General features: G+C 45.4%; 15 protein-coding genes across 31 annotated transcripts; 9 read left to right on the top strand and 6 right to left on the bottom strand.

Moving 5' to 3' along the window:
* Nucleotides 1-4,939: 4,939 nt before the first annotated feature.
* LOC119163459 (uncharacterized) lies at nucleotides 4,940-14,732 on the top strand. Of its 2 annotated transcripts, XM_075873094.1 has the most exons (8): nucleotides 4,940-5,393; nucleotides 6,238-6,306; nucleotides 7,931-8,146; nucleotides 9,663-9,758; nucleotides 10,957-11,095; nucleotides 12,624-12,861; nucleotides 13,978-14,170; nucleotides 14,438-14,732. In XM_075873094.1, the coding sequence occupies exons 1-6, from the start codon at nucleotides 5,073-5,075 to the stop codon at nucleotides 12,722-12,724; spliced, it is 942 nt and encodes a 313-aa protein (XP_075729209.1). In that variant the 5' UTR covers nucleotides 4,940-5,072; the 3' UTR covers nucleotides 12,725-12,861; nucleotides 13,978-14,170; nucleotides 14,438-14,732. The 2 variants fall into 2 exon arrangements, with proteins under 2 accessions (XP_075729209.1, XP_075729210.1); XM_075873095.1 differs by lacking the exon at nucleotides 6,238-6,306.
* A 2,172-nt stretch (nucleotides 14,733-16,904) lies between these two features.
* On the bottom strand, nucleotides 16,905-23,963 carry EMC3 (ER membrane protein complex subunit 3). The gene is made up of 7 exons (XM_037415463.2): nucleotides 23,781-23,963; nucleotides 22,870-22,927; nucleotides 21,864-22,062; nucleotides 20,763-20,844; nucleotides 20,553-20,632; nucleotides 18,747-18,829; nucleotides 16,905-17,219 (listed from the first exon to the last, which is right to left on the bottom strand). Exons 1-7 carry the CDS (start codon nucleotides 23,927-23,929, stop codon nucleotides 17,100-17,102), a joined length of 771 nt encoding a protein of 256 aa, XP_037271360.1. The 5' UTR covers nucleotides 23,930-23,963; the 3' UTR covers nucleotides 16,905-17,099.
* A 277-nt stretch (nucleotides 23,964-24,240) lies between these two features.
* Nucleotides 24,241-52,221, top strand: LOC119163458 (decapping mRNA 1). 2 transcript variants are annotated; one of them, XM_075873093.1, is made up of 10 exons: nucleotides 24,241-24,572; nucleotides 32,285-32,325; nucleotides 32,727-32,851; nucleotides 34,271-34,337; nucleotides 34,409-34,577; nucleotides 36,026-36,407; nucleotides 37,023-37,288; nucleotides 44,380-44,494; nucleotides 46,120-46,217; nucleotides 51,789-52,221. In XM_075873093.1, the coding sequence occupies exons 1-10, from the start codon at nucleotides 24,441-24,443 to the stop codon at nucleotides 51,900-51,902; spliced, it is 1,509 nt and encodes a 502-aa protein (XP_075729208.1). In that variant the 5' UTR covers nucleotides 24,241-24,440; the 3' UTR covers nucleotides 51,903-52,221. The 2 variants fall into 2 exon arrangements, with proteins under 2 accessions (XP_075729208.1, XP_075729207.1); XM_075873092.1 differs by having other exon boundaries at nucleotides 36,023-36,407.
* A 17,453-nt stretch (nucleotides 52,222-69,674) lies between these two features.
* On the bottom strand, nucleotides 69,675-86,248 carry LOC119164847 (testis-expressed protein 11). The gene is made up of 9 exons (XM_075873083.1): nucleotides 84,508-86,248; nucleotides 83,688-83,782; nucleotides 83,068-83,197; nucleotides 81,834-81,922; nucleotides 80,152-80,399; nucleotides 78,170-78,377; nucleotides 75,263-75,379; nucleotides 73,858-73,947; nucleotides 69,675-70,189 (listed from the first exon to the last, which is right to left on the bottom strand). The coding sequence occupies exons 1-9, from the start codon at nucleotides 86,063-86,065 to the stop codon at nucleotides 69,971-69,973; spliced, it is 2,754 nt and encodes a 917-aa protein (XP_075729198.1). The 5' UTR covers nucleotides 86,066-86,248; the 3' UTR covers nucleotides 69,675-69,970.
* On the top strand, nucleotides 86,196-122,929 carry gammaCOP (coat protein (coatomer) gamma). Of its 3 annotated transcripts, none has more exons than XM_037415458.2 (23): nucleotides 86,196-86,326; nucleotides 87,020-87,069; nucleotides 87,635-87,715; nucleotides 88,386-88,537; nucleotides 89,851-89,875; nucleotides 89,940-89,990; nucleotides 91,584-91,676; nucleotides 92,980-93,066; nucleotides 94,275-94,391; nucleotides 101,064-101,104; nucleotides 101,488-101,689; nucleotides 103,546-103,757; nucleotides 104,698-104,849; nucleotides 107,196-107,360; nucleotides 108,982-109,161; nucleotides 110,194-110,319; nucleotides 111,169-111,198; nucleotides 113,973-114,032; nucleotides 114,106-114,251; nucleotides 115,446-115,617; nucleotides 119,386-119,486; nucleotides 120,826-120,964; nucleotides 121,550-122,929. In XM_037415458.2, exons 1-23 carry the CDS (start codon nucleotides 86,287-86,289, stop codon nucleotides 121,786-121,788), a joined length of 2,661 nt encoding a protein of 886 aa, XP_037271355.2. In that variant the 5' UTR covers nucleotides 86,196-86,286; the 3' UTR covers nucleotides 121,789-122,929. The 3 variants fall into 3 exon arrangements, with proteins under 3 accessions (XP_037271355.2, XP_075729200.1, XP_075729199.1); XM_075873084.1 differs by lacking the exon at nucleotides 86,196-86,326 and adding an exon at nucleotides 86,400-86,550; XM_075873085.1 differs by lacking the exon at nucleotides 111,169-111,198.
* A 661-nt stretch (nucleotides 122,930-123,590) lies between these two features.
* LOC142771522 (uncharacterized) lies at nucleotides 123,591-128,459 on the bottom strand. Its single transcript, XM_075873091.1, has 3 exons — nucleotides 128,249-128,459; nucleotides 126,461-126,682; nucleotides 123,591-124,410 (listed from the first exon to the last, which is right to left on the bottom strand). The coding sequence occupies exons 1-3, from the start codon at nucleotides 128,447-128,449 to the stop codon at nucleotides 124,228-124,230; spliced, it is 606 nt and encodes a 201-aa protein (XP_075729206.1). The 5' UTR covers nucleotides 128,450-128,459; the 3' UTR covers nucleotides 123,591-124,227.
* Nucleotides 128,460-131,495: 3,036 nt separating this feature from the next.
* LOC142771521 (uncharacterized) lies at nucleotides 131,496-137,552 on the top strand. The gene is made up of 3 exons (XM_075873090.1): nucleotides 131,496-131,818; nucleotides 133,395-133,555; nucleotides 137,105-137,552. Exons 1-3 carry the CDS (start codon nucleotides 131,545-131,547, stop codon nucleotides 137,504-137,506), a joined length of 837 nt encoding a protein of 278 aa, XP_075729205.1. The 5' UTR covers nucleotides 131,496-131,544; the 3' UTR covers nucleotides 137,507-137,552.
* A 9,158-nt stretch (nucleotides 137,553-146,710) lies between these two features.
* Nucleotides 146,711-150,915, top strand: Dpm3 (Dolichyl-phosphate mannosyltransferase subunit 3). 2 transcript variants are annotated; one of them, XM_037415456.2, is made up of 5 exons: nucleotides 146,711-146,854; nucleotides 146,999-147,111; nucleotides 147,190-147,219; nucleotides 148,414-148,491; nucleotides 150,673-150,915. In XM_037415456.2, the coding sequence occupies exons 2-5, from the start codon at nucleotides 147,007-147,009 to the stop codon at nucleotides 150,724-150,726; spliced, it is 267 nt and encodes an 88-aa protein (XP_037271353.2). In that variant the 5' UTR covers nucleotides 146,711-146,854; nucleotides 146,999-147,006; the 3' UTR covers nucleotides 150,727-150,915. The 2 variants fall into 2 exon arrangements, with proteins under 2 accessions (XP_037271353.2, XP_037271354.2); XM_037415457.2 differs by having other exon boundaries at nucleotides 146,946-147,111.
* A 3,187-nt stretch (nucleotides 150,916-154,102) lies between these two features.
* On the bottom strand, nucleotides 154,103-164,674 carry LOC119163452 (ras-related protein Rab-43). The gene is made up of 3 exons (XM_037415455.2): nucleotides 164,341-164,674; nucleotides 163,122-163,305; nucleotides 154,103-160,926 (listed from the first exon to the last, which is right to left on the bottom strand). The coding sequence occupies exons 1-3, from the start codon at nucleotides 164,518-164,520 to the stop codon at nucleotides 160,664-160,666; spliced, it is 627 nt and encodes a 208-aa protein (XP_037271352.2). The 5' UTR covers nucleotides 164,521-164,674; the 3' UTR covers nucleotides 154,103-160,663.
* A 475-nt stretch (nucleotides 164,675-165,149) lies between these two features.
* LOC119164846 (uncharacterized) lies at nucleotides 165,150-310,950 on the bottom strand. Of its 2 annotated transcripts, XM_075873089.1 has the most exons (4): nucleotides 310,886-310,950; nucleotides 202,955-203,046; nucleotides 165,707-166,933; nucleotides 165,150-165,650 (listed from the first exon to the last, which is right to left on the bottom strand). In XM_075873089.1, the coding sequence occupies exon 3, from the start codon at nucleotides 166,930-166,932 to the stop codon at nucleotides 165,751-165,753; it is 1,182 nt and encodes a 393-aa protein (XP_075729204.1). In that variant the 5' UTR covers nucleotide 166,933; nucleotides 202,955-203,046; nucleotides 310,886-310,950; the 3' UTR covers nucleotides 165,150-165,650; nucleotides 165,707-165,750. The 2 variants fall into 2 exon arrangements, with proteins under 2 accessions (XP_075729204.1, XP_037272945.2); XM_037417048.2 differs by having other exon boundaries at nucleotides 165,150-166,933.
* Nucleotides 208,458-244,623, top strand: LOC119163451 (uncharacterized). Its single transcript, XM_037415454.2, has 8 exons — nucleotides 208,458-208,663; nucleotides 231,374-231,500; nucleotides 232,955-233,088; nucleotides 235,597-235,696; nucleotides 238,146-238,348; nucleotides 240,839-240,976; nucleotides 243,260-243,377; nucleotides 244,051-244,623. The coding sequence occupies exons 1-8, from the start codon at nucleotides 208,606-208,608 to the stop codon at nucleotides 244,277-244,279; spliced, it is 1,107 nt and encodes a 368-aa protein (XP_037271351.2). The 5' UTR covers nucleotides 208,458-208,605; the 3' UTR covers nucleotides 244,280-244,623.
* On the top strand, nucleotides 276,258-311,799 carry LKRSDH (lysine ketoglutarate reductase/saccharopine dehydrogenase). The gene is made up of 24 exons (XM_075873082.1): nucleotides 276,258-276,412; nucleotides 277,176-277,270; nucleotides 278,772-278,909; nucleotides 279,472-279,801; nucleotides 282,033-282,179; nucleotides 283,942-284,020; nucleotides 284,612-284,739; nucleotides 292,556-292,830; nucleotides 293,858-293,969; nucleotides 294,118-294,177; nucleotides 294,285-294,355; nucleotides 294,878-295,005; nucleotides 297,709-297,925; nucleotides 298,731-298,841; nucleotides 299,680-299,788; nucleotides 300,529-300,605; nucleotides 301,681-301,744; nucleotides 302,555-302,719; nucleotides 304,694-304,789; nucleotides 305,258-305,373; nucleotides 306,834-306,922; nucleotides 307,042-307,109; nucleotides 307,817-307,925; nucleotides 310,945-311,799. The coding sequence occupies exons 2-24, from the start codon at nucleotides 277,181-277,183 to the stop codon at nucleotides 311,064-311,066; spliced, it is 2,901 nt and encodes a 966-aa protein (XP_075729197.1). The 5' UTR covers nucleotides 276,258-276,412; nucleotides 277,176-277,180; the 3' UTR covers nucleotides 311,067-311,799.
* A 7,609-nt stretch (nucleotides 311,800-319,408) lies between these two features.
* On the bottom strand, nucleotides 319,409-446,906 carry Pfrx (6-phosphofructo-2-kinase/fructose-2,6-biphosphatase). 9 transcript variants are annotated; one of them, XM_037415446.2, is made up of 13 exons: nucleotides 384,227-384,861; nucleotides 351,667-351,792; nucleotides 351,218-351,314; nucleotides 349,679-349,877; nucleotides 348,913-349,096; nucleotides 346,999-347,072; nucleotides 346,693-346,764; nucleotides 345,827-345,973; nucleotides 343,107-343,211; nucleotides 342,510-342,551; nucleotides 342,318-342,405; nucleotides 332,972-333,099; nucleotides 319,409-324,642 (listed from the first exon to the last, which is right to left on the bottom strand). In XM_037415446.2, exons 1-13 carry the CDS (start codon nucleotides 384,804-384,806, stop codon nucleotides 324,595-324,597), a joined length of 1,890 nt encoding a protein of 629 aa, XP_037271343.2. In that variant the 5' UTR covers nucleotides 384,807-384,861; the 3' UTR covers nucleotides 319,409-324,594. The 9 variants fall into 9 exon arrangements, with proteins under 9 accessions (XP_037271343.2, XP_075729201.1, XP_037271342.1 ...); XM_037415445.2 differs by lacking the exons at nucleotides 319,409-324,642; nucleotides 384,227-384,861 and adding exons at nucleotides 431,967-432,183; nucleotides 446,745-446,900 and having other exon boundaries at nucleotides 327,199-333,099; XM_075873086.1 differs by lacking the exon at nucleotides 332,972-333,099 and having other exon boundaries at nucleotides 384,227-384,866.
* A 417-nt stretch (nucleotides 446,907-447,323) lies between these two features.
* Nucleotides 447,324-480,114, top strand: LOC119163447 (uncharacterized). 2 transcript variants are annotated; one of them, XM_037415442.2, is made up of 12 exons: nucleotides 447,324-447,614; nucleotides 451,440-451,583; nucleotides 451,913-451,999; nucleotides 453,105-453,204; nucleotides 454,933-455,004; nucleotides 456,352-456,472; nucleotides 456,689-456,731; nucleotides 459,949-460,117; nucleotides 461,957-462,345; nucleotides 474,828-474,929; nucleotides 477,534-477,633; nucleotides 479,940-480,114. In XM_037415442.2, exons 1-12 carry the CDS (start codon nucleotides 447,477-447,479, stop codon nucleotides 479,996-479,998), a joined length of 1,524 nt encoding a protein of 507 aa, XP_037271339.1. In that variant the 5' UTR covers nucleotides 447,324-447,476; the 3' UTR covers nucleotides 479,999-480,114. The 2 variants fall into 2 exon arrangements, with proteins under 2 accessions (XP_037271339.1, XP_075729196.1); XM_075873081.1 differs by lacking the exon at nucleotides 447,324-447,614 and adding an exon at nucleotides 447,711-448,157.
* A 6,305-nt stretch (nucleotides 480,115-486,419) lies between these two features.
* LOC119163446 (uncharacterized) lies at nucleotides 486,420-504,434 on the top strand. Of its 2 annotated transcripts, none has more exons than XM_037415441.2 (3): nucleotides 486,420-487,186; nucleotides 494,819-494,951; nucleotides 495,920-496,869. In XM_037415441.2, the coding sequence occupies exons 1-3, from the start codon at nucleotides 487,073-487,075 to the stop codon at nucleotides 496,312-496,314; spliced, it is 642 nt and encodes a 213-aa protein (XP_037271338.2). In that variant the 5' UTR covers nucleotides 486,420-487,072; the 3' UTR covers nucleotides 496,315-496,869. The 2 variants fall into 2 exon arrangements, with proteins under 2 accessions (XP_037271338.2, XP_075729195.1); XM_075873080.1 differs by lacking the exon at nucleotides 495,920-496,869 and adding an exon at nucleotides 503,994-504,434 and having other exon boundaries at nucleotides 486,426-487,186.
* Nucleotides 504,435-504,705: the final 271 nt, after the last annotated feature.

Here is a 504,705-nt window from a genome sequence, read left to right as displayed (position 1 = left end):
AAAAACAGTAGGTGTAACGCCCCAAAAAACACCCCCGCAAATGACACTTTAAAAAACGGTTACGCCATGCTGGTGTCTTTTTGGCACACAATAATTGTCCGATCACAGTACCAGCGTAGCAGAAAGGAAACGCAAGCAAGCCAGGTGACGACTGTTGTTGTGGGGCAAAAAGACTCCTCAAAGGGCGCAAACTGGTCTGGATTCGCAGTATCAAACAATTTCGAAAAATACTCCCCAACGGTATATAACGCACATTTTGAAAGCTATTTGCGTATTTTTTGGAAGTCTTTTCGTCCCACAGCACTCGAAACAGCTGAACCTTCTCAAGAAATTAGCATCCAGAATACTGAGAGCCAGGCCAAGGTACCTCGATATATCCCTGTATAAAAAAAGTCACAGTTCCGGTACAAGACCAAAGCAATGAATGCGATAGCAACACATTGGCCCGTTGTACGAAGTACGGTTAGGTCATGCAGGAACCATACCAAATGTAGTTAACACGGTTGATTACGTTTGAATTGACAGTGATGCAGTAACCAAGATATACAAACAGTTGTTGTGAACACGGGGTCGCGTGGCCTGCGCGCTCTGGCGGCTGCTGGCAGCGCGGTGAAGCGGCAGCGAAAGCAACCACGGCCACTTTCCTGTCATCTAGCGGCGAGCAAAACAAGCAGTCAACGATTACACCCTAAAGGGGGAGGGGGCTATATATATATATATCGAACACGGATTTGACCAACTGCGTGCCAGTGCGTGGCGACTCCCGCGGCCGCCTGCCTCTCCCTTTCTGACAATTTACAATTTTTCATCGCTCCGTGTGTATCCACCGAGCTCAAAACTAGAAGCCTAGTCCAAGGCAGTCCACATGTAGGCCCCGTGAGAGAGCGGAGAAGCATGGCCCCCTGGCTCCAACGTGGGCCGACAGCAAGCCAGGGGTCTTCTGTAGGACTGCAGTGCACTGGATCCTCGGGAAATTAATAAATGTTCCTGGTCTGTAGTACAGTAACATAGAGTTACTGTAGCATACGGTATCTATATTTTCTGTAGTTACGGTAGCATATACTGGGACACTACATCTATACTCATGGGCATGCGCATGGGGGCAGGGGGGGGGGAGGGGGCGTTGCGATAAACTTTCGCCGCCACCCCCCACCCCGAAAGGGAAACCTGCGCACGCTTATGTCTACCCTCCTGCCTGACGAGAGACAATTGCCTCACTGCAGTTTTCTCTTGTTCAGTCTTGCTTACAAGAACCCCATTCTTTATGTCACCCATCAGCCAGCGATACAACGTGTTCAGGACATTGCACGGTTCGCAGGAGTCCTGAACTGAGTGTTCCAGGCAGACTAGCGGGAGGGGGGGGGGGGGGTAGTGGGGGTCACTATGTAGGGGACGATCCCAAGCTTAACTGATCTGAAGTGAGAACCGATAAGGCAAGTGATCATTTTGCGCTATGTATGCATGGTGAAAAAAACAATTCAGGCGGAAAGGAAGAGGAACAAGCTCGGTGTGTCACTCAACCCCCCCCCCCCCCCGCTACGTCACTGACCTCTGCACGAAATTCAGACGGAAATTCAGGTTAATATACGTGGAACGCCCCAAGTACGTCACATTAATACCTACACTCATCCCCCCACCCTTTTCTTTATTGTCGTTGTTGCTGGCCTTTCTGTGGCAGCACAGCCAAGGCTACGAAGCCCAGGCACGCCCTTTTTATACATCACTTCTGCATGTAGTCCACGAACGCTAACTTTTCTATATTGCGTAGTTTGACGGAAAATATAAAAAAGATGTAAATATTACGTTTAAGATTGTTTGCAAATATTATTAGAAAGCATCAACCGTACATATTTTTCGTTCTTTTCTGTTTCTGGTTTTCTAGTGCTATTTCGCCTTTTCCTTGCCCCGGTAACCAACGATGGCGTCGCTCGGTTGCAGCAAGTTCACATTGGAGCATGTGAAGCGAGCATGAGTGCGTGTTCATTAGGTGATCCGTATTCATCGAGCAGGGAGAAGGGAAGACGGTGGTGCGTTGTGAAATGTTTTGTTTCCCGCACATGCAATCACCGAGAATTTGTGTGCGATGTGATATGATCAGTTAAAGTTGGACTCTAATTGAAAGCGACACCGGCGACCTGTCAGTCTTCAGCAACACCAGCTGCTTGGATGAAAAAGTGCGATTGGAAACTGTACGTAAACCCAATGAACCTTTTTCCTAAATTGCGTTGGCATACGTGGTCGGTGTTTGGGCTTCCTAACATTGTTGATAAGACAACGATGAAGATCGCGTACCGTAACACCGCTCTCGTCGGCGTCTACGGAGAGAGTCGTTCCTTGCGTTTTACCTGGGTAACAGATGCGTTCATGTATATTACCCTGTTGACTGTGCAAAAACAGCGTTTTTGGCCGAGTAGAGATTACGTTTCACCTATTTGGATTTACGAACGTCAGACACCCGCTCGACCTATCGCGCAAATATTTCTGCTTCTCGTGGTTGCCTGCGCGTCCCCTAAAAAATAACGTGAGCACCTGCGAAAAGATCTCGCGTCTGTAGTAAAAGGAAAACAACGATGCTGACCAAGTATGCACTGAAATTTAGGAAATGGTTTCTTCGCTTTGCGTTGTTCCAATCGCCCAGTACATGCTCGGCCGTACCTTTTTTTTTCTCAAATAGATCTCAGCGCTTCAATGAAGTTTTGTGTTCTTTCCCTTAAAAAAAAGGAAAGTTTACTTCCTCCCAAATAAATTAAAGATCCATTGTATAGTGGTCGTGCAAGAAAGTAAGCGTTAGATGCGTTTGCGAAACCGAAACCTAAATCGCACAAGAACTGATTACTTGGCGTAGTAACACATGTGCATAAGCTCCACTCACGTAGCTCTGTCTGTGCTGCCACAGAAAGTTGTTGCCGCGTTAATAGCCGTCCTCGCCCACGCCAATCTTTGAAAAATACGCCAGTCTTTGAAAAAAAATTTTTTTTGCGCATGCGGCCCAAACTACACAAAAACTGAAATCTAGCTCTAAGCTTACCAATTCTCCTAACCATTTTTGCATTTTTTGTCCTTGTCAGTTCCATGGTGTCGCCAGCCATTTCTGGTTATGAGTACTGGCAGCAGTGAGACCTATTCAATATACACGGTAAAACATTCATAGAATATCCACAGAGTGAACGATCAGTGGGGCGAACTGTCCATCCGCCCACCTGTCTGTCTGTCAGTCCCTCCGTCTGTTAGTCCGTCCGTCAACTATACGAAATCGTAAACTAAACGAAAACCACTAACGTCATTTAGTGACATTTTCAAGGACATATACACACAATGCAATCTAGTGAGCAATCCTTAAAACTAGAAGGGGCGACATACGACGACAGCAACTACTGCTACTACTACTACTACTACAGTGGAGGGAATTTACCACCCACACCCTAAGGACCTTCGCCCCTAACTAAAATGGTTGAACAGGGAGGATCTCGATAGGCCAACGTTCCGACAAGATAAAGTCTTATTAGAGTGTACACTCTAGTCTTATTGACTACGTCAGGAATAATCCTTTCGTCAAAAGGACACAAGTTGTGCATTTTGTTTAACCCCTACTAGCTTCTACTTTTTAAGTTTCGCTCCACTGAAATTCTTCCTTTCATGACAAGACCAAAGTAAGATAGCTTCGTTTTAAGGCCTTTGCTTTGAATGAACACATATTCTGAATATATTTCTTTTGCAATTAACGAAGTCAGTTTGGTAGTCGATCGATTGATTTGTGGGGTTTAACGTCCCAAAACCACCATATGATTATGAGAGACGCCGTAGTGGAGGGCTCCGGAAATTTCGACCACCTGGGGTTCTTTAACGTGCACCCAAATCTGAGCACACGGGCTTACATTTCCGCCACCATCGGAAATGCAGCCGGGATTTGAACCCGCGACCTGCGGGTCAGCAGCCGAGTACCTTAGCCACTAGACCACCGCGGCGGGGCAGTTTGGTAGTCCGTAATATTCACATATAACTCTTAATCAGCACCGGAACCCATAAGAATTTAACTTCTTTTTCTTTCATATTTCCGTGATGACAAGACTCGAGCCGTGACCATGGTCTCCAAAAAAAAAAGAAAAAAAAAAACAGGACGTCTACCAAACGAGGCTTAGAGTTGCCATTCGATAACCTAGGGTCTGCCATGGGCGTAGCATCTCCTTGACATGATGTGCGACACGGGCCGGCATATGTGAGCTCTGTACTTTACCATGATGAAAAACAAAACATTTCGAGGGGAGTGGGCCCGGCTCAGTGTGCCACCACCTACTTACGCCATAGGTGCATTCCCATTGCTACCTTCGAATGATGCGACACAACAGTGTACTACTTTTGCATAGCTGCCATCAATAAATCTTACCCACCATCAATGCATGGGGCCGTGGAGTCTGTGAAACCAACTGTCCGGTCATTGGTCCGGTTAGAGTGTACTAGAAGGATAGAACTTCTAGTACACTCTAGTCCGGTCATACTGCGGACCACTTGTTACAAGTTGACATAGCTGGCAGCATGCGGTCGACGACTGTATCCGTGTTCAATGTTGCACTCAGTGTAGGGGCAAATGTATCGCTAATTTATCAGCACGTCTACTTACATTGTAATGCACTACCATTACGGCGAATTTTGCAGGCTCCATGCCGGACAGCCAGCCCATCGCCGTTTTCTGTCTGGCACTCCAGCAATAGAGTTACAAGGTTACTCTATGCTTCAGCCATGGTGTTCTGTGCTCCAGCTGACAAGCAACAACTAAAAATTGCATAAGAACATTGAATTGACCAGGTAACTTTGAATGTTATTGCAATACTCAAAAAACGTGTACTTACATGCAGATTTTGACGCCCAGATATTATTACTATTATTATTTAAACTGCCGCCACTGACCACCGTCGTGTGATGAGGGCGCGTCCATCGCAAGCGCGGGAATGCGGCTTGTTAGCGCGGCTGCTGCTGTTGCTGGTTTCGTGTTCAGGGAAGAGTTATTCCCATAGATATCGCTCTATCGTCGCTGCGCCTGTATCTTTGCGAATCACTACAAACGTTCCCACGTAATGCCCCGTTCTTGCGACGTCCTGGGATGTCCCAACGGTGCAGGCAACTCGTCCGTTTCCTATCACGTAGTGCCGCGGGACGAACGTCGGCGATCGCAGTGGCTCGCTGCCGTGCCCATGCGAAGGCGCGAGGGACGAGCACCGCCCAAGTTAATGGTGTGCTCGGAGCACTTCTCGCCCAGCGATTACGTGTACGATCCCAGTTTGAGACAGTCGCTGGGCTGCCACCAAAGACCGGCGCTATCCCGCTCGGCTGTTCCCTCGGTCGCGCGTCTGGCGCGCAATGAGCTTGTCTTGCTACAACAAGAGATCCTTGAAGGGGTGAGTGAACTACTTTGATGTACGATCATAAAGCTGTGGTACAACGCAATCGCTCGACGCCTTCACACGAAACGAAACGTGCGATCGGAGTGCCGCCAGTACGCCACTACTGCTCCTATGATCGACTTGATGTGACGTCAGCAAACGCAACACGAAGGAATGAAGTGAAAATTTAAGGGCTCGCGTTTCCTTTTTATGCACAGTATTAATGAGAACTAACAGACGAAGCTTCCAAGAAAACTATAGGGGATTTTATTAGTCACACCGCAACTGCCTACTTAAACTACGAATGCAAATAACCTATGTTCATTTCTGTTTCACCGCCTGTTACTCCAGTTGCGACGAGAATTCCTTTCAGACACTTATCACAATTAGCGTGACATGTGTGAGATACTTGGCGGAGGTCACCTTCGACGCTTAACAAATTTATCATTATTTGCCTACGAGCACGCGCTGCTTCTGATGACAGCTAGCGAGTTTTGTTGTAATTGTCACTGCTGTTGTTGTTGTTGTTGTTGTTGTTGTTGTTGTTGTTGTTCGGACTGCATTCCGTCATATTTTGACATCACCGCATAGCTGAATGTAACCAAACAAACCACTTCACTCGAAACGAAAAAGCTGGGGGATCAACAGGCAGAAAAGTTGGCATAGACCATGGGTACCCCATGATGTAGGCATTATGCAAGGTAGAAACATACGGCTATGGTAATTACGAACATATCATCGCAATGGCTAAACTTTACACCAGAAAAAAAAAGTCTCTTTAGCAGCTGTTCCTACAGCCTCAGATTCAGCACTGTCAAAGCATTGTAGTGACTGCTGACGTCTTTTGGTTTTTATATAGGCAAGTGACACCGGTGCAAGCATCTTAAGAATTGACAGCAGTAACACACATATAGAAGAAAACACAGATGTAAGTATACAAGAAACCTTTATAACTTTTCTATCACCACAGTGATGACAGGAATTGAGAAAACACAAGCCTTGGATCAGTCAGATATAGCGGCATCACCGCTAAGAGTCATGTTGCCTGTCTGAAATAACGACTTCACTCACTAATTTCCAAAACTTACCCACCATATTGATCTTCCCACTTATTGACATGCGGCATCATGCTTTGTAAACATTCTGAGGAACTTCGCTATAAATTACTCATAGGTGGTGTATGTCTGGGTTCGACCAACATAGTCAAGAACAGCTTAACCTCGTGAGATACTTACCCACGAGGGTTCAGCATGCTGTGAGAAAGTTCAAGTGGCACAGGATTGCGCTGTAGAATTTCTGCATTGGCCTTGTGCCACGCATTTTAACTGTTGTGTGCCTTGTATCGGCTAGACATGTTTATTGAATTCCACCCAAGCAATCACTTTCTAAAAGGATGGCTTAGCAGGCTAGTTGGCATCACATCTTAGTCTACATTGCACACTGACTGGCGCAAAGGGCAGAAGAAACGGAACACAACACTGTCTTGTTTCTTATTTGCTTTGTCCCTGTCTCTGTATAGGCTGTTACCTTTTCAAGTCACCTCTACCAACTGTCTTGTGATACTGGCTATTAGGGTAGGGTATGTGGGTAACTCAATTCTTTTTTTTTTCACTGGCTAAATTCATACCTTTGATCAAAAGTTGCAAACCACAAACAGCAATGCACTACACTTGGAAACAACCAAAGAAAAAAAAAACGCTTTTCGCGGTCAAAGGACCCCACCCGGCCAATAGCGCCGCCATGTCATCGTGACATCGCGGCTGACCACTTTACGCCTAAAAGCAGCACTCGGACCCAAGATTTTATGAGTGCATTAATACTGTAAAATAGTTCCTCCGGAAGCCTTTGTTTAAAGTGAAGATAAAATATTAGCTCAATTTCTTTGATTTCTTCATTAGAATAAAATGAAGAGCCTTTGGTTTAAAGTCAGCTTGCAAGAGCGTGGTCTCACCGAAGACACTGATAGATTGTTGCGAATAGCCGAGGCACCTTTTGTTGTGAGCAAACTGTGAAGGTGGTTTACTGTGATCTCACTCACGGGGATGCCAATGGCTGGATGGGGGTCTTTTGACAACAAAAAGTTGCTTTTTTTCATGAGATGTATCTTAATACAGGTCATTTTATATGTGCAGCTTTTGACAAGTCAGGTCTGGGCTTTAGAAACATTCAGAAAATGGAAAAGTTGCTGTCATTAACCTATGAAGCTTTCTTTTCTAATAAATCAATATGCCTTCAAGTCTTCGCAACTTCGTGATACCAACATATGAATGCCAGTTTTTTTTTTTTTTTTTTTTTTCGTTTCCCGCTGTGGCGATCTCGTGGCTAAGGTACTCGGCTGCAGCCCCGCAGGTCGTGGGACCAGATCCCGGCTGCGGCGGCTGCATTTTTAATGGAGGCGATAATGCTGCGGGCTCATGTGCTCAGATTTGAGTGCACGTTAAAGAACCTCAGGTGGTCGAAATTTCCAAAGCCCTCCTCTATATGGTGGTTTTGGGACGTTAGACCCCGCATATCAATCGATCAATCACACTTTTCTTTCTTCTTTCTTTCAGGTATTGCCCTTGGTTGTCAGCCTTGTGAAGGGCAAGCCTTCGCCATCGTGGCACCAAGCTAATAAACTCATCTGTGCAGACAGCTGCGTTCTGCCTAGTCGTGTGACACCTGCAGACTTGAGAGAACTCGCGGGGCTTTCCCCACTTCGCAACTCTTATGAGAGTATCACTAGCACCACATCTACGTCATCTGAACACGTGGAGTTTAGCCCACTGGTTGGTTATTACTTCCATCATCATGTTGCACTCATTGATCAAGACCTGTCATTCGTGAAGTCATGCTATGCCACTAATATCGATGTTCAACTCTACTTAACTGTCAAAAGTAAGACATGTATTGATGAACCAACCTTAATGGTTTTCCTCAAATTTCTGTAAGCTCTAGATAAATTTTAAGGGCACGTGAATGTCAACATGGCAAAAGATAACTACAAGATTGGCTTGTGAATATGGGACGGGCCTAAGTGTAGCTTTAGACCACCAATACCTGTCATTCATATTACAAGTTCAACATATACATTTTCTCGCAGTAAATGTGTTTTGAGCTGTAAAGGGCTGGTTAGTCTGTTTAATGTTTAACATTATCATTTTTTGAACTTTTCTACATGTGAAAGTAGCTAGACGATACTTGCGGACAACTTTTATTGGCAATGAAGCGAAGGTTTTGTAGCCAAAGTAAGCATGTGCCACCGCTGAAGAATATAGTCCCACTATTGCACTTGTATTTTTTGCGTGAACATCATAAAAAACACCGTTAGTATCTACTGTAAGGAGACTCAGTATGCAGCTAGGATATATTCATAATTCCTTTACTCAAAGCAGTGTCATTTCACGTGTGAAAACATCGCACGTTTCACGTATACTTCACAGTGAAAACGGCATCTTCGGGTAAGCGCTCGTCGCCATCCAGCTATTTCGACGAATTGCTGATGGAGCTTGTGACAAATTTTACTTGCAGATGGCCGTCTAAGCAGACGTAGTAAATTGTATGCAGTGTTATTCCTGGAACTTGGTCGTCATTTAAAGCGCGTGCCGAACCGGACTACTTCACGGAATAGTACATGTGGAGTAGCTCCGCCCCCGTAGCTTTCCCTTTATTGCCAAGATTAGTTGTCAGCGAGTATAGAACCATTCTTTGCCAATCACCAGCATGCTAAATCTATGTCTCGCACCGTGCTTATGAGTATGTATCACACTGCTCTGCCAACTTGAGTGCAAACTTGCATAAATTCTATTTATGTTCATCATGGTTAAACGAAAAGCTAGGCTGTAAACCAGATTTCTTGTAGGTGCAGTTTTCAGTATTCCTTCATGTTTAAGAGCAATTTTCCAAGTGCTTGAAACATCAGCACACACACTCATTATGTTAAATTAGCCACCACAAAAAGAGATACAGTTAAACCTCTTTATAAGAGGCATGCTCTGGAGCAGCAATTCTCGTCGTTTATGAGATGTTTCTTATAAGCAGGATACCCTGTATGCATTTTTTTGCCAACCTGCATTTTACTGTGGGCACATTGATGTCCAATAATAACCATTTATCTCTTATATCAGTGACACTGTATTACTTCGTAGCTGCTAACCTGACTCTTGTAATATAACCTCGCAGCTCTGAAGCATAGTTACATTAATGTTATTCTCATCCTTCGTTTTTCAAGCTCCTTCTGAGAGAACTGTGGTGATCCTCCGAAAGTTGTAAACCAGAGTATTAAGGACATTGCTTATCCTGCAGGACATGTTGGATGTCACCCTTGTTGAAGGCCAGCCATTGTCATTGCAGTCAAAAACAAGAACAGATGACTGTTATCTCTCAACAGGAAAGACATCGGTAAGATATGAACCTTTTCTTTATCGGAGTTTCCTTTAAAGTGTTGCAGCGCATCGCTTTTTGAACATAGTTACAAAATATTGTCTATCTGTAGCAAGGGTTGTTAAGAGCACATGAGCTGAATATGATTTCATTGCATGCAGCAGCAGTTTTGTAAATTCATACCGAGAACAGCCAATGCTTTCTCTTTCGTTGTGTTATGCTGGTAACTCAGCAAATAGGAACGTAAATGGACTGCCTCGGAGACTATGTGCCATGTTGTTAGCATTGCAGTTGCTACTAAATAAGGCTGGATTCATTGTGTCATACAGACATTTATACATAGAGATTCTGGGGTAAAACTCGAAATTAAATCTTAAAGGACTTCTAAACCACTTCCAGTATTTTTGTTACACTTCAAGGAAACACACGCATTGACTTCACTACGCCATCGAGATCAGTCATGCCAAACACGGTAGCACTACGAGTTACGGGCATTTGACCAAGTAGAAACACCATACATGCTACTCTCTGGGCCCTTCTTTTTCGCCAGCACTGGTTGTGGCATCAGCACCCACACCTCACCTTGTTGGCACAATCAATAACCTGTTTGTGGGCAGCAGGTATACATGCGCACCCTACACATCCTCCTCGCATGGTGAAAAAGAGCGCACTGTGAGGAGTGACAAGTTAAGTGTAGCGAAGGAAAAAGAAAGAAATGAGCACAGGTCATATTCCAATCATCAAACAAATATAATTCCACCATTACGAAACCATTTCGAAAAAAGAAAAAAAAAGATTCTGGCGGACAGGTACGTCCACTCGAACCTCGATATAACGAAATAATGGTTATAATGTGGTAAATAAAAAATAGTCTTGAAAAAAATATAGTGTTAGGAATAAACCTTTATGACAAATTTTTGGATATAAGGAACTTATTTTCATGCAAGAGTCAGCTTTGTTATAAGAGGTTTGTGTATTCGTCGCAGACTCATACACAACTACAACACCACAACTAAGTTATGACCTCCGGGTGGGTCAGGGGCCATGTAAAATTCATGTTCTCTTCTAATTATGCAGCTGTCGTAAAGATATTAGAAAAATCAAAGTTTGGATATAATTTAGCAATGCTACTGGCTTAGTGCTTTGGGTTTTTGTGTCCCTTTAACAATTTGTGAAAAAGCTGAAATTTATGGTAACTCCTATTGAACAACTATAGGTCTTCTCTGCCAACAACAAGGAAACAGATATGCAAGCACTCTTTCCTCCGAATCATTGGAGAAGAACATGCAAGACAAGTCACCGAGGCATCGGACACAACAAGATCGTGCAGGTTACCATCCACGGCAAGAGCATTGGTCAGTACACTGGCATTGTGATACTTGTTCAGGTATTTTTCATGGCACCCATCAGAAAGTGCAGCTGCTGCATTCTTAATGGTGGCACTTTTATTTGTGATGAAAACTGAGTTACGAAAAGTTGTTTATATATAATGTATAATGAAATTAAGGCTATGAAAACTTGCGAGAAGTAGAATGGTTCAATGTTTTTGTCTCCATGTAGTGTGCGCAGTAAAACTAGAACTTGGTGAACTTGTGGAACTTTCAGGGGGACTCTTAACGCTATCCCATTAACCCTTTCGTGACCAAAGAGAAGAAAAATTTGCCTGAATCCCCAATAACTTTCTCCTCCCAAATTGTAGAACTTTTTTTTTCCTAAATAAAACGATACCATTGCTTCACGATACCATTGCTTCAATTCACTAATCGCTTAGAAAAAGATAACTCGATACTGCCTACACTGCATGGAAATACAATGAAAAGTCTAGATAAAATGAAAGCCGAGACATAAATGTCCCAACGTGGACAAGTTTGGAAATCTAGCGTCAAGAAACACAAATATGACGAGTATTGTCTGCCTTGTTTTTGCGTGGGACCGATGTCTGTTGATGACAAGTATAGTCGTCATCAGTCATTTTGTTCGAATATCTCATAACAACTGTACTTGTCGATGGTTGCGAAAAGGTTAGAGCTTGTTTCGCGGAAATTCCTGTGTCGACGGCGGTGATGTCTTTCGTTGTGAGTGAAAAAGCGCCGTTGGCTGTGAACCGAAATATGAGGCAGATGTGCAAATAAAGATAGGAGATGGAGGTCGTTTGCACTTCGGCTTTCCTTGTGGCATTGCTTGGGCCTCCGCCGAGAAGCATAGGCAGGCTAACGGTTAGTAAGGTGGTAGTGTGGGTGTGGATATCACTACCATTTTCCACTCTCAAAAATGAAGCTCAAGGCCCCCCCGCCTTTTTTTTTTTTTTTGTCGTCTTGAAACAAAACCACCATGCACTTTCAAGCACTTCCGCCACGGTAGAAAAAATTTTCAAATGTTCAATAATTTACATCACTACAGTGCCAATAAAGTACTCTGCAGTAGCGTTCATGAAGTGTGCCTTACTTGAAAGAACAACAAAAAGAAAAACAAGGCAGTTCACGTTTGATTTCTGTATTCTTTCAAAATTTGATGCACCTGTATATGTTCACTTTCATTTCGATCTGTGAACTGGATGCAGCCGCTGTAGTACCTTGTTTATGTGATTGCCTGCCATAGCAATTTAGTGGCTAAGGCATTCAGCTGCTAAGCTGTAACATGGTCCATTTTCCAGTCATGTTGGCAGCATATGAATGAATATGAAATTCAATAATGATAATGTGTTGGGTGCATGCCAAAGAATTCCTGGTGGTCGAAATGCGTCCATAGTTGCCTTCTATAATGTGCCCCACATGTAATGGTATCATGGTGTGGGCGTGCAAAACTGGGTCAGTCTTTAAAGGGTGTGCTTCTTTGATATTCGTGGGTATTATTCCGTATATTATGACATCACTTTTTTTGCAGGAACTCAGGTGAATATGACGATGAAGGGGGTTATGAGCGAAGGTCTGCAGGCTGATATTGGAGATGCACCATTGTCAACATCTACGTCAACTCAAACTTAGTAATGCAGCTTTGAAGAGGAGGGAACCAACAGTGTTAATGTAACACCCTGGAAATCGGAAGTCAGGCATATACAACTAGGCTGCAACACAAGACAGATAATTTAGATTGCTCTGCCGGTGTCACTACTGGATGCCAGGTAATTACGCTTCATGGTTTTGTAGATATTGATAAAGACGGCAGACTTCTGGGCACTCATGCATTGAATTATTCAGTTCAGACTTCTTGGCAGGGCAAGTTGTTCGCATGTAGAAAGCAACATTACGATAAGACTCCTTAATTGAATTTCACTCCTAGTACTTGTAACATTGATTTCAGTGCAACAAGATTCCATGGCATTCTCTGTATTATAGGGCAGCCTCATATGCATAAATTTCTGATCGTTGTCAGCTCATGCATTCGATCATTTGAAAGTCAAGGTAATCTTACTTCACCTTAAAAAATTATAGTGTTTGCGAGATCCATGGTGTTAAACGACTGAAAATGCTATGGTGCTGTTGCTGGTGATTTAACACCGTAAAAAATACTAACACCTATGAATGTATGTTAATAGTTCCTCTGATTGCTTCATGACTATGTGAGCCCAGTGTTATCCTGTGTACAAGCAGTTTCAGTTTGGCAAAAATCTGTCTCATTCTGGTGCACGAACGTGGCAACATGCACCGTCTTTGTGGCACCTGGCTGCATGTCAACAAACGTAGCATGCGAAAACATCCCTATACATAGGTGCACAGTATATAAGTACAGATGTGCAAAATTAAACAATCTGAGATCAACAACCATGATGCCTTTTTAAATATTGTGTTGCTTTGAAAAGCTTAGCTGGGCTTATGACGCAAGCGTGGCACAATGTCATCACACCATGAAATTTTCACCCGAACCTCAAGAGGTGCCTTTTGGATGAAAGAGTAGAGTGGATAAGACAATAAACGGGGATCACCGATACGTTCCTGTCCAGATTAAAAGACAAATGAAGTTTAGCAGGTCACATTACTGGAGGAGTATTAAATTGGATGTCCATTAAGTGTAAATCAAAGGGTGTGAAAGAAAAGCAGATGCAGTCGGAAAAGGTAGGGTGGTGTGATTGAAATTTGATATATCCAGGCATAGAATTAAGTGGGGCGATTCAAAATTGGCAATTAAAGGTCACTTGACTGGCAGTGGACAAATTAGCAGAATGCTGATGATTAATGCTTGTTTCTTGCTTGCCATATCTTCAGTGCACTAAAAATGCCTGTGGGTCAAACTGTTTCAGGCTGGTATGCGGATTGCAGCATGAATCAGAATTGCCAGCGGCTAATTAGCTTCCCACTAAAGCAAAGGCGGTATCAGCCGCAGCCACTCTGCAATGCTCCCCGGACTGCATGAAGTGCTGCTAGCTCCATCATTGTGACAACTCTCATGGACCATCGGAAAGCCTATCTTCTTCATATAGCAAGTATGGAAAGGTTTGCAGCTCTCCTGTGTTGTGTTTACACCAAAAAGACCAAATGTGCTGGAGGTGTAGAATTTTGTAGCTGAATTAGACTGCACTTATCTTAGGGGAATAATCCCCATAGGGTTTGCCTATGCGACTTCTGTTGCTGATTATGAGGACTGTACCTGGAGGCCATTCATAACTTTATAACCTTGCCCTCTGATGTTAAACAACGAGTTTGGAGCTAATAGTCGCAGTTTAACAAGACTGCCTTTACAGTGTCCTGTTGCTTTTTCAGCACTACTGTCCAGACAATGGAATTTTCATCAGGTGTTCAAGTTGGTGCAAAACAATAGTATGTGCGACACCACCACATGGGCTGCACAAATGGTGGATTGAAGACAGCTGGTCATTTATACAAGTGTGGCAGGATTGGCATTGTTAATAAATTGAACACTGTCACCTAGGGAATGATGGAAACCTTAGAAAAGATGCGTGCGTGCGTGTGTGTGTGATAGAGAAAAAATAAAGCTGGTGCGAGAATGAGAGAATAAAGTGAGATTACTTTTTTTTGTTCTCAGACTTCTATTTAACTCATGGTTTTAATTATTTCGAGCTGACAGAGGTGGAGGGCATCCCCTATTGATTCATATCGTTACATGGCAAAGGATCATCACAAACAGGGCCTGTATCTTCATGGCATATTTGTTGGGCCTAACAGAGTGCTCTAACAGTGCTACTAAAGCTGTGTAATGAAGCTTGAAAGCGCTATTATAGGAATAGACGGATTTGACAACAGCAGTTACGCCTTGCTATTAACAAGTGGAGCAATCATATTTCTCGCTTCACCCCAGTTTTCATCTAGCGCAACCTTTGAAAATTCTGAAACAAACAACTAGGCATGCATACCTGCCAACCTAGGGACTTCTGAAATCAGGAAATTGGCTACAGGGGACAGAAAAAAATTGTTTCAGGTGACATCTGTAATTGGTTCGAAAGATTGTCTTTATCTCTAATCATCACTTCAAAAGGTCCCTGCAAAAACATTTTTGAACACCACAACAAAATTAGTGTTAATCTCAAACGTCCGCTTTGAAAGACAACACTTTTTGATCATACTCAGAATCCAGTGCATATAATTTGTTGATGCTCTCGTGAACATGCCAGACAAGTATAGCACAGCACATAGTTCACAGTCATTTCACGGACAGCCAGAAAACAGCTCGCTCTCATTTTGGCAATATGAAACTGACACTTCCAATGGCCGATTTAATGATCGTGAATGCATTCTCGGTCGAATTTATATTGGTATTTTCAAGTTCAATAAAAAAACGAATAAAAGTTTGTCTCGATTCAAAAACACCTTTCTAGTAATACTTTCCTTTTCAATCAATGATTGTCTGCTTATTTTGTTTCTTCTCATGTTCATATGAGGTGGTACGCAGCTTAGCCTGTGCTATTATAGACTACCGGCCTGAGTGGGTTGCTTGCCTCATAGTGAACACACTACCACAGTGCTTATCAATTCACATCAGGTCTAAACCCACCAGCACCCTGGCCAGTGCATACTTTTTCTCTATTATGCACCTCACAAGCCTTGGCAGACATCGCTTGGTGATTAGCTAATTGAAACTGCTTCAACATGCAAAATGCACTGCCTGGGTTACACTCCTATTAGTTAGTCAACCTAAGTGAAGTTCTAGTGAGCACCAGGTACTCGCAAAGCTTGGCCATATAGTAATAGAATAACTGTTGTGTGTTGGTGGCAATAGTGTTGTGCTGCATAGGCATCGTGGGCACATTGGCTGCTGCGGCAGTGGTCTTACGATACTCTTGATTCAGTATGGTATTTTTTTTTGGAATTGGATTGAAGCAGTTTATTGGGAGGTTTATTGCCGTGATCGTACAATAGGGAAGACAGATCGCAAATTGGTCGACTCCTGAGCAAATCGAGAATTGGCAGGTACGGGAAGCCATCTGTGGATTGCTGTCAAGAATTCATGCATGTTGTGCTTTGCTGGCTCAATTGCAACTCTGCATGTTGTGCTCATTGCTATGGTTTTGCTTACCAAAACCATGACAGGATTATCGGCCAACCGTATGCCAGTGAGGGACTCCAGTATGTTTCACCAACTGAGGTTCTTTTACGTGCACCGACACAGCGAAGTAGCGCACAAGCCTCGTGCACTTCCCCTTTCTGAACATTGTACCCAGTATACAAAATGTGGTATTGATATTACACACACAAAAAATGACACTATGATTCCAGGAATGAAGCAGCTGGCTAGCAGCAGGATGTCAAAGTATGCAAATACATAATCTGCTTAGTAAAAAAAGACTTTACACAGAGGTAACAAGAATAGCGTGAATGAAGCAGTCGATCTACCTGGGCAGAAAAAAAATCTGCATTACGGTAAGTCATTTCTGCGGCACCTGTTCTCAGCATCTCGCTCGTTCCTTTTCGCAACAGTACAGTGGCAATTGAAACCCTTTACTACAGACACCAATGTAATATACAAATGGGTATAAAAGGGGCACCAGTGTGCCTATATTGAAATACAGGGTTGGACATAAAATGCATATGTGACTCCCTGCTTATAAGAGTCACCTCATATAAAAGACAAGAATTGCTGTCTGGTGCGTGTCTGTTGTAAAAAGGTTCAACATTTCTGTCCACTGATGACCCTACCACACTTTTCAGTAGTGCCCCAATCCAGAAGAGCCTTGGAATAGAGAACCACTTTCCATTAGCATGTGAACACAAATGGTTTTCCAAAACTTTTTATTTGTGCACAGCACATGGTTCCCACAATAATTTTCACAACATACACACACACCTAAACAAAAACATAAAAGCTATAAACAAGATCTCAACAGGGGTGCAAAACTGGCAGCACAAAAAATTTTGCTCGTTGCAGCACTTGAGAAAGATGAATGAAGGACGACGCTGTTTGCACAACTCAGTCGTACTTCTTGCTGGTGCTTGGCTTCTCAGAGGGAGCCACATTTCCCAGCAGCTCTTCTTCTACATTTTTCATGGCCCACTGGTGCTCGCAAATCTCGAGGGCTTCCCACTCGGCCTGCGAACAAAATTGCATGGCTGGATTTAGAGGATCTGAAGCACCTGGCGAACAGGCGGGGCAGTGGCAAACACACTCCAGTGCAAGAACCCTTTACAAAGGTCATTATGATCGACTAGTATCTATAATGTGTGAAACTTGCATAATTTGATGACAAGGTTGGCTTGGTGATGTGCTTATGGTGGCAAAATGCTACGAAGAACACAGTTTAACAGAATGAATGCAAAATTTGACAGGTTTATCGTTCATTGCATAGTCTTTAGTGTAGTGTAGTTCTTTATAGTGTGTTCTCAGTAGCATTTCACTACCATAATCACATTGCCAAGCAACATGAACCCTTTCATCGCATTACTCATGGCAAGGGTCAAAAGGGAACAGTTAAGGAAGTACTGACTCCAGCTTTCTCAAAGTTGAGTTTACTGCGTCATACAAACCTCCTGTAAATAGAGAACACTCAGAGAAAGTGTGAAGCTGGATAAATGCTCACAGAAGATATCGTCATGACATGGAAGTCAACTTTGACATGGTGCACCAGTCAAGTACAATGGAAAGCACATTCTACTGCACCTACACATACTTGACACTAGGGTGGCATTAGGCTATAGTGTAAAGTCTGGTTACTTCACTTGCCAGTATGGCTAGTTGTGTGATGGCCACTTGTGCATCACCAACGCAGCCTCGAAGCAGACGAGGAAATATCCCAGACAATTCGAGTGTGCTCGTGACACGAAGCTCATACTATCATATCGTGGTATCAGGCTACAGTAAAAAATGAAAGTAGCTTTTAAATTAATGCTGTCATTACTTTTTCAGGGTGCCCTCACGTTTAACAGAACATTTCCTAGGCTCTTAAAAACTGGGTCTGTAAACTAAAACAGAAAATAATGGCAACTAAAATTTATGTGTAAATACCCCTTCAAATCAAGTAGAATGCATTATAGTGCACTTTACAGCAGTTAATTACGGTTACAGTGTAAATACTTATCTAACTTTTGTAAAGTCAGTCATGCTATATTTCTTCAAAAAACCAAATTCAACAACCACTCAAAATACACGTGATAATGATTTGCTAGCAGTGAGCATTTCTAACATGGTAAAAAAATTTGTTTCAAGTTCCTGTCAAAATGCCGCACACCTGAACGTCTTGAACTCGGCAATGCCTTCACGAAAATGAGCAAGTTCAGCAAAATATTTCAAACAGAAGCAATGTAAAGTAAATTTAGGCAATGATGCATGATTTAACATTAGCTCAGTGTTCACGGCCTTTTCCTTGCTACCAGTGCACAGAAAGAGCATAAGTAAGTTGTGTCTACAAAGGAGAACGCCACGTCGCAAACACATGAACTAAGGTTGCTCACACCTATACCAGGGTCACGTGGTGTAAAATACAGTCGGGCCATTTCCTTCACCCCTCTAGTTTTGTTCATGCTGCATCGCTCCACCCCAGTACATCGGTGATAACACACCGACTTGCACACCTCCTACTTACTTTGCACTAAACTAAATCACGTGCATCCTTGTGCTTACCTTGAAAGCCTGCTTGGGGTCTGGAGGCATTGCTAGTGCAGGACCAGACATCTGGTCCTGCATCACTCTAGTCTGGTCCGCAGCTATAAAACAGACATGCGAGAAACGTATGAAATTACAGTCGTCTCCCAAGAGGCCTGTGCCGAGGTCCATCCCTAAGCGTTCACTTGCCTCATCTTGAGTATTGGATTCATGCACTGATATCGACATCTAAATACTGCACGCTGATACCGAACTCAGAGTTTTCAGAATCTACAGCACCTCCAGCAGTAGTTGCGGAAAAGGTGCGACTGCAATACTACAAGTAACATTTACCGTAATTACTCGAATCTAACGCGCACCTTTTTTCCGGTTAAGTGAGTTCATAAATCGCATGCGCGTTAGAATCGAGAACGAACAAAAAAATTACGGTCAATCTATTGCCATCGGCAAATCCAAAATGGCCGCCCCCTATGTGCGTCGGCATGGCACGTCGGCCATTTCTGCCTGTGTGTTTCCCATGTGCGGCACTTCGTACGAGTGCTGAGGAGTTCGTCATCTAGTAGTGCATTAGAATCGACGGCGTGGAAGGGCCGACTCCAAAAACTCGAGTGCACCACGATGCCGCTTTTTAAAGAAAAGTCATCGCGTGTGCAGAAACGGACGGAAATCGGGCCGCATCGCGGTCGTTCGGAGTTCTTGAAACGTGCGTGCTGGACTGGCGGAAACAGAAGCAGAAGATTGTCGACAGCAAAGCTTCACGCAAAGGCTTCAGTGGACCACAGCAGGGTCAGTTTCCGCAAGTTAAAGAGCTGCGAGCTGCTCGGCGAGTGTGTGCATGAGCAGCGAGCGGCACAGCGGCCCGTGACGACAGAACTGCTCCAAGTGCGAGCTATGCAATTAGCCTTGATTGATTGATTTGTGGGGTTTAACGTCCGAAAAACCACCATATGATTATGAGAGACGCCGTAGTGGAGGGCTCCGGAAATTTCGACCACCTGGGGTTCTTTAACGTGCACCCAAATCTGAGTACACAGGCCTACAACATTTCCGCCTCCATCGGAAATGCAGCCGCCGCAGCTGGGATTCGAGCCCGCGACCTGCGGGTCAGCAGCCGAGTACCTTAGCCACTAGACCACCACAGCGGGGCTATGCAATTAGCCTTAGAAAAAGGTCTAATGCGAAGCCAGTTGAAAGCGAGCAGGTGCTGGCTAACTAACTTTATGAAGAGGAAAGGCTTTTTCCCTCCGAAGGGGAACGGGCATATGCGAAAAGTTTTACGGAGGAGTACGATGAAAAGTTTCACAGTTTTCAGAGGTTCGTCCTAAACTTGCGGCACAAGAACGGCTACCTGCTTGGGCAAATCGGGAATGCCGATCAGACGCCTCTTTACTTCGACATGCCTGGCACCACAACCGTCGAGAAGAAGGGGGCGAAGCAAGTTCGCATGCTGACATCGAGCCACGGTAAAACAAGAGTGACGGCAATGCTCCGTTGCACGTCAGATAGGCACAAGTTTCCCCCGTACCTCATATTTAAACGGAAGATGCTCCCGAAATGAGTCGTTTTTTCGAGTGGTGTGATCGTGCGGGCCAGCGAGAAAACTGGGTGCGCGTTGCAATCGATGTCTTACTTTTTTTTTTTTTTTCGCAGTGGAAATTGGGTGCGCGTTACAATCGAGGGCGCGGTAGAATCGAGTAAATACGGTATCATTTGCTTCTTCTTCCCAGTTTCGTACTTGCCATTTCTCAAGTGCATTGCACTGTTTTGCAACACAAGTGCAGAAAAATAAACAATTGTGCTAAAGTGGTGGTGAAATCTGCTCACCGTTGTTCTCTCCCAGCACTAAGGCGTAGATGCTACGCAGCCCAAAGACATTCAGAAAGTACCACGATGCTGAGCTGACCCTGCACAGAAAATATTAGTATATGATGATCGTTGCTGTCCACAAGTACCACTACAAACTTCCAAGGGAACAGCCATACTGCAATTACGCCATGCACAAGACGCTTAGACAAAGCAGAGAAAAACACTGACCACGAGGCATCCAGTGACATGAGCTCAATGCCACGCTGCAACATGGGCTTGAAGCGTAGGGTCAACGGGAACGGAACCTTTGCTGCAATGAAATCGCCACCAACTCTGAGTAAATCTGGACCCTTTAGTCAATTTCTAGTCTTGCTGGCTTTTTTCAGTTGGCTCTGAGATATATGAGGCACTTATGAACTTTATGGGCAGTACCAGCACACAAACTCACGGGACGAAGAGAAGAGACACAAACAAGCGCTTCTCAAGAGAGATCAGGTGCTCCAGCTAGCGAGTTCCAACATTATAACGATTGGCCAGATGACAGATCAGCGTGTCATCATTTTTCACTTTAAAACTTGAGTACCAGCAAGAGCTAACTGAGGCAAATGAAGACTCCTGGGAACGCCTATGATTGTGCATCCGTTCAAGGATATGAGAGACACCACCACTTCGGTCAACGGCCCGTTTCACAAAATGCCACATGAATACAGACCTTGAACCTTCAAAGTGAGAAATAAATATGTCATGAAAGAAGCTGACAATGTAGGGCATTGAACATTGCTTCACTTCACTTAGGCTGTCTTCACATTATTTTCATGTATTAGATCCACTTTTCACCTAGTCATGTTCACAGCTAAGCCATCAGAGCTTCGACTTCAAAATGTTGGCTGCAGCAGCAACAAAGCACCAACACTGAGCACTTTTAAGGCCACAACACCCTGGGTAAGCTACCTGGAAACTTGAATTGCTGCTGTAAAGACCTGTACAGTATCCCTACATCATCCGCTAAGGAAACCAACACTACATATATTGAGTGGTTGCAGTGAACTTGAGACAAGCAGAAGAAAAAAGACACACAAGGATAGCAATTTCTATGCATCTTTCTTCATACATCCCAAGTTTGAGCAACCCAACTGCCAACTCAACTTAATGTTGCTGCTACTCAACTCATCTGTTTGCGAACTAGCTCAGATGAAAGCCATTACACACTTGGCTCTTCCACAAGAAGCCTACATGTAAATCAAACAGAACATTTCACAGCTTCATCGCTGGAGCACGACGTCTGTGATGAAGTCACCTAGGGACAAATGCCAGGTATAAGACTTATACTTGTAACAAATCCAGAGAAGGTCCAGTTGATCCAGCCACCAATGACAATCATGGGCAGGACGTTGGTAAGATTTCCCTTGAGCATGTCGGTCATCATGGAGGGGTCAGTCATGGGGTTCTGCATGACGGGCGTTCGCTTCTGCGTCTTAAAGTAACCGGTCTCCTCATTGTTGAAGAAGTTCTTGCGCATTAGGAAACTCTGCACAGGAGGCAGATGACAAAAATTGCATGCTACAGTTTACTACCTTAAAAAAAAGAAACCACACACTCACAATATTTGCACCGGCGAGTTTAAATGTGAAAAGAGCAACAAGATGCCCAAACTAGGCCACAGAATACATCCGGTAAGCTGATCTTTAGCAACAGTTCTAAGGTGTTTTCTTCAGGCAACAAGCCCACAAAACTTTTTTGAAAAGCCACATTCCATTATCGATGGGACTATGCTTTCGATGTAACAAGCTTTGAGAAAGTACAGCGCTCAGAAAACTGCATTGACTTTTTCTGCAGGGAGTGATCTTGAGCCAATGTTAATATGAAATCTTCAAATTTAAATGAATCATGCACATCGCACCTGTGGCACAAAATCAAAATGAAAGACCGACCTTGTTTATCACACCCATTTGAAGTTTTCTTTCAATCAAAGTAGTGGAAATTTCCTGTATTTACTGTTATACCGTATTTTTGCAACACTTAATCAGCCAAGTGCCACGTAGTGAAATTTCAATTGTTACCCAGCCTTATCGGGAATGCATATCTTCACAGCGAGCGGCTCCTTTTTACAGCTTGCTCAAGTGAGACCATCACAACTGTGAAATTCAATCCGAATTGGGCCTTAATTGCAACAAAAGCTGCACCATGTGCAAGTAGAATCCCATTAAGTACGTGCTTTCACAGAGTATACGCTAGAGAAGATCATGAAAAGCTAAGCTGCACACACCAAGCATGCTACACGAAGCAAGCGGAGACGGTAATAAACCAGAGCAGAGAATGACCGTAATCACCGTACCTGCTTAGGAATGTACTTTCCATTTTCTCGAAGGTATCTACTACGAATGAGTGCTTGACTGAAAAAAAAAAAAGCGCGAGCACACTTGTGAAACACTAAACTGCAAAAAAGGTAAGAAAAAGCCTATGAAACAATTTCATTCGTTTTAGAAACGACGTGAGAAAAAAGGAGGAAAAAGCATGTTCTGATTCACTCTTTCAGGAAAACCCACAGATAGAATTGAAAGTAGCTTGAAAGTTGAAGTTAACCAGGAATAAAACAATCTTTTTGGAAATATAAAAAAACGTCCTCTTTTGCTGTTCCGCTTATCCGCAATATAATTCGGCATGCATTTGGTCATTTTGTTAGCGACAAATACACCTATTGTTCATAGCGGAGTGTATGGAACAATATCTTGAAGCGCGAGAACATGCCTTCAGCGATTTAACATTTTATTTTTTTTTTCGAAGCCGCATTTCGTTCTTTCTAAACTTGATCATCTAAACCGCGAAATTCCTAACGAAATATGGCCGAATTCGGGGCCGCAATTCTGTGAGGCCTCAGTTGTTACGGGTTTAACAGACAAGTTATCGCACCTGCTGAGAACTTGAAGGTACTTTATGTTTACTCAAGTTAAACGTTCTTCAATTGAAGCATTCATTTCTGGCGCTGACCTTAAAAGCACATCCTGGACATTGGGTTTCTGTTTGCATGAACCTCGGTTCACGTATACAACTTGCGTAGCTGTTCTACGCACTTTTTCTGAGCTTATGAGAAAAAAATCTACATAATGAAGCACGCAGCAATACGGTGTTTTAAAATTACGTTCTAAAGTAAAAAAATTTCAACGATAAATGGTCCGCGAACTAGGTTGCGGTAACCTAGCAAGCCAGCGACGGTACGCTTATCGACTTTCTGAGCGCGTTCCTCACCTATCCTGGACTTGTTGCAGCTCCACTTTCTTGGTCGAGGAAATGAGAATGGACACGTAGTGTCTCACTATGCCAATGAGAAAAGTAATTACTACGATAGGAAGGAAAACCCATATCCTAATATCGGGATCGAGCAACAACTCCGCCATGCCTGAAATTTTTAACTGCCGATGTCGAGCGCGATCCTGTTGCCCAATTAAATTTAGAACACACGAAACTACCACAACAATAACCAAAAAAAAGTTCGTGTAGACAAAAAATAATAAACTGTTTTGACAAAAAGTTTTAGGTGTTTTAATAATAAACACAAATGCATAGGTTAGTTTTATGCTTGAGCCTCTCGAGCTTTATGTGTGCTAAAACAAATTTGAAGGCGATAAACATATAGCAGCCGGGCAACACTGGCTTTGCTTTTGTCGTTTTGTGTTGTTCTTGGCATTGACGTCGCGCACCTTGAAAACAAACAGAACGTTACACCGAAACGAGGTAAAGAAATACGAGCGAATTTCTTTTTTGTCTGCTTCCTCCTTGCCACTGGAACGACCTCCTCCACCTCTTCTCGATCCCGTGACGGCTGCTTTAGAAAGAAGCGAGAGGGGAGAGGTGCGCGTGTCTCAGTGTAGTGAGTGTGCCGTAGGGAGAGGTTATGTGAGTTGAGTGATGTCCTCCAGCACAGCTGAGAACCGCATGAACTTGGCTGCCCTGCAGAGAGTCGATTCCTCGGTCACCGAGATTGTGGACAACGCGAGCCAAGTGGCGCTGTACAAGTTTGCCCCGGCGACAAACGGCTGGGTGAGCCACCTCAAGCGTTGTGCGGCTATTTTTTCACCCCGTTCTACCGCTCTTTCCTCAAACAATAGCACCCCTGATGACCGCTGTTGCGGGGCGGTCATGGTGGCCACGCAGCCACTTCGACCTCAAAACAACGTAGTCGCAGGTGGATCGAGCAGGCGCCTGAAAGTCAAGCACGGAACGGCTGTTTCGTTATCAACATGGTTCCGTTGTTCCGTTATTCGGGGGCATCGGTAAATAGGCATAGCGCAAACTCGGCACTGCGACTGCGGAGTTGTGTGTCGATTGGCCGTGGGTCACATTTGACAGCTTTCGGGTAAAGTACTGCCCGGAATTTCGAAGCCTCTATAGTGGCTGCGATTGTGTTTGTGCCATTATGGTTCTGTGGAAACCGAGGGAGACGTTGAGGCTATCGAAAGCACGAAGTGAGCGCCATCGGTCTGTTTGCTTTCAGCACGCACGAGGTCAGAACGCTTTGCGGTGTTTCGTGAGGAAACAAAAAAAATCGAGTTACTGGCAAATGTGAGACGTGGTTCGGAGGTTTTCGCACGCGTCCGATCAACAGTTGTCGCATAAGCGCGCGCGTTGTATCAGCTGGGTGTGTGTTGCAGTGCTCATCTTTTCGCGTAGCGGCTCGATGCATTACATAGTGTTCGCATTTTATAAACTTGATAATTGAGAATCATGGTGGTCTATATTTCAACGATATTGTACATGAAGAGCTTGTTTTGCTGACGTCCTCGATCGAGAAGGAGTCTCATTGTTTAAGGTTAAATACAAACAAAGAAAAAGCGTGGTGGTTGCACGAGATTTAGTATTGTGGCCGCTCAAACATTTTTTGTTCACGCGTTTTTCAGCCAGTACTGGAAGATTACGCTGCTACGAATACTACCAAATTCATTAGTGTTACGAAATTTGCGGCGGTCATTGCATATTAAAGGACACCAAAGTTAAATAGAAATTTACGTCAGAGTGAAAGCTCAGTGTGTGACATCTAAAACGACAATATTATTAACAGCAGTGCCCCACTTACCGAGAAGTTGAGGTAAATGCACAATAATACATGCACAGCGATAGGACATTTAAAAATAAGTACCAATGACATCAAACGAACCGCCTACAATTAATCACTAGTAATCAATCTAGCTGCACTAAATAAAGAACCTTCCGTGCATCAAGAGGCGCAATAAAATGCGGCTTATTCGTTTCTGTTTGATGCATGGAAAAAAGAACCGCCGGGCATATGGGGGATGGCGCGACTGGTTCAAATTTCAACTTTCGTGTAGTTACATTAAGGTTCCTATATGAAACAAGTTTCTAAGGTAGCGTCACTCATTGTTCTCGAGCCATTTCCCTCACTTTCTGGATTACCCCTCCTTTTCTCTGCCATCCGCGACTGTAATTGGTGCATTCCTTGCATGTGATCTCCCAAATGGCTGATGGTGTTATTTATTATTATGAAAAAGGTTCAAAACGAGTACGCATGCGCACATGACCAAAGACGAAATCGTAGCCAGGACATAAACTGAGGAGGAGCGTTTCAGTGTGCACCAAGTCGACCAAGATTGTTTCACAATGCAACATCAGCGTTTTTCAACAATGCTGCATTGCCGTAAAACAACAGAAAATGGTTTCGCTCTCTTCAACTTACCTCGTGCTTTCCGAGATGAAGCTTCCGAGAATTTCCGAGACTTTTTTTCCGGAGCTTCCGAGACTTTCTGAGAATATAGCTATGGAACATTTCATCCGAATGCCTTCATGCAACTTCATCGACCCAGATCTGCGAAGCGCGTTTATTTCTCATATAATAAAGAACGGAGACAGTCAAAACTGTTATCCGAGACCAGGTAGGAGCGTAGGCCTAGCTAGCGAAATCAGCGACAGTCCGGGCCGAGCGTCTCGTGCTTAGCACTGACAATGTGTTTGCCGAGATTTGCATGACCCACTACATTCATCATTACATATTTCCCCCTTGCTGAAGATGGTGCCGAGTAAGTGTTCTAAGGTCTCGTGAGGACAAGTGGTTCGTGATGTGGTTTGAGGCGATCCACATGTACGATTTCACGACCTCGGCGACGCAGGTCCACAGTGGCCGTGAGGGGTTCGATGAGGTAGTTAACAGCGGAAGTTTGTTCTATGACGCGATAAGGTCCATGGTACCTGCTGACAAACTTTGTAGAGGTACCAGGAGCAGCACTGGGGGGGCACCCACAGCCAAACTAGAGAGTTGGGCGAAAATTGGTAGTTGGACCGTCCATTGTCGTGATGAAATTTCTGTAGCCCTTGTTCTTGTGTTGTAAGGGTGCGAGCTAATTGCCGACATTCTTCCGCATACCGCGCGGCTTCGGAAACTGGTGTGTCTTCGGATGAGTCGGGTCGGTAGGGGAGAATGGTATCAATTGGAGATGATGGTTCTCGAACATAAAGTAAAAAGAATGGAGAAAAGCCTGTCGTCGCTTGAGGTGCCGTGTTTTAGGCGTATGTTACGTAAGGAAGGATAAGATCCCAGTTGGTGTGGTCGGAGGCGACATACATAGAAAGCATGTCGCCAAGAGTACGGTTGAAACGCTCGGTCGAGCCATTTGTTTGTGGGCGATATGCAGTAGTACAGCGGTGAATCACATGGCATTCTGCAAGAAGTTCTCGAATAACATCCGCGAAAAAGACGTGGCCTCGGTCGCTCAAAAGTTCACGTGGAGCGCAGTGACGCAGAACAAAACGTTGCAGCAGGAAAGACACAACGTCACGTGCCGTCGCGGCTGGTAGAGCGGCCGTTTCTGCATATTTCGTGAGATGGTCGATCGCTACAATAATCCAGCGATTCCCAGCTAATGTATATGGTAGAGGACCATAAAGGTCTATTCCAACCCGGTCGAATGGTCGCACTGGGCACGGTAACGGCTGCATTGGTGCAGTAGGGCGGCTAGGATCGTGCTTGCGGCGTTGGCACTCTGTGCAAGATCGAATGTACTTTTGAACGAATGCGTACATGCCGTGCCAATAAAACCGAAAACGTAGCCTGGCGTAGGTTTTAAACAAACCAGCGTGCGCACGCTGCGGATCGGCATGGAAAGCAGCACATATGCTGGCGCGGAGATGCCTTGGTATGACGAGTAGCCATTTGCGACCGTCAGGGTGGTAGTTGCGGCGATAAAGTATTCCATCACGGATGGCGAAGTGAGAGGCTTGCCGGTGTAGCGCTCGAGATGGCGGGTGGGCGAGTGTTTCAGATAGGTAAACGATCAGAGACGCAATCCACGAATCTTTGCGCTGCTCCGCAGCCATGTTGATGGGTCCTGATAGTGGAAGGAAGTTGTCTTGGATGGAGACACTCGCAATATCAGTAGAAACAGGCGAACGCGAAAGAGCGTCGGCATCGGCGTGCTTCTAGCCTTAGCGATAAATGACGCGGATGTCGTAGTCTTGGAGCCGTAAAGCCCATCGTGCCAAGCATCCTGAGGGATCTTTGAGGGAGGATAACCAGCAGAGCGCGTGGTGGTCGGTAACAACATCAAAAGGGCGGCCGCACAGATAAGGCTTGGGACGTTAAGCCCCACAAATCAATCAGCTAAGGCCGAAATTTTGTAATGGCCCAGATAATCGCTAGGCATTCTTTCTCAGTTACCGATTAATTTGCTTCTGTTCTTGTAAGAGTGCGGCTCGCGTACGCAACAACATATTCTTGGTAACCAGGCTTTCGTTGGGCGAGTACAGCGCCAAGACCGACACCACTAGCATCTGTGTGGATTTCTGTGGGAGCGCTTGAATCGAAATGACGCAGTATGGGTGGTGTTGTAAGCAGTTCACGGAGCTTCGCAAAGGCACCGTCGCAAGCTGGAGACCACGCAGATAGATTGCGGTCTCCCTGAAGTAGGTCTGTCACAGGCGCCATGATCGAGGCGAAATCCCGGACGAAGCGGCGGAAGTATGAGCAAAGCTCAATGAAACTACGCAGCTGCTTGAGAGACGCGGGCCTCGGGAACTCGCGAACAGCACGTAGCTTAGCGGGGTCAGGAAGAACACCATCCTTCAACAGGACGTGTCCGAGAATGGTCAGCTTGCGCGCTCCAAAGTGACACTTCTTCAAGTTGAGTTGGAGGCCTGCTGCAGAGAGGCAGCGTAGAACCTGTTCAAAGCGACGAAGGTGCGTGGGAAAATCGGGCGAGAATACCACTACATCGTCTAAGTAGCACAAACACGTGTTCCATTTGAGGCCTCGTAGGATAGTGTCCATCATCCGCTCAAACGTTGCCGGCGCATTGCATATCTCGAATGGCATCACGTTAAATTCGTATAACCCGTCTGGTGTAACAAAGGCAGTTTTTGGCCTATCATCCGGATTCATGGGCACTTGCCAGTACCCAGAGCGTAGATCAAGGGAGGAAAAGAACTCTGCGTTTTGTAAAGAGTCGAGGGCGTCATCGATTCGAAGCAAAGGATAAACATCCTTTCGTGTTATTTTGTTTAGGCGACGATAATCTACGCAAAAGCGTACCTTGCCATCCTTCTTTTTAACTAAAACAACCGGCGACGCTTGAGGTGCCGTGTTGTAAGCGTACGTTACGTAAGGAAGGATAAGATCCCAGTTGGTGTGGTCGGAGGCGACATACATAGAAAGCATGTCGCCAAGAGTACGGTTGAAACGCTCGGTCAAGTCATTTGTTTGTGGGCGATATGCGGTAGTACAGCGGTGAATCACATGGCATTCTGCAAGAAGTTCTCGAATAACATCCGCGAGAAGTTCCGACATCCGATGACAGAAATTGCGGCACCGTTCTTTATTATACTCAGTTTTTATTGAAACACCAGGCGGGCGTCTAGTGCATGCCAGTTGGTACAAATACTTGTGCGCATACAGAGCAGCTGGAGGGTGTAATCAATGCACGTTCAGGAACATTTCAAGTTTAACCAGTTGACCAGAACACAGCATAAAGGAGCCGAAACGCGCTTCGGGACACCTCACCAATAGAACTCTCACTCTTCTGGAAGTTTCATGCACTGCACCAGAATCGCCTGGCATTACGATTGTCCAAATGGGCACATTAAAAAAAAAACGTTATTGTAGTGCTGCTATTCCAGCGTTTGTACCAGTCTGTCGGGTTTTTTCTTGCATGTGCACAAGCCGGCTGTAATCACTTGTCACGCCCTGTGGTCACTGACAGGATCCAGCAAGAAGCGCGTTCACTGTGTCACAGCACGAACAAAACACATTTGGAGAACTGGACTAGTTATGAACTACTATGTACGGTGCAAAACCAGACGCCATGGCTAGTGGTGTAAAATATAGAACTGCACAATGTTGCCAGTTGAGTAACGCAAATTCCGCATGCTTGTGTGTTGTATCGTTTATGTTCATAAAGGTAACCATTTATTCTACGGCTCATTTCGTTCCATTTTGTTTCATTTACATCTATTCACCGCAGCAACTGAACCCAAACATTCGCTTTTTCATGAAAGGTTTGAACCTTCCAGGGGGTGCATCAAAAACATAGTTGAGGAAGAAAGGGAAAGGTGTCACTACCTTGGAAACTTGTTTCATCTAGGGACCTTAACTATTTCGTTATCACGTGAAAATTGTTGTTTTTCATATGTGTCGGGAGTATCGTTTTTGCGATACTCCCGAGAAAATAAGAAAACCAAATACACTCTTCTTCATTGATTTATACATGATAAAAGAATATAAACAAATGTCCTGCGGTCTAGCTTGTTCACTCAGGCAGAAACGATACGACCGTGAGAAATTTTTTCTGCACATTTACTCTCGCACTCAGCTTCCCCGAATGCTTCCTCAGGCGTAAGATAGGGGGCGCTCACTTCATTGTAAAGTGTCCATTGACATAAGAATAAGTACTGTAATGAAGACCTTTTGCCCTGAGGATGATTTGCTTGTGCTTTCTTAACTGCTAGTTTAGTCGCTAGTAATTCTCATTGTTTATCAGTTAATAATAACAATGGCATTATGATGTTGCTATTTGCGTCATCCAGTGTCGGTTTCATGTAGGACAAGTTCATCTGTGTGTTTTTTATGTGCATACATGAACCTTGTGCTTAATATAGAAAGTTGACACACACTTCCACAGTGTTTATTTTAAAATCACAAGTCTGCTATGAGCAGCTGCAGAGAATTCAGGCTTTTAACTTATGCAATACTTTTGAGCAGGTGTTCACACAAACAGCAATCCAACACAAACCATGTCCCTGGAAGCTCCCATCGTAGAAATGTGTAGGCCACAAAACCAAAACATTGTCTGTATTGTGTTGCCCTTTGCTTCATTAGTCCTCTAAAAATTTCTGACTGTAATTTTCGAAGCTGATTTCACTATGCCATGCAAATATGTATACAGAGATGGCTCTGACCAAGTTTGAAGCCCAGTAAATGCTGAGAATATATTGTATTTTCTGGCAATAAACTAAACTTTCACACAGCAAACATACTGAAGTCAACATTAGCATAACGTAAGGCTACAGTATTGATGCTGGTAACTTCGCCCACTAGTTACGATGATGTCAGGTACCAAAATGTACAAATAGGCCACTTGTACATCGCCAACAGAGCTTATTGTGCACTAACGTTAGTGTACGGTAGGAGCCAAAACTAGATTCCTAAAGGGCCACTCACCAGGTTTGACAATTTTCAGCTGACAAGCGCAATGCATAGACGAGGCGTTCATGATCACGTCTGCCAAAATTTGCAACGCTACGTGCCGCGGAAATGGGTCAAATTTCAAGATGAAAGCTGCTCTCCCTCCCCTCTGCCGGCGCACGCGTAGAGATTGAGGGCATGACATGGGCATAGGAATGGCCCTACGTACACAGCAATGCGGTGACGTTGGTTCTCTACGTAGACGACTCTGCTCTGACGTTGTCAAGAGTATACCACGTGACATGGCAAAAATTATTTAACACAACATGCGTAGTTTATGAATTTGTTGCTTTCAGAGATGAATACAACTTGAAATATATAATGAGACGCAATAAAAAATTGTGCGTGTTTTTCTTACCTTTTTTCGCGTGAAATGCTACGAGACGCGGGGCTAATGTGCCAGCGTTTCGCATGCGTTCGCGTCCCCGTGGTCAGCGCATTGAGTAGACGACCGCCGTGGAATTCTCCTATGTGTTCACGCACTCATTGTGCTCATCTACTCTACCGCGTCTAAGCCAGCATTTCCAAACAATCCCGCAGAAACAGGCAGAAGACGACAAACGCTTGTCAACAAAGCAACGCTGCTCGCGTGCACGGGGGCTCGGCTTGTTCGGGCACATCATGCGCACGTCACCTCATGGTCGGATGCTGGAGAGGGTGGGGAAGAGATTTGGCTTGCAAAGGCTACGCGGAGGAGCGGCAAGGGTATCGAGCTCGCCTCCTCTCACCCTCGTTTCACGCCGCTTCAAAAAACCTGTTTTCTCCGCTCGTAATGAACCAATTCGAAAAATTTTTGCGGCAAAACGTTTCTCATCGGACACCAAACAACTTCCACTGTCTAACTAAAATTCGGTATGGGGCCTGGTGAGTGGCCTATTAAAAGCGTGTTGCAAATCGTTTGTCAAGTGTACTTACCAGTACATTTTTTATGATCTTGAGGGCTTAACCTTTTGTTTGACACACACACACAAAAGAAAGCAGTGACTGAAAGTTACGTGTCAGTGCCCCTTGAGACTCAACTGTACTACCTTGTTTTTTAAAGTTCTTTTTTATTTACATTCATATGCAGGAAAAAACAGAAATTGAAGGATCTTTATTCATCTTTGCATGGTGAGCACTGTTTGTTTTGTTTTCTATTGTTGTGTAATTGAGCGTGCCAAGTTTCATTAATTTACTATAAGTGCTGTCCTCTCATCTGGGAAGAGGCTATTGGATTTTATTCTTATTGCATTACACACTTTCCAGTAAGGTTAGTGAACGTTTCATGCATTTGCACCTTCTAGTTTAAATCTTGAAAGACCAAAGAAGTTAAAAAGTAAAAACACTTTTTCCTCATATTTTGGGACTAACTTTGTCCTTTTCCTGTGCATCATCTGCCAGCACTGCATTTTCAATTGTGTAAAAAAAATAATCTATGCTACATGAATATTTTAATGCAATTATTTTTAAGCCTCAATTTCTCTTCGTATTGACCATCCACTACGCTTGGATTTTCTTGATCTCGTTAACAGGTCAAAGACCCCCAGCCATGGTTTCATTGTTATGAACCGCCTGAACACAACAAATTTCTTAGAAGTGATCACTCCAGAGGTTGAGTTCCAAACACAGTCGCCGTTCATTTTGTACAAGAGTGCTTGTGAGTCGCTTTTTTTTTTTTGTTCCTTCTTTGCATGTACAGGTTATGGTTCCTAGGGCATGGTTTTCAAGCGTTGTAATAGAGGCATCAAAAACATTTGTTCGTGTCCTAGTATTGTGCTGGAACTCGAACTTCCTGCAAATTCTAGCAAATGTTTCGGCACCACTGCTCAGGGAAGCCTAATGTTTCAAGCGGGGACATTAAACTTATACTAACAGGCATAGTACAGTAGACTTTTAGTTAATAAACATCTGTTAAACAGAATTGATGCATAAATGGAAGAAGTTTCTTGAATATGATTGACTTCATGCCTGCATTTCGTGCCCCTTTTCTCTTTTCAATGAGCAGAACTCATTTTAAATGGAGTGTATTTTGCTTGTTCCTTCATATTTCATTTAACGAGAGTCTACCATATTTATGTTAGTGGAGAAGTATGGTGGACTCTTGTTAAATGAAACATGTAGGGACCAAGAAAATATGTTTAAATAATTTCTGTTGCCTGAGAATTTCTTGCGCCAACATTTACAATGAAAAATGCCTCCTTCGATGCTTTTGCACAGTTGAATGACAGGTATGCTGCCGTTCTGGTGGTGGAGCTCATTTATGTTTTTTGGTTGTCACTGACTACAGTAGTTTAACCCTTTGAGTGTCACATTTCTCAGAAGGAGACTTTCCCAGATGATTAAACTGCTTTGCTGCAGTTTTTGAATGTACAAAATGTGTAAAGTCTGGAAAAATGTTTTAAAAAAATGAACAGTTTTTGGTGTCTGCATTACTCCAAACTAGAAAACGCTTAGTAGCGTTTCAGAACGTGATATTTCTTAAAACGCGGGTCTACGCACAGTGCCTTATCACCATCTGAACACATGGCACGCGTCTTTGTTCTCTCCTGGAGCAATCAGTTGTGCTGGCATACACACTGCATCGTCTCTACGTGTGGCTGCCTTGGACAGAGCAAACTCTGCAATTAAGAACGGCAATACCTCAGGAGTGTCGGTGATCAAGAAGCTAAGAGCAGTGCCAATAGAAAGGGACATGAACTTCCAATGTCCCTGCAAGGGAGTACCATTAAAGATAAAAATGAAATTTCGCGCACCTTCATTGCGGTGACGCGAGGAAACCGAAACCACAGAAGAGTGTTGCTTATCAACATTGCCGCAGACATCGCATTGTGCTGATGCAACTAGCACCTCCCATTGCTTCTTGTAGGCCCAGGACCTCTCACTGAGCATGCATCGCCATCACAGCACAAAATTTCAAACAGAGTGGTGAAAATCTACCTGTGCAGCAAATACACACTGAGGCAGGGAACCACTATTGTAGGCATTTGGCAAAAACACTCAAAGGGTTAAGGGGACGTACTAACAGTCTTGCAGAGGGTCCCCTCTTGATTGTAATTTATGCATTTAATTCGTGCAGCTGGAATATACTGCATCTGGTTCTACGACACAAGCGAGTGTGAAAGGGTCGGGAAGCTTTGTCAGAGGTAGGTGATCACTGCGGGCAGTGAATCAAACAAGGCCTTACCTTGTGTGTGCCTTGCGTGACAATGTCCAGCCTAGCAGAAGAGAACGAGATGTCATCCAAGTCAAAGAACCGCCAGCGCTGCGCCTCCGAGAGTGACAGCCTGCACCAGCTTCAACTGGCTGTTCCAGCTGCCTCGCAGAACGGTCGTCCCAAGGACATTGTGGCCCTTCTGTCCAAGGCAAAGGACCAGTATAACATGGTGGGTGGAAAAGATCTCTTCGCAAGGATAAGAATATGGCAGGGGATGAATAACCTTGAGTGCGTGCGAATGGTGTTATCTTGAGACCTAATTTAATAGCAAATTGAATTGAATTGATTTTATTCAAATGTGTGCAAGAAAAAGAGGACTGAAGGTGTTTGTGCCTGACAAGGTCCTCCCAACTGTAACAACAGTTCACACACAGGCCACTGGGAAGAAAGTTAAAGTTAGATAGATAAGAAAACACACAGAAACAGTAAAATTGCATAAACAACTTGGTAAATATAAAATTGCAAAGGTCTTATCATTGTCTCAAATGCAAATCACTAAGCACAAACAAAAAACATAAACTGCAAGTAACACAAATAACTATGAAAGAATTATCCCACTTATTTCTTGCTTTATTACTTTTCCTAATCTGTGGTTTGTTGTTATTCCTTTTGTACATTTGTTTTTGTTCAAGAGTGTCATTATCTGGTAGTGCATTGTGCAGTGCCAGAAATGAGTATAATATCGAACGGACATCTCAATGTCGATATTGAATGATGTTCACATTCTCGTACTTGTAGTTTTTAGCATTGTCCGCCGCAGTAGTGTAGCTGTTGTGCTTAGCTGCTGACCCGTCGGTCACGGGCTCGATCCTGGCTGCGGCAGTCACATTTCCATGGAGACGAAACACTAGAGGCCCATGCGCTGTGTGATGTTAGTGCATGTTAAAGAACACCAGGTGGTTAATATTTCTGGTGCCTTCCACTACGGCGTTCCTTATAATCATATTGTGGTTTTGAGACATCAAACCCCAGGTAATATTAGCATTTTCTTATTATTGATTTTAGCATTCAGAGCACCAGTGGAGCATCAAGAACAAATTGGTAGATTTTTTGCATGCACAGATTTTTTCTGAGTGGCAAACAGTCGTTGTGTAGAGCTGGTAAAACTTAGCTCACCAAGTGACACAGCACCACATAAGTGGCCATGTTTTATGCATACTATGCCAGTGGTGATGAAATTTAGCATAATTGGTGCTAATTTTTTGTTTATTTGGTTGCATGTCTCACTTGAACATATTCGTCACCTATATTATAGTATTCACGTTTTTTAAATGCTATGCTTGATGAAAATGCCAATTCAACAAGATGCTATTCAATACAGTATTCATAATTTTCTAATATTTGCACTCACAGAAATTATTAATACCAGAAAGGATTTCCAGAAAGTGCACTACTTGATGAAAGTTTGTTTATTGAAATTAGATTGGTGTGAAAGGTAAAGCCCACGTAAAAACATCTTCAATATCCATTGTACTGTACAAAGAAATTTGTGGAATAAAAACAAATCTAAAGATCTGAGGCTTCATGCATGTTATGAGAAGTAGCTTTTGACTCTGGTTTAGTGTTTTCTTCCTGTTGAGTGCATCGCTGATCCGAATCGCGCACGCTATGCAGAAGAAAGCCGAGGCCACTTCTACTGGCCAAAAGCAGCACCGAAACGGGACTCGGGGCCGAGGAAGCCGAACCTTCGTCTCGTCGGCGACGGCAAACAGTGCGCAACCGGAGGCTGCCAGCAACGGCCACCACGACAGTGTGTCGTCTCCTCCGAACGGGCTGCACAAGCCCACGCCGTTGAGGACGACCACCAATGGTGTCGTTGCCGCGCCAACCACCCAGGTGCCATCCACGCCCCTCAGCGTGGAGTCTCTCTTTGCCGCTGTTAGTCAGACGAAGCCCACGGGGGACGAAGCTGAAGATGCAAAGGATGCTCTGCTGCAAGCACTGCTGTCCAATCCCGAGAATAGGGTGGAGCACGTGGAGCGGATACAGCTCAAGGAAGGTCGGTGATTGCGTTGACTCGTTGAAAGCATTTAATGTGCACTTTGAAAGCAATCTTAATTTATATATATAGCCGTGAAATAGTCGAGGTAGTGACACGAAAAACTGTAACGCTGACATATTTTGTACTAGAGTGCTCATTTGAGTTGGTTGGTACGTGATAACAAAGCGAAAAAGAGTGGGAAACACGGGACAGTGGAAGAGACGGATGAAGCGCTGACTTACGACCAAGGTTTAAGAAATGTATTGCATGGGAAATGCCATTCAAGACATGGCACATGTGAGTGCAATTCTCTATAGCTAGTGCTAAGGCACTGCAGTTGCAAGAGCCAGGTGTGGAGTTGATGATGAGGTGAAGAAACTTTGGTCATTTTGTTTGATAATGCCATAGGAGCTCTAACTTCTGACAAACCAAGTGTGGTACTTTTTATTTTCTTCAAAGTTTATATAGTTTTGTTCGTGCCATATTTTAAGAATGTTCTTTACGACCATCGGCAATCATCTAGTTCCTTTATTTCCAAGGTCCTCAGCAGTTGAGGATGAGAAATTAGTGTGAAAGAGAATGGAAAGGGGAGCAATGTTACTTAACAACCACGTGCCGCTTTCTTTCCCACAGCTGACGCGAATGGTGACGTGTCGTGTGAGCAGCCGCGCGTGCGTGCGGCCTCCTGCCAGGCCAACATATCGGCTTGGGAGATGAGCGACGATCTGCGACACAAGCTCAACCTGTGCTGCCCTTCCTCATCCTCTGCCGAGAAAAGCGTGCTGCCTTCCGTGGCGACACCGGCCATTTTGGAGACTGGCATCGGCAGCTCCGAGCGCCGCTCCTCGCCAACAACGGCTGCGTTTCGAGGCCCACGCTCTGTTAGAGAGCCGTGCAAGGTGAGAACGGCTGTTTTACACTGCGGAAACTGCATTGTACCAGACTGCGAGGAAAAAATTTCTTGTCATGTTATCAAATCACTTGTACCATACCCATGAATTGAAACCGGACAATTTAGGGCTGAAAGAATGAAAAGGCAATTATGCCAAGAAAAATATAAGAAATTTATTAGTAGTAATTGTTATATAAATCAAAAAAAGTGGATGAAAAGATAACTTGCGGTGGTCGGTGACTGAGCCTGCGACCTTCGAATAATACCTTCGATCCTCTATCATCGGACTATCGTGGAACATCGGAGGCATTATTGGAAGGTCGCAGGTTTAGTCTCTGTGAGCGGGAAGTCCTCTTTTTGTCCACTTTTCTTTCTTTTACATTTACAGGTGGTCGAAATTTCCGGAGCCCCCCCCCCACTATGGCGTTGCTCATAATCATATGGTGGTTTTGGGACGTTAAACCTCACATATCACTAAATCAATCTTTTACATTTACATTAAAATTACTACAAATAACATTCCCGATACTTTCCTTGCCATCATTGTTCGTTAGTTCCCATGTTGTTTAAGGGGGGACGTGGGTCTTAGGGCTCTCTCATTTATTTTGAACTGAATGTGACAAAAGTTGGCAAGCTTACTCAGCCTGTTCTTCATACTTTAAATATGTAGTTATCTTTTATATAGCTTCATTAGTTCATTATTTAATTAAGATAACAATATCTATTGTTCTTACCATAATACAAAAATAACCACCAGTCTGAAATTTACAAATAGCATAGGGACCAACACTAGAAAGCACAAGTTACACAACATAGGTAGCACTTTTCTGATTGGGTCATTATTTTTTACTTTACAGTACACTAAACTTCATAGCTCTCAATGTGGCCATCGTGTGGTCACACAAAAGACTAATTTTAAAAACTTGCATCAAGAGAAATCAAAATCTGCTTCCCATGTTGTGTGCTCCAAACATATAGCTTCATGCGGCAAAAAAAAATTATTCTGCTATCTGTAATAGTTTCCGATATATTGCAGGAATGTTTATGCAAAGTGTACAAAATCGCCGCTTTGAGAAAATCAAGAAAACAAAGAATTCTAAAATTTTTAACCGTGACAATGTATGTGTTTAGAATTACATAGTCATTAACATATATATGGATACTAGAAAGCCAAAGGAGTTCAAAGCTGCAAGCTGACCGATAATTGAACTATTACTTCTCGAATTACAGCACAATAAAGTTCATTGCATGTAACCAAAAAGAAAAATTTTTATAATAAAAAAATGAAGCTGACCATTATAAATAGGCTCTCAGCATTATTTTTTGTGCACATTTAGCTACATTGTGCAAAAACAATTACAGCTCTAGCGGTCCTAGGTCCACTTTCACCGAACAAGCAAAAGAAAGTGGTCAAAATCTGTACTTCGAAAGTACTGCTGTTAAAACTTTATTTTGCCGTTTCGAGTGAAAAATGTCATGGCACAGATACTTTTAGTCAGTTAACATGCACCAGGAGGAATGTAATAGGACTAATTGTGTGCACGAGCGTGTCGTTTCTTCTAGTCCTGTAGCAAGTTGTCACCATGTGCTCGTCTGCCGCAAGGCCGCTTATCAGTTCGGTGACTGTATTGACGGCGATGTGCAACAAATGTGCGCGCGTCATCCAAGATCCGTCGAATGACACGGCGATGTTTTCCGGCTTGTCCAGAACGAATTACCACGAACCAAACTTGGTCCCTCGCTCATCAATTTCGAGGCTTCGCGAATGCCGAGGTATCAGTTTCCTTTTTCACGTAGGACTGCCACATTTCCGAGCGGAGACCACGACAACGTTGCGAACATGTCGTTAAAAGCAGTCTAGCTATTGCCAGTAGCCTCCATTGCGCGAGCGGCGAGCACGTTCACCGCGAACGGATTGACTTTCTGTTGTTCGTCGACGCACGGCATACTCCACGCTGACGACCCGTCGCGCAGTTCAAGGTCCTTTCATCAGGTGGGGGGAACTGCGGCATCGGCGCGTTTAGCGATAAGACTGCGCTTCTGTTCCATCACTACAAAGATTGATATCTCTTGTAGCTTCACTTCTGCTTTTTTACTTGTCGTCCTCTAACTGATGAGGCTGCAAAACAGTAGCGTTGTCGGCAACCAACGGGCTCGTACGTAAGTTAGGCCTGCCTTCACCAGTGACTCGGCGATCGCCGTTGACCACAATGAGTTTGTTATCCTTGTTGTCCAGAGCCATAAAGGAGCTCATTCTGAAGTTCACAGCGAACGAACGATCGCCACACCTGCTTCACTAATTACTGTAGCACGGAACTTCTTTACTGCCGCAGGCAATCAGTAGCACCATGACAAAATGGCGCATGTCCGTGCGCGTCATGATCGTGAAGCTGACGTCGAAAACGCCACTTGGCCAATCGGATGGCTAGGTTTTGTCACATGCCCCAAGCAGCCTATAGAATTGTGCGCTAGTGCTTCTCGATGATGCGTCTTCGCTAAAAAAAACAATGAGCAAGGCGAGCCAGCGGTGGCGGAAAATTGAAGATGAAGAACGACCCTTCCAAACGAGACCAACATGAATACGATAGCTCGTGTGTAACGGCAACAGTTCGGCGCGGAAAAAGAGTGATTTTAGTGTCCATTGGCGCTCACATTCATCTCACAGGGATGTTATAAATTGGTTTTGCGCCAGAAATAATGACGCGAGAAGCTAGAAATTTCTCAGATAGGTGCAAGAATAGGTACAGATTCCGAAAATGTCAGCTTCAAAAAGTCAATTTTTTTGCGGTTTTTGGCCTTCTTAGACCCTCACTCGTATCGTGAAAAATTGCAAAAAAATGTATTTTTTAATAATAAAGTTTTCAGTTTCTGGAACCCTTTTTCTATCCGATTCCAAATTATCTACACTATAAACTGCACAGAAGTGCATCAGAAAATTCGTTTCACTCTCCTAGGTATTGAACATTTTTCTGTAAATCACAAGAAAGCAGCTCCTTTAAAAAATTATAGCTTCACAATAGTACGGCCAGGAGCTGGCATCTTGGGCTCATCTGAAAGAATATTTCTTCATGTTCAAATTTCATTCTTCATGTTTTGCGCACTTGTTCAAACAGGTGCGCAAAATGCAAATGTTTGAAAGTCGTTTTGAGTCCCCTGATGGGCTGTGGCGGCCATGTTGCCCCAGCTCGCCTCCCCACTGGCCCGATGCTCGCTCCGGGAGATCGCCATGTGCTGCTTGTGCATCGCGAGGACATAGCTCTCGAAAATCGCTACTTTGTGTCGTGTTCACAGCTCGACGATCACCTAGGATATAGTTATGTTTTAGTTAGGAGCTCTAAGGGGATGCTCGATCAGATTACTACGAGCGGGCGCACAATCTATGGGCGTGGCGAGTCATCGGAGTCGTTTTTAGACCTAACTCCGCTGATGGCGAGATGAACTTTGCGGGCAAAAATGATGCGCTAGCGGACTAATGGCGCCGTGCTTCTTCGCAAGCAACGATGCACATCACTCGCTGCCTTCTCGGTACCTCAGACGGGCATTCTACGCATAGGCAGCGGAACCCACAGTCAAGCTCGTCAATTCCCCCTCCACTGCCAAGGATTGCTTAGAACATCGGCTAGCAATTTCCTGCGTCGGCACTCGAAAATGCGATACTGCAGTGCGCACCGGATTTAGTCATCATAGCTACACATTTTGCGCGTCATCGAACGCCGCCGCAAAGTGCGCCACACGCCGGCTGCACTGCTTACACGGCCGCACAATTTACGGTCATAGGGAGTGCTGTCAATAGGCTTTTGTGTTGCGATTTAGACGTGCTTGCCGTGCTTGGTATCCCTGCGAGCGTGTATGAATGTTCTGAGACAATGAAAGCCTAGTAGATTAGCGTTTCCACAACCGGTCGTATGATGATGCGTTTCACGGCTAGAGTGGCAAAAGAGCACGTATTTATATGCCCGTTTCGTGTCATTAAATAAACTGTGAAAATGTTTCTGTGCCACCAGTTTTCTACCCATAGCTTTGTTTGGAAAGAAGGCATAGGCTGTCATGGTGTGAGCTATTTTTCTGATAATAAACCTCTCTATATATAAAAAATGTTCAGGGATTATTGGTAATCAAGAAGCACTTAATTATGCTAATGACAGCTTGAACACAAGAAAGATGTGTAATCATTTCAGTATATGGCCTTCATACACAGAACTTGGTTTGAAATCTATACTTCTTTGTAGATCGAAAAAAAAAAAATAAAGGTTATGAAGAAAAAAAGTTAGGCAACAAAGGTTCACTGGGCAGAGGCCACATGCCCAAGAAGTCAAATATCGCAAGACAGACCTAAGATAACTATTTTTAGGTGTTTTAGTAACGTAAGGAGAAGGTGAAACTTCAAATGCAGTTTTCTTAATACTGTTTTTTTTTTTTAATTATGCTCAGCTGGTGGACCAGATATCTTGGCAACCACTTCACAGATTTTGATTCCGTTTGTTTGGTAATGCTTCTTGAACTGTGCTTCATGAGACTGCAATCTTTAGTTCTTGTTTTACTCCCTGAAAACTTTTTGTAGAGCTTCTTGTTTGTAGTGCAAGTGTGCTCATTGCAGTGTCGCTGGAGAGAACGTTAACTACAAGTTTTAGTGTAGCAAAAAAATTATTTTGAATATGCAGCCCCCTTGAGCTTGGATTTGGCTGTGCGTACAGTAATAACCAACTATTTTTGTCACTTTGTAAATCCTCGAGCCCCTCCACGAGGTTCAATGAAAAAATAATTTTCTCCTCATTAGGTTTTTGTGGTTATCGCCTCGAAATATTTATGGAAACACTGTGAGGCATTTCTTAGTACCTTAGTGCCAATTTTCATCAATATCCAACCAGAAACAAGAAGGTTCGTTTTCAAAGGCACGTCCCCCCTAAGAAAAGACAAACGAGACCATAAATTTTCACTTCTTAATTTAGGGTTAAGAAATGTGCATACGTTCGTTTTGACTTTCTGCGGTTTGGGTCATACTAGCTTGAGGGAGGACGCGGCAATGAAAATTATCTTTGTTATTTATGAAGCTGCTGGGATGAAATTCGGCATGCAGATGTCATTTGTTGTGCTGATATCACAACCGACATCGGTCTTGAGCTATCTAATATAACTTCTGAGTTAAAACACCGTAAGATAAGTAGCTAGTTAGACACAAGTCCGTCAAAATGTTTGCATAAGGATATTTACAAGCATCTATTTTGTGCTGTAATACTATTGGTTTATTTTAATTGTTTATTTTTTTCAGAAATGTCCTGGACATATTGTCTTACCAACTACTTTTACAAAAAGCCAATTACAAAAATCTGTATGATGTGCACACAAATATGAACAGCTTTACGGTGCTCACCAATGTCTCACAATTCAAGTGCAGGAAACGGAATGGCTATAGCTTAACTTGTTGTAAAATGGCACAGTGATGACTGACGGCAACTGCTGGAAAAATGAAACCTGAAAAATGGAGCTTGAAGAAATTAAAGCTAGAACCTGATAAAACGGAACACGGAGGAAAGCTGGCTTTATTTTTCATTGGAGAAATGCATCTTTGTGGCTATTTTGAGCTCCAATTTGTCCTCTTTATGATCATGCCAATATGGTGGCACTTTGCAAGCAACAAATTTGCATTTTGCTATGCCCTATTTTCACGTACCTTTTGATGGCAGCCCACCAGTAATTGGCTTGTTTTTCAACTTCTCCTACTTATTTTGATCTAAAATCACACCGTGATGTAAAACGTGGTCTCAGGATTACAGAAAAAAATTTAATTGAAAAGCTGATCGTTTTGACCAAATTTATAATTTCCATTGCCACGTCTTCCCTTAATTCTAATTCGGAATGCTTAGATCAGAGCCAGAATTATTTTTAGAGACCAGATTCGTCAAGACCTGACGGGGTGATTTTGATCAATTTCACACACCAGTTGTTATAAGTACTAAAAAAATTTGGTGCTGCATCTCGATCGGTGAGTACTTTACTTTGGAAACGCCTATTGTCTGGTGCAGCTTACTCCCCTTTTTAATTAAAGCTTCCATAGGTGCAGATAACGGATGACATAGTTCACCAAAAGCTCAGCTCTGGCAAGCTTATGGAACTGTGGGTGTATAAATATAGCCTGCTCTCAAAGATGCGGCCTTAACATGCCTATTAGTACACACTGTGTTTATACGGAATATCAGCTATAACGAAGCAAATGAAAAATAGCCTTGCAATAGACACAGTGTTAGGAAGAAATTTTATGATGAATTTTCAGTTATAATGAACTTTTATTTTTGTATGATGCAACTTTGTTATGATGAGGTTTCAGTGTAACTGATGCTCTCACTATTGTGACCTTGTCAGCAATCAAGTGTTTCTGATATGGAAATCTATCTTATCGAGGTCACTTGTCATATTGCACGTTGCCACATCTCATTGTCGCCTGTTGCCAGAGAAGGTCCAATTGTGAGCATAGAGGAAGGGATTATTTAGGATGGAGCATTTGCACAGTGTGATAGAACACATGACAGCTTAGCTTGCCCTCATTTTTCCGAAAGAATAAGGCCCCCCTCCCTTTCTTTTTTCTTTCTTGTTGCTTTGTGCCAGGGTTGATAGCTACAGTCGAGTTCCACATCTGGTTCTGCTGCCTGTACTGCACATTTCTAGCTCTTAGTCATAGCACCAGTCAGAATTCTTTTGTGTGCCTCAACAGCAAAAATTTGTAAAAGGTAAAAACAGCGCAAACTAGTAGAGACAAACGAAGAAATAACAGAGAAGACGAGCGTTTCTGGGTTTGTCACTTCTAGTTTGCGCTGTTTTTACCTTTTAACTCGTTTGACCAACTAGCCCAACGACTCACTTCTGGCAAAAATGTGTGCCACATTTCACTGTCTGTATGAGAGACACCAATGTGCCTACAGTAAAATGCGGGTGAATAAGAAAATGCATACGTGGTACCCTGCTTATAAGAGACATCTCATATAAAAGACATGAACTGCTGCCCTGCCCTTATAAAGGGGTTCAACTTGGTAGTCTTTTAAATTTGTGCCCAATATCCGATACAGGAGAGGAGTGCGTCATGTGTTTCAAATGCTCGTGCAGGCCCCATCTGCATCAGACCTGCCCCTGCTCACACCCATGGCTTTCACAAAACCAGTTGCCCAACTCGCTGCAATGTCTTCCTTGTCATCTGGCTCTGCATCGTTTGCGACTCCTAGTAAGTACATCTCTCCTCTTCTGTTGTAGTGACAGTATACAGGCTCTGTAAGTATCGTAAAGTAAGGCTAGAAGTCATCATCATTAGCAGCCTGACTACGTCCACTGCAGGACAAAGGTCTCTCTCATGTTCCACGAGTCAACTCGGTCCTGTGCTTGCTGCTGCCATTTTATACCCGCAAACTTCTTAATCGCATATGCCCACCTAACTTTCTGTCTCCGCCTAACCCGCTTCCCTTCTCTGGAAATCCAGTCAGTTACCCTTAATGACCAGCGATTATCCTGTCTGCGCGCTACATGCCCAGCCCATGTCCATTTCCTCTTCTTGATTCTTGAATCAAGAAGAGGCTAGAAGTGTGCAAGCATAAACAATGTGAGGTGTTATCAATCAACTTGTTAGACTAGACTAACACTGTTTAAATCACATAGCACAAGTGGAACAAAGGATAAAACAAATGAAAAGCATGTGCACAGTACTTGCAAATAAGCGTTCTACTTTTTAAATGAAAATCGCATAACATGGGAACCCAGCTGAGAGCCTACCACATTCATAAAGGTACGCTTGTGTTCGCCAGACATCATTCTCTGTACGCCACGAAGAGGTAAAATTTATTAAAAGCACGATTTATTTATGTACCTTGCATATTGTTCGTGTGCCTCTGTCATTTCATAGAACTCAACAGTGCACGAAAGCATTTAGCTGTGAGTAGCACTTACGTTGTCACATTGCATTGTCATTTGTTCTCTCATATGGTCTGACTTCAACCGTGTCTTATAATGGGCTGATTTGCCATTTTAAATGAAGACTAGAACTTTAGCCACAAATTTTTCATTAAATACCATCCACATTATAACCTCTAAATGGCAACAAAAATTTTGTTAGAGAACCAATGGAGTTTGCACAGTCAAACTTTAGAGGGGCCATGCATCACTTTTCCAGCATGGTCAGACACAACGCTGCCGGTCAGTAGTTGAGGCACCTGGGTACACGCGAGCCAAACATAGTGCAACTTGTGGGCTGGAATCGGCAATTATTTTCAAACGTCAGCTCAAATTGGTTTCTCGTCTTTCTACAAGTGATGCCATATACCCAAATGACTGCGTCACAAACCCAAACGCGACTGCATAGTCACCATGGGCTCGCATGGGGCCGCCATGTGCCCAGGCGGACTCGTGAACTCACTAAAAGTAAACGGCACATTTGAAAAAGAAAGAAAAAAGGGCGCTCAAGGTGATGACGCGCATGTGACGTAACTTCGTTTTCTCGTGCCATCCCTGACTGCTCAGCTTCCGGCGTGCTCGTCGAGCAATGGAAGAGAGAAAGCCATTACAGCATGCGAAAAAATAGTTGTACTTTCAATTATACTTGACAAATTCTGAAAATTTTTGCACCGGTTGATTACCGGGCGATGAACTCTTTTAATGAAGCCACGCAATGGGGTAGTTTGAAAAGTGTTGCAAAGCCCCTGTAAAGGAAAGTTGGAAGCATTTGTGATATCGCATGAATTAGGTTGGATATATGTGGGAAAATTGAATATGTTGCAGGAAATTACTCTATTGCACCTTGGAGATTTATGGGGTATTTAACAGTGCGTTGCTTGATTTTGGGTACTACCACTTTTGCAGGTATGTTCATGAATGGTGATGTGGTGGCCAAAAAACAGGAGCCTGTGAGTGCATTGACAAAGGATCAACTGAAGGATGCTCTGGTCCACATGTTACAGGTGACCAATTGCTAACTTTCCTTTTGTTCACAGATTAGCATTTTAGTGTCCAGGCAGCAAACGGTAGTTACGGCTTTTTATATTCGGGTTCTCATGTGCGCACTTTAATGTTTGGCCAAAAGCACGCAGTGGTGGGCCAGTTTATGTACAAAAACACGTTCTCAGATTTAAATGTGGGCCACGTTACAGCCTCAAGCAGTTGTTGCTTGTGAACGTCAAGCCGTGAAACTCCGTGTTCTTTTGCAGAACATATCGGGAAGTGGCGTTGTTCTATGCTATAAAGAGGCAACAGAACCCTTTTGGCATTGACTTCCACAGCCAATGCTATCAGCATTCAGGCATCACGTAGGCACAGTCATCGCAGCAACAACCTGCTACCCAACTGTGTGTGCTGCTTAAAAGGAGACATTGGTCTTTCAAAAGTACAGATTTCTTATAATTATAGATATTTTAATGAAATTAGGTGCTGTATATGTGTTTCTTTCTACTGATTTCAGAAATGTAATTAGTTTTATTGTACTTCAATTAGTTTTCAGATTATGAGAAAATAAGTGAAGTTTTATTAATTATGGGTTTGTTAAGGCACTTTCCATCATAATTTTTTAGTGCTGTTTAAGATGCAGCTTCAGCCAGAGACGTGCCATGTGGAGTCACTATTTATATTGATGCTGATATACATAATCATATAAAAATTTTAGTTGTGTTGATGCTCCATAATTCTGAAATGTATTTATCTTACAAAAACCGTGGGGTATGAGACTAAAGCCACTGTTTCTTTGTAAATTAATGAGAACTAGATTTGCATTAATTAAGTGGCTAGATCTTAATAAATAACCACCTGGATGTTAAGGCAGCATGCTGCCCTGTGTAATAGGTCACTATGAGCTGAGCATTGCTTACACTCAGCCACGCGCAGACGTAGCGTCCCAAAACAGTGCAGGGAATTGCATAGATTTAGCGTTTCTGGGGAGTGCACTTTACCAAGATGCGGTTAGATCGGTTGCAAGATCGCAATGAAATCAAGTGGACGCATTCTTACCCTTCGCTCAAACGACTTCATAAGCCGAGTGCGAGATGCACTTCAAGTTCCGCTGCTCGCGCGATCGTTTTGCATAAGCACTTAAGTTACTTCTACGCGGAGCGGATTATAAATGTGTGGGCACCGACTCCACCAAACTTTCGTCCCGACGGTGTACTTTAGCCTGCGACTCCTTGTTCCAAGCCCGCTTTTTACTGCTTCCAAAAGCTTGTTGCAAGGACGGTTTCAGACGAGAGTCTCCGCGCATCTCGATCGCGTGGAAAGTCTACCAGCGCAAGGCAGAAGTACGGTGCATCGAGAAACACGCATGAGCGCAAAAGCAGACGCACGCGGTCGAACAGCCACGGGCGGCGAATGCGCAAGAAAAAAAAATTGTGCATCGCTCACACCAGCCAATGGGAAACGCGAGACGGCGTTCTTGAAAAGGGCGCCGGCCACATTAGCCAGTGAGAGAAGCGGTACGGTGCTTTCGAAATGCGCACTAAGTGAGAGCCAATCAGCAACCTAGGAATGACCTGCAGAAACCAGCGATGGCGGCCATTCTGCTTGAACGGCGCCATTTTGAGATGGGGCAAATTGCGCACAAAGGAAACGGCTTCAAAACCAGTTCAAGTAAACGGCGCTCAGCCCGCTGCAACGCTCGTGGCGCGCATGAACTTCTAACAAATTTCGTTCGTTCAGGGGCATTGTACTGCTGCCGGGGTGCTTTGAAAGCCCATTTTATTGCATTTCCCGAGTGAATTTAGCGTTAGCAGTGTAAGAGTAAGTGCTCAGAATCACAAGCATCCCACAAATAAGTTTTGCAAACAAATTCTTTTTTTTTTTTCCATTTTCAGGCGTTGTAAGACCCGTGACGCGGGTCTTACAACGGTGGCGATTTGGTGGCGATTTACACCGGTGGCGATTTACAACGGTGGCGAATTTCGCGATTTGATCCCCGCGTCCCCCCAAAAAACGAATTTTGGATAAGGGCAGATTTGGATTCTGCATCACCATTTCTATCATATCTAAAAATATTTCCGCCGAAAACGATCTCAAAGTAAGCTTAAAAAATGTTTTTCTGACCGCGGATCGCAAAAATCTGGCTGAAATCTGCGCGAAAATGGCCCATTTCCAAGCGCGATACTTCCGCGCCTTCGCCGCCGCTCGCGGAAAGCTTGGTGTCACTGGAAAGCTTGCTTCACCGCCGTACTTCTCCCGGTGAAACCACGACTCTACGAGCTAAGATAAATGCACAAACAGAAAAAATGCGAAGGCATCCGTGACGCCTTAGACGCGCACCCATTGGTCGCTCCTGTCACGTGGTACTGAGCGCGCTCTGTGAGTGGCTGCTGGGACGCGCTTGCTTGCGCTGGTCGTCTGCTCCGCGCACGCACGTCTGCTACGCACACGCTGGCGCACTATAGTTTGCGAATCCCCTGCCGATACGCCGATACGGTCGCCGATACGCCAACTCTTCTCTAGCGCGAGGCTTAGCGCCCGCAATGGATCGTCGCGTGGACCGGAAGCGCAGGACGAAGTATCGGACGAAGTACGCTTACGGGAAGCGTAAACGCAAGCCTCCTGTTTGGAAAACGAAGCAGTCAGCAGCGATTAAATCAGACGAACCGAGTACCGCGTCGCCACCAAGCTACGTGTCGTCGGAAGCCGACACCTGCTCGCTGCCGATGCTCGGCAGTGAGGCCTATGACGCGGGGCCGTCAACTAGCCGCGACGTTGCGGTGCGGCCCGAACGCGAAAGAAGTTTCGTTTTCGCTGCGGCGGGTGACGATGCGGTGCCGGCTGTTCAAAGTGACGGTGAATCGACGCCTGGCAGTGACACTGAAGACCCGGGGCCATCAACTAGCCGCGGCATCACGGTGCGGTGTGAACGCGAGAAAAGTTTCGTTTTCGCGGCGGCGGACGACGACGTGGTGCCAGCTGTCCAGGATGTCGGCGATCGTTTGCCTCAGCGGAAGCGCACCGTTCAAATACACCTGGAACCTCGTTTCGTGTCCTCGGAAGGCGCCGAGAAGCAAGCCAGCAGTGTCCGCGATGCACTTCGCGAGGTGTCGGCAACGGAGCGGAAGTTCGGGTTCGCGCAGCAAACGGAGCAAATATCGGCAACAAAAGAGTATGAGTTCACCCTAATTCAGGTTTCTGCCATGAAGTCCCTAATAGGACCTGCACTCTGCCCAAAATGTTGTAAGAAGACTTTGTCAGTGCAGCATGGGACAAAATTGGGCCTGGCAGTAAAACTGGTACTTTTGTGTGCTTCCTGTGGCCCTATTCATTCACCTTGGTCATCCAGTAGAAATTCCGAAGGAAGGGCTTTTGAAGTCAACCTAAGAGCCTTGCAAGCAATCAAGTCCATTGGAAAAGGGCCCACTGCCCTGAATGACTTCTGGGCTACAATGAATGTCTCTCATCGGGGCATTCATCAAAAAACCTATCAGGGACACCTAAAAAAACATTCAAACCAGGAGCAGAGGAAGCTGCACAAAACATCTTTGCAGATGCTGTGCTTGCGGTAAAAGACGTGTACAGTAAGATGCAGCCATCAAGCCCAAACAACATCACAGTTGTGTATGACGGCACGTGGCTTACAAGAGGCCACAGCTCACACATTGGGGTAGGATGTATTATTGAGTTTTACACGGGGCTTGTGCTGGATTGCACAGTCCTTTCCAACTTCTGTCTTGGGTGTTGTCAACAACCAGCAGAGAGCGACCCCAACTTCGTCACTTGGGCTGAGAAACATCAATGTCAGAAGAATACTGATGTTGGCTCCGGACAGATGGAAGTGGAGGCTGCTGTGACACTTTTCAGGCGCTCTGTCAGCAGGTATGGCCTCCGCTACACCAACATTATATGTGATGGTGACAGCCGAACCTATCTTGCTCTGTGCAAAGATGAGGTGTACGGCTTCATACCACTGACCAAAGAAGACTGCGTGAACCATGTGCAGAAGAGAATGGGCACCGCTCTCCGCACACTGGTGACAAGAGCTAAGAAAGGGGAGCCATTGGGTGGGAGAGGTGGACTGACGCAGGAGTTGATTAAAAAACTGACCAGCTACTACGGGTTAGCCTTGCGAAAACACACAAGTGTCCCTGACATGCAAAGGGCCGTGATGGCCACTTTTTATCACGTCACGTCCACCGACGACGAGCCTCACCATGAGCTCTGCCCACCTGGCCCTGATAGCTGGTGCAAACATCGTTCAGCACAGGCCAAAATGGAGCCAGCACCACCTCACAGGTATAACCTGTCGAAACGTGTAGCGGAGGCTCTGCTGCCTGTATACCAACGTCTCTCTGACCCGCAACTGTTGGAGCGATGCAAAGGCAACAAAACTCAGAATGCGGCGGAAAGCTTGCATTCAGTTATTTGGTCACTGACTTCAAAGGACCAACACGCTTCATTGTTCGCAGTGGAGACAACAGTACATGAAGCAGTTGCACGCTACAATTTTGGGAATTTGCGAGCCTACACTGAAATGTGCAAGTCCGTGGGCATCAAACCTGCTAGCCTCGCCCTTCAAAGAGCTGAAGAAAAAGACCAGCAAAGAAAACGAAAAGCACGCAGCGCAAAAAAATGAAAGAGAAATGACGTAAGAAGACCCTCGCAAGCAAAGACACAAAGTATTACAGTCCCGGGGCATTTTGATGGACCTTTACTGACTGTTCAACTTTAATGCCAGTTTTCTCTGAAACGTGTTTTGACCCGACTGTCCAGCTTGCCACGATGCTTGCATGACTATGGCTTGACGGATCTTCATGTGGTTTTTTGCATTGTCTTTCTCAGTGAATTTTCTATGTCGTGACGTTTTCATAATTGTTAATTACTACCTCAGTATTTTTACTCCTAAGCTAATTTCACATTATGATAACGACCACATTTACAAGCATGTATACAATGTTCTCTGTAAAATAAAAACAGAGTCATAAAAATATTTGCAGAATGTCACGACATCAACCATCCCAATGGCTAAAATATAAGAGCAACTATAGGCTTCTACCATGTTTTTTTGTCACACCAGGCTTTGGGCAAGTTTGGTAGTACACTGATGGATAAAAAAATTTATGATGCCAGAACTACTGGAGATAGCTGAATGAAACTTTGTCATTTATCATTTAGCGCAGTTTCCAGTAAGCATGCCAAATTTCATTGCTCTACGACAAAAACTAAAGAATTTCACTTTTGATCCCCACCTTCCCCCTTAAATGGAACTAGTGCTTCTGACAAGATTGATTTCGTACTTCTACTCTGCACCCTTACTGATGTCTCCGTAAATGGAACATATTTTCTCGGTCCCATAAGGTTCTATTTAATGAGAATCTACTGTAAGTCTTACTTTTATCAGGGTACATGAAATTTTGAATACTTTTGGAACTGCAATTTCAGTAAAAGAAAACAATTTCAAATTTGTAACCAGGACATATAAATACGTAAGCTGCAAAAGATTCATAAAAATCTGCTCAAAAGTAGAGATATGTATCTGAGACGGGGTTCCCCTTGAAACACATATTCTTTATGATTGCTCGTTCCAGACGGACGACAGTTTCTTGGTGAAGCTGCACGAGGCATACGTGGGAAGCCTGAAAAGCCGGTTCAACCTAAACACGCGGACTGGCAATGGCTCATCTATGGGAACCCTCTTGTGAAAACAAATGTCGCAGAGCCGTGCTTGCACGGCTCTTGTGCCTTGCGGAGAGTCCACGGCACCTCATCTTCCGCAGGAGGCGTTCTGAGACTGTTTGGAGGTGCTCTTATGGACAAGTGCTGAGCACGCGTTTCAGCCGCACATTGTCGGATGTGCTCAAGCAGGCAAGGACGGACGCTTGCCAAACCTCGACGTAACCTTGTGAGTCTGCACAGCATAGCTGGCAGAAGACGTTAGTTGCACCATTGGGTGGCACGGTGCTTCTACCTCTATGGAAACATTACGAGTGCAGCTACACGAAGGTGTTTAGTATAGGGATCAACTTCAGCTTGGGAGTTTCAATCGTTGCGTTTTTGTGGCCGTTGTGCCTTTATTGCAGCTCTGCGAGAGGTGCTTGCCTTGCCGCCGCTGTTTCGTGCAGACGTGCTTGGTGCGCCTACACTGACCACTGTTTTTACAAATGTGCTTCAATCCTACAGGCCACCTTCATTTTTCGGGAGTCGCCTTCACTTTATGCTCAAAATGAATGGTGTCGAACGTTGGCTCTGTTTGAATCGCTGCGGGAACCTCCGAGAAGCATTGCATAATGTGCAGTGTCTCTTTCAAGTGACGACGTTATTCAAATTCAGGAGATCTGTTAGATGAAACCCATTTGTAAATATAGAGGCCACTGTCAGTTCATGCCTAGTATAGTGGAAATTTTATAAAAGTTATCAGTCGTCTGCCCTCGGTGCATAAATTTCCTTGACAAAGACCTATGGGTCGCCCCCATTTGTAATAACAAAGGGCAAGCAATTAGTGCGATTTCATCATGCCTATCAGCTTTTTGCATCACTGATCACAGCCATCACAATGAGAGTAATTTTTTAAGACAGGTTTGTGCATGTGCAGAACATGACGGGCTTTAAAGTACTGCCAGTGTTTGCTAAAGGAGTGGGCACTAGTGTGTTCATGCAATCCCATTTTTTGTGGCGTACGAAAAGAATTCGTGGCGCTTCAATGCCGCTAGCGATTTCTAGTGACATATTTTTTTTTACTGTCATGAGCATACTTTTGATGTACAAGTTTCAACTTGCACATGCAGCACTAAATTTATCTTGATTATTACTTACATTCTCAAGAGCAGAAGGTTTCTTCTTTCTAAAGTAGAGATCGTTCTGGATTGACTGAGTCGCTGCACGACCTTGGCAGGCACCTCCAACAGAGCTGCAAATCGAGGAGCGTATCATCAACTTTTGTCGCTTCTTTCATTTAAAACACATTGCTGTCACTATTCTGTAGCATATGAGACATAATAAGCGCGTTGGTTTTCCTGTTTCTGGGGTTTATTGCTGATTGCTTGCTGGCGTAGTATTGGGTGCAGCGGTGTTGTCTGATTCTGCAGATCAGAGGTGTTTTTAAGCTTTCTTTAATCTGTTTTTCTTAACTCTACTGATACTTCTTTTAGAAGCGGTTCAGGTCATTTACATGGCGTGCGCAGTCTGCGCAGTGAATTAGCCAGTAGTGATGAATCTCCCATCTTTTCTTTTCGGGTGATTCTTTGCAGGCTCTCATTTCTGCTTTCGATTTGCGTGCACACATTTGTCATTAAATTAGGGAGTTGTAGTTTCATCACGCAGTTGTTTAGGTAGGAATTGCGGATACCTTGGAATAACAGTTTCATGCATATCGCCATTCCTTACTTTGTGAAGGCGTCGTAAAGGGATCACATTCAGGTGAGGAAGCGGCAAGTTCAGTGTTGCCTTAAAGCGAGGGTCTCCATCGAGGCTTTGGCAAGTATGTTCAAAATGACTTGTTTAATGAGGTGGCCAGGGCAAGTTGAAGTGTCTGAACAGTCTAAATAGAAGACTCTGCAACAGCAACAAAATAGCTGACCAGTGTCGTGTTCTTGTTACATGCAAGCTGCTTTCCAGAAAGATACTTACTAATTAGTCCCATCGTCATGCATGCATTTAATTTGCTTGGGCGAGGTGCAATCAAACCGATGCAACTAATGTCAGTGCGAAAACTTGGTGTGATTGGAATAGCGGCTAATGTATGGCCTCAGTAGAATTACTTGCGAAGCGCAGGTGCAGAAGTTTGCGCGATGCAGGCAACTTTTGACTTGAGCCTGCGCAATTCAGTTGCCAGAGGATTCTGGCAAACGAAAAGCCGCAGCGATAGAGGCCACATATTGCTTCTTGCAAACCATCAATCTTTCGCTGAAGACCATTTTGAACCAGCCCAAGTCTTTTCAGTGCTTATGCATGTGCACTTGGTTTTTAAGTCAAATTCTTAAGGTCATTTTGATATAGATGAGCTACTGCTCACGAGGAAATCCACTAGGAATTATGCATGGAACGTCTTGTTTCATTATATAGTCGGGTGTCTTTGAAGTCTCAAGCTCAGAAGAATTAGTTCCTTCCTTTTACCAGTGCACCTCAACATTTCCCATCCTGGAGAGGCAGATTTCTTGCTTTAACATTACTACTTTGAGAAGCAAGTTTACTGCAGATATGGAACTCATGATTTTATCTTTGACTGCCATCAGCTGCTGTTTAATTTTAATTCATTGTTCGATTCAATTTTACTTGCCCTGAAGCATTGACCCACTTCCTTAGCGAGCTTGTTGAAAAGGCGGGTTTCAGGATTTCAACTTTCACCTCTGTTCTGCAGCCAGGCAAGTTCTTTCTCATCTTGTGCGATTTTGTTTCATATGCAGCCGTGCCGGACCCTATCGTACTTTATATTCTTCTTCCGCTTGAATGCAAAATGGTCCTCTGATCACTTTCGTCTTATCATACCATCACTTTCGTTTTCAAAACTTTTTTTTCTTTTATCAATTTGCCTCTGCCTCAGTTTAGATGGGGGCATATTTGCTGTTCTCTAATTTTTGTTGTTCTCTAATCTTTGTTGACATGATCGTCAACGGTGAAAAGTGGCTAACGTTTGAGCACTTAGAGTTGTTCCTTCGAGCCAATGTGTGTATGTGTTCGTTCTGTCTAGAATGGTGTTTAGTGTGTCACGTTCACGCCACCTCTGTCTCAAAGCAAGATTACAGAATCCCCTCCGTGTTTTAGATAGAGGCAGCGTGTGCACGAGAGTCTCATTGGAGAAAATGAGGCGTGTGTGCGAGAGGGTGAAACCAAGCTGGTATATCGTTCATCTAGTGGTGCTGTTTGGTATTGCTGTCTCTTTTATAATTAGCATTTTTTTTTTCGTGGTGTGAGTGAAAGGTTTTTCATTTTAGAAGTACTGTTACTTTGTACTGCTTGTCACTATGCTCAGTGGAAAGCTCAATTCCTGAGGTCATGAGCATTATGTTGGTGGCACCACCTCTGACTGTCCCCTTTAGTAACTGGTAGTTGTGTGATCTTCACAACATTGGTTTTCGGGAGAGGGGTTCACGAACTTGAGTAGGGTAACTTCTCCGAGGATCACTTGTCAGTCATTCTTACGATTAGGCCTCCACGGTCTGTGCATGGCGGTTATGGCAAGTTGTCGGAACCTAAGTTGGTGTTCCAACTCTTGTTAGGCCTGTTATTCACGATTGCACCTGCTGACTTCATGGACGATGTTTCTGCATTGTGTGACTGCTGCTTGGAAATTGGGCCTCACGCTTACGGTCTCGTTTGTCAGTGGTTGTATGGGTGAGGCATGGTTTCAAGCAAGCATTTGTAATGTTAAGCTCTTTAATTTTCGTTCGAAGCTGAAGGGGAAAAGGCGCGGTCTAACAGGGTGTGCGAATGAGTGAATTCTAGATTTGCAAGCACATGCCGTGAGGCAAGATTGATTATTTCCTTCTTTCGCGAAGTAGGCCAGTGCACTTCAAGCATACCACTTGCTCTTCCTGCCTTGAAGGCAATATTACATCTTGTGGAGGCTTGCATTTCTCATCATTTCTGTTGTTTTGGGCTATTGGCACTGTTTGCCAATGCCACTGAGGCCGAGAGAGACATCCTGGCAAGCTAGTCTTGGCTCGTTGAAGCCACATAGTTAATGAAGTAATTAATGGGTGAGAATGAGGGTCGCAGTGCAAAGTAAAATGGTGCTACATGCATGTTTGTGTGTGGCTGCAGCTCACATTTCTTTTTTTTTTCTTGTACTTCTTACGTTTTATGGTCGTTTCGTTACGTGTTGGTAAGAAAAAATGTCAAAAGCGTACGAGTGCTCTAGATGACTTGCCTCGTGATTGTACTGCTGTCTTTACTTCACTCACCAGTTTTTTTTTTTTTTTTTTTTTCTCTTGTCACAGTGGATAGATACCACTTGTATGTATACACTCCCGTGTGTGACACTAGCACTGGTTTACGTCGCACACGCGACAGTGTGGGTTTTTGTACATGATGTAATTAATGTACAGTGTACATAGTGTGTGTGTGTGTGTGTACATGTTCACTCCATCCAGTAGATGCTGGATCTCTCACAAGCAGCAAACTGAAAGAAAAGTGCATTTTGTCCCTTTTTATGTGGCTCTGCTCTTGTAGGCAAGCTCTGTTGTTTTTTGGGATAATGGGCTCGCAAATTTAATGACACTCCTTTGACACCTCATACCACAGACCCATGATATTTAAGTGAACACGCATTATTGAGGGTGTAAGTCTTACTGAGAAATGCACGGTGTTTAGAGTCTCAAGTTCATAATGCCAGTGATCATCATCAGTTGTACACGCATTTCTGAAGTGTTCCACGTGCTTTAGTTATTCATCAGCATCACCGTAAACATCTGAGCGTCCTGACAGGTAATTAGTTGGCTGATAGGGTTAATAATTAGGGTGTATATTTGTGAAAATATACCCTGAAAGGCTTACACATTACTTGGAATTTAAATTGGGCATCGAACCTAAGAGGAGAGTAGACAAACTAGATATGTTATCACAAATCCTCTGTTGTTCTACGGCCAGTAATATACTTTCGTTGTTGTGGAACTCTAAGAGGAGAGTAGACAAACTAGATATGTTATCACAAATCCTCTGTTGTTCTACGGCCAGTAATATACTTTCGTTGTTGTGGAACTCGAGAAAAAATTGCGTAGGTCGAGTAAGTTCCAGACACGCAGGGTTAGAAACAGGACATGTACACAAAAAAAAAAAATAATGCTAATTGTTCAGTGAAGTCACATCCTTCAAATTGTGACCCTTCTAATGCAAAGATGGTCTTTAAATTGAGATTAACGCTCAGAATCAAGCATTCTGCAAATGACATTTAGAAGAGATCATGATGCATAGGTAGGGCATGCAGACAAATGCAGAGTATGTAATACTTTCATGACAGATTGCTTCAGTGTTCTCATTTAGCGTGTCTCAATTAGTTCCCATGGGGCCAGGTGCCACCGTTTGTACATAGTCACTAAGTGAATTCACAAAAAGTCGGGTGACCTAATGTTGCAATGTTCCTGCTGCAAGTTGTAATGTGTGCTTCATTCTGTCATATCAGCTTTGTAGAATTTAGAATTCTAACTACTTCAAAGCTGTAGGACTTCAGTCTACGTTTTAGCTAATTTTAGTTGAGCACCATACTACTCGTATAAGCACCAGGGCAAAGCACTTCACAGTGCTACTCTGCTGTAACTCATGGTGCTCATTGGCTAAGAATTGTGCAAATTACCTTGACATTAGAGTAAGTTGCTGAATTATGAAAGAAAGATTAGTGTGTTGCTGTCGAAACTTGATACCTGTAGAAGTAACAGTTGTGGGTATGCCACACTGCAGGTGAATTTTAGAAATACGCATGAACACAGGGATAACCTATGTGCACTTGGGAAGACATGGCACATGTTCTACACATTGCAAGTGGTGTTCTTCCTCAGTTTGTCTATTGTTTGCACTGGCAGTGTATACGAAAGGCTCACAGATATATTGAGGCAGGCAAAAGGCTAGCCATAGCATTTAGAAGCTGTAATGTCTTTACATGTTCTGCAGTAGCTAAGAAATGTGAGACAGGCAAATAAAATTATTTGTTTGTACATTACGTTTGTCACAGAAGTGGGGCAGTGCTAAATTTAAGTCATCCAGGGGCCACTCCGATTATAGTTGAGGGTTTCTTTTTTCGATTGAAATGCTTTGCTTGGGAATATTAAAACCATTGGCATTCTTCAGTTTAGCTGTCTACACAGAGCTCTCCCAAGAGGCAGGATTAGCACTGTGTGGTATCTTAGATGGTGTTTCTAACTTGTGCAAGTTGGCAAAAAACACATTTTCAAGAAATCTAAGCGTGACTAAGACAAAGTTGCTGTGTGCCCTATATTATGGAACAGCACCTACATTGACATGTGTAAACAATAAGGACAGCATTTTTTCTATCCTTTGTTTTGAATGTAGCACTGTTACAGTCATGTTAGCTGCGGGGGTTGGCATTTCAAAAATCGCACCTCAAGGTCCTCGATCAGTGGTAGTCACGATTGTGATACGTGTGCAGCTTCTGGTGGTATATGATGACATACAGTTTCCGCCCAGGGCTTCACCCTCCATTTTGAGCACATGGTGGGGGGTTTCGATGTTCTCATTCTGACCCGCAAGTAGCTTTTCTTTTAACAAGGAAATTGTGCGGTACATTTCAGATAACTTACAACTGCAGGTTCCTGTAAGTTAGTCTTTGTCACACATTCACATTTTACATGCTCACTAAACATGTTCCGTTAATCTTCGGATAATCGGAGGTCATGTGGGTAACATGGCAGTTCATGTTTCTAATTAATGAGAAGACCTGCCAAAAAGCAGTTTTTTCATTACTTCAGCTGTTTTTATCATGTTAAGGGTAAAATTGTAAATCATTTCCACTTACAAGATCATCTTCAGCAGATCATTTATTCTCAACGAGGTGTCGGTTAGAGGCATTTTTATCAAAATGTAGATGAGCTGCTGCCCATTGCTATAACTTGTCGAGAGCCTGTGGATAAGTGCAGTGCTTTCAGTTAGCTGCTTTTGAAAAAGAAAGTTGTGCCATCACCCACCTGTTGTACTTTGACAGTGTTGTACTGTGGGCAGTCTCATTTGCAGGAGTTGCACATCAAGCTCATTCGTGCGTTACCGGCTCTTTTTGTGCATTTTTGTGTGAAAGTGTTGTAAATAGCTGCATTGTGAATTACATACAAGCACAGCACATCCTCATTCTGTACTTGTGCATATTCTTTGCATTGATTGCTCCTATGTGCTAAGCCTGCCAATGCATAATTTCATTTTCGCAGCAATTTCTAATCAACATATGCACGTCCCGCTGACCCTTAATCTTGTCGTGTATATTTTATCTCTTCAACATTGTCATGGTTGTACGAGCTTTTCACGTGTCTTCATCGCATCGAGTCTTTCTGAAATTTGACACATTAAGCTACTTTGTGCAATGCTATTATGTGGGCGGAAAGGATCGCCTATGTAAGCAGGGAGGATCCAGCTAGTGTGCGCGCATCTGTGTGAGTGCGTACTTCTGTGTGTGTGTGTTCTTTTTATGGGGTAGGGGGTGACACTACGCCCATTGCTCCTTGTGAGTATGTCGACTGTGAATATGTACATACCTGCTCAACGAACCTTTGCAACCACGTTTTAGGATGGCCTCTCCACGGGGCATCAGTGTTGTTCATCCGGTGACTGCAAGATTGCCAGAGACAGGACGGAGCAGCATAAGTTGCACGCCTCATAGGTCAACACAACTCGCGTCAGCTGGAGTCACATTTGTCATCAAATAACCGTGTGGCAACTTCTGCAAGTACCGCTCACCACAGAAGTGAGGGACTTCTCAAAGCTTTGTCAAACCTTTTCACTGGAGTTCATGCAAAAGGCAGCAGCGAGTGTGGATGTTTGCCACGTGTTGACCTCACCGTTCATTCATCGACGCTGCCGTCTTTTGAACTACTGGGACAAGATCTTGTTATCTGGTCACAATGTCGTCACTTTGTTAGCTACCTGCTCCGTGTCTGGAGCTTGTGACTATCTCCTCATTCGCAAGCTGCTGGACTTAAACATGCCGCTTCATCTTATGTTTGTGTGGACTGTGATGTTGCAGCCATGCGCTTGTGGTGACGTGACTGCGATGCTTGGGGCGTTGAAGAATTGCCCTGCCTCCTCCCTCCAGCTGTGCTCCCTGTGTCTGTGAGGACGTGTCATGGCATATGGTGACTTAGCCGTTACTTTTCTTTCTTTCTCTGTGATTACAAAAGTTCTCTAGTGGCTTCAGCAAGAAGAGCTGCAGGTAGCAGCGATGATAAATTGTGTTGTGACCGCATCTTATAGTTTATAGTCATGCCGGCACTACAAATCAGGGGTTAGCTGTCAGTGTTTGTTTTTCGTTTTGGTCGCACCTATTAATTCATGTTACTCATTTAAAGCCTCTCGTGCGTGTGATTTAGCACGTTTTGACACAGACCTGTGCCTTGTTTCTAGTGGCAAACAGGTGTACATGTGTCATTAACAGAGGCGTGTGAATGCCTCTAGAAGAACCGAAAAGTGATGTGAGCGTCTTTCACATTATGTTAATGTGATTTCTTCGGCAAGAAATTAACACTGCGACTACACTGGGCTGTCAAGTTCCTGATATTTGAGAGCTTTTAAAAACAGGAGTCAGAATCGGTTATAGCTCATTTCTAGTGGGTTAATAAAGATAGTCCCATGTTGCTTCATATCATTATCAAAATGCTGTCTTGCAAGGAACAAGTCACATAATTTCAAGTTTTTGATGCAAAAATTTGGCTTCATAACAGGGCTGTGTTGGCTGCTAAGGAGTGGTGTTGGGTCATTAAGAGTCATTTTGTCAATGTTGTAGCACTGCTCTCTTGACACATCCGTGCATCATCCTACACTTGTCCATGCCATCCAATGAATCTGTAAACTAACAGCACATCTTGCATACCGTAAAGATGATGTTTTCATCATGTCAGCTGCATTGAATCCAAGCTGGCATAGACGAGGTGCAGTGACTGCACATCGGACTTGAAGTGGCTTCGTGTTACGAACAGTGTAACCATTGACATTGGTATCAGTCATCATGTCATGCTGTGGTAGCAGTTTCACGCTTCATCAAAGTTGTGGGTAGAAAGTCAAAGCAGCAAAGTCCGAACCGATATGCCACTGCGACCATTTCCTTGAAAAGAAAGTTCCTCACCAGAGTAACTATCCCGCCAGTCCGTCCCTTATCGGCAGACCTTCCTGTTATACTCTGGGCAAAAACTTTTTTTGTGTGTGTTGGAGTACACACGGAACAGGGTTCTAGTTTAAAAGATGTGATGTTTTTTTTTTTTTTTTAACAACTGTCAGGGAACTACTTAAAATTTGCTGTTGTCCGAGACTGGCTGGCATGTGTTGGAGGCTGCTTGTTGGCGGAACATCAGAGGAAAAAAAAGCCTGGTCAATTATGATGTGTCGTTTGGATGGCTTGATACGTCTGACCTTGACAACCCAAACTCTTGTCAGCTCCAACATTTTGCAAGTCGTTTGCTTGCAAACCTAATGACTAGGAACACCTTGTTGTCATTCTTAAAGCTTGGCACATCGTGCCCTCACAGGTAAGGTGTTTCTAGCTATTTCTAGTAAAGGTATGCACCGCATGCAAAAAAAAAACAAAAACACTGTACTGTTCTTACGCATCTATAGTTAGCATAGTGTTGTACTGTGAATTTTTAGTGGTTTGGAAAATTTTTGGATAGTTTGTGCATTTGCTTTTCCTTCCATTGTCATTGTGTTAATATGTCACAGTCAATTTTTTTCATTCTCTTCCTTGCAGTCTCACTTCACTAACTTTGTTTCAAAGAGATTTGAACTTTTTGATTCTTGCCACTGAGTTAGCCTTAAGGTTTTCTTATCAGAATTGTGGCAGGCAACCTGTGGTCAAGTAACCCAGGAGTGCAGACCTTTTTTTTTTTTTTTCGGTAGCACCTGAAGTTTGGGTGCTCTCCCGTGATTGGTCAAGGCTTCCAGTGACCACGTGTTCCCGCAGACTGATTATTTGCTGCTCATAATTTGGTATGCAGATTATGGTAGCAGGGGCACATTTTTGCTCATGGCGCTTTCTCTCTAAAATCTTTGTTATTTTTGTTTTTTTAAGCTGGTACTCATTTCCACTTAGTATCACTGCACAAATCAGGAAAGTCTTATTCAATGTGTCAGTGCTCCTGAATTCAAAAACTGTTTCGTCTACCATGCCTTCACATGAAAGCTTCTACGCCTGCAGCCATGAGCTCAAACAACAAAACTGCAAACAAACATCAAAAAGGCATTGTAGTATTTAACTGTCAACGGAGCTGGAAGCTTTGACCAATGCAAGATCACAAGCTATCATGGAGTTATTTTGCTCCTTGTCTGTTAAGATCATGTATCGTGAATGACCGTGTATAGAGTTATGCGGTCATGACTTGACTGTGTGGCCGTTGTTAAAAGTGCATGGGATACTGCTTGTAACTACGGCTTCTGTAGAAGGCTGAGAATTGTGCAGAGTTTAACAAAAGATTTGTGGCACGAACAAAACAAGGAAAGAAAAAACAAAAGTGGCATAGAAGGCCAGAAGTAGAAACAGAATGGTGTCCTCTCTTCTGTTTTTTTTTTTTTTTTCTGGTTTTCACCACAAATCATTTATTAAACAGCTGCTGCGCTCATGATAAAGATGTCCAGAGCGTTTGAGAGGCAGTAGATGGCCACTACATGACCCGTAGTTTCATGCCAGTCTCACCTGTGTGCTTTTAACAGTGGTCTAGCACTTTTGGAGATGTTTTGCTTGGTGGTGACATGCTGCACAGGTGACTTTGCTGTCTACCTTCACGTGTTGCCCACAAGATGAGGTGTTGTCCGATGTCGCATGCCACTGTGGCAACTTGGTGATCTGGGATTACATGCGATGTTGGGCGTCTTTGTGTACTTAGTATGCCTGTGGTGATGCGAATGGGAATCCCTGCTTTGTGTTCCAAGGCTGTTGGGAAACCTTATATTTTTAACGATTAGTCTAGAAACGTACCACATGGAGCATTGCTTCAACAGAACTCCGCGGTTAGTAACGGCAGCTGCAGTTTAAGCTTACGTGCACAGTAATAGAGTATGCCTGTTAAAGTTTCCTCTTTCTTTGTAGCACCTCATTTTCCACAGTGGCATGTGGCCATGCGGACTCTGTATTATGGTTGTTTACCATCTCAATGTGAGTGCGGGAAGTAGTGTCTAAGTGTTGTGCTGCTGTTGCCGACAGCTTGATTTGGCACCCAACCGTGTATAGGCTGATCAGAGGTTAAAAAATGTAAAATCTGTTAAGTATTGTGAAAGCAGAGAATGTAAGTGGAGCAAAAGCAATGTCTCTAATAGGACCAAACTGAGTTGTTGGAAAAGATTGCTTTTGCTTGCCAAGTGTTGGCTTGGCACTGGGCAGCGCTTGCCTTGGCTTCGGTACTGCTCTAAGGCCCATGTCATACGGCCTTAAACCCTCTGTCACGTCACCACGACGACACCAGCATTGTCACGAGGTGACATCTTATTACGGCATGCCAGGGACAATGCCGTTGACATCAGCAATGTGACAGGTGAAGTGAGCGAGTGTTTGATGGCTGCATGAATCAAGCCTAAGCCAAGCCATGGCCTTGTCTTGTTCTGTCAAGTCTATGTGCCCTTGTCCAGCTAGAGTTTGATTAGGGGAAAAAAAATTCATAGGGCTAACTTCGCATCTCGTTGGGTCGCAACTTTTTGAGCTTCCGGATCAACAAGTACAAATCTTTGAATGGATGTGTGTTTGGGTATATCAATGTGTATTCGGGTATCTGTGTATGTTTGTGCCTTTGTAAGCCCAGCATTTCGAGAGATTTTAAAAAAGCGAAACATGCGAAACACCGCAAAATGTGGTTTATGAACAAAGTGTACTGGTCATTCAGCATTTTCTCTATATGGTATGTGCAGCTTTATTCTATTGTTAAGGTTAGAGGTTGTTTGGCTGAGCTGTTCCCAGGATTGATTTATAAGCACAAAAAAGTTGCAGTATAGATGGCATTTCATATTGCAGTCCTTTTCCTCAGGATGAGTAGACTATTGCATCAGCTATGCTTCAAGTGATAGCCCCCTAACTACATGCGAAACAAAAATCGCAATATTAAACATTATATGCATGCACTTTGCAGACATTTGATTAGTCATCTGTTGTATCTCTGGCCGTTTCAGTTTGCTCCTTACAGACTATTTTGCGAACTTCTCACAAGGCCTAGAAAACAGTGCAGTGAGATTTGTATGATGCAGTTGCAACTCCCAACAATGCTTTGCACTCATAGCTAACCTATTTTGGTCGAGCCCATGAGCACACGGTGTTTTACACAACGGTGGCTAGGGTGCACCTCGGTTACAGCCGGAGAAAAGTGTTTCACCACTGTGTGCAATCACATGAATGAAATGGGTTACTGCAACAGGCTGTAGCCGAAACTTAGCTTGAAGATGATTGGTTCATGCACAGCTCAACCAGCTTTTTTGTTGGTTGTACTGCGACAGAGTTTGGTTGTTCAGACTGCAAGCCATTGTCACTTTTGAGCATTTCACCCAACTGTCCTCTTTGACCACAGCTTTTTGGAACAGCCACCAAGCACACCAGGTGAAAAACAAAACAAAATGCAAAAACAGTATGATGCAATTGTTAGCATTTTGTAGTATCTTAAAAAATTTTTTTTGATAATTAGCTTCAGGAGAGTCATAAACTACCATAATGTCTGCAATGCTTTATTTGTTAATGTGTGTGTGTATGTGAATGTATGCATGTGCAGATAAAACAAAAAATTTTAAATGTTATAGACATTCTTTTTTTATTAATATTACATTGACAGATGTATAATTAGTAATCCACAAGCTGTGGGTTAGTTTTTATCGGTCATACGTTTATTTGTGCTTCCGGTGCCAATTCAGATTATAAATATTCAAGGGATCCTTATTTACCTTGTTCACAAGTTCAGCAATTTTCTATGGTTGTTTATTCATGCTATCCTGGCATTCAGATTTGTGTCTTTATTTTACATTCTTACAAGGGAGTGAACAAGAATCTGCATTTGGCACTGAAATCTGGCCTATTGGAAAAATGATATTGGAAACTGAGAAAGTGTAAAAAGGAAAGATGCTTTATCTCATAGGGATATTATTGGTGAAATAAAAAGGAGTATTGGCAAAACGGATGTCTGTGTTTGTCAGTGTTTTAAAAAAAGAAGAAAAACGTTGTGAAAGGAACTATTTCGGGTGGGTTCGGTCATCTTGATTGCAAGTTGGTCTGCCACGGTCGTGTAGCAGTCACAGTGGTCGGCTGCCGACCAGAAGGTCGCAGGTTCGATCCTGGCCATGGCGGTCGCATTTCGATGGAGGCGAAAATGGTAGATGGCCGTGTACTGTGTGATGGCAGTGCACGATGAAAAACACCGAATATTCAAAATTTCTAGAGCCCTCCACTGTGGCTTCTCTCATAATCATATTGTGGTTTTGGGACTTGGAAGTCCAGATATTATTAGTGTGAATACTAGCTGAAACTCAAAATACATTTCACACATTGGGAACAGCTCATTGTCGTTTTTTGTACCACTGGCCACTATAACTTAATGATATTACATGGGTTCCAACATGAATATAAAATTCCACGCCGTAATGGGAAAACTACAATTTAGTAATTCGCTGTGGTGCAGCAAACCTGCTGAAATTTTGTATTACATGTCATATGATGGCCTTGTAAAATACGAGTGTTTTGGAACTCTTTTGGATGATCGTCTCAGGTTGGTGAAAAGAAGTTCACTCAGACTCTCTCATAAAATATGTTTTACTCTGAGGGCTTACTCAGACTCGCCAATATTTTCTCAACCAGACTCGCTGAAACTTTTCCTAGCAGGGCTTGGTCGGACTTAATCTCGCCAATGTATTCTCGGCTTGGCCTGAGCGAGCTTACTGGGGGGGGTCTGTTAGTATAATATTAGTTTTTCAGTCATGATGTCGATGCCCTTTAACGTTAATATCTCGCATAATTATGCTGGACAATATGCTTTTTAAAATGTACCTTCAGATATGAGATATAAGTGGCTTCGATCCTGTAATGACATTTTTATGAAAAACGTTACTCAAGTGAGATGTTCTTCTCAAGAACTTCCGTCAAAGAGTTCACAGGGGGAAGTCATGGTGCCCCCTTCTTTGCATCTCGCCTCTTGATCAACGAATATTGTTGTGGCGAATGGACGGTAGTGCTTGGAGATGTGTGAATAGACTTAAGTAATAATGTAAGCCTGTATAAGGCTGATAGTACTACTCCAGATAAGATAGGTCGGCAATAAAAAGTGGAGGTCGCTCAGACTCGCTCGAGAAGTATATTTTAAGGCCCGTATTCACAAACGCTCCTCAACTCGAAACTTGACCACAAGGAATTCTTGGAACTTTTTGCGTTGCAGAAACAACAACGAGAAACAGTCTTCAAAGATGCCTTGAAGTCGAGTTTCGAGTCAAAAAGCATTTTGTTACGGACCTCACTTAACTCGCTCTCCAAAATGTATCCAAAATGTAACTCTCTGCCTCGCGGCCTGATCTCGGTCCGGGTAGGTCTACTCGTGTGAGTTTGCCGACCAATGCTCACTATACAGTTCATTTCAGTATAAACTTAAACACACTGCCCATGTTTTGTGGGGGCTCTCAGACTTCGAGGTGGTGCTGACATAGACCCTTTTCATAAATACGCCGCCTGACGACGAGCTTTTCGTCAGTTTCGATTTTACAAAGGGTTCTGGGATAGAAGCCGCCATGTATAGGGCAGGTGGTCTGTGCAAGCACTTCATACGTGTATCCTACCGCCAGTGAAAGTAGTTCCACAAAAGTACCTGTATCTTTAACGAGATATGTAAAAATTGCTCCGTTACTTTCTTTGTGGAAGTATTTGAGGCAGAACGCGGCTCACACCAGTAAGATATTCGTATTTCTTTTAATTTACTCGTTGTGACTGCGCGTTTCTGAGCGCGCAAGAAAGTCCCGCCTTCTTACGTGTACAATCAAACGCTGTTGGTGTCGTCTGCTCCGCTGTCCTATACATGGTGGCAAGGAGTAGTTTGCGTAATGGGTGTTTGGGGTGCTCTTTTATGAGAAGGATCTATTGTGTTCAGGAGGAGATGCACATGACCTCGATATTTAGCCACCCTGGCCATGCTTTGCTTGCACATAAAAAAAATGCTGAATTGTCAAAATAAACGCAGTGCCATACACCACTAATTTTGCAGTTACAGGACTTTAACTTCTTTTTTATGCCTTTACAAGAGGGTTTGCTCTTGTTTTTTCTACTAAAAAATTGATTGGATCTAAAGCTTGTTATAATATATTAAGTAGTTATCGAATTAGAAAGCATCGCTGATATAAAAAGATACAGCTGTATGGAGTGAGACTATTATTGCCACTTGCACAGATTCTGCAGAAGTGTATGTTAAACAATTGAGTTTCCATCGAACTCCATTGCTTTCATTTCAATTCTAAAACAAAGTACTTTTACTGTTGCTTCAAGTTGCAGGTGCTGTTACTGACAAAATGATGCATCACATGTCTTTGCACAAGAAGGATAAGGGTGTGCGAAGATTCGATAACTTCAAAGAACGAATTAAACGGCGTACAATTCTTTTCTCAAACTGAATAGCACATATTCGAATTGCAATATTTTTCAAATAATCAGCACTGACAGAAGAAATTCAAAGGAACAAAGAGTTGGAAGAGCAAATGATTATATTTTGCATTTTAACTAGTGAATGACAAAGATATGTGCAGTTCAAGCTTTTACGGGGCTATAAGAGCCTCATTAACCAATCACATTAAAGGGGCCCTGCAACTCTTTCTGAGCGAGGTTAGAAAACACGGTAGATTGATAGCAGAGGCTCCCAAGAACACGCAAGCCAAGTATAGTGCAGCACGTGGCCTGGAATTTACAATAAAACCTAAAGTCGGCTAAAAATTCGTTTCTCTTGACAAGTGATGCTACAGGCTCAAAGATCAATGCTGAGCGTGGCGGGCTCAGTCGTTACCGAGGTCGCTGCAGGAAGTCGCGACTTGTCCACGTGAGCACATGCAATCCCACTGAAAAGACATGCCTTTCAAGAAAAAAAAAAGAAAAGAAAAAGCGCTCAAGCCCACATGGGGCTCGTGACTTATTTTATTTACTCATGCTATCCCTCCCTGCTTAGCTTGCAGCGCTTTCGTTGGGCCCAGAGAAGAAAGAATACAATTGCACTGTGAGACAACTCTTTGTAACACTGCTCGTACAGAACGAATTCTAAATTTTTGCGGTGGCAAATTCGTTAGGCAACAAGTGTCTTTAGTGAGCTCATTCCATGACTGCTCAGAAAAGTGTGGCATGGTCCCTTTAAGGAATCCTTGCTTTAAACTGCATACTCGCTGAAGTGAATGTGCCCTCGATCTACATCATCATTATGAGATTTTTGATGATGTTCATCATGAAGCTTCATTTTTTGCATCTGAGTGTTATTTAAATGGTGACAAAATACTGCCTTGAATACTGAAGTAACTGCTGTGTTCATCTTATAATTGAAAAATACTTTGAAGGCTGCAGTAGTTGCTGTATGTGGGCTAGACACAGTTAACATAATTGTATATTTTGTCGATTGAGTGTATCACTAACGTTAATTTGTTGAAGTTTGTGAATATTTGTTATAAATGAAGTAACAGAATCCTAAGCCTGTTGCCTTACTATTAAAAACTATTCAAATAGTATTCGATTTGGTATGATGACTGTTCAGTTCGTATTCTATTCGGTTCTAAGTTTCACTATTCACGTGCTTCTACTAATGACAGATTTCCTTTACATTGTGTGCCACAGTCTTAATAACGTTGTAGAGATTTTACATCTACGACAGCTGGCATTTCTGATGACATATTTTGTTTTCCTTGAAGCACGCAATTATGCATGGGTTGTCTACAAAACTGCATATACAGCTGTAGATCTATAAATGTGCTTGTGTATATACTACGTCTTTCTCCTTCACTTGACCGTGTACTGTGCTGTTTCAATGCACGTTCAAGAACGCCAGGCTGTTGAGGATTCTGGAGCCCTCCGCTACCGAGTCTCTCGTAATCATAACGTGGTTTTGGGACGTAAAAGGCCATATATGATTATTATTCTTATACTATATTCTTATTCTGATTACTATTCTTGACTAAAACTCATTGCGCATTGATCATCAGCATAAGGTTGCCATTCCGTTTTGCCGCACCAAATTTTTTTCAGCAGCCTTCTTACCGAAAACAGCCGCCGATTGGAACCACCTTCCCTCTTCCGTTGTATCAATAACAGACCCTTTGTTATTCAAGACTGCAATTTCTCAGCAATGCTTGTAACTATACGCAGTTTCCATTATCTATCTTTGTCTTGTATGTGCTTGAATTCTTATACATTTTTAGTTGACTTATGTTGCCTTCCTGATTTGCGCATCTGATACTTGTTTCTTTATTTTGTCTTTTTTCTTGTGTGTTATATATGTTGTACCCACCCCCTCTGTAATGCCCTACGGGCCCTGAGGGTATTCTAATAAATAAATAAATAAATAAATAAAAGATTTTGTTTTTCCTTAGAACCCCAAATAGAACTGTAGTTGAGGCTTTCTCAATATCATTTCAATGGCAATAGAAAGGGCTTCAGTCTTTAGCTCAATTCATTAATTTGGGCTGCAGTATTTATGTGATTCAAATGCTCCACTGTGCCCAAATCACCGTCATAATTGAAAAATCGTGTGTGGTGGATGATAAGAAAGGAATAGTAAACCAAGCAAAAGGAAATATTATTTATCAACCTATCTTCATCTCATATATGAGGGTTTAAAGGACAGACCATTCATGGAAGCTCAGTTTTCATAAAACTCTTTATGCACACACAAATATCTTGTTAAAAAAAGTTGTTGAAAACTCGAAAAGAGTGCATATTTAGCCAAACGCACCAACTCCACTGAAAAGTTTTTCATAATGGCCTGTTCACGTTCATGAATATGGTTAATAAAGGATGATTATGAAGTACTTTATCAGTTTCAAGTAATAATAATGAATAAGCGTGGGTAGAGACATTTGTTCTAGCTGGAAGTAACAGGGCATTGACTTGACGGGTAACAAAGTCTAGGAACTAAGGTTTGGCAAAGTTAAGGCACTATGCAGAATTGTCATTAGTCGTAGACTGCTGATCCATTTCATCCTCGAAGAGCCCTTGATATCGCGACAGAAGGCGCTGCTGGTACGCGGCTTTTAGCGTTGGCAGAATGTCAACGATGCGGAGGGCGCAGTTGAGGTAGCGTTTGGCACTTGGTAGGGCACCCTCGATATATCGCTGCAGCCCTTCATTCCACACCGTGGTCATCATCCAGATAAGCTGAAGAAACAAGTAAAATGTTAGTGCACTGCTTGTGGCTAACTTGGTTAACTCATTTTCATACACTTCAAGTGCCTTTAATACTTGGCATTAAATTACTGGTGCTCTCCAAACGAATAACGGGCACTCTGAAAAGGCTCCATATCATTATACTATTAGTTTGAACATGACTTTTTGTGTTGCAGTTATCCTGATGCGCTCTGTGTCTGCTCGATGCTGCACACATAGAAGATGGCTGCCTCCCCAAGCTGCTCATGGTAGCAGCTTTTCGCAGCTGCACATTTGACTTTGTATTCAGGGCAAGTAATGTTTCATTAGACATTATAAGAGAACACTGTGCTAGTTTAAGCTATATGTTTTTTTCAGGCTATGCACACGTTCGCTTGTCATAAAAAATGTTGGACGAATGGCACAGTTTCTCCTCTTGGAACTATGCATAGCTAGTGTAGCACTGGTATGTTAGTCATTTTTAGTGGCACGAGTATCAAGTTTTTTTGTCTTTCAAGCATGTGCAGTAGCACACTTTCTGTTTTTCAGGTATAACTCGTCTTAAAAACAGAAATCAGTGGCTCGAGTTAATAGTTATATTGAATACATAGGATATCGGAGCATAACTTGACTTAAGGGGGCAGACTGGTCTTTGGGACCGAGAAGCGACAAAAAGATGCATTTTTTTTAATTGGAATGTTTGGTTTCTGCAAGTATTTTTTTTATCTCTATGCAAATTTTCAGCCACCAGGAAATTGTAATTTTTTTGTAATGTCATTCTGGCTGTCCCGATTCTTGGTGCTAGCCCAATACAGAACCTGGAAAAAAATGGAGAACCTACTTCGGGCTTCTTTATAATTTGCCACCACCTGTGTCTGAAGCTCTACTACCAATTTATGAGCGCTTTTATGGGCATTGCAAAACATGCATACCATGATTGGTGTTTTTTGAAGAAATTGGGTGTTAGCAGTTTTTTCATTTTTTTCAGTAAATTTACGACTGTTCAATTTTGAGGTCTCTGCAGCTAAGGCGGGCACAACAATAATTATCTTTGCTAAAGGAACCTGTACGTGTATAGAATGCAAATATGGGAGCGGAATTTAGAGCACAAGCCTTTTTTAATTAAATAATAATTAAAGATGTGACATAATGAAAACTGTTTTTGAAATTGGAAAGTTTAATTTGCTATAAAATAATCAAAAAAAGGCCAAAAACAAAAAAAACTCTTCCATGCTTTCAATCTCTAGTAATTAGTTTATGTTGCCTTATCTTAAATATCACTTTTAATTAAGCACTTTTTTTCTATGGTGCCTTAAACAATAGGAGGTGAACTTAGGCTTTTTCAGGAACAGAATGAGTTACAAGAAAGTAATTACATATTTGATATCAACAAAAAAAAAACGCACAAGCCTGTGGATTTTGATCAAGATCAGTGAAGAAATAAACAAAGAACGTCTAAGATGAGTCTGCCCCTTAAGGTAAAGGTCAATTAACTGTGTATATAATAATTGGAAATCAATGAAGTTAGTTCATGGAACGATTGTGAGTAGCTGGGATCACTGTGGCGCTTGGTGGAGCAAACCTCAACCATTCACCATTTTCTAGGTGGCCTAGATTCGGCAAACTGCTGTGAAATTGATGATTCTTGTTCAAATTAAGAGTTACACTTTAAGGGTAAAGCCTCGGATTCCTTGTCAAATGACAAATGTGACTGTCAGTGTTTCCAATATCAACAGTAATGACACAAAGGACACGTAATCGAATCATCGTGATGTCACCAACTGCCAATTTGGTATGACTTCACATGACAGTGTCATCATATGAAATCACCGCATGGGCAAAGTTGGTTTGATCACAGGGGCAGTGTGAAACTAGGTCAAGTACAAAAAGCTTGCAATGCTTGTAATCCTGAACGCACTGCGAAATCACGTTATGTTCAGGAAGGTTTTGGGTAGTCGGGGGGGCAAGGATCTATACATGACCATGCAGGAGACAATAGTTGACTTTTAGTGCAAAACCTCGTAACACTCAAGCCTCATGATAAGAAAGCGACATCTTACACGAAAATAAGTTTGTTATATCTGAAAATTTGTTAGAAAGAAATATTCCTAATATTTACTTTGTCATAACTAATATTTCATTATATTCTGGTTCATTTTATTGAGGTTTGAGTGTGTGAGTTATGGTCGGTTCACACCAGCGACTAGCACCGGTTGCGCGATCGTTCGCAACCGACGACCAAAAAGCGACTGATGTTCACACCGGCAGAGGCTGCATGCGAGCAACCCGAAGGCACAAAACCAGAGAGTCACGTCCAGATCTTGTTATCAGCGAGAACTCTGGAGACCGGTGCCGATAAGCTGATTAGGAAATCATTGCCAGTCAAGTGAGGAAAGCAAACTGAGCGCACCGCATTTATTGTTTTCGCTCGCTCTCGGGTAGCAGTCTTAGCAGCATCGTACGGTTCGATTCGAGCAGAGAACAAGATATTGTCATGGCGCTGATGCAGGATGTCATGGTCTCAGAGCTGGCAGCGCAGAAGCCTCCAAAGAAAGAAAAAAGCCAGTGGTGGGTGTGACCATCCCTTCGCTCGCAAGAGTTGGCCGGCCATGCAAGCGCCTGCCTCTCGAGCTGCGCTCACACGACGAGGATTATTTCCGGGAGTAACATATTTAGAAACGCTCCTTGAATTGAACTTGACTTGCCATCGCCTCCAATGCAGCACAAACACGTCTCAAATCTGCTGTCTTTAGGCGGTGCCAAGGCATGCTGCACAAACGCGTTGAATTGAAGGCGATGGCAAGTCAAGTTCTAGACAAAAACGATACTTAATTAGAGAGAAAGTAGTGCACAATACATTTTCTCTTTATTTTGAGAGTGTTTAGCCTCCTGCGAATGCAGCCACGTAAGTTCGACACTTTGCTTGAGCTGCTGCCCCCTGCCATCTCCAAACCAAGTACTCCGCAGTGGCCATGGTGGCAAAGACTTAGAGGAATGCGCTCATTTGTATCTGGCGACAAAGAGGCAGTGCGATGAAAAAACAAAAAAAAAGAGCCTGGATATAAAGAAATGCTGGCGTCACTTCTGGGCATCACTGATTGGTTCGAGCAGCTTTGGGATTGCAGTCGGGCGACTGAAAAATTGGTCAGGTTGCAACTAGCCAAAGTAGTCGCTTTCCAACCGATGCGACCGTTTGCGACCAGTCACAAATGGTCGCGCGACCAGTGCCAGTCGCCGGTGTGAACCAGCCTTTAGCACTCGATTAATACTACTCATGTAATCACTGATGCTCGCATTTTCTAGGCTGGCTGTCGAGAATGGCTTGCATACTCTTGAGAGCAGTCCATCACAATGAAACAGAATGTAAAACCGAAAAATACAGCACTAAAATTAAATATTTCTACTAACAACTAAACTGCACAGTCACAAAATTCAGCGGTGATCTAGTGGTAAATGTGAGAGAAATGTGTTAGGAATAGTGTCATGCTTGACTACCTACAGTTATCTTTAATTACGTAGCTAGCCATAATTATCCTACCTTGTTGAAATCATTGGAGAAATTATGGTAGCCCAACCCCACGTATACAGTTGACTTCACAATAGCTTTTTTCTAGTTTGCCCCCTATCTATGCCAACATACTCGAAGCCGTGTTCTAGTACACATTCACCAAATAACTTGCCTCCGTCTCTGGGAATGTTGAGTAGTGCAGCTTGATAACGTCATCAGTACAAGCCACGAGTCCGTCCTCATCACGTGCATCCAGCAATGCCTACAAGCAATCATGAATTGATATTATCTTATTGAAGTAAATGATGGCCACTGATGAAATCCAGATCGTAATACAGTGATTGTCACGATGGCAAAGCCCATCATTCCAAGATGAACATTCGTCAAAATCTTAATTACCTATGTTAAGAGTTTTTATTATAATTTGGGAGTGCCTTCAGAGACACGAAATGATCGTTATTTCTATGACAAAAGCTTTACACAATTTGGAGGGCTGCCTTAGAGTCTTGAAATATTTGATTGATGGGCGGTTCTTGTTCAATAAGTTCCACTGCAGTGACTATGTAAATTTTCTTGTGTCTAGTTCCATTTTTTCGGTTCCTTCTGTGGAATGTTCTCACCTAAAAGATGAGGATTAACAAAACATTGATGAAGAGCTGTGTTTCAACAAGATATAATTGCAATCTTTCTCAAACATACTCGATGTTAAAGGGCATCATCAGATCAACCTTTGCTATGCCCTTTGCAGGACAGGCCCTTGCCAATGATCTCCACTTTAATCTGTCTTGTGGGAGTTGACTTCGTTTTATCCCTGCATATCCTTGAATTTCATCACTGCATCAAACCAGCTGCCGTCTTTGGCTGTGTTTCCCATCCCTTGGTAGCCATTTCACTGCTCCAAGTGATGACCGGTTCTCTACTGAATGCATTACGTGGCCCACACAAATCAATTTTTTTTTTTGGGGGGGGGGGGGGGAACTAAACAGCTCGTTTTGTGGCCACAAACTGAACTACTATGTCATGAACGCCATGTTCACCTTGAAAATCGAGTGTGGAAAAAGCAGTGCTGTCTAAGAAATGAAAAGAAAAGAAAGGCATTCAGGTCGTGTGAAAAACAACTGTTTTTTACCTCCAACTTCTCACAACTGCTTGAGACTCATTAGAAATAAAGCAGCCTTTACTTCAACAAGACCAATGAGAAAATTATCAGTGAACATAAACACTATTTCTTGCACCCTAACAGGCATGCGCTTTGGCTCTGTAGCTTCCACAGTGCTGTCAAGAAAAGTTGTCGCCAAGTATAGAATGCACTCAAACATCGATATAACGAACCTGGATGTAAGGAAATATTGGTTATAACAAAGTAAATGAAGAATAGCCTTGCAGTAATTATAGTATTAGTAATATACCTTTATAACAAATTTTCGGACATAAAGAAATTTTTTTGGTTTCAGATGCAACTTCGTTATAATGAGGTTTGAGTGTATTCCCCACCATCGCTCTGATTTAAAGTGCACACCAACAGACATTTGAGGTCAACATTTTCTTGACATGAGTGGCAAAATGAGCTGACTTGCCTGAAAGAGCAAGTGGTAGTATTTGACCAACTTGTCCGGCTCATTCTGCGCTGTTGTGAGACCAATGCAGCGTCGCAGCAACGGCACTGAGAACGCACCCTTCTTGCAGCTGGCATCCTGCACAAAGTTGTATTGCTTGCTGCTATCTATATATAAAATGCACTTACGGGGGGTGTTCAAATGAAAATGTGCGGAATGACGCTGTGAGTACAAAGACTTTATCAGAAGTAGGCACTATTTGTCTGATCACATCGATCCCATTGATGAACTAGACAAAGGATTTGTTGTTCCCGGAATTTCTGTGGCCATGATGAGACCTAGTCCTTCACAGCATCATTGAGTTCATCGTCCCAGTTAAAGCGCTTTCCTTTCACATTTTTTTCAGGGGACCAAACTCCCGGAAATCGCAGGCAATGAATGGTGACTAATTCAACGCCGTCCACTGTCAGAAGTTAGATAACGCCTCGCGGCTCTTCAAGCATTGAATTTTGAAATGTGAACGCCATCCCATCCTCACATGCAATGCCGTGTCAATTGAATGGCACTCTTTATAAGAGCCTCTGTTCTCTCTTGCACATGCGGGCAACCCAGCATGCTGTGATCGAAGGCAGAGACTCCAAATGCATCCTTAGATGTCTCGCTACATTCCCCATAGCGACATAGGCATCTATGTTAACGGTCATATTGTTACAATGTTTCGTACTTTTCCTTTGAGCAATCCTTGTATTTTCTAGGCATGGGTGAATATCCAAGCATTTCTAATATTCGAACAAATATTATGTTATTGGTATCGGTTTTGACAAGAACTTAAATTATTTGCAGTTTCGAAGTATTCAAAGTGAACATATGAATGTAATTTGACTGCATGTGACCTTCCTAAAGAAGTAATTTCACTGCAGCATGGCACTGTAATGCCGTGAAACCACCCACCAAGTCATATAACTAGCTGCACATATGACCTCCTCCTCGAATAATATTTTTCATGATGTTTAAAAGCATGTTATACAGGCTAAGATGCCATAAGTGTGAAAAATTCTAAAGCTTAATTTATTTTACTACCTAGAGCTTGCACCCTACTGCCATTCAAATCTATCTCCACTTTGCTTCTTACCAAAAAAAACTGATATTGCACTAGCCTTGCTCGTATTTTTCAAAATATTGTGCGAGTGAGTTGGCACCCTATAAAATCACTCATTTTTTTTTTAAGTATGTGATACATACTATGCATTATCCTACGAAGGAAAGAAGTGTAAATTTAGCTGTTCATTTTTTTTTCAGACACAATAATAATGAGGACTAATACACCGTTAATACACACTGTCTTAACCATTTGACTTTAAATTATCAGATTATAACTATTCACTATGAATTCGCTTAAAACCTTAAGTGCACAACCTGCCCATACCTAGTATTTTCTATTCTGTGGAACACTGCTGCACTGGCCAGTAAACACAATCTGGTGTGGTGTGATGAAAAAAACCGTGCTGCTCACTTACTGTAGATCAGGTGAATACAACAGCTTTTCTTTTATGTGTGTAATAGCACACGCAAGAAAAATGAAAGAAACAACAATAATTGGTACTGGGAGGTACATTAAGTGCATAAACTACTTTCATTATTTTCATTTTTTCCACTGGGACGGCATCAAATGTAAGTAATTGCCAGTATTGGTCACACATGGTGAAAAATGACGAGAAAACAATAAAAATGAAGAAATGGAAAATTATTACATTGTCCACTCAGCCATTAGCTAGAAGAGTTTAGCAGCTGTAACTAAAACTCAAGAAATACAACAGGTAACGAATGTTGCACACAACACAACTGCTTGAGTTGCATGCAACCGTCATGCATCTGTTGGCTTTTCCAGTTCTCTGGGTTTTTCATGAAGAGTGCAGTACCATCTATAGCCTAGCTATATATTCTGTTACTCTGAAACAAAACTGAAAAATCTTCTCAACGATATTCATGTGCTCGAGAATGTGGATCCAACTTGGAATTAATCTAGGTAGAGTACCCCACCATGGCACATCTCATGATTGTGTTGTGATATTGGCATCTAAAGGACCAGAATGTTTAGTGGGACAAGTACCGATTGACATTAAATTCCAGTTCGAGTTGCCTGAAAACTTGACGAAAATGAAAATATGTATAAGATAGATGGAATTGGTCAAGCTAAGTCTTGTGTATGATGGAGTGGACGTTAAGGTATGTCATAAATTAAAAGTGCAGTCATATAGTTAGTACAAGTTGGTGTAAACCACAGTTTATTAATGCTTCAGCAAACCAATATGTTATTGATGGTTGTGGTTCAAGTGAAGAGTTATATTTCGAAAAGAACAACTTACATGGCCCATCAAACGAGAAAAGTGACCATCAGCGTCAGTGGTGGCATCAATGCAAGCAATCCAAAAAGTTACATGATCAGAGATTATGGCTTGATGACATCATCATGGCATCACAGATTGCCAAGGTTATGTCATCGTGATGTCCTTATGAATCCACTAAAAATGTCAAGGGATTACTTCATTACGCGAAATCATCACATGGTCGAAGGTGTGCTGATCGCAGAGGCCATGCAGTAGTAGGTGACATGTAGACAGCTTGTACTGCTGGTAAAGGAGGCAAGGAAAAATCATGTTAGATGCAGAAAGCTTTTGGCTGGGCGGGCTGGAGGGGGAAATGGTTAATACAATAACTAAGAAGAAAAAGAAGATGGCTACTGACGATCAGATGTTCAACACATTTTGTGCAAGTGCCACTCTCAGACCCCAATGTTTTGCATCAGGGTCGCTTATCTTTTAAACTTTGTTGTCATGTTCTGCCAATACTTCGTGAACACGGAATATTGACGAAATGACTGCACACATCAATGTTTCAACATCTAGCCATAAGGACGTAAACTGTCACCTGGCAGATGGCAACAAATCCCTCAATGATGTCCGTATTGTCTCCAGAGAGGGACAGGACCTGGGCCAGCACAGCTTTGCCATTAGGTGCTCCTGGTCCACAGACAATAGCTTCAAACTCGGCCGTGAGAAGCATCAACGCCAGCTGTTTGTTTTCACGCCAGTGCGGGTTCACTTCCTTCAGCTTCTCTGCAATTTGATAAACGTCCCTGTTTGGAAGATGGCACAAGTCATTAATTTTTTTTGCAACGTCATAAGTCTTCACCAAGACATGAACAACCAGCCCAAAATTTTTAGAAAACGAAATTTTCAATAAATGCAATGGTATACAGGTAGCCTGAACAAGAATAAATGCCTCAGACAAGAATGCTGAAGTTTCGATAGGTGGACTTATCTTTGTCAAAGACTCCTGATTATTCTTAGCAAGTGAGTTTATAAAGCTTGAGCCATGGCAACTTCGACGAATGACACCGGTGCGTATCGAGGCAGTCTGGCAAGCTGTTTCTTCCAAGCGTCGCAGCATCTAAGTATCTCAGTGTATACCAGTGTGAAGATGCTATCAGTGACATCATTTCACATAATGTTACTGTTAGTATATGTCATCTCACGATGAATTTGCCCACTTCTGAAAATGTCCTCAAGAGTACTGCGGCCCCATAAGTCACCGTGCTCATCAAGTGCTCTTTACAGTAGGGCTCTGTCATAAACTCGGAATCACAATCTGATTTTCTTTTGCCCTCTTCTTTTCTGATGCACGAGGTGCAAGAAGTATTTCATAACGAATAGAATTGTACCGCACAGAATACAAGATGAAAGATGAAGGAGCACACATGGCCATCGCTGCTGCTTCGTCGTTTCATCTTTTGTTTTGTATTCTGCACTGTAATTCAATTTTTTATGAATCAAGACCAACTATTAGACCAATTAGTCCTAACTAATGCATGCCTCTTCTGTTATCTTCAAGAAGTGATGTGGTGCTTAGCCCCTTCAGACACAACCAATGAAGAACTGTCTGTAAATGCATCAAATGTACGCATTATTCCAAGGCACTTGATATTCTACTATTGCAACAAAAAATAATGTCATGAGATGCTCAGTTGCACGTTTTATAGTTATTAATCTCAAGAAAATTTTAATAAAATATTTATTCTAATGTCCTTCACTATCTGTTATTGCATTAATAAAATGAAAAGGCAAGAAATACAGTGCAATTTTGTTTTCGGTTCTCTTCATTGCAAGCCAAGAAAAAAAGAGAGCTGACGTGGCTCACAAAAAGTGGCTCATCAAACAACTCAAATGTGGCACTGCCTTCAGCAAAGTGATGATGTATAACAGTACACCACAAATTTGAGTTAAATAAAGGCACATTTATCTACACAGGAGGTTCAATTAATCCAAACCTCATTGTATCTTCCTCTACATAAGCCACTAGCTGTCACAACTAGCAGAAACAAGTGTACATGAATGTGCGCATTCAAACATGGCATCAAATTTTTTGTATAACGACTGGTATGCACAATTGCTATGAATAACCACATCTTTTCAAGACAAATCTGATCTCTCAAGATAATTTTGGCTCTGATATATGCGTTTGAGTTGAAATTACACGGATATGATCCATACAGAAGACGATAGAAATTAGGCCTGTATCCAGGAATATTTCTCAGCGTAACAGGACCATTCACTGAAGCCTTGAAAAAAACACCTATTTTCATTTCATGGTTCATTTTTGGTAAAACACCCTCCTCCATCGAGATTCTATGCACAAGGGGGGGGGGGGGGAGCCAGGGCACCCCCCTTAGCTACAGGCCTGATGAAAACAAGAATATGTGCATTGCTCATCTCTAAATTGTTCTGTTATAATGTTTGAGTACTTTACAAAGTGCCCCAAAGGGAAAAAGAAGTGAAATTTTCAAACAACAAAATGTGGTCGCAACTGAAGCTATCGCAGTCCTAGCCAACTATACGATTGGAGTACATCACCTCAGGATTGCCTCCTTAAGTTGTACGTCTACAGCCGGGCGCCTGGAAGCCGTGACTCCTGACAACGTCGCCATGATGGCGTAGGTGGTGATTCGCTTGGTGGTGTCCTGACGGCCACGGACATTGAACATTAGCTTGAAACTGTGGCTAAGGAGGCGAAACTGTTGCTCAGCATTCGCTTCTGGCTGCAGCGCTAGGTTCCAGCACACAGTAGCGAACCACTGACATTGCTCCGCGTGCCACTTGCCCTGCGTGAAGAATCGGGGTTAAAATTTCAACTGCCTACACTTCTAAACCGCATAGCTAAGCAACATAACATACGCTCAAAGTTCATGATAACAAAGTTGCATCTTACACGAAAATGAGTTTGTTATACATATCTGAAAATTTGTTATAAAGATATATTTTTAACGCTATGTATATTGCAACACTAACCCTGATTTATATTGTTACAACAGATTTTTCATTATAACCCAGTTCATTATGCCGAGTTTTGGGCGTATCTTATCACCAGAATAACTGCAATTAGTGTTTGAATAACGATGCAATCACTACCTTTTTCTGTGTCTTCATTTTCATCTTCTTTCTTTTTTTTTTACCACAGTATGAAACACATATTTCTCTCAATAGGCTGTTCTTCACGGCATGCTTCTGTGCTATATCCTGCGCACTAGGGGGTCAGGGCTACGGTGTATCTTATCACCAGAATAACTGCGATTAGTGTTTGTATAATGATGCAATCACTACCTTTTTCTGTCTTCATTTTCATCTTCTTTCTTTTTTTTTACCACAGTATGAAAGACATATTTCTCTCGATAGGTTGCTTCACGGCATGCTTCTGTGCTATATCCTGTGCACTAGGGGGTCATGGCTGCTCAAGTTGTTCTAACAGTTTCAGTGTCAGTTTATTGGTTATATTAGCATCAATTACATAATACTTGTATACAGGCGAAGGTCCCAGAGTAGAAATATTGAAAACAGAATTCCCAAACAGCTTTTACCTCCCCTCTTCGTAACATGCTCTTGTTCTGGAATAAACTTTAAATGTCAATTCATTTGTGTCAGGTATGATTATGGGCCTTGCAGTCATTGTTAGAGGTGTACCAGTTGCATTGTGTAATTGCAGGCTATGTAAATGTATGTGCATATCAGAAGCAGCTTTTCTTTTTTCAGTTATCCAAACATATTTTGGAAAAAAAAAATACCATTTAGCAGTTATCCTGATTTTATTAGCCAATAATTTCGACCACTGAACCAGTCTCATAAGTCATGACGAAGATCAGTGCACGTACTGGTCGAAACCATTGGAAAAGTTAGGCCTATTCCTCTCCACATACATGCACGTACACTCACACAAACAGGCATGCCCACATATAGTACACTCAACCCTAATTAAAAACTAAGTTGCATCTTGTACAAAAGTAAGTTTGTTATATCCAAAAATTTTGTTATAACTATGTATTCCTAATGCTATATTATTTCTGACTATTTTTCGGTTACTTTGTTATAACCAATACTTGGTCATATTCGGTTTTGTTATATCAAGGTTTGAGTGTATATGTGTAGAAGAAAAAGCACTAATATTTTCAAATATTTTGGGGAGCTGAGTGTATATTTTTCTTTTACTGACATTGTGGATTAATAACAATACACGGAAGCTAAGTGAAATAAATGCAACTTACATTCTCACATACAAAGAGAATATTGGCTGCCTTTTCAATGCAGTCACCCACTTCCGTATAAGTGTTGGAGAAGCCCGTGGAGTTTTGTTCTGCAATGGATTATGACTTCATTTCAGACATACAACTCTGTGACTCACACTAGGGCCATTGTGTGGCAATTCACAGCATGCGGTGCACAGCAGAATGAAAGCCAGGCTGCAGATGGTATTTTTTTATGAATCGGCAAGTATGACTACCCCATAGTTTTTCTGTTGCTGTCATTAACATTTTTTATCAGGCTATTACATGATCTCAACATTTCAGAATTACACATCTGGCAACTCTGAAAAACACTGCTCACCCCATCCCCACTTACTTTTTTTCATGTTTGGTATGTTGATACTTTTTCGTTCTGCTAATTCACCAACTCACCCACATTTCTACCCTGTCATTCAATCAGCTACAACTGCAATTCTTTGTGAACTAAGTATAATTGAATAAGTTTTCCTCTAATGGCTCTACCGACCATATTTTATTGCACAAATCAATTTTGAGCCTGCGCACTCAACATTATCAATTAGAAAATTTGGACACAGCACCACCGTCAACTCCAACTGCATTGGCTAAATGGGTTGCTGTTCTGTATATTACCTTTCAATACTCCACTGATCTCTCGATCTCTCACCATTGCTGAAGCATGTTAACTTGAACAGCCATGCATATTCACACTTTAAATGTATAAATTTGTGAAAACTGGTGTATTACAAGCGCAAAGATTTTTATTGAGTTAGTTGAATAGGCAATGGTAGTTACATGCTTTTTAAGGTTGTGAACATCTAATTAGATTGATCAGTGACAGTGCTCATTGTTGAAGGAGTGACTGTGGCTAGTGTATCAGAGGTTTGTTAATTAACCATAGTTCAGCACAACACTGCAGCTGAGGAACTATCTTCCTATAGTATAACTCACAATCAAAACAATTATATGATGTCAAACTTTGTATACCATAAGTCATATACTACCAATGTAACTGTCTTCAGGGACCCAGTAAAGCTGTCTAGGGTAGCTTTTAGTCCTGAACATGCATCTAGATTTTTTCGCTGAAATAAACTATTGATTGATTGCTTCATTCATTGGTTGATTGATTGATTAATTAAGTGAGTGGTTTCAGTCAATCAGTACTCAGTGTGATTAGCAGAAATCTCATGCAAATTAAAAAGAGGCTGTGCCGTCAGAATTGTCCGGTGAGAAATACCAAATTTCGTGAGGCAGAGTGCAACAACACATTGCAGGCACTTTAGCTGCAGCTCTGCGAGGGCTGGGTTTTTTTCTGGAGGTGATACCATCTGCTTTAGCACATCCTTGGTGAGGTCCATCTTGCCAGCCTGCAATATATATATATATATATATTTCCTTAACATTGAAAAGCATCAAGACGCTGCAGAGTAGACATTATTGAATACGAAACCCCGCCATTACACTTCTTAGGAAACATAATGCATATTTATCACCCAAGAAAAGGTAGCATCTCATAAGCATTGCCACGAACAAATCTAAAATGGGAATGGCGTCACAGCATCTCAGGAAAACATAACAGCCGGAGGCATATCAACATTGTCTTACTCTATGCACGTACTTTTTCATACTTGTCTGCACACACATGCCCTTCAAAGCAGCTACGAATTAATTTTCTGTCTCTTATGTATGGCTTTTTATCTATGCACTGTAAACTTGCAACAAAAAGACATGCAAATCGACAATCTCATTAGTCAATAGCAAGCACTGAGCATGAAACTTTCCTCGCGAATTTCCTACTTTCCACTTCATCTCTAATACCAGTCCAGGATCCTAAACAGTCACGCTGCATTTTCTAACCTTTAGTGTGAAGCTTGCTGCGTAAATGAGGGCGTCCGAGACTTTCTTGGCCATATTGTCGTGCTCGAGACGATTTGCTTCTTTGACAAGCTGGACTGAAATTACAGAAAAAATAATACATGGTGTTACTATAAATACATGTAGTACATACATATGTCAACAAGGCAACAACTCCACATCAACACAGTGAAAATTGTGCTCCTTGCCCTACTTTATGGCATATGAGTTAGGTATGTAGTTGTCGAAGTTCAGTCTGTGGTATTACTCCTATGCTATCAATTTTTATTTTTGTCCCATCATTGCTCACCGATAGAATGTACCAGAAAGATAATTTTTCGAAAAAATTGTGATCTTTTTTTTTACATTTCTTTTTCTGAAAGCGTGGACTTATAGGAACAGATAACCACTAGTATGGCTTGGTTTTGTTGCAGGAATTTTACTCTTACATTTTACTAGGCCATGTCTTTGTTTATTCGGTATGACATTATAAGATAATTGCCTGTTTAGCATTATCTTGTCCTTTTTTTCTACTCCACGACCTCCTCTGTTAACATAATTTTTTAGTCTTTGAAAAAATGATTAAGACTTCTGTTAACTTGGTGGGAATACCAGCAGTGCAAAAAGAAAGCAGAAGCAAATGAGACAAGAAAAAGAGACAGGGGCGGGAAGAATGCTGGTTGTCTCGGTTGCTTCTGCTTTCTTTTGGTGCTAGTGGTATTCCCACCAAGACTATGTACCAACTTGCCCAACAGGCCACGCTAATGAAACCTTGCAAACAGATTCTTTAAACATTTTCAACTGCAAATGTATGTATTCTTACGCATATTTTGAACGGCTGCTATTGCATCGGCATTGTTGTCTTCTTCGAGAGCAATCTTGAGCCTCAGGTAAAGCTTAGTCACTTTGTGTGTGTCTGTACACTGCTCCAAGATCTCCTTTGCTGTGTTGGTCATTCCAAGATCCAGGCTCCAATAAACCAAACAGTGCCGCATGCTGTCCACCTCTTTTTTGATGTCTTCCTCATTGAAACAGTCTTTGAATGTTGTTACGAGTGTCTCACAGTTTTTGAGCCACTCTACTCCTTCAGAGGTGCTGCCTGATTCAGCCTTGCTACAGCCAAAGTGAAACAAGTGGTGAAAGAGCTTCCTGAGGCTCTGTGCAGTGAACTGTGTTGTCTTGGCGCTGTCCTGTACCAGGATTCTTTGGAAGGTTAGTGAGGCACGGTCCAACTCGCTGCTGTCGAGCTCTGCCTTGAGGAGTTCGACCAGTAGATATAAAGCTTCACGGTCCTGGCTGAAGCGTATGTAGGCTCTCTGCAAAAACCCGATGGCTTGCTGGGCAAAGCCATGTTCCTTTATAGACTGGTGGATTCCCAGCACATGTGCTATTGCAATGTCCTGGTGCTTGAGGATACTGTCCAGGGTGCTCGAGATCTGCTTGTCGTTACCACTAGAGTAAAGGGCTTCCAGCTTCTTGGCCATGTAGTTCAGCTGACCCGGACGGTGCCAGATGGCCATGTCCAGGGCATTGACTGCCTTTTCCCAGTGCTCCTGCTTGTCCCAGTTGAGGTAGGCACAACCTAGGAGGTACAACGTGTGAGCCTGTGTTTCGATGTCGGTGCTAGTCTTGCCGAGGCAGAAGGATTCCCGGAAGTAGGAGACGGAGTGTTGGTAGTGACCACTCTTGAAACACGTGACACCCGCAGTGTAGGCTCTCAACGAAACATATTTTTGCAGAGCTGGAAAATCGTCGCAGCACGCATTCTTTGCAGCGTAGAGGCTTTCAAATGCCGCTTCGGAGTTCGCGGTCGTAGCCGTCATAGCCGCAAAACGGCAAACTTGCAGGACTGATTCCGCGTGGCGCGCTCTGAGCTTATCCTTCTCTGATTTCGCATCCTCGGCCGCAACACCTTTAAAGCAGCGGATCTGTTCGGCAAGCTGCTTGATGTACCCTTCTAGTTCGCCGTACCGTGATCGTTTCACCAAAAGCAAAGTGACTACTTCGAGGGCCTGGATTCGGGAGCAAAGTGCGGTCACGTACAGTCGCGGTGTCCTCATCTTGTCCATCATGTGAGAGCTGAAGCCGAGATACATATTCACGCATTTGTTCAACACCAATACCTCGTCATCGCTCGTGGAGGTTAGGAAACATTCGGTAGTGACCGTGCGCACGCATTCGTTTAAAGCGGATACCAGGATTGCCGTGCCGTCGTCATCACCGTCGGACAGGTACGCGGTGATGCCGTCCTTGAGGTCGGATTTGATCTCTTTGAAGACGAGGTCGCAGTCAACCGCTTGGCTGCCGTCTTTTATCGAGGTGAGAAGATCTCGAACTCTTTCGGCCGACTTCTGGATTACCGAAACGCACTCGCTCGTCATCTTACGGCTGGTTAATTGTTGGACCCGACCCGAGAAACCGAAAACGAAAGCGCGTCGTGACGCTTGCGAGCAGACGATATCGCTTTGGGCGATTGTAGCGACCTCTACTTAAAACATTTTCTTTTCATGCAGACGATAACGGTTTTGAGAGTATGTCACATACGTGGCTCTGAGGTGTGTGGCACCCGAGTCGAGACCGAAAGTTAGTCGCGACTCTCAAGATGTATGTATTAAAGCGTGAAAAGAAGGACGAAGAAGACGGTGAGACGCTATTGGACGCATTTTTGGGAGTGTCTGTTATCACTCGGACCTCGTGCGCGACTCTGAGTCATCCGATTGCCGCGCTCTTCACCGCTTTTCTAACCCTAACACAGCAATGTTTACCGGCGTTATAAGCGCAAGTGTGACCATTTCTCATTAACGGCGTTTACCAATTTTCAATCGTCTTCGCATTGCAGCCATGTCATCGGCGGGCGGCGATACTGGTAAGAACGTCACGTTCAGCAGCGGCTGAACGCTGACCGTTTCGCAGGTGTCTGTGACAGCGGCTTGTAAAGCACGATCCGTTTGCCATCGCCGACGTGTTCTTGTTAGCGAGCTCAACCTTGTCATTGCCCTAGTGTGAACACCCAGCCATAAATCGTTGATGTGCGCGTACCTCTGCAAAGGGCATATCAACCGACTGGACTGACCTAGTTGTTCCAAATCGCTGTAAGGTCATTCTTTCATTTGCATGACTGTTCGTATCTGTCTACTGAACGCCGTTCTGAAAGGTACCGCTGTGTACAAAATGTGACGCGCACACCACGCAGACGTTTCGTTATAACAGCTTTGTTACGAATGTTCATCACCTTTAACGAACGTGCAACTTGGTTGTTGTTTTTTTTTTTTCTCGCCGCGCCCATCAATTGTAAATGTCGTTTCGATTCATTTCACGCTATCGCTCTGTCGCAGGGGGCAGTAATCCGTTCAGCAACCTCGAGAAGACGTCAGTACTTCAAGAGGTACGTGAATTCCACTTCAAATAACCGTCGAAATACCGCATGCAACGGTTTGCGTAACCAGCAGCCACCCTTTTGGTTTCGTGCAACGTCGATATACATCGACATCGGCTAGCGTCTTGTTACGCAGAGGCTACGTGTTAGTTTAGGTCTCAGCGCCGTAGCTACAAGTAACATTGCCAAGCGAATAATTCTGACATATTTGCACATGTTGTGCTCAAATAATTTCGAGGCACACACTTTCCTGCTTTTTTTTTTTCCTTTACGTTCGTACACTTTTGCAAGTAGTTCTGGCAGGTACGTCATGATTCTTACACAGTGACAACATGAACCTAGTGTAATGTACAGTTTGTCACAGTATATGCATCCCTGTGTGTCATGCATACATACTAGTGGCCAATAGTGCAGTGTGATTACTGTGGGACAGCATTGCAGTTAGAGCAAATGAAAACGCACGCAACAAAAGCATTGCATTTTATCCCTCATTGCATGAACACAGACATCATCATTCACGAGTGTGTTCTACTATGTCGCCATGGTTTCAAGTGCATGATGTTGTTTTCGTCAGGCACGCACATTTAACGAGACTCCAGTTCACCCACGGAAATGTGCGGAGATACTCACCAAGATCCTCTACCTGTTGAATCAGGTAAGCGGATGTGTTTTTTCGTATGCAACGTTCACATTGAGCCGCATGCACTTTTGTTCCATCAATCATCCCCGTACTCAAGGGCAACCGCAAGTGGGGGGGGGGGGGCATCCAGCCCTGGCGGACTTTCTTTTACTGCCGTGACATGGTTGGCAAGAGTACTCATTAGTGTGTAACATGAGAATTTGGGCGGCCATAGTGAAGTCTGGAACCTGTGTGCTAATCAAGCTATGTTGCTTACAGCCACGGCATAGAAAATCATTAAAATCAAAGAAGACAACCACTCGATTGTAGCATGAAGCCACAAGGAAATCTGTACAGATTTCTCAGAAAGAAAAGCTTCTTAGTTGCCAAAAAATTCGTCCTGGTCTGGGGGTTCGAACCCGGGACCAATGCAGTAGAACATTACCTGAAATTTGGGGAGGTGGGTGGGGCAGATCTCTCCTCTATTGCACACCTCTGCTCTTGCATAGCTTTTCAATGTCTTATACAAGCTTTTTTACTTCTCCTGTTACTTTCCCTATGTGTAAGCATGAACATTTAACTGCTGTAGAATGTCACACTTCGGGAATGTCCAGCAAGCCAGTTTTGCTGCGAGTGGTAGCTTGTTGATCTGTAAGGTACACAAATGTGTCGGTTAGATGTTGTAGCTGTGCCTTGTGGCTGACAGGGGGAAGTCCTTGGGACGAGGGAGGCCACGGATGCCTTCTTCGCCATGACCAAGCTGTTCCAGTGCCGTGACCCGGTGCTTCGGCGCCTGGTCTACCTAGGCATCAAGGAGCTCTCCAAGGTTGCCGAGGACGTCATCATTGTGACCAGCAGGTGAACCACAAGTGAAAAAGAATGAACTCCTTGTTGGGAAAGCCAGTCCCTATCAAAGCAAGAAACACTCGCTCAACAACGATAGCGACAATCGCAGTCATTAACCCCAATCTAATCTATGGGGCAAGTGAACGAAAAGCAACTGACAAAGAAGCCAAGGAAAGTTTAGGGGATGTTATTTGTAGTAACTATGGTGTAAATGTGATGAAGTTAAAGGGTACAAAAAGACAACTTGCTGGCCGCAGCAAGTTTTCACCTTAAAGGACCAGTAAACAAAAACAACCCCGAGGTCCAAAAATTGCTATATAGTGAAATATGTGCACTTTTGTTTTCCAAACATGCTGCTGAAATAATTTTGCATATGCATGCCATATCAAGAAAGTTACAGGGGTTAGAACATTAGTTTCAGGTGGTTTCAAATTTTAGCATGGCCTTGCCACCCTTTTCTCTCACAGCAGGGAAAAACGTAGCCCATTGTCGTAACTGGTTTAGAGCAATCGGCAAGCTGCGTGCTACATCAAGTCGCTAATAAGCTACTTTGCGTCACTTTGCGGGAAAGGATGATCGGTCAGGGGTAGGAAAGGAGTGCTGAAATTGTTTTTCAAAGTGGAGGCTCTGCGTGGTGCGCAGTGCTGTGATATTTGGAAAACGTGATCGCCGTGGTCTACTCTACGAATAGCCGAGCTTCTTTGGGAAGTGTTAAAGAAAAGTCGGAGCCTGTTCTGCCGGCGGCGAGTTGTCTTTTCATCTACTTTGATTTCTTCACGTTTTTATCGTAAGTACTACAAATAACTTCTCCTGCACTTTCTGTATTTTTTAGTTCACTCAAAAAAGGAGGACACAGTGAGGCATGCATAGACGAAGCGTGTCCAATAATACAGCATGCTATTCCACCTAGCCGAAGAAAAAGGACTTTTCTTGGCTTCTTTGTTGCTTTTCATTGAGGTTGTGTCCAGCAAAGAAAGATGACCTTTAAATTCCCCTTCTTTCGTTTATTGTATAAAGCCATGACTCTCTATATTCTAGAATATTGCTGGTGCCCATGTAAGTTCTAAAATGAGCATTGCCATTAATGCGCAACGTGTAATCTGAGTAGAATGAATGACGTTTTAGAAGTTTCCAACTCGTGAAGGCACCCGTTGCGCCAAGCCATATCTTCTAAACACTAATTAGCTATAAAAGGACGCCAGTGAAAGTAAACCTGCGCACTTGTTGAAATTGGCTAATGTATATGCGGGGGGAGGGCGGGGGGGCTTGTTATGAGCTCATTGTAGTTTCCCTCGTCTCTGACCGCATTCTTCATTGTTTTCCAGTCTAACCAAGGACATGACTGGAAAGGTGAGGTCTCGTGTTGTGTAGACTTTGTTTGTGCAGTACTCACTGTAAGCACTTCTCTTAACAGGAGGACCTGTATCGTGCTTCAGCGATAAGGGCCCTCTGCAAGATCACCGATGTAAGTGCATTTAGCACTTTTCTTAAGATACCCACGTCGTTCCATTATAGTGAATGCATGTTGTTGAACTTACATAAAATGGCTGGCTGTTTTTCTCTGGCTATCTTAATTTTTCTAATCTTGACATGATGGTGAAGCTTTTAGTAGACGTAAAATTGGCTTGAATGCATGAGAAGTTGGATACGTCTCTCATAATCATATGGTGGTTTTGGGACGTTAAACCCCACATATCAATCAATGCATCAGAAGTTGGATTGCTGAAGAATGCCATTTTTAAAACTGTTCTACAAATACACATCACAGTTTCAATCTTCGGCCAAGGTGGCTGTATTTCAGTTTTGGTGAAGCACAAGAATTAAGATTTAAGTGCACATTAGTAAACCCCAGCCAATCAAGATTAACCTGGAGTCCTCACATGGCACGCCTCATAACTGTATCGTAATATTTGTTTAGAAAACAATCAATGTAATTTTTAATTTTGAGCTGTACATATCATTTAGGCAGGCATCACATCGCTGTCTCTACCCATGTCTAAAACAAGAAGCTGTGGTAATGGCCTTGATAGTGTGCTCCCTTAGGCATCTTAGTGCTAGGTAAATTTATATGCTGCATATTTGTAGCCCTCTGGAAAGTATGTGCACCTTCTCTACAGCATATCACAAAAATTGTCATGCCTGGATTTGTTGGCATTCAAATTCTGAAAGGAGTGTTTCTAGACCTCCTTGCAATGGTGTCATTTTTTCATGGACCAAGAAAATGCCCTGCACAACGACATAACGCTTGCTAATTTTGTAATATTCAAAGACCTCTAAAAACATGGTTTGAGTAATTTGGGAAAGCCATCATTTAAAAAGAAACTGACTCGCGTGTTTCACTAAGTGTAGTCAACTTCGCTGCAGTGGTCTAGTGGTTGTGATGCTCAACTGCTAACCCGAAGGTCGCTTTATCGAATTACGGCTGCGGTGACTGCATTTTCGATTAAGGTGAAAATGTTTGAAGCCCATGTATTTAGATTTAGGTGCACATGAAAGAACCCCAGATGGTTGAAATTTCCAGAGCCCTCCACTACGGCAACTCTCATAATAATATCATGGTTTTGTGACTTTAAACCACTGATATATTATTAAAGTTTAATCTTTAGTATCAAGTTTATGGGATACTGATGTTTCGAATGACCACACAATCAGTTGCAATCTCAGTTATTTGTTCTTATGAATCCTCACCATTGCTTGTCAGGCCACTTATATAGCTTTTTGACAGCAATTTTCGTAACATACTAGTTACTATCTTTTATAATTATTTGCTTTACTGCATCTCGTATGACCAGGAAGTGTGATAGTTCACGTGAGCAAAGTGAGGTATTGGGCTAGTTGGTTTTTCACATGTACCACCTGAAGACAGTCAGAAAGATGGCCCCCTCTCCCAACCCCCATCCTCATCGTAAACCAGTTTTTCCCCTTTCCTAAAAGTTTTTTTTTATGTAGAGTCCGTTTTGTTCTGTGTCTCTCCCTAACTTCGTATTTCACTGTAACTGTAGCGCAGTTTTTTTAATCGTGGCAACTCTGTAAAGTGCCTGGTGTCTTTCCATTACAGAGCAGTATGCTTCAGGCCATCGAGCGTTACATGAAGCAGGCCATTGTGGACAAGAACCATGGGGTGTCTAGCGCTGCCTTAGTCTCATCGCTGGTAAGCAGTCTCACCTGTATTGCAGGCACTGTCTAGTGGAGGTCCCATGCATGTCTCTGACAACAACTGCGTAATTGTAATCATGATGTGTACGACACTGGGACTTTTTTATATATACGAATTGAATAGGGTGTTAGCTAGGCTTGTGAGAATCATGAATTTTCGGTTCAAAGTGTAAAGTGATATTGGTCAAATAATTTCGAATCGAATTCAAATAGTATTATAAAATATTATACATAAAAAAGGGCATACTTGTCATGACCTAACTTACAACATTTAAAAAAATTAGAACTGCATATAAGCCTATAAAACAAGCTTTTAAATTAAAAAAGTTATGAATCGATGCAAAGGTAGTATGTTCATTTAATCTTGCTGTGGGGCTTCGCGTAAGTGCAGATTCCCCCTGGATATGTGTTTTCACGGTTTAGCATTTTTCCACTGTAGTGAAACTACCTTTATGAGGGTTACATGCCAACTAATATATATCTAATCATTAGTTTTGAGAAATTTTCATTTATTTAAATTCTAATCAAAGCGAATTTAAGTGCAGTTATATTGGTACAAATATTCGAAGCATTCTAATATTTGCACAAGCCTAGTGTAAGCAAATTACAAGAAGTGCAATGTTGTTTTCGTACGAAAGATTAACATATGTCAAAGCACGCTTGTTTTTATGAACATAGCAAGCTTTCTTTTCTTGATTTTTGGGTATGGAGCTCTTTAGGGGGCAATGCTAGCATGCGCTGTAGTATGCTGTTGTCGTTGCTTGGCATAACGCTTTTGTGTACAGCATACTGAGTGCATGCTCACACCAAGGAGAACTCTCGTTCTTCGTGCAGCTCAATCGTAATCGCTGTCATCATCAAAAATATTAATGCACTTTGTTTAATGCAGGCAAAACTATGTATAAAAAGAGAGAAAAAAGAAAGGAAGCAAGTGCCAAATAGGGAGAGAGAAAGGGGAGAAAATAGAAAGAAAGAAATAGAAGAGAGGAAAAATTAAATAGCAATGAAGAGGGAAAAAATTTGAAAAAGAGGAAAGAAAGAGAAAACCGAAGAGAAACAAAGAAGGCTGCCCAGCTCTGCACTTTCTTCAAGATTGGCAATTTTAGTTCTCTGAAGCTGACTTATTTTTCTTAGCAGCTTTATTTTTAGCTATCACTGATGTTTGCTGTAGGGCTTGGGCACAAACAGGTAGCTTAGATGATGTTTCTTTCTGGTCTTATGAACTTGCTTCCCCTTATTCTTTCCCCAAACCTCTATAGATCGGTTGACTTAGCCTGTACTTGTGTATCACTTCACAGCATCTGATGTTTGTCAGCCCGGACGTGGTGAAGCGGTGGGTGAACGAGGCGCAAGAAGCAGTCAACTCGGACAACATCATGGTTCAGGTATGTGAAAAGATCCTCGGTGCCCTGCATGGCGCTGGTAAGCGCTCTGGTGTTTGTGAAATTTCTTCTGCTTATTACCTTTCTGATGTTGGTGAGCCTTCTGGTGTTGGGAGAGCTGTTCGGTGCTGGTAAGATATCCGGTGTTGGCGAGCTTTCTGGTCAAGCCACGTATTTGTGAGCAATAGTAAATCGTGGCGTTCTTTTGGTGGAAAAGCAAGATTTGTGCAGGGTGCTGTTTATGTTAGTCATGAAAAGCTGTGCCGGTGTAGAGTTTTCACCGTACTATCTAACATTGAGCTAACATAGCACCGTTGCTAATAATTGCCACACCTTTAACAGTCTAATTCATTTCAGTGTTGTGGTGGCGCAAAGTTACGGTGCTCGGCTGCTGACTCGAAAGATGCGTTAGGTGCCAGCCATGGTGGTTGAATTATTGAGGAGACGAAATGCTGGAGGCCTCTGTAGCTTGCTTTAGCTGCAGATTAAAGTAATCAATGCTTTTGAAACTACAAAATGTCTCGTAACCATATTATTGTTTTGGTACGTTAAACGTTGCAAGTTATCATTACTCCAATCTGTCTTGGTCATTACAAAATGGTAGTTTCGGTGTATGCTTGTGCCAGTAATGTGATTTAGAATGCCACGTTGTTGCAGGCTTTAGCCTGTGGGCAAAAAAAAAAATTACTCTGTCACTTAACAAGCTACTAATACAGAAATTAGCCCTGCCGCGGTGGTCTAGTCGCTAAGGTACTCGGCTGCTGATCTACAGTTCGCGGGATCGAATCCCAACTGCGACGGCTGCAATTTCCGATGGAGGGAAAAATGTTGTAGGCCCGTGTGCTCAGATATAGGTGCACGTTAAAGAACCCCAGGTGGTCGAAATTTGCGGAGCCCTCCACTACGGCGTCTCTCATAATCATATGGTGGTTTTGGGACGTTAAACCCCACATATCAATCAATTAATACAGAAATTAAAGTTTCAGCTGCCATTGTCTCAGCTGCACGAAACTACTTTTGAAAAAAACTTTTGGTGCCCGTAATAAACAAGCTGGTTTCGGAGTGAGTGTTACAGATTCTGATTATTACTTCGTGAAAGTCACTTCGTGAAAGTGATAATTAATTTGTAATAATTACTTCGTGAAGATGGTGATAAGGCAGAATTTGTCTGCTTGAGAAGAAGGAAAAAAGTGAGAATTGTCTGATTACAGTTCCACGCCCTCGGCCTCCTCTACCACATTCGCAAGAGTGATCGGTTGGCAGTCTCTAAACTGGTCTCCAAGTATGCACGGTCAGCTCTCAAGTCACCCTATGCAGTCTGTATGCTGGTGAGTGGGAATGAGCAGCATATACACTTCATGTGCATGCAAAGAGGGGGGGGGGGGGATAACTATTTTGTTGACTGCTATTACTGACTATAAATTATTTGCTTCATATCTGCTATCTTCACTGGACAAACGAGAAAAAAAAAATAATAGGAAATCAATACATTGAACTGGTGACTTTTTCGACTTGTTTGCAAATACGACACTGTCACAAGCCCCATAAAAGTCTATGTATATTAAAAACGTCTGAAATTCAGGATGCTGAAACTCTTTGGAGTACAATTTTTCGGACTGTCTTCCCAAACTGCAGGTCCTAAACAGCATTAATTGAAGCCTCTGCATTTGTCGCATCTACCGTCTCGTAGGAATCAGACCAGTGCTTACGCGATTGGACCTTTTGTGGCTGTCCAAAAGGCAGCAAGTAAGCTTTGCTGTCTTTTGTACAGTGCTGTGTAATATGGAGTGAAGTAAACCAAGAATACGAAGGAGCCACTATAGCGGCACAGTGCGTTGATGTTCCACGGATAAGCGCCTGAAATACACTGAGGCGTGATGTCAGCAAACAAGTCAATACTATTTAATGGTGGGCAACCATTTACGAAAAGTGTCTTCAGTGAACTGCTCACTAGGGCATGTGGCTCAGTGCAGTTGCGAGCCTGCTAAGAATGCTGCGCTGCCATTCATGCTGCGTCTTCGTGCGAGACCACTAATTGCATTGCACAGACAGGCTGCCTTTAGAAACGAAGGCAACAGCTTGCCGTTGTCGCGCCCATGTGGAGTCGGAAATGGAGGGGGCATAATAGACACTTCACTGCAAGTGTGTGCATATTATAGACCCTTTTCAAAAAAAGCGCCCCTAGCTACGCGCACGCGAACTACAGTCTGCCGCCATTGTGAAGGCACTGCAGCAGACGACGCAGGCTGTGTGTCCCAGCGACGCTGATGCGCGTTTCTTGCAGCGCACATAGACACCTCTTGCGTTTTTGCAGAACGCGGACCGCGTCAGGAGGGCACGTCGATGAGAGTCTCTTGCAGGCCAGATCCATGCATTTCCAGTCATAACAAGCCAAACTGCTCGTCTAACCCGTTGAAGGGTACAAATTATTGCTCATTGTGCTGCGGAAGCAGCTTAGAAAGCTTACGGAGAGTACTACGAGCTCGTTCAAGCCAGAAAGCGGTGTGATTGCAGCGGATGATACGGAGAACTAGCCGCCAACACAAACATCACAGCACCCACGCATTTGATGGCTCGCTTTCCAAGCCCTCATGATGGCGCTAGCTATCCCACGCTCTTTTGCAAAGCGAAACTGACTAAAAGATCACCGTCAGGTGGCGTATTTATGAAAAGGGTCTATAGAACAAGCACCCCGGCAGTGAACAGCGTACATCAGCTTTATTACGATATGCTGTCCACAACTAGCAACACTCGTGCGGTGGCAAATGCCGCATCTTTTACTCGCCCACACACATTGTGGAGACACACACAGGATGAGTCATCCACTCCTTTGCCACGGCCTTTGTGTTATGCGTCATCATTTCAAAACGCTTCATGTGTGAGAACCGTGATTTTTTTTTCATACTTTGATGGCACAAGAGGCACTCGTCATGCGGCGCAAATTTGAAACTGGCGATTCGCGCATTGTTTATGAACATAGCCCGCAGCAGCTGCCGAACATACTCACAAGAGCCTGGGTTTGCACAAAGTTCACTTAAATGGATTAAAACTGTTCCGCACATGGCTGTAGTGATTTGACCTTTTGAGTGGCATAAAAAAGCATGAATTTTTTTTTTAACTGCCTGACTTTTTGGACGGTTTCGCTGTCCTTGGAGAGTTTGTTGGCTTTACATGTAAAGTCATGTTAGTCGTGTATAAGATTCCATAGCATATGCCTTATAGTGCACTCAAGCCACGATATAATGAACCCGGACATAACAAAATACCGATTGTAACCAAGTAAATGAAGAATGGTCTTGCAATAGATGATACAGTGTTAGAAATATACTTTTATAACAAATTTTTGGATATAACAAACTTATTTTCGTGTAAGATTTAATTTTGTTATAATGAGGTTTGAGTATAGTGTCACAAGCACTAAATGCTTTCTAGCTTTACTCTTGTGTGATGGAATGTAGTTCTTCTTAGGTGACAAAGCACACTTTAATACGTAAAAATAGTTACCTTCTCATAACTTTTCAAGGCCTTTTTATTTTGCATATTTACTAATGGTGCTGCATGCTGTGAGGGCAACTCTGTTCTAATGCACATGTAGAAGGTTGGTAGACTGTGATAGCCAAGCACACTTTGCTTTGTGTCCATTTGTTCCTTAAAGGGCCCGTAAACCACCCAGAAGTCAAAATTCAGTTGTGGTGGGGAAATCGTGCACGAGTATACGATGAACACAGAGCCGTGAGAAATTTTTGAAATGGTGCCATAACTGGAGTTTGACGTGTTTGATTATTGAAACCGCGACGATCCCTCCTTTCGCTCTCTGCTGCGCTACCTTCCACAGTATCCTCTCACAAGTCGCTCTGCCGTCTTGCCGAGCGCCCCTCCCATGCCCCTCCCAATCTCGTGTGGCAAGCGTCGTTACTAACGCGCTGCTTGAGGCTCTATCTACTTCCGGCTACCACGACTCCGTCCGTCGACTTTGTCAGTTGTGTTGTAGCTGCGTGCTTGTTGGTGAACCGCGGCTGCCGTGCCTATACGAATCGTGCCAGTACAGACCTTGCATTGCGCCATTGCAAAACACTCGGACTTAGCTTGCGCAGTTGCGTTACGGGCGACTGTAGCTGATTCATGAGTGGGCACACGCACGCGAGCAACATGACTAACAATAAGCAGCCTGGACAGCTGCTTGCAGAGTTACCGGAAGCCGTAGGCTTTTGCTCGACCAATCACAGCATATTTTTAACGGCGCGTCAGAAATATTAGAACGGCGCGTCACGCCTAGGCACGAAAGACCCGTAATGAAGGAGAAATTGTTTCTTGGACTCGGTGGTGCACCAGCGGCTCGTATTGCTGCCACGTGTACAATCGTTGATCGCGACGGCATTCTGCACACAATGCGCATGTTTGCTTCAAATGTTTGAAAAAATATCGCAAATGGCGTAGTGGCCCTTTAAGGGGGGAGGCTACCCTGGAGACCGAACTTTTTTATTTTTTAAGATATCTGGATGAAACTTTCAGGGGTTGTTCACTACAATAAAACTAGCACAACTGCTAAGTTTCACGAAGCTGTGTTTCTTAGTTCCAGAGTTATTGAGGTTTAACTGGGTGCTTCACATGGGTGCCTGAGGAAGAGTCGTGAGAAATCCCAGGACATAGTAGAAAGCTGAAATTCATTGTGGTCATTCCTTGATAGCTATCCCAGGGCGCTACAAAGCCGTTTTTTTTAATTCCCCCCCCCAAAATTTTCACGCAACTTTGAATTTGATGTAACCAGTAATGACCAGATTCATCAAAAATTAATTGTTTATTATAAATTAACAGCACCAATTTTCAAAAAAAGGAGCTTGTTACGCCCTTGCAAGGTCATTCAGGAACAGAAAAAAAAAAACGGCACACAAATCTGATGAACGGTTTTCGAGTTCTTGCTTTCCTCAGCACCACAACTAGCAAAAAAATCCGTTCTGAGAAAACAGGCCGAGAAAGTTCAAAACACGTGTTTTCTTCAAAAAGCTCCAGCACAGTAGCTAGAAGTGTCCTGGCGCACTCTTTTCTTCTTTTGCCTGGCCTCCATCTTCTCTTGGTGTCTTTTAGAATTCTTTTTTAGGCGTAAAGCGTCTTTTTCACGAGCTCGCTGGATGGCCAGATGACCTGGTTGAAGTCCAATGGAGTCCGATATCACTTGGGTTGCTTTGCAGCAGCCGGCATTGTAGCGCAGCACTGCTTCATGCAGTGCTGTTTCTACCGCGATCAAGGATGAGTGTTGTTCCTTCGGCATCAGAGACCGCAGAATGGAGTGGAATGATTCTGATGCATTTTGCGTCTTCGCTCCCAGGCAGCGCTGAAGAAGCGACTTTTGTGACAGTCTTTCGTAGATGGGCAGCATAGCTGCAGCGACATAGTCCGGTAGGCTGTGTTTATGTTTTGGCTGTGGCTCACGCTTTGCCTCTGCAGCTCTATGGCGGCACCACGATTGAGCCCCCTCTGGGCAAAGTTCATGGTGAGGGTCCTGGTCAGTCGATGTGACGTGGTGATATGTTGCCATCACTGCACGCTGCATGGCTGTTAGGTCAGTTGAATTGTTTCTCGGGGCTCAACCATAATATCCTGTCAGCTTTTCAATGAGGGCTTTAGTCAGCTTCCCCTTCCCACTCAGTGGCTTATCACTTTTCTGCACAATGTTTCGAAGAGCACTTCCAATCCTTTTCTCAACATGGTTCAGACATTCTTCTTTTACAATTGGCACTAGCCCGTACACATTCTCTTCTGTGAGGGCAGCGAAGGTACGGCTGTCTCCGTCGGACACAAGAGTGGTGTACCGCAGGCCATGCTTGGATACAGACCGCCCAAAGAGAGTCAAGCCTGCCTCCACTTCCATGCTTCCCGATTTTGCGTCTGTGTTTTTCTGGCAAATGTGGTGCTTCTGCCAGCTTTCGTATGCTGCATCTCCAGGTTTGGGCCCTGTTTGGCATCCAAGGCAGTGGTTTGAAAGAACTACAGCATCCAAGATGAGACCTGTAAAGAAGTCAATTACCGATCCCACTCCGATGTGTGATGTGTGACCCCGCTTATGCCATGTGCCATCGTACACTACGGTGATGTCCTTGCAGAAGCTGGGGTCCATTTCTTTATATGTTTTAATCACTGCTGTGGCAGAATCAGCATAAAACTTCTCCAAAGCGGTGGCCTCTGGCTTCCTGAACGTCTCTTTCAAGTGCTTTTGAAACGTCTTGTGGTGAAGACCTCTGTAAGAGACGTTCATGGCAGCCCAAAAGTCATTAAGAGCTGTTTGCCCCTTGCCTATTTGCTTTATAGCCATTATGGCGCGGACATTTACACCGAAGGCCTGCGTGTCCTTTTTGCGGGGTGATGTCCATAATTTATCGACGGTGCCACAAGAGGCGCACACGACTTCAAGTTTTGTTGCAAGTCCAAGCTTGGTGCTCTCTCGGACAGTCATAGCACCTTTCAAACATTCTTTGCACACTGTGCGGCTGAGCACGACGTTAAAGACGTTCATTTGAACGAGCGAAAAATGTTCGCCCTCACTTGTCACTGCAGGTGCAAGAGCCGGCTGCATCAGTTGAAATTTTTTCTGCGTCGCCGGCGTAGACTCGCGTTCAGCGCGAACGGTGTCACGACGTTTCGCATTCGCATCGATTTCTTCCTTCGTTAGGAAACGCGTCCGCAGATGAAGCGACGGTCCACTCACGCTCGATGGCGGCACCGATTCAGACGAAGTGCTGGGTCCGGCGATATCAGAAGCACTCGGTGTCACACTGGATGGCATCGATTCGGAGCACGTGTCGAGCCCGGCGATCTCGGAAACACTCGGTGCATTTGCGGCTCCAGCCACACTCGATGTGTCGGATTCTCGACTGGCGACAGCCGACAACACAGTTCCGTCGCTGCAAGCGTCTACGCAGTCGGCACCCGCAGCAGAATAGCGGAATTTCGATGATCGTACAAGCCGCATTGCGCGCCTCCGCGCACCGGACTTCCGCACTGACTTCGGCTTCGTTGCCAGCATCGCCCGCAACAACAAAGACGAAAGGCACAGAACTAGTGCAAAAAGAAAAAAAAAACGAGATAAAATGATCGAAAAGATAGCACAAGGCGAAGAGCGGCTCGTAAGCAGACGTCTGTCGAGGCGGACGGAGCAGAGAGCAACAACGAAGCGAGCGCGCTGGACGCGCCATCGAGAGGAGCGACCGCCCCCGCTGCTGCACAGCAGCCAATGGCGGGCACGCTTTCTCCCGCGAGATATGAATGCGCTGCTCTAGCCAATCAGCGCTCCGCATCGCATCGCGGGAAAACGCCAATAGCGTCTCAACTGTGCTGCCGACGCCATTTTGCAAGGCGGCGAACGAGAGAGAAAGAATTCACGGTCAAAACAACACCAAGATGGCGCGGGACGACCGCATGGTCCGGGAATGGCGCGCGCGCGAAGTTTGGTTTGATTTCGGGATTTGCGCCTGTTTTGGACGCCGCGGCGGCCTCAAAAATAGTATTTTTTTTGCACTTTGCGGTTGAATTAGGTGCTGATAATTACAGAATAGGTAGTTTATGAGACATACAACCCAAAAATGTGGTTTTTCAAAAACCGACTTTTTCGCGATTTTTCGGTTTTCAAGGGCCGCGTCCCCCCTTAAGTAAATGTACAGCCAATGCTTGTATAGTGCGACTTGTAGGCATTCTGGTTATCTCTTTGTTTGAATGGCATCGTACATCAGATATTGGTGTACAAAAAACTAATTGTGCTATGACAAAATGTTTAATTATCACATTATCATAAATCCCATGCATAATAATCCGATAGGAACCCACTTTTCGCCTCATAGCTTGACACTGCATAGCTTCGTAGTACTTTGTGTGATTTAACTTTTAAATTAATATTTTGGTTTTCTCACTTCTCATAAATATACTAGTATACTATACTAGATAGTGTGATGAAAGCTTTGGTTATTTTTTATTTGTGTCTGACCTTCTCTTCCTCAATTTTTGTACAGATCCGAATTGCAAGCAAGCTCATTGAAGAAGATGGCGTTGGGTGAGTATTGCAGCCTCTTGATAGCATTTTTCACGGAAGCTTGAAGGAATTATTCTTGGCTCTTTTTTAAGGAAGTAATGCATTCCACGAGGCGCGAGAAAATCTTGTCAATAGTCCAGTGCAGAGTTTGACCTCCGAGTTTTGCGGCACTGATAGTGTGTTCTTCACACTTAGCCAAGATCGAACAGCGACAAACGTCAAGATGAAAGGACTGTAAGAGGGCAGGCATAGAAGGAGAAGAGAAGGAAGAAGGCAATATGGCTATCATGTGGCCTCAATAAGCTATTGAAGGCACAGTGCTTTCATAGCAAATCCTCACTATGTGTTTTGCAAGTGCTATATGAACTGCCTTTCAAGTTGCCAATGTCCTTCGATTGCTGCAGACCCGAAAGCCCCATGTTTGCGTTTGTGGAAAGCTGCCTGCGGCACAAGAGCGAGATGGTCATCTACGAGGCAGCGCATGCCATCGTCAACCTGCGGTCCACCACCACGCGAGAGCTCACGCCGGCTGTGTCGGTGCTCCAGCTCTTTTGCAGCTCGCCCAAGCCCACGCTGCGTTTTGCAGCTGTCCGCACCCTGAACAAGGTGAAGCCGCATTTGGTGTTACAGCCTGCCGCGGCAGTCTAGTAGTTATGGTGCCTTACTGCTGACCCGAATGTCATGGGATTCAATCTTGGTCAGGTGGCTGCACTTTTGATCCAGGCAAAACGAGGCCCATGCACATAAATGTTGGTGTACATTATAGTGGTTGAACTTTCCAGAGCCCTTTAATGTAAAGTCTCATAATCATAATCTTTTTACTTGGCACATAATACCCCAACGATTATTACATTTGTTTCTACATCGAAAATTCCTGCTTGGACATAGATAATGTGTCAATGAAACGAGCACTCTTTTCTGACCAGTCGGTGCCAACATGAAATACTAGGCTACCTGTTGGGTGTCATGTGTACGACATTAGCATTGCTGATTGTGACATCTTGTGGTGCAGAGTTTTAACGAGAGATTGCAGTATGTGTTGTTTAATGGTGCAAGAGTACCTTCAGAGAGCACACATAACTAATGCTTTAGTGACCTGCTGTATTCCACTCGGCTCCAGCCTTGGTAGTGGCACAATCATTTCTAATATACTGCCACGTTCCATTTCCCAAGTTTTTGTCATCGTCCCAAAACACCACACGATTCTCAGCGCAAACCGCGCCTGCAGTTTTCGAGAAGGTTCCGGACTGTAGTAGATCATTTCGATAAGATCACGCCCACTGTGCGAACGGTACAGATTGTTCTGGAACCTACGCCACCGCCAGCGATAACGCTAGAACATTCGACGGCAAGAGTATAAAATGCCGACGCGCTTCGCCGCTTGTCAGTTGTTGATCGAAGGCCGACGCTCCGTTCGCCGTTCGACGCTCCGTTCGCCGCGAGACTGCTATCTGTGCGAGACTGCTGCTGTAATTGGACTTTCCGTTTACCGGGCACAGGTTCGCCCAAATAAACAGTTAAATCCCAACACGAAGTCTCCTGTCTTCGGCCACGTCACGACCCCGTGACATCTGGTGGAGGTGCTGCTTCGTTCATGTACCGGACGCCCCCGTCAAGCCGTGAACCCAGCCCACGTCGCGGAGAAGACACCGACGCCAACCAGGAGCAGCGAACAAGCCGCCGACAGCAAGGGCTACCACCGGAGTACGGGCTTCTACAAGACAAGGCGCGGAAGACCAAGGCCATGACCGCGACTGCAGCGACAATGACAACCGCAGCGTCCCAGCCCACGATGGTCATTCATCAACCCAGGGAACCACCAACGTTTCATGGGTCATCGTTTGAAGATCCGGAAACCTGGCTAGAAACATACGACCGTGTGGCCGCCCTCAACCACTGGGACAACGAAGAAAAGCTCCGTCGTGTGTATTTCTACCTGGAAGACACCGCAAGGACCTGGCTGAGAATCGTGTGGTGTTTTGGGACGATAACAAAAACTTGGGAAATGGAACGTGGCAATACTGTAATAGTACAAGGCATCACAACATGTTGCTACCAGTATTCCAAAATAATTTCCACCGCCCAGGGAATATTCACACTAATAAGTTTGCAGTCAAATGTCACATATTTTCAAAATTGCAGCCAGCTATTTACCCAGGTGTGTTTTGTGACAAAGCCAACTTTAAAGGCCCTGCGGTGCATTGAATTCAGGCTGTGGGAAAGGGAGCCTTAAAGGGGCCTTGAAACACTTTAAGTTACCATGAAATGGGTTCACTAAAAAAACTTATTGCCTCACGAATTCAAGGCCGCAAAAATTTTAATAATTCATCCAGTTGATCTATAATACTGGTTCGTGTGCTCTCGGGAGCCTCTACTATCGATAGGCCGTGTTTTCTGACCATGCTCAAAAGGTGTTGTAGGGCCCCTTTAAAAAACAACCGTTTTTTTTTTTTCTAAATTAGGTGGCAATGGCACACCCGGCAGCAGTGACGGCATGTAATCTCGACCTTGAGAACCTGATCACAGACGTGAACCGGTCCATCGCAACACTGGCCATCACGACGCTGCTCAAGACGGGCAGCGAGAGCAGCATAGAGCGCCTCATGAAGCAGATCACCTCCTTCATGTCGGACATCTCGGACGAGTTCAAGATTGTCGTCGTCCACGCCATTCGGTCAGTGTTTGCTTTGTTTTCTCTTCAGGGGGTAGTCTACCCGAAGGAAAGCTGTGATTTCTTTTCACGAATGAGCTTGTAAGCTACACAGATAATTATGGTATCGTAATCACATGCCAGGAGATTATACGCCGTTATTGGTTGGGATAACAGACATGCTACATTTGCGAGAGCACAAGATTCGTTAAAATCATGAAGCAGTATACGGTAAACCAAGGGGCCCAGTTCACCACTTGCAGTCGTGAAATGTTGCCGTGACAAATCAGAGCAGCAGATATTTGTCCTGTTGTCGATGTCTCTGGTACTGGTGTGGTTCCCAGAGTTCGCCATTGTGCCTTTATTACCTAGATTGGAAAGTCGGCAAAAAGTGTTAAAAAAGAGTGAAAAATCAAATGGAGCGCAACAAATGCTTCGTCATCATCATCAGCCTGACTAAGCCCTCTGCAGGACAAAGGCCGCTTTCAAATTTCTTCAATCAACCTGGTCTTGTGCTTTCTGCAGCCACCTTATTCTTGCAAACTTATTTTCCCTACCAACTTTCTACATCCCCCTCATGTACTTGCCTTCTCCTGGAATTAAGTCAGTGTCCCTTGATGTGCAGCGGTTAGCTTTCCTTACGCTACATGACCTGCCCATCTTTCTTCTTGATTTCAAGTAAGGTGTCCTTAACACCAGTTCATTCCTTGACCCATAATGCTCTTTTCTTGTCTCTTAACATGTCATTTTTCTTTTGATGACTTGCTGCGTCTTTCTTGATTTGAGGGCGCATTGAGCTGTGAGAAGAAAACGCCTCTGTTGAGCCTTGGTCTTTTGACCCCGATGAGTGCTACAGGCAGAGCAGGCCTTTAGCGATTAAAGTTGTGCTCATTGTTTCTGATTCTCGACAGCAAATATTAGTCGTGCTCTGGTGCAACTGCGATGCCAACCTTTGCCCCTGCAGGTCACTGTGCCAAAAGTTTCCCCGCAAGTTGCTGGTGCTGATGACGTTCTTGGCGTCAATGTTGCGCGATGAGGGCGGCTTCGAGTACAAGAAGGCCATTGTGGACACAGTCATTCACATCATTGAGGACAACCCAGAGGCTAAGGATGTTGGTGAGCTTCTGCAATGATTAACATCAATCAGACCAATGCTAGTAGCCAACGGGGGTTTTCATAGTTTGAATATTGAGGGTAGGCGCTTGGATTTTTCTAAGTTTAGTTCCACCATACGTGCTGTCACACATTCTAGGTAGGCGCTCACAACAATACTACTTTTGAATGGGACATCATTTCCCGGTATCTTCAGGTTTCATTTAGCAAGATTCTATGTAATACACTCGAACCTCATGATAACAAAGCTGCATTGGTTGGTTGGTTGCAAAACTTTATTGTGGTCCTGCAAGGCCCGCGTCAGCGCGCAGCGGGCGACAAAGCTTCATCTTGCAGAAAAATAAGTTTGTTATACTAGAAAATTCTCTATGTCTATTGAGAGATTATTCTTCATTTACTTCGCTATAAACAATATTTCGTTAGAGTCCAACCCATTTATAATGATGCCAGATATAACGATCTATCGGTTATAACGACTAAAGCTTGGTGCACTGACGATTTTCTTATGCTGCCCTTTGAAATTGAGTCCACATACAGCGAACACTTTTCAAAGCCTCCTACATTTACAATGAACACTTCCGACACCATTGTGGTAAAAATATGGCGCATACGAAGCGGAAAAAAAAAATGTTGAAAAAGACACTAAAGCATGTACTAAGCCCACGCTCGCGTGTGCCCATCTGCTGTTTACTTGCAACGAAGATATCATAGACCGCATCGAGCACCGCACGCATATTTCGGACATTGTGAGCGAGGTCACTCACTTTCCAGACATTTCTTCGACAGCAGAACATTTCTAGCCACTGTAGCAGAACGAAAGTGAGGAATAACGACTTGAGGTCAGCTTTGCCTGGCAAGCTTTTCTGACACCGTTCTTGGCATCTACAACAGCGATGATTAACTGACAATGCCTTCGAAAGCAAGAAGCCATCAGTTCAAAAAGCAATAACTTTTGTCGCATAGAAGTTCACTGCAAAGCTCTACTCTCACGACACCACAATTTGCCGCAAAAAGGTTTTCCACCTCTTGGTAATGGGAAAGACTGGTCGATTAGTTATAACGATTTCCGCCCGGTTGCGGCAATACGGATAAGCATAAAAAAAAAAGAGCGATGATGAGATGGCTAGTGGCAATGAACGTGCCGTTTTGACTCATCGCCGGCAACCTCATCACAAGTCATCAGACAATAGCTGTTTGGCTGAGTGACGGCAATACAAGTGCGTCATGCTGCCATTCGCAGGTTCACTGTCGTCGCATCTTTCGAGGAGACATTGGCACGTTGTTCGCAAAATCCTTTGTTGTGTTGAATGAACAGGCTACTCTCCACAACCAAGCACGTTCCTGAGTGAAGCATGCGCAAAGAACGCACGAACACATGCATATATTGGAAGTGCAAGTAAACTGACATGCGATGGCGAGACTGAGTAAGCAACGTGCTGCACGCAACTACATAGTCAGAAATGATTGGTTCGACGTGGATGTACCGCGCTTCAGTGTAACGGCGCGAGTTCATTACAAACATGGTCAAATTTACTCGTACTGTCGGCCCGTGTGCTCAGATTTCGGGTGCACGTTAAAGAGCCCCAGGTGGTCGACATTTCTGAGCCCTTCACTACGGCATCTCTCATAATCATATGGTGGTTTTGGGATGTTAAACCTTACATATCAATCAAGAATTCACTCTGTGAATTCTTGATTGATATCAGTGGGGTAACACGTGAAAAGGCCTAACTTGTCAGTGGAGGGGTCGTTCGGGCTTTTTCATAAAAAATACACAGAAAAAAAAAAACGATTTGGCCACTAAGTGGATGTTTTTATAGGTGTGTCCATATACAAAGAATACTAACATACACAACAATCATTTATCGTGGCACTTTAGTGTTCATTATAAACGGGTTCAACTGTAATCCAAATTTGTGATATGGAAGTTCGAGTGTAGAACAAATCTCCCGTCCTCTTGAAATGCTAATTAACAATTGCGCACTGTATGTAGATGTGCCCTCGGTTTGTTCTTTGAACACTGTGCTTGAAAATTTATCTTTAAATTCTTGATCGATTTTGATTAAACTTGTTTATGTATCTTTGGGCAGATTTTAAATATTGCAATTATTTTTCTAGTACAATATGTAGGTTTTCTTCTTTCAAAATTTTAATGTGCCTTCTTGGTAGAGAGATTTCTTCCTAAATTGAGTTATAGAACAAATAAGTGTATCACAATAATCTGGGATGGGAACCACACGAAATAAAACATGACCGGATGTTCTAAACCCAATTGAGCAGTATAGAAATGGTTTGTTGAACACTGGCGACTGAGTCGGTGTCAAGCTGGGACTTGGTTCAACACTACAGGGCTGTCACACCTGTGTGAATTCATTGAGGACTGCGAGCACACAAGCCTGGCAGTGCGAATCCTCTGCCTGCTTGGCCGCGAGGGACCCCAGGGATCCACGCCGTCCCGCTACATCCGCTTCATGTACAACAGACTCATCCTAGAGAACGCCCCGGTGCGTGCCGGTGAGTAAGACACATGCACTGCACCATCTTAGACATTTGAACACTCCAGTGATGGTGGAATGTGAAGAATTGACTAGAGTGGTCATTATTGAATTCGTTGTGCAGGAAAGTTGAGATATTAACAACGGTGATTTCTCTGTTCGGATGTCACGAAAATACTTGAGCGTGTTACTTGCCAACTGCTTGTTTATGAAGTTCAGGTGGTTGGAATCTATCCGAAGCACTCTGCTGCAGCATCTTCTATAACTCGTTGTACAATTTCTGGACTTCAAGCTCTAATTTTAAGGTCTTTAAACGAGCTGATAATTTTAAAGATGGCTCATTTCAATGCCAATCTCTGAAATGCAAAGGTATGCCTGCCCTCCACACTCTAGCATCAATAACAGAAGTGTTTGAATGGCATGAAATTATTGCCAAATACATTAGCACATGTGCTGTACAAGAAACTTTCTTGTGTGGGGGTGGGTGAGACCATGCAAAACTGCCGTATAATCCGGGTATCGTATAATCGAAGAACTAAGATTGTAGGCAGTGACCCTCAGCCTTGCCCAAAAAGCGGGTACAGAGCGCCTGAATAAGCCCACAGCACGACCTTGTGCAAGAAAGGTAGATTAAATTATTCTTGCCAGTGGCAGCATTACTTAGTTAGAGGAGTTGCGAACGAATCTCGCACCTCATCCAACAAAGTAAAATCTGATACAGCGCGCATCTTTCTACCGATAAACGGAATCTGAAAATTGGCTGTGTCTCAAAATGAAACCAAAACCGCGTTGCCAACAGCCTCCCGTCAGAATAGTCAGTGTCATAGCTATCACATGACGGACCACCAGTTGGTGTAGAATGCCTTCGTGTGCGACTGAGCTGTCTGCAGTGCAATTTGTTCACTTGTGTAGCGCAACTAGTGATGTCCCACTTATTGTGAACGTTGACGTCAAGTGAAAGTAATTATTCACTGTGAAGACAGCTGCGTCGCGCCCTTATGGGTGCGGAGCAGTTGCGACTGTAACGAAGACGGGCGATCAGCTGTATGTCGACCAGGAAAAGTTTTCACGGATCAAAAACGTGAAAATACCAGCTTTTTGGCAGACTGAGGCCACTCTGTGTGGATAGAGCCTAAGTAGGTAGCAACTCCGGACATGCATGTATCCGATTGAGGCATATCTAGAAGCGTGTGAACTTGCTGTGGAGAATAAAGTTTCCATTCTAACCCCGTCTCTACTTTTCTAATCGACAACATAAAAAAACGCAAGTTCATATTTTGCGCTTGTGAATATTTGGAGAAAGTTTAATTTGAATAAAGGCTTTTTTTATTCTATCAAACGTAATCTAAAAGTTGTCGCGAGATGTGGAATCGGCATAAAACTACATCATGTAACCAAGGTTTTTAATGCATTATTTACATGCCGCTCTTGCCGAGACCATACCGATTTGTCATAACACGCGGGTCATCACGAAACCGGGGGAATATAGTTAAAGCACCTCTGTAAGTATTAAGGCTGTGTTTTCCAAGCATATCTTTAGTTGAAAGTGCAGCGTTCATGTTTTATTGCAAACGTACTGAAACTTGACTAATGAGTAACACAGCATAAAGCTGACTCAACGACGTGTCCCTGTTGCGCAGCTGCGGTGAGTGCCCTGGCAAAATTTGGTGCGCACTGCGACGACCTGCTGCCCAACATCCTGGTGTTGCTCGAGCGCTCGCTCCTTGACACTGACGACGAAGTGCGCGACCGGGCTGCCTACTTCCTTCATGTTCTGAGGCAACGACAGAAGCCCCTGGGCACTCGCTACATTCTCGACGGTGAGATATTGCGCAGCTGCGATTTTGGGGGCTGGAATAGACCTTTTTCATAATTGTATAGCTGGCTTTCCTGCTACGCTGTTTGCCCTACTAATGGCAGTTAGCCACTTGCTGGAAACAGCGTGTTCAAGTGCAGTTTGTTTGACTGACTCTGCCCTTTCACTCAGCCTTTGACTGACTGAAACACTGACTCGGCCTTCTTGATACGAACACTCGTTATAGACCAGCTTTAGCAACTAGTACCTCATCACCACTTGAAGTGTGACTAGTGCTGTCATTAGTTGGGCAAATATGCAGTGCAGGAAAACACACTCGGATTACAAAAAGGGTTTATTGGGCTGTTTTTGTAAACGTGCACAGCCAACGTAAAGAGTTAGTTAATGCTAAAAAAGTTCTCCAATTCCCATGAGTGTCTAGAAATTCATATTCTGCAAAGCTGCTTTTGATGTTAAGGTAAGTATTAAACACAATGTTATGCAGATCTGATCTGACAAGTGATGCAAATACAGTACAGTCGATGATCTATTTTTCAGACTTGCCCAATAATTTTATCCCTTTCATCAGACTGCCAAGCACATTGTAAAGAAATTGATAAAGTCATCCGAGACTTCCAAATTCCCTGCTGTCAAAAGTTATTTTGTACTTTCTACTATGATTGCAGGCCTGAAACAGCATAAGTTGGCATACAATAGTCACTGTATCACAAAGGAATACGTACATAGCAGAGAACACATGATGCGCATTCCTCTGTTCATGTTGTCAGTGGATTTCGTATGTATAAACCAACTTGGCCAAGATGAAGTTGAAAAAACCATACAATTATCCCAGTTCGCTGCGAAACCTGTCTGTTCTAATCTGCTTACAGGCGTAGTGGTTCTGAAAAGACAGCCTCACCGCAGTGATTTGCATGATCGATTGCCGCCACACTGTTGTGCCCCTCTACTGCGCGGCTTTCTGCACACCTAAACTGTAACAATGAATGCCTTCTCTAATGAGATGGATTAAAGGAAGTTCTATATGTCACATCCGCAGGACTGCAGGTGTCTATAGTAGGCCTTGAGAAGGCGTTGCAGCACTACGTTGCTGAGCCAGGTGATGTTCCGTTCGACATCAACAGTGTACCCATCGCCACACAGCCCATCGAGAAGAAGACGCAAGGTAATGGCTTTTGGTTTCTGCACTTAGCTTGATGGGATTCATGTGTCCAGTTCTCCTAATTTGTCTTCGAGTAAAGCTTAAGAATATGTTTTATCAGTATTTACAAAAACCATAGAAACCTTTCTAACTGCTCGTATATCTTTTAGAGATTGGGCCTTGGTACATATTTCTTTTTTTCCTCTTTTTCTGCAGCTAAAATTGTGCTGAGTCTACTTTCACAAAAACAAAACAAGACTACTGTAAGAGAACAGTGGGAAATGTGCTTGGTGCAGTCATGCTCTGTCAAGGCATCACACTCAAAATACAGTTCTTAATTCAGAATACAGCCTGCCTCCGCAACTTTACAGCCACTGGTAGAGTTGGGGGGTTTTAGACCTGAGGGAGGAATCTGTCTGGGTGTTCTATTGGAAATAAGTTGCATTATTGTGTGTTAAAATTGGTGCACAAAAAAGACAAAATTTTCTTAATTGTCATGGCAATCTTTTTTGATAAAAAGTGTATTTTTTCTCTAATAGGTTGTTACTCCTGAATGTTATATGCAGTTTCTTCTATAGTGCTTGTCAAGATTGTACTGAATTAGTTTTTAGCTTTTCGAATTCACACAATTTAATATACCTACAGCATAATTATCTGTCACCAACCAAGATACCTTTGGTGCCCAAAGAAGGCTCCTATTGGAGGTTGAAAGAAATACATGAAACATGAGTTACGAACCTCCTTTTGAGCTTAACATTTGGAGCTGTACAAAGATATCAGGCTGCATTACTGCCCTTGGGCTCAGTTTGTGAGCGTCTGCGTAGAGCACAGCTTAGACATCAAACACTGAGGAACTGTTTCTGTCTTTCACAGCATCTATTGTGGCAGCTGGTACCTTTGGACGTAAGCATTCTTACAACTGTTCCTTTTGCGACTTGCGGTGACTGGAGAGAATGCAGTTCTTTTGTATTGAGTTGCATAAATTTGGGAATGAGTGGGACGGCCTGTTGGCCAAGCACGCAAGTTTAGTGTTTTTTCGTTCATAGATCAGCGTTCTTGCATGAAGTTTGGGAGCTGTGCACTTCTTTGTGCAGTGCTGGTCTTTGTGCTCTTGCATCTTTAAATGTGTTTGGAAGCTCTGCTTTCCTCTTTTGCATGCAGCTCACAAAAAATGAGGCACAAAGAATGGTTGACTCATACTCGTAGTGCTGGGTGTATGTGCCGTGCTTTCGTACATATAACCTGCCCCTGCATTAGTAATTTTTACTATCTTCGCGTATTGCTGTGAAGCCGCCTTCCTTGCAACTTGCCCGCTGCCAACTTATTCGCTGAACTTTGTGATATAGTACTCGCACCCCTACTTTTGCTGAAAATTCTGTGTATACTTTGTCTTTCATGTATGAGAAAGTACAGTATATGCATGCCATTCCTTGTATGTCATCTTTCATGCACAGTATGTGGGTGATTGTGTATTACAATCTTCCCTGTGCAATCGCTCTAGCATGATACACTCGCTTTTCACTGATGTCGTCTGCGTACGGATTTCTTTGCTTGCTAGCGTACAATGATAATCACTAATGACTTGTTACTCTGTGTTCCGAGGCTGTGCTTATGCTTTTTTGCATTGTCCATAAAAATGTTTTGAAAGGCTGCATAGCTGTATATGCATCATGTCTGTAGCAACATGCGAGAGTCTTTACTGTGTGCTTGCAGCATTAGTAGTCTTTATGGCCCAGGCTTGCACAACTTCTATCATCAGGTCATGGGTACGATTCCTAACTGCTGCATTTGCACCCTGACGGAGGGCCGAATTGCGAAACTGCTCCTCCTGCCGACGCCCATGCAGTCGTCATGCCAATGCACATGTGCCCTTCCTTCCTCACTCTGCTAATCCCCTAATTTCGAGGTCCCCAGGCTTACAGCTATGTCAATCAAGAAATATTACTTCTCCAGTTACTGCAGCACTAAAAGTAAACACTTGTTGTGAGCCCGTGTACTTAGATTTGGGTGCACCTTAAAGAACCACAGCTGGTCGAAATTTCCGGATCCCTCTACTACGGCATCTCTCATAATTATATAATGATTTTGGGACGCTAAACCCCAAAAATCAATCAATGAATCGAAAGCAAACACTGAAAAAGTTACTGCAACAAAGCTTCTTTTGACAAGCTTACTGCTAAGAACTTTTGTGAATCTGGGCCTGGTACAGTGAGCATGTTCAGCGTTACCACTTTTGCTTTATGTACTATACTGCCTTTTCCAGCTATCTGATTTCGTGTTACTGCTTCACTGCTGTCTCTCTGCATGTTCCCTTCCTGCTTGAAGCGGCCGTCAAGATGGTTGTGCTCACGCCTGTTCTTGACACCAGCCCACCTGGTGGTCTGCCTCTTTCCTTTTCCTCCTCTCTTTGCTTGCTCTTTCTGTGTCCATGCATCGCAAAGTGTGTTGTGCTCTGTTGCCTTGTCTAACGAGAAAGACATCAAAGTTTTGGCAATTTCTCCCTTTTTAGCGTAACACTGATACCGCAATGAGGAAGAAGTTTCAAAAGGGTTTTTCAAATTGTAAAAGAAGGGGGGCGAGGCTTGGTACATTCGCAGAGCTGAGTGTTTTCGTTGGCTTCCCTGCGACATGCTAGTCGGCATCTGCTTGACTGTTTGTTAGCAACCTACTATGGCTAGAAACCTGCAGTCAAGAAAACGTGATCCAACTACTGAGTTTTATTTGAATCATTTTGAATGCTGATTTGCAATGAAAAATTGGTGCTTCTAGGAACTCAATTTCTAGTATTGTAGTTGCCAACCATAAAGAACAGATGCATGTTCACAGCTGATATGCAGCAAGAGTTTAAGTAAGAAGGCCATGCACAGTGATTCTCACGTTGTATGTCCCAATCATATAAACTCAAAGCTGGAGGGGGGAGGGGTGCTACCGCCCCTTGTTTTCGAAGGCTGAGAAAAAAGTAGTGCCCAATGACTTGCTGCACCCCCACTCTTCTCGTCTATTTTTTTGTAGCCCCTGCTGTGTGGTACTGGAGTAACATTAGGAGAGTGTGGAGGTGATGCGAGGGAAGTGTGAGGCATATTGTGGGGCATGTCTGTGTATAGCTTCTGCAATGGTCTGTGGTAAAACTAACGTAACCTAAAACTTGGATGTCTGTGCCTCTTTGGTGGCACTTTGAGAAGCAATGCTTAGGCTGCAAGTCATTGCTAGCTTGCAAGTGCATGGAGATGTACCACAGTGAAACTCTCATCTGCTTCTTTCGATCTGTCCTCACTTTCTGCTGCATCTTTAATGCTTCATGCTAATAGAACATTTGACATCCCCGTTTTGCAGTCCCTGAAAATGAATAGTGCAATTTTTGCCTAAGTCTCGGGAGGCCCTAATGTTTCTTTCAGAAGAACTTGTGAAAACTTTGAAAGCCAGATTGTTGACTAAGGTTCGTAATGTGTCCAAGTGCCAAAAGGGGCATACCTCAAGGCTTAGGAACACACAAATGTATATAGCTTTGCAGACAGTGGTTTTGAAACCTTTGGCTCAAGATAAGGATCCCATGATTCTTTGAACAGTAGCTTTCTATTGTGTGTGTTCATATAAAAAAGGCCAGACAGGTTCAGAGAGCTGTACTTTGAGCTGTACTCTTGGATAACTGAGACTATAACTTCTTTGACTTGTTGCAGAGGCTGTACCTAAGGGCAAACCGGACAAAGTGGCTGCATCTAGACAAGATCTGTATGCAGGTGAGCCTCGTCTCTTAAAGACCAGTCTAAAAAGTGGGACCGGCCAGATTGCTGAATTACCTCGTCATTGCAGAACAACTGGCCAACATTCCCGAGCTCGTGGCTCTCGGCCTGGGCCCACTGTTCAAGTCCTCACCTGCCGTGAGCCTCACAGAGTCCGAAACGGAGTATGTCGTCAAGTGCATCAAACATGTCTACAGCAGGCATATTGTATTACAGGTGAGGACCTTCTCTCGTCGCAAATAACAGCGCTCATTCATATCTAGGTCGACAGTTTCCTTGAGTGCATTGGTTATCAAACTGGTATAGAAGCTTAGATTTGAAGATTTCGTTGCTTGCTGTAAGGTAGGCAAACATCAGCCCAGAAGTTACGGCCTCATTGAATACATACTGTCTGCCCAATCTTTGTTTTTCATAGCTTGGTTTCGATGAAATACAGGCACCGAGCATGCTGCATACAAGTATTGCTTACAGAGAACATTGCCTTTTTGTGACTCGTTTCACCATCTTGTTCGTGGTCTGTATTCCTGAAAAGCTTTTGTTAAAGAAGAAAAGCTTCTTGCATTTTAATAAAAGACGGGTTAGCCTATAACTGAGGCCTAGGTCATGGGATCAAATCCCATCCACTGCGGCCACATCTTTATGAAGGCGGAAATGCTTGAGACTCGTGCTTAAAGTTAAGTGCTTGCTAAGGAACCCCAGATCATTAAAATTTCCGAAGGGCTCCACTATGGCGTCCCTCATAATAATATTGCCATGCTTTAGTGGCAGTGGAGGTTAAGAAAGAAGTTGGTGGCCGCTGTATCCGAAAGTTAACAGCGGTTTATTCTGAGTTGACTGTCTGTCGTTTCGTGGAGATACTATAATTTTGGGACATTGAACGCCAACGGTTATTATTATTTATATCAATCAATCAATCAATCAAATCAAATTTTATTTTCGCTTCAGACAATACAGCGCCTTGTCACTGCGAAAATAGGGGACCAGAGAAAAAAGCTGCGCTTGCGCAGCTTGACTAAGCTCTGGTCACTCGTACAGCAGTAGTGACAGGGCAAAACATCTAACAAGTCTATATAGCCACAGTATATACAATGCGATTTCCAAAGTAGTTATGTAGACTACGGTGTTCTAATGAAAAAAAAAAAAAAACATCAATGAATGTTTTAAGTTACAATCACTTTAGTAAAACCAGCTACTGTAAACATACAAACATGAGTAGTTCTAATACATTTACATAAACAGATCTAGTAAGGTTTTGTTAGTAAAGTTAAGAACATCAACCTATAATATAATTCACGTCTACCTTTATTTGTGTAAGCATGTGTGAAAGTTTTGGCTCTCTAGTTCAGGATTATTAGCTTAACATCTTGCTGTTTGGTGTGACCATGGTGTCCCTCTCCGTTTTCTCTCCAGTTCGATTGTACCAACACACTCAACGACCAGATATTAGAGCACGTGCGCGTAGCTGTGGAGCCAGCGGAAGGCTTCCATGTTATCGCAGAGGTGTCCTGTCCCAAGCTGGCGTACAATGTTCCTGGGACGGCGTATGTCTGCCTTGAAATGGAGCTCGAAGACCCTCTCCTGGGTATGTATAATTTCGTAGTGGCCCCACAGTTAGGCACATCGTGCGTCTAACATGTGCCATTCATATGCGCTGTAAGTATAAACAGCACGTGACTTGGATGTCTTAATCTACCTTTACTTCACCACGAAGCAAAGTATGAATTTAAGGGCTTGTTTTCTTAGTTAGACACAATATTACCGAGAACTGCCAGACAGTGATGCCAAGGAAAGTACTGGAGATTCGTTCAAAGATCGCAGGTTCTGTCCCTGCCAGTGGCAAGTTATCTTTTCGTCCACTTTTATTCCTTCACATTTACATTACAATTTCTTCTAATAACGTCTCCTCTGGTTTCCTTGGCATCATTTTCTGTTAGTTCTCATTATTATTGTGACTCCACCATCACAGGTTATGTCAGCAGAAAGTCCTCCTTGCCAGTAAAGCTAAAGGGCTTGTAGCGGCGAGAGAAGAGAGACGTGAGATGACGTCGAAGGCGGCTGATGGGGCCGTGCCGATCTCGCCACTTTATTCCAGGCCTGAAGCAGAGCCACGTCGGCTACCAGCGTCCGCCACGCCAGGCGTGTGAGCTCGTTCTAATCCTCGCGTAGCTCGAGCTAGCATCAGCTGTGCAGGAGGCGCAGCGCGGTGATTGAGAAATGATGATGGTGATGATGGCACTACAGGGCTCCCCCCCTAGCGCTTTGCGCGATTTGAAGGCATATTAAAAAGAAAGAGAGCGACAAATGCTATATACATGAACGGCAATCCATAAAGTGTTCATTTGGCAAGTCCAGGTTGTCTACATTTATGGGCCATCAGTAGGCAGTGTGTCTCCAGTGGGCGACTCTGGGAGAAGCGCAAGGGACGAAGAAGGAAGTGTCGGGTCGCTGTGTTCATAGACACGTCGATCCCACAATTACGCGGCAGGACCATTCGAATGCGCACCCGCCGTTTCGAGTAGACGCGGCTGACAAACGTGCCCACAGCTGGAACTGTGGACAGGCGCTGAAGAGCTCGCGCCGGCAATGTGGGCGAAATAGTGTGAAGGATCGGAACGCGCCCATGATGACCGAGCACTGAAGTTTCACAGCCACAGCGGGGTCTCGGACAGCGCAGGGGGTGCCGAGCATGCTGTCGACAAGGAGCAGCGTCGCGGTCGTGCTGGTGCGGACGTCTCTGTCGATGAAACACCCGCCTCCGTGTAGCACTGCGACCGGCATGCCGGGGCGTGTGGCCGAGTCGACGGATGCGGAAACGCCGTGCATTGCGGCTAGTCATGTGCACGGCAAGTGGTTGGCCCTTGCGTCGGGAAAACCTCGTAGGTGTTTGCGCCGTCTTGAAGGCCAAGGCTGCAACACATGACTGTTTAGCAAGAGGCTTGAAAAAGGGCCTCTCTGTATTATGCCGAACGTGATGATTTCGTTGGCATACTATCAAGGGCGGCAGATATGCAGTTGGACCGCACGTCGTCGCTGTTGTTACCAACGAGCCTGTGTGGCAGACTGCATCCGGCGCCAAATGCTCTGGGGAATAGTTGTGAAGCTCAGAAAACGTGAGCTTTGATGGAGGATCGGGTGGCACACCTGAAAGACCATCGGTTCTCCGCGCATGAGGGTTGGTGTGCAGGTCTGCATGATCGATGACAACCTCTACAGCATGTGTGGCATATGTAGTCTGCAGTGCCATAGGCGCGCCAGGCACGTTGTCCTCAGCTGCGTCAGTCATAGTCGCAGCCTCTCGGAAGTTTGGCTGTGGTTGACGGCTTATGACTTTAACTTCGGCTGCGGGAGACTGCGGGGCTGAAGATGGTCGCTGCTGGCAGTACGCAGAGAGCGTCGAGGTGGGTGGGGAGGCGCCTTCGGACATCGTCGACGCTGAAGTCTCCGCGACCAAGGGGCGAATAGTGAGCGTGAGGATATCCGTAGTCTTGGCAGACTCCGGGGCATGCGGCGATGAAGCCGTCGTGGAGTCTGACATGTCTGAGAAATCGTGGTCTGTGTAGGGCGGAGAAGACATGCGGGTGGCGAAAGTGCCCGAGGGACAATAGGCCGAGGACTTCGAAAAAATGCACCTCGTGGTGACCCGGTCCTTGGCTACAGGAACGTATTGAAGAAGCTCGTCGGATTTCGTGGCTGACTTGTCGCGTGCAGCACGAATGTTCTGAACCTCGTCGGATGGGCATTCGTACGCGGGACTCGCGTTGATAGTGGCCGGACGAGATGTTGTAGGAGACGTAGTCGGGGAAGTTAGGTCCCAGTCAGTGAAGACTTTCGGGCCGGAGGGTACCGCACGCTGCGACGCAGACGAAACCTGTAAGTCGCGGGTGAATGGCAGCGGGTGGTAGGTGAGGCCATAGCTGGCAAGCACCGCAGAGCAGAGGTCATCGTAAGGCTGCTGGCTGGAGGTTGAAGTGCCAGAGAGATGATGCAACTCTACCGGAAGGGCGTCATGAAGAATGGCATGCATCAGCGGCTGGTCCGTGACGCCATTCAGCGCAAGAACGGCATCGAGCTGCATGAACCATACCTTGGGGTAGGTCGATTGGAACGGCGGCACTGGCGGGCAGAGTTGCGGGAACATGGCAGCGGGCCGCTCGGTGAAGGGCGTGTTCTCCAAGTCACCAATGTAGCGGCGAGAGAAGAGAGACGTGAGATGACGTCGAAGGCGGCCGATGGGGCCGTGCCGATCTCGCCACTTTATTCCAGGCCTGAAGCGGAGCCACGTCGGCTACCAGCGTCCGCCATGCCAGGCGTGTGAGCTCGTTCTAATCCTCGCGCAGCTCGAGCTAGCATCAGCTGCGCGAGAGGCGCGGCGCGGTGATTGAGAAATGATGATGGTGATGACGGCACTACAGGAAGACTATTTAAAGCTAAAGAAAGCTGTTTATACATTGAAACAATATTATAATAAAGTCTCGTCTGACACGAAAATCACTTCAGTATATTCGAAAACTCATTATGCACTTCAGCCCCTGTGTAAGAGATATGCACTGGGGAGGAATTTTTGTCCTTCCAAGCAAGGCACCATGGTTGCATTTTCCTATCAACCCCTGCTTTAATGCAGGCGCATTAAGAGTTTCTGATACCCATTCGTTTCACATCAATGTCTCTTATAAAAAGGTTCAACTGTAAATATATATTTCTATCTTTGATTCTACAATGACAAAACTTCATTTATTTATCCATGCACATCCGATTTATCCATGTACACTACACCATGAACTTCATATAACCAATTATTGGTTACTACAAAGGAACCAATGGTTTTGCCATCAATACATTGTTCCTAATAATCGTTTATAATGAGTTTTTAGATGTAACGAAATATTTTCGTGGCAGAAGTCACTATTACAATGAGGCTTAAGTATATACCAATATTTAACTCTGTAGGTTAGAATGAATAAGTTGCTCAAGAATAAAACAAATTTTGTACTTATTCAGAAAGCACTGCAAACCTCAGTAAAGAAAGATATTGCATTTATTTAAAATGAAATGAAACTGATAGCTGGTGTCCCTTTAACTCAGGGATGTAATAATCCAGATGAGATTACTTCTCTTGGGCAAATGCAACAATTTGAGCAGTAATGACAAGTGTGGAAAGCTGTGCAGGTGGATGCATTACTAAAAATGTTTAATGTGCTAAAACAGGACAGAAGGAGATGCATAAACAGGACAAGTGTAATCTCATTTATATCGTGGCAATAACACTCTTCCTGTCTTTACACACAAATCTTTACAAACAAGCTTATGTGTATAGTGTTCTAATGCTTGAACTTCAACATATCACGCCCAGTTGCAGGGACATTCAGCAACACGTTGAAGTATCTGGTCAAGGACTGTGACCCCAACACTGGTGAACCCGATGATGACGAAGGTTACGAGGATGAGTACGTGGTGAGTAGTGATCCGCCTAACAGTAGCATGCATTCATCGCAAGCTTGCACGCCGTATTTCAAGTTTCGGAGGCCGTGTCTGCTTTAGAAAACGCGGCACGGGACCATTTTCTCGTCTTCGGTCAGCACTGTCGTGATCGCACCATACAGGGAGGAGGCGAAGCTGCGCAGTAGTGGAGTAAATGTGCCTACCGCAATGACATCGGGGAGCTTTAGAATAGTGCACTGCGAGCCCTTGCGGTGCGGTCGCTGCCACTGCGCACGCGTCGTTACGCGAGTCGCCGTTCGCGGCTTGCCCGCGAAGAATCCGAAATAGCGTGCGGCGATTGCGGCCTGCCATACCCGGGAAGTGTTGTGTGTAGGTTTCGTGCATTTGAGTGTTTTCCTTAGGGGGAGCAAACGCTATTGTAGAACTCGTAAAGCATCCGCTATACCCGCAACGATCGCAGTGTCTCCAAACGTTATTCTAAAACTCCCCGGTTAAAGACTTTTCTCGTGCGGACGATGACAATTTCGTGCGCAGAGCCCACAAAAGAAGGAATTCTATGCCAGGTTGTGCCGCAGCCGGAGAGCGGTTCAGATGATGACGACGATCGCCCGCAGCTGTCAGCAGCGGAGATCACCACCGCGATGACGCTTTTGTCGAGCATATACGGTGACGATGTCACCTTGGCGCAAATATGGGCGAATCAAATTGCTTCCAAGCGTAATATGAGGCAAGGCAGAATCATGGACTTTTCTAAGCCTGCTTGATGCAATGAAGTTCATGTTTTGGCAAAAACGAACTGTTCAATTTTTCGGACTTTTTTTTTCGGTCCCCACCAGGTCCGAAAAATTGGTCGGCGACTGTATAGGTTATAACAAAATAAATGAAAAGTAGTTTTGCAATAAGTGCAGTGTTAGAAATACACCTTCATAACGAATTTTCGGATATAACAAACTTCTTTTCGTGTAAGATCCAACTTTGTTGTGATGAGGTTTTCAGTGTAGTTCAGTCGAACACCTTTACAAGAGACATGCACTGTGCAGCGATTCTTGTCTTTTATTATTTGAGCTGTCTCTAATAAGCAGGGTACCACGTATGAGTTTTCTTATCTCCCATTTCAGTGCAGGCACACTGCTGTCTCTTACACACATTTATCTCTTACATCAGTGTCTCGTATAAAAGGGTTTGACTGTGCGTGGTGCAAGTTAGCTCTGCATGATGGAGACTTCAGCTTCCTTCTTCTGTTGTTCCCCTTTTATGTTACCCGAATTGGCTGTTCTTAAAAGGTCAGCATGCTGGTCAATCTTGAAAGCTAAATACTGGCTTCTTAGATGTCTGGAATTCGGAATTTCAGCTGGAAGACCTTGAGGTAACAGTGGCAGATCATGTACAGAAGGTTCTCAAGGCCAACTTTGCCGCCTCCTGGGAAGAGCTTGGCAATGACAACCAAGTAGAGGATACCTATGCTCTCAGCACAATGAAGACATTGCAAGGTGGGCGTTGAACTAGCTGCTAGTTTGATCGCTTTTTGGTTCTGCTCTTTCTAGCGACTTTTTATTCCTAATAGTATAGCTGAATTGAAATAAATCCACTGTAGATGCTACTTTTCACTTACTTGGGGAGTAAGAATAAATGGGAATACAGAAATTGTAGTGTCCGAGTTGTTCACATTTGTTTGGTCTAACTCAATACAATCCAAATAGAAAAGTAGGAATCTATAAAATGTCAAGACTGCAGACAGAATAAGTGTACTTTTTGTTATGGTCAAACATAAGTTTGTGAAAGTCTACTGGTTTCGACTGCATTGATTGCGAAATCTATAAAAGAAAATGGTTCATGCGTAAAGAATCATTTCGCTGCAGCATACATACTCCTTTTACATATATTTACTTTTTACTGTTCCAAGATAACATGCATGAAAATTGAATGCCATGAGTGCTTGTAAAAGTTCAAACTGGTCGTAAACATTCTTTTAAAATGATGGCAGGCTGGCTTCTCTTTTGTGAAGTCTAAGAAAATAAGGTAATGCTAGTCAAACTGAGCAAAACTTCTTCTGGTGGTGCCGTTTTTGCTCGCAGATGCTGTGCAGCAGATCATCCAGTTCCTGGGCATGCAAGTGTGCGAACGCTCGGACAAAGTGCCCGACGGCAAGAGCGCGCACACGCTACTTTTGGCTGGCGTCTATCGGGGCGGCCATGACGTCCTGGTGCGGGCACGGCTGGCAACCACAGGCATTGCGCAAGGTGTCACCATGAACCTCGCTGTGCGGAGCAAAGACCCTGATGTCTGCCAGGTTATCATCTCCGCGGTTGGATAGGCGAAAAGAAAAAGAGGAAAGAACTAGCGTTTAGACTTTTTTTTTCTCTCTCTCTTGCTTTCTCTGTGGCGCCTACGAAGGATTCCACTCGGTGACCGTCGCACCTCTTGCTGCCGTTACATTCGACGTGAGTGCAAATTCAGCCAGAAGTGCAAAAAGGCTATGCCTGCAAAAAAAGAAACCTGGCGTCTCTCGGAGCTGTGTGGAAGACTGCCTTTCTTGTAGAGATTGTTTTACATTCCTAAATGCTTTCCGTTTCTGTCATGCGTCGAGTGTGCAACAGTTTTTCTTTTTGCAGTAATGTTTCTACATTGCAGCATTTTCGTGTTCCGTGCATTTATGAAAGTATGTCTTGCCGAGAAACCTCCGGAGTAGTAGATGGCATGTAACGTCCCTGCAGCCATGTTTGTAAATTAGTGTACTTTCACTGAACATTTAAGTTGCAAACCTGAAATGAGCAGGCCGAAATTTATGCAGCTCTGTGCTGGTGTTAGTGGTTTAACAGCATGGCAATCGTGGTGGCATCGATACAAGCCATCTGCGCACGTGTTTTTGGTATGCTTTCTTTTCTTTTTCTTTTTTAACTTTATGGCCCACATATGCTGATGAACATTTCGTGATCCATTTAGCAATGCACACTGTAGCATAAAAAGCAATTACAGAAAAGTTAATTGCTAAAGTTACGGCGATTGGCCGCTCATGCCATCACATTTACTGTCCGTTCAGCTACAAGGGGTGCAATACAGTCTAAGCAGCAAGGTGAGAGCCTGGTTCATTTCCTTCCAGTTAAGTAATTAGATGCCAGTGCCTGCCGATAATTTTCATGTTTGTTGTTCGAAAGCAGAAGCAAGGCTTTCCTGCAAACGTAGCATACTTTGAACAAGCACGATTAACCAGAGCAGTACTGGCCTGGACTTCGTGCTCTTGCGACCCTAAGGAAACCTCATCCCCCCCCCCCCCCCTTTTTTTTCTTGTCCTGGCTTGTTGAAAATTGGCTGCCAATATGGTTGTGTGGCCAATAAATGTACATATATAGGCTGACCTGGCTACTGAACAGGGCTTTTCTCATCTGTCGACGAGACGACAATTTTTTTTTCTTTGAAGAACTGTAATGCCTGAAGTAAAACAAAGTTGTCATATATCTGAGTGTCATCATTTGTCCACTATATCATATTGCATAGCAACCTGCATGCTATGTGCAAGTGTGCATGCTATGTGCAACCTGCATGCTATGGGCATTTCTCACTTGGTGAGGTGATGGCACGCTTCTACGCTGCCTCGGAGTCTGCCGCTAGTTTTAGAAATGTTTTTAGAGATTTTTACTTACAGCAATTAAGTGGTTATTTGTCCCATTGATATTGTTTAGACTGCTCATTTATTAACGCGATGGTGTTAGAAAGCTCATTTCACAAAAATTCTGGTGTTGTTGGTTATGAGTGGACAATCATCTTGGCAGTGAGAAATATTCCAAAAGATGCAAATTAAATAAATAATAAACATTTTCGAGCCATAGTGACGATCGAACCCAGGCTGACTGCGTGACAACCAGATGTTCTAACACAGAGCTACAATATTGTTTGAAACTGCTTCTGAAGAAAGCACTATATAAATGTCATGAAGTGGATGTAGTCTCATTAATGCGCCGTATATTATGTGGGGGGAAGCGGTGACTCGCGCCAGGCGTCAAACGATGTGAATTGCGCTGTAACAGGGTTTTAAAGGCCGACCTATATGCACTCAAACTTTATCATCCGCAGCAGAAACATCGACAAAAGGAATAGCTGCATAGGTTCGCTTGTTGCTCTGTGGATGCGTAGTGGACGCTTAGCTATGCTACATGCTATGGGCTTTCAATGATACTTTGAAAATTGAAACGCTTGATGTTGCATGCACAGTCGTTCGCTCCCAAATGGCACGGTTGAGGCATGCACCAAGAACCGAAGCAAGCTAGCAGTTCAAAAGGCGATGCGCACAAGTCCCGATTATGCTTCAAGCGCCCTCCAATTTTTTAAGCTCGATTTTGCACACTGCTGCTCTTGTTATGGCTTTCAACATCATAACTCTACATTAGATGTATGGATGGACGACCAGCTGGGGCCCTAAAGCGCTTTGCACTTGAAACAGCAGAGTGCATTGTTCCTTATGAATATTTCCATAAAATGGGCGTGAATAGTGTTAACACTGCAAAAATGCTGTTGGCCATGAGTAACCTCGAGAGTCTAAGCTAAACATGCAGGAAACATCACCATGCGCTGTCGCGTGACGTGACAGTTTTCACGGTGCTGGGATCAGCTTGTGATATACAGTGACACGCAGCAGAAGTCTGCAGTGCCAAACGCGCAGTTCTGCCCATATGTGTTCGCTCCTTAGCCGACATGATGTACAGCGAGTGGGCTTTTGTGATTTCATATAGTGGCAGGCCTGAATGTAAAGTGCGCATCACTTGGCCGCTTGCAAGAGGAGAGTTTGCTCTTGCGGTACAGGCCGTGGCGCAGAATCCACCAGGAGGCGGGTCACGTTCTTAGCGATGATGTAGGCGCAGTAGGTGGTGAACAAGACCACTACAGCAGTCACCAAGGACGCTATGACATACACGTTCACTTCGGACACCAGCCCAGATGCCTGCAATATGGGCGACATTCGTTTCACTGCTTCAAGTAAGGTGTATATAAGGTAAGCAATAAATATATACACAAGCTCTATGGAGGAATAAGCATCGTGAGACGCCGTGAGATGCAGAGTGCCTGCGCACGGGTTCGTGATAAGCTGCGCTTCCGGAGACAAAAGGAAAAGTTATTTCAAGGTCACAACGCATGCTGACGAACGGACGAATCATCTTGACCTATTGGCTAATGCCCTCCCTCCCCCAAGTATATTGCTTTCAGTGCGCTCTTTAGTTCTAAAGGCCTGCCCACACGCACCCACACGCACCACAGCGCGTGGCTTTTGCAGCGAAAGTTGTTACGAGATCACAACTCGAGTCTCGCACAGCACCGGAGTTGTACTCCGCCGGTGTCCGTAACCACATCGCACGAAATTAGAAAAAAAAAGAACCTAGTACCAATGACACAGTGGGGCTCGAACCCGGGTCCGGTGGGTTATTAAACCACTGAGCCACGCCGGTGCTTGGGATTTGTTGGCAAACTTGCCTTAGGCAGGCTTGATGTCAGGAAAGCAATGGCGTTAATAAGTCTTATAAAGCGTTTTAAAACAGCGAAAGAACAACCAGTAGTCGCACAATGCGAATAGCGTAATGAGTGGGTCGTGTAATGCTCCGACCCATTCCAAAAGCTTCTTTTTGTTCAGCTATTAACTGTAGCGCATTCCCACGTCTTCAGCCATAATTCCTCATTGGCGTAAGCCAGTGCATGAACAATTTACACAAAATTCCTTGGAACAATATTTCTTGGAAGTGCTTAGTGGATACCACACTTCTCAAAAGAATGACGAAAAATAGCATAGCAAATGCCGGCCTACTACCCTAAAATTTCTATTATTAATGCCATAGTGGGCATCAAGCAAGTGTGCTTGCAGCAGTTACCCAATGAGTGTTTAGAAAAGGCCCTGAAAGGCCGCTCTTCTAGCTTTCGCTGCGACTGTGCTGCGCCTTCCGCGCAGGCCTAGTTGTTTTTCTGACGCCGCGCCCTCTCCACATGGAGAGAGGGCGCGTGGCTACGCGATGCTGCGTGCCCATCTCTCTTCTCGTACAGAGAGGGCACGGCGCCGCGTCAAGAAAGCAACGCTATGGTGGCTAGAGCAACGCGCTGGAACGGGTACGTGCTGCCAGGCCCTAAAACGTGCAGCAAATCTTGGCAACTGCGCTCGTAATTGACGGATTCTAAAACATTTCTACGGCAGTCGATCCGTGGAGGAACGAACCCTGTTAACGAATCCGGCAAGGTTCCTTTTGGCGTTGCACAAATTTGTTGCCAGACTTTGGGGTTGCTGTTGCCAGACTGCCGCTAAATTTGGCTGAAAAGTTTTCTTTTGTAGTTGTGGCTTTTCCGTAAGAGTTTGATGCTATCCGCGGTGCATTTTGCGAGTGCATGAGTGACGCTGGCCGTTTTTATTAACGAAATGAACCGAGCCTAGCAGAAGTCGAGCGTGGTGCTCGACTTCTGCTAGGCTCTGAATCTTAATAATTAATACCTTAATCGCACAGCTGCGCACACAGCAAGAGAACGCGCCTCGACTTCTGCTAGGCACGGTTCATTCCGTTAATTAAAACGGCCTCTTAATTGCGCAGCAGCGCCGCGCTCGACTTCTGCTAGGCGCGGTTCATTTCGTAAATAAAACGAATCCTGTAATGCGCGGTTCATTCCGTTAATTAAAACGGAATTAAAACGGCCGCCTAATTGCGCAGCAGCACCGCGCTCGACATCTAGGCTAGGTGGCATTGGCTAGGCTCGGTTCATTCCGTTAAGTAAAACGGTCAGCGTCGCTCATGCACTCGCGAAATGCACCGCGGATAGCACCAAACTCTTACGGAAAAACCACAACTACAAAAAAAAATTTCAGCCAAATTTAGCGGCAGTCTGGCAACAACCACCCTTCCAGTCTGGCAACCACTTATGCAACGCCAAAAGGAGTCTTGCCGAATCCTTTGACGATTCTTTGAAAAAAATGTTGCGGGGGGCCTCTTCAATGAAGAGCGCGTTGTTTGCGTGCGTACCTGGACCACGTGAACGTTGCCGTGGCCGAACTGTGCCCTCCGTGAACCGGCCATTTCGACATGGATCAGAAAGTCTGTCATGCGCGCCGCATTGTGACGCGCTATGGCGGCTCTCATTACAGGGTTGCCAGCTGCTAGCTTGTACGTGCTCAGCTGCATCTGCGCGTAGTGTCGCACTAAGCGCCAGGGCAGCGAGAAGTCATCCAGGCTGTACGTCACGCCCTGCGCGTCACATAATTCTTCGGTGAACTCGTGTGTCCTGCACGCGGTATTGCCAAGTACAGTACGTGTCGGGCACCTTTTCAAGCAACCCTTATTTCGTGGGTCGTCCAAAGGACGCCTCAACATTACCAAATTACTTTGAAGTCAATACACCAGCCGAGAATTTGACTTATATCCTATCACTTTTGTCCCAGACGTGACAAGCGCCGTACAATGACCTGCGACCGCAAAAAAAAAAACGTAAAAAAAACTGTACGTTTACAAACAATGCATGAAAACAAAGACAATGTGTCTGTTTTGTGAAATATGCAAAACTCTTGGTAGTATGACCAAATAATGCTATTGTTTGACGTTTCACGGATGTTCTAAGTCACGGATGTTCTAAGTTAGAAATCTGACGCGTCAATAAAGACATTGTCATGCTTAACGGCAAAATATTTTGTTGATCTGTGACCATACACTTATTCGTAATTTTTAAACTGTACGTGGGTATGTTAGCGAGAGATTCGTAAAATGAAAACGAATACAATTGCCTCCGTATTTTCACGTGTGAGGTTTGGTAAGTGCCAAACTATTACTACATTCAGCACATTCGTAAGACGTCATACCAACACCCTTATCGGTAATGTTACATTGTGTTTCACCTTTCTTTTTTTAAATGGACAAGTTGCTGTTGTTTTCATGTTCATATTATTTGTCGGGGCACGTAAGCTTTTGATCATACAATTCTTACGCATGGGAATAATGGAGGCATGGGTATATTGTTTCTTGTTTTTTAATTTACAAGTTACCCGCTAACTTGAAGACTGCTTCCGGATTCAGGGCAAGCGTATGTCTACAAATGACTAACTGTTTTTGCCGTGAAGGATGACAATTTTTTTTCTTTCACAGCAATATCATGTGTTAAATAATATGGCGCATACTACATCCGGAAAATGTGCGTTGCGTTGTGAAAAAGACTTCTCAGTACTTCGACAAACAATACGTATGTAAAAATGATAACTACTTGTCTGTCCCTTGAAATATGGCCAAATCCTTTTCAGAACAACTATATAACCTGCACCTCTAAGAAGCTCCACCCGACGGACATGGGATAAAATACCGGCCGCATTTTTGATGAAGGCGAGAATTCTTTAGGCCCGTGTACTTAGATTTAGGTACTTAGATTTCCGGGCTCCAGGAACCCTGTTGTGAGAACTTGCATAGATCCCTCCATGGAACCTTAAGGTCATTAAACACCCTCTGAAAATACGAAGAACAAGCGCGTTATTCTGTTCGGACGGTTCTCGTCTAAGGCACAATTCGTGACGCCAGCATGTTCCCGTGACATCAAGATGAAACAAGCTCTATATCGGTCGGTACATGAGAGACACCTGTTGCGAATCCCGACTGGCTCAACGCTTAGTGCTGATGATCCACGTGTTTTATGAGGGGCGAGGAGAAGATAGATCTTGTAGGAGTGGTGAGGCGAGAAATACACTACTGTCAGTATGTCTCGTCTTTCAACTCGGTGTCGTTTAGGGGCCCCTATAGTGGTGGCGCTGTGTAACATGCTCGCGCGCTCACCGCCAGTGTGACGCCGTTTTTAGCGAGGACTGGATATTCGAGGTGGAAGTCCGGCCCAGTGTAGCGAGGCAGCTGCGGTCGCTTGAGCAGGCGTCCCAGCTCGTCGGCGATCCGCGCATCGTCGTACCGCCGGCTCTGAGTGGCTCCGTGCTGGCCGAGCAGACACAATATCCGCAGCACGAAAAATGCGGAAGCCTTCATGGCTTTATTTGCCGATTACCTGCGCCACTGGGTCGGATATTCTGTTTTGTTTTTTTCGCCTACTGGAAACTGGCTGATACCCGCTAAGAGGATTGACCACACTGTAGATTACAAAGGATCACAAAGGGTAGATTACAAAGTCTCTTCGCGTGGACCGAATTAAATAAGGTTGTGCTGAAACTTATATGACAAAAAGAGAATGCGAAACGCAATGTAAAAAAAATCAGAGCTTCACCAGAAGGACGAACCATTATGACTGCGATAGCAACGAATTGCACTTTTGTATACGAACTAAGGCTATCAGTTTAGTCTTTTAAGTCTGATATCATGTAATTCTATAAAATAAAAACACAATAGTGTGGAGGAGTGCTAAAATCTATATGACAAAAATAATTCGAAACGCAATGTAAAAAATTCAAAGTTTCACCTCAAGGACGAATCATTATGACTGCGATAGCAACAAATCAGCTTTGTCTTTTGAGTCTAATCTCACGTAACTCTACAAAAAAACGCAATAGTCTGGGAGAATACGGGCGCTCCAGATAGTGATACAGTTTCACGCAGTCTCTTCGCGATATCATAGCACCTAGAAGGACATACGATTCTCGTGCCGACGCCTGCCGAGATAGCACGCGCGTCAGCGACCGCAACCGCGCCCTTGGAATCAAAGTTCCCTGTTTGCTTAGAAAAGCCATACCCAGCGTCTATTCAGGCTCATTCAAGACGTACGGGCGAGGCATTTTTGCCTGCTTGAGCAGCACTTGACGGTAGGCCTTGCACACGAGGTGATGCTATTGCACGCGCCCTCCGAGCGACGGAGATAGGCCGGCTTGTTCGATCTATTCTTGAGCAGCGCTCGTCGCACCCGCTCGCGCACTCTTACCCGCAGGTATGCGTTGCGCGGGGGGATGCTATCGTTTCGGAGATTATACGGAACGTAACGGTGATAGCTAAAGCCCGCCGAGAGTGTCTATATAATTGCTGTCACAATAATACCTATATCAAAATGAATGTTCATTCCAGGAGAAACAAGGTATCAAAGGCGCCAAACGCGAGGAACGGAAGTCGCAATCACTAGACTGCGCTGTCAAACTCCACAGCTAAATTTATATTTACACAGAGCTGGTCTGGCAGCCTCCCCACATTGTCCTGTTGGTGGAGTAAATGAGTCAACAGAGCATTAACTCATTTATTGTAATAGATTCTCTGCCTTACGTAAAAATACTTTAGGTGCCGTTTGCCACCTTCTCGGAATAGATTTAAATGCTCAAAACGTGCTTTCTTTCGGGGCCTTGTCTCTGGGCCACAGCGACGGGAAGGTCGTTGACGCATTGCAGGAGTTCGTCAAAAGTTGAAGGAGGTTCATGTGTTGAAATAATTCTTCGGTGGAATTTGAAATTTCCAAATTTACATTAAATCAAATACGACGCTTTATTGCATTACACGACAGATTATTTACAATTCAACCGTCAAATTCGCCTTATTGCATCTTTCTTTTATTTTTCGTAAATAGAATAATTTTACCCTGTTATTAAGGAAGACATTCATGAAAACTATCTGGTTCTTGGCCAATCCCTCAGCGTGGGTATGCGCCACATCGTCAAGGATCTTGACTTGGCTGGCGTGGCCCCTGCAAAGTATCGGGGGAATCTGTTTTCTGTGGTAGGGCAGACAGGTCACTAATATACCTAGAGGACAAAATAGGACCGGATCTTTTCGAGGAGTGATGGCTAAGAGCGCTGACTAGCTCAGAACTGTGGGCAGTCCAGGGGGCCCACACAGCGGTGGAAAGGCTATGCCTCATCGCACATAATGCTCGGGTAGCCTGAACCCGGGCCCATAACCCTGCAGATGCTTTTTTTAAATGAAGTTTATCCCATCCGTTTGTCACGATAACAACTATAGTGAACTCTAAAACACGCACTCTGTTTGTGCCGGCGACATGTGCCTGGCGTATCAGAGTTTGATTATGAAAAACCTCTTTTCGGGTCTGTGCCACGGGAGTACAAAGAATGACTTCAGAGTCTCGACAATGGACTTTCGGGGGTCACGCTTATTGAGGGGATAGTGGAGGCGCCGAGTGAGTCTTCTTGTTAAACCAGTTCGCTGCAGCGGCATCACGTCAGCTACTCCGCAGTGCACAAGTGCTGTGCTCTGTGGAGAAGCATGTACACTTTTTGCCTACCTAATTACCTATAGGGCTCGGTTTCTTTGTTAGACAGAACATGTTAGATACACAACATTGTCTCTTAGTTCTCATTAATGCTGTGTCTAACTATTGTGAGCACGAACGACGACGTGCTTTTCATTATCAATAAGCTCTACTTCAAATCAATGTGCCAACTATTGCTTCTACGTATAATAAGTTACAGAAATAGTTGGATAAGTTCACTCTTTAGTCGGTCAATCCCCTATATTGGATGTGAGTCTTGTCTAGAGCAAAACTATGACGACGACGGCGCGCTGCACATGTACAACCACCTGGCCACAACCCTGGCTCTTCTAGCCGGATATTCAAGCTCCACGTTTCATTTTGTGCTGTTGTGTAAACGTAAGTCGTGATTTTAACGACGGCTCATATTAAGCGTCACTTGGTGTTGTTGGTTCACACCAGCTCCGGGTGATTATGATTATTCATATTTTTCACTGACACCACCCCACTGTGACGCATAGACTATTGGTAGTGGTGAAGAAACAATAACAATATAATAAAAACTTATAATTAAGTAACTAAATGAAGATGCCAATGAAGGTTTTATTTACTAAAAGAAATTGCTGGGACGACAAGATCACACACCAATGTTTGTCATACATATCCAATTTAATCCATTTTACGGTTGATTGCCACCGCCATCTACATTATTATTCTTATGTGTCGACATAAGTATAACTTTACTTACTTATTTAATTTTTAAAAGTAGGTTTTTTACTTCATTTATTATATATTAATAATAAAAATCTTTATATTTAATACATCGGAGAGGGGCATCAAATTTTACTCTGAAATCGAATAAGATTATACAAGACCACTCCATTATTGGCCAGTCCCCCACAGTGGGTATGAGCCACAAGAGAAGCTCAACAAGAACATCGCCATGGCGGGACGCGCCACGGCACGGTGGTCGGCCCATCCGGCCCAGCTGCTCGCCGCGCTGTTGCTGGCCACTCGATCGACTCAGGCTGGACTCCTGGAGAGCCTGTGCGCGCTGCTTGGCGAGCCGGAGCTGTGTCGCAACGACGACGGAGCCAAGAGCAGCTGGGAGGACGCAGCAACGACGTGGGGTCCGTTTCAACCCATCGCGGACGCATCCGACCCACCCCTGCATACCCGGGACATTCCCTGGAGGCCCGGCAGGATAGTCATCAAGGGTGCGCCTCCCCCACTTTAGATGTCTTCTTATTAAAGGGGCTCTGCACAGTGACTCATTTCAAGAAGTGGTGGTATTTTTAAGTAACGCCGGAGGTGGGGACCTGAGAGGGGGGGGGGGGGGATCCTGACTTTTTTTATAGCACGAAAACGAAAACCCCGTCATAGCGTAAATACTGTTAATGTGTGCTCACAGCGGGTCCCACTCAATTGTTCTAATTGGCGATAGGAGGTGGATAACGATCACTGAAGATTGGTGAGGGGGGGGGAGCGATCACCTCTACCGCCCTCCCCCTCCATGGATCCGCCTCTGCCTGATCTGCAATACTTTTCCGAGTTCGAATCACATGCCGCGAAAGAAAATTCAGAAGCCCTGAAGTGATAGAAATCATGTCACAGTGGCGTCCAAGTGTCCCTGTATATGCTACCGCAGGTAACGGGACGACTGAGTGTCCTCCCCTGCACTGACACTCTCCAATGAGATAAAAAAGAAAGTAACAGTGACCGCCGAGTCTGTGTACCTAGCGCCGAGAACCTGTCTGTGAGGTGACGTGAACACTATATATGTATAGAGAGCATACACAGTACCTCTATGGCATCTCGCCTGTCGGCGCCGCAGAGTACCGAGACAAGAGCGGACATGTGTGTTCATATCCTAAGCGGATATGTGTGTTCATACCCGCACCGCCTGTCTTCATGCCCTTACAGGTATTTGTCGCCCGCGCCACGACCTTGATCACTACATCATCCTGTTTTTCTGCAAACGCGCGGCTAAGTAACAGCGTGATTGTGAACGCGCGCATCGAGGCACCCGTTAGTGCGTGGCGGCATCCCGCGGCGACCACGATAACTACGCAGCAAATCGGCCAACAACCATGGACGTGGCTATATGGCGCAGAAATTTGGGTTTATGACATAATTTGTAGGGAAAAGAGGGAGTGATTTCTAGCTGACTGAGAATCATTTGAAAACTCTAGGCCGCGTGCTGCGCTATAATGTTTGGCTCACGTGTTCTCGGGAGCCTCTACTACCAATCGGCAGTGCTTTCGGACCACACTCAAAAGATGTCGCAGGGCCCCTGTATCTCCAACTTTCATCAAACGCGAAAGTGTCATGCGATATTCGACTATATTTCAGCGGTAATTAATAATGAGCACAGCGTGAACTATATCAGGGTGCATTTCCTAATGACGAGATGCGCAACAGTCTCCACTGGCTTAGCAGGGATGCATGTATAGAGCAAGAGGGGTGGGAGTTCAAACCATGCTAGGTGGTATATAGCTCAAGCCTTTTGACCCTGCCAGTATTTTTGAAGTTTTCATGTAGATGTATACATGCAAACATGGAAACACCCACTTGAACATGCATAAATAATGCTCATCGTTGGTAATGCTTGTTTTTTCTTATAACAGCAGTTTAGTGTTCTATGGCGAACGTGTAGTATTTGGAAGCTAAAGAACACAAATCTGCAGACAGTGTGCTCCGCGTAACTTGTAACTAAAGTGTGCTCCGCGAATTTGGTAACTATAGTTACAAAATTCACCATTACTGAAATAAGTTTGAACGTCCTTGTTGCAGGCAAACGCACTGCGCGCTTGGACTCGGTTTTTCGAGCCAACCACTCACTGCCATCGCCAGAGACGAACGAGTCGCTGCAAGTAGACTTCGATAACGTCACCTACTCTGTGGACGATCCGAGGCTGCCCTGGAAGATTCTCGAGTATTTTGCAAACCTACAGGTAGTCACTTGTAAAAAAAAATGGAGGCGCAATTGTCGTAGTGTTGGAAGCACTTGCGTGGATATAAGCTAATGATTAGCCAGTACTAGCTCATACTAGCCAGCACCAGCCAACGCTGCTTGAATGCGAGAGGATACGACATCCTGCATACAATCCATACACAATCTAGAACACAATCTGTTAAAATACCCTACTAATGCTGCATATACTGAAGGGCTCCCTATCGGAAAAAAGCGAATGGTGGGCATGGTGGAAACCACCACCCACCATTATAGTGGATTAATGTAGTGGGTGAATGGTGGGAAACACCCACCATGGCGCATGGTGGGTATGGTGGGTGCTGCAGTGCCGGCAAGACTTGAGCGCGAAATGACGTCAGAATCACCGTGACGAGCTGCCACAAAAAATAAAAAAGAACTCTATAAAAACGGTATAAAAAAAACACCCATCCCGTAAAAAAAAAAAAACAAGGCGCCACGGAGGATCGAACGTGCAACCTGCGGATTTCCATTCGAAGACGCTAACCACTGCGCCACACCAACTTTTTTTTTCTTTATTTCACTGCGCCACACCAACATGACGGTGATTGCGTGTTAAATATTTAGTTGGCATACAAACTTAAGGTTCAACTTAAGTTATGTTTGTCGTGTACACAACATATACAAGATCTACACCTGCTACTAAAAATTGCACATTTATTAAACACAAGCAACTGCGGCCTGTAACGATTGCCACTATGTTATTGGCACTAGTGCTATTTTTTTTTTACAATTCACAACTTCAAGGGAAAAAAAACCAAGTAGACCGGGGAGCAGCAACAGTTTACCGGCGGGGTCTGCCAAGTTTAATATCCGTTTCGCGCTCGTTCTAAAGGGCGACATCTGTTCACGCTTTATGACGCTTCTAGGCTCATTTCATAGATACGCCTGCCTAATTTATTTGATTGAGTATTAGGATGCTTTTCGCGCAATGTAGAGGGCGGTCGCGCCAGCGCAATGCTGTAGCTCTTTCGCTAAAGCAACAACTACATAACGGCTTGGCCAAAGCGAATGCAGTGTACCGGAAACATTACGCTATCATAATGGTTCACCAAGCACACGAATTGCCACGTCTGAGTTCTCGTACAAAAGCTAGAGAAGTGCCGGCGAGTGCGACCGGCGGCTGTCGGTGAGAAGACAATTACGTTCTCTGGGAGTGCTTTAATCGCGTCACATCGATGTTTGTTGCTTCTTGAGCGAACACCATACACAATGAAAAATGCTTCATTTAGGTTAATTGATGCCATATGGCTGCGCTGTATTGTCATACTTAATCGTCGTAATCGTGTATTCTGAAACCCGGAAGCACGGATAACACAATTGTACGGGCTCGGTCAGTAGGCCTAACCTTTGGTGGAAATCATGATGGTAGAACATGTAGTGTACAGATCCCAGCTTGGTACACTATATAATTTGCCCGCCATTATAAGCCCACCCATCATCTGCTTACTGCTTCCCAGCATTATCGCGATGGTGGGCAGAGCTTCTCAGCTTGGTACACCATGTGGCCCACCATAACAAGCAGTACCCACCATATGCTTAGGGCTTCCCAGCATTATCGCAATGGTGGGCAGAGTGTCCCATTATTGCCCACTATCTAGCCTCTGCTTTCCACCATCATTTCCACTTTACCCATCATCTGTACACCATACCACCCAGTATGTCCCGGCATAACCACCATATTTTCCACTACGTCCCACCATAGCCATCATAATTTCCACCATGCCCACTATTATTTCCACCATGCCCACTATTATTTCCACTACGCCCACCATGTTTTCCAGTATCCACCATGGCAATTTTTCCAATAGGGCTGCTTCTGAAACACGGGTTTAGTTATTCGTCAAAACGTTTCGCTTGCGAAACACTTGATCTGTTTTAGGCCAGAGTGAGGCTGCGCATTTGAGAGAGAAAGAGAGAGATGAAAGCATTTATTGTTGAAAAAAACGCCTCTACCTCCCCGAAGGGAATCGTGAAGAAATGCAAGTGCATTTCTTGCGCTGAGAGAAGGCACCGTTGCCGTCAGACATTCGCCTTCACCGACTTCGGCCATCGCCTCGAGAGGGGCCCAGCAAGCGAACAGTCGAGTGTGAGGAGCGAGCAGAGGGGAGAATGCGGCGCGAGCGTTCTCGGCTCGGCGTTGGCATTTCACAGCGGTGTCTCAAGCACACACTTCCGGCACATTTCCGGATGTTCTTGAGAGGCACCCAGCCAGCGAACGGTCGAGAGTGAGGTGCGAGTGGACGGGAGAGTGGAACGCAGAGAGGAGAGAGAGAGTGAACGGCGAGAGAGGGAGCGGCGAAGCACTGTACGTACCCTCTCCTAAACACTCTACATCCGTCACCGCCGTATGCCTGACATAGCCCGACTAAGAAATGCATTTGCATTTTAAAAAAGAGTTTGAGGGCCAAAGCATGACCCCGCTACATGGTCGGTGTCCTTAGTCCTGGACACCACATGACGAGGCATATCGCTCACAACAGGTCCGTAGCCAGGGGGCGGGGGCGCCCTTCCCCCCTCAAAATTTAGATGGCGATTTGTGTTTGGATGACAATGCGGGACATAAATAATGAATAGGTGTTTTTCAATTTTTTCAACACGTGCACCCCCACCCCCTTTGAAAAAAAAAATTCTGGCTACGGCCCTTACTCGCGTGACAGCTAAGGAACGTGAAATATAAGAAACGTTCACTCCGAGAATTTGCAAGAAAGGACAACATGAACATTTATTTACACTAAGAGCGCCAATGTCTAAGAACAGCGGGCAAGGTACAAACGCTCTTCTTTGAACATTGTCCGCTGCTACATCGCTTCTTGAATATGGACTACTAACCCCAGTTTCACGCCTAGCTTGAATTAAACTGCTGGAAGAAGAGCTTCGGTAAAGCTAGCTTCTATTATTGCGGTGAAACACTATTATTGCGGTGAAGTCAGCTTGCACAAGCTCACGAGTGCGCGCGGGTTTGTATACGGGCCTTCATAATTTCACCTCCATCATAATGTCACCGCCACGGCGGGGATCTAGCCCACGATGTTAGCAGGCGAGTACCGTTACCACCACGCTATGTCCTCGAGTCCAACCAGCGTTTTGCCTGCGTTAGGCCAAAAGATATAAGACGACAGTGAAGGCTCTAAAGTGGTACGGACTTCCGTAATGGTGCCAAACCGTAAATATATTCGCATATAGCGAAGCTATTTACGGTTTCGATGCTATTTTTTATAGCAAGGTTCCACTGTACTCGACGATATATTTGCATATGTGGGCTTGTTGGTGATGCATTTGAAAGAATTATTTGTAGTGCTAGCGAAGTACGGAAACAGGAGGGGGTAGACGGAAAGGATAGAGCGCTACTAGCAACAGCATGTTTATTTTCGAACTCAGACCGCTTTCAAGCCATAATCGCCAGGCGGACAGATAAGCACGTGGGACTACCGTATTTCATCGCCGTTTCACATGTATATATAATGTCCCCGTTTTATGTGCATAGTCTTCAATGCACACTCCCTCGCAGGTAGAAGTGTCCTACGTTGAGAACGTCGAGAAGCGCAAGGCCTATTCGCGCTATTTGTTTCGCCAGATGAACGTCTACCTCTACTCCGTAGCCGGCGCCGACGCTACCGTCAAGCTGGCGCCTAGGGGTTACTTCTCTCCCGAGTTCTTCGTGGGTCTCGTAAACAAGCTCTCCATGATACTGGTGCTCGTCATGACTGGCATGCTACTGTGGTTCATTGGGTTTCTCGCCTACTGGTTTTATAGTGGCGGAACCGACTCCTCGCCGACCGCCAGCGATGACTACTGTGGCCTCAGCGAGCTCTCGGCCGCCTCGGCCACAGAGTTACGTTCCCGTCGCGTCGCCACCAAGGCAACAGGCCGTAGCAGAGTGCGGTCACGTTCCTGCGACGATGACCTTTGATACCGAAAGTCCACGTTGATTCTACAATAAAGTTTATGTTCTTCTATGCAGCCGCCTCAGTCTACTCGACAGCGAAAGCAATCTTCTCCTTTTGCTTCAAAGCAGGTGTATTTAGGTGCACTATCCCCCAAAAATCCCGCAACTAGCATGGCTTTACAATGGGTCAGGGATCGGAGGCAGTTTACGCTTTCGGCAAGCTGTCCTGTGCAGACGTGTGACCATATTACGTCATGTGCTTCAACTTCACAGTGACATCACGACACGTCACAAGTATCTGCATGTGACGTCATAATGACGTAATATGGTGAAATCATCAAATGATATGCTGCATATCCCTTGTGTGGTCGACAACGAGGTGGGACGCAGGTAATTTTCGCGTTTGTTGAGACATCTAAGGCTTTACCTTTAATAAGACTAGTACTGTACGCGGGCGATGGCAGCAGCGAATCATCGCCCACCATCAGTGACGAATACCGCTCGCGACCTCATCGGGCTCGTAGCTAGTCGTAGCTGTCCCGCCCACCCACAAGAAGACAGCGGGTCGTAGCAAAATGCGGTCGCTTTCCGGCTATGATGACGTTTAAAACCGGAATGCAACTGCCTTTAGAATAGTGTCCGATCGGGTTAGCTGGTAATCGTTCTTTGTTTTTGCACCGAACGTGTCGTGGACGTGCGTGGACAAAATGGATGACTGCATGGGCAAATAATAAGTTTTCGTTGCCGCTAGTACCCATTTTGTACCAAGGGCAAATTTTTTTCAAGGGGGGCGCGGGGGAGACTTCTTGAATTTGGGGTGGGTACCCCTTGAAATGGTAATTTTTTTGCTCTCTGTGTAATAGCGAAAAAAATTGGGATGGGGGAGGGGAACACGGGCCTTGTGTGTCACTCCCTGGCTACGCCCCAGCTTTGTACTTTGAACCTTTGAACCCTTTAGACATGTTGGCCCTGTTTGGTTTAACGGCTCAAAAGTAACGCTCAGAGACAGTAAGGAAGTGCGCAACTTATCCATCTCAAAAACGCGAGGCCTGCGCGGAAGGCGCAGCACAGTCACAGCGAAAGCTAGATGAGCGGCCCTTCAGAGCCTTTTCTAAACACTCATTGGGTAACTGCTGCAAGCAAACTTACCCTCTACGGCATCAATAATAAAAATTTTAGGGTAGTGGGCCGGCAGTCGCTCTGCTATGTTTCGCCATTCTTCTGAGAAGCATGGTATCCGCTAAACACTTGCGAGAGATTTTGTGCCGATTGTTCATACAGTGGCTGACGAAGATGAGGAATTATGCCTGAAGTGAGTATGTGCCCCAGTTTAATAGCTGAACAAGAACAAGCTTCTGTAACATGGGTTGTAGCATTGGACGACCCACTCGTTACGCTAATCGCATTGTGCGACGACTGATTGTTCTGACGCTGCTTTAAAACGCTTTATAAGTCGTATTAACGCGATTGCTTTCCAGACATCAAGCCTGCCTAAGGCAACTTCACCAACAAGTACCAAGTGCCCGCGTTGCTCGGTGGTAAAATACTGAGCCATGACACCAAGTGGACTCTGGTTCGAGCCCCACTTTGTAATTTGTACTAGGTATTTTTTTCTAATTTCATGCGATGTGATAACGGGCACCGGCGGTGGCGGCGGCGGACAAGTACGGCGCCGTGCGTGACCCGAGTTGTGATTTCATAGTAATTAGATTTCGCTGTAAGAAGTATGTATGCCCAACAAATCCAAGACGTGCAAACGGGAATAAGGCGCGCGCCAGCAATAACACATTGCTAAAGAGTGAAACGATATGGAATGGTCAATCCTCAAGTCAAACCTGATCTCAGCGTAGGAAAACCGACTTACATATACTTATCGGCTTGCGCGACTAAAAACTTTACGCATCCCCCACCCCCCTTCAATCTAGGAACCTTAATTCAGGTGCTAATGATTTCCTCATTGCCTTTCCGTGCAATCACTGCATGCAAATGGGCGTCATTGAGATTCACACCACCATGGTATGGCCACGGCCGCTGGATATAAAATAAAAAAAAAAACTTGTTTTTTTTTTTTTTATCCAGCGGCTGCGGCAGGGCCATATGCGTATGCAGGGTTCCCTATGATCAGGAGGGCAGCGGAGAAGGTAGGAAAAGGTTCATCGCAGCACCCCCCCCCTCTATTATGTCAATATATGCGGCAGATTTTGCACCCTCAGGAGGAGGGGGGGGGGGGGCTGCTTCCTTCGTGCCACGCCTATGCAAACCGCCGTGAACAGTGTAGCATAGAACTGTACAGAAAATTAGGGCTGATATTTTGTCGTCAAATTGGGCAAGTATAGTATGACCACGTTTAATATTGACCAATTTAGAGAATAGCATGCACTTTTTCACGACGATGTGTTTTCGAGTAGTTTCGGCTCTTGCAGAGTATCAAAGCATAGCCTTTAAGATTTGTTTTTTTTTTTTTTTACCAATCGGAGAGAAAGCACTTGCTGAGTTTCATTGACGCCAACACTATATCTACCCGCAAGTAAAATATTTGTAATTTTTTTTCAAATAAAGCACTTTGTTCTTTCTTTTTATTAGTGACTTTATTGGAGTAGATCAAAGTGTTGATTGCTGATCTCAAAGGATATGAATGGTAACAAAGGGCGCTGCCGCTGGTGGTGCTGCGGTAGCTTTGTCTCCGTGCATAGCCTTCTCTTTACCTTCTGTGTCCGTCAAACGCTTCCTCGGCGACCATCGTCCTTCCCTCTCACCCACCGTGGTTTTACGTTGCAATCCATCGCAACGCGGCGCTGCTCACGTAGGGGTTTTTTCAGCGCTGTGTGTTTGGTAGAGGTCGGACGTGTTTTTGGAGAGCTCCGGAATGACAGCTACAGATAAGTGTTTTTGCATGTTTCCAGCTTGCCTCTGTATGTAGCGTTATGAGAACGTAAGGCGCTAGCGTAAAGCTTGATTAGGTCTAGTACGGTGTACGTTTTTTTTTTAGTATTTTGTACTGTGTCTTTTTTGTTCTCCAGCCACCACGTGGCTGAAGCCTGCGCGTAGACCGACCACGTGCATGCGCAGGTGCTGTGAAGTGTAGCGTATTTATTTATTATTGTGGTTCTTTTTGGCTTAGACCAGTGTATTTTAGTACAGTTTTCTAACACGTGGGCATCGGTAAACTGAGCTAGCCATGGTCAAAAAGACCGTAAGGTGTTCAGAGTGCGGGGTAGGGTGGAAGGTGGAAATTAGTGCGGAGGAGAAAGCAGAAGATGACGCCAAGTGTAGACAGTGCGAGTTCGAGGAGAAAATGAAAAATATGATGGCGGTCCAGAGTGGGCTCATGGAGAAAATCGCAGAGCTGGAGAATGCATTGGCGAAGGAGCGAGAGAAAACGTCAGCCATGGAAGAAAGGCTCCGGGCAGCCGAGAAGGGCCTATCGAAGGTCGTGAAAGGGAACGAAGACGCAGGTGACGGCGGAAGCATTATGGCGACGACCCCCCGTGCGGGAGAGATGAAGGAAACAGGCATGACAAAGGCAGATACATTGGCCACAGGGCCCAGCTACCGGGAAGTAGTTTTGAGGGAGGGAGGGAGCAAACCAGCAGCCGTGACTCACGCTAGTCACCTAGTCAGCAGCCAGGTGCAGGTTTCAGAAGGAATGTCTGAACAGGTCATCATCGCCGGTGACTCAAATTTAGTCCGATGCGCAGCGGCAATCAAAGAAAGGGTGAAAGGCGACAAGAGAGTTGCGATAGGGACGTTCCCAGGACAAACGCTGGGGACAGTAATGAGTCAAGCGGGTGAACAACTCGCAGCTAAAGCTAACAATCGTAACCTCGTTGTAATTGCGGGAGGGTTAAATGACGTCCTGAAAAAAGAATCGTCAGGACTAGCGACGACCTTGGCGAAAGGGGTGGATGACATGCGCACCGTGTCCCCCCAGGTGCAAATTGTAGTATGCACAGTACCGGAAGTACCAGTACGCAACGTCAACCTGCAAAGAGCGGTTGTCGACGCAAACAAAGAGATATGGCGAATTAGTCGAGAGAAGGGTTTCGAGGTAGTGGATTTAAACAGGGAAGTGCACAGGTGGGGTGGATTCCAAAGAGACAAGATTCATTTCGATAAGAGGCTTGGACACGAGGTGGGCTGGCGACTGGCAGGACGCGCAGTAGCTTTTTTGGGGGGCTCACGGGCCCTTCGGAGTCCGGGGTAGCTCGTAACAGGGAAAACAACCAGAAGGACGCTTTGACAGGTAGAATTGCGAAAAACCAGAAAAAAGGTAAAAGAAAAAGGAAAAAAGGCGCGTGTTGCAATTAGTTACATAAACATGCAGGGTGGCAGAAAGAAGGCAAAATGGTTAGAGATTGAGGAGCAGTTAAACAAAGAACAGATAGGCGTGTATGCGGTAACAGAAACACACCTTAGAGACTTGGAAGAGCCACCACATATTAAAAATTATGTTTGGGAAGGGTTTAACAGGACCATATCGGAAAGGAAAGGTGGGGGTGTAGGAATGCTAATTCACCGCGGAGCCAAATGGGTTAGAGTGAAACAGACGTGTTCAGAGCACCTCTGGGTTCTGGGCACAGTAGGTGGAAAGGAAACGTGGCTAGGGGTAGCCTACTTGTGGACGGGGAATAACTGCAGAGAAAAGAATCAGGAGATAGTGGATTGCATGAGTGAGGATATTAAGGAATTTGGTAATGGGGCCGAAATCATCCTTCTAGGGGACATGAATGTCCACATACATGACCTTGACGGATATTCAGACACCAATGGGAAGTTATTACTAGATCTTTGCGAGCAACATAGTCTGGAGATAGTTAACACGGGGCCTAAATGTGACGGCCAGATCACATGGGAAGTCGGAAACAAGCAATCAAGTATTGATTATTGTCTCATGACTGAAGGAATTTACCACAAACTGACAGAAATGAGGATAGACGAGGAAGGCATTAACAGCTTGGGTAGTGATCATAAACGAATAACATTACAAATGGGATACGAAACTGAAAATATGAGCATGGAATCAAAGTCTGGCAGCTCGTATTTAAATGACAAACAAATAATAAATATAGCCGCAAGAGTTGAGGAAGAAGTAGGCGAAATACCAGGCAAGGACTGGGAGTATAGTGAGCTGTTACATATAATGACGAAGGAGATAGGGAAAGAGAAGAAAACTGTTTGCTGGAAAGGAAAAAGGAAGCCAAAAAGTTGGTGGAACAAGGAAATCCGGGAGGCGATCGAGAAGCGACGCGAAGCATCACGGGAGCATAGAAAGGCAAAAAAGGAGAAGCGGCCGCAGGACGAAGTCAAAAAAATATGGGAAATATATTTAGAGAAAAAATCCCTTGTACAGAAATTGGTAGAGGCAAAAATTAAAGGTGAAAGTGAACGCTGGATGACAGAGATACACGAAAAAAAGGAGGCCGCGCCTAGGATTTTTTGGAGCCACATAAAGGCGCTAGGTAGGAAGTCTGTCACAACGCAACAACATATTCTAGATGAAGGAGGAAATCAATTGGAAGGGTACGAAGCGCTAGGTTACATCCAAAAGGTAACAGCCGATTCGTTTCAAAAGAGCGTCCAGGGGATCTCCCCGGTGAGTAAAAGTGTGGCGGAGAAAGCAACAGAGGAAGAGCTAGTACTTGATAATTTCAACTGGAAAAAGGCCGAAGGAAAAATTCCAAAGCGCACTGCCGCGGGTTTAGATGCGATTCCCGTTAGCCTCATTAACGAACTAGGACATAACACTAAAGAAGCATTGTTAAAAGCAGTAGAAAAAAGCTTAAAAGACGGACAAATACCGGACAGTTGGCGACAAAGTAGAATGAACTTAATCTATAAAGGCAAGGGAGAAAAGGACAAGATTCGCTCGTATAGACCACTAACCATTACATCGGTACTATACAGGATGGCGATGCAAGCAGTAAAAATGAAAATAGAAACATGGGCCGAACATAACGATATTTTGGGAGAACTTCAGAACGGATTTCGAGTCGACAGGCGGTTAGACGATAACCTGTTTGTTCTCACTCAGTGTATAGAAATATCTAAAATAGAGAATAGGCCCTTGTACGTGGCTTTTCTAGACATCACTGGGGCATACGACAACGTTAATCAGGAAATTTTGTGGGATATATTGACAGGAATGGGCATGGGCGACGACTGTATACAGCTTTTGAGGGAGATATACCGAGAAAATACAGTTTGCACAGAGTGGGAAGGAATGCGTAGCAAAGAGAACGTTGAGGTTAGCAGGGGTCTGAGACAGGGATGTCCTTTGTCCCCGCTGTTATTCATGCTGTACATGGTGAGTATGGAAAAAGCGCTAGAAGGTAGCAACATTGGTTTTAATCTGTCACACAAACAGGGCGGCATGATGATTGAGCAGAAGCTTCCAGGTTTATTTTATGCGGACGATATCGTCTTATTTGCGGACAGTCGAGATGATATACAGCAGCTGGCGAATATATGCGGAAGGGAAGGTGAAGCTCTTGGACTAGGATTCAGTGTAACGAAGTGTGGATTGATGGTATTCAATGATCCCTGTGATCAGACGGTGTCCATACAAGGCCAAGAAATACCGAGGGTAAGTGAATACAAGTACCTTGGAGTATGGGTAAATGAGAGTGATAGATACATGGAGGTACAGGAAAAAGCCTCGGCAGCAAAAGGAAAGAGGAATGCGGCAATAATGAAACACAGAGCGTTGTGGGGATACAATAGGTATGAGGTGCTTAGAGGTCTGTGGAAGGGTGTAATGGTTCCAGGGCTTACTTTTGGGAACTCAGTGGTGTGCATGAGGGCAGAGGTGCAATCGGGAATGGATGTAAATCAAAGGACTGTGGGACGCCTCGCGTTGGGTGCTCACGGGAAGACGACAAACGAGGCTGTAAAGGGCGATATGGGGTGGGCAGGTTTTGAGGCGAGGGAAGCGCAGAGCAAAATAAGGTTCGAAGAAAGGCTAAGAAATATGAAGGAGAGTAGATGGGCAGAGAAGGTGTTCCGTTATTTGTATAGGAAGAGCGTGGACACACAGTGGAAAAAAGAACTAGAAGACTCACTAGTAAGTATACGGCTGGTATTGTAAGCCATATGTCAACAAAGAGCGTTAAGGGAAAAGTCAGGGAGGCGGAGAGGATTTACTGGATGGCAGCTATGGAGAAAAAACCGGCTTTGAGTAACTACCGAAAGGGCAAAAATGAAATAAGGAGGGAGGCATTTTACGATAATTCAAGGGGAAGCGCTTTACTGTGTGAAGCGAGATCGGGTTGCCTTAGAACGCGTAGTTATAAAGCAAGATTCAGTAAAGAAGAAGAACAATGCACATGCTGCGGGAAAGATAAGGAAACGGCGGAGCATGTTCTGATTGAATGTGGAGATATCCACCCAGGTGTACGTTTGGGCACGAGCCTACAGGAAGCCTTGGGTTTTAGGGACAACAATGGAAAGCTGAACACACCCGCGATTGAAATAAGTAAGAGACGGTTAGAGTATTGGTGGCAGAAAATTAGAGAGAAAGGACAAAAATAAATATTGGAAAAATAAAATATGGACAGTGTGCCGTAAATGGCAGAGAACTTAAGCTGAAAATTTACCTTTTTTTCCATTAAGATAGAATTTATCGAAGTAGAGGCATTAGGCCAACATAAAAAAAGAAAAAAAGGTTTTTTTTTTGTCGAGCCTGGTGGCATACTTGTCACCACCCCGTTATAAAGGGGACGCTCATAGCATCCATCCATCCATTCTTTTGTGGCTTGTGGAGCTCTTGCCACTCACAAGAGTGGAAGCTTGGGCTAGTTGGTGCGTAGGAGGGCGCACCAACTAGCCCAAGGTTCACCAGGCCACTCCTTGTCAACCATGCATCTACAACCACGGATAAAAACGACGGTTATAAAACATTTTTTCCCGAAGCCGCTGCCACTGTATCGCATGTTGGCGTGCCTAAGCAATCGCGTGTCGCGACGTATCCTTGCTGCTGTGATTGTTTGCTGATATACCTGTAATTCGCTTATAGCCATCGCACGAAACAAATGATAGCGTCGTCAACGTACCGCAGCAGATCAAAAAGTTTTATCAAAAAGGGTTAACTTCGAATGGCATTAACTTAGAACTGCAAACATCAAAGTGCATGAACGAGACTTCTCCGGATGGGCAGCAGCAAACAATGCACAGTGAAACAATCTTGGATGAAGCAACACCTTGTGCTCATAAAACATTCGCAGACCAAGCAACGCAAGTTGACGCAGGACTGTTCAGCCTCTTAGCAGTTGAAAAAGCGAAACGGAAAAGAAAGGAGAGGGACTTGAAAAATCAGGTGGAAAGGTTTCACCAAACAGCTGACCAATACAAAAAAAAAAGCTTAAGAAATAAAGGATGACTGCCATTTCGCCGACTTAGAGTACATCTGTGAGCAAGCGAAAGAGAAGGACCTCCCTGCTGTATTCCTGTTGAACCAGATTACTAACACCAGGCGCAAGAAACCAACCTGGACGGAGGATGTGGTGCGACACTGCGTAATACTCAGGCACCTGTCGACAAAGGCGTATGAGCATGCGAGAAAAGAAAGGCTGCTTTCTTTTTTCGCATGCTCACAATTAAGAAAGAAAGAAACCAGCACGGCCAGGTCCGTGCTGGTTTGCACAAGGTTCACCAGGCCACTCCTTGACAACCATGCATCTACAACCATGGATAAGAACGACGTTTATAAAACATTTTTTCCAGAAGCCGCTGTCATGAAAATATGCGAAATTGTGAGTCCGCAATCTCTCTGGGAATAAAGTCAGTTCATGCCCTCATTAGCTCGCACTTTCAAAAGCCTCTGAATTATTATTTTGCACGTGCGCTGTCATTTATACGAACGGTGTACTACATTTGCCAAGTTGAATACAGCATAGAAATCCCATAACGGTACGCCGGTTTTGCCGATACCCAAATAAGCGTGAGGTGCGCTTGCGAACCAGCTTTAGGTACCGTTCAGGCTAGGTTCGTAGTAAGCACGCTTAGAACACGTACGTCTAGTGGTACTTTAGACTGAAACACTCGCTAAATGCAGAAAGAACCACAAAATACGCGTACGGCGATGCTCCCACGGCCGCACTCGCCGCACTTCCAGCTGCCGTACACACCCGTCCGCCCTACGTGAGCAGCGCTACCAGAGAATTTAGCGGCAGAGCCATGTAACTTTGTTGACGGCGTCCTTCTATTGTTGTGCCGACGGCTGGACGGGCAAAAGAAGGTATAGAGGAGGCTATGCTCCGTGTCAAGCAGCCGGATTTGCGTGTGTCGCTTTCGTACGTTGCTTTCGTGGGGCATCTTCGGCGGGTTTAGGGCCCGATTTCAACTGTGCGCGTGTCGCCTGACGCGCTGAGTTGGCAGGTAAGTACGAAAGGCGCCTTCGAAGTTGTCCCTCCTTTCTGTATGCGAGAAAGTCGGTTAACATAACCACGAAACTTGGATCCCCTCGCAGGGGCGGCGCTACGTTGCCATCAACGTGTCCTCAGTTTCTTTCACCTCTTGCAGAACCGGCGATGACAAAGTTAATGCAGTGGTTGCTTGGGCTCTCCATATTCATGGCAGTGTGGGCCGCCCTTCTATCGCAAAGGTTAGGCGCTGCGGAAACCCACGTTTGGCTGGTAAGCCTAGGTTCTGCAATTGCCAATTTTCTCGTTCAACGTTACGTTGTGTTCATCTTTAAATATATATATTTTCAGCTTCCGCTGTACGCCTGCATTGCCTTTGGGGTAAGTTTGATTTTTATTATAAATTACAATTAGTGTTGATTGTAAGATGATTTAATCGTAATTTATTGAACCGGGCGTTTAACATCGAAACTACTAGAGTCAGTTTGTGTAAATTTGTATGCTTCTATTCACGCGATGCTGACTTCATGGCAGCCCGTGGTAACTTGAACTCGATAACGAATGTTCTAACATAACGTACGGAGTCAATGAAATGATGAGTTTGTCAGAACGATGCAAGCTGCAGGACTAGGTGTACTCGAACTCCACAGACTGCTTTTCCAAGCATGTATGATTATGCATCAACTTTGCGGGAACACAGCTATTCTATACCAAAAATCAAGCTTCCCCGCCACACCCTGTGCATGCCATGGTCCAAGTGAAATGCTTATGTAACATTCAGCAGCACCAGCCAGTGTCGCTGTATCATCTAACTCTGGAGCGGGATTTCAGGTTTTTGCTCTTGTTTACCATTATGTCAACTCGTTGAGTCATTGTGACTGAATAAACTGATGTTGATAGTTACATCTGTGTACTAATGCAAGAATGGGACTCGCAAACAGAACCTCGACAGTGATCCTGTGCTGAAGTAGCATTATGTCATGTAAATATGGACAAGGTCAGGTAACACAAGCACTAACAACTGTTACTTCAAAAGATGTGAACATATCAGATGAAGATGTGCATAGAGTCAACAACAAGATGCTTATTCATAGCAGAGTAAAACGACATCTATAGAACATGTTTCTTTCAACTGATAGCACTTAGTCCGCACTCTTCGTTAGCTGGTCTGCCCTTCATTGCCTGATATTACATCATCTTCGTGCATGGCCTCCAAGCATTCTCCTTGATACGCACAAACAATCCCAGTTTTCAACTGTTTTATTGTTTCGTTTGTGTGTGACATGGCTGCTACATGCAGTGGTGTGAACTGGCTTGTCCAGCCAAGACAGAAGTTCACAGGAACATTGAAGCTTGATATGTGGTGTACAAATGGACAGCGAATGTTGCTGGGGCCAACATTTTAGTGGTATAACTGGTATGCATAAAGGCAAAGACAAGTTATTTTGCTGAATGGTTTGGCTCCAGTTAAACTTGCTGTGCAATTTCATTGTTGCGTGGTAGCTGTGGGTATATGCCAGCACAAGCTTAGCCCAAGCGTGAATTGTGACCTTTAATCAAAACATTTCTTTTCAGGTGTACGCTGCTTCAGTAGTCATCTACAGGGTTCTCACGTTCAACAACTGTGAAGCAGCAGCAGCAGAGCTCAAAAAGGTATACATTATCGTGGTCGGAATAAATTTTTTTTCTTTCTTAAAAGCTAATTCGTACCCGAGATTAGCACCAGTTGCACGACCATTTGTGACTGGCGACAGGAAGTAACTCAAGGTGACCAATATTCACGCCCGTGTGCGGCTTGTAACCATCACCACACAGAATTCAGATCTGCCTGCATGTGGCTCACATTGTCGTGACCCCTTAAAATAAGTTTCCGTCCTGTTCTACACATGTGATTGCTTCACATGTTTGCGACTGAAGTCGAGCGATTGAAAAATCGAGCAGTGAGTGACTGAGCCAAAGCCATCCCTTTGTGACCAAAGTGGCTATTAGTGACCAGGCACTGTGCGACTAACTTGGCCGTGCAACTGGTGCGAGTTGCAGGTGTGAAAGAGTCTTTACAGTACAGCCTCTGTTGGTCACATTCAATACTCAGTGTAGTGATATTGATTTCCCGGTCTACTGTATTCTAAACCACCTTGAACGAAAAATTATTGCTCCAATACCAAGTGCATGGCATAAATTGCTCACTCGCATACAACGAGCATAATTGTTAAATCTTTAACCTGGTTTGGTCTGTACTAAGCATGGAGCTGTAACTAGTGGGGAGTTGAGGTGGTTCCGAAACCCACCTCCCCAACATTTTTTCATGCTATAATTTTTTGGCTGATTTACATGCCCTCACATTGACCACCAGTTGCCAAAGTTAGCTGTTCTACACATATAAACCTCTTCCGAAAATTCTTGGATATGGCCCTGATTAAGAAGCTTTAGAAAGTTGATAGTACAAGTTCACCTGAGACTGCATGCCATCTATGCAGATGCAGGACTATGCAGATGTACCATACTCACAGACCACTTTTCTTGGCGATGAAAGGAAAGCTGAGGGGGCGGAGCTACTGCACTTGTAAAGTAGTCCAGTTTGACTAGTGTTTCGAATAGCGGCCATGTTCGAATAATAACACTATATAAAGTCTGCTACATCTGCTTAGACACTCATTTGTGGGTGAAATTCACCACAAGCTCTTTCACCGAGTCGCCGGAATAGCTGGAGGGCGACGAGCGCTCACTTGAAAACGAAGACACCATTTTGACTATGTGCGACATTTTCATTATGTAAAAACATGAAGTGACATTGCATATAGTAAAACAAAAATGAACTTATCTTGGGTGTGTGCTGCATCTCTTTATAAACAGCATCCTGTAGAAAATAAAGTAAAGCTGTTTTTTATTTTCATGTAAAAAACACAGATGCAATTTTGTGGAACTGCTATATTCTGCAGTGGTGGCACACCCCCACTTTGGCACAGTAGCCACGGAGGAAGAAACATTTAGGAGGTGAAACTCGTGTTGGAATGGGTGTCCACTGGCGTGCAAATAACGTCACATAAAAAACAAAAATAACTTGCTCCGACGAAAACATTTCAGTTGGCGGTGCCTTGCGGGGCAAAGCCACAACCACTAAAAAAGAAAAAGCAACGCTTACAATCGAGCGCATCTGAACGCGGTCCACGATTGCGGTGGAATGCGAGCAATGCTCGCGAACATTTTCCTTAGAAACCGAAACGGTGGCGATTCCCTTTTCTACCGCAAGACGCTGCCAGTATGATTTGGCCCTCCGGCAATGTGACGTTATCTGGTCGCCTCAAGGAGTGGAGTTGCACCTCCTAAAGGTTTCTTCCTCCATGACTGTAGCCTTCCCTCCATTGCCAAAAAAAGTTTTCTGCGAGTTCCAGTAACTTGTGGAGGCTTTGGCGAAGCAACGGAGAAAAGGAGCCGACGACCCGTCTAGCGGGCGTGGAGGCACACGAGTAACTGTCGCCTAGTTGGAGCACAACATCCTCAAGCTCTAGGCTCTGAGATTATTGGACTCTAATAGCCGTAATCTTAAGATAGAGAACATCCGCGCCCTGCGATGCCTGGGACTTCCTACACGCCGGATGTATAAATAAATGTCTCTCTCTCTGCGAGTATAGTCAAAATAAATATGTCTTCAGTAAGGATGCACTTTGAAGATTGCTAGGTGTTTCGGGAGCCCTTGACTGAGGTGGTCATGGTTTCGCATGCAACTTTGAGATGATAAGCTGCACAGCTTATGTGAAAGGCAGATGTGCAAGCAAAGACTGCAGACTGTGCAATCTAGTCATGCAAGAATATGTCTGTTTCCTTTTGTTGCAGCAAATTGTGGAAGCCAGGGAGGACCTTAAGAAACGGGGCTACAAGTTTGACTGAAATATATTTGATGTTCGAAGTGAATTGTATATTTTGATACCAATATCTAATAAGCGTGCATGTTAACAGACTGACACCATTCCACTCATCACTCGTGCTTCCCAATGTTTCCACTGATAAGTGTCACCAGTGTTGCTGTGTTGAGGATACGTCTGTAAAATAAAAAGCCTGATATCTTTTTCTTCTGCAGGTTGCAGTAATGTTGCTGTTGTTTGTAGTAGTATAAATGTTTGGGTGAGAACACCAATAATGTGGCCGAAAATTTGCAAAATGTACGTGGCAAATCTCTCAAACATCCTGCACAATGTTAAGAAATTTGGGCACATACTTACTGCAAATGTTGTATTAAACTGGACTTTTTGCACGTTGGTATTGTGCCGTATGTTTCGACATTTCCAAATGGTGAAGGAACATAGGATGATACCCAATTTGAGCAAGGTTATTCATGCAAGTTTCTTGATCAAATATAGTAATACCATCATACTTGGAAAGTCCATGTTATCTAAAATGATGTCATTCTCATTCATGTTCACGAATTCAACTATTGTGCTGTTTATCTGCCGCCCAATACTGAATAATTCTTAATAATACCTTGAAAAACATTTTGCAATGTCAAAATATAAGCATGCTAAATCTTCTCGTGTCCCACAGTGTGATATTAATTTCGCATTGTTCGAAAACTTAAACAAGAAAAGCCTTTTGTGCTGGCATAAGAATGGAAGCTGAGAACTTATCCCACACAACGAAGGCATGGGTCGTACAATTTATCTGGTTATATTTCTTTCTTTATGTGTAGCTCATGTTTTAATAGCATTTCAACTGCTCGTGTCGATGTCTCTCTGTGACTGATGAAACAGCTTGAAGTGGAAAAAGGTTGTAAGTTATAATGCTTGAAACGTGAGAAGACCAGGTTCTGATGCAGTCTGCATGCGTTCACGCTAGTTATACCACGTTCGGCACTTTTTTTTTTTCTAGTTGGTATCGCATTATTTGCAATACCTTAACCGGCATTGTTCTTTCTCGATGGTACTGCAGGTGCAGAGAGCATGCTCGTGTTGACATTTTGTGGCAGCACAGCAATATTTAGCAATGAAATGACGGTACCTAAGCAGTTCTCCACTGTTTGGCATTGCTTAAAGGCGATTAATGCATAATGTCCTGGAACTCTGTAGGATACTGAACATTTTGTGGAGTGTAGTGCACGACGACACAGTGAGAATGGGGAAACTTCTTGTGAAAGACACAGAGGCAAAGTATGACATCCAGAAAATAACTTGTGAGTACTCCACATAGTACAACATGCTCAAAGGAGGGTGCAGACAAATTGATTTCCTGAATGAACGGCAGGGATGGCACCAGTATTTTCAAACTGGGGTGGGCGGCGCGGTGCACACCTACAGGATAGTTCTGTTCTGGGGACTTGGAGGCAGGCAACTCGTGTGTTGCGCTTCAGTTATGGTTGCCCTTCGGAGGGGAAGAAGGGAAGGAAACATCACAGCCTGCCCTCCTCTCCATGCCCTCGTCCTCCGTTTAGCAACTCATGCCTTGGGCTGAAGATGATGAGGGGCTTCACTGGGAATTCTGGTAGCTTCCACTGGCTGATCTGGAGTGGGCACGAAAATTCTGAAGCGAGGGCCCATGCTTTAACAATTTGAATTTGCCAGCAGAGTGCAAGTGAGCTCTCCAATGGATCCATGTGAGCATGGTGTTCCAAGCAAATCGACTGCCATGAGCTGCTGTAGTAGCTCAGTGGCCAAATTGTTGCTCTCCTAAGCTCAAGGAGGCTGGTTCGACTCCACACTGCATTTGAATGAGGGTGAAATGCGAAGTACCCCGTGTGGTCAAAATTAATCCAGAGCCCCCTCAACACACTGTGCCTCACAGTCACATCATTTTTAAAAGTAAAACATGAGAATTCATTTTCTTTAAAGGAGTGCGAATTCCTGAAATTTTTGTATTGTTGCTCTAAAATAGGTGCCAAGAGTCATAAAGAGAATGTTTTTTTAGTGGTCCCCTGCAATGCATTCACTAGGCTACCTTAAAGAAACCACTTTCAGTTTTAATACTGAAGGGACGGTTTCGCAGTAATATCTCAGCAGATCGATGCAAGTTTAAGTCGCATGAGGAAAGAAACTCTTGATACACATCAGCTACACCTCTATAAACTGCTCTCACACATAAACGACGACAAATGAACTGCCACTCAACGACTACGTACAGTGACACGGGCGTAGCCAGGGGGTGGTACACTGGGCACGTGACCCCCCCCCCTCCCCCGAAATGTTTTTTTCGCCATGGCATAGAGAGCGAAAATGGCCATTCTAAGAGGGTGCCCCTCCCGAAAAAAAGGTGGTGCCTCCCCCACGAAAAAAATTTCTGGCTACGCACCTGCAGTGACATCTGCAGTTTAGGCAACGTGCCGAGTCCGTAAGCCCAGTGAACTGTGTCCACTCATCATGATAATGCGCATTGTGGTGGGGCTGACTTGCAGATGGTTGTTGTCGAAAAGTTTAAAATGAAACTAAAATATTTTATGCTATTATTTGTACGTTTCCAAACTCCAGTATGCAGGGAGCGCTACAATACAAACTGAAACCTGATGGCATTGTAATGCAGTGTTTGTAGATCCAAAACTACCAGTAGATAACAGATTCACCACTAGAGAACAAAAATCCTGTTTCGAGATTCACCAGTGAAGTATGCCATAAGACAAATTCTTTTTTTATTGCAATAGCGTTAGAGAGCTCGTTGCGCAGAAATTCGGGCATCAGCATCATTAGTTGTGAGCAAAAAATCACGAGTGACCGAAAAATTGAGAATGATGCAATTAAAATAAATTATAAAGATATCCTGGTCGAGAGTGGGGATCAAACCCGGGTCGTTTTCGTGGCAAGCGGATGTTCTACCACACGGCCACACGTCTGCTTGTGAATACAGAGAAAATAACTTTCTCTGCTTGGAAATGTAGTGAAAGTGACTGACATGCTTCGCAAACACACACATCCCGTATACCAGCTTCACAATATAACACGAAGTATTTCGGTAACAATGCGTGGTACGAGCGCCCATTGCCATTGGGCATCAGAACATGTGATTATCATAAATGACTTCGTGGTTTAAAGCCGGTCACCCACTACAAAAGGCACACAGGCTGCTGTCCCTATGCCTTTATTAGTGGCTTCATAGCAAGTTCATAAAGGCTTCATGCACTAAGTATTTGAGGTATGCACTAGGAACAGAATATCTCTATCTCATTCAACTCTCCAAGGCGAAGCTGTAGGGTCCCCTAATTTTCAAAGCATTGGCTCAAACATGGAAGACTACATGTTTAAGCACCTGCTAATAAAACTGTGGGGTAAAAAGAGACAATTTGAGGTAAAATTGCAACAACTTGTTTATTTCAGGAGTGCACCAAGATGAAAATATCTTGCACTAAGTTGTTCGAAAAGTAGCACGGCTTATAAAAAAACCCAAACATTTAAAAAATGGGCTTTCGGCACTCTGCCTGCTGTACATGAACCTAAAAGCGCAAAGTAACAAAAATGTGCCGAAGCACAAAATCACAAGCGGCCTCGAGTCTACAAACAATAATGAAAAATGCTTTTAAAATTTTACACTAACAATGGTGCAGCAGCACCAGTGTGAGATTTTCTTCCTCTCAATTGCACCACCTATGGCCTGTCATTGCTCATCTAAAAGAAAAATGCACATTTCTTACATACACAAAGGAAAAACGATGTGCAACTGCACATAATCCAAAAGGCTTTCATCTCAATCACAAACCAGGGTCTCAGAAACAGGTGTGCACGAAATGTGATTGTTTGTTTGGACCGTAGCAAAGCGACAAAAGAGTGAACTACTGTTAGTTTGGCACCAGTAAGTTCAATTTGATGTTTGAATTGATCATCCCGTCAAGACACGAATTACAGTAGACTCAGTAAATGGAACCCCAAGGGACCGGGAAAGTCGGCTCAATTTAACAGGAGTTCCATTTACCAAGAGAAGACCAGGGGTGCATAACACAAGCGCGAAATCAATTCGGCCAGAGGCAGTTGTTCCGTTTAGGCAGCAGTTCCGCTTGACAGATTTCCGTTTACTGAGAGTCTACTGTATTTAAGTGCAGCCCTTGCTACACTTGTCCATGAAAGAAATTCACAGTTGCAGACCATGGTTTTAACATCCCACTGTTGGTCCATACCAAGTGAGGCTTGTTATTGAGGGAGCATTCTTAAAAGAAAAGCATTGCAATGACAACACCCAAAAACAGCAGTGCTTGGAGCAGTGGCCAGATTAACAGGCAATTCATGCTTGAAGATTTTCTCAAAACATACACACTATCAACTGGGCAAGCAATGTTAAGTGCTGTGATGGTGTTGTAGGAGTGTAACACGTTGCGATGATAACTCACAAGCAGAGTCATGAAACTAGCTGAAGTATACGACATGACATGTTTGAAAGGTAGCCCTCGAGAATCACAATATTTGAGAAAGATTCTGCTTGAAACCAAACAAACATTCATGTTTATAACTTTTCTGCGGCTTGGTGCACATGTGATGGTACAAGCACAAACTTTTCAAAAAATGATTTGCATCTTCTTCTTCCAGCCGTATTTTTTCAGTGAGCATAAAATGTCCCGGCCAAGTGGAAAATGGGCTTTGCACTGCTGTCTTTGAGCTATTTAGAGATAACCAATGAGACCCGACTCAAGACAATATTGTTTGTGCCAGGCCTATTTACAAACACAAGAGCACACCAACACGAAGCGTCCTTTCACATCAACACAAAAACACTGGAAAAAATCCTCAAAGGCCCTCTAGGCCACGACAGCGATTTGTGAATTTCCAACTGGTGCCAAGAAAAAACAGGAGTTAAACTCTTGTTGCAGGTACATACAGAATTCAAAGGTTCATTACAACCTGTTTACACACTTAACAAGTGCACAAACATTGACACTGACCCTGCAGAGTGCAACGTCACGCAAAAGGCAAGGTGATATGGCACAGTCTGCCTTCAGTCACCAAGCATGACAGTTCATATACGAATTTCGTTCAAACTGGTGAACTGCATGGGTAGCGGTTGACACATGAAATGTAATAACACACATCTCGAGTTGGTTGTTCATACCGAGGCGAAAACAGTGCGCAGTGATGGAGACGGGTCGTGTCTCGCGTCTTTTCGATCCGCCCACACCACTATACACTGTTTTCGCCCCGACATGAAATGTGCTGACACATCAGTTCATGTTCTGTACTAGTCGAAAACCACCCAGCACGGTATAACCCATTTCCAGCAAATTGTACTTAAATACAGGTGTTTCAGTGTCAAGCACCAGCAAACTGCTGACAACAAGCATACATTTGCTTGTCAAAATATGGCATTTTTTTCAGATGATTGCATTGAGCAGGAAAAAAAAACTGCTGTGAGAGACGGTCGCTAGCTGCACTTCGAAAAGCCTGCACACACCGGCGTGCATTTCATGCTCAAGGGAAATACTACAATAGCAAAGTGAATTGTATGGATACGGTAGTTCCACGTATAATGGAGTAGTAGTCAATGCTGCCTGAAAAATTTCAGTGTCTCCTGCCATAAATATCACAAAAAAAAAAAAAAGATTAAACCACCTATACCAAATTCAAATAAGCCAAGGTTAGCTAGGTTGCTTTGTCATAGACTAAATATGAAAGAATTTGCTTGAAGTGAACTTCTGATTAGGTTAGTCAAAATTCTGGAAATGCGACTGAGAACTGCAACACGGTTTAGCAATTCACCAACATAAACAGACTTTGGGAGCGGAGATGACTGTGCAACTTAAATGAGCAGCGAATGGTGTTTCTGTAGGCATAAATGACTACGACAGCATTCATGACAATGATGAAACCTGCTTGGCTCCCAATACAAAAACATTAAATGGTTATGCTTCAATGTTTCTTTCCAGGCTGACATAGGTGAAAAGACTGCTTCGGAGTCACACAAGAAATACATGTACCTACACAAAACGCAGTCAATAATGCCCTGAATATTTTAGTTCATTTTTGGCCACATGAATGCACTCTTAATATTTTGAACAAGCTGAATGAAATGTCGAGCTTTTGAAACAGGGCACAGGTTTGCAAGTGTTGGCAAGTAGCAACAGCTTAACAGATTGTACAAAAATGCATAAAGAGATGTTTTGTGCAAACTAATTCATTAAATAGTGCCTTGTACATTTGTCTTGGTTATTGCTTTCCAATGTCACTTGTATCGAATGCACCGGTGACATCTCAGATGGATAAATTTCATTTCAACAACTGTTCCGATAAAACCAGCATGTGCAGTGTCTTTGCATTGCTCTGATCTGCCGCTTCCTCCAATAGAGCACAATCTTCGTAAACAAAGGCAAAATTGCTAAAATCTAAACAAGCAATGGATGTTCACACGGCAGACTGAGATCCTAGGGCGTGTGAAAACTGTGCATGTGCTTCCAAACATTCAGCATTGATGTTTGTTCATTTTAGGCCTGCACAGTAGCTTCAAATGTGGATGAATTTCTTGAGAACTGTCTATCACGAATATGATGCCGTTAATGTCGTTAGCAAAGAGAACAAAGCAAGCCAACCGCTGAAGTGTTTTGAACATATTCCTAGTTCAACTCAGAAAAAGAGCTCATTTGATTGCTTAAGCTGACTTGAAAATCACGAACACCTCTTTTCAAAACTTAAGAAGCCAGCTGAGTGAGTGTAATGCTTCTGAAAAGGAAAGTGTAGAATAGGTCACCTAAAGGTTTGTGCATTAGGCCAACACACATTCGTCAAATGCACATTTGTCAATGTGCATTCATTGAATGCAAGCCTCGCCCCACCGTGGTGGTCTAGTGGCTAGGGTACTCGGCTGCTGACCCGCAAGTCACGGGATCGAATCCCGGCTGCGGTGACTGCATTTCTGATGGAGGCGTAAATGCTGTAGGCCCGTGTGCTCAGATTTGGGCGCACGTTAAAGAACCCCAGGCGGTCAGAACTTCTGGAGCCCTCCACTACGGCGTCTCTCATAATCATATGATGATTTTGGAACGTTAAACCCCACATATCAATCAAATCAATCAAATGCAAGCCTCTTGGGTACAGAAGCTATTTTTCTTAATTTTATAACAAATGTACATCTGAAAAAATTTTGAAGGAGAGCCCAGTATGGGTAGAGATGTAAAGATTGCAGTTTTTTCTCTTATTCTCTAATGAACATTTCAATACTTTAGAAATTACAACCCTAATTGTCTCTACAAACCCAAAGTTTTACACCCAGCAATCTTTGATAATTGTTTTGCCTCCCCTACCTTTGGGTGTCCAAGACACTATAGCTCCTGATATTCGCTGACCTACTAGAGAGTGTAAAAGTGACCAAGTAATGGGCAGCATGAATGGGGCTGAACACAAGGCAGAGGAATACCATACAGGATAGGCACTGAAGAGGCTTTAACAAACAAGGTAATCGTTGCACAAGAAATGGAACTACGGTGGAGTGTAGAACTGGGCAAGCTGGTTGACATTTACTGCAACATAAGCACGAGTGGGACAGCAACACAATGCAGAGAACAGCACAGCTAGCACAGGCTTGTCCAGTGTATTTCTCTGCTTTGTGTTACCATCACATTTGCAACGCTTTCTCATCTGGAATGGCTATGATAACGACATAAGGTTGACGTTTTAAAAAAATAGCCAGCAGCAACAGGATAAGTATGGTTCATTAACGATATCCACATCTCAGTTGGCTCAGAAACTTGTGCATTTGTCTAAGAACTCTCACACAAAAGCAACTCACTAAGTAACTCACAGTTACAAACAATTGTTCAGTAATTATTGATACTAGTGGGCTGCTTTGCCAAGTCATCAATTGCTGTTTAAGAAATGTAACTAGAAACAGGATAGTGACAAAAAAAATCAAAAACAGATCATCACGTTAGATGTTGTGAGTTTTCTTGTCATAAAGATGTCCCCTGTTGCTATGCTTTCAAGCAGTTCACAGTGCTCACGTACTTAAATTAAACATCAACATTTTTGAGCATAACTAGCATGGGCAATTGCTCAAAACATTAGCGAGACAAGCCATACGAACACGGACACCAGAGAGACGTCAAGACCCCACAAATACCGATTAACAACTCACAACTCGGCCCTCTGTTAATCTAAAATTTCTGCTGAAGATAGAACATCATTTCGCCTTATGTATGGCCGTACAGATACTATATTAAACGTTGGTTATGATGTACGTGTTCAAAGTCAAAATTACAGTGATATGATATGAAATGAAGATGGTGGAAATGAAAGCTGGCGTAAAACTAAGGCCTATATTGTTGTTTTTCAGCTCGTGAGGACTGTACACAGCCGTAATGAAATCGCTGCAGTACAAACAGACATAGACAAGTTTAACATCAAAATTTGAACCTCAAACAAAAGTTTGCAGCAACACGTTTATTCGGGCTAGCATTTCAAGTAAGGAAATGCTGCCATTAACGGCAATGAGAGAAATGGTTCTGAAGCTATTTTAGCTTCAATATTACTGACAATGCTAACTTCAGTGACAACAATCGCAAGCAACAACACACTTGCCTGGCACTAAAGGCTCTGTTTGTGCCAGCTCTGTGCGCTTGCCAATCCAGCTTGACACCTTTTGCACAAAGGCAGGAAATGGTGCAAACTCATTCTGTAGGAGACTCAAATTGAGCAAAAAAGTGGTGGTTTATATGGATGGTGCAATACCATGCTGAAGCCACACTACATCCGTAACAATATCAATAGCAAAGGTATTTGCTAAGGCCTTTCAGCAGGGCTGGCTGATGAACTCTAATGTATACGCCAATCCACGTTTGAGCTGTAGCTGTCTGCGTGTGTTGAAAAGAAGCTCCTAATTAACCATCAAAACCTAGGATTGTTTAATATGCACCAAAACAAAGTGCCATACAACCTCACATTTCACTTCCATTTTACCAGGACGGAAACTTATGACGTAAGGCTTAGCAGCAGGTTCTAAATTAGGAAATGCACACGGATTTAATCGACTTTACTATTTTGCGTCTGCAGCAGCGAAAAGGTCATAAAACCCTTTACATTTAATTACATGTATTGATGCCTACAAGCTTAAAAACTAGCAAAGAGACTTTGCCAGATGCGATGGCGATGAAGAAAAGTGTGACTAGTGGATAAAAACGCCGAGTAAAACTCATGGAAATGTATCCTGAGTGTTATTTCAGTAGGTGTAGTCTTATAAGCTATAAAAGATGCACTCGACACCGGCTCAAGTGGGTCTTCGGGCGAGTGCATCACATTTGAAAAGTGACACCTTTATTGCGAATGTGGGATATGGGAGACAACCCATTGTAACTCCCACTCAAAAAGCAAAATAAAGAGTGCTGCTGGTCTTGTGCAGCACTGCGGCACTGCCAAAAGGCTGAAAAAATCACTGTTTGAGTCGCTCCTTCCAGATGTTCTGCACTTTTCCTAGGAGGACTTAAACGACAGTCAATACTAAGTGACCACAAACAAGAACTCTTTACAGTTAGGACACAACACAGGTGTGACCGTACGTTGAAAGGCAGCGGGTGTTCACAACCGCAGAGACTTTCAGGAAGGGTGATATGTTTGATTTGCCTGGGAGCTGGCAAGAGACACTGCGCCTTTTACCCTCCCAACAAAGTTTGCTTTCAGTGCAGCATCCTCAAGTCTGAGAAGCTGCAAATTTTTCATTTTTGCTGATCACAGCTACTCACAATGAGGGAGGCAAGCTGAATTAGTGGCACAAGTTGGTACCGCGGCTACCAAATTGCGTTGCTTCGGTAGTAAAAGAAGGAGGGTACGTTTAAAAAAAAATGCTTCGCAGGGAGCACGTAAGATGGAACAGGGGAAAAAAGAAGACGTAACGTTACAGTTGCACTCTCTCCTTCTTGAAGGGGAGATTTTCGTTTGCCCTATCACAGTTTTGTGCAGCACGCGTTCTTGGGTCCGACCTTGCTCGTGTTGAGGGAGATGCGCCGCAGGTCCTCATCGGTCAAGTGTCCGACGGCGTCGTGGGTGTTCTTGAGTTCGGTAGCGAGCATGACAAACAGGGACTCAATGTTGGTGTTCTCCTTGGCGCTCGTCTCGATGGTGGCCATAAACTCGGGGTACTGGTCGGCCAAGGCTTGTGCCTCCTCCTGCGTCACTTCTCGCAAGCTTTCAGAGTCACATTTGTTTCCTGCAGGCAAGGCAGTGGGGCTGTCATCAAAGGTTAAAAGCGACCCCGTTAAACAACAAGACAGGCTCAATGATCTGTTAAGGGTTGCCTTAAGCCCTTTCTCCCAAAGTGTGCATACCGCGTAAGCAAATTATTTTTGCGGTTCTGTGAAGTGACGGCAAAAAAAAAAAAAAATCATGGAAACTCATAAGCCAAGAGTGTACTCGGTGTGCTCAAGTTGCTTAGTTTTTTCACATGATGAATACTACTACTTGTAACTGTCTTATTCACCTAGCATCAAGTTTCAATGAGCTATTTCATGTCTGCTACATCAAAGGAAAATTTATTTTGTGTGATTTTTGCTGTCATTCATCAACTTACCTTAAAAGAATCTTTTTCAACCATAATATGACATATTCATGCGGGTAAGAGATGCAGCGGCGAAAGTGATAAAGAACAAGCTATTTACTGGGCTAACTTGTGTCCAACAAACCATAGAGTACGCACAGTATGATGACAGGGGCAACTACAATGAAATCGAGTTTAAAAAAGTATGAGGATGTTAGAGCTTCACCTCAAAAGTAAAATGTGATTGCATAATCAGGACCCATTAGCATTGCCTTCTCAATTAGTAGCCTGCCTAACTTCTCAATAGGCACCTCAACCATGCCGCAAGGAAAGAAACATCTGCACATGTAACGTTAGATATTTCAAACTACCCTACAATGCCTACTGCAAGTACAGTTGCAGAGCACACACTAGACCGCAATTCTTCTTTTCGCAAGGCAGTGAAGTACCGTGTTTACTTGATTATAACATGACCACGACTGTAATGCGAGGGGCGACTTTTCATGATGTCCACGAATAAAAAATACAATTTGAATATTGAATTGCACAAGGATTGACTTTTAGTAGCAAGAATCTGGAAAAAAAACTTGCGTTAAATGCGTTCAAATATGGTACCCACTACATGTTGAAGGCAACAGGTGAGTCTACGCTGCTGCTCACTTATATGAATCTACCACTTATGATGATTTAAATGTCTATCGCTTTGTATTGATTGAGCCTTTGAACCACTAACTCGTGCATTTCATGTTTTGACACCTACAGAAGTTCTAAGATACTGCAACGCAACATTATGCACATCAAGGAGACTCCTTACTTTACATGAAGTTTGTGTGGTGTTTCTTCTAGAAGCAGGTCCAAGCCAAGGCGTAGCTCTGTGGTAGAAAACCTACTTCTACTAGAAGCGATTATTTATGCACATCTGTCCAAAATTTTCGCTCACTGACAACGCTGACTTTCTGCTCACAACCAATGATTACAATGTGGACACTGAAATTTCTGCTAAACGAGCTCTTTAACGCTACCGCAAGCTTGTACAGCTTTTATAATGCATGTTGTGCAAGCAATCTATCAAGAATTGTCTGTACTTTTTCAGAAACTTCCTGCACATAAAGGTAAGGCTTCTGCCAAGCAATAACACAATTAACAGTCTTGATCGGTGACACTTGATCACCATAAAAATGAGGAAAAAAGTACACGTGTGCATAAAAGCCTTGTCTATTGGTGCAAATTTGAATAATTATTCGAATTTTGCAAGTGCACCAAATATTCCCGGTGTACTTTGCCATCCCATTCCCTTCTTCACCAAGGAAGGCAATTTCCTGCAAACCTACTTACTCTGTCAGCATGAAGAATAGAAGCAGTCTTGAATCTATTGATATAAACTATTTGAATACTATGAGTTACATTTTACAGTGCTATGTGGTAATCAGCACAGCAGACGAGTGTCTGCTGCACACTTGTTAATGCGTACAATTGGAGACCATATTTTTTGCTGCCCATTATGTGCCACAGGGTGAGAGACACTCGTTAAAAATTAGCTTGATCTTCTGTCTCTTGCATTGTTTCCTCCACCGCGCCTTCCCTGAAGCTTTGTGCACCTCTTCGCAGAACCTTAAAGAATGGCTTATCGTTGACCAAGTGGCGACGACATATAATGACGCAATCGCGCAACGTCACGATGACGTCATGATGCCACAGATTTTTGCAGTCTGTGACGACATTATGATGTCACAGCAAGACGTCATGGTGACGTTCGTCACGTGGCTGCTTGTATGACTTTATTCACCTATTGTGTTTCGCTCAAGTAACCACCTTAATGAAGCCACTCGGAATCTGCGCGGAATTTCAGAATACGCTGATGTTCTCACCCACAAGCAGCAGGGGTACGTTCGAGCCCGTGTACCTCCGTACTTCTTCGACCCAGCGCGGTAGGCTCAGGAATGACGACCTCTTGGTGATGTCGTAAACAATGATGACGCCGTTGGCGCTGCGGTAGTAGCTCTGGGTGATTGTGCGGAAGCGCTCTTGTCCCGCCGTGTCCCATATCTGGAGCTGGAAAGTGAAAAAGTCATATTTGCAAGATGTTTCAGCGCGCGAACAAAGGAAAAAGGACAGGGTAGACAGAAAGAGCGCTGCGTCCAACTAACTTTATTTCACAGAGTGGCAAGAATATATACTGCTAAAAAAGGATGATACCAGAGCATGAAGGTAAAATGCACCCTAATCTACACATCAGTAACAAAACACGTGTGACAGGTCCTCTATTGCCTCAAAGCCGAGCTAGGTAATCACGTTCAGCCTGTGATAAAGCAATCGATGATGTGCTTACACATTTATCTCCTAGCAAGTGTATTTTTTCGGCTTCAATAATTTCTCGGGTAAGCTGATCCCTGTGCCTTGCCAATATGGAGCAATATGGAGAAAAAGTCGGGGTTTCAAAATCAAAATGTCAGATCTCAAGTGGCTAGATCCTACGGCAGGTTTCTATCACCTCCTCAATTTCACTGTTGACGGCACCACAAGTCAAAGAGGCATATTTGTTTTCGGCTTCACGATATAATGCAAAACACAACTACAATAGCTCCTTGACTTTTACAAACGCTATCGGCGTGAGCGTGTATATATCGTTTTGTGTTTCCCGCTCTCGATACGATAGCGTCATTTAGTTTCGCTGATGTTGGCAAGCTCTCAGGAATTACGACAGCCGCTGCAGGCGATCAAACAAATTAGAGGGGGGGGGGGACTTCAAGGATACGATAAAGGACGGCATTCAGTTTTCCTCCCAAGCTCTCTCTGCCCCGCAAACGCGCTGAACCGTGTCGGCTTGCTTTTCGACGCTACCGGGAGATGCGAGTCATCCCACATTCTGTGACAATTGTCCGATCGACTACGGCAGAGAGACGCGGTTCAACTATAGAAGTCTTATCGCACGCCCCCAAACAAACAACAGCTGCATCGGTTGCTCGGTTACACATGACAGCTGCCAGAAAGCTCTATCGCGACCCTACGATGTGCTCCGAACGCGTAAGCAAATTCGGGCTGCCGCCAGGAGAGAGACATTTCGAGGACGTTGATGTGGGGACCTACCTTGACTTTCTTGCCTTCGACAGTGAGCGTCTTCATGGCGAAGTCGACGCCGATCGTGTTGCCGTGACGCTCGACGTACATTCCGCTCTTGAAGCGGTGGACGACGCAAGTTTTGCCGACGCCACAGTCGCCGATCAGAACGATCTTGAAGAGAAAGTCGAAGTGCTCGTCGTCGCTCATCGTCTATTTACGGGCGGGGCACGCACGCTGCTTCGGCGACAAACACCTGCTGCTGATCCGCGCCTTACCGCTTCAAAAATAATTTCAGGGCGGCTCGCAATCCGATCAGGGCAAATGGAAGGCAGACATGTTAGATCACGTGACCGGAAAAGCGGTTGACCGCACGACCGCAGCGCCGTGCGTGAGCGCGGGTTCTTTCGAAATCGAACCGTACCCTTCGTGATCACAATTCATCTGATTAGACCAGAAGACAATGCTTTATAATAATATAGCACCAGCTAATCTAACTGGTACCCACACAATTGACGTGATAAAGAGAAAAAAAAACGGAACCATTCTACAATCGCGATGTTTATTTGCTGGTGTGTTTCGTTGAATTTATTTCATTATTTAGATACTTAGTTTGCTCTTATTTGCATTAATTGGAAGGTATTCTCGGAAATAAAAGCAATACTCATGAACCAAATGAAGCTACTCGTTTATTTAGTTACGCCACAAAATGCAGTTTCTAAACATGTTTCGTGAGGAACACACGTAATAACTCATGTAAATATTCAATTAACTTACCAGCAACCTTACCGCACAATGTCGTGCGAAGGTTGAACGTATGCAATTAATACCAGAATAAATAGCACAGGTCAGGAGGGAGTTTTATTTTGCGTTCACGAGTACACATGGCAAAATCACATTTATGCTGCTATGGCCACATAGGCGCGACGCAAGCTATAAATTCGAGCTTCTTTGGATTGCGAAATGTACCTTAAAAAAATAAATAATTAGTTTTCTTGGCTCCTATAATGACGCCATTCTCAATTATTTATACTAACCGATCTCGGAAACTTCTTGAGATAGGAACAACTAATGTTTGCCAATGCCATCAGCGAAATAAATGCCAGTGCTTCTCGACACCATGTCGGAAATCGTGCACGTATGAAATGAATTCGAGAGTTAGGTCACTAAGTGCGCATATTTTTTTTTTCAAGTTTGAGTGCGTAAGAAGTCGTTCAGTCGCAAATAGCTTAATCGAAATAGACATTTTTGAACGAGAACTCTGTAAAGTGTGCTGATCCGCGCACATCATATTTGACTACCAACGCGGTGGATTTTGATCGGCATGGTTGGTTAGTGACCTACCATATTTGACTACCAACGCGGTGGATTTTGATCGGCATGGTTGGTTAGTGACCTACACCTAGTCTGGACTTTCCCTCTTTCCAGCGAAACGCCCTTTCAGTACGTGTCTTGTCCAGGTGTCAACTGAATCAACACCACGGTGTACGTAGCGACGGCTCCGACGATGGTGAGTATAAAGGAGCGATCCACTTCGAACAGGCCCCAGCCGGTCAGCGTAAACTTGGACGAGTTGATGCCGGATTCAAGCAAGGTGACCTGCTGGCCCAGCTGCCAGTCTTCGGTGGGCACGGAGTTACGCAGCCGAAACGTCTCCTCCTCGATTTCTTTGTATTCCTTGTCGACTTGAGCCAGCGAGAAAGAGAGGATCATGAAGAAGGACACCGAGTAGATGACCTCGATGAAGAATGACATCACGTTTGCTATGGTGAACGATGCAATGCCGTTGATCAGAGTGCGAATGGGCAGCACTATATTGACTAGCAAGTCTACGAACCAAAGAAGGACCGCTGGGGCAAAGAGAGAGTCGAGCCGTCGCTCCACGTCTATGAGCCTGGTACACATGGTCCGGATTTTTTCGAACTTGGTGACGTCCATAGGTCCACTGTCCAGCACTGCCCTCTCGGCAGCCCTGAAGCTCAGCATCTGGCCCCGAAGGTAATCGCACAGATAGATGTAGTTGGTCATCAGCACAGGAGATCCAGTGACGAGGATGTTGTAAGAGTCCCACTCGATCAATCCTATAAGAATGGCGGGGCCGTTAGATATGCCGGCGGTGGCGAGGTCTATTCCGTAGAAACACTTGTCGAAGTACTTCTGCGCGGGCACCAGTACGAAGAAGAGGACTGTCATGGCGATCAAGAGACAACTGTAACATACTATGGAGAAGCGGAGGTAGCGGCGCTTGGAGGCGGCTTTATCGAGTAACTTGGTCGGCCGGACTCCTTCGAACTGCGTCAGCTCGTCGGTGATAAGTTTTAACTCGCTCGCCTTGACGACGAAGTAGGTTGTGGTGATTGTGGAGACGAGAGACCGGGTCGTGTATGTTAGGGTTTCAATGATGTACGACAACGAACTTGTGCGTATGCTGCCGGCTATGGCGTTAGACACGATATGGACACTGTAGATGTACATCAGCGCGAGTTTCAGGATGATCCACGGGGACGGACTCGACTTCTTTTCAGCTTTGCTGTTCCATTCTCGTTCAGGTTTCAGCGGCACTGCCTTTCCTTGAAAAGGCAAGACTGTGGCTTCGGCGGGGAAGACGCCCGCTCTGAACATCCTGAGGGAATATAAAGGTGTCATTGTAACCGGTGCTTACCATAGGTACCAAGTGGTTGTTTTAACAGCAAAGCAAAAAGCATATCAAACAAAATGGATGATCAATTCATTATAAAGGTTAAGGCACTGAAACGCTTGATACTCTACGATGATGAGGTCTCGAGAAAGAAATGGGCAGTGAAAGATTGTTCATGGCGCTGTACTTGAGAAGTACCACCACACAGCTGGAGGCCTCAAGAAATATAGCACGCAACTCTAATACAGATCACAAGACTAATGACAGCAGATTTTTGGACATACAACAAAATGTTTTTGGACATACAGGGAAAAAAGGGAGACGTGAAAAATGTTGCATTTTCTATGGTTAGATATAAAATTGTGCAGCAGCTTCAAATTTTAGATGCAATAACGTGAAGCACACGCTTAGTTAAAGTACCTTAATTTCTAAATGATTTAGTATACGAGCCGCATATGTGCCCATTCAGATACCACAAAACCCTACAGTGAATGTTGTCATTTGATATTGTTGTACAGTTAGTCATCAGAAACAGACCAAAGTAGCTGTCCTAAACTTCACAACTTCGCAAGAGCACACAATAACCAGATAAGAAGTAACTAATAGTGCTAACCTGCGCTCTTAGTGGCCGTGCACACAGTGACCCCAGGATGGACTGAATGCAGACTGAAGGATGGACTACTTGGCCGACGAGTCGCAAAATCTTTACACTTGATGACAGTAGCTCTGTCTATCGTTGCAATCGTATAGAGATCATGCATAACACCTCAACGCGAAAAACAGGTCGATGCACTCTGTCGATTGGTCAACGCGTCCGATGCATAATGTGTTTGCGATTACCATGCCAAATTGTCCAGCGTACGGAAGCAGAAATCGCTCGCGCTTATTGTACGAGTGAAAACACGTGAAGGGCGTGGTGAAGCGTTAACGTTCATGTAGGGGAGTACCATCACGAAACGCATGTTCGCAGAAGAAAATGACTCGGTGTTGTCGGCGGAACGGGTAATCATATGACGATTAAACCCGTTTTCTTTGCTCCACATACGCAGCCTGCATGCAGCAGAGACATGTCTTGTGGGTTGTGGCTCACCCAGTTCGAGACAACATCCCTGACCTTAACTTTGGTCGGGGTTGAAGGAGCGAGGACCTCAAATTACCGCCGTAAATGAGCGCTGGGCGGAGTCAAGGTGGCTACGCAAATGAAAGCACACGTGGACGACGCGATCATTGATGGTGACCTGCTCGATTGGCTGACTGTGTTATTCGATACATTGCGCATTCACGCTTAGAACTTCGTGCGGGCAGTCCAGAAACGTCTGGTCGCTATTGTTACGAGTGACGGTCAGTTTCGAGTTGCCACTTTAACGGATATGGGCGGCTCAAAAGTTCGCATCATGGAAGGCATGGGTCCGCAACGCATGATCCCTCCCAATCTATACATGCGCGCCTTGGAATCGGGGCCCGTAGGATTTCTGCAGAAGATCTCCTTCCTGAAATGGCCCATCTCGCTTCTGGCGTACGCCTTCACGATGCACACTGCCATCAACGTCGGCTTGACCTTCACGCGCATTCACAACATGATGAAGGTTCTCGACATTGCCGGCTTTGTCACCAGGTCCTTCTTTGCGGCTCTGAACCTTCAGCTGGCCTTCGAGATCAGCACACCATCCAAGAGGCTCCTACAACGTTTGTCGCTAGCGGACGGCGATGACACTCACTCGCGATGCGTCTCGTGGGGATCTCTTCTCAAGGCGTTCGTGTTCGGCTATCTCATTCTCGAGGTAGCAATTTCGGCTGACTTTGTGCTGAACGGCGATATCAGCGAATACTGCAGAGATTTCCTCTACGGAACAAACGCCACCACGGCAAACGCAACTATCGAGGGCATAGAAGCGGCCGTGTTCTTCAACCTCACATTCTTCGATATCCTCATAATTATACCGGGACTCCTGATGAGCGATTACGTCACGGCTAGTCTCAAGGTCAAAGAGCGCATCCAGAACTTCAAGCACGTCGTGTCGAGGAACGTGAAGAAAGGACTGACGCAAAGTCAGGACGTGAAGCGCTATCAGGACATGTCCTACGAAGTCTGGAAGGACATGAAGCGCATAGACAGCATCTACAGCACGCTCGTCTTCCTCTGGTTTCTGGACATCATCATCAATCTGGTTCTGTCCGTGAGGAGTCTCGCCAAAGGCGTCAGCTCCCGACAGTCCGCGCTGGACTCGGTGTATTACATAGTCATCTTTCTGGTCCTCTCCCTGAGCGCCTCCAGTGTAGATATCGAAGCCAAAGATCTCCTTCAGGAAGTCAAGCAGCTGCGGTCAACCATTAACGGGAACGACTGGCAGTCCAGCGGTCAGGTGCTTCTATTGGAGACCGGCTTGCAAACCTCGCGACTTGTCCTCACGAGCGGTCACTTCTGCGTCATAGATAGACCATTCATACTGGGAGTCGTAGGGGCCATCGCAACGTACACAATTCTTCTCGTACAGCTAACACCGGCAGGCACCTGAACGACACCGGGAAGGTGAATCGGCGGGACGTGGCACTTTCCCCAAGAAGGCTAACGCTGGCCTCCTGATGGTGAACCCAACTTAATCATGAACTGTAGTTGCTGAGTGTTATGTATAAATTTTTTTGTCTGCATGTAGAGTTTCAACACACCACTATATGCTTCAGGTGCATGAGCTCCAAAGTGCATGTATTTTTCGAACGTTCCCCAAGGGAAAGAACCGTAGCGTCACTGAAGGACGATGTCACCTGCGCATTTCAACGCCACCATTAAAACGTATGGGAGGAATCAAACCGATTGTACATAAAATGATATTGATAAATTATCCACTCAACCTCTACTCAAATACGCACTAGAAAAAATGAAGAACGCCTCGCTAATTTACATTTGGCACTAACTGCTGCCCACATCACGCCATTTTATGTCGATGTATTTGACTATTTCGCTTTAAAAAAATGAACACGTCTAGTCACTCACTTGTAGGCGTACAATACCGCTAGATGCGTAGTTATTCCCTGTCATTCATTTAGCTGCTTGCTTCTTATTTTGTTTTAATAATAAATACGTGAATCTGCATTTCCTTCATCTGCGTGCTCGTTGCAACCCAGTTTTCACGAAAGCAATAGAAGTGTCTGTATTCGAACTGGAACTTGGGTGGTTGACTTCAACTGCAATAATCAGCATATCATAATAATTAATAGACAATACTTTCACACAAAACAAAATGTTTTTATCGAAAACTTTTTAGCGTAGTTATGAGGGCTACGAGGGGCCCCCAAGTGGAGGGTTCGGAATTAAGGCCTACCAAGAGGAAGTTTTCAACACACAATGTGTGGAAAAACCTGGGCACGATAAGTCTAACTAACGATTTTTGCTTGTATACAGTCTGTAGACGTTTTTCAAACAAAGGAACACGTTTTCAGGTGGGCCGCTCACAAGCCATATTATTTGTATCGCTAAGAAGATTATAGCGTTACGAAGTGGCCCTGTGGGAAGCATAAGAAGCGTATGAGAACGTTACCTGTCAGATTTAGACTGAGAGACTGTGAAGGACTGCACTACATTTTCAGCGAGGCTAGAGCGCTGAATTACGTACTGCACATTGCGCGGAATTGCTGCACATTCTCGATCAGTTCCAAGACCATGCAGTGACGTTCCTCGCAGGGAATTTTCCCATTTTCGGGGAATTTTCGCCCGTCACTTTTAGCCAAAGGAAAAAAGGGAATCTTCGTGATATCGCAGGGAATTTCAGAAATGGTTAAATTCTTGTATGACGACCGAATGGCGGCCACAGTAAGCCTTCATCTGCTGTTATCGGTTCTGACGCATGTGCCACGCAAGCATAGCCCTTGCAATTGGTCCTGATATTTAGGAGGAGTAATTTGTAGTTCACTAGTGGTGTTAGGCTTGAAGCCCACAATGTGCAGTGTACTAAGAGTATATGAAATAATAAACTCATGCATTTTTTTTGTGCGGCAGTGGAGTGGCGACTAATGATTTCAAAAGTCGCCAGTACGTGAGGCACGCGTATATATAGTATATGCGTGCGTGTATGGGGGTGGAAATTAGGGCTGTTGTGCAGGGAATTGTGCTGGGAATTTCGTCAACGTTTGCAGGGAAAAACCACCCGAAATAGAGATTTTTATGTCTCCGAATGGAAATTTTTCGGCGTAGTACGGAACATCACTGTCCAAGACACCCTTTTGCATTATGCGCCGCGAGACAAGTCGTTCTAAAGTATACATGGCTCAACAAAAGCCCGTGAGCAACATCGTTGTACATGTGTAGTCTGTGGCAATCATTCTTTGTGCTACTTGGGTACACTTGTGTTCAATTGTTCAATGCATAGACTATATGTTACCGACCGGCAACGTGGAACAGCTGCAGCCAGACAGGCGATCAACCAGACTAACCAATGTAGCATATCTTTATAGTATGTATATATACCAATCTCTCTCCACGGTTTGTAAAGGCTTCCAAATTTTCTCGAATCAAATCGCTGCTACCATGCACACGTATACGGAATACGGGAAATACTTTTTCGACAGGTTCGCCACGCTTGTCGCCATGGTGATCAATCACGCGCTCAAACCTTCTGCTCGACCAGACAAGCTCGCGAAATTGACTCCAAAGAAGAAACAAAACAAGGGACATTTCTTGAGCACGCATTGATTGATTTCGACTGTGCTGGGGACTAATTAATGCCTTTGCTCGTACTTCTAACAAACGTATACACGCTTTACAACTTCTGCGCGACGCTATTATTAAATATTCACCGACGATCGTTATAGGTAGTGAAGTGCACGCTTTGAGTCGTCTCTCATTCAAAGTATGGGCGGGACCAAATTGGATATTTTTTTGTTTTTGTTTTTTTAAGTGTCATCAGAGACAGCGCGTCTTGAGGAGCGCTCATTCTCGGGAAGACTTGAGACAAAGCGGCCGGGACAGCCTTCTGCATATTTGTTGTTCAAGACTGCTTCGAGTGAAGAACAATGCTGAGGCGCACCAATGTTGGGGATGACGCCCGATGGAGCCCTCCGGTCTCCGTCATCGTAAGTATATGTATGCTTAAAAGTCGGCGCATGCGCAAATTTATAAATTCCAGATTTTGATAGTGGTGTCATCGTACGCGAAAAACCCGGTGACAGAGAACGTACAGAAGTGCGGCCCTCGAGCATGTGCAGGCAGCATGCACATTTGTATGCGTCATTTTCCAATAACTTATCTTTTCTCGATTAAGACCTTGTCGGGGATCAACTGCGTCTGATGTAGTGATCAGATCTGTTACCGAGATCGATTGTCATGTCAGGTTGGCACATTCGATTGTTGCTCGGATACAAACGCATGGCCTCAGGTACCGGAACCGAAACACGTACCATTATGACGAGCTTCACAGTGCGCGAACATAGGGAAAATGGGAAAAAAGCGCCATCAAGAACCCAAAGCAACTAGCCCAAGCGTCGACATCTGTAAGCTACGATTGATTAGGCACGATGCTAACTGCGTAGGCGCGGACCCGATCGGTCGCGGCTTCGATCCCGTTAACATTTCGACGGAGGTGGAATGTGTGCCCCTCGTATTAAAGAACACAATATGGCCAACGTTTTCGGAGCCCCCCACTAAGACGTCCCTAAATGACCATGTCGTGGTTTTGGGACGTGAAGCGCCAGATATCGTTAACTGCATAGGCGCACCCTCACGCCCACAACCGATTGTTAAAGAGTGGAATGAATTGTCTGCCATGCAGAGTGTGCTGTAAGAATGAAGAATTGTTTACGTCGTTTCTGTAACCTCCCTGCTGTAACGCCTTTGGGCAATGCGGGGTAACCTTTGAATAAAGAATAAAGAGCGAGCCGTTTCGCTTCCACCGCAGAAAGGTAGAATGAAGTTGGCCAGGCACGAATAGGTAAAGGTGGTAACTAGAGGTTAGTTTATCGGGTTCTGGTACCTCCCGAAAGAATTACTAAAGACATCTTAAGTTGTATCCTACTACAGTCTAGAATTTCGGTGGATAGACTTCGCAATGTGTGTGATCGGGGATTATTTCTACAACAAAGAATCGACTGTGATTGTTTCGACCGGTCAAACGCAGACTTCCTCGTCGACTCCAGCGTCAGTCTGCGGCGACCGGGTGACGCGTCTAAAAAGCAACCGTTCGGAACGGAAGCACGTTTCCAGCAACAAGAGGTTCCTTCTCAAGTTGGGCGTCTGCTTCCTGTACTTGGTCGCCCTGCATAACGTGGTGTCCACCACCTTCAAGTGCGCCTTCACCCTGATGCCCATGAACGTGCTGGACGCCGTGTCCGTGGCCTGCCGCACGTTCTTCGCGGCGCTGACTTCGCACCTGTACTGCAGGAGCTATCCGGACATCGTACGCTTCCTCTCCCGTGACCGGAAGCTGGACCCAGGTTAGAACTCGGGAAGGTTCACGTAATGAATAAAAAAGCGCAACAAAGAACAAACGAACGGGGACACAAAGAGGAACGTGACAACATGAGCGCTTACTTACAGCCACATCCACGCTTACAACTGAACGTCTTTTGGAATGAAAAAAAAAAAAAACGTTGCTGATCCCCTATAGAGGAATCGGTATAACACGAAAGTGAAACGAGTCTTCTCAGAGATAATGGGGCGTTTAGAGTGTATTGTTTCAGCAACATAAAGAAATTGCAAAGTGACGTTAATAATGACAAGCAGCTCGAAACTTGCAGCGCGCACCTCAAGAAGAAAGCACGCACGAAATTAGCATACACAGGACGCGCGTTAAATAACAACTGTCACAGCTCGACACTTAAAACACGCCGTTCAAACAGAAAGAAAGACGCACGAAACGAGCACACAAGTATACCAGGACAAGAGCGAACAACTGTCACAATTCTTCATTCGTCGTGTGTCAGCAGCACGCTCCTTTTGTAAACGCGGCCACGGCAGCAAACGAAGTGACCTTCCTCTTCTCCCGAATTACGAGTCTGATAAAAGCGCGCGCAGGGGAGGCCACTCTCAGTGGAAGCGGCGCTTGGTGGAGGCGACGATTCTTATAGCGCGCCCAACGCTAAAGTAGCTGTATGTGGTCTCTACGGGACCATATACAGTTATATACAGTTACATTACTCAACGCAAACCCGTTGCGCCATCTCGCTACTGATAACGATAACGCGCTATAGTTTCGGAGCTTTGAGTACACCCAAACGGTGGGTGGTGTATATAGATGACTTGCGGTTAAGATTCTCGACAACGTACGCTTTGTGGCGTAGTGGCTAGCGCCGCGCGCAGCGAATGGGTTAGTATATATTTTACAACGTCATATCCGTCACGGAAATTCGTCAGCGGATCTGTTGTGGACCCCGACATAAAACACTTTTGTGTTAAATTTATATAAAAAAGTTAAGTGAACGCTTGTACGAAACCAACAGGTGCAATGAATAGCTATCTAAATAGTCCCCCTAATGACGTGTTCCGGCTTTTCGCAGTCACTGATGGTGACGTCATACACGTCATTGCGCCTATTGGTTTTTCACACACGGTCATGACCTATCCAAAGTTAGTCAGTCTTAACGAGCACTAGCCACTACGCACCAGCTTAGCCAGTGTGGTATGCGAAGACAAATTGACTGAGGTTTGTATCCTCTAAATATGTTTATCACCACCGAAACGTATGTTTGCCTTGGTTTTACAAAGGCCATATGCCTTGACGATAGTTATAGCGCGAGAACAGAACGACGACAAAGAGACAAGAAGGACACAAAGGACACGAGCGCTAACTTGGAGTTGGAAGTTAGCACTCGTGTACTTCGTGTCCTTCTTGTCGCTTTGTCGTCGTTCTGTTCTCGCGATATAACTGTCGTCATGTCATACCAACTAGCCCAAGCTGCCACACTTCTTAGACATATTCCCGCGGCGTTTCGTAACTTGACAGTGGCGAAGCTACAAGTTAGCGCAGATGGGACGCTTTTCCACAGCACGATGGTGTGACGTGACGCCTAACACGATTACGCTCTGATGATTCAAGGTCATTGCGACGCAATGAATGACCTTGACACCGCGGTAAAGATCTTGCTCTCGTAGGTATTGTTGAGATTGGTTAGAAATATTGATTGTGGCCGTTACAAAGAAAATGCTATTTCAAATAAAATCGGGATTGGGATGGGGGACTTTTCTGTATGGAATAGTAAAGGGGGGGAAAGAGGAGTAACAGCAAGTGGACCCCCCCCCCCCCCCTATCCTCCTGGTATCAATGACGCCGCTGCTCTGGCTTCACACAGGGCTGCACCAGGAGCTGGAAGAGAGCGCCGCCATGCGGCGAAAGCGTTGGCTCGCTTACGGACTTGTTGGCGCTTACGGCGTCGCCTTGGCGGTACACCAGTGCGTCTGGCTGCACCGGTATGGACCGCTGGTCTACTTCCGCAGCCAGCTGTACAACCTGGACCCTGTCGCACTGCGCATGCGTCCCAGCGTGGTTGCCTTCTCCGCGTTGGTGGACTTCACGGCGTTCAACGTGGCCGTGCTAGTGCCCGCATTCTGCATGGCGCACTACGTCACCATGTGCGACCTCCTTGTGCTCAAGGTGCGCCGCCTTGTGTGTACCTTTAGCCTCCACGAAGGACGGGCAAGTGCTACTGTAGTTTTATAGCCCACGAAAAAAAAAAAACACGGACTGACAAACAACGTCACAGGCGCTAACTTGCAACATCGTTTATTCCGGAAACAGGGAGCCACATATATAGGCAACATAACTTTTCAACCATCATCGTTACAAGCACTTTACAAATTCAGCTATCCTTGCGCATATATATAGGTTATTTCCTTGGATGAATCTAACTTTTTGAAGAAATGTATTATTATTATTATTATTATTATTACTATTATTATTATTATTATTAAAATTACTACTCGACCAGCCTCACAGGCGATTGTACCCCCCCCCCCAAAGAAAGATTGATGCAAGCGACGATGCGTGACGTCATCGAGGGACGTAATAGTGAAGCCATGATGCCGTTACAAATTAGGTCACCTATGACATCATGATGACGTTATCTTACGATGGTCTGTTGCATCACTGTATTGACGCTGATGGTAAATTTTTGAGTTTTATGAGACTTCAAGGCTTTCGCCTTCATAAAAGCTTGAGATGATGTCACAATACCTTTCAGACTTTTTCAATGGGACATTTTTTTTTTTTTTAGTGCGAAACACGCCGTGGTGGTCTGGTGGTTAAGGCACTCGGCTGCTGACCCGCAGGTCACGGGATCGAATCCCAGCCGTGGCGGCCGCATTTTCGATGGAGGCGAAAATGCTCTTGGCCCGTGTGTTTAGATTTAGGTGCGCTTTGAAGAACCCCAGGTGGTCGATATTTCCGGAAACCTCCACTGCGGCGTCTCTCATACGGCGGTTTTGGGACGTTAAACCCCAACAATTTGTATTATTAGAATCACGGTGGTTTTCATGTGTGTGATGTATCCGGTCGATCGCGTTTTTTTTGTTAACGTAACTTTTAACTGCAGTGCAGTAAGCATAACATACATATAAGAAAAAAAAAAACTTAAGGCAGACGGCAGAACAACTCGAAGCCGTTTGACGCAAGTCGCAATGACAGAAGACACAATAACTTTGCTGGGCATTCTATACTTACTCATAAGTCAGTGCTATTACGCCAGTTCCAGCAAATAGAGGATTCATGGCCATATTCAGATTATTACTGTTCATTTATTGGCGTAACGCGATGGAACATCCTCAGTTTATTGAGTATACCCGAAAGATCTATGGGCAGCACCTGCGCTTCTCCACATAACGGATCATCCTGCAAAGAAGCCACCTTTCACGACCATGTTTAGCGAGGGAGACTCGCGCAAACTTAGACGGCTTCTGCATTGGCCATCGCCTAATGGGTGTGAAATGCAGTAGTGCTGATTGTTTGTGTTTGGTATACGGCTGAATAAGAGGATTCGTTTTGTGTATTTAGGCATACACTGGGAAAACTCTCATCTGCACAACATTATTTGATGTAACTTCATTGGGCCTTTCCTCATGGCCTATAGCGAAATTTCTGGAAATACACAGAATTCACCCTCTATAATACACTGTGTATGGCCTATTTATTTGATGGGATGTAAATAGGTTCGTCGACTGCCACTGATTTATTACCGAGTCTATAAACACTAACGCTGCTGTTTAATCTCACTAGAAAAGTCTTTCTTTCTTTCTTTCTTTCTTTCTTTTTTTCTTTCTTTCTTTCTTTCTTTCTTTCTTTCTAGTTTCGCGGTGCTGACCGCCCGCCGTGGTGTCATAACGGTTTCGGCGTTTCCTAAAGCCGTGGGTCTGTCTATCTCTTGTATATCTCTCGTGGTACGTGACCGCCTAGTTGCATGACTCACTCAGCAGGTGGCGCTAGTGTTGGTGACGTCACGACCGCCGTAGTGTCATAAAGGTTTCGGCGTTTCAGGGGCGAAGCTCCTAAAGCCGTGGGTCTGTCCATCTCTTGTATATCACTCGTGGTACGTGACCGCGTAGTTGCATGACTCACTCAGCAGGTGGCGCTAGTGTTGGTGACGTCACGATGACCTCATCAATAAATATTGAAATCGTCTGTCAACAATACTTCTTCGGAATACGTGTAAGTAGACGTGAGTACAGGCGTAAATCCAGATAAGCCTCGTAGTAATGCTGAAAATGAGTTAGATAGGAGTCACACCGGCATTAAGCTTGCGCGCGTTTCTTTTCCTTTCTTCGTGTTGTGTGCAGGGAAGCCGGTTCCGCAGATTGCTCAAGAGCTACTGCGTCTCCGGTGGCGACGGTATCAAGGCCAGCACCGTGCGCAAGTTGCAGACATCCTATGCCGCTCTCAAGGATGCGGTGCAGTTCGTAGACAAGAACCTTCGCGCAGCAGTTTTCATCTGGTGTGCACGCTCATTTATATTTCTGGGTTCCGCCATGCATTCAGTTCGGTAATGTTGAACCAGACTTTGGCATCATATATTGCTGTTACTGTGGGCATGCTTAATTCAAGGTGGCGATGCGGGCTAGTTGGTTGGAATCACTGGCATTCATTTGGTAGCTGAAAAATATATTTCTGGGTTCTAGTACCACAAGAAAGACTATCGTCTTCCATAAAGGTGCAGACACTGGAGATAACACATAACCAGCGTGGGCACTGGGCATCGACTGACTTTACTGCAATGAAATATACAAAACCCAAAACCCTATGGAAATGTGGGCTCCCGAAACATCATACTCCGGGAACGCCTGTTTCTCTTGCACTTCTCAATTCACTAATTAGCGTGTGCAAGATATGCATCCTAATAATTGATCTTTTTTCTGTGTCGGAGCAACCACAGAAAAATACGCAGGTGCTTTCATTTATACGCCAGACAAACTGGGCGCCTTTTAACAACAGATTGCGAGAGCACCGTGTGGATTGCGACAGCACCGTGCGGATTGCGAGAGAACCGTGTGACAGTTGATGCGCAGGCAGCGGTAGCATATTTGGCGGACCGTTGCCGCAGTTGCGCCTGTGCTCCGGAATTCGCAGCTGCACATGGGCTTCGAAAAAGCAATGGACGCGAGAAATCATAGAAGTGCTCGCTGTAAACGAGAATAAAAGCATCTGCGTCGGTGTTCCTTTCATTGATCTGTCACAGAAGGAGATTGACTATTTGAATGCGTATCTCGCACATGCAAAACAACGATGCGTAAAGTGAGCGAGAAAGAAAGCTTTCTGGAGTGTAATGGTGCACGCGCGCGCCTGTCCAGAGGGTTCTGGGTTTTGTGTAACTCATTCTAGGAAAGTTAGTTTATGTCTAGCACCAATCTAGTTATTGTGTCCTCTTTCGCGTCTGTGTCTGTTTTTTGCACAACCGAAATGAATGCCAACGATGTTTTATTCAGAAGCGTAACCTGTTTTAGTTGAATATGTGATTGATCGCGCCTCTCGTGGTGAATTTTTTTCTCGTTCATATTTATTGCGATAGCAATGTTATGGACATTCGATGCGCGTTTCTACCGTCATGTACCGTACACAGTCCACATCGATAATATCGCCCCGCCGCGGTGGTATAGTGGCTAAGGTACTCGGCTGCTGACCCACAGGTCGCGGGATCGAATCCCGGCTGCGGCGGCTGCATTTCCGACGGAGGCGGAAAATGCTGTAGGCCCGTGTGCTCCGATTTGGGTGCACGTTAAAGAACCCCAGGTGGTCGAAATTTCCGGAGCCCCCCACTACGGCGTCTCTCGTAATCATATGGTGGTTTTGGGACGTTAAACCCCACATATCAATCAATCAATCACATCGATAATCCGAGCATTGTGTGTTGCGTGCGGCGAAAGCTTACGAAGAATGCGGACGGGCGCGGCTCAAGAGGATATGAAACTTGCTGGGTGAAGGAGCATGAAAAGGTGCTGGTTGGCAGGGCGGCTGCGTCTCCTAGGACAGCAACGAGGAACTTCCATCGAAAGAGCGCAGTCGCGCGTGCGCTATCTCTGCAGAGATTAGCAGACGGCTCGTGCCTTTGTACGTGCTGTGCTCTCCACCACTGACCGCTTACTTCGCGTTAACACAGCCTACAGTGCGAAACCCGCTTTGCTCCTTGATGTGCCCGTATTACCATACGTTAGTGTTCGGTACACTTACGAGAGAATTTATCTTAAATGAACTATCCTTACTTTGTATGATATTCCAATTTGTTGCTGTCGCATTCATTGCTTTGCTCGTACGGTGGAAGTGACTTATTTTTGCGTTTGTTTCGCCACGCGCGTATGTCTCAGCTGCACGCAACCTGTATTTCACATCTGGCGTGACGCAGGTACGTGGACACCGTGCTGAACATCGTGGTGAGCGTGCGTTCGGTGCAGCACACGCTGGCGCACTTCAACGCCTACTCGGCGTCCGGAGCGTACGTGCACGCGGCGTACTTGGCCGCCGCCTTCCTTCTCGTCTCGCTCTCGGCCGCCAACCTGGTGGCGCAGAGGAGGCACCTGCTGCACGACATGTGCCGCCTGGTGTGCGCCATCGGCACCGCAGAGGACGACGAGCTTTGCAACCAGGTACGAACCCAGATAATGTACTGTCGGCCGCAGAAGCTTGCGGGAGCTTAAGCGCTTGGCGGAGCGACGAAAAAGTGCCCCATATTGCGTCATAGTGGCACAACGGGTATTGAAGATATCCCACAGGCCGCGGTTACATGCAATAAGATCCGACAACGGCGCATTGATGAAACGTGCTGTCGCTAATTGCTGAGGCCGATGGCCTATAAACACCCGCCGCATCACAGTAGTTGACGCAGCGATGCACTTTCTCGTCAATCCGCCACGCGCAAGCTTTTTGCGGCCCAGAGTATGCCATCACTACTGCCGACCTCTCTGCCTTTCTGTAAAGCTCCCTCTCTCTCTCTCTCTCTCTCTCATTTTGCCTCGCAGGTGATGCTTCTTCAGGAGGACGTGGCCAACGGGCAGCTGGCGTTCACAGGTTGGGACTGCTTCGACATCGATCGTCCCCTGATCTTGAGCGTCATGGGAGCCGTCATCACCTACTCCGTAGTTCTTCAGCAGCTCACTTAAGCCAGCACCAGTATAACTGATGATCAATGTGGCATAGTGTTTAACTTCAAACCTCCGGCTTCACGTGTGAAATAATAAACCAATCCACGACAGAGATGACCAAAATACACAAAGAAGCAATTACCTAAGAAATAGTTAGCTTACTTTAATAAAATTAATTAAATTACGAAACAAACTGCAGCTGCGCGAAAGTAATTACATTGCTACAGACCGGAAAACTCACGCATTAGTCGACCTACTCAGGCTTAGATCGGTGTACGAGTCTAAGTGTAACTAAGTCCGTGTAAGTAATACTTTGGTGAGGGTGAGTACGAGTGAGTCCGGTGGCTGAGAAAGGTTTTAGTGAGTGCACTCCTCAGGACCTCCTGAAAAATTCTCAACTGAGTGGCTGAGTCTGGGTTCGAGTGAGCGCGGTTAAGGAAAGTTCTGGCGAGTCTGAGCGAGCTCCACACTTTTTTGTAGACACATGGACATTGGATTCATGGTCGAAAAATGAGGAAATTACTTCGAAATTTCTTTACACTATCACCACGCTTGAGATTTGACACTAATCTCCACTTGCCTGTGTTTCTTTCTTTTCTTGGCCATTATTTTATGACTTAAGGGAAGTGGGAATGCTGTATTTTATTCAAAAATAATTGAAAAGTAATGAGCAACTTCTGTAAAAATTTCTCGCTTCATGTAATTAATTTCATCAGTAAATCACCAGCCCAATGATGTAAACTTTTACATTACACAACATAGTGAAAATAATGTAATTTTTGTAATTTAATTACTCAACTCTTATTACTGACAAGTCTGCTAGATGACGGCTCGTCTCACGGGTGCTTACGGTCGCTACAACCACCACGGCCTTAAGAATAGCTAGGACTGTCGCCAAAGAAACAGGCTATATATGAACATGCTCGAAACGAATAACAAGTGCCTGCTTACAGTTCACAAAGAAGAGGATAAAAAAGTACCCACCAGTAAAGAAGAAATACACTGAATTAAACAATGCAGAAAATATAGCAGAATTCACCGTCTACTCGGCCAATGTCTTCCGATTGGTGTGTGCCACATAAGTTCAAAAGAAGAAGAAGAAAAGTACGCTGCGTTACTCTTGCCCGACACTATACTTGTAAATACACGCTGGGAGTCACGTTCTGTATGTAGACGTACCGAAGTACTGCAATAGCTGGGACGTGGACGTCCTCATGTACCACGATGTTCGTGCGCCTATCGAGTAAAGTTTGGATTAGACAAGGGCTTCGAAAAAATACTCGCAATGAAGAAATGCTGTTCGTTTGCCTGGGCCATTGGGCCCGAGTGAACGTAGGGGCACGTATAATATCTTGGCTGATTTTTGAGTAAATTGTGAAGCGAGTTATCACATTTAAGCGCTCCGTAGTCGTTGGCAAACGTGCAGGTTCGAATGCAGCGCTTGATCTGTACTGATAGACTATTAAGCGATGAAGTAGTGTTAGGCCCTCGGGCTGACGTCGGCAGAACAAAGATGATTACAGGAGCCGTCGCAACATTCTTACCAGCCACTGGGCTGAACGCACGTCTTTAGATTTGCCCCAGCGTAACCGGACAATATTATGATCCCTCTATCTTACCATCGTCCTTCACCACTCCTTCGCTCCCCCATCCTCAGCGTAGTGTAGCAGGCCAAAGCAAACTGTAGCTCAGGCTGACCTCTCTGCCCTTTTGGAAGTAAATTAGATATATCTCTCTGCCCTATATTACTAACGCAAGCACTGCAAACAGCATGTTCTATCGCAAGCGTGCGCTGAACTGAGCCTGTTACTCATAATAAGTGTGCCTGCCATTTTTATCGTATTTTAGTTTTCGTGTTGCCGTGCTTCAGATAGCAAGACTGTGCATGTGTAGTAAGCAAGGCGGTATAGGAGGAGGCGGCGAGGACACGAGATGGTACCGGCGGATGCACTTATTGGAACATGGAAGATTGCTAACCGGAGGCTCGCCTTCTCATCTTTCTTTACATTGCAGAGAGTGTGTGTGTACGCCGAAATCCGATGAACGCGCAGTTTTGTACCGGCATAGGTATGACGAAACGCGTCTTATGGTTAAGGTATGACATATCGATAATAACGGTAGGGCATGCTGGAGTGAACCGTTGATTAACTTGCATAAAGATGAAATCAAATTCTTTAACAGTTATCTTTCACGTATAGACCACCACGCGTGCCAGGTTAATAGGTTCGCGCAATGCAAGGTCACGCACAGATAAGTTTTCGCACCTTCTTTCCTTTCCTCCGTTGTGCGCGTCTTCAGTTGTTAGTGGGCATTTGTAGTGTCCTGACATCTTGTAAAATGAATACGAACCAACCAGCTCCGCTCTTGGTTACTCTAAGGTACCGCTGACCATAGAGTTTCCCAAAATTAACTAGAGGGCACTCTGGCACTGCGATCGTTCAGCGACCATGGGAATGATGGGTAGTATACTACCCATCATTCCCATGGTCGCACATTTGCCTAGTCTTCGCATACACACATTTGCCTAGTCTTCGTATTTGCGGGCGGCGAATCGTACTTGCGGCTTCGTTAATCGCTGGTTACGGTTTTGTTTTGAAAGAAAGAACACACCCTTTTGAACTTAGTGACTTGATTCTAAATAGTAAGCTTAAAAGAATAAGTTTGTGAAGCGCAAACGGTGAACATTTGCTAATTTATGTTTTCGTGAAAAAACAGCTCCAAGCCACACGAACACACACGGAGCCAGAAGCAGGCCAGAAGTACGAAAATTAGACAAAGGTGTGTACTGCCCATCATTCCCATGCTCGCTGAAGCGCCGTGTGTTGCAACTCTCAAAGACACTAGCGCCAGAGTTCCTTCCAGTAGGTATTGTGGGAAACTCTATGCCGGCGACTGCGGAAAGTTGATTTGCTATCGAGCGCGAACTCGGTGTTCGCATGACAGCATCGGGACCACGTCGCGCGAACTATTCAGCCGCGGTTATTACGACGCTCGTCTTTAACGAAGCGGAGGGAGGACAGCGAAGTGCTCCGCGTGTGGCGTCTCGCCGGTGGGCATATTTTGCACGTAACGCTTGCCCAATTGCCGTCGTCGGTTGCCTGCAGCCCTTGACCCGGTGAGTCGGCGGGAATACGCGCAGAGTCTGTCTGCCTGGTTCGCTGGACAAGTCGGCCAGCCTCGTTATACGAGATCCACCAGGCGTTGCTTGTTGCAGACAACAAATCTCATCGCTTTACTTAAGACGTTATTTGTTACTTTTTCTTGAACCCAGAGACGGCAGTGAAGAGCGACGTGCTGTCCCAGATAATGGGAACCTGCGCACTGACTGCAATTAAAAAGTGAGATGGTCCCTCATACATCTGTGTAGGGTGAGTCGACACAACCAACAATGTTTTTCTGTTCAGTTTAATGTATTAAGCCCCGCTCCCTTTCCCTACAGAATTCCACGCCCAACGACGTTTCGCACTGCCCCGGGGATCGCAGGCACACGGTTCTGCAGAGCCTCCGGGATCACTACACCTTTGACTGAGCGGCGATGGCTTACGTCGTATGACGTCTCAATGACGTACCGTCACTATGACGTCACTTTTGCAACTTGTGACGTCATCACATTGTTCACACGATTTTTTCGCGTCACTAGTGTTGACGCTAACACAACTTTTAGCGGTTGATGAAGCCTCTGAGGCTATAGAATGAAAAAAATAACACGGTACGGCCTAATGCGTATTCTGAGCGTAGATTCGTGTTGGGGCGACGCCAAGTGTGTTTGACGTTTCGCCTATCCGCAGTTCTAGCGATGTGACAATCGTTACATGTTTCCACAGAAACTGCCAGTGCTCCAGTACTACGCACACTATACTAATTGCACTGCAGACGTTGCGAACGAAAAGTAACGCCGACAGCACGTTACGGCACGCGAAGCCCTGCCAGGCCGGCATGTGCACGAGCTACGATTGGGGGAGGGGGGGGGGGGCAGTGCGCGTGACAGAGGACGAGAGTGGCAATGTGGGCTCGTAGATGAATCGTTCGAACAGCTTCGATGTATCGCAGTTCAAGGCGCAGCAACACGCTTGTTTTCAAATCCAGACAACTTGCAAACCATAATCGCGAGGCAAATAGTTCAGCTCACGGTATCATTGAGAGGCGTGCGTTCCAATGGTGACTATTTAGATGAAAGCATGACAAAGATGATACACTGTGTAGTACCGCTTACGCAAGAAACCCGAATCCATATGTGGCAATGCTATCGATGGCTTGCTTATGAATCACCAAGTGCGACGATAAGTTCGGCTTCCACAATCATACGGGTGATTTCATTTTGATATCGACCAACAATGTCTATGTTGTCGAACAAAGGCCGGCAGTCACATGCACGAACGTGAGGAGCGAGAAGCCCTTCGAACGCAGGGCCGGGAGCCTGCAAAGCTGCGCTCTAAAGAATTCGAACATCCCGTAGAGTGGGCTGTAGAGGAATTGTATTACTTAACGTGGTACCAAAGCACCATGCACGAGCGTTTTCGCGTTTCACCATCAACTGCACGAGGCCGTAGCAGTTGGTTGTCGAACATCGCGACCTAGCGCGCTCACCAACTCGCCGTATAGTTTGCTCAGCGTAACACTGCTTGAGCCCATTGACGTGAATGCAGCGTATGCATCTCGATTTGGTGGCCGGTTTACAAATCATCAAGTAATTTCTAAATACAGCGTTACGTTGGGTCCATATACCTTGCGCCACGATTTCAACAGAAAAGCTGTTTATGCTAGCTGGAGTTTGCGTCCGTGGCCTATCAAAGAACTGTCATCATTATAGACGGGCGCGTGCCACAGAAATGGGGTAAATCTTAGTACTACTCACCACTGGTGCACTTAAAAATGACGAAAGCAACAGTTACTTCAATAAATCGTAAACGGGTGCATGCCAAAGACGTTGGGTAAATCCCACTACCATCACTGCTCCATTAAAAAGGGCGGAGGCAACAGTTAATCTATAGCATGGCTGCTAAGCGGTGCGCCGAAGACGTGGGGTATGAATACAAAGAGAGATATACTAGGGAACGGGACTCGGCAACGGTGGCGGAGAGAAGGCTCAAAACGACGGAATGCCAACGACGATGTGCCCGCATACATCTACGAGAGGTGCGAGCGGATGTTTTCAGCGAAAGCTTCTCTTTGTGGAGTTTGCGTACCCGTATCGTGGCTGTGACTCCAACGAAGCCACGAAGGGCCATCCAGCGGCTTGAGGAGGCCCTGGCAAAGCAGAGAAGAAAGGGAGCCGACGCCACGGACAACGGGAGCGGAGGAGCCCGAGTATCCAACGCCTAGCCACAACGTCCTCAAGATCTAGGCTCCGGGACTATAGGACTCTATTAGCCATAGTCTTCAGATAGGGAATACCCGCGCCCTGCGTAGCCGGTGACTTCCCGCACGCCGGATGCGTAAATAAATGTTGTCTCTTTCTCTCTCTCTCTCTCTCCAATGAAGCCATGCCGCTGACAAGACAGGGACCACAGAAAGAGTACAGGACGTGCGCTCTCTGTGGTGCCTGTTTTATCAGCGCCATGGCTTCATTGAACGTAACAAACCAACTAGCCTAAATGCCTGTGGCTATCTGTGGTTGAACTCGATCCTCTTTACGCTGAGAATTAAAGTAGAGACAACTAGCATTACGCAAGTAAGGCCTAGCAGCGACCTAGAAGCAGCCGGCATCATCCAGCTAAGCCTATGGAACAACTTGTGAGCAACTAGATCAGTCTTCAGAACCGTCCTGTTTCGTGGTTTCAACCTTAGGAGGTTGAGCGTAATCTTGGTTAATTCTTTTATTATAAGTTAGTTCAAAGCCACTGAGCCAATGACAGAAATGTCTGTACCAATCTTTTTTTTTACTTTAGTACTGGTTTCATACCTAGCATTTGTTCTAAATTAAGTGGATATCGCCGCATGTTTTCTTTCAAAGCTAGAGGGACGAAAAAAAAAATCAGTCAAGGAACTGAGCTTTGCAATATTTTGTCACCAGCTCAGTGGCGTTGAAACCTTTCACAATGACTGCGTAGACCGGGTAAACTGGGTACACTACCTGCAAGGATAATGTGAGAACGTTCACTCCCTGTATTTGTGGGATGGCTTTAACAATTAGAATACAGACAGTTCAGAGATAGACTCAATGAAACTGTATCACAACTGACACAACTTTGCCTACCGCAATGGAATTTCGATGTCTCCGTTTCTTGGCAACAGGAAGGACAGCAACGCCGTTGTAGCGCGAAATGTTCACAGTCGGCCACAGTATGGGGAAATATTTCATTAGTGTTCAAAAGTTCACACTAGCTGGTGATAAATGTAAGAGTAAGAAAACCGTTATTTAACTTGTTGCGATTATCGCCATATAGGCAACATTTCTATCGTGTAAAATGAAAGAAATTACATGCTGCTCTGCTTTTTAGTAAACAAAAGCCTTGTCTCTGTGAATTTGGACGACTCTGTATGTCTAATGATGTTATATCAGGTTTGAGCCAGGCCCAAGACAACAAAACTGATTCGTGGAACAGTACCGGTGTCGCGCAGCCAGCTGGTATTGTTTTGTAATGTTAAATTAAAGTATGAATATACTTTATTGTTATTCATATGTATCCGTTGCGGCATTTTGTTACAGAAAATGGTCCCATAGCGATGTAATGAATTTCAACTTGTTGTACCTGTATAAATGCCTGCATAGTTAAACGGACTTTTAACACTTCACGCGTTACATTAATCAGCACACCTGCGCATAGAAAAATACTGAAGAGTAAATGCACACATATAACAGGTAATAGAAAAGTAGTATGGACAGAACATTGATTAATCACGTTGCACCCGCACAGGTGCATCAAGTTATATTATAAGCTTGCATAATTAAAATTTGAAACAACGTGGTTAGAACTTGCTGTTACTCTTGTATTCATCGAACCACCGTATTTACTGTGTGCCTCCTAGCTAACTACTCTCAGATAATTCCATATCTTCGGACTCATTACGCTGAAAACACTTTCGTTTTCGCTTAAATTGAGATAGTTCGGACCACAGGAAGCGGGACTGCAAGGCGTTTAGCACCGGTTGAAGCGTTGGGTGGCTCTTAATGAGCTTGAAGGTCATGGGAGCGGCTGCAGGAAGCGCGACAACAACATGGCTGTAATCACGCAGCCATTCAAAACCGCAAGACGGTGTACGTGACCGCTGGCCGAGAGAGGACGGACGTAATCACACCTTGTTGCGGTTGTTTACCTGCAGCTATGTGAGTGTAAAAGGGTGCCAGTTTTCATAGCGCGCCCAGGGTTCCCCTTTATGGGGGAGAGGGGGAGAAGGTTAGTAGGAACATCCCCTCTCCCCATGCGCTATGTGTGTGCGTGTGTGTTTCTTGTTCGTGTGTTCGTCTACAATGCGCTCTTACAGTTCGGATGCCAACATTCTCAGTGTACCACTTTGGTGATTACCCCCCTCTCCTTCCCCCCTTCAGTCATTGGTCGAGTTGAAACGTCAAGCAAAGCTGATATGGGAGCTCGTTAGTACGAATATGACGACTTAGGTATGATGGCTTGCAAGTGTATTTAGTGGGTGGTGACGCGTAAATTGAAGTATAACGTCTGATTTTTTTTTGCTGTATCTTTGGCTTTCTTTTATTCTCTTTTCGCGTGTCATACACAAGGAGGATGTGTGTGGTGCAAAAATCAAGCTTATGTTAGTACGCGCATCATCCTGTGTGTGTCTGTTTCTGTGCGTGACACTGCGTCTAGTTTGAGGCGGTAGAAATAAGAGATGCCAAGTCAACAAGCTTCACAATGAATAAAAAAAATAACAAGAACTGTGATGAAAATGAAGACACGCTTCGCACGATGGTTTGCCTTTGGTTTCCGCCTTTCCAGGAGCAAAGATGGCAATAAACTGTTCTTGGAATACAACGTCAGAAGCTTAAGGTCGCCATTATTGTCAGAAGCCTACGTGGCCATAACCTTTATCTTTAAACAATTACAGGACTGGAGCGTCTAAGTAAGCTCCGCCGCGGTGGTCTAGTAGCTAAGGTACTCGGCTTCTGACACGCAGGTCGCGGAATCAAATCCGGGCTGCGGCGGCTGCATTTCCAATGGAGGCAGAAGCGTTGTAGGCCCGTGTGCTGAGATTTGGGTGCACGTTAAAAAACCCCAGGTGGTCGAAATTTCTGGAGCCCTCCACTATGGCGTCTCTCATGATCATAGTGTGGTTTTGGGACGTTAAACTCCACGTATATAATATAATAAGCGTCTAAGTTAAAGTGACTTCGCGCACCCCCTCCTTGGTGAAGGGGTTCCCACCCACTTCCTTTGCGCATTGGGACGTTAAACCCCACATGTCAGTCAATCATCCTCTTCTTTTGCGCAAGCGACTACACCAGTGTCCCAACCACACACACGTGACTCTCACGTGCGCTGGGTTCCCCTTAAGGGGGGGGGGGGATGAAGATTCGTCGCTGCGCCCGCCTTCTTATTACGTCAATGTATGACCCCCCCTCCCCTTTCATCCTAGGGGACTAGAGTGGGCTGTTACTTCTTTCTAAGTGAGAAATTTACACGAAACAAAAAACATTAAAAGTGAAACTTTGATTTTCTAATCCATTGAACCTGTCGTCGTGAAACTAACGACAGATTAGAGTTTTCAAAGTCGAATTTATCCGTATAAACTACTTTTTTTTTATCAATTTGGTGGCCTTTTAACGCATGCTGAATACACGGCATGCTTTCCCAAAGAAAGCAGCGGAACTCTAGCAGCCACCTTGGTTTCTCGAAGAAAGTGTGCGATGACTCCACAACGACCTTGTCACGACCGAGTTTGGCCTGCCTGAACCCCGTCCCCGTGACACCGCTACACATGCTTCTCGCCAGAGTGTAGGCGCATACACGTGTACAGTTATATCACTTAGCGCTCAAATCGACGACGGATGCCATTTTTATAATCATTACTGCGGAGAACAACAGCCCGCTACGGGAGCGAACTCAGGCCCTAAGTCGTACCCAAGTTCTCACGATTGTTCTTCTCCAAAGTTGAATTAAACGCAGTTGAACGTAAGCAACGAATTAATGGACCGATTATGGTTTACATCAGTGCCAACGTATTTCTATTTATTTTTAGTTGTTAGGCCGACCAAATTACGGCTCTTATAGAAAGCTTGCCCTCATATATTTTTTTAAATTCTATTTTACCTTCAAGGTACAAGGTACATTAAAGAGAGGGGGGGAGGGGGGGACTAAAAATAATATTGAACTTGACAAAGGCTACACAACATATAACTTAAAAAGCATGTAAGTAAAATAAAACACGCAGTAAATATACAAGGCGATTTGCAGTAGTACAACAAAAAGAAAATTTTACAAAGCTAAATGTAGTTATTTAGTTAGTTAACAAGGCATTTTTAAAGTGTATGGGGTCTTGAGTGCTTGTAATATAAAGCCAGGAAGCTGGATACATTCCTTAGCAGTCTTGGGCAAAAATTACAATGAATGGGCAATCGCGTTACTCTTGGACACCTGAACCTTCTGACGATGGTCGAAACTCGCTGGTATGAAAGGTATGGCATGTATCAATAGTGAAGACATGTGTGGGTTATGATAGTAAATTTTGTAATAAAGACAGGCGAGAATGTTTCCTGCGGACAGAATATAAAGAAAGTCGTAATGGTGCTTCCTTGGTGATTACGCTTGATGTTCCTTGGTAATTAGATGAGATAAAACAGGCAGCGCGGTTTTGTATTGCCTCTGTGCGTTGGGTTAATGTAATAAGGTAAAATATATTTGTGGAAGCAACCGTCCGTGGTGTTGTTAGTCTGTTACGCCTCAAATTTTTTCCGTAACGTGTTATTGCAGTCCCAACGACGCATATACATAAGTCAAACCGTTCGCAGCGTACGCGTTGTAACATACATTTGAAGGGCGTATCCGGTGATACCATTAGCTCCAAGAGCGTTGCAAATAATGGTCGTCCACGTTGGCGAGCTTGCATTCGGTTACCATGAAAGTCGCATAATAAGACAGACCATTCGGTCATTCCAGCGACGCAGGCGGCGCCACGCGGCCCGCCTCCGAAGCTCGCACGCGGTGATAACAATCTGCAAAGCAAATGATGTGACCATTTACTTTGCCTTCAAACATGTATGCGTCTCTTTAGCGAGTTAAGTATGGTCTGCGGCAAAACTAGAGGGCCTGACGACCTTTGCTAGTCCGGACGCACACGCTTGCGATGATCACCTCATCACCGTTTCATCCGCCATATTGACCTACCATTGCACCGCCATAGTCACTGGAATGATCAAATTCAGGGTGGGAGAGGTCGCAATGAAGCTTGTTAAGCTAATTAACTATCGTTAATTCTGACTAGCTGGCCAAGATCGCTGGTATTTGCAATGCAAAACGGGTTAGGACAGTGGGTAAGCTCGGGACCTCAAATAAAGCAAGCTGTTTTTTGGTACTTCCCAAATGGTAAATTCATTCATTCATTCATTCATTCATTCATTCATTCATTCATTCATTCATTCATTCATTCATTCATTCATTCATTGGCCTCGCTGAATATATTCAAATAGCACAGAAGCACGGTACGTACCTTCGAATGCATCACTGCATTTAAGGCAAGAAATCCGTAAACATCTCAAGTTAAGCCATACCGTAGAGAGTCAATTTCATCCGGCACAACTACATGAAGGTCGTGTGGACATGTTCTCACGACATAGCAGGTTAAATTATTGCAAACAGAAAAAAAAAACGAAAAAGTGCAATTGTTTTTGCGAACAACTATAGAGTGATGGCGGTACCGTGTATATACATTGAATCATATCTACTTTCACATTACCATGCACGTGTTTGCATTGTTCTCACAGTCTAGTAACTACGTCTTTGTGTGCGCGTGCGTGCATGTGTGTGTGTGTGTGTGTGTGTGTGTGTGTGTGTGTGTGTGTGTGCGTGTGTGTGTGTGTGTGTGTGTGCGTGCGTGCGTGCGTGTGTGTGTGTGTGTGTGTGTGCGTGCGTGCGTGCGTGTGTGTGTGTGTGTGTGTGTGTGTGTGTGCGCCTTCACATCGACGATTTTAGGACAACCAGTCGTGTAACTGTTGCCATGCACCCTAATTTCTTACCATTTAGTAAAATAGGAAGCAGAAATAGAACTCGTGACGTGATGACAAATGCATTATTAAGTAAATTATTTTATAGACATATATGAAACACTTTTTATTGTTTTTATTCGTTCGATTGCACGTGTCCACCTAAACACGTTCTTACGATCCCCTTTTCGTCGCTAGTGCTGTACTTCAAATTATAGTTCACCGGTGTCGAAATAGGATGCACGCTGACACGTACGCAGACGAATAAACAGATGAAGGGACGGAACTCCAGAGGCTTTCTCTCCTAATTAACCCTTGTTTTCGTCCCAACGAGTAGCCAGAGCACAATCACCTCCGCATCCGGTCATCTCGACAACCAAGGGGGGCCACGTCACCGGCCATTCGTAATGAAAGCTTGCGACCAGGAGAATCGCGAGGTGCACAACACGCTGAGCACACAACTGAACTCTTCTATAGGAACGCACGACGGCAATCACGCAGTCTGTCGAAACGTGCGTTTTTCTCGTCACGTGACCGAGCGTTCTCCACGCTAGTCGTGTCACTGTCGCGTGATTACCCGTCCTGTGCAAACAGCCCATTTTGTAATACGAACAGATAGTTAACGCGGTAGCCATGCGCTAGTGTTCATTTTGAAGGGTCAATAAACAGCGAAACTAAATATTTTTGTCAATATTCCGTGGCTAAACGACATGCTGTAAATTTAATGAAAGTCTGATAACTAGGCCGCACTGCAGATCAATACACAGAGTGCATAATTTATAAAATATATTTGTTGTTTCTTTTCTTTTGTTTCATGTGCCTAACAAACGGTAAAATAGTACTTGTTATCTTTCTTTTCTACCTTTCTTTCTATATTTCTGAACTGTTCAGAAGTGTGCGCACTAGAATAATGTCATGTATTGTGTTCAGGATTTATGCGTTTGGGCTGTTCTTATTGTGGTCGGCGTTTTCTACTTTTTTTATTGTGTCCATTAATATGGCTGCACAATCCATTCTCATCGGCAAGATGATACGCTATTCACTAGCAAATAGTTTTAATGCGCACGATATCAAGGAAACGTAATTATCGGTATTATACGTAGAAACTGGTGCAAATTTTTCAAACTTACGCAAGCATGGACCTAAACTGATTGACGCAAGTATTTCGTCCCTCCTTCACACACACACACACACACACACACACACACACACACACACACACACACACACACACACACACACACACACACACACACACACACACACACACACACACACACACACACACACACACACACACACACACACACACACACACACACACACACACACACACACACACACACACACACACACACACACACACACACACACACACACACACACACACACACACACACACACACACACACACACACACACACACACACACACACACACACACACACACACACACACACACACACACACACACACACACACACACACACACACACACACACACACACACACACACACACAAACAACGAAAGCGAAAACCGAAATGCGCTTTATCGTAGGCAAGGTGATAGCCACCACAATCTAATACATTCTTCATAATCGTAACACAGGTAAATAAAACTTGAATCCCTTCCCCCCCCCATATCATAGCTACGTTCCTTAATCTTATGCTATATCACCGTATGAAACACGCCATGTGTCACCGTGCTTGAAGTGTCTTCGTCACACCACCAGTCGTCGTTCAGCGCCTCCTGCAGCTCACGCGTACTCTCCGCAAGCGCCTAATCTACACGCGATGTCATTTACGCCGTTGCCGACATTCGTACTATACGCGGTGCGGCCTGGCTTCTGACACACCCACACGACTAAGTCATCGTGGGCGTATGTATACACCTTCGTTCTGTCAACTTCGCCACCCGAGTCATCATGCGTGCGTGGCACACCTATTCAGTTGCAATTGTTTCTGCACCCATTTATTTTCTATACTTCTAGTGTTCCTTCCAACTCCTGCACATATACTCTGTCATTATTGCCCTTTCTTTTCATCTCCTCCTTTTTCTTTTCGTTTGCCTAGGCTGATTGTTCCAGGAGCGGCGAGTCGCCAGTTCTTTCAAATCACGACGAGACACGCGATCAACACGCTTCTTCACGCGACACGTCTATAGTCCATGGTCGTGGGCTTGAGTATATTCATAGGCACGTCACGTGACTTCTTTCTCCTTGTTCTTTTCTTCTTCTCCTCCTCTTCAGCGCAAAAGATTGGAAGAATGGGCTTAGGAGTGCTGCTCGTGCCACCAAAACAAAAGGCACTTGAGGAGGGCTTATCATTTTTGATGTCTTCGTTTTTTTTCCTCGTTTCGAGTGGAGGCCGTCGTCGAAGAGGAACCGTCCACGAAGTATTCTTCTTCTTCTTCATTCATTTTTCTCCCGTTCATCGTTACTATTCGATTCTCTCATTCGGGAACAAAAAGACAATGGCGACAGTTTTTTTTTTGTTTTTTTTCGCTCTGGTGCGCTGTTGTACATGTGCGTGCATTGGAGTGTGTGCTCGCCTTCCGCTGAAGTTCGCCACGTATGTAAAGTATTTGCACTCCGCATACAAGGCATGGTACTTTATGCGTACGCGACCAAGGTTGCAAATGAGGAAAGCCAGCTGTATAGTCTGGACGCTGTCTCGCACCGGACTCGGGAGTCCGGGGACGAAAACAACTTCGACGGACCGCGAGAGAAACCAGAAGAAAGCGCGTGGCGCTACGCAAGGATCAGAAAAAGAAAAAAACACGCTAAAGCAGCTTGGCAAGTACCGTTTGTATATATAGGTCTCTAAGATCCAAAGTGTAAAAGGCTCGCAGTTCCGGCGGCTTTAGTTCCAATGTGTCAACATCGCGACTGGTGAGTGCGTCTGCAGGATTAAAAAAAAAAAAGAAGTGAGATGTGCGTACGACGTACGCTATGTGTGCTTCGCCGAAGGTCAAACTTGCACGAAACCAGCGGGCGTAGGATTTTTAGCGAAGAAACTACAACATTCGTAAAGTTAAATTACTAAATCGTTAATTAGTTGGTCGAAAAAAATATCTGTAGAACATGGTGAGGTAGATAAGGTGGCTTCGACTAGGTGACGAAACACAGCACATCAACAAAAAAGAATTAACGCTTTAAAGTTCCGGAGTTAACGAAAAAGTGAGATGACAATGTCCAAATATTACATGAGACCAGAGAAAGAGAAAGAAATAAAAGGAAGAGACAGGGAGGTTAACCTAGACGAACTGGTTTGCTACCCTGTACGGGGGTGGGGAAAAGGGTCGGAAAGAGAATAGAAATAGAGAGATAAAAAATAAATTAAAAAAAACCACATGCGCACACATTCAGGGAGTTCTGATCACAGTCGTTTGGACAGGCCGGTTGAACGCAAGAAGCGCATGACTTTAGAAGTGTATGAACTCAAGCTTGTCAGTCCTAACACACGACACGAGAAAAACCCAGAGTACTTGGAACTGATCTACCAACACCGACATGTGCATTTATTTTGTAGGTGTAAAAGAATGTGAAGTCAGCTGAAAATGACTTCAAAATGAAGCAGTGTGCACACGGAACAATAATAAAAAATATCCGTGTTTTTCAGGCCGGAGTTACGCTATGATGAATAGCAAGCTCCTAAGTGATTGTCAAAGAATAACATTACCACACGTGATGTCTTTCTCTCCGGCTGAAAATCACAGTATGCGACCATGCAATAAATAGGACTGTTTTTCCATTAACTGCAATGTTATTCAAGATAAAGCAATGACGCACAAGTGTTAAAGTGCGCTTGCATAATCGCTTCAAGCGCGAATTGCGATGCACTGTTTGCGAATGTGCCAAATTCAGATAACGTAATTCTAAGACACTCAATATTACATTCCAAGAAAGAAAAAGAAGTAATGTGTTATTTTGTGAGCTTCAGCAGTTATTTCTAGTTAGCACGCAGTTAAATGCCTCATCATTATGCTGTCAGTCAGGTTTTATTCTGACATAAAGACAATGGAATAGAAAGGCTTCGAATGTGTACGCAATCAGTTTTTGGTTGCGTCCATTTCGAGAAAAGAAAAGTATACTGCTATTGATGTTCGGTCTGGATCGCAGTAACTTAACCAAAGTGATCAGTTGCCTTCATACGCAGCACACTAGGATGAAATTACGTAATACTGACAATAAAGAATGTTCAACTCATTTATAATAAACACTGCATAAAAAAGTGAAAGAAGACAACTTCCTGTTTGTAGAGTGACTGCCCCGGAAAGGCAGTGCAGGATGAACTTTTCGGCAACTAAGAAGCTTTTCTTTCATAGAAATCCGTACGGATTTCCTTGTGACTTCGTGCTACAGACGGGTAATTGTCTTCTTTCTCTTTCTTAACCCTTCCACCACCTTGCGGCTTTCGGCAGAACTCATTAGCTAAACACTGCATATTGCACTCTTTTTGGCCACACATCGACACTATTAACATAAGCAAGTTATGTACGTAAACGTAGCCACCGCTGCTGAAAGGGATAATCGAGGAAGATACGCCATCCCAATAACGGCACTCTTCGACTATTAGCTCACTGTACGACTGCGGCGTTTGGCAGAGAATGGCCGCACAGCGCGCCAGCGTTCCGACTTCCCAGTCACCGACCTTCACCCTCTCCATGCTTTTCCTGGATTGCGTCGCAGTGGGCCAGGCATTGACCCCGGAGGGCGCGCCAGAACGAGGCATCCGCCGACTTCATCGTTAATACCGTGCAGCGCTAAGGAAGATAGTGCTGGTGGTGAGGAAAATAGAAAAGGCTGGTAGAATCTACACAGCATGATCGGTAGCAGTTTGTGATAGCTTGGTTCTCACGATAGCCCACGTGATAGCCACAATTGACTGAGACATCTATTATAATTTTGTTCCCATGAAATAAAAACACTACAATTGAGAGCTTGTGCATGACGGTGTGTATAAATTGTATGGGAAGCCACTCCGAGATATACGTCTTTTCGAGTTATGATATCCAGAGTATATGAACGTATGCGTTACACACAAGATAAAACAGTTTTGAGTATGGGGTGTTGCTGAAGCTTGAGTTTCGACAGGCGGGCTTATCGTCTTCAATGAGTGTCACTGTTGCAGATTGATATATACATACACGCTTACAGCCAACACACAGCTATCGTGAAATTCCGCACGATGAGCGAGGTGGCGCCTGCAGGTTTCTATTATTTATGTGTAACAAAACTGCAAGCTTTTCATGGGACAGCGTTGTATTCAGGAAGCCTATAACTGGTCTGCCAACTTTCTCAGATTTTTTTTTTTGGCGTTATGCATTTTTTTGAAGGGCTGCACAGTTTTCTTGTCTAGGGAGCGTATAACGACCCGGGAAATAGCGGCCAGTCTGTTTGACGCTCGAGCGACACCGAAAACCACGTCCGACACAGACCGAACAGTCGACAAAAAAAAAAAAAAACTACAAAACAACGTGTCGCCAACGCCCAGAACTCCTTTCGTACGATGTCACCGCCGCCGATGAACCATTGCGCGCTGAAACAAAACAGTCGCGCCCATCAAGCGCATCCTCTCCGACCCGCCCAAAACTGCCGTACCCCGCCACCCCGCGTCGCTGCCGTCACTCTCTCCCAGCGAATGCGCTGGTTCCCCGTTGGCCAAGTTTCGAGAAGAGCGGGGAAATAACGAAATCAGCCGTCAGTCACGGCTGGATTCGTTCGCGAAAGCATCGGTCACGCGTCACAATCGCTTGCGCCTTGCACAGTGATGGAAACTGTTAAACGTGTCACGCGTCGAACGAACACACACACGCACACACAAAAAAGAACGTAATGGGTTGTGTAGCTCTATTGAAAAAAAGAACTCCGTAATTGCCTTTCTTGATCGAAAGCGACAGAAGGCGAGGTAAGTGCAAAATGGAAGTATTCCTGGGTATTCCCGGCTGAAAGATGCAACTCCATTCAGTTGCTTCTGGCTCATTTTAGATGCCGGCGTATTTGATTGAAACGTCAGGTTGGCTGGAACTCTTGGTCGTTTACGGTTGTGTGGTCTCGCGTCGCGTTCGCGACAAAGGGTCGCCGCTGCAGTTTCGTAACTGCTTTCTAGTCACAGGTGCTGAATATGTAGGTGTGAAGAGTTTCGACACCCATTCTAAGGAAAAGGCATCTGAGGGTCTCGGCTTCTCGGCGTGTCACGTCGTCGCAACCGTCCACCACCGAAGGTGTATGCGTAAAAAAAAAAAGAAAAGAAAAAAGTACACCCGACCACCCATCACCGGTCCATACTATGCGTATTATGAGTTGAAGCGTCGTCGTTACGGCTTCAATCATTACGTTTAACGGTGATTTTGGGACGTTAGGCCCCACATATCAATCAAGCGTTACGTTTAGCTTAGCAGTGCCATCAGCATAACGACGAAATTTATTAAGGCACCCAAGTTTCTCATCTAAAACGAGAGACACAAACGTACGGTAAATTTATCTATTTAAAACACCACTTCTTCAAATACATCTCCAAAGTCGTGGTGCGTTAGTGGTCCGGTGACGAGTAAAGCAGTAGAACACTTGCTGTATAAAACACAGGCTCACACTGCATGCAGCTTTCGCGTTATCGGAGCTTAAATGGCCTTCCTTTTTCAATGCTTAGTGCATTTTCCTTCTCCCTCTGTGTGTGTGTATGTATGTGAGTGTTGTGTGCGTGTGTATGTGAGTGTTGTGTGCGTGTGTATGTGAGTGTTGTGTGTGTGTGTGTGTGCGTATGTGAGTGTTGTGTGTGTGTGTATGTGAGAGTGTGTGTGTGTGTGAGTGTGTGCTTGTGTGTGTGTGTGTGTGTGTGTGTGTGTGTGTGTGTGTGTGTGTGTGTGTGTGTGTGTGTGTGTGTGTGTGTGTGTGTGTGTGTGTGTGTGTGCGCGCGCGTTTGTGGCGAATCGTTTTTTTTCTCCCATCCCTTGTAGAAATTGTATGAACATCACTGATGCTCCTCAGACAGGTAGGCCGACATTTCGATCGGTGGACTTGCCTTTGAGACGTTGTTTAATGGTGCACAGAGGCTCAACCATGTTGTGATAAAATTTCCCTCAAATATACAGACCTGGCAGTAAGAAACGAAAATTATCCAAGTAGATTTCCCAGGAAGAAATAGAGAACCAAAGGTGAATAAAGAACTTATAATGTCTTACAAATGATGTATGCAATGTGCTATTTCATAATATGATTTCCATGGTGTTGGGTGTCAAAACCACGTCCAAACCAGACTCAGAAAATTTTGAACACGCGTTCTTTCTTTCTTTCTTCCTCTCTTTTTTTAAAGCATACACGTTAATCTCAGTACAAGAGTTGGTTCGAGCACCAATTTTTTGCCCACGTGCACGTACAACACACCTTGATGTACTTATGAATACTTCAGGTAAACGCCCGAACGTGAGAGCATCGTCCCACATAAATGTACGCATATAAAGCGAGAACGGATGGACTCGCTCTCTGGATTTCGTGCCGACCGGTTGTGCCCCCGCGATCTCCGACGACAGTGCAGCTCTGGCCGACTGGCTCGCCCTACGCCATCTCCTGCCGCCGACAAGAGCTCTCGCTGAGTGGAGTCCCATCCTCGGACTCCTGCGACCGTGCTCATCTTTCCTATAGCTTCTCCTTCCTTCTGGGTGTCGCCGTCTCTGCGACACGCTTTCACCTTTCCCCTCTTTATCTCTATACCTTTAATCCTATCGTTTTAATTCCTCCTTACCTCCATTCCTCGTGAGCTGCTGTTGATGTCGCACTCTGATGAAGACAATCACGGGGCTCACTCTTCTTTTCTCTTTAAGAATCACATCAGGAAAAGAACGGATGTACGTGTCACGATTTAGTCAGCTGTGCCAATACTATTTTAGGAAACGCAAAGATAGAATCTACGAGAGCGTTAGTTAATGTAATGCACCAACGTAATTAAAGTGGCCGATGCGGCTTGCATGGATGTTTCGGCATATTAAGAAGGACGGGCTGCTCGTTAGATTACCCCAGGCTTCTCGGCGTATACAATCGCGTATAATTGCCATCACCGAACGTTCCAATGAAACACGGCCCCTTAAGTGGCTGTAGAAGCAATATAGAGATGTCAGTATCGGGACGTTGGGCCACCTTGACGAAGACGAACAATCCCTTGGCGCCGCCAAAACCTTGAAGGCGTCCAGGAAGCCAGGCCGTTCACAACTGCAGTCTTTCCGGTAGGGAGTTTCGAGTTAACCACCCTCGAACTGCTCGCATCATATTCACTCGCACCCTTGGCGAGCTGCCGTGTAATAACCACGCTCGCGTGCACCGTGTCGAACGTGACTGCCTGGTGGCTGGAAGGTCTCGCAAAGAGGCGTGGTTACCGACTTCCTCGTCCGCTCGAACAAGGATCGCACGGCTTTCCGTTCACTTGCAAACGAACGATTCCGCCCTCCAATGACAATGCTTCGAGAGTTTTTTTTTCTTTTTCGCGTTGGTCTCGTGACGTGTGCTTCGTAAAGGAGTGATTTCGTGACGCGGAGCGAAAGCTGTCCCACGCGTCGTCACCTCGTTCGACGTTATTATTCTGGTAATTTGGCTGGTGAAGGGCGTCGAGTGCCAACTCGAGAGCACCGGTGATAGTGGGGCAGTCAGGCGCTTCTGAGTCATGACCTCACTGACTCTCCCATGTCTAATCACCATTCGTAATTGATTCACTGGTTTAATCATCGATTGATTCACTGACTGGTTTAATAATTGATAGGTTGATTGATTGATTGATTGATTGATTGATTGATTGATTGATTGATTGATTGATTTAGTGAGTGAGTGAGCAAGTGAGAAACTGAGTAACACTGGAGGCTACAAGATACATCACAACAGAAGAACTATTTAATTTTTTAATCATATGGCAAACTTTATAGCCTATATATTCCTCAGTACAGTTGCGCATTTGCACGCCACTAAAACGGGGAAAAATGATTTCTATTGTGGCCGAGAATCGGACTTGTGACTTCGTTCGCAGCAACAAACGACAGTTGCCGCAATCGATACTTACGTCGCGTTCATGCGTTATTTCACGCAATCATGGCATTCTCAACATACTTTCCAAGGCCGATTTCAAACACTTTTTATCCCCTACTTTGTCCAATCAATCAATCAATCAATCAATCAAACTTTATTTCAGGAATGCATACATTACATGAATAAAATTCTACAGTACAGAGGAGGTCCCGAAGTTAGAAAACTGTCGGGGGGGACTTCCGTTAGAGAATAAGTAAATTGCGATAACAATGCAGCAAGCAGTGAAAAACACTTTGTACGAATTAAACAAAGAATGGTTAAAATTTTATAATAACAAGGCAAGAAAAGTTCTGTGCAACAGCAAGTGGTATAGTTAGTAAAAGAAATACTAAAATTAGGAGTAAGGCACGACGGCAGAGTTTAGAAAACACGTTTTGTGATTAGGTACTCTTTAAACATTTTGCGAAATGAATAGAATGTGGGACATAACTTTATTTCAAGTGGTATGTTGTTCCATACGGATACACCTGTAAATTTAAAAGTTAGTTTTCCATAATTGCTACGCACTTTAGGGAGAAGGAAATTGTGACAGGCTGAAAACCTGGTGTTATTAGTATTGACAAGATGTTGTGTGGATAGCCCTGAAACACATAGACCATGATAAATGAGGCGGTACATCAATATAGCTAACTTTAGAGTGAACAAAAGATTAATTGGAAGCACGGAAAAATAAATAAAGAGTGGCGTAGAAGGCGATTGAAATGGAGCGAAGGCGATCAGACGTAGTGCCCGTTTCTGAAGATGTAGAAGGGGCTCCAGGTGACTGGCATATGTATTACCCCAGGATGAAATGCAATAGGAAAGATGGCTATGAATATATGCATAGTATAATGATAAAATAATGCGTGACTGAAAATAAGGGCGGGCTTTAATGAGAACATGAATGCCAAAAGAAGCTTTTTTTAATATTGAGAGTACATGATAGTTATATTTCAAATGCTTGTCTAGTATTACGCCTAAGAACTTCACATGATCCGATACGGAAATAATATGGTTGTTAAGAGATACGGAAACTGGTGAGGGAAATGTGTTCTGTGCGGATGAAAACACCACAAATGTAGTTTTAGAGGGATTCATATAAAGATGGTTGTTAACACACCATTGATAAATATTACAGAGATCGGAGTTTAAGCTACTTTCAAGTTCAGCAGTTGTTTTCTGGGATGTAAAAATAGTAGTGTCATCGGCGTAAAGAAGACAGTTAGTATGATTAAGGGAACTAGGTAGGTCGTTAATAAAAAGTAGGAATAGAAGAGGGCCTAAGATTGAACCTTGAGGGACGCCCATGGTAACTGGCTTAGCAGATGACGCAATGTTATTGACATAAACTACCTGTGAGCGATTTGTTAAGTAATTGCGAATGAACTGCAAAGCGGGACCCACAATTCCGAAAGATTCAAGTTTACACAGAAGGATCCAGACGATACTTTCTTCGACTAAGCTAGGACGTTTCAAATTACTTTGCTGCCCAGTTCACCTATTCTAAAAATTTACAGTTATTTCGTTTTGCACATGCTTCCAACCTCGAGGCGAATTCTTAAGGGAGGGAGCGGACTAAACAAACATATTACGAGGAATGCGAACGGCAACAAAATAAATAATACAAAGTGAAATCAGCATACGATAAACGTTCTTCAAGAAATCCTAGTGGATACTTGTAAAAATGTATACATCATATATCGAAACCAATGTCAAGCGATAGAGATATAGTCACAAAAAGATATATATTTCACTTCCTTACTGTATATGTCAATGTGGGAACGGCAAAACATGTGAAAGCGTGAAAATAAGACAAAAAGTTTGTTCAACGTACGATGCTTTTTACGTTCTTGTTATAAAGCATGTGTAAAATGGAAGAGCGTCACGAAGTTCAGTCTTTTAAGGCAGGGACAAAAAAAAAAGACAGTATAGTTTGTTGTAACTTGCAGTGTTCCCGCAATCGACGTAGATTTCTCACTTAAGCCACAAACAGTTTCATGCGCATAAACACGCATACCATTTCTTTCTTTAGTTAAAAACCATCACAACGCCGCAATATCATTGTCAGTTAGGATATAGCCTGTAATCTTGTTTTTAGACTAAAAAGCTTTGCGTTCTTCAACCTCTGGTCAAGTTTAAAACTTCTAGTAGATTTACTCAATATAAAAATAACACGCTTATTTCGAGTCCACCAGTTCATCTGTTTAGTCAGAAATGTAAATGTTTAAGCAATGTTAATGAACGCCGTGGCTGCCTGACGGGGAAGTACCTTCGTAGCAAGATCACAGGGATAAGGAAATCAACACAAGCTTACCCTTACGCTGGCAAGAAGCTGGCAACCTATTTTTCAGGGCGTCGCTTTCCTTGTTATTGGTGAGGGACATACCGTGCCATGGCGTTAAAAACCTGCAATGCAATAGAAAACGTGTGTTAGGTGTAGGCGGAAATAAACGAAAAATAACAGCCAAGAAACACAAGCAATAAATTTGCTTACATATTAAATCAGATGTCGGGTGAGCCCCAGCTTTTACAACGAATTCTACTCATTGAACAAAGCACTAAAGATTGCGCTAACTTACTCAGGCATTTCATGAATCGTCTAAAAGTTGCATGCGTCTATTCACATCCATTATATAATGATTTTATTTTCTTGCTGTATTCGCTGCGAGCAATCCCACGATTGAAACTTTGTACTGATAAAGTTTATTTGCCTAAGTCCACGCTGATGCTGAACTATAGAGAGAAAAGATTTATTACTAAATGAATGCTGAGTTAGGGTTTCGTGAACCTCACCCCGGAACCTACGCTTGTAAAGTATAGTTAGGAGTTACGAGTCAAATATGGAAGTATCGTCTCTCAGCTTTACCCCTCTTGTGTAAGGCAAGTTTAGAAAACTTGACATGCTTGACTTTTGCTCCATATCGATAGGGAACGCTAACAAATATTTAGCAGTAAAAAATATAACACCAAGAGGACGTTGTCAATTTATGGTGACTCTCGACGGCGAAGTTTGAGGATTGCCGTTTTCAGTCTTTAAGATAAATTTCAAATCAATACAGTTAGAGAAATACACGTTGATGTTCTTTTTCAACGTCTATGTTTCTGTATACGTTTCTATTCGACGTGTATACTGTTGTTATGTGTAATATCAAGAGTGTTTGCCCGCACCCCTCACAGCCATGACGGCGAGTCTCTTTTGTTGGCAGCTGGAGTCACGTAGCACGTAAACGTATTACGAGCAGCAAGTTGACCAATGAGTCCTCGCATGATATACTACCACGTGCGTCTCTTATTTTCACTTTTGCTTCATTCGGTTTTGGCCCACAAACCCTGCCAGGAATGCTCAGCGCAAACTTCGCCTCATTGTTCGCGAAGGTTGGCGATCAATTGATTGATTGATATGTGGGGTATAACGTCCCAAAACCACAATATGATTATGAGAGACACCGTAGTGGAGGGCTCCGGAAATTTCGACCACCAGGGGTTCTTTAACGTGCGCCCAAATCTGAGCCCACGGGCCTACAGCAATTTCGCCTCCACCGAAAATGCAGCCACCGCTGCCGCCGGGGTTCGATCCCGCGACCTGCGGGTCAGCAGCCGAGTACCTTAGCCACTGGACCACCGCGGCGGGGTCAAGGATCGCGATGGCATTGTAGATCGTTCTGTGCGCGCAAAACGCGAACACTCGAGATTAATCCAGAGCTTGCGCAACGACTATTGATGGCTGGAATATGCGACGGCACCTGTATAAATGCCGACACGCTTCGCCGCTTGCCAGTTGAGCGACGGCCGACGCTCCGTTCGCCGCTATCAGTGCTAGTCTGAATTGCTGTTACCGAACTTTCCGTTTACTGGCTTCAAGTTCGGCCTAATAAGCCGGTTTACAAGAGTGTAAGCTTGGGCTTGTTGGTGCGTAGTCATATTTGCAAGATTTTTTTCAGCGCGCTTTTTTACCTTCATGCTCTGTAATCAGCCTTTTTAGACGTATATATTCTTGCCACTCTGTGAAATAAAGTTAGTTGGAAGTCAGCGCTCTTTCTGTCTACCCTGTCCTTTTTCCTTTGTTCGCGCGCTGAAAAAAAATCTTGCAAAGTCGGTTTATCTTAGACATACCGGTTGCTTTCTTTATTAACGTCACGGCCCCCATGAAAACACTTAAGGCCTCAAATCTGCCGGAACGGGACATTCGCTATCAGAAAAACTCACTCACTCACTGACAAAGACATGATAGAACTTTTTTGGATAGAACTACACTAGTTACCAGTGACAAATATTCTAAACAGATTTGGAAACGCTAAGATCTCGTAGGGTCTCTCTGTATGGTCATAATCATACAATATACCGTACACTACAGGGCAAGTACGTTTTCCAGCCAACTTCACTCCTCACGTCTGCTGACTAGAGCTTGCGACTGCAAAATTCCTGATCGCAGTCGCGTCATTTACTCCTCTGCAGTTCCCGATAATGGATTCCTTCTTTCGACAATCTACTTCGTATGATATAATAGACCCCACGTTGCTCAATTCATCGTGTTTCCTTTCCGACTTTACTTCCTCATTATCTCGACCAAGCTATATGCGCTCGTTTGTACCCTTAATGCAGCACCATTAAGCAACGTAACGAGACACCATTTTTTCCACCCAAGCCTGTAGGCAGAAACTATTTTCGGGGTGTGCACTTGCCGAAGTTCTTGAGCCCTTGAACGTTTGGAGAAAAAAATTTTTTTTGTTATTCATTTTCGCTAAAACATCCACATTAAAATTTCGTAAAGGGGGAGAGGGGGGAGTGCTGGACACCCTTTTTTTGTCAAAGGACCCGGTTCCACCTTTCTTTTCGTGGCCATTGCCAGTTCTCCGTCAACTTTCCCTGTCTTCACTGTAAAAACTCCCGACGAAGGAAACGTATAAAGCCAGGAGAAACACCGAAAAAAAACATCCGGAAAGACTCCTTTCAAGGATCGTGTTCACACAAACAACCGAGTCGAAAAGCCGAGGTTCGGACATCTTTTGTGGCGCGTATTTGACGCCCGAATCGTTCGCAAGTATGTGTCCTTCGCGTGACGCTATAGCGTCCGAGTCAGACGTGCGTGACCGTTCGACGCGTGTATCCGCCGTCCGCAAAATACGCTGCAGAGAAGAAAAGGCAGCGAAAAACAACTCCCATCCACCAGCGCAGCACGCGTAGGTTCTATCCGAGCGACGCATCGCAGGCGCGTCCCACCAGGCCGGCGCGGGGATTGAATAAAGGCATTCAGGCGTGTTCCGCTCTTGACGCTATTACACACACGTGGATACCCGTCTTTTCTTTCTATTTTTACTTGTTTTTCTTGTTTTAAATGGTAAGCGACGTTTCACAATCCGGCGCATTGCCGCGGTTGCGAATCCGCGCCCATGTCTTCGCGCTCGCCACAGCGTGGAGAAGCGACGTGAGTGCTGCCAGTAGGAAGGCCAGCATACGAAAACGAAATCAAAGCATGCAAAAAAGGAACAAGCAGTGCGACGCAACTGTGTAAGACAGCTAGCGAGCAGCCTGAAAGTAAAAGCGGCTCGCAAAGAAACACACAGCTCCAAGGCCGGACCTCGGCCAAGTCGTATACTTCTCGGAAGAAAGAAGAGGGCCTGTGCCGAGACGGCAGCCGAGATGAAACGAAGAAACCTCTCCTTGTTCTTCTCTCGTATTGTCTTTCTTTCCTCAACAGTATTTTCTTTTCGTTCACTCATTTTTGTTTTCTCTGTGTTTGTTTCAGGGCCAGGGCTACCTTCCAGGCGGATAAGATGCATTTGTCCCTCCACTTTTCGAGTTCTGACAGCCTGGCGAAAAACCCAGACCCTTGCGGCGAATTCTAATAGGAGTTTTAGAAGGGTATACTGCAAGTCAGAGCACGCAGGACTATTTCTCATTTAAGAAAACTGGCGACAAGAGATAGGCGAAGGCAGAGGAGCTGGGCTGGGAAGTCTGCGTCTACTGTGTTCTTATTTTTTCATTCACGTACCTGAGCATGCCTTGAATAGGGGAACTTCAATGCGATAAATCGTCGACAGTTACATAGCGTATTTGGAAGAAGATAAAACAAGAACAAAATAACTGAAAAAAAAAACGTTGTACAGAATTAGAGAAGAAAAAAAAGTACATCTATTCGAACGCGTATTTCGTACTGCGGAGCACATATTTCAACTGAAATACCTATGTTGGTTCGTGTGCTTGTATGTGCGTGCGTGTATACACGCATGCAAAACAGAAAAATTTCGGGGTGCGAAACTACGCCACCTCCCACCCCACCCCACCTCACTGACTGCACCAGTGATTCAAACAGTTCATGCGTGCTACCCTGTTGCCGCAAAAGCATGGTGTCATGTAGGTAAAAATGAAAAAAAAAAAGAGAGGGAGGGGAGTGGCAGATGAACGAGTTGATAATAAAGCTTTTCGTGCATCCCAACCGAGTGCCCAGTCACTGGGAGTGGTCACGGAGAACTCGAGCTGCGGGAGTCAAGATCTTCTTGAGAAAAACTTGTGCCGACGTTGCATTGACTATACATGAGGACACTTCACTGAAGGTCATGCACTGTATTCAAAAGCTTCCCGTAGGGGTTGTTTTTATCCATTACCTCTTTTTTGTTTCTGATGCAAATAGCGGTAAGGATGCCTGAGAGTTACAGAAGTTGCAGTTTTTTTTTTTCTTGAAGACGTATCATCTCTGCTATCAAACACATCTAGTATGTCAGACCATTTAGAGCAGGAGGGCGTGTCATCAACAACAACCGTCGTAACTAGCAAAAAAAAAAAAAAGCTACACGAGGCACTCGAAAAGGAAGCCTTCGAAAGCATCGAAATTGCCGATCTCGAGAGCAAAAAGAAGGTCCCGAAGGCTGAGAGGCTCAGAGCAATTAAAGAAGAGTCATAGCTCAAGGAAGCTTGCGAAACGCCTCGTAACCATTACTGAAGAGCAGGTCGGGTCGACCAGCAGTCAGGCTCATGCTATCTGGTGTCCCCAAAAACGACGTTCCAAACAGGACGCTGCTGCGAGAAGACGAAGCTTCCACTGTCAGGCCGCTGTCTCGAACGGCGAGGGCGTAGCTGGTACCCCACCCACAGTCACCTGCGGGGCGCGTTGCGTGGACCAGCGCCCATGCGTGTCCGAGGGGGTGGCGAATGCGCGGGAAAGAGGAGGAGGAGGAGGTCGAAACCGTTACCGGCTCCGACTCAACAACCCCCTCGCCTCGACGGTGGTTGTGGTGAAGTAAGCGCTCGCGGCAGCTCCAAGAACGCGCTTGGCGCTCGAAACAATTGGACGTCTGCGGAGCCGGTGGCAGTAGGTGCCGGATGATCATCACACCGTGAGCTGTACCGGAGTTTGAAGCGGTGTAGCGGCAAGTCGAACCCATCCTTCGCGTTTAGTGTAGATAATTCTTCGTGCAGTTTGTGAGCCAGGCTTTACGGCCTGTTGCAAGTGGACGGCCTTTGGAAATCGGCGTTGGTACGAACTTTCTCGGAGGAACTTTTCCAAGTCGTCTCTGCGAGGTTGTCCCGCAGTCTTCTGGAGATCAGCCGAGCAGCTCAATAGAACAGCCTTCACGCCTCGCAAAAAGTGCCGATTATGTTATTTCAAGCACGGTGGCGAAGTTGAAACTCCATTCGCAACTTTGTGCTCGTTACATGATTGAATTCCGCGTAGTCCGTTGAAGGTTCCTTAAACTCTGTACTCACCGAAAACTGGCCTGTGGAGTCACTAGCCCCGAGTTTTATTAAGCAAGGTGCTCTCTTACGACTCTGGTTCACTGGTCTCAAGCAGCAGTGTCTGCAAATTTCAAGGCCTTTTGCAAAAGACTGCTGAAGCACGCGACTTTCTTCGCTTCCTCAAGAAGTCACAACACGTGGTGTACCGCGGCCCGTATTTGCAGTCGAGAACACCTTCCAGAGCTGAATCACTTGTCGAGGAGGCCATATTCGCCTTCGTCGCCCCAAAGCATGGCTCGACCAAATGTGTGGACGGCTGTGGCTGCAGCATGCATCATTGTCACCAGCTGTGAGTACACTATCGTTCAGACTCTTTCAACGAAGAAGTGTGGCAGCTTGGGCTAGTTGGTATGGCATGACGATAGTTATAGCGCGAGAACAAAACGACGACACAGAGACAAGAAGGAGCGCTCGTGTCTTTCGTGTCCTTCTTGTCTCTGTGTCGTCGTTTTGTTCTCGCGCTATAACTATCGTCTTTCAACGAGCGTACTCAATGTGGTCAATATTAGTGACAAGTGAGGTCCATATTTCCCGACTTTAATAGACCCGAAGGTGTATTGCATTGCATTTGAACACTCCATTCAATGGGAAGGCCATGATATAGAGAGCAACAATGACAGATTTCACAAGCCCCCCCCCCCCCAAAAAAAAACAAACACACTTGCAGTGTTGATAGTTTCAAGGTGGCGTCGATACGCTCATATTTTCTAACGCGAGAAAACAAATAAGTGAAATACTGAGGGAACGAAGCACGTACTCCTCCAACAAATCAAATCAAACGACGAAAGCACACAGATTCTAGCCTGGCATACCTTATGGACGCATTCGTAGGTTTACCTTACTGCGTGATACAGTGTAACAGCGACCTTAATTTGCAAGTGTGCGCACCACATCCTTTGGTAAGGGTGTCGAACGCAGTGAGAACGAATCAGTTGTAGTTAACTGAGGCAGTGTAAAAAAAAAAAAAAACTGACACACAGCGAACCACCGTTTTGCCTTCGGCTCATGTATCGAATGCTTAAACGACGCTCAACGCGACGAGAAAAGTACAAGTACTTTAACCTCGCTAGGACATTTGCTGGTGCATGTTCAATAACTTTTCTGTACATGCAACTAAGTTTGTCTCAACTACAAGTTTAGTAAGTATTAAGCTTTATTTTTTTTTATTGTAGCAGCAGCAGTGAGGAGATATCCAACATAACCGATATGTAGCATTACAATTTTTCACTCCAAGTGATAGAGAGGGAAAGGCTAAGTGAAAGGCAGGAAGGTTAACCAGAAAAATATATATATTGACGCGTGTGTACTGGTGGACCAAAACGACAATAAGGGGATTTGGCGGACACCAGGTAGTGGAGCTCTGGCTGATTAAAGATAAAGAAGGCGATCTTGCTGTTCGGCTGCTGAGAGTCGCTGTGTCAACGTTCATCTGCCTTTGGTTCGCGCTGCACCGCGACACTGGTGGAAGTGCTGGGACGCAACCCTACCTAATGCTCCATACTCCCACTGGGAGCCGTTCATCCAGCTCGGACGCATTGTGACCCATTGCAACTCCCGTGCACCGGTTCAGTCGGCGGCTGATAGGCCTCGCTCCAGAGTTCACGCCTTCTACGGAACCTCGCAAGTGCCGATTACCTCTCCAAATGGCCAACGCCAGTCCGCAACCGGCGCCCCAAGGCCCCCTGCCAACACAGCCTTCACAGGTAACCATCTTTCAACCGCTGGTTCCCTATCACTTTAGTGGCGGCGCCCATGAGGACGTGGACGACTGGCTTGAGCACTACGAGCGTGTCGCCAAGATTAATCTGTGGCCTGAACAAGAAAAGCTCTCGCGCGCCTATTTCTACCTTGACGGCGGTGCGAAAATTTGGTATGAAAACAGAGAAGCCAGTCTCTTAACTTGGGGCGACTTCCGACAACAGCTTGTCGATACGTTCACCAATGTCGATCGACGCGACCGTGCGCAGCAGCTGTTGGAGCTACGGGTTCAAAAACCCAATGAAAGCGTTACTATGTTTGCTGAAGATATGACTCGTCTTTATCGTCGAGCTGACCCGAACTTGAGCGAAGATAGGAAGTTGAGCTACCTCATGCGCGGCGTTAAGGAGCAACTTTTCGCCGGGCTACTGCGCCACCCTCCAAGTACCGTAGCTGACTTCATCAAGGAGGCTACGGCTATCGAGCGGGCGCTCCATCAACGATGCAGGCAGTATCATCGAATCTCTAGCAGCGACCTAATCAATGCTGCCGCCTTACCTGAGGATCAAAGCTCCCTGCGAGACCTCATTAGGGAAATAGTTCGCGAAGAACTTCAAAAGTTCCGGAATCCAGTTGCTCAAACCCCCGTTGCGTCCGTCGCTGAACTGGTACGCGACGAAATCCGCCACGCCTTTTCTACCGCTGGTCCTGGTGACGAGCACCGTCCCATGAGCTATGCCGATGCTCTGCGACGTTCACCATCTGGTACATCGCCGCCATATCACCCAGTGCCGACGGCCCCTTGGTCACCGCGGCAAGAGCAGACCCTGAGCCGACCGCCAAGCCAACCGACGTACCACCAGGCGTCCACAGCAGCACCATGGACATCGTCGCAAGAAGGGAGGCTCAGACGTCCACCGCTCCGAAGAACAGACGCATGGCGCACAATCGATCGACGTCCACTATGCTTTAACTGCGGAGGCGCAGGTCATATTGCCCGTCATTGCTGGCACCGCAATGATTCGTTCCGCCAGCTTCGAACATGGTCTGACGATCGACGTGCGAACGAAGAATACATACCACGCCGTGAGGACGCCTCTTTCCATGGAGCCCGTTCTCACTTTTACGAATACCGTACTTCTGACGAGGAGGCAATACCTACCCGCCATCCAGGTCTGGGACGTCAATCCCGCTCTCCTTCTCCCGCTCATTCACCTTCGTCACACCGACGTACCTCCACGGACCTTAACGCAAGAAGGTCACCCAGCCCGCGACGGGGAAACTGAGGGCGGCGACCTCCGGGGGTAAGGTTGCAGGCCACGAGGATGACGACGAAAAGCCCCCATTACACGACGCTTTAAATACGACAAGACGTGAGAGCGACGACATTGTGACCGCTGACCTGAGTGTTTTTCTTGACGGCCAGAAAGTAACAGCCTTAGTCGACACCGGTGCCGACTTTTCTATCATCAGTCAGGACCTCGCCATGCGCCTCAAAAAAGTGAAGACACCGTGGACAGGCCCTCAAATAAGGACGGCAGGTGGTCAGTTATTGATGCCCTCTGGGAGATGCACAGCGAGAATTGACATAGGAGGTTCTTCTTTTGTTGCGTCGTTCGTCGTTCTCGCCGCATGCTGCAAGGATCTAATTATTGGTATGGACTTCTTACGAGAGTACGGTGCCGTCATCAATATCCCAGACAGTTTGATTACATTCCGTAACAGTTCGGGCGCACCTGATTGTACACAAGCGCGACCAAACCAATTGCGTCTAACTGATGACGATGTGGTTCTCCCTCCACGGTCATGCACGCCTGTTTCTGTGGCAGCCGCTGTCCAGTTTGACAGCGAAAGAGTAGCAGACCGAATAACCTCGCTCCTCTTCACACACAGCATTTCCGTCGCAAGAGGTATCGTCAGTGTCGCCGCTGGACGCACGGACTTGCTTCTGACAAATTTTAGTGATGAGCGCCGGCACCTTCGAAAAGACATGGCCGTCGCTTACTTCGACGATATCACAGACGCAGAAGGCTGCTTGGCAGTAGTCGACGAGGCGCCAAAACTTGATTCGACACCAGTTCTTGACGTTAGCACTACTTTGCCTAAGAACGAGCGAAAGAGGCTTCTTGAGCTACTGGCCGAATTCAAAGACTGCTTTTCGACAACATCAAGAGTTGGCCGCACACCTCTAACCAAGCATCGGATAATTACCGAGGACATGGCGAGACCAATTCACCAAAACCCCTATCGCGTGGCTGCAAGGGAACGCGAAGTGATACAAGAGCAAGTCGACAAAATGCTGGAAGATGACGTCATTCAGCCCTCAAAAAGCCCCTGGGCGTCACCTGTAGTCCTCGTTAAAAAAAAAGATGGCAGCCTGCGCTTCTGTGTAGATTACCGAAAACTCAATCAGGTGACAAAGAGAGATGTGTATCCACTCCCTCGTATAGATGACTCTCTCGACAGACTTTGACATGCTCGTTACTTTTCATCGATGGACCTAAGGAGTGGGTATTGGCAAATCGAGGTAGACCCAAGAGACCGCGAGAAGACTGCTTTTGTGACACCAGATGGCTTGTATGAATTTAAAGTCTTGCCCTTTGGTTTATGTTCAGCGCCTGCTACCTTTCAAAGACTTATGGATACCGTACTTTCTGGGTTGAAGTGGAAAACCTGCTTGGTCTACCTTGATGATGTCGTAGTTTTTGCCGCAACATTTGACCAGCACCTTAAAAGACTTGAGGCAGTTTTACAAGCCATACGGTCAGCGGGCTTGACGTTGAAGCCTGAAAAATGCCACTTTTGCTATGAAGAGCTGCAATTTCTTGGCCACGTTGTCAGTCACGCAGGCGTTCGTCCGGATCCTGGAAAGATCGCAGCTGTTGCACAGTTCCCGGTGCCGACTGATAAGAAGGCTGTCCGACGATTCCTCGGACTATGTGCGTATTATAGGCGATTCATCGCGGACTTCGCACGCATCGCATCACCGTTAACCCGCCTCACGAGAGAAGACGTTGCTTTCCAATGGAGCAACGAAAAGGAAGCTGCTTTTAACAACCTCCGCCAGCGACTACAGACGCCTCCAGTGCTTGCCCACTTTGATGAGAAAGCCCCAACGATGCTACACACGGATGCCAGCAATATTGGTTTGGGAGCTGTGCTTGTGCAGCTGCAAGAAGACACAGAAAGAGTAATCGCCTATGCAAGCCGAACACTAACACGCGCCGAGACTAATTACTCCACAACCGAGAAGGAATGCCTCGCCGTGGTATGGGCGGTCACAAAATTTCGCCCGTATTTATACGGCCGCCCTTTCAAAGTCATCAGCGACCACCACTCACTGTGTTGGTTGACAAATCTTAAAGATCCTACCGGGAGATTAGCGTGTTGGAGTCTCAGGCTGCAGGAGTACGACATGACTGTCGTACACAAGTCAGGAAAGCGCCACATGGACGCCGACTGTCTATCCCGCTCACCTATTCAATCGGCAACTCTTTCCGATGAGGATGAAACAGCATTTCTCGGTGTGCTTGACTCAACCGCTATTGCACAGCAACAACGTGGTGACCCTGAGTTACTTGCACTAATTAATTACCTGGAGGAAAGATCTCAGAAGGCACCAACTGTTTTCGTAAAAGCGTTGTCATCATTTTGCTTACGGAGTGGAGTGCTATACAAAAGAAACTTCTCTTCAACAGGATCTGCGTATTTGCTCGTCATCCCAGCAGCCCTTCGCTCCGAAGTACTCGAAGCATGCCACAACGAGGTGACTTCAGGCCACTTAGGTTACACAAGAACGTTGGCCAGAGTACGGCAGCGCTACTTCTGGCCAAGACTGACCGTAGCCGTAAAACACCATGTTCGTACTTGCCTCGACTGCCAGCGACGGAAGTCACCGCCGACTAAACCAGCTGGCCTCCTGCAGCCCGTGCAGGTCCCAAAAACACCATTCGACCAGATTGGCATGGATATTTTGGGCCCACTTCCTACTTCTAGTGCTGGGAACCGCTGGGTTATTGTCGCGACTGATTACCTTAACCGTTATGCTGAAACAAAGGCTATCCAGAGAGGTACAGCAGCGGAGGTGGCACAATTTTTCATCGAGAACGTTGTCCTGCGGCATGGTGCACCAAGCATCGTAATCACAGACAGAGGAACCGCATTTACGGCAGCTCTTCTGGAACAAGTCCTCATGCTGAGTGGAACAACCCATCGCAAGACCACCGCCTACCACCCGCAAACGAACGGGCTTACAGAGCGTCTGAACAAAACAATTGAAGACATGCTTTCAATGTACGTAGACGTCGAACACAAAAATTGGGATGAAATCTTGCCATATATCACGTTTGCATACAACACTGCCAAGCAAGAAACAACCCAGATGACCCCGTTCAGCCTAATTCACGGAAGGGAAGTACGAACCATGTTAGATGCGATGCTAGCGCACGAATGGGACGACATCGAACCGGACGCCGAGATGTTTACAGAACGAGCGGAAGAAGCAAGGCAACTAGCACGCCTGCGAATCCAGCAACAACAAGAGTACGACGCGAGCCGCTACAATTCTCGCCGCAGAACAGTCGTTTACCAGACCGGTGACAGAGTATGGGTTTGGACGCCCATACGGAAACGAGGACTCTCTGAAAAGCTCCTGAGGAGATACTTTGGGCCATATCTAGTACTGCGACGACTGAGTGATGTTACCTACGAGGTCGTCCCCGACACTTCATATAGTACGAGGCTTCGCCAGCACCGTCCCGAACTAGTTCACGTTGTGCGCATGAAGCCTTATGAAAGGTAGTGACTGCGCAAGACACTTCTTAAAGAACAGGCAAAAAAAAACTGCACTACTAGTTTAGCATCGGGGCGATGCTCATTAAGAGGGGGGCAAATGACGCGTGTGTACTGGTGGACCAAAACGACAATAAGGGGATTTGGCGGACACCAGGTAGTGGAGCTCTGGCTGATTAAAGATAAAGAAGGCGATCTTGCTGTTCGGCTGCTGAGAGTCGCTGTGTCAACGTTCATCTGCCTTTGGTTCGCGCTGCACCGCGACAATATATATTCCGGGTTACTACCCTGCACTAGGGAATGGATTAGGATGAACAGAAAGGTAAGGAAGGAAAAAAAGAGAGAAAGGGTAATGAATCTGAAGGAGAGGGAAAGAACGCGTGCGTAGGCTCGAGCAAGAGATTGCGCCTGCCGCGGTGGTTTAGTGGCTAAGGTACTCGGCTGCTGACCCGCAGGTCGCGGGATCGAATCCCGGCTGCGGCGGCCACATTTTCGGTGGAGGTGGAAATGCTGTAGGCCCGTGTGCTTAGATTTAGCTGCCCATTAGAGAACCCCAGGTGGTCGAAATTTCCGGAGCCCTCCACTACGGCGTCTCTCATAATCATACGGCGGTTTTGGGACGTTTAACCCGTACAATTATTACTATTAAGCACTGGAGTGCCGTTCAGTGAGGCCGGTTGACCGCAGAAACTTCAGCAGCATCTTCGTCATTCACTGGTTGGAAGCTTGAACAATCTGGCACTCCGAAATTAATTTTTCGGAAAGTGGCTGGTCGTCGAGGCGTATTAAAGTAGTTGAGAGCAGTTGTGATTGGGAGCTGTGGTGAGCACAGTGATACAGGACGTGCGCAATGGTTTTCTCACTGCCAGAGTGATCGCAGGCAGTACTGTCTGTCATTCCGATTCGGTCCGGAAAGGTGTTAGTGAATGAAGCTTCTAGCCACGGGCGGCAAAGGATGGTTGTTTCTGACTGGGATAATCGGGATGGAATTCTGAGATATGGCAACATAGAACTGCGGAGCACCTATGCACGCCTATGCACAGATGTTATGACTGTTTCGGTGCGGAGAGGTCGAGGTTGATATTACCTCGGCTACTTCATATCGATATCAAATTTACAAAGCAAAAAAAAAAAAACAAAGTTGTATATTGTAAATACTGACTCATACACTACATCTTCATGTAAGGTGATTGTCTAATAGGAGTTTTGGGTGGTTAATGTCCCGAAACCATGACAAAATATGAAAGACGCCGTAGTGGGCGGTTCCGAAAATGTCTACCGCGTGGTGTTTTTTTTTTAAATTCTCCCAAATCCTATGTACTATTGCAAGCACGGACCATCGAACATTTTCGCCTCCAGTATTGAGTATACATATTTAAAAGGCTGAAACATTGTGGAAGCTACATAGCACCTTAAAAAGTTATTTTATTCGATAAAACACGGTAGTTAGAAAAAGTATATAGGTTGGCATGACCGTGGCGGATAAAGGGCGTTCCGCTGCTGAGCACGGTATATCTCCGGTTTGGTTCGTAGACGTGGTGACCGCATTTTTTTCCCAGCAGATTTCTGCAAAAAAAAGCAATGTAACCTTGCTTCTTGCGGAAATTAAACTGCTCCCGTGGTCTTTACTTATCTAGAACACTTCCCAACGGCGTCCCTGACTACGCAATGTGTGGCCGAGAAATTTCATGCAACAGAAATCAGGCGAACCGAAATATGGTCATTTCAGTTGAGCTGCTGACGTCTGCAGCTTCGAACGACGTATCCTGTCTGGTCTTGACGAAGCAAAGTGGGGGCTGGATTATGAACAAAGTACCATGCACGTGGTTTATTTTAGTGATTTATGCTTATCACTTTTCTTATCACTAGTATCTCCCTTTAAGGGAAGACCATGGTGCCAGTCATGATGCCAGTCATTGACGTAAATCGAAAAAAAAAAACGCAACTCACGCGGACTCACTCAAGAAATATATTTGGCGCTTGCTCACTCTGGCTCAACAAAATATTCCTCAAGCAGGACTCAAGGTCAAAATATTACTCACCCGTACTCACTCAGACTCACGGTCCAATCTGAGTGTGAAAAAGACTGAGTGAGCTGAGTCATGAATGAGTATAGCGTGATTTACCCAATTTTAGTGACACACACGCATTCATGATGATGATAGTTTTGGTAAACACAGTACTCAACGAAGTTTCTGCGGCCGAACTAAACAGCAACCGACTGATCCTGACCGGCATTCCGTCAACGCATTGCTTCAGGCTTTTTAGTAGTAGTCGTCGTCGTAGAACAACTGTAGTGTATGCAGAAACCAGACAGGCTAAAACTCCAGTGCGCCGAAGGGAATATAAGGGAGAAAGGCGTAGTCCGTCCGGAAGGGTGGTGCCCCTAGTCCAATGCCCCACTGGCATGAGTCATCCGTTCAGTTCTTTGGATCCGTCGTAGCTGATATTCCAGGCACGGGCCAGACAGCAGCGCTTCCTGTTCGTCCCACGTGTCATTTGTGTCATGCTCTTCTTCGTGCTCTTCTTCGTGCACATGGGAGTGTGCTCCACACACTCCCATGTGATGTGAACAAGTGTTGGTGTGGCTCCACACCACGTACATGTGTCTCGATCTATACGCCAGGGGTGTCAAACACGCAGCTTGAGAATCTCTCACTTGATGCACATGACTGACTTCACCCAACATTTTTTAATATTCATAATAGGTAATTACATGCATGAGCTAGACAGCCACGACTGGTCTAAAGAATTGTTTGCCTGAGGCACCCAATGTGGTCAACATGTGTTGAAACGTAACCGTGAAACAGAAACAGTACTTCAGAATCGACGTCGAGATTTTAATCATTTTGGAGATCGGTATCGACATGGCGGATGTAACCCAGCAACCTCCAAATCTGTTTACGTTCAACTCGTATTTGATATATATATATATATATATATATATATATATATATATATATATATATATATATATATATATATATATATATATATATATATATATATATATATATATATATTTTGATATATATATATATATATATATATATATTATATATATATATATGATATATATATATATATTTGATATATATATATATATATATATATATATATATATATATATATATATATATATATATATATATATATATATATATATATATATATAAGGTTTTCTATAATGGTATACTTTGCTTACAATGTGTACGAACACCATGGAACCGAAGTTCTTGTAGCCCGTGTGCTTACATTGAGGCGCACGCTAAAGAACTCCACCCCCAGGTGGTCGAAATTTCCGGAGCCCTCCACTACGGCGTCTCTCATAATCAAATGGTGGTTTTGGGACGTTAAACCCCACAAATCAATCAATCAAATCAGCTAAAGAACTCCAGGAGGCCGAAATTCGCGGAGCCCCCCGCTACGACGTTCCTCATAATTATATCGTTGTCATGACGCCTATAAAGTTCCATAAATCATCATTATTAGTCCTCTACGGCGACGCACAGCGTTAAAGTGGACAGGAAACGACAGTTTCGCGTGACGATGCCAAGTCGCCGCGCGTACGCCGCGACAACGTTCGAATTCTTTCCTGTCAACAATGGGACAATATTCATGCAGACCCGCCCGTCCGACTGTACGATGTTGGCATAAGCGGCGCCGTTACAGAGGATGCGAAACACGCAATAAATTTCCTTTGTTTGCACAAAGTCAAGAGGGTAGCAAATAAAAAGAGAGATAACATGAATGAAAAAAAAAACGATAAAGAAAAGTAAGGGAAACAAAAACCGACTACCGCCAAGGACGGCAGTAACATCCGGGAGTAGTGCTGTTCTAAACGTACATTTGAGATACCTGCGTAATTGCGGAACTAAAAATAGCGGCAGTGTTTCCGAAGCACGAGGGAAAAGAAAAACCGATTGGGATGCGTGGAAGCCATGAAAGCTGGCCTGTTCGCACGCGCGTTGCTTATAAACAAATTCCACCGGACACACGTCAACGAAAATGCGGTGACGCTGTCGTTGGACGTTTATAGTATCGAGCGGTAGGCAAAAGCCGCCGTGCCCACCGCAGTTGCAGCCGTGTTTTCGCTGCTGCTTCCGCTGGTTGCCGTTTTGGGCAACGAATAAAAGAAAAAAACGATGGACCAACGAGATGCGTTGCACTTGTGCTTCTTATGTTTCCCTTATGCCCGTTTCTGTTTAAATATAAATTAATAGCCATTCAAAAAGGGCTGACAGTATCGATGAATGAATGAATGCTTGTTAGTTGTGCGGGAAGGCACGAAAGAGGCGAAATAAGCTTTTGACCGCTTTCTGTTACGAAGACCGTCGCGAGATACTGGTGGCAGCTGATCAGCACGAGGACTCGTCTGCGAAGACGGCTCGACGGAGTGGTTTGAGCGGCTTACTTTATTCAAAGATAATGATTATCTTTGTCAAAAGTGTGTCATTGCAATGTGCTGCGCAACATTTTTGACGCAACCCTTGTGTGGATCCAGCGGAAGCATGTTTACCTCCAATCACAAATAAGTGAGCATTGTGGATAGCTTTCTAATAGGCAGATAAATGGTCGTGATTGAAAAATGTGGAAGGCAGAAGGGTATGAATACTTTTGTAGTATTCACGCAAACTAAAAATGTTGCTCTGTTCGTTAACTAAAAAAAAAACGAATGAAAGCACGACTTCATCAAGATTTTTTCCCGAATTGTATACGGCTGCGATGACACACAAAAGACAAGCGCCTTTGACACGGCTGTTCAAGCTGCGATACACATTAAGACATTTCCATGTTTGCCCCGCCGCGGTGGTCTAGTGGCTAAGGTACTCGGCTGCTGACCCGCAGGTCGCGGGATCAAATCCCGGCTGCGGCGGCTACATTTCCGATGGAGGCGGAAATGTTGTAGGTCCGTGTGCTCAGATTTGGGTGCATGTTAAAGAACCCCAGGTGGTCAAAATTTCCGGAGCCCTCCACTACGGCGTCTCTCATAATCATATGGTGGTTTCGGGACGTTAAACCCCACATATCAATCAATCAAATATTTCCATGTTTGCCATACTCACCGGGCAAACTGTACGCGACCAATGTCCCCAGTCTGTTTGCGGGTGGTTTTTGCGATCTTGATTTGAGCGCATGGGCACAGCCGCAGCTCGTGCTTGGCGAATATGTCAGATTGGGAGTCGTATACACACACACACACACACACACACACACACACACACACACACACACACACACACACACACACACACACACACACACACACACACACACACACACAAAAAAAAAAAAAAACTCCTGAGACATGCGTATTTGAGTGCACCGTTTTCCGATAATGATGCCATTCCAATCAAGGACTTGTCGATATCGGTCTTTTCTGATGCAGCAATCTAATATCTTATCAAGATCGCTTTTCATTTCACGTGAGCACTTTTCATTGTTGACTGGACGGGAACGCATAGCCGTCATCGTTGACTGCAGTGTTCTGCCGCGGAGCACGTGAATGAAAGTCTATGTTAGATGGCGTTTGTGGTGCCCATTTTATACAATATGTGGGGTTTTACGTCCCTAAACCACGATATGACTGAGAGGAACGCCTTAAAGGATGTCTCGAGAAATTTCGACCACGTGGTGTTCTTTAACGTACACTGGCAACGCACCCGGGTCATTTCTCCCATCGACATGTCACCGCCGCGGCAGGGATTGACCCCGCAACCTTCGGGTCAGCGGCCAAGCACCCTAGCCACTGATCCACTGGTGTTTTGATTTCTCTCCTGTTCGTGTTTGCATGTCCAGTCTCTTAACACGAATACGTATCGACTTGCTCAGCCCTTTGCTATTATAAACGTAAATGAATGTCCGATCCCCGGCATGGAGGAATGGAACAGTTATTACGATAGACGATTGCGCGGCGCTGTAGAAAGAAATAATGAAAAAAGAAGAAAGGAAGGAAGGAACGAATAAAGTCAGAAGGAAGCCCTACGCAATGAGAAAGAAGGGGCATCTTAGCTCCACCTAAGTAAAGCGTGGGTCAGGGGCAAAGCATGCGGTGTGCGCCAGCGTTTTAAGCAGCAAAATCTTTTCAAATACTGCTTTGCTCACCTCCGGTGCACTAACGAACCATCACTTTGCAGACAAGTGTGAAAAAGTGGCGTTTCGAATAGAAGAGTGCACCGTAGAGATTGATGCTTGAGTCTCAGGTTTCACGGAAGAAACTTGAGCGCCTTGGTTAATTTTGTCGGAGATACTGACACCACTGCAAAGTCGGACGCGTTGTTTTTAGGCAGTAACGACGAACCTTTATTTCATAATGCGCATAGTACGAACCGATGGCGAGTAGTGAGATTTGCCCAGTATTTGTGGCGTATGCCCGTGTATGATGAACCGTGACAAGGACGTCACACTCACAAGCTGAGATTATGATGACGACATGGCACGCTGACAAGGCTCGCCCCTAAAAGAAAGAAAGAAAGAAAGAAAGAAAGAAAGAAAGAAAGAAAGAAAGAAAGAAAGAAAGAAAGAAAGAATGAAAGAAGGAAAGAAAGAAAGAAAGAAAGAAAAAATCTCTCTCCCTCTTTTTGATAGATAGATAGATAGATAGATAGATAGATAGATAGATAGATAGATAGATAGATAGATAGATAGATAGATAGATAGATAGATAGATATCACGTCACTCACGCAGACACCAAGTTCTGCTCGCACATCCGCTTTCCTTTTTTTTTTTTTCCGGCGGATGGTTACACCACACATGCTTTACCTAGCGATGCGTATACATATTTAGTTTTACAGAACCAACATAAATAACAAATTCACCGCTTTGCGCTAACGACCCGCTTTCTCGTCGGGAAACATATATCGTTGCACAGCGGTGCGAGAAGAAAAAAAAATTCTGGTTGTTACGGATGGAAGAAGCGTGCATAAAAAGAAAAAAAATAAAGGCCGAGAGAAATGAGCGGAAACCCGCGGGGCGAAAACGTTGCGGTCTCCGCGACGTTACAGAAGCGGCCTCTGCCGTCGGTGACGTATACTCGAGGATGTGACCAACAAAGTAATGATGGCGGCTCCACAAATAATTCCTTTCCGGCGTTTGTTTGCGATGACCCACCTCCGGCCGGCACGCTATACATATATAATAATACAGGGCTGATCCAAGGCCGAGGTGGTCCTCTTGTGCATGTGTCCTGGACTCACTAACGAAGAGAGAAAGTTATGAAAAGAGGAAGATGGAGAAGTCATTGCGGGGGTCCGTATATGGTTCTAGACATTTTGGACTCCCATATCTCTTCAAAATTTATGCTTCAGGGGAAAACCGTAAACACTGTATACTGGGGGGGGGGGGGGAGTGGTAGAGAAGAGGAGGTATTCATTTAGGTGGGGCTAGAGATAAAAAAGAACTTAGAAAAGACCAACATTATAAAAAATAGAGAAGACATTACGGGTGTCACAATGTGGTTTTCGGTATTTTAGGCTCACATTTATCTTCAAAATGTATGGTTGAGAGGAAAACCGTAAACAATATACCGGAGGCGTAATTATATTGTTAAGATCGCAGAAGGAGATTAAAAAAAAACAACGAATAAGAAATGAGCCGAAATAACGTCACCAAGTTTAGGCGAGTGACCGACTCAGCCTCTGCGTAAGGGGTGTGGAATTTATCGCGGGAATTCGCGCCCACAGAGGGATGACGTCAGGGTCGAAGAGTCCTGAAGTCACCGCTAATTGAGACGCCCAAGTCACGTATGCCCGTACTCGAGGCTGCAACCGTGAACAACAACAGGCCTGATTGATGGCGACGATATGCGGTAATCGCTGTATTGTTCCGAGTCGCACGCACAAAGGGAGAGCATGGCGTTGCGCTAGTTAATAACCTCGTGAGTGGTTCCAGCGACGTGGCGTCACCGTTTGTTCATCGGAGGATGAGTTGTGGTTGCACGCGAATGGCGAGAGACGTTAGCAATATAATTAGGGATAGCTACGAAATTTTGCAACATCAACCGGAAGCCGTACCTATTTCCCATTGCAAGCAGAGATTAACAGGAAGGAGAGACTTACTAGTTCTAAGTTCTTCTTCTAAGACTTCTTCTAATTTACTTCTGGGTTAATTGAAAAATGTATTTATTTAGTAAAACTATTTCAAGACAAAGTTAAATTTCGGGAGACCCTATTGAAATACAGTACAACACAGAAGTATCTCTGCTCGACGTCCGCTAGACCAATACCGATGAAGTTGTTTTAACCTGTACAAATATATATAAAAACTTTGAAAAGTTGGAGTATGGTTCCTTGCGTGATCAGCTTCTTTTTAAAAAATGCCAAAGGTTGAAGCATTTATGGAGCGAAATCGGCTATTTCTACTAGCTTATTAGACAAAGCATGAAATACAAAGAAAAAAATGGCACACATAATGTAAAAGTAAAATAACGGAAGTGTAAGTACAGTATAACGAAACAGCACATGAGCCACAAAGGTGTGAGCGTAAAATCACCACTAAATGCGCAACCGTGAATAAACTGATTGCGTATAGAGAACGAAATGTAAGAATAACCGACATTAGCAAGAATTTTATTTAGCACTCTCTTCTTAATATTAACCAGCACTATCTAATATTGGCCGCCATTCAGCTAACATGAGCTAGTGATGACGAGTGCTGGTAGCATGCGAGAAAATACTGTAGTAGAAGTCACGTGATCTAGCAATCAGATGCACTGTTAGACTGCGCTGCTTTCGGGATGAGCCCACCATTTCTTACAGAATTTTCGGGCATCACCACTTCCGGTTACAGGATATGGTTATATTTAAAAGACAATGCCTTCAATGTAAGGAACAGATTTCACAGCGCATGGATGCGGTGTTCCAGAATACCTCGACAGCAGCACGCACTGCCACACATGCGTCGAAAACAGCCCGTGCCATAAAGATAGCAGTTGCAATGTATGCACAGAGCCACTATGTAATCGCATCGCTCTTTTCTCTTAATCTTCGCCTGCTGCGATTGCAAGTGGCAACGTATGTAACACTTGCAAACACTTCTACTCTCGCATCACTCACTCCGTGCGCGCAATGACGGCGACCGTCATCCCCAGCGTATACCTGTGCCGGCTGCTGTTAAGACCACTATAACTATCACGGAGCACGGCCTGCACGCAAGTATGACGAGGCAATGGCAATATATGTTGCGCTGAAAGCAAGCACTGTGGCGATTGAACTGTTACGTATAGATTCCACTCACGGATGCACTCTGATATACGCAAATACGAAGTGAAACTTTAGGACAAGGCGCTGGCTCACCACCGCAGTTTATTGCAACTGAAAATAATTGCTGGGACTTTGTCTGCCAAGACGATGATATGAGACGCGACGTAGCGGAGGACAACGGATGAATTTCGGCCACATGTGGTTCTTTAAAGAGCACTTCAATTTAAGCACATGAACGTTTTTTTATTTTATTTTTTGCATTTCGTTCTGTCCACTGAAAATCAGTCAGTCGCCATTACTGGGGAAGGAACCAGCACCCTCGAGCTCAGCGGTGACTGAACCGTGATATTTCAGCACATTTACAATAGACCGAGATTGTTAGTCAGCGCCGGTATCTGTCGTTTTTACTTGGTCGTGTAGCGAGGAGCGTGTGATTTTGTTCGAATAGAAACACAACCCTACACATACTCAGAGAGAGAAACACACAGGAATGACCGAATACATGTATATGTTATATGCAAACTTGCGAATATAACCTTACATGCACTCATAAAACACACACATAAACACATTACCAGCCACGCTCTCCCTTTTCTCTGGCTGACTAGCATAACTGCACTGATGGTCAGCCGGCTAAGAAAAAAAAAAAGGAGAGCACCACGTGGTTCTCGATGTCGTGAGATAGTTGGACGCTTTGGGGCCTTTTTGGTCAGGTTGGACGCGACAGACGCTACGGCATTGCTATGCATATGGGGACATAAAGCACACACACACACACACACACACACACACACACACATACACACACACACACACACACACACACACACACACACACACACACACACACACACACACACACACACACACACACACACACACACACACACACACACACACACACACACACACACACACACACACACACCAACGTAACGGTATACACTAGAACATACAGCACATACTAACACAAATATGCACGCAAAAACAAGTGCCTATACAAACAAAACACACCGAAACAACACATACGCGCAGGCGTATTTTGTGTGTCGCATGCATGGACGCACACAAGCAGGCGCGAGTAGTGTCGCAGTGCGCTGCCCAAGCACGTGCGGCGAAAGTGGCTGTTGCGCGAGCCGGGCCGGACGGACGGACGATTGGGCGGCGACCTTCCTCGAGTCGCGCGACCAGCGGCGCGAGACCTGACCCGGTCCTCGAACGCGCAAAGTCATCGCGGACGTCGGCGGGACGTCGGCGGGACGTCGGCTCACGGTGCGGAACTCGGAACCGTCGTCCACGATGGGAAGGAGGCGGGTCACCCGGCACGCGAGGCCGAGCCCTAATTATACACGCTCGCACTGGACTACATGGCGTCGCACTTTAACTAACGGCCCCTCTTCATGCGTGTACGACGTGCGGAGCCCTAGTTAGGCTTAGCGTCCCGTCCCGCCTTGTCCGAATGACAAAAAATCATAACCTACACAAAGCTGACTCAAAAGAACGTCGTCGTATACGTTGAAAAAGTCCTCGACCCCGCATCCAAGCCACGTCCTCGAAGAAAAAAGGAAACAATAGAATTGTCCCGCATCCGAGTACTACTCCACGCTTCCGCTTAGCACGCTGCTGCAGCCTTGGACGCCGCTCCATGCTGGGAAGTTGGCCAGCCGAATGCGTACCTCGGATATATTTTCTTTTCGGCTCTCTATTGAAATAGGGAAAGTGGAATCGAACCGTTGCTGGCAAGAGACACTGCATTTCGCTTCATTCATAGTTTAGGGACCGCAAGAAAATGTCGCGATAGTGAAAACAGTACAAAAATCATATATGGGATAAAATTTTTACTTCCAAAAAAAAAAAGGCTTGTAACCAAAAACTACGAGCTTGGTTATCATAACTTATTCATCAGCTATAAGGTTCAAAAACTCCGTCGTGGATTGTACTTTCGACCTTTTGTAAAGCACTTGAAAGACATTTTTACTATTTGAGGTTCTAATCCACGCGACCGATAACTACTCGTTGTCCAAAAAATGCTTTGAAAAATTTGGGCTAAGGCCATGAAAAGTTGATTAAAATGATTCAAGAGTCAGGGAAAGCTTCTTTTCACATGCTATTCCCTTTCACATGCCATTCCCTTTCGTACTTTTTTTTTCTTGTATTGTAACTGGTTATCAATGGCATCAGCCAACCGGCGCGTGGTTCGTGATAGAACGAGGCCGGAAAAATCGCTAAGGAATCGGAACCACAGGATGCTGGTCTTGGTAGTAAAAAAAAAAAACTTTGAAAATTATTTCATTGAGGAAACTGGCCAGAAGAGTATAACGGGACGGCATGAAAGGTCGTCACCATCACCCCCGCGACCATCATCAACGTGGGTTGCTGTGCCTCATCATCATGACTTGCTGCTGCCACGTTAAAGCCGCAATGTTCTCATTTGTGTGTTATAACTACAAAAAAAAAAGGTAATGAAGTCACGAAAAGGCACGAAAAATCATAACGAGAATTAGACGTTGATTAAACAATACTCGCCACGGGGGTGTAGTGGTTATGGTGTCTGACTGCTGACTTGAAGGTGGCGGGAGCGAACCCCGGCCACGGCCGCCGCATTTTTAGTGGGGGCGAACACGCTTGAAGCCAGTGTGCTTAAGGTTAGGTACAGGTTAAAAAACCCCGATGTGGACGAAATTTCCGAAGCTCTTTCCTGCGGCATCTCTCATAGTCATATTGTGGTATAATTATTACTGACGTTGATGAAACGCAGAAATAATAAAGTAAAAGAAAAAGAAAGAAACCTTACGAAGATATAAGTTTTTGAAAGCGCACAGCCGAGCTTATGTGTTACGCTTCACGCGTTCATTACTTTTCCAATCTACTATCAAAGCCGTCCTTCCGACCACCCCCCAGTGGTGTTCTCGACAGTATCAGCCTTGGCGGCTTTAGGTTGCCGACGAGGGTTTATTGGCCCGTTGCCTGCCCACAAGCTTGCGAGGTCTACTTGACGTCTGCGGCCGAGGAGATTTAAACATCCGCTGCCGGACATGGCCGTCAGCGGCGGCGATGGTTAACCCTGCCAAGGCTAAAAGCAGCGTGCTCGAAGAAAGCGAAAGGAAGGACAGCCGGAGCTTGCTTCGTTGAAGCTCGCGTAATCCGGAAAATGTGGCTTCCGTTCCGCACCTCCGGTAATCCGGCTTCCAGTTCGCTTTCATTTACCTCGCTATTTATCTGTCGTAACTAAAGAACTAGGCTTTCCAGCTTTATTGTGCCTGTCCTGAATTCCATTGCGATACAACAGGCATAATGAACTCGACCGACTTCAAGAGCTTTTTGTTTCTTTTTACCTGCCAAAAATACGATGATTATATGACGCCCAACGTAAGAGAAAGGGACTCAAAAATAATTTCGGTTGCTTTTCGTACCACAACGTACTCTTTGCTGGATACACGGCAAAGCTTCCGCATTTGCTATGTAGGAGGTCTAACAATAAACTAATCGTGCCAATTTAAATTGATGATTGAAATTGAAGTTTACGTTGCAAAAAAGTGTCTATAAATATGTTCCACACGTACTAAATTTTATAAAACTTCTTTCATTCGGAGTTTAAGAAAAGCCGATTTGTATTCTGTAAACACTCCCACATTGCGCTAATCGCCACACTTCATTGGATTCTGGTGACAACCAGTTGATTTAAACTTGCTAGTGTGTCTGAGCTGTAAGTTGTCCGTAACAAGAAATCTATAGAGCCAAAAGATAATTACACTTTTGGATATTGCATTACAGAACCACGATCTAATAAGGGATCGATTCGTTGTGGGGAAATACTGATTACCTTCAGCCACCAGATGTTGGAGTAATATTGCAATACGAGCTAGCTGGTATGAGTGCATCGTAACATATTTTTAGCGCACACCCCACGGACAAAGAGAGGGAACAACACGTCTATTGTTCCCTCTCTTTGTCCGTGTGTCAGTGTGCGCTAAAAATAAGTTACGAAACAGATGGTATTTATATATCCCTCGTCTATAGCACGCTATGTTGCGCAACATTGAAGAGGATTTCTCAATGTTTCAGCAAAGGTATGTCATCATTTGGTGCTTCCAATGAGTGCGCGAGCAATGCGTCTCGCTCCTCTCGATATGCAGCCACTACAGCGGATATCAAACCCGCTTTCTGCAGCTCAGCGGCAAAGGGCTATAGCAATAAAGCCATATCTACGGCGCTTATGAGCTGCGACACATTCTGTGCCCATGGCAACGCAGCACCTGTGTGTTTCGTGACACGAAAGCGCTGTTGACCTTCCTACGGTCCACGATCTGGAACGAAACTTTGAACGCGCATGGTGTAGTCTACGTATGTGGCTGTATGTGTCACGTGTTCATCAGTGCATGCATCATACTCTTCGCCCGCTACCTGGAGTGGCAAGTCAGGCGAATAGCCAGGCGAACATCTCCACCTTTTCAGTAAAACTTCTCTTTCTGAAAAGGAGATGTTGCGCAGTGATGATAGCGATGACGATGTGAAACACGTTGGATTTATCTGTTGGCTTGCCCATAGTGCGACAACACAAAACGCTCCCTTCAGGAAAGTATTTTCAGAGCTTCGATAAGCTAAACGAAAGGACGTGCCAAGAGGTAAGAACAAAACCACGTGGAGTGAAGGCCACAGCATGTCAGAATTCAGTAAAGGACACAACGTGCCTTGCGCGGAGCATTGGTAACTTCTACAGCAGCTTGCAGTGCGGCGAACGGCCTTCGGAAACCTCGTTGCCTATACGATCGTTAGCAGAATGTATACGCTAAAAATCAAGAGCGCTTTCCCTTGGAAAACAATCCAGCAAATTACTGCGCGCTTGTACGGGTTCGTGCTGTGAGCAATTTTTGTTTATTTTTTGTTCGCATGTGGCTGTTCTCGGCTCTTGGGCACAACGAAGCGCGTTTTAAAAGTACTGGCGCTATTTTTCTGCTCAAGCTTCACTTCTCACGCATTCATTTGTTGAGTTCAAGGCTTGAATGTAGTCGACAAGTACTGTTGACAGGGCGAGATGGTGCATGATAAAATGATATTGCTTTAGCGCAGCTCAGTTTGAGCGTGAAGAAAAGATGCTATGCTGTGAAGAAGGGGGGGGGGGGATGCTCACACTGTCGTCTGTCTTTTTCCCCTTCTTTGCATCATAGCATCTTTTCTTCACGCTGAAACTGAGCTGCGCTAAAGCAATATCATTTTATCTGCAATGTAGGCAGTGAGCAACGAGAAAACAATAATGAAGAGGCAAAAAATAGTAACCTGAAAACGAAACAATAGCGGTGAGTCTCGGTAAAATGCACGACAGACAGAACGGATCAAATGATGATGATGATATGTGGAGTTTAACATCCCAAAACCACCATATGAATATGAGAGACGCCGTAGTAGAGGACTCCGGAAATTTTAACCACCTGGGGTTCTTTAATGTGCACCCAAATCTGAGCACACGGGCCTAACATTTTCGTCTCCGTCGAAAATTCAGCCGCCGCAGCCGGGTGCTCGGCTGCTGAACCGCAGGTCACGGGACCTGCGGTTCAGCAGCCGAGCACCTTAGCCACTAGACCACTGTGGTGGGGCCGGATAAACGAGAAGGGGAATATATGGCACGGTAATGTGAAGAATGTGTACACAAATATTTGCTTCCATAGCCTAAGCGGGTAGTGATTGGTTGAATGCAAGTTAGCAGTCTTCACAAAAAAAAAACAATAGCAAAAGCATAATGAGAGGCAACAGATGTTATATCTATTGAAAGAACCATACTGAAAACAACAAAGACACTACATATACATAACAACTTTTTAGAAAAATAAGAGATAATAATTGTTAAAACATTGTAAATAAAAATATCTTACATAAACTACCAAACATATTCAAAGGGCCATCCTAAAAAAACAACGAACCACCTAAATACTAGGAGCAAACTAATTATATAAGCAAATAGAAGCTTTTAGGGGCCAATTAAAACCCAAAATGTCTGGTTACAAACTAAGTATCGTTTGCAGGTAGCACCAAATTTTTTTACGACTTTTGCCTGAAGTGGTCAACTCTACCACATTTTAGCACCAGCAAATTGTATTAGTAGTTCACCATACACATTACCGAAGCTTGCGTAACATATGCTTGGCGACGGAATTGTTAAAATGTCATGGGGCAAGGGGTTGTTTGTCTTTGCTATTCTATTTACTATGCAGAATATTTGTAAATGCGTACGTCTGTAAGCGCCAGTATACGCAGTCTCTGAAATAGAGTATAAGAAGGAAAATGTACTGAGGAGCAAGTACTAATTACACGCAGAGCTCGTTTTTGTAACCGGACTAGCGGCACACACACACACACTTGCTGCACAAATCTTGCTGTCTCAGCAATCTCGTGTTCAACAGCAAACTTGTGGGGAATGGGGCACAGTATTGGATGAGCAAAATTGCTCACCGCAGCTCCACTATTGTAGTGAGTGCTCGGCTGCTGACTTGAAAGTTGATGGAGGTGACATGGTAGGTGCCCGTGAACTGTGCGATGTCAGTGCTCGATTTCTGATTTGATTGATTGATTTGCGTGGTTTAACGTCCCAAAACCACCATATGATTATGAGAGACGCCGTAGTGGAGGGCTCCGAAAATTTCGACCACCTGGGGTTCTTTAACGTGCAACCAAATCTGAGTACACGGGCCTACAACATTTCCGCCTCCATCGGAAATGCAGCCGCCGCAGCCGGGATTCGAACCCGCGACCTGCGGGTCAGCAGCCGAGCACCTTAGCCACTAGACCACCACGGCGGAGCAGTGCTCGATTTCTGGGACTCTCCCCTACGGCGTCTTTCATAATCGTATCATTGTTTTGGGACGTTAAACTCTGTTTGTCATAATTGTGCAGTGCACAGTTCTGAAGTTATTACGGGCCAAATGCTGACAGCGCGATATTCAACAATATTCAACTGACATAAATTTCAGTTATATTTTAAAATATATTTACTAAAGTAGTAAGTTTTTTATTCACGCTTAATTTTTCTCGACGGGCAATCTTACTTTGCTGACTTCGCTTGAGTACATGTTGATGTTCGCTGCCCGTTAAATTCCTGCCACTGAGCACAAAGTTACAGGTTCGACTTCGTGTAGCGATCGCCTCATTTTGAGAAGGGCGAATCGCAACAGTACTCGTGGTCTTAGATTTATGAGTCGAAAAAAATTCAGATCGCAAAATTTAATCCGGAACCCCCCCCCCCCTCATAACCCACTGCACGATTTCGTTATGATAATGAACCCGCAATTTAATATCATTTCGTTCCACTTCGCAGACATTATACCGGCCTCGGCCCAGACGTGCAGCTTGGAGAGAGCGGCTCAATGCCGCGATGACGTCATGAGGCAAGTTCGGCAGGAAAGCCGCAGCTTCAGGGGCCAGGAGATCACCAACCTCTGCAGGTGAGCAGTACTCTTTTTTTTTCGTTTTGTGTGTGCATGTGGCACACCTGCTTCGAAGTACCTTCAAAACAGGTGAGAAACCACATCTAAGCAATGTTGTTATATATTCTGTTCATATCCCTGCACTTTTTTTCTCTCTTTTTGTTATTCCTAATTGGCTCAAACATGGTCTATAGACGCCGACCTGACCTGGTCACCACTCGGATATTAGGGATAAACATGAGAAATTAAGAGAAGATGGAAGCTTGCAATGAAAAAAAAAAAACATTCGTAATCATGGGTTGTGTGCCCGACCCGACGTTTGGACAAATTGGACTCGTCTTCTTCAAGGCTGGAAATCCATCATGAATTGCAAAAAAGGCAGATCCGTGGTGTACTATTGTTTCATTATTTCCACAATGGGTATTGAACAAATGCTTATTAGGCATACGCCTGGGCCCACTGACAGAAGCAACTTTATTCGATAACTAATTTAAACACTTTCAGAACGAGAAAATGTATTTTAAAATTGATACAAATATTCTTTCTATATAAGGCAAAGGACACTTCGCACGCAAGATAAAACGTGCGTCGAGCATTGAGTGCTCTTTCGGCCATCCTGATGATGTACAATACATCTTTCACTCCTCTAGTGCAAAAAATATATGTAAATGAATCAAAACAAAAGAAGTATTATGAGCAAGTTTGCTACTTTCAGGTGAAAAAAAAAACATTTCACAGTAAAGAAAATACTAGGTCCACGGCCAACGGTGGTCTTTAGGAAAGAGCGCTCGACACCTAAAAGAAGTTTCTTGAATAACAAAGTTTATGGAAATATTGACTTACTGTAGACGATGTTGCCTTCCTCTTCGTACCAAAGCAAATGTTTAATGTTGTGATGGTGCGTCTAATGTTTTATAGAGCGTTTTTTTTAAATACGTTGTTACTTGTATTATTGCGTTTTCCTGCGTATGTCAACAATACAGAATATTTTAGATTGACCGTCTTGACCATCAACTTGTACTACAATAGATTGACCGTCAGCTTGTACTACAATACTTGTGTACATGTGATCCTATTTGACGTTTCTGTACTGTCACAGATTTTCAGTTGTGCTGTATTTTAACAACTCGTGTTCGAATCTATTGTATTGCACTTTGTGCCCTTATTATTATTTATTATATATTTTGCCTGCTAGACGAGGAGGAGTAGCCAGTGCTGCCATAATGGCTTTAAGCTCTCCTATTATATCATTTCAATAAAAGAATCTACTCGTACCTTGACAGAAACCAAGTTTACGTTCTTCAGAAACTTCGGGAGCAGGCGCGATATTATTCGAGGAACAAGAACACAACTGAGAATGTCGACAACGTAAACACCGCTCAATAAGATGATACTCGACGTATCGTTCATTAAATAGCGTGTACTTTATCGCCTCGAAGTGATCAAGGATGCCCTGTTCGCGTGAACTACAGGTCAGTTCGGGACAACATGGCTTGCCTGATGTGGCACTCGGCCAACTGCCAGTCAAGAGACCAGCAGGACAAGAGTGGGGACGTCATACTGTCCGCGAAGTCTTTCCTGGACCGATCCTGTGATTTGGACGGAGGTAAGTGCCTCAGGTCTGGTACGATCCTTGACCGGACGTGTTATCTTATTGTCGAAATATCCGAAGGAAAAGGAACGAGCAGGTGAACCCACCGCTGCTCGTATTTCACCTCATAGGACATGTACGCGTTGCCTTGAAAATGATGCAATTGAGAAAAATAGAAATGGAGCTGAAAAAAATTTAAAAAATGGGTAGGGGCGAAGAACGCGGTGTTGTGTGTGAGATTTCTTTGACGAGGAACTAACAGTGCCAAGCTTGAAAGTGGGCATTAACGGAAAGGTGTTTTCGCTTCACTAACATCGTCGGAAAAACTGCGTCGGAATGCAGGTATTCTTAAGGTGCTTTTTTTTCCTTCTTCTTCCCTACATTCCCGGTGTCAGGTCCCTGCGGCATGTAGGGATGTTTGTATCCGCGGCACAAACGTGGTCGGCTATTTGTTGGGATATCTGTCGCTATTCTTCAGTTTCAGTGGAGCAGGGGCGAGTAGTGTATAATAGACCCAATTTTTGTGGAGCCCACCCGTTTATGATGGACCGCGACTACATGAGACACCATCACATCAGAAGCCGACAAACCGAGACGTCGAGATGCTTCGCGGCGCGCCTAAATGTACAAGGTTCCCCAAGATCTCTTGTAACTTTGTAGCTCTTTTGTAGCTTGAAGCCGCAGCACCAGCAAACATAAATTCTCTTTGAACAGTCGCGCGATGGAAAACTGTTGTGAATTCAATACCTGGGCACCCGCATTGCTTTTTTTCCCAACTTGATATTCTTGTGCATAATTACAGATATGACAAGCAAGATGCTCCATCAAACAAGGTGCTTCGGCAAAGATGACACTGAAAAAGTAAAAGCAAAGCATGAAATATAACATTGTTATCACAAGTGAAGAACCAACGGAGTGCAATTCTAGAGAAGCCTTGTCGTGCTTCTCGAAACAGACCAATCCATAGAAACCATATCGACTGACTGGACGCTGAATGGTGTTTTGTGTTTGTGTGTTGGTAGTAACTTATATCCTCCTCCTTCTCCTTCGGCACATCATCATTGTCATTTTTCAGCCCTCCTTATTAAGTCGTGTTATCATTAATAATATCTTGATACTGTACCAAAGCCAGAGTGGCATAGGCAGAATTTTTCTTTTTCGGAGAGGGGGGGGGGGCTTCTTGATTGGGGGGGGGGGGCTTTATATGGTTATTTTTCACTCTGTATGTCATGGTGAAAAAATTTCGGGGCAGGAAGAAGGCATAGGTTTGGTGTGCCACCTCCCGGCTATGCCACTGCCCAAGGGTGCTGCAACCCTGGAGGCTAGACCAAGGTCATGCGCCAAGCCCTGGCATATCTATAGTGTGTTCATGCTTCACTAATCGTCATATTTATGTTTTGTTATCCCGTGTTCATTAATGAACTCCTGCTACAAAAATAGAACTCCATTCAGGAAGTCCTTAGCCACCATCGCCACTCGTACTATAAACGGCCTCGTCTTTTGTTTAAACCACCAGACGTAATAAGACTTCCTAGTGAGTAGTTGTTACGTGAGACACACACGCCTATTATTTATAATTGCGACACAACCACGCGAATTTCAACTAGCTAGTGTTCTGCGAGTTACATGTCTCATCACGTCAATTTTCTTTTCTTTGTCTTGTAGACAAGGTGGAAAACTTCTCACGACCAGCTAGAAGAAACCCAGTTGCTTCTTTTCTTTTTAATAAAGCTCTTTTTATTAGTGACAAGCTCATTACTTCATTATATTAACGACATCTCTTACTTTCTAGTCAGAATATCTGCGCTCTCCAAGAAGTAAAGGGGAGTGGGCACTAGAAAAGAACAAACTACACCATTTTCAACAGCCCATCGAAGGGTCCGAACCGCGGGTGGCCACCGTAAGTAAACCGCCTGGAAGAGAAGATGGGGATGAAAAAAACAGAACGCAAGAGAAAATACGAGGTTTCAACTTCAATCGTACCGCACGTCAGCAATCTCTATCAACAAGTGGATAGCTGTCACGGGGCAAATACTGTTTTGGAGGCTGCAAGCCCTCTTATCTCTCTCTTGTAAGCCCCCCCCCCCCCCCCCCCTGTTTTTTTTAATAAGCATGGAGATGAAATGCTATGGAAAGGTCCTCAAAGTCACGTAACAGTGAAGCCTAGCTGCAGTGTGCTTGTTGAAACTTGCTGTTGGGCTAGTTGGTAGTCATCATCAAAATTTTAAAATATAATCTCGAAAATTAGGAGGGATTTTTGTGGGGTGTGATCATCAGCACGTGAGTGAGTAAATGTGTCCGTGAATAATTTGAACGCTATGATGTGCCTGATTTTCAAGCCCGAGCTGTGCTGTGATTTCCATCAGCCCAGTGTATTTGGGCAATTAGTGTTCTTTGTTCACTGCTATCGAATACGGTGCCAGCCTTTGTTTTTCTCTCTCTCTCTCTCTCTTGTTTCGAGAATGCAAAACTTGCGGGCTTGCAAGGGGACAGTTTACGAGCACACATTGTGCGCATGCGCAGGATGGCGCGTGAGCCGCTGCTTCCAGTACGACGACGTGAAGCAGTGCGAAGCCAACTTCGTGGCCGGGGGCAAGGCGTCCATCGTGGCAGACTCGTGTCGGTGAGTGCGGTTTGGCCGACACCCATCGGGTTTTCACAACTCCGCCGACGACTATACCTCCGCAGGAGGAACTGCCAGTGTCTGCTATAGGCGGGGGCACCCATCTTGGGCGCGTCACGGAAACGCTTTATATTCCAAGGACAGGAGCATTCCTTTGCCCCGAGACCACCTCGCACTGAGCAATCTCTTCTTTATGATCCCGCTACCGTTCAGGCCGCTCCGCGGATGTCGGGACGACGTTGTCCCGAAGCTCGAGAATTCATTAGCGCGGTTCTCTCTGTCGGCGTCTCTACGAATAATTAGTTTAGCTCCTGGCTGAACAAAGTCGAGAGAAAAGATAAAGAATCGCTTCGCCATTTGTGAGGCAAAGCGTTCTCACGAAGTGGTGAGCTTTCAGTGATCAATAACGGTTCTCCCCGTGACGAAATATATCCTGGGCTTTCACTCGCCCAACCAAAACTATGACGTAATTATGAGCTAAGCCGTAAATAGGTATTCAGAATTATCTTGACATACTAGAATTCTTTGACGTTCACAAGAATATAAATGCAGCATTTTTGTTTTTTTTGTGTGTGTGCGGCGGGAAGGGGGGATTTTGTCCCTATTAACATACCACCACCAGTACCGCCAATCGATTCCGCGACCCCGTGTTCAAAAGTAGTTGTTTTGCCAGCGTTGCCAGTGGCACCGTTAATGTACGTTGTCCGTCTATTGCATTGTTCTTCCCTACTCCCTGAATGCATTTATACCCGCGCGATCAGCCCACCTTCGAGCAAGCGATGCCACCGATGACGTCACACTATGATGCCATGATGACTTCAAAAATTTCAAAGATATGTGACGTCATGACAGTGCGTAGTGACGTCATAACATGACGTCATTATAGAGACACGTGTGAAGTAAGTTTTGTAGCACTTGATTCGCCTGTTGTGTTTCGCTCAAGCGGTCGCGCAATGCTGCGTTTCCGATAGATAAAAGTAATTTTTTCTTGCATCAGTAAATTACTCGTTCACAATTCCAAAATTATTACGCTTGCCGCACGAAAATAACTTGTAAACGAGGTAGCGGGCAAAAAAAGGAAATGTGGGTGGCAGTGCCACCTATTTCCGCGCCCTCCACCGTGGCCTTATATATTTTCAAAGCGTAGTTTTTGATCGGTAAATTGAAGTAAAATACATTGACCTCTGGCTGAGCCAGAGAATTAAAATACCTAATTTGACGAAATGTCACCAAAGCACGAATACATTTAGAAGTACCACGCGGAGTTTCCTGCGCTAAATTTTGGCATGGGATTTCGACCTCGATTTCTCCTCTATTAATAAACGTATGACGATGAAATAAAAGGAACACTAACGTGGAAGAATGAAACAGTTTAGATTGACAAATTGTACACGAAAAACTATTCGGTTATTTATTTCTCCATCATAGGCTGATTAATAAAAAAAGATAATGAAGGTGAATGTTTCCTTTTTTTTTTTAATTTCGCACCGAAATGTCTGAACATGACGTGTCGGATTACAAAATATTTTAATCGTATTGGGGACACACTGGCACCGTGAAATTTTCTGAAACTTGGGTACTTAGTGCGTGGCCCTTTCAGAAGACAGTGCACTTCATATTTATCGGCCAGGAACTACGCAGGACCCATAGTTGATGCTGTCATGTTCTATGACGTAACGGACATTAGTGCAGCGTCACCAAACGCATTTTATTTGCTTGCGGTTTTTTGTTTGTTTTTTCTTATGAAGCGACTTCTCGCAGCAAGCGAGAGTATGCTTGGTAGCAGAGAGTTTCCTGTAAATACACAAGAGGAAACTCGGTTACTAGTGTCCATAGGAGCTGCATCGCACGGTGCTCCAGCCATAGCATGGGAATGATGGTTAGCACACGGATTTGTCTATTATTTGTTTTCTCCCGCTCCGCATGACTTCGTGTGACCCGAATCCGCTTTGCCACAAGGTGAAATTCAGCAAAATTTCAGCGTGAGATCAGCAGTTACGCATCACCACCACGACTTTTTTAAAAGACACACCCATTCCAATTGGCTGACGAGGTTGACGACGCTCCGTTCGTTTGATCTAAACAAAACCAAAACAACAATAAACGAATCCACAAGTGCGTTCGAAGCACGCAAGCACGAAGACCAGGCAAATCCGTCCCCTACACTACAATGCCTAGAATATGCACTATAACTGATGGGTATATATACCCATCATGATGGGTATATATACCCATAATGATGGGAATGATGGGTATATATACCCGTCATTCTGATGGTGGCTGCATGATCGCAGTGCCACAGTTCCTTGAAGTTAATCTGAGGAAACTCTATGCTTTGTAAAATGCTTGGCCATTTGGTTGTTATTAAATAGTGACTGATATGAGAAAAATCGTTCTGCTCTTTAGTGTCTATTCAACATCTCCCCTTCGACCTATGTCGCACGTGCAGAAGCTACGTGGCGTTCAAGCGTTGCGTCAAGGACGTGGCCGGCCGCCGGTGTTCCGTGGAGGAGGAGCGTCAGCTGTCTTCCTACCTGGTGGACCGAGCGCGGGAACTGAGCTGGCAGTGCGGAGCCACCTCCGGAGAGGCACGAGACGTGCACAGCATCTACCGATCGGGATCAGCCGGCGGTTACGCCCCCTACACGCAAGGTACGTGAGTGGAGACTCTGCTGGTTCTCGACTGGAGAAGTAGGAAATAGTTTTCATTCAAGAGTACGCCTGCCCTATACCGACTTCCACTGGAAGTCTCTCCTATCTCCTATTTTATCCCCCTGCTCCCTTCTTTTGTAACTGTAGCTCGGAGCAATGCTTCGTTTTGGATTGCAACAACAACTTTATCCTCATACATTAACAAGTGCAAAATGGGCAGAAGATCAAGGGAAGGGGGACGCTTTAAGGGACGAAAAGTTCGTGAACACGGGGCGTCGAAACAGTCGAGGTTTCGACAAGCGAACAAGTCGTCCTCGCGCCTACAACCTTGCAGCCTTGAAGAAGTCAAGACCCCGCTTGTCAAAACGTCGGCTGCATCGACACTCCGCGACCACCAATTCTCATCTCCAAGTTAACGTGTATTATAATATAACGGGTGACAGTTACATGAGTCGTACGTAGCTGATGTTTCTGTCTTTCCTATTGGTAAATTGAATTTTTGTCTTTAGGACAGACAATACTAGCCATAGTAGCGTACTGACGGAGAAGTGTGCGAGATGATGGCATAGTTTTGATTTGATAATTGTAACTTGTATTTCAACATGCAAGTGAAATATACCAGCTAAACAATGAAAACCATCACGCAAGTTTAATCATTAGCAATGTATTTATGGTTATCAAGCTTGTTCAGGCTCACCTAGCTAATTGTTGTGGTACACAGCTGCACTCGTTTATCAAGTTCTTTTGGATAATTTCTCATAAATAAAACCCAAAAGGCTGCTGCTGCGATGGGTATAACTCCAACTGCTTATATGATGCGCGCTAAACGTTATGAAACAGCTTTTCATTTCGGTAACAACCATGATACAATAAATAACACCAGAATACTTTTTGTATTTTAGCCACTAAATATTAGTCGCCACAAAACTAATTAACTTTAAAAAGCTTTAACGTGCTCACGTGTTCACTTGCACTGCTTCACTTGAAGGCATGTGATAGCACTAAGTACGTGATAAAATTCCAGTAGATAGCGTCTTGAAATAACCCCACATCTACTCATAGACTCCCTAATCTCATAACCTTGATGTTCAATAATCCCATATTCTCGTTTCCGCGCCCTGTTCTGCACTCTCATACTTGCTTGATGTAATCGCACGAGACTGTGCCTAGTCGTCGGCAGGATTTTGTCTTGGATGGTGCAAAACTGTATTGATTCGCAGCGGGAGGAAGAAGCGAGTGTTGGTGTAGCTTGGGCGAGGGCAAGTGCTGTTGTGGCTTGAGAGGGGGCAAGTACCCGATTTGTACCCCTTGCCGAAGCCTGTGTGTGATCAAGGGGATTATTGGACATGTAAAATAAGGAATATGTCCACTTATTTTGTTTTATTAGCTATGACATGAGCGAGCGGGCTTTAGGAAGAGCAGAAAGTTTAGCGCACAGCGGAGACGTGTGCCGGAATGAAGAAAAAAAGAGAAATGTTGAGAAACAGGAGCACTGGTAGCGACATCTTGTGGCGGTTTGTTCAAACAAAACGTGCGAGGCATTTTTGAAAACTTGGCACTAACTGGACTCGCCAGCGATGCGATCGTGAGTAAAGTGATTGCGTTAGCTTTTCAATTTGGAAAGAAGAGTCATTGAAAAAACTGTAGCTGTGCCATATAGAGCATCATGTTTGATGACAGCTCCACAACGTGTCGCTTCCTGCACTCGCTTCCGGTACGAATCAGGGGGTCGGTAGCATGGAAGATGGAAAGCTGGCAGAGAGCATATACCGTGTAACGTGGCTGAAGTGAGAGAAAGAATACAAAAGAAAAAAAAAACAAATGTAGCTTACGAACGTATGCAACGGATAAAAAATATTCGGCCAAAAGGCTACCCTCGAAGATCACGTGATGAGGCGAAGCTGCGCAGGCACGACAAAAGAGAAAGGAGCAAACTTGATATTGGTACGTTCCCATGATGAAACATGGGTAGAGCAACGTTACAGAAACACGCAGTTAGACCGGGCGCTACGAGTGCTTACTCGCAATTGACATTTATTGAAATGAACAGATTGAGGAGGTCAATACAAACTTATAGGCACAGTCGCCAAAACAGGGCATTCGTCGCCTCATGCGGACCACGTGCACTCAACGTGGTGTTAAAGGAAGTGACGAATGCTTTGTTTGGACGACTGCGCAGTTGGCTGGTGTTTGCCTTTGCCTTCTGCTTCCTTGAATCGTTCAGTAGACTTTTTTCGAGTAAGCGCTCGTGACCTATTAACCAATAGTTTCGCTTGTTCTACGCTACTCCCAGTTGATCGTGGAAGACAGTGACTCGGCGCAGAGTTTCGCCCGGGCTGCGTGACGTAATGCTCTCTCGTAGCTCATTTCGTCCTCCATGGTTACCTTGCCCTCTTCGCTGTATGTGCTGAACAGTTAAACGTCTGACCTTGAAAACAGCACGCATGCTCCTCGCTCCCGCATGACCTGTGACCCTCCCCCGTTTCCCAGCCCCGGCCTACTACCCTCCTCGGTACCTGGGGACCTCATCCACGAGCCCCCCGCTGCCACTGGCCCCACTGCACCGATACAATTTCTCGGCCGTTTCCGCTTCCTCGCCCTCGTCTAAGGCGTCTTCTTCCAACGAGGGTACGCTATGCCTTCACACACCTCCACCACATCGCACCAACCACTGCCGCCTTTGGCTTCTCGTATTACCGAACATTCACTCACTCACGCTTGGGGCTGTAGTAGCACCTCATTGTAGCACCTCGTTTTTCCCTAGGTTTGAAAATATTGCACCTGTGTAATCTTCAAGTTACAAGGGATTGTTGCTGAGCTGGTTGGTTCATTCTAAAGGAGAAAAAAATCAGAGTCGGTGCGAAAAGTACTGGGACGAAGTGAACAACAGACAGGGGCGCCATTGTCTGTCACTTCGTTTCTTCACTTCGTCCCCGTGCTATTGACGCCGAAGGTAGTAGTAGTGCGCGGACTGTTTACGACCTTATTATTAAAGATTGAAGTTTGATTGATTGAAGATTGAAGGTTGAAGTTTGCCGTGTGTCTCACAGATGGCAAGTCATCATTATCATGAAACTGAGTGAGGATCGGACCCAGGCAGTTGGCCTGGCAAGCCCGTGTTCTACCACCGAGCCGCAAGCCTGCTTGCAAATTCAACACTCTGAACTCATGAATATTCTGTCGTAAATACCTTTCTGGAAATTAGCGTCAGCGACCTTAATGTTCCGGAGATGCAGCCTAAAAGAAAGGCGTTAAAAAGAAGCGACGGCTATTAACAGAAGAAAAAAAATATACAAGCGCACAATGCTTCAATGGTGAAATTTCTTTCGTACAATCTGCACCAGCATTCGCCGTTATGTGCACTCACTTCAGTTATTTAATGACTGCCGAGGTTCTATAGTGGTTTTGGGACGTTAAACCCCACATATCAATCAGTGACTGCCGAGGTTTGATGTGTCAAAACCTATTTATTTTTATGAAGTATAGGCCTTAGTGGAGGGCTCTGGAAATTTCTCTCACCTGGGATTCTTGAACGTTTGCCTAAGTACACGGGACTATAGCGTTTTCACGTACATCGGAAATGTGATTGCCCACGGCATGCGACCAGACGAGATATCGTTAGACGAGATAACGTTAATGTGTGGCCATGCATCGTTAAAACACGTGCAAAAAATTAAGACGCTTTATCAGCGATACGCACTGGTCCAGAAAAAATGTCCTCACCATAAGAGGCCCTAATTCCGTGCTCTAGTTCGCACTCAAAACTAAAATCAAAACTCAAAAGGCCAATCAAAACTAAAATGAAGCAGCGCAGCGGACGAAACACAAGTAGAAGTGACACAAGTAGAAGTTGACAGAACTACGCCTGTCTTGTCAACTTGTTGTGTTCCGTCGCCCACGCACATTTATTGTATATAGTCTCAGAGTCGAATCAACTATAGCCCCCAGAGCACATTACTTAGGTTAACGCAAGTTCTTTCACGTATAGGTTTCTTCTTATTTGGAAAGGTAGCAAGAGACGTGAATTTCAATGTTTTTTAGTACATTCTTTGCATGCTTGCATATTCATCCTGTCCACTTACGTTTTCTATCGTTTCATACAGCATACAGCGCGCAAGGCTGTCATGTCTGCCTACGTGCGGCATTAATGTACGAGAAAAAAAAGAAACTTAATTCGTCTAGACTTGCTAACGTTGTTTTGCTATTTTACCTATTCGTGCAAGATGCAAAACTGAATTTCACCTAACTTCACAGAATGACTAACTCATTTATTTACTAATACCTCAAGTTATTTCGCCATTGTAATTCCCACGTTCATTAACACAACTTCAGCAGCTCACCCAAGTGTCGGACGTCTATACCTTAATGTCGAAAGTATAACCGAATTGCGTATATTCAGGGAATATAACACTGATTATCAAAGCAACGATAAAATTAAATTGTAATGAATGAAAAATGTATCCACTTTAGCTTTTCAGGGTTGACCACAACGAAAGCGTGCGATATGGAAATGCTGAACGATAGCGAGCGATACAGTGGAAGCAGCATCTAACGATCGTCTCTACGTGCTAGGAGACAGTTGCACAGCTCTGCTTTTGACGATAAACTTTTCGCTCTCCAGTGAGCTGTGGAGGTCATCAGGACTCAATAACTCCTGGGCCGCCGCCTGGGCGGGACATCGCACGTCCTGCAAGCGTTCACGACCTTTAAATAATGCTCTTTCATTTACTAAAACCGTATTTATACTCAATATTATGGTCGGCGCTCTGTGTACCATTCTTAGAGTATTTTCCTGTCAGAAACGCATTACGTATTGCATATTTTTTATACACGTGCAACGCGAACTTCCATCATCTGCTTTGAGTCTTATTCCTCACCACGGTTGTCGTGTACTTCTATCCACCACACCAGATTCGTACTGCATGCTTCGAGCAACCGAATACATCCAAGATTGCTCCAGGGAGCACCAGAGGCGACAGTACAATGCCAGGAGGTACCACTCGGATGACCGGGTTCGCGAGACTTGCTGGTGAGTCGCTGCTGTCTTCTAGTGCACAACCATATCGTTGGTCCAGGTCAGACTTAAGAGGACGTGACGTTTACACTGTTATAACAGTGAATAATCAAGATGCGTTGGCACTGTTCAAAAGTAATTAAAATTAGCCACATCTTATTCAAGAACCACTGCTGGAAGTTCCCTGTGCATACAGTGGCCTTGCAACCGCGCTCTGTTACGCGACCAGAGCACCAATCGAGACCAGTTGTATCTTGAATTCACTGTGACATCATCGTCGTCATTACCGTCCATTAAATCGGGTGGGTTGAAGGGGTGTCGTTAAACATTATCTAAAATTAAATCACTGACATTGGACGCGATGATTAAGTACGTTTCATGTAGGGTAACAGATCAAGATGCACTGAACACAATGTACGCGTTCCGGCATATCTCGGCCTCGCAAACCAGTTCTGGAGAGTCCCGCAAGATGGCGGAAGCTCAATTGGAGCAGCGACTGCCCGAAAAGACGTTGATCCCGGGTTATATTTCCGAACCTGAACAAACTTCTTCTTTGGCAACTAAAATGCTTTCTTCTTGATAAATCTGAGCGGATTTCTTAGTGACTTCGTGTTACAAGCGTCTGGTTATCGATGTCCTTATCTAAAGCCTACCTTGTTTTCACCACGCACTCTTCATGCACTCGCAGCGCCACACTAGCCTACCGGGAGTGCATCAAGGTGGTACTGCACGACCAGTGCCGAGACGCCGGCAGCTCGGTCATCGACAACATCCTCTACCAGCAGACCAGAGAGCTGGACTACGAGTGCAGGGACTTCAACGCGTACCGCTGCAGCGGCTGCGTCGCCACAACGTCCGCCGCCGTGCTGCTGGCCGCAGCGTCCCTCGTGCTGCTCCGCACCTTCGGAAGCAGCTGAGCACGCACTAACTACCGTAGAGTTTCCTGACAATACACCAGGGGAAAATTTGGCGCTAGTGTCTATGGGAGCCGCAACGCAAGACGATTCAGATAGAGCGCGAGAATGATGGGCAGTACATGGATTTGTCTTTGTCTATACGTCGTTCTTCCGGCTCCGTTGCGCACCGTGCGACCCGTAGCCGCTTTGTCGCCAAACGAACTTCAGCTGTCTCACTTTATCCTTTTTAGGCTCACAAATTCAAAAAAAGATTCATGAAGTTCACAACGATCCGTTATTTTTATCCGGAACAAAAGCCAAAACAGAACAATAAGCCAAGTCACGAGTTACGGTTCGAAGCCACAAGCACTAAGATAGGTAAATCCAAGTGCTAACCCATGGGGGCTGAGCGATCGCAGCGCCAAACTTCTTCACTGCAAATATTGTAGAAAACTCTTTGCTAACGACCACACGAACACATGAACGGCACAAAATGAGCGTCGCCAACCAAGCGGGCGAATAGCGGATACGTGTCATTGTGTCTCAAAAGACGAGTATGTTGCGGAATCAGAAAGAAAAAAAAAATAGACAGGAAAAGTGTAGAACTTGCATTTTGTCTACAGCTTAGATAGTTAGGTATGCTCTTTTATCAAAACAAGCAATCAAGATTTTCGATTAGTAATATATTCGCCAAGCTATCGACCCTTCCATGCATCGCATTTGTAAGTCCATCCCCCATGTGGAAAACTTCATCAGAGCAACTGAGTATTCTGAGCGTGACTCGTAGCATGGATCGTCTTCACAAGAGGAAATAAGTTCTGCATATGCGTAGATCGCCTTGGAAGTTTCGGACACGACGCGTTTAAAACTAACTGCTAATGTAAATACCGCTGTTTTTAACAGATATAGGCGCTGCACATGAAAGTATATCTAGACACCCGCATATCTGTAAAGATGTTGAACGTTGAGAGAAAAAGTATTTTTTTATTTTGCGTATTTTGTATTTTGTGTGTTTTTAATGTGGACATATGTACCACAGCGCATGATGATCCGAAGTATATCTTACCTAACATCCTACATGTGCGAGATTACGTACATCTACATGTATATCCGTGAGAGCTCGACCTTATGCGCCTTATTGACTTCCGTTTTCCTTGTGGCTTCTCAACCTTAATAAGTGTGCATGGGTGAACGTTTAGACAGTGTTTTGCACGGAGATTGTGATGTTTTACACGATGCATCTTTTTAGTCACACGATAGAGATCTCGGTGTTACGTCAGAGGGCCAAAACATAATCGAAATCTATCACAAACTTTCTTTCTATGCTTGCTCTGATTATACACAGTTGAAGAAGAATAAAAAAATTTTTCATGCTTTTCACTGAAAAAAAAAAGGTCAAGTAAGAACGTGTTATGTCACTATAAGTGATTCGCCGGAGAAAAGATAATACGACTAAAAGAAATTCACACAGCGGGGAATTTCGTGAGAATAATAATAATGATCTTGCTTTTTAAAAGTAGCGAATAGAAAACTACAAGCAATGTGTAATAGCTGCGTAATGAACTGGTCTAGCGTACGGCACGTTGCCGGAGCTAATCACGGATGCCACGCGCAAATTTTTTCACCTCAAGCCAAATACAATCGACAATACTTCAATATTTCTTCGATCAACATCAATAGCCGAGTCACTCTCTTTTCCATTCTTGAGATGAAGTGCTAGCCAACCACGATTCTTTTTCATTGTTTTATATTGTTATTTTATCAGTTGTCCTCTCTGCAGTCATATTTCACCAACATTCTGTTCTGTTCTTCCGCCATGCATGCACATACTCATCACGTTGACGATACCCGTTCGGGCATTAATAATCGCAGTTGTCGTTTGAACTTTGTTATCCCCAACAGCACAGAGAGGTGGGTACGAATTGAGCTTATCAAAATGAAAATTTAACCCCCATCGTTGTGGTATTTGACTGTTTTGTACATACTGAGAGCGAGATATGTTAGGCGATGAATATTTTTTTCAGATTTATTATCACCTCTATGTAAACGTTGTTTATTACAAAGTATGTTTGTGACGATTGTGTTATCCACGCCAATAAATTCATTGAAAATCCCAACAATTGTGCCTCGTGAGTTGATGTTGTGAGATGCTTATGATGAATTTAGCGCTGTTTTTATAAGCAATGTGATGGTAATTTTAACCTTAACTGGTGGACTGTTCTGTTAACGTCACAACTCGTGACTGGAAGTACCACGAATTGTGCTGCGCTTTTTCTCGTTGCACTCAGAGAAGTATAGCACTGGTGTAGTTAGAGGTGTCGTAGGGAGGAGTAGGAGGTGTTTGAACTGCTCGTCACACCCGATTTTTTTTAGATGCGGAGCATCTTATACTCGCGCCTTGTAGTGCGCCGTCCGCGTCGTCCGCGCCATCCACACCGCTTCTCGAACATTCGACAGCTGACGCAAGCGCATGCGCCTTCGCGCCGTCGCCCACTCTTCCACCATCTGTGCATCCCTTCCTCCTCTACACACCGCGCGCGCTTCACTCCTCCACCATCTGTGCACCCTTCCTCCTCTACACACCGCGTTCGACATCTACAATTCTCCTGATTCTCCAGTGGACGCGCATGTGGCGTCGCGCTTCGAGAACATTCAACAGCTGACAGTGCATGAGCCGTCGTGCTGTATATATACTCAAGGTCGGCGCTCGCTCGCTCAGTTGCCGCTCGTCGGTTGGTTTGTACGGCGCGTCGACGTCCAAGGTCACGGTGAAATGAATTCCAACGAATCCACAAACACAATGATCGACGTCCCTTCGACCAGCGCCGCCCTTTCGCATACGTGTGTACGTGTTCACTCATTTAACACCCCCTCCTACAACCACGTTAACCAATTTAGCCATCGACCCAAGTAAGTCGCACTTTAACACCCCGTTAACCAATTATATGGTCCGCATCCTCCTCAGTGTTCCCCCGAGGGAAGCTGCGGGCAATTTTTTTTGTATTCTGTACATATCTATATGCACGCACACACACATACATACAAACCTACGAACATATATATGAGTTATATATTTCTGGGTGTAGATCTCTGAAGTCCAGCCAAGGCACAACTGCACATCATGAAAACTAATTTTACTGCGCATGAAATTTAAACCACGGTGTGGACACCATCGCAATATCACTCCAGTTTTCTCATTGGCCTGCATCAAAGCATCGTGAATACATAGATAAGTTCCCACTTCCACAATTTAGCGGTCTTACACATACACATAATTTCATCTGACTTGAGCGTCGCGAAAGGTGTCACGTCTGCCTTGAAACGAGACCTTGCGGCTCGAGATTCAGCATCCAAAGATATAGTGCTTCCAAGACGGAACAAAGCGAATGGCACATGAGCACAAACACACAATGTGCTAAGTGTGTTTATGTGTCACTCGCGTCGTCCTGGCCTGTATGCGCTATACCTCTGGATAGCATGGATCTCCAGCGAGCCCGCCGCGTAACCTTAGTCGACTCAAGACTCAGCTCTGCCGAACGTGACGTCGGCTAAGCCATTATGAGCATTTAGCATAATTACGTTATTGCTCTGCCCCTCGGACATTGTTCGGCGTGCATTATGACGCGGTCCTACAAGTCGTTCTCGCAATTAGATGCAGCAGGAAATGCACTGCGAAGACAAATGGAAACGCTTTTGTTTCTACAGGCGGGAAAAACGGCCTACCTTCGCAAACACTTCACAAGCAATTTTATGTCATCCACACCGGCTCACTTCAGCTGCTATGCGAGTGCAGACACTTTTCGACGTCATTACACCTGACCAATCAGGCGGTTTCCTGTTGAGCGCCCTGTCTTACGTTGACACAAGGAAACTGGCAGTGACCCGGTTTGAAAAGTGACTTGATGTGTACCACTGGAACTACCATCCCCCCGAAGCATCACCAGAATTTGCGGACATGCGCAGGTAGCGCCATCTTTCGTCAGCGACAACGATAACATGCCGTAACTAAATGGGAAATGGGAGAAAAAAAATCATATCTGACGGAAAAAGCTAGTTATCAAAAACGACTCCCGGTTACATGCAGCGTAGAGCTACTGGAGTTTTATGGTGTAAATAATGTCGCACTAGAAACCGCGTGGCTTCCCAGAGTGTTTATTATATTATAGTGGACACACGGAGACACCCACACCCATGCTCCGTGAGTGTAGAAACACTCCTCCCGGCTCTACCTCAAACAAGTGGTCCCTCAGGAGCTGACTTCTCGCCGACCAGCAATGTGCCGTCCAGCAGATACTCCCTGTCGGTCCCTTCGTGGGAGACGCACGCTACACGCTAAGCGCGTCCTGCAGGACCGAAGTAAAGTTTTTTTGTTTTTTTTTCAATGGGGCCCCATGTGCTCAAATCAGTGGTTTTCAATTATCCTGCAAAGCCACACGCTTACTAGCTTGATACTGCAATTTTACCAGAATCCTAGATTGGGCATCGCCGTATAATTCACGAGTCGTATTAGATAACTAGCTTTTTTCAAGAGATATGATTTTTTTTTTACCTATTTGCCGTTCGGCAATGGCAGGACACCGTTACTGCCACCGAGAGATGGCGCCACTGACAGATGCCCCCCTCATTACGGGAATACTTGACAAGCACGGTAAAGAAGAAACATCGTAAAGAACATTTAAACACTGTGTGTAACTACAGTAAGCTCTAGTTGATTTTCTCAGCGATACACACACAAAAAGGCTCATAATTCTAGAAAAATGTACTATCCGATCACATGTTCTTTCTTTTTTTCTTTTCAGGAAAGTAAATTCTGTTGAGCGCGTCAAACAGAGGTATTAAAACCGAGCTGGTGACAATGCATGCGCCTGTACAGTGGGAGAGCAAGTGATGCGCAATGAACACCAGAAAATGTCAAGTTATTGAAGCGGGTCCTGCAACACTTTCTTCAAGTAATCATCAAATCACTTCCTTAAAAGAGCCTACCTCCTCGCGAATCGATTGCCACAAAAGTCTTTAAACGCGTCAAGTACGAGTGGAGTTACAGGAATTCGTCCCACACTTCAAGCACTTTCTCTCTCTCCTTTCGTACTACTTAGTTATATTACTCTCGTATTTTATGGTATAGTATCATATAATATTTTTACTTTATAGTAAGCGTGGTGAAAGCGACGCATGGAGGGGAATGACAAGGAGACGTAAAGATGCGTCTCTTAATCAACGACACGGTGTACACCGTGGTCATGACCCTGAGCACTTTTTTTTTCGAACGTATGGCTTACTTTTAGTGTGATGGCGAGCGCGCAAGCCGGCACGTGGCGGCATACCGCGACGGCCACGGTAACCACGTAGCTCCCGGTGCTGAAATCAACCCATCACCGTGGACTTTAGGTTGTAGAAAAATAGAATAGAAATTACGTCCTTCGCGCATGTCACAAAGTTGCAATTTACGAACATAGGCTACAAGCAGGGTATACAAAAAAAAAAACACTCGTTCAATGCGACTTTTGGCGCTGAACATTCTAAGCCGACTCGCAAATATCTATATGAAGGTTGTTGGCTGACAAGCGCAGGCGATTGTGGAGGGCTTTATCGGTTAGTCGGCAACGCAAATTTGATTTCATGAACATCTTCGTCGAGAGTGTGTTCGTAAGAATATGTGCACTACCAAACACTGTTGCCATGGCTGCGGTTAGCTTCTTCAAACTCGTAAAAGTCTAGTCTGTTAGGCCAGTGCAAAACATCAGTCTGTTTTAGATCAAATGCATTTTTGAGCTCATCGTCTGTCTGCTAGTCGACAGTTTCAACTGGTACCTACTTGGAATCTCCTCGAAATCGATCTTAATTAGATTCTGAAACATTCGGATGCTACTCTAATATTTTTCAAAGTCAAGGAACCTAACTTCGAACCACTTCTTTAACTCCAGTAATATCAGGCTTTTTTTTTTTAGGGGAGCGGGAGTGGTGTGCTTTCCCCAATCATCATCCAATATCATCAAACGGGTTCTTTGGTGGTTTGACTTTTTCACGAAGAAACACTGCGACCCCTTTGAGGCTCCCCTCCCCCATTCCCCTTTGTAGAAAAAAAAACGTCACAAAACTCTAAACTTCCATGTGATACAACATGTAGCCATAGTAAGTATATCCGTATCGGACGAGAACGGCTAAAAGTGGATGGTTCAAGCCGTGCCTGCAAATGAAATTTACGGTAGGAACAACGATTTTCATTTCTGACTCCGAAACGCATGACTTTGGTGCATAATGATTCCCAATTAGTAATATGAAAGTGAATAGAGGCACCAACACCTGGGCGTGTCATTTCGGAGTTAATGCACCCATGAAACCAGCTTTATAGAGCCAACCATATTTCCCACACCACCTTCACACTTTGCAGTTTATTCCAGCTCAGCTGCAGCTTACCTAGATATTCGCAGGCCTCGTTAAATACATCTGCAGCTAGCTCCACAGCTCGATCATCTGAATCTTAGTTGCCTTGGAAGGTACAAGGGGTAGGGAGGAGTTTAGATGTATCTGTGACCGGAGAATACTGCCACGCGGGAGGCATGCGGCCTGCGGGCCACGTGTCGTTGACCCCTGAATTATGCGTCACCTTATATACCTACGTTCAACGAGGGTTGTGTATATACCCCAAAAATTCTCGCACGTTATAAAAGTACGGCATCGTTTCAAGAACGTACACGCGAGTCGCAGAAAAGGAAAAGCGGACAAGATAACGCGGCTGAGACCGCTATCTCGTTCAATTGTCTGCGTCCACGTCTGGGACCCAACTGCGGAATTTCCGAGGAGGAGGTTATCGGACCCCACCGTCCGGAGTATCAGAACGGTGCCCGGCGCAGTGCGCTCGTCTTACAGGATCTCCTACTCCGCCGCGCGCAGCACTGGAACAGAAAAGGGACCACTGCGGTATGGACCGTCGTCGCGCGGAAGAAGGTGGTCGTGCATCCCGGCCCTGCCGGGCTTGCGTCGTCTAAGGTAAGTGCTCGCTTTGTTGAGAACATAAGTTATTACGCAATTTTGCTTTATTAATTGTAAACGCTCAGTTGGGCTCAAGTGCAAAACTAAACTTTACAGCGATGCTTTATGTGCCTAGGAGGCGGAGGAATATGGGGGGGGGGGGGGGGGAGAGTGCGTGTATGTACAGAAACTATAATGAAGCAACGCCAGCACACGCCACCCCAAAGCGTCTCCAAGCTTGGACTATTGTTTCTCTCCCGGTGTTGTCAGAATATACGGCTAGAAAGACAGCCGCCGATGCGTGGAATACGTTCTTAATATTCTCTAAACTAAAGCTAACTAACCAAAACCTTTCAACACGCATATCAGAAGTTTCGTGATTGAGAAATCAAATGTTACAACGGAAGACACTTCGATAGATACCAGCTATAGTGTGAGACAACGAAGCCGCACATTTCAGCTTTTCTGGTTGGTCGTCTGTAAGAAGTGCTTGGACAGAGACTTGTTTTTTTTTGTTTTTTTAATAGAAAGCAGATCTTAGGCTCCCGTTCGCGCGTTCAAGGGCGTTGCCTTCGCCGTCAGTGGCGTAAACAATAAAGGTGAAAAAATGAAATGAGAAAGAAAATTACCGCTGATAGGGCGCGATTTCAACCAGGGCCTTCTGCGTGGCAGTCGAGCGTTCTGCCGCACAGACGTATACGTTGGTGCCTCAAAATCATTTGCAAAAAGACCCTACACAGGGGTCATTTAGGACAAAGAGTCGCGTTAAAAGATGTAACGTAGCGTGCCAGAAGAGTAAAATGAGAACAAGTCATCACACAACGTTAATTGCACAACGAGTGTGCGGTTCAATGCTTCCCGCCCACTGCAAAGAGCTCAGCCACGTGCAGCACCTACGAAGTGTATACATATCACCTTACATACATTGGAGCGAGTACCGCGCCTATCCGCAGAAAGGCAAATAATGGCCTGGTGGGTGCTGTCCTATACTTCACAATAATCACGATTTACGGCGTTAAGGACACATAGCGGAAGGCCAAAACTTCCATCATAGTTGGCCTTGCCCACACACGCAGCTTCCCTAAGAACTAGAAGATTAGGCATTGTCGTAATCATCTATGAATTTTTTTACTACTATTATCGCGGAAACGTTCATCCTAACTGTATAGCGCGCAATATTAGCGATAAAAAAAGCTATATTCGTGCGCGATGCGTAATCTCACGAAGCACACTCACGTGCGAACGCCGTTTTCAGCGCTGTTTTACAAGGCGCGCATACGTCCTGTAGATGTTATCTGCGTGATCACGTGTTCAGAACATTGATGAGAAACCGATATTCGTGTCGCTGACCTCGTTACTTCTCGCCAATATTCGACACTGCAATCTCGTGCGGTCAATGCTCGGGCGATCATCGTTAAATACGAAGCAATTCTTTTGCGTACTGCAAGAACGTTTGACATCAATTTGCGTATCTATTCATCTATCTATCTAGCCGCCTACGTATGGGTGCTCTTATGATCCCCTTCTTAACTTAGGTTACACGAAAATTAGTACGGGATTGATTGATTGATTGATTGATTGATTGATTGATATGTGGGGTTTAACGTCCCAAAACCACCTTATGATTATGAGAGACGCCGTAGTGGAGGGCTCTGGAAATTTCGACCACCTGGGGTTCTTTAACGTGCACCCAAATCTGAGCACACGGGCCTACAACATTTCCGCCTCCATCGGAAATGCAGCCGCCGCAGCCGGGATTCGAACCCGCGACCTGCGGGTCAGCAGTCGAGTACCTTAACCACTAGACCACCGCGGCGGGGCAAAATTAGTACGGGAGGGTAAGATGGTTTGACGAATACGACTCGTTGGTCACGACATGAATAATGTCTCAATTTCATCCCGTAGATCGTCAAACACTTTACAGAGAAGAGTGGCACACACCAGGGGGCGGGTATGTGCCACTGGAATGCGGGTACGTGCCACACGATAAACATTTTACATCTATCCAGGAACGGCGAGAACACACATGGATAACTTTAACGGTTGAGCGTTAAGGAAAAGCTGCTGTAGGCAGCGTTCACCGTATACGAATGCAAACATCAAATGCCAGTGTCCCAGCAGGAATCGAACCCCAGCGTTCCGCGTGGCAATAAAGTGTTCTACTACACTTTATTTATACATTTATTTTGAGTACCTGCCATTTATTCAACTTTGTATAAGACACCGCCATTGTAACTGCATTGTTTTTGCATGCCCATCCTCTGTAAGTTATATTACCACATTGTAATGTTTTGTACTCTGTTGCTTCTGTTATATTTTGTCTTTTCTTTTCTCGCCCCCTTACTCAATGTGCCTACGGGAACCTGTAAGGTAACGTGAATATTATTATTATTATTATTATTATTATTATTATTATTATTATTATTATTATTATTATTATTATTATTATTATTATTATTATTATTATTATTATTATTATTATTATTATTATTACTATTATTATTAATCAAAATATTGCCTACCCCAACCCGCAAGTCAACCTATTTGTAAAGAAGCAGATACCAGAGGAATGCTTGTATTCCCTCTCAGGGTGTAGCGATCACATCAAGTGAAAGGAATCTCGTGTTTACCATTGTTTTATGGGCAGAAAGATAAGATGGCTTCTATAATGACGTCGTGCGCGCTTATCACACGCACGAACACGCGAGGGTCTTCACACCTTGCAATCGTCCCATTCGCGGTTTTCGCGATAACGTGAAAATCAGCGTCACTACAACTCGCATACATATGAAGGGTTCCCAACGTCCTTTAGAGGAGGAAATATGCCCTGATCTATAAAAGGTGGCCCAAAATAGAATTTCACCATTAGATAAGAAAAAAAAAGAACTTTAGTGGAATGCGGAAACTTAGTGACAGGGACAGAGAAGCAAAGGCAGCACAATGTGTCCTCTTGTCTATAACCTTGCACTGTTCCAATAATGTCATGTTGAGAGAAGCCGAACTTGTTCACCTGAACTTAAGAACATGTTTTCATTCAGCTCATGAAAAAAAAAAGAATTAGAGAACTGTGAGACAGGTCATTGTTCTGACCTTGTGAAACATTGTGAGCATGCAAATGTGCCCAGAAATAGCAGATATATGATGATGAGCAGTGAAATGAAGTTTGTGGCTCAAAACCGCGACATGATGAGGGGGTTCTGCCTACTAATTTAGCCCTTGAAGCTCGGTGATATATGCATGGCTGTTTTAACTCTCCTGCTCAATGAACTGTCATGGCACGGATTCGAACCCACGACCACGGGATTAGATGTCAAACAGATTAGATGTCAAACTACAGGGTGGATGTTAAAATCATTTTACTGATGCCGTTTCAATGAGGTAGCAGAAACAGTCCGTCGCGCAGCATCAGTGTTGCGAAATGTATAAGGCGACGTTGACGGCTTGGGGCAAGAAGACGGAGATATGACCCTAAGTACCAGCAAAAGTGTTTATTGCTTGATTATTTCGTGGCCAGTATATGCATTCAGATAACGGGGGTTGAGCATGGACCAGGGGCTTTTTGTACGTCATCGACACAGCTGTCTCTCAGGCTCTCGAATACGTCCTGCGCATTTGCCACGCTTATGTTTTCATGGCGGCCCGCCCCAGTGGCGCAATGGTCACGCTGCTCGGCTGCTGTTCAGAAGGTCGAGGGTTTGATGCCAGCCACGGGAGTCACATTTCAATGGAGGCGAAATTCTGTAGAGTGCATGTGCAAGGATGTAACGTCAGTGCAGGATAGCCGCTAGTCATTGAAAGTAATTGACTCGATTCCAAGGCAAGGCGAACGTGCAAGGGATAGACCGAAAGTTAGGTGTGTGTAACGCTGCAGCAAACACAGGACTGCGTTGATTGGCGGGGTACGGAACAGGCCTTTTCTCGTGCAGAGGATGCAGTCAGGCTTGATTGATTGATATGTGGGGTTTAACGTCCCAAAACCACTATATGATTATGAGAGACGCCGTAGTGGAGGGCTCCGGAAATTTAGACCACCTGGGGTTCTTTAACGTGCACCCAAATCTGAGCACACGGGCCTACAACATTTCCGCCTCCATCGGAAATGCAGCTGCCGCAGCCGGGATTCGAACCCGCGACCTGCGGGTCAGCAGCAGCAGCAGCAGCAGCAGCAGCAGAAGAAGAAGAAGAAGAAGAAGAAGAAGAAGAAGAAGAAGAAGAAGAAGAAGAAGAAGAAGAAGAAGAAGAAGAAGAAGAAGAAGAAGAAGAAGAAGAAGAAGAAGAAGAAGAAGAAGAAGAAGAAGAAGAAGAAGAAGAAGAAGATGATGACGACGGCGCTAATATATACTCCGTGGCCGTATATATAATAGAAAGCTCCACGAATTTCGGCTACTTTTGACAACTTTGGGCTGTTTATAGTGTTACACCTAAATCTAAATACACAAGCCTCCAGAATTTCATTTCCATCGAAAGGTGACAGCCGCCAACAAGATCGAGCCCTCGTATGGCGGGTCAAACTTTTCTTTTTTTTTTAAAAAAACGAGAAAAGACAAAAATAAAGAGTACGCAACTACGTAAGCTGCGGTGGTGGCTTTTCTGGCAACCGCTCAGCCAGCGACAATCCGCGGAGCTTGCTCGTACGATCGCATCGAACGATCCGCTATCCTTATCAGGTGGGCGTAGGCGATAAGATGTCTACCCTGTTACCTTCCACTTCGAGTATTGGTCAACATTCCAGCCCCCTTATCTACAGGCCTCGTCAAGGTTTCGGACCGCAGGACCTCACTCACGCCTCTAATGTCGAAAAACATGTTGTTCACCCCGAAGAGGATCCCACTAGAACGAAGCTAGAATAATAATAATTGCTGGAGTTTGGCGTATCATAACCACGATATGACTATGAAACGACGAAATTACTTTCAGGCATGGTGTATCGAGAGCTAGCCACCGCATTAATTCAGGCCACTGGAGGTCTTAACGCGCACATAAATGTAAGTGTTCAGGCCACATTGTATTTTAATAAAAATATCTGGTCGTTCTAGATGCCAAAACAACCATATGAGTATGAGACACGCCGCAGAGGAGAACTCTGAACATTTTTACAATCTTGTGTTTTTTAACGTACACTGAAATAGCTCAATAGACGGGCCACTAGTCTTTCGCCTTAATCGACTGCCGTCGCCGGGGTCGAACCCATGACCTTCAGGTAAGCAGCTAAGTACTGTAACCACTAGACCACCACGTCGGATCAGGAAGCAAAAATGGAAGCGTGAATTTACAGCTATGTATTCCTCTTCTTGTTGCTGCATATAGCAATGTTTTCTTAATTTAATTATTAAATTTATTCGATTGATGCCATACTTAAATAGCATAAGGTGAAATCAGTGGCCGAGATATTACTAAGGTATTAAATGCCCCGAGATTCAAACACCTGATTATAACAAACCCCTTAAGGATCAATTATAGCCAATTTATGGGGTTATTAAGCCCCCGCCAAAGTGTGGTACATTAACACCTTTTCTTGTATTTTGTCCTCATCAAAATGGGGTCATCACACCAAAAGCTATGTGCTCAGAAGTCAAACGTCATACGTCTCTGAGTCGTCATAGCAGATGCGCAAAAATATGACCTCAATGGTATATCGCACCGAACGTCCAACCTCCCTCAACATCAGGCTCACACTTATAGTCAAAGTCGCCGACCTAATTCATGGGTTTTGAAGAAGTTGCAACCAGCCCCCTCACTTTGTGGCATTAAGGTGTAATTGAGCTTGACGTCCGCCTCATAGGGTCATGAAATTGCGACTTAGGTTCAGTGATGAGTTTCAGAATGCACCAGAGTTGTCCCTTGAATGTATTTTATGACAAAATGAGAGCACACAATAATATAATAAGATAGATAGATAGATAGATAGATAGATAGATAGATAGATAGATAGATAGATAGATAGATAGATAGATAGATAGATAGATAGATAGATAGATAGATAGATAGATAGATAGATAGATAGATAGATAGATAGATAGATAGATAAACGAACGGGTAGGTGGGTGGCCGGCTGGTAAGGCCGGAAAAATTCAATTCTAAACACGTATACACATGCAGAAGGGCACACGAACATACACGACTAGTGATTTGCATCTACTGCGTTTTTTTTCTCACAACCAATGCTGGCAACACCGGAATTTATAAGAAAAGGCGAGCTGTTAAACACAATCGCATTAAGATAATCTCCATCTCAGCCATTGCTGCCTCCCGAATGATCATTTGGAAAGATGCACACTCAATTAACTTCGCTCACTTCCGTTACGTAAAACAGGTCACTGGATGAAGGAAAATAAGGTTGAACGCCCCTGCGAATTTTACTAATATGTACTCGGTCTACTTTGCAGGCTAATTTATCTCTTTCCCTAATGCAAAATCAATCAGACCAAAATCGGTTTTGATGTTCCCAGAGTGAGTGATGTGTTTTGAAGAATATCCTGTCATCAACTAAAAATGACGGAAATTCTAGTTTTCAAAGCAGTCGTGTCTATAATGTACATTTTGCTGGGTTTTGTCCCCCCGTGAAGGAAATATATGTCGGCACTACCATCCCCCAAGCCTTCGGTGGTTCGCATGTCAAGGCCGTTCGTTTATTCAAACAGTAATGGCAGCAAACTCACTTCGCTGCCGCTAATTAGAGAAGGTTCGTTAAATGCGAATCTGAATTTCGAGCATATGGCTCATTCGCACTGCAAGGATCAGACGAAGTATGGTATGGAAAAACTTTATTTAGGTCCGTCGGGGTGTGAACTACACGTGTAGCGGGCCGCTCCCACGTTGGGACACAGATAGGCCTAACCTCGCCGCCACGTCGTGGGCCCGTTGGACTGCCCATAGCTGCGTCCTTAAATCCGTAGTGCGTAGCGCAGCATCCCATTTGGATGATGTAACGTTTTCAACCCGTAACGCAGGGCACCGCCAGAGCATATGATCTAAGCTGGCAAAGTCTGAGCAAAGCACGAATTTGACGTCTGAATTTCTGGATAACTTTTGCGCAAGGGTGCGGGACTGGGATATGCCCCAACCTGCAAGAGTCTAAGCCTGTGCGGTGGCGGGTACTTTCGCCTGCTCAGATAACGACGTACAATGAGACGAAGTGATCACACCGCAGGAAAAAAAAAAGATTATCGAGGCTCTTTTTTTATATATATGCAAGTGAAGGTTGCGTTAGCGCACCATCGATAATCTTATCTCACAAAGAAGTTGGGCGTTTAAAGACAGCTGTGATAACTTAGATAAGATGGCTTTTGAAGTGTTTTTTCGTGGATAGTGACGAGTTCACAGATGTACAAGGTGTTTTTTTTTCGTTGTTCGTTTGGTTTTCTTTTGTTTTATTTTTTTTACGCCATATACGCGAGGATGTGTGCGGCGCAAGAGCACTTGATAGCTATTAGTAAGCGCATCACCCTGTGTCTGTCATTATTCCGTGGTCACTTCGTGTGGTTCCTGACAGCGCGAATAAGCCGTGCATTCATCTCCCGTAGCTTTACTTGTATATTTCACTCGTGGCGTGCTAGGCGCTTCCTAAAGCCACGTGTCCATACGCTACAGGATGCGGGGACATTCAACCTGTTCTCGGCTCATACGATTGTAAAAGCCGTCACTCCTTTTTTTTTATTCCTGTCTCTTGCCCTTCCCAACATAAACTGTGTATGTACGGCTAATCACCAGCCTATCCATGCAATAGGGTCAATCACTATGTACGGCCAATCACCGGCCAGTCAGTATAGGTACGGCCAACCAGCGCTCCTCTCCGTCTGACTAAGCATGAGCCCGGTCGAGACATAAGCTAAAGATTGATGCTTTGCCCGATTAATTCTGATCACAGTATCGGTACATTTTCACTTCCAAAGAACACAAAAGGGAGAGAATAGGTAAAAAACGGGAAGTTTAGCTATAGGAAATGAAATGTTCGCTTGGCTATTACGTACTTGGGAACGAGAAATAGTAGGAAATAAAAAAAAAGGGAGAACAGTTCATGAAAAGTGTTAATCACTATGACACCGGCTATGACCGACCAACCCATGAACACAAACTATTCGGGCACGGTCGCTGTGTGTCGTTCAATTCGGCGCCTCTAAGGAAACACAGCAAAGCTTTTAAGGTCGTGCTGAACACAGCATTAAATTTAGTGAAATTCCCACGGGTTATGGAACCGGATTCGCCCGTGCTTGCTCTCGGATAAGTATGTGACGTACTGTATGCTTTTCTAACGTCGTACCTTTCATTTATTTTTACTCACTACTTGCCTCACTACCGAACTTCCTTCAATGTTTCTTTGTTATCCTCCACCTCTTGGTCGCGCACGCAGTGATCCTCAACCGCAACTTGTACAAAGAGTGTAAGAATGATCTGTACGGTGCCAGAGAAAAATTAGAACAGCTAGGCCCTATAGCGGTGCCTAGCCTGGAGGGCTTGCGGAGCTGGGCAGCATTCGTTGTGTCTCTTTTCGGTTTTTCTCTTTCTTTTTGTTCCCCCTTTCACCTTTTGATGCCTTTTTCTATTTTTTCTTTCTCAATGTCTATTTATTTCACTTTCTTGCTTCTATTTTCTTTGTATTTGTCTATTTTCCTCTTTCTATTTCGCGCTTGCTTTTTTTTTTTTTGCTCCATCATAGTTCGTGCTTCTCTGCGTTACGTGAAGCGCACTAATATATTTTTTGTTGGTTGATTATCATGAAGGTGCACGAAGAACAAAAGGAAGCCTTCTTGGAGCGAGCGAATGCTCAGTATTCGACACATTGAGCGTGACGGCAAGCGAAGATGACAGCAGCGTACTACAGCCCACCTCCCTATAGGACTACGCGTACTTAAAGGAAAAGCACGCGGCATTCAAATCGGTACACGCAACGCTAGGCCCTACTGCGCGCTTTCCCGTAGACTCCTCGAATGAAGGGGAGGGGCAATTAGAAGGAGCACCAGATATGTGTCACGGATACGTAATCGTTCCTATGGCTCGCAAGGCCGGACACTTTCAGTCCGGCGGCGCCTGTCTTTATGGCCGCTGGCAGAGGTGGCGATGGTTATGAGGGGGCACCGGAGAAGGAATGTTTGCGGCACAAATGTTTGCGACGCGGAACTGTTCTTGGCAGACGTCGTGCTCGTGGACGGCCGTGTTTACGTTCGCGCAGGCGGAACCTTGGGGGATGCGGGAAGGAATCCGAGTGCAACGCCTCTATGGCGACTCGTGAGATCACGAGAAGACTACCTCGAAACGGGAAAAAAAAGACACCCTGTAGTAGGGTGTCTGTTTCGGTAATGCGTAAGTACAACTTTAGAAAGCGTAGGGTTTTATTGTTTATTGGTCGCGATGGAGACAAAACGTCGTCCGAATGTACCATGACCAGATATCAACGTCGTACCATACGCGACGCTGGCAAAAAAAAAGAAAGAAAAAAAGAAAGAAAACGCCAAAACTGGGGAAAAAATTCGATGGATGCGATAGACGTGCTCTTACAAAGTACGGCATCATACTCTGCGTAGTAACTACAGAGTACGATGACGGGTACCATAATGACGGGTACGAAGGTACGATGCCGTACCCACCCGTACGGCATCGTAAAAAATGAGCACATATCGTGTCGGTGCTGGCAGCACCTGGGAACAACGCCGAGGTGCATTGTCCGGAGAAGCGCCATGAACCAGCTCTATTCTACAGCGTCAGACCGATAACCGACAGCCTTAACATGAAACCATGAGCAGAAGAGAACACACGTCTAGACAAGCGCTGTGGCGGTTGAGCATCATATTCGCACGGTGCAGCACCTACGAAATAACGTGCACAGCAACCCCTCCGAACACCCAGCGTCGAATGCGCAAAAACAGACAGTAGTCATGCAGAGCGCCAGAGACCTCGGCATCTGCTGCCGCACGCCGGCAGCAACCTCGCTCGCCTCTCCGTTCTCTCCACCGTCTTCCCTCTCCATTCGCTTCCCTCGGAAAAATTTCTTCTCCCACCCCGTAAACGCGCTTCGACGGGTTCTCTTCCTCTCGGCGATCCACCTGTAGAGATGGCTCGTAACGAACAAAGCAACAAAACACGCGGCGAACGTGGAAAGGAAAGCGAACAGAAAAAATGAATCCAACGTGGCAGGTAGGCAGAAGCGCCGCCGAAGCGGCTGCAAGCCCGGGTAGGAGATCTGCGCGCCGCTCTCACACGCGCAAGCCTAGCAACCGCTGCAGTATCTCAGCCTTCCGTGGGGCGACAACAGCGGAGGTGACGGGGAAAGGATACGATCGTACCACCACGACACGGCGGGCGCCGGCGCTAACCTTCAACGACTTCGCTCTCCCGGGCGACTGCGACGGAACGAAGTCGGTGCGTTCGCCCTTACTTCTCCTCAGTGGTTCTTCTACCGGCCTTGGCTTTTTTGCACACTGTGTGTTCTTTCTCGTTTACTTATGCGAGGGCAGTGTTCTCTATGCAAGGGCAGTGTTGGGCAATGCACGCTTTCCTCCGGACCGGCAACGATTACGCGACAGGAAAGAGAGTGTTGCCCTTCCTTGCTCGGTTTCACTCCCACGTTTTGTGGGTCAGCCACTACTACTACTACGCCACTACGCACGTATTGAGCTACTGTACGAAATGTTGTAGTTCGGAGCTGCTGTTCCTCCCACACGTGTTCCACGTGCGTGTTAGCTCGTAGCTGTAATGCCGGTATGAAGGTGTAGGTGTACGAAGTGATTTCGGAAAGAGAGAGGCCACAGTGGCTGCGTACGCGGTGACCCTTGTACAGTTATAAGGTCACAGTAACCGCGTGAAGGGAGGCTACAGTAATTGTGTCAGTAAAAGGACGGAGGAGAAAAAGATGTGTGGCATGCGATTGGCGTAGCCAGCTTTTTTACAGTGGGGGGTGATGCTAAATTACTTGTTGGGATTATTAGGGCATGTTTGTAGCTGTGCGCCTATATATGGTCATGTAGAGAGAGAATACAGTTTTATTGGAGAATGCATATACGGAGTGCTCTCGTTGTGTGGAACCCCCAGTCCAGGGCTCCATTGCCTTGCGCGACGCTATGAGCGAAATTTAGAAATTTTGGGGGGCGGGGGCGAGAAGGTCATGACCTCACAAGACACTTTCACCATTCGCGCGGAGCCGATATAACAATGGGCAGTTTGTACGCTCCTTGTAACTGATTGCATGCTGCATTTTGTTGCACTCCCGTTCCACGCGAGCTATTTTACTTCTTTGCTTTTCAATTACTAGGCCCGTTTTATGCGGAGGGGAAAACGTGCCCTTGCGCGGTGGCTCGTTTGGTTTCGTATATCCGGCCATCGCATGCCGTTTTACAGGCGGATTGCGAAAGAGGTGACTTGTGTGTTGAGAGAGTGGCGGAACTGAGATCTGGAACTTCCGATTGAGTTGCGACTTCCTGTCTCCGTGTCGCGGGCCTCTGCTCGCATTTTCCTCTGACGCAACTTTTTCGAAGCCAGCTGAAAAATCGCCTCGAGCCCCTTGTCTTTGCTCGTTGTGAAATATAGGTTCATTTTTTTTTGTCGTTTTATTTTCTGCAATCGCACCGGTAGACTTTTTTTTTTCACAATTTTCTTTTTTTTTTTTCATTCTCTTCTGCAGGGCCGGTACCGTGGATAGCTGGTGATACCGGCCGCGTCCTGACGGGAAACCCACGCTGAAACTGATCTGTGAATCAACGATTGCAGGAGCGTCATCGGGACATCGACCTACCTTAGGAGTGCAGAAAAAAAATACAGGACCTTCTTCAAAACACACCTCAGTCAGCCGGAGTGTCCAGTTGGCATAACTATCCGCCTTAAAGAGCCGCTGCACTGCTAAGCATAGCTGTTATACGCATAACACTGCGACCTCCCCGATTGCCCCAGGGGTCGTTCAAGGTTTGCCCCCAACCCCCGTGCTGCCTGAAGGTTAACAGGTTCGACTGATCGCGAGACATTAAGACTCTCAAGACGGCAAAGAAGGTTCATACTTCAGAACACGGACTTCATCGGTGCCAACTCTATACTTCACCGGGAGCATTATCCTCTGTGGTTTCGCCTGACAAGACGGCGAGGTCTGTAGCGAAGTCGTCTTCGGTGCCTTCGCGTGGGCCATCACCGCTGCAGTTCTGAAGGCCCAGTCCGAGGGCGTTCGCGGCGCGACGCGTGAAAAGTGGATGCGTCCGACCTTGTTCGGCGAAGTACGACGCTGTGACTACTGGTCCGAACAAGAATCCGTCCACCGAGACAACTGGGCTTCCAGCGAGTACTCCTGGCTCGTCTGTAAACAGGTGAGCCCACGGGTGTTTTGGACAAGTCTTTACCAAAGACAGCTTACTGGCCGAGCTGGTATTTACTCAAGGACCCACTCGTCCTGTGTCGTTGTGATCTTCCCCCTTTTGTGTGTCTTTTCCCACCGTATTTTGTTAAAGCTCATACATAAATGACTGATGGGATGTTACGCTATTCACGTTTGTTAGTTGTTTACTTAATTAAACAACCATGTTCTGTTTCATAATATAAGCAGAAACCTGGAGGTTTACAAAGAGTGTTCGACTTAAATTGAAGACGACGCAGCGAGCAACGGAAGGGAGCAGAGTGTGTCATGGAACAAACGGGTGTTAGGGATGTCACTGTTGAAATCAAGAAATAATGGTCATGGGCCGAGCACGTTGACGGGATAACCGCTGGTCATCAAGGGTAACTGACTGGATTTCGAGAGAAGGCAAACGCGTAAGGGGGAGAGAGAAAGTTTGTTGGGCTGATGAGATTAAGACGTTTGCGGGTACTGTGTCAGGAGTCAAGCATAGGAGTGCGGATTGAATGGCGGAACATGGGAAATGCCTTTGCCCTGCAGTGGGCATAGTCAGGTTGATGATAACAATTATAATATAAGGTGTCGTTAGGTTATTGTATAACTCCCACGCGCCATGGTGGTTTAGTAGTTATTGTGCTCTATTGCTGGCCCGAATATCGCGGCGTAGAATCCCAGCCATGGAAGCCGCATTTATATGAAGACGAGAAGATTAAGTTTAGGTACCCGGTAAAAAACTCCATGTCGTCTTAATTTAGTCCAGAGCCCTGCATGAAAGTGTGTTCCTCATAGTTGTCTGGCGCGCGGTAAATCTTTAGAAATTGTGTTGTTAAAAATCTGAAAGACCGCCTCTATTAAGGAATAAAATGCTAAAATAATCTAGATTATGTGGATTTCATGAAAACACGAATTCTGATGCGTTAGTAATTTTCAAATGTAATTAACCATCACAAAACTGTAGCTATAGATTGACCCCTTTATTTCGAGGCCACGCAACCTCGAAAATTCGACTTTGTTTGTTGCGATAATTGTATCTAAACTTTTCTCGAATCCCGCTCATTGTAATTTCTTGTCCTGGAATGAAAATGCGTTTATCTTGTGCTTTAAAAAAGACTATAAAGTGTACACCAAATATGTTACATTGTACGCCGACCATATTACGATATACGCTGAAAAGTTGTGTGATCTTAAGAATCCGTTTAGTTGTCGTTTTTATATGCCAACCGCGGTGGTTCACCGACAATTCTTTTATATTACAGTGGCCAGATGTTATCTATCTAATAAGATAATAATGATCACAAAAGAATAATAATTAATATTATCTGGAGTTCTACGTCCTAAAACCACTATATGACTGAGACACGCCGTAGTGGAGGGCTCCGGAAGTTTTGACCATCTGGTGTACGACCATGTGGTGGTTTGACCAAATGGTGGCACCACCTGGTTAACGTGCACCTTATTCCAAGTACACAATCTCAAACATTTTCGTCTCCATCGAACACACGGCTGCCACGGCCGTGATTCGATCCCGCGACCTTCGGGTCAGCAGTCTAACAACCACTAGTCCACGGTGGTGGGCTTCAAAATTCGTCAAAATGGGACAGTGCTCAAAGAATCTCCCTGTAGCGCTGCAACATCGACAAAGCGTAGCAAATGACCCCACGCCCAAACTCATCAAGGACTCGAGTAAACAGAAATGGTACCAGAGAGCACGCTAGCTTAGTGTCGAAAATAAACTTGCCACTCGACGTGGACGTAAAGCTGTTGACATCGGTGGGAATGAACGAACAAAAAAACAAAACAATTGGGAAGCATTGCGACAGCTGTCCTTTGCCGGTGGTTGTAGAACAACAACAACGATCGTACATCATTGTCACCTGCGCGGCGAAAACAACTTTGCCTCTCGCCTGCACGTTCGTAAAAAAAGTCATCAGTGAGTGCGTTCCCGGATTCAACATACCTCCACGTGAGTCAATGCTGAATGCAGAGGCGAAGTTATGCGATAAGTGTTGTGAGTGTGCCAGTTTCCATTCCGCATGTCACTGCTTTGTGTCTTCTACTAAAAAAAAAAAAAATCGCAGCATCATAAGTACATTCCGAGAACCAGTATGGATATGAATGCTATGTTTTTATTGTAGCATTTTTAATAGGCCTCTACAGCTCCAGCTAAAACACGGGCGACATAGAAACCCACACCGACAGCACTGAATTTAAATCGAAGATTCTTTTCGTGCGGCATAAATGCGAACACTTACTCGCACGCCCATATATAGAAACGGATAGAGAACGCAGAAAGCACGCCGATTCGCTTACCACTTTCAGTATCGTTAATTTTTTTATCTCGAATTCAATCTCATTATTGTTGAGAGAGACGTCTGACTGATGTATTTCATACTGTTTTTTCATGATATAACTTTTTCAGCGCGCACAAAGAACAGGACAAGAAAGATACAGGCGAGCGCTAACTCTCAACTAACAACAGTTGAGAGATAGAGCTCGTCTGTCGCTTTCTTGTCCTGTTCTTTGTGCGCGCTGAAAAAGTTATATCATGGATACATTCCAACCCGCCCAGCCATCTGGTTTACCGCAATACTGTTTTTGTAACTGTGGTAGGTCACTTTTCAGTCATAAACGTCGCCCGTTGTACCTCTCAACAGAACGTGGACGTAAAAGGCGTATAGGAAGGCACGGCCTTCGCAATCAGTATCGAAACACAGAAATGAAGAGGGATGTATGAAGGCAAGGCTTTCGATATCGGCGCTAAAACACACAGCGAGAGGTCCGCGAACCGCCGCTCGAAGTAAAAAATTTAGTGTAACATCTATGACTCCGTCGACTCCAACCCACGATTATCGGATGCTTCTGATGTCTCCGAAAAAAAAATAAAAGAAAATAGCAAGCGCTGTTTCACCTTTTGGCAAGTGAGGCAAGCGAAGCGTGCGTGGTTTTACTACGTAAAACCGCACTAACCGAATGTACTAGTACGTGTACGCCAAAGGAAGCGAGGCCAAAGGAACAGTCAAAGGAAGCGAGGCCTTCAACCTCGCAGCTCTAGCTCGCGCCGACCCTGACGATAAGTATACGAGAGAGATAGAGAGAGAGAGAGACCTCCAGCGGTGCATCCGCCCTTGCGAGTTCGCAAAAGGAGCAATGCACGCTCGTTGCAGTGCATCGTGCGAACCGTCTCGTCTGACGTCATTCAAATGCAAGCTGGCAGTCGCTTTATGACGCTTTCAAATTGGCTGATCACTTACGTATGATACAGTGCGTATACCGCATGTACTTGGGAATTAATGAGAACAGCATCTTCTACCAGGGTCGTAGGCAGAAAGTTTTTGCTAGTGTGGGGAGGGGCAGTTTTTTTGAAATGGTCATTTTTCGCTACGCTGTGGCGAAAACATTTGGGGGGGGGGGGGGGGCACATTTAATGTGCCACGCTCTGCAGCTACGTACTAGGCTAGGTACAAGACGAGTGGGTGGCATACCCTCTGTTCTTGTACCTAGTTCACCAACCGTATTTAAACTGAACTGACCTTACAAGATACGTGAATCGGGTCTGCGGTATCTTGCAAGGTGGCGGAAGGGTCAGGAAAAGAAAATTGGCAGCCAGACGTTTGTAGGTCACGAACCCATTATAGAAAGTTAGCATGTATTTCGCTGGGAAAAAGTTCGTTATAGTTCCCGAAAAGTACGTCCTGGTCCGGGGATCGAACCCGGGACCAACGCACTCATTTGCAGCAAAATTTGTTCCTGTGCTTCGAGTTGTCGATTAATTCGTCCTCGCGCTGTCCATTGCTAGCTTCCTCATTAGCTCAATCGGTAGAGGGACCACTCCAAAAAGATTTCATACACTAAGTGTTTGAAGTGCGCTCTAGGAATAGTGTATCACTATCGATTACAGCTCTTAAAGGCGAAGCTTAAGGGTCCCACAATTTTTTTTTTACTCAACCGACTCACCTAGGCTCATTCGGACCCAGACTCTCGTCTCGATCTTATCTGAGTGATCTAGTGCGAGTTGACTTACGAGTGAGGCTGTCCACTCATGCTTACAACACGCGCTGATGTTGTTATCTCATGTCACTGTACCCACCTCTTGCACGTACATAACGTTTCTCGCCATAGAATTCAGTTGAAAGTAAGCGACTTGTTCTTGTCGACGTAGTCCGTTTATCGCGCGCCAACCTAACGCAGTTCGTAATACGTGGTTCTGCTATAGGGGCTGCAAAGGTTTAACCTTTCTTTCTACTTCTACGCTTGCTTTCAAAACTTGATTGACCAGTGGTTTGAGGAAACCCCCTCCTCCGACACGCGCTGGCAATGTCACGCCACATCTTGGCGTCCTTCCAGGCGGTTAACGCGTAGCGCTTGCGGGACAACGCTTTAGGCGTTGGGATGAAGCAACGGGCTTTGAAGCCCTTGGTATTTGTACACGTGAGGACTTGGTCTTGACTGACGTAAAACGCCGCTCAGTCACGAGACAGATTTGCTTCCGGTAACAGCCATGACAGGAGTCTCCTCAAATGGACGTTGCATACATACATAGTCAATGGCTCGAAGAGAAGCGGTTGGTTCCTTCGCAAAGCAAACAATAACCGAAATTGATAATTACTGGCGAGATATAAAGACGCTGTACGTTATCTAATCGTTTGAAGAATGAGAGCAAACCAAGCACAAAATGTGATATTTACTTTTTGAAGCTCCAAGGAAACCCGCGTCGGTGGTCTAGTGGATATGGTTCTCCACTGCGGGTCGCGGGATCGAATCCCGCAGCCGTAGAGGCCGTATTTTTGACGAAAACGAAAAATGATTGAGATACGTGCAGTTTGGTTCAGGCGCACGCTAAAAAAAAAAAAAAAAACCCTAGGTGGTCGATATTTCCAGAGCCCTCCACTACGGCGTCTCTTATAATTGTATCATTGTTTTGGGGCGTTAAACCCTAACAATTATTATCGTTCTGGGAAAACATAGCAATGATTATATTACAGTCTCGCCATCAATAATTTGAGCAAAAGAAAAACTGTCCCCCATAATTCAAAGAAAATTGTGAATATTTTCGTCAGTTTTAGAGCATGCACAAAAACAGTCCACGCCAGAACTGTTCCACCTATACGGTGTCCTGTGGCTCATAAAGCAGTTACTTCCAATGCGTGCAATGTAAGAGCATCCATGCATTGTATTTCAAGTACGCTTTATAGCATGACACTGTGCACGCGGGGTAATGAAGACAGACTTCCGTCCTGCACTGAACGAAGAATAGGCCGAGTATGATATATATTTTTATGCTTTTGTGTTCGTGTTTGCTTTCAGCCACCTGCCACTGTGCAACATCGTGTACGACATCCTAATACATCTTGTCCCTTTTTCTGTTTTGTTTGTGCTATTTTGTTTCAGAAAAGTTCTGTCTTGTTGTCTTATTAACTGTTCTTCTGTATACCATGGTTCAGTTCAGCTGCGTGGATTAAATTCGATAAAGTGTTTTACTGCAGTGCAGCGTTGTTGCAAGCAATTTTTTAGGGGGGCGCGGGTGGGGGGGAATCATCTACTCTTTATGTGAATAAACAAATAAATAGCATACATCATGGCCATTCAATAAGGTAACTGTACCGACGCCTGGCGCGAGTCCTTGACCGCCGAGGAAGCTAGCATGAACCGCCAGTCAGTGGGAATTTTCCATTCAGCCGGGCTGGCTGCTCTTCTCTCCCTCTCCGCCTTTCACCTGTAGCGGCGACGGCAAAGCAAAAACAGCGAACTCTTAAAAGAAAGTGACACTATGGAGCCATTAGTGAGGGTAAGGGAAAGCAGACACGATACAAACCGCCGATTAAAGAAAAAAAAAACGTTCATAAATGCGAAAAGCGAAACGCGGAAGGCTGAGGAACCGGAAAAACAGTCGCGTGTGGGGAAGGGCCGTGTGGGGGCGCTGGCGAGGGAAACCAGACACGCTTCCCTGTCGCTTCGCTCTTTCTTGTTTGCATAGCGGAGCTGTTCGCCTGTGTGAATGACCCTCCATTTCGCTTCACTCGGCTGTGTTTTATAAGAAAAAAAAAATAACTGCTCCTGTCTTTTAATTATCCTTATCTTGACCACTCTGGTGGTATTTTATGGTTACACCGCTAAGTGACCGCTTGGCTTCAAAATGCCTTCCAACTGGAATCGTTCTTCAATTCTAACACCATTTGAGGTCAAGCTCTACCACGCCGACCACCAGATAGAAAGTGACAGCGGGGGGGGGGGGGGGGGGGGGTAATGAAGCGTGGACGGCAGGTTGCGAGCCCTTCGTATCGAGCACTCAACGAACATTTTCGAGAAAGCGTCATTACGCACGTGTATTCAGTCATCTCCATTATAATTTTACAATCACTCGTTATCGCTAGTGTTGAAGCTAAAACGAGGAGTAACTAACAGCCTCACAAACATTTCGGGACTTAGCGTGTAGCGCAGGTTATACAACTCGATCGGCATACACTGTCGCCACCTCCAGATAAAACGGGTCTGCGGAAGGACACTGTCGCAGACGTTGTAGGTTACCAGCTGGCGCGAGTCGTTTGATAAGGGCCACGCCACTATCTGTGCACGCGATTGCCGAGGAATCACTACGCGCTTGCACCGCGTATCGCTCGCACCCTAGCCCCTTTGTTTTATTTGCACGGCTCCCTTCATATCTGTTTGTTTAGTCTAAGTCACGGGACACCGCAGAAAGAATAGTAGTAATTACACATCACCAACAGTGTGTTCTTCATGCGCTTGATTGATGATTGATTGATTTGTGGTGTTTAACGTCCCCAAACCACCTTGTGAACATGAGAGACGCCGTAGGTGGGTGGGGGGTGACTAAGTAAATTTAGACCACCTGGGGTTCTTTGACGTGCACCCAAATCTGAGCATACGGGCATACAGCATTTTCGCCTCGAAAATGGAACCGCCGCAGCCGGGATTGGATCCCGCGACCTGCGGGTCAGCAGCCGAGTACCTTAGCCACTAGATTACCGTGGCAGGTTAGAAAAATGGACTGTAAAAGAATAATTCAATGCAAAAATAGGCCCTATAGATTCCTGGTTATAAGCCTCGCCCACCACTGGTGACCGCTATTTGGGCATAGCGGCATGCCACGTGTGACGTGATGTGCTGCATGGAGCGAGCCGTGGTCTTCTGTCACAATTACAGCTGTTACAAATCATTCTATTTGAATGACAGCATATTCCAAATCTGGAATAGCTCGATTGCGGGCGCAGCTCACGACTGGACAAAATCGTTCAGCGGAATGCAGATGCTCGCAAAGCAAGCAGCATCGTACGTCTCAGCTGGTGAGCGTGCTTGTGTTCCCCGACTTTCAGGCATTTCCAGAAGGAAACGGTGCTGCAGTTTTGCAGGTAGCCTGAACAGCACGTCTTGTGTTGCTTTGACCGTGGTATGCGTGGTCACTTAGCTGAATTGCATCTTACTTTGCCGTCTGTGTGCTAACGAAAGCTCTTATGATGTGGAAAAAAAGAAAGATGCAAAGCCTATTGTACTGTAGACTGCGAAAGAACGTTAGCATCTTGATTGCTGGTAACTAAATCTTGTGTTAGTTGAGCAGTTGCTTTCTAATGGCATAGGAATGCATGAAAAGGTGATTTATTCCCATTTTTTTCCAAGTGCACGTGATAAAACATTCAATTATACGTCAACTTATCGACCAATTGTGGTAAATTTTGGCCAGCTTCTCGGTGAACGTGATAGTATTAACCCACATAATACAGATTATGATCGAAATCGGGTGTCGTGGCCTCTTTAAGACGGGACGTAGCACGGGTGATTGTTTCGGAATCAGAACTACCCTAGAAATTTTCTCAGCCCTGCATATACCCCTCTCTCCTTCCGTTCCACATAATTTTACGTACACTTTACGATGAACAAGATCCTTTGCACTCCTCCTGTTTTTTTTTTATTATAACAGAAACATTTATTGACTTATTGTTTGGGCGCTTGGTTTGGTCTGTTCAGTTCTCTCTTTCTCTCTCTCTTTTTTTTAGTGATAGCGTATAATACACCCTGAGGACTGTGCGATGTCTGCGCATGTAAAAAAAAAAAAAAAAACGCGAGGTGGTGGAAATTTTCGGAACCCTCCCCAACGGCGTCTCTCATAATCGTATGGTGGCTTCTGGTACGTAAAACGCCACCAGTTATTAAAAAAAAACTATGTTCCACACTTTTGGGACACGGCTTCGGACTCGAGTCACCTGAAAAGCTCTTATAGTAAATATATTTTTTTTTAAAACTCCCACTGGGGCTTGTGCGCCTTGGCGGCTAAGCAGCCAGCTAGCACTCCCGATGACATTGGCTGATGCCAGCGGTGAGATATCTATCGCTACTACTTCAGTTCGATATATTACCTGCGTCTATACCCCCCCGCTTATCGAACACGCCTGGCACTCGTGCGATACGGCGACCGCGTGGCAATCTCACCGCCGGCTCCCGACCACACTTCTGTGACACGCTGAGCTCGCGCCACGACTGTTGGCCCTTATCGTATACTGCCCGCATCGTGCATTCACTACCGAACGTCGTCTGACCGTGCAGCGATGTCTAAGGGTACAGCTTAGTCTGAGAGATATGTAACATGCCCTAGAGAGAAAGAGAGAGAGGATGTGAGATAATTATAATAATATCTGAAGGTTAACGTCCTAGAATCACGATATGATTATGAGGGATTCCTTGCAGAGGGCTGCGAAAATTTCGACCACCTGGTGTTTTTTAACACGCACCAACATCGCCCAGTACACGGGCCCCTACCATTTCGCCTCCATCGATATGCGCACCGTCACGCACAGGTTTGATCCTTCACCCACATGTTTGATCCTTCACCCACAGGTTCGATCCTCCACCCTTCGGAGAGGATGTGAGAGGGAAAGCAACAAAATACATGTACGCTTATGGTGATTTTCCCTAAAGCAACTTTCGTAACGCAAACATACTCGCATGGCAACTCATGCGTTCGTCCAAGATTACTCAGAAGCGAGAGCCACTTTGTTTTTCTCTCCAGTGCTGGCGGGGCATTGATCCTGCCCTGCTAGCATACGAAATCTTTCTCCGCCTAACGTAGTTCCGCACTGCCTCCAAGATCGGAAGCACCACACCTGGCTTTGTATCGCCTCCGTCATCCGACCGCCTTCGACCAAGCTGCGTTGTCGTTTTACGGCGTGATAGCGTGACGCCACAGTGGCGTCATCACGACGACACGAATTTAGGTGATGTCTGACGCCTTCATAACGTCATATGGGGTCGCCACCCGGGATGTTGATTTTTCGCTCCAGTTGTCCCCGACAACGCAGGACATGGCCGACGCGGGAGCCGATGGTCAAATTTCGCTTTCGATGAGGCATTCAAGGCTTTCGCCTCAACAATTGGGTTCGAAAGAAACACTAACGAGGTGTACTGACTTGAACCTTTACTGTCATATGTTACTCATCTGCAAGTGGGAAATGGGCATTCTTACCACAAGAGGAGACTTGCTGGGTAGAAATAGGCGCGAAGGTGAATAGCGGGTCTTAATTATAATTACGGTTGTTTCACATCCCATAACCGGATATAATTGTTAGAGGTGCCGTATGTGGAGGGCTCCAGAAATTGCTGCCACCTCGGCATCTTTAACGTGCACATTTATTTACAGGTAAACGGGCCTCTAGCATTAAAGTCCACCAAAAAGTGACCGCCGTGATTCGATCCTGCAACCAACAGTCAAGCTCCTATTAAAAAGGCAGAGAAGGAGGACGAGGAGGAGAGAGAGGAAGAAAAACTATTTTTAGAATGCGGTGGCCTCAGGTGGTGCGCATTCCACGCCTAGGTGTCAGCCCTTGGGCGTGCAAATACGTACAAGAGAGGAATTAAGACAGCATAAAAACATCGTATTTGGTGTTTTTGCTTCTTTCTTGAGCTCGTGTTAGCGCGCCATCTCTTAAACACGGATGCCTGCCAACCATAACCCAGCTCTCTGCCAGTCAAGTATTCAAGTTACATTACCAAACCACCACCGAAGTGGGTGAAAGCAGGTATTTGCAACTTATCTTGGCGTCATTAAATACGGCAGCGTTAGTTTGCCGCTTATAGTCGCATATATAGTGCGTTGATTCTGCGCGAACTGTACCGAGCGATGCTCAAGAACACCCCGTGACTGGAGAAGCAGAAAGAAAAGAAAATAACGATTTAAATCGCTGACTTCATGCTGACGTATACAAACCCATAGGTTTCTGTGCTATATATATGCAACAATATTTTACTTTCGTGTTAATACTACGTGGGGTTTAATGTCCATTTCGTTTTAGCGTACAGCTATCCTCTTTCACCATGTGTATTTTATATGAACGAAAGTAAGCATTCGAACAGTTCTTTCGTAACCAATTTCTCTACACACCGCTTCACTCCATACGTAACACCTGGCGAGCGGCGCACATCTAATACACATATACACACAAAATGTTATGCCATAAGGGCAAGTCTATGCTGCAATAAAAAAGTATACTGTTGCAAGCTCGCTTAATATTATAGTTTAGTTGTTCTCTAACGTCCCGAAACAAGAACCTTCCGTCATAGAAATGATGCATGCGCGAGTCTTTTTTTTAACCATCTTTAAGGTTATTTAAACAAACACACAAGCCTCTGTGTGCAGATACGATTCCCTCATTTACAGAATTTACAGAATTTACAGAATTAAGCATGCAACCTCTGGCTACACAGCCAACTTAATAATTAACTAAATAACCACAATTGTCAGGGTTTTTAAACGGTGACCTAAACCTTCAGAAGAATGACTCGTTGGGCCGGTTGGTTCGGTACCGTAATAGAATTTAGCACAAAATACATGGACCATGAAATGACCACATGAAACCAGTGCAAACTATAATGGCAGAGTTGCATTGAAAAAAAACATTCGCATGCAAGCAGCGCAAATAGATACGTGGTTAGAATAAAAACGGTATATAACAAACAAGATTGTATTTAGTAGCTGCAGCACTCAAGAAATCTATTTCAGTGGGATGCAGGGTGATAGAGGGCCTCGCTATAAGCATGTCCCGCCGTATCTGCTATGCTTTTAATCTTGAAAGCATTTTATGGGGCTTGACAGCAATTAAGGGTGCGCAGCCGCACAATGTAGTGAGAGGTTTGAAAAAGGTGTTCCCTTCAAAGATGCTTTATTATCTAATAATCTCTTACCCAAACAATGTCCCGTCTGCGCATACACGGGCTTTTAGCGTTTCGTCTCCATCGAAATGATGCCTCCGCGGCCAAAGTTGGGACGTGTGATCGAATCAAGTTTGATTGATTTGTGGGGTTTAACGTCCCAAAACCACCATATGATTATGAGAGAAGCCGTAGTGGAGGGCTCCGAAAATTTCGACCACCTGGTGTTCTTTAACGTGCACCCGAAGATCGAGTCACGTTTCTATTGCTTCCACGATACTGCCACCAAACCGATTTCACACGGCGAGTAACATTTAACACTAAAACAAGAAAGAAATAAAAGAAAAACATTCAATTGCACGGTTGACGCAAAACAGTCAGTGAATGTCACCTGCCGCGTTTTCAATGTAGCATTCGAAGCCTTCGCTGCATAATTAGCAAATTCAAACGATAAGAACATGAACGAGGAAGAAATGCTATGAGAAACAGCCCGTCTATAAGGCGTTCTCTGTTTTTCGATTGCCGTTTCCGGATGTCGGCCATGCGTCATTTAGAAGCGACAGTTCCGCGCGTCAAAACTGCAGCACGCTCCATGCGAGCGGAGCGTACATGTTTGCGTGGCCGAAAAGGCGCAGGAGATTCCGACATACGGGATTGTCATGTGACCTGGGCAGAATCGTTGCGTATTTCGATACTATAACTTAAATGATGAAGAAAAAAAAATGGGCGAAGCTTGCACCACTTGCTTTAAGCCGCGCAAGGCCAAAACAGTGAAACTGGACGACTCCAAAGACTAACATGGCTTTTATGTTGTCTCTCAGCGAGGTGACCCAGGTATGCCCTGAAGGTTGCTTCTAGGTTGCTGCCATAGACTTTAGTTAGGCGATGCTAGTTTGTTTCGACGTTGATTCTCAGCGTATACGGAGACCCTAACGTTGTGGTCTATAGAACGTACTTGGCTGCTAACCCGCAGGTTGCGGGGTCTAATACCGGCTGCGGCGACTGCATCTTCGATGGAGGCGAAAATGCTGTAGGCTCGTGTGCTCAGATTCGGGTGCACGTTAAAAAACCCCAGGTGGTCGAAATTTCCGAACCTCTTTACTACGGCTTCTCTCATAATGATATGGTAGTTTCGGGACTTTAAATGCCTCATACCAATCAATCGCTACCTGCCAGTACTCTATGCCACTGCCAAAACCCGCGCCGACAGCGACTCGCCGCTGTACCAATGACGTCATACGCCACGTTTCGGCTCATGTTACGTAAACCTATGGCAGAGATAACGAGCAACGCCAGGAACGCGGTCAAACGAAACACTCGACTTTCCTTATCTCGAATACCTTAAAGAACGCGCCTGCGCACAGATACGCTCGCTGTCGTGTGCCAATCCCCCGAGGGTGATAAGATTGCCCTTAATGCGACACGTCTCGCGAGAGGCATCGGCACTGCACGCGTGTATATCGTAGTGCAATTGTTCTCCCCGTATCTGAGCGATAGCTGAAAGAGTGAGGGATCACGCCTGCTGTGACGTCACAGGTCGCTTTTTCTTTCAGCTAATGGGCAGGGGAAGGAAGTTCGCAGATGCGGCATTGGAGGCGTGCTGTCTTTTTCACTCTCGGCGCAGCGGGTAACAAGGCCATGTTCGTGGTTTTCAGGCTCCAACTGCACTGAAATAGGAACCGAATTTTCTCGTTGTTACACGGGGCTTCCTCTAAAAGGTGCGTCTCATTTGTGTGTGTGCGTGTGCACGGTACGCGCGAGTGTGCTTGGATATGTACCGCGCAGCGAGGAATCTTCAGCATTGGTCCTCTCGTTGAAGAAGATTAGCCTGCACGAAAGTTCTGGAAGTTCTTTCTACGGTGGCAGCTGTTCCACCCAGTATTACGACGCGGTTAACGTTGATCTGTTTCCATCTTGGCTCGTGAGGTCAGGGCGACACCTTTTCAATATTGCCCAATACTTTTCTCCCCCGTGCCTTGCGTGAGTATGCTCGCGAGAAAAGACTCATTTTGTGACTTGTTAAAGCTTTGGGCTCTTGAAAAAGGCACAGGTTTTTTTGTTCTTGCCTTTCGTAGACTCTTCACTTGCCTGTGCTGTCATGGTGTACCTTGTAACATCGTAGTTTTGGTACGTAAGGTCCCCGGAGGCCGAATTCAGAAAATGTTTATTTGATGGCCAGTGAAGTTCGGTAATTTGTCCCTCATCGTGAGTGGCTGAAATATTCTCTTAAAGAAATATTTAGCGTAGGAAGCTTTTAGGAATACGAGCCTTTTTTTTTTTTTTAGTGTGTGTAATTGGCTATGCGATCTCTTGAGTGTGTGTCAGACATTCGTATAGCATTCGTGGCTAGTTAATCGAAAGTTTCCGAGTTCCACACAAAGAAAGAAAAGTAGCTGGTTATTACTTCGTTTGGCGCTGCAACGGTTCCGTTAGACTGTATCGTAATCAAATACTCTACGCCCCCCTGCTGGTTCCGCGCAGATAAAATGCTGCATATGCTGAAGGGTCGCCGGCTGCCCTGCCTGAAGGTTGTCCTATCTCGCTGCTCGTCGGAGCTGCGTTCTGCGAGACACAAGGTGAGCTGTGCTCGTGCTTTCGTCTTGAGATCTTTATTTTTTTTCTTCTTCCTGGTAGTCTGGGTGAATCACGATTGCAGTATCCTGCATGTGTTCGGGTAAAGCCAGATTCCCCCAAGTTGATTTACCGCGTGTGCATCTCGGCTCTCTCGCTTTTAAACACAATCACGTAACGAAAGCAATCCCCTCGTTCAAAAAATAGTGGGTGTGCAAAAAACACACACACGAAGGAATTCGGGACACTACAAGCGCATTTGTAGTGCCCCGACTTCTTGTGTTCGCGTTTGCACGCCCGTCTCGTTTACAATGATTACTTACGGGCTGGCGCCGCTCTGTCATTCTTATTAGCTTTATGACTTTGTATTGCGAAACTTGACATTCGTCAAAATAGTGCGTGGCTTTTGGGAACCTTTAAAGCGTGAAAGTACATTCGCATGGCTCATGTTCATTAACGCACTTCTGAGAGTCTCAATGCGTGCACGCTTTAGCAGCCTCGTCAGTATTGTGCATATACAGTTAGAAGCGCCTAATGTCGTGGCTGTTACGCTTAGCGACTATTCTGTTGCCCTGCAACGACATGGGTTCAATTTCCAGTCACAGCAGCAACATGTCGATGCGTTTGAAATGCGGAAACGCCAACGTACTTACACGGATTTACCGTATACTAGTTACAGAACCGCAGGTTGTCAAAATTGTTTATGCCCTTTTATATTGTTTGCCTATTTGTATTTATATACGTTCCTCTTATGTAACACCTTCAGACCATATGCTTCCACCTACAAGTCGACCTTAAGGCTAAAGCGATCCCTTTTTTTTTTCTTAAGCCGTTTCCTTCACACCCCTCCGAAAGCTTTGCACAGCTAACGCAGTTTGGCGATGGCCCCAGGATCGGGGAAATTGTAAGTGTTCTGAATCGCCGGTTGCCGTTGAGGGGGACTTGAAAAGGCGCCAGAAATCAAGGCAAAAATACGCATGGTAGCCATGTTACTTAATATTATCGCCAAATTTGTAGCCAAATAAAACCAGAGTGGTACTGTGAACAAAGTCTTTACTATTGATTAATTTGGAACTTTAAATGTAGCAATAACATAGCCATGGCGCCGAGCGGAAATTTTTGTAGCCAAACGGGTCGAAAAGTAGCCGATTTGGCGCAAAGTAGCCACCATTGGCAACACTGTCTGCACCTCATCTCCCCCCCCCCCTTTTTTTTTTACACTGCATCCGGGATCGGCCCACCTGTGGCCAAGCAATGATGTCATATCATGGCGTTACCACGTGACGTCACGCTAAGTGACGTCACGACGACTGCAGACATTTTGGCAACCTGTGACGTTATGGTCATATGGCGAAATCGTCACTTGATTTCGGCAACTTTCGGGTTGACACCGCGGTCAGTATTCGAGTTTGTTGGGGGCTCAAAGGTTTTCTAGTTAAAATTAAATGTCCTATTTGTGCACAGGGAAGTTGCTCGCACTCGTGCTGACGCTATTCCCGCTCGCAGACCATCGCCATTCGGCGCGAAGATGCGTCGCTGTGGGAACGGCGCGCTCCGCTGGCGCCACACCATGTCCGGGCACTCGCCAAGAACGGCGTCAAGGTCTACGTGCAGCCTTCCAACAGGAGGGCCTACCCTATTCAGGTAAGCCCGACTTCGCGCTGACTTCTAATACGTGACAGCGTTTGAGATCGATTAGCGAGCGCTGTATACATTTCTTAGGACTCTGCACTCGGAGTGCCTTTGGACCTTTTTATGTTTGTTCTGACTTGCGAAGTAATTAATGTGCGATGATGTTTATCCTCTTTTTTTTATGCTCTCTTTTAAAGATGCACACGGACTCTTAATTGCACTTCAGTCAGTGAGTCGTGACACCGAATATAGATTTAACGTGTCTATTTAAAAATTGCCGTGTACTTTACAAGTCAGGACTAATCAAAAAGAGTTACAGATTTTCTTTCCTTATTGTAATGGATATATACTATTGCAGAACAGAGGGAGTGATACTCCTCACAAAAAATTCCGAATGACTTGGGTGTGGTTTCGCGAAATAGCACACACATCACGTTGATGTTGCATCAATCTTCCCAAACATTTCGAGGCAATTAATGCCCTGGATACGTATTCAGCTTCTGGCAATCGCTGTACGACCTCTTCGACGAAGAGCAACGGCACTGATATCGGGCGCGATTCCCGCCACCTGCAGGCTTACGTGAACGCCGGCGCCGAGGTGCGCGAGGACATCAGCGACGTGCCGGTCATCATCGGCGTCAAGCAGGTCCCCATCGACCAGCTGCACCCGAACAAGACGTACGTCTTCTTCTCGCACACCATCAAGGCGCAGGAGGCCAACATGCCCATGCTGGACGTCATCCTGGAGCGGAACATCCGGCTCATCGACTACGAGCGCATGTGCGACGAGAACGGCTCGCGCGTGGTCGCCTTCGGAAAGTACGCCGGCAAGGCCGGCATGATCAACATCCTCCACGGGCTCGGCCTCAGGCTGCTCGCGCTCGGCCATCACACGCCTTTCATGGTAGGTGCCTGCTTGTGTCGCTGTCCCCGACTGCGCCGCATGCTCGTATATGGGAGTACACGACTGACTTTCTTTTGCAGCGAAGGATGTTGTGGAATCACAACAGCCGATATTGGCGGCCTCGTTGTCCGTCGCCGGTGTACGTAACCGCTATCGTGTACAATGAAAAGAAAAAAAATTGACAGATCCCACGTACCGCGGGAATCTTATGCGGAGTATGCGTACGGAAGGTGGGGTATAAGTCCAGCAGATAAGAGCGAAAGCGAGGTCCTAGTCACAATTGTCGATTTTGACGAACTTTATCTGTAGGCTTTGACATTAGAGCCAGAACAATGGTTTCGAAGTTGGTTCTGTTGAAAAAAAAAAAAGGTTTGTTCACGTGGAAAAAAAAATTTGTCGGCAAAATACGGTTTTTCAACAATTTCGTGATTTATGACAATTGAGCGCGCCTATATAAGCAAAAAACGTTGAACTTATTGGTGAAACTGTGCATTTCTCTCAAGTATCAATCGCTATTGAATATTATGAGTATTATTTCTTTGGGGGTGACAATCAAAACGCCGAAAAAGGCCCAATTATCCGAATAACGAAATTTGAAACACCGAAAATGAAAGCACAGAAAATAGAAAAAGCCGAAAATTTTAATCACCAAAAAATCAAAACACCGAAGCATCAAAATACCGACATCACCCGGCTATAGTGAAAGATAATGTGTCTTAGCAAGATAAGAGTTAAGATTGCTTTGTCATTTCAGCAGACGTCTAATTTATTGTCTAGCTAATTAACTAATTGCTCCTTGATTTATTTAGAAACAAAGTACCTTTATCAAGAGCCTTGGATTTTTGTCATCAGTGCCTCGTGCCTAAACCATAATTTTGAACTATCAAACTTAAAGTAGCATATGTCATACGTTGGTTATTGCAGGGTTTAAACCAGGGGTGTGTGAATGCTGAATTGTACAAATCTAATACTATTCGAATAGTTTTCGTATATTAAGTCAACAATTTTCAAAGCAAGCTTGGACTGATGACATGACAATTTTCAAAACAGCCGGGGAATTCCACAACATTTCAATTAAAACAATATTCAAATGATAATATTACAATTTTTTTAACCAAAAAAAAAAAAAACTGGCACTTAGACTCATAGCAAAGATAGTCCATAGCCTTTGCTTCGGCGACACTGGAGTTCTAAGCGAAAACTCCCCATCCGTCAATAGTGCCGTAATTACACGGGCTGCATGCATCTTGGTAATTCTTTTATGAAAACAATAAAGTAACCACTTGTTCCCACGTCTCTTTCCTTCGATCATTTTTAGCAGATTATTTCAAGACTATTTGAAAAATATTCGGAGTTTCCTATACCGTATAATATAAAACGCTATTCAGTTCGCTATTCGAAAATTTCGAATGTTCTTGCCGCACCCCTTAGCAAGCTACATCGTTGGGAAGGGTGGAGGTCCCAATGTTGAAATTATAACCTGTTGTAAAAAACACTCAAATTGACCTCTGTTGTAACGGACGTCCGTATCCGAGTCATTACTTCAAAAGTATTGCAGATGTGGTGGTACAACGCCAACGATTATAACATTGCTCTCATTCCCTTGCTCAGCGCAGGTGATGTTCAACATGCCAACGATAATGCGATCTTTTAGTCGAGACTTGATGTGCCATCGAACGAAGACGTTGATATATATGGCATATATATTCCTTTGATGAAGCCCTCGCTGATTGTGTGTTTAACTAGGTTTTATGTGACATATGTGGCATATTTTGAGCTTTAGCTCATCATTTACAGCTTCTGCCTAGTTGTGTTTTCTACTGTCTTTCTTATGAGGTTATGTATCTATAAAGTTAATTTATGTTTAAAAGTTTTACTCTAATATTATGTTTTGTTGCTTTTACGTATTGTACAACCTGTATCAGCTTCTTAGTAACGTGATGTTTAGTCTTTTTATAATGTTATTTATGTGTAGATTGTTGATGTTATCTTTATTCCTACATAATGTTTGTTGCTTTTCATGTTGTATATACTACCTGTATCTTTTCCTGTTTGTTTCCCCCCTACAATAATGCCTAGTTGGGCGCTGTAGGTATATGACTAAATAGATAAATCAATAAATAAACAAATAAATAAATAAATAAAATAAGAAATGTTTCTGTTCTACGTTCGTTTGCACGGGTGGTTCCCGTTTTCGAAACTGCTAACAAAGTTTTTTTCTCGCTGCGCAGCACATCGGTCCGGCGCACAACTACCGCAACAGCGGCATGGCCAAGCAGGCTGTGCGTGATGCCGGCTACGAGATCGCACTCGCAATGATGCCCCGCTCCATCGGGCCGCTCACGTTCGTCTTCACGGGATCCGGAAACGTCTCGCAGGTGCCGTGTTACTCTGTGAAGGCGAAAGCCTTGTGTCTGGTGCAAACGTGGTGTATTTAACGTAGAACCGGAGTGAAAAAGAAAAAAGCGAAACAAAAAAGATGACTTAATGTCCAGGGGAGGAGAGCCATACAAAAAAGCGAGCTATAACTTGACTGGGCATTTATGACAGTCATGTCGAATTGTGAGCAGTCAGCTAATTAGCGATGCGCGAGTTATTCTTGAAAACGAAAGCTAACCGACTTGATTTAGTTAAACATTTAATGAAGTTCAATTAGTGGAAGGCAATTAGCGAAAATTAGTAAATGTTTGTTAATGAAGACTAGTTTTAATTTTTAAGGTTTGTGAAAATTACTTAATGAAAACTAAATGGCGAATTATAGCGAACGTTGTACGTATATGTAAAATGCGCCGTGCCAAGGTTGCCACATGCCCCGCCGCGGTAATCTAGTGGCTAAGGTACTCGGCTGCTGACCCGCAGGTCGCGGGTTCGAATTCCGGCTGCGGCGGCTGTGTGCTCAGATTTGGGTGCACGTTACAGAACCCCAGGTGGCCGAAATTTCCGGAGCCCTCCACTACGGCGTCTCTCAATCATATGGTGCTTTTCGGACGTTAAACCCCACATATCAATCAAATCATTCAAGGTTGCCACATCCAATGAGGGGCCTTGTGTATTTTTCTACGTTGTGCGCTCCAGTTGACTTGATTGCTCGCAGTGTCGCTGTATACTTCTTTCGGGGCTCTCAAAAAACCGAAAATAGGGGCAAGGAGCTTGGGTTGATTTTACTTGAAAAAGTTGCACCAAACAGTTGCAGCAGTGGCATACAGCAGCAGTAGTGACAGCAATCCGCCGTACGCGAATTATACTATACTAAACACGCATGCATAGCGTATAATTGCATAGTAAGGTGAGGCTTCTTTATTTGATTGCTGCCAGGATGGGTAAGCCTCAGTAATTCAATAGATTACTTTGATGTGCGCGTTGGTTCATTGCCTTAAAAGCAGAGCGCAGGAAATATAGGACAAGATGTCGTCTTCTTGTCTCTTGTCCTGTCTTCTTTGCGCTTTGCTTTTAATTCAATAGTGTACGGAGACGATGAATACATGGTAAAAGAGCTGATGACGACGACTGCCTTAATAAATGACTCACACCCGCTCTTGTAAATTCGCCAAGAAATAAATAATTAATAGATAAAAGGGGTCGTATAGAAAAGTAGTTAGAATAAAGTAATAATGCCAATTTAGAAACTCGCTGTGATTTAGTTAAAAAACCGCTCTGATTCAGTTAAAAATTTGCTGGAATGGAACAGTCATCCCTGGGACACTGGCTTTATGACGACACTCCCAAGGATATAAATATCGGGAGTAATCATTCATTCAATCTGATTCTGTTTTGGTACAGCATAACTTTGAGAATGTTTTTCCTGCTACTTTCCTGTTTTATTGTCGTTTTCTACGTTACGCTTCGGCGCTTATTAATTTTTACCTCCTCAATCTCCTTTTCCCATCGCTAAAAATGCAAGATTCTTGCTCGTGGGCATCATTTACATTGAAAATGAACCTGTGAATCGAAAGATTAGATACCGGACACTTTAAAATATGCGACACAATATACGAATGTAGATGTTTTATTGAAATCAGAAACAGAACTTTGGCTGACTTTTATGCCGCTATTATTCAGACTTTATACCCCTGCAAAAAAAGTTGCGAATATTCATGCGAATTCTAATACTGATCAAAGCGCGCGCTCTTTCCATTTCAGGGGGCACAGGATATATTCGAGTCTCTTCCTTGCGAATGGGTCGATCCGAAAGATCTACGCGAAGTGAGCGAGCAGGGTGGTAAGTGAACACTTTATAGAAAGGCCTGATTGCATAGCAACAAACTCTGAATGCAATATGAATGTACGAAGCGCCGAAACTTACAGTTCTGTATAGCGTATAGAATATATTTTAGAGTTCAATAACAAAAAAAAAAAGAGAACGAAAAGAGATAACGTGAAAGCACAATTATCGCTGCTTCAGTGCAAGCGAGTGGTCTGAAGCCTCCTTTTGTGCTTGTTTATTAAAAAAATTGTGTAATGTCACGGTATAAGCTTGGCTTCGTACAAGCACTTGAAAAGGTTAGGAAGTCGTGCGGCTCACTTGTAAAGAACCAAATGACTGTATAGCCCAGTAGATGGCGTAAAACAGTCTAATAAACAGAATACCATCTCCATCCGTGTAAAAAAAGTATCATAGGACACCTATGACACGCATCCAATAACCTCCTATGATCATACGAGAACACATTTGTGTGTTCATACGCGATCATTGGATACGAGGCACGTGTGTCATGCCAATTTTCGGTAGGGATGAATCAAATATCTATATTCGAGACTAGATAAGCCTAGATCGATCATCAATGTTCTGAAGTCCCTGCGCCTCTTTCAGCCATCACGAAGGTCTACGGCGCTGTGGTCAGCAGGGACGACCACTACCGAAGGATCGAGGATGACCACTATGACCCCGAAGAATGTGACCAATTCCCCGAGCGCTACTATTCTACCTTTTCCAAGGACGTAAGTCACGATGTCTATAATTATTTCATATCAGCAGTAACAGTACCATCGCGAATACGTTCCTTTGAATTTCCATAGGACTCTTACAGCCTCTAAATCGCAATGCCATGCAAAACACCGTTTATCGTTGCTGCGATAGCATATTCCAATTGTTTTCTATCGTACCATCGACTTTCCATGTTGGACTGACTTCCTCCACAGAGCTTAAGTTGGGATCACCGTTCTTTAATTTCGCATCAAACGTTTCTTCAAGTCGGTGTACTCGGCGCGGTTCGTGACCTCATATCAACGCTTGCTTGGCGAACAGTTCGCTTGTGAAGTTCTCAATGATCTCGTGGAAGCCAACGAAAGTCAGGCCGAACGCCAACGACACAGGAAGCGCCGGTAGCGCCATCTGCATGATGGCCAGCATGAATAGCGTCACGCAGATGCCGACCAGGATGCCGATGAAGCAGGCGCACAAGATGGTCCAATCGCCGAACGTCGCTACCTTACCAACCAAGACGCTGTAGAAGACGAAGTCGCCGAGTCCCATCTTGATACCCTTGCTCTCATCCTCCGAGTCGCTCTCCGAACTTGAATCTCTCTCCAACTCCGCGGAGGGCTTCGGGACTTGTTCCGGTTGACCTTGAGATGGCGTCACTCCCGCCGCCGGAGCTCGCGACATAGCCTTTTCGGCTTGATCTTGGGCCAGATCGTATTGCTCAGGCTCGATTGAGCCAGTGTAAGACGGCTTTCCGTAGGACATCCCGGGGTCGACCAGTGCTTGGGAGGACCCGACGGCGGACGACCTTTGCAAAGACGGACCGGCATCGTCGGACTGTCGCCGCTCCGACGTTTTGCGACGACGAGAGCGCCGGTCTTTTGAAGGGCCCCGATGCGGCCGCGTTGCCATACCTGGAAACGTGCCCACGACCATAGTAGAAAAGACCAGTCCCGGCTGTAGGCCCTCATTCCTCTCTTTGGCCGTCTCGACGAGGATCCTGAGCGGCCCGACGACAGCCAGGACGGCGACAAGGTCCCAGATCGGAATGAGGCACAGCACGACCCACAGGGTCCAGGCAGGCAGAAACTTGATCAGCATAATCGCCATGAAGGAAGACTCGACGACCAGGTAGAACTGTTGCACCAGCAGTGGGCCCTTGGAGAGAATCACGACCAGACCGAGTGCCATGAAGTTGTAGACGAAAAAGCCGACCGAGAATACGTCTGCCGGCACGTTGTACTTGTGGAACACGATGTCGATGTAGGTAATTGGCGACATGAAAAGTATCATGGCGCAGGCGAGCGTGATCCAGGATCCGATGACGGTGTAAAAGCGGTAGTAGTACAGTGTCACCATGAGCACCGTCATCGTGATGACCACCCCGAGAAGCAAGAGCGCGTTGCCCGCGGCGTTTGTGGCTCGGCTGAAGGACTGTTGCTCCTCGGTGTCCGGCAGCGGCGTGTAAGGCAGCGCGGCGCCATTGTTGTCCAGGAAGCGGGGGCTTACTTTGATCGTGACGATGACCAGTAGCATGCAGCAGCTGACTGCCGTCAGTATCCGAACGACGTGCGTCAGCGCGTCGTCCAGAGCTTCCCAGAGAACGTTCGCGGGTACCCTCGGCCGTTCCTCGGCCATGATGCAGCTAGGAACGGCACGCTTGGCAGTTCCGCAATCTTCTTTCTCGCTCGCGCTGCAGCAAGGTGTCGCGAGCGTTCGAAACAATAGCCGTGTTATCGTAGTAACTTGATTGGTTTTTTCTCATTTTACGACTTTTGACTGAACATGTAGGCTGAGTTGTAAACGTAAAGCATTTTTCCTTGTATGTATACTCCGTCAACTTCGCCGGTTAAGACTGATCCCATAAAAAGTGTCAATGTATCCTACTGTAACGATTGTACGCAAGTGAAGCGGCACTAAAATTAGATTAAGTGAAAAGCTACATATGGTTGAACGAAGCGCTACTTATTGCACTGTGTGGTTATGCTCTATGGCCTTCCCTATCATTTCTGAACTGTAACTACGACAGAAAACGAACGCTTACTATCCTATAACCCCAATGCTCTCGGCTCGTTAATATATCGCGAACGGTAAAGGGGCAAATTTAAAGTGACGTCTTTTCTACTGCTTATGAAACCGCTGATGGTTCCGCCTTGCCCTTATTTCTCTCGCCTTGAGTGGCATTACTCCTCCCTTCGCCGTGGCCGTACGTGATACGAGATTGGGCGGCTGTATTGTCTTCGTAAGTGGGCGTTATGCATACAAATCGCAGCCTATCGCAGGCATACCTTCTAAGAATGAAGTGGTGCTTGTAAAGAAAAAAATAGTTCTTTATCATTATCAGCCAGGTTTTATGCCCACACCCACAGTATACGCGTAAATTAAGAAGCCTCGCCACAACACATTGGCCTACCGGACCTGCGCCGGCCATCGCTTCAATACTTTTTCCGCGCCTTCAGTACCGGCTAGAGTCGCTTGCGCTTAAGTCAACCTCTCCAATATATTTCTTTTCTGATTATTGCTCTTTTTTTAATTTCCAGCGATTTCTTATTCACACCCGTTTTCAGTCACCCGAGTGCGCCATACGAATTCTAAGTTTTAACGCGATAGCGTTTAAGAGTTTGTATCGCAGAAATTTCGGCGTCTGCATCGGCGTCGTTGCGAGTGAAAAATCATCTTTCCGCGACTAAAAAAATTGAAAGATGCAAAAAACGAAAATTCTGGGTCTAAGTGGGGATCGAGCCCGCGTCGCTGAATGGCAAGCGCGTGTTCTACCACACAGCCACGCCTCGGCTTGTGAATACAGTGAAAGTAACTTCCTCTGCTTGGAAATGCAGTGAAAGTAACTTTCGTGATTTACGAACACACGAGTCCCGGATACATGCTTCACAATACAACGTGAAATATTCCCGTAATAATGCGTGGTGCAAGCGTGCACTGCCATCGGGCGCCAGAACATGGGGTTACTATAATGACTAGTTAAGGCCAGTCACCCCCTACAAAAGGGCCCCGCCGCGGTGGTCTAGTGGCTAAAGTACTCGACTGCTGACCCGCAGGTCGGGGGATCAAATCCCGACTGCGGCGGCTGCATTTCTGATGGAGGCGGAAATGTTGTAGGCCCGTGTGCTCAGATTTGGGTGCTCGTCAACGAACCCCAGGTGGTCGAAATTTCCGGAACCCTCCACTACTGCGTCTCTCATAATCATATGGTGGCTTTGGGACGTTAAAACCCACATACCAATCAATCAATCAATCAATCAATCAATCAATCAATCAATCAATCAATCAATCAATCAATCAATCAATCAATCAATCAAACCACCTACAAAAGGCACACACGCTACTGCACCCGTAAAGTCATGTAGTGGGTGTATAGCAAGTTCGAAAATATTTCATACACAAAATGTTTGAAGTACGCAGTAAAAACAGAATAGCGCTATATCCCTGTCAGCTCTTATAGGCGAAGCTTAAGGGTCCCCCATTTTTTATTGCAACGCTTAATCCTCGCATGCTCGAACGCGTGTACTTTCTCGACGCTTTCTGTAATTACAGCAGATGCAGTTTGTTTTCATTATCTTCTGAGCGTAACGCACGCCCAACGGATCAGCACAGAATTTAAAAGCTCATTAACAGTAGCTCGATTCGCAGAAGTATTGGTGTCGGCGGTTGTCAGCGAAATGTTAGCGTTGTCCATGAGCTAAAGTTCGAGACAGATACAAATAAAGAAATGATAAAAATGTTCGGTCCGAACCGAAAGCGAACGCAGGACTTCTGCGTGGCAAGCAGAAGTATATTCCATAGAGCCAAGGCCATACTTAAAAATTTTTGACATAAAAAATAAGAATAGACACATTATGAATGTCGTGTAGTGCAGGAAGTATTTTTAACGCGTCTAATAATGCGTGGCAGAATGGCGGAATTGGACTTGGTGTAAAATTATGTCATTTGCACAACGAGAGGTCGATTCAAAGGCACACTAATTACAAAAAAAAAACGCAGGCGTAATTTACCATCGTTGTCAGCAACATCAGAAACATGTGCATGTAGCAGATGCACGTGTTACCTTACGGACGAGTAGCGGTTATTTCACTAATTCGCAAAAGGTAGAGCCATGTCGTGGTGGGAACATCGCAGCTGTACGTGCAGTAGACGTTCTGAGGTCGTTTGAAACGAGCACTTCACCTGCGCGAAGACGTTCCTTTCCTTGCGGCCTGGTTGAGGTATCCACCGAGAAGCGATGCCCGGATACCGATAGAGACGGCGATTCGAAAGGGGCCAGATTAAGCTGTCGCTTTGTAGACTCTTGAAGGTGAACCTCGAGCGTCCTCCGAGATTTTTCAGTTGCGAAAGCAGCTTATGGCGGAGTTCTATCCGGTGGTATGCGGCGTGACCACCATTACTGCGCATGCGCCGATTCTCCCCTTTCTCCTTGCGCGAGCGCGAGGAGGTGGGACGTGGCAGGGCGCTGGCTTCGCATTGTTCCTTATTTCCCACTTGTCTATCCGTTGCAGCTGTGCGCTCGTCCCGTTGCACTCTCCTAGCAGCGCGGGGTGTTCACACTGCGACACACACACGGTTATACAGACACATGGAATGGGAATTGGGGTAACATAAGTGGTACACAACATATGCAGAACTCCACACACAAATGAAACATACACGGAAATATACAAATGTAAACAAATGGAAATACAAATGACAGTGCTGCGCAATTCTCATCTCCAGAGTTGAGATGGTGAAACTTTTTTTTTTAGTTTTGCTTTGAAAGTTAGCTTGCTCTACGCCGTCCATTAACTGATGAAGTGTAAATGCCTTACAAACGCAGAGCGGGAACCTCGATCTTTTGCGGAATGACAAATGGCCCGGTGGGTACTGCGATGCTTCGCATAATTGGTTTATGACCTAGTGGGTACTTCGCAGCTGTACTTGTGATGTTTAGAACGTATACTCTTACTTTTGCGGCAACAGCGCTGCGTGTTTCGTGTCGGTCTGGTGTTCCCCCCTTTTTTTTTCGCCAAAAAGTTCATTTACAGATCAGCACTCGTGCTATCACCTTTTCTTGCACTCTCGTTTTTAATGTTTTTTTACAATATCGGGCCAAAACATCAAACAATAAATCATTCAAAACTATTTAAGTTGTGCTACTCCACTTTTTTAAAGAAGTAAGTCGTAGTCATTATCATCAGTAAATATCAGCGGCTGAAATCCGATATCGAATATCGATTTGGTTAACCAAGAATCCCTCAAAAACACCACACCGTGAGAACACCGCTGTTATCAGTTCTGTGTCGGTGCATTAGAATAATCAGCAAGTTTTCTATAACAAAGGAAAAGGCCTCTCTCACGGCCTCACTTTGTCCCGATAGCGTACGTTTGGATTGTCGTTATTTAATTTCGCATTACCACCCATTCAGTGCGGCATACATTGTGCAGATCGTGGCCTCATATCAAAACTTGCTTCGCGTACAGCTCGTTGGTGAAGCTCTGAATGAGTCCTTGGAAGCCGACGAAAATTAAGCCGAGTGCCACGGAGACGGGAAGCGCCGGCAGCGCCTTCCGCGTAAGGTTCAGAATGAACAACGTGACGCAGATGCCCGTCAGAATGCCGACGAAGCAGGCGCACACGGTGGTCCAGTCACCGAAAGTGGACACCTTCCCTACCAGCACGCTGTAGAGCACAAAGTCCCCGAGCCCCATATTGATGCCCTGGTTCTTTTCATCGTCCGAAACGCTTTCCGAAATTGAGTCCCCCTCCAAGTCCACCGACGGAGTCTGGCCTCGGTCCAGTCGGTCTCGAGATCTCGGCACTCTAGCCGCATCTACTCGTCTTCGCCTGATACTCGGCACAGTTTGACCTTCGGCTAGCTCACAGCGTTCAGGCGAGCTGGAACCCGTGTACGGCAGCCTTCTGTAGGATGTCCTGCGGTTTAGCTGTACTTTGGAGGACCGGACGTCTGACGACCTTTGAGAAGACGAACCGGCATTGACGTGGACGTCGAGCTGCCGTCGCTCGCACGGTCCTCTTCCACGAAAGCGTCGCTCCCTTGAAGACCTGCGCTGCGGCCGCGTAGCCGTTCCGGTCGCGAAGAACAGACCAGACTGCAGGCCCTCCCTCCTCTCCCTGGCCATCTCCATGAGGATCCTGAGCGGCCCGACTACAGCCAGCACGGCGACAAGGTCCCAGATTGAAATAAGACACAGCATGGCCCACAGGGTCCAGGCAGGCAGAAACTTGATCAGCATGATCGCCATGAAGGAAGACTCGACGACCAGGTAGAACTGTTGCACCAGCAGTGGGCCCTTGGACAGAATCACGACCAGACCGAGTGCCATGAAGTTGTAAACGAAAAAGCCGAGCGAAATTATGTCTGCTGGCACGTTGTACTTGCGGAACACGATGTTGATGTAGGTGACGGGCGACATGACAAGTATCGCGGCGCAGGCGAGCGTGACCCAGGCTTCGATGATGGCGTGGCAGCGGTAGTAGTAGAGTGCCACCATAAGCACGGTCGTGGTGATAATCACTCCGAGCATCAGTAAAGCGTTGACCACGGCGTTGATGGTTCGAGCGAAGGACAGTTGCCCGTCGGTGTCGGGCAGTGGCGTGTATGGCAGCGTGGCGCCTTTGTTGTCCAAGAAGCCTGGGCTCAGTGTGATTGCGGCGACGACCAGTAGCATGCAGCAGCTGACGGCCGTCAGTAACTGGATGACGGGCGTCAGCACGTCGTCCAGCGCTTCCCGGATGACGTTTCCGGGTATCGTCGGCCGTTCCTCAGCCATGACTGCAGTTTAGGCGATTATACTCCTCGCATGATTGGAATTTACCCATTCAGGGGGATCGCTTTGATAATGACCATGAGACCTCTAACATGACTCATACCCACACAGGGGGATTCTTAGTATGTTAGATATGTCAAAGATTATATTAAAATTAAGACATGTTGACATGTTAAGTAGTGAATATTGATGCGAAAAAAAAAACGTACGTAGAAACTGGAAAAGTGCAATAAATGTTTTCCGGTTCGGTACTCTTCTCTTACGCTGGCGCTCGTAAGATGGCGCGAGCACTTATAACGACTCGCGTATATAGCATCATACTTTGGCTCGCTCCCTTTCATTTAGGTGTTCAGGATCAGGCGTACTCTAGAGCCCAAAATAATTGCCCTCGTATGTGCAAAAATGCAGAAACTCGGTTGACGTCACCAGTGAAACAACTGAAGTTGTAGAAAGTGTCGCTGTTTTCGAATGCTATGGTTGCACGCAAGTGAAAAGCCGAAGAAAACTCTTTTAATGTGAAATACTGCGTCTATTAGAATAACAAGCTACTGGCACAGTGCAGTTTGACTGCGAGGTGCAGGTAGCTTGCTATATTGCGCCGTGGTGACGCAGCTGTGAAGCTCCCCCAATGGATAACCTCTAGAGGTTCATAATGCACCGTAGCTTACGCCACAGTGAATAGTAAATAAACCATCAAGGGGAAATAGGATTTTTTTGTAGGATTTAGCTTGAAGCCTGTTCGCGAAACCCACCACTGTCTCTGGTATATTGCAAGCACTCGTCAGTGCTTGACAGCGTTGGCTGCATGTCACATAAGGTAGGTAGATGTATAATTATTTAACGGCAAAGAAAACTTGTGGGAGAAATTTTAGGCGCCTAGGCACCGCTAAAAAGAAATACAAAGCGCCAGAAGAGCGACGCCTTTATTTTGGTTGTGCTTAGGCGTCTAAATTTTTTTATTAAGGTTACATGCAAGGTAGCACAGCAAGATCGTCAAAATTAAAGCTTATCTCGCTTCCCCACTTAAATCCCCACCGAATTTTCCGGCTCTCACAGATCGCTCCTTACGCGTCGGTCATCGTGAACGGCATCTACTGGGCGGTCAACTCTCCCAAGCTGCTGACCATCCCGGACGCCAAGCGCCTCCTGCAGCCCACCAACACGCCGTGGCTGCCCAGCAGCGCCGGGGCGCCGTCCCTGCCTCACCGGCTGCTCGCCATCTGCGACATCAGCGCCGACCCCGGTGGCTCCATCGAGTTCATGAACGAGTGCACCACCATCGACGCACCGTTCTGTCTCTACGACGCCGACCAGCACAAGAACACCGAGAGGTAGGCGTGCAGTATAGCCATGGACAAGGGCTTTCGCAGAACCTCTTGCAAGCGGATGCTTTCGCGGAGTGGCGCAGCAGGGAATGTGGAGGCTTTATTTCGCTCTCGTGTCAGTGAATTTCGCCCCGTTGATGTAAAAAAGTTGCTCGCTATCGTGAAAGGCGCTTCACACGGACTGAAAGTGTGCCTAGACAAATGCAATCCGAAATTGCTGGATGCCTTGATGCACAACTGTCCTTAATGCAAAACCCTGCGCACGCCTGTGGAGAATTGCACGCACTGCAGAATTGCTTTCACGTTGTCTTTCGGGTCATATTTTTATCGAGGGCATATCGATAACCAGTTATCTTACTTGAACTTTCTTCGTTTTATTTGCAGCCTACGTCGTAAGAGTTGGTGAGCCCTTAGCTGTGAGATGCATATATATATATATATATATATATATATATATATATATATATATATATATATATATATATATATATATATATATATAGTTAGGGTATAGGATAGCGGCTGCTATGCACGATATTCTTTCATCCCATTTTTTTTCTCACGTGTACTGCACTTGGCATGAGCATTCATAAACAACCTGGCTTAAACGTAGGTAGTCATACTTTTCTGCTATTTAATTCGCCAAGTAGGCGTGACGCCAGAGTCTGAAGCCTGCATGCTCGCTTTTCCTCGACTTTCGGCGTTCATCAAATTCTGATATCGCCGATACATCCCGCATGCACTCCCGCAACACGTACAATCGCGCTCAATATGAGCTACAACCCTCAAGCCTAACAGTGACACCGACAAACGTTAGATGGGTTCATAAAGTACCGCTAGCTGAAAAAGTTTAAATCGCCTTTTTTTTCATTCTATGTGAATGCCGCTTTGCAGTAATGGCGCCATTTTGAGCACAGACAGCGTGTTGCAATTCGCATTGAGGGCGACTGTACGTTAGATGCAGCTAGATTCCCGGCTGAATGCAACACGCAAAGTGTAGACTAAAGGGCCACATCGTTTCCGCCTGTTCCAGCTTCGCGGGCCCCGGCGTTCTTGTGTGCTCCATTGACAACATGCCGACGCAGCTGCCCCTGGAAGCGACCGACTATTTCGGAAAGCTGCTGATGCCCTACATCAACGACATCGTAAGTTTCGCTGGCAGTCATTGCTCTCTCTTTCTGTCTCTCTCTCTCTGTGGGGGGGGGGGGGGCATCTTTTATGTCCGTTGTGCGCTCCACTCGTACAAGTTTCAAGGCGATAACTCTACAGGGCTAACACATGAATTTCTTGCAGATTTCCTCTGACGCGACGAAGCCCCTGTCTCAACATAGAATGTCGCCAGTCGTCGAAGGGGTGCGTAATGAGTTACGGCACACATACATATACTCGAGTCTCTTGTTACGCATGGTTATATCTCCACAAAATGCTGACGCGACTGGCTTTTTTATTTCCTCGCACAGGCTGTTATTGCAAGCAACGGAAAGCTGACGCCTAATTACGAGTACATCGAGGATCTGCGCAACACATCCAGGTCAGTCAAGTAACTTTAGTGGCATGTGCTGCAGGCTATAGGTCAAGCATACTACATAGCCAGTCAATTCAGTCTATTACGGGCCCAAACCAAGCGAACGTCTGGTTCTCTACCCTATGCAAATATACAATGCGCATGAGTTAAGGAAGGCAAGGGATAAACTCGCACAAATTACTGAGGCTAGTGAGTCTGAGATACGAGACTTCAGTGTTTAGGCATTGTGATGAAACATCACGACCTTTGTAGACTGCAGACGAAAGTAATATGTCCGCCCGTTTTTTTTTTTTTTTTGCACTTGTCAGTTTCTGTCGCGTATGCTAGCACTTCGTGTGTTAGTCTCGGTAGAATATAACGACAGTTGCTTTCGGTTTCCAAGAATAGAGCCAATGTGACTTGGCAATAATCTCCCTGCTTGCACGCCCCGAAAAAAATAAACCCTGCTGCGCCAGAGGCTTATCTGAGGAGGGTCTCAAGAGGGCGCCTGCTATCTTTACAGTGTGCAAACGCGCCTCTTCCGTGCAGGTCCATGAAGAAGGCGCAGAGTGCCACGGCTGCGAAGATGAAGAAGGTGCTGGTGCTTGGCGCTGGCTACGTGTCGGCGCCTCTGGTCGAGTACCTGACGAGGGACGACTCCGTGCACGTCGTCATCGGTAAGTCCAATTCCTATATGCTATTGCGCCCGAGTAATCTCGTATACCCTGCAGCTTGTAGCACAGCGCTGAAACAGAGGGCAAGAAGGCACAGGCGGAACACAATCTTTACTGTACTTCATCTTCGTTTGCTTCCGCACTATGCTGCGATCCCGTTTACAATGAACATAGAAGCCCATATAGATACCCTTGTCGACATTAAATTTCGAGTACCTCTAAAGTTCGACAAAGTAGATCACTGGGTAAATTGGTGTGCGCAAAGAGACAGGGACAAGCTTCTTTTCTGTGTCTATTGTCGGTGTTTGCGCGCTTCAGTTCACTCAGAATTATGAACGAACTCGCCCAGCTACAAGTTTTACTGAAGCAGGCCACATTTGCAGGAGTATTTCACATACGGTGCGGAACATGCATTGTTTCTAAACGCCGGATCTTCGTTGGGTCGCTCTCTTTTGACCTCAGTTTAAACGGCACGGAGGACGGTGCACAAGAAGTAGACAGCACAAGGCTGCTTTTATACGACCTCCGCGCTCTTAACTCGGAAAACGTCGTATCGAAACCCCGTGTGGTGGTTTACGTGCGTTGCAAAGCAATCGCTCGATATCGCTTTTCAGATAAACGTACTTATCGCTACTTCAGAGTTCAACATACCTGGGACGTTGCTGAAGTTGGTGCGTATCAAGTTTGCTTCCTCGGTTACGAAATGTCAACTCAATGAAGCCAGCAAAGACCTCACTTAGAAAGGAAAAAAAAAACGCCACATTTGTGGAGAAAACGTTCTTGTGGGTCAGTTTTTTTTTTCTTTTTTGATAAGACAACATAAATTTTTATTAGGGAAAGGGAGGGCCGAAGGTCACTGATGGGGAGACTTGAGGAGTGGCAAGGAGTAAGACGAGAGAGTGTTATCAGGTCACCTGAAGATTCACTCGTGCGTGCGCTAAAGAAATGTGCTGGCAAATTCTGCCTTGGAAACTGCGACATTTACTTGGAAATCGCGTGGCATCAGTTGAAACAACGCATACCTTTTGTGCAGGTCGTGATTTGAAGTACAGCCTTTACGAACGATGGACAGATCATCCGACCACTAATTTGACGCGTGTACGAGTCGGTGGAGGGGAGAGAGGGTGTGCAATACCATTTGGTTGTGCCTTTGCTCCCACGGTGCAAGGATATTCTTACACCATGGTTTGCTCCTCAACACTCGAGGTCACGTGAGGTGAGACGAAACGTCTCGTATGACGTCATTGGCAGAGCGGTAGGTCACTGCATCGTACTGAAAACCGGCTCGGCGTAAAGTACAACCGCAGGCCAACCACTGACGCCGGCAAAATGATGCGTTGCTTCTGCAACGCCACGCAATACATTGTCTTTCATTCAAATTGTGCGGCAGTGGTATGACGTGGGGGCGTAGCCAGGGATGGCACACCGCGCCTGTGGCCCTGGTATGACGTCACGAACAATCTTTCAGCTTACACCACGTGACCCTGACGCACAAATAGGCCCTCCTGTGTCAGTGTCCACAATGTGGATTATTTCTGACCGAATTCAACTTTTCTTCGGCGAATGCCTGTAATATTAATGCGGAAGCTTTACATGCCTCATCAAACGCGAAAATTGCCTCATCAAACGCGAAACACGAGTGATGCAGAAGAAAAAAAATCATCATCATCGCGTGAATAATCACCATATGAATTCATCGTGATATTACCGATCACCAAAATTTATGACGTCATCATCGCATCACTCATGACAGCTTGGCTTAGTAAAGGTGGACCGATCACCGATGCTGATCACCAATACATCAATTGAGAAGGATAATGACTTTCGCCTTCCTGTCGTCTCAGGCGAATTCATGAGTTTTGTGTGCTATCAGTACTCGCTAGTGCTGGCTGCTGTTATAAAACCACCATTGTTCTCGCAAAATCTGTTTAATTCATGAGCTTTCCCCCAAATATTTTAGATGCGCCGCAGCTTATGGCCAAGGCTTTGTCTCTCCCTCCTTCCCGGGGTGTCCAAACACTTGCGCATGCATGTCACACTTCCCCTATTTCTACTCTCCTACGCCTTCCCTCTTTCCCGAGTCAGCGGCGACGGCAACGAAACGCTTTCTCAGTACACACGGTCACTCCGTAGCCGTTGATCGTCGGTCTTGAGGCGTTCCACGTTTCCGTGAGACAGAACACGTCTGCTTCGGATAGCACGGTATCACGTTTGATGTCTCGGGCGTGTGCGTTCAGGGATCGGACCGTCCGTTCCACGCGCTTTCCGCACAGCCGCAACGCACGTGCCGGCGTTCCTCCCGCATGCAAGCGGGGGACAAGTAAGCCAATTGGCGACGCTCTTTCGCCCTCCACAGCGTCGCCAATTGGCTTATTTGTCCCCCGCATGCGTGCGGTAGGGGTCCCGGCACGTGCGTTGCGGCTGTGCGGGAAGCGCGTGGAACGGCCATTAGCAGTTCTATAGTCATGGTCACCGGCAGCGTTCACGGCAGCGGTCACCGGCATCAAGCGATGGTCGTCGGCAGCGTTAATTAGTTAGGTAGAGGTTTTGAATGTTGGTGCACCTTCGTAATTAAGGCAACGTGGACGAGTTTCTGTGGGTGCCGTTCACCCTCTCTCAAGTGTTTCGCCTCAGCACATGGTTCCCCTTAGCGGGAGACGGCGTAATTTCTTTTTTTCAACGCTGCCTTTTTTTTTCCTTTCCCAGGGACGGCGTTCCAGAAGGAAGGCGAAGCTCTTGCCATCAAGACGCCCAACACCGAGTCCGTGGTCGTGGACGTCACGACAACCCCTGACGCCATCCAGAACCTCATCAAGGACGCCGATTTAGTGGTCAGGTACACCACGCCCCCAGGCTGCAGTATGTGCGCCGACTTTCGCACACCGGTTCTTATTCAGACGCCATACGAGGCTGCTCGCATGCGGTGAGGGTTTCTGTTCAGAGCTCCAATGACTTTTTCCGGAAGGTCACGTAAGTGCACTGAGGTTCTCGCATCTCGCAGTCTATCGCGGTGCAGCATTGTGAACATAGAAGTGACTACTTCACTGTTAATTATATCTAGTTCATTCTTTATGAACTAAAAGAAACATCGCTCAACTCGGCTATCTTCTCCAGCCAATCTCTCGTGCTGTTCCCACTTAATCCGGATAACTATTTTACGCATCCCCAGGCACGGACCGCATAATAATGGGTGGAGGGTTCCGCCCCAAGTTACGGTATAATCATGACACGCCATATAGTAGAAGGCTCTGAAAATTTCGACCACCCGAGGTTCTTTAATAACGTGCACCCAGACCTACGTACACGTTCCTCGAACATTTTCGCTCAAATCAAATGATTTGAAAGAGTTAGCGGTGGGAGAGATTGCTTGAACCGAGACTTGCCGAACGCAGCTTCCTGCCCGAACTAAATCACACTTTCTAAATTTCAGTAACAGCTTTGTCTGTTGAATTAGCTCTGAAGGCTTCCCGATTCGAATCTTTTTTACGCGGCTCACACTTAGAATAGCGACACTAAAGATACATTTTTCAAGTTTCTGTATGCGCTTGTGTGCTGTGTGCCTGTGTTGCACTTCGCTAATGCTGCTATTACCTATATGACGACGGGACTATTGCTATTCTTCACGAGAACCATCAAATTGCCATATGTGTTGGAAAACTGCTGCGAGGATTTTCTGTACCAGTCGAGATTTCCTGCACTAAACGTGCATACATCTGTCAATCCAACAGTTTGCTGCCTTACCCGCTGCACCCGACGATAGCCCAGTACTGCATCGCTCACAAGACGAACATGGTGACCGCCAGCTACCTCACCCCGGAGATGAAGGAACTGCACACCGCGTGAGTAGAGCCACTGCGTTTCTTCGAGCCGATAGCCTTGTACGTCTCACGTGAACGTAGCCTTGAACGAGTAGCCCACGCGACACAAACATTATTATCGGCCTGAGGGGCGACCAGCAAAGTCCCCTTATGGGCGAGGAGCCGTCGCGGGCAGCTCGCACGTCGTGACGGGCAGGCCGTGACTGACCGCCGCACCATGGGCCTTCAAGACGGTCTGTAGCGCTAGATAAGTGACAAAAAAATCACGTGACGGGTCTGCGATAGCTTTACGAAAGTGAGTTAAAGCACGTCTGTGTCCATACATGATCATCAGAGCAAATTATGTAGAGAGTTGCCTAACGTTGCCTAACATGCAAGTAGGTGTAGTTTGTGTCGACGTCTAACGTTCACTAATTAAGTCCACAGTTATAGAGCCACATCGGATGAATTTCACCATGTAGTCGTCTTAGGCTAATGCATGATACCCGATTTTTATTTTATTTATCTTGGATACACTGACAGCGCTCCCTGGCGTATAATCCCGCGCTTCATTTGTGAGGAGTTGTCTCCTAGCATGCAATATTTACTCGCGCGCTACCACCATTGGTTAGCTCTGGCTAAAATTGGCTACATAATTGGTATTGTTCGTGGAATGATCTTGTCCAATGGCGTCTATTTGCTGTCATGATCAGTACCACGATATTTAGCCCAAGTCAATACAACGATGCTCTCGAAATTACAAGACAGCAGAACGAGTAGGTTTTGTCCATATTAAAAACTTACTCTCCGAGCAGGCGCACTGCTATAGCCTCAAGGTTGAGCCGCAGGAGAGACAATTATCAAAACTTGTTGCTTTCAGGGCGGCTGACGCGAACATCACCGTGATGAATGAAGTCGGTCTCGATCCTGGCATCGACCACCTCCTGGCCATGGAGTGCTTCGACGAAGTGCGCAGGAAAGGCGGAAAGGTCGGTGTTCGACGCAAAAGTTCTTCACCCTGAGGTATACGCTTCACCACGAGCGAGTATTGTATAGAAGAAAAGAAAGTCGGTAGGGTATGGTATAGTAAAACTCCGTGGGCCCTGTGGCTCAGCCAATGGCTCATGCGCACCGCCTTCCCTCTGGGACAGGTTAGCTAAGCCTAACTGCCATGTCTTGGGCCCTCTGGACGGCCCTGAGTGGATTTTGAAGCGAGTCGCTGGCTAGTGTCTGTTGCCACCACCTTTCTGCGTCGGTGATATGGCATGCATTTGTTTTGTAACTCTCATAGAAGGATTTAAATAGGTCCAAGTGAAGGTGGAAGCTTTGACACGAAACATTCGTAAACACGGGGTGTCGCTAGAACCCAGACAGTCATTCACAAATTTTTCTCACATATAGTAAGAGTAGTGCCGTATAACTGCCACATACAAATGCCTTAGTGCTTGCACTTCATGTAAAATTAGTATGATGCATGTACAGGGGTGTTAAAAAACTCAGACGTGCACGCCGCCACATAATTACATCGGAGAGCGACCTGGGAACATTTAGCCACCCTCTGTGAACTTGAGTATTTAGTTTGTCTACTTGCTGCATGACTTATAGAGGGGGGCCTTCAAGTGGAAATAACCTCTTTTTTTTTGTTCGAGCCTACGTCTATTCATTCTTATGAAAATGAAAACAGAAATTGAAAACTGGAACACTCGGCCAACGTTTGTCGTTTGTGCAGGTCGTTTCGTTCGTGTCCTATTGTGGTGGTTTGCCAGCGCCAGAACATGCTAACAACCCGCTCCGATACAAGATCAGGTGAGCGTTGTGGAGGTTTGCACAAGGCTGAAGCTTGTTTTGCTTTTTTTTTTGTACACTAGAGTGTTTAATGCCGGGATGTACCCCGACTCCGCAGACATATGCCAGTCACTGAAAATATACCCTAAGAGTGGCTAGAAGAGAAAGTTCCGTCACCAGAAGTCAAACCTACCTCTCACCGAGTTTTTTTTTCATTACAATCAAACATAAACGCACACGCAGCATATTATTACGTGTTGTAATGAACGGAAGGTTTTTTTATTGCAACTGGTTTGATTACTAGTGATTAATCGAACTCGTAAGTGATTGGGATATTTCCAAAATATCCCATTCGTGGCGCAAAAGGTGTCGCGCATTTACCTTAATTTCCTGATTAGTAGAGCACTGCTATTGATAATATCGACGTCTTAGACGTGCTGAAACATTGATGTTTCACTCTGACGTAAAATTTTGTTTTTATTCAGTGTCTTTTAGTGTCGAGATGTGACAGCTGTTAGTTCGCGTTCGTCCTCTGCATGCTCCTTTCATGCATCCTTTCTGCTTGATGAACGCGCTTCATGTTTCGAGCTGCTTGTAGTTCTTCGCGTGGCATGGCGATTTGTTGCTATAGCATTTATTCTACCTCTGGGTTGACGCGTGTCGCATTCGTGTGTACTGATTCTCGTGGCAGAGGGATCAGCCATAATGTTTCGTCCTGTCCGCAAATTCACACTGTGTATGCTAGAGGTGAACATGAACCAACTATACATTGTACCGCACCGTTGTAACGTTGTCACTTTTGATGGCGGTCGCGTCTGATACGTATTGAATATCTTGATCGTGATTGGCAACTCTACGAAAGCTGCAGAAGCTTATCGCTGTTGAGAAATTTCATCACAATCAGCACTGTATACAAACGTTGTACACACTATTTATCTCGCATCCAATAAAGTTGGAGGCCTACAAACGTGTTCAAGATGTGACATTTGTTGGCTTTGAACATCGACTGCAGGACGAGACACTTGTAGCGCGAAAATTGCTGGGAAAGGGTTCAAAATAGTGGAGCCTAATTTTTTTCTTTTCATTTTCGTCACAGCTGGAACCCACGAAGCGCATTTGTCAATTGCATGGGATCCGCTCGATATCTCGAAAACGGCAAGGTAAGTGACCGCATTATTAATTACATCTTTTTTCTATGTTTCGTACTTCAAGTCCAGACAAAATATTCGGGATTCAATCTAGAATTCACGTAATTGCACGGACGATAGATTACGGTTGCATAGACAGCCAAGTACATAGGTAACCTGTCAAAAGCATAGCAAAGCTGTCAAAAGCTTTGAAGGTCATATTTACTGATTCATTTACCAAACAGGTAATATGAACACCGAGCATCATCTGCGTGGTAAACCTGAACTTCAGTGTTGTATTTCTTGCACCTAACAAGCGCGCTCTTAGAGCCACATTAGTCTAAGCTAATTTCGCCCAAATGTCGAGCATAGCTCGGTCGGCAAGGTCACCCACACCAACATGAGGCTCTGCTTTGTTAGAAATTGGGTTTTCCCAGTATCCCACGGCAACGTGGCCGTCGTAGCCGAAGTCGGGAGTTTTCGCTTAGCAGCGGAGCAAGAGACAACCGTCTTGAAGAGAATATCAACGTTTAGCAGGTTGTATGAGTATACAGAGCCTGCCAGCGCGACAAGGTCGGTTGGGGCGAGCCCTTTAACAACCGACCGGCACGGTCATCAAGGACCATACGGTCAAACTTTCCTGAGCTACGGCATCCATCATAATCATGCCGTGGTTTAGGAACGTAAAAGCCCAGATATCATCTCACTCCTTAATTTCTCCCAAACCTCGGCTGAGGTGAACGGCGACGCGCGAGGGCTTCCACTCTATACGAAATCACCTCTGCCTCTCAAAATTTCGTCGACCTGTTCGTACGGCCGAATCAAAGCTCGTGTTTCTTGCAGGAGGTGGAAATCCCGGCCGGCAGCCTTCTGGACAACGCCCAGGGCGTTCCCTTCCTGCCTGGCTTCAACCTCGAGGGTTACCCCAACAGGGACTCGCTCATCTACAAGAGCACCTACGGAATCGTCAACGCCCACACCGTACTTCGCGGCACGCTCAGATACAAGGTCAGCACTACCGATCGCGTAATTCGGCGACGAGGGGCGTCACTGTAACTCTTGTCATTCACACTGAAGTGCGACTCACTCAGTATTTGGAGAAAAACTTGTTCCTGGACGAGTTGGTGCCCGTGTTTGCTGCATGATGGGCGTAGCCGAAGGGGGAGGGGGTTCTAACTCCCCCGACACTGAAAATTTTCAATTTTGCTCGCGTATATGTACACGCACACATACAAACACACGAACGTACATAGGGTATGGTTGACATCCCCTCTCCCTCCGAAAAAAAAAAACTTTCTGGCTGCTGCGCTCCTGGCGCACTGAACACGTTTTAACGCGGCAGCGTTAAAGAACTAACTCGTTTCGCAGAAATTCCTGTGTTGGCGTCGCTGTTTGTGAGCGAAAAGTCGGCCATCTCTACGTAACCGAAAAATCGAGAAATGTTGAAATATTGGTTTCGGGTCATAGTGAGAGTGTGCTCAGATTTGGGTGCACGTTAAAGAACCCCAGGTGGTCAAAATTTCCGGAGCCCTCCACTACGGCGTCTCTCATAATCATATGGTGGTTTTGGGACGTTAAACCCCACAAATCAATCAATCAATCATAGTGAGAATCGAACCCAGGTCGGTCACGTGGCGAGCGAGTGTTCTACCACACAGCCATGCCTTTGCTTGCGAGTACAGTGAAAATAACTTCTGCTTAGAGATGCAGTGAAAGTAACTTCCATGCTTTAAAAACACTGGCGTCCTGTATACATGCTTCACAATACATGAAATACTGCCGTAATAATGCGTGGGACAAGCGTACATTACCATCGGGCGTCATAACATGGAAAGAGAGAGAGAAAATAATTTATTGAATTATCCGCTGGAGAACATGGAATTATCATGGAATCGTCAGCCAGTCAGCCACTACAAAATACACACGGGCTATTTCACTTTTAAGCTACCTAGTGGGTTATGCTACCTAGTAGTGGGTTTTAAGCTACCTAGTGGGTTACATAGTGGATTATGCATAGCAAGTTTGAAAAGATTTCATAAATTAAGTGTTTGAAGTGCGCACATGAACAGAATATCGCAATCGCGTTCAACTCTTAAGCTTTAGGATACCCCTCCTTTCTTTTTCTTTTCCTGGCGCAAATGCTTGCAACATGAAAGGACTGACTGAACAGACAGATGGCGCTCCTGTCTCCTCTGTCCTATCTTTGTTTCAGGCACTACGCCCGAGATAACGTTATCAGCAAACACGATGTAGTCCCACGCTGTGGATCGCAGCGGAAACCTACATAACGAAAATCGGATACAAGCGCTTGCTTCGTTTGATATCCTTGTACAGGGCGCTTCAGTTAACTTGCACCTCGTTAAAAACAAAAACAAGAAAAAGAAAACATGCGCTGCGCGTGTAGAACAGACTTCTGAGCCACAAAAGACGTCATGACGTGTTTTTGTAATCCACCAAGATGAGTAATCAATTCTGATTACTTTTTAAATTAGTAACTAGCAAGAAGTCCTTACTGCAAAAGTTGTAGCATTTCTTATGATACGTCGGAATATTTCATAGCAAGTTAAAGATAAAGGCCAATAAACCAGTCTATGCTATGGGGGCTGCTTAATTGGCTTTTAAAATAGCGGGAAATGTTTATTAGAATAGTTGTAATACCCGTTCAGAAGCGTCGGATTGTTTCATGTGTGCTTAGATAGCCACCCTTTTCCCAGTTTTGTTCTCGGCTTTTCTTTAGACAACGCGAGATTAAATATAACTTCTGCAAATTAGCCGAATGACCCCGTACATATTGAACACTTGCACGACACCTCATTACGCGATCAACTAGCGAACCAACAGCGTGAGTCTGTTTCGACCAGGAAACCAACATCGTTTGTCATCACAACGCTTTGTCTTTGCGAAGTGTATACCACGCATCTCAGCGTTCAAGGCGACTGTTTCCCGTCAATTTTCACTCACGCGACTCGGCCCTTCTTCCAGGGATTCTCCAGCGCAATGAAAGGACTTCAGCTTCTCGGACTCCTCAGCAGCGAGCCCCATCCCAGCCTGCACCCGAAGGGACCGGAAATCACCTGGGTAAGTGAAACCTTTTTCACGACTTAGAAGTGTTGCAGCTTGGGCTAGTTGGTATGGCATGACGATAGTTATAGCGCGAGAACAAAACGACGGCACAAAGACAAGGACACGAAGGACACGAGCGCTAACTCCCAACTGAGTTTATTGCGCAGAGCGTGAAAATATATAGAGGAGACAGTAACCACGTGACAAAAAGCCATATGGCACAAAGAGCAAAACAGGAGTAAGGGAAAAACAAAAAAACAAAGGCGCAGAAAAAGGCAAAGAAAAGTCTACAAGGAAACGAAACAGAAAAGTAAACGTGGACGTGGTAACGTGCCCTCATGATCACAAACTCGCGGTTTATTAGTCGTTCTATATCCATGCTAGTATGTGTGCTTTCGCTTGCGCACGCGTTTACTATACACCTGGTGTTCTTCACTTGGCATAGCGCACTTATGTTCATACATTTCTGTCTCGCTATCGCAGCGCCAATTCATGACGACATTGATGGGCCAACCGGACAATCTGCTCACCTCGAACATCAAGAATCTCATCTACGACAGGGTGGACAAGTGCGATTTCAGGACCAAAGCCATCGAAGAGTATGTTCACTCTGTCAATGCGTACCGCTGTTCTGTTCTTGTACTGTTATGAGTCTAGCGACGTCGCTCAAGCGAAATGGTATACTGCTGGAAACTAGAACGCAGCAATGGTTTCAGTCTCGCATCTTCCCCATTCGTTGCTTGTAATAGCACTACTTTTGCTGGCATTCTCACATGAGCGCGGCAGAAGTTTGTCTCGGTGGGAATGCTAACCCGTGTTGCATGACGGTGGGGGATGAGGGGAATAGTATTAATCTGAAGACCGGACAATGATGCCAAGGAAACGACGTTATCAAAATAAACTGTAAATGTGAGCGTGAAGAAAGAAAAGTGGACTAAAAATAACTTTCCGCTGACAGGGATCGAACCTGCGACCTTCGAGTGTGGCACGTTAGGCCCCGCCAGGGGGCAAGTTATCTGTTCGTTACATTAAAATTTCTGCTAATAACATTCTATATACTTTACTTGATGTCATTGTCTCTTAGTTTTCATCAATATTGTCTTCAACAGAGAAAAATGAGTCCTTGAATTTCTACTTTTTTTCCTGTATATGCTAAGAGTAACTCTAGAGGAGAGCGTTTCTGAGGCTTGCTGGGGGAAAAGTGCTGCTGTGCTTTGGGCGAGGAGGAAAATGGAGGGAAAGAGCCCCCCGTTCCAGCGCCTACAGATTAATAACTATAGGTTCGTCATGCTACCAGCCGTCTTCAACCAAAATGATCGCTTTAGTGTCTTCAGAAACACTTCGTATTTGGGGGCAGTACTTCACTGGCCTGCAGAACAAGTGAGAATTGGCTTTCAATGTAAAACAACATGCGTAGACTGTGGTGCTTCGGGTGTAGAGTCCAGGTTAGGTTGATCTCTTGCTCTTCAGCGAGTAGCGCTGCAAACTGCCATAAACGCTTTTCCGAAAGCTGCTTGGAAGCACCCATTCGTTTATCATTCGGACATTGTAGATAAGCGAGGCAGGTTTTTTTTCTTGGTTTCGATAGACAGGAACGGGCCGATAACGGAAAGGGACATTGAGTGGTTGATTCTGCATCGATGAATTGTGCCGGAACTTCGCACAGAATAAATAGTTGCCTTTGAATCTTTGCCAATGCCAAATGTCTCAGAACGCAAACACGTGGAGGCGTTTAGAAGAATGTTGCGAGCACACTTAACGTTTGTAAAGTGTTCTGGCGGCTTGAAGAGCTGCAAGTGACGCCAGATACGTCGTCGTCATCACCAGTCTGATTGCGAAGGCATCTCCCATGTTTCGCCATTCAACCCGGCTGTGTGCTTGTTGCGGTCAGGTTATGCTCGAAAGCTTCTTGACCTAACTTTCCGCCTTCCCTGGCGAGCTTGTCTCCTCTTGGGATCCAGTCGGTTACTCTCAGTGGCCAGCGGTTACTTTGCGTACGTGCTGCATGCCGTGCCAGTTTCTTGTTTTCAACTAAGACGGGCGCTTCAATTATTTCCAGTCTGGGCCTCCTCGACGACGTACAACTTGAGAAGAAAAACACCCCCCTGGACACACTCATCTTCCACCTGTCCAACAAGCTTGCGTACGGTAAGCGTGTTTGCGATGCAGTGTTCTCAGAGGATGTCACGGTGTTTCAGGGAGTCTCTTTTCTGCCAGTGTATTCAGAGGATGTCACGGTGTTTAAGGAAGTCTCTTTTCTGCCACAGAACCTGGCGAGCGGGATTTGGTCATCATGAGGCACGACATCGGCATCCAGTGGCACGATGAAAAGAGGGCAAGTATTCCCGAGCTGCATCGCCGTCGATCAAAACAGAGATAACGCACCCACACAATGTGTGCACGTGCGCGCGCGTTCTGTGTTTCTAACGTGTTGTTTTTTTCGCGCAGTTTAAGCATCGTAATCAATGCGAATGAGTACATTTTTTCTCAACTTCCACGAACGCTATAGTGTAGACAGAATCATTCACAGCAACGTTAAACCACATGTTAACGAGGACATTCGGTTGATTTATCCGCAGGGGTTACATCAATGTTCTTATTTCTGTTCTTCGATTTCGCCAGCCCCAAGCCATGACACTTCTTTATACAGTCGTAATTCGGTGGTTCGCAAATTCAGATCTTGCTGACGAAAAGGGCAGTTCTTCGCCCCACTTCAGTTCTTTCAATCTAGGTCAAAGTTTAGTCATCTTTGCACCACTCTTAAAAAACAACAAACGACCTTCCCCGTGTCTTCCCCGGCTTAATTGTCCGTTGGTTTTATTTGTCTAAACAAACGAGTCGCTCGAGCAAATTAATTTCTAGTCGTAGCATAGGGACTGATATGCAATCGCTGCCGCTAGCAATTTTCCTTGCTCATCATGCATTCGAGTTCAGCTCAGTCGGATTGCGGGAATATAGAATGTTAAATGACAATTTGGAACTATATGATGCAGTATTCTTTTCAACCACTATGTTTATAAAGTGAGTGCGACTGTTGCGCAGGAAGTGCGGCACGTCGACATGGTCACCTACGGCGACCCCAACGGCTACTCCGCAATGGCGAAGACCGTTGGCTACCCTGCTGCCATCGCTGCCAAGATGATCTTGCAGGGTAAGCAAAATGTTCCGTATCAGGCGATCAAAAGGTGGACAGGCTACGATGTATTGATGGGTCTACCCTGCCTATTGCACCGTTTACGTTCAAACTGGTACTCTCTCGCTATATCACGCGTTCTTGCTTTACGAGTGCAATCAAAAATACGTGTCATCAGTACTGTAAAGGAGCGTTACCACAGTAAAGATTAATGTTGTGCGAGCAAGCGCGACCATATATCCGACGATTGGTGAGCGCTCATATCGGACGTGGCCTCCGAGATATAGTGCAACATGCCGTTGTGCGTTGTAGCTTTTGCGGGGCCCACGCATTAGAGCCCCTTTCCCACGCGACGATAGTCAGCCAACCCTGGGGCGCGATTCTCGATATATCCACCTAGCGAATAATCTACTTCGGCCTCCACTATTGGCTGCAGCAAAGCAAGCAGCGCGCCCCCTGTTTCCCGTCTTTCTTCCGCAACGTCATTTTGACGTCTCGAAGATTTCACAGCTGTCGACACACACGAAAGATGTAATGCGTTTCCCCGCAACGAATGCTGTCCGCGGAGATTCGCTTTTGGACGCACATCTCGGAGGCCATGCATGAACTCCAATAAAGTTAGCCTTTCACGTAAATCCCTTGAATTAGGCCTAACGCAGCCGCCCGCCACACGCACCTGGAAAGTCTGTAGGCATTTCCTGCATCGCTCTGAAATAGCCGAATACGTTCATATAGAAGTTGAGATTTGCCAAGTATCCAGTTACTATAAATTTTGTCCACTTTCTCTCACTTTGACGCACCGAACCCGCCAGCACATTCCCAGCGTAATGTGGCCAAAAAGCGTCATGACGTCACGGTTTACCCTTTTTTTTTTTTCGAGGAACTAAACGCGGTTCGACTGAAGTGCATGATCCACTAGGTGAATGCACCGATAATCGCGCCCCGACTTCATCCCCGTGTTTTTTCGCGCTGTAAAAGCACGAACCGATTCCAACTAGGCCATGCAACCACCGCCGACGGAAAGGGTGGCGACTCAGCACGCTCGCCCACTCTCCCGAAACGCGCAGTTCTTGCTACCACGGCCGCGCTAGAATGAGAGCAGCGCCGCTACATATACGGCCGGCTGCTGCACATGACGTCACAGCCACACATAGACATTGTCCCACGAAGGCCACGGCTATGCACGACTTCGGCTCCTTTCTTTCGTAGGCCTACTAAAAGCGGCGATTTTTTTTTTTTCTTGTCTCGCGACGTGTTGTCGAACTCATCGCTGACCGTAAATCTTCCTATACGTGAACAAGGCTCGACTGCCAACTTGCTATACTACATGGCTGTGTAGTCAGTCGAAAGCGTAGGGACCACGATAGGAAGAAGCTTGATATTCCCACTGCTTCAGCAGGCAGCATTTAGACAGGCAGGCAGGAATTTAGATTTCCGGACGTTCTTAAAACACGTTGACAAGGACAGTATCAAAGGAAAAAAAAAAAGATTGGCACAAGTGACCGGTTGCCGGAGCGGCAAGATGGCGATACGCGACGCTGCGGCATCCAGGCACCCTACCCGAGCCCGCCGAATTAGAGTGCCAAGCACATTGTGTTTTCTAAGGCAGAGGGGGCCGGCAGTAAGCACTCCAACAAGCATTTGTTTGCTTGGCAGCTGCGATAAATGTACCATTGCTCGCAATTGAAAAAAAAAACAAAAAAAACACCGGTCTTTAGAATTACGTATCTATGCATCTTATAAACAGACACACGCTACCTAATACTCCCATATTGATGTTGCGCCCAAAAGATCAAGGTGTGTGATCGTTGAGCCAGAGGACCGGCGGCAATGGGTCAAGCTTTCGCTCGGGTAGCTGAATCGGTTGACATACAAACAAAAAGACGGACAAAAAAGGGCTTTCGGATTAGCCAACGCCAGATGGGCTGCCTTCCGCCGGTCCGCCGCGGCCACCCATGCTTTGTAAAATGGAATGTGCTTGGTAATCTCTCGTTATCGGCACGCTTGAAAAAAAAAAAACGCATCAACGCGTGTCGCAAGTTCGCGCCTCCAGCCACGTTTCACTTTTGCTCAACTTTTTCTTTCGGTGGGCCTGTACCATGCAGTTCGATGGAATGCGGTCGCTAATGCAGACGCAGCAGTCTCAAACCCTTGATGCCGACTGTACGCGGCGTTTTAGCGAACACACTTGAAGAAAGACGCACATGCGTTTCGCACCAAGAAGCTACCGAGTGTTCAGTTTTTTTCAAACAGCGAGAACTGAGGAAGGCGAACAACACATGCGTTGAGGGTGTGCTTTGTGCGCGATTCTTCACAGGTGTCGCGCAAGAAAAACCTGTGTCTTAAGATTACTTGCACGCCGGAGAACACGCGTGGTTGTGAAAACTATTCTTCCGCAATGCATGACGTGCCTCGTTCACATTTCGCGGTTTTCGCGCCCAAAACTTGACAAGTTACTGAGTTCCTAATGATCACGGCTACATCTGCATGCACAGTACACTTCCGCGGTGGTCTAGTGCTTTACTGCTGACCCGAAGGTCAAGGGATCGAATCCCGGTCGTGGCGGTCGCATTTCAGTGGAGGCAAAACGCTAGTCTTGTGCGCTGCAAGTTTTCAGTGCACGTAACAGAAACCCAGGTGACCGGAATTTCCTAAGACCACCACTATACGGCGTCCCTCAAGCATATCGTGGCACGTTCACAATCGGAAAGCACGCTTCTGATATTCGCCGCAACTATAGTGGTGCTTCAAATGGAGACGGGCTACTCTTTGGGCTTGTCTACCGTGCATGTTTATGTCAAGAGCCGAATCTACATTTCACACGTCAGCGCAAGCAAACGGCGCTTGACTACGCTGTTTGCTGTAAGTAGCTGGCCGTTATTAGTAGGGCAAAGTGCATAGCAGGAAAGCTATAGCTTCGCAATCGTGAATAATATGTTGCTATTTTAAGGCATAACACACGGGATGTAATTGCGTACCTGTGCATAGCGTTCCCGCGTAGTGCGCTGAATGCATGTAACGTGGTCTTCCCTTGCAGGTGAAATCCAGGGAAAAGGCATGGTGCTTCCGTTCGCCCAGGAGATCTACGGGCCGATGCTGCAGCGACTCAAGAACGAAGGCATTCGATGCTCGGAGACGACCACGAAGAACTACCCGTAACGCGCGCATCCACCGTTCCTCGCAGACTGGCGTTTGTTCGAGGCGGAATCGTGTGCGACGCGGCGAAATCGCCCAATCATTCCGCGGAGTGGCCCGATGATAAGTACGATGACGCAGCGAAATACCGTGCGTAAGAAACTGACGGCGGTGGCTCACGTTGAGCGCCTCGTGGATATAACCTAAAGCCCGCTTGCTCTTACGGTGATGGCGCCACTATAGTCCGACATGCCGGCGCGGTATAACGCTTCTTTTGCGTGCTTAATCGTTGCATTTTTGTATTTTTTTTTGTTCTTCAACGAGCGATGTCGATAGTTGTGCCGGCGCGTCGAACTACGCCGGTGACGCGATTGCCGGGACAACCAGACTTTTGAAGTTATATGCCTACACTGTTTTTGCAACGTGCCACGTCTCCCACGGAATGAATCGGCAGTTTCGCGTAACGTAGAGTGAATGTGTGTATGCCTTCTGGAAGCATTTTGCGGCTTCGAACTGTGGTGCTGGCGTCGAGGCACGGAATGAAGCACGACTCGTACAGCGTCGGAAGCAGCGCCAGAGCTTGCACAGTCGTCGTCGGAAAACTGCATCAAAGCGTTGACTGGTCTTCCGCAGCGTTCACTGCCTCGCTTCCGTGTACATAAGACGTTTTGCCGCGCTTTTTGCGCCCGGCCAACGTTACCATTTTTTTTTACCTTTTATGAAGAATCACTCAATAAAAAAAGTTCAGTGCCTAACAGCACAACGTTTATTGTCCAGAGCGACACCAAGGCCAAGAAAAACAATCGAGTGTTTTACTGAGCAAGAAATAATGATCGCAGCTGTATACTTTGATTACTTCATAACAATATATTTGTGTTAGGTCTTATCGATACACGTCACGCGCGGGCAAATTTCGAGTAATGTTTACACCAAAAGCAGTTGTGAAAGAGAATGGGTAACCAACCGTTTATAGCACGGCGTCTCAAGGAAAACCCAACTCTCGGAAAGGAAAGCTTTGTTCTAGAGAAAGATTAAAAAAATCCATGCTCAGGGGATCGAACCCCGGTCAAGGACGACTTTTTCAGAAACGTTCAGAGAAATGCGGGTGTATTCGTCGCCTCGTGCTACAAACTGTTGGTTGCCGACGTAGTTTCCTAATAATTCACTGTAGATGGAAGTATGATGCCATAGTGTCTGTGATAGCTGCAATGCATTGCGCTTCAGCCAGCTTGGGCATGTTGGGAAATGCATGGATGATGATGATGATGACTCGACCGTGGCTCACACCCACTGAGGATTGGCCAAGAATTGGTTATATGCATTGTTAAGCCTTTCAAGTAATAATCGTAACAAAAAAAACGTATACTTAAAAACAGAAAGAGTGCAATGATTGTTTTTACCATTCCGGCCAGACAGTAAAGTTCAATGTTGAATATAATTTACAGTAGACATGAAAAAATTTAAAAATTGTTTTTATATCGGCTCCTTAATGCTATAACAACATATGCATGTAGGAATTTAGAGGTGCATCGAGTCGCCCAACCTTCGTTATCTGCTCCGTTTGGATCGTTTGGCTTCGTGTGACCTGCATACGCTTAATCCCAGGACAAAAAAAAAAACGTTCAGCAATTCCACTTCATAACATTGACCGTTTTAGGCTCTATTCAAATGGGCCCGCAAAGTTCTGTAATCTATTCTTTTATTCGAAACGGAAGCCGAACCACAACACTAAACACGGCCACAAGTGCCTTCGAAGCAGTAGGCACGAAGGTTGTGCAAACCTATGTACTATCCTTTACTCCCGTAGGGATGGACGATCGCAGCGTCGGAGTTGCCTCTGGTGAAGATGATAGGAAGAAACTCTGCGATTGTCAGTTATCTCTTTCACAACCCTTCCGCCAACTTGCGAGATCCGTCAGAACCTATCTTCAATATTCCAAAAACAGCTGTACTTAAGTCCCTCAACAATATCAGCAAATAGCAAGTTTTCTTGAGAACTGAGATTTTGTGCGAAACTACTAAAGTGAAAAAATGAGTGTCACGCCCTGTAGTTACCTAAGTAAATGACGTCAGATCGTCTATTTTAATTAGTGAAAGACTTAAAGCTGAAAAGTGAGTTACATAAATTTTGACAATACACGTGCCGTAAACGAGACTTGCTGCTATACTGCTGCTACACATTGCAGCGGCGAAGCTCTGGGACAACTCTCCAATTCGCAGAAATCGTCACCGAGGTGTTCAAGCCAAGTCATCCTTTCGGCGCACGTCATGCAATTTGAACTGTGCCACCAAGAGCTTTAGGCTGTTTTCGACGCGAAACGTTCTATTAGCGCGCAGAGAGCGGTAACTTGCTCCGCAGTAATCAATCTAACAAAGCGCAAAGTTTTCATTTAGTGTCCCTTTAAAAGCAAGGAACGATACAGAATGTTGACGACTATTCTTGTTGCGGAGGGAGAGACTCCAAAGCTGTTGAACTGCGTGAACCCAACAGCTAGGCTAAATCTACGACAGCTTAACAACGGGCGCCTGAGATCAAACTGCAGCGCCCCCTTTAGAGGCGCTCGGGTCAAAACACTGCACATATTGAAGTCAACAGGATAAAAATATAGCTGTGAACAGTTCATAAGCGGGCTATTTTACATCCACATACAACAGAGCTGGTATTGAGTCAACGAGCATTATATAATGCATTCCATTGCGTGTGCATGTGTGAGAGTATCTCGCATTTCTACGTGCCCGTTCACACAGACAGCGAAGAAACTACACTTTTTGCCGTTACGTCACATTACGGAGGCGTTTGCGACAAAACGTGACCACGTGACATCCGTCGTAAGTACACCTTCCCCGTATACAATACGCAAGTTCAACGTATAATTCATTGACGAAGGAAATATATTCTACCCAGTGCGTCGCATTATTGCCGTACGTGGGATTCACGGCTATACCGCGCGTGCACGGCTATACCTCATCACAACTAAACTAGTCTCCACATAGTCGAGAATTTAGGAAAACTGACCAGTCGAGGATTTAGGAAAACTGACCTGCCGGCTTCTCGTATGCAGCTTTCATTTCGCCGAAACAAGAGCGCCATCTCCGCGCCAAGTACGACAACTTTCATGCGCTGAGTGAAAGGACTAAAGACCCTTGATTACTTGTCCCGTTCTTTGTCCTTAGGACTACTTGCCCTGTTATTTGTCCTTAGGACTACTTGCCCTGTTCTTTGTCCGTCCTTCGTGCAGGGGCTCCGAAAGTACATCTGAAGCGTGGGGGCGAGGTTTGTGGGCGGGGATGTATATAAGAAAAGGAGGGGGAGGGGGTCGTAACAGCTGTTAGTGGGGGGCATGCTCCCCCTGGTTTCTAACCTGAGGAGACGACGGCCCCCACTGCCCCTCCCCACCCCCCACCCCCGGTTCCGGAGCCCTTGCCTTCGTGCATTCGTCTATTGTTTGATCGCACGCCTAGTGCGTGGCGGTGTACACCCTAAACGTGGTAAATGCGATTTTATGTACCTATACGGCAACAGTTACATTGGAGTGCATACATCCTCAACTTGTTAACCATAACTATCAGTGCACAAAATCGGGTTACAACGTTCAGAGTGTATCTACAGGCTACATTGCACGTTCGCATGGGTTGCGAAGCACAAGCCGCGTTAAGCAGAAACTATGAGCTAATCGTACCACATCCACTGAACACAGCAGGAAAGTGTGTGGGTTTGATGGAGTAGGTCGTATCGGCCCCGATGTCGTTACGGTCTTCAGCGAACAGAATAGTTCCGACAGTGGTTGTGGTGTACTTGCGCAGTGCATGTAAAATTCACTGTTTCTGGCCTCGTTTTTTTTTTCCCTCTTCATTGTAGTAGTCTCCGGTGAGCAGCGGCGAGTGGTGCTTCGAAGACACATCCGTCGGCAGCGCCACCACTCGTCGTTCACAAGTGCGGCGGCACCGTGTGGAGAGCGTCGTCTGTGCTTCGTCCAGGATTGCAGTTCTGGGTTGGGGAGGAGGAAGAGTGAGAGAGAGAAAAGAGGGGAAGGGAGGAGACGGCACACAAACGCTGCTGTCAGGGACACACAAACGAACACATGCGCGGTATATGGAGCAAACAGGTGAAGCAACAAAGAGGGCACACAACATTGAATGACGTTTTGCCACGGCGTCTCAATTCGAGAACACCGCAGCTGAACTTGGGAGGGTAGGTGGACACAAAAGCGACCGTTTACGCACTTTGCATGCGCGATCTCCCACGTTAGCCATGAAAACTTATACAAGCTTCACGTTTTCTATTTCTTTTCAGAAGCAAATGATAGTCTACAGTGTCTTTCGTGACATATATGCTACACAAGAAAATGAATACAGCAAATAATTAGGCGAATGACAGCGTAAAGAAACGTCAACTGTTGTCTGTAGAGGGCCCTACCTCCGGTAATTTTCACCAGCTTCCGGTGTTTAACATTGCAAGTAAACACGCGCAAAGAGTTCATTACGCCGTCACGAGGTGGCGCTATGAGCCGTGGGCGCAACGCAATATCGAAGAGTAATCCAGTGCTCCTCGCTGGGCCTTTCGGTTTTCCCAGCGTCGGTTGTGACGTCAGCGCCCACATCTCGTCATGTGAGTACTAGCACCAGAATGCTACTCGTCGCACTGCGAGGTGGAGAGAGTAATCAACAAACGGAGCACAGCGAAAGAACGAGTGAAAGGAGCAAGCACCACGTGTCAATCTTCAAAGACGTGCAACTCCGTTATTACGGCGTCTTTTGAAAAATTCCTTACGGCTACGTGATCGATTTAGACCCGTTCACAACTGCAACACAACTAAATTTCGACCTCTCGGCGGTTTAAAGGGCGTGGAATTTCCTGCGATATTTGAGGGAACACTGGCACTGCGATCGTTCAGATGGAAAGTATGGGTAGCACATGGATTCGCCTGATCCTCAAGCTATAGCGTCTTCGAACGCACTTGATTTAGTTTATTGTTGCGATTTGGCGTTTGTTTCGGATAAAAGAATGGGTCATTGTGAGCGTGAGATTATTTGAACTCATGGGCCTAAAAAAAAGGTTGAGGCGGTGAAGTGGAAGTGGTAAGCATTTGCTGAACTTCCATTTGCGACATAGCAGGTACAGGCCACACAGAGGCAAACGGTGCCGAAATAACAAAGTTTAGACAAATCCCTGTACTACCCATGATTCTCATGCTTAGTGAAGCACCGTGCGTTGCAGCTACCATAGACACTATAGTGTCAGAGTTCCCTCTAGTGTATTATTGGAAACTTTATGGTTTATGGACTATTTGGCTGTAGTGGAGTAATTGTGGCGCAGGTTCTAAACAATTAAAGTGAACGAAAAATTACCCTTTCGGTCATGTGGGAATATTCGACGGACCCAGAACTTTCGTATGTTATGTGTTGAAATCACATCAACGTGATTCGAAATTATCCAGTCTTTCTGAGATGACAAGGACACACTCTTCGCAGCAACATGCAAAAGTTACTCCGTTTCAGCTTACGGTGGAGCAAAAGTGCTGAGAATGAAGACCGCAACACTGACTGCACCCCTGACAGAGAGTTTCGTTCGAGTTGGGCATGTGGAGCAGGCGTTCACTATTCGACATCTGGCCCTGCATGGTGCGCATTGTGAATAGTAAAAGCGCCCCAATCTACATAGGAAGACGAACAATATCTTACAGTACAGGCCACAAGCACGGGTATTGGTGCAGCGACTTGGCACCACTCATCTATTTATTCTGTTATACACTTAAGTACAATAAAGGCTGCCAAGTTTTTTGCGCGAGATAAACGGGGTAAACGCATCGTAAAATAACTTTCGCAGTACACCAGTTTACACTATTGAGAGTGCTTTGCCGTGTCTATAACTGACACCCTTCGGCAAGGGTGTCTTGACAAACCAAAAACACCTAGTCATGGGTATTTTGGTGTATAAACACGGTAAAGCACCTTTAAGGGTGCACACCAGTTTACTGCGTTCGATAATGGTTGTTTCGATAACCACAAATTTGGAGAGCATATTAGGGTTTGTGTACTTTCAATCAACACTTAGTTCAAGACGCAGGCTGAACACCGCGGTGTATAGTGATGTACGGTTTTCAGTTTCTTCCTTCAAGGTGACGTTCTACACGGAATCAAGCCGGGGTACGTCAGTACTTGGTGGAGATAGTGTCAGTTGAAAACGCACGTTTGCATCGCGCGCCAACCGCGTGCCAGCCAAGTCACTGTAACTATAGATTCGCACATAACCGATACGATAAAGCGTGCAAAGCATTGAAAGTTACCGGCAAAGTATATCCGTGCGCCAGGTAGGTTGGACAATGCAACCGGCCCCACAAGACCCGCAGCTGTATATCGAGAAGAACGTCAGGGTTCTGGAGCCGGACTTCGCAAAATTGCCGCTACTTTCGAACCTAAGGTGAAACGGAGTACATAAGACGCAGCGTGAGTATGACCGACTATGGTCCTGTGTAGGGCACTAACATCTCGGAATTTCGAGAGGCACTGTGTAGTGAGCTCAAATGGAACGGGAACACCCGATGCGTTCTAATGTGCTTCTGGCGCCCTCGACTAACCGTATGAGCGTGAGGTTAAGCGTTACGATCCACAGGAATACCAGTCCTTTTATGCCTGTGAATATTTCGATGCCATGTCAGTGAGCAGAACAGTACATACGTCGCAGCAGTCAAGCCCACCGTAGCCAGTACACAAGAAAAGCAAGACAGTACAGCTGCTGAAACAAGAAACGATGCCACACAATCTTGTGGCTAAATTGTTGCTGTTGTCTGCTGGTTCATGTTACTTGATGGCTAGCACGGGCTAAATTACGACGAATATCTGAGAGTGCTGGCTTGTGAGAGAAGTGTCAGTTATGTCGCAATTATTCTTGTTCGCTTGAGTACGAAACTTTACGCTCCATGCAGGTCTGCCCACACGACGTGGCATCTGGCACAAATGCAAACAAGGTGGTGCAGATTCTCACTTCTGCACTGCATATGCAACCGTAAAGGTTCTACAAAGGTTACTTTTGTATTTAGTCGTCGTCGCCCTGACACGGAAATTTTTTTCTCTTTTGGTACTCGTGAAAGTTACGGATTACCTGGATTATCCAGACCGCATTACACTCTACGAGAGAGAGAAAGATTAAACGCTTAGTAGTAGTTTCTTAGTAAATAAAGCAGGTGGGGCTCTCTGTCCAGCGCTCCAGTATAATAATGTGTGTGCTAGTACGAGCTTCGAGTTTGCCACGACAGGATGCGAGGGACAGCTGTAAGTAATGTGCGTAAGTTTGAGTAATCCTCCGCGCCAAGGGAACTCATCGCGGTTATGAAGAAAAGAAATGTACGTGTTGCTCCTTGCAGTGGGTCAGGGCCGCCACGTATGACTGTCTTTAAAGACACATGTTAACTATATCGCTTGAGCGGCACGACTCTCCGAAGAAGGCATAATGATCCTTAAAGAGAGTTCTCGTATTTCTTTAAAGACAGCCATAGACGTGGCAAATTAGGACTGCCAAAAAAAAAAAAAGAGTCAATCGACTTTTTTTTCCCCATAGGAGCGTTAAAAAAAAAAGACCACAAAGCCGCCCTCCTTTCTTCAGTGCTTTAGATGTTCGCTAATAGATATCGTGATTCAGGGCAGAAACAGTTGATGCCGGGTCAGCATATCTTATATGACTCTCGTATCCTCTTATGTTATTGTCTTACATGATACAAAGCAGCGTTTTAACGTTAACTGCCGCGTTTGACTAGTCTGCCCGCCATTTTAAGACGAGATGGCCATGCCAACACACAATGGTTTACGTTGTCCGAGTCGACTGTAATTTCGATCTTGGTAGGAAGCACACAACTTTTACACGAAAGACAAAACGTTTAGTTGAAGTTAAGCCCTTGTGTCTCGTGCGCTTCCTACCAAGATGGGTTCATACCAACTTGACAGATATGATTGTTTATTAACAAACCATCGTTGCTTTCGAGAACAATCGAGTCTTTTAGCAAGTTACGGAACACAAGGTACGTGAATACGGTAAGGCAGTAGGACAGCACTCCCCCTTTCCCGTTCGTTGTGCTTCTGCCACTACCCGTTCTAAAGAGTCCCCAAACGAACCAATTCTCATTAACAATGGGTAAGTTTGCACGCAACAATGAGGCGTGACAACTCCACAGCAAATTCCGAAAAAAAAAAAAAGAAAGCTTTTGCGGTGCCCGGTTGCCTTCACTGGCAAAGACACAATCACTAGGAAAGGAGAGCAGTATTTCCGTAACTTGCTAAAGGACGCCAATAGCTCGCTTTTCTTTTTCGAAGATTCACTTAGCCCAGATCGGCGAAAATAGAGCCAAGAGAGTGACACGAGCGTAGAGCCGTTTGTGGATTCCGCAAAACGCCTTTATTTCGTCAGCATTTTACAGTGGGGATCCATAGCAGTGATAATTAATCATACGAACAAATACTTTTTCAGTGCAGTGTTCAGGAAATATACACGTGTGTACAAGGAGATCCAAAATATACTTAAATAACTATCACGTATGTGTGTATAATGGATAATGCGTGTACATGTAAGCACAACACGAACAAAGGCTACACGGTGAGGGAGACCTAGCACCTTTGTTCAATGTGGGAAAAGGCGACCCTCTTCGATTCGACCAACCTACAGTGTCACCAGTATGTATACTTCGTCTCATGCATAGCAGACAACGCAGCGAAGGTCGAGGGATCGAATGCCGGACGAATTTCGATGGAGGCGGATTGCTAGGGTTCCGTGTACATTGGATACATCTAGTTTAGGTGCGCGTTAAAGAACAACAGATCGTCATAACTTCCGGAGCCCACCGCTAAAGAGTGTGCCTCAAAACAAAATAGTGATAACTATCTCTGTAATTTTGCACGGTGGATAGGGGCATAATAGTTATGTTCCTGATATTCGGGACGTCCACTCTGGCTCCCAGTTGGTACCCAGTTCCTATAATCCCTCCAGTTTGCGTCTTCCTGTCTTGGCCTTAGAAAGGCGTTCGTTATGCACTATTTGCAGAGCCTCTTTGAGCTGTTCCATTGTATATTGCAACCATAATTCCAAGTTTGTCGGTACAAGTACTGACTGGTGGTCCTGCGGCTTGTATATGAATCAACCTAATTAGGAGGTCTATCTTTTCTGCAGCGAGCCATCTAAGGTAAGGTGCTACATATACTATCCTACTTATAACAAATGCCAATACTCGTCTGATCATGCTTCCTTCCTTCCTTCCATTGTGTCCGTTGGCTATTACTGGTCACGAAATCCCAACAATTATTATTCTATTAGCAGATCACGTTGCAATAGCTGTGCAAGTGACGCGGCACATCACTGACTCAGCAATGGGACAGTGATATCTGGCGAGTTGGCGTAGACCATTTTTCATTGTGGGAATGAAAAGCAAAGCACGCCATTGCTTCGCGAAAGTCATAGTCGTTACAGAATGTTAAATCTGCACTTCTCACAATGCAATTGTTTCATCTTCGATTTTTTTCTACAAAATGACTTCAAAGCTTGTGAACCTAAAGTTGCATCGAATCACGCACTTGCGCATGCAGTGCTAAACGCACCATGCTATGGCCGCAGACGCGTGCATACCACTCGACGTATCAAGTGAGACCTATTGGAAAAGCATATCAGTGTCTTCATCGTAGGTAAACTGGCTCAGATGTGCGACGCCTTCCAAGTGACGAATGCGTCGTAACTCCCGACACACAGACACACAAAAATATCGGGAAATCTTACACTGAATTGAAAAATAAAGTTGTGGTCCATACATATGCAGGCCAAAGCTACAGGAAAATACATAGATTCCTCCAATAAAAGAGCTTCTCACTTGAAGAAATATTTATTGGAGCACGGTACCAACATCTTTTCAGGCAGTCGCTCTTAAGCTGAACACAAACGGACTGCAAGGCGAGGACAAATTAAACGGCAATTCGAAGACATGACAAATGAATCCTGCGAAAAGCCTATAGCGGTTCTCGCAGCACTGGTCTGCCAGTGTTACAGTTGCACCGATGATGTATAGCAATACAGTCCTCTTTTTTCATGTTCGTGACAAAGCACAACTTCTTGGTCGCAAATGTGAGCACCGAGAGAGATTTCTTTAGCCTTCGTAGCGTTGCCTGCGTTGCATGAATCGAAGCAGTGTGCACCGACCGAGGAAATCCACGCGTCTTCAAGAGCCGCACTCTCGATCGATCAGTCGATCGCCGATTATGGGCGCATTCACTGATCGCGTTACAGCGCCCGATGATTGGTTTCGGGCCAGCCAGTAACAATCTTTCTTCGAGTAAGACGTCGCACTGGACGTAACGTGACGTCAAACAACAGTGAACGCCTACCAAAAGCGAGAAATGAAATACGCTCTTACACCGTCTAAACGCACTAAGTGCACCAGTAATCAACCTGTATAAGCCTGGTCTACTGCACATACCGCAGATCGTTCTTATCACAAAAGCCATCAACGCTTTTGTAGACAACGCTAAAGTTTCGGAATCACGCTAATCAGATTTCTTCGGTTGGTGCACAAAAGTTTATTCGCGGTCATCATCACGGTCACTGCACAGGACACAGAACTTGTAGACTTTGCGTGGGGCGGTGCACGAAAACACTGAATAACGCACTGCGATCTCGTGGCACCCCCAGGCGGTCAAAATTTCCGGAGCCCTCCACTACGGCTTCTCTCATAATCATATGGTGGTTTTGGGACGTTAAACCCCACATATCTATCTATACCGTGGCACCACATTTAGTCATCACAGTCACTAGAGCCAACCTATGAGCACTCGTACGGCCCGCTTCGTCCAGCCGCTCAGCGCGATCAGCGCATGCGCAACACCTCTCAGCGGTGCTACCGTCATTCAAGCCTTCTTCGCGTCTTAAGAGAGGTCTTATATGGGACTAAGGCTACTTTAATAATGTCTTATAGTCACTTACAACTTAGGAAGAAAATTGCTTGCTCCACCCACAGCCATCGCTGTACTTCTCAAGGAGCATTCGCACCATTCAATAGCGCTTACTCGATTTCGTGACATTAAGTTCTTGAAAATTTCCGATAGTTAACTTCACCATAGACACACGTTTTCGTCGCTTGTTCTAGATGGAAAACTTGAATGTCCTGGTAAAATTGTTCAGCGTTTTTCCCACGGCTACTCAGCCATACTTTATGCATTAGGTAGTAACAACGTACCTTTAAATCTTAATAAGCTTTGTATTTACACTAGCCAACAAAGAGTACTAACGATTCACGCGGAAACAAGCTAACACGACTGCATTTCGCACGTGATAAGCCAACGCTTCCCGATTGTGTCGGCGGAACTGCAGTGTCTTTTTTGGTTTGTAAACGAGTAGAAGCGCAAGTAAACATCCAAATTCTCTCGGGCTGAGCGTGACAACAGCCTACGAAGCGAGCCGCAAAGCCACCCGGCGCTCTACAGCATTGCACTTCGTCACGCACGTTCACCTCGCGAAGTTGCACATAAATATCACCAACAAGGCAAAGCACATATACCTCATATAACAAGGTTCACAAGCGTAAGTACGCGTGGCACATTTACAGAATGGATCGTGCGCTATACCTGAAACATATACATACAAGCCATATACAAGAACCTGTACACGTGCGTTACTGGCACAACCTCCGCGATGCCCACAACCCTGTCAGCATCTCCTAGATTACCTGCGCAACTGCTTAACTTGGGAAGCGCAGAATACAACGTATGCCTCTGAAGTTTTCAAGTCAACCGTCTCGTTTGCACTCCAGTGAATCTAAATGCATGCAGTGGTCAGCACAACACACAAGTTTGGACCGTCTTACTGGGCGCAATAGCAATGGTCTCCCACATCAACGTGTACGCACCCAAGCGAGCTTGAGGCCGAATCTCAAAGGCCAGCAAAATCAGTTTTAACCCAGCACAGACGATTTATATATAGCTTGAACGGTAAGCGATCTGCAGAGGCAGACGACATTTTGTGATGCTAATCAAGCAGTATGGAAAACTCCATATCTGTGTTCGAGAAAAATAAAGTATTCTTATTAATTTCCATCATTGTTCCCCTGGCGACAAGATTACGCAGGCAGGTAAATGGAACCACGAGACTCAACCACGGCAAGGGTTCCGGGCATCTTTTGCTCGCCATGCAGCATCGCAAGATGTCGCAACGTGTGCTGCTATTCTAAGGTCACGCGACAATAATAGACGACTTCGTTTTTCAGAGGCACGAGCACCGAGCGACACTATTACGTCTCTTAGAAGCTTATCCTCCTTTCCGATTTTTCAAATATTCATAGAATCCCCTAAGAATAGAAATTGCCGGCTCTGGTTCAATTTAAGAGTATGGTTGAATATCTACGATGTTGGAGCGAAACTTTACTTAAGATCAAGGTCAACTGACTGTCAGGGTGATTATTGAAGATCATTTGATCGAGCTCATTGAAGGACTGTAAGCAGCTGGATAGTTGTGTCACCTGGCGGAGCACATCTCGACCATGCTCTTCTTTGTACGTGGCCTCAGAGATCTCCAGAAGCGCGCTAAGACGCAATGAATCCAAGGAATACCCGACGGCACACGCACGCCACCGTGCAAGAGCTACAACCTAACACCTAAGTCAAGAATAAAGGGCACCTCCAGATTTTTTTTCTATGCAACCACGTCTTTGTCATTTGCAACCAGTCGTTTTTGTTACGCACGTAAAATGCAAGATGCGGCCTTCGTTTTTCGTCTACTACTGCTCCTTAGCGTGTGCTCATTCAGCTGTTATGTACTCCCAGGGACAAAGGTCCCACGACACAGACTCCACCGCAAACGCCAATTTCTGGTTTGTTGATACATGACTTTTCTAATTCAACGAACAAATAGAGCTTGCATTTTCAGGATAAGCAATAGTTCATTTTCTTTCGCAGATATTTAGTCCTGGGCACTTATGTCCTTGGTGGCACGTCTACAAGGCATAAATCGTATTCTGCAATAATGGAACGCTGCTTGAAACAGAACACTTCATTTCTTCGTTTTCTCCGTGCAACTGTCACAAAACTCCACAGGCTCACCAACTCTACATAACAAGTGTTAAAAGCGCACGAGCGGGAACCATTCCGGACGGGATCCCACAGTCATATCACAAATCTACCTCCCAAGTGCCTGTGCACCGCGACCCGCTTATCACATACTCCACAGGATCACAGCCGTACCTCACGAGACAAAACAAAACAAAAGCAACAAACAGGATTGCGGTGCATCGTCGGCAGGGCAAAGGCCAATGCCAGCACATATCGATTCACTCAGTCTAGCGAATTGTCATCCGTGCATCTTCCAACAATGATACTGAGGTGCAAAGACTTTTCACCAATAGGGGTGTCTTCAGGAACAATCAGATATGCACAAAAGAGGGTCCATCGTAGGATGAATTTGTATCGCCTTGGTATGGGTGGGCAAGAGGTTCTCTACGTAACGCCGGGCCGAACATGTTGTCCATCTGGACACGGGGATCATTGGAAGAGGAGAGGACGGAAGTCTAAGATGCAGTAAACAGGGAGGTCACTCGTCGTTCTTAGACTTGAACTTGTCCTCCAATGTTCCTGGAATCTGAAAGACAATTTTTTTTTCTTCTTGAAGATGTTTACTTGCCAGCGTAATGAGGAATCGACCACATGACTGGAGTTTGCAGATAAAAAAAAAACTTGCATTAGACTGTTCCGCTTCAGCAAACGTGGGATCGACAGTGTTCAGAGGAGGCTACAGTACCCGTGAATAACTGCAAAACTGATAATTATGGGTTCATAGTGATGAAATGGTACTGAACTCAAGATACACAGATTACAGAAATGTGCGTCCACAAATTATTTACATATACACGTCGGGGTGATTAGTTTCCAATGCCTTTGCAAAACTTATTGAAACACAATCGACATAACATGCGTGACAAACTCGAACAGGGAACAGAAAGGAAAGGAGTTTGTAGTAAAGACCAAAAGCAAAAAGAAACATGGAAAGGACCTTGATACCACAATGGTTGTAGCTGATAAGTTCCATCGCGAGTTCTAGTCACTGAAGTTTCACAAAGCAGCATTAAGACCACTCAGTGGTTGGTACAACCAGTTAGCCAAGTGTCATGGAAAGGACATAGCCGTTCAGGCGGCAATGACGCTTTCTCATCGTAAATTACATACAACATTGCCCCAAGAAAGCTGTGTTTAAGAGAAAACTTTGAGAAACGACTGGTTAGTTGGAGTAAGTATTGATTAGGCATAATGTTGCAAGATCGAAGCCACTACATGAGAAAGTCGTCACACCAGTCTCACGAAAATAAATAGCTATGGGCTTTATTGATAGCGGGGAAAATGGGTGTGGCACTTGAGTAGAACAATTTCATTTTCATTCCTAGCTTTTATTATACAACTTTCATGTTTAACATGCTGCATCAAGTACTTTTTCTGAAAAGTTCTGTTAATTTTCTGATAAGAGGAGTCAGTGCAGAAAACATTTCGTTACTGCTCGCTAGTATTACCCATTGGATCTTTGAAATAACTGTGCGAGAGACTGCATACATTGTTACGCAATTTATAACAAACACAAACTTCACACACACATATATATATATATATATATATATATATATATATAAAATGCAGGACACTATGCTCGTATAACACGAGCTTATTCTGCCTCTGCAAATTTCCATTAGGAAGTCTGAGCAAAGGCCAGGCTATCTCAAAAAAAAAAAAAAAAAAATATGAACACAACCAGTCATCTGATGTAGTGCGTCTTATGCCAAAATCAAGTTCCTTTTCGTACAATATAATGGACGTCAACTCACCAGAATAATCTGTACTTTCCAGTGCTCACTCTATTTTCTTTTTCTTCCCTTCAGTAATATGCTAGTTCGACTTTATGCCCATTCTGTTAGCGCTGTAAAACTGCAATGATGTATAACTCTGTCCAGCCGAGTTCGACAGTGCGTTACTTCGAAGTGTCAGCTACACACTAGGACCGTCCCATTATACACCCTATAGGGCCAACATTTTTAATTCACCACTTTCGGAGATACTGTTGTCACTGTATAGTAATTTGCTGAGCCAAGAAAATCGAACGCGCATCACAACAGTGAGATGTCGCAACAGGCGTCATGTCACTCAAAGCTGAACACATGACCGCCAGCGATAAGCCTGAAATGCGGCAACCGACTTAACCTCCTGTTCAGTTCTCTTTCAAAATCGATATACACCATGCGTTAGAAATATAGTAAGAAAATTGAATACCAGTCTTTTCCGTCATGTTATTTACTGCCTGCCACTAGCTACCACATTTCAAGACAGTCGAACATTAGTTATTTCCTGGCCGACTGTGTCCACTTGTCCAAGTTTTGCTTATTCAGTGTGCTCAAAAGGCGTATTCTAGCATGTAGTAAATGAGATTGTATGTGTCTGTAGACTACCCGGATAATTCACACCTTGCTGTTACTGATGAAAAGGTACGCTTGCTGTTGATAATACATATTGACCAAAAAACAACCAGGTGCGGCCAATGAGTACTATAGGCTATGCTTGTACCGTAATTCAAAAACATAATTGATGAAAGTGCACCTTCCAAGACCATTCGCAGTGCCAATCTGAGTGCCTTCACAGTGTAATAATACATTTCGCATGCCATAATGTGAGCAACATATGCAGCAGAACAGTGTGCTCCCAGCACTTTATGCAGCTTAATTCCGATTTCAGATTACGGATACACCAATGTAATGTATACAATTGCACACCCAGAAGTGCACCGTACTGTCAAATGGCAAAACTATAGGGTTCCTTGGTTCCCAAACGGTGCCCTACTGGTAGTGTTAATGCTGTTAGCACCAACTTTTCAAACATCTACGAGATTCTCCAGAATCCTTTTCTGCAAGCTGCATAATTGTATATGCTGCACCGAGGCATTTCTCCTAAATGTGGGGTCTAATGTACGGGGTTCAAGCTAGATGAACATGCAGCCTGATAGACAAATAAAAAAAAAGCATAGGTGGCATGATGCATTTTTGCAGATCGCGTCTCTGTAACAGCCACCGTATGTACCAAATAGCCTGAAATAAAATAATTAATGAGGTTAAAATAAGTAATCATGAAGACGATGATGATAGGATACAGCAAGCAGCAATGAACAAAATTTTCCTTTTATTAACAAAACTGACGAATCGCTAGCATCACAGAACTGCAGGTAACTGCAGGAGTGCAGCTACTGACATTGAATTGAGCATACAGTTCAATTGGCTAATATTGCACGCACTAGAACTGGAAGGTACACAGACAATGCCAAAAATAGAAGGGTACAATGTTCCATTGCATGCTTCCTTCATAACAATAAATGATATCGAAAGGAATAGGGCTCACATCAAGTCATTCACAATGGCAAGGAATGTCTACAAAACATCTACTTTGAGTAAGGTCATAAAATCCTGGTATCACAAACGCAAATGCCATGCTTAAGGGGATCATGGAAAGACATTCTACAATGCTGGCCACTGATGCAAGCACTGAAAGAAGGTGTCTAGGGGCTCTGCATGGGGGAACTGCCACAGCTACAACAAGCGTTGCATTGAGTTTACCCTATAAATACAAGTTCCACTAACATGCTGACAAACGCAATAAACGACCATGAAATGAAAACCAGAAGCAAGTCATTTTTAGTGCACATGCATATCAGCTTTGCCATTCGATACACTAGATTTCTAATTTCACACTTGTCAAATACAAATAATGCATGTTTAAAGACCATCAGATTGAAGGATGCCCAAAGACAAATGAAACAATTAGTTTTATTAAATCTATATAAATAGTTAGCGAACTTTCACAATTTTTGTTTATTGCCTTAAATAGTTCTTTTGCAAGAAACATCATGATGGCAATTTTCTACAGCTCAATGCTTTACACAGCTAAATGACTTTATACGAGCCTTCAGGTTCTATATTCCTTTGGAAATTAAGGAGTAAACTTCAAGAGACTAAACATTCCTTTGCGGTCGAATAAATGCCACATCCCAGAGAATATACCAACATTAAGACATGCTTCTATGAGTTTCCTAGCATTTCAATCATTTTAACCGCTAACTGCTTTTGTTGACTGACCTTAGGCAATGACAATATTGTCTCTTCTATATAACTTTTTTTTTTTCGAAAACATTTCTAGTTGATTTTTATTTATGAAATACTATAGAATGCGCAGCACAATTGTATCACATTTGTTGCAAGGAATTGGCAAAGCTGAAATGGAGGTTATTCATGCAGTAAGCTTAATCATGGCATGCAATAACCGTTAAGTACAAAAGCCAGATTTGAGGACATGAGACTTCAAGCATGATATGATGAGTTATGTGTTTGAGTCAAAATTTAAGCGATGACTTGACGACATGGGCAAAATTGTCTCCCAAATATTGCTTGTTCTTATGTAAAATCCTTACATTAGGGCAACATTTCATGCACTTATATATGGATGATTGGAATGCTACTGCGTATAGCAAATAACTTAATGCCGATCACCAAGTTTGCTGAAATTTACATACTCAGAAATCCACGCAAACACACTACTTGCAGAGGGCCATCAAAGACGGGCAGGCTGATAAATCACAGATGGCCTGATATAATGGTAATTAATTTGTGTTCTTGTCAATAATACACACTTAACTGCACATGTTTGCAGAGGGCCATCAAAGACGGGCAGGCTGATTAATCACAGATGGCCTGATATAATGGTAATTAATTTGTGTTCTTGTCAATAATACACACTTCTTGCAGAGGGCCATCAAAGACGGGCAGGCTGATTAATCACAGATGGCCTGATATAATGGTAATTAATTTGTGTTCTTGTCAATAATACACACTTAACTGCACATATAACAAAAACAATGCATTTTCATTATCATATTGCATGCAACAGTTATGGCACAAATTCTGAGCTGCTGTACTGCCATCATTGGACAACAATGATGCTTTGATGCAAATTTATGGCACAACCATGATCTTCTGAGTATTTTTCAACAATGTAGTTAATGGTTAAGCGGATGTTTGTCTAATGTTGAGCCGAGTTGAACAAAACTTTATTTGCCTTACGGTTGTTGCTGCGTTCGGGGTAAAGGCAGTACTTCTTTATTCGAAATTCTTTTGACGAGCTCTTTTTTATCAAAGTAAGAAGTGAACTTGAATACTCGCACTGATCCTCAGGCATAAATGCTGTTTTAAATTTTATAAGATGTGCAAAGGAACACTCTACATAAGCATGAAAAGGGCAAGTTATACGATCATGAAATATAAGCAACTATGTTAAAGAAAAGCAGTTTCAAAACATGCTTACAATGCTAAGTAAATGCAACAAAGAAGGGCAAAAAACAATATACCACCATTAATAAAATATACATTAAAAAAAAATGAAACTAAACAACTAAGAACATGCCCGTAAGTAAGAAGAGTACTACGATATTATACTTACCGTATATTCCTGTAAATAAGCCGCCCGAAATGACAATGGAGCTGAAATCTAAGTGATACTACGACCTTGGCAAGCTTGGAAGAAGCCTCCATGCAATGACTCGTGATCCTCTCGGAACTGGTGTCACCAGTCACGTAAAAAAGTTAGGAACAACCTAAGCTACAATGCACCTAGAAGGAACAGTGCTTTTCTTGAATCTCAATCAAAGTTGTACATTCTAGGCAGCCATATTACACAGTGTCCTCTTTAAAGCTAGGAGGACTTCACATGCACTCCTAGCAAGTGCATCAGGCCAAAAAATACGTAATATGGATATATCGGTGCTTTTAAAGTTGTAGAATTGCGAGCGGCGCGGCTTATCTACTGAAAGATACGGCAATGTGAACACTCGAAAGTTGAGTATGGGTACGTTCACAGGTACGATTGCCCCATTCGCTCACGTTACACTTGGTTGACAAAAGAATGTAGCTGGGCATATATGAATGCTGCACGGGGACGGTCTACATGCTAATTGGTATCTCAGCCAGTGTAAATGCTTGAGTGTCTGACTCAGAACTACCAAGTGCCACAACAGGAAACAATCTTTTGTAAGATACCAAACTTTCCTAGAACACTTTGCAGCTGTAGGAACAAGTAACATGTTCAGGCTACTTTGGGGCTAAGGCTCACAGAGCAATGCAACATTTGAAAGTGTGCTTCCCAGCTAAGTGGGTCTAAGTAGATCAACTTATTAATATGTTTAGAGAGTCTTCGTGAGCACTCCAGAGGTGACAACAAAGTGTCGCAAAACAAGATTGCAATGCTTCAAACATCAACCAGAGCAATAGTCACTAAAACACCTCATAAACCAACAGACAGTGACATCGAAGAAAGCATAGAGGAAGTTTACATGGTTGAATTGAACCACTTTGGAGATTAAAGGCAAAAATTATAAGCGTACTTATCTGGCACGTTAACACTTTTTTTTAATACTGGTGACAAGAAGAGTCACTAGACTTAATACCAGTATATCTGATGACTAAAATTGCTGTCATGAATAAAAATGCAATGTGATAATTTTATCTGTAGGCTAGTTTCTGTTTCCTGTCTTACAAACGATTCCTGTACTTGTCAATATTAAAGGCATTGACAAAGAGCTTTCTTATTAGCTATGTGAACTGCATGAATGTTAGCTATAGAAACATAGCTAGGAACAAGCTGTGTGCAGTAATCCTGGAGAATTTAGCCCAACCCTTGCACTACCCCGAAAGTCTGAAAAGCGTTAAATCTCTCATCACCTCAATAAAACAATCAAAAGCATGAATTTAAATGCCATAAGAATCACTAGACCATAAATTCAAACTAAAATCTTTCCTTTAGCAATTTTTGTGGTATCACTGTTCGTCAGCTGCATAGGGCCATACGTAGTCAATTAATAATGGAACCTCACAGTTCACTTCGTTCATTTTGCACAAAGGTCGAAGATTGAGCTGTAGGCTGTTTTAAACATTTAACGATGATAATATGGCAAAAAGGTACGTGCTAGCATTTTTGCACAGGGAGACCGTATCTGAACAACCTCAGTTCTTGTTCAAGTGAAAAATACATCAGGAAAACATTGTAAACTAAATGGTTTCCTTTTGCCTCTGGCAGCCAGCTTAGGCATTTCGCAGACAGGCATGCCTGCCTGCGAAATTTGTCAGGTACAACAAAACTACCACCTAGGAGTATATATCGAGCAGCAGAATATAACCTGCCATTATACTTATAAAACAGAGAAAAATCGTAACATACTCGGGATCTCCTAATCCTAAACACGCTACATCACTTTGTGATGTACGACACCACATATATTAAAGAATTTCATGTTTTTATAGAGAAATTTTTTCACCACTTCTTTATTTCATAACATACGTAGCAAAACTAAATTGTAGTAAGCAACAAGGCAAGGCCCAAACTTTACTTTTAACATTGTTACCTAACAAGGCAAACATGCTAAGCAGCTAAAGAAAACCTCAAGTCCCAGAATAAAAATGAACACACAGGCTAATATCCATGAAGAATGCAGGAATATTCACACAAGGTATTCTGCCAAGACAGATTATGCAGCCTCCGTGACAAAAAGTAACATTTGCACAATATATGCACATGTCTCAGCAAAAGAAAAATACTGTTTTGACATTTCCTGCCTTTCCACTAAATACATAGGCAATGGCTTTAAACAAATTCATGCTTTTGTGACACTGTGTTGCCTGCACAATGATCTGTAGTAATTTGCAAAGGTGGCACAATTTGCCACGAAAACCTTGGATGATGCTAACAGCGGCAAAATAACCTCAAAGAGTTCACTGCCATCTATTTCAGGTGTGCCGTACGTTACGTGCATTGTGGCATGTATATCTGCGTAGTACACAAGCGATACGAATGAAGAAGGCAAATCACCATAAACCACTTTCTTAAAACTAGTGTTCGTGAAAGGGAGTTTGTCCTGTTCAGTTCTTGAGCAATACACTGCTGGCTAAATAAATGCGATGTAACTAATAGCTAAAGGACTTTGTGAACAATAATACCTTGTTTAAAGGTGGTTCACAGCAAATTCATAGGCAATGTATATGGTGCCGAGAGCATCCAGTTGCCTAGCCATCCCAAAAATGAAAAATAACTGCAATTGAAGACCACTAGTGGGCCTTGCCTTGCCAAAGTAACTAAACACAAATACAAGAGTCTCCCTGGTCTCTGCAGCCCAACTGCTGTAAATCGAACCCAACAGAACCTCAACTTACCGTTGATATTAGATATATCATTCCCCTCTCCCAAGGGCCAAATAAAAGACAGCTAAAAAAGTAGTCAAAATGCAAGAAAGCAGCATAAACCTTGAATAGAAGCACCACGCGTTCAACGTTCAGAACTAAGCTTTTCAAGGTACCTTGCAAGATAGAATTGACACATTCGTAGTGTTCTTGCTTTCTGACCTACTAGGCTTTATCGAGATATTACAAATGGCTGCATACTTTGTGATGTCGCCAGTGCAACTTCGCGTTCTTTTTCAGGACTTCGAGGGAATAGATAGGCTGCTTCTGTTAATTAATCCATTAGAGCAACATTACTGAGGGAACGCTACTCTTGAAAAAAATTAAAGAAAAAAAAAAGTGGAGCACAGTTTACATTTAGCCTTCTTTAGCAACTTGCCTGCAACAACTTTAAACTGTCTAATGCCCACAAGAATACAGACAAAGCAGCTCCAGATCTCCAGTTAAGAGCTACCAGTTGAGATCTGAGCAGTGCAAACTAATGGTATTCAAATAAGGGCTGATCTGGCTTCTGTGAGTTGGGCTGCAGAGACCAGTCGTTACGGGAGATGTTCAACCCTGCACAAAGGTGTCGTGCTGCGCTAGTAGATCCTCGGTGATCTCAATTTCCTGCAGGCCAAGGGTGTCAACGGTGTCGGTGTTTGCGCTGTCAGTACTTACGCTGGGCTTGGCGCGGTGTGTGTCCACTGCAGCTATAGGCACGCTGAACTTTTTCATCTCGCAGCCGTATGCCATGGGTGTCAGCTTGATGATGCTGTGTAATGGCACTCTCAGGTAGGGGAGTTCCTCTGTGAAGCAGCCAGGCCATGATCAGGAGGCAGCAGCAATGAGGGAACGCCAGGGGGGAAGGGAGAGGGATGAAAAAAAAGAGGAAGCACGCAAACGGCTAGCTTAGGGGCAAGTGGGAAGTCTGTAGCAAGGAACAAACTTCAGAATAGATGTTAATGTTTTCCACGGTGATTAAAGGGACTCTGAACAGATGACCGATTTTACTCATTTAAGTCAATTATTCTTTCACAATACTAGAATCGCCATGTTTACCGAGAAAAAATGTGCAAAAAGATGTGGGTGGTGACGCTGCTTAGAAGTTCCCACAAGAATGGCTGTGACATGAACTTGGGTGGTGTTTACTAGGACCTATGTCATTTGCAATTGGTAAAAATGAAGTGATTGCCCTCTGACAAGGCCAGAGACACTATATACCAAAGTTTTAGAAAATTTAGTATCTCCAATATTGCCAAAATATGAAAAATAGGCTTTGAAGTGAGCGACATCACGTGCCCAAATTTCAGTGTGAAATTTAAAAATGATATGGAAGTGAAGTTCACAACACCAGCATTTTTAGAGGAAAATTTATCAATCGGTTCACTTTTTCATCTTAGTGTCCCTTTAATGCCTGGCAGAGTAAAGAGAAACATGCATGGTACAGATGGTAATGTCCAAGAGAACACCCGTTGCACATTCTTCAAATGTCAGTCTTTGCACAGTCTCGATCAAATATTCGTGTGCAACAGGGAGAACAAGCTCACTATGGTTGTTTAGGTGAACAACCCTGCTTCAAGAATAGGCAAGTCTTCTTGAAAACGAGCACGCACTCTGAACTTGCAAGTTTTTCAAAATATTGTTCTGAAAGTTAGTACCTAAGTGGACAACAATTTGATAAACTCTATAGTTAGCATGTAGTTCTTCATAAAAAATAACTTGAAGTGTGCAATAATAAAAGGAGGTTTCTCTTTTAAGTATTGTTTCACACTGTGCCAGTTGAATTAAAGGTAAATTGCTTTAAGTCATCCTAAAATGAGCGTGTATGCGTTTTATATTAAGCAGAAAAATTGACATGGTGAGTATGCAACAGCTTCCTTTCAAGCTACTGTTCAAAAATGAAGAAGTAATTTTAGTAAAATTAATACCTGCCTTGACTTCTTTAACCCTACAAAACACAGAATTCCCAGCAATCTCATTCCAGGCAAAATCCCCTGCTCTGATTATCTTTTTTTTTTTCTTTGGCTATCGAGAAAACATGGGCTCTATAAAACAAGCATCAAAATGGGACTATAAATTTGAAATTGATAAGTTAAAAGTTCGGGCATATCCAATCAATCAATTTCTTATCACAGAACATCACCTAATGAAAAATATAGCTCGCGCAGATAAACACGAAGGAGACAAGCATACATTTGCTCAATGAAGGAACACTTTGAGAAAAGTTTAAACTAAGGCATGGGGCAAATTATTCTGAAACAGACATGTAAGGGTGGAAAAAGAACCTTAGTAGTCTTAGTTAAAGTGCTTGACTTCCAATAATTATCCTGTCAGAAATGCACTTTTTAAACAATCAAAAGCAGATGATTGAGGGCCACAACAGCTCATTGGCTTCCTTCCATGAAAAGCTAATGAGCCTTGTATATTTCAATGGTCTTTGATTGTAATGGACTTTTTACAAACATTCTTCACTTAAGTTTAACAAGATTATCTACACAAAACAACATGTCTGTGAAAGCTTTCAATAGCAAGTGCTGCTGGCAGTTGTAATGGCCATGCCTGTTATTTGTAACAGTAAACCGTACCCACAGCAGTAGTTTTTCACAAGAACTTTCTAGTTTACAGCTGTAGCTCAAGTTAGTTGAAAGGAAGTCATTAGGTCCATACCTATCTGCAGCGTTGATAACATAATGAAGTCTCGCCCAAACACGAAGTACCTACATAAGAAATTGGAGTACGGCTGGTCCTTCTCAACTGCAAGCTATTACATTTATTCTCAGAGCACAGTGCCACTTTATGTTACGATAACTACAGGTGAAATTTTGACCTTTATGATAGAAAACACCTTTAAGTTGTTGAAGCTTTAAAATTATTTCTCATGGTACTTTTGTTCTAAGATTCGCATTAACTGACACCACAAATTTGGCATCAGGTGTCATGATTGTCCAGAGAAAGGTATACCGCAAGTGACATTAAAATTTTGTTTTAAGACTAAGGGAGCCAAATTATTCTAGGGGGTTAATCACTGCTTTATTCCTGTTCTGTGTGTAAGCAAGCCTGCATCTAACACTAGTAGTAACTGCTCATGTAATATGTTACCAAGTAGTTAATTTAGAATAGAGCACCAAACATAAAGTTATAGTAGCATAATAAAGCCAGAATTCAATAGATGAATGGCACTCTTGCAATTAGTTATGGAACAAAAGCCCTCAAAAAAACTGCCTAGCTATGATGAAGGTAAAAGTTCCGAAGCACTGCACTGACTCAAGTCAGTGCACAGCCATTCGCAATCACAAACCTAAGTTTAGAAAAAAACATCGATGAGGTGCTTTAATTTCATAAGACTTTCACTCTTTTTTTGTCAAAACTACTCGCAAGAGACCAAGATAATACAATACTATAGCATATTCTTCCTCATGTAAAATCTGCAAACTAAAAATCAGTGTTGCCATGCGAGGGCTTACGCAAAATGACAGCCCTTGGCAAATGCCCTTGCTACAGCCCGTGCTCATGACAAAACACAAAAAACGAGCCATGTCACAAAAGCAGTGTTGGGCAAGCAGTGTTGGACATGCATGGCTACTTGTGGGAGTTTCCAGAACACTGACTGCCACAAAAAAGACATTTTTCATGCCTAACAATCTCAGCAATTGCCAGTAAGTTGGGTTTATGCCTCCCTTGCAAATGCTTAATATACTATTTCTTTCGTGCCAAAACCACAGTACTATAACTATGAGGCCGGCCGTACTGGAGGGTTCTAGGAATGTTGACCATCCGATGTTAAGATGCACTGACGTCGCACAGTACACGGGCCTCTACCATTTCGCATCCATCAAAATGCGACTCCCGCGGTTGGAATTGAACCCACGACTTTCGGGTCAGCAGCTGAACCCCATAACAGCTACACCACCGCAGCAGGCATTTCTACGAAATACTCGAGCAGTTAGCTTTCCAAAAGTGTGCAACATGGCGATAACATTGAGCTGTTCGATATGCACCATCAATGTTCTGAAAGCTTGCAGACTGTGCCAACATGCACAAAACGCTGTACCTCAATCTAATGAAAGTCGGTACAAAAAGGTATTTTACGACATGATGCTGCCCTAGCACGTCCTTTCCTACTAGTAACACCAAACAAATATACGAGGACACATTTACAACAACACAAAGGTACTTTAGTTTTAGCATCACTAAAATGAGATTAAAATAACTTTCTTCTGAATGCAGTGCAGATGGCATTAAAACAAAGAATAGGCAAGCCACAAACTACAGTGATGGCAATTGTTTCCAGGCTTAAGCTGTCCAATGAGTATCAGCTGACCAGATCAATTAAGCAACCTGCAATAAAGGATGCCCGTAGTCCAGCCACGTATGTTTGCATCAGCCGGTACATTAAGATGCCCAGTTCATTTAGTGACCTTACACTAAATGTGCCGATAATAAATGTGCTGATAATACCATAGCGTGATAATAAATGCACTGATTAATGTGCTGATAATACCACTAGTTTCATTTTGGTTCAACTACAATACAGTTGGCATGCAGTTTAAGTGTAATAAAAATTCTAGTAATAAAAATTACAATATGCAATGCACTTCAATTTCTGTTCATATACCACTGCTTAAAAAGGGGAGGGGGGAGTAGGTTAAATGTATGTTGAATAGCAAGTCAGCAAATGGAGGACAGTGCCCCCCATGAATGACAACAACATTTAAAAAAGAGAATTTATTCAGGTGTTAAGAGCTCACAACACTTCAAGTAAAATATTTGTTTTTCAGTGAAATCCCAACTACAATGCTTCTGCAACAATTTTTCTGCATGGCTACTGCAAAATATTCGGACTTATTCAGGAACAGAAGTTTACAACTTCACATAACTTTTGGACTTATTGATAGGATTAGATTATTACAAAATGCCAAGTCGAAAAGATCTACAGCAGCAAATCTTTCAGGCAGAAACATTTTTTTCCATGCTTAGCTTTGTAATATTGTTTCTCATACTTCAATTAATGACAGTGTACTATAACAAGGTATACAAGAAAAAGTATTGCACAAGAACATGAGGTACTGAATAAGGAAATAAAAAAGTGTACATGAAATATGACTAGTGTCTAAGGTATAATCAAAAGCCTCAGCCTTCTAAGGGCCTAACGTAAGTATTTGTAAAATGTTGAGCTTTACAATATTATTATGACAACAGGAAGTGAGAACAATGTTTTGTGGAAACTATATGAAACAACTAGTTGAGCATAAGGAGCACATAAAAATTGAAGTAACGATAAGTTTACCAAGAAGTACAGTTGTGCCCTAATCTACACACATTATTTAGTCACAAAAATTCCTTCTCTTGAGACTTAACATCTTCCCCACACAGTTCCGTTATTTAAAAAGTTGTGCTGATGTGCCAGTGACTCGAATGCTTTATACATGTTTTCACATGGGAAACTGATAAAATCTTATCGCTTTTGTAGTATTGCTTGAAAATTTTCAAGATAACTTTATATCTCATAAGCAGCACTGAAGTCTCACGAATACAGAAATGAGTACTTTGAAAAGTGTCATAATATTCACAACTCCTTCCCGATTACGAAAATTCGATGAGTCTTAGACTGATTAGGCACAAGACTAGATGATCTGAACTCGGAAATAAAAGTACATGTTAAAATTCATCCTTAATTCCAATTAAATCATGCCCTATAAAGACTCTTTGAATGAAATGTTCATTGTTGTGGACAAATTTCTTTCAACATATAATTAATTAAGACTGGCCTTTGACAAGGACCCGACTTGTTTACCAGCTAGTGTGATGAATACTTCAGAGTAAAACAAGGTCCACAATAAACCAAACCATCATTGATAAGTTGTCTTTGCAAAGCTGGATGACTGCATGGGGAAGACTGTCCAAACAAGGTTTTATCGCTCAAGTTGAGTAAACATGAGACACACAAAGTTCCAGCACTAAACCCAAGAGAAAAAAATTTCATCGAAGATTTCGCAGACAATGTTAATATGTGTGAAAAGTAGCAATGTGACTAAAGATGTAGTATGAAACTCCGAATTAACTATTGAGCTTGAAAATAAAAAGGTTCCCAAACAAGTCCATCAAATGAACTTGACAAAAACTCTCGAAAATGGGTTATTCAAGTAGGCTACACTTTAAGCATGCCTTCAGTTATAAGTGGCCATGTTAAATAATTAGCCACACGGAACAGATTCACGCAGTCAACGAGCATGAAACTTGACAAATGACAAAACTGCACTGCAATTCCTATAGTAAAATAGCAAAAGCAAATTAATAAAATAAAACAAAGCAAGAGGACAATAATTCAGCATAAAAACAACAAAAAAGCTAAACCTAGGAAAACAGCATAATTCCCAATAGCACATTTTTCCCCAAGCACTAAGAAGCAACAGCTTAAAGCTACGGATCGGCAATATGTACAATGTGAACACAGATGCATGGCTAGAGATTGCTTCAGGCAAAATAAGCTAATGTGAAATAAAACTTAATTGCTATGCACTTATAACACTTAAATCAAGGCCTTCATAACTTATGTTCACACATATAAAAACTGTGGCGGTTACCGTAACCTGACAGTAGTCACTAAACTAGGAACAAAAGAGTGCCGTGAATCTTTTATTATACAGGGCAATAAGTTCAGCACCGAAAGAACATTCATGCTGTAATGTTCCACTGAACCAAATGAACACATCACGGATGCCTTTTAAAGGAATGATTCTAGAGTTCATCCACTCAAGGAGGTTAATGATAAGTCTCTTTGTACTAGGTAGCTAGTCTTATAGTGGAAGTCCTGTGCTAGCCATTCACTCCATGGTCTGAGTCGTATGTTTCAGTAACCTAGAGTAAGAAAGTCTTTTGCAGGTTTTATCGCAGTGTAGACTATGTGTACATTTCAACGAACGCTCTTAGTAAAAATAAAGTCTACAACTTGTAACAGCGTACAGTCTTGACGAGATAAACTTCCTTATTTTCAAGAATATTCCCTCGCCATTTGACACGATTTGTTCACGCTTTAAGCCACACTCACTAATTCTTTGTCCAGAAGCTTTGACCAAATTTTTCGTTGTGAAGATGGTTCCATCAATTGTTTAAACATGTGCATCACTTTCAGTTCAACAACTACACTTTCTCTATTTCCTCCGCAGAAACACTACAGCCAACTTGTCTATTTCATTTCTTAAACTAATAGGTACACATAGGCAACTTTCAAAATCTTCTAGCAGTGATTGATAAAAGGTTACAAATTGCATACCTGAGCCATGGGCACCAATTTTTATTCATAAAATTGAAATGAAGTAGTACTCATAGCAGAAAAAGGTTACAAATTTTTCACACCTGTATAAAAGTATGATTCATGGCTTGCACTTTGGTGCAAGCACAACAAACTAAAGAGCTGATATAATGTCACACGCATTCGTACTGTACTGGTGTAACGAAAATCCTGACACACATACGATGCATGACTTAAAGTAACTAGCACATGATAATCCTGACACACATACGATGCATGACTTAAAGTAACTAGCACATGATAGGCTTAATAAAGTTATCTGCCTAAACATGAGTGTAACTTACTGATGAGAGAGAAACAAGCACATCAATGATATGAAGCCTTATTTTCAAGCCATGTTGCACTTCGGTTGTTACAAGTTCTTGTATTTTAACAATTTCCTTGTGCGTGAATGGTGTTATTGGACCAATATTATCATTATATATTATATTAGATTTAAGTTACATTATATTATATTATTAGACCCTTAGTTTGAGGTTAGTGCTTTGCACATTTACATCTTTTGCATCCTTCATTCAACTGCTACTTGTGCGATACCAATGTGATCAGACCCGTTCACATGTGCTTCCAAACATAAAACATATACACAGCCTCACCACGACGGTTCAGCACTGTCAAAGCTACGGGGTGTAAGCAAGCCACACGCTTGTCGAGAAAAATGTCGTTCCAGATATAATGGCCTTGCGATTGGCAATATTCAGACATTTGCCCTTGTTGCATCTGTTGCTACACATCAATAACTACCTTGTATGTTAATTTTTCATTGCATTTACGTCGTATTTCTTCAATTGTATCAGTAACCACCGGTAACTGTGGTTAAAAATCAACATGGCAGCGCCCATGCAGCCTGAATCGCCCACTTCAACCCGAACTTGCTCTTGATTCTCACCCAGTGCGCTCACAGAAACAAACCAAGGGTGCAATTAGCTATCCCTGTGCCATCTCATGATTAAGACAAAAAATCAAGTAGGCTCTTTTGTTATTGGCCAGAAAAGCTGTTTCTTTAACCACACCTGCTAAGCCTAATCGCAAAGAATTTGATAGCGGTTCATGGATATAGCCCAGTATAGTTGTGAATACATTGCCATTGGGGCTGCAATAGCTAAATCTAAAGCAAATACAAGTGTCAACCTGGAACTTACGAGCCACAGAGCACCCAACAATATGAAACTGAGTGGATGCCACTAGGGTTTATGGGCGCAGCCATGTTCTATTTTTTTTTTTTTTTTTTCAGTGCTGCCATTTGCTCATTGAACGTCAGTGTGCAGAGACCAGAGGGATCTTTAGCAAATGTCGCGATGCCGATGATACAAGCACAGGGTATAATCGCCCTTCCTATTGGCTAAGGGGCCCTGTAGTCTCCATAGTACTGAGGGAAACTTTTGAGACAGAGTATATATTAAAGTTAGTGCCTGGTTCATTTAAACTTTTTGTAGCCTTCCTTCACTTGCTAGTTACTTTACAACATGCATCCTCACAAACCGGCAAAAGTTGTCACAAATGCTATTCTATGCTCCACAACACCATGCCTGCCTATATGGATCACCAGCGCCAAACCCATGCAACCCTAGACATTGGAAGCACTGGTTAAAAAACATAGATGTCCGAGGAGAAGGGCGCAGAGGTTGAAAAGAAAAAAAAAAAAAACACTGCAGCGGTGCTCAGAGAAGCTCGTGGTCGTCCACCGCGTCCACGTTTGTCTTCAACTCTGATATCTGGCAGCCGTGTGCCGTCAGCATCAAGTGTAGAATGGTGTGCAGAGGCACGTGAATGTGGGTCATCTCTTCTGCACGCCGGAAGAACGAGCAGAGAGGCGAAGAAGAAAAATATCGAGAAAAGGGGAGGACAGAGAGAGAAGCAGGAGGGGAGAAAGGCAACAGGGCGTCATGGTCTGTGCCCTCACACTCCTTCAACACAGCACCCACATTTCATTCATTTCTTGGATACAAGTCTTTCAAAACACTGTCACAGAAACAAATGACAGTCATGCAACATCTCTACGGCGTACAACACACCCAAAACGATGCAACCCAAAGAAACCAGAATTAAACGAAAGCCTATTTCTTGATCGCAACTATACGTGAATCAAAGGACCCTTACAGCTTGGCAAGGAAGCTTAAGCAGATGCTGTGAACGCCTTTGGAAGGATGATCAAAGGATACGAGATGTAATGCGAAATACCTAGTGTGTTACCTACCTTCTGTGTTAAATTACTGCTTATACGTGCACTCGAAGTCCCATCCAACATCGGTTTTACACAAACCTGTCTGCTGCCAAAGGGTAAAAGCTAAGTTAACATGCGACAAATTAAATCTTGAAGAAAAGAAAAATGTGTCGCCAAATAAAAGCAATCAAGGTTCTCCAGTCTTTTAAAGATATGATTGCATAGATAGGTACTAATTGAATAAACTGAGGCTTAAACATGAGTTTTGAAAAATACAAACTGTTCTTGACAAGGGTTTCTGGCTTGAGACCACAGCTTCTCCGTGGAAAGTTATGAAAAACGGTCTATTCATTTTCGTTACTTTATGCACAATTTTCAAAGTGGAACATAAATAAGCTGTACTTGGCACCTTCCTTGAGAAAGCAAAAAAAAAAAAACAGAGGCAGTGACTTGGCAGAAAGCCATATGTACCTATTTCTAACCAGCAAGTGAATGTGAGGTGGTCTTTTGAAACTGCAAAGTTCAAGAAGAAAGAAAAGTTTACTCACCAGAGTTCTTGTCAAGGAAATAGGCAAGGAGACAACGCAGGACCGCTTGGTGCGCAACCACAAGGACATTCTCTTGCCGCTCCAATTCCTAGCAAAAAAGAAAGGAAAAACATCATTCATGCTATCAATGTACGAAACAAAGGAAGGAAACTGTAGTGAGCATGAGATATGAGGAGTAAACAAAACACTAACCATGATGACTGGCTCCAACCTAGCTACCAGGTCTTCGTAAGACTGGAAAGAAGACATTGTCGATGAACGAAAACACCACTGTATTATTTATGAGCAATTTACTGATGATAGAAGGCTGCTATTTTAAACTTGCAAAAACAATTATTATCATTCAAATTTTGAAAAGAAAACAACACACAATCGTTGCATAAAAGCAAAGAGAAGGCAATTTTCATTTATGATAACTACATTTTCTTGATGAAATTGAAGCATATTTTGGAACACGGGCCTTTTAGAGTGTGTAAAAACTTGCCATTATTTTTTTAAAACTTCCATTGTCAACATGTTCTGGTTATCATACAGTAACGTTGAACAGCAAAATGGGTTGCCAGGATTGTCCATATTGTCATTGCAATAGGATGCCACAGCCACACTGCCCTGACTGAAATGTTATAAAATGACTTAACTTCATATTATGAACAATGACTGATGAAGGCAATCCAAGCCATACTTTGTATCAACCATGGCCAGATTATATGAATCCTGCATTAACAACCTGAGAACACCTTTCAGCACGCCTGCATGTCGTTCGTGTGAGATAGGCACAAAGGAACTCACCTCTCCCCGTGGGTACCGGTAATGGAACTTGTCCTGATCCCTAGCAGCAAACTCTTCCGGGTACTTCTCTTGAATCTCCTCGTACGTCATTTCCTCACATATTCCCTGAAAAAACAAAAAGGTTCAAGTTGATATATAATGAAAAGTGCCCAACACGTATTTGAAGCCAGTTTCGCCCTGCATTAACGAGCAGTGGATACGTGCAGCTTAGTATGTGCTCACTCTCATGAAGAGTGAGCACATACATACATCTATGGTCGCCCGTTCACTATCGTCACAGATCACCATTCCCTGTGTTGGCTGATCAACCTTCGTGACCCATCCGGCCGCCTCGCACGATGGGCCATTCGTTTGCAAGAACATGTCTTCACCATCTCATACAAGACTGGCCGTCTACACGCTGATGCAGACTGCCTCTCCAGAACGCCGCTACCATCGACAGATTGTGAAGGCGATAACTTTGACCACCTTATCACTTCGCTGTCGTCTGGCTTTCCCGATGCCGTGACTTTCGCCGCTGAGCAGCGTAATGACCCAAGCTTGAAAGCTCTCTTCCCTGGAGCAAGAAATTCATTAAGCGAAGGCCGATTCTGCGTCCGAAATGGTCTTCTTTACAAGAGAAACTTGTCCACGACGGGCGCCCGCTTTCTGCTGGTTGTTCCTGCGTCCCTCCAAACGTCTGTTCTGCGTCTCACGCATGATGACCCCACCTCTGGCCATCTAGGCACCGCACGAACACTTAGTCGCACGAAAGAGCGGTTCTATTGGCCGAAAATGAGCAAAACAATTCAGAACTACGTGGCCAGCTGTATGCAGTGCCAGAGCCACAAGCGGCCCTTCTCGGGTCCAGTTGGTCACCTGCAACCTGTAAAGCCTCCCGGTTCCCCTTTTGAAAAGGTCGGCATTGATCTGATGGGACCATTTCCACGCTCCTCAAAAGGTAACCGGTGGATAATTGTATGCGCCGACTACCTGACGCGGTACTGCGAGACGGCTGCCTTATGTTCCGCCACGGCAGTCCAGGTTTCCGAGTTCCTGTTGAACTCAGTCATCCTCCGACACGGACCTCCTCGCGTGATAATAAGTGACCGTGGTCGACAATTTACCGCTGATATTGTCAAATCATTACTTCGTTTGTGTGCCTCCAAGTTCCGACACTCAACTGCGTATCATCCGCAAACTAACGGTCTCACCGAGCGCACAAACCGAACGTTGATCAACATGTTGTCAATGTACGTCGCCTCTGACCACAAAAACTGGGATGAAGTATTACCGTTCGTCACGTACGCCTTCAACACGTCGAAACACGAAACGACAGGCTATAGCCCTTTCTATCTGCTCTACGCTCGCTCACCTCGACATACGCTGGACACTATCTTTCCTTTTGTCATCCATGACGATTTAACAATTGCTGAAACCTTGTGTCGTGCGGAAGAGACCCGTCGACTTGCCTGCTTACGTACACTGGCAGCGCAAGAGTCATCCAAAACTCGCTACGACAGTCAACACAGGCATGTAACCTATGCCCCCGGTGATCTAGTGTGGGTGTGGACCCCAATACGCAGATGTGGCTTGAGCCAAAAGCTACTGGCACACTATGCCGGTCCTTTTGTGATACTCCGTCGTGTCAGCGAGGTCAACTACGAAATTGCACGTGTCACCACTAGTGGCCGACGTTCATGCAAGACAGAGGTGACGCATGTTGCCCGCCTGAAGCCGTTTACACGAAGGATGCAAGAATGACTCGCCCAGAGGGCTTCGTCTGAGAGAGGAGGAATGATACAAAGTATCACTACCAGGAAAATCAAGGGAAGCGTGGGCAGAGAAGGAAGACGACGTTGCCTCCACTGCGATCCCCCTGAGTGGGTACGAGCCATGGCGGTGATCATCATCATTAGACTGTGATCGCGGACTCAGGGCCCATTAAAAACCCCCATTAATTTACCTCGCCTTGTGTAACATTAATTTACCTCGCCTTGTGTAACAATTTATAGAATAGGAATTTAAATGTGTTGACAATGAATGAATTTGAGAAGTTTTTCCCTTGTCACTACTCCATGTTTGGCTGCTACGAATAAAGGGCTTGGCATTACTCTTTTTAAAAACATTTCATACGCTCTCAATGAATGAAGTTTATATACAGACTGGCATCCGTTATGGAACAAGACATGGCAACCCCTTTTCCAACCACACTTAAAGTCTTATCGCATTGTTTTTTTGTTTGTTATGATTGTGAACCCTTGCAATAAATTTTGTCAAGCCACAGCACTTCCAAGGCAGTCAGTGTGCACGATTTTTCCGGTGGGAAGACCCCGTCGCCGCCATATTGATTTATGGTGCGGTTCTGGAAGGCCCTTTCACATTGCTGTTAATTTCATGTTGCTGAAGGGGGGAGAAGGTGTACTTCCTCAGAATTTCATGTTAGAGCTTAAGCGCTTTCTGGTCCAGTCATTAGTCTTAATGGTTTAAGCAAATTATCACCAAGGTATGAACACTGGTGATAACTTAGAAAAAGAACACATGACAAGAAAACAGACACAGACAGGACCACCATCAAGCTCGGGCGCATTTTTATGATTGCTGCCGTATTTGGTCCCACCGTCTTAAGACAATCTTTGCTGAGCAAGCCTCAAAGCACTTCTGTAGAAAACTCGAAATATGGCACCGAGAGTGTAATCTAACAGCCTTAGATGTACCCTCGCGAGTGCCCAAAAACTTACGGCATCAATTTCATTCAGAGCCTTCCACCGTTCTTGAGGGGCATCGATGCCTGCTGCAGTCTGTATGGTCCGCTTCAGTTGGCTGGTCCAGACGCGGAGGCGTGGAATGGACTGCTTTTTTATGAACTTGGCCAATGCAAGTGCATACTGAACAAATAGAAAAAATTGGGGGAACATACATGTAGCGTAAAGAATTGCTTTCCAAGATATAAATAAGGCAAAATTTCAGTGGAAGGACGAAACTGAAAGAGAAGAAAATTCTACAACACTAGATGTTGCTGGAGCTTTTTTGACAAGCAGTCTTTGCCTTGCTTCATACGCTTTGTATGTTCTCCCCAAACCGAAACTTCTGTGCATTAGTTTGGAAGAGGGTATGAGGCATACACATACACGCACTCTAGTAGGCAGTTACTGCATCGAATAAAATGAAGACAACTGTCAATACGCAGGCTCCTGCAACACGTTTCATTTTTCGACGTTTTCTAGCTAAACACAGACGGCACAAATATTACCGTATGAAGTTTCGAACAAGTCGATGTTAAGAAGCTGCAAGAAGGGCACACTTGGTAGACTGCAGCTTCTTTCAACATTACTCATTGAAATGAAGTAGAACAAGAATGAGCTAAAAACAGGTTTGAAAATTCAGGGCGTGGGACCATTTTTTTCAAACCCCCATGACATATCATTAAAAAATATTACACCAGCTAGGGAAGTAAACAGACAGTATTATAATGGCTGTATTAAAATTCAGAGGTCCTAAAATGTAATGGGAGAAAAGCGTTCGAATCTCAACTTAGGGCGCAAATACTTTCTCTAGTTCAGAGGTATATATTCAAATTTGAAGCCCGGCCAAAACAAATGCTCACCTCCCGTCCCCGTTCGGAGAGATCAGCATCCCCACCAATCCTTCCCTGTAGGTTCAGGACACTTTCACCATGCTGCATGTAAACAGAAAAAAATATTTTATTGCTATTGATGATATACACAAAATATACAGAAAAACATAAAGGACAAAGGCAATGCAGTCAACATCTTTTTTTTACAAGATCCCAGTGTCCTTTGAGAGTTAGCAGGCTGAAATAGAGTGCTGACATGCTGAAATTCAGAGCTTCCAAGTTAGGATGCAATTTCATGCAAGCTTGGAGATCAGATAGAATACAAAAGAAACTTACCCTGGTCAAGTAGATGGATCTTGGCATGATGTGGATGTTCATAAGGTAATACACCACCCTACTCTGGATGTGCCCTGAAAAATATTGAAGCAAAAAAAAGCTCAGATGCGAGATTAAGTTCTCTAAAAAATGGGCAAGAGTAATGTCCACCTCAGTTATTTCTCTCATGAAATAATAATCGTTATGTTTTTACAACCAAAACACACACCGAATCTATGAGAAGGCCCTTAAGTCTCAGACATTTAACCTCATGAGATTGTTCATTAGCAGAAAAATTCAAATACATACACTTTTTTCAATCCAGTCCTTAATGAATAACATGGCAAAGCAGTTTGGATCACATTCACTGTTTTGGGATGCCTAACAGTAAGATGCTGCAGCCATTGAGCTTTACAGTGGAATCTGACATGAACAATTTTCCCAATGTGCAAACAAATTAGTTGCAGGAAAGCACTCCAAACATACTATCTTTGCTGCCATGAACTTTGAAAAGTACTAAGAGGAGAAGTGGACATTAAATATTTTTCAATAGTTGGGTGGATGGCATGAAATTTAGTATCCTTATGCAGTTTTTCCATTCATGATATATAAATCTAATACGTGCACGTATTAATATTATTACGTGCAAAATGTCTACTAAAAAAATTTCCGTACGTAGATAAAAAGTAGTTAGGCGATAACACAGACAGCTTGTCTCCATATAAAAATATGGCGAAGTACTTCATGCAAATACCAATATAGTATCAGTTAAGATTGGGGTGATGGATGTAATCCCGATGGTTCAGATAATCATGACGACACATTGAAGGACTGGACTGCTTTCTCACTTCCTGGCAAACTTCGGTTTATTTACACAATGACGCTTATTTACAAACAAAGGCCGGGATGGCCACTAAACCAACAGCACAGTAAGCACAGGCCTGTATTAATATTAACGTCGGCGTAATTTGCCGAGCCCTTCGTATACTACGCATCGACACCAACTTCTCGTAGTATCAACCCTAGATCAGAGTCTGCGCTAAGCACGACCTCTGTACCCGCTTACAGATCTCGTTCTCGAGCACCAAGCTCCCCTTCTCTCCATTTCTCTTCATTAAATACCTCCCGCCTCATCTGAGACAGCCTTGTGGGACGAACCCCTACTCGATGCTCCACCAATGAAGCAAACAACTGCCCTTTCCTCAGAGATGGGTCTCTGCTTCTGCTTTCCCACTTTTTGCTATCCTCCGAGCATCGGCTAAGAATAACTCCATTATTTCAACGACCTAAAGCTTTAATGATACTTTTGTGCGACAACAAGCCTGTTTAGACGGCCGGTCGGCTGTGTGGCGTTAGTAGACACGATTCTGCCGTATATCCACACGTATTGTTACAGCATGGCACCACATTATCTTGTTGGAAGCCGTGTCGCGACAGCGACCACTTATTTCTCAGTCTGGCTCACCGTGGGAGCGCTACCGTCGTGCGGGTGACTCCCCAGCATAAGGTGCGGTGAACAAAGGCTCACGGGGTTCGACGACAAAAACGCGTTCCGAGGAGAATGGCTTAGTCCGCGTCTGGGCAGCCTCTTTTCATTAACTTCCCTTTTCGTCGGGCACCGTCTACCGACTGGCCATCCCTTGCGTGCCCCAAACATAACTGTATCCTTTTACACTCTACAAATATTTTGTACTGTTTTAAACATAAAACATTTTAGACATAAAATTGCAGAGGCACTTGTATTCTGTTGGTTTGTTTCTATTTTAAAAACTACCCATCAACAAAAAAGTTTCTAAATTACAAAGGTCACATTTTGTATGGTCACAAGTTGCCAAAAAATTTGTGGTAAAAATTGACACTTCTTTAACTCTTTTAGAAGAATTATAACTAGACTTCTATAAAATGCGACAACAAGAAATTAAGAAAAAATTTCACCTTCATGTCTATGCACGACGACCTTTTGTCCCGTGTTGAAGATCTTCATGAAGGAGTACTGCTTTTCCTGCACTTCATCGAGAGTCTGGTAGCAGGCCTTGTAGTGTTCGATGCGGTGCACAAAATCGAGGAGAGCATCATCCTTGTTCATGTCCCTGTAGTCCGGGCTATTGACCTTCACTTCCTGCATTGTATTAAGCAAGGTGGCAATTTTATTGGTGTAACAAAAGTTTCAGTTGGAATTTTATTATTAAGACAAAAGTCTTAGATGCCTTATAAAATAAGAAAAACGACTGTCGGCTACAGTGGCATCGTCACAACTGATGCAAAATGTCATGTTATTATGTCACGATGACATCAATGACCGCCGAATTTGGTACTGTCATTGTGACACCAACTCACAAGATGATGCTGCCACTTGGCATCGTCTTTGAGGCAGTGCAAAACCATGTTAGGTGCAGAAAGCTTTTGAAGGAGGGTAGGAGAGGATGAATACTGACAGAGAATAAAAGCACACGGCTTTTGTCTGAGTAGTCTTGGGCAAATGCATGAGGACCCTTGCAAGTTTTCTGTTTACAACTTCCAAATTTTCAGTTCAAATCGAACTACCTAAATTGGAATTGTTGTGGATGTATTGAATCTTCTACAAAACTTACTGCACAATTTCAAATGCATGCAAGCACAAGCAGTATTGAAACGCATGTGCGACATCACTTGATGTACAGCCTACACATTTTTATTCATAAAAATGATGCGAACAACTCACCCGAATGTTAGCTTCGATAATCTTGGGGTCGTCGCAGTAGGACTCCACAAAGAACAGCTTGAAGCCAAACCGCTCACAGACGACGTTGTAGATGAGCTTGCGCCTTTCATAGGTTGTGTTGGTCGCATCGTACACAGCCACTTCTCCTTCCGACTCCAACCATTTGCACATGTCTTCAAGAGCATCCAAGGCACACTTGCTGCATAGTAGTGAAGTGAGAAAAAAAAATGAATGGGGGCTTGCATTTATTTCGCACCCAGAAATAAATATTAATGCTGTACATTACAAAGGAAGCAGCATATAAAACTGAAGCTGTGTAACTACGCAACTATGAAACTAATTTTGTGCAAGAGTAGAAGTGACGCTCACATCAGAATACATTACTGTATTACAATATGCAGCAATACGTTCTGAAGGCTAAAATCTTGCGAGTTACTTATCTGCAAGTATGAATGCTTAGGGTAGAAAGATAAAACATATTGAAGACTGTATGAATATGTCAACAGAAGGTTTCAGGTGATATTTGGGCTGGGATTGCATAGTGACTAAACAGTTAAACCTGGATATAACGAAATTGACCGATTCCCGGGAAAATTCGTTATAGAGAGGATTTCATTATATGTAGCTTCGGTACGAAAATTTTAAAATATAAATGCACCATTTTAACAAAACCGAAACTGAACGCAGAGCTAACCCAAAGCAGTTATTTAGCGGTAAAAAAAAAAACAGCGTTATTATTGTGATAGCAATTATAAGGCCACTCTCAGCGGGTTTTTGCCGTCGCCGCCATGTTCCGTAAAAAGTCCAAGTTGACAAATAGCCCCCCGTGCAACTTTCACGAGCGGGTATATACAAGAGCGCTGTTGAAGGAAGCAGTGATCAAATCAGCCGGCCCATCTCTATCGCCTGGCGCGTCCGATAACATCTCCCCGCCTAGTATAACTGCCGTAAAATGCTCAGACAGAAGGAAACCAGCCGTCTCGACCAAGCATGAGAAAAGGCGCGGGAAGAAGGGGAGTCGCTCCAGTAACAACGGTGACCTTTGATTCCAAGGGCGCGTTCGTTGGCGCGCCTGCTATCTCGGCAAGCATCGGTGCACTTCCGACGCGAAGAGATTGTGTGGAAAAAGCACTTCGCCTGCAGCGTCTGTATTTGCTTACGCGAACGTTTAGTAGGATTTCCGCGATATCGGATCGAAAAGTTGGCTGCCGGCCGTACTTGGTATATAACATTACAATTTGTTGCTATCGCATTCATTGCTTTGCAATCAACGCGCCGTCGTGTTTTGATGATTTATTGATACGTGGGGGTTTGACGTCCCAAAAGCACCATACGATTATGAGAGACGCCGGAGTGGAGGACTCCGGACCACCTGGGGTTCTTTAACGTGCACCCATATCTGAGCACACGGGCCTACAACATTTCCGCCTCCATCGAAAATGCAGCCGCCGCAGCCGGGATTTGAACCCGCGAAACTGTAGTTAGTAAGGAAGGTTATAACACTAAAACATTAATACACAGTGATGAGTTGAAATGTACCTGCGGATGGCCATGGCTTCAGCATTATCTGCTCTGAAGAAGTCATGGCTCTTATAGGCTTCCGTAGCTTGACGCCGATATTCGCCAACATTGAACACTTGAGAAACAAGAAAAAGAAAATAGTGAAATTCTCGAAGTATGGAAAGAAAAAAAGACAGAAGCAAGACCTAAACGAGCAAAAAACAACACTGGCATATGCTTGTTTTCTGCCAACAAGCCCACTGCTTTGCTTACGGCACACAGGTGATCAAATGAACAATACAGATGCAACACACACACACACATACAGAGACTAAAACAGGTGCATGTAAAGCCTGCAAATAGGCCCCAAGAATAGCATGAGCTCTTTCAGCAACATAACACTTCTCAGGGCATAATGTTCAAAGGCACCACACTTGAGAATTTCAATTGCCTGGTCCTTAACTGTGAGATCGAATAAGAGAGCGCACCTCTGGTCTGGATGCCAATCCAGTTGAGGTAGCGAGTCAGCTTCTTGGCAATGTAGGTTTTGCCCCTGGCAGGAAGACCCACCATGGCAATAACGTGTGGAAGGTTGACATAGTTGGTCCTGTCCCCTGCACAAACAAAAGCAGACAAATGAAGGTTAGGCTTTGATTTCCACAAAGAGTAGTGTTGAGAATTTCCCAAAGAGGCACACGAAGAAACATTGAACTATAGTAAGCTACAATGCATGCTTTTATTTGCTTGAGAAGTAACACTATATATGAATAATTAACTTGGAATAAGGAAGACTAATAGACAGTGGAGTCATGTTGTTGGCCCGTAGCAGCCCCCTTGTGCACAAGGGGCACTCACCAGATGCACCAACCAACGAAGGTTAGGCTTAAAAAAGTGCACGGCATGGAAAAACTACGGGAACAGTGCAAAAACATGGGCGTTGAAAAGTTAGCACGTCCGCAATGACCCCGATTTGAAAATGCTTCGTGATCACGTGCATCTTATTTCGCTGCGTCCCGAATCTCCGCAGCTGCTGTGCCCTGTGGGTGTCACTTCCGCGCCCGGCATTGCCTCGTGAAGGCCTCGACATTGCCACAAAAATACTCCTAGCCCATGTGGTCTAAATACAGATGCAGCGACCGGTTATATGAACTCCACTCTCAGGATATAGCGTCCCACACCATACGAACAGCATATTTGTTTCTTTCATCTGAACGCAAAACGAAAACCTTGTAGTGTTTCCGATCAGACACCTGCCTGTAGTTCGGCCTTAGGATAATCTGACAGTGCGACAAGTTGATTGCCTTAATGCGGCATTGCTTTGACAACAACAGTAGTTGTATTCTGCAAGTGTTAGCGGTCTGGAACGCTCCACTGCCAGTCACGTCATCGCCTCGTCTAGGCCCAAGTTGTTTACAGTCGAAGCACAGGACCCCTTTTATAATTTACTGCGTGACGTCGTAGTTTCACGGACAAACCGAACCGTATGCGCGAACGGCGACAGAAAGCGCCAGGCGATCCGTTATTCCCTCGTGGCAGGGTGTTTGCATGCAGTCCAATTAGAGTGCGAGGGTATAGTAGACCTTGGAAGCCGTACCATGCACGGGGCCGGAAGCAGAACTTGAGCGCCAACTACTTTCCCTCGTCACACCAAAGTACACGAAGAAAACAAAAATTGTCAAGGCGAGCTGTCAAGTCCGCACGGCCGGCGTTGGCCCGCGAAAGAAGGTGGCGAAACGAGGTCCGCGACGCGTGCGCGGCTTCGAAAAAAAAAAACTAATATAACTTGGCCTCTAACCAACAACAGACTTGATTCGCCTTCTCCCCTCCCCTTGTAGGCAGTGAACCAAGCCAGCGAAACAGATTTTCAATACCGAGTGAACCAAGCCAGCAAAACAGATTTTCAATACAGAGGGAACCAAGCCAGCAAAACAGATTTTCAATACTGAGTGAACCAAGCCAGCAAAACAGATTTTCAATATTGACGCTCCGCGCTATCAAGGCCCGCCCGCCGCGGTAGCGGCTACAGTGCTCCACTGCATACCCGAAGTTCGCGGTATCGAATCCAAGCCGCTCGCATTTTCGTCGAAGGTGAGAAGTGCTTCAGACCAGTGCACTGAAATCAAATTAACGTGCCCGTTAAAGAGTACATTGAGACAAAAACGGTGCACCTCCGTTTTGGCCGACGGCACTGCTTTCGGCTGGGTACAAAATAAACAGAAATACCTTGTCTCATTTAACCTTTCTTAAAAAGCCAGTGACAGACGAAAGCCAACTTGAGCAGACTTAATCGACTGTAATAAACTTTACCGGATCTCCCGTTGTTCATCGAGACGTCTTGACGAACTGGCTGGTTCATTTTACGCGGGAAAATAATTGCGCTAAACTTGAAAGGCCCGGGGCACCACAATGAAGACTAACGAACAGATCGAGCGCAAACTAGCAACTGTTTTATTGACCGCAGAGTGTCACTTGACTAGGCCACCCGAAGATAACTGCGCAGACGCGCACAAACACACCACGTGCTAACGCACCCTTTACTTATCAAGAGAAGACACTTCTGCACCTCAAACCAATATCGAGATTCCGCTTTCCCGCGACAGGACAGGACGCCGCGTAAGCGACCACGCACGTGAATGGCTAACTTGCCCGCTCACTGCGCAGCCTGCGCATGCGAGGCGCGTTTTCAGCAGATTAAGATACAGGGACTTAACAAAGAACACGTGTGCTTCGAAAGTTTAGGAAGCTTTTATCGTCAAAAAGAAGGAAACTAAAGCCCAAACTCCATAAGCGCGAAAATGCACGCGACAGCGACGAGCGACGCGACGTAGATCGGCGTCGCGCGATCAGTCGCTCGCGCAGGCAAACTCCATTCACGCGACGGCTTCGGCGAGCGAATTCCACTGTTGCTGGCATGAGGCCGTGAACTCGCACCAAGAAAACCGCGTAGCGAGCGGTTTCCAATTTAAAAATAAGATATATTGTTGTGTAATGGAACGGAAAGTGTTTATTATTGCCTTGCAGCATTTTTTATATGCGCATGCGTAATAAACATTGCGTTATTTTTTGTTGCGCATACGTGACTCGGGCAGGGTCACGTGCACCTATGTAGTCTTCGTCTTTTCCGGTTTTTCGCTATTGGCTGCTTGAGCCCAGCACTTCCGGGCGATGAGCGACGGTTTCCAAATCTGGAGAACCGAGCGATCGCGCGAAAACGAGCACGCGACACGTCGCGCGAACGCCGTTTCGTCGCTCATAGCGTCGCTCGTCGCTGTCGCGTGCATTTTCGCGCTTATGGAGTTTGGGCTTAAAGCTGTGTAAATGAGGCCTGAATATCACTTTACGGCGTGGAAATGTCTTAAGTACACTTGACTGTGGCGCAAAATACACTTCATGAAAAAAAAAGGGGGGGGGGGGAACGGCAGAAGAGAAGAAAGTGAAGCGCCGAACAGCAGCTCGCCCGTAAGCAAACTTTCCTTGTGGGGTTTTATTTTTTTTTTTTTTCGTGGATAAGGTGCGTTAGCACTTGTGTTAGTGCATGTCTGCGCAGTTATGTTCGGGTGGACTATTTAAGTGGCGCTGTCAAGTGAATAAAAAAGTTGGTAGTTTGATCTCGATCTGTTCGCGTCTCTTCTTTGTGGTGTTTCTTTCAAGTTCAGCGCATTTTCTTGCGCCTTTCCATGCTTTGAACGGCGAAGTAAACAAAACAATGACAGAAAGAGAGAGCGAGAGAAAAAAAAAAGACACTGTAAATCTTCTAATACCTGTGTCACACGGGCGCACAAAAAGTCTTTTAAATAAGCGGTCTTTTACGAAGTTGAAAGAGTTTTAACAAAGAGGTGTTGCGGCGCAGACACACGGGCTGCAGCAACGATCTCCTTTTAGTGTTTTCGTTCGAAGACGCTAGCGAAAGTGTGGCGCTAGCAGTTAAAAGAGAAGCAATGAAAATTAAACGATGGGACCGCCCACCGGGCTCGAGCGACGAGTTGACGCTGGTCAACCAGGTCCAGTTGGGGAGGTCGCAGTATCCCCCGCTTCACTAGGGAGATTTGGGTCCGCGTGACCAATGACGTCGGCAGACGTTGCAACAGCGCGAAACTGCACGCTGAGCCGCGCACCCGCTAAAAGAGATAATTAATCGCAACAAGCGACGCGGCGAAAGAACGGAAACTATATAGCGCTGCTTTCGCTCGTTATTGGGTAAGCATTGTTTCTGCCGCTACTCAATATAAGAACAATATTTAGACCGCCTTCGAAAACATTACGCTCGGCTATAATTAAAGCCCCGCGCACGTCAGAGGCGTGCACACGCATTTTGCAACCCTTGGGGCAACGGTGCCCGTACAACTTCGGGCAAACGAGTCGGCGTCTGATGGAGCAGCAGAAGGAACGGAGACGATACGAGGAGAAACGCTCGCCACTCGCCGGCTCAGCCCGGTAGTGTCGTAAACTTTAATTTGAAAAGAAAGGACAGCTGCCAAGATCCGTTGTGAGAATGCTAAATGGGACTATAAGTGAGACACTGAGTCAGTTCAGGATGATATAATAAACCGTCTAAACGCTATTGTCGTTATATTTCGCCGTCATTGGCGCATCAACAAAAGGGCCTGTGATGGTGAGCCTATAATAATAATAATAATAATAATAATAATAATAATAATAATAATAATAATAATAATAATAATAATCTCAGAGGTTTTACACCTCAATCCACCATATGAATTATGGTGGTTTGAGGCGTTATGGTGGTCAAACTTACGCCTCAATCCACCATATGAATTATGGTGGTTTGAGGTGTTATGGTGGTCAAACTTACGCCTCAATCCACCATATTAATTACGGTGGTTTGAGGCGTTATGGTGGTCAAACGGCTGTGCAAACGTTTGACCATGTGGACTTCTTTAACATGCACTGACTGGGCACAGTACACGGGCCTACACCATTTCGCCTCCAGAGAAACGAGAAGACCCCCGCGGCCGGATCAAACGCACACGTAATTTGGGTGAGCATCCGAACACCGTAACAAATACGCCACCGTATAGCGGACCCTAAAGTCACCTTTACACCATGCAAACGTAGGGCCTGTGAAGTAGTATTAATTAGTTTCTACATTTGTAGATCATTCTTGAAACGAAATACTCATTAAAGTTATCCTAAAGGCACAACTGCAACTTTATATTGTGTTTTTTCCCCTCCTCGGTGTAATTTTACTGACGAGTATAAGACATCCTGCTTTAATTGTTCCTAATGCTGAACTGGGAGTGTTATGCAATGATACGCAATTATACGTAAATGTCGCAACGATACGTAAACGTTATGTAACATATTTTCGAAGCCTCGCTTTTTTGTACACTCTTTATCCTAGTGCCTCGTAATGTCATTGCGATCTCTCTCTCTCTCTCTCTCGTTTTTTTTTTCAACTGCAGTTGCGTTGTGTCACGTGTGTACAGCGCGGGGCTAGAGGCCTTGTCAGGTGATTCATAACATCGCTTTTAGTCTCGTACACCTCGATGATCATGCATTGCCAAAATAAATAAATAAATAAAGGCGGCAAGCAAACAGTTTTTGAATGCAACATCAGGCGTCATTGGTCCTCATTAGCGTCACAATGCATGCGTATCCATAACACTGCGCATTGGAAGATGAAGTCAAAGGACAGACTGAGCGAAGGTATAGGGCCGTATCGGCGTCCCCTGTGGAGGGGACGGGCGGCCGCCTAAAACGCCTTCCCCCCTCCCCTGCCGGGCGCACGCATAGGGTTGTGATTATTTCAATCAGCGTATCATGAAAACAATCAGCTGAAGACGCTGGACCGGAAGTATCTTGGAAGCCACGGCGTGTGCAGATAAGTCTACATCAGGACGAAAGTGAAGGAGAAGTTGGCTCCGAGGCAACGCACGTGCCAACGGGTAGAAACGGGGCATGGCGCAGCACATCTCCCCCGCGTTAAATAGGGTCATTCCGCCGAGCTAACGCAGTCAATCTCTGCAGTGGTGGCACGTGACCACGGGTGGTGAATTCGTGGTCAGTCTGCTCTATAGGAACTGCGAAGACGAAGCGACGCTTACATATTTCTCCATGATTACAGGCCTACCGTTTACGCTATGAAACGAGTATTACACCGGAAAGTTAATTTCAGACAGTTATCTTACACCGTGAAACGAAATTGCGGTTCTGGGTAGCACAGAAAGCCCAAATGCAGTTCTCACTAAAACACGCACGTTACGTTTACTTCGTGCACGTGAATTCTCCGTGGAGCAAACCAAGATTGAACGACTTTTAAACATACTTCATGATTTGTAACGAAACAGCAGCGGTGCGCACGGCGTTGACCCGCTTGAAACGGGCATCGACGAGGGTGCTGGAAGAACGATTCGAAGCGAAACTCGACTTAGCGTCTACTCGAGTAAACGTTTCTTTGAAACACGGACATGGGAGGCGGACTGGGTTTCGTGCAAGTTTTATCGCAGATAAACGAGCCGAAAAAGTGTTTCCACTCGACGAGCGGTCGAGCGTTGCGGGCGGTGGAGAGGGTGAAGCGAGAGAAAAGTGTGTTGCCAGCGAGCGGGGAGCCGACAGCTGCGGCGAGCGTGTGCGGGTAATGGAGAGTGACGTCAGCGCGCACCTGTAAGGGAAGCGCCAAGAAGATCGTGACGTCAACTCGCAGCTTCGGCGAGACCTACTTGGCACCGCTCCAACACCTGCGGCGAAGAGAACGCGTTCCGGCGCGTTCGTACAGACTCACGTACGCACGGCATAACACACGCCAGTCAAAAAGCTGCTTCGCATCTAATGAGCAGCAGCTATGTCGAGCCCCCCAAAACAAGCGTGGACTGCAGCAGAACACCACTCAGTGCCTGCAATCTCGTCTTGAAAAGCGCCAGGCTCTTTTTCTCCGTATAATTACATTATAAACTACCTACCGACTTAAACGCAGCGATTTAATAAGGAAGGATTAGACAGCTCGAGGAACCTCAGTACACAATGCATGCGTGCACCAGCAACTAGTTTCGTCATAGCTATAGTTCCACCATAACTAACTCCATCAAGCACATCACGAGAGTTGCAAAAGTTGATAGTTTGACCATGTTTAGTGACCTTGACAAGTAATTCGACTACACTATATTACCGATACACAAACAGAAGAAACGAGTTTAGATTGGCAAACTACAGCGCGAGAACTCTAATGACATAAGCTTCGCTATGATACTTTAATTAGCAGAGAAAATCAAGGTTTAATTTTTAAATTTCGCACCGAAATTTCCCACGCGAGAAGTCGAAAATTTCCCAAATTTATTTGCGCATTTTCGCAACATTTACTCGATAAAATTTTCTGAAACTTTGTACGCTACGTCCATGGCACCCACCAACGACTACTTCATTTATGTCGATTAGATGCTACGTAGGATCCAAATACACTCCTTCGAAATCTATGACGTCACGGTGTTTGGTGCGGGAATCTCAAGGTGACGTCTTCCCCCACGTTTTTTTTTTTTTCGCGCGTTTTCTCGCTTGCCAAGCATCGTATCGCGGTAACAGTGGTGTTTACGGGATCGCGAAATTGTTCTTTACTAATACGCAAAAGATTGCTTTGTTTTGTATAGGGTGGCTTAAAGATGGATAAAGAAAAATGATGAACTCCGTAACGTCCTATTGCATTACGATAGCATTATCAGTTACAGTGTCAGCAGCAATCTCAAGAGGAGATCGACAGACGGCGCACTTCAGTGTAGAACGAAAAGCGACAATCCCAGAAAACCTTTAAAAGCGGTGATGACATCGAGCGAAAGACGCGCCGCTCGATTTTGACAGGGAAAGAGCTGCGAACGTAAACAAGTCGAAAGACGAGCGAGCTCAAACACGCCCACATGTGAACAGGGCGCATCGATTTTTGCTCGAGACTGTATGCCCGACGCAGATTCAAACAAAGATCGTTGCGTGCTGCTGGTACAAAATCGATGACAACAGCGTACACGGAACACCAAATACTGCAGGAATGCATGTTGTATAGGGCGGAAGCACGAGCACGAAAATAATTATAAATAAAGAAAAAAAAAACACGATGGGTGAGGCGAATGCGTTCGTTCTTGCGCCATTGTGCTCCAGGCGCTACAATGTCTGTTTGCAAGCACCGACTTCCCCATTATACTAATGCTTCTTCCTTCCAACACAGCAGACCATCGCGCACAGAAACTAAAGAGACGAAACATATGGTAAACAGTAAAAATTTAGGTAAAGCTTTCTTCGATAGTTTGCAGGCCGGCTGCTTTACGTGTCACTGCTACATACACATCTCGTCAACTCAACAATAACATCTAGACGTTAACGTTCAAGAACCGCGTCATGATTACGGGTGGTGGCACAAGTGGAGGGCTCCGAAAAATCTGGCGCCGATTAACGCGCACTCACATCGCAAAATACGCGGGCCTCTACACATTTTTTTCCTCGGCGGAAATGCGGACGTCGCGGCCAGTCGAACCCGCGACTTCCGAGTCGGTAACACCTCGGCTACTCGAGTGCAGCCAGCGCTCCTCATCCACGTCAAAAGTATCGCAGCTAGTGCAGAGTAAACAATGTTAAAGAACGACACCGGACTGGGCAACACGCATCTAGCGAATATTCTGGCACGAAAACTCACGCTATAGGCGTCAACCTTCGCTCACCTCCAGAAGTACGCCGTTCCTTCTTCATGAGCGGATGCGACGACACGATGCTCCAGTCGACCAACATTACTGTCGCTTTTTTTTTTTCTTTCTTTCTCTCTCTTATCGACCAGAACGAACTGCAGACAGCTCCGTTAGTGCAAAAGAGTTGTGAGCTGCTACGACTCGGCCGGCGCCTTCAGAGAGTGCACGCACTGGACCCGCACCGAGTCAACAACGAATCCTGTGACGTCACGCGCGGTGTGCACCGAACCCACCGGCGATGCCACGCGCGACGACCCGGCTGCGGTGCGCCGCAGTGCTCGTCAACCCGGTTGCCGTTGACGACACGAGGTCTCCGCCGAACCAGGATCGCATTGCACAACACTCGAACGAAAATGCAAACGTCCAGAGGAGAACTGAGGGTCGGGGTGGTGGTGCCTTCGGTGGGTGCTTACAGCGCACTCGTCGTCAACTCCTGTTGACAATTAACTGCCGGCGATTAAACGCTTGCACCCGAGAAAGAGGTATCAGGAGCGGTGAAAAGAGCACACCACGCGCAAAAGAGAAATTAAGCGAGAGAATCACGAGGTCACAGCGACGGCATCAATCAACTCCTCGAGGAATCGCTGCGCTACAGTAACTGGGCCGCAGCACAGCTGGAAGTTCCGACGCGGAGCACCACCGCGGGCGGAACAAGCGGCACAAGCCGAGCTGAGCCAACGACGCCGACGCTCGATCGCTGGGCCCTTTCCTCCTCGCCAAACCTCCTCTTCGCCACCAGCACGCACGCTCCAACACACCCTCGAGCACTGACCAATCAGAGAGCCGATTCCTTCACCACGTGACACGCTACACCCCCTTTCCCTCCACCCTTCCTTCACCTCGTTTTTTCCCAATTTCACTTTCTTTCCTGGCGTTTTCTTCTTTTGCGCTCGTGTTTCGCAGACGTCACGTCAGATGACCAATCGGAAACGGCCGCAGAACGTGACGTAAACTAGGGGATAAAATAAAAAAAAAAAGCAATAGTCCCAGTCCGTTCATGCTGCGCTTAGACAGCTGGGGGCCGTGATGAATAACGAGGAAACTTCAAGTCGCGTCTACGCTGTCGGGCCACGATCGTAACCGAGCCAGACGGATGCGAGTAACCCGATCGAACAGGCGTTGTGCGCGCTATCAGTTAAGTCCCGTGTTAACAGAGTGTTGCTTGCCCGCCCACAAGTGGGAACCCGACCAAGAATCAAGCGACGGTGCGTGTGCCCTGAATATAGCACCCCAGGTAGGAACGACGAGCAATGCAATGCGAGCAGACGCAAAAGGTTGTTTACACCTTGAAATGCCACGGCGAGGTCACACAAACGCAGAGCATTCAACGTCCCGACGAAAAAACATGTGAGGCACAGATCCACCGCGCACACAACCGGTGTACCGAGAGCCAATAGATGGTTTTTCTCTGACGTCACTGAAACAGCCGAGCTGGAGCACCAACATGGCGGAGCGCAAACTTTGTGTGACATCCCGTTAGTGTTATCAGTACATTGCATTCTCGTTCTTTCGTTATTCCTGCACAAAGGCCAAATAACATTACATAGACGTCGTTATCAAAGGGAAGCAGATTGATCGCCACGTAATTTAACATAATCTGAGCCGTCATGTTGGAGACATGTAGGGCGTCCGTGACGACGAGTGCAAGTTATAAATAAATAAAACGAAAAAAATATGCACCCGATGTACAGTGAATGGCGCTATCGAAGTCGCCCAGCTTTGCCCGTCTAATAATCGAACACACACAGGCGCAGGTTTGAGCAGAGTCCGAAAACGCACCGTAGCGGGAGCACGACGACGTAGGTTCGATTCACGCAACCCCGTCGCCTGCGTTTCGATGGTGGTGAAGAAAAATTCCAGGTGTACTTACATTTTAGGGCTGTGTTTAAGAACCACCGACTGTCATGATAAATCTGTAGTTCAGCTGAAAATAAGGCGCCCACCATAATCGTAAAGGGGTTCCTACAATACGGCAACGCAGTAGGTCAAGCTCACCAACGAACGCAAAGCGAGCGGAAAAGTTACAGACTACACAAAATTGTTTGTAAATGCCAATTACAGGCGATTTTCTTCATTTTTTTTCGCGTTTGTGTCTGTTACCGCCTTTCCAAACTGTATCTCATCTTTAGTAACTAGCTCACATTTTCACCTCAGCCCCGCCGCGGTGGTCTAGTGGCTAAGGTACTCAGCTGCTGACCCGCAGGTCGCGGGATTGATTCTCGGCTACGGCGGCTGCATTTCCGATGGAGGCGGAAATGCTGTAGGCCCGTTTGCTCAAGTTTGGGAGCCCTCCACTACCGCGTCTCTCATAATGTAGGTGGTTATGGTGGTTTCAGGACGTCAAACCTCACATATCATTAATCAAACAATGAATAATATTTTCACCCTAGGTATAGTGTACACATATATTTCGTTTAGTGAATATTTCTATCGTGAATACTTCTCAAGTATCTGTCTGGTGCCCTTTACAGCGCACCAGATACTTGTATAATTCTATAAAATTGCTTAAATAAAGAGGGAAGTGGGATGTGACTGAAGAAGCTTAAAGTAAATGCAGCAGTTCACAAACTTCTAAACTAATACAGTTGCAGCATTCCTTGCAGCTCCACTTTATGGAAGATGTTTTCAACTGCACCAACAGAACGAGGAATGGCTCGGAGACGGCAACAGCGCTAGACTTTGAAACATGTTCTTAACGTGCCCAGAATGCCGCAATATTTTTGCAATATTCCCTGCGGTCTTGCAGTATTCGCATTTTGCCTACTGCACTGGCACTTTCAGCGCCAAGACAATATTTCTTTCTCTTTTTTTTGTTGTTGTTATGAAGCGAAGCGTAAAAGCGGACGAAAGAATGCCGTGGCGTCACAGGAAAAGCAACAGTGAAAGTGGTTTCCCTATGAGCTGACACACGAAGCTAGGCAGTTGAGAACCCCGTGGCACGACGCCAGAGACTTCCCGCCAACTTCGAAAGCGCACAACTAAAACTCAGCGCCTTGGGAAAGGAGAAAAAAAAAAAAAGCTCTACTCTCTACATTTTTTTTTTTCGCTCGCTCTCCCTCTACATCAGCTTTATATATATATATATATAAAATATATATATATAGATACTGGAGGACAAGCAGCGTGAAGGAACGGAGCGTGAGTACGGAAAGGGCACGAGGTTCGGATTCAGAGAGAGGGAGAGAGGCGCGCGTGCGCGGTTCGCAATGACGTCACTCACAACGTCACCAAACGTCACGGGGCAGCGCCACGCCTGCAGATGTTTTCAATGTCACCTTGGCCGCTCCGGCGCCGCACGGAGGCGAAAGAGCGCGCGCTGGTATTCAAACAAAAAATAATAATAATAATAAACACGCAACGTTTATTCTACACAGCCGTTACAAACGCTCTTCCGAGGCAGGCCATCGTCCCTACACTAACACGACTCCCGTGTTTTGGGCTGTGTGTGCACGGCCGAGTCTTCGCGGTCTGAAAGTAATGCTTCGTTTTTTGTTTTGTTTTTTGTGTGTCTCAACGGTTGGAGCACAAGATAAATGCTACTGCCCGGCAGGAGATGACTAACGCCTACGGTTGTTAGTTTTTGTATGCGTGTTCTTCTTTCTGCGTTCGAGGCAAGGACTAGTTTTCTTATCGCAAGCATCGCCGGTCCAGTCGTCGACAGGGGGTCCCGGCTTGAACAGTTTGTCCTCCGGCGAAAGCTCACAACCTCCCCCCCCCTCTCCCTTAATGTCGACCGGGAACAGCGATGGAAAGTGAGGCGGTAAATACAAGCCCGTTTATATTTACTTGGGCCTCTGCACCCCTTAAAAAAAGAAAACGCATGCCCGAACAAAAGTGTCTACCTAAGGGATGTTGTTTGCAACAATTAGACGTCACTTTTTTTATTGCGTAAGTTTGTTCTATGACACCAGTACTTATTAAACAATACTGTGCATCTTCGTTTCCTCCACGAATCGAAGAAGGACCTGTGGTTCAGACCGTTAGTTCATTGCTGCAAGTCAGGCGCCCTGATCTGCTGGAGTCCTACACACTACAGATGGCGTCGACTGAAGTTCGGCGCCGGAGTATGTCTTTCTTTACTTAGTGTCATTTTACCCGCAGTGTCGTGCCACACGCTATAACGAACACACGCATTCGTTAAAAACATGAAACAGGGAGAGAGAGAGAGGGAGACAAAAGAAACGGTCGTGCTGACAAGGCTTAACAAGAACGACGATGCCTACACTCCCATCTTGCTCCTTCATTGTCGTTGTTTTTGTTTGTTTGTTTGTTTTTTCGCTTTTGGTCGAGTAAGCGCGCTTTTCCGCGCGGCTCGCCTACGCTGCGGCTAAGCCAACTTCCGCGTAAAAAAAAAAAAAAAAAGCGAACGGCCGTTTCGCAGCTCATTGCACAGGCAAAATCGCTGAACGAGATAAAACTGGGACACACAGGACAGTGACTCGGGTGTAACAATATACGCGAACACTGGAGCACGAGAAAATAGAGCCGACGACGTCGAACGCTAATCAGCCCAACGGGGCTCCACTGAACGTCAACACTTACAAGAGCAACAGATAATCTTGAAAGCTCAAGCGTGATAGCCAAGAAAGCTTAAAAAAAAAGAAACTGAAAGGAAGTTAAAGCATCTAAAGAAAGTTTATTCTCAGATGACTTCTCTCCTCATCCGTCGGCTTTCTTCCGCGTTCCTTGAGTCGGTCATTAAGGCAGCGCCCCGACTGAGCAGTGAATGCTCGTTGACCAGCGCATGGCTTGCTCCGATGTGTTTCCGGAGTGCAAGAATCATAGGCCACGGTAAGCGACACATCTCTTGCGCTGTTCAACAGAGAAATTTGATTTCCTTCACGCCTGATTCCCTCACGCATGTCTGATTATTTTTGCTCTATTATCTCCACTGGTCATTGTCAATATAATCACAGCAATACAGGGTTGGTAATTGATTTATATGTGACGTTTAACGTCGCGAAACCATTATATGATTATGAGAGACGCCGTAGTGGAGCGCTTCGGAAATTTCGACAACCTGGAGAGATATACAGGGTGTTTGAAGAAATGTGTTCTTTAAAAATCGCAGTAATGAGGTGTCTGCGTGCTATTTACGGCGTCATATACTTAGAAATTTGGCGCAACCTCGACTCACGCAAACACTCACACAAGCACACACACTTACACCAGAGCAACACACACGACACGCAGCGCTCACTACCAACTGTTTATTGCTCCTATCTGACCTTCTTAAATACGTACATCGAAATGCGCAAAGGCACAAACTAACAGAACTGCGCCAGTAGAAAACCAACATGGCGTCACCACACCACTAGGGACATAAAAAAAGTAAAAAAAGTAAAAAAAGGGGTTAACACAAAAAGGAGATATAATCGCTAAACCCTCGCATCAAGGAAAGATATTTCTTGTTGATGCAACACCAAAGATGGCTCGCTGACACATATATCTTTATTCTTTTCTATATAATATGCTTCTAACAGCAAACGTGCTGATAAATTTGAGCTTCTCCCAAGAATCCTTGTATCAGAAAATCGTGGTTCACACCCACATGCGGCAATATGCGACACAAGATGTGTGTGTTGCTCTGGTGTAAGTGTGTGTGCTTGTGTGAGTGTTTGCGTGAGTCGAGGTTGCGCCAAATTTCTAAGTATATGATGTATAACCAACTAGCCCAACAACAAGTTTTATTTACGGCGTCGCCTTTACTGTGGCAGAAGGCATCTTCAGATGCGCACAAACATTAATTACGGCAGTAATTACAAAAATAAACACAATTGACCTTTTAACCAGTGGTGATTGACTTGACTTGACTTTTTTACCAGTGGTTTTAACCAGTGGTATTTAACCAATTGACTTTTTAACCAATGGTCGAGTGAAATGGGCAAATTCAAACGCTTCCTGCGGATAGTCCATAGCCACTTCGAAATTTTGGAAAAGAGGCCACTGGTAATACCCGCGGAGCGATGCCATGAGCCCAATTTAGCTAAAGGAACCGAAACTGACGCCCCAAACAGCGCATCTACCATTCACTTCGACAACGCCCTTAGTGACGACACTGTTTCCCTCGCCGTTATCAACCGTCAATTTAGACACTTCGCTTCGAAGCCACTCATAGACGCTCGCTTATTCTTATCCCCCAATGCGAGGGAAACAGTGTCGTCATTGAGGGTGTTGTCGAAGTGAATGGTAGATGCGCGGTTTGGTGCGTCGGTTTCGGCTTCACCAGCTAAATTAGGCTCATTGCATCGCTCCACGGGGATTACCAGTGGCCGCTTTGCCAAACTTTTCAAAGTGTCTATGTATTATTCGTAGGAAGGACTTGAATTCACCCATTTGACTCGACCAGCTATCACCACTGGTTAAAAAGTTAATTGTGTTATTTTCCATAATTACTGCCGTAAATAATGTGTGTACCCATCTGAACATGCCTTCTGCCACAGGAAGGCAACGCCGCAAGTAGCACGCAGATACTTCCTTTCTGTAATTTTAGGGGCGAAGCTCCTTAAGGCGTGGGCTGTGCGTCCCCTGTATGTAGCCACCTCTCGTTTAGTTCTTGCAGTGTTCACTAGATGGCGGTACCGTCCCTTGTATGTACCACAATTGGTACTGGACTGGGATTTAGGGACAGCGAGGGCAAAATAGACTTTAAGCGGGTAGACTTAACTAGAAGAAGGTTATCTGATTGGTGGCTAAAGTCAAGGCACGAGTGAAAATTAAACCCTTCACTGCGAAGTACGAATCCTCAACTTCATTATTTAAAGGGGAAAAAAAGATAAATGTAATGGTTAGTTCACTAAGTATTACGGCTAGGTGGCGTTAGCCGCCGCCCGATCTAAAGGGTACAGCCACATCCATCCATCCATCCATCCATCCTGTAGCCACCTTTCGTTTAGTTCTTGCAGTGTTCACTAGATGGTGGTACTTGTAACTGATGATGAAAAGATGCAAGATGTTATAACTAGACGGCGGTACTTGTAGTTGATGATGAAAGATGCGAGATGTTATAAAATAGGAATGATGTCACATATGGCACGTGTCGTCATTGGTGGAAGGCAATCGTTCAATTTAGTGCGGCGACGTACGCTAGGGGGGAGGATTGTAATAAAATCGAGTGGGCAAAATGTACGGAAGATTCATGGTTTACCAGGTTTTCCTCCAGAGCTTCGCCCACTCATCATCATTCACTTCGTGGATATGGCGGCACTTTTTTAAAGAATATCGAACACATTTCTTCAAACGCCCTGTATTAAACCAAAGCTTGTCGATATATAAAACCACAGAGTTTCTCATAAATTATCTAGAGGGAACTCTGGCACTAGCGTCTACGGGAACTACAACGCATTGCTAAAGCCAGCATAGGAATGACGGGTAGTACACGGATTTGTCTCGGCTTCTTTCTATCGGCTCCGTTTGGCTCCGGGAGTCCTGGAGCTGCTTCGTCGCAAGACGAAGTCCGGCTAACTATTAGCAGTTTCATTTGACCACCGTATAATCTTTTTGAGCTCCCAACCGAAATCGGGTCACGACGTTCGCAGCGATGTATTCTTTTACCCGAAACAAACAGCAAAACACAAGAATAAACGAACGCAAATGTGCGCTGGAAACTGCGAGCACAAAAGATGAGGCAAATCCGAGTACCACCCATCAGTGCAATGGTGACTGAACGATCGCAGTGCTAGAGTTCCCTTGAGTAAATATTACAGGAAAGTCTATGTACAAAACGGCGGACCTGCTGTCAGTAAATTCATTAGCTAGTTTGCGCCCGGGCTCGTCCGTTCTTTTCTGTTGTCCTGACTAGCAACGCCACTTGTGATAGTAGTCGCGTCCAAACACCAACATTTACCTTTTCATACGCTATTATACTTTCAAAGACACTCCACAGCGCAAGTAAAAATAAGTGACAAGTACGGTGGAAAGAGGAAGCTCGAAGAGATGAAAGTATTGATGCACGCGGGGTGTCACAGCCTTCAAGAAAGGACAAGGCCGCTTTTTTCAAACGCTGGCTCAAACCACGTTCAAGACTTTCTCATTTGCACATCATCGCAGGGACGACGCTTGCAAAGCGCGAGTCCGACGTGGAAGCTAGCGCGAATGTTACGCTCGTCGTTAAACTAAAACATCATCAGTGCCTCAAAAAACGCATAAACGTGGCAAAACGCGCCACCGTCTAAAGTCGCCGCTGAGAAGCAAACACCGGCCCACTTCTTTCCCGCTCGTTCTCTTTTTTCAATTCTCTTTCAGGAACTGCCACGTGTCGGTCATTCGAAAACGGAACTTGTGCCTTTTTGTTTTTTAAAACTGCGCTCGACAGTGCAAAACGCCTTCCTCGTTGCCACTCGCTGTCCTTCCTGTGCCTGTATTTCATCTATCCTGTTCCGCAGGGAAAAAAAGATAAAGAGAAACCGAAGAACACGCACAAGAGAAAAAGTGAGAGGGTCGAGGTAAAAGGGAAGATGTCACCGCCGGGAAGGAAGCAATCAAGCGAACAAGACGAAGACACGGCCCTCGGGAGTCACAAGGGCGCGCCGTGGGATTCCATCGCAGCTTCCCGTGTCAACACACATCTTCGCAAGCGGGTCTCGCGTTCATATATTGCAAGAAGAGACGACGCGTGTACTTCCCATATAAGCTTGCAGTAACAGTCAGGTGGAAACAACGCAGTCGCCAGGACCGATTACAAAGACGGGGCAAAGAAAGCTGCCTATGGCGTGTAAACATGCGCGAGTGCCAAGCAGATCCCAAGATATTTCGGTTGAACGGAGAAGGCTTGCGGAACGGCGCTTCAAAAGAAGTACGTCGAGCACGAGGGAAGTATTAAAAAAAAAATTGCGCGGGTAACGTTAGCGACTGTTGTCAAGCGTCCAGGGCATGTAATGTGATTGAGCCATAATCAATCATTTATTTATTTAACAGGCCCAAGAACAACCGTGAGGTCTTAGTGCAGGCGCCCACAGAAATGAAACAATAAAAGTCAACAATACAATACAGTCTTTATAGAAACAAATAAAAAGATTCAAAACGCACAGACAAAAACAAATCAGTGCAAAATGAAAATAATAAAAAGAACAGACGAGATTGATGGAATGAGAGTGAGAAATAAAGGGGAATATACACAACTACCTAGAAGCCTTTCTGGAAAACAGAAATGAGAAGGATCTGCACATTGTGAAAAACTATGTTAAGACAGCGCAGCGCTGAGACAAAAACAATGACGGTGGACTGTGAAAAACATCAAGGTCATTAAAGTTTACATTATAGATACTCTGTGTTTTGTGAACGGTAGAGTGTCGAAAGAACCTGGCAGGTACATGAAATGGTCAATTATCACTAGTTAGCTTACGCGGAATCCGAAAATTTACACAATTGAGAAGTAAAGAGCTGGATATCATACCATGAACAAAAGATATAACAGGTCAGCGCGATTTCGTCAGCAATGTAGTGATGGGAATGATAATAATTTGGCAGCGTTGAAAGAAATCGAGACATTTCTAGCGAAAGGATGGTTGTAAATTCTTATGAATTTTTTTCTTCTGGACTCGCTCAATGGTGTCACTGCCAGATTTAGCAATGCCATTCCAGATCACAGATGCACATCAAGTTGAGGAAGACATACTGCAGTGTACAATTTGTGGAAGGCCGTAGGAGAACTGAATTCTCGAGAGATTCTGCAAACACAGCCGAGAGAACGCTGGCCACACATGGCAGCACAATTAGTGTGGACAGAAAAACTTAGCATTCTATCGAAAACAACGCCAAGATCAATGAATTCATAAACCCTACAAAACAACATGATACTGACAGAGTATCGAAATGACATGATGGGTGTTTTGCGAGATATACTCATAAATTTCGTTCGAGGTATTCATAGAAAGGTAATTGTTGTCACACCATTCGGAGAAACAACACAAACCTGACTGCAGAAAGCGACGGTCATTAACTGAACGAATTTCCTTAAATATTTTAATGTCATCAACATACAAGAAAAAATAAGAATAATGAATTTGAAAAGATAGATCGTTAGCATAAATTAAAAAAAAAGAGTGAACTTAATACCGACTCTTGAGAGACTCCACAAGTCACTTTGTACAAGGAAGACGTTTGATTATTTCCGACAACATAACAAGCAGATAGCTGAGCAGGAGATTCACAACAGACGAGTCAACGTCAGAGTTTTCAAGTTTACCCGAAAACAGTGAGTGGGTGACTACGTCAAAAGCCTTGCTCAGGTCACAGTAGACTAGGTCAACCTAGTCCTGTCTGAGAAATAGGTGGGGAGATTAGCGTAATGAAACTAGCATGATTTGTGGTACAGTAGACTGGCCGGACAGAAACCTGTGTTGATTAGGAATCAATGAATTATTCACGCTAACATACAATATGTTGTGAAGAGCCAGCTAAAAGAGTTTTGATATGGCAAACAGTAGAGAAATCGGCCAAAGATTAGAAACAACAATTTTTCAGCCCGACTTAAACACTGGGAAAACACGCACAGTTTGCCACATGCTGAGACATTTGAATGAAACAACAATTTTGCAGCCCGACTTAAATACTGGGAAAACACGCGCAGTTTTCTACAAGCTGGGAAATTTGGAACCATTCAGACAATCATTAAATATTGTAGTCAGTACTGGGCCCAATTTACTACCATAACCCTTTAGTATGGCGGAAAGGATGTCATCTGGGACACACGATAAAGACGGTTTTAAGCGCCTGATGCATAAGCTGATGAGCTTTTCATCCAGCGAAAAACCACTAGATGTGCTAATTGACTTGTGATGTCCTATCTGCGTTTTAGAGTCCGAGGTCTTATAATCGGATGGAAAATGCGTGGCAAAACAGTCAGAAACGGCATGCACTTCGACAACGCACGAGTGCAGTAGCCTGTAATAATAATAATAATAATAATAATAATAATAATAATAATAATAATAATAATAATAATAATAATAATAATAATAATAATAATAATAATAATAATAATAATAATAATAATAATAATAATAAACTTATTAATATTCCACCAACATTATAATCGACCATTTTATGCACCTATCGGCTTCTTCCAACACGCCACCGTTCATAGCAAAGTCTCTATAATGGTAACTCGCATGATCTTGATGTTTTTCATTGTCCACAGTCATTGTTATTATCTGACCTTTGAACTGTCTAAACGTAGTTTTTTCACAATTAACAAATTTTTACCTTTTTCGTCTTTTAGGAAGCCTCCCACGTATTTGTGTATATTCCACACTACTTTTTCACTCCGGTGCCATGATTCTCGTCTCGTATTTTTATTCTTTTTATTCTGCGTTGATTTATTTTTGTGCGTTTTCTCTCTTTCTATTTGATTTCTTTTTCTCAAAACTGTCTGTATTGTATTTTTTTATTTTTTTACTGTAGTATTTTTGCGCGCGCCTGTACAAGGACCTTATTGTTGTTCCTGGGCATGTTGAATAATTGACTGATTGATTTACTGATTGATTGATTGACTGAGACAACGAACCGTGCAAAAGAATATGATAGGTGCAACCATGAATAGAGCAGACTGGGTCAGGGAACAAATCACCGTTAAAGCCAACTTACTCGAAATCAACAAGAAATGGGCGTTGTCCAAGCCCGTGGCGCACATGCAGGATAACCACTGGTCGTTAAGGGCAAGCGTCTGGATTCCCAGAGGAGGCAAACGCGCGCGAAGGAGGCAGAAAGTTAAGTTGGGCAGACGAGATTAACAAGTTTGCAGGGATGACGTGGCGGCAGCAAGAACAGGACACGGTTTGATTGGCGGTATATGGGAGAGGTCTTCGTCGGGCTGCTGCTGATGACGGCCATATTTCACTCCCACGTGATCTTTTTTTGTTTGACATCTCTCACACCAGCTTTTCGTTCTAGGCTATACGTTCGCACGAGACACACAAACATTTTGCCTGAACACGTGTAGAGTACAAGCTCCTCCCTCTTAGGAGACTCGTGAGACAGGCACGTTCGCTAATGAAAACCGGGGCAGTTTCGATCGGAAACTCCTATACTCGCTCACGGCGCTACGCGCAAGGCATCGCGTAACCTACAGCCGCAAGCACATCCGGCGCGCAAGAACGAACGATAAAAAAAAGCCGAACCTGACGCACGATCGCGGGCACAACACTTCGCATCGGGCTTTGCTATCTCGCCTGGCGTTCGAAAGAACTATAGCAAGAGCAAGCAACGGCTGCTCTCAAGCTTTGTCGCGACGCAAAGACTGCGAAACGCAGCAGTGCACAAAGCGACGTTAAGCCGGCCAGGAATCACCCTGTCGCGGTTTCATTCGGCCTCGGGCTGCGGTACGTAATTACAAGCACGGCACGGTGCAATATACCAGCACGAGGAGCGGCAGTACGACGGCCTGTGTGCCATGACACGGAAGAGGACACTTGCGCACATTCGGTAAGGGCTGCAGTCTCGTTTTCAATAGCGAAGCTTTTTTAAAACCCTCCGCGCCGCTGCTTATTAGCCGCTCCCAGCAACGGAGACAGCCCTATAGCACGACGAGTTGGCCCGCCGCGCGAGCCGAGTATACGAGCGACGAAAAAAAGGTGGTGCTTCTACCGGGGCGAGCCACAGCTGCAGCGTTAGACGTTAGTTCTGGTGCTGGAGTTTGGGCATTCTTGCATGGTCTGTGACAGGCTGTGGTTCGACTGTACCCTGTCTCCACCAAGAAAAAAAACGTCAGCCAGGAAGGCCAAGTAAAGCCCTAGCTGCTTCACTGTTTCTTAAACTTCACGCGGCTAGTGTAAATTTCTTCCGTATTTTTTTTTTAATTCGAACACAACAAAACTGTGAAGCGAAGAAAACATAGATACGACTCTGGGTACACGAATATGCGTCTTTACTTGCAGTGCCACCGGTTACTGGGTGATTTATTTGTGTGTTTCAACGTCCTGAACGAGTAGTATATATAGATAACATAGATAAAATAGCCATAGACGATATAGATAACATAGATAACATAGCCATATACGATACAATTCTCATACAACAGGGATATTTAGAGTTAACACTGAGAGGACTTCACATCGTGGCGCACTTAACCAAAGCCGGTAGATGCGTACAAAAACTTAGAACGGTCCCTTACGCAAGCCAACTCGATGTACTAATTCTCCCCCACTCTCTTCCGAAACCTTTCTGCACCTAACGTGGCTGTGCACTGCCTCCGCGATCAGCTCCCTTTCGACGAAGCGACAGGGCCATTTGATGGAAATAGGGGCTTTTAGCTTGAACGTGTGCTTATCTATGTTAACGTGTTACCGGATACCAATTTGCGTTTACCGTCTCGCCGGAACGCATGTTTTTCAACGTTTTAACTCTCCATACGTAAACGCTTACGCACTTACGTAAACGTATACCTTTACGTTTTCGCAAATCATAAATGGTGATGCTAATTAAATTTGGGCTATATTTAACTTCGATAGGATTGAATCCCCGCTGCGGCAAAACTACGAGACGTCTTTTTTATCGGGTACTGTATCCTCGCATGCACAAAAGTTAGAACACCATCGACACCATCGTGGCAGGTTCACAGAGTTGCTAAATTACTGCCACAATTTCGGCATCTTGTGGCACTTAGTGCAATCAGTCATGAACACAATCTTTACGCCTGCTTTGTTTTCTTTTTTGCTTTTGTCAGGTGAAAATAATTAAAAAGGCAACTCATTCGTAATAACGCCACTGCGCGGTTTTTACACCGGACGTACAATGCACGATGTTTCTGCAATAACAATTTAGTGATTGCCCGATTCATTTCAGCCCCGCTAGATGAAGCTACCTACCCAGCCTCTCGGGGGTTCACACGTTTACGGCTTCGATGTTCTTTAGGTCATTCTAGCTTTGGTATTTAGGTCATTCTAGCTTTGGTAATCCGGCTGGAACAATTTAATTGCTATTGGCGCTCGCACTTCGGCTTGTTTTGACCCGACGCCTGGAGTCTCCGCAATGCGGACATGACGAGTTCCTACGAACGAAGGTGGATTTGTGAAATAGGGCTGTAAACGTAAAGCCCATGCGGCGGATCGTTTACATCGCGTAAAGGCTTACGTTCCGTGAATTCCCACGCATGCGCATATGTGTCATTCGGTAACACGGTAACGTAAAGAAGTATACGTACAAGCTAAAAGCTTATATTATCAATTGACGTCGCATACAACGCAACCCCAAACCTTATTGCGTTAGCAATAATGTACCAGTTCAAAGTTCAACTTCAAAATTAATATTAACGTCATCGTGGCTGAACATATTTCGGCGATACGAAAGTGCCGTCCAGTCACATGTTTCGGCCTTACGTGACGTCACAATGTCGCCATGCGATTACTTCATAGTGTGACACGCCTTCTTGCCTTACTCGTGTCGATGCCGACGGCCAATTTGGCGCGTTTGACGAGGTACCTGTATACGGCTTACGCTTTAATAATACAAAGGACCAGCTTACAGAGCAAAAAAAGGGATGAAGGAACGAGGGCGAAAAAAAAAAAAAAAACATGACGTGTCCCAGTTCCTTGTCCTCATCTTCGTCCTCGTTCCTTTTTTTTTTTTTCGTTGTAAGATGGTCGAAAACGAACAATCACAACTAGCCCGCATTCCCCCTTTTAATACGAAGAACATTGCAGATTTCAACTTTTTTTTTGTGAGCAGTGACTCGGTCTCGGCGCCTCAGTACGTTAACTGACGGGATACTTCACGATCGGTGCAGCTAATTGGTGAACACTCTATGTCAACACACTCCATGGTGTTTCGTCCCACAAACGTGCACGCCGCCTCACATCAAACGAGCGGCCGCTCCGGTATAAATGACCAATTAACGACCGTGTCTTCCGGAGACGCACAACGTCAGACAACGGGAAATGGGTCGCGCGGCGGGCCGGCCGATCTGATCGACCGCAAGGCCAGCCCCGAGACCACACGGCCGAGACGACACCGCCGCCCTGGACGTTCGACCACCCCCATCCGTATCGGCGACCGAGTTGGCTTGTTTACTACGCGACCGCGAGGTTTGCCGTGCTACGCAGTCGTTCGCTCCCGACGGCTTAAACGCGGCCAGTCCTTATATCCCCCTTGTGCGCGAGTCGTCTGCCTGGATTTCGGGGACTACGCGGATGTCATGTGGACATTAAATGCTGCGGCGTCAGGGTTCAATCATGGCCTATACAGCTGCTTAGTATCGCGGATAACATTTACGGGATCCCTCACTATCCCGCGATCAAACGCGTGTGCTTCCCTCCTCGTGAGTTATTTGACGTATGCATGTGGGAGGTAGTGGCCAGATACTGCACCAGGGTGGCCAATCCTTCTCTGGTGAGGGAGTGCGTTTCCGGCGGTGGTTACCGGTGAGGCCGCACCCCAGGCCTCTTAATGCAGTTCCATCAACACGCGGATTTTTTTTAATCCGGTTGGGAACTCCTCGACTTCGCTAGCCTTGCTAAAGGCGATGTCTCCTCCTCACCACTTATTTTTCTTAAAAGCAGGTGTATAGTACAATGTAAACCCCTAAACATTGAGCCTATCACGATTTCGCGCTCGTCGGATACGCGTTGCTATCGCCACGTGCGCAGTCGGAAACACACAGAATGAAGTGGAATCACTTGATCGCGATAGTCAAGCACGACAGTCACGCGAGACGAGAAAGAACGGGCGGGTGGCCGCATGGCAAAGCAGTGCACGAGGCCATTCGCGTATGCGGCAATTCACCTACATGAACCAATCGACAGTATGCCTGTACTGTGCCGTCTACTCCCATGGTGCAAACGCGGCGAAGCGTGGCCGCGCTACGCGGGGCGACATAGCACACGGTGTGGCCGCGCATCGAAGCTGATCGGCGCAGGCGCACAGGCATCGCGGGAGCTCTTGTGACAGGCTGGCGCACCCTGCTGGCTTTGGGGTGAAGCATGCCTACTTATCAGCATGCGTGTAGCGATTGAGTGCCGCCGCAAAAAAGCGCACTTCGCTCAATGCATTTTTTGTGCAGTTTTTCGCGAACTGTGTAAGTCGTTCCTTCTCTCAGTGCCACAACCCTTGTTAATGGATTGCATCTTCGAAAATCGCTCGTAATTATATTGGTCTACACAAATGAAGACCGCAAAGCGGCTTTCCGTGTACGGGAGACGTTGTAGAAGACGGCTGCGGATAATTTCGACCGCGTCTGCTCCTCGAGCCCGAGCTTCACTCCCATAATTTGTAATGCCAAGTGAAAAGGGGTAGGAGCCTCGTCAAGCTGCTAACATGACAGCTTTTTGCTCTTATCTTTGCGTTTTCTTTCCGCAACTCTGTGATGAAAATGCTCAATAAAACTGAATGAATGAATGAATGAATGAATGAATGAATGAATGAATGAATGAAGTTCAGTCAAACCGGCTGAGTTTCGGTCAAGCAGCTGTAGCTCGTAATGACGTTCTCTCTACGATTGATGTCCTTCCCTTGCAGTGTCCTTCCGTATAACATAATTTCCTTCTTACACCCTCCTTCTACAGTCCTTTTTTTTTTTTTGTCACGCCGCAACGCGTTCCTTAGTGTTCAACCAACACGAATAGTAATGAATATTACTGGACTATATGAACACGGTGATTCTGAAACCAGCGACGGCGCGTCATGCCTGAAGAGTTTATTCTCGGACACCCTTGATAACAGCGCGACGTTCACTGAAGTAAACACGGTGTCTTGGTCATACAAGTGTTGCAAACACCGGCAACGAGCTATAGTGCCACAAACTCTGTGGTGGCCAGGCTATTACTTCGCAGGTCATACACTACAAACAAGAACAACAAACGGCACAGCATCGATGACGTAGATTAAATGTCCAGAAAGTTATCCCTCTCCCCCCCGAAAACAAAAAATAAAGAGCGAGGATAGAGGACAAAATATAATTGCTTACAATGACGGCCGAGACGTCAGTGCACGAAAACCCTTAGCTAAATGTTTTCGCCAACATGAGCGAATACCAAAGGACACTGCAGGGGTCACTTGAGGCATATGTTCCCGTCAGCTTTCTCATTACTCCATCGCGTGTCTTTTTCCTCTTTTTTTCTTTTTGTTTTGTGTTCCTTGCTCGATCGACCGCAGGGGTTAACGTACCACCATCCGGCAAATGGGACATGAAAGCGTAATAAAATACTAAAAGCAAGAATGTCAACCCCGAAGGTCGACTAATTAATTGCAGCACTCGACAACCTGTCAAAACGAAACAATGTTTAAAGAAAAAAAACAAAAATTATTATTGACCCATAAATGCTGTCGGAGGGGATGTCTCGCAAAATAACAACCCCTTCATAATGTTGGTCGGCCCCTTCTCTCTCTCTCTACACACACACACACACACACACACACACACACACACACACACACACACACACACACACACACACACACACACACACACACACATATATATATATATATATATATATATATATATATATATATATATATATATATATATATATATATATATATACAGCAACAAACCGGGCATCGTATCATATAAAAGGGCAACAGCGAAGAAAGGGGGTGTAAAGATAATAATATTTGGGCTATTACATCCAAAAACCACGATACGATTATGAGAGACGCCGAAGTGAAGGGCTTCTGAAATTTTGATCAAATAGTGTTCTTCAACGTGCGCTGACAGTACACGGGCCTCCACCATTTCGCCTCCATCCAAAACGCCACCGCCGGAATCTAACCCGCAACCTCCGGGTCAGCAGCCCAGCACCCTATAGCACTGTTCCACCGAGGCGGACTGTGTGTGTGTGTGTGTGTGTGTGTGTGTGTGTGTGTGTGTGTGTGTGTGTGTGTGTGTGTGTGTGTGTGTGTGTGTGTGTGTGTGTGTGTGTGCGTGCGTGCGTGCGCGTGCGCGCGTGCGTGTGTGTGCGTGCGTGTGTGTGTGTGTGTGTGTGTGTGTGTGTGTGTGTGTGTAAAAAAAGCGATGCGTAGTATATACATAAGTTATGTCTATGTAGTGTCAAACTAGGTATCATAGGATCATTAAAAAGAAAAAGGATCGACGGCACGAAGAAAAGGAACAAATTCAACAGTTCCAAAACAAAGGGAAAAACAAATATGTATTTTTTATGTGCTGATGTGCACAGGAACGTCAACCCGAAACATTCGCTATAATTAAATTAGCACTTTATTCATTATTATTTTTTATATCGTGACTTCACTGCTACTATAAACGTGCGCTCTGGTAAAAAAGGAGGTCCTGGCAGGCCATGGCGCACGCAGAAGCAGAGCGCTTCGTGTGTAATCGATGTTCATCAACAGCATACAATACCAGAACATTGATGCTATAAATTGAATACAAACGGAGAAGAAGATACTAGTACCACGGAACGCGTGGTGTTTCTAATGAGCTACATCATCATCATCATCATCATATTTGCTTGACTACAAAAGGCTACCTCAATTATCTCAAGTGAAGCCTGACAGCGTCAAGCAAACCAACGATCTATGACTGCAAGTTTCCCCGTGTCATCACTTCGTGTACTAGAGTGTATCAGCTCCCGACTAAACTACGGATCTCTCCTTTTTCCTTGGCAGCTGTTCTGGCATTGCGCAAGAAAATGGACAAGAACAGGAAAAACACATCGCGCATCGAAGTTACCCAAACGCGCAGCGACGCAACAGCTCAGAGTAAATATTTCGGGCACAAAGCTTAATGCTCATCCACCTCTTGCCGAACCAATAACCACTTCGTAACGAATGACGTCACCACGCTTACGCGAGCCAATGAGCACTCGCCGCATAACAGTCGTAAGAGAAGTCCATGGGGAGTGTCGCAGGAACCACCGCACTGCATGTCTTGTTTACCGACTTGTACTTGAACGAAAGGCGAACCTCACATTCGTTAGGTGTAAAAGGGAGCATTGAGGCAAATCATACATTTTGACAGGTGCATGGGTATTCCCCACTGAAGTACAGCCCATTGCTAACTTGGCACTCACTGCCAACCTTAGACATTCCCTCTGCTAACCTTTGCATTATTTACTGGTCATGTTGAATTTCATTGGCAGATCGCGAGCTCTGGGCCGGATTGCATGCGAATGCAGCGCGCAGATCCGAACGGGATTGCTCTCGCCAAATCTGCGATTGGAAGGCGCGCGTCTTGACGGGAGCTCTTGGCGAGCGGAAATCCAGCGAGGGAGGACGAGAGGGTGCGAGGGAGTGCCAAGCGTTTTCCGGACATCCATCGGTGGTTGGATGCAAGACGGGCGCACAGATTACGTCGCTTGAGCTTCCGGTCGAATCCGCCGATTTCGGCGGAGCAATCCATGCTCCACAGTTGCTCTCAGTCTGCCACAGTAACACACAATTCACTCTCCCAATCCGCCACTGGAGTGCGGTGGCTCCGTTCAGAGCAGAGAAACTTGATCTGGAACTGCCATAGGAATTCAACATAATATAACAGTCAGCGAGGGTCCAGCTGCAGTCTAGTACTTTAATTGCGACACAGGTCTGTATATTTTATGCATTGCAAATATCCTATTATGCAATAACAACAAAATTGATCGCTTTATTCGTGGGCGCCATCCACGGTTCCCTCCCCGCTCTTTGGCTTCACGGTCAACTGCCCCCTTCCCGCCTTGCAGTCTGAAAGGTCAGCGTCTGATTGACAACTACCTCTCTCTCTCTCTCTCTCTCTCTCTCTCTCACACACACACACACACACACACACACACACACACACACACACACGCGCGCGCACGCACGCACGCACGTTTATACATATATTTACGCGATTAAGCCCCCCCCCCCCCCACCCAGCGTCGGCCGATACACGAGTCGTTCAGCTCATCTGATCTTCTCATCCATATCAAGGCCTTGTTTTTGTATGGTAGGCTAGCACGTAAATTGCATATTGCCTTCGTAATTGAGGGCACCGCTCGGCGTGTTCACCCATAAAGCGCCCGAAGCAATTCGGGCGACTTCTGCAAACGAATCGGCAGCGCGATGGCCGACACAAATATCCGTAGCTTCCTTTTCTTCTTTATCGATTTCTGCCTGGAATTTTCTTGGCTTCTGTTTACTCTTTCTTTTTTTTTCTTTCTTCCTTTCTGTTGTGTTATCGAAACGACGAAGAGTATACCGAAAGCTTTCTAGCTGGAGCGTAAGAGAATGCAGTAAAGAATAACTGAAGTCATTTATCTCTCTCTTTCTCTCATTTTCTTCTAATTTCATCTCTGTAAGCGTCAGCGTTTGTTATAAATTGCAAGATACTGCGCTCCTCCCCCTCCCACCTTACTCTTCCCTCACATGTCTTTCCCGTTATGCCACGATCCAATTTCGCGTCGCGTCAGGTTAGGCTAATCAAGCCGACGCAACAAACGCGCGCACTGCACGGACTCCGAATAATGGTGTCCGAATAGTGATGGTCAGTCACTACTAACCGAGATTATATATTTTAGTAAAACTTGTCGTTTGGGCTAGTTGGTGCATGTTCCTTTCTCTTATTCATCCCCAGAGGTTTGCGTCGTCTAATGTTTTTGTAGCCGAGATTACGGTGAGGTATATAACAGCTAACAAAACCGCTGCGAACAGCCCTGCCAGACACTATAATGTTCCCTACGTATACAGAGTACAGTGGCGAGCACGGCAGACATCCGGGGTCATACGTTTTACGCCTCCGCGCAAATTAAACCAGGCTTCGTAGGACGGAAAATGGAGATTCCCCCTCCCCGATTACTCTGCCGAAATATTTCAATTTTGCATCTGTATTTATACATTATGCACATACGCCCCGCCGCGGTGGTCTAATGGCTAAGGTACTCGGCTGCTGACCCACAGGGCGCGGGTTCAAATCCCGGCTGCGGCGGCTGCATTTCCGATGGAGGCGGAAATGTTGTAGGCCCGTGTGCTCAGATTTGGGTGCACGTTAAAGAACCCCAGGTGGTCGAAATTTCCGGAGCCCTCCACTACGGCGTCTCTCATAATCATATGGTGGTTTTGGGACTTTAAACCCCACAAATCAATCAATCAATCAATCAATCAATCAACATTATGCACATACACAAACACACGCACGAACGTACATAATGACTGGTTAAGCACCCCCCCCCTCCCTCCATAAAATAATTGACAGAGGGTCGGCTTCTATTTGCCTAAGAAAAAGAAAGGGGGGGGGGCGTTATGAAGCCGTAATTGTGCGCTGAGTGTAAGTACCACACAATGAATAAGGCACTGCTGTCCCCAAAATTTGAATTGACGCTTGTTTACGCACTGAGGTTCACTTATGCACAATGCACCTCGTCAACGAAGGCTCCCTGCAGGCGCCGCCATTACGCTGTATGGGACGTTGTTAACATGAGAGACTCATAAAAAATGCACTGTCTAGGCTGTGAGGTCAGCTTTTGTACTCCTGTCCAATATAGTATAGAATGACGGGGATGCTTCTCTCCGTTAAAAGGTCTTAGCTACTAATTGTTGTTGCTCAGGGGTAAGCGCACTACGGCATGCGCAGAGGTAGTAGAGCAGTTTCACGCATAAAAACAGCGCACGGCCTTTAAAAAAGTGCGGGCTCAAGCTAGTCGGTAATCCATGATCAACTACTTCGTGCGCAAGATTTCTTAGACAACGGGCGAAAGAGACAAGGACGGGAGTAATCCGTGTATTTTTCGAGTATTTCGCGTGTCAGCCCTTATCTAGCTGTTTCGTGTCAATCCGTGTCTTTTGTGCCCGTCAATGTCTATTTCGTCCGTTTTTCAAGAAACTTTGGGCAAGAAATAGTCTAAAAAGGTGCTGCAGCAGTCTATAGGTGCATTATGGCGCCAATAAAGAAAAAAAAATGTCCAGGTTGGTAATGGCAATCCAGCCTCCGGAAACGAGACCCAAACCCGCGACTACGCGGCAAGCAGCAGAAAGCAGTGCATCTACCGAGTCGCATCCCTACGGGTAGCAGGCTTGAGCCTACTTTTGCAGGCAAAATTCAAAATTATTCCAAGCAATTCGTACCTAAAACAAAATCCTGGGACACTGCGAAATTAGGCAACACTGGAAAACATGGACGCTGTAAGTAACGAGGTTTATGAGCGGACGTTTTCGCAGTTCGAAATATCCAGGTTTTGCAAGTTCCCGTGTCAAAACGCGGTGTGACAGCGCTGCATCTTCATTTTCTTCCTCTTTCTTCGTCTGTATGCGCAGAAACGTTTACAAAACGCGTCGTTTCGTCGAAGGTGGCAGTGTCTTTTCAGACAAGTGCCTCATTTTGCTTGTCGCGATGAGCAAGGTCGACGATAAAATAAATTACATCGCACTGTTCGTGCGTGTAAACAACGTCTGGTGTGAATTCGGACGCTCGTGAAATCGTGGTGCAGTTGCGAAGTGTCTTCACTGAGCCAGTGATCTCTAATGGCCGATGCTCCTGCATTGCTGGCTTTTTACCGACGTGCGAACACTCATCAGCCATTCATTCCCATCAATGCTATATAGGTATAAGCGCCGCAGCAGCTGTCACAGGCCGTGTCAATCAGCAACAGTTGCCAGGTGGCACCGTTTATCAAACAATGATTGCCTAGTGCAACACGGCGAAACGTAAATATTACGCAGCGACTTACCCCCGTATTCACATAACACTCGTCGACTCGGCTTTCACCCTTCACTTGATAGAGTCGAGCACAGCGCCGCTGCTCGGCTGAAAAAAACGCTGCGCTACTCGAGAATAGCAGCAAATAATCACTGATATGCAGTGACCTGCCCTGTCTAGAGATGGCGCTCCCATCGGCTTTCTCAAGTGAAGGCGGACCGTTGAGTGAGGGGGCGTTCTAGAATACGGGGTTTTAGTCTGTCAGTTACTTCCTCGCTATGTTCAAATCCAAAGGATAAGGCGGTTACGGTACACTGCGCGGAATAACAAGGTTTCGTGCTTCATATTCGGTGCGGCCACAAGAAGAGGCGGAGGGAAACAATGATTACTACCTGGACCAGACAGGCCACCGCGTAAACGAACACTATAGCTTTCTATCAAAATAATGAAATGGCTAATTTGCTCACTCGCTGCCTGCAGCCTCTGCATGCCAGGCACGATTCGAACAGACTGAAGACGCCATGGGACGTGGCGAAAACACGTGTTCTCGTGAAGTTCTGGAAGCTTTGTTCATCCAGATGAAAAGTGATAAGATGTGTGAGTGAGGCCTCGGAATCGCTTTTCGATGCAGACGTGTCCCTTTTTGATGGATAAGGTGCGTTAGCACTTGATACGTTAGTGCGCGCCATGCGCCGTTCTGTTCGGATTGCCTATCTTATCTGACGCTCTGCGGTCAATAAAAACTGTTTGCAGTTTGCGCTCGATCGGTTCGCCCGTGTTTTCTGTGGTGTTCTTTTTTCGAGCTTAGCGCAATTATGTTCCTGCATAGGATCAACCAACTATCGCCCCTCACGAGTTGATGATGGTCAATGATTACTAACCGCTAAAGAATGATGGCAGGAAACTGTAGTCGCCAAATATTTATTGAATAATGCAAGCATATATGATAACAGGAAACTATAATTGTAAATTTGCGTATAGATAGGGAATTAGAACAGCGAACAAAGATGCAAGCGACAGCGCAATTTTAAGTAAAGCCAGCTTATAAAGAGCTCATCATGGCATTTTCCCAAGGGATAAGAAAGACAACATGAACAAAATGCCCAATCGACGCAGCTCCGCTGCTCGTGCGTGACCAGAGGATATGCTTCTGAGAAACGCCCGGTCTTCAACACAAACTGCCTCGAGCACCGCCTGCCCAACCCGACCAAGATCGATGCGCCGAAGACGGGACGAACTATAGGCCAAACGACACACACTTTCTCGGCCATTGCGGGTCCTCCATTTACCCCTCCCCCCCAACTCGTTTTCTTTCTCTTTGTTTAACATCGTTGCCGGTGATGCGTTTGATCGTCACTACACCTCCTGGTGCCGTGACTGCACCGTAACATCAGCTGAAACATGCCTTTCCTTCATCTTTTGGCCCAACTTTTCGTCTCGACACACATCAACGCTCAGAATACAAAAACGGAAGGAACATGTAGAAGGACAGGGTAAGCGCTGCCTCGCAATGTTTCAACTTTAAAGCGTTAGCACCAACTGCAAATACCTCCCCTCCCCCGCCCCCACAACACACACACACACAACACCGTTTCTATACTTTCTTTTCTTCACCACCCTTTTCCCTAACCTAACGCTGAGTAGCCGGTCAGAATATTATTTCAGGCCGAACTGTTATCTTTTCTCTCATAATAAGCCTCCTTTTCCCTCAAAGGAAAAATTCTGCTTACGCCCCTGCATGCACACTGGACTAAATAAGAGCGTTACTTCATCTCGCTGAGTTACAGATATACCGAGAGCAAGCGCGAGTACGTTGCTGTATACCTTTCCAATTCTTGGGCCGGGCGTAGACCACTCCGTAGTGACGCGCGTGGACGCACTCGAAGCGGCACACGTGCCTGTAGCTGCCGTGTGGCAGCGGCGACGGACCGGGCCAGTTCGGTTTAGATTCGGCCATGAATTCCAGCTTCTCTTGCGATATGGTGCTCGGAGTGCGCAGCGGAGACACGTCCACGGTCTCGCAACCGCTCAGCGAGATCTCGGAGGGCGGCGACGTCTGGGAGGACGGATAAGCTGCAGTCGGCTCAACGAAAGACGCCGGCGAGAAACCGCGCGACTCGGACGACGAGGGCTGGACATTGTGGGACGCCGGCTGCTGCTTCTTCTCGAAAGGCCGCTGACGCTGCCGGATCTGGGATCGCTTCTTCTCGGGCTGTGACGGCGTTCGGTCTTCGGCGCTGCGACACTTCTCGGGAAGCGACACCCTGCGCTTGATGGATGACGCACGCTGTTTGTCGGACGCCGTCTGCTGGGAGGACTCCGCTGCCGAAGACGGCGGCTCAGTTTCGGACCCTGTCGCTTTCGACTGCTGCTGCTCTTGAGACGGTCTCTTTGACGAAGACATGGGCGCATCGGGGCGACGATCGACGCGAACCTACCGCGCGACGCGACGCGCGGCCGGGATCTCCCGGACGGCGAAGGAAGGAAGGAGGGGCCCTCGACAACGTCGTCAGCCACTGTCGCCGTCGTCGCCGCCCGCCCATGCGACGCAGCGCGGCGGAGTCGGGCGCGCGACCGCGCGTCTTTCGCTCGCAAAGATGTTAGCCGCCACTTCCTTAGGCCGCCGCCATGTTGGTGATGATGATGCTCCTTGGATGATTGGCACCTACCCACTCGAGGGGGTCGGCCAATAAGGCAATTTATACGGTCTTAATTGCGTTTTCAAAGTGTTGATAGGGGTTGCAGAAACAATTATAATGATGTGTTAATGCATCCGAATTCAAGCTCAGAAGGTGTTGCGCAACCTCCCAATGACCAAAAACAATGACATTATGCGAAATTATCAGCGGTCGATGGAGCGAATAAAACGATTTGACTTGCGCAGGAACTCTCTACTGAATTGTATATAATTCTGTCCGAGATGATGATGACGATGATTCTTAAAGGGCCAGTAAGCAACCCCAAGGTCCAAAAATTGTAGAAAAGAGAAATATGTGCACTATTACTTCGTGAACATGGTCTGCAAGAATTTTGCGAAGGAAGTTACAGGGGCTAGAACATCGCGTTCATCTGGTTTCAAATTTTCGCGCGGCCTCACCACCCTTCTCCTTCAGAGGAAGGAGAAGGCGTGGCCCGTCATCGTGACTCCGCCCACTTCGGCATTGGGACAAGACGTCAGCGTATGACGACATCGGCGAGTTCGATCAGTCGCAACGCACTTGCGCTTGCTGCGATGCCTGGTTGTTTACTGTTTACCCGGTACCGATGCTTTTTCGCAGCCCAGTTGCTCGATTTGCAGCCGGTAACGATTTGCAGCAATACTGCGCGTTCCGAAACCCGGACATGAAGTTGGCCCGGCTTTTTGGGGGTTCAATATTTTGAAGAGCAAACTGTCGCGCCATCTGGGAGCAGAAACACAAAACACAAATAATGCGTTCAACAGTGGGTGTGCTGATCAGTAGGTAGCGCGACAATATGCTCACTCCCAAAAACTGGGCCAGTGATGTGTCCCGATTTCGATACATGCAGCCTATGGGAAGTTTCGCAACTCGATTTATTGAATAGCTCTGTCATAGCTGTGGGTGGCAACAGGAACTGTCGTTGACTTCACTACTGTTTGTTGAGACATGGTTTAGAACAATCGAAGAGCTGCGCGCTGCGTCACGACGCCGAGTTGCCACTTCGCGTAGAAAAGTAGCGCGAGAATTGTTTTTGTTTTTTCGAAAAGGAGGCTAAGCGCGGCACGCAGCTCTGTTATATTAAGAAAACGTGATTGCTGCGGTCTACTCAACGAATTACCGAGCTTGTTTGGGGTGTTAAAAAAAAAAAAAGTCGGAGCCTGTTGAGTGGCCCTTTATTACTATCCGCTTCGAAACATGGCGGCAACACATGTGTTGCCACATCGCCTACTTCTTTTTTTACTCAGGCATTACTTCATTTATTGTACTCGAGCTTCACACCTTTTCGATAACTTTTTTCTTTCCCTGCTCGGCACACAACAACCTATTTCTACGATGTACCCTTATCTAAGTCAACATAGCATTACCGTAAGTAGAGGCGCTATAACTATCGTCATGTCATACCAACTAGCCAGAGCTGCCACACTTCTAAATTTTACATGACGTCTCAGACAAGTTCCTCGAGTTGGGTACCTGAATATGGCGAATACCTTGCCATATTATCTCATTGGAGAGTGTCAAGGCAGCGGATGACAGAGAGTCGTTTAGTCGTTTTTTGAAGTTTATATTGTAGTTTATGCTCAATGAGCACGAATTCTATCAGCATGTTGGCCGACTACCCAGTACGAGGCATGAACCACACCCTGGCAAAATGAACGAACGAACGAACTTGGACACCAAGGGGGCGCGCCTAACCTATGCAGAAAAGAAGTGCAAATTCAAGGGCTCGTTCACTTTGTCAGAAAGAATATTAATGAGAACTAACAGACAACGATGCCAGAGCAGAACGACATAGAGTGTTCGAATTCACGTTGCACAAATAATTATACGCGTGTATATAACAGATGAATCGCGTGGTATGGGTTCCAGCAAATATTTTTGGAATAAAGAAAAATAATGCTCCGAGCTTTATTTCGAGAGATGTGACGATAAAGAATTGAACAACTGAATGGGAGGTGCTCAAGTAAACTAAAAAAAAAATCTGTTTAAACAGTTTATTTATCTATAAAAGAACAAACTATTCAAACAAAAGTCGCAAAGATTTGCAAAATCTATCTATCTATCTATCTATCTATCTATCTATCTATCTATCTATCTATCTATCACTCTGTGTGTGTGGGGGGGGGGGGGGGGAGAACTAAAGTATCCTTCCACATCACGGTGAAAGGAAAGGTAAGGAGAGGGCACGCCCAGCCGGCGCAGGGCGTAAAAAATGTGGCGGAAATTACGTCACAGCAGTCATATTTACTGGGCACAATGGCGGCGTTTTGTTATTGTTGATGCAGTGCGGTGCGGCACCGTTCAGGTGGTCCAGCGGCGGTGTGCGCGTTTTCATGGGCCTCACACCTAACCGTGGCGTAGTGCAGGTGTTCGACAGCATCTATTCTTTGTGCCGCATTGTTAGCTACGCGATTTTCCTCCGGTGGTGGTTGTAACCAGGTGTCTGAACTAGAAACCATGGAACGAGCGCGCGTATACGTACTCAGAATTTGCAGCGTCCGTCAAAACTGTGTCTAGCCCACAGCCTGACCGAAAATTTCATAAAACCTAAAGAGAAGCGCAAAAGGGGGAAAAAGTGATCTGAAAGAAGCTGTACAAATTTCGGTGCCTGGTTCGTCGCGCGGCAATGTCCGAAATATCTTTATTTTCAGAAAGAACACATCAAACAAAAAAAAAAGCTTCACGTGCAACTTGCCGTGTTTATCGTAAACGCCGGCAGTGCAAGAGTACCACAGCCATACGCAGAGATTTCGTCAACCGTATCGCGGCAGGACAGCGTGTTGAAATCCATTCCGTTGGTTTCGGATAGCACTGGCGCACACGGCGCGCAGGCCACGTGCTTTTTGAGACAGAGGGGGAGTCACGCCTTCTGCTTCGCCTGACGATAGTTGTAGCGCGAGAACGAAACGACGAGACAGAGACAAGAGATACACGAAAGACACCTTCTTGTCCTGTGTCGTCGTTTTGTTCTCGCGCTTATAACTATCGTCATGCCATACCAACTAGCCCAAGCTGCCACACTTCTAAGTTACGTTTCTGCTTCGCATTCATATGTAAACAAGAGAGGAGATTTCGCCCAGTCAATATCTCCGACTTCCGGCTTCATCGCGGCTTCACAACGAGTGACGTCAGGGCCTCTCTAACCTTTCCTTCCTCCGTGTTCCACATCGACCTAATTCACAATAGTAGCTCCATGCAACACTGTCGCCATCTGCCTTCGACGCTCGCAAACCCCAAACCAAGATCGACGACCTCAGAGAGTGAGTCGCTGCCTGCGCTGGCAGCGAGCGACAAATCTCTGAGGTCATGCACACGCGTCTACAATTCATAAGGGCGCCAACAGATGGCGCAGCCTCCTCTAAAGCGCGGAACGAGACCGGCAGTTGAGGGCGCGCATGCGAGAGTGGTAAGAGCGGACGCGAGCGCGATACTGAGAGCCTGCGCGTCGGCTGGCGATGGACAGTCGCAAAAGCTAATACCCGTGCCACACGGGCAGAAAAAATGGCATTTACCCCCGAATGCCTTCAGATTTATTGCCATTCACGCGGTGCCACACGGGCGAACAAAATGGCATTCATCCGAATGCCATTCGCCGCCAACTGCCTTCGCCAGAACTCAGTTGACTGAGAAATGCCTACTCTCGACGACACAGCTCACGAAGTGCGATTTACCTGAAAGTATATAAAACAAATCATATTGAGCTAAAAATGAAATTTCCCGTCTTTTATTTGCACTGAAGTCTTAAAAAGATGCTTTGAACGTTATACGAAGAAAATAAAGTATTGATAATGAAATGCTTGTCAATTTTAGTGTCCATTTACGCTGTGGATCTGACTAGTGTTGGCTTAGGTTGCTACGGTCGGCTGCAACGTTGTAAAACAAAGCAAGAAACTAAAACTTAGGACAGCATAATACGCTTATTTCTTCATTTGATGATTATCTGATGTGTATGAAGCTTGTAAATGCTTCTTAATTTTTTTATTGCTATTCACTCAATGCTCACTTGGAAGGTGCTGTGATCGACATCATCAAGTCAAATGTCATTCGCTTTGGACGTGTAGCAGCGCCGGCGAAACGAATGTCATTCGGGAACTGAAGGCCTTCGCCACCAAATGTCATTTTCTATGCCCGTGTGGCACGGGTATAAGCCGGATGTCTGTGATGATTCGCTTTCAGCGTAGGAACGACTCTCCAGTCTTCCATTCATAATTCCTAATCCGAAATAACTTTTTTTTTTGGTTTGTTTAGCGCGACCTAATGCGAACTGACTTGCATTGACTTAACTGACTTGAATGCAAACTGCGATTTTAGAAAATAGATTGTTCCGAAATTATGGAGTATGCGAACATACACGAGTACTAATGTGATATATCGTTACAAAGTAGCAACTCATTAAGCCAATTTTAAAGGACTATGTTTCATTCAAATGAAAAAAGGAAGATTTAAGGGACCGGCGCGGTTGTTTCGCTTTCTCTAACTCTAAATAACCTGCAGCAAGAAGTAAAGAGAAAAAAATTAATCATTTTTATTGTTTAGAGCTGGGTTGTTGTATAGTACTCAGTGTGTTTTTGTTTCGTATTTTGAGCTTCTATGAGATCGTAACTCATTTATTCATGGTATATGAAGCAACAAACGTTTTGCACTTAAAACTGTACAAGCAGGGTTCGTTTTAGGGCCGATGTAACGGGGGCTTTTTATTTTACTTTTTTTGGTCCCCGTATTAACATTTGCACTCACAGAGAAAGCGCTAGCATCAAAGAAGTTAGAGTGCAATAGGTGCGAACTTGGAATGGAAGTGTACTACGTCACACCTGGTAGCACAACTTATACTGCAATCGCCACAAGATGGCTAGTTGGGCCAGTTGGATTACGTTCATAATTGAAAATTTCGTTGAAGCGCACTAAAGAAAACAAACGGACAGAAGTGGCAGTAGAGGCAAGCGCTGTCCATCTTCTGTCCGTCAGCTTTTTAGTGCACTTCAACGAAATTTTCAGTTATACTACTATCGTTGCAATCGTTTCACATGCATCGCGAGACCGAATTTCGAATGGCACCCCACTTCGCATCACAGTCATTTTTGCCTCACAAAACAACTGCCCAGGAGAGGAGGCATCAAATAACTTTAATAGTACATATACACCGACATAAATAAGCGCAGATCAATTTCAAACGAGAAGACTTCGTATTTCTTAGTATATATGCTCCTGCCCCACATACATACATACATACATACATACATACACACACACACATATATATATATATATATATATATATATATATATATATATATATATATATATATATATATATATATATATATATATATATATATATGTATATCCTCCTGAGTTCCAGCTATGGGGATTTGTCCAAAATATTGGACATGAGATACCCCATCACTACAAAGATCTCAGCATGTTTTCTTCCTCAAAAACCACTTGTCCAATATTTTGGACATCTACTGGCGCCCTCCATGAAGTTTTGTCAAAATTGCGCCAGGAGATCGCGAAACAAAGAAGAAAACATGGTGGCGTTCAACAGGGCAACTTCTAGAAGTTAAACGGCGAAAGTTAAGGTCCACTTTTCTGTTGGTTTTTTATTATTTGTTACATTTTGAATAATAGCTTGCAGTTATTCCGGAATTTGTCACAATTTTCTTCAGTAGCCTTGCTTTGTGTTGCTTCAGGCCCACTACTTAACGCTTTAATTAAGTTTCAGCGTCCAATTAGTTGGACATCACGCCATACCAAAAGCACAGGCATAACGGAAATAATAAGCTTCACTTTTTATCTTCGTCACCTACACACCCAGTTGTGAAATTTTCAGGAAATTCCGTGGACCAAAATCCAACCTGGAAGCCAGGAGGATATATATATATATATAGTGTTTAGTACATATGTGACATAAGCTTCCCAATTTGTATTAAATCTTGCATTGTAACTCTTTATATCTTGCTGTGTATGATGTTTCAATTATTTTGAAGTAGCAAGTGATGTGTTGCAGTAGTTTCTTCCACGACTGAATGAATTGTTGCTGACTGTACGGTATCCGGTTTACCAGAAGCTGTTTTCAACAGCTTTTTGCCAGGTAGGACCTCCCACTTGTAGCGTTGGAAATAAAGTTTAAAAAAAGTGTTCCAGTTCCACCTGGCAACACATTGTATTAATGCTGCGACGCAGCCCCCTGCTAATCTGGAAAATACTGGTGGGCGACACATGCGTAACATATGCCGCAAGCTTGACTGAATCCACTCACGCGCAATCATCGCTCAAAAAAAAAAAAAAAAGGAGGGTGAGGGGGGAGAGCCGGAACGGCCCGAGCGACAACAGATGGTAAGCGACGCAAGGCGAGGGGGAGTTATACTGTGCGTTGCACCCAAAAAAAGTCATATGGGAGCCCACTACAGTCACTCAGAAGTGAGTGCGACAATACATCACAGTGCATCAAGATAACCGCCTCGTTTAGCCGGAAGAGGCTTCCAGCCAACACACCCTTTGACAAGGCTATTTGCCCAAACCAAAACACCCATACCATAGGTATTTCGGAACACCAAAACACCCAATGACATGGGTGTTATGGTTTGTCAAAACACCCTTATCGTAGCAGAGAAGTCTTCGGACATCTTCCACGTGGCGTGTGCATGCCAGTCAACCCCTCGCCTCACCCCAAAACCGAACCCCGCCCGGGAGAACTGGGAGGCGGCCCTGCTCAGCTGCTCCGACTTGGCGAGCCAGAAGGCCCTGGTCAACCGAGCGCGAGTCGCTATGGACGCCAATGGGCTTCTGTAATGAGGAGCCCAGCTAGTGTTTGTGAGGGTACCACGTACTCCCTGTATATAACCACGTACTGCCTGTATATAAAGTTTTTTTTCTCTCTCTCTTCTTTCGTAGGGTGTTAGTTATGGACACGGCAAAGCACCCTTAACAGAGCAAACCGATTTGCACTGCACTACACGTTTGGAGAAATAAACCGCACTATTGAGACAAGCGCAGGCACACTCTCCACCAAATAACTTTACACTACGCAAAATACAAGCCCCAACTACACCTAAATGTCAAGTGCGCGGTTCCATACCGACTCTGTCCCAGACATACCGGCCCCATCACCTCAGAGTGAATACAGCACACCGTCACTAACCCTGCTCTAACACACTTACATAAGAAGCCCAGTTTTCGAACCTGGGCAACGCGACCTCCTCGTGGGGTAACTCTCCTTAACCATATGTTAACCATGTCGGTAAAACTGGCACGGTCAACATATCAGTGAGACTTCACACATATCAACAACAGTGGTCTAGTGGTCATGGTGCTCGACCACTGACCCGCAGGTTGCGGGATCGAGTCCCGAACGCGGAGGAAATAGGCGAAAATAAATTTGAGGCCTGTGTATAAAGAACATCAGGTAGTCGAAATTTGCGGAGCATCTCCCCTAGGGCGTCTCTCATAATCATATCGTGGTCTTGGGACATTGCATCTGCTGTCCTGGGCATAAATACAACATTTTTTTCATCGTGTTCTTGTTCCTTAACAATGTTGTGATGATACCGATTATGGTGAATTAAAATCAAACGTGAAATCAAATCAACCATTACATACAATTATCAAGGTGGACATCAAGAATGAAAACAGAGGGCACGAGTTGGGATATGTACTGAGTAATCATAATCGTGCAGTGACTCTGAGACGTAAACCCCAACAAATACTATTACTAAATATCACGACTGCAGTGGTGATTTCAGGCTCACCTGGGCAACTAACAACCACACACACACACATTACAGCTGTCGTAGTAGAACAAAGAAGTGACTGAACCTAGTCGCCTATATACAATGTCATTTACTCGTCCGGTATCCAATGTCATCGCCTGCCTTGATGCGCGCGCACCTGTGGCGCTCCAATTTCGAGAGCGTCGAGCGGGCATTCTCTCCGTATCACTCTGTCCCTCACCCACTTTTTTTTATTCAATTGCTTTTTTTTATCGGCGGCGTATCCATCGAACACCGGCGACCTCGAACTACGCCGACGCCGTCCCATTTCTGACGCGGCGAACGCACAGACACACGAGTGGGCAAGATGGAAAGATGAAACGCCACCGGGGAGAAAAAAAATATAAAGAAAGTACAGAAAAGAAATAAAAGAGGGAGGCGGTATCGAGCTCAATGAAAAATAGAATAGTGAGGGGGACGGCGTTCCACAACGTATATACGTCGACGGAGGCGATCGCAGCGGTGCAGGGTGATCCAGTTTCGACGCCGGGCGCCATGGCCCCGCCGCGGTGGTCTAAAGGCTAAGGTACTCGCCTGCTGACCCACAGCTCGCGGGTTCGAATCCCGGCTGCATTTCCGATGGAGGCGGAAATGTCGTAGGCCCGTGTGCTCAGATTTGGGTGCACGTTAGAGAACCCTGCAGGTGGTCGAAATTTCCGGAGCCCTCCACTACGTACGGCATCTCTCGTAACCATATGGTGATTTTGGGACGTTAAACCCCACAAATCAATTAAATCAACGCCGGGCGCCATGAAGCATGGGTTGTCCCACTGCAATAGTCCGTCGGCGACCGGAGAGCAAACAGGAAGCACAACTAACAACACAGAAAGGGCGGCCCCAGGATTACCTTACCAAGAGGGGAGGAGGGGGAGGGGGCAATGTTTGCTGCTGACGAGCAGAGAAGGGCAGCAGCTGGACGTTTTCGGAGAAGGAGAAGGAGGAGGGTGGGGGGGATAACTGTAGCCATTTTTGCGACGCGTCGTCAAAGACGGTGCTTGCACCGGCAATTTCACCGCGATAAACAAACTCCCTCTCGACGGATAGGAGTATTTTACTGCAGCCGCCCTTCGATAGAGAATCTATGAGCTTGCGGTGACGTCACAGCTATAATGACGAGCGAACACCGGCGGCCCGTGCACATCGTGGTTGTAACATGGGGACGGGCGGAGGGGTGGGGTGGGCATTAAAGATATTCTATTTTGCATGTGTAGTGTACGTGTACGCCACACACATGCGAACGTAAGCAGGAACATAAAAAACAGGTGGTGACCCCCTCCCCCCCCCCCCTACAAAGAAAAAAAAAGAAATGACGCAATGTTGCACTCCTTTCTCCAAGTGTCCCGCAATCCACGGCCAAACAAGACTGCCTTCTACGAGCGGTGAAAATTCCGATCAAGAAGGAGCGACTGATAGCAAGCGGCCATCGGAGTATTGCGGTATCAAAAAGAAAGAAAGAAAGAAAGAAAGAGAGAGAGAAAGAAAGAAAGGAAGAAAGAAAGAAAGATCAGGCAATCGCGCTAATAACGAGTAAAGCCAGTGCTACTGTTGCGCTCGCGCAGAGGCGAGGGGAAGAATTAATGGAGCGCAATTAGTGCTCTCGCAAAGCAATTAGCAAGAGCATGCACAGTACCACAGCTGCCACCAGGCATCTGCGGCCTTGTTTGTCAAACTCGAGATTCGCTATCACATTCGATGGATACGTTCAATAGCAAACCTATTCATCGTGTGCGTAATTATAGCACGTCATTTAATGAATTCCGTATTCATCGGGTGACTTCTTTCCCCTAAAAGCGAAGCTATGCTCCTCCTAGAGCAGGAACAAAATTCGCGTCCCCTTCTCCCTCTTGTGCATCTCAGTTCTTCACTTTGCTGCCGAGTACAAACAAGTTTAAGACCCCGCACGTGTACACGGCATCGGTCATGTGTGGGCGTGGGCCATATGACGTACGTACGTACATGCCATGACCACTCGAAATTTTCTCTCATAAGCCATACTGGCGTTAGCGCTCGCACAAGACGCCGTGGGTCAACGTGTCGGCGCGAACGCATACGGGCGCGACCGACGGATAAATTGTTCCCACCTCGCCGTATACTGCGCCGCAAGCGTCGGCCTTGGTCTATAAGCGGTGCCGCGCGACACGAAAAGTGTTTCCCTACCGCAATCTCGGCACCGGGTTCGACTCCCACTCACTGCAAGATAGCCGTCTGCCAATAGCCTTTTCTTTCGTTCCGCGTGGCCCACGTTCCTCAACGAAATTTGCATATTAAAATAAGCGCAACATGGCAACGGTGCTCGCGGCACTGAATGGCTGCACATGTATGCGCAAGAACAGGAACAACACAAGAGAACGTGTAATCGAATTCAGGCCTTTTGCGCTCCAAAGCCACGACATCAGTGAGCTCATTACGTCACTATGTGACGACACGTCATGTGTCGTCCCGGTGCCATCACAAATTAAGCAGTGTGCGACATGATGACGTCAACATGCGATTGCTTTCCACCACTCTTGTTCATGCCTATACACCACGGGACGCTGTATGAAGAAATTTCACTAATGCATAATAAACCATGTGCTTTTATGTGAAAAACTTTCGAAATTCTTCGAAGCAGTGGTGTTTCTGCTTAACCCCAGAATACTAATTTTATTCACATCGGTGAATTTTCGAGTTTCATGCGGCATCCATAAGGATTTCGCCTTGAAGACTTTAAGACCGACAGGTAAAAATGTCAAGAAAGGTACCTGCAAATCAAGCCTTCAAAACATGTCTGGCAAGCAGGTGGCCACTGAGAGCGCAGGGATCGGAGTTTATACTGACAGCTTGCACGTGACTTCGTGGACGCACCACATGGCTCCGACATGGAGGCTTAGATGGCGTCAAGGCAGTATATTCCCGCACCGATTGCTTCAGTGCGACAACGACGTCCCTGGAACGTTATTGGGCCTCTGTGCGTGATTAACGTAAGAACGTGCTTGCGCTGTACTGATTACATTAACTTGACATCACCAAGTTCACGCACCCATCAAGCTGGTGCTCCGACGCAAAATCGTAGGCAGAAAATATTTTTGAGGGGACGGGGAGGGCACCATCTTGAATTGGACATTTTTCGCTCTTATTTTTATATGCCATGGCGGAAAAAAAAAATAGTTTTTTGGGGGTGGGGGGGGGGGGTACAGGCTCGTTGTGCCACCGCCTGGCTACGCCACTGCTCCAACGTGGCTGTTTTAGTGACGCCAGTGCAAGCCAGTGCCTTTTTCGCAAAGCAAGCGTCTCTAAAATCTACTATGCACCAAGAATTCATTGAAAGAAATAAAAGAAAAAAAACATGCCACGTCGCCGGAAAAGCACCCTACTTCATATGTGTACTTCACTGCCGGTACTACAAAGTCGAACTTCTTCTCCTTGACTACCGGAGATCAGCCCCATGCGTATAGGGTCAATGTGTATTTCGACAGTAATAAAAAACATCAGTATGCAGAAACTTCAGGTATAATGAATACTTCTTATGTCACAAGAAAAATTTACCCAGAAAAAAATCATTATTTGTCCACCCCGTTCCCGCTCATGAGGAATAAACAAACGAATAAAAGCTTGAGTACTGAAGTGAACATGCATGGCAAAAAAAAAATAATAACGAGGTACGAAAAATTAAATCCGACCTTACTGTCATAGCATTCTGAAAAATCTAAATGCAAGTTTAATTTACTGTACATCTGACATTTAATGAATTTATCGATCAACAGACATACAGACAGACACACAGACAGACACAACGACACACAGACAGACACAACGACACACAGACAGACACAACGACAGACAGACACAACGACAGACAGACACAACGACACACAGACAGACAGACACACAGACACACAGACAGACAGACACACAGACACACAGACAGACAGACAGACAGACAGACAGACAGACAGACAGACAGACAGACAGACAGACAGACAGACAGACAGACAGATAGATAGATAGATAGATAGATAGATAGATAGATAGATAGATAGATAGATAGATAGATAGATAGATAGATAGATAGATAGATAGATAGATAGATAGATAGATAGATAGAAAGATAGATAGATTTCGAGCTTTCGAAATTCAGCGGGAAAAATTGGTCTCCATTCATAGCTGTAACTGTTCTTAACGAGTTCACAAACCGCACTGACGATATCCCGTCTATTGGCACATCGACAAAACAAGCACTAGCGTAACACATCCACTTCTTTCTTTTTTTCGTATCTATGTGCTACCATGACGCAGGTCGCAGCAAAGGACGCAGACGCACGCACGCACGCACGCATCAGAACAACGGCGTCATCACTCCGAGCAACGACTGGAACAGTGACCACGCCAAGCGCTCACGCTTGGTCCGATTCCAAGGGCAACAACAAGAAGCCCGGGTTCCTCCCAGAGGTCACGCAATAAGCGCGGACATGTCGGACGGAAGGAGCACCACGTAGTGTGTGCTGTGAACGGCGATTCAACGTGATGACGATTCCCACGGTGCTTCAGCTGGAACAGTTCCAAACTCGGATTGGCGTCGGCCGAGGGGAACACATACACGCACGTGAGCTACGAAAGCCTCAGCGCAAAACGGTAATCCGGCAGGTCTCTCTCTCTCTCTCTCTCTCTCTCTCTCTCTCTCTATATATATATATATATATATATATATATATATATATATATATATATATATATATATATATATATATATCATTATTATTATTACCATGATATTATTAATAATAATTTATACCCTTGGTACTATCTATTCCAACAACAATAATCACAATAAATCATGGGTACACTTGTTTTCCCTACTCAGCCTTGTACTCGCTACTTTCTGCACGTACAGATAAGGCGATATCGGGAAAAGGCAAGTTGCTGATATCCCATATCAGCATGTGACCCTTATGACCTAAAAACTCTGGAGTCGCAGTGCTAAAAATGAAATACTGAAAAAAACGCAGATAGATAACGGTTACTGTTTACTGTTGAGGACCAAGCTGAACCACAAACGGTTTATTTTGTTCCAATTCGCACTATAGTGAAAAGTGATCCGCTGACTGAATACCATACTCGCCAAAAATATTGGACGTTTAGTGGGTGACATCTCTGCTTCACACCCTTATCGACATCAAATTCAGTGGATTGGTCAAGAATAAGCGCCACGATCGTTTCCAAAGACCATGTGAACGTAAAAAAGTATGAGCAAAAAAAAACAAAAACGTTTTCCGTACGTCTGTCCGTAAACATTTACAGCAGACTTGCCGTAAAACATTTCCGTTATGCTCGCCAGTTTATATTACTTACAAATCCATACGTAAAAAATCCCTTAAACTTCCTTGTACAGCGTTTCCTAACACCAGCCCGTAAATATTTTTCGACGTGCCAGTAAAATATTTCCGTAAAGCTTTCCGGCGACCCTGTAGACCCTGATGTCCCGGAGTCCATATAAGACGTTTTTGGGGTAGGATCGCGGTTCCTGATGCTGAATTGTAAAAGTCTATTAGGCAATGGAGAGATTTCTCCTGCAAGATAGCTCTCGCAGGCTCTTCGGGAGTCTGTAACTACTATTTGTTTTGAGTTTGGATGAGATACTGCCAGTGCAATGGCCACCTCCTCCGCCTTACTTGAGCTTGTGGCTTTGAAAGTGAGGCCGTCCACCTGCGTTTCTTGATGTATTACCGCCGCCGTGTAGTATCCCCTAGGTGACGGCCCGGCCACATCGACGTAATAGACCCCGTTACGGGAGCCAAGCCTTTCCCAACCCCACCAAAGAGGACTGGGAGACGACCCTACTCAATAGCTCCACACTAGAGGAACAGCGAACTCTAGTCCAGCGGGCTCGGGTGGCGGCCTCGACTAATGACGTCCCGGACTAGGGATGTCAACCAGCCCGGTGGGGATAAGGGCTATCTGGCACAGCCAGCATCAATAAAGGGTTTTTCCTCCTCCTCCTCCTCCGGCGACCAACTTTATAGCGGTGAACATAGGAACGGGCACTTGCGCAATATTGCGTAGTGAAGAGGCCAGGAAAAAAGAAACGAACGAAATAACGAAATGAAAGAGAGAGAGAGAGAGAGAAATGCACGTCGTGAGGCGTTCTTCGCGGTCAACCTGCCGAACGACGTGCTACAGCGCGCGTCGCCCCCCGCTGCATACACTGGCCGTGACCTGGCCCACATTTCAGCCTCTACTTTTCTTCCCCGGCACTTTCTCTTCGAGTACTCTCGAGAATTTCACCGCTCCAAAAAAAGTGGCGCATTTTTGTTGGGTGTCGTTGCTGCCGCTTTTCGTTCTGTGAGCTATTTTACGGATGCGTTAGAGTGCCGCCATATCGGGCTGGTAACATTTGCATCACGTGTCATGTTAGTCACGCCCTCGCATGAAAAGGGTTGTGCGTACAACTTTTCGTAGCCTTATTAATTCGTGTCGCAATATGCACAAGAACAAGAAAACATTGGCTTAACAGCCCAAGATGGCGGCGTCCACATCTCTTACGGAGAATAGTTTATACATACAGCGATGATACACAATATGCGCAGATGTCGATTAGAGTGCGTTTCATAAGTAGATATTCGACATACAAACAATGCTGCGTTTCCTTCCCGTACGTTCATCAGTTCAGCAGTGTAACAATGTGGCAGATGCCCCGCCGCAGTGGTCTAGTGGCTAAGGTACTCGGCTGCTGACCCGCAGGTCGCGGGATAGAATCCCGGCTGCGGCTGCTGCATTTCCGACGGAGGCGGGAATGTTGTAGGCCCGTGTGCTCAGATTTGGGTGCACGTTAAAGAACCACAGGTGGTCCAAATTTCCGGAGCCCTCCACTACGGCGTCTCTCATAACCATATGGTGGGTTTGGGACGTTAAACCCCACATATCAATCAACCAACAATGTGGCAGATAGGGCTAGCCGGTGTTCGAGCGGAAAAACTCGGCAGGGGCGAAGCATGTAGGGGTGTCTCTGCTCCACTAAAGTCGTCGTATATTTGGTGGGCTATCTGTAATTGGCTTCCTCATATTTAGCGGATCTGCGGCGAATACTGGGGTTCATCCATTGTGACGCTTACCCATTTTAGGGCGAAAGCTGTTACGAGACCACAACAAGGATCGCCTGCGCCGTATGTTGCCCGCCACCGCTGTAACCACTATCGCACGAAAAAAGAAAAAAAAAGATAAATAATTGATTAGAAAACACCAATGATACAGTGGGATTAGAGCCCCGGCCCATGAGTGCCAGCCCAGTATTCTAGCATTGAGCCATCTCAATCCCCCCCCCCCCCCCCCTTTTTTTTTGCTCCACCTCGATGCTTGAAGCTTCGATGCAAACTGACCCTATAGGCAGGCTTCTTGTCTGGAAAGGAATCTCGTTAATATGGGCAACAGAGCATTTTAAAATAGCAAAGGAAGATTGGGGAGTCATATAGTGCTAATTGGGTAACGAGTTGGCCACCGAATGCTCCAAACCATTGCAAAAACCCCGAGCCATAATCCTTCGTCTTCAGTCACAGCATCAAAAAAAAAAAAAAATCGCGAAATTCATTGCACTTGTGTAGCGGGCACCACACTTCTCCAAAGAATGACGAAGAATGGCATGGTGAATGCTTCGCAACTACTACTACACAAAAGTTACGCTGACTTATGGCGTAGTGGGCACTTTGCAAATGTTCTTGTAGCAGTTCGCCGAGAAATTTTTAAAAAATGGTCTAGAAGGCCGATCTTCCAGCTTTCGCTGTGACTGTGCTGCGCGTTCCACGCAGCTGGTGTTTTGTTTTTTTGTTTTTTTATGATGAACTGTAACTACTTGGCACAAGGTGAAGACAGCAGACGCCGAAAACCCAAGCACCTATTAATAACCGATCCACCAAAGCCTTCGCATTCGTACGACAGTTTCGTTACGAACAATCAAAAGACGATATACGAAAGAGTGAAAGGAATCATGCAACTTCGCGCGGTGACTATAGCTAGGCTAAACTTGCTTTAGTATTCGAATAGAATACGCATATTGCCTAATCTCAGAGAGAGAGAGAGAGAGAGAGAGAGAGAGAGAGAGAGAGGGTTATACCTCCTTTTAATGATGACGTACTTTACGCTATTCAAGTGGAAGGAAAAACAACCACTACTGATTCATGAGTCACGAAATGACACAAGCCGTAGGGGACCTGAGTGTCTGGTATCCCTGTTAAAATCAACCAACCAATTAATGGATCGGTTTTTATTGTATACAACATGTTAATTTCAATGTATAAGATATACGAACGAAGGTTCCAAAGTACAAGAACACAAGCATTCCGTTGATATACTCCAGGTATAGTGTCAAAGGGACCGCATATACCTTAGCGCGCAGCAGTCCTAAGTGTTATCAACGGTGCCGGCCAGGACGCGCCCCATAGCTCACCAGCAAGCGCGTCGACCTCGGGTCTTAGTGACGGGTCAACAGGTGGCCTGCGCCGAGCACGTTTTGCACGAGCGGCCGACAAAGCGCGCAAAGACAAAACGGCCTGAGCTTGCGAGCGAGCGCAGACCCTCTCCCCTTCCTCACGTGCCAGGCGGGAAAACACGCGAGTGCGCGAAAATTCAAGCAGGAAAGAAACTCTCGACCGGGCCAAACTGCAGCGCACGCGGAAAACAACGCGACAACAGCTGCACCACGCACGGGGCCACAGCTGCTGAAACTAACAAAGGAAGAAGCAAGCTCGCAACACAGTCACTGCTTCGGTTGTTGCACTATATGTGAATGAAGAAGCTTGATGCGTTTTTCATATATCTCTCGTCGGAATCGCGCCCGCATATCGGTGAAGAAATGGCAGTCAAGGTGGTCGGCTACTGACCCGAAGGTCGTGGGTTCGACTCCGCCGACGGCGGTCGCATTTATAGACGGAAACGAAATGATAGAGGCCCGTGTACTGGGCCACGTTAGTTCGCGTTAAAGAATGACAGATGTTCGAAAGTTCCGGTGCCCTTCCCAACAGCATGCTTCATGATGTTATCACCTTTGCGAGTAAAACCCAGGATTCACACGAATTACCAGGAATCACTTGATCTGTCCTATTAGACGTAGCGTTGTATCGACCCAGGGGTATATCAGAAGGTATGCACTGTTTCTGCGTATTCTCGTAATCATATGTATATCATGGTAATGTATACGCAATATATATAGACCTTTTCTCAAAGTTATCAAATGTTCGAAAAAAAAAAAAAACGTTTCATCTTGGCGATAGTTCTGTGCGGTAGTTCGCACGGGCTAAGAAACTTTACATCAATTTTTTTTTTCCCCTTCAGCAGCTAGCCTGTTTTCACAAAACGCTTCTCATTAAAACAAAAAAAAAAGGCTTATACGACGAGTGAAGCTCCAAGCAAACGGCAATCATGCAAAGATGCAGCGTGATTTAACTCCGCAGGTCGCGTCAGGATCGAATCCCGGCTGTGGCGGCTGCATTTCCGATGGAGGCGGAAATGTTGTAGGCCCGTGTGCTCAGATTCGGGTGCACGTTAAAGAACCCCAGGTGGTCGAAATTTCCAGAGCCCTCTACTACGGCGTCTCTCATAATCATATGGTGGTTTTGGGACGTTAAACCCCACATATCAATCAATCAATCAAGTAGACATACCAAGCACATACGGCCATATGAGGTAACTCAAAAGTTCTGCGCGAGACCATTATTATATGACAATAACGTGGCCAGGCACTGTCGAGGGGGCGGTGGCGGTGAGGCGACACCCCTTCCCCCCTCTTGAGCGCACGCCTATGCCACTTCCCTTAGGCTGAAGTAAACTATTTAAACGCTGTCAAGATGCCGGATGCAACGCCTCCAGTAGACACCTTTCAAGAGGTCCTTCGAAGACACATCGCAGTAAAATTTACAGCAAAAAAATTTTTCAGCACACCTAGAAATTTATTCTAATGGGAATATAACTTCTTTGTGCGCAGAACGTTTCTGAAAAGAAGTCCGACAGTAGAGAGCACACTGTTTTATCCAGCACCTTTTGCGAAACGTTCAGTGGATGAAGATATTATATTCTTTTTAGAATGCAATACCGATCAGATCAAGTAGCCATCCTTTTGAAATGTTTATCGCTCGCAGATGTCGAGTTACGTTGAGTGGCACGCCGTTGTCATCTGTTGAATTTCGAGACAGGGACATGACTATACACGGTACGCTATCCGTTCTTGTGTATTAGATCTACGCACGATCGAGCGTAGCATAGAGCGCGGCAAACTTCAAACAGTGTAAGCTCGAAACGGCGCCCTGCACACGGATAAGGAAGTGAAGGCGAGCGGTGCGAGCCACAACAATACGCGAACAAGGTTAGATGAGCACGCTGATGAAAGGGCCACTTACAAGCGGAGCTGGCTGGTCGGCGGAGCGACGACGACGACCGCGTGTAGCATGGGCGTTTGTGACGTGTTTAGTGCCGCCGCGATCACATCCGGAGCAATAGTACTGTGCAGCACTAATATAGCTGTCACACTGTGCTCTACTAATTGATATCAAGCCCAATCGGGATCGAATTTCTCGAAAGCGATTGGATCGGTTTGCATCTTGCGCGAGGGAGCCAACCACAAACACGAAATTTCAATCGGATCCGGCCCGATCGCGATGAAAAGTGAACGTGTGACACCGGTATAAGAACGCTTATTTATGGCAAGGCATCCTTTGGACTAGACAGGAAGAGAACGAAGGGCGCGGAGAATACACAGGATATCTCAACTATCAAGCAACAATAATTTGAACGAAAGAACGGTGCTACGCGAAGCTAACCTATAGAACGCATCGATATTGTTCTCAGCACAGTACAGTAGCCACAACCAATTGATTGCGTCAATCGGGTCTAATTCATTAGCCATGATTGTATTTGCATCTCGGCAAGTACTCAACTAATTATTTAAACATTAACGAGGCTTCTGATGGAGGCGGAAATGTTGTAGGCCCTTGTGCTCAGATTTGGGTGCAAGTTAAACAACCCTAGGTGGTCGATATTTTCGGAGCCCTGCACTACGACGTCTCTCATAATCGTGTGGTGGTTTTGGGACGTTAAGCCCCACGAACTGATCAAACATCAACGAGCCATACGTAGTCATGTTCAAGTGGCATCTATCTGTGCTATTTGCAACAAAGTGCTTATTGCGTGCACTTTTTTTACAACTGATAATAATAAAGGACTACGCATTTATACGTGCATATATATTTAAAAAAAATGAAATGCTGCTGACCGCAGCTGTTGGCACCTGAGCGACGGGGGCGCGTAGGCAGTATAACCAAGCACACGAAGCCGACACACCTCCAAGGTGTACGCTTTCGCACCGATCTGTCATCGGCTAGATGCCTCAGGTCTAACAAAGCTGCGCCACCTAACAAAAAAAAAGGGGGGGGGGGAGAGCACACCCTTTAAAGGAAGCATTCGTTCCGCTTCAACTATATAATCACCCACAATTTTTTTTATTATTATTATTATTCAGGTCCCGTAAAGGAAGACTTGGGAGTTTACCGGCTCTGTAGCACGTTGGTGGTAACCGGGGAAAAAAAAAAAAACAAGAGGCTGGCAGGTGCTGAACAAGAAGCAGCAAAAGTGTTGCGCCTGCGGGCTCTTCTCTCCGCCAGAGTATAAATGGAAGGAGGGGGGGAGCAGTGGCGCGTGCGTTGTTTCCTACACGGGCGTCGTGGCGTGACCAGGGCGGTCACAAGGTCTCCCTCTATCTACTACTTACTACGCGGTCGCCGCCGCCGCTGCTGCGTATGCGCCCCAGGCAACGCGTACACTAGCGTCGTCAACGTCGGCCTTCCCTCTTCTCCGGCGAGCCGGAGAAAGACGCCGGCGGCCGCTGCTAGAACGCAGAGGCAGTGAGGCGGCGTCAAGGCGGCACGGTATACACGACTCGGTCGTCAACTTTCACCAAGGTGTGCCCCAGCGGAGAGGCTGCGCTTACCGTTCGCGGAAACATATGCGCTATAGTCTATATTCGCACCTTTGGCGCCAAGCTGATGATGATGAGTAGTTTTTAGTGGCGCAAGGGCCAATTGATGGCCAAAGAGCGCCATTTCAATTGACTACAGATATGAACAATGATATGGTGCGTGGCTGTAAAGGGGCCTTAAAATTCCTCGCTCTAACGCGGGCTAAAACATGAAAGTAATAAAATCATGACAGTGGCGTGACATATGTGTGGTGATAGCTGATGGCAAAATGTCATGATAATAAAACCATGATGAAGATATAGTCACCGCAGCCACGACCACTCCATGGAGGTCAGGCTACGGATGACCTCGAAATATCGGGTGAAAGCTTTGCACTTCTTTTAAAAATGTAAAAAGTGTTTGTAGTTTAAAAAGCGGATCCCTACCGATGAGCATCCCAGGGTGTAGAGGGAGCTGCTGTCGGTAGGGCAGTAAAAAGTGCTTTTTCCTTACAGCATCTAGCTCATCGCACTGGACGAGAATGTGGAGAACCGTAAGGGGCTCTCCACATCTCTCACAATATGGTGGATCACCGGTGGACAGAATAAATGAATGTGTAGAATGTGTGTGTCCAGTCCTAAGCCTTGTTAGTATTACTTCCGTGTGTCGTGATTTTGACAGTGGCGGCCAATAACCTAGTTGCGGCTTAATAGCATGGAGTTTATTATCTGTTTGTTTATCCCACATGTTCTGCCAATACTCCCTGAGCTTTCGTTTTATAAAAGGTTTTAAGTCAAGTGCAGGGACTGGTGTTGGTGCATTGGCAGTAGTGACATTGGCGCAAGCAGCCAGATTGTCGGCCAAAACGTTCCCTTGTATTTCACGGTGCCCTGGAACCCAGCAGACAACGACATGCTGTTTTGATGCGTAGAGTGTGCACAGAAGTGAGTAGAGTGACACCAGCACGGGGTTCTTGTGTTTTTTAGGAGTTTTCAGGGCTTTGACCACGCTTAGGGAATCTGTGTATATTACCGCCTTTTGTAATTTTATCTGTTTAATGTGTTTTACGACCGCCAGTATTGCGTAAGCTTCTCCTGTGAAAATGCTTGCATTGGGATGAAGAACGCCGGCCTCAGAAAAGGATTGGCCTATTGCTGCATATGACACAGAAGTGTTTGACTTTGACGCATCAGTAAAGAACTCAGGGCATGTGTATTTATGTTGCAGTTCTAAAAAGTATGTATGTATGTGTGCAAGTGGTGCGTGCTTTGTGACATCAACAAAAGAAACATTACAGTCTATAAGCTGCCACTGCCACGGTGGCAGATATGTTGCAGGAGCCATCAAACTGGGTTCAAGAAGAGGCACACCTGTTCCTTCGGCCAAGCTCCTTACACGCAGCGCGTAGGGCTGCCTAAACGAAGGTCGGTTCTCGAACAAGCCAGAACAAGACAAATCATTAATTGTGAAATGGGAAGGATGTTTCTTGTCTGCCTTCACCTTCAAAAAGTACAAAAAGGACAGGGAACATCTTTGTAGGTGGAGCGACCATTCATTCGAATCCACGTACAGGCTCTCCACAGGGCTGGTGCGGAAAGCACCCGTAGAGAGGCGAATGCCTAGATGGTGGACAGGGTCGAGAATTTTCAAGGCTGATGGTGTTGCCGACTGGTAGACTATAGCACCGTAATCTAGGCGCGTGCGTACGAGGCTTTTATATAAGTTAATTAAACATTTCCTGTCACTTCCCCATGTAGTGTGTGACAATACTTTCAAAATGTTCATTGTTTTTAAGCACCTGTCTCTTAAATACTTGATGTGTGGGATGAAAGTTAGCTTAGTGTCTAATATGAGACCGAGAAACTTGTGCTCGGTCTTCACTGACAGAGGTTGACCATGCAGGTCAATGTCGGGGTCAGGATGGAGGCCCCTCTTTCGGCTGAACAAGACACAAGTGCTCTTTTGCGCGTTGAGTATAAAACCATTCTCGTTTGCCCATTGAGATACCTTGTTCAACCCTAGTTGAACTTGACGTTGGCACATTGAGATGTTGCAAGATTTGTAACCAATCTGCACATCATCGACATATATGCAGTAAAAAATATTTCGTGGGAGAGACAGGTGCAAGGAATTCATTTTAACTATGAAAAGTGTACAGCTCAATACACCTCCTTGTGGCACTCCTGTTTCTTGGACAAATACTCGAGATAAGACAGTGCCAACTTGGACACGGAATGTACGGTTGGACAGGTAGCTTTCGATAACTGTCAGCATTCTACCCCGCACACCTAAATGTGACAGGTCTCGCAATATGCCGAAGCGCCATGCAGTGTCATATGCCTTTTCCATATCGAGAAACACAGAAAGAAAAAATTGCTTATGAACAAAAGCGTCGCGAATTTGTGCCTCGATACGGACTAGGTGGTCAGTGGTGGACCGAGCCTCTCGGAACCCACACTGGTATGGGTCAAGTAGGCCACTAATTTCAAGGAAGTGCATCAGGCGCCTGTTAATCATTTTTTCAAAGACTTTGCAAATACAGCTGGTTAATGCTATTGGCCTGTAGCTGGAAACTGAGGCCGGGTCCTTGCCTTGTTTTAGAATTGGGATAATGATAGCTTCCTTCCAGGCTGAGGGTAGCTCGCCAGAAGACCATATCGCATTATAGAGAGAGAGGAGAGCTTTCTGGGTTTCAGTGGGCAGGTGTTTCAACATTTCATATGCCACACGGTCCGGGCCTGGGGCAGATTTATTGCAGATGGCAAGTGAGGCCTGCAGTTCAGCAAAACAGAAAGGTTCGTTGTATGCCTCATGTGTTCTGGGCTTGCGCTCTAATCTCTGTTTTTCTATTGCGGTTTTGTATCGTCGGAACGCTTCACTATAGTGTGTTGAGCTGGAGACCTGTTCAAAGTGCGCTCCGAGAGTGTTTGCCTGGTCTTCCAAACTCTCCCCTTGTGTGTTCACTAGAGGAAGCGAATGTGCTTCTCGTCCTGCCACCTTGCCAACCATACTCCAGACTCTCGACTCATCTGTGTATGAGTTAATGCCCGATACGAATTTGTGCCAACTTTCTCTTCTCGCCTGCCGGCGCGTCCTCCTTGCTTGCGACTTGACGTTCTTAAAGTTTACAAGATTCTCGGCTGTGGGCGAGTCTCTAAGCAACCTCCATGCCTTATTTTGTTTTTTTCGAGCATCACGGCACTCATTATTCCACCATGGGACTCGTCGTTTGCTTGACGGTCCACATGTTTGGGGAATACATTTTGTTGCTGCATCAACCAAGAAAGCTGTGAAGTAGCATACAGCATCCTCTGTGCTCAATGTCGCCATGTCAGTCCAAGATAATAAAGTCATTTTTTGAAACTTTTCCCAATTGGCTTTGTCGGTGAGCCATTTGGGAACTTGTGCAGGACATGTATTTGCTATTGATGTGCTAATAACGATAGGAAAATGGTCACTACCATATGGATCATTAATGACTTCCCATTTAAGTAGAGGCAGGAGTGATGGGGATATTATGCTGAGGTCTATTGCTGAGTACGTATTGTTAGCGATGTTGTAGTATGTTGGCGCTTTCCGATTCAGAAGGCATGCACCGCAAGAAAAAAGAAGCCGTTCAATCAGGCGACCTCGAGCATCGCAGCGAGAGTCACCCCACAGATTGCTATGTGCATTGAAATCTCCCAGAAGAATATAAGGTTCTGGAAGTTCGTCTATGAGGGACTCGAATTCATGCTTTTCGAGACGGTGTTGTGGAGGTATGTATAGAGAGCAGATGGTGACGAGCTTATTCAATAGAACTGCTCGAACAGCCACCGCCTCAAGGGATGTTTGTAATGTTAGGTGTGTGCATGCAATCCCTTGATTGACTATAATGGCAACACCACCGGATGGCACAATGGCATCATTCCGGTCTTTCCGAAAGATAATGTAGTGACGTAAAAAGTTGGCGTGTTTCGGTTTCAGGTGTGTCTCTTGTACGCACAGCACTTTAGGTGTATGTTTGTGTAAAAGTTCCTGGATATCGTCGAGGTTTCTCAACAGTCCTCTGACGTTCCACTGTAGTATTTGTGTCATTTTAATTTAGTGTGGTGCTGTGCATACAGAGGTGTTGCGTTAGTTTACATGGCCTTTTGAGGGCCCTGTGATTCGAGGTTTTTCTTTTTTGGCGCGCTCCAAGGAGTTGCGCCTATCCTTCGGCGTCTGAGGCGCCGAAGGAGTGGGACTTGTATCCATCACTTCGTGTGAGGTGGTGGATGTTGCCTGCTGGGCAGGCACATTCACTGAACTTTCGGACCTGACTGCGCCTGCAGTGGTCCGAGGTTCAGCAGACACTAGGGTCTGCCGGCCCTGTTTGTCAGGGGGCGGAGCAGTACAGGCTGCTCCAGCCGGGGGCGCTGGTGGCACGACCGCGGCCACACACTGTGTGGCATTCGCGGGTGCCGAGGCATGTGGCGCGGCGCCCCGGCGCGTCACATCTGCAAAGGAGGGATAAAATGGGTTGTGTATTGCGAAGCGTTGGCGCGCTTCTTGGAATGTGAGATTAAATTTAACTTTAAGTTCTACTATTTGTTTCTCTTTTTTCCATGCGGGGCATGATCGTGAGTAGGCAGCGTGATCTCCTTCACAGTTCGAACAATGAGTTGTTTCTGAGGTGCAGTTGTCTGATGTGTGTTGAATGGATGCGCACTTTGCGCAAGTGGCACGCCCTCTGCAACTCTGCGATCCATGACCGAAACGTTGGCACTTGAAACATCGACGAGGGTTGGGAATGTATGGTCTTACACGAAGCTTACAATAGCCGGTTTCGATTGATTCTGGTAGGTCACTTGTTCCAAACGTAATTATTACGTGTTTTGTAGGGGTCAGTTTGTTGTTGCGTCTTATTGTTATTCGTTGGACTTTGACCACGTTCTGGTCCTGCCAACCTTCAAGCAGCTCACTTTCAGAAAGCTCAGTAAGATCATCATCAGAAATTACGCCACGGACAGTGTTCATGGACCTGTGTGGGCCCACCGAAACAGGGGTTTCCCCAAAGGCCACAAGCTTAGACAGCTTTTCATACTGAGCTTTGTCACGAACCTCCAGAAGAAGATCGCCACTTCCCATCTTTGTTACTTTGTAACCTGGGCCTATTGCTTCTGTGAGAGTTTTGGAGACGAGAAAAGGTGAAATAGCTCGGACTGTCTTCTTTTCGTTTTGACTGTGAATTACATGGTACTTTGGGAATGTGGGCTTTGGTGTGTTAGGCAAGAAAGTATCTTCGGTGCGCCACCTTTTTAGGGAGCGATCAGGAAGGGGGGGGAAAGATTTTGCCATAAAATACAATAAAGTTCGGCGGCGATGGTGGCCACCCACCACCGAGCCCAACAAGGGGACGCTACAAGGTTGACTAGTGAACACTTGGAGACGCCAGCCATGCATCGCCGCTATAACCGAATATAACTACCCAAGGTTGGGTAACTACACAGGGTTAACCCTCGCCGCCAGGAAATTCGGAAGTAAACGGAAAAGAGAAGATGACAGGACAGATAAAAAGTGAGAGATAAAGACGAAGATGTAGGAAGAGAGAGATAGGAAAAGGCGACTGCCGATTTCCCCTGGGTGGGTCAGCCCAGGGGTGCCGTCTACGTGAAGCCGGGGCCAAAGGGGTGTGTTGCCTCTGCCGGGGGGCCTTAACGGTCCAATCACCCAGCGTCAGCTCAACCCCCAGGATCCCCTTTTCCCCGGACACGGCAAAGCCACGCACGGCTAGGCGTGGGAGGGAGTAGAAACTCCCCCGTTAGCTCGGGTCCGTGGTGTCGCTACACACCAAACGCCTACTTGTGCAGGCGCCCCTGCGGGGTTTGGCGCCAAGCTACAGACTCACACCCCTTCAATCTCCTCTCAATCTATCGCAACCCTCTTGCCTCGCCTCAGCTTGCACCTTACTGCGTTCAGTGGCCCCGATTGAGCAATCGATGACTGCCGATGGGGCACTGCCAGAGCCGTGGACCCCCACCGAATTTCGTTTCAGCGCAACAGGGTAGTGCTATGCACAGTGGGAACGGACAGTGCCAGGACGCTACGTATCCCCAAGAGGTGAGAGCGTGGATACGCTCCGAAGATCTGAAGACGCAGCGAAGGCCATCCAGCGGCTTGAGGAGGCTTTGGCGAAGCAACGGAGAAAATGACGAGAACCGGCGCATTCAGCATGGTATATGGCCGATGGCGGAAGAGGTGCCGACGACCCGTCCAACGGGCGCGGAGGCACCCGAGTAACTGTCGCCAAGTGGGAGCACAACATCCTCGAGGTCTAGGCTCTGAGATTATCGGACTGTAATAGCCGTAATCTTAAGATAGGGAACATCCGTGCCCTGCGAGGCCTGGGACTTCCTACACGCCGGATGTATAAATAAATGTCTGTCTCTCTGTCTCTCTCTTTCTCTCTCTCTCGTGCGAGAGCCTTCCCCCGTTCTCCTAACTCTATTACAATAAAGTTTCTCTCCTCCTCTTCCTCCTCCTCGGGGTCATGTCATGTGAACTCAGCAGAAGCGTCATGCGCGACGCTTCTGGAAACGCGGCAATCCGCTATCGACTCTGACTTTTGCACCAGTGACGCAAACAATAGTGACGCTGCTTGAGCCACAAAACCACCCTCCCATAGAGTCACTGGTGTTCCTGTGCAGGCTGTTGGGACGCAACTTAAGCTTTTTCTTCGCATCATTTGCGCTATTTTCAGTACGGAACGCGTAACCACCTCATGCACGCATTTACAAACACTTAAAGAGGAAGCAATATGCAAATGAGAGAGAGAGAGAGAGAGAGAGAGAGAGAGAGAGAGAGAGAGAGAGAGAGAGAGAGAGAGAGAGAGAGAGCTCCGCTAACGTGAAACATGGCAAGCGGTGACGCATGCAGGAAGTAAGCCGGCGTTTCCCTCAGCAAACAATTAGCTCCTTAAACTGCTTTACCCCACACTGGTCCAATAACGCACCTCCACTTTGCGGATATGTTTCAAGAAGTGGTCTCTCAAATAGATGACTTGAACGTAGATGCCTGCACATTTGTGTATCTGGTTTTAGATAACGCACCTGAACGCCTTGGTAAACTTCGTCGGGGATTCCGACAGCGCTACTCAGCCGAACAACGTTTTAGGCAATATGCCACGAACCTTTAACTCATATATTACGGACTGGTAGCGTGTAGTAGAATTTAACCAATTTTCGTGGCCCCATACCCGAGCACGATGGACCGTGACCATGACTTCACACGTCAATTCATGGTTTGATAGATATGTGAGGTTTAAGGTCCCAAAACCACCATATGAGTATAAGAAACGCCGTAGTTGAGGGCTCCAGAGATTTCGACCACCTGGGGGTTCTTCAACGCACACACAAATCTGAGCACACGGGCCCACAGCATTTTCGCCTCCATCGAAAATGCAGCCGCCGCAGCCGGGATTCAATCCCGCGATCTGCGGGTCAGCAGCCGAGTACCTTAGCCACTAGACCACCGCGGCGGGGCGACTTGACACGCCGTGTTCGCTTGTTGTCCGCTTTCGCGCTCTCAAGAAATCTTCATTGATAAGTTCTACGCAAATTCTGCATACACACCATACTCTTTAGCGAAATGGCGACAACTGGACATTGAGGCAGGGACGCGCAAACACTGCGGGCTGCGCTGCTGCGCGGACATTCACCACCTATACTGTAGCAGTGTTTCGCATTTGATAAAAGTCAAACGGCCATACAAGCTTTGCAGTCCACGAATTATCGTGAAACGCACCTTACGGACCCGGACATGCCGTTATTATTTGCGCAATATGGAAGTCAGAGCGGCCTGATTGGAGTGGTTTAGGGGGTCCGACAAACAACAGTATGCTGACCGCATGCCACCTCAGTACTAGTGATGGCGAATACAGAAGTGCAAAACCTACGACGCCATGAACTAGTGTAGTTTGAAAGTCCCGCTTATCCCCACAGAGGTCATGCGCCTACCCCTACCCCCCCCCTTTTTTTTCTTTTTTTTTTCAATACAAGTCCTTTGATTTATCCATATATTGCGGTGCAGAAGATATGGGTTCAAGGTTACACCAAGTGATTTAAAGCATTCAAATAACGCACTTTAGCTTGTATACAGAAAATGTGCGGACTATACCACCCCTGAATCGTTGTCACTTGGTCACGCGGCTCTATTCACGATTTTCCTGCGCCGATGAAATTGCGCGCACCCGCTTCCACCCTTCATCTTCTTTACTGACAAAACACAGACATCCCATTCCCGTACACTCTGATCAAATTAAATTCGTGGGTTCTGCTTGCCAAGATCCCGATGTTATTGTGAGGCAAACCGTAGATGAAAACGCCGGTCAAATTTCGGCATATACCGGGGTTAATTAACAAAATGTAAGTACATGGGCATCTTTTTGTATTTCGACAAAGGAAGTGAGAAAAGGACATTGCGGTATGTCGCGACCTGGACCCCTGAAGCATAGCTGTTATAAAAAATAGAAGAGGGTTGAAGAAGTCAAAATAGAGGAAAGAAAGAAAATGAAAGGAAAAGAAGGGAAAATGAATAGTGGATAGAAATAATCAAGAAAAAGAAATGTGCGAGAAAAATGAAGGTAAGGAGAAAAGGGGGAATCGACTATTGTCTGCGAAACCACGTCTCTTGATACAACCAAAACGTGGCCAATGTAATTGAAGCTGGACTTCGCGTGCTTAATCAGCAGGCGTAACCCTATAGACGTCGCGTAATCCAATATAAAATTACTGCGCGGTCCTGTAGTGACCAAGGTGATAGATGCGATCCCGGCCCCATTATATCAGGTAGTGAGGAATGCAAAAACGTTTGTGTGCCTAAATTGTGGTGTACAATGAGAAACCCCGGGAGATCCAAATCGATTCGAGTTCCTCCACTTACAGAGCGGCCCGTCGCACGTCGATACGATATCAGTGGCGCCAGGCGAACGGGTAAATACGGAAAATCGCTTCGTACGAGGCAGAGGCGCTCGCTTTTTTGTTTTGCGCCTTCCTGCCGACGCGTGTCGCAAGCTGGCACGTGATGCCCTTAGGCCAGCTCACGTGCGACAACGAATGCAGCGCAAGCTGCGCGCATCGACAGACGCTGCGCTCTCCGTATAATCTTATGCACACATCGCAATTCCGAAATTCCGGCGACGAACCCCACTTAGCAGCCATCATTTCCAGCTGCTTTTGGTCAACCCTTGTAAAGATCATAGGTCGGCAAGAAATGTGGAGCTCACTCACACTCACTCGTGAAATAGTATAGTTACCCCTTTGTACTCGCTCGGACACAAAGTCACCAAAATGTTCATCAAACAGGACTCTTTTTTTTTTTTTTTGCAGCGAGAGCCGTTACAAGATTAAAACTCGGGTGACGCGCTGCCGTTGTTGTCCGCCGCCGCCACCGGTGTCTGTAACCACAACGCACGAAATTAAAAAAAAAACTAGCACCAATGGCACAGTGAGGCTCGAACCCCGGTCCGCTGGTTGCAGCCCAGTATTCTACCACTGAGCCACGCCGGGCAAACACGCCTTTGACAGGCTTGGTGTCGGGAAAGCAATAGCGTTAATACGACTTGTAAAGCTATTTAAAACAGCGAAAGAACAACCAGTCGTCGCAAAGTGCGAATAGCGTAACGAACGGGTCGCTCTGATGCTCCGACACATTACAAAAGCTTGTTGTTGTTCGCCTATTTACTGTGGCGCATACCCACTTCAGGCATAACTCCTCATCTTCGCCAGCCACTGCATGAACAATTGGCACAGAATTCCTCGCAATAGTTTAGAGGATACCACGCTTCTCAGAAGAATGACGAAGGCTAGCATAGCGAATACGGGCCTACTACCCCCAAAAAAAAAATTTATTATGAATGCCGTAGTGGGTATTAAGCAAGTGTGCTTGCAGCAGTTACCCAATGAGTGTTTAGAAAAGGCTCTGAAAGGCCGCTCTTCTAACTTTCGCTGTGATAGGCCTGTGACAACCGGGCTAGGACTCAATCTCACCGTAACATTACTCAGTCCGCCGTCTTGGAACCGCAGTTACGGCATTCTGCTGCTGACCCGGAGGTCACGGGTTCGATTCCGGCCGCATTTCAATGGATGCTAAAATGTAAAGGCCCCTGTACTGTGCAATGCCAGTGCACGTTAAAGAACACCAGGTGGTCGAAATTTCCGAAGCCCTCTACAGCGTCTCTTATAATGATGTCGGGGTTTCGGTATGTAGAAAGTCCACGAGTTATTTTCATCACTCGGACTCACGGTTCGCGATCTGAGTCTGAGTGAGTCCGAGTTAATTTAAACCACGAACGAGTTTGCCGACGCGTGCCTGCTGGAATGAACCTTGGATATAAAAGGATCAGAATGTCGGACACCATAACACACACGATTTCTTTCGTCTACGTCACACAGTCCCCCATTCCAAAGCATCTCCTCTACACCCGCCACCTTATGCAAGGAGAGCGGGACGCCCACTCCCCTGTTAACACTGAAATAAAGAAAGATAAGCAAAGGGCCTTGCGTATTCTTCTCCTATACGAGCCGGACAACGCGGTTATGGGCAAGCAACGTATACTATACCTGCTGCATGTCACGCACGGAGACGGACTTTCGCACGTGAGCGACCGCAAGGCGATCACGCGCCGGTTACACAACTCGCACAGAAAGGCAAAGGCGAGAGATTGTCCGTATTTACCCATTAGCGCGCGTGCCGCTGATATAGCAACAGCAGGGAGAGCACTTTTAAGTATACGCAGAAGAGCCGTCGAGAGCGCTGCCGACGCCACTCGAGGTGAACGCTCCGCGCTTGTTTGCACACCGCGACGCTTTCTCTATCTCAGAAAAACGACGCCGCGGTCGCAGTGAGAAAAAGAAAAGAAAGCCGGACATGCATGGAATGACCCAGCCCTCAAATAAATGCACGCACGAGAGCCACTGGGAGGCATAGGAATGGACGACATCGGCGTATGCGACGCGTAAAAGCGAACTCCGAAGGTCAACACATGCACGGTGTATTTTGCTTACGCAATGCTCAACACACAACAGTTCAAGCTGCTTCTTTCCGAGACTGAATTCTGTGGTTTGACGTGCCATATTCTATTGTTGCGCCCGACATAAATGACACCTAACAGACAAAGAGAGAGAGAGAGATAAATAGAGAGAAAAGGCAGGGAGGATAACCAAGCTTGGCTCGGTTGGCTACCCTACACTTGGGGTGGGGGAAAAGGAGAATAATAGAACGGAAAGAGCTACAAAAGAAGAGTCCGTAGTGTAGTGGTTATAACAGACAAAAAAGCCAAGGAAAGTATAGGGGAGGTCAGTTGTAGAGACTATTTTCCCTGGCTTTGTTATCTGTTAGCTGCCGTTTTATGTCGGGCGTAACACAGAAAAACGAACCTTCCATATTCGCCCTCTTTGGCTCAAAATTTTTGGGGGGTTTCACAAGCTACGAGCGCGACATGATTATGCTGCACGCCGTATAGCAAACGTCTCCGGAAAGTACGACCACTTGCGCGCCACTAAATTTAAGTACGCGCACCTCCAGCATTTCGCTTTCGTCGAAATTCGACCACCATGACCGGGATCGAAACCACGACCTCCGATTCAACGGCCGAGCATCATTGAACACAACGGCAACAGCTGGTTTAACGTGCTTGTAAGCGCCACAAAATTGTGAGGTTTGTTTATTTGATCGATTAATTCTTTAACTGACCCCGCCGCGGTGGTCTATAGTGGCTAAAGTACTCACATGCTGGCCCGCAGGTCGCGGGATCGAATCCCGGCCGCGGCGGCTGCATTTCCGATGGAGGCGGAAATGTTGTAGGCCCGTGTACTCAGATTTGGGTGCACGTTAAAAAAAAACCCAGGTGGTCGAAATTTCCGGAGCCCTTCACTACGGCGTCTCCCATAATCATAGCGTGGTTTTGGGACGTTAAACCCCAAAAATCAATCAAAATCAAATTAATTATTCAACCGAATATTTGAATTTGTAATTGGTCCATTATTTTAGTGCTCGTTTGTAGTGGAACCAAGTCGAATTCAGAAATTAGACTTCGCCATATTGCGGGACTCCGGATTTTGTACCGCCTTAGCTTCTTAAATAACAGTACACGGATGTTCACTGCATTGTATCTTGAATTTCAATGCATTTCGATGGAGGCGAAAACAGCTGAGGCGCGTCAGCTTATATAGATTTAGGCTGGCGGTTGAAAAACCCCAGGTGGTCGCAATTTGCAGAGGCCAATTTCCACTACGGCGTCTATGGTGATTTTGGAACTTCAAACGCTAGCAATTATTATTATTATTATTATTATTATTATTATTATTATTATTATTATATTGTGGCATCACCCTGAAAAAAAGCGCTATGCCCCGTCGAAGGTCGCGATCAGAATACAAACGTAACACGTCACACGCAATAGCCGTGAAAGATTGCGTAAAATTGCCCGCGGCAGCGAACATCGCCAACTAACCGGGTTCGATCGTTTAATGGCTCCACGAGGTCGTGTTATAGGGTATCTGCTTGGCCGGTTGTCCCCCTCTCTTCTCTTCTTTTTTCTTCTTTACTTTATGACCGAGGTAAAGCCAGCAAATATCTACGGACGCCCATAATGGCCTAAAGCAGTCTGTATAATCGCAGCGCTGCCGAAATAAGCGTCGTAATACAAAAATAAATATGCAGTAATGACCGGAATATAACACGCGACTTTGATCGCAAATTAGGGGGCGTCAAGCTCAATTGACCTATACAAGACTGAAACGAAGGTCTATGTCCACTGATGCTTCTTTCGTCTCCCGATGTGATACAAAGCAATACTTCTGTCGTATCGCGCGGCGCGAAATCATCCTTGCACTTATAAATTGAAGCTCTTCAATAACACAATAATCTTATGCAATAGAACGCCATATATCACCACCGCTTATTTTGAAGCTGCTCTGTCTTTCTTTTTCGATCATATTATAGTTGACATCAAACGAAAGTAATGGACTTCTGGGCTGGCCACTCCAGTCTCATTTTCAATGTAGGCGAAAATGGTCGAGGCCCGTGAACTTAAGATTTAGGTGCACGTTAAAGAAACACGCGTAGTTAAAATTTCCGGAGCCCTTAACAACGGCGTATATCATAATTAAATAGTCGTTGTGGGCCGTTAAACCCGACCAATTATTAAAATAAACCAACGCTCCCCTTTCCGCAAGCCGTGACGCAGCACCGGACCCCCCCCCCCTCCCCACTCTTATAAGATAAAATCCTGCCGAGAATCATGCAAATAACATTCTTCGTCAACGACACTATCTGGGGAAATAGGCACAAGGCCGCGTGTGAGATTTATTCGCAAAACAACATACTATACTGCCGTTATCGTAGCACTAGGCGAGTCACAGCGGCGATAAGAAAGAAGGAAAAGATGAGCTGGTGAAGAGGCAGCGGTTGCGAAGGGACTCATTTCGTTGTCGCCTCACTTCAGGAGATGTTCACTCATGACGGATGTGAAGAGAACCAGCGGGTCAATGAGTGCCGTCGATTGCGTCACCAAGTGGGGCACCGGATCTGGCGAAGTCCAGGAGGGCGAACGCTTGCCAAGATCAGCCACTACAACTGCTGACCCCTCCTCTTCTTCTCTTTCCCGGATGCAACGATATCGCAGAAATATCAACTCCCGTCTTTCCTCCTCTCCACCGCGTTATCGGCCGCGCGCCTCTCCAGTGGCAAAGATCTCATCTAAAGAAGCACGCATTACCAGCGGTTGCTCTAAACGAAATGAAAAACCTAAAGAAATAAAGGGGTATTACTAAAACTGAAACCGAAAGTTGACCCACATTGTGCTCTTACACTGGGTCAATCGCTTCGCGACTGCTTCATGATGGAGTCATGCTATATCATTATCATTATTTTATTGTTATGAGTGAGTCGAATTGTGCCATAACTCGTCACGCGACAAAATACCCCGAATGATCTGTTCGCACGGCACATATGTGAAGCGACTGCGACTCACTCAACGAGAGAGTGAATGACAACACGTCATCGCTCACTGATCTTATCTGACACGGGTGAATCACTAATTGTTTAACATCGTATGCGCACGTGACTCAGGCCCGATAAGAATCAAGCGCGCCGCAGCGCGTTCCACTGCGTCGTCATTACACGCGCGCGTTATCAGCGCTGATAGATAAGATAAGCTAAACATAAAAAAGCTGGATGGTCAGACCAACAAAAAACCTTCTGTGAAACTGTATAAACATGTATACGCCGCAAAAAAAAAGTGCAATTTGATGTCCAGGGTATATACACGGTTCACACACACACACAGAGATAAAGAAAGACAGAGATAAAGAAAGAAAGAAGAAAACGATACAACCACACTCGTGTGCACAGTCCCCTCATTTCCCCATCTTTATGTTCCTTATTGTTCTGTTTTCTTCCCACTTTGCTGCGTTTTCCACGATGTCACAGTTTTGGCACTAACACCGCGACGCGTTAACCGCAACCGATGCGGCTTGAATTCTAAACCCGTTGCGGCTGCTTCAAATTAAAGTGTCCGAAGAGGTTATTCGGAAGATGGCGTCGTGACTTTCACTCAAAACAGAAAAAAAAAACATTTATCATCGAGAGCTGAACAAATAAAAGGTAAGAAAGTGTGTCGATGCGGGCTCGCTTGTATACTCACTGAAACTTGAAAACAGCTCACAAATAATAAGCGGCCTCTCTGGTCGTTGCCGTTCCGTGTCTCATCACAGCGCTGTTTTTTTTTTTTTTCATGTTTCGGCAAAATAAAAAAGAAAAGAAAGAAAGGTACCGGTATACGTGACTCGCTCGAGGTATAAGGCAGACGAAGACCCACCTCGTATCGGAAAAGGTTTCAGGCTGTCGCTGATCTTGCGGATCCGAGGTGTAGGCGAAGTGCGTCCCATATCCCGAAGTCGTACACCTTCCTCAAGCTTGCTTCGAAGAATGCCGATAGGAAAAAAACGCGGCACCAACACCACCGCACAAAAAGCACACCGCCGAAGAGCTCACACCACAAAGTGACCAACGAGGAGGAAGAAGAAGACTTCTTTAAGAACTCCGTTCGCGTGCGCGCGGCCGAACGAAGCAGAGGAAGAGACGCCGACTGACGATGACGAATGAAGAACGCGAACTGTACCGTATCACGCGCACCAAAAAGCGACAAGAAAAGAGACAATCACCCAGGGCTTGTCGAACTGGCCGATGATTCACACACTCCCAGTCACGCTTATCTCCCGGTCAAATTTCGGCGAAGAAAATCCGTCGAAGAACAGAAACCACGACGCAGCAATGTGCCGTGTCACGTGACGAAAAACCACCCCAACTCCGTGGCAGTCGGTTTTTTACGTGTCCGGAAAACTCCGCAGCATGTTTCAGTACTATCGAAGGAGCGGACCGCGCTATAGCTTCGATGCGACGAGGGTCAGCGGCAGTACTGCTTGCGCTGCAAGAAAGCCGGCCAATTTATACACCGAGCGACGGTGTTTTTTTCTTTTTTTTTTTCGACACGTTCGAAGTGGAGACGATGCTTCGCTGCCCCCTATCGCGTGCGCGGTGGTTCGCACCGGAGACTCTGAGCGCGTTATGTATCGGATGAAGAAGAAGAAGACACTACTGGCGGCTTCCGAGATTCTAGCGTCGGCGACTGGAAGAGAGAAAGAAGCAAATCGGAGCAAAGTCCGCGACGATGATGAAGTCGTTGCGCTGCCGCCAGGCAACGGTAGCGTCGCCTTTCACCCTCTCCTTGGGAGAGAGTGGTTTGTTCTGGGGCTGCATATCTGCACGTGAGCGGCGATGCGTCTCTCGCCGTCCATCCAACTCTCACAAGACTCACAACGCGCGAGCGGAGGCCAAGGTTGAGAACGAGAGAGAGAGAGAGAAAGGGAGTTGTGTGCGGCCGTGAGCGAGCGGCGCAGGCGGTCAGCCTCCGTCATGCGTACGCAGATGATAAAAATACGACGAAGGAAGGAGAGACTGCGCAAATCAGGCGCGGTGGCTATCGCTTGAACTTTCGCGAAGGACGAGATATAAGACATGCAGGCCAAGACAACGTGTAACGATTCTATGAATGTTTCGGCATCTATCACACACACACACACGAGACGAGCAGCGAGTCACAACCGACGAAGACAGCCGTTGTCTGGTGTTGTGCGCTAGATGCTGAAGTGGGACCAGCGTGCTCAAACTTACGTGGATTCTATGAATGGTTTACATTGATGTCATCATCGGCCACCACCTTACGGCACGAGAGCGTCGAACAACACGATTAAAGTGTCTCGCAGCGAGATCACAGTGATCTGTTGAAAAACTGTCACCGCGTGAAGTATATACTAGCAGATATATGCTTACTAATATTGTGTCCTGTCGTCCCCCTGGCGACTTATGTTTGAGCACTCGCACCGCGAGAAGCTGCATCCGTGAGGGCACGGAAAACCTGTCTATTCAAAAGTTATATACTCATATTATCATCATTCGTCAATTACCCCAGTGGTATCACATTTTGCATCACAACATTCGGTGTGCCGTGAAAGGACGGTGATAAGAAATGCATGGAATTCTGAGACGAAAAATATTTCGTTATACGCACCAGAATTTCCTCCGAAAAAGCACACTCGAGATTATTCTGAAACTATACTATAGCCGCTAAAATATACCACGAAAAAACATTGCACTTGTTCTGCATGGATTTGTCAGATTTCCGGGTAAACGGCTACATAACGTTCCAGTGACTGTATTTATAGCACTTCATATTTGTAAATACCGGCTCCTTCGCTGGCGGAGACGCTATGGGGAATGTTCCTCCAAAATGGCAACCGCACCACTGTTTTCAGCAACAATTAGGTCGTGGTAATCTACTTCGATACTTTCACACGTAGTCGTTAGCAAATACGCCCCCCCCCCCCTAATCGACACGATCTACTCCACCCGAAGTCCTTTAAAATATCATCAAGCGTTGTAAATGTTCTTTTCATTCCACATACTTACAGCAGTTCGCCACTTGTTCAAATGCCACCGTTACCTCAAGATCACCATCAGCAAGGGGTGTGATACCAAATAAATTCTCTGAACTGAAATAAATCGCTGCAAAATACGCCTAAAGTTTGCATCACCAACTATACTCACCGCTAACTAATCATGTTAATTGGCCGCGTCCTAGGGCAATACTGTTTTTACTCACTCACCCACTCACTCACCCATTATTTCAAAACATCACGTGTTTGAAGCCAACACGCCCCGCCGCGGTGGTCTAGTGACTAAGGTACTCACATGCTGACCCGCAGGTCGCGGGATCGAATCCCGGCTGCGGTGGCTGCATTTCCGATGGAGGCGGAAATGTCGTAGGCCCGTGTGCTCAGATTTGGCTGCACGTTAAAGAACCCCAGGCGGTCGAAATTTCCGGAGCCCTCCTCCACTACAGAGTCTCTCATAATCATAGGGTGGTTTTGGGACGTTAAACCCCACAAATCAATCAATCATCGAAACCAACACGACGCCGAAGCGTTTATACGCGGGATGGGAAAGCAAGTTCGCGATGACGGCCGCTGTCATTTACAGCGACCTATACATCTAACACGCCACGTGGACAAACTCCCAAGCAAAGGCAACGAGAACGCCGCGAATGGTGTCGCAACAACCGCGCTCAGGTGACAACAATGCAGCGTGGAAGCTTGGGCAAGTTGGTAGGACATAACTGAATGCAGGAACGGCGCAACCTAGAAGTGGTTACTTCGTAACTACGGAAGCGAAAAAAACAAGGACAGAAAAGAGCGCTGACTTTCAACAAAGATTTAATGCCGGAGTGGTGTACATATATAGGCGAAAAACGAGAAAAATGGGCATGCGTAGAAGGGTGCAGGAACAACTACTGCGATACAATGTCAGCAAAACTCTTGTCTCTTGTTGAATGGGCTGAAAAAACAAATACACGTGTAACTTAAAAAAAGATCGAGGTACGCAATCTCCTTTTGCAACAACGCAACCGATGGGCAACTTACACATTTACCGTCAAACTTGTTATTTGATAGGCTTCAAGTTGCCCATCGGTTGCGTTGTTGCAAAAGGAGATTGCGTACCTCGATCTTTTTTTAAGTTACACGTGTATTTGTTTTTTCAGCCCATTCAACAAGAGACAAGAGTTTTGCTGACATTGTATCGCAGTAGTTGTTCCTGCACCCTTCTACGCATGCCCATTTTTCTCGTTTTTCGCCTACATATGTACACCACTCCGGCATTAAACCTTTGTTGAAAGTCAGCGCTCTTTTCCGTCCTTGTTTTTTTCGCTTCCGTAGTTACGAAGTAACTACTTCTAGGTTGCGCTGTTCCTGCATTCAGTTATGACAACAATGCGCTCAGCGTCACAGAAAATGTGCGCGCGTGGCGACAGGAGGCGATGTATAGTTAGACGTGACGCAACGCCTGTAACGCAAGACGAGCCACCGGCGGCTTCAAGGCGATGCTCGCTGCGGTAGCAGCGTACGTGTATTCCCAACGAACTCGGTACACGGGCCCTCTGCAGGAACTGCTGGAGCTTCTCCGAAAAAAAAAATGACCGGTAATCTCGTAAATTGGGACGTTATATAGGAGGGGGAAAAAACGATTCGTCTCGTTATTATTAAATTATCCTTCCACAACACCAAAAGCACCACTCTTGCCAAAAGAATGCGCCTGGTCAGCGAGAAAATAAAATAAAGGGAATAAATGTTTTTGATAAAACAGAAAAAAACTAGCTCCGTTTCAGTAACGCCTATGAAACAGCGAAGCTGGTATAGCGCTCCCAGCGTCAGGCTGACGCATTGCAACCTTTCACAAGACTTCCAGATATGTTATAACACTGCTCTTTATCAAAATATTGACCATACTACTCAGGTCAATACACTGCATGTTTACAATGAAGCCTTCGCTTAAGACGATCCGATGTGGTGTATCTCTGCTTTTTTTTTATCAGATACTCTTTGTTAAACGCTGAGGTGGTAGTACAGCCGCCACAATTTATAACCCCGAAGTATCACGGGAAAGTGGTGCAACTATGATAACGCGCTCGCCATTTGTTGGTGTCGACATCATCCTCTTAGGGACGAAGCTCCTCTTAGTCTAACCTTGTCATGCGTCACGCGTGACAGAGAGAAAAGGGAGACGAGAAAGAAGGCAGTACCTCCCGCACAACTGTATATAATAGACGGCGCTGTCTCATAGAAGTACATACAAACTGAAGTTGAGTGAGGATACTCTAGATGGCGCTGTACCGCTACTCTCCAATTGGCTGCGGCACGGGCTGCGCCTGGGTACGCGGACAACGAAAGCCGCTCTCAAGTCTCCTGGACAGTCGCCGTACGTGGCGGATCGTTGGTGGGCTATGGACGAAGCAGAGTCGAGGCCGCGTTGAAGACGCTTGCGTTCGGCTTCCTTGGCTCGCGTCTCGTCGGTGTTACCTGCGTGCCGTCTGCATTCTCGAACGCGATCAGACGCATTCACGGACGGACGGACGCTTCGCCCCACTCATCATCATTCACTCTGTGGATATGCTGCGATTTTTTTGTGGGAGTTGCGTGCAGTGGGATTTTCCGCAATTTCTGTGACACATACACGTGTATGATAATAACAATTACCTAATGGGCCACACATACTTCTGTGGTACATACTAGTCAGCAGAGGCATCCACAGAGCTAGCTTTCGAGGGGGGGGGGGCGATGGTTCGTCGCAGAGCGCCCCCTTTCTATTATGTCAATGTATGGGGCTAACTTTGCACCTCACACTTTGGTGAGTAGGGAAGAGAGGGCGTTCTGTATTTCATTAGAAAATAGAACTAATACTTTGACTCCACTTAAGCACAGAAATTAAGGTGTTAACTTCATGTAAACAAATGAATCGAAGAGACACTAAACCACGTGTTTACATGACGTAGAGAACGATCACGATTTGATTTGGCCTCCCAAGTCTGTCACCTTCGACGAACGAACTTAAAAAAAAAAGAACGATAAGGGGCTTACGTGATACGCATCACGTACTCCACTGCACCCACCAATTGTGTTGCGAGCACGGTTCCAAAATGACAGGTCATCTCCGCTGCAACGCGCCATCCACGAGAACAAGGCGCGCGTCACACCTCGTCCTCTGAGAACAGCGCCCATTCGAAGGACAGCGCCCGTGCGATAGCTCTGCTACCCAAACAACGAGAGACGTTCAACCTGTTCCGGCAGTTTCCCAATGCGCAAACGTGCCCTTCGACGCGTACCTTTAGCAAAGTTCAATTCGGTGTCTTTAAAATGTGCTCGGAGGGTCACTAACATTACAGTGCCGCGAAAGAAAGATATAGAGGGGTGGCTAAAGCTAGAGCCTTTAAACTTTGAAGACAAATGGTGATTGTTGAGTTTTAAAGCCCCAAAACCACCACGTGATTGTGAGGGACGGGAGGGCTTCGGAAATCATTTAACGTACACACGGACCCCTATCATATCATTTCCATCGACATTCGGCCACCGCGGCTATGATTTGACTCCGTGACCTTTAGGTCAGCAGTCGAACACCATAACGATTGTCGTTAGGTGCATTGGGGTGAAACCCCAAGTTAAGGGCGTGAAATACCCCCTACGTAGCGTTCTGAATGGGTGAAAAGGTATGCCAAGATCCCATACAAAGATTTAGGTACACGTTAAAGAAACTCAGGCGGCCTAAATTAGGCCAGAGTCCTTCACTACACTTTAAGAAGAAATTTAAAAAAGGAATTTCATGTAACACTTTAAAAGAAGTCTTGCCATAATAGCTCTTTTTAAAGAGTTCCACGACTCCTATACAACAGCATACTGATATCCAGAGGGAGATAACGTGTCCCTTTAAGCAGAGTCAAATGCGTAATACCTTATTAAGTCAGGACTCCCCCTCCCCAAATAACTCAAATTGTTATTTATTTTTGAGATGCCTTAAATGGCATCGTGGTTTCCACACGTAAAACCTCGTCGGTTATAAATTATTATTTCTACAAAGAGCATAGAACGACATAAAACGTGTTTGCATCGGTTCTTCGCGGCAATCGATCGCAGGGACACGACTGTTTTTTTGTTGTTGTTGTTGTTTGAGCTCGTTGCTTTTGCACGCGTCCACGGCACGAAAGATAATCACACGGATGATCGCACGGAACAGCGCAGCGGTCGCCGCAGCTGCTGAGATCGCTTCCTCGGGGGACGTGCACGTTGATCTGTTTGCACCAGTGCGTGCAGGATTCGAAGACAGCTGCGGTAGCCCAACCAGCCAATCGCGATGCTCCCCTGTGACGTCGAATCGCTACGTGCCGGGTCGGCGGGAAAAATAAGGACAGGATTAAAAAAAAAATAGGGAAAAAAAGAGCGGTCTCCAGGGAGACTGTCAGAGGCTCTGCGCGAGAATATATGGTATCATACTTTTTTTACTAGGCTATACAATATTACATGGAAATTTACAGCGCCTAATAGTACTCTAAATCGTTACCTCATTTTTTCTAAACACATGAAGCACTGCGCAAGACTACGATGTGCTCCAAACACGCCACTCTACAGGGGCGCCAAACATACTTATTAAATTATGCTATTCCATTCCAATACACGCCGGTAGCAAGCTATATCTTTTCGCCCACTTTTGATGATTGATATGCGGGGCTTAACGTCCCAAAACCACCATACGATTATGAGAGACGCCGTAGTGGAAGGCTCCGGAAATTTCGACCACCTGGTGCTCGTTAACGTGCACCCAAATCTGAGCACACGGGCCTACAAGATTTCCGCCTCCATCGGAAATGCAGCCGCCGCAGCCGGAATTCGAACCCGTGCCCTGCGGGTCGGCAGCGGAGTACCTTAGCCACTAGACCACCAGGGAGGGGCTTTTCGCCCACTTTTGTTTCTTCACATTTACATTACAATTACTTCCCATAACATCCCCTATACTTTCCTTCACATCACTGTCTGTTAGTTCTTATGAATATTGTGTCCAACAAGGAAAAACGAGCCTTTAAATATATACTTTCCCACGCACTAAAATATATATATATAAATATATATATATATATATATATATATATATATATATATATATATATATATATATATATATATATATATATATATATATATATATATATATATATATATATATATATATATATATATATATATCAAAAAGACACACAACTTAGCAGCTGTCTCAATTTCATTGTTTAACGGTTTCGACCAATGGAGCGGTCTTCGTCAGCAGGGCTAGCTTTGCATGTGTATATTTACGGAGCACCACCTTTCAAAGTTGCTACAGCGGTCAATCTCGCGCTAACATCGCCGCGAGGTGCAATTCCACGACGCTTCGTTCTCTTTCGGCAGCCGGGTATTCTGTTACTTTTTTTGTTGTCGTCGTTTCACTTTGCGGAAGCGCCTTGGTATTGACAGCAGCCGCGAGAAAGAGAGCGCACTTAAGAAGAGGGCGCCTCCAGTCGTGCGACGAAGAGTGATGACCGCTTTCATTGCGGAAGCTTCCGAAACCGTGCCTTCGCGTCGTTCCACACACACATACAAGAAAGCAAGCAGGCAAGCAATAACTGAGCAAGCACATGGGAGAAGCAATACGGTACGCCACGTGTACCGTATGCGCCCTTGCATTAGTCCCATGACTTCGCTTGCCCGATAGAAATATTCGTAATGAATTGACTCGCCACGACGTTAAGGGCCAAACCACATAAGCGCGAAAATGCACGCGACAGCGACGAGCGATGCGACGAAACAGGGCGTTCGCGCGACGTGTCGCGTGCTCGTTTTCGCGCGATCGCTCGGTTCTCCAGATTTGAAAACCGTCGCTCATCGCCCGGAAGTGCTGGGCTCAAGCAGCCAATAGCGAAAAACCGGAAAAGACAAACACTACATAGGTGCACGTGACCCTGACCGATTCACGTATGCGCAACAAGAAATAACGCAATGTTTATTACGCATGTGCATATAAAAAAGTGCTGCAAGGCAATAATAAACACTTTCCGTTTCATTACACAACAATATATCTTATTTTTAAATTGCATACCGCTCGCTACGCGGTTTTCTTGGTGCGAGTTGACGGCCTCATGCCAGCAACAGTGGAATCCGCTCGCCGAAGCCGTCGCGTGAATGAGGTTTGCCTGCGCTAGCGACTGATCGCGCGACGCCGATCTACGTCGCGTCGCTCGTCGCTGTCGCGTGCATTTTCGCGCTTATGAGGTTTGGGCTTAAAGCATTAAAGGACCCAGTGCAAGATGTTTTCACTGTACACTAGTTTACACGTTCAAGGGAGCTTTGCGTATCTCTAGATAACACCCTAAAATAAAGGTGTTTCGACAAACAAAAACACGAATGTCGCGGATGTCTTGAAACACCAAAACACACATGACATGGGTGTTTCGGTTTGTCAAGACACTTCCATCGTAGAGTGTTTGTTATATACACGCAAAGCACCCTTCAGGGTGAACACTGGCTTACAATGCGGAATAGGGGCCAATTAACTGATCAGTCGACTCACTAACACTTGCGTCTCTCATAATCATATGGTGGTTTTGTTTGGGACGTTAAACCCCACAAATCAATCACTCACTAACACTCGGATCGAGCAGTGAGTTTCAGTCTGAGCGAGTACTTGTCTCTAGAATTCTGGCGAGTGAGCCAGAGTCCAGCTGAAGAAGAGTTTTAGCGAGTCCGCGTGAGTCCGTCCGGTTGAGGAATACTTTGGAGAGTCTGAATCCGAGTGAGCCCTACGCGCAAGATATATTGCTAGAGTGAGTCCCTTCCCTAGTGCAGGGTAGCAAACCGGATGTGCGTCTGGTTAACCTCCCTGCCTTTCCTTGCATCTTTCTCTCTCTCTAGAGTGAGTCTGAGTGAGCTACAAATTTTTAGGCTGGCCTACGAAAGTGAAAAGTTTCGGTTATCTACCGTTTTGAAACCAAAAACCCACCACAGAACATATAACTTACAATTTTTAAAATATGTAGTAACAAAATAAAATTGCGTATCTATTCTCTCTGCGTTATATACATTTTTTGTCTCTGTTTATTTCTATTTTTTTATTTCTTTCCTCCTTCATCTTTCTATTTCCTCTCTCTCTTTCCATTCTTCTCACTCAATTTTCCGCTTGCCACTTCTGTTCTCTCTCTCTCTCTGTCTATATTATTCTTTGATTTTGTCTTTCTTTTTCTTCGTGTATTTATATATCTCTATTTCTCTGGATTTTCTTTCTGGATTTTTCTGGATTTCTTTTTCTGGATTGGAGGCCGCAGTGTCCCAAGGGATCCCCGCTGACCTCCTCTACGCAGCGTAACCGACCTCTCGGCCAATCCCCTCTTTTGGGAGTAATAAAGTTTTGATCATCATCATCTCTCTTTGTCGTTCTTTATGTGTGATGCATTACTCGCCCTCTCACTTTATTTTAATACTATACCATACTATACTACACAAGGCTACGCTAATGTTCTGTCAGCGAGCCTGGACAACCGAGTAGTTACGACGCTCGATTTCGGATCGTGGGCATGCGGATTCGAATACCGCCGCCTCGTGAGAGCTTTCTAGGGGCGAAGCTCCTTATGGCGTGGCTTGTGCGTCCCTCGTAGTACGTAACCACCAGCGGCACATAACCGAAATAGAGGTCCTTACGATTTTGACCTCCAAGGTGGTTTCAGTGAGATTTTTTCTGTGCGTTGTTGAACAATAAAAGATAGTGCTCAATGCACATGTTAATGGCTGCTAAGAGGGAATGAGAGACAGGAGCATTCGGCCTTTAGGTAACGCGCACGCTGCGATCCCCATTCGCAGCTATTGGCATGTACATTGAGCACGATCTGACAAGAAAGGGTTGCTACGTTATACTCGCTATTTTATACGTTAAAATAGGGGTTGATAAAACTATACATACGAGATGCCCTGTAAATGAGACATCTCACATGAAGGACAAAATCACTCCCTGGAGCATGCCTCTTACAAAGGAATTTAACTGTATTTTTCAAGGCCTTCAACAAGTGGTCCCCACCCTCCCAACCTCGAGAAAAATTCTTGGCTACGGGCCTATACTGTGCGCGCGTCTATGCGGTATACACCAGCGAAGAAACGGAAGCCACGCAAGTCGAAATGTCAGGAGGTATACGGGATGCAAAGGCCACAACGACGCAGCGGAAGATCCCGAGAAAGGAAGCCCGGTTGATTTACATGCGTCAAGGCTGCGCTGGCTGTGCATACATACGGCTGTCTGCTGCATATACGTTGGTTTGCGGATAAGGAGTGAATGTCAAGGGTGCGTAGGTAATGCACTATAACCACCCAGGCTTGTACCACTTGCATGCACTGTCCGTGGACGGTATATCTAAGCTATACACGCAAGCATTCATCATCATCATCATCAGCCTGACTACGTCCACTGCAGGACAAAGGCCTCTCTCATGTTCCGCCAGTTAACCCGGTCCTGTGCTTGCTGCTGCCAATTTATACTCGCAAACTTCTTAATCTCATCTGCCCACCTAACCTTCTGTCTCCCCCTAACCCGCTTCCCTTCTTTGGGAATCAAGTCAGTTACCCTTAATGACCAGCTGTTATCCTGTCTACGCGCTAAGTGCCCGGCCCATGTCCATTTCTTCTTCTTGATTTCGCAATCACGCAATCACGCAAGCATTCGTGATTAGGCAATTAGAAGGAAGAGGCTCAATGCAAGGGTTACGGATTCGGTGTCCAACAGCGGCATGGTGTTACTTTTTTTATCATTTTCCTGTATTTAGCTACAGCTACGCATCGAATAGAAACTAGGCATTTATTTGACATATGCTCTCTTTAGTTTATCCGTTCTATTATCTGTTACGGTGCGCACCGCACATGAGCGGCGTACGGCAGCATGCCAGCACGACCACCGCAACGCCTATACTTTGTTGATAGCGCCTGCACTGCGCTTCGCCAGCGCTCTCAAGTACCACTGTTTGCAGTGTTTGATGCGTGAAGAACTTCATCAGCGCTACAGGTTATGAAAATTCTGAATTTTCACCACGTTTTTTTTCCGCTACCAATCCATGATGAGACACTCTGACCAGAAAGCTTTCTGTTGCACTAAAGAAAGCCGGCAACATAACAATTGGTTGTCAGTGCCATTAAATTTTATGCCTTTACACATTAACTTAGCGCTGTAGGAAGTGCAAAGCATCGACTTGGCTGGCCTTCGGTACACCGGCGTTCCCAACGGGCAGCCTGCTCAGCCTTCGTGGCAGGAAAGAAAGCCTGCATTCATGATATATAGTGGCACCCCCTCCTAGCTCTATTTCCCACCTCCTCACTCTCAATTCTATTTCCTAGACTTTGCCTCTCCCTCACTTCCCGCCTCCCAAACTTCACTACCTTTTCCCGTCCCTTGCTACGCTATACTACTCATGCCTACTCTATATATTGTTTTGCCTGCGTGACGCCATATGTGACTACGCAATGCTTTATTTCTCCCCTCCTTCTCCTCCACTTTTCTCTTCTCCTCCTCCTTACTTCTATTCCGCGCTCTTTGCTATGTTATACTACACATGGCTATGCTATACATGGCTAGGCCTGCGTGACGCCATACATGGCTACGCCTTGACCAGTGGCGTAATTCCAGAAAAATCACTAGGGAGGACACAAATAAGATCATGGTAGCCATTTTTTTAATCCGGGTTGTATTTTTATTTACATGAGAAATAAAACTTGCTTTGAACATTTTTTTTAAGAACAAGCATAGGGTCCCAGCTCGAGCAATTGCATCGTTCTATTCAGTCTTCTTTTAACCGGTAGAGCGCCTTTCGCAATTTTCATATATAGTCTCCCACAGCTGAAGGATATTGAACACAGGTAAACACACACACACAATAAAATAATCTGCCCTTAAAAATACAAATACGTTATACCTAACTTTCAATTGTAAATTACATTTCAAAGATCAATCTTAAGGGGGAACCCTTTCAAGGACTTCATCAGCGCTTCCAGTGCGAACAGGAGGAGGGTCCAGAGCTTCTGACCCCCTACTCTGTGATTTACGCCAATGGCCACGAGATTACTATATTTCCTTCTCTCGGTCCTTTCGCTCGCCCTCACCTCTCTATATTACGCTGTATATGGCTATGCCACATATGTCTATGCTGTACAACGTTTGTCCAGCGTACCGAGCGACATGATATAGTTAGATGCCTATAATCCGGACCACTAAATACCTATGTCGTTGCTTCGTTTACCTCTTATGGGGAACGGCTTGGTTCCGTTGCTGTACTTGCGCGCAGCTGAGATGCTGTTGTTCCGTGGCTTCAGCATGGTTGCAGCGTGCAGGAAAGACAATGGGTAGCAGGTACTGGGCGGGTGTGTGGTGGTCTCAGCAGCAGCAGGCAGTGATCAGCGACGGCATGCGGTCCCCCCCTTCCTTCTTCGCGGTCCCACACAACACGGGCGGTTAGTCTGCACAGTAAGGGCAAAAACACGCATGCACGGGCCGGTTAGAAGGTTTGGTAGTCGAGGAAAACGAGTCACAGCACTACGCTCTAAAACAGGACGCGCCAACACAACACAACGCTACTCAAATCAAACAGGTCCGTACCTCAACGCATGCCAACCTGTAGGTATCATGCAGTTACAAGTTGGTTTTTTTTTTGTATTCCCCGGGGGGCGTAGCAGACTTTTTTTTTTTCAGAAGAGGGAGAAAGTGGTTCGACCATACTTTACGTATACGTTCGAGTGTGCGTTTGTATGTACGCGTGTATATGTACAAACTGGACAATTTAGAAGGGAGGGAGGATGGGGGGATCTGAACCCTGCCAACTCTTTGCGGGCTTGAGAGGCCACAAAGATTTGTGCGAATAACATACGTAACTGTGCGTTGCGGTGTCGACGTGAAGAATCCCAACACAAAAAACGTAAAAACCTTTTATTCGACTAGCAGCAGCATCGGGCAAGCATTCTGACGCTACGCTCGTCTGAGGTAGCGGAGCAACAATGACAGTCTTCCAAGTAATCACCACCGGTGACGTAATCCCTCAGTGAAGCCGCGGTGGCGCTGTCGCTCATCGGAGTCGCTGTGGAGCGAGCGGCACTGTCACGCCGGGCTAGAAAATTACGAGACGGAGACTGCACCAATCTACGCGCAGAGTGTGTCTCCACATCACCTCGATTTGGCTATGCCAGGGGTATTCACACTGCCTCACGGCCTCTCATGGAGCCCCTCGTGCAACGTATGCGGTTAATGCGGTAAAAGTTCACACGTGAAGATGTTGATACAACTACGCCGTGCGTACCAAATGTTAATTCCGGTTTTTGCGGGGCTCAACGCCACAAAGCAGCTCAGGATACGAGGGACGCAGCAGTGGAGGGCTGCGCATAATTTCGACCACCCGGGGTTATTTACCGTACACTTAAATCACAGAGTACATGGGGCCTGTAGCGTTTCCCTTAGATTGAAGAATTGATTGATTTGTGGGGTTTAACGTCCCAAAACCACCATATGATTATGAGAGACGCCGTAGTGGAGGGCTCCGGAAATTTTGACCACCTGGGGTTCTTTAACTTACATCGAAGAACGACCACCGTGGTATCGGGATCGAATCCGCGTCAGCAGCCGAGCACTCTAACCACCACGGTGGCCTTCACGTATACGCTCATGCCTTCTGAAGGCTCGAGTGTGTCACGTGTCTTATCAGGCAAAGGTCAATCTCGATCGCTTGCGATATAGACTCAAGCCACTTCAGCGCACTTCGCACTGCGCTGATAAAATGAAGGAAAGCGATTCTATCACCCTTTATTCACCAGAAACGGTTCCGTTTAGCTATCGGACGTTGCACAAGCTAGCACCAACGTTTTTTTTTTTTTTCGATAAGCTTTTAGATAAAACGCTGGCAAGGGGAATTATTCTTAATGTATCCAGCTGTGGACATGACACCTGGGGTTCTTTAACGTGCACCCAAATCTGAGCACACGGGCCTACGACATTTCCGCCTCTATCGGAAATGCAGCCGCCGCAGCCGGGATTTGATCCCGCGAACTGCGGGTCAGCAGCCGAGTACCTTATAGCCACTAGACCACCGTGGCGGGGTACATTCCCGTATTAAGCGAAAGAATACGAAATGGGCGGTGCCAGAATACTGCAGCCATAACAGTTTGAACTTGAACATGAACGCGTTCAGATGTCGGAGAACGATGCTGGAAATGCTTGAAGACCTACCAGGTGCGTTAGGAGGGCGGCCGCATTAAAACCTGTAATTGGGCGGCTTACACGATCACAGATTTGTATGCACGGCGTCCGAGATGCGCGTCCAACGCGTATTTCTCAGGGCTGAATTCGTTGCGGTGAAATGCAATCCATCCCTTTCATTTGTGTCGAAAGCTGCGAAAGCTTCGTGACGTCCAAATGGCATAGCGAAAGCACCGGAAACAGGGGGCGCACTGCCCGCCAAGATCCAGCCAATCAGAGGCCTTTCAAGTGGACAGTCTATAAGGTGGACAAATCGACAACAGCTCCCCATAATCGACGGCCAACAACATGGCGGCCGCACGTGTGGCCGGCGTAACCGGCGCTGTTTCTGCTATTGCTTCTCATGGAGCCGTCCAGTTTTCCATATGGATTTTGAACGCGTCTGCTGAAGCCATGAACCAACTAGCCCAACAACAAGCCATATACTACTTCCTACGTGCTATGACGTCTCGGTAGGAACGACGTTTGGCCGCGAACTCGGGAGAGAACAAACGTCACGGATACGGTGATACACCCTAAGACGATGCATATGTGTAGACAAACGGTCGCTGATTATTGCAATACGCATTGATGAAGAAGAACCACTTAATAGATGCCTACAACACTTCCGCCTCGCCTGGGAGTCGAACCAACGATCGCACGCTCCACCGCATAACGTCCCATTCACGGAAGCAATGCTACGCGGTCAAGTTGCCGAAAGCATTGTAGGCCCGTGTGCTCAGATTTGGGTGCACGTTAAAGAACCCCAGGTGGTCGAAATTTCCGGAGCCCTCCACTACGGCGTCTCTCATAATCATATGGTGGTTTTGGGACGTTAAACCCCACACATCAATCAAGTTGCCGAAAGCAACATTCATTCATTCATTCATTCATTTTACCTTAAAGACCCCGCAGGGGTGTTACATAAAGGGTGGGGTATACAATATAACCACTAAGTATTCCAGCGCACAAAGCGTGGTATAGCCTCGTAGATTTTCGCATTTCCCTTCTCTCGAACGGGAGGGTGCCAACTAAGCACCGGAAGATGCGGTACCCGACATGCCCGTCACGCGGACGTACGGCCCTGTCACGCCACCACGAAATTCCCCCTTACCCTCTTCCCTCGCATTGTGCGTGTCATTGCCAAGGACACACACACGGCGTAAATTTAAATGGCTCGCACAGGCACAGCATCGCTGAAACGAGCCAAGCCATCTTGTACTAGACGAGCGGCGATTTGGCATCGCGCACTGCCTTCCGCCCGCCAGGAGAGCCGGCGCCACAAGGGAGAGAGTGTTGTAGTCTGGGGTGCCAGTACACCCTCCACACCCTGCCCCGTCTGTTAAGCCGGCGCCACAAAGCACAAGGGAGAGAGGCGAGTGCGTTGTAGTCTGGGGTGCCAGTACACCCTGCCCCGTCTGTTAGCCTCTCGGTGTCCGAACCCCTTCAACACGTCAGACGAGCGAGGGCCGTTTGTCTGCGAAGTGAACGGTTGCATGTTGCTAATGGTGCAACGAACCGTCCCCCATCGGCAGCTTCCCTTCCTGATCTCCCAGAATTGTTCTGTCTTGCTTCACAGAAGCTTTCTCAGACTCAATACCTGATACTGATTGACTGAGCTTCCAGCTCTATCGTCAGTGTCGTTGGCGTAGCCGGGGGGGGGGGGGGGGGGATACCCCCTACACTCAACGATTTTGTTCATTTTGCGTGTATATATATATATATATATATATATATATAATATATATATATATATATATATATATATATATATATATATATATATATATATATATATATATATATATATATATATATATATATATATATATATATATATATATATATGTGTGTGTGTGTGTGTGTGTGAAAAAGAAGGCTTTTCGAGTGAATAAAACTGGGAAGATAAAACAGCCTTTAAAATAAAATAAGAATAATCGTCAAAAAGACTTCACGGCCTTAACCCAGCGCCCATTAAACTGCGATGGGACTGGTCCAATTGAATATGCTGCTGACCAGCCCTTCCTTACCCCCCCTTTGCATACTCTACTTTGTAAAAACGTGCATCTGTACGAGATCGTTCACACGACGGACCACATGGCGATTCGGACGACGTCACGATTCGCATACGTCACCATACGTCACCGCGTTCACGCGGACTCCCGTCAGTTCTCGCGGAGCGTGTCGTGAAATTACGGAGGCCCAAGTCACGTTTGGGGTACTAGGGAAGAAATGCCGAAATCCTTTCTTGAAACGAGGAATTCACCCCTCAGTTCGCGTGAATAATGCCAGCTGCGGAGCGGTCCGAACTACGTCACATGTCGCGTGAGTGATTCGCACGCGATCAAGTCCATCGTGGGAGTGCAGCTCGACATGACGAGAAGGTTGACATAGCCACGGCCCGATCACGTCGGTACGGTAATTTCGAACTTACCGTATACGGTAAACAGACACTGAAAACAAGCGCGATAAGACCCCTATAGCAAGGCGATAACATACGTCGCTTTATAACCTGCCCCGCCGCGGGGGTTTAGTGGCTAAGGTACTCGGCTACCGACCCGCAGGTCGCGGGTTCGAATCCCGGCTGCGGCGGCTGCATTTTCGATGGAGGCGGAAATGTTGTAGGCCCGTGTGCTCAGATTTGGGTGCACGTTAAAGAACCCCAGGTGGTCGAAATTTCCGGAGCCCTCCACTACGGCGTCTCTCATAATCATATGGTGGTTTTGGGACGTTAAACCCCACATATCAATCAATCGCTTTATAACCCATCCAGTTTTCACCACGCTGACCCAGAAACAAACACCTTCGACGAAAAAAAAAGGAAAACTAACTAATGACGTAACAAAGATCGACGACCTGTTTACAGTAAACAGGCAACGACGGCACAGACAAGCACAGTGTCGCAAGAAGCACCGCGCCTACACGCCAAACTCGGGCGCGCGGAACGAACGCTTCGCTATGCCTTTTGTTCGCAGCAGCAGCAGCAGCCCACAACACGGTGGCATGCTGCCACGCAACGTCAACGCCGCCGCGACTATACAGGAAACACGGCCGGGGCGGACGTCGCGATAGTCATCGGGCGACCTCCTTCTGCAGAGCACCAAGGGAAGAAGCCGCATCGTAACGACCAGAAATAAATGATTCCTTCCCCAAACACCGCTCTCCGCTTCGCGATGGCGTAAGTGCGAGCTCGCCAAAGGAGCGCACCGCAAAAAAGCGAGGGGAGCTTCATAGAAAACAATTACCGATCTATCGGCAATTAATTAGAGCTAGAATATATTTGTGCGTAAACGGACGAGACACAAGAAAAGACGACGGACTTCACGAGCGCTCAGGTTCTCTGAACTTAAAGGGACTGTCTGCCGCTCGGAAGATTTCTATTGCGATAGCAATTATATAAACATTCTCGACTAGATTTTGCCGCCGGCGTCGACGTGGTCGTCACCGTCATTCACCGTACATGTGCACGTATCTACATATATGAAAACGCAAGAAACAAAAATAATCCACAAAACGACTGCGGCGCGCGGAATCGAACATCCGACCTCTGAATTGTGAGTGCGAGGCGTTAGCCACTGAGCCACGAACGAGCACCTCCTTCAACGCTTAAACGGCAAGCTATTTAAATCTACCACTTACCGCTGGCGATAGGCACCTTGGGGGGGGGGGGCTATCGTGTTTTTAGATTTACCAGCGAGATGCCGCAATGAGCATGCGTTGCCAGATCGTCACGACGCGGCGGCGCCCGCTTTCATCGCCCACGCGTACTTTGCCCCGCGGAGAAGGAGGCAGGGTGGGCGATCACGCTTGCGCTCGCTTATTTCGCGGTGGGAACAATCGTACGCCTCGGGCTTTCAGGAACGGTTCTGTTGTAGTTACCGGGCGCACATAGGTCACTGCACTCGTTGCACAATCTCCGTTTGCGTAAAGGGCGCGATTTTCAGACACAGCGAAGTAACAACTGAGGCGCTTATTCACGTTCATCTGCACCTATGAATACGTGAGAAACGCGGGGCACTTTTCGATTTGCTTTCCATTCTTTACGTGACCTTCCAATTTGTAGCTATCGCGTGCATTGCTTCGCCTTAGTGGCAAAGCTGTGAATATTTTTTTTCCTGATTGCGGCGCAAATGAGATCATTCATCGCATCGGCGGCAACGAGCATGCCTTTGTCCCATAAAAAGGAATTATAATTTTAACTTAATGCTGAAAGTCAACAAATAATGACCGCCAGCGTCACCCAACAGCGATGTAGTCAACCTACTGGTAGGACAATAAATCTTTGCAGGTAGACTAATTTTTGCTTAAATACAAACATGTATAACTTGAAATTGTATTTTACGCATAAGAGGCAGCTTTGGGCTGTGCCATTAACTAATTTTTGCTTTTTTTTTCATTTTTTCTTACGCGTTTGGTTCAAAGAGGTGGCCGGTGGCACTGCCGGTGGTGTGTTCGCTTGCCTGCAAACTTCGGAGAAACGCGAGCACGGCGTTTTCGCTCGTGTAGTCGTCTTCGAAAAAAAAAAAGAGAGAGAGAGAGGGGGGGGGGGAGTTCATTGTTTTAAAAATTTGCTTTTCCTAATGAAGAACCCTGTGCACACCTATGGATACTACTGCAACTGCTGGAGTGAAAATTATACCTGGAAAGTGAAGCCAGGCCCCTGACATGGGCACAATAAAACGTTAGCAAAAAGCGAAGACAAAACAGCGTTCGCCTCACACGCCGTGCTACTCCGAATATTTGGTCAAGACCGGATGACACCCCACAGTGAAATAATCACTGCAAGGCGTAATCACTGTGGGGTGCCATCAATGTGGGGCGACACAGAGAAACCGCACGCGGATGAGGTGACTCGAGTCTTGACAAATCGACAACCACCACTGGACACCTTAATGCTCTAGACATTTAGGGACAGCTTTGAAGCGCTGGAATTTATAGGACCGAAACAAAAGGGTGGGCAGGACGATCGTGAAAAAATGAACCAACGCAACGTGAAACGTGACTTCCAGCTTGTGCCCTGTAAACGGGGGGCGGAATATCGCATTCCGTTCACGTGTGGGCGGTGCTTCGTTTGCTTGAATTCCAGACTTATACCCCTGTCACACGGGCACCCGTGAAGGCCGTTTAACTCACTCGTCTTTACGACAACGAAGACGCGGTTGGTGTCACACGGCCACCCTTACGCAAACGAAGGTGAACGGAGCATTTCGCAAAGGACGTTCAACGATCTCCCTTCGCAGCGAAACGAGGTACTCTCGTCTTCAGCAGTCTAGAGGTCAGAGAAAAATTTCGAGCACTAAGTGGCCGCAGTGAAAGAATAATACATTTTAGCATTATTAAACGTTCTTTCGTTGTAGTACTCATTCACAATGCGTGTTTGTTTACAATATTTACGCCCGCCAGAGTTCACTTACTCTCAACACCAATGCCCTACAGGCTACACACCGTGCCTCGCGAGTCGGGCCGGCCGGCGCCAGCCGATCAACGTCATTACCAGCGCAATATCGCACCAAGAGCACAAAATGTGCGCTCACGAGGCAAGGAAGCATAAGAACTTTCGTACCGGGCATGTACACAGGCAACAAAGCAACTAAAAGCACAATGTGGCCAGCGTCACTAGCAGCATTGCTACAGTTAGCAAATGCGTTTTCATTTGAAATTATTTTTAATAGTTTGTTAGTCACATACCTACTTTATAGTGCTTTTTTGTAAAAACCGCATAACGAGGATTCACAAAAAAATTAATAGGGATCAAATCAGAATACTTTTCCGAAAATCAAACAGCACCAGTTGAGCCCCCTCGCGGCAACTGTTACAACCTTGTCATCGCCGTGTGACACTGCCACAACTTCTTCTCCGTTGAACCCCCTAGGGGAGATTTACATTGACGGTGTTCAACGGAGTTTGGTGGGGGCCATGTGACAGGGGTATTAGAGAGCATCGTAAAGCTCCCTTAAAGGAATAACCTGTTCGCACTTTGCGATGCATTGCGGATGTGAAGCTAGTTTCTCCGACACTTCTCTGATTTTCAGTCATGCGAACAAATTAACAAGAGAAATTAACGAAACCTTTATGATAAAAGAGAAAAGCGACGCGTGCGTCAGCCAACCTTCAATGAGCTTGCCGGAATGTGAATGTAATCTACTGCGTAAGTTCGGCGTCCCGTCAAAAATTATTTTGTGTGGAGAGGCAGAGGTTGGCTTTTTGCAAGCAGTCTGCGCAAGAGTGTACGCATGTGTGCCATCTAGTGGGGTGTACCGTTTTTCCTTTCTTTCTGGCAATAAATTCTAGTTTCAAGTTAGCGCTCCTCCTGTCCACTCTCTCTCTTTTTTTTTTCAGTCCTTGTTTTTGGCGCTTCACAGTTGTTCCTAATGTCATACGAACTAGCCCAAGCTTCCGCGTTTCTAAATGTTCTAGACACCCGCTACGCAACCGTTTTTAAATACTGTAGTGAAAAATGAACTTATCTGCCCCGCATGGCAATCTGCACGCTTCGGAGGTGACCGGACTGCGAAGATTGCAGATGAATTTTTACACAAATCTGCCCTTTCTCTACCTGGACCTGCCCACGGCGTACAGAGACTATAGCGTCCGGGCTGTGAAGCAACACCAACACTTTTCCAGATCGCGTGGTAGCGCACAGAGAGCGACACAAACCACGTACGAAACGAATGGGAGGCACTATAGCCTGGCCCTGGAAGATCAACAACGACTAATCTCATAATACCTGGTGTTTTACGTACCAAACGCACGATATCCGGGACGCCATAGTGCAGGGCGCCGGAAATTTCGACCACCTGGTGTTCTTTACCATGCACCAACATCGCACAATAGCACAGGCCTCCGTGAAAACGTGGCCGCCATAACTGGGATCCAACACGGGACCCTCGGGTCAGTAGCCGGGCTCCGTAACCGCCACACCACCGCGGCAGACTAGTGCCCCCCAAAGAGCCCGACAGGTGGCGCTCGTGTCAATGGGGTCTTGTAATAGGGCCACCACCCTGGCGGCAAACTCCGTTTTAGGTGCGTGGCGCTCCAGGGTCCACGATTTTTGAAGCAAGGTGTGGGAGCGGGCCAGTTCGTATAGCATGACTTAAACACCTGAAGCGCAAAAAGGTAACAACGGACTAAGAAAACAACGAGGACAAGCGCTACTTCCAACTAAAGTTTTATTGCAAAGCACAAAAGTATACACCTGTCACATGACATCACAATCAAATTATTCAATTAGTGCATTGATTAATTTGATTGTGATGTCATGTCACAGGTATATACTCTTGTGCTTTGCAATAAAACTTTAGTTGGAAGTAGCGCTTGTCATCGTTTTCTTAGTCCGTTGTTATCTTTCTGCGCTTCAGGTGTTTAAGCCACGATTTTTGCCGTCCATCCAAGACTCATGTCGCATGGTCACGTAGTGGTCAATACGGGCCTAAAACGGGCTAAGGCTAACGATGCTCAAACCTAGTGCAAATTAACTAACGTGGCCTAAAAATTACAAACTACAAAACTAACTAGGAATTAAACACAATAATTTACCTAAAATCACGCAAAACGCTTCCGATTCATCCGGCTAGTACCCACGACGCGCGAGAGAGGGCACCACCAACTAGGCAAGCGAGCGATTGCGAGAAAGAGTCGCAGGTTTCGTGGTAGGAGAGTTACACTAAGCGTACATTTTAAAGCTACACAACCTACAGAAGAACCGATGCTCACGCCGGATCTTTTTTCGCCGTCATATTCCCTGCGGACCTCTGGGGCAGTAGTCTGTCCTGATTGCGGGTATATAATGAAGTTTTTCTACCACTGCTACAACTACAACCTACTTGGACATCATTAATGCATTTATTTTGTGACTCATTGCTATAGGCAACATTCACAGTTTGTCAGGATACCACACATTTTGCTTGCGCAATGCTGCTTTCAACGTCGCTGCAAAGCACCTCACCCCGCAACAGACAGCTACGCCCATTCAAGCATCGCACGTCAACCGCAAGCAGTATACACAGCGGCTACAGGGGACAAACAAGGAGCGCCTTTCACGACTGTTCTGTGCATTTGCTGGGTCGTTAGAGACCTTAGATGGTTTAAAGGTACGTCCATCATCATGCAGACCGCTCGCAAGTTTGCAGCAGGACGCAGGTACATACAGCTGCAAACCACGTAGGCGGTATAGGCAAAACTTTTCCTCTCAGAACGAAGCACGGCGAAATCCCACGATAGTAAACAAAACAAAAAAACTGCGTAAACAAACATAAACACGATTATGAAATGAGAGAAAGTAAAAGAGAGGGGAGGGGGATAAATGGCGACGTATAGGTACTTCAGAAATAAATCGATAGTTTAGACGCAGCTGGGGGTTGCAAGGAGAGTGTTGGAGGTTCTGCAGCATGAATGATCTGTCCAGTGTATAATTCGGTGCAGTAGTTACAATAACCTCCCCGTCTTATTTTCTGGCGGGAATCAGCAAGCACCGGCCAATCGCTGAAACAAAAACAGGAAAATGAAGTTTCGGCCCCGCTAAAGTGGCAAGGACCAATCGTTGAAATAAAAACAGAAAAATGACGTTCCGGCATCCCCGTAGTCTTGTTTCAACGATGGGTCGGTGCTTGCTATTTCCCGCCATAAATGTTCCTGACCAGACGGGTTTTCGTTTAATCCCGCGCACTTCATCTTATTTTCTACAACGACACTGCACTGGAATAATATTCAACCTGATATTCTCAACTTCCGCATTTTGAAATTCGCAAATAAAAATAAACCTGAATAGCTATGGCTTTTCTTTTATTATTAAATTCATAAAGAGGCTGGTGCTACTGCGTGTCGTAATCAAAACTTCGACATTTCGCACGCACTCTCCTAATGTTAATTATGAAATGTCGGCTGTTCAGTTTAATATGGACCTTCTTTCCAAGAAGGCACTGAAGAAGACTACCCAGGCAGTGGCTCTGAGGTCAAACTAAAAGAAAAATTCAGCCTCTTTTAAAGACCGGCTGGCGACTGCGTCTGTTTTTGTTCGAAGTAAGTTTTAGCATATTTAATAAAATTCAAATGCTCCTGACACCGTTCTCACCATTCTTTTTGTTGTTGTTTTGAAGGTGGGTTTGCTCAGCCGTACAAATGTCCTACATGCAGACACAGCTGTGAGCAAGTGTGAATATCAGGAAATGCTAGGACATTTTATTTCGATGGTAAAGTCAATTTTTCCGCGGCGCGTCTGCCCACATAGACCACAGCTTGATGTGAGACTCCAGTACTTGTCAGTGGTGACTTAACGCAGCAATCTCACCCAGCCGTGGTGGTCTAGTGGCTAAGGTACTCGGCTGCTCACCCACAGGTCGCGGGATCGAATCCCGGCTGCATTTTCGATGGAGGTTAAAATGCTGTAGGCCCGTGTACTCAGATTTGGGTGCACGTTAAAGAACCCCAGGTGGTAGAAATTACTAGAGCCCTCCACTACGGCGTCTCATAATCATATGGTGGTTTTGTGACGTTAAACCCCACGTATCAATCAATCAATTCGCGCAGCAATCTCGATAGTTTTGATGACGTCAGGTACCAAACGTCAATATGACGATATATAGTGACGTTTGTGCGTCACCTACGGACGCTAGGTGCGGAGCGGCCGTAGAAACGTCACGACATCTCGCGTAAGCACGAGACGAGAAGCTCGTACCGTGTTGTGACGTCAGGGCACGGTTGGAACCGAAACCAGTTTTTAAAGACGTGCTGTAATTAACTTTGCAGTCAGAATTCACGATTAGCAGTGCATTGTGTACGTTCTTTGACCTTTTATTTGACGCAACAAAAAAAGGAAAAATATTTCCGTGTCAGTACCTCTTTAATAAGTGAATAATAATATTGTATTGAGTATCACGCGCCAAAACCACGATATGATTTTGAGAGACGCCGTAGTGGAGGGCTCCGGAAATTTCGACCATCTGCTGGTGTTCTTTGACGTGCACTGACATCGCACACTACACGGGCCTTTACCGTTTCGACTCCGTCGAAATGTGACCACCACGTCCGGGACCGAACCCACGATCTTCGGGTCACCAGCCGAGCATCGTAACCCCTGCTCAACCACGGTGGACTCCTTTAACAAGTGAATGCGCGGGAATAGTAAAAAACAAAAGTGCCGTCATATCCACGAAGTGAATGATGATGAGTGGGCGAAGCTCCGGAGGTAAACCTGGTAAACCGTGGATCCTCCGTACATTACGCCCACTCGATTTTACTACAACGCTCCCCCTATCGTACGTCGCCGCGCTAAATCGAACGATTGCCTTCCATTAACGACACGCGCCATAAGTGACATCATTCCTATTTAAAGCTTCCTCCCTGTCCCTAAACCCCAGGGCTTTGAAGGGCATCATAAGCTACAAGTACCGCCATCTAGTGAAGACTGCGAGAACTAAACAAGAGGTGGCTACATACAGGGGACGCACAGCCCACGCCTAAAGAGCTTCGCCCCTAAAAAAAAAAATGGCGACAATGTACAAAGTGTAAATATCGATGATGTCGCGACGAAATTGTAGAATGTGAAGGAAGTGCATTCGGGCGAGCAACAGCACGGATGGGAAACGAGAACAATAGTGGGAAGAAACACACAAGACGACCGCATAGATGTTTACTTTACGAAGGAATGAACCCCTCTACTTTCTTCCATCTTTTATGAGATTTTTTTTTACATTCTTATTTCGTTCCAATCATCGGACGACTGATTCTGCAGCGGCTTTCAGATTAGCTGTCCAGTCAACACCGTACAGTTGAAGCGAAATGTTCACTTTTGGCTTTGACTTCGCAGACACACGCGCACGCGTTTTCATCTCTCTCTCTCTATCTGTCAGTCATGGCGCCTGTTTCAAATGTAACCAGGAAATCCTCATTCAATACAGAATCTCTACACAGTATCATATGTTGTTTGCGTTTTGGCATGCACGAACAATAATGACGACACACATCTTGGTAAGAAAGTATAAAGAAAGAAATAATATTTACGTATAGGATAGGGAGTTCATAGCCTACACTTTTACGCATAACTCTCGTTTTATATTCACAAAAACTCGCAATTCATTTCATCTCCCCCCTGCACACCGACGGCGAAATTGTGATACTCCTAACCTTCCGGCCGTCTCGGCAATCGCCATTAACGCCCGTACACTCTTACAGCGGGGTCAGAGCCGACTGAAGATAAGGCGCAGAACTGAAGTCGCTAACATCGGAGGCGAGAAACAACGGGATTTGTGAGAGGAATTGATTACGAAGTCACAGGCTGAGGTACGTGAGTTGACTCGATGATGAAGAGGTTAGAGGGCAGATGAATTTTAAAAGCTGTGCACACGCACACATACGACGTCACACACGTGAAGTTTCACGAGTTGTTCACGTGCGACGCCGCCAACGGAGCGGGTTTTTCGACGATCTCTCTTTTTCTCTCTCTCTCTCTTTCATCGAAACTCGCTTATCGCGGAAAGGTCATCGCCGGCAATTACTACTAGCGATTTAACGTCAACAGTTGCGTGCCCCGAACATTGGCATAACAGAAAAATAAAAAGAAAACGAGAACAAATTTCAGTGTGAACCGAAAGTGGCGTTCATAGGCTTCATACCGGTGCCACACGCCGCATTGCTGATCGCCCTATCAAAATCGAATTTCTCAATTGTGATCGAATCCGTTCTGCAGCTTGCGTAAAGGAGCCAATCACCGGTGTCAAACGGTCCATTTCGATCGCGATCAAACCTGACACGGATCGAATTTCTCGGTTACGATTGGCATCTTTACGCAAGCTGCAGAAGGTAGCCAATCACTGTTGAGCAATTTGATAGAGATCGGGCTTAATCGCGATCAGCAGCGGGTTGCATGGCACCGGCAAAGTGATCACGGTTAAGACTGCTCTTGCGGTATTAATAACGCAAACGTCGAACTAGGCAATGCCGTAGATGCATTCCTGGCGATCATTCGGTCAGCAAGCGAAACTGCAAGCCACCGTTTACTTACTCGGCCCAATGAGACTCCTAAGAAGCATGTATTTGGAATATCCCTCATACGAGATCGAGTAGTTTTCAGCGTTTTTCCGCCTTTCGAAACGAAACTAGAGGTACGAAGCTGAAGTGAGGGACCGAATCTTTTCCAAAAGCACCTCTGACAAACTAGAGCGCGAGCGACGCTCGGAAGTAGTTCAACGGCAGATCCAATGCCGCTTTATCTTGTGTGCATCCCCGTTTATGTGTAAACCTTGAAATGACGTTCAATGTTTTCAGTGGTATCGACTTTGGACGGAATAACCGAAGCTGGAAAACAAAGCAACTTCGATCGACGTCTTCTCGTCTTCTTAATGGAGTCCACACTTAACGAGGACGAGAAACTGCGGTATTTTAGGCGATGCGTCTTTCGGACAACTCGCAAGATGACACCACACAAACTTCATCGAGAATTGAAAACACGAATCACGCGAGTGCTTCGCCTAATGGCCCGCTATCATCGATCCTGGGGAACTTCCACCGGCAACCGGCGGTCGTACGAAATTCGTGTCGTCCGCCTTCTCCGCGTAAAACTCCCGCCGTTGGCGTCGACAATCCCGACCGCATTGGTTTTCGATCGCGTCGGTTTAACTGTCCACAATAATCGCGTCATCTCATTACACAGGATACGACAAACACGAGCCCTCGAAGGGTCGTGTTTCTTTCGAAAGGCCTAAGCTACTACAACTCCGTCTCCGAGATCCCTCCGGGTAGCTGCGTAGCGGCACGGAGAGTCTCTCCGTCACGCTGTCGGCAACTGACGCCATCGACTTACCTCGGATGGGAAATGGCTTGGGTCCGGTGCTGCTGTATCTGCTAACCATGCCACGGACGACGATTGCACCGTTACTTTCGCCGATCACTAAATGCGGACCCAAGTACTGCTTGCAATGAATGAGATAGACACACGCGCCGACGCTGGCTGTAAACGTTGAGCATCGCCGCAACACCTGGCGGTAGGTCAGACTACTAAATAAAAAAAGATATTTTATTTCAACATTTACAATGACCTGTATTCACTAACTAACCAAAAAAAAAACAAACAACGTACAAGAAAATACAGAGAACTCAGGCGATAATAGATTTAATTTAGACATTCACTATTATGTATTAGCTAACATCACAAACCAATTGACTAAAACAATAGACTCATAATACCAATAAAATCAACAAACACTTCTGCGGTTAGTGGTTTTAAGACTGCAAAATAATTGTTTTATTGAATACATTGCGAGAACCGGTGCCTAGTCACTGTCACGCACTAGTCACTGAAGTGTCAACATGCGCCGCTAGGTGGCCGTTAGTTTGTTGAAGCGAATCCAGCTTCGGTCGAGCCAATCCAGTTCCTCGAGTCGCCAATCGCCAGCGTAAAGTTATTTGCAGCCATCGGGTTGCTGTGTGCGATGTGTGTCGTCGTTTCCGTCAAGCGGCGGTCGCTTCTCCGAACGGATCCGTGAAAGATGGTCGCGATCCCGCCTCCGTCGTCGGAGTCACCGTCGGGGAACCCATGAGAACCGACATGTCTCACCTCCAGCAACCAGCGCGCAACGCTTACCGCCCGAGCACCGAGATGCGGGGCTCGGTTCACTTGACCGCCGAAGAGAACGAAACGGTCGTCTCGGCGTGCAGGGATCGCAAATGGCTGGTAAGGACCTCTCAAAGGCGCCTTGAAGACGTTTCACTGTCCATCAATTGGCCGTTTGTCGCCCCATGAGCGAGTCAAGAGCGAACGAGAGACGGTTGCTGACTTTTCTCGGCTGCCATCGCCTACAACTTCCCGCTGCTTCAAACGGCGTATCCTAGTCATCGTCGGGCCCCCGACTGGAGAGAGTGTTTGTTTAGTCATCTTCGGTGTAGAGCCGCAGTGATGACAGTGGCTTTGTTTAGCCGACGAGAGCAAACAGTCCCAGCGAACGACCTCCGGTATCTCGGTACTCCGGGCCTCTCACGGGCAACAAAGTTTTGGGTGACAACCAGCCAAACCACCTTTACGAGGGATATGGCCATACGTCGCCCAGTGTCTCCCACGGCTGTTCGCAGCGACGATAAGCGCCAGTCCGGCCGTCTCGCGAATGGGCCTGCTTGTTTCGAGTGGAACGCCAGTGTTTATCTCGACGAAACGTCGTTAAGCGCCGTTGGGGCGTCCGGCCGCAGGCGTGTCTCGCTCGTAGCGTCGCTCTCGAGCGCGGTAAATATTTTTCCTGTGACAAATTACAAATCGATGTTCGAATCGGGCCGTTCGAAAGAAGAGAGGGGAAAGAAAAGTGAAGAGGGGGGCGTAAAAACGAACTCGAAGGCGGCAATTAAGCGAACAAACAGGTAGAGAGAAGGCAAACGCCGCGTCAAAAATCGTCAACTAGGTCGCCTCGCCGCCGCGATTTTGTTGGAGGGGCCCTGACGAAGTGGTGCCGTGCTTCCTTCGCCAAGTACCGACGGCGCGTCAGAGCGAATATCCGCGCCGCGCCGCTGACTGGGTCCTGCCCGAACGTCCCCAGCAGCTGCACCTTGTCTTTTTTCCGCTTGTACGATTACGATTGTCAGATGTATAACAAGGACTAGTGATCCTCGCGAGTAATCTGTCTTTCGCGAGGCCTTGGCTCGTTCCTCGTCGCTCAGAAAAAAACAATGTCCTTTAGGTGACGTTTGTTCCGCCCCGCAATCCCGGTTTTTATTGTCACGTGCCTTACTTCGCCGCTGGGGCTTTAATTATGTGTTTCTTTATCTACGCGGTTACTAGTTCGACTTCGCCGCCTTCAGCGGCCGGCAGCCAATTCGGGCTCTACCAGAACGACGGCGGAGTGCTCGTTTACCGTTGCGATCGCAGCAGTTCTGCGACGCAAAGCGTCACCGCGCACACAAACCCTAGTAGGCACAATCTGTCGAGTTCCGCGCGAAAAAAAAAATGTGAACTACGTGTTAAAGGGGAGTGGAATAAAGAAAAAAAACGTCGTTCGGCGCCTTTGCCGACACAGCTGCGCCTGTCGCCTGCGGTGTACTTCGCTCGACACGTCCTGATATATTCCGGCGCGGTCGTATACCATTGTTTTTTTTTTTTTTTTCTGACAGGTTGACTTCACAATGATGCGCGCGGGTGTCGACAGGAAACGCTCGCTTGCATTTCAATGCCGCTGGCTCCTCGTGAACAGAAGAGTACTTGAGAGCTGTTAGATTTTCACTCGGCTCTTTTTGCCAGTGTCCTTAACTGGTCACTCGTACGTTTTGCAAAGGTAAAATCAGGCTTCCTGGTATCGTGTTCGGCAAAATATACCTTGTGGCACTACCGTTAGGCCTGCCTACAAATTTTGTTTTTTTTATCAGCAAAGTACTAGCCGAATACATGAAAGTTGCTAGCATTTGTGCGCAGTTTGTGTTTTCACCAAACAGTTTCTCAACGTAAGACAAACAGACCGCAGAGTACTTTGTTTGTTAAATGTCATATACGACTTGCCACAGAAAATTAATGCTGCCAGATGTTTATGAGCATGAAAAAAAATTAATGTGGTAGCACAACGTAGGCTGTGACACGAAGTAATGTCATGTTTAATCTAAGCGATGAATGCCGATCATGCTTAGTGCCGCACCTTTACTGTTAGCAGCTGTACTGCATGCATTTCGAAAGGCATGCGACATTCCTTCAATATTATAATTCTTTGCTCATCTTGCTACTTAAGTGCATTTGACTTCCTCACATTTATCACGCCACATTGCAATTTCTGTTTAGTTTATTTGTTGATAATGAATAGTTCAATCTACGAAGACGTAAGAAATTGCGGGGTGCCAGTAGCAATATTAATCAATATTAAAGGCAGTCCCTTTAACCCACTACTGCCATATCCTAATTTATGCAACGTCTGATACCCACATGAATTCATATGACTGAGTGGCAATTCAACTTTTGTCCTCAATACCACAGCGCAAAAGACAGCTGAGCAACACAGCTGGTCATGAGTACTTCAAGGGTGGCAAAACTACACGGCTTAAGTTAAATAGGAAAAGAGTGGGCATCTATAGAATCTCCAGTGCATACTCTTGGTTCTACTTCATGCTAAGCTTGCATGCAGACATCAGCACTCGTGAACACAGCAGTATGCCTTTGTGATTCACCAATATTTTTGTTTGTTGGTACTATTAGTACATCCATAGTATTTTAAGTAACAATGCTAATTTCCAACTTACTGGCCAAATGATAGAGAAGTGCAGCGAAGATATAACAGCGCGAACACCCACCCGCAGAAGAGACAACATGGACACGTTCTTGTGGATGTGGGTTATCACTGTTAAACTTTCACTGTGCCATGAATCAACTCACCCAAAAGAAAGTATTGAAGGAGCTAGGAAAGTCAGCTCTTCTGTGTCTAAATTGCTGGCTTCTAAACCTCCATAGGTTCGGTCTCTCAGTTGCCCGTATAGCTCTGCTAATCTTCAAGTGTGTCTGGCTGTCAAGAACTTGATAAGCATGTCGTCGATATCTGGGAAAGCGGAACTGCACCTGGGTAGTTTCATATCGGTGTGTAGTGAAGTGCTGCTTGTTATTTCCTGTTTTTTGTAATTGTCACATGTTGTAGTGTCAGCCTTGCTTCAAGGCGGGATTGATGCATATTGTAGAAATCACATTATGTTCAGTAATGTCATAATGGAACACATGTAAAATCATAGCATGCTTCAGAGGATGCAACTTGTAAAAACATCAAGGTGCATGTTAGCTAATCCCAGTGGTGAAAATGCATCTAGAGCTTTCCACTACTTGACGTATCATTGCCAGTCTCAACCAATGGAATAAAAACCCGGTCAGTGTGTCACTGTGATTGGATTCGTGCCAAAATTGGCATTAGACTGCTAAGCAAATACTAGACGCGCGTACATGACGAAGTCAAATCAGTGCTCACTGCAAACCACAGCATCATCAAACACCTCTCATCTTAGTAAACAGTGTGTAATACCCTTGTCTTTCACTGTCTTCTGTATTTAATATACAAGTTCTACCCAATACACCAGTATACATTTTCCTGCAGATAAGCAAGGTAGCCGATAAACATCTGTACTTTGTTGATTCTGCACGTGGCTGAGCACTTCGCAGTGGGTGGAACGCGTTAAATCACACACTTGTCTAGCAGTGTGTGATGACTGGTTGCTACCATGCTCTTCTGCCATGCTGTATTATATAGGTTAACACGATTCCTTGTTCAACGTGATGCCAGTGTAGGGTCTTTTTGCAAAGGAGTTTCAGGTACTGGTATGGCTATTGGGCAGAATGCCTTACCGCCATGCAGAGGGCCAAGTTCAAATGCTAATTCGATCCTGGGCATCTTTTTGTCTCATTTTATTTTTTCGTGTTTATCGGTTATGCCACCAATGACGACACCGCTCGACGGAGAACCCGGCAGCCTAATAGCTGCGCTCTAAAAAATACCAAAGTTGGCTTGGCGGCCCTTAAAAAGTATGTCAAGGAGCTCGGTTGTGTCCTTTGCAGGTCATTGCAATGGGCATTGCGGAAATCTACCAGTCAGGTCCACCTCCAAGACATGACCGGTGGCAGCGGTGCTGCTGTGGTGTCGTCTGCTTCATCAAGGACAACGTGGCGAAGGCGTTCTACATCCGCCTTTTCGACTTCGATGTGAGTGTCATCACTGTTAGTTATAAAAAACACTGTGGACCAAGCCTTAGAACCCTGCAGCCTGTTGCAATATCATAATTTATATTACATACTAGTGAATCAATGTTTGCAAGGCTGGTAACTATAACTTTATTATCAGCCTTAAAAAAATGCCCACGATGTTTGAATTGCTTTAAGATGTTTGAAGCTATATATTACTCATGAAAATGAAAAACATCCTTTCCCCTTCAGTATTACTCTATGGACCTTGCCGACTTTCAGAGAATGGATTTGCTGTATTGGTAACTCGAGACATTCACTGTCACCATCACGTTTCATCTTCTTTACAGAGGCGGGACTTCGTGTGGGAGCAGGAGCTCTTTGTTGAATTTACATACAAAACCCGGCTTCCATACTTTCACACCTTTGAGGCAGATGTAAGTGTGAGCTGGGATGCATCACTTTTATTTTGCCCCTACTGTTCAAATGAACCTGTGGCTACTCATTTTACTTTACTTTCAGTCACGCATTTCATCATAGAGCTTTAGTATAGCATACACTGACCTCTTGCATGTTTTACTATATTGTTACCATCAGCAGCTTTAACACGCTCCCTGTGGAGCAAAGACCCCTTATTACGTTTCACCAATCAACCCAGTCCTGTGCTTGCTGCCGCCACGTTATCCCTGCAAACCTCTTAATCTCATCTGCCCACCTAGCTTTCTGCCTTGCTCTCACACGCTTGCCTTCTTTTGGAACCTAGTGTGTTGCTCTTAATGAGCAGCGTTTTCTTGCCTCTGCCCTACATGCCCTGCCCATGTTGATTTCTTCTTCTTGATTTCGGCTCAGATATCCACTAACATACATTTGCTCATAGTGGGTGCAAGTTTTGTATGTGCAAAATCAAAATGACAAGCTTTTAGGGTTACATTAGCATGTTAACTTGTGCAGCTGGCATAACGGTGTGTCGTTTTCCAAACCACCCGCTTCACATCTGCCCTTGCAGCTTGCTGTGTGTCGCAACGGCAAGCAAAAAGCTTTTTTTTTCAATCTCGTTTCACTTAGAGAGCAAAACATCGGCAGTATATTTTCCTTAGCAGCATCGGGTGAGTTCTTTCATGCTGTTGAGGCTGAATGAAAAATCACCTTGTTAAAATTTGTTGCTGAGCTTGTTGGTTAGCATCTATGATAGAGTGAGTAAGCACGACTTGACTAAAATGTAGAAGGAATGTGCTCGTGTCTTTTGTTTTATTTTTTTCAGTTGTTGCCATGTGACATTGTTGCTATAACATGCTTTTCTTTCTATCTGCCCGAAGGATCTGTGAAAGTGTTCATTGGGCATGCACTTTTTTAGTGTTTTTGTAAATGGTTGTTTAGAGCATCCATATGGCAGACACCACAGCCATTTCACATTGATAGCTCAGAGGCAATACTAAAACTGTCTTTCGTTCATTCCGATTGGTAGTTCAACGTTTCAGTATTTGTTATTTGCAAAGTGCACCATGTGATAAACAAAGATAACATGCATTGAATTTTTCCCAGGACTGTCAAGCCGGTGTTAATTTTGCATTTGAAGATGAAGCAGCCAACTTTGGAAACGCTATTGATGAGAAGCTACGTTCCCGGCGTCAGAAACGGCAAGGTGAGGACTCGCTTGATTTCAGCTACTGCGCAGTCAATTTGTGACTGTGCCTTCAATAATTGGGTGCAGTATTTGCAAAAGGTTTTATTTGCCTTGCAATGAAACGATTTCAACTGGTGGTTAAGCAAAACAATAGTGTTTACTCAGGACTGCTGTGTCTAATGCTAAGTGACATTGTTTTAATGCAGAGCATCACCCTGTTCAGTAACGTAGATGTTATTTATGGGCAAAATTAAGGAATGTCAACCCTTCACTTTCATGCAAACATCTTCACACCGTTCCTGTCTATTTCATATCACACTGGCATTTCAAAGTTCAATCAGGGCATCAACGTTTGGAAAGTGCCCATGTTTCATTAAGGCAGCACACTTAGGGGATGTTGTTCCTGAAAAGTTGTGTATGAAAAAGGTGACAAGGGCTATTTGTGTTTAGTTTTCGATTTAGTTGAAGCTTTGCTAGCAATTTTGAGCTATCGGATACTTACAAATAGGTTAACATACCTTACACAGCCTTATAATTATTATTTTTTTTTATCAGTTGTGAGCCAATTGCAAAATCTGCAGACATCTTGTTCTTGCAAAACTTTTATTAGGGGTAAACAAAAAAAGGAAGTTCTAAGGGCTCGTTTTTCTTTGTTAGAAACAGCATTAATTAGAATTAACAGATGAGAAGGCCAAATAACACACAGATGTTATTTACAGTAATTGTGATGTAAATGAGAAAAACAAAGTGGACAAAAAGATAACTTGCTGCTCGAAGAGACTGAACCTAGAACTTTCAAACAACACGTCCAATGCTTTATCAACCGCCCTACAGCGGGTGTGATGTGTGCATTTAAAGGTCAACTGCAACGAAATTTGGCATTCCTCAAAACGTTAATATATAGGTTGTCTAGCTAAAGGTAGTGCTGTCTGCAAAATGTCGCCTTCGAAATGCGAGCACTTACCTTAGAAAAATAGCTTACAAACAACGGTGTTCTTGAAACCAAAACTAGAAAAAACGACGCCATTACGGCTTACCGAAAGTGACGTGAATGACGGAAAAATTGCCTGCCTCGCGCTCCTCGAGCACGCACATTGCGTATGCGCCCCTTAGTGTGTGTGTTTTTTTTCTATGTTAACTCAAGCAAGCTGCATGAACATGCCTTTTATCGAATGCTGGTCCGGGCTTCCCACTGGTGGGTTTGCAGTGTCTGACACCCGTATTCAGAAACGCAGCTTCACTTAAACTTGTCTTGCCATCGACTTCAATGCAGCAGGAACACGTTTCGAATACGCTGTCTTTAGGCAGTGCCAAGGCAGCACAAACGCACAGGCAAACGCGCTGCATTAATATTGGTTTCAACGCAGGAAACAGCGATTCAGTGGCAGGGAGGATTGCTCACAAGGAGCGACGCGGCGACGTTCTGTAGTAATCGTCATATCTAGCTCTGTCCGATTTGCCTGCGCACACAGCAAGAGCTCCGCGTCATCTGCTTGCTGGCAATTAGAGCACAAATAATATATTAAATACGCAACTGAAAGATTTTTCACAGTCGTTATCGAAACTTATCGTATATATACTACGTATTTATGGCCGTTACCGCCGAAGTAAAATTTTGTTGCAGTTGGCCTTTAAACGTGGGAATGTTAGTTTTCAGAATAGTAGGCTGTTGTTATTACTTCCAGTGACGGCTTGAAAGATTGCGTTGGCACTTTATTATGCTTCTCCTTCTCTTTTCCCACACAGAGAGGTTACAAAGGGCGGCCAAGAACGATCAGTCCTTTCCAGTGCATGATCGTCAGATTCCTACATGTCCCAGTAAGTGTGCTCGCTTTCAGTTAACACCATGACTCTCATGCCATGTTCTTCTTACCAGAATAGTGTTCATATGCACAAGCCCCTCATAGTCTCCGTCGCCAGAAGTGTTTGATCACAATCAAACTGATATGATTCAAGTGCATATAATGACATATGTTGCATGCATTGTTTCTGGTTTGGCCTTCACTGCTGTGGCCATGTTCTCAAACGCATACAGTCGCCTACCGATTTTCTGAATCTAGCAGGGACCGCGAAATAGTCCTAAAAAATCGTCAAGTCTTGAAAATTAAGTTTATGCTGGTACCCCGAAATAGTCCAAAAAAATGTTCAAGCCTTAAAAATGAAGTTTATTTTGGATTAGAAAAGCCTAAAGTCAATCCTCAATAATTTCATGCTTTCTGCTGTTCTCGGGACGGGCAAATTCGGTTCTATTTAGGCTATGTTAACAGCGTTGGCAAGCGTGTTGGCAAAAGCTGCTGCCGTCCATTGCAGGCGGCGAATTTGGTGGCTCCACGGAACCAAGCAAACAAAACTTGATGCCGGTGAAGAAAAAATGCATGCAAGGTTTCTCCTGCTTGGTGGGATTTAGCAACACTGTCTGGGCTTCTTTTACCTGCACTGACACCGCGTAGTACATGAGCCTCCATGATTCTGGCACCATCAAAACGCTACTGTCACGGCCCCAATTGAAAAGCTGGCAAAAGTGTGTCAATGCATGTGGTGCGGAAAACTGTCGCTGAAGTTGCAAGCACTTTTGACGCATTTTTTGTAAAGGCATGCATAACAAACCCAGACACACAAATGAATGAAACGCTTAATGCTCTATTTCATTTGTGGCACACAATTTCTTAAATGCTACAGGTCTTGTAGGTCTTGCTGCCTGTACTTGTAACGAGAACATCACGCAATACGTGTGACAGAAAGATATACAGTAGGTACGAGTAACCTTGGTTAATGTAAACTCAAGTGTTGTACATTTATTTTGGGAAATATGTGAAATGTGACATACTCTTTATTATACGAAACCTGATGCAGAGCTGTACCTTTTGAACACCAAAGAAGGGAAGTGACATGTTTATTTTTACATAGGCCCCATCGCATACAACTGCATGTTTATGTAAAGATACTCTAAAAAATTTACAAATTTACTCTACTCTATGCAGGTTGAGGAAAGTGTTGCAGATACAAACATCTGATTTCATTGTTAGAATAGGCCTCCATAAGTCCCTGTACTTGTTATTTCCTTGCCTTGCATTGCATTGTTGCCTTTTACTTGCCACTTCTCTGCATCACTTCTGGTGCCAGGATAAACAAGTAAACATAGCGATTGCTCGGTGCTCTTTCCAGGTACAAATGGTGTATCAAGCCAGCACAATAAGAAATCGTCAAAGTCCAGCAACAAGAAGGGTAAGAAGCAGAAGGAGAGGAAGTACACAAAGGCTGACATCAGCAACCCAACCGACTTCAAGTGAGTGCGTTTGCTGCTCCTCGCCTTGTGCAACGGGTCGCCGCATCTGCGCCCCAATGTGTCGCAATGCTTGCTCATTTGAATGAGGAAAGCGACTCGTATTGTTTGAGTGCCATAGCATTTGAATCTGTTGGCTCGGTGCCAGATGAATGACTGGAGAGGCGACATTGTCTCGCATCTCATTGAACTTTCATTCTGCTTATTTTCTCGTCGCAGGCACATTCAGCACGTTGGCTGGGATCCCGACAAGGGATTTGACGTAAGTTGTTTAAATGTTAAGAATACCTTAGAAGTGTGGCAGTTTGGGCTAGTTGGTATGACATGATGATAGTTATAGCGCGAGAACAGAATAACGACTCCTTCTTGTCCCTTTGTCGTCGTTCTGTTCTCACTCTATGACTATCGTCATATCCTTAAGAATACCATTCAGTGAGTAAATGGTAGCCAGCTGCTTCTAGTTTGGTTAACTTAGGAGCTAGGCTTGTCAGTGTTTCCTGTCGTCACGGTCCATCAAAACTGTTATGCACCACAATGGGTGAATCTCCCTACTCGCCACCGATCCACTAAAAATGAAGAAGACCGCAGTTGGCCTAATAAATAGCCGATGGCATAGGCAGAGCAGGAACATCCTTCCTTACACATGCTCTAGTGAATCGAGATTGGGCATGTAGGAAAGAACTGCCATCATATGGTAAAGTGCATTTGTGCACAGTTTTCCATTGCCACTAGTGGAGCCGGAAAACCCATCCCTACATGGCCGGTTTCAGGCTTGGCACCGTTAGTTCCGCATTCAAAAATTTCCTTCCGGAACCCAGCTTTTTTTTTTCGCATTTGGGTTTTGTATTTTGCACAGCTTTCTGAGTAAACAAAACTGTTATGAAAATGGAATGAAATTCCTCATACTATTCTATTGCAAGAGATTCTACTCTTGAAACTTTTGGTTTCTGGTGTAATCCCGTACCACTTTCAATGACCCTGGCAGGTGGTGAATATCTTCCATGGTAGATGTGTTCAATAGCCATTCTACCACACTTGTGTGGTTGGGTTCAGGGTTGATGATTAACGTATGCATTAACACTACCACCCTGGAAACACCATATTTTACAATGGGACTCTTTAGAGCCAAATTTTCATTTGCTTTATGGGGAGATAATACTATAAAGAATATTTTTTGAACTCTACCTCAGTGTGGCTCGCTTGCATGCTGCTTTTTGTGAGAAGCATCTGAATATACAGTCGACTCCCGTTAATACGAAGTTCACGGGAACCGCAAAAAACTTCGAATTAAACGAACTTCAAATTAAGCAAAAAGCACTAAAAACGGCACTTTTATTAGTTTAAAAGCGCGACAGTTTTGAGGAAAAATAGTCTGTCATCTTCTTCTGCTTGCCGAATCTGGCTGCGGCTAGCAAGTTTTGTAAGGAATGCACGTGTCGAAGTGCTTCTTCGGTGTTGTGTTCTCCAACAAAAAACCGCTGCGCAAGAGCAAGACCCGCAGCTACATCGGCGGCCCTCGGTGGTGGCTCATTTCCAATGTCGTCGTCATCATCGTCATTTTCAGGAATGCAGTCATGGGGCCGAACCATCTGCACGATTTCGCTGTCCGTTAGTGGACCGCATGTTTCGACGTTGCTGTCCACAGCGGCATACTCGTCAAAACGGACGTCACCGAGAGCGGCGCGAAAGCTACCGTCGTCGAGCTCATTTGTTTGCACTTCCACTGGCGCACAAGGAGAAGCATCCCCCGAGTTTTCCATGAAACCACAGGCCCGGAAACAATTGGCGATGGTTTCTTCTTTCACGCGGGTCCAAGCTCGCGCTAGCATGTTGATGGCACTAAGCAAACTCACCTCGTATTGCGACGAGTTGTCCATGCACAAAAGCATGCGCTCTACGAGATGCTGCCTATATAATACCTTCACATTTTTTATTATGCCCTGGTCTATTGGCTGCAACACGGACGTCGTGTTTGCAGGCAGGTACACAAGACAGATGGCACTCAAGGCAGGTACGTTCATGTGGGCACTACATTGGTCCACAAGGAACAACACCTTACGGCTTGATTGGGCGAACTTTCGGTCGAGTTTGGTGATCCAGTCTTTAAATATATCGGATGTCATCCATGCCTTTCTGTTCGAGGCATAATCCACAGGAAGCGTCTTCACGCCTTTAAAGCACCCAGGCTTGGCAGCCTTCCCGGTCACAAGCAGGCGACACCGTTCTGTGCCAGTCATGTTCGCCGCGACTAGCACTGACACTCTCTCTTTGCTTCTTTTGCCTCCAGAACAGTCGTCGTCTTTAAATGTCAGGGTCTTGTCCGGTAGCAGCCGATAAAAAAGCGCAGTCTCGTCTGCATTAAAAATGTCTGCCGGCTGGTATTCTTCGAGGTACTCGCGAAGCTTGCCCGCTTTCCATGTCAGGCACGTTTCTTTATCGACTGACGCCTTCTCCCCACACACGCTTTTAAAAATCAAGTCGTGGCGATGTTTAAAACGCGTAAGCCACCCATCCGAAGCAGCGAAGTCGTTGATGCCCAACATTTCAGCAAGCGATGATGCTTTTGCCGTGACGACTTCACCACTAAGAGGAAGTTTGTTGTTTCGTGCCTCTCTGACCCAAATCAGCAGTGCTTCCTCCAACTCGGGCTAGGCGCCGGTGCGCATCCGCTTTCGGGATGTCTTGAATTTTTCACTTTCAAACGCATCCAATATTGAGCGCTTATTCTTTATGAAAGTCGACAGCGTGTTAGGCTTAATGCCGTACTTTCTTGCACTGTCTTGTTTGGCGGTGCCTCCCTGGTCAACTTCCTTCAAGACTTCGACTTTCGTCGCTAGGTCTAGCGTTCGGTAAGGGCCACGAGTTGCCATTATCAAACGTACGTCACCACCACAACACTCAAAATCAGAAGCGCGGAAACACGTGTGGAATCAACCCAGCGCGCGGGTGACGCGGTGACACACTCGAGTCTCGACAAAAGTCAACTAAAGAGTCTGTCGATGCCGCCGATGCGATTCGCCAGCGTTAAAAAGATTGCCGCTTCAAGATCTGTGGCGCTGCGGACAGTAGTGATGGCGAAGACACCAGCGCGGTCCGGCAGATGTTTTGGCATATGAAAAGTTCCCCATTTTACTGTAAAATTACGGTCGCGACGAGACTGTCGATTGAAAAAACTTCTAATTAACCAATATTATGGGTTTTTAACTTTGAATTATCGAGCATTTTTTTCTATACGATTGCATGCAAAACTGATGGGACCACTTGCTCATTTCTAATTAACCAAAACTTCCAATTAAGCGACTTCGAATTACCGGGAGTCGACTGTACTGTGTACAAGCAGTTATGGTTCAAACAAAGAATATTATATAGAGAAACGTTTTGTTCAAGCGTAACAAAGGTTCATTGAACACCTGTGTACACATTAATTACAGTGTGATTCCTCTATTTATCCCCTTTTATTTTATGTATTTTATTGACAGTTGGAGAACTATGTTGACAGCAAGGAGCTCAACACTCTTTTTGAGATGGCGATGGTCACAGAAAAAGACCTCAAGGAGCCCGGCACGCGGCAGTTCATCTACGATTTCATTGCCAAGAATGGTGGAGCCGACATGATCAAGGGAACGGCCGCCAAGACCGGACATGCAGGTAAGAAACCAGCTGTCAGCCTCAGCAAAGCCGGACTTCATTCCGCTGTTCTCATAGGTTCAACAGAGCGCATAATTTCATCAAAGAAAGCTTTTTTTTTTTCTTTTCTTCCTCATGAAGCATCTTATGAAGTCTGACAGAAGAGCTACTATAGTATACTCATGCTTCTACATAACGAACACTGATATAACGAAACATTGGTGGTTATAATGAATTTCCAGATATAACTTACTTATTTTTGTGTGAAATGCAAGTTTATTAGACTAATGAGGTTTGAGTGTAGTTGTAGTAGTGGTGTGATGCAAAGCAGTACAGGGAGTTAGATCATCCTTTGGGAACTCTTTCATATTAATGTTACCATTGCAGGGTCTGTATCTATAGAGAAAATGACCATCAGGCTAATTTTTGAATTTTCTTCAAGAACTTGACATCTGAAAATGGTAAAATTGAATGTCCTTTTTTTTTTTGCCATATATATTCAATGAAATTTGCATTGCTAAGTTTCTGCCTACATTGGAGCACAAATATTCGTTTTTGCCTGTAAATTGTGTGAGCGCAAGCAGGTGCTGTCAAAATCTATTATAGCAAAGTTTAATTCTATGAAGCTATGGCACCGGTATGTTGTAATAGTGTTGTAATTTCAACCTAACCACCAAAACTGAAACTGATATGAACTATCTTTTTGTTTTTCCTCTTGCACAGATGTGTTTGGGTAAGAATTGATTGAAGGTAGGTCTGTTTTACACGTGTAAGTGTCGAGGACTGTTCAAACTTTGTCTGTACAACGGAGATAAGATCATTCATACTTGGCATGCAGACCTGGGAATATTTTGCATTATTCTGTGGCATCAAACGATACAAAGTAATGCTTGTTTTGTCACAGTTCTGTTTTTCTTCAACAACCCCAAGTTCAGATATTGTAAAAAGCCTGAGCGAGTGCACTCCCCCTCCCACTTTCACCCCTGCCTACAGTAACAGATAATTGTACAAGTATTGGAGGAGGGGGAGCTTTGCTCAATTGCCAGCTAAAATTTAAAATGGCAGCTGAAGGGCCTCCAAAAAGAATGTACACCTGTGTTTCTAATGAAATGCTTAATTTAATATTTATGTAGTTGCAGTTTTTATGGTACCGGTGGGAATCCTTATATGGAATCGGTATAACAAGAGATAAAGATGTTCTTCAGATGTACCAAAAATTTGTAGCGACTCAGAATGCAAACCTAAGGCACCACAGTATAACGCTACTAAGAAATTGTCCACATATCTGAAGACTGAGCATGGATTCCTGGGAACCCGTGCTCCAGGATTCTGTATCGGTGAACAGGTAGCAAAAAAATTTTAAAAATGGTGCAAGAGGAAGGCAGGTCGGGCACATGCACAGCCATTATCAAATTTCTCATATAGAGGAATAGGTACTCGCTCAGATAGGGGCAGTTGCTTGGGATTTCACAGTATGCACAAAAACTTCATCTTTTCTGAACGCTCCTAAATGAAGGGCACAGCCCTATGGGCATCAGCAAAATGCTAAGCTTTTAATAATAATGCCGTTGACATTTCCTAAGTGGAAATTCATATTGAAGCGGTCACTATTTATGAAAAGATACCGGCAGTAATTCCAATTTCTTCATATTCAGAAATTTGACCCCAGTCATTGCTTTTATGCCTTCTTGTGCATTATACGTTTCATTCTGCATTTGGTAATGTATTCACCAATACAGTTACCGACTGAGTAATGTGTTCACTACAGTTGCGTGTTCACCCCGATGCTTTTAAGCAATTTTGGGGTGTTGATAACTGACCTAAAATGAAAGTTTTCTGAAGTGGTCTTCTTCCGTACAGCTACTCCGGCTGCACCTCCCGCAGTGCCTTCGAGAGAGCACACAAGTGGGCCTCCTAGTCGGCCTCCCCCAACACCTCATGCTCATGCTCCACCGCCACCCAACGGGGCAGTGCCGAGATCTGTCCCACCCCCACCTCCAGCACGAACTGGACAGACACGCGCCCCACCAACCCCACTGAGCAATGGCAGGATGCGCTCCACAGCCTCCCCTCAGGCGGCCCCACCCCCACCTCCGCCACCTCCTCCCCCCAGCATGGGGGCCGGAGTTCCTCCTCCCCCACCCCCGATTCCAGCGGCCAATGGGATAGGAGGGGCAGGAGCCGGCGTAGCTGGCCAGGACGTTCGAGGAGCGCTGCTGGAGCAGATTCGCAAGGGCAAGGCACTCAATGTGAGTGAATGATATTCAGCATGGTTGGTCTAGTTGTGCAGTTGGGCTGGTTTGTGCACGTAGCACTTGAAAGACATGGCACCAAGTTGAAAACGTTAAGAAACGAGAACGGAGGGGGCACAGGAAGAATGCGAACTAACAAACCTAGAGTTACGAGAGCTGAGCTAGTTAGTAAGTCTTCATTCAAAAATACAGAACGTCAATAATAGACCCAAAAAAGAAGTCAAGACACCACAAACACAGGCTACCATTCGGCGTTTGAGGTTACTCTACTTTCTTCTTCTGTCCGGGTTTGTGTGCCCCGTCTTTTAGAATGAATAAACCTAGCACGGTTTGATCAGTAAGTTTGTATGTGAAGCAGGTTTATATAAGTTGTATAGTTGCATGACGGAAACAATACCACCTGTCGAGCCTCCACGCCCCGCCACGGTGGTCTAGTGGCTAAGGTACTCGGCTGCTGACCCGCAGGTCGCGGGTTCAAATTCCGGCTGCGGCGGCTGCATTTCCGATGGAGGCGGAAATGTTGTAGGCCCGTGTACTCAGATTTGGGTGCACGTTAAAGAACCCCAGGTGGTCATAATTTCCGTAGCCCTCCACTACGGCGTCTCTCATAATCATATGGTAGTTTTGGGACGTTAAACCCCACATATCAATCAATCATCGAGCCTCCACATCTCAACCAAGGCTGTTCCCCCTCTGAAACAAATTCTTGGCTACGCGACTGAGCAGCACACAAATAGCTTTGTTTGCGAGCATGTGCAATATGGAAACATGCAACGTGCAGAATTTCAGCTGCTGTTCTACGAATGTAGCGTTTGCTTACACGCGCCTTTGTGATTCAAAGTTTGGAGGTATAACCACACAGACTCTTAAAGGGGCAGGTAACCACTCAGAATTTTAGTTAACTCAGCCAATGTAAAGATTGTATATATCATATTGCCACGCTGTGTTGGTGGCAGAAGACGAGAGCGAAGAAGTGAATGGCAGCTGTGACTGAGTAAACAGTCCTCCACTTCGAGTTCCTGCCTATTGTTTCCTCTCGCGACAGACTGGTGGACGTGCTGGGTACTGTACTGCAACGTCTTATGCCTGCTGGTCCTAAACCAGAAGCAACCACCGCCAGTGCACCAGGGTCTGCTGACATCTATCGAAGTAGCCGCCGCCTTCAAGGACTACCACCACAGTACGGCCCCTTGGCAAGTTCCGTGAGGACAATGTTTGCCACATCCGCAACCCAAACCGAACATCACCCACTCGCTAGCATACCCTGTGTCATCAACACGCCTCACACATCCAATTCATTCCATGGTGATGCCAGTGAGGATGTCGAAGAGTGGCATGACCATTTCTACCGTGTCGCTGCCATCAATGACTGGGACAATCGCCGTAAGTTGAAGAACGTGTATATCTCCCTCTTAGACACGGCAAGAGTGTGGTATGAGAACCACGAAACTTCATTCACAAGTTGGCAGGAATTCCATCGGCAGCTTCGCGAGGCGTTCAGTAACCCCGAACGGAAAGAAAGAGCGGAGCAGGCACTTTCTTCGCGATTTCAAATGCCGAATGAGAGCGTCGCCATGTTTGTCGAAGAAATGTCGCGATTGTTTCGACGGGCTGACCCCCACATGCCAGAAGACAAGAAAGTGCGCCTCCTAATGCGAGGCGTGAAGCAGCAACTTTTCGCGGGCCTTGTGCGCAACCCTCCTACGACTGTGTCCGAGTTCATACGTGAGGCCACAATTATGGAGCGCATGCTTTGGCAACGGGTTTTGCATTATGAGCGTCAGACGGCCATGTCCGCTGCGTGCTCGCTTGTACCAGGAGGTCATAACAGGGAGGTCCTAACAGAACTCATACGGCAAGTTGTACGCGAAGAACTTCGGAAATTTCATGCAGCGCCGCCTCCCAGTAGCGCTGCTCTTACGGACGTCATTCTTAATGAAATCAGGCAGTTCGTTCACTCCTTACCACCATCGCAAGTCGAACCTACTACGCTTTCCTACGCGGATGCCCTACGCGCCTCTACGCCGTCGACGGCACATTTTGCTCATCAACCTCCTGGGACCCCCAGACGCTTTCCAAGTCCAGCCCATCGCCTGCCTTCTCAGGCAGATTTTCGTCCTGGCCCGCGGAAGTCCACCGTCTGGCGTGCACCCGACAATCGTCCTTTGTGCTACCATTGTGGCGAATTTAGACACATGTACCGCGACTGTTACTACTGACGAATAGGCCTACAAGGATTTCACCCCGAAGCCCGTTGTCTACGCTATGGTGAGCGCCCGCATGAAATTGCGGATTACTTGGAAGGTAGCCATCACGCTCCTGTCCCCCCGCGACGACAGTCACGGTCATTATCACCCCGTCCGTCCGCATCAACGCACCACGCCCCACTCGCCTTTGAATCCCCTGGTGTCAGTGGCGCAAGCCCACGCCGGGGAAACTGAAAAGGGCGACCTCCGGAGGTGAGGCCGCTGTCATGCGAACCGACAAATAATCTCCGCCGCTGCCTTACGACATGCCGTTAAAGCCTGTTTGTGAAACCGCCAACAGAACGTCCGCTGCCATTACCGCTTCCGTCGACTGTTATCCGGTGACTGCGCTTGTCGACACGGGAGCTGATTACTCGGTGATGAGTGCTTCATTGGCCACCCGTCTACACAAGGTGCTGACAACGTGGGACGGCCCTCAACTAATCACCGCTGGAGGACACCTCGTATCCCCTGTAGGAAGGTGCACCGCCAGGCTTGAGATTTGTGCATCGGCTTTTGTAGCATCATTCCTTGTACTGCCCAATTGTTCTCGGCCGGTCATTTTGGGCATGGATTTTCTGCAAGAGTATGGAGCGATAATTAATCTGCGTGACTTGTTCGTCAGTTTTGCTAACTGTGTTTCTCCAGATTCCGACATCGAGAACGAACATCGTGGCGTGGCCTTACGCGTAGTCGATGATTGCGTCACGTTGCCACCTCGCAGTAGTATCTTCGTGCTTGTTGAGTGTCCACGGGAGCAGTCAATTACGGGCATCGCCGAAAGTAACCTGACGTTATTGCTTGATCGGGAAGTGGCCATTGCTCGAAGTCTCGTTCAACTGCGAAATGGCCAGACTACAGTTTTAGTTACGAACTTCGGTGGCGAACACAGGCATTTTGCGAAACGCACAACCATAGCTTACTTGGAGGCATTAGATGATTTGGACGCCTTCCCTTTGATTACGACGATCTCGACTGAGAACAGCTGCGATACTGACGTGACTAGTCGCCTCAACGTCAATCGCCAGTTGGAAGCACCTAAGAAGGCAAGGCTCCTTTGTCTCCTCTCATCCTTTAGTGACTGTTTTGCCACTACTTCGAAAGTCCGGCAGACTCCTATAATTAAGCACAGAATTATCACTGAGCCCAACGTGCAACCCGTGCGCCAACATGCTTACCGCGTGTCGCAGAAGGAGCAAGATACTATCCGTCATCAAGTGAAACAAATGCTCAACGACGACGTAATTCAACCATCGACTAGTCCTTGGGCGTCACCAGTTGTTCTGGTTAAAAAGAAAGATGGTTCATTACGATTCTGCGTCGACTACCGCAAACTGAACAAGATAACGAAAAAAGACGTATATAAAAAGAAAAATGGTTCATTACGATTCTGCGTCGACTACCGCAAACTGAACAAGATAACGAAAAAAGACGTATATCCTCTTCCTCGTATTGATGACTCCTTGGATCGCCTGCGACACGCCCGTTACTTCTCTTCCGTGGATCTCCGTAGCGGATATTGGCAGATTGAAGTAGATGAACGGGACCGAGAAAAAACAGTGTTTATTACACCGGACGGTCTCTATGAATTTAAAGTTCTCCCTTTTGGCCTGTGCTTTGCTCCAGCCACGTTCCAACGAATGATGGACACAGTTTTATGTGGTTTGAAGTGGTACTCTTGTTTAGTGTATTTAGACGACGTAGTCGTTTTTTCTACTACTTTTGAACAGCACATTGAGCGGCTTGAGGCAGTTTTTCTGGTTATTCGCACTGCTGGTCTCTCTCAGAAACCGGAAAAGTGTTATTTCGGATATGAGGAACTGAAATTCCTTGGCCACATTGTCAGCAGCAGTGGTGTTGGCCCCGATCCTGACAAGGCTATGGCAGTTGCTTTGTTCCCGATACCGAAAACAAAGCATGATGTACGCCGCTTTCTGGGACTTTGTGCTTATTACCGCCGCTTCGTGCCGAACTTTTCGAAAATCGCCGACCCTCTACAACAACTCGTCAAGGATGACGTCACCTTTGTCTGGGGCCCCAAACAATCCGGCGCTTTCCGCGATCTTCAACAGCGTCTACAAACGCCACCGATCCTAGGTCACTACGACACTGAAGCAGACACAGAAGTCCGCACTGACGCGAGCAACCTTGGCCTCGGAGCTATTCTCGTGCAATATCAAGATGGCGTGGAACGCGTCATCGCCTACGCTAGCCACACGTTGTCATCTGCGGAGAATAACTACTCGACGACTGAAAAAGAATGTCTGGCGGTTGTATGGGCCATAACTAAATTCAGGCCCTACTTGTACGGACGCCCCTTCCGAATCGTCAGTGACCACCACTCTCTCTGCTGGCTAGCGAATCTGAAAGATCCTTCGGGCCGTCTCACAAGATGGAGCCTTCGGTTACAAGAATTCGATATAACAATGGTTTACAAGTCTGGTCAGAAACACACTGACGCTGACTGTCTTTCCCGCGCACCCGTCGAGGTCACTGAAGAAGACAATAATGAAGACTTCAGCTGCCTTGCTTTTCTCGCATCATTAAACGTGGCTGAGCAGCAACGCGAAGACTTAGAATTACAGCCACTCTGATCGAATACCTTGAGGGACGTCGCCCACAACCCCCACGTCAGTTCGTGCGTGATTTGTCATCTTTCTGTCTACGCCAAGGCATGCTCTACAAGCGCAACTTTCATTCAACGAAAACTGTTTACCTCCTCGTCGTTCCTGCTGCTCTCCGCGATGATATTTTGCGTGCTTGTCACGACGAGCCATCGTCAGGGCATCTTGGCTTCGCGCGTACTCTGGCGCGGATCAAAGACAAATACTACTGGCGGAAACTTACGAAAACCGTCCGGCAGTACGTCAAGACATGCACAGCCTGTCAGCGCCGCAAAACTCTAACTTCGAAACCAGCCGGTCTGCTTCAGCCTTTGCGACCCCCTCACGCACTTTTTGAAAAGGTCGGGATGGATTTACTCGGCCCATTTCCGAAGTCTACGATTGGTAACCCCTGGATTGTGGTTGCCACCGACTACTTGACCAGATACTGCGAAACACAAGCCGCCCAGCGAGCAACTGCTTCCGAGGTGGCTGACTTTTTGATCAAGAACATCGTTCTCCCGCCACGGTGCTCCCAGTGTCGTCATTACAGATCGTGGTACTGCTTTTACGGCACAGTTGCTCCGACAGATCCTGTTGCTGAGCAGCACGACGCACCGAACAGCAACTGCGTACCACCCGCAGACTAACGGGTTAACCGAACGACTTAACAAAACGATTGTAGATATGCTTTCGATGTATGTCGCCAAGGATCAGAAGAATTGGGATGAAATCCTCCCGTATATAACATTTGCCTACAATACGGCTTTGCAGGAAACCACCGGCTTTGCTCCTTTTCGTCTGGTTTACGGCCGCGACGTCACCACAATGCTTGACACCATGCTGCAACCAACTCTGCTGGACGCGATTACCCCCGACGCGGATGTGTTTGTTCAGCGTGCTGAAGACGCCTGGCAGCTGGCGCGCTTTCGCATTTTATTACGGCAAAATCAAGATGCTCGCCGATACAACACCCACCACAGAGCAGTAATATACGAACCCGGTGACCTAGTCTGGGTTTGGACTCCTATACGTCAACGGGGACGCTCAGAAAAATTGTCATGTCGGTACTTCGGACCCTACCGAGTTCTTAATCGCCTCGGCGAAGTGAACTACGAAGTTGTCCCAGCAGACACGTCACACCGTTCTCGCAGACCACGCTCTTCGGATGTGGTTCACGTAGCCAGGATGAAGCCGTACTATTCGCGTTGACTGCAAGTCAAGAACTTTGTGATGTGGCAATAGCCTTCAAGACAATTGTGCATTACTTTCTTGCTTCTTTACTTTTCATCTCGTCCTTTTCTTTTCAAAGAACACAGACATTTCTGACTACCTTTCGTTGTTTTTCGGAGCCATGGTATTCATGCGATGCTTCTTCTTCTTTTTTTTTTTCTTTGGGGAGAGGGTAATGCCACGCTGTGTTGGTGGCAGAAGACGAGAGCGAAGAAGTGAATGGCAGCTGTGACTGAGTAACCACAGTTCCTGCCTATTGTTTCCTCTCGCGACAATATTGACTTTACAGAGCCTTGCTTTTCTTATTAGGCGCATATTTACAATTCTGTTTTTTTTTTTTTTTTTTTTTTGACACTTTGGCGCCTCACACGGCAAAAGAATGAAGGAGCATATGAGTGCAATCACGTGACGTTTTGCTGGTGTTCACGGTTCATGGTCTCTATGTCATTATTGAAATACAGTACACTTTTTTATTATAGATTTTTTTTAGCCTGAATTGCGGCAATACATCTTCGTTTGTAGTGAGCAGAACAGTGGTGCCACCTTCACTTGAATTGGATCCGATGCTCGTGAACAGGAGATTGTGGCCTCTACGATTGGCTCCAGCAAGGGCGCTAATCGTGAAGGCCATGGGCGGCAGGAAGGTTAGCTAGAGAACTAGCGACACCTGTAGACAAATTGGGAAGTACTACAATGACTGCGTAGTTCTCGAAGCAGTGCAGGGATTTCACGTGATGACGAGTATTTGGAAGACTTGTTCTACAGGCTTTTTATATTAAAAAAATGACTGAGAATAGCAAAATGAATGTGGTTTTCACATTTGCACTTGCTCCTTTGAATGTAGAATGTAGAGCATAATGCACAGTTTTTGGGGAGTGCTACGGGAATCTCTATCAATTCCCAGTGTTGATATAAGAAGCTATTGTGCTCTTTTAGTGACTTCCTTGATCGAAAGATTCTTTTTACAAAATATTCCCCCACTTCTGGATTCAGCCACTGCAAGTTTAACCACAGCTGAGGGAGAGCTTTTAGTTACATTCTAAAAATTTTGGTTGAGAGAAGCGTCTTCAAAAAAATACTGAAGGCAAAGGATATAGTGCTGACTTCCACTAATAATGTAGTTTTGGGCCAGCTTCCTTACTTGCGGCAATACTCTTTTTTTTCCTTATAATTAAGCAACCTGGAGTGGGCACGGCGAAGCGGCTGGAAAGATGCCGCTAACGAAACGCTTCTTTTTCGTTGTACAGGCCGTGTTTTTCATGCTCGCCGGGCCATCGGAACCTTGCACTACCGGGAATGAAGTTGCGGCGATTACATCTGTCTCTGCTAACTACTGTCCAGTGCCTTCATCGAATTTGGACATACTGGATACGCCCCCTCTGGAACATTGCATGCCCGTGACGTCATCGTTGGATCGCCCTTTTAAAGACAGGCCACACAGTTGGACCTTCAGTGGGCACGGCGAAGCGGCTGGAAAGATGCCGCTAACGAAACGCTTCTTTTTCGTTGTACAGGCCGTGTTTTTCATGCTCGCCGGGCCATCGGAACCTTGCACTACCGGGAATGAAGTTGCGGCGATTACATCTGTCTCTGCTAACTACTGTCCAGTGCCTTCATCGAATTTGGACATACTGGATACGCCCCCTCTGGAACATTGCATGCCCGTGACGTCATCGTTGGATCGCCCTTTTAAAGACAGGCCACACAGTTGGACCTTCAGTGGGCACGGCGAAGCGGCTGGAAAGATGCCGCTAACGAAACGCTTCTTTTTCGTTGTACAGGCCGTGTTTTTCATGCTCGCCGGGCCATCGGAACCTTGCACTACCGGGAATGAAGTTGCGGCGATTACATCTGTCTCTGCTAACTACTGTCCAGTGCCTTCATCGAATTTGGACATACTGGATACGCCCCCTCTGGAACATTGCATGCCCGTGACGTCATCGTTGGATCGCCCTTTTAAAGACAGGCCACACAGTTGGACCTTCAGTGGGCACGGCGAAGCGGCTGGAAAGATGCCGCTAACGAAACGCTTCTTTTTCGTTGTACAGGTTAGTTTTTCTCTTTCAAATCATAGGTCTGGAGACGAAATTGTACTTCTTATTGTGCCGTGCCCACAGACATGTTTTATTATTGCATATGAATGTTATTTTGTTTGCAAGTTATTGCTGTGTGGAGATGTCGAGCAAAACCCTGGGCCAACTGTTGATGAAATGTTTCACGAGCTCTTGAAGGGACAATCTGATATCCGAGCAGAACTTGTAAGCCTTAGAGCACGTTTAGACTCAACAGAATCATTAATAAGCACCTTTGGAGTGCGTCTGAATAACTTAGAAGCAAATGTTAAGCAACTACAAACTCAGAAGGGCGTGAGCGAATCGATACAGGAGTCTGTAGATTCCATTCAGCAGTTAATTGATATTCATCAGTCCAAGCTGGTTGACCTTGAGAATCGCAGTCGCCGGAATAATCTTCTTGTATTTGGTATCAGCGCTGCTGGGAGTGAATCTGAAGCAGAGCTACGTGAAAAGGTAGTGAAGGGCATATTTCATGATCGATTAGGGGTGAAATGCACGACAATTGCGCGGATTCATAGATTAGGCAAGCCGGTATCAAGCAGACGTCCTGTTATACTTTTTTTCCAAGATTATACGGAAAAGCAAGCTGTGTTGCGTCAAGCACATAAGCTGAAGGGAACCAAAATTTATCTTCAAAACGACTACTGTCCTGACACACTCCGCAAAAGAAAACTGCTATGGGCAACTGCAAAAGCAGACAGAGAAAGCGGTAGCAAGGTTGCTCTTGTTCACGATAAGCTTCGTATTGATCACACCTTTTTCTGTTGGGACGACTCGCTTAATGCGCGTAGGAAAGTGTCACATGAGAGTGCCGTAGGGAATCCCAGCTAGCAATTAGGGGAGCACCAACTTCGTTTGCTTTGCTTCAATGCACGGAGTATAACAAATAAAATTGAAAAGTTGGAAAATATTTTGCTCACGCACGATCCTCATGTCTGTGTGATAACAGAGTCTTGGTTACATGAAGCCATTGGCGATAGCGAGATAGTTCCGCCGAACTACCAACTTTTTCGATGTGATCGTGGTCATCGGGGCGGTGGAGTGGCTGTCATTATCAAGTATGGCATTGATGTAACTATTGCTGAGCGTTTTCCAGTGAGAGAGAGTCTGCTTTTAAAACTTTCATTTGCTGATATGTCATTTTTTCTCTGTGCGGTTTATCGATGTCCTAATGCTGATGATTCTTTTATGAGCGGTTTGTACGATGAACTACTACGTCTACGAAGCAAAAATCTTATTTTAACGGGTGACTTCAATCTGCCAGCCATTAATTGGGATGATATAAATTATGGTACTTCTTCCTCGGCTGACACACTCTTAGACATAATGTTTTCTCTAGGCCTTGAGCAAATGGTAGGACACCCCACAAGGGGGAGTTCGATACTTGATCTGCTATTTACAACGGAACTCTTTACCGAAGCGACTATCACAGTTGAAACCGGTATTTCTGACCATAGATTAATATCATTTGTTTGGGACAGGCATGCACGTTGTAAATCAGTGAAAACGCCAGTGGAAAGTGTTGTAAGAGATTTCAATCGAGCGGATGATGTTGCAGTAATTGATTATTTAGAAACACATCTCCCCACATCTGTTAGTGATGTTGATAGAGCCTGGCAACGCTTCCGTGGTATTGTGGACTTCTGTACAAAGAACTTTGTCCCGCTTAGGAGAATACGCAGGCGTTCACATAACCCATGGATAAACCGTGAGATTATAAAGATCAAGAGAAAGATAAAAAGGTTACGAAAAAAACACAAGACTAGTACGCAACATTTTTCCGATCTTAAAGAAAAATTATTAGAGAGTGTTAGCAAGGCTAGGCATCAATTTTTTAACGACACACTACCTGAATTCATCAGGACAGATCCTGATAAATTTTGGCGCTATATTAAGCAAACTAAAGAAGGCGTTTCTGAAATACAAGTTGATGAGGTCACGATAACAGATCCGGCACTAATTGCTGATCATTTTAATAAATACTTTCAGAGCGTCTTTTCCGAACCACAGTATTATGAACTGCGAGACCCGATGCCCATAATCACGGATGATGTTCTGATAACTCGTGAAGGTGTTTTACAAATGTTACTTAAGGTTAATCCTAAGAAATCGTCAGGCCCTGACGGCATTGGTAATTCATTCCTACGACGCTATGCTGAACAAATCACTGACTTCCTTACTGCCCTTTTCAATGTATCATTCAAATATGGTCAGATACCAGCCGATTGGCGTAAAGCTCGTGTTGTGCCGATCTTTAAAAAGGGTAACCGCTATTCCTTGACAAACTACCGTCCTGTTTCTATCACTAGTAGCTGCTGTAAAATGTTAGAGCATGTTGTTGCAAATTACATTAACACATTTTTATCAGAAAATAATATTTTGTCGCCTAATCAACATGGTTTCCGAAAAAATATGTCTACGGTAACACAGCTTGTGTCTACAGTGCATGAATTCGCACGGGTTCTAGATATATCTGGGCAGACTGATGTGTTCTTTTTAGATTTTAGCAAAGCGTTTGATAAGGTGCCTCATGGAAAACTTTTGTTTAAACTCGAAAATATTGGGCTACCTTCGGGTATCGTTAAATGGATTAATATGTACTTAAATAACAGAACTCAATTTGTTGAGGTCAGGGGTTGTTTTTCTTCTTCGCTAAATGTTTCTTCTGGTGTGCCACAAGGTAGTGTGTTAGGCCCCTTGTTATTCTTAATTTTTATTAATGATTTAGTTGATGTCGTACATAAGGACATATCCGTCAGATTATTCGCGGATGATTGTGTTGTTTTTAAAGAAATATGTTGTGTAAATGACCACATATTACTTCAACAGTCTCTTACAAGTATAGATGAGTGGTGTCAAAACTGGGGCATGGAACTTAATAGTGACAAAACAGTTCTCTTGAGAATAACAAGAAAACGAACTCCCAGCCTTTATACTTATTTTCTCCGCAATAACCCACTCAAAGACGTAGAAAAATACAAATATCTAGGAGTCACTTTGACAAAGTCACTTACGTGGTCAGACCACATTACAAGCATATGCACGGCTGCACTTAGGAAACTGTGGTTTCTTAAGAGGAAACTTAAATCCTCAACGAAGGAGACTAGATTATTGGCATATAACACCTGCATCCGATCAAAACTTGAATATGCCTCGGTTGTTTGGGACCCTCAATGTAAAAAAGATATTGCCTTGATTGAAAAAGTTCAACGGAAGGCTGTCAGATTTATATTTAGCAAATATAAAAGATATGATTCGCCAACACAACTTATGCAACTAAATGATATCCAAACACTGGAAACTCGCAGGAAAATTAATCGGTTAACGTTCCTACACAAAATTCTTTCCGGTAAAGTTACAACAAGTCTGCCCAACTGTGTGAAACCTCTATCTTCTAGAAAAACAAGACATAAGCATAAATATTCATTGGCGCCAGTTTTTGCCCGTACCACTGCTTTTAAAAATAGTTTTTTCCCTAGGACTATTGCTGACTGGAACTCTTTACCAATAAGTGCTTTTCAGTCCGAAGATATTGAAAAACAGCTTGAAACTTTTTTTGTTTAGTTCTGAATGATGTATCCATATGGTGTGTATTCGCAGTGCCCGAGTAATGTAGTTAGTTGACTTCTGCTGCGCATGAGTGTTCTGATCACTGTTTATGTGCCGTAACTCTGTTGTGCAAGTGCACTATAAGTTGTCTAATTAAGTGCTGTGACATTGTACTTTTTTTTTGTTGTTTTTGCCCCTCCTGCTTGGGCCTAAGTATAGGCCTGCAGAACCTGTAAATAAATAAATAAATAAAATAAATAAAATAAACCTAGTCCGAAAAATGAGCCTTTAGTTTGAAGTCAGCATATTGTCCTGCATTTTCTCTCCTTTTCCTGTTACAAGCTGGTGCTGTTGTGCCTACAACATATGTTCTATGTAGCTACTGTGGAGTTGTACCGGGGAAGTCAGCATAAAATTGAGATGGTGTGAAAAATTGTTAACTTTTCTTTACAGCACTTTTTTCTGCGTTTGTTTTACCAGCACTGTGAGTCCCCAACCATTAAATATGTACATGAACAAACTTAATTTAATGCAAATGTGCCCAGTCTCAACGCTTGTATTTCTGGATACCTGCTCCTAGATAGCTACTCCTGGATACATTTGGCCGCATGGTCTCCTCGTGCAGTACCAGTTACTGTGTGGATATTGGTCACTCTGAATACTTCTATTACAAGTGGTCTATGCTGCAGTTTGGTACAAGAAGCCATCATTTGCATTGTAATTCTTATAGAGCTTAACCATTTTTTTCTCTCTCTCCATCTCTCATTCTCTAGCATGTTGACCCTGAGACTGAGTCCACGCACAGCACACATAGCAACCCAGATGCTCGTGAGGCATTGTTGGACCAAATCCGTGGCGGCATAAGGCTTAAGGCTGTAAGTACAACATGCTGTTTATTGACAAATGTACCCTTCAATTTGATCTCTAGAATTTCTATGCATGGTGGTGTACTGGGCATTGCTTTGCTTTGTTGATATTAGCTGTGTAAATGTACATAGTCTTCAATTCAGTTGCCCCGCCACGTTGGTCTAGTGGCTAAGGTACTCGGCTGCATACCCGCAGGTCGCGGATTTGAATCCCGGCTGCGGCGGCTGCATTTCCGATGGAGGCGGAAATGTTGTAGGTCCGTGTGCTCAGATTTGGGTGCACGTTCCCCAGGTGGTCGAAATTGCCGGAGCCCTCCACTACGGCGTCTCTCATAATCATATGGTGGTTTTGTGACGTTAAACCCTACATATCAATCAATCAAGTCTTCAATTCAGTTGAAGAATTTATTCTTTTCTACTTGGCCTACATACACTCAAAGCAGATAAATTTAATCTGGGGGGCAGGGATCACTAAACAGTTCTGTGCATATGCAATTCAATATAGAGAGCGTGCACTCAAATTAAGCCACAGTGTGGTGCTGCAGTGCACCAGGCCAGAGCCATTTTTGACATTGTTGCATAGCAGGCGACATGTGTTTGCTGTATTTATGTGGTGAACATTGTGTGTTGTTCTTCCTGGCCATCAGCGTCTTCGTGTGTTGTAGCTACAATACTGCGGCTTTGAAAGTTTCTCTTACTACTGCGTGCTGCACGAACTTGTAAAATTTCCCAGGCAGCAACGCATTGTTGCGTGTCGAGTTGCATCGGATCACTTTACTCAACTGCAAGGTTTGCGGTTGCTCCAACCACACAAAAATAAGCTCGGGAGAACTTTCCAAGTTTAGGCTTCGATGTCGTTCCAAAGTTAAACTAATACATTGTGCGAAAACAATAGATCCATGGTCAAGACCCAGAGATGTATTGCTGAGCAGAATTCGTCTCGAAGAGCTGGATGAATAAGTGTCGCAATACAGAGTTTGTGGGGCGCTATGCTCTAATGTGTGAGCATGCCTCATCAAGGTCAGCTGTGCACGGGCAGTGTGTGCATGCAACTTCTTCGCGGCCTTTAAATCAGTAACCATAGAAGCAGCATCGTTTTCTTAAATGCTCGTGAGTGGCAGACATTCTCAGCCATAGTAAAAAAAGTTAGGTATAAGCTTGCACAATCAAATACTACGAGCACATCTGCAGGCACAAGAAATATGAACATATCAGTAACATGGCTACCAATTTTTAGTGAGCTGCGGCAAGGAAGTGCAATGGGCTGGGCGCCACATCGGCAATCGATCACTTGCCCTATCGCTGGCTTTACGGATAGCTAGAGAAAACTGTCAAGTCGCTGGCATGAGGTACATTATTTACAGCCTTCTTTTGCAACTACAACGTCAAAGAACTTCACTCTTGGTTGTTTCACGAGACCACTCGCGACGTAATTATGAGCCTACAAGGATTTGTAGCTGTTTGATTTCTTCCGCATCATTTTGTCTTGTGAGTTTACCTCATGAAGCAGATGGCCGTCTATGTTCGCACGGTCTGCACTAGGATAACAGCCAACATTTTTTGTGGCATAGTCATCGGATAGTGCCAAGCTGTTATCGCCACTGAATTTCGAGACTTTGATGGTGTCCCTGTTGTGCTCAAGGTTCAATGCGTAGTTGCTGAGCTGCATCTTTCACTGCAGTAACATGGCAGAGTGAAGGCATCGATCACGTTATCAACCCGTAGGAACAATGTGCTGCTGCTTGGGCACTTTCACAAGTCTATGGGGCACACAGTAGTAGAGGAAACTTCCAACGTTGCAGTATTTTATATGCAACGCTTGAGGACAAAGAAGCTTAGGGAACGCCCTTCACATAAAGACAGCAGAGTGTTAAGCATGCGTCGTCTACTGCGTGACAACCTCGAAAATGGCGCTCGGTTTGGTGCACCGCAGCACCACATTGCAGCTCAGTTTCAGTGCACACTCCCTTTATAAAGTGTTTTGCATATAGAAAATATATTCAAGTAATTTTACAACTGTTAAATATACACAATATAGTTCAATATTTGTGGATTCAATGTTCAATAGATTCTCAATAAGCAGAAATACCTTAAAAGCGAGACTGCTGCTTGAATGAACCAGCTGCCATTAATGTGATTGGTTTTGTACTTCCTCTGCACCCCATTTCGTCTCTCAGTCAACAGAGCTCCTGTTAAACGGAACACATCTTGCTGGTACCTTCATGTTCCATTTAACGTTATTCCACTGTTTACGGGCTCGGCTGTATTTACAGTATGCACATGCAGTGGGAGAGAACTACTCCGTCTTTATTCAAGTCAGTAATCTGCCTGTTGGCAAGAATATGGCCAGCTGGAGGCTATATAGTAGAGCTTATTGGAGCACTTGTCCGTGAATACTTTTCCGTAAGATGTCATAAATGTTTAGAATGTAATATCAGATACGAAACACAAGAAGGAATACAATACCAAGGTGGCTGAAGAAGTATTCATGGTGCTGAAACATGAGAAGAGTATTAAGATACATGCAAGTCTGCTTCTGAGCTTATGCATACACCGTGGTGTGTTTGTGTACCACAGAGTCTGTAAACATGATTTTCATCCCTGTTCTCTCAGGTACCGGACTCTGCAAGAACTTCACCATCCGAAACCAAGTTGGAAGGCTTGGCTGGAGCTCTGGCCAGAGCGCTACAAGAGCGGGCAAAAGCGTGCATGCGTAAGTAGTCATGGTGAATTGTTGCTTTCGTGTGTCGAATCCTAGCATTTATTGCCGACGTATGACTACACTGACTCGTGCTCCCTCTGCACTTGATGAGAGTTCGTTAATGACATAGGGAATGAGTGTATGCAGCTATGAGTGGGAGTGAGTGCTCATGAAGTTTATTGGTTTAATGAGTGGAGGAGGAGGAAGAGGAAAAAGAATAAAGGAAGGAAAGGCCAAATAGACGTGTGTTCAGTTGGCTATGCTCTGCTGGGGAAAAGGATTTAGGGATGAAAACATATGAAGATAGAAAGAAATGAACGTACAAGAAATTTGCATTAGCCTAATTAAACAACATTCTATGCATGCTCGCATCTTGACGACTTGATAGCACTGGTTGCAAGATAGCAAGGGTATTGCACTCCACTGTAGATGCTGGCACGCGTTTGGCATCATTACTAATAACAGTACTGATCTAGATGTGGTGCCTACTGAAGGCTTGCAAGTACTGGACAGAGAACGTCTAGTGCTTGTTATACACGCTGAGTGTACAATGATTTGTTGAATGGTGAGTTGATGTCAGTGCATATGTCACCGAGTGCTGGTTAGTAGAAGTCGAACACAAGGAAACCTGAACGACCTTTTTATCATGAAAGCGGCATGTCACCAGTTGCATTTCATTTGGAACAGGTACAAAGCGCAAACGTGGGAGTAATGCATGAAATTGACTTACGTGAACTGGCAAAATACATGATCCATTGCTGTTTTAATGACGGCTATGACACTGTCTCTGACCCCTCTGATGGCTGACTGTAGCCAATAATTTTCAAACTCGTTATATCGAAGAAAAAATGTGTGTATCATATCTTAGTTTGTTTTTAGGTGAAAATAAATATTTGCACACATTCCCTTCGCTTAAACGCTTGGCTGTCATTTTATGAAATAATTTAATCTAGGTTCCTTATAGCAGTGCAGGTTTGGGCTGCAGGCTTACTTGGCAAGCTTGAGTGCCGCTGCCTGTATTCTGTTCTTTGGTTGTACAATGCCCTGGTTATACGAGTTTTGCATGAGGGGAAAGTCATGTACCGTAATTACTCGAATCTAACGCGCAGCTTTTTCCCGGTTAAGCGAGTTCATAAATCGCATGCGCGTTAGAATCGAGTACGAACAAAAAAATTACGGTCAATCTATTGCCATCGCAAATCCAAAATGGCCGCCCTTTACGTGCGTCGGCATGGCGCGTCGGCTATTTCTGCCTATGTGTTTCCCATGTGCGGTACTTTGTACGTGTGCTGAGGAGTTCGTCATCTAGTAGTGCATTAGCATCGACGGCGTGGAAGGGCCGACTCCATAAACTCGAGTGCACCACGATGCCGCTTTTAAAAGAAAAGTCATCGCGTGTGCAGAAACGGACGGAAATCGGGCCGCATCGCGGTCGTTCCCGAAACGTGCGTGCGGGACCGGCGGAAACAAAAGCAGAAGATTGTCGACAGCAAAGCTTCACGCAAAGGCTTCAGTGAACCACAGCAGGGTCGGTTTCCGCAAATTTTTTTTTTTTTAAAGAGCTGCTCGGCGAGTATGTGCTGGAGCAGCGAGCGGCACAGCGCCCCGTGACGACATAACTGCTCCAAGTGCGGGCTATGCAATTAGTCTTAGAAAAAGGTCTAATGCGGAGCCAGTTTAAAGCGAGCAGGTGCTGGCTAATTAACTATATGAAGAGGAAAGGCTCTTCCCTCCGAAGGGGAACATGCATATGCGAAAACTTTTGCGGAGAAGTACGATGAAAAGCTTTACAGTTTTCAGAGGTTCGTCCTAAACTTGCGGCGCAACAACGGCTACCTGCTTGGGCAAATCTGGAATGCGGATCAGACGCCTCTTTACTTCGACATGCCTGGCACCACAACCGTCGAGAAGAAGGGGGCGAAGCAAGTTCGCGCGCTGACACGGTAAAACTACAGTGACAGCAATGCTCTGTTACACGTCAGATGGGCACAAGCTTCGCCCGTACCTCATATTTAAATGGAAGACAATCCCGAAAGGAATCGTTTTTTCGAGTGGTGTGATCGTGCGGGTCGGACCAGCGAAAAAAAAAAAATGGGTGCGCGTTGCAATCGATGTCTTATGTTTTTTTTTTTTTTTTCCGCGGTGGAAATCGGGTGCGCGTTACAATCGAGGGCGCGGTAGAATCGAGTAAATACGGTAATAGATAATAGTTTCTACTGTAAATGTGAACATGCATAATTGTTTATTTGTTTGCGGTAGCTTTTCTATCTGGAGTTCTGAATCACATTCATGTTGCCATTTTATTTGTTGCTTTACAGCCGACGACAGTGATTCCAGTGACGATTCAGACTCTGAAGAAGATGATTGGGACGACTGAGTTGCCATGTATGCTTCGCTGTAGTGCCCTTTGAACAGCTCCCAAAAAAAAAAAAGAAGAGTGACAGTCACCCCCGCCAATTATACGTGGCAGCCCAAATCATATTGCCAGCACCGTCACCAAGATCAGTTTCGGCTACCGCTTTTCAGACGCCCAATAGCCAAGTGTTCTTCTGCCACGTCTGTCTCTCGGCTGTCTCTGACAAATAGCAGACGAGAACGTCGTCTGCCGCTATGCAACTGGGACCTGTGCCGTGGGCCCGCACGATGGTTAAGTCGGGGAACGAAGATTGCAACTACTGCTTGTGGACACAACGAGAATCACTGTGAAGTTACAGCAGTCTGCGACGTACGAGCACCATATTCAAGAACGCCAGCGCCCGCCGCGGGTCTCTAGCGAGTGAAAACGACTGTGTCCGTCATCGGAGACAGCCGAACGAACTGGTGACGTTTTTGCTCATCGAGAAGGAGAGGACGGCCTGTCGGAATGCAGGCAATCGACTACTGCACGACTATCATTTACGTGAATGTGGACGTGACGTTTTATGTACCCGGTATGCACCTGGATCTGACAAGTGCACTTCTGCGAAGGTGTCGGTGGCAGCGTACGGAGAGTGCAGAAAAACATGTATCGGTATGGTGGCTTCATTCCCAGATTGTATTGCCGCAAAGAGATGCTGATGCTGCTTCTGCCACCTCTGGCACTGTTATTGTTGCGTGGAGCATGTTTCGCACTCCACCTTGTTGTTTGTTCTGCCACATAACCCAACTGGTTGTTCACTGATCAGGTTTTTTGTATGTTTCGTTCTTCTAACTTATGTTTTTTTGGTAGAGACTGATTCACTACTCCCTTTTGTGGTCAATTTGGGGGAAACATAAAGTAGATAATGCACATGAAAGTGTAAGAAGTGATGATTGATAACTTCTCAAATGCTTTTATGCCCTTTGTGAACGCTTTCGTTTTGTTCATGAGCAAGCCTGGAACTTGGGTCTAAGAAGGGTACCTTGTTGACCAGAGACATCAATTATGGGTGATTGTACATAATTGCCGCGTGTAATAAATTAAAATTGTTTTCTTTCGTATGAAAAGTGTGCTTTCTCTTTTGTCATGATTGTCAGTCTTATTGAAAACAAAAAGCTGGAATTCACACGAGAGTCACCTAGAATATGCAGAGGTACCCTGTTGAGTAGGCTGTGCAATTAAATCTAAAATTTAACACATTCTGTTAATTGCGCCTACAACTCCTGCTTTTTTATGAAAATTGCTCTGCTAGCAGCTATGTAGGTGCCCAGCAGGTAAGCGGTGCATAAGACACAATCCATGCACAGTGTCAATTTTTATGAAAGGGAGCACGGTAGCACCATGAAAGGGGAGAGGGTTGCTATCTTGCCAGCAGTTCCATATCGGAAACGAATGGTTGCTTTGCTCGCCGCGAGATGACGCGACAAGAGACTGCGGTCGCTCCCGCTTGAACGCGCTGCCAGCAGCCAACAGAGCGCGCGGGCCACGCACTCCTGTGTTCCCTTCCATAAAAATTGACACTGTACATCCCAAAGGGCAGGGGCATGTCATCAAACAAGTTCTGCGAGAACTGCTATGGCAAAAATTGTCATGGAACTTGCTTAGCTGGTGTTGCCATAGCAACCATCTCAAGTGACATTTTCAGTATTTATGACTGATGCAACACAAATAAGAACAACACCATTTCCTGGGCTGCATTTGTCTGAATGAATTGGAAGCGCTTGCGTAAGGCATATGTGTGTGAAGCACCAACTACTATGAGGGACTGATCGTGCTGTGTAAGGACTAGTGGCCGAGGAGGTTGCTTAGCAGTACAAAAAGATAGACTAGTGAGGGATTAAAAAGTTCTCTTGATAGTTTTACGTCAAGGTGAGCCTCAAACTCCAGCTCTCCGGGCCTCCCTTTTAAAGTTGGTGATATGCAGTACATCGCTTCAAAGCACTGTGCTACCCGAAATTCTGCCATTGTTACCAGGTATGGCATGTTCTAGCTGCTGCAGCCGTCTCATTGAACTTCGGGAAAATGTACAGTTCGCGTCGTCAAAACCATGCTATACCAAATCTGAACAAGATCATAAAAGAGTAGACCGCAAAACTCCATTTGCTCCGTCCAAGCCTTCAAGAGAAGTTTAAACACCAAGGTTACCTTCCGAAGACTCCAATAGTTCTCTTCTTTTTTTCTACATTTGTGCGTTGTAAATAGAAGGTTTCGGTATATCTGGAAACGCTTGCATGAGGCATGTGCATACTTAGTTCACACTGTCCTTTCACACCATTTTCCCGAATTTCAGAGGAGTACAAGCACACTGAAGTGTAGTGACAGCCATAGGCGTGTGCAGAGTTCCCCGAGTGGGGTGCGAAAGTTAATCGCAGCGCACCCCCCCCCCCCCCATTAGGTAAAGTATGTGACAGATTTTGCGACCCTCCCCCCTCCTCAATTATGGGCTTAGGGGGAGCCTTCTATGCACGCATATGTGTAAAGCGAAGGGTCATCGCAGTCACCCTCTCCCTCATTATTATGTATGGTGTTGACTTTGTGCGTTCACCGCCCTTATAGGTAACTTGAGCGGGGCGCCCCCCTGCACCCTCCCCCCAATAGTGACAGCTTGTGCTCAGTGGTTGTGTGCCTGCCTGTCGGCTTCGTTATGAGTGCTGTTGACTGAGCTCTTAAGCTCCCCAGTTTCTCTCGCGCACACAGACAGGGAGCTCGCAACTTGACAGTGCCCCCCTCCCGTTCCACCCCCCTTTTTTGCTCCAACTCGTGCGATAAAAAAATACGCGAATGTGTTCTTGTTTTTATTCTATCATTTCTGGGTGGATTGTTAAGGATGTGCCCTTTAAATCGGGCGTCGGCTAACGCCACCTAGCTGCAATGCTTAGTGAGCCAAAAACTAGGTTTATCTCTTTTTTTTTTTTCTCCTTTAAATAGTGAAGTTGAGGACTGGTACTTTGCAGTGAAGGGTTTAATTTTCGCTCGTGCCTTGACTTTAGCCACCAGTCAGATAACCTCCTTCTACTTAGTTCTACCCGCTTAAAGTCTATTTTGCCCTCCCTGTACCTAAACCCCAGTACTGTGAAAAACTTTGCGCCATCATCCTGAACTTTAGGGTGAAGCCCTTTAGAGAACATTATCAAGTGTTCGGCAGTTTCCTCCTCCTCTCCACATGTACTGCATACCGTGTGTACCCCTTCGTATTTGGCCCGATATGTATTGGTTCGCAATACTCCCGTCCTGGCCTCACACAGTAGAGAACTACCCCGAGTATTATCATAGATCTTTTCCTCGGCAATTTCCTGCTTAGAAGTTTTCTCATAACACTGAGCAGTGCTCCCTGGAGATGGGTGGAATAAAAATTATATTTAAAGTGCCTCTAAACCTTTCTGAGGTGGCAATGTGTGCGCTCACCGTGCGAGAATGAGCAGCAAATGCGCCTACCTGAGAGCGGACTAGCAGGTGTTGAAAAACGTCACGTCGAACGTTAAGGGAATGCGGAATCCCGAAAGGCACGGCAGGGAAGGAAATGTCTCTTGGGAACTTGAGGCGCGGCTCTTATCGCTGCCTCGTTTGCCATTTTTGATCGCGACCGCATTCTGAACTCAACGGGCGCGTTTGCCTAAAAAAGTTTGGAGGTGTTATGGGGGCCCTGCAACACTTTTTTTCAATTAGCCATGGAATGTATTCAGCAGAATCAGCTTATCGACTCACGAATTGACCACCGCAAACATTTTGGGGGGAATCCGTCCATTATGAGCGAACTCGCTGGATGCTATAAGCAGCAGGGATGGCACGGGAAATGAAAAACCTTGAACATTTTTCGCGCGGCTCTTTGGTGCGCTTGCACGCGCAGACACATCGCGGCGGCCCCATTGAGTCCCGAGCGCGCCAAGTTCAAATCAGCCGATGGCGCGTTACTCGGGCCTATGACGCAATAATTTTGGAGTATATATCATTATTTGTCGAGAGAAGAGAAAACGATTTCAAGCCGACCTTGAGAATTTACTGTAAACTCCAGGCCGCGTGCAAGCTGCGCTATAATATTTGGCTCGCCTGTTCTCGGAAGCCTCTACCACCGATCGGCAGCGTTTGCTGACCATGCTCAAAAAGTGTTGCAGGGCCCCTAAAGGTCCTGCAGGGCGGGTCTCGTAGCACAGCGGGCCACGTGCTCCCAAGTCGGTACATAAAGCCCTATAGCCGCTCGCCAGCCTCCACGGCTGCAGAAAATAGTGCCAACTTTCCTTTTCTACAAACACCACAACTTCCCCATATAGTTATGAAAAAGAAGTCCAGGAACCAAATACGTGTCACTTGGCGAAATCAAGATTGAGGTGTTGGTATAGTGGCACTAATGCAAAGGCACGCGGGCAAAATTTGAATGAGGTAGGTAGATCGCGATATGCGCGCGTGGCTCGAAGTTGTTTTGTTTATGTGACTTCTCAGCACTACAACCGGTGCCCCAGTCACGCGATACACCAACAAGCCCACATACTGTCCTGTGCGGTTGCCGGAAATGAGTGGCAATCTAAATGCTCGTTTTTTTTTCCTTTGTTATAAAGTATAAATCGGAACTAATGGACAATGACGCCAAGGAAAGTACAGGAAATGTTATTATTTGTAATACAGTTACTGCTCTTATACGGCTACTCTTTTACGGTTACTCCTATAAGCGGCCGGCCTCTGTAAGTGCGGAGGGGCCCGGGCTGTCATATGCTGTCGGCGTCACTTGGCGTAACGCAGGCAAAACGGTTCGTAGCATAGTCATCTGTCGCATACTAAACTAGTGATCGTGCTTCGTTTGTTTCTTTGTAGCTTATATAGTGCGAAGCTGCCTCAATTATTTTTTTAACATTCAGAATGCCATCACAATCAACGATGTCATACGCGAATGCGCGACAAACTTCAGGGGAAAGAAAGAAGAAAGAAGTCGCCAAGCATGCACGAAACGCTCAGCACAGTCACAGCAAAAGCTTGCGAAGAGCGGCCTTTGAGAGTCTTCTATAAACACTCTTTGGGTAACTTCTACGATGAAACTTGCTGGGTACCCAGTACGCGATGAATAATCATAATTTTTTGGGTAGTAGGCTGGCATTCTTGTTCTTGTTCACCTTCTCTTGTGGCTGGCTCGTGCCCCCTGTGGGAGATTGGCCAATAATTAAGTGGTCTCATAAAATCTTATTCAATTTCAGAGTTATGTAGGTTATATAATGAAAACGTTACAAATTTTAAAACGAAATTTCGGTGCTCACTCAATTGTACCAACTATAAAGCTCTTTTTATTGGTAACGGATAATAAATTAAATAAAGAACGTAACTTAAAAATATAAGCAAATCAGAAAAGATGTGCATATGTCGACAAAGAAGGATGATAATATAGATGAGTTTGTTAGTTTTTTTTTTTTTGTTTCATTCGGATAACTCCGCAAAACCACGTGAACGTTCGCACTGACAAACCCAGAAATAAAAGCTCCTGAGGACAGAATCACGGGCATAGATAAATTCATCCCAACAGAACGTAAATGGCTTTCCTGGACCTACGAGCCGTAGTAAATCGCCTACAGGTCAAAAATAAATGATCCATAGTTTCTAGCTCGCCACAGAAAGCGTACATTGGTGAAAAAGCCTGACATTCACTATGCTCTCCTTCGTCATTCTTACAGAACAGGTGTAATTTTACACCTGCTCTATAAAGCTGTACCACCGCGGCAACGGCAGTGGCCCTGGTATATAAACTCTCATCGCTAAACGGGTCGCGCCGAATGTTTACATTGAGAATATTCCACAAAATGTTCCCCCGAAACATAATGTCGCGCAGTTTAGGAGGGATTCGTGATTATCTTTTTTGGAAGGTTGACTTTTAAGGACCAGAAAAGAGTTATGGGGAAGCATACTGGCGCACGCACGATTGGCTTGCCACAAACAACAACGCGTTGGCGGGAGGAGGAGGTTATAACGAAGTACGGGACGTCTGTGTTGAGGAGGACGCTGCAGCGAACAACAACGTCACGCGTGTTTAGATGCGCGCGCAGCGCTGGGTAACATGAAGCCTGCAGGCGCAGCAGACTGTGCATGCAACTCCCGAGTGAAATATAAAGCTCTGACAAAACACGTCACACTGGAACCCAAGGTGCTACCAAATGTCTTTGGGGCTGCTCCCTCGTTTGAGTTGCCCCCTCCCATCCTCATCATCCTCGCTACATCACGCCAGGAGTGGTGACGCGCGAGTGGCTCTAAAAATATTGTCGCGGTCCGCGCTCAGGTGGGTACCGCGAGTCTTTGCACATCTCCCTCGTCTTTTTCCTCTCTCCGCCATCAAGCGTCTCCCCGCGCATACCTCCGTGAGATAAAAGCAAGAACTCGTTCCAGACCATCGCAGACTGGAGTAGCATGGCGCCGCGTCAGAGTCTAAAGCAAAAATAGACGAGATAGCCGCTAAAAGAAGCTTAGTGAGTGAGTCACCATCGTAACGGTCGATGATCAACGTGTGCGAATGGGCTATACCTCTCAGAGATTTCGAAAGCGACTAAACACCGTATAACGCACCACGCGGTACTGAGCGTTGACCATTTAGGTCAGCGGTGTTGACAATGATGCGACCTGCCTAGGCGGCGCCACCTGCGACTTTGGCAAAGTCCGCGAGCCAAACAAACTGATTTGTCAGGCGCAATCACCATTCTCTCATTGCACTCTCAAAGTCGCGCCTCGCATCGTGTGACCCGCGCATGTGTAGCTACCAATAACCTACTCGGAGCACCTTAAAAATCGCGCTGCACAGATTTTCGAAATGCATCCGGCAAACTAAAGAGACGTGAATCCGGGAAGCGTGCTTCGAAAGTTCGCGGAAGTTCTGGCGCTTATGTGCACGCGTTCCGTAAAGCGATTGGACTACCTGGCTGAAAATATTGACAGCGAGGTTTCCCCCGCTCTCTCATCGGGCTGAATCACACGACACTGCCGATGCGGCGAAGCAGCCCCCGATAAAGGACAGAAAGCGCCGCACGTGACAGCGTATAACCGGCGCTTCACGCGATCGACGGTGAGCCGATAGCCGTTATCGATATGCCGTTCGAATCGCTGCACCAGCAGCAGAGCGCCGGCGTCAGAAGGAAGCGACTGCTCCAACGCCCAACGCTACGACTGGGCCAACGGAGGGACGACATGTCTACGGCAAAGGCACGTATTCACGAACTCTTATGTGAGAATGTTACATCGTCTCGGTTATGGACAGGTGCCATGTGGACGTGTCGTCAAACGACAACATGGCGTTACCCTTGGACGTATTCCAGAGCTGCAGCCGACGCGTACAACTTGGTCGAGTAACCTACTTAGATATTGAGTTCAGCCTCTTACGTCAGCCAGCTGTATTGATGATCACGGCTACTTGTTTGCTGGTTGCATGATAAGACAGATGCCTGGGCTAGTTAGTTGGTGTTTGGGTGTAACTAAGGAAGAAGACACAAGGACAATGTCTCTCTTCCGTACTTGCATCGTAACTACTCGTATAGTCTTGCGCTGTGCAAACGTGCTGGTTGCAATAGTGCACACAGCGATCTTTTCCGTTATAACGCTTAAAAGAAGCTTGTGCTCACAGCTATATTGTTTTTTATATCACAAATAAACTGCCTTAACTTCTTGCAACGCATCGTTACAATAAATCATTTGACATCGCACCCCCCTTCCTTTTAGTCTTCTGCCTTCTTCTCTTAGTCTTCTTCCTTTTAGTCTTCGTGTAAGCTGATAGTTGTTGAGAGAAGCAAAACGTGCCAAACCTGCATCAAAACAAAACATCTGCGCTGCAGCGCACCTTCCCGTCGGCAAGGTATACACATATGATGGCTGATGCCTATATTTTTTGCTGATGAATCGAGCATACATATTAAGAGTAATACCTGCCAAACCTATCTTGAAAGCGTGGTCTTGTCGACGAATTTCAGCGAAAAAGCACCGCAGAGGTATATATATAAATAAGCAAGATCTCGCAATTTCACTGACAGATCACAGTTGAGTGAGACTCATAGCACATTTTTTTTTTTTTTGTTCAAACGTATAACCACAGTTCCAACAAACGAAGGCGATGACGCAGGCTTACAGACATGGTATGCTGCAAATCATTTACGTTTCTCAGTAAATCAGTAAAGTACATCGTCTTGGTATGTGGCTTCAATCAATTTACTTTAAACCTATATATATAGGCTTCGCTGGCAATCGTGTATGTTCTTGTGTCAGATATATTAAATTTCGACAGTAGCAAAACATGAAACGTCCGTTTAACCGACGACCGGAGCAAGAGCGAGCTGGGCAATATATTATTTTTTCTCTCAAAACCTAATTCACAGTACGTTCGTGCCTAATTAAGCGCGTTAAGTTCATAAAAAGACATGTGTGCTGCGGCCTAAGCTTAACAAGAGATGTCCTTGCGATTGCGATGTGCTAATTATACATGATTAAAAATTTTCGTTGAAGCGCACTGAAGACCGGCGGACAGAAGAGGCTGACAAGGACAGTCCTTGTCAGCCTCTTCTGTCTGTCGGTCTTCATGTGCGCTTCAACAAAAATTTTCAATCATGAACGTTATCCAACTAGCCCAGCTTGCCACCTTGATCCTAATTATACACGTGCGAGAACGCTTTGACGCCCCTCCGCCAGCCGAAATTAGAAATTTGCATATCTGTCTGCGTGCCATTTATCGAGATTCATTCGTCCCTTCATATGTTTATTTAGTTCGTTTGCAATAACCGCAAACGAGACGTGACATTTAGCCTTTTCTTGTCCCGGCCAGTTCTAATCATTGTTATCGGAGCTTTTTCTGATTTCCCCTCCGTCTCCACACCGTATACATGCGGGATACATGAGGAACCTGCGTGTTCAACAGTACGAAGCTCGGCTTCTGAGTGTTGTGTACGCTGTGGATAGATGTGCGAAGGCCTGCGCTCGAGGGGAGAGGGCGACAGCCTCTTCTAATCACATGGGGGGGGGGGGCAAAGTCTGCCTTATATTGTTGCTAAGTCGGAGCTGTTTTAATTGTCATTGTTTAGAGGGGCAGTAAAGTGAAATAATAATAATAATAATAATAATAATAATAATAATAATAATAATAATAATAATAATAATAATAATAATAATAATAATAATAATAATAATAATAATAATAATAAACTCACCTTGGGTGTTGCGTGCCAAAGCCAAGATAACTTTATGAAAAATGCCGTAGTGAAGGGCTGCGGAAATTTCGAGCATCTGGTATTCTGAAACGTGCACTTACATCTCACAGGACGCAGGTCGCGGCGGTCGCATTTCCATGGAGGCGAAGTAAGTCCGCGTATACTTTGTGCAATGTCACATTGGCCCTCTGGCGTCTCTCATAATCACACCGGGGTTTCGGGACGTAACCCCCCCCCCCCCCAGATGTTAATTGTTAATTATCACTTAGTGTTCACTTCTTCATTCGTTGTGAAGCATTTTTATTTTTTTTTCGTCTTTCGAAATCGATAATCGCGCGGTGACGTCAGCTTGATGTCGCACATCGGTAAATTTCGTTACGTCGCATGACGACCGTCATCCTACGTTTGGTCAAACGCTGGCCGATCTCGGAGGCAGTCCAAGACCAGTTGAGTTGTAGAAAGCTTTCGGAGGAAGTGCAGTGAGTCCCATGGAGACGAAAATGACGGCTTCTGCCGTCTAGTCGTCTTTGGCGGATGCCTAAGGGACCCTGTGACTCTGCAGTCTTTATGCTCTAAGGGCCAAAAGGTCATACCATATAGTCGTGCGCGCAGGGTTATTCTTCAAGGGTTCATCGCAGTACCCGTCCTTATTATATCAATGTATGAAACTTCCCTTTGCGAGAAACCACTTAATGAGAATGCAGCCCCCGCTTAAACGCGGTTGCACTAGATATGGTCATTACACACTGGGGAAGGGTGGTTAACAAAGGAGTAAATGACGGAATCACATTGCAACCGAAAAATACAAAAAAAAACAAAAGAAACCTTTCATTTTAAAATGAAAAGTAATACAGCACAGATATCATGGAAGTAATAGGTACGCTAGGCGCATGATGTAAGAATAGAGTTGGCAAGCTATAGACGCAGCTGAGTCATCTATAGATTGGCTCTGTCCGTTGATAAACGCTATTTAGCCTGGCTTAGATAACGAACAAGTGCCATCTTCACATTGTCACTGATGCGATGTCTTTTTTCAGCATTGTCACTCGTTTCCTCGAGTATTGCGCGATCGAAATTCTCGTCGCTAATTTGCCAAATTAGCACTTCATTCCAAAAGGAACGATGCAAAGCCAGACTTTTCTTATCAGCGTTATTTAATCGTGCGTGTCGTGCAATGTGCTTTCCGGGGTACGGAGGTACACAGGCGCCATCAGTCGTCGAAGATATCGCGAGCTATCATGCATGAAAAGTGTTTTGGCAAAGATTACAGAACGTTTACGCGAAGGTTGTTCATTTGTTCTCGTTCAGCCGCCACGGATGGTCTTGTGGTTCTGGTGCTCGACTCCTGGCCCGCAGGTCGCGGGATCGAATCCCTGCCGCGGCGGAAATGTTTGAGGACCATGTACTTAGATTCGGGTGCACGTTAACGAACCACAGCTGGTCTGAATTTCCGGAGCCTTTCACTACGGCATCTCTCACATTATAATCATACGGTAGTTTCGGCACGTTAAACTCGAGAATCATTATTATATTATTGATCGTCCTCGCTCAGCTGTTGTGACTATACGCAGCGCGCGGGGCTTAATATCTCCGGTGACAGATATAGAGAGTATAATTATGCGTAAAAATGTGTAGTTTCGTGTACTATAACCACGACGTGATTGTGAGACAGGGCTCCGTTCTGTAACACGTACTTATAAGCGTTAGCACACGGGCTTTTAGCACATTTACTGCATCAAAATTCTGCCGTTGCGGTAGTAGTGCAAGTGCTGCTGAATTAGAATCGTAACGCTATAGCATTACTGGAGCGAAAATGCGACTTAATAATAATAATAATAATAATAATAATAATAATAATAATAATAATAATAATAATAATAATAATAATAATAGAGTTTTACGTCACAATACCACGGTATGAATATACGCCGTAGAGGGGAGCTCCGAAAATTTTGACCACCTGGTGTTTTTTTTTTTTTCCTCTAACATGCACTCACATCGCACAGTCCCAACCGTTTCGCCTCCATCTACACAATGGGCCATTCAACAAAAAACCAGTGTTCATTTTTTAACTTGGCTTCTATAGACCGCACATCTCGCAATTTACGCATTTTAGCTCGTGAAACAGCAAGGCGTATCCGCATTGGAAGATTTTTCGGGATGCCACGAGCTTAGAGATTCCCAAGGTATGCGAGGAAATGCGCGAATTTTTTCCATTTACTTCTGTGCTTTCATGCACAGAACGGCGCTTTCTTCTAGATTGAACTATATCTAAAACAGATTAAAAATCTAGTCTTACCGAAAGGTCGGTGGTAAATATGAAATACCTGTTGCATACTCACATTCAATTTCGTGTAGATGTGCACTGCAAGCTAACAAGCTGCTAGCTGCAGCTAATCAATCTTTGGGAATCTTAAGGCGGTGGTCCCACGCCAGCCGCAATCACTCCGCCTTTTACGCATTGTTTGCGGATGCACTGGGCTTGCTGCGCTTCGCAAAAAACAAGAACAAAACAACAACTGAATTGGCCTATTTCAGAAAGCTTATTATCCCCTGTATTTAATGACACCTGATTTTAATGCCTGGTCAGAAGCGTTACCTAGAAGCAATGAAAATAGTGTGAGCAACAGAAGCATTTTCGCTGTACAAGCCTCCACTGTACTGCGAGTACGGCGAAACTATTCAACGTAACAAAGCGGAATATACTGTGCCTTTAGACGAAGTGCCATTCAAAGTTTCTATGAAGAGATATTGGACATCAACTAATTAGTGATTTATTTACGTTCCAATGAAAATGAGCAAAATAATGAAGGTCTGTGTAGGATTATCTTTTTTTTTATTTCCGCAGCAGAACCATAATTTAGTGGCTATGTAGACTACATTAGACTTCTTATTCATACGAAGTCGCTTAGTGCTCTGATGAAAACGTGATGAATTATTATTGTGTCAATGGGGCCGTTTATGGCTGGACTTGGTCACGAATTACCGACGAAGCGACAGAACTATACAAGCTGATACTCTGAACTTCTGTATAATGAAGCAGCAGGCCCCTTTCTGTGATTCTATGAAGATAAAATTCTGTTATCTGTATTAGGGAATCTACAATACAGCAGTGAATATAGCTATTTTTTCTGCTGGCCAGTTCCGTAGAAACTCGCTTTTTTTCTTTTCTTTTAGACGCTAACTGCCAACGAGTATTGCACATTAGAATGTTCGCCATTTATTTGCGCAGCTGTAACCATGCACATGTCTTCACGTATATAAAATTGAGGCATTTTTTTTCTTTCAAATAAATTCAGTTGCAAGTGACGCTCTATCCTGTGCCCTTCTTTTGGTGTCTACGTAGGATGTGTCCTTAAACTTACTGTTCAGAGTTAATGTACTTCATTCTCGACGTAAGTGTAACGGGTCTTTTTTGCGTAGAAGTCTTTTGCAAGGTTCAGTGGTAGAATACAGGGCTGTCACGAAAGCGGCCTATGTTCTAACCCCATACCATTGTAAATATTTTCTTTATTTTTTTTATTTCGCGTGATAGTATAGTTTCGGACACCGGCGCGGGCGGTGGCGCACAAACACAGGCCAAATGGCATTTGTTGTGATTTCCTAACAGCTTTCACTGTTATGGGACATAATGGGTACAAAGCTATAGAGATGCTAAGCGCAGGTGATCGATGACAGCAGATAACTAACTGGCGTTATAAAGTTGGGAAGTGAATCACCTTACTTATATAGAGGGTCCATTGAAGGTCATTCGGAGAGGACTTCCCTTTTGTTTGTTGTTTGCGGTAGACATAAGGTAGGCTTACATAAATAGAAATGAGTGCTATAATGATTAACTTGATTCTATCATTTCTCTTGTAAAGAGTGCATTCCCTTTTTTTCACCTGTAAAACGAACATCACTATCATGTTTGACAGCTTCGATGACGGTTGTATTGAACAGCGACTGTCAAGTGTTCAACACTGTCGAAATTTGGGCTTGTTGGTGCATTGTGACGACTGAAAATAGCGCTAAGAAACGAGGACACAAGAAGAGAACACACAGCACAGGCGCTAAAAGCGCCTGTGCTGTGTGTCCTCTTCTTGTGTCCTCGTTTCTTAGCGCTATTTTCAGTTGTCAAGTGTGTTGCGTGCGTGAATATAGGGACCACTGTTGACCGTAGTGTAACGTCATGCCGATTTTCTACACACGTCATCTCTATAGACCACATAGGAGCCCAGAATAAGCAAACAAAAAAAATCAGCCCTTAAGTTCCCCTCTTTTCGTTCATGTACATACATAACATAAAGCATTTTGCGGAGGATGGCTGTCTCGAATGTCGGAGTAATATTTTGTTACGCTTCACTGCGTGTAGCTTTAATGTTCTGCCCATGTACAGAGTCGACCGCGTCCAAAATGAGCTCCTCAATAGCATTCAAGACAGCACAGAAGCCGATGTTTAGAATATAACTAGAAAAAAACAATAATGCATTAATATATGCATGATTAGACGTCACATAACGAACATTTCACTCGTAAAGTATAACATAAACGCTCAGGCTTCAGCAGTTTTAATACTAATGAGATTTTCACCCTATACAGATGAAGTCGGTAGTGCAATTCTCACTTGTGCACCAATAGAGAACCTGCACTCAGGTCAGATCGACACGTTATATCAAGGCAATCGATGGCTTATTGCGGCCCCGCCGCGGTGGTCTAGTGGCTAAGGTACTCGGCTGCTGACCCGCTGGTCGCGGGTTCGATTCCCGGCTGCGGCGGCTGCATTTCCGATGGAGGCGGAAATGTTGTAGGCCCGTGTGCTCAGATTTGGGCGCACGTTAAAGAACCCCAGGTGGTCGAAATTTCCGGAGCCCTCCACTACGGCGTCTCTCATAACCATATGGTGGTTTTGGGACGTTAAACCCCACAAATCAATCAATGGCTTATTGCAACAAAAGTACTGTCCTAATACGTTAATCAATGCGTGTTATAGTAATCATTCATAATTTCATTCTAATCAAATATCTATTTATTTCCAAGCCACTCATAGTGTGTATTTACATAAATCGAATGAAACATCAGGATAGAAAAATATTGCCAGTTCTTTTTCGGTTTTGTCCACACTGATAAACAAAAAAGTACTTTTGACGTGGGTCGCGCAGTAAGCGGCAGGAGGCTCGACTCGCCGAATGTGGTAGTTCCTTCTAAGAAGTGATCATACGCAACAGTATACGCAGCAAAATGAAGTTAAATGAAGAGAAGTTAATTTTGCTGGAGGTTCCATTCATTCAAAGCTCCACGTATCTTGCTCTTTTTTGGCCCTATAGACACAAATAGCAAAGCAGCCCCGCCGCGGTGGTCTAGTGGCTAAGGTACTCGGCTGCTGACCCGAAGGTCGCGGGATCGAATCCCGGCTGCGGCAGCTGCATTTCCGATGGAGGCGGAAATGTTGTAGACCCGTGTGCTCAGATTTGGGTGCACGTTAAAGAACCCCAGGTGGTAAAAATTTCCCTCCATTACGGCGTCTTTCATAATCACATGGTGTTTTTGGGACATTAAACCCCACAAATCAATCAATTAATCAATCAACAAATAGCAAAGCACAAGTGGTGTACGTGTGCATATCGTCTCAAAGCGTTATCGTCATCCTCTGGCTCTTTCACAGACCCGGAGAACGAGGCCGGCAACCTCGGCCGCCTGCGACATCACTCCGCCGAGATTCATGAGATGGAACAGCGGCTACAGCAAGTGGTTCGACCGAGGCTCTCCCGAGAAGTCCCTATCTTCCTTCGAAATAGGTTTGTTGCACCCTGAATGTCGACACAACACAACCTGTGTGTTTGTCATTTTCGATACACTGACAGTGATATGAAGAAGGCGGAGAAACTGCACTGTACGGTTAACGCACACTGTACTTACTCGTGATTTCACTGTTGAGGTTCCTTCACTTTTAGTGCATTGAAGATGAATGACCAGCAAGGTGATGGTTCCACTATAGCAGGGTTTTCGTGTGACGTATACCTCCCTTTACTACGCGACAGTGTCGAAGTGTCCGCGTTATGCATCGAATAAGCCGTTGCTCTTCCATTTTCTTTCGGCCCCCTCAATTCGTATCGCCTATGCAAGAGTGCAGCTGTAGGACAATATTTCAAATATAAAAAAGTCACAGTTTCACTCCAATGGCGCAGCAATAAACGCGACAGCAACAAATGGAACGTTATACTAAGGAAGGTCAGCAGCTAACTCCACTATCATCCCCTCTGGCGCAACTCTACAAAACGCTGGCGTAAAGAAATTCGGCCACTTGAGGAAGCAAAGCGCTTTTGGCACTGTCTGCTGCTTCACTACGAGGTAAACGGTGCGAGGCAACTACAAAGCTATGAGCCATCTGCTGATCTGCGACGAGATAGCGCGACTGTACCCGTTTGCAATTGCTGCCCTGGCGACGCATCCCCATCCCCACCAGACCAATCTTGCTCCTCCACACGACGGAGTCAGCAGCCGGTGCATTTCATCTCTAGCTGAGCCGCGCCCGTCGGCAGCCTTCGCAAGCTTTCACTACACACCGAACGTACGACGCGCGAAGCGACAATATCGATCCGCACTTTATACGGAACATGACGGCGACAGCGATAGCAAGAATGCATCCCGCGGGTCCATGCAATTGCTCTGTCCACAAACAACAACAAAACAGCGTGTGCTCCCTAACATCTCCCAGTTTCGTGAGTTCAGTGTTGACAATAACGCACTGTAACTTTCCTCACAGATGACGCGTCATTCCTGGAGTGCCTCGTAAACGACGTGGGCAGCCCGGACGACAGCCTCCGGCGACCCTTTCTGGCCAGGACTCCCCCCAAGCCCGAAGTGGTGGTCTGCGCCGCCCTGACCTCGTCGACGTCAGCCCCCCAGAGGTCGAAGAAGAAAGTGACGTTCGCCTCTTCCGACGCAGCGGCGGCGAAGGCCATGGCTAGCTCGATGCCAGACCTTCTGGAACCACCGGTTCCAGCGGCGCCGCGAGTGGAAGTGGAAGAACAACCGGAATCCAAGCCGAGGGCCAGGAACTCGTTCGTGTTCTCGGCCTTTAGCAAGATGCCGTTTTCGTCGACAAAGCGTAGTGGTTCGTGTGTGGAAATCACGCCGTCTAAAGTCGACCAGCGATGAACGACCGTTTTGTGAACGTCACAGTATCCGTGTACATACAAATAAGGCGTGCCCAGTGGGACTTCAAGACGTGTACGATTTTCGTTACTATTGTTCATAACAAAAGAATAAATGCAAGCTTTACTCGCAGACGCTGGGCACGCTTGTCACTCACCTATAAGTGTAAGAGGGTCACGCAATTTTCGTACCTTTGTAAGCATAAGTACCTTTTTCTGCGCTAATGTAAGTATCACGTATGTCAAAAACTAAAAGTTCGCCGTTGGTAACCTGAATATGTACCATGGCTGAAGATTGATGTCAGAATTTCTGATAAAATTTGCCAGAACGTTCATGTTTTTGGCTTCAAAGCGACGAGCCTGTTTCTGTCTGGGTACACCTATAGTTGTCTTTAATAATTACTAAAGAGAACTCTAGCAGTGCGATCTTTCGGCCGCCATGAGAACGACGGTTAGTACATCAATTTGCCTGATCTTCGTGCGTGTGTCTTCGACCGCATCTGTGACTTTGTTTATTGTTGTGTTTTGGCGTTTGGATAAATGAATGAGTTGTTGAGAACTTCGTGAGCTGATTTGAGTTAGCTAGTCTAAAAAGGTTGTTGTCGTTGAAGTTCTGCACATTTGCTGAAGTTCGTCTAATTACAAATCGGCTCCAGGTTGCACATAACCAAACGGAGCTGAAAGGACGAAGCTTAGGCGAATTATTTTACGGAGAGGCTTCAGTGCCGCCATTTTGGGCTGTTAGCCTTTGTATGCCTTTGTGTTATGTCTCTTTAACAACCATAGAGTTTCTGAAAAAGAGGAAAATCTGGCGCTAGTGAGCTGCTGGATGCAAGGGAATGACGGGATGTGTGAGCTTGGAACTTGATTCGGATTTGTATACCTCGAAGACGTGTCTGGTTTCACGTTAAAATGATTTACTTATTACTAAAAGAGCACGTAATGAGGCATTTATTTTTGTCGTTGCCGAGAAACGTGTTTCATTTGACACATGAACCTTAAGCGTCAATGTACAATTTAACGAAGCATAAGAAGTAACCGATGGCCGCTAAACCTGGCCGGCAGACGACAAAGCAAGCGTTCCCTCTGCCCCTTCCTGTCGTCTGTTTCTTTCTTTCGCCCTTTGGTTGTGCCGTCAAGGTAAGTGGACTTTTATTTTGGAATATAATACGCGTGAATGAGATCCGCTTATAAACGTTTTGTTTTAAAGGAGCTTTATTTACGCAGTCGTATTTCATTTTTGAGCCAAAACCTCGCTCAACACCAGCCAACACAAGCCTCGCAGACACATGTACCGTCATCCCCAGCGCTCCAACATCGCCCTTTCAGAAATTCGCATAGACGGTGGCACCACATTTCCCTCTAGGTATCTTTGTGAGGAACTCTATGTTAACAACTAAACGGACAGTGTTGCGGTAGACGCATACACATGAAACTGGTTATGTTGATTCATACGATGTTTCATGGTCTTTTTAATTAGTTTAAAGACGCCATGCATCTAAACAAAAAAGGAGGAGACGGAATGCTTCATTTACTCAATTCTTAGCCGATCCCCAACAGTGGGTACATGCGAGACACAGTAGAAGTCGAACAAGAACAATCTCTGGCTTCTCGAATCCTTTTTGCCATTCCTCTTACGATACGTTTCGTCCTTCTCCGATTATTTTTATGTCGTATTGTTATGTGGCACGCCCCGACGGACCTAAATAAAGTTTTTCCACGCTATATCATATCATTTGGCATAGCCTTTGAATATTCATCATGAGGCATAATGTGGACATTCCTCCTTGTGGGTATGAGCCAAGTTCTTTTAGGCACCAAAACAAGCGAGAAATCTGCTATGGCCAAGAATCTAAACGCAGATAAGAGCTTCGCCAAGAAGGTAAAAGCGAAGGCTGCATCCTGGTGTAAAGGACTGGATCTTGGGAGACTGACTGAAGTGGTTAGTGCCTTAAAGAGTCTTTTCTTAGCAGTGTTTCCTATCGTTAAAACACACAAGCCGGACATGTCCTTTAGATGCATAGGGAGTGAGCGAAAATGCTTGCAGCAAAATTTAGGCGCTACTTACTTAAGCATCTCCGTGCACTTGATGTCGAAGATTCTTTCGCGGTTAAAAATTGAACGGAACTCGCGAAGTTTCTGCAAAATATTCCACCAGTCGCTTCGCCACTTCTAGGTAGACGCTGAGGGTTTGTTCTATTCCATTCAGCACGCTGATCAGTTCCAAAGAGTTCGGTCTTATATCGAACAGAACGAAGCACTTGTTTCTGAGAATAGCGCAGGCATCTCAATTGATAACTTTATTACCTTGTCAGACTCTTATCTTTCCTCGAACGTTGCTTCTTACGAGGATAGTACTATATCCAGCGTCAAGGTATCCGCATTGGGTCGTGTGTCCTGCCAGTGTCATGTCATGTTCTTTTATTATCTATTGACCGAGAGTCGGCTTTCAGTCTTGACGATGGCAGTGCTAAACTTTTCTAGATATGGTGCCAATTTCTTGGTGATTTGGAGTCTAATTAACCCATCTGTAACGACTACCCATGCTGTGGATTACGTTATTTCATTTAGACAACATGGCAAAGTGCTTTCCTTTATGCATGAGCTGCCTTTAGATGACAAATTGCAGATTTTTTAATATTTAACCTTGACGCTATAAGGAGCCACACGTTTTTTTTTTTTTTGTATACTGTCGTCGCTCGTAAAAAACTTCACCCTACGACTCGGCGCGCACGCACGAAACTTTAAAAAAAAATGGCAGCATATCCACGGAGTGAATGATGGAGAGTGGGGCGAAGAATTCGTCCGTCCATTCGTTCTTGCTTCCGTCCGTCCATGCGTCCGTCAGTGTGACCGTCCATGCGTCCATCAGCCCGTCCGTGCGTGCGTCTGTTCGTGCGTCCGTCCCTGCGTTCGTCCATGCAGCCGCCGCTGCGTCTGTTCATGCGTCCATCCATGCATCTGTCTATGTGTCCGTTCGTCCATCTATTCAACACAAAGTACCACTATCTCGCATCTTTTTATCATATATTCCCCATATAGAAGCACCGCCATCCAGCGGACATTCCAAGGACTAAACGAGAGGTGGCACATGCACACTTTCTTACGGCTTGCGCTTCGGGTCTACTTCCCACCTTTAACGACCTCGAGTGTCTGGTATATACTAGTTCACTGTATTCATGGCACTGCGGCCCAACGCACGCTAAATCTTTCTAAAACCAAGGAGGTTACGCCCAGCGAGTATTACGTAGCTAACTTTTTCAGTCAGATAGTGCTAAAGGTACATGCCAATGGCTGCTAATGGGAAATGAGAGGCGGAATTCGGCTTTTACTTTCTTACGGCTTGCGCTTCGTATCTACTTCCCATTTTTAACCACCTCGAGTTCATTCATGGTATATATACAAGTTCATTGTATTCATGGCACTGCGGCTCAACTCTCGCTAAACCTTTCTAAAGCTAGGGAGGTTACACCCAGCGAGTATAACGTAGCAACCCTTTCTTGTCAGATAGTGCTCAATGTACATGCCAATGGCTGCTAATAGTGATCGCAGCCTACGCGTTAACTAAAAGCCGAATGCTCCTGTCTTTCATTCCCCATTAACAGCCATTGACATGTACATTGAGCACTATTTTTTATTGTTCAACAACGCACAGAAGAAGTGTTTCACCGGCACCACCTTGGAGGTAAAAATGTTATACTTGTTACATACTACGGGGGACGAACGGGTGCCGTTATAAGGAGCTTCGCCCCTAAAACGCAATAACATCAATGTGCCTTGACCCTACATTGGACTGGTCTTGTGCTCACAAAATGCAGGAACATTTTAACGACCATGTACAGAGGCCGATTCAGCCGGATATCCTTGCTCTTTTACGGTATATAGCAGCAACGGGAATAGATTTGAACGCAAATGGACGAGACAAAAGAACAGAGGACGACTGTGAGTCTGTGTTGTCCATTTGCGCTCAAATATATTCCAGAACGAACCAACGCGCCCAACAAAGCATTTAATTAGACAGTAACGGGAACCATCCTTCAGAAACTGAAGGGAAAACTGATGGAAAAGCCACCTGTATATGTACAAAGTTTCCCGCAAGATTGAGAAGGTGGCGAACAGGTACAAGGTACCGATTGTTATTTCAGCTCTAGGCAAGTTAACCGGCCCCTGTCTACGCGCCGCAAAATCTGACACTTTGTGGTAAAAAGCATGCAAGTCTGTTTGTAACTTGCGCGGTGTGCGCGGTCTCCGAAATTCCAGTTACATACGTCGAAGTTCGTATCGGCTAAACCGGACGCTGCGTTAATGAGAAGGCAAGGGAGCACGCGATATCGATTAAAAATAAGACCAGTGCCCATTCACCTGTGTGCTGTGAATCATGCGTGGGTGCGTTGGACCTCGCAAATATTCGTATAATATATGAAGGAGCGAGAACACTGCGGCGAGCGAACAGTTGAAGGCGTATTTCATCAATGTTAAAAGCGATGTGTGCATCAATGACACGTCTGCCAATGTGCGTATGCAGAAGAGCAGTTTTTTTTTATACCATGCATGGTGTCATAGACGTAAGATAGTTCGCCGTTTATTTGCGCAGCTGTAACCATGCACATGTCTGCAAGTATATAATAAAGAGGCACTTTTTTATTTCAAATAGATTCAGTTGCAGGTGACGCTCTATCATATCCCCTTCTTTTTGGTGTCTACGTGGGATGTGTCCTTAAACTTTCTTCAGAGATAATGTGCTTCGTTCTCGACGTAAGTGTAACGGATCTTTTTGCGGAGAAGTCTTTTGCGTGGCTCTGTGGTATAATACAGGGGTGCCACGAAAGCGGCCTATGTTCGAACCCCCATACCAATGTAAATATTTTTTATTTTTTTTATTTCGCGTGATGCTATAGTTTCGGACACCGGCGCGGGCGGTGGCGCACAAACACAGGCCAAACGGTCTTTGTTGTGATCTCATAACAGCTTTCACTGTTTTGAAACATAATTGATACAAAGCTATAGAGATGTTAAGCGCAGGTGATCGATGACAGCAGATACCTAACTGGCGTTATAAAGTTGGGAAGTGAATCACCTTACTTATATAGAGGGTCCATTGGAGGTCATTCGGAGAGGACTTCCCTCTTGTTTGTGGTAGACATAAGGTAGGCTGACATAAATAGGAATGAGTGCTATAATGATTACCTTGGTTCTATCATTTCTCTTGTAAAGAGTGCATTCCCCTTTTTCACCTGTAAAATGAACATCTCTATCATGTTCGACAGCTTCGATGACGGTTGTATTCAACAGCGACAGTCAAGTGTGTTGCGTGCGTGAATATAGGGACAACTGTTGACCAAAGTGTAACGTCATGCCTATTTTCTACATACATCTACTCTATAGACCATATACGAAAAACGAGCCCAGGATAAGCAAAGAAAAGGAATTCAGCCCTTAGATTCCCCTCCCTTCATTCATGTACAGACATAATGCAAAGAATTTTGCGGTGAATGGTCGTCTCAAAAGTCAGAATAATATTTTGTTCCGCTTCACTGCGTGTAGCTTTAATGTTCTGCCTATGTACAAAGTTCACCGCGTCCAAAATGAGCTCCTCAATAGCATTCAAGACATCACAGAAGCTGATGTTTAGAATATAATGAGAAAATATTATTAATGCATTAAATTCATTCATGGTTAGATGTCACATAACGAACATTTCACTCGCAAAGTATAACATAAACGCTCAGGCTTCAGCAGTTTTAATACTAATGAGATTTTCACCTTACAGATGAAGTCGGTAGTGCAATTCTCACTTGTGCACCTATAGAGAACCTGCACTCAGGTCAGATTGACACGTTATATCAAGGCAATCGATGGCTTATTGCAACAAAAGTACTGTCCTAATACGTTAATCAATGCGTGTTATAGTAATCATTCATAATTTCATTCTAATCAAATATCTATTTATTTCCAAGCCACTCATAGTATGTATTTACATAAATCGAATGAAACATCAGGATAGAAAAATATTGCCAGTTCTTTTTTGGTTTTGTCCACACTGATAAACAAAAAAGTACTTTTGACGTGGGTCGCGCGGTAAGCGGCAGGAGGCTCGACTCGCTGAATGTGGTAGTGCCTTTTAAGAAGTGATCATACGCAACAGTATACGCAGCAAAATGAAGTTAAATGAAGAGAAGTTAATTTTGCTGGAGGTTCCATTCATTCAAAGCTCCACGTATCTTGCTCTTTTTTGGCCCTATAGACACAAATAGCAAAGCAGCCCCGCCGCGGTGGTCTAGTGGCTAAGGTACTCGGCTGCTGACCCGCATGTCATGGGATCGAATCCCGGCTGCGGCAGCTGCATTTCCGATGGAGGCGGAAATGTTGTAGACCCGTGTGATCAGATTTGGGTGCACGTTAAAGAACCCCAGGTGGTCAAAATTTCCCTCCACTACGGCGTCTTTCATAATCACATGGTGGTTTTGGGACATTAAACCCCACAAATCAATCAATGAATCAATCAACAAATAGCAAAGCACAAGTGGTGTACGTGTGCATATCGTCTCAAAGCGTTATCGTCCTCCTCTGGCTCTTTCACAGACCCGGAGAACGAGGCCGGCAACCTCGGCCGCCTGCGACATCACTCCGCCGAGATTCATGAGATGGAACAGTGGCTACAGCAAGTGGTTCGACCGAGGCTCTCACGAGAAGTCCCTATCTTCCTTCGAAATAGGTTTGTTACGACCTGAATGTCGACACAACACAAACTGTGTGTTTGTCATTTTCGATACACTGACAGTGATATGAAGAAGGCAAAGAAACTGCACTGTACGGTTAACGCACCCTGTACTTACTCGTAATTTCACTGCTATGGTTCCTTCACTTTTAGTGCATTGCAGATGAATGACCAGCAAGGCGATGGTTACACTATAGCATGGTTTTCGTGTGATCTATACCTCCCTTCACTACGTGACAATTTCCAGGTGTCCGCGTTGCGCATCCAATAAGCCGTTGCCCTTCCATTTTCTTTCGGCCCCCTCAACTCATATCTTCTATGCAACAGTGCAGCTGTAGGATAATATTTTAAATATAAAAAAATAAGTCACAGTTTCACTCCAACGGCGAAGCAATAAACACGACAGCAACAAATGAAACGTAATACAAAGTAAGGTCAGCAGCTAACTCCCCTAGCATCCCCTCTGGCGCAACTCTACAAAACGCTGGCGTAAAGAAAATCAGCCACTTGAGGAAGCAAAGCGCTTTTGGCACTGTCTGCTGCTTCACCGCGATGTAAACAATGCGAGGCCACTACAAAGCTATGAGCCATCTGCTGATCTGCGTCGAAATAGCGCGACTGTACCCGTTTGCAATTGCTGCCTTAGCGACGCATCCCCATCCCCACCAGACCAATCTTGCTCCTCCACACGACGGAACCAGCCGGTGCGTTTCATCTCTAGTTGGGCTGCGCCCGTCGGCAGCCTTCGCAAGCTTTCACTACACACCGAACGTACGACGCGCGAAGCGACAATATCGATCCGCACTTTATACGAAACATGACGGCGATAGCGATAGCAAGAATGCATTCCGCGGGTCCATGCAATTGCTCTGTCCACAAACAACAACAAAAGAGCGTGTGCTCCCTAAAATCTCTGTTTCTGTGAGTTCAGTGTTGACAGTAATGCACTGTAACTTTCCTCACAGATGACGCGTCATTCCTGGAGTGCCTCGTAAACGACGTGGGCAGCCCGGACGACAGCCTCCGGCGACCCTTTTTGGCCAGGACTCCCCCCAAGCCCGAAGTGGTGGTCTGCGCCGCCCTGACCTCGTCGACGCCAGCCCCCCAGAGGTCGAAGAAGAAAGTGACGTTCGCCTCTTCCGACGCAGCGGCGGCGAAGGCCATGGCCAGCTCGATGCCAGACCTTCTGGAACCACCGGTCCCAGCAGCGCCGCGAGTGGAACTGGAAGAACAGGCACAGTCCAAGCCGAGGACCAGGAACTCGTTCGTGTTCTCGGCCTTTAGCAAGATGCCGTTTTCGTCGACGAAGCGTAGTGGTTCGTGTGTGGAAATCACGCCGTCTAATGTCGACCAGCGATGAACGACTGTTTTGTGAACGTCACAGTATCCGTGTACATAGAAATAACGCGTGCTCCGTGGGACCTCAAGATGTGTACGATTTTCGTTACTATTGTTCATAACTAAAGAATAAATGCAAGCTTCACTCGCAGATGCTCGGCACGCTTGTCACTCACCTATGTATGTGAGAGGGTCACGCATTTTTCTTAAGCTTCGAAGCACAAGTACTTTTTTATGCGCTAAAATAAGTATCATGCATGTCAAAAAGTAAAAGTTCGCCGTTCGCCACTTAAATATGAACTCTGGCTAAAGAGTGATGTCAGGATTTCTGATAAAATT

This window comes from Rhipicephalus microplus, chromosome 9 (assembly GCF_043290135.1).
Source record: "Rhipicephalus microplus isolate Deutch F79 chromosome 9, USDA_Rmic, whole genome shotgun sequence".
Classification (NCBI taxonomy): Eukaryota; Metazoa; Arthropoda; class Arachnida; order Ixodida; family Ixodidae; genus Rhipicephalus; species Rhipicephalus microplus.
Note: the sequence above shows the minus strand (reverse complement) of the source record. Positions and strands in the feature narration are given on the sequence as shown.

Bases quoted from the DNA above. Each gene is read 5' to 3' on its own strand.
- LOC119163459 (XM_075873094.1), top strand. From the start codon at position 5,073: ATGCCCCGTTCTTGCGACGTCCTGGGATGTCCCAACGGTGCAGGCAAC. The intron at 5,394-6,237 runs GTGAGTGAACTA...GTTTTTATATAG, and splicing joins AACAAGAGATCCTTGAAGGG to GCAAGTGACACCGGTGCAAG. The intron at 11,096-12,623 runs GTCAGTACACTG...CTTTTTTTGCAG, and splicing joins CATCCACGGCAAGAGCATTG to GAACTCAGGTGAATATGACG.
- EMC3 (XM_037415463.2), bottom strand. From the start codon at position 23,929: ATGGCGGAGTTGTTGCTCGATCCCGATATTAGGATATGGGTTTTCCTT. The intron at 22,928-23,780 runs GTGAGGAACGCG...TTTTTTTTTCAG, and splicing joins CTGCAACAAGTCCAGGATAG to TCAAGCACTCATTCGTAGTA. The intron at 20,633-20,762 runs GTCAGTGTTTTT...TTTTCTGTGCAG, and splicing joins ATGTCACTGGATGCCTCGTG to GGTCAGCTCAGCATCGTGGT.
- LOC119163458 (XM_075873092.1), top strand. From the start codon at position 24,441: ATGTCCTCCAGCACAGCTGAGAACCGCATGAACTTGGCTGCCCTGCAG. The intron at 32,326-32,726 runs GTGAGCACTGTT...TCTCGTTAACAG, and splicing joins TCTTTATTCATCTTTGCATG to GTCAAAGACCCCCAGCCATG. The intron at 36,408-37,022 runs GTCGGTGATTGC...TCTTTCCCACAG, and splicing joins GCGGATACAGCTCAAGGAAG to CTGACGCGAATGGTGACGTG.
- LOC119164847 (XM_075873083.1), bottom strand. From the start codon at position 86,065: ATGACGAGCGAGTGCGTTTCGGTAATCCAGAAGTCGGCCGAAAGAGTT. The intron at 83,783-84,507 runs GTAAGAATACAT...CTGTAATTTCAG, and splicing joins AGCAGCCGTTCAAAATATGC to TCCAGCTTGTCAAAGAAGCA. The intron at 75,380-78,169 runs GTGACAGTTTAC...AACTTTGTGCAG, and splicing joins GATTTGTTGCCATCTGCCAG to GATGCCAGCTGCAAGAAGGG.
- gammaCOP (XM_037415458.2), top strand. From the start codon at position 86,287: ATGTATGTATTAAAGCGTGAAAAGAAGGACGAAGAAGACG. The intron at 103,758-104,697 runs GTCAGTGTTTGC...TTGCCCCTGCAG, and splicing joins GTCGTCGTCCACGCCATTCG to GTCACTGTGCCAAAAGTTTC. The intron at 110,320-111,168 runs GTAATGGCTTTT...TGTCTTTCACAG, and splicing joins CATCGAGAAGAAGACGCAAG to CATCTATTGTGGCAGCTGGT.
- LOC142771522 (XM_075873091.1), bottom strand. From the start codon at position 128,449: ATGAAGGCTTCCGCATTTTTCGTGCTGCGGATATTGTGTCTGCTCGGC. The intron at 126,683-128,248 runs GTGAGCGCGCGA...TGTGACGCGCAG, and splicing joins AAAACGGCGTCACACTGGCG to GGCGTGACGTACAGCCTGGA. The intron at 124,411-126,460 runs GTACGCACGCAA...CCCATATTGCAG, and splicing joins GCAACGTTCACGTGGTCCAG to GCATCTGGGCTGGTGTCCGA.
- LOC142771521 (XM_075873090.1), top strand. From the start codon at position 131,545: ATGGCGGGACGCGCCACGGCACGGTGGTCGGCCCATCCGGCCCAGCTG. The intron at 131,819-133,394 runs GTGCGCCTCCCC...TCCTTGTTGCAG, and splicing joins CGGCAGGATAGTCATCAAGG to GCAAACGCACTGCGCGCTTG. The intron at 133,556-137,104 runs GTAGTCACTTGT...ACTCCCTCGCAG, and splicing joins AGTATTTTGCAAACCTACAG to GTAGAAGTGTCCTACGTTGA.
- Dpm3 (XM_037415456.2), top strand. From the start codon at position 147,007: ATGACAAAGTTAATGCAGTGGTTGCTTGGGCTCTCCATATTCATGGCA. The intron at 147,220-148,413 runs GTAAGTTTGATT...ATTTCTTTTCAG, and splicing joins ACGCCTGCATTGCCTTTGGG to GTGTACGCTGCTTCAGTAGT. The intron at 148,492-150,672 runs GTATACATTATC...CTTTTGTTGCAG, and splicing joins CAGCAGCAGAGCTCAAAAAG to CAAATTGTGGAAGCCAGGGA.
- LOC119163452 (XM_037415455.2), bottom strand. From the start codon at position 164,520: ATGAGCGACGACGAGCACTTCGACTTTCTCTTCAAGATCGTTCTGATC. The intron at 163,306-164,340 runs GTAGGTCCCCAC...TTCACTTTCCAG, and splicing joins TCGAAGGCAAGAAAGTCAAG to CTCCAGATATGGGACACGGC. The intron at 160,927-163,121 runs GTGAGAACATCA...CCTTGCCTGCAG, and splicing joins CGTACCCCTGCTGCTTGTGG to GAAACAAATGTGACTCTGAA.
- LOC119164846 (XM_037417048.2), bottom strand. From the start codon at position 166,932: ATGTTCAGAGCGGGCGTCTTCCCCGCCGAAGCCACAGTCTTGCCTTTT.
- LOC119163451 (XM_037415454.2), top strand. From the start codon at position 208,606: ATGGCTCGACCAAATGTGTGGACGGCTGTGGCTGCAGCATGCATCATT. The intron at 233,089-235,596 runs GTAAGTGCCTCA...GCGCATGCGCAG, and splicing joins ATCCTGTGATTTGGACGGAG to GATGGCGCGTGAGCCGCTGC. The intron at 243,378-244,050 runs GTGAGTCGCTGC...ATGCACTCGCAG, and splicing joins CGGGTTCGCGAGACTTGCTG to CGCCACACTAGCCTACCGGG.
- LKRSDH (XM_075873082.1), top strand. From the start codon at position 277,181: ATGCTGCATATGCTGAAGGGTCGCCGGCTGCCCTGCCTGAAGGTTGTC. The intron at 293,970-294,117 runs GTAAGTTTCGCT...AATTTCTTGCAG, and splicing joins TGCCCTACATCAACGACATC to ATTTCCTCTGACGCGACGAA. The intron at 295,006-297,708 runs GTAAGTCCAATT...TTCCTTTCCCAG, and splicing joins CTCCGTGCACGTCGTCATCG to GGACGGCGTTCCAGAAGGAA.
- Pfrx (XM_037415443.2), bottom strand. From the start codon at position 384,806: ATGTCTTCGTCAAAGAGACCGTCTCAAGAGCAGCAGCAGTCGAAAGCG. The intron at 351,315-351,666 runs GTGCGCTCTCTT...TTGTTTCTCAAG, and splicing joins GATTGGCATCCAGACCAGAG to TGTTCAATGTTGGCGAATAT. The intron at 345,974-346,692 runs GTGAGCATTTGT...CTATTTGTTCAG, and splicing joins TCTCCGAACGGGGACGGGAG to TATGCACTTGCATTGGCCAA.
- LOC119163447 (XM_075873081.1), top strand. From the start codon at position 447,837: ATGACAGTGGCTTTGTTTAGCCGACGAGAGCAAACAGTCCCAGCGAAC. The intron at 456,473-456,688 runs GTGAGTGCGTTT...TTCTCGTCGCAG, and splicing joins AGCAACCCAACCGACTTCAA to GCACATTCAGCACGTTGGCT. The intron at 477,634-479,939 runs GTAAGTAGTCAT...GTTGCTTTACAG, and splicing joins GCGGGCAAAAGCGTGCATGC to CCGACGACAGTGATTCCAGT.
- LOC119163446 (XM_075873080.1), top strand. From the start codon at position 487,073: ATGCCGTTCGAATCGCTGCACCAGCAGCAGAGCGCCGGCGTCAGAAGG. The intron at 487,187-494,818 runs GCACGTATTCAC...GCTCTTTCACAG, and splicing joins ACGACATGTCTACGGCAAAG to ACCCGGAGAACGAGGCCGGC. The intron at 494,952-503,993 runs GTTTGTTGCACC...CTTTCCTCACAG, and splicing joins CCTATCTTCCTTCGAAATAG to ATGACGCGTCATTCCTGGAG.